A 534166-nucleotide genomic window follows, 5' to 3' on the forward strand; every position below is an offset into this window, starting at 1 on the left:
TAGGCAAGGCCGCGAGCCCTATCTCTTCCTAAAAGAGGCGTTTCTATCGTATAAACTCTTTAGGGATTCCTAGAGGTGCGTCCTTGTCCTCCTTCGCTCTAACTTGTTAATCCGGTAGATCTATTCCGGCATCTGTCGAGCTTAGGCTACTACGTAGCTCCTATTTCGGTTGTTAATTAGCTATATATATATGCTGTCGTTCCTTATCTACCGCTAAACTCTACCGGCGTGTAGGCTTAATATCGATAACGTATACGTATCGCTTAAATGTTAGTACTCTCGTTTTCTACTCTATATGTAGGTTATAACGTTCTAACTAAGGCGTGCCTAATACGATATCGTATCTAGCTATAGGTACGATATCTAGGACTATCGTCTCGTAGTACTATTGTATCGTTAGGGATAGTAGCATCGTTTTACTGTCTACGTCGGGTAGGGATAAGCTATCGACGGCTATTAGTTTATACCCGCTATTCTTCTTCCTCCGGGTTGCGATCCCGTGTCGTTATACGAATTAGGCTAATATAAACGTTCCGTTGGCTCCGGAGTCGATTATTGCTATTGTTTCGTGTCCTTATATAATGTATTTAGTGCGTAGGACTACTACTAAAGTCTATTAAACATTCGTGTTGTTAAGTTCCTATAGTCTGTTCCTACTAACGGGCTCTCCTAGTTTTTTGTTTCTTAAGCCGCTAGAAGCTCGGGGTCTTTAAGGCAGACTTCCTAACTAAGGGGTCCGTCCTTAGGCTATAGTATAATTCTTCCTCGTTTAATACTTATCGATACTAGTCCTTTAGTTAATAGTAATAATTTACCGAAAACCTGTCCCTTCTATACTAGTAGTAGTAGGACTTTATAGGTTGTAGCGTATAACTACTTATATAACGTAGTCTTATACTGCTAGATTATCTCTTATTCTGTAATAAGGTCGTTCTACTAGTTTTCCTATATTATGTAGATCTCGTCGAATCGCTATATAAGCACCTTAACGTAGTCTCGTATGTTCTTGCTAATGTAGATCCCGTCTAGGGCGTAATATCCTCTAGACCTATCGAACTTGCTTCCTATCGGGGGTATGTCTCGTACGTAGTAATGTCCTCCGTCGAGGTTAACTTGTCGATAGTCCTAAAACTCCCTCCGTAGGCTATTAAGTAGTAAGTCGAAGTTGTTTCGATGTAGTCGTCGTTTCCCTTATACCTTCGGGAAGACTTCCTCGTGTTATCTAACTATTATAAGAATTATTCGTCTAATTAGTTCTAGTGCGTTAATACTAAAGTTAAGTGTTTCGTTATCGCTATTATTGTCGTCGTCGGTATATTCGTATTCTAATAACTCGGGCGTGTCCTCGTAACCGTCCTTAGAGTCTAGTATAATAGGGGTTAGCGCGAAGCTTCCCTAATCGTATATTACGACTAGTTGTCTTAATTCTTCTTCGTCGTCGGATTCCTCCTCCTAAGGTTGTTGTGTTTCTTATAGGGTTGTATCCTCCTACCTAAGTAGAGGTAGAGATCTTCCTCGGGCGTAAATACCGTCGTCTCTATCCTACTATAGTTGCCGTTGTCGAACTAGTACTAGTTCGAACATAGGGGGCTAATACGCAGCACTATTAGATCCCTATAATTCCGTCGAATTAAACTCTCGACGAGGCTTACTCGGGAACTATCCTAAGTCTGCCTTACTCGAGTAGTAAGTCGTATAGGAGTCGTTATAACATCCTGCCTAGTATAGTTGTTTATATTCGCTATCTAGGTCCTTTCCGACACTTTCTCCGATCTTTATTATCGTGTTACGGATAACGTAAATGTCGTCCGTAGAGACTATTCCGAGTAGTTCGAGGAACTTGTTCTCCTATTTAGTAATCTCGTCCTTACGATTAGGGTGTCGTTTCCTTATTAAGCTTATCGTATTAGTAATTTCGGATTGCGTTTGTCGTATAGTATTGCTATTAGCTAATTCCTTATTAACGTGCATTCCTAACTAAATAACGTTAATAGCTTCCTAAATATATTCGGCAAATAGATTACGTCGTTCTATAACGTTAATCTCTATAGCGTTAACCTCCCTAAGATCCGCCCTATAGTTCTGCTATAGTTGCACCTTACGGCTACGGTAGTCGCGTACGTAGTGTCCTTCCTTTCCGCACGAATAGCACTTTAGTCCTTGCTTCTTACCCTAGGCGTAGTTCTTACCCTTAGCTCCTGCTCTATTGTTCTTGCCTCCTCTAAACTTACGTTAAGTAGCGTCGAGTTCTATAGCGTTAGGGTCGCGACGTTACTATCCTCCGGTCCAGCCGTAGGGAGTATAGCTAGTTCGTCCGCGGTCCTAATTAGTATTACGTTTTTCTATATATCGTTCGTAGAGCATATCGTCTACCTTAATTATAGCCTCCTATAAGTATTCTAAGGTGTCTTAGCGTCCTCCGTATCTTATAAGCTCGTCCTTAACGTTGTCTTTAAGTCCTCGATAGTATATAGATCTTAATGCATTGCCGTCCTATCTAGTACGAGTAGAAACCTCTTTAAACTTAGCGGTATACTAGGATATAGAGGCCTTCTACGTAACGTATTAGATATTCCGGATAGCGACTTGCTAGTTATTACTAAGTCTATAGATTCCCTTAACCTATTTAGCGAACTCCGAGAAGTCGGCAAAGATCCCGTCTAGGTCTCTATTCTCGAGTAGGACTATAGTTAATTTAGGACGTATCTAGCTTTAAGCTTCGCCTCGAAGGTAGGATACTACGATGCGGTAGCGTCGTTATTTACTTATAATACCTTTAAGGGAGAAGTATAGCATAATCTAGTTTAACTAGTTATCGAGCTTATTGCGATCCCTATAGAAGAAGTCCGGCTTAGCGGAATACCTTATCCTATCTTTATTAGTAGAGGCACTAGCTCGAGTAGTCGAAGCTATACTAACGTCTCTTTCGTTATTAGGAGCTATTTGTTTGCTTAGGGTACTTACCTGCTATAAGGGTGTTCAAAATGTTATACACCTACGGTATAAGGGGGTTAGAGCTCGTTAGACGAGTAAGTTCTAAGCGATAGGTCGAGTAAGTAACTACTCTAAGGTTTAACCTTTCGGCGGGTTAGTAACTTAGGTTAAACACGAACTACCTATATAGGAAACGCCTATTCTATATATATAGGAGATTCGTATATAGTCGTAATTACTAAAGGTAATTGCGACCCGATTATAGTTACCTATAGTAATTATAATCCGGATTACTCGATTACCTAGTAATAAAGTAATCCTATATCCAGCCCCAGAATTAGTCTGCTAGCCTCATGCCTTAGTTCCTAACTCGTTACTAATAATCGAATTCTATGTCCGTAACAATACCCTAACGCTATATATACTATATATAGCTTATAGAGGGTAGAGAGGGCTAAGGTAAGTAGAGTTAAAGGGTTAAGGTAAGTAGAGTTAAAGACTACTACTATAGTAGTCTTTAGAAGTAGCCGAACTTCGTAGGGGCGGCTATACTTTATCCCGCGCTTCTATACGTACGGGCGTATATCCGTACGCCCTCGCGCGTCCGACGACTACTAGCGTATACCTATACTCTAACCCTAGTACTACGAAATACTATCTAGACGTACTAGAAATAATACTAGATAGATAATTAAGTACTATAAGTAAGATATATCCTATTTTAGCGTATAGAATAGCGCCTATAGGTAGTTCTAGAAGTATAGATCCTATTAAATAGGATCCTACTAAAATCTAGACTATATAGCTTCGCGTCTTACTAGATTTAGGGAGGATCCTACTAATATTTAGTTGCCTCCTAGGCCTTATATTAGTTAGGAGCTAAAGGACAACATCACCGTAGTTCCTACAGCACCATCGACAGAATCGCATCCCAACTCGCAACGCAATACTAATCTCTCGAACGCCTACAGTCGCCTTCAGCTGTTTCAGATCCTTGCGGGCATACAATCGCCAGCAGGCCTTCGTCATGGAGAACCCGAGAGTAACGCTAGGTCTGGCATGCGCCCTCAGCAAACTGGTGCAGAACCTGCCAATGTCGGGCTCTATCTTCGCGCTATCGCTGAGGAACGACGGAGCAGAATTGCGTACAATCTAACGAGCTACATCAGCAACATGCTATACATGCTCCAGATCCTCCTTGCCGCCACGTTTACCGCACTATCAGCATACCAGGATTCCAGCCGCGTGATTTTGACTGTTTTGGGCGCACTGAACACCGTGCTAGCCGGGTACGTAAATCATGAACTCGTCCAGGCGTTCTCGGATGGCTCAAATCTGACAATGGGTTCAGTTCCTTGGCATGGCAAAAGGGTCAAGGTGTTCCACAACGTTACCGTAAAGCGCAAGACCAGTATCAAGCCCTGATCATTGAGATTGAGACGGCAGAGCGATCTTTCTTTGGCGTGGCAGGCAGTCCAGGCAGTGGCGGCAGCAATCTTGACCCACGAGCCGAGGACGAAAGACTGCAAAAGCTCTTTGACACCGCTCGTGCAGACCAGCAGGCCAATCATCCAGATCTGTATGTGAGCACTGGCCAAATCAGCGCGAAAGAGACGAAAGATTCGGCGAAGGCGACAGAGGAGACTGCCAATTTGCAAGGCGAGCTAATAAACAAATTTGAGACCTTTACGCAGACCGTGGAGCATAAGCTCGATGCTCTTGCTGCCGGCCTGGTAACAAAAAATATACTTAAGTAGTGCGCGGGGTATATGCTTCCGGAGTAGGCTTACAGCCCTAAGGCTTAGCAATGGCTTTGAGCTCGACATGGAAATATCGCTTCTTACTTCTCAAGCTGATTGTCTGGATCATCTTCCAGCTGACACTGTCGCTGCCATCTGGTATTGAGCTTATTGTAATATTTCTACTTGGTCCGATTGGTTTGACCGACTTTTGGGCCTCTATCAGACATGCAGGCAGTCACATTAGCTGAGTCTAACCCTGTACAAGATTCAACAATATTGCTATCTCCACCTCTCCCGTCAATACGGACATCGCTTGTAGCATGACGGCGGAGGGTAGACAATCAACCCGACTGATCAGGATCGGGGAAGACCAGGCCTAACTCACACCCTTGGACAGCCTAGAAGCAGTTAGAAAATGTGCTTCACAGTGACATGGTGCGTAATCTGGCAGACTGGACTCACCGACTGCAAATTGTTCTCATTCAGCTTGATGCCAGCCATGATGTCGCTCTTCAGTGAGCTCAAAGCACTCTGATCTTGACCCAACACGCCCGTGAGACCCATAGCAAGCCCCTGTTCCGTCTGCTGTGCAGCCTGATACTTGGCCAACCCCGGCAGAGCAGCATTTCCAGCCGGCGCAATCTCCTGGTTGAATTGACGGATGTTCATGCCGGCTTGGATGTCGGAGAGGAGTTCACCTTTGGCAATGTAGAAGGCAGTCTGGTTGACTGGTGAAGCGGTCTCGATGTTGATGACGTGGACAGTGCCGTTGTATTCAGCGTACTGGCCCTGGATGTTGAGATGGATACCTGTGGCCAGGGCTACGACTGCAGCGCTGCATGGTGGTTGTGAGCCGCCGCCGCTGCCACCGTATCCGTGGCCCCATTGAGGAAGCGCATATGCGCCAGTCAAGAAGAGTAGGATAGAGGTCGGGAGAGTGTACAGCATGGTGTTGTGATGTTTGGTGTGTAAAAGAATGCGTTGTGCTGGCTACGAAAACTGCAGGTTCTGATACTCTGCACTGCTCATGACTTATACATGCCCGACTAATCTCCTGTCGTCCGGACCTGCATCACCGCACCTATCTGTCATGCTCTCATCGATTGTGTCCAAGTTGGGATGTCGATCGTCCTGAAGGAGAATAGAGTATTGAGACAAGCACAACCGTTAAGCTATACAGAAAGCTTATTAACCCGCAAGCAGATGACGTTTCGGTGCCGCTCTGCTGTACGTCGAGGTTCCACTTTCTGCAAAGCATTTGTAGATCCCACGAGTGTTAAATGCGCACACCTCGGCCATCGATAGAGTGCTGCATAGTATGTTTAGCGTTATCAACCGCGTAGTCTTGTACATGAGTGCTATCGCTGCTACATCAGGGCACTTGATACATTGCTGGAGGACCTCCAACGGCTTCACTATCGGACTAGTTGCGTTGAGAGTGGTGGTGTCTGGCAGATGTTGCAGGCATAAGGCATGCGAGCGCACTCCTATGCTGTGTTATGGCACGACTCACTGCGACAGTCTGTGTGAAGTCTACAACGTTTTCACCACCAAGGATCACAATGCGTCGTCTCCAACTCAGGGCATGATTATTTAAGGGGTACGTTATCTCAACGCTTTAGTGTAAGGCTCTTTCGAAAGGAAATTCCTTGAGAGTGGTACGCAGAGACGAGGCGGGTAGCAAGTTGATGGAAAGGAAAGGCTTTATCAGTTGAGTACTGTCCATAGCATTGGCGAGCGCAGGAACAAGAATCTAGAATCCTCCAGCGACCAGCTCGAAGAACTCATTCGGCATGCCAGCCCATTGCGGAAAGGATGTGCTATCCTTCTGGTAAGAGCCACCTGGCAAAAAGCTGTTCAGCGTTGATCTCGTGCACTGCTGCGAGCTAAGCGCCTTCCCGTTGAATCGATCTTCAATCCATAGCAACCACTGCTGCCTCGAGGCGTCCATCCCCGGGAAGTGATCAGCCCCTGGAATGGCCACGAGCTCGAAAGGCCCACTGTAGAAATCGCGGCAAGTTGACTCGAATGTTGCATTTCCGAGCTTGTACAGCACACCGTCTGAGTCCGTGGTCCCTGAGAACAAGACCATTGGAGCTTTATACTTGCGATTGCCAGGATTGACGAGGCGGTTGAAGGCGGATGCGTACCAGGTTTGGTTCCATGCTGGGTTCAATATCTCCGTTGCATTGGCCAAGAATAGGAGCTCGGAGACATACTGACCACCCTGTATCTGAGTGAGCAGCTCAGTACGAGCGATTCCAAGTGGCGAAAGCCAATCTGATAACTTGAAATCCGGATACATCAGCTGCAAGTCTTTCCCGATCCATGGGCCGAAGACCTGAGGACCTTGAGCGAACGTATCGATGCCGGGAGCGAAGAGAACAGAGCCAAGGTAACCTGGCTCTAAGTCTTTGAACTCGTTGTCGGACTTCTGCGCAAGCGTCTCCGATACGCCCCATGCAGCTGCACCGCCCTGACTGTGTCCAACATTGACGTACTCCTCGGTAATGTTTGCCCCAAACACTGTTCGAGCCGCCCGCAGAGCGTACAAGCTGTCGAAGGCCTGAGCCACTCGATTTTGATATTGATGCGGGACATAGCTGCCATCCCACGACGACTTAACACCAAGACCAGCATAGTCTGCAGCAACGACAACATACCCGGCTTGAGCAAGCGTAAATGGCATGATGTTTCCGTAGAAGAGGGATCGGTGCGCGGAGGGTGAGCCGTCAGCGAAGAAGCCAGAAGTACCATGCGACCACAAAACAACAGGAGCTTTGCCGGTTGAGTTGATGTTCAACTTCTTCGCAGTGAAAGGCCAGAGAACGTAAGCAGAAGCCGGTATAAGGGTTCCGTTGACATTTGTTGTTGTGTAGACAAACCATGACAGGGCCGTCTTCGCGGGAATATTCCAGACTTCAGGATTCGTGACATATTCGACTTTAAGGACTTCGCCTGGACGATTAGGAATGGTGGCAAGATGGTCAAGCTTGTAGAAGCTATCCTGACTTGGCCCGCCATGGGCCAGTTGCGAACGATCAAAATTCAGGATGGTTTCCAGATTCTCCGCTAGCTCAGGCCAGAGTTGACCAAGCTCGATCTGTTCCGGCGAGAACTTGAAGGATGAGTTCCATGCTGTGGATTGCACATATGGCGTGGGGAATGTGGGCAGTGCCTGCGCGGAAGTGTATGAAGTAAACAGCAGTATTGCGCAGATGGCCTTCATGGTTAGACAAAGTGGCTTGGTAAATCAGAGCTTGATGCTTCGACGATGGGATATTAGGTGCGTCTGTTTCTTTGGGCAGGTATATGTACACTTTGCTTGTGGGTGAACCGTACACTGTCTATATATACCGACCATTCAGGAAAGCCCTCGTTCGGCTCGCCATCATTAGGCATGGCGGAATCAGCAACTGGTCACTGTACGGAGAGACTTGTCAGCGACGACGGGAGGGCAAAGAGATATACGAGTACGCCGACTTGATGAGTGGCTTCGGGTGAAATGAACATTGGCCATTATCCATACGCGACAAAATGCTCTCACACAAGCATACACATACATGTATTGCTCGCTCGGATGCCGTCCCATTGCAACATGGTCCTTGTAGACGACCGCCACGAACGAGGGAGAGAGATCTGAACGAGGGTGGTAAGAGCGAGCTAAACGGCTGTACAGCTTTTGCAAACGAAGTCGTTCAGCCTTATGAGCAAGGCGGAGAGTGTACGATTACGACGTTCGGTCACACAAGGTTATAAGGATGGAGCACGGAGCGGCAGTTTTTCCCCGGTCATCTACGGCGCAAGCGCCACCACCCTGGCTTTCGCTTGAGATGCAAGACACTCGGTCTCTCTACTGCTGCATGCTCCAACCCTCCCAATAGCCACCAGTTGATTTTCAACAAGCGGAGGTGACTCGTCAAGCCAATCGTCCCGAAGCAGACATCGTTGCCGGAACTAGCGATGCCTACATGCTCGTTACAATTGCATCTTTACGTGATGGCAGCGGCCTCTGGGACATCGAGACCATTGATGGCAAGATCGCATCCGTTACAGAGAACAGCTCCGGAACACCAGCTGGTAGCAATAGCTACGATGCCCAGGGACGTTTAGCTATACCGCAGTTCTGTGAGAACCACATTCATCTGGACTACGCCAATACGGCCGGCACACCGCGGGATAACCAGTCCGGCACCCTTTTCGAGGCGATCGAAACGTGGGCTGAGCGTAAGCAGCTTGGTCTCAATAAACGAAGGAAATCAATGTGTACGGCATGGCACAGGCTTTATCCGCTCTCATGTGGACGTTACAGATCCCGAGCTTGTTGCTTTGAAAGCACTCTTGGAAGTGAAGCAGCTCGCTACGATGTTATCACAGACCGCCCATAGTAGGTCAAACCCCAAGCAGTGTGCATGACGGCGTCGCACTATATACCAAGTAATGCGGCACGCACGTCAATCAATCGGCCAGCCTGCTTTCCTGTACGAGTCGCTGGTTTCGAACGTTTCTCAGCTGCAAGACCGTGTCATCGGCTGACGATGATCCCGGAGATTTGTTCGTGGTATGGCTCTAGTGTAACTGCTTTTGGTAACCCGAAGGATTGCTAGCAGCGAAGGCAGTGATTTACTTCTGGCCAATTCTGGAGATCTTAATAACACTAGACAGAGATCAGCACGCCATTCGTACCACGTCCACGCTGTGGTCAACACTCTCGTGCAGGAGCCGTAGGACCAGTCGCCGACCTATGCGTCGAGTGCATGTCCTGCAGCCGCTATCGATGAGCTGGCGGAGGATAGAATATGTGATCAGGTGGCGCTCGCAGCAGCAGGCTAGCACGATTTTCTGGAACTTCCTCGTGCGTTCTAAGCCTTGCGCGAACGGATATTGGGATATAGCATATGTGCTCTCCTGTAAGATATGTCGAGGGGCGGCTCATCGGCGTGGATGTCGTCCTCAACATGGATTGAGATACCCTTCATCTCTGCGAGCAACTCAGGTGGTATTGTCACGGCCGTGAGAAAGCAGTTGTGCGTAGACACTGAAGGACCAAGTAGCCGGCCGCACCTCCAAGCACATAGTCATCATCGCATAGAATCTGACTTATTAAGAGACATTTCGTGTGACGAAGGCAATGATGTGAGAGGGGCCGACCAAAGTGATCCTGTCTTTCTGCTCAATCTTCGTGCCAAGAACCCCGCCTCTGTTGGCGCCTGGGACTTATATTCTACCGGTGGGCTGTGCTCAGGGCGGTGCTATGCTGTGCCGTAAACGCCTTGTATGATCCTCCATCTGGCTACCACCCATAAGACGATGAGCGTGTATGCTTTTCGTCAACGAAATGCACGTTACTCTTGTATGCGCGCATGGCATACTCATCGCTACCGAGCCACGATCCCGGCCAAAGCATTCCCGAAACCGAAGGCGCCATCGCATTGAATGACGGACAAGATGACAGCCTGCTCGCCCACCAGGAAGATCCAGTGGTTGCGTTTTCAGCCAACAAGGCTGCTAATACCGCCATCCGAAGTTCTGGAGTCTCCTCACCCTGTGCTGGGAAATTTGAAGAAGCCACCGAGTTCCCATCACGAAGACTGCAGCACTTCCCCCTCGTTGTCTACCTGAGCTTGGCATATGCCGCGGTGGCCGTCTTTGCGTGGTGTATCACTTGCGTTCTGGTGTACAGGCCTATCAATACAGGACACTATGGTAGGCTTCTCGTATCGTAACGCCTCATACTGGCTAATATAGTCACCAGGACTATGGCTTCGCGATGGCGACGTCTCTGGCGCTTACTACCCTTCGACCAAGACATATGCTACAAATGAACAATGGCTTCGAGCTGCCCGTGTTCTACAGGCTATTGTCGCCATCATCACGATCCCATTGACCTCCACTGTCTGTGCGAGTGCCGCTGTTGCGTTCGTGCAGCGGAGCTGCAAAAGCCGCAACTTGACTTTGCGACAGACTACGGTGCTGGCAGACAATGGCTGGACAGCGATCGAGGTGTACGAGCAGCTAATCCGAGGGCGGTGGAAGCAGTACGGCTCGAAACTGCTGTATCTTGCCATTGTTCTCCATCTTCTTGGTATGTCACCCGTGGTAAGACTCATGCGAATCCACTGACATTCGACACAGGCGCCATCGTCACCCCGTTACAGTCCATTTTCACCAATACCTTGACCGTCCAGACCCCTGGCGATCTTCGTCAGATACAGAAATTGACTGACTTCACCGATCGCTTGAGAGGAGACAATAACGACGATATCGCTGCAGCAACGCTGCGTGCTGCCATGATATCAACATCCAGCACTGATCCACAAAACCGCCTCTGGAGTGCATCAGGTGTCACCAACTGCACTACCCAGACACCTGCAACCAGTAGCGCCTGCGCCTTTGGACAGATTTCACTCAGCAACACATATGCTCTGAATGATCCGTTTATGGCACAACTTCCAGCTGGCTACAACACTGGCCTGGTCCGTCAATTCTTGCCTCGCTTGAACTCATCCGTGACGCGAGAGAGGATCACGGAAGCCGACTTTCCCATGAACTGCAGCTACCAATCTACTTTCTTCGCCAACTACTCCACCACGGTACTTACAGGATGGTACAATGGATCTCGGGTCGGCCCATCTTGGCACCTCATTGCATGCATGCCAGGTACTGACGAGCAGTCACGTCCAGTAAGCAGGGCTCGTCAGGACTTCTCAGAACATCTATACCTCAACCTATCGGCATACAACGGGCCCAATAGTGACAACGATACGCCCGACGACTGGAGTGGTCTATTCCGGGTCACGCTTCGGACTACCTCTGGATATTTCGAGCTACCTAATCATATGAATGCCAATTTGCCCGGGCCGATCTTGTCAGACGACCCCAGTGCTCATTGCGGTCGAGACTGCATTGACCAGGGAGACGGTATCTAGTGAGCGTATTACCGTCATGTGATGTTGAATACTCACTGACCCAAGCAGTAATCATAACAGCACCACGAAATCCATTCGTCCTGGACACGAACGCCGCAATACTGTTGAATCCAATGGCACGACTGTAATACCGACAGCAGCTTACAATGTCAACAACATCCAAAACAAAGGTCCCCTTCTCACCATCGCTCTGGCGCTTTTCGGACCCGGATCCTTCGCCGCAGACAGAGTGACGCATCCTGCAAATTACATTAACGTGGCCCAGGAAGAGTTCGCAGCCGTCTGCATCGACCGCGCGCCTTTCGTGAGCCTGCTTTCTACTCCTAGTATGGTTTACGAGGCTACAAGTACACGAAACTCCATCTCCTGCATTCCAAGCGGATACTGGAATTTTGGACAACTGCAGGATGCCCTCCTGGAATATGTTCAGACCTTTATAGGACCCCGCGCGACGACAGGCTACACCTCTCCAAATCAACCGCCGTACGACAAGCTACTAGCAAACGCTTTCGAAGCCGCGGCGTTCTTGGCAAATGAGCAATGGTTGACTTCCGCAAAACAGACGACACTCACGGTCAGCTATGATGCTGGGATCCCTCGACAGGCATTACATATATCCGAAGCTGCCATCATACTGATTTCGATATTGCTTGGTATCTACCTTGCAGCTTTGCTCGGCGTGGCGTTCTACAGTAACCGTGATCCACGGTGGACGAACCGCCTCGACTCGCTGGTAATGATGCAATATGGTGCTGCTATCGCCGACACGTTGCCCATGAACGTTGTTGCAGACCGTGGGGGCCTGGCAATCCTGGACGAGGCACCGGGCTGGGTTGGGGATGTCAATGATATTGGGCAAGCAAGTGTTGGCATGTTAGGCTTGGGTGGGACGACGCCGCTAAGAGCGAGGAAGAGATATATGTGTTTCGAGCACGATCATGAGGGTGAGGCTGTACAGAAGAAGCGAAATGACAGCGAGAAAGAACGTGTACTGGATTTCCGACTGAGATAGATCTCGACTACGGCCTATGGAGTTGCTCACCGCCCGACTTTGGAAAGAATTCCGCATGCCTATTCCGACATTGCGAGCGACCACCAGCCGGAGATGGTTCACCCAGGCCGAACCGAAGCGAGCCAAAGTATGAGCGTGCTGCTGTGCGGGGACCTCAGGTCTGTTCGTGTGTATAAGATCAAGGCATGCAGGACTGCGTAGTTTGCCATGTAGCACTTCTGGATAGTATCCCGAACTTTTACAGCGCATCACCATGATGTGGACATCGTTTGCTCTCGTTCTACTGGCAAATTGTGGCGTCAGTCAGGCATGGGACGTCACGTCCCCTGAGAACTCCACGTACTACAACCCCATCTTACCAGGCTGGCATTCTGATCCTAGTTGCATACATGTCAAAGGCACCTTCTACTGCGCCACATCATCTTTCACAGCGTTTCCGGGTCTACCGATCTATGCCAGCAAAGACTTGATCAACTGGAAACAGATCAATAATATATGGAACCGCATGGAGCAGCTTCCTGCCATCAATCGAAAGACACATGATCAGCAAGATGGCTTCTTTGCCCCGAATCTGCGCTACCACGACGGGGAGTTCTTTATGACTTGCGTCTATGCTCAAGATCGATTAATAGGCATTCTTGGTACCGTCTTTAGAACCAAAGATATCTTTGGGGAGTGGTCTGTCCCGGTCACCTGGGATGCGACTCCGAGCCTTGCAATAGATCCTGATCTGTTCTGGGATGATGATGGAATGGTCTACCTGACCTCAGCTGGCATCATACAGCAAACGATCAACATCAACACTGGCGCTGTGTCAAATGCGACCAGCATCTGGAACGGGACTGGTGCCGCTTTCCCAGAGGGACCACACATCTACAAGAAGGACGGCTGGTGCTACCTCTTGATTGCTGAGGGTGGGACACAGCTCGGACATAGGATTAGTATTGCGAGGTCGAAGAATATCTCTGGCCCGTACGAGACTACAGGCGCTCGCAATCCGCTGCTCACAAACTCCAATACTACAGAATACTTCCAGACTGTGGGACATGCGGACCTCTTCCAAGACGACGTCGGCAGTTGGTGGGGAGTGGCGTTGAGCACGAGGAGTTTTGGCGGTATCCTGCCAACGGAAGTTTCATCGTCTCGCCACTGAGCCATCCAGATACTTTGCAAGTAGTCCCTTCTTTGGCGAACTTGACCGGACAGCAAGGTGGCAGCGACCTCCTTGCTGGAGTCGACGGAGTGTCCTTCGTTGGTCGGCGGCAGAGCCATACACTCTTCGATTTCTCTGCGGACTTGAACTTTGCACCGCAGTCATTCGAAGGAGAAGCCGGCATCACCGTCTTCTATACTCAGATGCAACATATTGATCTTGGAGTGGGTCTTGTCAACGATACAGCTCCGCATGAAGGGTCGTGGCAACTTTTGCTACGCTCCACCAACCAAACCTCGACGGTCTCCTTCACGCCCATACCGGCAGACTGGCCACGGGATGGAGTGTGTCGCATAAGACTTCGAGTCCAGAGCGCAAACGACACGACATACCGCTTCCCTGCATCGCTAGTCAGTAATCCTTCCAGTTTGGTCATTATGGGCTATGCTTCCACCGAAGTCGTGACAGCTGAACTCACGAACTCGGGTAGCGGCTCGCTGCTTGGGATATACTCAACTTGTAACGGTGCTAATGGTGACAACCTCACACAGTGCCCAAATGGTGAATATGCGTATTTCAGCCGATGGAGGTATTCTGGTCTTGCGCAGGAAATTGCTGATGGAGAGTTCGTGATCAGTATGTAGTGTGGCCTCCGTAACTACTTGACTGCCTGAGTCTGTAGCACGTCTCAACCCTCAAAAGACTATAGCAGCCTACTGCGGGCCTGGCGCATCAGAACCAGGTTGTTTGGCAGTGTTCCTCCAATGTGGCTAGAGAGAACGAGACGAGAACTAGTTAATGAATACGTCGTGAGGATGTTCGATACATCGCAAGGTATAGTCGTGAAGTCGGGCAAGTCCAAAGACCATCTTGTATCAAGCCTCGCACGAATCCATTCTACAGACGAAGACACCACCTTGGGGATTCATCCACGTTCTCAGCTTCAATGGCAAGGACTCTCTCCACGCGGACCGACCGCCTTTGTAACTTACGACCTTGACCTCGTCTTTGATGCAAAAAAGACGGACGCCGTCCCTGGAATTGTCGTTGCGACCTCCAAATGGGATATGAAAAAGTGGAAGAACTGCCAGTTTACAACGACCTTCGGATACTCCTTCTGTGTAGTGCTCGATCTTATGCGACGGGTTGGCCGCAGCAGCGTTATGTCAGCGATTCGACCAGCCAGACTGCTCTGGCTATGGTACCTGTACTAATCTTGGTGCTCGCGCTTGGCCTGTCGCTTCCTGAGCGTGATGTACGACCAGGCTTGCAGGTACTCGCCGTTCGAAATATTTCATATATGGAGGTCTGCACTACCGGCGCCTGCATGTAATGCTTTGTATAGGAAAATGGATCTCATTTGTATACACCCTGTCTGTCCAAATGTCGCTAGTCCTGAGATCAGCCACTGCTTGTTACCGTACCTTGCGCCCTCGTCTCTCGGTTTCAACGAGCAGACTCACCCTAGCACGCTACATCAAAAGACCACCGCTAGACCGACGTGGCCACCGAACTTTGAACCTCAGACCTAGAGGTATGACTCGCTCGCCTCACTGGCCAATATAAATCATCTATGCCATTCCTGTCTCGGCCATCTCGACTATTCATACGGGACATGAGAAAGAAGTGTCAGAGGCTGTGGTAGAGAATGAATGATTTTACGCTGCGTCCACTGCATAACCAAGACATTCCAAGATGTGCGGAACTCGCAAACCTAGCTTTCCAAACGGATCGGCAGACTCAATTCAAGTCCAGCTGCAAGACCAACCCGTATAATCACGGAGACGGCATGCGTCAAGGTCTCCAGCATTGGATCAAAGCTCCAAAGAACGGCTCAGCATCCTACAGAAGGACCGTATGCACAGATGAAGCGTCCGGCGTTATGGCGGGATGGCTTGTATGGGCATCACATGGCCTAGACATATCTCCATCACAACATATTACCACCTCTAGCGATCATGATTCGAAAGTAGCCGCAGGCCTCGCATTGCAAGATTTGAACGCGAACGACTTCAGACATGCCTCAGCCTCCGCACGCACAAACCTGGAGACCTTCACATCCCGGCATTTCGATCTATGGCAGGCCAAGACCATGCCACCAGGGACTAAGTGCCTCTACATTGTGACACTCGTCGTACATCCCGACTACCAGGGCCGAGGAGTGGGCTCACGGTTGCTTCGACAGTGCACCGACGAAGCTGACGGAGAAGATGTGTTCTGCTGGGTACATTCAAGCGATGCTGGGGCTAGATTGTACGAGAGTCATGGGTTTGCAATAGATGACAGGCTGAAGTTGGTGCTTGACGACTGGAATATTGAGGACGTGAAGCCGCCGGACGGCGAAGCTTGGGGCGGCTACGAGTTTAGGTATATGCGAAGGGATATAGAGCACCCTCAAGTCTATGTCTAGCATCACTCTCACTTCCCAATTTGATCCTGCCATTTGTACAAAGGCTTGAACCCTAGCTCCTTCTTCGCCTTCTCGATTGACAAGAGCGAGTCATTTGGTCCAGCTGTGGGCGAGTATTTCACGTCGGGGAAAACGGCCTTCACCAGCTCATCATTGCTCATGCGCATGCAGGTATCTTCTGCTGCAATGAGGTATTGGTGATGACCAGTCATCTTGCTCTTAAGAGACAAAGCGACGGATTGGCCGCCATCTCGGGCGTCGATATAGCCCCAGCCTGGATCAAGACATTAGTTTTATTTTCCCATCACGCACATATGCTCAACACCTACAGTTCCAGTATCGTGCCTTGGGGTCCTTCTGCCATCCCTCAAAAGTGGCATACTCCTGCGGTAGCATGACATTGCTGAATCGCAGGGATACAATCTTGAGTTCGGGATCCCAACGTGTGTACTGTTCCGCAATAGTCTCTCCTACGAGCTTCGACAACGAGTAGGCTGACTCTGGTCGTCGTTCGTGCTCTTCAGTCATGGGGAGAAAGACAGGAGGATGAGGAGCAAATGGTATGCCGATTAGTGTTTCTGAGGATGCAAGCACGATGTTCTTGATCTTCAGCTTGCGGCAAGCCTCGAGGACATTGTACGTGCTGAACAATGTTAGCACAGTACTTCAGTCACCAGGGACATGCTTTGTCTGCTTACCCCATCGTATTCGTCCTGAATTGCCTGCTGGCGCTCGTCTGTCCCGGCGACGGAATAGCCGCCAAATGTACCACGGCCTGAATACCTGAATATGCCATATCCGTGCTGTGGAAGGTCTCCAACACACTTCCCATATCCTCTAGATCAATCTCGACCAATCTGTAGGCTCCACCGAGCCCACTCTTGCCATCCTCACTAATGCCGGCTGGACGACGAAGGTCCACGGATATGACCTCCCATCCTTCGTCGGCTAGGTACTGGACTGTTGCTCGGCCGAGCTTTCCACTGCCACCTGTAACGATGACTCGGGGTTTGGCTTGACCTCGAGGTGCTTCACCTAGGGCGAGCTCGTTTGTGAAGGAAGATGCTTGGTGGGACATGATGGAGTACGGAGAATTCAACAGGTGGACGAGAGTTCGAAGGATGTCTAAAGACAACAACGCCCTTACCTACCTATCAAGATGTTGAAAAAAGTCCACCAGATCATCATCTGGTAGCGAATCATCGTCATCGTCTGTCATTGGAGCCGGCATCTGGAATCGGGAGATCAAAGACCGAGATATGATGTGGCCACGTCCTCGTTCTGGTAGCAGTATTGGACATCCTCTCCGGGACAGAGTATATCGCCAGGCTGTTTCAGCACCTGACAGTGATGGCTGCAGGAGAGAGCATGAGGCTACGGCTGAACCTCGAGACCAGACGATGCCAAGGTTCTGGTTCGCCCGCATTTGGCCGCGGGAGGCCTGCGAGTGATTTACTTCCACACTTCAATCCGTGCCATCAACCGTAATTATGTCCATGGCATCAAGTCGATTTCAATCCCGGTCATGAATATTGCGGTTACGGTCTAATAAGATAGGAACAAACATATATACGATATGCACACCTCCTACCAGTTCGCCCACCCTACAGGAGGTAACGGAAGTTCCTATTCTCCTTGTCCGTGAGATCCATGAACTCATAATTGGCCGGCATATCGACCAACCCAGCTTGGTCTCGCTTCTTGTTTTCACGAATGATCAGATAATCCAACAGCAGGACTAGGAGAATCGCGACCGACAGAACAGCCACGATGGTGATCTTTGCCGGGATATACGCAGGCGCTGACTTGGCTTGAAATGTTTCCGGCCCGATCACATTGCCAACACAGAACGACATCAGAACGATGGCATTCATCGTGACTTTCTTGGTGTGTCCGCTGTCTGAAAAGCTGTCAGCTCAGTCATGAATCTCCAGCTCAAGCACGCTTACAATTGGCTCCGATCCAGCTATACATCAGTGGTAGTGAGGCACCCACGGTGTTCGTTAGGTAATTACCAATGAGCAGTCCCGCTTTGTTGTCCGGCGGCAGCCAGGCCATGAGTGCGCCGCCAATGATGGTCGGTGTGACGAGTGCGATGATAGCTATCCCGCGAGCGTTATATCGACCTGCCCACCACGTCCCAAGCAAGACCGCTACAAATGCCACTGCGGCGCTTGGCAGGTTGAGTAGGAGCGTTTGATACTGGTTGTAACCGAAGCTAGGATCGTGTCAGCAGTGTGCCGTTCCGGAAGAGCAGGTACACAGACTTCTCAATAATGATGCTCGAGAATGAGCTCACAGCACCATTGGGGATGTTAGTCGATACGACGATCATACTCAGAATCCATGTCCGTGGATCAGCCAATGTCTCCCTGAATTGCGCCCACTTGAAGTGCTTATTCTCGATGCCGGTCTGGTTCTCTCTCAGCCTCTCAACAGCGACAATCTTCTCATCGTGGCTAAATCGGCTCTTCATCGGGTTGTCCGGCAGAAACAGAAGTACCAAGATCCCGGTCACGATCGTGATCAAGCCATACAGCAAGAACAGCACTTGCCAGGGCTTAAAGTTCGCATCCGGAGAAGAAGCTGCCCAGTGGACAAAGCCGTAGGCTATGAGTGAGGATACCGCAGGTCCGATGCTGGTTCCTTGATACCAGTAGCCTGTACGGAGGGTTTGTTCGTGCCTTTTGTACCACATGGTGGTCATGAGGTTGAGACTACGATCGGTCAGCGATGGCATGGGTCCAGCATGCATAGAGACATACCTGGGAGCTGTAGCCGACTCGAAGACTCCAAGGAGCACACGAAGAACGACCAGTGGTGCATAGCTGCGAGCTACACAGTTCATGCACAAGACGATGCCCCAACAAATCACTGCAACTATGTCAGCATTGCAAAGAGCATATTGTTGCTACCGAGCTGCCTACCATTCGCACCAAGCCACTTCGCTATCGGGAACCTTTGTAGGCAGAAAGCCTGGATTGGCTCGAAGAACAAGAAGGAGCAGTAGAAGGCAATGGCTAGATGTGAGAAACCGTTGTCGGGCATGTTTGTATCTTCGATAAGACCCATGACGGCAGCATAGTTGACTGCTAGTGTGTTAGTATTGCCCTGTCGATTTTTGCTTGTATGTCATACTTAGCGTCTTGTCTGAGTACTGCAAGAAGTAGCACATAAACATCAACGGCATCAATTTTAGATCGATCCTCCGGAGTAGTCGTTTCTCGTCGACATTGGTCGTCTCTCCCACCTCCTTCTGATGCTTCACGGCATAGAAAGCCTCATCTACATCTCTGGCGTCGACGACGATATCTGCTTTAGTGTCCATAATTGTCGGAGTTGCGAAGACCTGAGAACTCTTCGCGCATCTTACAACAAGGGAGATCGAGCATCGTTCATATGATCTTCCAAGTCCTCCAACTGCACAAATTGGCGCATACGAGTCTTACCAGACAGAGCAGGTACTCGCGAATAGTCAGGCTATCGGCAATCAATACACGAGGTCATTAGAAGTATCATAGTCGTGCCGTATCACTTATCAGTGTTTCCCCGCACATATCTACAGGTACAAAGATACGGGCAGATAAGGGGTTTTGCTACGAGTCATTGAGAGCGATGATACACATCTCCCGAAACGAGTCAAAAAAGATCTTCACTTCAACCGTCCGAGCCACTACTATTGAAGTTATGGAAGCCAGGGAGAGCCAGTGAGAGGCTGGCGACCCTCATGTTGATGAAGAATCAGTATACAACCACACTTACAGCATAGCCTTCGGCATGAACTTCATGGCCTGCCTGACTCCCAGGTCCATCAAGATCTCTTCCGTACCCCCCAAGATGGCATCATACTTATACCCCCTATGAAACATCTCCACCACCTTGCCCATCCCACCCTGGGTCAGACCCCGTCCGCCGAAGATATTCGTGCTCAGATCAGCCACCTCATGCGCGGATCTCGTACAAAATGCCTTCAGTAACCCTATTGGTCCCGAGAGGTGCTGAGATTGCTGTTGGTACGTCATATGGTTCATTTGGTGCGTGATACTTTCGAGCCAGGCTTGTGTAGCTTCGGAGATGGAGATCAGGCGAGCGAGTTGTTGGCGAATAACAGGTTGAGAGACGAGGGGTTTGCCGAAGACGATGCGTTGGTGGGACCATTTGAGGCATTCTTCGGTGACGGTGCGCATGGTGCGGGTGACGGCTGCGGCCATCATCCAGCGTTCGTGGTTGAAGTTTGACATTATCACGACGAAGCCTGGAAGGAAATATCAGCATATTGACATTGGGGAAAGAAAAGGATGAGACGAGCATACCCTGATCCTCCTTCCCCATCAAATGATTCCTCGGCACTTCCACGTCATTGAACTCAATATACGTCGTCGCAGCCGCAGTCGAATACCTCGTCTTGATTAACTTCGTCTCGACACCCTCACCCCTCGGGACCAAGATGACAGAGAAGCCTTTCTTCGTCTTGCATCCAACGACAAAATAGTCACTGAACATTCCATTCGTGATCCACTTCTTCGTGCCATTGATGATGTAGTGCTGTCCGTCTTCGCTGAGCTCCGCAGTAGTACGGATACCCGCTACATCGGAACCAGCGAACGCCTCGGTAATGGCGAGACTCATCTTCTTCTGTCCCGAAAGCACTTCCCTGGATATGCGCTCCTTGAGCTCGTCATCGTTGGCCCACTGCCTCAACGCAGTAAGCGAGATCATCATGCCCGCCATATTCCCATCCTGGAACCCACGTTGACTCGGCCGCACGAACTCCTGGCAGACAATCATATCATGGAAATAATCAAACTCCTCTCCATCCAGCACACCCAAAATCTTCTTCCCGTGCAGATGTTTGCCTGGCCCGAGTCTCGCAGCCAATAGATGCTCCTTCGCCATCCGATCTATCAACTCCTGGGAGATGAACGTTCCATCCTTCTCTTTCTGCTCGGCCTCAGGCTTGACGTACGTATCCACGAACACCCTGACGGCTTTTTGTAGCCGTCGATGCGAATCGTTGAAGTATGGACTATGGAATTGCGGTCTCAACCACAAGGGCTCTCCATAAGGGACTTTGCTCAGATCGCCAGGCTGAGGATCAACGACCTCCGGCTCTTCGTTCTCCAGCGTGCCGATACATAGCTTGGCGTACTGCTGCAGCACTTCATGGCGATGTAAGTTGTAAAAGGCTTGGGTGGCGTCTTGACCCGCGACTTGTCGAAGGACTACTTCGCCGCCCGGATGGGCATCGACGAAGTCAGAAAGGTCGTAGACTTTGTGATCGACGATGACCCAGAGGTCTTCTTCGGTATTGTGTTGTTCGACGGACTGTCGGGTTAGAGGAGCCTTCATGGTGGACTTGCGGAACGAGTGTGACACAGCAATGATTCGGCCCAGGACACAAGGATTTGATTAGAAGGAGACAACATGATTGGAATGCTTGGGGAATAGTTCAGACGAGACGAGACCGCGGCGAAGCTCATGCCGAGGTCCATTCACTTGAGGACTGTGAGAAACTGTAGCCAATCAGGAAAAAGCAGTATGTAATCAATATCTCTTGTCCAACTACCTGGCGTCGTTCGTCGAGAACATAGAAGGGTACCTTGCGGCTGATACAGGGGAATCACTACTGCTGCAAATGCCGTAGACACGAGTCGACCATAGCCTTTTCCTGCTTCTTCACTCAGTCAGCATCACGACTCTACCAACCCCAGAATCTGCATCCGTCATCACCTCTCCGCTCATCCTTCACATCATGCCCAAAGAACTTTCTCGCATCCTGCATCAGCCTCCTCGGCGCAAGCAGACTCATCGGCGTCCTCTTCTCCCCTTCCTCCTTCCACAGGTCAATCTCCTCACCAAACTGCTTATCACGTTCCACCACAGGCACTTTCCCCACGAAGACCTTGAAAGAGAAAGCCTCGAGCTCGGCCAAAATCTCCGCTCCATCGACGGCTGTAGTAGTATGCGCACAGCTGACTTTCACCCTGGGTGCGACGTGCTCCCAGTCGTCCTCAGCGTCGACCGAGACCAGCCGGGCTTCAGCCGCTGCTCGAGCGTTCTCGCCCCGAACGAAGACGGCAAGTTTCTGCATGCTGAAGACCCACTCGATTAGATTGCCTTGAGGTGGGAAGATGATAGGCATGTCCTCCTCGCCTTCACGATAGAAACTATCGCCGACATAAAGAAACATCTCAGCATGATCATACCAAGCCAATTCGTCCGGGGTATGACCGGGCGTGTGCAAGACCGTGATACCCAAGCTCGTCGGCGGTTGCTGTGTCACGGGGTGTCCATCATCATCATATTCATACTTCTCACTCAATGGCCACGATAAACGCTCGAATGTTTGAGCCCATTTCGTGACACAATAGCGCGGCAACTCTCCATTGTCGCCAGGCCACAAAGAGTGACGAGAGAAGTCCTTCTCGATGAAATCACGACCGGCGGCTGATGCCAGAATTTGTGTCGTGCCACCTCGCAAGAACTGCGGTATACCGCCAATATGATCGTAGTGGCAGTGCGTTTGTATGATGAAGTACGTGAGCTTGCCGTTCGGATTCAAAGGTTGATTGCTGTTAGATTCGATTGGGACTTTCTCGAGGTAGTGGCGAAGATGGGTAGAAGTGCCGACGACTGCAGCCTATCAGTTCAACAACCTGGTACGTGATTCTGAAAAGTGCATAGGTGAAAGGAGGATGTTTGCACTAGAGCGAATGACTTACTAGACCTATTCTCCTTCGTCGGGGCATCAGTCCCCGTATCGCACAGAAGGATCACGGGCACCTGTGGCAACAATTTGACATAGATCAACGGATGCTCCTTATACATATCATCCTCTTGTATGACCCAAGTAGTACTACTGATCCGCTTTGTCGTGAAGGAAACACCTACAGCCTCGACCGTACGAACTCGAGCAATATGGCGATATTCGTCCAGGAGCCTGCCTATGCCCCGCGACGCAATGGTGTCGTCACCGGATGTATAATTCTCGTAGCGATTCCTGGAGGTGTAAAAATCGGCGTGTGAATTATATCTTCTCAGCTCGTCCTTGCTGAAGAATGGACAGTGGAAGTCAATGGCTGCGTTGAGCTCGCTGGGCTTGACGGGTTTGCCATTTTGCCCGATCCATGAGGGCGGGATGGTCGGTGTCATGGTTGATGTTGCAGAGAAGAGCTACGAGTGTGTCCGTATAGTCAGAGCGAGCCCAGCAAATCGAGGAGAGAGAGTCAACAGCCAATGTGAGACAATGATGCCAGGGATAAGCTATCTAGGCTGCCGGGCTGATGAAGCAGGATCGGGGGTAGACAAATGCCGCTTTTCCCATGGATGAGATGCAAAAAGTGCTACTGCTGTCGCTCATTTGATTTGGTATTATTACTTGGTCGCTGAGAACAGGAGTCGGGCAAAGGAAGAGTTAAGTGAACGGTTGTGGCTGGATTACAATACGATGTACGAGCTGTGTTAGTAAGCAGAGCTTCTGCACGGTGACGCTTCCCCACAGTACTAGTAAGCTAGTGTTTTGGCGAAGACAGAGAGCTTCTGGAAAGTAGTGGAAGAAGATTCGGTGTTTGACAGCCTAACAATATATACACCAATCGCCCTTTCTACTAAAAAGAACCCACACCTTTTCCTACTCGACTGATAGCCAACCATACTGATCTCACCCACAACCCGATCATCACCTCAATCATGGCCGACGCAGCCAAAGCGGTAAGTACAGCTAGAGTATACAGTCCCAAGGGATATAATGAGATGTTCTAACTGTTTGTGTACAGGAAGGCAACAAGCTCTTCGCCAGCAAGGACTTTACTGGAGCGGTCGAGAAGTTCAGCGAAGCCATCGAGCTCCAACCCGACAATCACGTGCTCTACTCGAATCGATCAGGCGCCTACGCTTCGCTCAAAGACTTTGACAAAGCGCTCGAAGATGCCAACAAGACCACCGAGATCAAGCCGGACTGGGCGAAAGGATGGGGTCGCAAGGGGACAGCCATGCACGGCGTGGGTGACTTGGTGGGAGCAGTAGACGCATTCGAAGAGGCACTCAAGCTCGACCCGGCCAACGCACAAGCCAAATCCGGGTTGGAGTCGGTGAGGAGAGCCATTGATGCCGAGGCCAAGTCGGATGGTCTTGCTGGTGATCCTAGCGGTGGTCTGGGTAGCATGTTCAACGACCCGCAAATGATCCAGAAGCTGGCCAAGAATCCCAAGACGGCGGGATATCTGGCCGACCCGGCGTTCATGAACAAGCTGCAGAGTATGAAGAACAACCCGAACGCGATGAGCACGGAGATGATGTCGGATCCGAGGTTCTTGCAGGTCATGGGCGTGTTGTTGGGTGTGGACATGTCGATGATGGAGACGCCGGATGCGGATGCAGCGGCAGAGAGGATGAGGAGTGGCGGTGATGCTGAGGAAGATATGCCCATGCCGGACGCAAGACCTTCACAACCCAAGTCACAGTCCAAGAAGGCACCCGAACCCGAGCCGGAACCCGAGCCGGAAGACGAGGAGGCCGTCGCTGCGAAGAAAGCAAAGGAGGAGGCGGACAAGGAGAAGGCGGAGGGTACAGCCGCATACAAAAAGCGCGACTTTGACACAGCGATAGCTCACTACACCAAAGCCTGGGAGATCCACAAGGACATCACATACCTCACCAACCGCTCCGCTGCACAATTCGAGAAAGGTGACTACGAGTCTTGCATAATCTCCTGCAAAGAAGCCATCGAGCACGGCCGCGAAGTGCTCGCAGACTTCAAAATCATCGCCAAAGCCTTTGGTCGCATGGGCTCCGCCTACGAGAAGCAAAGCGATTTGGCCAACGCGGTGGAGTATTACCAGCGCAGTCTAACCGAGCACCGCACACCCGACATCCTCAACAAACTCCGCGCGGCCGAGAAAGCGAAGAGCAAAGCCGAGAAAGACGCCTACCTCGACCCCGAGAAAGCTGAAGAGGCACGCGAACTAGGCAACCAGAAGTTCAAGGAGGCAGACTGGCCAGCCGCAGTAGAAGCTTACACCGAGATGGTCAAACGCGCCCCCGAGGATCCACGAGGCTACTCCAACCGCGCCGCCTGCTTGATCAAACTCCTCACCTTCCCCTCCGCGGTCTCAGACTGCGACCTAGCCATCAAGAAAGACCCGGAGTTCGTGCGTGCCTACATCCGCAAAGCACAGGCACTGTTCGCGATGAAGGAGTATAACCGCGTCATTGACGTCTGCGCAGAGGCGATGGAGCACGACAAGGATGGGAAGAACTCGCGGGAGATTGAGGCGCAGAGCCAGAAGGCGTTACAGGCGCAGTTCTCCGCTCGCGAGGGTGAGAGCGAGGAGGAGGCGCAGGCGAGGATTCAGCGGGATCCGGTAAGTGAGGCCAATGACCCTTGATATTACATGGATTACAGAGAAGTCATGCTAACACATTTGTGTGCGATGTAGCAAATCATGGAAATCCTCCAAGATCCCGTCATGCAGAGTATCCTTCAACAAGCCAAGGGTGATCCCGCGGCATTGCAGAACCATATGCAGAATGCGGATGTCAGAAAGAAGGTGCAGAAGTTGATGGCGGCGGGTGTCATTAGGGTGGGGAGGTAGATGGTAGATGCACCAAGGGGATGTTCTGTCCTGCCGCCTTCAGTGCTGCGACCGCACTCAAGCTATAGTGGGAACGAGAGAGAGACACGGCGTTGATGTGATCTGCATGGCATAGTCCTTCCTACGGAGTGAGGGTAGAGCGTGTAGCGCATAGCAAACGTTGTTCCATGTAGCGAGCTCGAAAACTGTATGGCGAGGATCCAGTCTGTCTTATTTCAACTCGACGCTTCAGGCACCCCTGCACGCAGTCTTCCATTTCTACCATATTAATCTTAACTTTGCCATCCTCTCGTGTCCGAGTGGGCTAGTTGTGAACTTAGCAGCGCTGCCAATCATCATTTGCACTTTACCGAGAGCGGTCGAAATCCAAACAAGATGTATCTATGCTTCTATAATGTATTGAAGTTGCGATAATTTGTATAGCATAACATCCACAAACGTCTCCTTCCCATCAGCTCACCTCATCACGCCACACCCACTCCTCCATCCACGCCACCACGCCAGTAAACCTCCCATCTTCCCCATATTCCCGCTGCGCAGGCAAGAACTCAATGGCTTGTGGACCCTTCCTCCTCGTCGAGGCCGCTACCCACCACCATGAACACCGTTTCCCCAACATGACCAGCCCGAATCCCACAAGCAGGATAGCGCGGGAATCTTTACCCTTGAGAAGATTCGCAAATTCGAGCGTCAGCTGTGAGGCTGCGGAGAAGAAGACGTCGATCATCTCGCTGTCGTCGTTCGAGCGTGGGGAGGAGTCGATGAGACCATGCCAGAGGGAGAGGGCGCTTCGGTACAACGAGATCTTGGCAGGGTCTGGGGAGATACAGATCTGCTCTAGGCTTGCTAGAACGGCTCTCTCAGGAGAGGCGGCATGGATCCCGGTCGTGCTGTCTTCCAAACCACCCGGGCCTCGTGGCGGGGCCAGATATCGCCTCAATAGCGGTCCCCAGATCTCTTGGTCGAGCTCGGTCAGGTCCACGCCTGGCCCGTGCAGTAAGCCGTGTATACCGAGTATGGATGGGACCCAGGTCGAACCTGGTTTCCACTCCTCCGGTTCCAGTCCGTCCCTCAACTCAGTCGGCGAGTGCAAGATAGCCAGCATAGCATGCAAAAAGATGGCGCAGAGCCTGGCAGCCAAATCCCGCTCCGGAGAGGGGATCCGAGCAAGACGCTGTTGCCAAAGCGACAGTGCGTAGTCATAATGTGCTATAGCCGCGAATCGCCACCTGGCGTTGGTAGGATGTAGATGACTGAGGTGTGCAGCTGAGAAGGCTAAGATGGTGTGCATGAGGTATGGAGTCGAGGAAGCGACGTGGACGCCGAGAGTTTGCATGATGTGCTGGAGAGTGCGAGATCCTATCCAGGGTGGGTCGGTAGGTTGGGTGAAGTGGTCGAGGATGATGTGGACTTCGTCTTGGCAATGGACTGGGTTGTCGAAGATGGCGGGTGGGAAGAATGTTGCACCTCGTTGTGGAACACATTGCTGCTGTAGTTCGAATGTCATTGGACCACTAAACCTCGTCGAATTGTTGTCCGTGGTTGTGATCGCGTTCGTCCTCGATTCTCGTCTCGGAGGGCTGTTCTCGCGATAACGACATGTGAAGTCTCGCTCCGAGCATTGGAGACATATTGGACGCTCCTCTCCACACTTCATGCGTCGTCGTCTGCACTCCAGACATCCATTGCGGGACTTGGTATGAGGACGTCTGGGTCGATAGAGGCGCTCGTCTGCCGAGCTTTGCTGTAGTGGTACGGCAGGCACACCAGGATCCTCGAGGACGAAATCAGAACTATTTCTGTTGTTGTACATCGTGAGGAAGCGTAAGCTCCCGGCAAATAATCACCCATGAGATTGGAAAGTATGCTCTTGTTATGTACCATTTGAGCCGCATACCTACCGTCCGAAGTTATCAGTAACGACTGTAGGGCTGATACGCCCCTACCAGTCAGGGACAAGATTGACAACGTGCCTCGCGGTATGGAACTCTCCGAGGCATAGTCAGCCGCGATGAGAGAGCAATCTTGAGATCGATTGCTCAGAAATCCAAAGACCAGAGCATGGAGGATGATCGCTTTCACCGAAAGGTAGTAATTGGGGTGGCACAGCCAGGGATTATAGCCGTGTCCAGAAGAGACGGACGGCAGCTCTCTGCTTCGATGTCCGGCACACCGAGCATGGCCGCTCACACCTGGACGCAAGATGACCGACATGACCGTCTCTGTATGGAGTGGGTCTGGAGTCTTTGTCATTGATGTACTTTCGGCCCCTGGAGAGGAGACGAGACTCCGAACGCTGTTACCGAGCCGCTGACGCAGCATCATGTCCGTGCAGCCATGTTTTCTCCCACCTTCTCCTTTGGGAATCACGTTTCAGCTTACCCCTCATCATCGTTAGGAATCGCTTTCGTCCCTGGCCCTCAGCAATTGACGCCAAAGATAATGGCAATGCGACACGACAGGGCTAGGAAACGAGCCGGATCTGTTCAACGTCAGCACCTTCCTAATGTCGATAAAGACAAGGTATGCTCCAATGGCTACGAAAGACATAAGACGGCGAGTAGGTACTAGTCCAAAAGCTTCCTCCCATCGTAAGTCGTCTAGACTTCCACTCTCTTCCATCCTCTTGTCACCATGCCCAACGGCCCCGTACCTCTCATCCAAACCATGTCTTCCACAACTTCCGATCCACCAGTGCCAGGCCAAGAACGACCCTATCCTGAGCCCACCGAGACCGGCAAAGCATCCTTCCACTACTCAGAAAATGGCCTCAAAGGCGAAACAGCATACAAAGTCTGGGGCCACCCTTCCAGCTCCCGCAAAACACCCTTGATCTGTGTCCACGGTGGTCCAGGGGCAACACATAACTACCTCCTCCCCATCTCCCTCATCCATCAAGATTATGGCATACCAGTAGTAATGTACGACCAAGTCGGCTGCGGTCTGAGCACCAGATTTCGAGACAAGAAGGGTGATACCAAGTTCTGGACGCCTCAACTCTTCATGTCGGAATTCGAGAACCTGTGCTCCCACCTCGGGATAACAAAATACTCCTTCCTCGGGCAATCTTGGGGAGGAATGCTAGGCGGCCAATTCGCCATCGAGCGCCAACCAAAGGGGATGCAGAAACTCATCATCTCTAACTCGCCCGCGGACATGATAACCTGGGTGGAGGTAGCCAATCGCCTGCGTGCCAAGCTGCCTAAAGATGTACAAGAGGCATTAACGCGGAACGAGAAGAATGGGACGACGGATAGTGACGAGTACCACAAAGCAGTCGAAGTCTTCTACCGTCGTCACGCCTGCCGAAATGATCCCTGGCCGAAAGAAGCTCTCGACACCTTCACAGCACTAGAGGAAGATCCCACCGTTTACGAAACCATGAATGGCCCGTCAGAATTCTTCGTCATTGGATCGTTGAAAACGTGGGATATCAGGAAAGATCTACACAAGATCACGGCGGAGACGGTGCCGGGAGGAATGCTGATAATGAATGGATATCATGATGAAGCGCAAGATGAGACGACGGCGGCGTTTTTCACCAACCCAACGTGCCGGGTCAAATGGGTGAGGTATGCGTTGAGTAGTCATATGCCTATGTTGGAGGAGACGGAGAAGTATGTGAAGGATTTGGGGACGTTCTTGACGTCGGAGTGATGTAGGGTGAGCTACACAGCAGAGCTATAGGTGGATGAAATGGTCGCGATCGTGTGTCGCAAGCAGCTTTTATCGTATCATCATTCGTGCAGCTGTTGAAATTGCTGTCCATGGGCTGCTTAGTCGAGATGCCAGTCCATATTATATCATGGCACTTCCTGTGCTTCCGCTGTATCATGCTGTACTCCTGTGTATTTACGCATGAGCCAGTTTCATCGAAACTTGGCCGTAGTTGCGGTGAATAATTAATTCCCAGCTGACAGCCGGGCTCAAGGCTTCTGCTCTGCCGCCGAACCACCAGCATCAGTGACTGGCTTGCTGGCTTCCTCCGCACTCTCTTTCGTCCGGCCAAGCGGTAGCTTATCGTCCACAGCACCTCCCTGGTTGAGCGCCTCTTCCTGCCCACTGAGCAGAGTATACACCGGCGCATCCAACTTATCACGACCCTTCAGGAAGTCGAGCTCCATTAGAAACACATATCCCAGTAGCTTTCCACCGAGCTGATGCACGAGAGAGCCTGCAGCCTGTGCCGAGCCTCCTGTCGCTATAATATCATCCACAATGACCACCTTCTGCCCCTCCTTGATAGCATCACCCTGCATCTCAAACACATCTTCGCCGTACTCCTTCTTGAAAGTCGCCTTGATCGTCTTGCCGGGTAGCTTTCCAGGTTTGCGCACGGGTACGAATCCAGCGCCTAGTCGAAGTGCCAGCGTAGGACCGAAGAGGAAGCCACGACTCTCTAGACCAATGACTATATCGACGTCACTGCTCTCGCCGAGCTTGGTGTTGAAGACGTCGGCGATTTTCAGTTCGAGCGCTTGTATTAGACTCGAATGTAGTGCGTGGTCGGCGAAGAGTGGCATGATGTCCTCAAACAAGATGCCTTTCTCGGGAAAATCGGGGAACTGTCGTAGACCATTTTTGAGAGTTGCGTTGAGGTTGGCGAGTTTGCGGTGGTTGCCTACTTCATTACCGGCGAGTTCGCTAGAGAATGTATTAGAATTGACGTTGTTGTATTCTGCATGATACAGCGCAACATACGAGGAACTGGCGGCAGAGGCGGTGGACTGTCCTCCTTGGGTGGCATCCTCAATCGAACCACCGGTCTTGCCGTGCGGTGGATGGAACTTCGGATGAGGTGCTGAAGTCGTCGGGTCGGGTTTGATCGCTGGTGGATGGGAAGCAGTAGACTCTCTATCCGTGCTCTGAGTACTGGGCCCAGTGTTCGCAGGATTGCCGTGAGGCGGATGGTCACCGAAAGAGATAGGAGTACCTGACATCGCGAAAGAAGGAGAAAAAGAAGATGAGTCTACGAGGTGAGATAGGGTCAGCACAGGGCAGGTTGGTGCGTTTGCTTGGGTGTGTGCAACGCACGCAAGCAACGGGTGCAGAAAATATCCCGGAGCAGTGGTGCAACAGCGCTCAGAGCTTCCGACACTGACCAATCGTTGGTGACTTCAGCCGGGAAATGTCCTCAGAGTAGTATGGTAATGAGCACGATTACTGCGATTACAGTGGGTGGTGCTGTAGTACCGTGGGATGTTGTAGTATGGGTGGGTAGGAATTTTTGGGTCCATGCAAACAAATGCAGGACATTCCGCTTGCCGCGAGTCGTTCAAACTTCGCTGTGGCACGCCCGGGGAGCTGCCGGTGTGTGTAGCAGGAATGACCACAACTTGTTCATCACTTGTTCTGCACGGGCGAAGGTTCAAGGGCGGTCAGACATGCAGTCACACGTGGCAGCCGCAACTCGAGACTTTTTCTGCTCGCTTCGCCCACTCTTATCTTATCGAATGAGTCGGCGGTTGTGAAGACTTGCTCGAACTGGTTACAGTCGGACAAGGCCGAGACTGTGATTGCGTGCTAGCTGGTAGTGTTCCAAAAGCATTCATCAACGAACCTGTAATCGTTGCACGTGTCGGCACTAGCAAATACTGTAACTTCATTGTTTCGTTGCCTCCTAAAAACGTCCTTCTCGAAGACATCTCTAGAACGCCACAATCAACTCTAATTTTATGTGGGGTAATCTCCCCTCGGCATCCCGACGCACACCTCATGCACAAATTACAGCACTAGCCATTCAACTGCAGCAACAGTCCTGCCAACAACCAGCATAAGACCCTCCGCTATACGCGCGAGCATCTGACTCACATCCCACCCGCCGTGACAAGCGTGGCATATGGGACGGCTCCAACATTCGTCCTAACGGCTCGGCGGCACGACAAACCACATCCCACGCTTTTCAGATGCTGACATGTGCCCTATGGACCAAGCAATCATGCATTCTGGGAGTCGACTCCTTCCATTGTGGTGGCTGCTGTCCAGCATAGCAAGTAGCAAACCGTTGGCTTCCTCTGTCTGCGACAATCCCTGAAAAACACGCGAGCGGGCCTCACTCCCCTGAGGTAGGTGCTACCGATGTCGATACCAGCTTTGGGGCACGCCATCGACTCATTTCATCAAAGCGACGATACCGATCTTGCTCTAGACGACATGCTAGTGCGCGAGTTTGGAGCCGATGTAGTCGCCTTCAGAGCTTTCCATTGCAAGTGGCCGTCGCCATCATACTTGCAAGAGTTGTGGCGAAGGACTTTGGTCGTCAGCTCGATGAGGTGGACTGGCTTCAACCTCCCCGGTATCGAGGCGATCACCTATTCGACAACGCGGAACTGTTAGGACCTGCTTAACTTGTCCCAGCATTGCACTGCTATTGCATTTACCGGCGGCCCACGCGCAAGATGACTTGATCAGATCGCACCTTTGGTCCGCAATTGCTCGACATCCTTTTCTGTATAGCCAATCTCCTGGAGAACATCACCGGTGTGCTCGCCAAGCGCTGGTGGCCTCTGCTGAATCTCAGCTTTGGTATCACTGAACTTGATCGCAGGTCCAATCGCCTTCCACTGGCCGCTCTTCAAAGCATCCCACTCCAAATCTCCCACCATATCGCGAGCTTCAGTTTGCGGGTGCTCGAAGGCTTTCTGAATACTATTCACTGGACCATGCGCCAAGCCGCTGCCATCCAGAAGCTTGAGCCACTCCTCTGAGGTCTTGGAAGCAAAGACTGTATCGAAGATCTCATCCATTAGTGGCCTATGTTCTACTCGCTGCGCATTCACCGCGAAACGTTCATCTCTTGGCAGATCTTCTCGGTCGATCAGTTGGCACAGCTTCAGGAATTGGCGGTCATTGTTCGCGGCTAGAGCGAGCCAGACACCGTCCCTACATCGCCAGGTGTTGTATGGCACGATACTCGGATGAGCAGCACCATATCGCTTTCCATCAACACCCATATTCAGCCAGTTGGCACCGATGTTGATCAGCAGACTAAGTTGTGTCTCGAACAACGAAGCAGAAATATACTGACCACGACCGGTCTTCTCTCGACCATACAGAGCAGCCATGATCGCTCCATGGGTATACAGTCCGGTGCTCATGTCGGTCATGCCAAGACCGGGCCGGACTGGCCCACCATCAGGGTGACCAGTGACATGCATGAGCCCACCTTCCGCTGCTGCAATGGCATCGTAGCCTGCTCGCTTTGCGTACGGACCACTTGCGCCATAGCCAGATATCGAGGCATAGATAAGCCTCGGGTTGACCTTCGACAAGGCCGCATATCCAATACCAAGCTTGTCAGCTCCACCCGGAATGAAGTTTTCAATTACGATGTCTGACTTCTCCGCAAGCTTCTTGACAATCGTCAGTGCTTCCGGTTGCTTCAAGTCCAGCGTCAAACTACGCTTGTTGCGATTCACGGAGGCGAAGTACATGCTCATGGGCCCTACATTTTCTTTCCAGATCGCTGCTTCGGCTTTGGTCTTCCAGGAGCGAGTCTCATCCCCTAGGCTAGGCTGCTCGATCTTGATCACGTCGGCGCCATAGTCTGCCAGGATTTGTGTACAAAATGGCGCGGCTAGAATGCGGCTGAAGTCCAACACACGAATCCCTTTCAGTGGGCCGTTGGACTCTGCGGGCGCTGAGTAGCATCGTTGCGAGGACACGGTAAACTTGACGCAGTCCTTTGTCGTCTGTCGTCGGAACAAAGTTGTCGATCTGTTGATGGCGAACGATGCAGCTATGATAGCCGGCGGCGGCTTTAGTCGAACCAACATCCTGGAATGAACAAAGCTGATGCTAGTCAGGAATCAGGCTTGAATTCAATGGCAAATGTGCTTTTATCGTCATCCTTTGTGACATTCATGTTCTTAGTAGCATATATGCCAGCCACGGTGAAGCGGGGTGATTCCGAAATCGCTCAGCTCCTTCCAGATCTGGAGTCCTAGACCTCGGTCTGCATATCCATTTTATCCACGAAGATATATGTTGATCAAACAATGGTCGATGTGAATGCTAGATTGAGGACGATGAGCTGACAGCCAACTATACTCACCGATTCATAGACCTACAAGACCACTCGATTGACTGAAACAGGACACTTTCTCGAGAGCTATTCCTCGAGACATGGCAATGGGAAGTATACTACGTCGCCTTCCACAATCTGGAAACCAGCTATGCGGGGCCCTGTCGTCGGCCACAAACACACCTTCACTAAGGGTATCGACTGTCGCCACCATGGGCAGATGGCATGTTCCTAGCACAACGCGAGCCTTCGTAGCGAAGGCCACTGAGTACCTACCAGCATACGCCGATTACACCGAATCTCAAGCCACCGTCCGTGAAGCCATTTCCAAGATCTGCTCTCGGTTTCCAGAGTCGTACTGGCTCGACATCGACAACAAGGCGAGATGGCCTAGCGAGTTCCAGGAGGCGGTTGCCAGAGACGGTTGGCTAGGTATCATGATGCCATCTCAGTACGGTGGTAGCGAGCTAGGGCTCGCAGATGCAACAGTGATGATGCAGACGATTGCCGAAAGTGGTGGGGGCTATACAGCAAGTAGCAGCGTGCACATGAACATCTTTGGCCTTGCTCCGGTCGTCAAGTACGGCAACGAAGAGCAACGGAATCGGTTTCTCGTACCTTTGATCGAGGGACGGGAGCGAGCTTGTTTCGCAGTTACTGAGCCGAACACTGGGCTCGATACACTCAAGCTACAGTCATTAGCCGTCAAGCAGGGTGAGTATTACTCACTCAAAGGCAGCAAGATCTGGACGTCCACCGCTCAAGTCGCCGAGAAGATCCTGATACTCGTTCGTACAACACCATTGGAAGAAGTCAAAAAGCCAAGCGAAGGGCTGACACTCTTCTACACCGACCTCGATCGTACCCAGGTCTCCGTGACGGAAATCAAGAAGATGGGCAGGGCAGCAGTAGACACAAATTCCCTGTACTTCGACGGCTGGAAAGTCCCAGTCGCAGACCGCATAGGCAGCGAGGGCGAAGGCTTCAAGATGATCATGCACGGCATGAACGCCGAACGAATCTTGCTTTCGGGAGAAGCGGTCGGAATAGGTTATGCGGCTCTCCGACACGCAAGCAACTACGCGCGCGAACGAATAGTATTCGGACGACCCATAGGGATGAATCAAGGTGTCGCGCATCCTTTGGCGAAAGCATGGTGTCAGCTCGAAAGCACACGCCTCATGATCATGCAAGCAGCGAAGATGTGGGACGACGGCTTCGCGACAGGCGAGTACGCGAACGCTGTGAAGTACCTCGCCGGCGAAAATGCGTTCACAGCGTGCGAAACGGCGGTGTGCAGTATGGGCGGGATGGGGTATGCCAAGGAGTACCATGTCGAGCGCTTCTTGCGGGAGGTCATTATCCCGAGGTTGGCACCGGTGAGCAGGGAGATGTGTCTGAATTATATTGCTGAGAAAGTGCTTGATCAACCACGATCGTACTAGTCGCATTCGAGACCAGAAGCCTCGCTTAAAGAGTAGCAGGTTGAGGCTCCCCAGGCTTAGCATTATACGCAATCCTCCCACTCGGCAAGAAGAAGAACGCAATGCCTCTGCCACCTCGGGCCCTAGGATAGTGATGCGTGCCAGGCGCCAGACTGGTCCAGCCAGCGCCGATCCAAGTGTCCTCGGGCAGACTTTCGAGCTGGAAATTGGGATCGATAGGAATAACGCAGTTGATCTCACCGTATGGATGTTTGTGATATTGGCCTGAGTACCGCTCCGGAGAATCGAAGTAGACGGCTGTGAGCGACATGTAGAGGTTATCTGCAGTCGGGTGCATGATCTGTATGTTTTGTCAGTGGCTATTGATGACGCCTGCCTGAACAGTGGAGGACGAACCTTGCCACGTCGATATTTTGGTCCATCAATCAAGTGGGTAGCGACCCAGCCCTCTTCGAAGCCTTGCTTGATGTACTTGCAAAAGTCCTCAAAGTATGGGTTGCCAGGACCATACTCAGCATTCAGACGCTTCTCGAGGTTCTTACCAGGAGTCCTGCGACAATGTAAGTACACCCATCCACGACAGAAGATCCCATACTGGACTTACAGATTCTGTACTTCGAGCAAGAACTCCAGAGATCTGTTGGCAAGCTTTTTCAGAGTCGGGTGGTTATCAAGGTCGATGCCTTCGGGCGAGCCATCGTGGCCTGTCACGTATTGATATCAGATTTAGGCAGGAGGGAACTTGCGTAACGTCAGACTCACAGGCGTTGCACTGAAAGCACTTGACCAAATCGTTTTCTGTAGTCATGTCTTTGATGATTCTCCCGGTGTATCGATGTGAGCTTTACAATGTGGAGCAGGTGATTGTTTATGTGCTGTATGGTTGTCAACCTCGGCGGGCCAGAAAGTCAAAGTCGATCGTCTGTCCATGGAAAGTTTTGGGTAAGCCCGACATCGCTGTACTTTTACCACATCTGGAAATATACCTGCGAGGTAGCCCATTTGCTTGAACAGTAGTAAGTCATTATCAACGGCAAATGACAATAAAGCGTCTCCTACATCAATGGCAATACCATAGAAACATCGTCATCTATTCTCGTCATCATACAGAGCATGACCTACGCCTTACTAATATTCAGCCTCCCTCTCTCCATCTTCCTACACTCCGGACACAACCACTCGCCCTTCGGCTCGCTCTTGACACCCACACACGGCCAATGGAACCATTGATACTGGCAATCATCGTTATCGCAGCCGACCATGTCTCCGAAGCTGACACGCTGACAGGTACAGTAGAGTTGCTGATCTTCTTCATCGTCTTCCATTTCTTCGTCCTCCTCAGCCGTTGTGGCATGGGCGTGTTTTGATGACCGCGAGACACGATCGGTGGCTCCATCTGCTTGGCTACGGAGAAGGGAAGATGGAGTCGGTGATGCGCTGTCAGATTCTGGATCCGAGGCCGAGGCATTTGTACTTGGTGTGGCGCGATCTCGCGTGAGTTGACGACGGCGATCGCCTTTTTTGTGAGTTGCCGTACGAACACGTTTGCGATTGCTTGCTGCTTGGTGCGGTGCTAGTCTCTTGGTCGGAGCAGGTGCGCCGGCTTTCTTCGTGCCTACTGTAGGTCGTGAGGGCTGTGCTGAACCGGCACGCGACGAATTGGTATTACCAGGGCCCGGTGTGCCTGCTTTTGGCGTACCAGGACCGAGAGATGACTGTCGTAAGTTGCTGGAGGCGGTAGGCAGTGAGCCGAGCGACGCATTCAGCCGTCGGCGCTTATTCGCGTCTGTACTACTGTCACGCTGGCCACGTGATGTGCTTGTGGTAGATGCAGCTTGGACAGTCCTGCTGGCGCCTGCCGTCTGTGCCATACGTAGCTGTGCTGCGTTTGCAATGTTCGGCGCACCACCTGTGGTGACGGCGTTACCACTGACTGGCTGTAAAGGTACCGCGCCACCCGTGACGGGCGTGCTCACGCCGGTGGCAGTACCACTAAGCAGACTCGGCCCACCCCAATCAGCTGGGAATTCCTCCCTGACACTCAGACTTCGAAGTCCAACGTCCAGTCGCTTGATCTGCCGCTCCAGTACTACCAGCGCCTTTTCGCTGAGGCCAAGCTTCTCAGCCTGCAGGATCTCGCATTTGTCATAGCAGTCGTTGATGGTCCTGGCGAAAGCGTCCTCCTTGGGGTTTGCGACATGGCCGCCATTTACTCGTACCCATTTTTGGATCTGTGTGTCGCGTTTGGCAATTTCCTCCTTGAAAGCTGCGATTTGAAGGTCTTTGGCCTGTAGCTCTTCCAGCAGATGTGTAATCTCGGCTGGTGTGTTTGCCACTGGGAACAATCAGCGTACGGCAGCGAAGAAGGGACTTCATGATTGGACTTACCATCGTGGAGGAAAGAGTCCAGAAGAGTGGCACAGTCGTCGGGTACAAAGGTCATGATCGTATGTGGCTTATCTCAGCTGGACGTGGAGGAGGTAAATGGCTTGATAGATCGCACCCCAATCCTCTTCCGGCGCGAAAAGACGGCAGTCTACTACGTTTTGAAGATTCCAGCGATGCAGCTTCGAATCTTGATGGAAAGTGATGGTTCTCACGCTTGGGTGATGGAAGTTACGGATTTGTGATGGACGGCCACGAAGCTCGGCGATAGATTCTATGCTGGTTCTGCGCCCTGCATATGTACCCCACAAGAACGGGTAATACCCGCCTGTGGCGCGCTGCCGCAACCCAATCCTTATATGCGTCCGAGATCCTCCATTGGAGTTCACGAATTTGATGAATAGGACTGCTACAACCCATCGCGGCGCATACTGAATACCTCAGCTGCTACTTCTGCATCACCATATTCTTGCAATCGATGCGACAGTATAGCCACCAACGACGGTGCTGAAGAAGAGAAGGTCTAGACCAACAGAATGAGTATGCGACAATGGCCTTGCATCAACCGCTTCAAGGGAATATCCGTGACGAGATAGTTCAACACTGGAGTCCAAACAACAGCGCGGACTTACCACCCCGATCACAAAGCCACACTCCCCACCATCAACACACCAACGGCAACCAAAACCCGACACCTCCGCTGTCAGAAGAAGACGAGAAGCTATGGCGGGACCAAGAGCTCAATGCCAGGATCATGCACAATGTAGAGGAATACGGCATAACTCGACCAAAAGGCCACAAGGTCTCCTTCCACTACAACAGCACAGTCGAAGACATGCACTTTGGCAAAACGCATCCCATGAAGCCCTGGCGTCTGACTCTCACCAAGCATCTCGTGCTCGGCTATGGCCTGCAATACGCCATGGACACGTACGAAGCGGTAGCAGCCGGTATCGACCAGGTCCGCACCTTTCACGATCCAGACTACGTCGAGTTCCTGTCCCAAGTCAGTCCTCAGACCTTCGACAAATTATGCCAAGTCCCACGCTTTCGGAACCACGTTCCCGCCAAGCACGAGGGCGATAGCGTCGATCTCGGACCCTTCAACCTGTCTACCAGCCCGGGAGCGGATTGTCCAGTCTTCGACGGCATGTCCAAGTACTTGTTTCTGTATACTGGAGCAACACTGGCGGCCACAAATCAGCTTACGACTAATCAGAGCGATATAGCCATAAACTGGTCTGGTGGATTGCATCACGCGCACAAATCCGAAGCGAGCGGTTTCTGCTATATCAACGACATCGTCTTATCAATAATAGACATGCTACGGATATATCCTCGCGTGCTATACATCGACATCGACGTCCACCACGGTGACGGCGTAGAGGAAGCTTTTCAGCGCCAGCCTCGCGTCATGACGCTCTCGTACCACCGCTACGGGCCCTACGATGACACAGGCCATAAGTTCTTTCCCGGAACTGGCGATCTCTCGGATGTAGGACTCAAGGGCACCGTAGGCGAGCATTTCGCCTTGAACGTACCCATCGGCAGCGGTATAGACGATAGACAGTACAGATATCTCTTTGAATCCGTAACAGGAAAAGCAATCGATGCTTTCAAACCTAGCGCGATTGTGCTGCAATGTGGAGCCGATAGCCTAGGAGGCGACAGATTGGGCCAATTCAACATCAACATAAAACAACATGGTGAATGCGTCAACTTCGTCAAGAAGACCGGACTGCCACTTCTGATCCTTGGTGGAGGAGGATATACGGCCCGCAATGTCGCCAGAGCATGGTGCCACGAGACCGCACTCGCCACAAACAACGGTGCCCACCTCTCCGACAAAATCCCTCTCGACCTCGTGCCCCGCCCTGAAGCCTTCATGGGCCGCGCACACGGAGATGGACAGCTATTCCCGAAATTCCAGAAGGATCACAGGAATGAGTGTGTGGAGAGTGATTTGGAGATGAAGGTGAAGAAGCTGGATGAGGAACTGAAGTATGTGAGGAATGCTCCTTGGGTGACGAGTAATCAGCTACCGAGACGCAGTGCGATGGAGGGGATCATGCAGGATGTGGATGAGGAGATGAAGCCGGGACGAGCGGAGAGGGATAGGCGGTGGCGGGAACGGAACCCGGCTGGGAGAGGGGAGCTGCGGTAGAGACTGAGCTGTTGGGGTGGGGAGGGGAAGGGGGCGCTGGTAGACTCTGAGACTCCGAGAGAAGGCTGGTAGGACTGGCATTGTTTCTAGCGAGGTGTCTGGCGTACTGAAGATGACAGCTTTGGTGATACCCGTGCCGCGAGAGGTCGCTAGATCTCCTTATAGCAGGAAAAGCGTAGGTGAATGTCGAAACGGCTTTAATGGTTATATCCTGACTTCTGGCAGGTGGACCGTGCGCAACGCTGACAGATCGTCGTCGCTGATAGGAGTGAATGAAGAATCCAACGCACCTCATACCCTTCGGCTCTTGCATATTCTGGTAAACGCGTTGTTTGATCGCTACAGACGCTACCAATATGCTATCTTCTTGACTGTTAACTCGTCCGCGGCGTTCCTCCCTCTTCCTCGTTGTTATCGATAGACGCATTTTAGACGGAGATACGAGTATTGTGTGGCTCTGGCTACGTCACCGTCGTCCCTTGCAGATGGGAAAAAATTAGTTGAGACGGCAGTATGTGTACTGACACTGTGGAGCCTTCTCATAGGGTGGTGGAGCGCAAGACGGCGATAACGGGCATTAGTGGGCGATGTCATAGACCTGCTGCAAAAGTACAAGTAGTGAAGCTTTGTCTCGTCTCACGCTTCAATCTCCAAATCCTCCTTGTACCATCAGACTTCGATCTCAAACATAGCAGAAATGGCAGCACAAGACTACAAATTCGAGGGCTGGCTCGGCAAGGGTCCTGAGTCCGCCGAGGGTAAAATGGAATGGGGTGCCTTTCCCAAGGTGAAGCCGTTTGACGAAGACAACGACGTGGATATCCAGATCACGCACTGCGGCATCTGCGGCTCAGACCTCCACACCCTCCGATCTGGCTGGGGTCCCACACCCTACCCATGCTGCGTCGGCCACGAGATCGTTGGCAAAGCTGTCCGTGTAGGAAAGAAGGTGGAGAAGGGAATCAAGGTCGGGGATCGTGTCGGTGTTGGAGCCCAGAACTCGAGCTGCTTGAAGCCGGATTGTGAGGAGTGCCAGGCGGGACTAGAGAACCATTGCACGCGTGCTGTCAACACTTTCGCCGATCAGTACCCGGATGGCTCGTACTCCTATGGCGGCTATGCAGACTATCATCGCTGCCCCTCGCACTTTGTCATGAAGATCCCCGAGGCCATTCCTAGTGAAGCGGCCGCTCCTCTTCTGTGTGGCGGTATCACACTCTACAGCCCTCTGAAGAACAACGGCTGCGGTCCAGGCAAGAAGGTCGGTATTATCGGAGTAGGAGGTCTTGGCCACTTTGGCGTGATGTTCGCCAAGGCCCTCGGGGCCGACAAGGTTGTTGGAATCTCCCGTCGCCACGACAAGAAGGACGATGTGCTCAAGATGGGCGCAGACGAGTACATAGCCACCGAGGACGACAAAGACTGGGCTACACACCACGCCCGATCCCTCGACCTGATCATCTGCACGGTCTCTAGCCCCAAGATGCCATTGATGGACTACCTTCAGCTCCTGCGTGTGAAGGGCACGTTCATCCAGGTCGGTGCTCCAGAGGACAAGCTGCCCGATATGACAGCCTTCGCTTTCATCGCCAAGGGCGTCAAGTTCGGTGGATCGATGATCGGGCCACCATGGCAGATTGAGGAGATGTTGAACTTTGTTGCAGAGAAAAACATCAAGCCTTGGATCCAGACGTATGATATGAAGGATGCGAATAAGGCGATTCTGGATATGGAGGCTGGAAAGGCGAGGTATCGGATCTCGTTGGTCAACAAGAAGCACCTCTGAGTGTTTTGTGTGTAAGTTCTTGGAAGGTGTATGCGCACTAAATAGAATGGATAGATCATATACATTCACGAATTGAAGGACATATAGATACTGCTTGTAGCCGACCTTCACTCTCCCCGCTACGAATGCATTCACAGCGGCGTGTCAGTGTCACCTTGACCAAGCCTGCTAAATACATCATCCCAACCAGCGCTTTTACCTTGCATCGACTTGGTAGCACTTCTGCATTCTCGCCACTTAGACACCAACACAACATGGACGCCTCACCATTCGCCAAGCTCTCACCCGAGCTGAGAAACATCATCTACGAGCTCTGTTGTCACCACGGCGAAATCAGGATCGACAAGGAGAGGGCCAACCCGCAAGCAGCAATGACTCGAGTCTGCCAACAGATCCGCAAGGAGAGCCTACTTCTGAGCTATAGCATCCCACAAGCTTACATCATACGCGTGCCCGTGACCGAGGACATCAACGCGCCCTGCTTTGAAAGCAGCTGGTTTCGGGTCCGCGACAAGCAATGTTTCGAGCAGATCAGCAGCGTGAAAATCCAGTGTCCGGAAACGGCGTTTCTACCCAGGTACCGCGACGCCTGGTATAGATTCTACCAGGGCCTGCTCGACGCTGGACTTGCGTTCGACCGGATCGTGATCGACAGTGACACCGCAGAGACTGCGTCCGTTCGTAAATATATTCAGAACGGGACGAGGCGGCCGGCAATGGGTCCGTATGTTACGGCCATGCTTGCGACTCGGGATGGATTGCGGGACCTCTTGCTCAGGGACATCGAGGATGTCTTTGCTGCAAGAACGGAAAGCGAGGGAGCAATAGCAGCGATACTGAATGAGAGAGCGCTGGGGAACGGAGTCGTCATGTAAGAATAGGCAAGGAAATAGATGACGAGGAGATACTGGCTTGGGTTCCAAGGTGGAGTTGGTTCGTGACGAGCCTTCTGGGTATCATTGACACAAGGAAGGTAGCGTTATTGTATCTCGTGCTTGCGGTGGATTAGGCGGAAGAGATCACAGCTAGACGGTATCGCGGCGCCGTGTGGTGGCAAGTTGATTGTCTTTCTAAGAAAGGATGCAATGGGATAGTCAGTAGTACTTCTCTGAAGCGTCTTATCATGGCTACCTCCATCACACTTAGTATAGTGCATCTCCCGGGCATCTTCTTTAAGATTGGGTGACGACTTCTTGTATACATTATTTGGCCTCTTCTCAGCCATTATGAACGAGGGTGGAATGAGAGGAGGATGTTTCACGGATGATTCTGATACGGGGACGGAAGCGTTCCGCCTATGAGATGCACAGTATGACTCCAGAAAGTTGACATGGAGACCAGATTTATGAGTGGGAAGCATTGTAAAGCAGAATATCACACGATCCTCCCAAGCCTTTCCACAAACACTCATCGCCATGCCTGGGACACGGGGTCCGGTGCCCGTGCCCTTGTATACCAATGGCGGCCAACGCGACCTCACCGAAGAAATCCTCGAAGCTGTGGACCAACAAGCGGAAGTAGCGACCAGTGAAAAGTTCCCGCAAACATCACAAGCCGAGATTAAGGCAGCGTTGGATCGGTTAGCGAGCAGGTCCATGGTCGAATATGACACGAAAGATCGGGAAGAAGTCGCTCTCACAAAGGAAGGCCAAGAGATCGTCAATGAGGGCAGTCATGAGTTTAAAGTGTGGGACGCTGTACGGCAAGCTGGGAGATTATCACTGAAGGATCCATCATTAGCAAGTGCGAATGCCAAGATTGGCCAGGGCAATGCCTTCAAGCTAAAGTGGGTGAAGAAGGATGGGGATGCGCTGGTGTCATTGACGGAGAGTGTTCAAGATGCTACACGTGAGCAGCTTCGGTATGCAGAAGAGAACCGGACGTTCAAGGACCCCAAGGCACAGAAAGACTTTGTGAAGCGGAAACTCGTCATGCCGCAGAAAGTTATATCGTATGTGGCGCGGAAAGGACAGAAGTGGGCGCTGGAGATGCCTGTCGAGGTCACAGATCTGACGGCGGAGATGATTGCGGATGGCAGTTGGAAGACTGCGAATTGGAAACCATACAATTACAAGGCAGAAGGTGCACAATTATCTGGTGGCGCTTTCCATCCTCTAATGAAGGTGCGGCAAGAGTTCCGTGAGATCTTCTTCAATATGGGTTTCACAGAGATGCCGACGCAGCGGTCAGTAGTGCATCCAAGTATGTTAACTAGATACTGATACGTCACAGCTTCGTCGACACCGGCTTCTGGAACTTTGACACTCTCTTCGTCCCACAACAACACCCCGCGCGAGATCTCCAAGATACCTTCTACGTCTCAGATCCCGCCGAAGCAGGCCCACCAGGCCCAGACCCGGCCACCGACATAGCCCTCGCCCAAATGGACGACCAAGACGAACAAGACGAAAGTGACCTCCCTCCCGCCGACGCCACCACCCGCGCGAAAGACATCACCTCCAAGCTAGACTACCAACGATACTTCGACAACGTCCGCTCCGTCCACCAAGACGGCGCCTTCGGCTCAATAGGCTACCGGTACCCCTACAACGAAGCCGAAACCCGCCGCCTCGTCCTCCGCACCCACACCACCGCCGTCTCAGCCTACGTCCTGCACCGCTTAGCCGCCAATCCCCGTCCCTGCCGCTACTTCTCCATCGACCGCGTCTTCCGCAACGAAACAGTCGACGCCACCCATCTCGCCGAATTCCACCAGATCGAAGGCGTCATCGCCGACTTCGGCCTCACGCTCGGCGGCCTCCAAGCCTTCCTCAAACGCTTCTTCCGCAAAATCGGCGTCCCAGACCTCAAGTTCAAACCCGCATATAACCCATACACAGAACCGAGCATGGAAGTCTACGCCTGGCACGCCGGGCTGAACAAACTCGTGGAAATTGGAAACTCCGGGATGTTCCGGCCGGAAATGCTGCAGGCGATGGGACTGCCGGAGGATCTGAGATGTTATGGGTTCGGGTTGTCGTTGGAGCGGCCGACGATGATCAAGTATAAGATCTCGAACATTAGGGAGTTGTTGGGGCATAAGGTCGATTTGGGGTTTATTGAGAGGACGCCGGCGGTGAGGTTGGATAGGGAGTAGAGTTGTTTTGTGTCGGTCTTTGCTAGAGGTGGGAGGTGGCGGCGACGAGCATGGTTTGGGAATGAAGTATGAAGATATATATGAGCTCAGCATGGATAAGACTCGCTTTGAGCTGCGAAAGCACATGCCCGTTGGATGTCAGGTCCTACTTATCTCGCATCACGTACCTCAAGATTCCGCCCTTTGCTGAATAATATGAGCCTCGCTGAGTCCGTAGTAGAGGAACACGTCTCGCACTGGAGTTTTCTATAGAGAGACTGACTTACATTGCTTCTTACTTGGAAAGCCGGCTGCAAGCTATAGCGCATGATCGCCATCTATCGTTCAACGTCTTCTGTATCGGCAGAATCCATTCCTCTTTATTGAATCGACAATCGCGATTCAACGCCATGACCAGAAATCGGATCCAGCACCTCAAGAACATCGAACTCCGTGGCACTCACACGACAAAGCTAATGTCCCACCACCAGGAGGCGACGGCGTGCTGCATCGAGCTGATGTCATCGGAAAGACCCTAGATGGCCTGCCTTCATAAGAGGATTGCCGTTGAGGACATCCAGGATCAGTATCATCGCACCTGATCGTGCTCCCGCGATGCTGGAAGTGCCTCCGACCATGGGTGGCTGCGATCGGACAAGTATCTTGCCGCTTGAGAAAGCTGCGGAGGTGATGCAAAGTTTTGCGGAGAAGGCTTGGGAGAAGAGGTTGTTGAGGCGGAGGTATGCTTGTGCGGAGGAGGACCGGAAAGGCGCTGAGCAAGTGAATGTAAGATGAGCTTGCGCTGGGCTGTGTTGAACTGTAGGACATTAACCTTGCCGCTGCTTGCTACTCGTGAATGCTGAAAGCCGACCTCCAGGCATGAAGTAAACTTCCAGTCGATCACTAAGTAGAAGGTGTGAAAGTGTGTAGCCGTGACTAACGATCACTTGGACAAAAACCTGCAAGCACAGTCAAATCTGAACACTCTTCCCAAGGCTCGTTCCTTCCAACAATCCAACCAGCACTTGTCGAACTTGCCGCCAGCTCACGTCTACCACATCCTTTGCACGAGACCATGGAACGCTCCCTCCTCGACAAACTTCCTCTAGAGCTTCGCAACACAGTTTTCGGGTTTGCAATGTTCTCAGAAGACGGACTACCTCTCCTTTCGCCCGAGCCAGCACTCACACAAACATGTCGTCAAATCCGGATCGACACTTTGCAGCTCTATTACACAATAAACACCTTCTTCATCCTCATGCCAAACGTGAAGAGCAAAGCTGGTGGACCGATGGGTATGCTCAACGGCTGGACGTCGGACGACGAGCTTGTGCCTGCTGCAGAATCGCTAATGCAGTCTATACCCGAGCATCGGTTTCGCAAGCTGAACAATCGCGAGCTGCGAGCTGACCTAGAAATCGTCTTCGTCGGCACGCATTGGCTGCCCACGATTGCGGAGATCCCGGTCGTAGAGTGGCTTGAGATTCGTCGACCACTTGCAAAGGCGGGTTTCGATCTCCGGAGATCCATGATTAGGCTTTGGAGACCTAAAAGGCGCAACTTCTTCTCTGTGGTCGTGGCACCAAAGTGGCTGGGTGGAGATGGCGATGTAGACAATCTGATGGCAACGGGTGAGATTGTGGAGATGGCTAGGCGAGCGGTGGAGATGACGTGGGCTGTTCTGGTGTCAAAGCAAGAGTCGAATAAGGATGTGTGAGAGGTGATGGCCATGTGACGATACAGTTCATGTGACGGAGGGTTGGCTGGTTAGCCGTACCCTGAGGAAAGACTCGTCGTTCTTGTGTCGAAACTGGAAGTCTGGTCTACTAGACGTGAGCTGTTAATCTGTGGCTTGCCTGGCTCCACTCGCTGTCTTGTAGGCTTGGGTGTGTGAAGTCTATACCGGACGATACCAGCAAGTAGCGGAATATCGTTCACGAGTACATACGTCTTCAGTGTGCCGTAGAGTTCACAACAATCCTTCCTTCAAGCTTTCTTCATCTTCTCCAACACCCTTCCATCCTCCCTCCTCTCCAGAATCCAACAAACAGCCCCGACCAACCCCAACCCAACTTCAACCAAAACGAAGATATGTACACCCCACCAAATATGCTGCACCCCAAACATACAGGAAGCATACTCAAACCTCCACTGCGCAGCATCCTCATCAAACCAAGCACTCAACAACCCAGCATTACCACCATACTCGCCCATCATACTCCTAACCGTAATCTCCCGAATCCCCTGAATCCAGTCCTCGGTGCGATCCTTTGCAACATCCCTCCATCTCGCCGCTCGAAACTCAAGGTGACCAACGTAAACATCCTCTCCCGGCGGGTTATGATCATGATACAGATAATGATAAGTATCACACCCCTCATGATCATGCCCATTCAACACAATAGCGCCGGCGTGTCCCGATCGAGTAAGATTACTCACCATCTCCAAACTAATCGCCTCACTCAGATGATTCTGCTCTCGGATCCCACCGCCTTGATCGGCTGGGAAGTAGGAGAAGTAGGGTGGGTCGACGCAGATACCGGCTTTTTTATGCAGTGGGATATGCGTGAGGACGATATGGCCCGTCGCTTCATTCGCACCGCTGTCTGTACGTAGTTTGTTAGAGAGCTGATTCCAGAAAGCCAAGCTCTGCTGTCTCAGATTGTCGTCCCAGGCAGGTGAGTCAAGGTTCATGGAATTGAGGACGGTGATCTGTAGTTCCGGAACCGCTGCCTCCTGGAAGATTGATCCGATGGGATTCCAGCGGCTCTGCTGAAATCTAGGGATACTTGCATTGAGGCGGAACTTTGTCTGCCAGTTCACGCTGCCGAAGTGCTTCTCGAATCGCTCGATGCGCTGTGGATTGATGTCGCCCGCGTAACCGATATCATGATTCCCAGCTACGGCGATGATTCTATGCTTCCAGGCCTTGTTCCAACTCAGCACTTCTGCTTCTCGGCTTGATTCTGTCACATCCCTCCCTATCTTATGACCACCTCTGAAGACAGTGTTCCAAAACCGATCGCTGCGCTTCTCGAACTCAGCATCGTCAATCCACTGGCTGCCAAGAAGATCTCCGAGCACAACGGTATGTGTAGGATCCGTCCACCACATCATCGTCCGGTAGACATGAGCCAAGTATAAATCGTTGCCCCATAGATCCAATCGCTTCCTATACCCGGCCAGCAATCGGGGCACATCCTCAGCCACTAATCCAATGACAGCCCTCTGCATCCCATCCTCTCTCCATCTGCCCAGTCCAGGGAATAGCGGCGCATCGGGGTCAGGCAGCGAACTATCCCCCTCCAATTGCGGATCCGCCAAAGTCAGAAGCCGAATCGGTGCTATCTCTACCTCAACAGCAGGTCTCGGCGTGTCACCGAAGTAGCATGCCGCCTCGCCAGGACTGGCTACGGGAAAGCTGCAGCCTTGTAGTGCTGGATAGAGATATACATAAGCTGGGAGGATCAAGGCCGGTGGGATGAGGAAGCGGAAGGCGGATAGGAAGATGTCGGAGGGGCGCATTGGTCCATCATGTATGTCTCGTGAGAGAATACGATATACAGTAGCAGTAAGAACAGTAGATCTAGTGCAAAGGTAGAAGGGAGTAGAAGTAATATTCCGACATCTCTAAAACCTCTTAAGATTAATCGAGACAAGGACGAGGGCCTAAGCGTACTAGTAGCTAAAGAGCAATTTTTAGCTCCTCGGGTTTTATCTTATCTTAGGAGCTATAGTATCTAATACTAGATAGAGATACTAGATAGATAGTAGATAGATAGTAGATAGTAGATCTATAAATAGCTATTATAGATATCTCCTATTATCTATATATAGAGTTTTAGTATAGTAATATAGGGGCATCTCTACGTTTTCTCAAGCGTCGGACCCGACTGACACGACCATGGTAACCATGTACCAATGTATGTTCACTCGTGTGCACGATCCGGTCACACTCGCAGAATGTGTGCAGATTGGAGGCGGTGATATTTGTTACGGAACCTCGCAGCGGCAGGAAGTTCTGGTTGCAACGAATAACTCCCCAGATGGCAAATCTGGTTTGGCCGACCCACCATCCGCATGAGTGAACGCAAGCCACCGCGACTCTAGGAACGCAGGCGCCCTCGACTTCGCCTGGGCCGGTGGTGTGGATGGGTGTGACACGTCTAGCTTGATTAGAGAGTCGCTCGGTTGGAGCCAGCTGATCGTGTATAGACGTTGCTTGGCTCTGGTTGACTTGCCAGCACCACTGCATGCTTCGCGCGATTGCCTGTACTGGTTAACAATCATCCTGGGCTCTTCTTGACTTTACAGATCATGCTTACTATCAACATTATTTTGGGAGTGTTAGCACACTTAGCTATCCTAACACACGCCACGGATCCTAAATGTACGCAAGGACTCCAGGCACTGCTAGAACCGCTCCAGAACTATCCGCAAGCTCAGAGCTTCTGCTCGTCCAAGTTATACCACAAACGGAATGCGCCAGCTTCCACGACATCCAAGTCAAGCTCGACGATCAAAACGACCACGAAGGCTACCACCACAAGCACAGCCACCAAGTCGAGCACGAAGTCTAGCAGCACCACTTCAAGCACGAAGTCTCTGGATGCAAAGGCGTCTTTGCTCTCGGTCCTCATCTCAGACGCTGGAGCGATCGTGAGTACTTTCTGTTCCTGTCTTGAGGCACCGACAAGTACGACCTTGTCGACAACGATTGTGACGAGGTCCACTACTTCTTCACTGAGTTCGGCCCCGTCGCCACCGACCATGACGACCGTAGCAAGCTCAACGACTCCTTCGCCAAGCTCAACTATCAAAACCACAACTACAACAACCACTTCCGCAGCACCCCTCGCCACCCTGACCTTTACAACCTACACCTCCAATGACTGCACCGGCCAGTTTACCGGCAACGTTATAGCGACGCAGGGCATGTGTATACCTATACCTGATGGGACCTATTCTGCCTTCTTAGATACGTTACAGAACCCCGATCCAGCGTATTGCTATGCCGCCGATTTCTGGGAGGGGCCGGGTTGTACGAGCTTCACTGCCGCACAGGAAGATGACCAGAGTCATGGTGGATGCCTAGGTGGTCTCTACTATCCAGCTTCTTATTTCTCGCTGGATACTTATACGGGTTGTTGATTTTGTGCGTCCGCCGGGTTATGGGGCCTTTGGTAGGTGGGAACTGGAGATTCATGGGGGTGGCACCTGCTAGAATGATTGACCTTTGGAGACGGGTATGCAGATAGTGTACTTATTTAGAGCACTCAATCGAGCACCTTGGACCAAGCGATGGAGGTACAGTCCGAATGACAAAACCTCTGCAGCTCCTATACTCCGTACTTCACCTTGAACTCAAGTGATTGCCTGAGCATCACAATTTACTCCCGCCTCAGAGTATTGCCTCGACTTGCTCTGGCCTCGAACTGAATGTGCTTGCTTACTTAATGGCGAGAGCGCAGTACGAGATTGCGACGCCACAGACTTGCGTAGACCATGTGTGCCGTTTATCCTTAGTCTGGTAGGCTGAAGAGGACGAGATTGTGGCTGCATATCAGCTAAGGACTTGAGTCCCGAGCTGGTTGTTCAAGCTTTCGAAGCTTATATCATGAAGCTTGTAAGGCTTGTAGGCGAGCAATGCATGAGCTGGTTCGCCGACTCTGCGCTGCATTAGTCCCGCGCCACGGACGGACCACGCGAGGAGATGCCGAGATGGCTGGCTGAGGTGACTTCGACCACATCACCTAATTCACCCTCACGGGTTGTACGGTCAACTTTCCAGTCCCTGACTCGTGCAGCAGTCCGTACCACCCGTTGATGTGATCGAATAATTACGCCTATGGAACATTGTTGAGCTCGATATGCAGTGCATGAAGAGACGCTTGATGGCCGTGTACTTTACTTGAACTTGCTTCCTCACGCCAGTTTCTTCTAGTGGTCTTGCGACTGCCGTGGGCCGAAGCCACTATACTTTCTACATTGGCAGACACGAACACGAACACCCCGGCCCAGCTTCTTGAGAATCTTAAGAACAGCTGGAACGACACACACGCACAGACAATCATTAGGCTGTCCCAATTACATACGAGTTGACCGTCCATGAGACGTTCGCTATGGGGCGCAGGTACATTGCACCACCACGTGTGCCGCTTGGTCGGACTTCATTACCTCTGATTCCGAAGAGGTCCTAGATTACTTCTACTGACCGATGACTTCGCGTGCACGCCTTTCAAGTCGGAGGCTGGCATCGAGCATCTGAATAACGGGGTCCTGGCGTGGCCATCCGACGTTAACAGACTGAAGACATTCAACGATTCTGAGGCTTGGCAAAGAGGGTTTGACGTTATGGCATATTCAGTGGGTGTGCGATACGTCGAGCCGACTTTGGATACGACCATGTACGAGACCTCTGAATGGGAAGACTTTGGCCGGTGGTCCGTCGACAACAGCCGTTGGTCTACAGACCCGGGCATCACGAATCATAATGCTAGCTTCATGCGAAGTATGCCACAGCAGACCCAAACGCTGGATAGCAACGAGAACTCCATCTCGGTCAGTATCGGTGCTAATGCCGGGTTCGCTGACAAAGCTCTGACAGCGGGAATATCTGGAAGTATTATCACCGAGTCATCGCACTCCTCGTCGGTGCCAAGCGTGGAGCTACGGAGTACTGTCATTAACCGTGATAGTGAAGCCTATCCGGACCAATTACTCACCCACACTAGCTGAATCCCGCTCCAGATCCAAGATAATATTGAAGCAGTCCACGACGAGAAGATCTTCAAGCTAAACACGCGCAAGGCGAGACAGCATACCATCCAGATGACGGTCCAAGAGCTCGTCTCGGTTAAAGATGACAGGAAGGTTTCCCGCAACGCTGGCAACGCGGACCGCGTGTTCCGCAACTTTGAGCTACAGGTGTGGCCTCATGACTTTGCGTTCAAGGATATGGACGCGAAGATGTGTCGATTTCGAATGGATGGCGATCAGAGATACGGATGGAGATAGACGATCGGGGCTACATATTCCTGCTCCAGCACTACCGACAAATGTTGAAGCAGTGATCGGTTAGGTTGAGGTGATCCAATCCGCCGTATGATGTGTCTGGTCCTTGAAGGCGGGGCGGACGCGGTAGCGGCGGAGGCAGGTGTAGCCGTCTGTGTATCGGTGGAAGTATAGTCGTGCTCCGAATGAGTGCTGGAGGGCGACGAGGTTGTGCTTTTGCCAGTGCTGGGCTGTTTTGATGAAAGATCATTTTTTGGCAATGGGACATTGCTACGGGTCGATAAGGTTATGGAGGTGGTGGTTGGCTTATGTGAGCTGATGTTAATGAGACGCGATGTCGGAGCTCCTGTGGCAGCCTTACGAGTATTTCGCGTGGCCCGCCTGGGCTTGATGTCGCCATGGTTGTGCGATACGAGGCTGATGCTTGCAGAGCGAAGAAGAGGTAAAAGTCGAGAATCTAAGAGTGTAAGTAGTGACGTTGGACAGGGGTGCAACGCAGCGAAGCTCAGACCAAGTTGCTCGTAAATACGGGATAGCTTGCAGCTCGAAGTCCCTAGTTCTATATAATATATAATATAGCGTCCTCTAAACTTACCTATATACTTATAATAAGTATAAGCGCTATTCTAATAATCTCTAAGAATCTTTAAGAAGCTAAAGTACTACTATAAGTATACTATAAATATAGATTTAGTATAGGAAGATCTTTACTTATTTCTATAATATAGCTAGCTATAGTATTATACTTATAAAGACTATTATTTACTCTCTTTTTAAGTATAGATTAATTACTATAGATCTTATAGATAAGACTATTCTATACTATAGAAGTAATATACTAGAAACTAGTTAAGTTTATAGTAGTTAGATTATAGAATCTAAATAAGTTAGCAAAATATATATAATAAATATACTATAATTACTTACTATTAAGTATAAGTAATAGTTTTTAAAATACTTATAATTTATTATAATAATAATAATAGCTCTATTAAGATAATTAGTATTATACTTATTAATTAGCAAGTATAAAGTATATAAGATTATAGGAATAATTATAATAATATTAATAGACTAGATATAGTAAAGTAGAGATTCTAGCTATATAAGTAAACTATCTATATTACTTATCTATTTATATATAAGACCTTAGGTACTAAAATCGCTAAGCTACTAGTATGCTTAGGCTGCCGTTATAAGCGTGTCTCTACTATCTTCAATTTCGACCTGTTTCTAGACGACTTTGCCCCTCCTCCTGGTTTCTGACTCCTCCCGAGCCCACGGCACAGTGCAGGTGTTGCCTTGAAATGTGACCTATCACTGCTACACACAAAGAAAGTGCTACGAGTCATTGGATCGATTGCAGCCTTGTTTCGCGCCTCATCCTTTCTGTCCCGTGACAAGGTGCAACCTCAGAAGTAGGTACTATGTAAGCTGGTAAGCTGCTGGTGAGCGATGTGTGAGTAGCTTGTGCGTGACCTCGCAGCTACACCTTTGACCTGCATACTCCTTCCCCATGAACAGAGACTGCGATATTGATGTTCACGTACAGTCCCACAGCGGTCTGATTGATCGCGCTGCACTGCCTAGCAAATACTGGTGGCCGAGGGAGGCCAGATTAGGATACTGAAAGGGCATCTGTTGACAACACCTCTGCAGCACAGTCGACCACCAAGAGGCTGATTCAGCCGTACCCACAGGCAGCTGCATGTCGCATTACAATCACTTCCCTCCTTGTTCGGCTTTCGTTGGTGAATCAGACAGACAACCCGCGGGCCGCCGCCACAGCATCTCTTGAGCTTTCCACCGTCACTAGGAACACCTCTCCGAACAGTCAGCCTGGTCAGCATGGATTTCGATGATTTAACAAGCCGCAAACGCATGCGACTTGCCGACAACATCGAATCACCACCATCGTCAGTTCTACCAACACCACCACTGCAAGACCTGCCACACAGCAACGGTGTCTACTCTCCACCAGATCAACACTCGATCGCTGAGCCGATCGAGACTATTGACATGACAGGTATTACACCCACCACGATGACCCCAGCGCGAGAGGTCGTGAAGCACTTCTGCTCCTTGCAGTGCGCATCTTGTGGTGCGGGCCTCACTACGAATCACGACAAACTCATCAGCAAGCAATTCGCGCAAGAAATTGGCGCCTGCCAACGCAAGCCTACGACTATCTCCGCGCTCGTAGATGCAGCGCAGTCTGTGGATCCCGCCATCCTCATCGGCCTCCGAGTCGCGTGTGTCAAGTGCCACAATACCCACACGTGCTTCGGATGTGGCCGCCAAGTCGCACAAACGAGGAACGGCGCAGAAGGTGATGGGATTTCTTTGGCTTGGCACTGCGACAAGGCGCGATTCATGCTAATATGGTTCTTCCTGTATGGGTACGACTGCACAGCAAAGCATGAGAATCCCAAAGCGAAGAAGGAGAGCACTCCAGTCAAGAAGAACGATCGGAAGAGTGGCCGTGGTTCAGATCGTGGTCGAGGATCGTACTATGGCAGAGGCGGTCGAGGAGGTGGCAAAAACGCTCGAGGAGGCGGCAATCCTAAGGGTGTTGGCTACGGGGGCAACGAGTACTCGGAGGAGTATGATGATGGTCTCGGAAGTGTGTTCGACGAGTATCCATCAGAGGACGATGATGACATCTCAGTCCCCGAAGCCACAGAATACAAAGCTGAACTGGAGCGTGATCAACCGGAGCTGTGGGCCTCGTTACAGCAATACAAAGCGAGCTCTGGACAACACCAGAACTATCACAGCATCATCGGAAAGATGCAGAACAATCTAGGTGATCATTCAGCAATACCCAACCCTAACTTTTCGAAATCTGGATTTGTTCTTGGAAGCAACCCCAGTAGCGCTCCACCACCGCCTCTGAGCCATGACACGCCGACTGTTCTGCCCCCTATCACCTCGCCTTTCTACCCGTACTCATATACCGTCCCACACTATCCTCAACCACCGCCCCCTGGGATTTTTTATGGTCCACAACACACGCCAAATGTCACCTTCCATGGCCCTAACCACCCACAACATCCTGGCGTTTGGTCGGACTCGCAGACTCCAGAGTATTGGGGTGCATACCCGGGGATGCCGCCTCCGCCGCCGAAGCCTTCTACTGCGAAGATCATGGAAAGTGCGCAACTGAAGGAGGTCGCAAAACAGCAGTTGCATGACGAACAGCAGACTTTTGAGAACGAGGTCATGGCAAAGATTCTGGCCGAGGACGCGGAACTAGACTTCTCAGACCCTCCTTCACACATGCACGCCCCATACTTCCGCAACCGCAACCATCGCACGGCAGCGCCAATCTTCGAAGATGCTGATGACGTACTCACGAGTCAACTTCTAGCTGTACTCGTGCTTCTCCTTCCGAATACAGACAAACGAGAAGTGACAGCATTCGATCTTCAACCGCCGGACGGACTAATATCGATTCTACAGCAATCTTCTCTGCTCGATAGAGTGGGTGAACTACTTCGTAACGACTCCGTGGAAGATGCTGCTCGTCGTGGTGGTCTGTACGAGATCGTGCTACGCTTTGTGAGGATCATCTCTTCTCATCACAGCTTGAGACAATCATTGTTCGTCTCAAAACGTGCAAAGCGTGTCGGCAATCTCACGAGCACTGCGACAACGTCGAGCACAGATACTTCTCCATCCTTGCTGTCTTGCATGGATGGCCTCGTCACCCAAGCACGAATGATCACGAAGCAAGCTGAGCGAGACCACTCGGACTTCGCCACCGATGAGGGTCAGCGTCTCCTGTGGATCGCGAACAGCATCTGTGAGCTGGCGGGTTCCTTGGCACCGCCTTCAGAGACACAGTCTGCTCGGCCGACCACGAAGACATCAACGGTTGATCTCGCCGCATGGTCGAGAGAGTTCGGAGTGCTCGAAATTGCCGATGACACTATCATCACATCTCACACATATGGCAAGGATGCCAGCAGGCTGGCAGATACCGCTCCAGGTCGTATGCGAGAGCTGCTGAAGGAGATCACTCGTCTCAAGACTGGTCTACCACCTGGCATCTATCTTCGTTACGGAGAGTCTCGTATGGACATCATGAAGGTTCTCATTACTGGACCAGAAGACACGCCATACGAGAACGGTCTATGGGAGTTTGATGTCTTTGCCGGTCCAAATTTCCCGAATGAGCCGCCGAAGGTGTACTTCCGCACGACTGGAGGAGGGACAGTGCGTGTGAACCCAAACCTCTACGAAGATGGCAAAGTCTGCTTATCGCTACTGGGTACATGGTCCGGCGAGCCTTGGCGGCCTGGTCAGTCGACACTACTGCAAGTCCTGGTCAGTATTCAAGCCATGATCTTCTGCGACGAACCACATTGCAACGAGCCCAGCTACGAGAACGAGCGTGGAAGCGACAGAAGTCGTGACTACAATCGACGTGTCTACAGCATGACTGTCAAGCACGCTATGCTCGAATGGCTCAGCCCTGGCATCAAGTTCGATTCTTCGTACCGCAATGGTAGGATGCTGGGAGGTCCAGGTGGACATCGGAAAGACGCGAATGTCACGGCAAGCGATGGGATCTGGAAGGATGTCGTCAGCAAGCATTTTGAGGCGAACAAGGAGAAGATTGTGAGTACGGTGGCGAAATGGTGCGAGGATAAGCCGGCACCGAGGCGTTATAGCACGAGGAGTCGAGGTCATTCCCATGCTCATGCTCATGTTCACGGTCCCGGCCACATCCTGGGTGGCCCCACCATCGACTTCACCGGCGCTATGCAGCACCCGCCACCTCCGATGCCCCCACCTTATCATGGGTACCCTGCTATGGCGGGCACGTACCAAGGGTACACTGCCCAGAGCACTAGCCCTCCTCCACAAGGTACCTTTACCTTTCCATCGGCCTTGGGCTCTGCACAAAGCATACGCCAAAGTCTACGAGAGCCTGCGAGCGTGCCTAAGGAGGTGAAGCAGACTACAGAGACAGATAAGCCGGTCGATCTTGTGGAGAGGTTGAAAGAGGCTGCTGTGGAGCTGACGAAGACTGCTGGACCTGTGATGTGGTGAGATGGCCAACGATGTCCAAGGACATTACAGCGCGACGGATAGCTAATGGGACTGGATCGGGGATGAATTACTGGCCACGTGGACCAACACCGTTCACACGGAGTTGAAGTGGAGCGGACGTGATCACACCCAGATTTCTGCGGCTGCTGCCGACTAACTCAGATATGATGATGGTCGCCTTTTTCTTATGATTCAGTGCTCGTGGCAAGGAAAACTTGCTTAGTATAGGTAATTTACACAAGCATTCTTTTTACACAAACGTTGGTCGTCGCCGTTATGATCATGTGACTGTGAATTTGCCAAGACTGTTCCACTTCTAGCTCTTCGTACCGTGGCTGCTCTCTCATGCAACATGCCGCCATCTCGCCGCCATATACAAGTCCCTTGTGGCTCTCCTAGGCCATACGATGCGTTTGCGCTAGATCCTGTTGTCGTGTAGCTCTCCTAGAATACGCGATGCGGTTACTCAAGACAGAAACTCTAGAGTTCGTGGACTTCACTCGTCCGCCACCACGATATGCGATCTTGAGCCATCGATGGGGCAAGGAAGAAGTTTCTTATGCCGACTTTGCTTCCAAAGAGAGAGAAGATTGTCCTGGCTGGACCAAGATCATCAGATGCTGTCAGATGACCAGAGAGCGAAAGTATCAGTATGTCTGGATTGACACTTGCTGCATCGACAAGCGCAGCAGTGCCGAGCTGTCAGAGGCAATCAACTCGATGTGGGACTGGTACTCGCAAGCCGCAGAGTGCATTGCTTATCTATCAGACGTACACTGGTCGTCGGACTGGGCGCATATGTTGGAGAGATTCGAGCGCAGTGAGTGGTTTCGCCGTGGCTGGACACTCCAGGAGCTTCTGGCGCCCCGAATCGTGATCTTCTATTCTTCCGATTGGCGCGAGATCGGCGGGAAACGCGACGTGACGATCCTACCAGTGATCGTGAAAGCTACGGCTATACCTGAGAGCTGCTTGATGGCTGGCATGATCATACATACGAAGTGTGTTGCCGAGAGGCTGAGCTGGGCCTCTAAGCGGAGGACTACTAGACCAGAGGATATGGCTTATAGTCTACTTGGTCTCATGGGAGTGAATATGCCTCTGCTGTATGGCGAGGGCTCTAGGGCCTTCTTACGACTCCAACAAGAACTCGTGCGGCAGGTTGATGATGAGTCCATCTTCGCATGGCGTCATATCTCGCCACCAGCCGGTCTGATGTCTGGCATACTCGCACCTGATATCAGCCTTTTTGCTACTTCAGCCGGTATCAGGACACTGCGCAACGACAGGGCTCCCATCGCCATAACAAACAAAGGTCTACAGATACAAAGTGCAGCAACCTACGTCAAGCATGCCGAGATTGCTGACCTTTACGTGTTTCAGCTGAACTGTGAATATCCAATGGGGCTGGAAGCTGGCACCTTGCAACATGCTCGTTGCAGTATCGCTATACGTACAGACGACAATGGGCAGTGGTGCCGTGTGCTCACTTCACGCCTTGGAGAGCATCTGGAGCTAATGTTTCCGGGGCTGGAGAAGGAAGAGTTTTCTCAGTTAACATTCTTCATACGGCTTTCCCGATGGGATAATGTCTACCAGCCAGTGCTGTCGTTGTTGAACAAGGCCAGATTGGCGTGGCGCAGCAAGCGAGCAGATACTTGGTTCCTAACTGAGCTACCACGTGCAGCATGAATCTCGCTACTTTACATAATCCCTTTGAGAGATTACAACACCCCGATTTCCTCGCAATCTATATACGCGCAGTCAAGCGATCGCCAAACCGGACGCAGCAACCTCATAGTCTGCAGACTGCCCATGGTGAACGAATCGTGACCATACACTGCCTTCGCCGCAGCTGCTGCGGTCGACTCCAACCGACCAGGGTAATGGTTTTCAGACCAGGGCTCTGGAGCATCTGGATGGGTAGACAACTCATGCATTATCGCAGTCATGTGCTTGAGATCATACCAGCCCTGCAAGCGCTTGTCGCTGCGTAGCAATGAGATTGCCTGCTGCTGATAGCCTGTATTCGTGGTCTTGAATGCGAATAGTATCAAGGGTGGGCCTAGACCAAGGTCGATAGAGAACGCTCGCTTTCCGTCGCCGCTGTCCCAAGCATGGCCGGCGGCTGGGTCATTTGGAGTAATGTCACTATCTGTTGCAATGCTGGCCCAGCGAATAAAGTGTCCCGCGTTGTCATCAAAAGACGAGGCACAGTGCTCCTCGTCGCAAGGGTTGATCTGTATATTTTCGTCCAGCAAGCATTGGATGGACAGGTGCTGAGCTCTTAGTACTGCCACGGTCTTCTGTCGCCTCCGATCCTCTACGTTGGGATTGGCTGACCACACACCTAGCTCCGATTCCAGTTCCAGCATCGCAGACAGCCATCTGTCGCACATGACACGCAGGAGCTCTCGTCGTCTGATATGCGCTTGTGGCACATTCGTCGTATAGCTGATCTTGTATGGAGCCGTCTCAACCATGGCGGCGAATGCGGTGCCGAGGAGCTGGTTGAGGCTGTATTGCGCGTCTTGGATAGTTGAGAATTGTGTAGGGAGATGAGCTGACTCTATGGCGTTGGTGTCGCCTGGCAAGCCAAGGCCAGTCAAGATAGGCAAACGTTCGTCGTTGAACGCAACAGCGTGTACTTCCATGGCAATGAAGGCTCTGCTTAGCATATCGAAGTCGTCCTGCTCTGGTGACTTGATGTCACAGGATTGAGAGCTGCTTCGATAGAGGCCGGCTGACCATGACTTGACAATCGCTGCACCCATGTCCAAATGCTTCGTCGCTTGATCGGGGGTCCCACGGAGTAGCTCGCAGCAGATCAAGATTAGGCAGACCAATAACACATCGGCTTCTGCGGGTGCGTCCGAATCGGCTATGTACTGCCTCAACGAAGAGATGGCCTTGTTGTATGCTTTCGTGGATTCCAGTGAAGGCTCTGCCATATCCGACAACGACCCGGAACCGGGAGATGACACGAACTCCCAGTGCATAGTGCTCAGCCCCACTACCGCATTTCGGATGACTGGTATGCTCATACAGCGCTGTGGAATTACGTACGTCCAGATATCCGAGACCAGGTACCCGTACATCTCCCCTGCAGCATATTGCGTAAAGTAAGCAAGAGCTCGGCGCTCTGAGGTGCTGAGGCCAATGTCAACTGCGGGTCTAATTAAGCTTAAGCCGCTGCCGTCCTCGTCTGAGGAGCCAGGGGTCCGACTTCCTCGAGCTCGTCTACCATTGGTGTGCCCGTCAGGTGAGGGGAGTGGGTAGCTGCAGGTCCAGTCGCCGGTTGTGCAGCGCTGACAGGACGGCTTCGCCTCGTCACATTTGAGATGACGCTGTCGGCAGACAGTACAGCCGGACTTCGATCTTGATAACCCGAAACGTCTGCCTGGTCTAGAGGCTTCTTTCGCCGGCATGGTGGAGGGTCAGTACTGTTGCCTTGAGTTCAGCTATCGTGTCTGCAGAATGTATCGCGTAGAACAATTTCAGTACTAGACGAGCCAGCCATTGAGAGGATACTTATATCCACGCCATCAATATGACTGCCTACTCGAGTCAGTCTTCGCATTCTTGCTAAGCCGCGCAGATTTTGTCATCTGTTTCGCGAAGCGGTATTGTAAGGCTGCAGATTGAACAAGTAATTGGAGCCGGTGCTAAGCCTCATAGGCTATTTATCTGAATTCCTTGGCGCGATGTGATTGGCTGCGCCGTCTAAGTGCGTCTCAGTATAGATACTTTTGGGGGCCGATATTTGTGCTGCTGAGACAGCACACTACATCAATACGAACGCCAGATCGTACTGGCATCCTTCTACCTATGATGGAGTCAAACAGCTACAGACACGAGATGCATCCTCGATGGCTTATAAATACCACCTCAACACGAACGACACATTCTTGCTGTTCCACTCATTGTGCGAGTCGACCTTTTTGATCGGACATCCTTGCCCAATGTCCTCCCGTACAAGCAGAAACAGGAGAACAATGTCGCCGCTTCACTGCTTGTTAAGCACCGCTCTAGCCGCGCCATCACACTCAGAGCACAAATCTGCAGACCTCCCTCTGACATCCGTCGGCTAAGGTCTCAGCTACCATGTAGCCGTCCAATTCGGCTCAGAAGGCAACAAACAGTTCCAGATGACCGTCGACACTGGCAGTGCCGACGCCTGGGTCCTCGGCTCCGATTCGCAATGTCTCCAACTCGCACCGAACGGCACGACCGTTCAAGCGAGCCGTGATAGCTGTCCTAGCGGATCAACAACCTTCAACTACCCGGGCAAAGCCACAGATCACGGCTTCGAGGTCGATGATAGTGTATGGTTCGGCCAGAGTCTAGGAGCCGGCGACACCATCGGCACATTCAGCTACGACACCATGAGCTTTCCAGGCTGCGGCAGCCGCCGCGACAGTCTGAGCATCCCACACCAAGAATTCGCAGTAGCCAATACCACCATCGGAGCAGTCCTCGATGGTTTCGCAGTCGGGATCCTAGGTTTCGGCTACCCATCCATCACCTACCAGCACCCAAATACCCTGAGTATCGACGAGGTCCTAGCCGGGAACGCCAGTCTCTTCGACGATAGAACAGCGTATCCCACCGTCTTCGAGAGCCTGGTGGCAGAGGGAATGGAGCCGTATATCAATCTAGCACGAGAACGTACGCCCTTCGACCAAGCCCAAGGTTTCGGTAAGCACATTCACCCCATTTTCCACGACCACCATGGTCCCCACATCTCCACTAACCAAACCCCACCCAAAAGGCGGCTACCTAACCCTAGGAACCCTCCCACCGGTACCCCACGGCCTGTTCATCAGCACCCCAGTCGAAATAACCTCCACCCTCCCGCTAACCCTCACGAACAACACCCTCGAAATAACAGAATGGACCCTCCGCATTCAATCCCTCACCTACACAACTCCCTACGGCACAACAGTAACAAACACCACAAGTTTCCAAGCCGTAGTCGACAGCGGGCAGAACCTCAACCTCCTCCCCTTCGAAGCCGCGAGGGACATAAACGCCGCTTTTGACCCCCCGGCGACTCTGGTCGAGACAACAGGCTTCTACACCGTACCCTGCAACGCCACTCCTCCAACCCTCGGAGTCACAATAGCAAATCATACCTTCGCCATCCACGCCCTGGACATGATCTGGTGCGACGAAGCCGGAACATGTTATTCGAGTGTCGTGCCCGCGACGAATGACGCACAGCAGGGGATCTCGCTGGAACTTCCTCGGTGATGCATTTCTGAAGAATGTCGTCGCCGTCTTCGATGCCGGGAAGGACGAGATGAGGTTTGCTGAGAGGTTGTGAGCAGGCGTGCTTCCGATCGTCACGAAGCAGAATGTAAGGGTGGCAAAGTAGGTCACACCAGGGAGCGGGGACCTGAGGTAGAGTATCAGTTGTCGGTGGTATATACAAGGGTATCTCAAAACACCAAACGCCTGGCAACCATCCCCCCAGCACATCTTATGCATCTGTACAACTCTCACTATCCTCGGGAGTCCTATCCTGTCCATCCCTCACACCACAATCAAATTCCCAATCGGAACCCCCATACTCTCGAACCAAAACCTCCTCTTGACCGCCAATCCCGTCTCACCACCAACACCTCCACCTCTCACGCCCTCCCCATCCTCCACAACCAACCCCCCATCTTCCCCAAACATCCCTATCTTCCTCGCCGCGCCCTTCAACGCCCTTACAGTCTCCTCATCCCCCTCAACCATAACCATAGCAATACCATCTCTCCTCACCAATCCCGACGGTGATCTCTGCACCTGATCCAACAACGGCCGTATCAACCCCTCTTTCCCTCCCTCAGCCCTCTCGCCCTCGGAAAGGCTTTCGGGTGTGGAGACGACGATGACGAGTTGTAAGCTCTCGGGTCCGGGGCCGAAGGTGGGGATATTAGCCAATTTATCGTTGAACGCGCAGCCGCCGCGGAGGAGGATGAGAATGGTATTCTCCTTCGCGACATGGGCCGGTAGTCGGTGGTCGCAGAGTGTGCTGTCGAGGAAGAAGATTGAGGTGAAAGGCAGTTTGCCGCCGGGTAGGGTCAGGGGATCGCTAGCGCTTTCGAGGGAGGCTGGGAAGGGCGCTGCGCCTACGCCCATGGGAAGGATGGCGGGGATGACTACGCGGGCGAGCCTGGTGGAAGGGTTCTTGTTAGCCGAAGACGGAGGCGTCGGTGTCGGTTGCGAGCCGAGAAGGGAAGCGAACATAGCCTCCAGACTCGTCCAGAGTCCCGAGTCCACAGTCCCATTCTCCATCCCCTCCACCCCAGCATCTTCGATCTCAATATCAATATCCGGCCACTCCAGCTCCACATCACCGTCTTCATCAAGCACGCCATCCCCCTCCGTCACATCCGGCCCCCACTCAGTATTCTCTCTTCCCCAGACCACCGTATCCACCACCAAATCCACCATCTCCAAATCCTTAACCCTTGTAAAATGCGGATCCACCGGACTAACCCTCTCCAACGCCTCCCGGGCAACCAAAACCTTCTCATCCCTGCCAAGCGCCCAGTTCGCAATGCCATGGATCCTGAATTCCGAGCCTGGGGCACTGTTCATACCCGGCGTACCGACAGCGCCGCCAACAACATCCGCAGGCGAAGAAGCAGCCGGAGCCAATGCGACGTGCTTATCCTCCCGCACCATGTTCAGCCGGACATGACTCAATGAGTTGACAAAAACGCCCTCTAGTACCTTCTGCAGCGCTCCCAGCGCCACGACCCCCGGCGCACCACTTTTCCCTTCCCCATCACCACCAACCCCGCCACCACCACCACTACTACCCTCAGCCGCACCCACGGTCCCCAAATTCGGAAACGTCAAGGTCGAAGTAACCGGCGATCGAATCGGACTACTCCTCCCCTTCACGGGGATCAAATCCCTCGGTAATGTCCAAGGGTAGAAAGTATAATTCGTCGGACTCTGGAGATCCTGTAGTGTAGTCCCCGGTCCGGAGCTGAGGTCCGCTGGGTCCTGGAGTGGTGCATTGAGGGGGGTGCGGGAAGGGTGGATAGGGACGAGATGGAGTTGTGCCAGGGAAGCGGCGTGGAAGAGGTCGGGGCGGGCGGCGACGTTGCTGATGGTTAGGGGGATAGGCGGTGCGGGTGCGGGACAGGTGGGGGCCGGTGGTTGTTGCGGTCCCGGTGCTTCGGCTGTCGCCGCGTCCACATTCCGTGATGCGGTCTTCGTCGTCGTTGTCGACCGACCTGCTCGCACGCCTTCACCGCCACCCCCACTACCAGCCTTCCTCACCCTCTTCGGAATAACAAGCGGATGCCCCTCCGTAGAAAACACCACAGCGCCATCCACCCCATTCAACGGATGCCCCTCATCAAAAAGCAAAAACAAATACTTGACCGTCTCCCCCAAGAAAAAACTCTCCATCCGATCCATCTGCTCCCCGGTCCCCACATCCGCCAAACTAGCCCATCCACACCTCGCCCAGCACCTCCGTCTCACATCCCTCAGCACCATCTCCCCCGTATGCAAGAACCAAGGATCCCGCGTAGCCTGGAAAAGATACCAAGTACTCTCCACGAACTCCGGGCGCCCGGCCCAATGGCGAAAACTGGGGTCGACGAAGGAATTATGCGCCATCCATCTCTCCGGCAAAGCGGCGTAGCGGGTCCAGAGAGCGGCGTAGGTTAAGTGGGCTTCGATCGCTTCTTCCAGTTCGCCGGCTAGGGTCAGGAGGCCCGGGTAGTAGGCTGATAGGTTGTCGATCCAGGTATAGCGTGGTGCGCCGGTGAGGAGGTCGGATTGCGCGTAGTATGGGTGTTGGGAAACGGAGGCAGGGCGGTAGATGTGGCGTTTGATCGCGGCGTGGGAGTCTTGCCAGGCGGTGAGGAAGGCGGAGGAGGAGTCGTTGGGTTGGTTGTCGTCTGATGTGGTTTCGTTCGGCGTGGCGGGAGGTGAGAGGCCGGAGAGCAGGATATGGCTTTTCAGCGCATACTCGAAGAAACTGTCGATCCCTGCTCCGATACCTGCGAGTGGCGGACTAGTCCACATGCCACTCTCGGCATCGATTCCACCGCCAATTAACCCCAACCCACTTCTCCGCCGCCACACAGCCCAGAATGCCCTCTTGGCCAGTCCCTCGAATCTCATGTCCCCAGTTAGCCGACTCAGCGTAGCAAACTCCAGCACCAGACTCCCAGCTCCAGCCGAGCACGTCTCGGTGATCTCGCGAGGATCGGAAGAAGTACCATCCAACCGACATACCCCCGCCTCCGAGTCGCGATAGAACGGGATGCCGTGTCTCAAGTTCACCCTCGGATAGGGCATCCCAGTCGGTGTGTCGAAAGCCGGGAGTAGCCTCTCAGCCAGATCATGCGCGAGTCGTAGGAGTTGTCCATCATACCTCAACCCCTTCCACTTGATCCTGCCATCCTTGTCCGGTGTAGGATCATATCCTCGAATCGGTAAATCTCCAACCGCGAAAAGATGCGCGCTGAGTAAGCCACCTACACCGCGGATATTCGTCTCAAACACCTGGACCTTACTATCCAGATGGAAGGCACATGCTCGAGTCCCACAATCTCTCCCCCCAGTCTTCTCATCCTTACTACCATCCCCATACAAGTCGACCAACTTGCTCACCCCGCCCTGAAACTCCATCAAAGCATGTTTCGCATGTCGTTCATCCTCATCACTAGCCAAGATGGCCAAGGTAGACAACGAATCAATCAGCGTGACGCTGTAATTACCCAACACATCATTCAACCCGATATCCGCCGGGTTGTCCCGATTCCGGGTCTGGGGTTGGCAGGAGAGGGGTTTCAGTTCGTCGTCGGGGAAGGCGTGGAGCATGTAGTTGTCGTATCCGTGGTAGAAGAGGTGGCGGGTGTCTGCTCTACACATAACCAATCACTTTTGTCAGTATATATTTCTTGCTCACGTGCTCGCGATAATATATTGTTAGGTATGGCATTTCTTTACTTTAATATCTTGATCTCGTCATCGGTCATGCAGTGGGCGGGTGTCATGAGGAGTGCTATAATGCAGAATAGAAGCAGCATCACGACGTTCTGGTTCCGCCATGTTGGGTGTTGCGGTGCGTATGAGCAGGCCACTGGCCAGTCGAGTATGGGCATCGAGCCGCTGTCGTTTGATCATTGATGCGTAACAGTCATAAGTGGATCATGTCAGATCATATCATATCCTAAATCCAGCTTTGTATGATTGGCCTGGTGGGAAAGCTGGTTTGAGGCTGTAAGTAGTACGATATCGATTTGCAATCATATACGTGGTGATATAGTGGGCTGTTCATTCAGCCAATCATCGCCGACTTGATGCCACTTTAACTTCTGCGGGCGTCGGAGGTGAAGCTCGGTGATGGAGAGGAACGATTATCTCGTACTGGTATATATCATCGTCTGCCTCTTCGACAGAGACAAGATGAAGGCGTGAAGAACCATACTCCGGCAGCACAATAGACGACAACCACAGCAATGCTCCAACGAGCAGCCCTCAGGGCCATCCGACCCTCCTCCACCACCACCACCACCACCACCACCACACCCCTTCACATCACCCGTACAGCATTAACAGCCAGTGCAACCCGAATACGCGCCTACGCCGACCGACCACGAAGACCGCCGCCACCTCCACCAGCATCATCACGACCCGGAGCCCGCCCTCCTCCTCCATCACGACCAGCTCCTCCCAGCGCAACCGCTCGAGCACGACAAACAAGTCCTGGCACAACACTTCCTAAAGATCAGACATGGAAACCCGCAGATGGGATCAAGATGGGCGGAGCAGCAATGCCAAGCGCAGCCAACGCGGCGAATAGAGCAGAAGATGCGAGGCGCGCGAAGACCTCAGTTAATGGCACACGACCAGCGCTTGATGCTACCATCCGTCAAGCACCCCTCGAGCCTGACCCTACACCCATCGAGCCACAAGCACAACGACTAGACGCCGACGAGCCAGCGACGGGAAGCCTAAGAGGTCGCGTACAAGATGCGCAAGCCCAAGCCGAAAACACCCCTCCACCACCCGAAGCCTCCGCCCCCACTGAACCAGAACCCTTCGCGACAGGACCTCTACCAGATCTACGACAAGGCATCCCCAGCACCTTCGACATCGAATTTGGTCAGAAGACTCAGGACCAAACAAGGGAAGAACGACCCAGCAAACAAACCGACGGCATGGACCCAAGCTCCACCACCCCCAAGGACCGCAGACAAGACGGTGAATCCAACCGCTCCTACGACCGCTCCGCCTACGAAACCTCCCTCGATCGCCGCCGCGCTCAAATGGCCAATTGGTTGTATGCGGGCATCCTCGCCAGCATAGTAACCGGAACATTCTACCTCGCCCGCCCCTTCAACGCGCGAGAAGAAGTCCCCACCGGCCTGCCACCAGATGAGATAACTGGCTGGGCTCCAGGCAAAATGTATGCGCGTCTGCGAGCACGAATGGGAAGTCAGATGGGCTATTACACCGAACCGACCTTCCCGAAACTCCTCCCCGAAATCCCGGAGGCGCAGCGGCAACCCTACACCCTTGTTTTGAGTCTGGAGGATTTGTTGATCCACAACACCTGGGATCGGGAACATGGATACCGGACTGCGAAACGGCCGGGAATCGATTACTTCATCCTTTACTTGTCGCAATACTACGAGCTCGTGCTCTTCACTTCCGCCCCGATCAGTATCGCCGACCCGATTATCAAGAAATTGGATCCCTTCCACTTCATCATGTGGCCTTTGGGTAGGGAAGCGACGAAATACGAGAATGGCCAGTACATCAAAGACCTCTCCTACCTCAATCGTCCGCTCAGCAAGACATTGATCCTCGATACGGTAAAAGGCCACGTGGCCAACCAACCCGAAAACGCCATCATCCTCCCGAAATGGACGGGCGATAAAGGTGATCCTCGAGCCGGGGATTTGGTGAGATTGATCCCCTTCCTGGAGAATCTCGCGGCCATGGGAACCGAAGATGTCAGACCAGTCTTGAAATCCTTCGAAGGCAAAGAAATCCACCAGGAATTCGCGGCGCGAGAGGCCGAAGCCCGCCGCCTCTTCAACGCGCAATACGCCTCGGAACAATCCCGGCGGCCGAAACTCTCCCTCGGCAGCCTCGCGGGCGCTCTAGGCGTCAAATCCACCCCTGGAATGGGCGGCGGGATGGTTCTTGCGGACGGGCAGACAGTAAGCGAGGGTTTCGCCAAAGGGAAAATGTTATCCGATCAGATTCGGGAGCAGGGGCAGAGGCAGTATGAGGCGATTGAGACGCAGATTAGGGAACATGGGGCGGAATGGTTGAAGGAAGAAGAGGAGGAGATTAGACGGCAGATGGAGAGTGGGATGCGGGATATGAAGCAAGGGGCGCTTGGGTGGTTTGGTGGTGGTGCTGGGAAGGGGGAGGGAGGGAAGTAGATGTCGTGGGAAGTTGATGGTTTTGGGATGAAATGATGGGTTCTTCCGAGACAAGGGCGGTGTGATCTTAGCGGGGGAGCGTACATCGGCTACATGGCATCAGCTGAGCTTGCACTCTCTCCGTGGCTGCTGGGGACAATGGTGAAGGACAGAGGGAAAGGTGGAGTCTGGTGGGTGGGGGGTGCATCTCTTCGCTCTCTGTTGTAAGTATGATGGACACAAACAAAAAGGTTCCCCTGGCCGCCTTCAAGCATGTATGGCTTGGCGATCGGATTGTTCTGTATTGTATTGTATTGTATCGCTTTCTATCTTTTATGCACCTGCCATATCAAGCAATACCATTGTCGGTGGTATTTGATGATGCTGCTACTACTAATACTCTAGGTGATGTGGGCTGATCAAACGCACCATCAGAGCGATGATGGGGGGTTAATGAGGTGATGAGGAGGCTAATTCGCTACTTCGGTCAAGAGCGGATGTTGCGTGGGTCTTATCTCCCGCAGGACCGCATGATGCATTCCCTCGAGACATAAAATATAGTAGTAGTGGGTGGCATTGTGTAGACTTGCTTCCACGCTAACGGCAGTGCCTTGGGTCCGAGGACCTCACGAACTCGAGTCCTTTGCTCCATCATGGGACAACGATGCCATCGGACTCTGTCCACAGCTCACTCGAGACCGCGCTCGTCGTTGCATCAATCCAGATCTGGCCACCACAGGAGTATCGAAACGAGACAAGTTAGTGAGCGGGCTGTCTGTGAGCATGCGGGTCACTGACTATGACACCAGAATGGAAGCGCGCCACGCACGAAACGGCGCCAAGGGACGCCAAGCAGCGAGCTTTGCCCATCGAAGGAAAACCCAAGGTCGTAGCACTCGCAGGCACTCGCATGCTATATGCGATGTGCGGACAGACGGGTGTATAAGCATCAGTACCAGGAGGATGGCAGATCTCTTCCAAGTTCCTCGAAATGGCTATCCTCCTCGCAGCTATCTCCTGAATCATCGCGGAAGGCCTCCAGGCGGATCCAGCGATCACGCTACTGTCCAGGCGTGGACAACCCTTTACCGCCAGGCAGGCAGCAGCAGAGCTCTGGTGTGCGAGCAACACGTTGCAGCAGGCCGGCACGCCCCTGCTCCTGTGATTTCGGTTGCCGTTTGCGACAAGTCGCGAATCCTGCAGATGGGAAGAGAGAATGCCGGCTGTGCTGCAGGTGCCCGAAGTCATGCAGCCATCGCAACAGTGCCACATTTGGTCGACGTTTGCGTCCGTGAGCCCATCCGTCTGCCTGGACCAGAGCTTCGGGTGCTGTAGAGACGGTTGGGATCGGCATTATGCTCCAGCCAAATTGTGACAGGTCGTAAGCTCCAGCAACGTCAAGCTGCAGGTATCCATAGCCTTTCTGTGCTTGATAACACAACTAACGATTCCGATTGCAAGACAGACAACACCTCTCTGATGCTGCTTCCTCCTTCACCCATGTAGACTCCGGTGCTGGGGGTGATGTGTGGCCTGACCAGTCCATCTCCGGGTACAGTGGTGAGAAGATCTGCGCACTCCTGGCCAGCACGCCTCGCTTCTGGAAAACCGGTGCTGGAGCTGCCTTTGGAGGGACATCGAAGCTGCAGGTACCCGCGGCACTGTCTGCGCATACTCCGGGCTGTTGCATGGTACTATAACCGCTGCCAGCTGTTGGCGTTGACGTGTCTTCCAACCCGCCGCCCTTATGTTCCTACATCCGATCTCCATCGCCCAAACTTTTCTTCATGCCAGTCTGAACACCATCGTCAACCAAACCACCCTCACACCCTTTTCATGCTCGAACGCAAACCAGCAACATCCGCACAGGAACAATGGCACCAACCACAAACCCATCTCCAGCCCAACTCAGTCAAATGCTAGGTGGAGGACCCACCTGCATCGTTATCATCCACCCTCCGGCCTGGACAGGAGAGGAGCCAGCCTACGTCGTCTCAGCAACGACACCTCTCCAGCTTTCAACCAATGCTTGGCAACCACTCCCTCTAGTCTCAAGCCTCGGCATCGATCTCCTCTACGCCAAGCCGGACCAGAGCCAACACCCCCTGTTCACAGTCGGTAGCGATGCCAACACCGCCCTCGCGGCCTTCACCATGGATTGCGATCCCGCCTCCGCTTCTTTCGGCAAATCTCGTCGTACAGCCACAGGCGGCGTCGCTTTCAAGTTCGCGGACAATGACAAGAAGCTCTCCAAGGCCGTGCTGCAGCCACTCGAAAAAATATATTGACAAACGTCTCTCTACCATCAAATCCAAGCTCGCAGGGCCAGACGGCGTCACTGCGACAGCGGACGAGTACGGCAAATTGGGACCGCAGGCTTTCAAGGTCGTCTTCGAGCGATATCGTGCTGAGCAGGTCAAGCGGGATCCTGGTATGGGCTGGGAGGACTTCGAGTGTCCCGTCACCGTGGCAGGGCCGTGATCGTTTCCATCAACGCTGGAACGGTGGCATGCAGGATCTGAACGGTTGTGGGCCGCTAATGGTACCTCATTGGTGTAAGTGTCAGAGAAGCTTTCCCTTGTTGTGGAGCTAAGTGCTTGTAGGTCAATTCACGCTGCTGCGACGTGCAGGGTGGCAGGAATGATTGCACCTGGCTCTTACGTATTATGGGCGCGTTGGCATGGCCGGAGGATGTCATGAGTGCGAAGATGCAGTTGTCCTGATCGTCCATCTAATCTACTGTAGCACATGTAGGATAGCCTCCAGTGGGAGAGTCCTTTCGTTCATCATCCGGTGGTATCAATGCCTGTTTTCAGAAGTTGGGTCAATCATCGGCGGCCAAGAACGACGTGAGCATGCACATTGTAGCCTGAGCTGTTGGCCTACATAACGTAATTTGCACTCTGCTGCAGCTTTACAGCTTCTGATCCTCTTAATGCTGAGAGTGCTGATTCTTTGAGCACCTGATGCTGGATGCGAAGTAGATCTGCTGACAGTGTAAAACTAGTCCTGTAGTCCTCTCGTATGGCTGTGTTGGCTGCACGTCCGCAAGTCTACCATCTTCCTCCAGTCTGCTCGAAGTAGAACGCCTGATAACAGCACTCACTATCCTTCTGTGACCGTAAAGTTCTCTTCCCGTACTGCTCTATTTCGTCTCATCGGCCCACTGATAATCCACCATACCTGACCCACGGCCACTATCCCGTTCGTCAGCCATGTTGTCCAACGCGGCAAGGCATACCAGTTGATACCAAGTATCTTCTTGGTTGCCGCCGGCTGTAGAACGTCTCCATGATTCAGCAGAGGACCGATGAGCCGGAGCGACAAATTGTTCGCGTTCCAAGTGAAACCAAGGAATACTTTCTGCCCGAGGAGAACACGCAAAGTGCTCCTGAGCATGAATAGTATCAAGAGCAGCATAGCTTTCTCTGCCCCAAATGCGACCCAGACCCTCCAGGATTGAGTCCTGCCAGGGGTACGGCCGCGATTGGCGAAAGAAGCCGCCATCCAATTCATGACTTTCGAGCCCGCGTAGCTGAAAGCCGCAACGCTCGTGAAGATTTTCCAGCCTACGGCAGATTCTTGGATCCAGTCCATGCTGTTCTTGCTTGTGAGGAAGCGGGCGAAGAACAGTAGAGCGCTGTCCGCGGCTGCCGCTGTCAGGGTAGGGAGCAAAATGGCGAGGTAGTATGATGATGGCAGGGTATGTCGAGTACAAGGCTTTCGTTGCTGCTGAGCTCGTGAAGACAGTGTCGCCTTCTCAGCTTCTGAGCTGTCAATTTCGCCACTCTCGATCCTTGGCTGACCAGGCTCAGCAGCCGTCTCGAGCTTTGGAACCGATCCGGGCGTACTGTCTTCGACTTTGTTGTCTTGGAGGATCAAGCAATTCTCATTATGCTCCTTCACAATAAATTCGACACCGGCACTGAAGATAGCTAGTGCTCCCGAACCAGACAGAAGAGCTGCGTAAGAGGCCATCAATATCCAGAAGACTCCGTCCGCAGAAGATGCCGCGACAGCCCAGGACCATAGAGGCTGTGTGATAGCGTAGCAGACGGTGGTCTTGAGGCCAGCTAGCCATCGTTTCCGCTGAGGTGTAGGTGGTCCCGTAGGGGAACTGGGTGGAGTCAAGATCCAGAAGTCGAACAGTACGAGATAATCAGTCAGAAGTGCTGCGAGAACGAAAATGTTCTGGCCACGTTAGTCGTTGTACAGTAGTCATCAGGCTTGTAACCACAGCCAAATCGAGCATACCGTGAGTGTGTTGCTTAATGTCTCCATCGTTATGGGCGCATCGACGAGCGAAGTAATTCGAGAGCGAGGTCAACGTGTCCGTCAAGAGTTGAGATGATTATGTACTGAAGTATACTTCCTGCTATAAATGAATAGCTTCCCGTAGCTGTTACGAAGGACGTGGCGGAGCACGACGATCGAGCCGCAAGGCTCTGCGGCCTCAAATGTTGGAACATGTGCCATCCACTCTGCATAGCCGATTTCTTCGTGTAGCTCTCCCAGACATCAGCTCAAAACCCGGCCTCAGGTTCCTCGCCATAAGTTGTGAAGGATGAAGATGGCAAATAAACCTATCGTCAGTGGGAGATGGAGATGGACCACTGCTACGCTAGCGCTCTGCGCGGCCGCATGCGGCCGCGCTTGTCTCGAGTACATCTAGGGCGTGAAAAGCTGCCATTGACAAGAGAAGGCATGACTCACATGTCAATTGATATCATGAGAGCAAGCATCTCCATTTCAGCACAACCCGTGTGGATGTTCCTGAACACCTATGACTATTGCTACGACCTAAGGATCTAGCTCCTAATACTCGACATCATGGCTACTCAAACAACAACAATAGAAATCGAGCTAGACACAATTCGCCTCTCAGAACATGCCCAACATGTCGCGAGCAGGCCCTCGCTCTCCTCTTCGAGCAGATCTGAAACCGCTCCACTACCTCCACTTCCGGCCACTACCCTGTCTGCCAACCGTTCAATCATAGTAATCACGACTCTCTCCGGCGTGAACTTCCTGAATTCCATCTCCAACGGCATGATAACTGTAGCCCTGCCCGCGATCGCTGCCGATCTACTACTAATGGACAGTCTTCTCGTCTGGCCGACATCCGTCTTGTCCTTGACCAGCGGCTCTTGCGTTTTGATCGCAGGCGCGGTAGCGGATGTGCTCGGTCCTCGGGGCATGAATCTGGCAGGATGTCTACTAATGGGCGCTTTCATCTTGGGATGTGGTCTTGCGCAGACAGGGATCCAGCTCGTGCTCTTTCGAGCCATGCAAGGTATCGCTAACGCCATGACGGTGCCGACTAGTATATCCATCGTCTCGACTTCCGTGGCCGATGGCAAACCAAGGAATCTGGGTTTTGCATGTCTTGGTTTATCGCAACCACTTGGCTTCTCGGTCGGGCTGGTTCTCGGAGGTGTCTTTGTGGATACACTCGGGTGGAGGTCTGGATTCTACATTGGAGGCGGGCTGAGCTTTCTTCTGTTTGTCATGGCTATCTGGGCTCTACCTTCGCCTCCACCCGCTGCTCCTACGCTTTCACAGAAGTCAACCTTGCAACGGCTAGTGCAAGATGTTGACTGGGTAGGCGCTGGCATAGCTTGTACCTCTATAGCTCTATTCTCATTTGTCTTAGCGTGAGTAAAGCCGACTTACCTGATGACACCTGCTAACCACAAACAGTATGCTCTCCTCAGAAATAGACAACATACGTCGCGCCAGCAATATCATCTTACTCGTATTCAGCGTCGCCTTGGCGCCCGCCTTCGCTTTCTGGATGAACAGGCAAGAGAAGCGAAACAAGCCCGCTTTGATCCCAAACAGCATCTGGAAGAATTCGGCTTTCACAAGTATCTGCCTCATGGTACTTCTAGTGTACGGTGTGCAGAACAGCATTGAGCTCTTCTCCAGTCTTTTGTGAGTGATCTCACCTCATTCCGATGCTTCCCACCTTTACTGAGAGTAGCATTCAAAAGCTTCCAAAAAGTCCAATTTACATCGGCTCTAGGGGCCTCCCTCCGTCTCCTCCCCAACCTCCTTTGCGGCGTCGCCATAGAGCTGATCACAGGCCTCATCATCAACAAAGTCCCCGCTATGGTCGCGGTCTTAGCCTCTGCCGCCTTGGCCGCCATTGCGCCTCTACTAATGGCCATCATCAACCCCAAGTGGCCCTACTGGTACGACGCCTTTCCCGCTCAGATCCTTGCGCCCGTCAGTGGCGACGTCCTCTTCACAGTAGGACTCATCATAGTATCTGCGTCATTCCCACCCCAGACACAAGGGTTGGCCGGTGCCGTGTTCAATACTGTTGCGCAGATTGGGACGTCTATTGGGCTGACGGTACTGAGTGTGATCTCTACTGCGGTCACGAAGGAGAATGGTAGTGAGGAGTCTGTGCCAGCGATCATGAAGGGATATCGGGCTAGCTTTTGGACATTGTTTGCTATGATGATCTTGGCTACAGGTATTGGAGGCGTAGGGTTGCGAAAGTTGGGCAAGGTGGGTGAGAAGAGGGATTAGGCGTTCACAGAAGTACGTATTGGAGTATGCATACTAACCAGCAATCCGTACACCATGCTGCCGCAGCGACCATCGCACTGCAGTACTTGTAGCACTGCGTAACTCCGTACCCAGATGTGTGATAGATAGCAACGCTTAGCGCGCCGCGATCGCCGTCCCAGAGATTTGTTACCATTACATTGTGTATGCGGTCGCCGATTAGCTTTTTCGTCAGCAGCCACGCGATAAGCAACATATCTAGCATTCTCGTGGGCGCCTCTACTTTCTGTCAATGGCTTTTAATCATCTGCTATCAAGCCTTTAGGAAATGCATATCTGATACGCGGCATATTTGCAAAAGTCAAGCCGTTACTATGTGGGTCGTGGATTGCTTGTCTTCGCTAGCATCGCGTGGAGAGAAAGCTTGGCTCGGAGGTCGCTCATCGGCGTCTCTGGTGCTGCTACTTGCTCCAAGTCGGGTGGCACAACAGCTCAACCATCGCCGACTGTCACAGTTCGACACTGAACAAGGACGCGCTGCTCAGCTCGTACTTGCCGTAATATGGTATAGCATAGTGAGAGGGTCTCACCATATTCAAATCATCCTTACCTTCGTCCAGCCACCCACGTTCTCTGCGAAACAGCAAACCTGTCAAATCGGAAGGCCGCATCGGCTGCAACAGGGATACCAGCCGCATCATGCAACTGATAAGGAAACCCATCCCTGTTGGCTAAACACCAACATCCCACCGCAAAGCTCGGAGCACCTGCTCTCGCTAAGCAATAGACTTGGCCTTGTTCAGACCTCGAGGCAGTGAGCTTAATTCTGATTAACATCACCATCCTCTAATCGCCGTGAAGATACCATAGATCCGGCATCGCGATTGGTCAGATGGCGATATCTCCATATCGTGTGCCATGCGACCACATGGGCAGAAGGCGAAGTGAAGATGGACTGACCCACCCAAGCGGTCTCGACCTGCAGGAAGAAGCGAGTGTCGTGCATTGTTGGAAGCGAAGACGAGAAGCTCCCTTGTCCGTTGCAATGGTAAAGTAGAAATAGACATCTTCCCTCGTCCAGCACAGCCCCTGTCGCACCTTTCGTTTGCTTCACTCGTCAGCTGCAGGCGGAGGATTCGAGCTTCGGGTGCTCTTGTGCAACACATTATTAAACGGCACCCGCGCTCTTCTTTGTTTGCATCTCGCAAGCTGCGGGCCATATAGATCGGAGCTCCGCCTTGCTTGTGGCAGATCAACCCTCCTACAACATACAACAATGTCCGCGGATCAGCTGGCGGCGCTGGAGACTCCAGCCTGGCTCGACACTGGCAACAATGCCTGGCAACTGACAGCTGCATCTCTCGTCGCGCTCCAATCAGTGCCCGGACTATGTGTACTCTACGCCGGTCTGGTCAAGAAGAAGTGGGCCATCAACAGCATGTTCATGGTATTCTACGCCTTCGCTAGCGTCCTCATATGCTGGGTCATCTGGGCATACAAAATCGGCTTCGGCCAATACATGCTGCCTTTCGCCGGAAGGCCAGGACCTGTCCTTACGATGGACGAGGTGATCGTACAGTCCACGCTGCCCAGCGCCAACGTCTCGCAGAACTTTCCGAAGGCCACGATGATCTACTTCCAGTTTGTCTTCGCTGCTATCACTCTCGCTCTCATCGCGGGCGCGTACTTGGCGCGCATGAGCTTCCGAGCCTGGATGCTTTTCGTGCCGCTCTGGCTTACCTTCAGCTACTGCATTGGCGCCTACAGCTTGTGGGGTGAGAACACACGCTTCAGAGTCAATTCAGTCACGAGCACGAGCTAACAATCTTCCAGGTGGCGGCTTCCTCTTTCAGATGGGTGTCATGGACTACTCAGGTGGCTACGTGATTCACTTGTCCTCTGGCACAGCAGGTTTTGTGGGTGCGTGGTGGATTGGTCCAAGACTCAAGCAAGACCGCGAGAACTTTCAGCCCAACAATATCTTGCTCGCGATGGTTGGAGCAGGTATTTTGTGGATCGGCTGGAACGGGTATGTCACACGACAAGTTCGGACCAGCGTGCTCTTGCTAACTAGCCTGCCAGCTTCAATGGTGGTGATCCTTACGCCGCTTCGCCAGACGCCGGTGTTGCGGTCCTTCACACGAATTTGTGCACTGCTGTCTCCATGCTTACCTGGACATGTATGGACATCATCTTCTACAAGAAGCCCAGCATCATTGGTGCCATCAACGGCATGATCACAGGCCTAGTCGGTATCACTCCTGCTGCTGGTTTCGTCGCTGGCTGGGGAGCCATCATCATTGGTATCTGCACCGGCATCATCCCCTGGATTAGCATGAACATTGCTGGCAAGAAATGGAGCCTCTTCACCCATCATGTCGATGATGCCCTCGGCATCACACATACGCACATGGTGGCAGGTACCCTCGGTGGCTTCCTGACTGGTCTCTTCGCCACCCAAACCGGCTCCTACGCCTTTGGCCTAACGACAGACGGTGGTGCAATTATGGGCAGAGGCAAGCAAGTCTGGCTCCAAATCGTCGGCGCCCTCTTCATCATCGGCTGGAACCTCGTCTGGACGTCTCTGATCATGTGTTTCATCAAGTACGTCTGCCGCATTCCACTGCGCATGACCGAGGAAGAGCTGTTGATCGGCGACGATGCTATTCACGGAGAGGAGGCATATAGCTTTTATGACGACGTCTCAGGTCTCGTGCCATCGCGTACGACCGAGATGAGGGCAGCAGATATGTTGGAGCGCATTCACCATCATGGTGATAAGCATGAGACTACCGTCCTACATGGGCAAGATTTGGAGTCTGGCATGCCGGAGAGTGTGCGAGGGACGGAGAACGGAGGACATTTGGACGACGAGATCAAGCAAGATTAAGCCGCCTAGCCGTTCTTTGTGCATTGATCGTTCCTTAGCCTGTGTTAGGGTGCTCGAGAGACAACAGCTTGCGTTCATACTTCTGTATGATGCACCATGCCTTACTTTTGCCAGTCCATTTCCCACTTGAAATGGTACATGCGGTGTCTACTTTCCTCGTACACCCGGCTGAATTGGCTGGCTCGAGAGTGGAGACACTTTTGATTGGCGTTCAGCGTCTCCCCAACGCGGAGTCTCTCTTCGCCTGTGACTCAGCTGTCTACTTTCTCAACCTAACACCGTCACGATGCATATGTGCCTCACTCTCAACTGCTCTTTCGCTGCACTTCTCACTGCACTTTGTGTGCTGCGAGACCAGCATTATGCCAGCGAAAAGTGGCAGGCGTGAGCGTAAGCTGCCTGTCCAGCAGCTTACAATTCTGTGTACGACCAACTAAGAAGATCGAAGGTTTGTAATGTGCATGGGCTGACAAAAGTAACAGCATTATGTCGCTTCGCAGAGCCATTGGCGAGCACATCGCTGTTTCCGTACTTGCCAGAGATGATCGGGTATCTGGGTGTACCTCAGGACGACATAGGTAAATGGGCAGGCATCGCAGCGGCTGTGTTCAGTGTGAGCCAAGCTACCATGGCCATACCTTTTGGTCGCTTGGTACGCCTGTCATGAATCTAAAGGCGAGAAACTCCGCTGATTGTACGACAGTACGTGGAGACATCTCCTACGTGCTTTCACAGCACAGTCCGAGCACGAACATCTAGGTTGCTTGCATTCGTACCTCATATCTCTACTAACTTCCCCTCAGCTCCGACATCTACGGGCGAAAGATCGCCATTTTGATAGGTCTCGAAGCCACAATGCTCGCCACTCTACTCTGGGGCTTCAGCAGGACACTATGGATGGCTATCCTTGCACGAGCTCTCCAGGGTGCAGCTAATGGCGATGTTGGCATAATACGTACGACTGTTGCGGAGATGGTGCCTTTCAGGGAGCTTCAGCCTCGAGCATTTTCGGTGCGACTGCCCTCAAGTGTAAGTGGAGACGTGTTTGGAAGCTGACCACATCTAGATCATGCCACTCATTTGGACTTTTGGAGCCATTGCAGGTCCTGCACTTGGCGGCGCACTTGCTAATCCACTCAATGTGCAGCCCGGCGAGAAGATTGAGCATCCAAACTTTCTCCAGCGATACCCGTATGCACTTCCCAATCTCATCTGTGCTGGGTTCTTCACCTTTGGCATCACAGTGGGCGTGCTCTTCTTGGAAGAAACTCTGGAGACGTTGAAAAACAAGCGAGACTACGGCTTGAGACTGGGCGATAAGCTGAAGAGCCTGGCCAGGTCACATGTCGTAAAAGCAGAGCAAGTCCTTGGACTGAGAAGGGCCTCACAACGACAACCAGAAGATGAACCATTCCTGGACGATGTTCAACGTAGCAAAGACCTGCCAGAGCAACAGCCAAAGCTTCCCAAGCAAGCAGCTCCGTCGATTAAAGAGATCTTGACGAAGCAGTCAATATACAACATCCTCTCCTACGCTTTGCTCGCGCTTCACAATATGGCGTACGATCAGCTCCTGCCAGTCTACATGTCGTATCCCTCCTTACAGTCTGACTCGCCTTACATCACCAAGCCGAGCACGGACAGCCCATTTCTGCGATTTGCTGGAGGCTTTGGACTTACTCATACACAGATAGGAGCCATCTCAGCAGTCTATGGAGTCGTCAGCGTGGTCGTCCAGATCTTCTTCTACCCAATGATCGCCAGACGCTTGGGAGTACTTTACTGCCTGAAGTGCGTCAATTGCTTCTTTCCGTTTGTTTACTTCCTCATGCCTTTCACGGCTCTACTGCCCAATCAAAGGTGGCAGATCGGCGTCTGCTTCGTTATCATGGAGCTCAAGGCCATATGTGCGATCTTCGCATTCCCATGCAGCTCGATCATGATCACGAACTCGGCTTCCAGCTTGCGGGTTTTGGGAACACTCAACGGTGCCGTGACTACGACATCAGCGATTGGACGTGCTATAGGTCCGGCTGTAATAGGCGGCGTGTTTACTCTTGGGGTGAAGCGGGGGTATATTGTTGCGGCATGGTGGGTCATGGCTACGTTTGCGGTGTTGGGAGCCATTCCGGTCTTTTGGCTAGTCGAGGGCAAAGGGTTTGCAAGCGAAGAGCACGAGGCCGATGGGGAGGTGGTGGATGATGAAGACGATCGACTACGAGAGGAGGGTCTGGAGGGAGGTGCCGAAGCCGCTGGCCAACTGCCAATCTTGATACCCAACAAGCAACAGAACGAGGAAGAGCCAGTGGCCGATGCGAACGACGATCATACAAGTCTGCTGACCAAGAGTGGAAAGTAGTTTCGGGGGCATTTATGGAGTGGAGTCGCAGTAATGGCTTTGGCAGCTGTATTTGACAGCTCAATCCGGCATGGCACCCGACTTGGGTGTTCTAGGTGTGTCGCCATACTGAGGATATCTCGAGTCCGCATAGATGGTGCAGGATAAAGGGTTGGTTGCATTGCATAGCGTAAGCGTTTCCTGCTTTCAACATCAGAATGCCATAGACTAGCAGCAAAATCGCCTATTATCATGACCGATAGAATGGCATCAAGGAGTGTTGTTCTCAAAGCCTATCATGAACACATTTGCCCAGAACGTCTTTGCATCGTTTCATGATCCCACATATTGTCCGTGCGTAACAAATTTCAAACTTCACGTTAAAAGGCAGGCACAATTTCATCAACCTCTTCACCATGCTCACAACGCTGGAAGCCAAATAGACTGCTCGAATGTCCTTTGACCCACCAACAAGGAAGAGTCAAATCTGAAGTTCACGATATGGAGCTCCACGAAGATCAAGACGCCATCTCAATCCGCCACCTTCAGCTTCCCCACGGCGTGATCGCACCTGATATCTGGTCAAAATTCAAGGACCAGCCAGTCCTCCTGAACATCAAATTAGAATTGAAGAATACCTTCACATCAGCCGCAAGTCTAGACGAGCTCGATGAATCCACAATCCACTACGGCATCCTAGCCAAGAAGATCCGAGCAGCATCACAACAGGACCAAACACTCTCACAGCTTTTGACAGCCGTACACGATGTCATCACGTCCATGGGCCGCAAAGAATCCGGACGCTTTATCCTAGCCCGGAGTGAGATCGAGGTGGAGATGCCGAAGGCGAGTATGCATGGCGAAGGGGCAACACTACTGCGGACGATGACATGCGACAAGCTTGGAAAACAGCAGGAGGAAACGAATCTCTTCAGCATCAAAGACGTCAAGATCATGACGCTCGTGGGTGTGAATGCGATCGAACGGAGTGCCAGACAGCCTGTGGTGGCGAACATGACTCTCAGTACAAGTTCACTGCAGACTGAGGGCATGAATTCATTCTTCGAGCTGGAGGGGAAAGTGGTACAGGTCAGTTTACCATCATCACCTACTTCCCCCAAAGTTTCGTCCATGCCTTTCGTGCTAACGATCCATAGATAATCCAACACACAGCCTTCGAAACCCTAGAATCACTAGCCGACCACACAGTCAAAGAACTACAAACGCAACTGCTCGGTAGCAGTTTTCCTGGGAGTCAGATACGACTCCATCTTGCGAAACCGCGAGCAATCGCCTTCGCCGACGCACCTGCTGTAGAGGTATCACGACGGACGCTTGGCCCTCCAATCACTTCTGCATTGCAGCAGACGTCAGAAGTACCAGTAATGCAGGTTATCAGGCCGTACGCTTGAGTAATGAACCGGGAGGATCGGTGATGTTCAGTCCGGGGGCGCGAGGCAAAGACGTATGCGCGAGCGATTCCAGGTATCTAGCTTACTTGCCGCATTGCTCGAAGGGACTCAGAGACCGCTTATGTTCCCACTTGCTCTATCTGAGATGCGAACCTACACGCTGGAGAGAAGAGAAACATAGCTGCGTACGGCTTTGGTCAGCTTTGATAGAAAGAGATGAGAGATGAGCAAGATGAGTGGCACGTGAGGAGGGAAAGTCTGCTCATATTCGAGGACCATTATTCATTTCCATGCTCTACCTTTGATACAGACCACACCAGCCCAGCCAGTGAGCCGCAAAAACTCGCATATATCTATGTTCAATTCCTCATCGCTTTCTCTGTTCAGCTGATGCCCACACACACACACGCACACACAGAGAGGACTTCCGACCTCTAACCTCTCGGCCAAGAGCATCTAATGCTCCAACAACCTCAAACTCCCCTGCACAACCACATTCTCCAGGATGGAACCCGGCGGGACATCAATCGTGCTCCCCTCCGTAGCCACAATAATCACCGTCCCCTTAAGCACGACCCCACGGCCAAGGTTAACCGCACCAGTAATAGTGAGATGATCGAGCTCCAAAATCTTCGGGATCGAAGGAATCCGGCCCTGGAACTGCGAGACCTTCTTGAAGTCACTGCCGAGCTTGATCAGAGGAGCCGGGCCGAAACGGCTGGGATCCATCATGAGCTGGCCGTGCTTGAGGGTGTAGAGGTCCGACTTGACGAGCATGAGATCCGAGCAAGTCTTGACGGGCAAGAAACGCCTGCGCGGGACGTTGACGCCGTGGGCGTTGTGGAAGTGCTTGATAGCCGCACCGACCGCAGTCTCGAGCTGAATGACGGAGATGTCCGCCTCGCCCTTCTTGTCTGCGGGGATGCTCTTGCCGTTGGGGATGATTTCCATCGCCAACTCGTTCTGCTCCACCACGCGCTTGACGGCGCGGAGGTTCATCCAGATGTTGTTGGTGTTGAAGTACTTGAATTTCTTAATCGACTTAAATTCGTTGACGTACTGCTTGGGCACCTGAGCGATTTCGAGGAGACGGGCTTGGCCTTCGTAGTCGATGATTGTGCCACCCTTGACGTCGGCCTTGGTCTTGTCTGTCAACTCCATGATGTACTCTGCTCTTGTCTCGACCATGTGCTGCAGAATGTTGAGGTCGACGACGGCGCCGAGGTTGTCGGCGTTGGAGAGGAAGAGGATTTCGATGCCGCGGTCGAGCAGTTTGTCGAGGATGCCGGAGTTGTAGAGGGACTCGAAGACGTCACCGTGGCCCGGAGGGTACCAGTCGGAGATCTGGGATTCGGAGCTCTTGGGTGCTGGGAGGAGAGAGTCCTTGAGGACACGTGGGAAGCGGGACTGGTTGAAGGTCATGATGTCGATGTTGTGGCCCTCGTACTTCTTGATGATGTTTGCGGTGTCTTTGTCGGTGTTGAACGAGTTCATGAGCACCATGGGGACGTTGACATCGTATGTGCGGTTGAGGAACTCGATCTGGCGGACGGAAAGATCGAGGAAGGACATGCCGTCACGAACTTCAATGACGGACTTGGGACCGACACAGCCCATGGATGTACCAAGACCGCCGTTGAGCTTGAGCACAGCGAGCTTGCTGAGGAAGTCGACAGACTCGGTGTTGCCAAGGCTGTTGTAGTCGACGACCTGCTCTGGCTTTGGTGGTGCGATCTTGCTCCAGTCGATCTCGTTGCCTTTGGCCTTGTCGTTCAAGTAGCGACGGAAGAGAGCAAAGAAGTTGTCCATCTCAGTCTCGAAACGCTTCTTCTCTTGTGGGTCCTTGACAGAGTCTGAGAGGTTGTTGAGGGCATTGCGCATCTGGGAGGCGGCGACGGATGTGGAGGTGTTTTCGAACGCCTGTAACTTTGTGTAAGCTGATGTTCTTGGGTGACGTATCTCTGCCGGCGGGCTGTCCTCTGTTGGTGCAGGCCAGACGCCTAGCGTAGGGCCAATGCCTCGCAGATCGTGATATCCTGCCATTGCCCAGTCAGGGACACATGCGGTCGGACGGCTGGTCAAATATCAGCAGCCAGCGGCCGCTCTTAGTCAGAAGACAGACAAGCTACAGCTGGTGGATCCTATCAAAGCTCCGCCAGTGTGCAGGCATGCGAAGACTTTTTGGAGCCATCTGGTGTCTTGGCACGATTTTCGGGTTGTCCTTGCCTGATACGCCAGTCCGGCTCTGGAAGAACAAAGACATCCCTTCCATAGATACCTTTCAGACCTTGCTGGTGACCTCCATGCTCGCAACATCTGTCCAGTATGCCCAGAGGAAGAGAAATGGACTCACCACATGTGATTGGGACTTTGCGTGGTGCTTCTCGCCCTCGGCGCCATTGGCACCGGATTTCAAGTGCGACGGCACCGCGCTCTTTGCTGTGCTAGCCATGATGTCGTCTGTGGCAGCGGTGTGTGTGGTGGGTGTATCGGAATTGCTGTAAACTAGTCAGAAGATGTTGAGAGCAGGAGAAAGTTCGATTCAAGAACTCACATTGGAAGTGGGGTCAATGGCGTGCCAGAAACGTGGCAGGCACAAGGTAAGTCGTCTGCTGATGATCACCACGACCGGGAGAAGTCGTACGGATGTAAGTGAGGAGTTTGACAAGAGTCAATGGATGAGAAGATGGGAAGTGCACAGCGTAAACACAGTGCAGACCGGCGGTCACAAATGATTTTGTAGAGAGAGCTGCACCACCCCCCGCTACGGCATGAACCCTGGAGAGCCCCAACAGCAGACTTCCGCCTTCTCAACCAGAGATTCTACTCTCAGCTTAGCCTGTTCACCCTGGATACTATTTCCAGCCCGTGCCATCTCTCGTACCTGGCAGATTTCTTGCCGAAAGTATCTCCGACCCTCTCTCCGTTGCTAGAACAAATCTTTCTTCTTGTCTGTGAGAGGCGATGTTGCTGATACAGGCACGCCACCGCCGGCTGTGGTCTTAGCGGCGGCAGTCATATTGAGGATCTACGTGCTAGTATTCTGCTGGGAGCTTCACCGACATGGCTTCATCAATTGCCTATCAGCTGCACATTCCACGGCCATGTCCTCTCATGAGATGCTGATAAGCTGGGAAGAGAGGGCGTGCAATACGTCAGACTGCGATCCATCGTAGGTCAATCCCACGACCCTCGCAAGCATACGACAAGTAGCAGACTGCAGAGAAGACGAACATCAGAAATTCGTAGCCGTCTGTCAAACTCCCGGCCGGATCTGCACGCGATTTTCGCCACGAGCCGGGCAGAATGCAGCACGTGGGGCCAATAAGTGGTGAATCGCGGTTGAAACCTCCTGCGTCCAACAATACGACCATCACACCGCAACATGAGCGACACAGGTATCGTGAGATATTATTCGTCTCCAAGTTCTGCCAACGAAGCAGTCCGTCTGCTCCCGGTACGTTGCCAACGTCAAACGAAATCAACTGTACAACTTTCGCCGCACAGACCTGTGTCTGTCCTCCTAGTCAAGACGAAACGGTAGCAGTCACACACTCAGCTTCAGTGCTGGTGCTGCATGTTCCATCGACAGTACTAACAGGAAAATCATCGTCTTCCCGATTCAGCCCCTCGACTTCCGACTTCCACGTTTCATTCATACCAGACTTCAAGAAATCCGCCACGTATTTCGGGGTCAGCGACGTCTCATTCAAAGTGTGGTTCGCGAGCCGCTGCCTAATAGGCAGCGGAAGCCTGGCCAGATCCATTGCCGCGGGCTCGGGCAATTCGTCGAATAAAGATGCCAAAGCCAGCTCGATGGCGAAGAGGGCGTAATTATCTGCGTTATGGAGGGCGATGCTCGGAGCTTCGATTGCCAGGATCTAAGCATTCGCCGCACCGTAGGCGGAAGCGTTGTGCGGGCCCCAGGTCGTGTTGTCCCGCTATGGAGCATTGTCCAGCACTATTGAGAGCAGCGTAAGCATGTAATGTGCAGAGCTGAGTAGGCTTTTCAGGAGTCCAGCTTACCTATCTTTTGGCCTGCTGAGACGATGACATGCGCTGATTCGTGTATCACTGCGGCTGCAGTAGTAAGTCTGCCGTGACGGACACGTTCCCATCGCCCTGACCACTGCGACTTCAATCCTCGCCAGGTTCCGAGTTTGGTGAAAAAGGCTTCGCAGAATATGATGCGTGGAGCTTGCTTGTCGACATGGAAAACCTCCTTCTCGGCATCGAAATTCGTATCGACGTAGGCAGCCACGCTGCCACCGCCGTAAAGATCCCTGAAGTCAGCACCGCATGCTGCTTGGGAGACACAGGCATAAAGCGTGTTCTCCTCTCGCAACAGCTCGTTGATATGCTTGTTTTGCTCGACCAGCGCGGTCATGTTGTCAAGCCCATCCGAAGTGCTCTGCAGCGTCATTGCGCCAAACCACCGTTCAATCAAGGCAGCAATATGCGCAGGCCTGAGAGCCTTGAACTCTGAGTCTTGCAACGGCAGTTCCCAGGCTTCGCTCGGGTATTTTGTCGTACTGGTATCGCTGGAGCAGATTGTCTTCTCGAGTGCGGCGATCACCAGGTCTGTAATTTTGATCCCGTCTGCCAGCGCTGTATCTAAGCTTTTTTGATGAGAGGCAGAGCAGTTCTGGTATCTCGCATTTGTTGGCGTGGCTCTCAGCGCCAGCATAAGTGCAGAAGCTATCGTGGTGAACTTCATGATAGCGGTACAACATGTCGAGTGATATGGAAGTGAAGGAAATGTGAGCAGAGGCAGAACATATTAGGTGGTGCATTGTCGTTTTCTCGAAAGTAGCTAGTCAGCATATATTCGCTGACAGGAGTCCGCGAGCAGGAGCGGGAGTAATGGTCATCGTTCTGCAGCTCCTAGGACACGGGGCCAAGCTGTGGTGGTAGACATGTGCACTCGCGCGCTCTTCGATAGACATCAAGATGCTCTATCCTGTGCGAACATGTCAACCAGTCATCGCCGGGGTGGCTCGAGACATTCACCGGGTGGTTCGACGTGTCAAGCATATAGTATCGGCTCAAAAGTAAAGTCATCTCAGATCGTAGCGAAGACAGTATACTTTCAAACTGGCACGAAAATCACAGAGGATACGAATTCCTTTGTGGCAGGGTTCGCCCAGTCTATTCGGATTGTCCGGCAGGTGCTCACAATCGCTTGGGAGTCTTTGTACGAGGTCGTGCGCAGTATGGCCAGAGTGACAGCAGCAGCCGCTCGGCCAGAGACGACGATTCAAACGTGGTAGTTGGGGTAAGTTAATGCTCGCGAGGGAACCTGACAGGAGACGCGCCTTCCCCAAAAACTCGTTGCCTCGGCTCTTTCTCAGGCTACATTCAACATTGTATGACATCTTCGGCTGATCAGATCCACTCACTACATCAGCTCATGCGCTCATTGCAATGCTGAATGGAATTACATCTCGCGCAAACACACTCAAGAGTCTGTCATCATTGCCAATCTGCTTAGCCATTCGATCTATCACCACTTCGCAACCTTTACTCAGTAAGCAAGAAGATAAACAATTAACAGAAGCACTACGAGGCCAGACCGAGTCCAACGGAGGCAATCCGATGGCGAAGAAGGAGCCCTCGATCCCGCGACCAAGCGCCAGCGTACTACTTGTCTCACCTAACAACCAAGTCCTTCTCTTGCAACGAGTGAAGCAATCCTCATCCTTCCCGTCAGCACACGTCTTCCCCGGTGGCAACGTCTCGACCTTTCACGATGGCGAACCGGCTGCCCCTGAGTCGCCGGAACGACATATAGACAGCGAAGTCTACCGTATGGCCGCTGTTCGGGAGACGTTCGAGGAGTCTGGGATCCTGCTCGCACGCAACAATGGCTTCGGCAGGTTACTGGAAGTGTCAGATGCCGAGCGAGACGAGGGACGTCGGCTTGTACATGGCAACAAAGTACCATTTACCAAGTGGCTGTCACAGAAAGGTGGACGGGCAGATCTAGAAGGACTGGTGCCTTTCACGAGATGGGTGACGCCGACGAATGTGCCTAAGCGCTTCACGACACAAATGTACTTGTACTTCCTACCTACCTTGAACTCGACGCCACTATCAGAAGCCGCATCGCAGGACGACGATGAAGCGGAAGTACGCATTCCGGTACCTACCACCGATGGTGGGCTCGAGCATACCAATGCAAGATGGTTGCCAGCATCAGCCTGGCTTCGCCTAGCCCAAGAAGGCCGCATAATCTTGTTCCCGCCACAATTCTTCCTCCTCCACCAGGTGGCTCAGCACTTCGACAATCTCTCAAGTCCCACAGCATACGGTTCGATCTCGCGGGAAAGCATACCGCGAGATGAGCTCGAAGCTCGACGGAAACGCTTGTCTGACTTCGTCAAGACTGGCGATCCGCCGTGGACGGAGAAGTGCATTTCGCCTTCTGTCCAGCCGCGCCGAGATGGTAAGCGGAGGGAGGATGGCAGGGTAGTGCTCGGGCTAAATCGACCTGGGCCAGAGCTCGAAGCGTCGAAGACTGGACGGAAAGGAGTGGTGGAGCAGTGTGTGTTGGTAGACTTCAAGAAGGATGGGCCGAGGAGGTTGGCCGTGATCTCGAGGGAGGAGGCGATGGGAGGGGAGTCGAAGTTGTAGAGAAGTGTGTACACTGTAAACAAGTTCAGTCAAATCTCGCGGCCCTCTTCGCTTCCGATCTTCGTGATTCGCTGAGCATAGTTATGTGATGGGAGAAGTTAAATAGGGTCTGGCGTGTCGTTGTATCGCAACTTCCAACCTCAAAGCACCTCGGTCCCCAGGCAACATTCACATGTTTACGACTCATCACATGTACTTGACACAGAGCCTTCAAACTTTGTATAGCTCACACAATGGATGCCAACCATGCCACCCCCTCAGCAGCCAGTCGCGAGGAAAGCAACGATAAAGAAAGCCAAAGCAGACTTCAAATCTCGCGGCCAACCCACCATCTCCACCAGCGAGCGAAAGCAGCTCCTACGTGATGTAGAGCTCGATCGGCGAGCATGGGGCATTGAACAGCGCGAGAAGAAGAAAGCTGAGTCCACGCTGAGGAAGAAGCAGGAGCGCGAGAGGAGGGAGAAGGATGATCGTGCAAGGGTGCAGATGGGGACGCAGATGAGGTGTGATCGGTTTGGGTATAAAAGTAGTCAATTTCATTTGGGAAAGTTCTTTGGGGCGGCGGCTGGGATGACGGAGCAGGAGGGAGAGATCAGTGTGGCTGCAGTGATGGTCGAGGAGGTGGAAGAGGAGGATATGTTTGGCGATGATGGGGTGGACGACGATACGCTTCTGGAGGCTTTGGGAGCACCTCACCTCAGGCTTGATGCTGGAGAAAGCGAATCTAAACATGCTGAGGGCGAAAGCATACGCTCCGTGGATGAGCCATCCCCACAGGCCGTGTCGGTATTTGCAGACAACAGCTCATCTAACGACGACATGATGCTGGATTTCTGGAATGAGCTTGGTAGCAGCACCCAGATTGCTCGTGAGCTGGCAGATGATGATCCTGAGCCCAAGTACCAGCCCAAAGCATACCAGACACCATTTCCGCGCCCAGAGGCAGTCAACAGGAAGGAGCGTGGTACCGTCGATGTGGTGTTAGCATCCAGATCTGACAGTCATATATTTGCACGAGAGCTTATGCCTCCTCCACCACTGCCATCGAAGGTAGCGAGACCAAACCTGCCAATACGAGGTCTACAGGCTCGTCAGAAGCCGCCAGCAATGGAACATCCCCCGACCGTGGCTGTATCAGGCTTCACGATGAGCGAGCTCGAAGACTTTGTAGATGACGATCTTCAGCTCACCCAAGTGGCTCCTGGCTGAGGTTGCGGCATACGATGGACTGGCATAGACTACTTTCCAACAAGCCACCGTGGTTCATTGAGCAACAAAGAACGCTGCAGTTGAGAGTCTAGCTACGTCGATCCTCATTCGAGTTCATTGTCCTCGCATTGACAAAGACCGCTTCTCCTCAGAACAGATCGACTCCGTCCTTCGAGCATTTGTAGCGGACTTCTATACACATTGAGTATAGTCACCATAGCTCTGGCGGCAGAATCCTTTGACGGGTACGGCCAAGTCGTGCGCGTGGAAGTCGACACAGACCGCGAAATTCCATGGCGATGGCTACATATTCGTGGCAGAGACAAAGCCTCTTGAGGCACGAGTATACTGCCGCGAGATGACATTGGCAAGGGGCCGCATCTCGTACAAGTCAAGGTACGTTCTTTCACCCCGCCATATTAAGCTGGTATTGACCCACATGTGCAGCTCCGCAGGACTGGCAATACGATTGGATATAGCGTTCCTCGGGAGATTCTGGAAGAGGCGAAAGCCTATAGGTCTGACTCGGCGCTCAAACCCTGGACAGATGAGCCGTACAACATACGTCAAGTACTGCAAGGTGCTCACGAGATGGTACTCGAGCAATTCCCGCTTATACCGTCATATTCAGTGAATTCGATAGCCGAGGAGTTCAGGCAAAAGCGTGTTACGCCCAGGAAAGCAGAGATCGAAGAGGCAGTGGTTGCACATGCGCAGAAAAGCTATACGAGCTTCGTGTACAGCCTTCAAAATCTTGGCGAACGAGAAGCTGATGTGCTCAAGCTGATTAGGAAAAGAATACGGGAGGTGCTTGAGTCGTGGCTACCACGGGATGTCCTGAGCAGTAGATTGTGGTCGATCTTCAGAACATATCGTTTGGAGGAAGAGACACAGGATGCGCCTTTGACTACTCTGACCAACTTTGACGGAGCGGAGTCGTTAGGTAATATCAGCTCATATGAGCCTAGGAGGTTACCTGAACTCTGCAAATGCGAGAATCGCCCTTCTCTTTCACTGGCTTTAGCACCACGTGCTCGTGGGATCCTGTCGCTCCTGCCTTCACTGCAAGTCGTGCCTTCTATGAACGCTTGTTCATCGGCTGGTCACGCGCTTCCGTGAATTACCTCAAGTATTGTTCTCTCCCCTCCAGAACCGCAGACTCGACTACACAAACACCTCTCAGACACAACCAGCAATCTACCACAATTCGAGAAACGACCACAACCATGAAGCTCCTCACACTCCTTCTCATCCTTTTCGGCATCGCCGTCTCCGCCATCCCAGTCAATTTCATGACCCCAACCGACAGTGCTCTTCAACCACGCATGACAGGGTGTCAGAATGCTCAGTGCTGGGACTACCAGGGCATCTGTACCAACAAGTAAGTCGTGTGTATGCGGCTGTATTGCGTTACGCGCCAATCACTGACACCATCAGCGGCGATTCCACTTCCGACAAGAACATCCAAGTCTTCATCAGCTCCTTCTGCACCAGGTACGACGGTCACATGCTTAATGCCGGCACCAACCTGACGCAATACGGTGACCATGGCGGGAGTAAGTACACCGTCCTCACCTCTAGTTGAGCTCAAGATTAGTTACTAACACTTCGGTAGTCAAAGGCTTCCTGGCGGTGCGCAACTACGCCAGTGATGGGGCCTGGCTCATGGATATGAACCTTTGCATGACTGGATTTGGCGACGTCTTGAAGAAATGTGAGCCCAACGGCGCTGGCACGGATACCAAGGGTGGCTACATCTGGATGGCATACAAGCAGTTGACGTTCGTCATCGGGATCAACGGCAATGCTCCTACTACATTCTGCAACATCTTCTGGACCAATTTCTGCTAGATTGAGGGCCAGCAAGTATGTGGGTGGGGAGTAGGATGAATCGACGAACAGCAACCTCAGGCAGGACTTTACTCTACCAGACCTAGCACGTAGTGAATTTCAATGAGGTCGATGCATGATCCGTCGGTTGAGGCATTCTCCCATATGATCGATTCTCTTGCCATCCTTGCCTGTTTCGCCGGCCACGCTATCTTGCAGGTGCAAGTTCTTGTGAGAAGCGTCCGCTACCTTTCAACGGCGAAGGAGTATCTATGTGAGTGTTTCTTCACATACCCGGGCCGCTGAATTATCCTTGACGTACAAATATGGATGCTCAGAGAGTGTTCGCTGTCATCATGGCTTCGGCGTTTGATCCTCGATACGTGGCAGAGACCGAGCCGAGAAGTCGCCGGGAACATTTTTCCTCCTCCACCACAAAGACTCCACCATACCACCTCCATCCTCTGCAAAATATCGATAGTGCGACCATATACCGTGTCGATCATCCTCCGCTTGTGGAGTGACCGCAGTACAATGATGGCATCCGGTAGCCCCCACGCGGTGATACTTCGCGAAGGATGGTCATGTACCCTGGTTGGTGCGGAGTAAGAAGCTGGTAGCCTTTTGAAGTGTCTACTACATAAGAGCTGGGTAGTAAGACGCTGCACCTCCCACGCTTGTACTATACTGATCATGTTGTCCTACCCTTTGCTGTTGCTTCCAGTGCTTAGTGTACTTGCACACCCACCTCCACCTTCTTTTGAGCCTGGACCTCCTGGATCTCCTAGTAGTTGGCCCCAAGGTCCGCCATCTGCTTGGCCACACGGTCCTCCCTCTCAAGGACCTCCTCATAATGGTCCATATGGCCCTCCAGGTAATGGGCTACAGCAAGGCGGCAAAGTCTGCGTTGTCGAGTCCGCCGGCAGCAACGACTCCGCTCCAGCTATCATCGATGCTTTGGACAAGTGCGGCCGCAATACGGGATCTGACCAAGGTCTCGTCGTCTTCAAGAACGAGACTTACAATGTCAAGTCGGTCATGAACACCACCGGTCTCCGTAATGTCAAGATCGAGCATTATGGAACATTGTTGTGGGATACCAACATTCCTTACTGGCTCAACCACTCCCTTCCCGTGGGATACCAGAACCAGTCGTCTGCATGGCTCTTCGGTGGCGAGAATGTGCATTGGAATGGTTTTGGCTATGGCACTCTGGACGGGAATGGTCAAGTTTGTAAGTGGCTCTATGCTAACCTCTTCAACTTTGACACATGCTATGATATGCTGATATCAACCAGGGTACGACTTCATCAACGGCACAAACAACTACCCTGGGCGGCCTCACCAAATCACGATCACTGGCACAGACGATAGCGTCTTCGAGGGCATCCGATTTGTGCAGAGCCAGATGTGGACCATGACCATTATCCACTCCAACAATGTCCTGATGGAGAATATTTACGTCAACAGCACAGACCTTGAGCACCCAGTCGGCTTCGAGTTCTCCTCCTTAAACACAGATGGCGCTGACACTATCTACGCTGATAACATCACCTTTCGCGGCTGGACCGTCGACAATGGCGACGACTCCATCAGCACAAAAGCCAACAGCACGAATATCTTGATCGAGAACTGCGACTTCTACACCGGTTTAGGGGTGGCCGTGGGTAGTATTGGTCAATACAAGGACCGCTTCGAGATCGTTGAGAACGTCACAGTCCGCAACGTTTCCATCAACCATATGCGATATGGCGTCTACTTCAAGACCTGGACAGGCGTCAGCAGTGGATATCCTCCCAATGGTGGTGGAGCTGGTCTTGGCTATGCTGCGAATCTGACATTCGAGGACTTTCACTTCAATAATGCCAGCGGTCTCTTCGCCGTCACACAGTGTACGAGCTACAACTCTGCCACTGGGAACTGCGATACCTCGGAGTTCAACATCAGGGACGTGACAATCAAGAATTGGTACGGCACGACCACGAGCGATGTCGTGGCAAGCATACAGTGTTCCGCCGCGAGTCCATGTACGGGCATGGTCATCGAGAACGTGAGTGGGCTGCTTGATACTGTCAATGGTACTGTGCCTGCGCAGTATCTTTGTGATTCGGTTGTGTCGCCGACAAGCTTCAATTGCACTGGTGCACCATATGGTGAGAACAACAGGAAGTAGATAAGTGTGTATAGCTGTCGCTACAAGACACTGTGAGCCGTAGCAGCTCCACGACCAAAGAATGGTTCCTCGAGCATATTGAAGTTCAACCGTATGTAGAGCAGTGTACGGCCAAAATCTGTATAGTGGCTTCAAGCGATGAGTATTGAGCTGTATAAGCTCTGTCCAACCACACAAGCGGGACAAGCTCTACTGATCTCTGCATGGTGTGGCTGCAGCCCCGACTGGGTCTCTTTGTCATCCTACAACGGCCCTGCATGGTGCCACGAAGGTACATGTACGCTCACACAGTGGTAGAGGAACCCAGATTGATGGTATCAGACGAGATATGGGTGTGCTCCCAGTACAGCTGAGAGGTTTGGATACGTGATCGATCAATACGCCTACGCAGATCAATACGACGGACCGCCCCGTCTGCATGCTTTTATGATCTGTTACCTCGGATCTCCCAAGATTGTAAGCAAATTGAGATGCAAGGTACAGTCAGCTGAGCCCTTCGCGGATGGGCGACCCGGCCTGACGGAGTTGCTGCCGGCATGGTGGTGCATAGCGATGCATGGTGGTGCATGATGGTGGCATGGGGTATGATAGTGTCATGGTGCATTCGGCTTTTCATATATCGGACCGTGTGTACAGTACAGCGGTGTGTGTACCGTTGAAGAACGGAACCAAGTTTCTAGCCATCGACCCAGTGGCACCATGATTCCTGCAGCACGCGGTGAACTCTAAACAACCTTGTCGGCGCCATCAGGTGCCTTCCGGATCGCCACGTTGTTACTCCAGCGCAGCTGACTTTCTTGGAGAGGCGATGGTCCCTAATGACACTGACACGAGCCGTGTGTAGTCGACTTGCAGTCTGCTGATGGAGAATTGATACCAAGAACGGGGCTCAGGCAGTCATGCTTGCGTACGCACAACGACAGACGCCACCATCAAAGCTCAGGTGGCCAAAGTCTGGCTTGACGCAATTCGAGGCCTAATCGGAAGGTTTGGCACTTTGCGTGGTCCGGTGGAACCCTTTTGTAGCCCGATTTGGGATCGACTAGAACTAGAACTAGAACTAAGCGGCCGGGATGTAGAGATATGCGAGCCGATGTGAAGGGTTCTGCTGCACGCATGTTCACTATAGCGGTACGCACCGTACGGCCTACCTACTCTTCACTCGGGTGACATGACAGTCTACTTGTGGGAAAGTGCTATTACCGTACGCGTAGTAGTGAACTGTGCACTAATGAGCTCGACCGGCCACGATCTGACTCTCACCTTACTCTTCATTCCCTTTCCTCTTTCCTAATCCAGTCGCTACTCTCCCTCAAACCCACCCCTCCAAGGCGTTTCCGGCGGCGGGACGGTCGTTTGACTTCGGTTGGAACTTGAGTCGGAAACAGTCTCTGGTCTGGCTTGTCTGTACCACCCCCAGTATGAACACAGATTCATCCCGCGACCCACAGCAGCAAACAATAATGCCACATGGGTCGCTCCCATGGGTCTCTAATCCAGTAGCACAAAACATCCTCACCTACCTACAGATCGCCTATCCGATAATTGTCCTCTTCCTCTACATCATCACCTTTACGATATGGAGTATAGCCGCGGCCCGTAATGAGAATGACGATACGACACAACAACCCGAGCAGCTTGGGCCGGGAGGCAAGCCTTTGCCCAAAAAGAACAAGACCGGGTCCCAGAGATCCAGTGCTCTGAATTTCAGTAGACCGAGGAAGCTGGTGTTTGAATGGCTCTCGGTTGGTGCCCTGGCTACGATAGCTGGGAATATTGCAGTGGTCATAGTGCATGCTCTGGTTGAGAGGGAAGAGAGGTGGTGGTGTGGGCAGGCGCCGACGGTAGGTATATGATAATAAGCTCTTGGTGAGACCGTTCACTGACAGGGCTAGATCTACTTGGTCGGGTCATTTATGGTCTACGCACTCTTTCTCATCACGATCATCGATTCGAAGACTTCGCCAAACGTGGCACATTTGGTAACATGGGTTGCTGCCGTGATGATGGAGATCATCTTGCTCGGCTCATCATTTGGCATCTACACGCAAGAGCATAGAGAGCCAAAAGTCGGCGATCCGAATGGCGGAGAATTGCAAAGAGATATGACAGAATGGGAGATCACAGAAGTCACGTTGGACTTGGTGCGAGTTATCCTACTCCTTGCCCTGATCGGCTTCTACGTATTATTTGTGTTCCTCCGAGGCCAGAAGAAGAAGCAACGCACAGGTTCGCCAGATGAGCAGACGAGACTGCTGGGCGAGGACAACCATAGTGCAGAGAACGGGAATGCTACCCAGCCAACAGCCAACGGGTACGGTACTGCGAATGGTAAGCCCCATGGACCGCATCACGAGGCTCCTGCAGGCTGGGAGAAGCCGAAAGAGAACCCTTCGAGAAGTTGGTGGGAGTATATCCGCGCATATGCGATATTTCTGCCATATATCTGGCCATACAAGGACAACTGGCTCAAGTTCAACTTTATCGTCTGCTTCCTGATTGTCTTCCTTCAACGTGGCATTCAGGTTCTGGTACCGATTCAGACTGGACGAATCACCGACATCTTGGCTGGAGAAGACGGCCCAGCGCGAATGCCGTGGGGTGCAATTATGCTCTACATCCTTTTCCGGATCTTCCAAGGAGGTAACGGCTTGTTGGGAGCAGCTCGACAAGTGCTCTGGATACCAGTGGAGCAATATTCGTACCGCGAGCTCTCTGTGGCCGCCTTTGAGCACGTCCACATGCTCAGTCTAGACTTTCATCTGGGCAAGAAGACTGGCGAAGTACTGTCCGCGCTCGGTAAAGGCTCCTCGCTCAATACCTTCTTGGAGAGCATCACGTTCAATGTGCTACCAATGCTGGTTGATCTGATTGTGGCCATTGTTTACTTTTTGGTCTACTTCGATGCATACTACGCACTTGTGATTGCAGTGGTGACTTTCTGGTACATCTACATCACGATCCGTATGGCTTCTTGGCGTGCGGACATTCGACGCCAAGCCACCAATGCCAGTCGAGAGGAAGATGCTGTCAAGAACGACTCCATGATGTCTTACGAGACGGTCAAGTATTTCAACGCCGAGACGTATGAGTTCGCACGGTATAGGGATGCCGTGACGAAATATCAACGCGCCGAGTATCTTGTGACCTTTTCGCTGGCTCTGATGAACACCATTCAAAACTTGGTCTTCATGCTTGGGCTTATCGTGGCCTGCTTCATTGCAGCCTATCAAGTCACAACGCACCAGCGTAAGGTTGGTCAATTCGTGGTCTTGCTCACGTACATGACGCAGTTGCAAGGTCCGCTAAACTTCTTCGGCACCTTTTATCGCATGATCCAGAACAACATGATCAACTCTGAGCGCATGCTGGAGCTCTTCAAGGAGAATCCGACAGTCGTCGACAGCTCAGATGCCGTCGCGCTTCCTTCGTGTGAGGGAGAGATTAGGTATAACGACGTCAAGTTCTCCTATGACACACGAAAGCCGGCACTACACGGTCTGACGTTCCGCTGCAAGCCAGGCACCACAACAGCGTTAGTAGGAGAGTCTGGCGGTGGCAAGTCTACCGTCTTTCGACTGCTCTTCAGGTTCTATAACGCACAATCTGGAACCATGCAGATTGACGGACATGATGTGCAAGGCATCACAATCGACAGCTTGCGAAGTCACATTGGAGTCGTCCCGCAGGACACAGTGCTCTTCAATGAGACATTGATGTACAACCTCAAGTATGCAAGGCAGGACGCCTCAGACGAGGAGGTGTTCGCGGCGTGCAGAGCAGCGAGTATCCATGAGAAGATCTTAGGCTTCCCAGATGGCTACGAAACGAAGGTAGGAGAACGCGGACTGAGGCTATCTGGTGGTGAGAAGCAAAGAGTGGCAATTGCTCGAACCATCATCAAGAACCCGCGCATCATTCTACTCGACGAAGCCACGGCAGCATTGGATACAGAGACCGAAGAGCACATCCAGGAAGCGCTGAAGACTCTTGCTCGTGGCAGGACAATGCTAGTTATTGCTCACCGACTGAGCACCATCACAATGTGCGATCAGATCCTCGTCCTCCATGAAGGACGAGTAGTAGAGCGAGGCACACACTCCGACCTGCTGGCCATGAAAGGCAGGTACGCAGGAATGTGGCGCAAGCAAGTGCGCGCTCAACGAGCAGCGGAGGACGCAAAGGCACTACAAGCCAAGGCGGATAGACTTCGCAGAGAAAGTATGGGTAGTAGCGAAAGACGGCCCAACGCAGAAGATAGTCCGGGAAGTAGTGATGAGGACGAGCACGCTGCCGCGAGAGCCATAGCGAGGGAGCAGACGGACCTGCAGTCTGCTCTGTCCATGTCGCCCGGTTCGGCAGTACCTGGAGCACAGATCGCAAGTGTCTTGTCCGGACAGCAGGATACGGGGACTGATCTTGGGCCGCAGAGGGAAGGCCTGAGGAGTGGTGCGGTGAGGTCTCCTTCGCTGGTGCAGGAGGAGCCGAGGAGGCCTGTCGGACATCCTTGAGTAGGACAGTCTTTCATTTCGGTTGCAGTGGCCTAGGCACAGTACAGTATACGATCATGCCTGATGCCTTGCCCGGGGATTTGTCCCATTCGCACTGCACGCAGCTCTAGCTCCGGCAGTCGCTCCACTACGACAAACGAAGAAATATGAAACTTTGGTTCCGAGCATCCATCTATCCAGCTATCATTTTTGATCGACTCGTCAGTGGCGTTTCATTAGAGAAAGAAGAGCGGTGAAGCTTCACAGCAAGTAAGGGTGCGTTGTGCCTGCATGGCGGCGTCTATGCATGCTGGCGTTCCACGCCATTTGAGCAGATTGGTCATTGTTCGGGTTGGCTTTTTCGTGTTTTCGATAGCATGGTGCAGGCGGATCTTTGCATGCTTTGTACTGTACATATTCCGTACCGTTATCGCCGACTGATATGGCATGTATATGCAGTGCCACGTTGTACATATGTGCCATTGCTTGACAGTGCCTCATAGGTCGCGGAAGGTCTCGAGGGCTTGCTTGTGACCTTGGAACGACGCTTGCAGGAATGTAAATGCCATCTCGTACCACACAGCTTTGAAACGATGGCGGGCCTGATGTGGGCCTCACCGGATGTCGACGATTGAAAGGGGACTGTATGAGGAATCAGAGCTTAGCCCAAAAGATACCATGACAGAAGGGTAGGTGAATGCTTTACCCAAACCCTAACCCTAACATCACCTGCCATAACAAGATGATTCGTTGTATCTCCAACGCAGCGTATTAGATAATGTGAACAGCCATCTTGTCAGTACTTGAGGACAGTAGCGTAACTATGCTCAGACAATGAGATCGAGTAGATGTGCATAACGGGAAGCTTGAATCCATACGAAATGCTTTCCCATCCCTCAATTATATGAGGCCACTCTGTCCGTGCCGTGCGAGGAGAAACTTGGTCATGATGCATGCCTGCATACCGTAGAACGCCAGCCATATCCTGCCCAACCATTTCCGCTCAGACAAGGCATGGAGAAAGAAGCCATACGCCAACAGCCCATCCAGCACAGTCATCTCCAAAGAAGCTAATAGGCCACCCGCCATGGAGCCTGCAAAGACAACTATCGCCAAGCAGCTTTTCCCCCGACCCCACTAGCCCTCGACGCACTGCCCGGCACAATGGAAGAAACCCTCACATGTCCCCTCGGCGCCCCTGTCACACCACTAGCACCAACGGCCATACCATCTCTCATCCCTCCTCCACCACCAGCCGCACCACTCTCAGCCTGCAAACTCCTCCTCACAGCCATAGGACCAGAAGCTTGCTTAACAACCGGCTGCGTGCGAGGCGAGAGGACAGACCTCAGCGCTTCTTCGCGCTCGCTCTTGACCATGCGGCGGGCGTGGGAGGCGGAGAAGATACTGCTATTGATATTTCCACCACTAGCACCGTTGACGTTATCCGGGGGTGGACTGTCCCGTGAAGAAGCCGAGGCAGTAGGTGAGCGACGACGATGTGCCGCTGATTCTCTACTACCCTGTCTTCCCGTGCCGCCGTGGTGATGACCATTACCGCCGATGGAGGAAGTACGTTTCAGTTTCATGGCCGAGCGAATTTTACCCGCTGTTTCCTTATCTATACCGCCATTGTTGAGGGAGCGCTCGGAATCCGAGCCACTGCTCAGGGAAGCATGATCGTCGTTTTCTTTATTACTACTCGCCTCGCTGACGTGGTGGGAGAGGCGGTGGGAAGAAGGTGCGGAATTGGCGGCCATTTCGCGGAGGGGACTGCTTGCGTCTGAGCTGGAAAAGGCGCCTAGGGTTAGAGCTGGAGGGGCGTGCAAAGGTATTGGACTTCCATCGCCCTTTTTGGCCAGGAAGCCAGCTGCAAAGCGTCCTGTGCCTGTCGTCCTTCTCGCTTCGCTGCTTGGAACAGGGGCAGTGGGCAGGGGACTAGAGCCGGCCTCTCCACCACCGACGTCATGGCGAAGTACAGGCGCAGTGGGTAGTTCGCCAGTACCCTCACCCTCGACAGGCGAGCTCTCGAGCGGCTTTGGCGTAGTCTGGAACTCAGCTAAGGGTGCGCCTTCCTCTGCATCATCGCGCCATCGCACTGCTCGCTTCTTGGTCGGCGACTTCTTCTTCGGAGTACCATTGCCAAACGTGATGCCTTTCCTCGCGCCTCCGAGCTTGACTCGTCGCCTAGGCGAGCCCATCGGGCGCATTGGACTGCCACCGAAGATATGGGGTGATGATGTTTGGTGCGCATCCGGGGCCATGTGTGGTGGAAGGGAAGATGCGGGTGCGAGTGAGGGTCTGATCTTTGATTTGAGGGGACTGGGGCCTATGAGAGGCACCTGCTTGCGCTTTCTTGGGGTACCGTGGCGCGTAGGTGCGACGGCTTCGATGATTTGCAGACCACCATCAGGCTTGATGACCTGGCCCGTCGCTTCTGTGCAGCTTTGCAGCAACTTGCCCAGAACGTTCCTTGCGGCTGCCACAGCATCCTCCTCGCTCATCTGCAAGATCTGGTTGAGGATGGCGATCGTCTCAAAGTGCGCCGTGAGCATGACCTGCATCAAAGCAGCCTCCGTGTTCTTCGAGTCGTCCAGGACAGAAATGTTGGCGTCGAGATCAGCCCGGTACTTCAGCAGCTCGACTTCCTTCCTCAAACTCGCCTCTTCCATGCTATCCGGCACAGCACCATCAAGACCCTGCAGTTGACGCAGGCCATCCTGTAACGCTGTGTCGACCGCCCGAGTCCAGTTGCTCTTCGCCAGTCTCTGGTGGTAATGCTGCCTGCTACCTTCCAGCTCAACCAGTATACCCTGCGCCGTCTTACGCATGCCACTGAGAGATGCAGGCGGCTCCTCTTCCTCTCTCGTCTCACAGACCTGGTCAAAAGCACCAATCCATCCGCTCAAAGCTGCGATCCGTCTCTCGATCTGCCGTAGTCTTCTCATGTTGTTCACACGCTCTTTCCGCTCTTCCACGCTGTGCTCAAATGCTGTCCGTATCCTCAAGACACCTTCATGCGCCAACTCGCTCCTCTTCGCCTCCGCTTTCCTGAACTTGACGAACGCCAGGTCCTCGTACTGCTTCTGTTGCGCAGTAAGCTCGTTAATGCGATTCATCTGCTCGTCGATCTTCTTGAGGTAGTCCTTGACGTGTCTGTCGACGTTGTATACATTTCGCACACTCTTGGTCTGGATGTTCTTGGCTCTGTTGGCGTAGCGGAGGGTATTTTGTGTCTCGTCGAAGTGCTGGCTGCTCGGCGATACGCAGACGATCATCACTGTCCTGCAATTGCCGCCCAAGCTGAATTTCAGCAGTCGCGTGAGTTTGCTGTTACGGTATGGGACGTGATTCTTCTTCCTTGGGTCGCAAAGCGCGTTGATGCAGGAGCCGAGCGCAAGGAGTGACTTGTTAATGTTGGCACCTTCTAGCAATCTCTCGCCTCGATTCTTGGTGGCTGAAGCTCGCTCTGAGCCAGCCAAGTCGATAATTGAGAGGGTAGCCATGGTGACGGGCTCATTCACGGAAGCATTTCGGTCCTTCAGACTAATGTTGACCTGCAACACTGCGTGCGAGCGCGAGGAGGTCGCATTTGCCTCAGTTGGCGACTGTGTCCGGCATGCGTTCCCTCGGATGACCATATCCATGACCTCTGCGACATTTTGCGGCTTGTGCGATGATAGCCCAGCCACGGACACCACCTGATTCGCATCCTCGCGCAGCATCAGCCCTTGCTTGCCGCCTGCGCCTGGACTCAACAGATCTCGAATCGTCTCGTTGTATATCTCCAAGTATGAGAGAGTGATCTCGCTCTCCTTGTCCGTCTGAACCTCATCCACCTTCTCGAACAGCTCTTGCATGGTCAGAAAGATAATGCCCGGTTGTTGCGCTGTGCCAGTGATTGTGTGGGTCTTGCCGCAGCCAGTAGCGCCGTATGCGAAAACGGTTGCGTTGAAGCCGTCCATGACGGAGTCCAGAAGATTCCTCGTTGTCGCTTCGTAAACATCGCCTTGAGTCGTGTTCTCGTCAAAGACTCGATCGAAGCCGAAGGTCTGATCCTTGACCCGCTTGCCCATGGGCATGTGTCGCCCGAATCGCTGCACGGAGGTCTCATCGGGAGGGTCGAATACTCTGCGAGCCTGTCAGTATGACCGCTTGTACTCACAATCCCATAGCATGTACACACAAGCACTTCTCATCCACGACCTTGATCACGCTCCTGATCCCCTTCGACTTCATTTGTGGTGCAGGTACAGCCGCCAGCGATCCATCGCCCAAGAACAGAGGTCCATCATCGGTTCGTGTGAGCTGCGCAGCTTCTCGTATGGTGAAAGGTCGTACGCGCACAGCGACATTGATCATGGAGGCTCCATCCACGCCGGGAGCCGCCATGGTGAAGAGTGTATAAGCCTAGATTATGTGAAGAAGCTTCGGAAGTGTATGCTGTCTCTGTCGCTGCTGGTTATGCGCATACACAAGTCATGTCATGCTTCCGTCGGCCATGAATCCGTAAATCGACCGTGACGTTCTTGCTGTCCTGAAGCTGTGCCAATGTGAAACGAGCTAGTCCGACAAACAAGCCCGGACGCCACGGCAACCGGCTGCTGCCGAAGAGCCCCAGTGTGGCCATCTCCCACACCCATCACTCCAGCTCCTCAGGACAATAATAATATGTGATGGTCTACCTAGCAGCCTATTGATCTCATCTGCACATGACAAACGAACTGGTCTTGCGAGAACATGTTGATGTCGAAGGGAAGATGGTGCAATCATAATGATACGACCTCGGCAACAGCTCCATCACCAATGACGTTTCCTGGCTAAATCCGAGCTCCATAAGCATGTAGATGTCCATGGTATAAAGACATCCATAGATATAGCTCTTCACAATACGGTTGACCGTATCGTTGAGTCCTGCACTTCAACCCCACATGCACCGTCTGCTACGCATGTCAGCCTCAAGACGTCTCTCCTCCTTCTCGTCACAACTCCGAACAGCCAGCACAATGAAGGAAGCCGTAGTGGCCAAAGGCCCGAAGGTGGAGATCATCGACTCGTCTATACCGAAGCCAGGACCAGGCCAAATCGTGACAAAGGTCGTCTTCTCCGGCAGCAACCCAAAAGACTGGCGAGTTCATACGTCCTCTACTCTACGAACCCATTACTGATGCTAAGCAGGAAGCGACCAGAGAATATGCCCGATGCCAAACCAGTAAACCAAGGCGACGGTAAGTAACTCCTGCAGAGACCATGCCGCTAGTACATACTACTAGCTTACTTCTGTTGATCTGCTCTCGTATCAAGAAGCTAAGATGAAACCATGCAGACATCTCCGGCATCGTCCACGAGGTCGGCGAAGGCGTCTCGGGATTCAAGCCCGGTGATCGCGTAGCAGCCTTCCACGAGATGATGAAGCCCGGTGGCTCCTACGCCGAGTATGCTCTTTCGTGGGCGCACACGACATTCTACCTACCCGAGAAGACCACTTTCGAAGGTATCATCACCTCGCAAAGTACAGTCCCTCCGACCAATACTGACCGAAACGACCAGAGGGCGCCGCACTACCCCTTGCAGCAATGACAGCAGCCGTGGGCCTCTACGCCCGCCTCCGCCTCCCAGAACCCTGGTTCCCACTCCCGCAAGACATCTCCCAGCAAATCCCCCTAGTAATCTACGGCGCCTCCTCAGCAGTCGGCAGCTACGCCATCCAGTTCGCCCAACGCAGCAACATCCACCCCCTAATCTGCATAGCCGGGCGCGCCCAATCCCACGTCCAGAAACTCATCTCCCCCGAAAAAGGGGACGTGATCATCGACTACCGTAGCGGCAACGACGCCATCGTCCAAGGCATCAAAGACGCTCTCAAAGGCCAAAAACTTGAATATGCCTTTGATGCCGTGAGCGAGAAGGGCTCGTACCAGAATATCTGTCAAGTCCTGGATCACAACTCGGGCAAAATCACACTCGTGCTACCTGGGAAGAAGTACGCAGAGATTCCGGCGAGTGTGGAGAAGAGTACTACTACTGTTGGGAGTGTGCATATTGATCTCAAGGATTTCGGGTATGTGTACTTTCGGTACATCTCGAAAGGTTTAGAAGAGGGTTGGTTCCATGCTCATCCGCCGGAGGTGGTGGCGGGTGGATTAGAGGGTGTGCAGACTGCGTTGCAGGATTTGAAGGATGGGAAGGCGAGTGCGGTCAAGTATGTTTTTAAGATTGCTGATACGCCAGGGTTGAGTCAGTAGACGATATCCATGCTATGCATCACCATTTGGATTCCTTCCCTGTCATTACAGGCCGAGGTCAACACGCTATCGTATCGTCCTTCAGGTGTTCGTTCTGGAGCAAAAAGTCGGAGATATTGTTTCTGCCAATATAAGCGGTGTAAGTGGTAAGCAAAAAGTTGTCTTCAGACCCAGTCATACTCTACTCAGATCTTGACACGGCCAAATCACGCCGACCTGTATATACTGCCAGTTTCCCAGCCATAGCATCCGCTCTCCATCTATCTAGGCGGCTCTCAACACGATATAGTCAACTAATACGCCAGAAACAAAAACCATCATTCACCAACCCACGAAGATCCGTAACCCTGCCTCATTAAATCATGGCGGTACCAAAAATCCCAAGATCCTTCCTCATCCTCTCCGAAACCCACAACCACGTCCTCAACCCCTCACTAACCTACCCACTGGACCAACCGCTTCCAAAGGTAGACGTGCTCCTCCACTGCGGCGACCTGACCAAAGTAGGCGCCACGTCCGCTTTCAAGGCTGCTCTGAAAATGCTCGCCCACTTCGACGCAGAACTTAAGCTCGTGATAGCCGGTAATCGCGACCTAGACCTCGACGCCGCCTACGTCGATAACCCGAGCGAGTACGAAGAGAACGTGGAGATCATGACTGGACCTCTTGCAAAAGCTGCTGGGGTCACGTATCTGACTGAGGGGACGTATAGGTTTACTCTCAGTTCTGGAGCGAAGTTTAGTATTTTCGCTCCGCCGTTTACGCCTGCGTTTGGAGATTATGCGTTTGGGTATCAACGTGGGGAGGGACGGTGGAGGATCCCTGAGGGGGTTGGATGTTGTTATGACGCATGGGCCTCCGTGTGGGACTCTGGATCTTGTCAGAGGCGAGCATTTGGGCTGCGAGACGCTGGCTCGAGCGATCGTGAGGGTAAAGCCGTTGGTACATTGCTTTGGCCATATTCACGAAGGTTATGGGTTTCAGGTCAAGGAGTGGCAGGATGAGAAGCCCGGTGCGCATGAATCCCGAAGCATCCAGATTTCGAAAGCAGGGACCGATGCGGAGCCGGAACGATTCGAGATCGTGGGGGGAAGGAGTACGTTGATGATCAATGCGGCGATCATGCACAAGCCAGCGGAAGATGAGTCGGAGAATAACACGGAGCGGCCAAGGCCTGAGCCGTCGAATGCACCGTGGTTGGTCCATATCCCTCTGGACCGAGCATGAACAGGACCCTGGTTTAAAGTCAGCCAGGGGCGTGACGCAGTTCAAACTGCTCGGGAAGACAACTCGTGCTAGATCGAGGGTGGTTTGTCTGGCGATAGAAGGCAGTGGGAGAGCTCTTGCTACTTCATGAAAGGGAGTAATTCCAACAAACAGGTAAGGTATAGTGCTCCACCTGTTCATCTCGTCAAGCGGCTGCAGGGAAAGATGGTTCGAGTAACATCGCCACCCCTCCATAACCCAAGAAGACGCCGTGATGCATCTTCCAGCAATGTAGTCAAGATGCCACAGTCGCTCTTCCCGTTGCAACTCCGCCGCGAATCAGAGTCCTTCCAACGCTCCAGAAGCCCTATGGAGCAAGAAAGAAGCACACCGACGAAGCAAAGAGGCACGGGAGAAAAGAATGATTGCCTCGACCATAGCCGGCCCGGCGGCTCGAAGTGATACGGCAGCACTTGCACTATATCGCCTCCTCGACCCATTATGCTATATCCCCTCCTGCACCAACGCGTTACACCCCTGGACCAAATCATTCCTCAAATCCTCCCACGCCTCGACCCCAACACTAATTCGACACAGCTCATCTTCGACCGTATCATCGCTCATTCGCCGCCATTCGATCAGGCTCTCCACCCCTCCCAAACTAGTCGCATGATGGAAGAGGTGAAGCTTCGACGGGAAATGGCGAGCTTGTTTGGCGGTCTTGAAGTTGATACTAAACACCGGTCCAAAACCCACAGGCATTTGTTTCTTCAACCAGCTCATATCCTCCTCTTGCAAAGAAGCATGCTCGATCTTCGCAACAACCCTCTTGACCGCCCGTGCATCCCCCGAAGAATCCTCACCCTTCAACGCCCCATCAATAAACCCAACAAGCCGATCAGCACTCTGACTCTGCCGCATGACCCTCAGCTCCAACGTCCTCAAACTCCTGACCCCCAACCAACCCTCCATACTCCCCATCACAGAACCCAAATGCAACCTCTCCCCAAACATGGTCCAATAATCTTTTTCCCACCCCTGCCTCTGCTTCCCGATCGCAACAACACCACAGAGCATATCCGAATGACCCCCGAAATACTTCGTCCCTGAATGCATCACGAAATCCGCACCCCACTCGAACGGATCCTGCAGCGGCAGCGGAGCGAACGTGGCGTCCACTGTAAGTCTCGCTCCACGCTTATGCGCCAGATCAGCATAATACTGAATATTATACGCTCGTCCCGTAGGATTAACTGGAGTCTCGATATGTACTACATCGCCCTCACCCAACCTCCACCCTTCACCCTCATTCTCCCAACTCTCCTCATCAAACAGATCCACGATCCTGCAATTCGTGAGTTTCTGATAGATTTTGAGTACACCATGACAACCATGATACCCCGCCCCGATCGCCACGACCTTCGGATGCAAGAACACGAGTAAAGCATGAAAAGCCGCTAACCCGGACGAATACGTCAGACACGGCGCCCCGATCAAATTCGTAAGGATCAGCTCTAAGCGTGAGGCGTTGGGGGCCGTGAGACGGGAGTAGATGTGTGCATCGCTTGCTACTGCTGTTCCGGGGATTCGGGAGGGGATATCGAGGTCGTCGACTGGGTTTAGTTGGGAAGGGTCGGAGGAGTAACGGAAGGTGGTGGAGACGTGGAGGGCGGGGGCGACGTCGGTGTAGCTGTTCATTGGGTCGTCGCCGTGGACGCCGATGGTGGAGGGTTGGTAGGTGGGGTTTTGGGAGGGTTCGGGGATTGTGAGGTCGGTGGTAATGTTGGGGTTGCCGTTGCCATTGCTGTGGCAATTGGTGTTGTGTTGTGCCATCTTGAATGGTATCAGAAGAGTGTTGAGGACAGTGAGAGGGATTTGCGTGCAATGCGTATGGTAAGAAGGAGGATATATACTTTCCAATATAACGTGACGCATTCGCCGAAAGCTCAGAAATTCCGACATCTTCACCCCCACTACTCCGCATGAAGTCCGCGCCCTGCATGGAGGGGTTCTTGATAAGGCTGAGATACCGTACTCATGCAAGCTTCGGACACAATGTCCCAAGACCCTCGCTATGCAATCGAAGAACTCGAGGGTATCCTGCAACAAAGCACCAGCCAAGAGAGCACACCTACCACTCCGGACATATATCTCATATCCGCCTCTTCAACGTCATCAACCGTCCCACAGTCGTAGCAGCCGGCAACGCAGCAGCAAAGCGATCACGATCTACCAGAGAACAATACATTAGCACGTTTACTCCTCCTCAACCACATATTAAGTCATCTGCACAGTACTCACCGGCCTCCGTCTCAAACCCAATCCCGATATCATCATGCTCCTCCGCATACTCCAACCCTTCCAAATTCACGAATCTTCGCCTCACCCTCTCCCCGACCTCCACCTCCTCATCCCCATCCCTCTTCTCCAGCCTATTAAGCTTGAACTTAGCATCCACAAACTTGACCCCCCATTTCTTGCCCCTTCCATCCCCCTTCACGCGCTCGAAAGTATCCGTGCTCCGAATCTGGAAGCACAACGCATCCGCTAGCTCGAAATCCTCCATAAAGGCCAATACCTGCGTAGTATTCCCATGCGCATTCTGCACGATCTGCAACCGCACAGACGAAGCCTGTTTCTTCTGATAGATGGGCACCATAGCCATACGATGGGAGATATTAAACGTACTCGCCACCCCATCATACGCGACCGTGAACCCCGTGACGGAAGCCTGGAAAGTATGAAGATCGGCCGGGGTGGCGAAGAGGAGGGTGCGGACGGTCGTCTGCTGTTGCGCGAGTTGATACAGTGTACTCACCCCCTCCACCACTTCCTGCGATGCTTGGCGGACATCGATAGACATGGTAAGATCCTCCTGCGGCTCGCGCAGGATTTGTATAGCCGGGATCGCTTGCGCGGCGCAGGGGAGACGGAAAAGAAGTTCGCCTTTGCCTAGGTTCAGACGGTCGGTTATGCAGCCTGCTGCGTGTCGGGCCACTAATCTCAAGCTCTCGGAGCCGACGGTCGGGGCGATACGTGTATTTGGGTCGTCGGAGATGCTGTTTGTGATGCCGAGTTTCTGCCACTGGAAGGATTGGAGTGCTGGATGGCTGCTGATGGGCGAAGAGCTGGAGATTTGTGCTGCATTCTGGATGTTCAGGCCTGTGAGGGCGATTTTGCTCACGATCGCTTCGTCTTCACCGATACTCAGGCCGTTGAGGATGTCGTAGAGGGCTTGTCGACTTGCCATATCTGGGAAGACGAGCAGGATCCTACACTGGCGATTCTCTTCCCTTATGCGTAGAACCATCGCCGTGGTGCCTTGCGCAGCAGCATCAGTGATGAACTCGAAGAGCAGCGGCGACTGGGCGCCAAGGTTGTGGCTGACACTGCTCAGACTTTTATGAGCAGGATCCGTGACAAGGAGTAAGCGAAAGCCTCTGTGCATCTTCCGCGCACCGCTACCATCTCGATGCTCAAGCGTCCGCTCAAAGACCAGGGCCATACATCTCGGCATCTTCTCAGCCGGGAAGGAATGTGTGCCCGAGGAGTCCGCATACTGCAGTTCAGCGAGCAAGGACTCGTGGGCCTGCCGTTCATCTTCTCGTGGTCGTAAGCTGTGCTCGATCTTGCGCGCATACTCGACCATATTCCACAGGCTCCGGAAATCACGCTCCTGCATCTTCACCGTTAAGTCGAAGCCTCGTGGGAGATGTACCGATAGACCATGCGAGCCCGCCTTCCACGAAACATCCTGCCAGCCTAGCCCTTTCTCATCGCCTCGTCTTGGACCAATGTTGACGTTGACGAGATCGCTCTGACCAGCTACAACAATGCTTGGCTGGAACTCTCGCTTGTTGCGTAACATGGTTAGCATGCACGGGAACACCGCCCGGTCTGTCTCAGCCTCATCTGTATTGATAGATGCTTCGACCGGGAAGCGGCCAAAGCAGAAGATACCCCGTGTATCGCCAAGCGGAAGTGCTTCAATGGGCGACGTCGTTGGTGTAGATGGATCTACAAGGATAGATCTAATGGCAGCACCACTCAGCACTTCCACGACGTTGGATGTGAATCGCGGGTAGTCGATCCAGATCCTGGTATCCTGACCTTGTATCAAGGACTGATGTGGTGGCATAAGCTGGGCTTTCTGCATCGAGGCGCAGAGAGACTTGATATGACTCCTCAATAACGCAGAAGACTGCGAGAGCTGCGAATGTCCAGCAGGCGAGTGTACAGACTGTGGACTCTCCACCATAGTATGTTCGTCCAGATGTTCGGAGAGGAACCACCACGCCTTGGCAAGATCGACATGACATTGCATTAATAGCTCCCTCGGCGGCTCAGACGCCTTAGAGCGTTGCTGTAGTAGGACTTCCAGCCCAGCTTTGCCTTTGAGGTACCACCACAATGCCGTGCGTAGCCATGCTTGTGGCGAACATAGCGGTACTGGTCGCTCCTTTTCTGCAGTCAGGGAGAAAACACCACGCATATGCGCCACGCGACCAGCGAAATCAGCAAGTGCTAGATCAGTCGCGGGATCACTCTGTGTCGAAGGCTGGGGCGAAGGTATCGGTCGCTGGAATGATCGCGAAGAGGCTGCAGAGCCCGGTCGCACGGCATCATCTGACCGTAGAGTCGCAGCAGGCGGTCTCGAGCCTTGCATCGCCGGATTTTGAGACCCGGCAAAGTAACCTGCCGGACTTGGACCACGAGCATACGGCGATGTGGCACCTCTTGCAGCGTTCCCAGGTCCGAGCATAGACGAGCGCGGACTAGGCGACTGTGGACTCTGCCGTGGAGGCCCGAAGCGCTGCTCAGGTGATGTCTGCGATCTGTTCGGCTCCCGTATCTGTGGCGAAGTTTCTTCTCGCGAGCTCGTTCGGCTGTGACTGGATGCGCCCATGCCGGAAGATGCAGGAAAGCGGTTTATGCTACCGCTCGAATTACTGCTCTGGTTGTAGAAGGGGCGCGGCTTCTGCTTCTCAGGCGAGGTTTGAGAGTCAAAGATTCGATTCCGCATGGGCGAGCGTGATCTGCTTGCGCTGTCATCAGACGGTACTTGCATGGTCTGAGCAGGCGCAGGAGGCGGCCGGCCAGGCTGTGCAGACCCATTCGGTGGTTGTGCGGCTCGCATATAGCTTGGTCTCGTATCTTCTGACGGCCTTCGGTGCGTCTCGTCATACGATTGTGCTCCTGGGCGCTGGCCAGCACGCATGTAACTGGGTTGCATATCCTGGGAGGGTTGTTGGCGAGGCTCGTCGTAAGATTGTGATGCACCTTGTTGACCTGCGCGCATGTAGCTAGGCGGGCCCATGTCATGGCTCCTCTGGCCGGGACCAGGGTGCTGTCGAATCGGGACTTGCTGAGGTATTGTTTGAACCGGCGGCTGGGTAGACTGACCCGTGCCTTGTAAATTCGTGTCCCCAGACCGCCGTTTCATATACCTCGGATCCTCAAACGGCGACGGCCCCGTCCCCTCGGGGGACAAATCATCCCCAGCCACCCCACGCTCCTCCTCAGACACAATCCTCGAAACCGAGAGATTAGACAAAGTATTGTAGAACTGCTCCGAAGGCCTCAATCCCGTAGCTGAATCCGGCTGGCGCTGCTCCTGGCCTTCATCCTGCATGAAAAGAGTACTAGCTCGACGTAGGGCCATACCCTCATAAGCCTGCATGTCCCTATCCCGTCTCCGTACAACGAGAGGGGATGATGGGTCGCGAGGTGCTGCAGAGGCTTTGCTGGAGCTGGAGTTGACGGTACTGGCTGTCATGGGTTGAGGCGAGTCGAAGTGGAAGTTCGTGCCTATCATGGGAGCTTGCGTATCTAGTCTTGGAGGTCCGGACTCAGTACTCGCTGCAATCTCCTCGTCACTTTCGTAGTCCGCTTCGTTGACAGGTCGTTGCTGCTGTTGCCTCATATCATCGCTGAAACCCGTAGGCGTCCTCCCGAGACTCGGTCGATGAGCGATAGCCTCAATAGGCGGCGAAGCGAATTTCCTTTGCACAGGCGGGGAGAACTCATTATGCGAAGTATCCGCTCTCCTGAGTGGCGGAGCCGTGAAATCCTCTTGCGGCGCTCTGACAAGTCCAGGTCCAGGTCTGGGTTCAGATCCAACTTGTCCAGAACCCGGCCTCGGAAGCGGTACAGCACCCGGCCACGAGGTCCCGTTGTCGAGGGTATTAGGTCGATAGGCGGAAGCAGAACGACTAACCATAGCTTTCCGCCTAGAGATCTCAGCCGGAGGATCAGGTGCCTCATCCCCACCCTCGCCAATGACATCCGGCGTCGTCTTCACAAACCCCACCGTCAGCCCCTCCCTTCTCCTCCTCCTCCTATACCCCGTCCACTGCGGCACAGCACCCTCCTTCCCCTGCACCTGCTGCTGCTGCTGACCGTGACCCGCCGCCAACGGAGCGCCCTCCCTCTCCCTCGCACCCCTCACCTCATGTGCCTCAGGCCACCTCTGCGCAATAGCAATATCCAGCTTCGGCTTACTCTTCTCCGTCGACGGCTTCAAGAAATCCACCACATCCTCGTTCAGCTTGAAGGAATTCGTATGCTTCGCCTGCGTCTGCTGCTGCCCAAAATCCTCGCTCGCAGTAGAAGGCACAGGTGGAGAGTCATTCTCCTTGAACACTTTGCCCCATTTGCTCTTGCTGAGAAAGGACTTGCCTCTCGAGCGGAGTCCAGATCCCTCGTCGTCTGCCATGGTGCTATTCTATCTGCCGCCTGCCCGACGGAAGTATCTCGAGTCCGCTGTCTGTCGAGATCCACGGTCGAGATTCCAGATCTCCCAGGATGTAATGCACATAAGCAGCTTTCACTACCCAGCAGTTCCCTTCCTCTTTCTCTAGAACGAACCAGCGTCCATTCACCGCAGCTCAGCCCAGAACGATGCTCGAAAGCAGCAAGCAAATCGGGCCACACCAGTCTCTCACGTGCCCCCAAGTCCAAGTTCAAGTCCCAGCACAGCAAGAGCAAGAGCAACAGTAGAGCACAAGCTAAGGGCCGAAACGCACCAAAATGGACAGACACAGACACAGACACAGACACAGACACAGACACAGACACAGACACAAACACCCTTGCTACCTCTTCCTACCACATCACAGAACACGACAGAGCAGCACTCGTATCCTCGCAACAAACAAGCAACACCTTTCACATCAAGCCCACAACAATAGCGTCTTCCCACACCAAGAACACGAAAAGTACTGTACCTTACGAGCCTATCTCCAGCGAAGGAACCGCGGCCCTCAGTTTCAGCTGACTATATGCTTAATCAAGAGCTGAGATAAACAGAAACGGCTTAGAGTTGGACCCTAATTTACGCGCCCGAGAAGTCAAACTCTCAGGGTCCTCGCTTTTTACCCGAGACGAGGTGGGAGGGTGAAGGTGGGGTAAAATCATGCCCTGTCAGCAAAGGCGTTTACTCGGAGTTTGTGTGAGGTGTGGGGGTTTGTGAGATCCGAGTATTGCTTTGTACGCGCAGGACTAAGACAGGGGTCGATATCTGTTTCGTGAGGTCTACAAAGGACTGGGGCGTGGGAAGATGATGATATGCGGGAGCAGGAATACAAGCATCTGTCGATTATGAGGGCGATGCTGTCGAACTGCTTTCCTCGTGCTACATGCAACCTAATTTTCCAACCAGCATGGGCAGCGACAGGGTGACCATACCACTCCCATACCAGCCATGCATCACGCTCCTACTCGTATCACACCCCTCCTCCTCCTCATCAAACCCAGACAGCCCTCCCACAGATCAAAGAACCGACCGTCTAAGCCTCACCACTACCAGTAATAGCAGGAGGGGTGTTCCCCTTGATGCCACCACTGCTGCTACCGCATGCCTCAATGCTCTTGACCACACCCATGGACTTGGTGTCGCCGGCTGGCACACGGCCGAAGACGACGTGGCGGCCATCGAGCCAGGAGGTGACAACGGTGGTGATGAAGAACTGGGAGCCGTTGGTGTTGGGGCCGGCGTTGGCCATGGAGAGGAGGAAAGGCTTGTCGTGGGTGAGCTTGAAGTTCTCGTCGGCGAACTTTTCGCCGTAGATGGATTTGCCGCCCGTGCCCTGTAAATCAAGAATAATTGTTAGAGACTGGTTGATTTGAGATTGGTGTGGTTGTGTGGGAGGATGGACATACGTTACCACGAGTGAAATCACCACCCTGGAGCATGAACTCTGGGATCACACGGTGGAACTTGCTGCCCTTGTAGCCGAAGCCGGGCTCGCCCGTGCAGAGCTGGCGGAAGTTCTCGGCGGTCTTGGGGACGACATCGTCGAAGAGCTCGAAGTTGATACGGCCAGAGCGGGCTGTAGACAAACCTATTAGCAGATGCATTGATTAGATTCAGTGATTGATGAGTGAGACTCACAAGCACTGCTCTTGTCCGTGTTAGTCGGCTTGCCATTGCTATCCACCGTGACCTCCGGCCCAGTCCAGGTAACATCGAAATACACCTTCTTGACCATGTTGGCGGTGGAAGCGTGGAAGGAGCGTTGGAAAGTTGGCTGGCGTTGATGAAGAAGTTGAGAAGTCCGAAGGGAAGATCGCAAGAGTTGTTTGGTGGTGTTGGTGGCAGAAGATGTTGAGAACATGGTGCACAAGTGAGGGGCAAGTCCGGGACAGCTTTTGATTTTCTTCGAGAGGTACGGCGGGGTGACGGCTTTCCTTTGGTGGGGTTCGCTCCTGCTGCGCTCCTGCTGAGTTGTTAGCATGACGCACCTAAGTTTCCCCTTGCTTGTGGCTCAAGCCCGAGTTATTGCCGATACGTGAAGGGGCGAGGAGCTTGAGAGCTCATGTTCGTGGTTGAGCATTGCATTGGCTCTTGAGTCGTGGGAGAAGCAGTGTGTATGCAGAGAGGATGTACTTCTGTACTGTGGGATAGATAGACTTACAAATATCTGATCGTCAATAGTACAGAAGCTGTAGGATGCTGTTGTCAGTCAGGAGCTGTCATCATTGTCGCCATATGCGAGGACTGTTGCCATACCTATAAGATACAGGAAGCAGTATTATCTTGGCCGTTCGTCAGATGCTAGCACAGTATAGTGGTACAATCGATGAAATGGATGGAAACTGACAAGATGATGGATCTATGGTCTTCTTCATCTCATCTCAAAATCGTCTCGGCTCATGTCCGGCTGATCCCGTGCATTGAGCAGCAGCAGCAACGGCAGCACTTCAGGGTCTCGCATCAAAGAAGTGTAGTGGACAGCTTGAGGACAACAACCATCCTCGTTCCCATATAACATTCTCGACACCATTCTCCTCCTGCCTCCTCCATCGACCCGACCATACCGCAAAGATGGCGTGGAATTCATGGGCCGATATCCAAAACCAGATGCAAAACCTCAGCCGTAAGCCATGCTGTCGCAGCCAACATGTGAACATTTATTGATGGAAGCAGTGTACGATATCAAGGCTGGGGTGCGCAAAGTACAGAATGGTATGTCGAGCAATACCGAGACTACGATGATCAACGCTAACCTGAGGTAGCCGTCATGAACTACACAGAAATGGTACAACACATTCAGATGCTATCCAACCCACCTACCTCCAACTGAATTGTTGATCTACAGGAATCGAAAGTACGAGAGGCAACAAACAACGAACCGTGGGGAGCATCAACCACTCTCATGCAAGAGATTGCGAATGCCACCTTCAACTAGTATGCCAAGTTCAGCACCCCTCAAGCCAGACGCGCACGCTAACACACCCATCTCACAGCCAACAACTCAACGAAGTCATGCCTATGATCTACAAACGCTTCACCGAAAAGTCCGCCGAAGAATGGCGCCAGATTTACAAATCGCTCCAGCTCATGGAATTCCTCGTCAAAAATGGGTCGGAAAGGGTGATCGATGATGCACGATCACATCTCAGTCTGCTGAAGATGCTGAGACAATTCCACTTTATCGATCAGAATGGTAAAGATCAGGGGATCAATGTCCGGAATCGAAGTAAAGAGCTTACGGATCTCTTGAGCGATGTGGATAAGATACGGTCGGAGAGGAAGAAGGCGAGAGGGACGAGGAACAAATACTCTGGTCATGAAGGCGGGGCGGGACTCGGCGGCGGCGCGAGTTCTTCGAGTGCTGGAAGGTATGGTGGGTTTGGAAGTGAGAGCGGCGGTGGATACGCTGGGGATTACGGTGGTTCGTCAAGGGGGGTGTACGGTGATGGAGGTGGGTTTGGCGGTGAGAGTCATGAGGATTATGATGAAGCGGGACGGACTGGTGGGGCGGAAAAGTTCGAGGAGTATGATGAATTTGACGATGGAGGTGCGCGCGCGCCGCCGAGTAGACGGAAAGCGGAAGGCGCAACTACACGACGCACGCCGAAGAAAGAGCTACCAAAGCCAAAGGAGCCGGAAGTGGATTTGTTCGATTTTGGGGATGAACCTGCTGTGTCATCCAATGGTGCAGCGGCTTCATCTGTACTCGCGCCTCCTTCCACAACATCGGCCCCAGTACCAGTAGACGACGACGAATTTGACGACTTCCAATCAGCCACGCCAGCCACAACAACCACAGCACCAGCACCAGCACCGGCCATCCCAAAACCAAACTACAGCTCCATACCCACCCTCTCAGCCACTACCTCGAACCCAACTACCCACTTCGCCCAGCCCTCACCCCAACCAGGAACGCAAAAAGCGGATTTCGGTAATCTGTTCGCTACCACGAGTCCACCTGCAAGTAGTACAGGTACCCCCGCAGCGAATTATTCCGCCTTCTCGCCTCCGCCTATGCAAGGACAAGGGCAGGGAGTGAAACCCTCGGGATATCAACCCACGGGACCGAATTATTATACTTCTGTGCAAGTGCAGCAACCAGGCGGACAACAAGCGCAGACACAACAGGCTGGCGGTGGTGGTGGGAGGATGGGATCGGGTATCACATCTCCCATCGGCGGCAACGCAGCAGCGAAGAAGCCAGCAGGAGCAGGTGGTGACGCTTTCGCTTCGTTGCTGGGTGGTTCTATGAAGAAGAGTGGCGCTGGGGTGGGGAGTGGGCTGAAGGGGTTGACGATTGCGGATATGGCCAAGGAGAAGAGTCGGGCGGGGTTGTATGGGAGTGATGCTCCGGCTGCTGGGATGGCGGGTGGGTCTGCGAGTAATGGTGGTGGTGGTGGAGTGAAGCGTGGGAATGGGAGTGCGATGGATGATTTGTTGGGTTGAGATGGGCGCTGGGATGAGATGCTGCTGGTTGTGATGTTGCTTAGGCTGGATGCTGCAGGGATGTTCAAACAAGGGCTGGTAAAAGTAGCTGTTATGATAGATTGGAGCGTGACTTCTTTTTAGCGAGTTTGACGATGAGTAGATTTGAAGGATCAGGTATCTCGCCAGGCTCAAGCGATGTACGGCCGTTTCACAGGATCGAGGAGTCTCTGCTCACACGGAGCCATATTAAATCTGGTAGATCAACCTTTGGAAACGTCCAAATGTAGCTATCTTGACATATCTAGTACATGTTGGTTTGACAAGCAGGTGGAAGCTGATCGAGCGTATGACTGGTTCGGCCGCACCCGAGGCTAGACTTCGGCTCCCGTGGGCGCGCCAAGATTTTCCTACTGCTCCACCCACCCGCAAAATTGCCGACTTCGAACTTCAAAGCCAACAGTAGCAGCGAAGAAGTCCAGCAGCACCGGCGACGAAGCCACACGATCTACCACACACGACTCTCGCAAACGATACTTCACGATGCCTACAGGGTATGGATATCCTCGATGGTGGAGGTGTGAGGGGATGGGTTGACTAATGGTATGATTTGACAGACGTGGTTCTACCTCTGGTAACAAGCTGAAGATGACGCTGGGTTTGCCTGTGTACGTATTGCCACCCAAACATAGCATAAAGGAAGACGAGGAAGAGGAGAAAGAGGGGCAGGAGACACAAATCATGCGAAGACGGCCGGAAAGCAAAGTACACAGAGCTAATACATATTCCTTCCCAACAGCGGCGCAGTAATGAACTGCGCAGACAACACCGGCGCCCGCAACCTCTACATCATCTCCGTCAAAGGCATCGGTGCGCGCCTCAACCGCTTGCCCGCCGGCGGCGTGGGCGACATGGTCATGGCGACCGTGAAGAAGGGCAAGCCCGAGCTGAGGAAGAAAGTCATGCCGGCCGTCATCGTGCGCCAGAGCAAGCCGTGGAGGCGGGCGGATGGCGTGTTCTTGTATTTCGAGGATAATGCGGGCGTGATTGTGAATCCCAAGGGGGAGATGAAGGGGAGTGCTATTACCGGGCCCGTGGGCAAGGAGGCGGCGGAGCTGTGGCCGGTGAGTTGTTCTTCTCCTTCCCCAATATATCGATGGGGGGTTTGGTGGGTGGTTTGGTGGGTTGTGTGAACGAAAGCTAATGATTTTGTGTGTTATAGCGTATTGCATCCAACTCGGGTGTGGTGATGTAAGAGAGCGGTGGCACTGACACGACGACTTTCATGCATACATTCGGACTAGGCAAGGCGTTTTCGGATGGTAGCTAGCCCCGATATCCAACGTCGCAGGCGCAAAGCCGTGCCTTCATTGCAAAGTTGGCACCTTTCAAAGATGTCGAATTCGATGTCAAACAAACCACGAGTGTTCTGGCTTCCTGCACTTCTAATCTGCCGTAGTTCGAAGACAACACTGCTGTCTCGAAAGAAAATCGCATTCCAATAGACTGCTCATTACTCCCCGTGAGCCCTGCTGCTGACCAGATGACTAGTGTACCTCAACCACCGCGAGCCCACTGCTTGCCACCTCGAGTGTAGTGAACATGGTACTTGCGGTCCAAGGCGCCATGTCTTATCTTCTATACACAGTCACTCCCACATCATGTCGCCACCATAAACGTCTTACAGTGAATCAAATAACAGCAAAGAGTACAGTACAAAGGCTCAGCAGTTCAACAGCATAGGTTCTTGCTACACTTCCTACTCTACTTTCTACATACTCACCCTCTGCATCTCCTTGCCTCACACACTTTCATCACCTCCCAATCAATCTCGAGCCCAGATCCTAGTTAACAACCCCAAATAATGTCCCACTTTGACCGCCCCTACTACGACGACGGCTACAACGACTGGGTCTACGGCGAAGCCTTCACCGGCGACGCCAGCTCCCTGATGGGCGCTCCCCCCCGCCCGGGAACCTTCGACGCCGAAATGGCTCGCTCCCTCACCCCGCCCGGCAGACGCTCCTGGTACATGTCCGACTCCGACTACGATCCCGGTATGAACGACTACTGGCACGATACCCTGCTCAACGACGGCCTACTCTCCTCCCTCGCTGCAGAACGCGGCATCGAACTCCAAGACCGCCAAATAGACTACGATGAGTTTTTCGGCCAGTACCCGGACCGTTTCAATTACGGAGGTGGTCTACACGGCTCCTACGATGATGATTTCCGGGAGCGAGGGTCCTTGTTGATGGAGGGGTTGCCGGGGGGTATGAGGCCCACGGCGCGGGAGGAGATGCCTGGGTTGCGACATGGTGGGGGGTTGGATTTCCCGCAGAGGGTCGAGGAGGTGGAGAGGGGTTGGTCGGGGTGGAATGATAGTATGCCGACTGGTGCGGTGGGGTATGTGGGACGATATGAGCCGAGGGGGTGGGGACATCAGGGGCCGAGGATGTGAGTACTTTGTCCTTTTTTGGCAATCTTCTATTGTGAGCGTGGTCGTTACTTGCTGACGTGTTGGCTTCGCTCCTAGGTATCCGGGTGAATTAGTCGACGACGACTTCATCCGTAACCGGGAGGCTGATGCGGAATGGGATCCTCCAGACTTTGATGAGTGGGATTATGGGGATGGGGATCGGTTGCATTTTGGGGGTGCGAATGCTTGGAGGTACTAGTCTTCTTAGCTTCCTAAAGGGCTTTAACATCTTGCTGTAGTCGAACCAAAGTGAATAGTCAGGGTACTCGACGACGCTGAGGAGGCGACGTCTACGACATTACTTGACCTATCCGCTAGGACTGTCCACCGCATCCTCGCTTGTTCTGTCAAAGTGTGTCAAAGTGGACTTGGTCACTATGCCTAGACTAGTATTGATCCTGATCCATGCGAGCTGGAACGCATTCTCGCACAATCGTGTGATGCGTGGTATCGATACTGTTCACTTGCGCCCTCCGACCAGATAGGGTCGGTCACCGCGTAGTACCTCCCGGAACCGCAATCTAGTCAACATGTTCATCCTGCATCGAAAGGTATATCTTGGGCGCAGGTATAATGCTTGTCCTGCTCAGTATCAACATAAGCAGATCTTCTCCGACTGTGATCAAACCACACATACTTCAACTGTCCAGGTTTGATCCACCTTCTCCTTCACCTATCAAGCACATCCTCAACTCCGTCCTCATCATGACAGGCTATGGTGGTGGATTCGGTGGCGGTGGCTACGGCGGCTCGGGCTACGGCATGCCGATGTACGACGACGGCTTCATCGACGAAGAAGAAGACGATATGCTTGGCGGCCAAAACATGTTCGGCCCCCAAGCCCTCACACCGCGCAGCATGACACTTTACTCAGAGTCCAGAGGAGATGAGCCTCCGTTGAGTAACAACTTCTTCGACCAACTCCAACCATCCGATAACGATCCCTTCGACGGTATGCCACCGCCTCCCGCCCGAGAATGGTTAGGAATGCACCAAGGCTCTGACTACGGCGGTCTCCAGGGGGCCTACGACGGCAACTTCAACCAACGACCCTCCCTTCTGGACCAGGGCTTTGCAGATCCCTGGTTCCGCCCCAATCCCGCGTCCAGTATGGGAGCGATCCGCGGTGGTCCGAGTCTAGATTTCGCCCAGCAGAGGGATTATACTGGTCATTTCACGGGTTATAATGATTCGATGCCTTGGGGAGCTATTGGGTATGTGGGGAGGGATGAGCATCGAGGTTGGGGGCAGCCTGGGGGGCCGAGGATGTATCCTGGGGAGATCGTGGACAATGATTTTATCATGAGGAGGGAGCAGGATCGGGATTGGGAGCCGCCGGGCTTCTTTGATGGACCGCAGTGGGGTGATAGATTGCATCCGTGGTGGTAGAGCAGTGGTGCTGAGACCCGAAGAGGAAGGTAATCGTCCCTGTTAAGCGTGAAGTGCTTTGCCATAGCTTGCTCCAGCATGAACAGTACACTACGAAGGTCAGCTACTTCATACATGTATCTAAGCGTGCTTGCCATGCAACGATGCGCGGCAATAGCAGAAGAGGCTGATAGCACATGTACGTTGCGATACCAAATTCTCGATTCGCTCACTCAACCATTGATATTACGCCAGTGCAACGTGCAGCTGCAGCACAAGTGAAGTACTGTTGCACGTCAGTCTTCTCTCAGCCTCAGGTTTGAGCCTGCCATTCTCGGGTCGCGTACACAATACAGCTTGCCAGGCCAGCGCAAAAGGGACATGCGACTTCTCGACTTGACTGCGTGGGCCTGAGTCTTGGGTGTCGTAGTCTTTCTTCGGGCACAGCCATGGGCTTGGGCACTTGCCCATTAGGGCAATTAGCAAAAGCCATGCCTCCGAGTGATTCGATAAAGAAACATCCGGCCTCCGCATGTGGTCCAGCTACCGACTCCATAATCCACGTGTTCATCTGCATCACCTTGGTGCTATGATAGAGCGTAACGGGCCGGGGTCCTCGTTGAGTTTGACTACTGACTCGCCAATATGAGGATGTGGTCTTTTCAGACATCTGCAGACCGCACAAGAGCTAGCGGTTCCAAGAGCGGAAGCTAGATCTGGAGGCAAAGGGAACATGCTACTTGGCAATGGACCTGTACACTGGGCGAGCTTTTAGCTGCTTTACGTGGTGGTGGTACGCGTGGCCGAGAGTAATGCTGTGGAGATCTCCGAGGAAGGGCTTGCCAATGGCCAGTGTAGACAACCAGTATATCTGCACTTCGCGGTACATGGTGATCGAATACTGTGTGCGTATGGTCGTACATTGTCGTGGCCTTGAAGCTATAGCTATCAATCAGCCATCGTCACAATCCTCGCAACAGTCTCAGCACAGTCTCGTAGCCGTGTCCGCTCTTCTGTGCCGACGTAGGTTGTCTGCCGAAATCGGTGTTGAGACCAAAGCCTTGGTTGCCTCTTCGTCGTTCACTCGCAGGCTGATTTATGCTTGGCGGCATCGTGCCGGATCGCCGAAGTCCGCTGCCGCCGCCATTGCTATTTCAGCGGCGTCTTCGAGAAGCTTGCAATCTCTTATCAACCAACCATCTCAGCATGCCGCCAAGCACTTCTTCCTTGATATGCATGGCCGCAGATCACAGAGAACACCACCTCGGGCGAAGCGTTGATTATCTGCTGCGCTACTGCAGGCACTACAAGATGTACTCCACGATGCCGTCCAGATTTGCAGCGTCTGCCGTGGAGTAGTGGCCACTCAGCTGGGACTGTCAATGAGATTTGTTCGCCAAACATAAGGTTGAACACGAAGGCCATCATCATACGAGCATAAATTGCGATATGATACTCCCGAACAATCCGGGACAGCCCACAGGCCTATAGAGCGCCCCCATTGGATCTCGACCTCATGTCGAATCTGCGGAGATCAGCACAACCTTGCTCCTAGCGGCTCCAGTATGCATATCTTGGCAGGTTCGCCTTCAACTAGTCCACGGTCTCACTGCCAAAGATGTCCTTAGCTTCCTTCCAGAAACCAATTGTCTGGCCCAGCGATAAAGCAAAAGTTGACCTCGTTCAGAGCCCACGTGCCTGATAGCCAAGGATCTTTCATACTTGGCCTGGCGAAGAGTCTATATATATGCTTCTGCATTTTCTCTTGCAGAGCAGACTTCCCAAGCCATCCAGTCTTCAATTCACTTCTCTCAGAACAATCAAAATGGCGCCCGCCCCTGCTGCTGGTCCCATTGTAAAGGAGATCACCTGCATCATTGGTGGTATCCTTTTGACCTTTAACATCAACAATCCTTTGACCAAGCTATGCCCTACCAAAAGCACCGTCACCAAGACGTCTGGTGTTACGACCTCGACCAAGGGCGTCACTACAAGCAGCAAGCCAGGTAGCATTACAGCCACCACGACCATCTCTGTTGGCACCTCCACCAGCGTCGTCCTTCCCGACAGCACCACCCTGACTGTGCCTCCGACTACCAGCTCGACTGTCGTCGTCCCAACACCGACTTCTACTTCGGTCACGCTTACGACTTCCAAGTCCGTGTCCTCTTCCAGCTCTTCCAGCTCGTCGTCTTCCAGCCCAAGCAGCTCCTCTTCGACCACGAGCTCATCTTCCACATCGACTTCCACGTCAACTACTGTCATTGCTGTCCCAATGACATCTTCAACTTCTAGCACTTTGGCCACTAGCACGTCATCCACCTCGACTTCCACCTCTGCTGCTCCCACCTCATCTCAATACGATGCCTTCAACTGCCCTGCTGGCCTACCACTGTCCTGCCACAACACCACGGCCATCGACAACACCTGCTGCTTCGAGTCTCCTGGTGGTCTGATCCTGCAGACCCAGTTCTGGGATACCAACCCAGCCACTGGCCCAAATGACTCATGGACTGTCCATGGACTCTGGCCAGACAACTGTGATGGAACGTATCAGCAGTTCTGTGACCCGGCCCGCGAGTACACCAACATCACTCAGATCTTGCAATCTTTCGGCAAGACTGATCTCCTCAACTACATGAACCAGTACTGGACCTCGAACTCCGGTAGCGCTGAGAGCTTCTGGGAGCATGAGTTTGGCAAGCACGGCACGTGCATGTCCACTTTCGACACCGAGTGCTATCCCAACTACGCAACAGGCCAAGAAGTGCCCGACTTCTTCCAAAAAACCGTCGATACTTTCAAGACCCTTCCGAGCTACGATTGGTTGGCCGCTGCTGGCATCGTCCCAAGCACGACTGCCACTTACACTCTCCAGCAGATTGTGGACGCTGTGTCCGCAAAGCACGGCGCTCAGGTCTATGTTGGCTGCAATAAGGGCCAGATCGATGAGCTGTGGTACTACTACTATGTTCAGGGCTCGATCCAGACTGGTACTATCCAGCCTACTGATCTTGTCGGCGCGCAAGGATGCCCGGCTACTGGTCTCTACTACTACCCCAAGGGCTACGTTCCTGCGTAAGTTCGTTCTGCCACCCTCTTCTACATGCATGTATTGACTCACATCTCCAGATCTACTTCTACTACTGTGAACCCAACCGCTACCAACACTGGCGGTTCCACGGGCACAGCAGCACCAGCGGGCAGCTGCCCAACCAGCACTTCCACCGCCGCACCCTTCACCAGCCCAGGCTACCTCTACGTCCAGCCCTCCGCAGGCAACTGCCAGGGCTTCATGATCTCGGGCGGGCTTTGGTACAACACCGCCGGCACACCCGCCACCTACACTCCCGCCGCCTCGGCAGCAGACGCCACCCTGTTCAGCCTCAAGTCGAGCAAAGGTCCTTGCGCTGTTGACGCCAGCAGCACTTTCAGCTGCGCCGCTGGCAACGCTGCTGGAACGTTGTTCGGTAGTGCTGGCAGGTTGTTGACATATAACGGCTCTTCGGTCTTCGGTGCTACCGCCACACCTAGTGGACAGATTCAGCAGCCTGTGCTCGCTCTTGCTAACGAGCCGGTGACCTTGTCGCTTCTCTGGGTTGCAAAATAGATGGCTTTCATACTTCCGTGCATATGATGATTGTTATGATAGACATAGGATAGACACAATTGATCATGACAAGCTGCCCTAATTGCAAAGATGACTTCTATGATCACTTCGACGTGAGACGATAAATCGCCATCTATTAGACAGGAAATAGATACATGCTAAAGTAAAGAAACGCAAGTTTTGGTATCACGATATAAACACGATCCGCGCCAGAAATACGCTTCAACGCGCACGAGATCTCAACGACAACTTCCTCCCCAGTTTCCTGACCGTCATAAGTGGCCTCACGCGCTCAATTTGCGGACTAGGTGAGGGTGAGACTGTAGTCAAAGTCACTGCATCAGCTCCTCCTCCCTCCTCATCCTCTTCCATTAAGCTTGCAGTAGGCGTCACAGAGGGCTCTCGTCTCAGACTTGCCACCAAAGACCTAAATGCTTCCTTCGTCTGCATATACACCTTCACCGGTCCCTTCGCGGTCTTGATAGGCACTTTCGTCAGACTCTCTTTCGACAAATGTCCCAGATCTGACAATGAGACTCTACGTCTCGGCACCCTCGAGCGTCCACGCTCTTCTTCAGCATCCTGAGCATCCTAAGGAGCAGGAGCAGAAGGCGTGACGCTGCGTTCCCTTCTCGTCATGAACCTGTTGAGCCCACCTTTCTTACTGCTTGAAGGCGAGTCGTTGGCGCCGCCTGCTGTGTCCGGGCGTAACATGCTGGCGGCGTCCGCAGCCTGGAAGGAAGTCTGCAAGACTACCACACCCGTGCCAACCTTGATTTCCTGCGCCCCGCCATGCGACTGGTCGTTGACGAAGAAGGCCGCTTCGCCCAAAAGATCCGAGCCGAAAGTCTTATGGTCCTTGACTTGGACTTTGAACTGGCTGTCGGCTGCGCATTGCACCCTCTTGCTTTCATTACTGTATTGCACAGCGCCCGCCTTGGCCTTGAGGTGATCAGTCTTCATGACGTCTTTCACGCCTTTGTGGCCATCCTGCAGAACGTGAACCTCAAGTTTCGGCTCGCCTTCAAATCCTGATGCGCTGACGACAGTGATATTCGCCATGCCCATCTCCGCTGACGAAGGAGGCAATTGTGACTGACGTCCGAAGCTCGCCTGACGCTGATGGACTGGCGTGCTCGGCAGCATCTTCTCACCCGCAAACCCGTCGAGCGAAGGCTGTGTAGCATGTCCATTCGTTGCTCCGCCAGCAGGTGAAGCATCCAGACTGGCAGTACCCCTCGTGTCCATATCTCCACCATTGATTTCGTCCCCAGCCTGTGCCTCTTGCTCAGCCATCCCACTAACAGTCCTCCTCTTGAACCCTCTACCCAGAAAACTCGCACCCTTCGCGACACCACCACCGACCATGACCGCACCTTTCCCGACACCCTTAACAGGCGCTCCAATAACTTTACCAGGCGCCGCGAACGTCCCTGAGAAAGTCGAAGACCCCTGTCGCGATCGAAGAACGTAGTCAGGCTTGAACAACATCCTAAGTCGCAAGCTCCCACTCTTGCCCTCCAACGGCAACACAACCTCCTGCGGCTGAAAGGGCTCTAGACCCGTGAGGTCGATAGCCGACTTACCCAGGAAGTCCGGTTTGTCCGCAAGGTCCCAATCTAGAACATTCACGATGAACTTGGCAGCCGTCCTGCTCCGCACAGAAGTCTCAAAGAATTCGTTCCAAGCTGGATGCAAAGTTTTCTTCTGCACTTTCGTCTTGTAAACTTCCTCGCCATTAAGGTTGAATTTACAGAAAGGATCGGACTTGCCGTTGCGGTCGGCGGAGGGCAGATCCGCGGCATCGAGGACTTCCACACGGAGTGAGCCGGCATTGTTGAAGCTTTCGCTCGGGTCAAGTTGCATGTGGACGGGCAAGAAGCGCATGGAGACCGTGATCTTGCTCTCGCGGCCACCTGAGTCCTTGAGAGGGATCTGTGTAGGTGTATACAAGGAGCGCCTGAGGGTGTCCATGGTGGGGCCGGCGATCTTGGCTTTGATGCCTTCATCTTTGCTCTCGCCTTTGCGATTGACCTCAGACACGAGTCGGAGCGTGATGCGGGATAGATCGAGCTCGCGGACCATGACGTCGCCAGTCTCGTTGAAGTTGTGATGTTGACCTTTGGCTTTAGCACTAGTGTAAGCAGGAAAGAGATTATCATCAATTAGGACCTCGAGGAAAGTGCCAGGATGAGCCATTCGGCCGTCGATGATCCTGAAAACCAAGAGACCGGATTCTGTGATCATGTTAGCCGATCGGCAGTAATGTCATCAATGCAATGCACGTACCATATTTCGACAAATCGTCTGCTCCAATGCGAACCTTGGGCACAGCCGCAGTCTTGACATCGTCCGCCTCAGTCTGCTCCTTCTCACCAGCCTCAAGCGCCTTCCACATCTCAGCTTGGCTATTGCTCGTATGCGCGGTGGCAACACTAGCAATAGTCGTGGCAGTGTGGCTTCGTGCGTGGCTCGGCGCAGTAGGGGAAGGCAACACGACGCTAGATCCCTGTCCGTTGATGGGCGATACTGGCGTGCCGTCTAGACTGGGTGTTGCCTTAGCTGCTTCGCGATCTTCGTCCTCTGGGTCGACCACGTTCATACACGGGTAGAAAGACACAGTAAAGTTGATCGTACCCTTGGGTGGGTTGTTGCCAATCCTGACAGCCGCTGAGATGACCTTGTTCTTCGTGTCGTGGATGAGATACTGCCCATCCTCGCCCAGCTGGACATACTCAGAAGCCGCGATCTCCATTTGTCCCATGGTGCGATCCTTCTGCGTATTCTCTTCATCCATGACCTCGACTGTGAGCTTCTCCCGCTCGGAGTGGATAGGAACATAGCAGACCTCATCCCAATCAGGATTGAGATTGTTCTTCCACGTAACAGTCCGGCCCTTTTGAATGCCAGAAAGCAAGACCCGCGCATAGGGATCCGACTTGCCAACCGTATCCAGGTTCTTGAGGTCCCGTCCAGACTGGAAGTGGAAGCGCATAACGCCAATAGGCGTGACATATCCACCACTACCACCCGAGGCACCTTTCAGCGCAACAGGCTTCCACTGCAGCGTCATCTTAGCACGACCTTGCTTCGCACCAGCTAAATTGTACCATTCCTGGCCTTTGCCCATCAAGTCAAGCATGTCGTCCAATCTTATTTGGTACGTACCGAGGACCGGGTCGGCAGCAAGGTCACGATCGTCCTTGATGACAAGACCGAGTTTCGCCTTCTTTCTATCCGTGATGAGCATCTCCTTCGTCGCATCTGGCCAGACAGGATTATTCGTCCGCTTAAGCTTCTTCGAGATCTGGATCTCCTTGCCGTTGAGTAGAAGCACGGCGTATGGGCTGAGCGCGTTGACCAACGACTTGCTGCCATCCAGCTCCTTGGCTTGCTCGACCGTGAACTTGACGATGCCGGTCGTGCTTTCTGGGGGCGCCTCAATAGTTCCGTCAGCCATCTTGTGGCCTTCCAGGACTGGGAAGAAACGAAGATCTGCCTCAACTACTCCGCGCGCTCTGCCAGATGCAATGACATCGAGCTGCATGTTCTCGAACTCAGTCTCCTTCTCAAGCTGGCCAAGATCAAAGTTGCACACGCCGAGCTCCTTGTCCTTGCGGAACTCATTGTAGTCGTAGACGTGAATCGTGAGTGGTTCACGTAAGCTCGTGAGGATGATGTTGACAGTCTCGTTCCACCTCGGATTGGCGTTCTGGTCAACTCTCTTCGTTTTTCCGAGGACCTCGCGGTTGTTGACGCTGAGTGTGGCGTACGGGTCAGGTGTACCAGAGAATTTGTCTGGATTCTTGAGGCCTTTGGCACCGTGGAACGTGACTTGCAGGACACCGATAGCTTGGTCAACGGGATTGCCGGCCAACATCTTCGCGATCTCCATCGGGAACACGTTGGGCGCGTACATCATCGGCGCAAGGTTGGCATGGATTTGTTCCTGGATGAAACCTTCCAGACCAGGTACAAAGTTGATGTCGAAGCCGAGAGTTTCACCGCCAAGCGGCTTGCATACGTAGTCAAAGGTCGGTCTCTCAAGGAAGCAGATCTCAACACGATCGATGTGTGGGAATGGCAGCTGTAGCTTCATTTTCACGCGCATGATGCCAGAACACGCCATGTCTTCGACGATAATATCGAGGCCTTTCGAGATCATGGCCTTGCCGACCCTCACTTCGAGGATGACCTTTGGGTTGACTTTATTCTTGGCCTGGGTTGTCGTCAGATCGGATATATCGTTCGGCGTGAAGCTGAACTTCCAGTCCATCATGACCGTGTCGTCTTCTTCCCTAGGATACGTCTTGACATGCTCGAGTCGTGGAGGTTTCGTGCCAAGCGTGAAAAAGCTCATGCGCATGCTATCCAGAAAGGCCGGTGTGGATGTACTCAAGACCTGATCCACGGACGCCACGATCGTCTCACAGAGGATAGGAGCATAGATCGGCCAGAACTTGTTCATGAAGCTGTTGATCCACTCCAGTGACTCGGTGTCTGTCTCTAGCCTGGTCTTCGCGAGCTCTCGTGTGATGTCGTCGCGGAAGTTGCGCCTCACGCGTCGAAGTGAAGTTCGGTAGTACGTCCCGCAGATTGCCATTACAATGAATACCCAGCCGAGACCGCCACCTAGAACAGCCACTGTCCATGATGCTAGGCAGGCGAAGATGATGACACCAGCGTTGTGATACCAGTCGCCGAAAAATTTGTCGTCCAGCTTCCCTTCCAAGAATGTCTGGTGATCGAGCATCGTACCCGCATCCTCTTCCTTGTCTCCAGGGTTGCCAAAACGAGGCGCCCAGCCCACCTTGCTGTACTTGTCCAACTCATCCGGAGCAACGTGCCCGTTCGCGTCGGTAGTGACTGCAGTTGCCGCGATCGCGCCTGCTTTGCTTGGAAGAGGCAGGTCATAGTCCGGTACACCATCGCCGCCCTCGTCAGTCACGAGTGCAGCCACCTGGTGCTTGCGATGCGGTCGAAATTGCTCAGTTTTCTATGCCACAGGTCAGCCTTGCCATAGCTCAAAGTGTGGCTCGTTCACGTACTGCTTTGAGTTGTGCCGCCTTCTCCTCAGAACTGGCATCCGGGTCGAATTGGAACGCGGCAGCACCCCCAGCTTGCGCCTGTGTCAGGGCAGCATCTTTGACCTGCGCAGATCCGACATTGCTATTTGGATCTTGAGCCGCCGCGACGACATCGTCGACAACCGCCTCTGGAGCCCGGCCCTCGAGCATGCCGGCAGTTGCGACCTGGTACGCCGTTGTTGGCAGCCTGCGTAGACCCAAGCTGCTTCACAATAGCGAGCTCTGAGTGATTAAGAGCAATGTTGATCGTCGTGGGTGCCAGTCAATGATGGTGGGAGCAAAAGAGCATTGAGAAAGCACAGCTGTACAGGCGTGCGTAAGGAACGTGGGTCGTGAGATATGTACGTGAATGAGAGCACAAGGAGGTGTGAGGTTGGCAACGGTGGTGCAGTCACGGCGTGGAGAGACGCGCCCCAGTCGCTGCTTTGATTGAAGCTTGAAGTTTGGTCCTGCAGACAAATTCGCGGCGTCTGAGCTCAGGCAAATGAACGTAAAGTTACATATATGTGCGATTCCCAATCTAGACTCGCGTCGCCATACTGCCTCATCGTACTTCAGCACGACTAGGACATGATGTTCAGCTGTCTCTTTCTCGTCTATGCATCTCACTGCCCACTTCTCGGAGCTCCAAACCAGATCTCCACCCTGCGTGAGATGGCGTCAATTAGCGTGGAGTCTGGGCGCGCGCCTGCATAGCGGCGAACGCACACTCGGTAGGGTTGTTGATTGGCTGAGACTAGCGATCCACCTTCGGACAGAGCGCGCAGCAACTCTTCGATCTGCTAGCAAAGATCGCTCGCGTCGACGATCGAGCCTGGCGGGCATGATGGGCGACCCTTCTAACCCTGATTGGAGGACATTCGGGGTCGCAGGTTGACAACGACGCCTTTGTCGACCCAAGCAATCTAAAATGGCCCCAATCTACGTGTATTGAGCTCTCGGCTACTCCAAATTCGACTGCGGGAGGTCATGAGCTGGACCTGACGAACTCCAGTCATGAACGATTTGCCTTGCGTACTGATGCGTTGCTTACGAATCGGCAGAAGGCTTTTCAATTCCACGGCCATCATGCAGTATCATTATTTTATAGGACAGCGACCCGTAACATGACTTGGCAGCGCCGCTGGAAAGCTTGTCCCTGTCTTGGCGGCTTGGATGTAAAGTTTGTACGAGCAGTTGTGCGAGCACATCACACGCGCCCTTTCTGCTGAGCTGGAACTGAAGCATTTGATCAGTATGAGCCAATCCGCCTGCTACCGGGCTTTACCAGTATGCGCGGCCTTAGGGCGTATCAACATCAATATAATGGCAATGGACAAGTATAAGAGCCCGTCGTCTGGTCCTCCACTCCCATCACCATCATGCTACCAGCGCACCACACCATCATCATCATGTCTGCACTACTATGCCTCACAGCAATCCTCAAATTCTTTTTCACCTTTGCAGGCGCTCAGAAGGACCTTTATGTACCTTGCCCACTTCTCGGTCCTCCAGTGCCACCTCCTCTCATCGATCCAAAGACAGCAGCTGTCCAGAAGATCTCGAAGCAGTTCTCTGCCTTTATAGACCAATACGTGGCTGCTGAAAAAGGCGATTTTGGCCCTGTTACTCCCAACAAGACGAGCTTCAGCATAGCACTCTTTGCTGGATCGAATTATGTCGCAAGCGAGGCGGATCCTTCTTTCTTTTACGAGTACCATCATGAGGCGGGATTGGCCGCGAACAATACAGACGCGCTGTCTGCGGACTCCAAGTTTGCCGTCGGCGAGCTCACGCAGCTGTTTACTGTCTATGCTCTTCTGATCGAGCTAGGAGACGAGGTATTGGGCAGGAGTATCACATATCACCTTCCAGAGCTCAAGGGACTTTCGAACTTTCGTAATGCTCTTACACAAGTGAGGTGGGAGGATGTGACTCTTGCGTCATTAGCTGGACATATGTCTGGTGTTGCTAGAAGCTGTAAGGATGAATCCGTGCTGCAACCAGGGCTGTTGACGTGCTAACTCTTCTTTCACAGCGGAGGCATGTTCAATCAATCGGAAGTGCTCGGCTCAGGATCTACTGAAAGATTTGGCTATGAGCCCTCCGATATATCTTCCCGAGACTACACCCATCTTCTCTGACGCCGCGTTCCAGCTCCTCGCCGCTGCCCTAGAGCGCGAGACTGGGAAGGCTTTTGCACAGATCTTGTCAGGAAGCATTTTCTCACCTCTGAACATGACAAATACCTCGCTGCTTGCCGGATCTGCCACAAACGGTAATCTGAGTAGTCCAAGTCAGCTATACGGCAACGACCTGCTCAACACATCCTACGTCGGCGAACCAGCCGCACTCGGCCTGACAACAACAATCCAAGATCTATCCACCGCCGGTCGAGCAATGCTAACCTCCCACCTCATCTCCCCAGCAACTACACGACGCTGGCTGAAACCACACACTTCCACCTCGAACATCAAGAACTCCGTTGGCCGGCCATGGGAGATATACCACTACGGCAGCAACGACTCAGTCATGGACATCTACACCAAGTCCGGTAGCTTGGGCAGCTATGGCTCATACTTCGGTCTCGTCCCAGACTACGACATTGGATTCGCCATCTTAGCTGTCAACCATGATGAAGAAGCGGCACCCGATCTTAATGCGTATGCTGATATGTGTATTGTGGCGCTGAATCTTGTACAGAAGTCGGCGTATTCTACTGCGAATGAGACGCTGGCTGGTACTTATCGGTCTCTCAATTGCAATGATAACTCGAGTCTGGTCCTAGATCTGGACACTAAGCTACATGGTCTCCATGTATCTAGTCTTGCTCTCAATGGGACGGACTACTTAGCCACCATTGCCGCGCTTATTGGCGCCCAGGCAGGCAATGCTGATATCAGGCTTTATCCAACGAATCTGGTTGAGCAAAGCAACGGTGTCAAGCGGCAGGCATTCCGAGCAGTCATTCAAGACATGAGTGAGTTTGTGGATGCTGGTACGCCTACTTGTGTTTCTTGGCAGACGATCGATATCTTGCGTAGGGGTGGGCTGTCGCTCGATCGAGTGGTGCTCGAGTACGATAGCAATGGTACTGCTACAGCTATCGAGTGGCCTGCACTGGATGTGGAAATGCAGAGGCAGCAGTGAACAAGCCATGATCAGACCCACGACAGGTCAAGGCTGCATTGGCAGGACGTGAGTGTGTACGCTGCGAGAGACAGACTGAGACTATAGGTGTACATCAGGAAGATCGCGATGTGCTCATTTGTTCAATCATTACGTATTTTGGTCTTGATAACATGTGCTATCGTGTACTAATCCTGACACCCCGAGCGCCACTTTCAAGCCGGTACCAAGCAGTCTTGGAGGGAGTCGTCCAACGCACAATACCTGGGAGTACTAATCCCTTGGTCAGGAATTCGCGGCTAAGACGGTCGATGAACGCTTGACCACCGGACCAAAGGCGATCACTGTGTGGCATGGGCAGCCACATTGCCCCTTCATTCCGTTGTCAATGCTTCATTACTTCCGGCCAGCTATCTCCTTGCACCTTTCGATGCGATCTAGTGCTTCGCAGTCAAGCCTCGGCTTGGGATGCAGGTGCCAAGGTTGGCGGTCTTCGAGGGGACATATTTTTTGATAACTGATCTTTCCTTGTGCCGACGGAATGCTTGATCAGGCGTTACAGTCAGGACTTCGCACGATGGACGTAGTATGAGCACCCAAGCGGCCTGTACCTCTTTCCTGACTCTCTCAAGTGCAAGTGATGTCGCTAGTGCACTTAAAGGACGTCTGGAAGAAGAACGAGCCGATGAGCAGCATGGAGGGACAATGCCGTGATAGAGTCGTGTTCGACACACAGTCTGCCATTTGCTTGCCGTCTTTATCTTTGCCTATGTATGCGTCGCCTTCAAGAAAGAAATGCAGATCACCGGCATTGCAGGGGTTTGCGGTGAAGAGCTCGGCTGTGTTCTTTATGCCTGTAGTGCCGTTCCAGACGTATGCGTGGTCCAGTGAGTGTTTTAGCTTGGGGCAGGTGTAGTCCGTGACATTGTTGACGCCGGAGAGTACTGTTATACTGCGTCTGCATGAGTCGAAGGGGAAAGCGCCGGTGCAGGTGGAGCTGTTGGAGAGGAAGAAGTCGGCTGAGGCTGTGGCCACGAGGCTCAGGAGTGCAAAGAAGGAGATGACGAGCATGGCGGACTCGTTCGAGATTATATGGGAGCGTTAGATCGGATTGGGCAGATCACTGAGAATGGCAGGAAATGAGACGGACAAACACCTATTTCTTGCGGCAGGAGCCACCTCATGTACCTGAGCAACCGTACCGCAACCTCAGCAGCCTCGCCCGAAAGAGGCATGGTGGAGGCGCAGGTCAGATACAGTGCAGCCTTTGTCTGTTGTCTCGTCGACCCCCAGCAATCACGGCCAGGCGGGTTCGGAGACGGCTACTTGCATGAGAAAGAGCCACGCAACGTCCAGCACTGGATCCAGGATATCATGTCCAGACAACCGATTCAGTGTCGTACCACCAAAAGCGCTGCTGCTGATGGCGCGGTGGGGTGAGATCTCAGCCTTGCGACTAATGCGGGCAAAGCTGGCGTTTGAACAGCTGCGCCGAAAGGGAAGACTGTAGCTATTTCGGAGGGGGCATGATTCGGGCGTCAAAGACAAGACCGAGTGAATCCGCGTTGATGAGATCCCGACTGTTGGAATGCAGGTGATTGTCATATTACTTGATAGATCGAAAGTGAGCACGAGATGGGGTGACATGGTGTGAAGTGGCCGACGACTCGTGCCAACCTCAGGCCAGAATATTCTCGAAAGCTTGGGCCGCAGCTTATTCAGCCGTTTGACTTGCGCCAGCGAGCTTTCCTGCACTCACACGACAGGGCAATCTTCAACAGCTTCACACACATCTGAGGTTACACTCTCGACACAAGTCAATACCTCAGGCTACCTCAGCGAACGACACCATAAACTTGACGACGACGCGACTGCCACAGCACCGCGACCATGGCTAATTATCTTGCCTCCATCTTCGGAACAGAACAGGACAAGGTCAACTGCAGTTTCTACTACAAAATTGGCGCCTGCCGCCATGGCGACCGCTGCTCACGCAAACATGTCAAACCCTCCTATTCCCAAACAGTCCTCATGCCCAACCTCTACCAGAACCCTGCCTACGACAACAAATCGCGCATGAACCCGCAACAGCTTCAAAACCACTTCGATGCCTTTTACGAGGATGTGTGGGCCGAGATGTGCAAGTACGGCGAGATTGAGGAGTTGGTGGTATGTGACAACAACAACGATCACCTGATCGGGAACGTGTATGCGCGGTTCAAATACGAGGATTCGGCGCAGGCGGCGGCGGATGCGCTGAATAGTCGGTGGTATGCTGCGAGACCTATCTACTGCGAGCTGAGTCCTGTCACCGACTTTCGAGAAGCTTGTTGTAGGCTCAATAGTGGCGAGGGGTGCGTGAGAGGAGGTTTCTGCAACTTCATACATCGCAAGGAGCCGAGTGCGGAGCTGGACAAGGAGTTGGAGTTGGCGACCAAGAAGTGGCTGAGGGAGAGGGGCAAGGATGCTAGGAGTATGAGCAGGAGTGCTAGCCCTGAGCCGCTCAAGCCACGATACTGAGTGAGCTGAGCGGTCAGTGAGAGGATTTGGAGGACAGTTCGCGACAGTGCCACGTGGCGCGCGAGTACACGAAGTGTCTGTACGATGTCTTGCCTGGCACTACTCAGCATTGGTATGCAGGTGTGCAGCTTTCGCAAACTTGTGGCGAAGCTCTTCACAACTACTGTAGCTGGTTGGAGTGATGCACGACAGTCCTGGAGAGGCGATGGCAAGATCCCAGCAATGTACGAGGAGTCAACTCCAAGTATACTGGTAAGTAGGGGATCTGGTCGAGATGCGAATTTAGCTATTAGCGAGGCGCTGGCGGAGTGTACATTACAATGCGAGAATGGCAACACAATGCTCACGTGATGATAGTCTCCTCGCAGATGTTCATGATATTTGATTTGGTTCATGATATATACATTACCGTACCCTGACAGTATTCAGATTCTCCCACCAAAAGAGCAACCAGCAGAATCTCAACGTCCTCCTGGCAGCGCAAGCCATTCCGACCACTCCCACAATCCCTGCACAAGTGCCACTGCATTCGGCCCCAGGATCATGCACTGTTACCGCCACGCCGCATTCAATTCGAGTAATGCTGCCCGCACCATCCTCAACTTGGAGTTTGCATTAACATTCGGATCCATGGGTACATTGGGCGTGCCATTATCGTTCCCGATGTGGACATTATTCAGCAGTCCACTCTTCAGCAACCAGATGACCACACCGATGACTGCTGCGACGAAGACGAAGAACAGGAGCCAGCAGACTGGACAGACGCACTTGCGACGGGATTCCTTGCGGCGTTGGCGGGCGAGCCACGAGTCTCTGTTCGACGAGTTAGATGACAGAGAATTTGCACAGGCTGGGTGGAGACTGGGACGTACGAGTGTTTTAATTCCGGGCGACCATAGCCGCTTTCTTCATCGAGATGGACGGCGGTGGAGAAGCGTTTCCAGAACGCTGGGTCGCGTGGTACACTTGTCATGATGTATTTGTTTTGATTTGTCCTTTCGTAGTTTCAAGCTGATCGCTCGTATGCCGTTCACCTCAGGACTCGAGCTCAAATCAAATATCGCGGTAGTGCTCGCGTGTGGATGTATTTGTATACAGTTCGTCAACACACAGTGGCTGGAAAGGGCAGGCTTCTCGAATGCCTGGGTGGCTTGCGTGAGGAATGCGGATGGTAATTGTGGTCTCGTGATAGATAATGCTATGCAATGCTTCCGCTAATGCTGCGCTTCGTAAGAACGAAAGAACGATGGGTAATGAACGACAAGCAGACGGCAGCACTAAAGAATGAAGTGCAATGCTACGCTGAAAAATAATGAGTGTCGATAGATAGGCAAGAAGATGAAAGATTGATCAACGCGACAGCAAGACGATGAGGTCCAGACAGTGAAATGGAGAAGGGTGCCTACGAACGAATAGCAGCCGATCATTGCTATGCCCGGGATTTGACAGCGACAATACCGTCGCGGCGGCAGAGACCGAGATGAAGTCCTATATCTTCCAGTCCCCAACGGCGATCCAGAGGACCAAGCTTCAGGCGCTGGCGGTTGGCTGATGAGTACGAGGAGGGCCGTAAGGAGGTGTAAAGGGTGGCGTAGAGCCGTGGATGGCGGCATTGATTTCTTCCTCACGCGACCTAGGATGTAGTACTCTTTATGTTGTGTGTTAGGACGATATGATACCATATTGATGCAGGCCTGGCAGAGAATAGGAGATGTTGTTAGAGAAGTCGCAGGGTCTCTGCCGTCTCGTTGGTCGACAAGGAGATTTGTGGGACGGCACGTGCGCGCACATCCGCGTGGCTCGCCGGAAGGAGTTTGTGGTGGATCATGACTTCTGTTTCACGATCGTCAGCATCTTTTGTTCATCTCATGGCAGAATGGTCTGCGGGACGCATTTGAGCGTCATGTGAGGCTGTGTATGATACAGCGAGATCAAAGCTGGGGACAGGACATCGATGCCATTACGTTCCATGAGTTGACCAAGCCGATTTGCTGGAAATAGTACGCGAGCTTGGCCTGGCCCCCAACTCGAAGCCAAGAAGACTTCAGTGAGGCTGAGCTACAACACCGACCTCATCTACACCCTCCATCTTGAACGTCGTCAATGTCACCCAGCCGCTGTAAGTATTGCTTGCTTGTCTGTTTTCTCCTTCTTCTGTACGATCACCGCGCACTTGTATCGTTATCACAGTCCTGAAGTTCTTTGGTGGCATATTTGATTACTCCTTAAGCTCAGCTCCGATTGGATTACATTAGCTGCGGAAAGGCAACACAAGTGGCTTCTCAGCCGACTACGAGGCGAACAGCTATTGCTCATGAAGCGTATTGGAGCGGTACGGGAATCGCGGAATGTCTTTGCCATCTTCAAGAAGCCAAAATCGAGGACGCCACAGCTTGCCCTGCCTCCACTAAAACAAGCACCTTCCGCCACTTCTACACAGGATGTACACGCGGACGCCGCTTCAGAGGAGGTACAACTTCCACAGCCAAACAAGAACCAAGCGAGATCAGATCGTGAGGCAGTCAGAGCAGAGAATGCTCAAGTCTATAGTCAAGATATTGAGCACGAAAATGGTATTCGGCTACTGCGTATCCAGCCCGGTACCGATGAGATCTGCGCAACCCTGGAATACTTCGATCTTGAGTCGCCACCACAGTATGATGGCCTTTCCTACTGCTGGGGTGCTCAGCAAGAGCTCGAAGTCGTCCAAGTCGATGGCAAGGACTTTCGAGTCTCGAAGCATTTGTACGCCGCAATGCGCCGTCTGAGACGTCCAAACCGCGACCGTCTTATCTGGATCGATGTCATCTGTGTTAATCAAGCCAATATACCAGAACGTAACGCTTCGGTCCAGCTGATGTGGAAGATTTACGCCAAAGCACACCGTGTGATCGTATGGGTAGGCGAGACCGAAGCGCAGACGTCCACTTGCAAACGGCAATTCTCGGCTAGCAAGCACGACGACTCACAGCTAGTATGGTGTACGCAGCCTGGTCTGGCAGCGCTCGAGCACGATCACGTCTCGAAGAAGCTCGGCGATGTTCTGCAGCAGCTGGAGTGGGCTTCAAACGTCACCCATGGAGATGTGTGGTGGAAGCGCCTTTGGGTCATTCAAGAGTTCTCTCGAGCTCGTGAACATCCGACCGTTTATATCGGACCTCACGCGATCGGCTGGAATTTCTTTGCACAACTAATGAAGACTGATACGCATGACCGCCTGCCACTGTTCCATCATTTGCGGTCACAAGAAGAGCAGAGTCTCCTTCAGCTACTTTTCATGGCGAAGGACTTCTATTGCAGTGATCCACGCGATAGGATCTACGCACTTCTTGGTTTGGTCAAGGGTGGCACGACTTCAATCAAGCCCGATTATGCTGAGCCTGTTCCACAAGTCTACGAGGATGCCACGATGTACTTGCTGCAATCGGAGAAGAATCTGGACGTTCTCTTGGACGGACGCCTGGAACGATCAGGCGGTGGATATCCGACATGGGTGCCGCACTTCACGATGCTGCGAGATCGCAAGTTGATCCAGACACTGGATGGCTACGAGGCTGGTCGAGGCGAACCAGTTGTCAGCCTTGAAAGGCAGCCGATCGAATGCGAGATCTGCACATCGCACACAGGACGTGCGCTCAAAGTAAAGGCCATACCCTTTGGCTGCATCACATATCGCTCAAGCGAGAAGGATTTACCTGCACCAGACTCTACGCACAGAGTCATCTTGAAGAACCACGACCACGCGAAGGCAGAGCTGTCACGTCCACTACAGACTGTGGATGCGGTCTTTGAATGCCTCAAAATTGACTTCTCGCGGGAGCCATATTTGCAACTGGACCGAGCAAAGGGTCTGTCGTATCTGATCCTCGACTACTTATTTGGCGGAGAGAGGAGTGCAGTGGCCGAGCATACACGCATCGAGCGCGTACGCACGACTGATGAAATGAAGGGCATGATCTCGCGAGAGATTGACAAGCTAGTGAAGAAGTATGACATGACACTGACCGATGCCGTTCGCCTGGACCTCAACCTGACTGCGCTATGGGAAAATGCTTTCATCACCGTCCGGCACAAAGGCTTGTACACTCCCGACGATGAAGCTCGACGCTTTCTGAGCGATGAGAAGGAGATGTATCATGTTCCGTCTAAGCTTCGGCGTCGTGACTTCTTCATCACAGACAATGGATTCATGGGCATGGGACCTGCTACCCTTGAGCCTGGCGATGAGGTTATCGTGCCGTTTGGTGCTAGCCGGCCGTTCATTGTGCGGAAACATGGTGAGGATCACTATGTGCTTATTGGAGATGCTGTGGTACCAGGGGTTATGCCAGGACAGCTGGTGAACTTGTATAAAGAGGGGAGTGTGGAGGCTTGTGATTATCTTTTGAGGTGATCGTGGTGCTTGAGTTTTGAGCGTTCGAGCATGGCGTTGGATTTGATGCGTTACATATACCCTTGCGCGAGTACATATTTCGAAAGAATGTCCATACCCAGTACCCAACGAGTAAGCCTTAAGCGCCTGCACATACGATGAACATGACCGATGCCATGGGGCTGCGTCCCCTACGAAGCAGCCTACATAATCCACACTGGAGTTTTATTTTCATAACACCAGGCTGGTACATTCCTGTCCTGGGCTATCTGCCAGGTAGACAGTCGCCAACCCACACCTCTAAGCATCAATATCCACCACGCTTCTTTTAAGGACCTCCCGTCCCTTCCCAATGCCGCCAAGTGTGGGTCTTGCCTCGCGTACTTCGTGAGGAACTCGCTATTTGTGGCAGTGTTGCAGTACGCTCGTGCTATTTCGTATGCCTCAGGCACCCAGGACTCGTATGGCACGGACTTCAACCAGGGATATCGATCGTGGTCGGTCAGGTCAGGCACTTCTTGTAGGACTGCTTCAGTCGCGACTGTGGCGATGCTAACATGCATTGCCACCAATGCTTCGTACAATGTTCGACCATCTTTGCTGCGTCGTGTGAAGCCTTGAGCTACAAAATACTCTGTCGTAAACTCAAAAACACTTTCGCACTCATGTATGAGATCCTGCACTGAGCTGTGCCGGGTGCCGTCCGTGGTGCCTGTACCGGACAGGACAGCTTCAGACCATGTTCCTGTAAAGTCTGCTGTAAGTCGGGACTGAAGGCGCTCGAAGAAGCCCAGCGCGCGCTGCAGGTCCCTGTTAAGATTCTGGCCCGCGGCGTAAGTCTGAAACCCATGTAAAAGGCCCATCCTCCCCTCCCAGAAATGTATCACGGCGCCGGTGTCGTGTCGCCAGCTCCAGCGAGGTGTGGCATAGCATACCGCCGAAGACCCCAGGACCGGCAGAAAGGGCGAAAGGAGCGCGCAAGCATCAGCATACGGCTCATAGCCACCCATTGCACGCTTTGCAGCGCGAAGTTCATAGCCCACTCCAATCGACTCTAACATCTTGTGACCCAGCACCTGGCCATCATCGCCGACAAAGTCGTAATCGCGGCGTACCAGTATGGGACAGCCAGGTAGGATACCACAAATCAGCTTGTCAACCGCTTGGGAGGGAATAATGGCCGATCGTACCGGAGCTGTGGCAGGACGGCTGAAGCTTACTACAAGACCTAAGCCTCGGCCTTCGACCGTGGCAAGAGTATACCCGCAGCCATCAGCATAAATCCTGCCATTTGCAAAGTCCAAGGACCGCCATTTCATGCCTAGTCGCAGTGCGAGGACCATGATGTCACCAACCGTGGTTATGGCTGGAGGACGGGGCATATCTGAGGGCATCAGATCCCAAGTCCATTGCCTGTAGATCACCGCGGCGTTTGTGATATGCGTCTTGACCTCTTTACTGTTGAAGCTGAGAGCCGATGTGCCTTGCTCCTGCTGCATGCATAAATTGCAGTCACCTGGCCAATAATTAGAGAACAAGGTATGCACTTCCTGGAGAAGAGCCAACCAAGTGACCATATGGCTGTTCCGTGCTGTGTGACGTAGGTGTGCGCCGGAACCGTGGACAGTCTGCTGCAATTGTTGTGAATTGTCTCCAGCATCCGACATGGAGGTAATAACACGAGGGTGCAGGCCTTGCTTTCTAAGCTCGAGTAATTTCTCATGGGTGACCACCATGATCTCAGGCGTGCAGTATTCCGTCTCTACTCTGAGCTCGAAGGGAAGCAGCCTGCGCTTTCGTAATGTAGCCCATGGACCGATCACAGTCGGGGAACATCTGCGGTACCCATCAGCTGTTCCAGATAGCTGTTGCAGAAGCTGGACGGTCGTGACCACCAGGGCAACCAGCGAGACTATGAGCGCCACGAGGGCTACGGTATCTGTTGCTCCCATGGCCACAGCTTGAGTATCGAAGAACTACGGATCTGTGTATTACACCTCATCTGTTCAGTATGCCCCAATTTATGCCGCGAGAAGGTGCACTTAAAACCGAAGTGCGAGTGCGCATACTGTGCAATCATCGCATGCTGCTAAGGCTGACGGTAGCTGAAGAGATTTGGTATGCATGATGAGCTAGCTCCTTTCGCCTCTGCAGCATAACCATCGTAAGGACGATTCGAGTCAGACATCAAATCTGTGGAAGACAAGACTGTGAAGTCTTCGGCCATTAGAAGGCACAGCTTTGCTATCGCAATGGCTTGACTCGAGACCCATGACAAGACGACCGGAAGCATTGTGAGAAGGTCGGATATTTCTAGCGGGTCAACAACCGCCGACCCTGAAACTGCCACCAAGCTTCAGCCGACCATTGGTCTGTGAGCCGCTGTGGCTGTTGAAATGCTGACCTGCAGGAAGTCGACTCCTATTTCTAGCACTGCCGCAGCCGCTCATCCCAATACTAATGTTGTGCCTCCGTTAGAAATTGGCCACTACACCTCCCTTGCGGTGACACGCCGGTCATGTACGCGTGGAGGTTCTGGCTGAAGTGAGTTTTTGGGGTTCTACACTTTCTTTCTTTGACATAAAGCGCGAGAGCGACCATCCTTTGAGCACACTGTTCCCTCCCGTTTGTCTGCAGCCATTGACTCCCTTTTGTCACTTCCTCGACCTGATACAAGACAGACGGCAGGATGCTGTCCTCCATCCTGGCGACCACGCTCGCAGCACTTTCACTTCTTAGTGTACCCACGGCATACGCAGCAGACACAAACAGTAGCTCGATTCCCGCCGCGGTCTTCTCGTACACACCACCCCACAACGAATACAGCGACACCCAATTCGTCTTCGCCCTGAATGTCGATCAAGACAAGCAAGACGTCTACTTCCACATGTCTGCCCCGTCAGGAAATGACTGGATGGCTGTAGGATTTGGGCATCAGATGGCAGGAAGCCTCATGTTCGTGGCCTATGCTAGTCAAAATGGAACGGGCATGACTCTCAGCCCAAGGGTAGCTACAGGACACAGCGAGCCGAGTTATTACGACAATATCAAGTGCACAATGGTCTATGCCGACGACCTGCCAAACAGCAACATCGTCTCGAGTGGGAACAATTCTACTATGACTGTGAACGCTATGTGTAGCAACGCAACGAAATGGCTTGAAGGCAGCCTCGATTTCACCAACAAGGCTCAGCCATTCGTCTTCGCCGTGGGACCTGGCTCACCTGGTGGCTCAAACCTGCAATCCAACTCTATGACTGCTGGACTACGCAGGCACGAAGCTTATGGTACCTTTACCATGGACATGACGAAAGCTGTATCCTCCACAGACGTCGGTGTGCCTCGTCCGAACAGCTCAGGATCGTCTTATACTCAGACGGACGCTACTTTTCAAACCGCAAAAGCAGACAACGACCCAGCACCCGCCATCCATGCGCTGATCATGTGCGTCATGTTCGTCATCGTCTTCCCTCTAGGAGCTCTCATCCTCCGCGTCTTCAACCGCGTCTTTCTCCACGCCTGGGTCCAAGGTCTCGGGTTCGTCCTAGTGACGATGGCCTCTGCCGGCGGAATCGTGATCAGCATGCAGTATAATCGCAGCAAGCATTTCGCCTCTGCCCATCAGATCATCGGGATCCTGCTTTTCCTCGCTCTGCTGTCACAACTCGGACTAGGGATAATACACCACCGTATCTACAAGAAACAGCAAAGACCAACCATCATGGGCAAGATCCACAAGTACTTAGGACCCGGCATCATCCTTTTCGGCGTGATCAACGCACCCCTTGGATTCGTCTTCGCAGGAAACCCACATCTCTGCCTACCCTATATCGTCATCGTCATCCTCATGGCCATCATTTACCTTACCGTCCGCTTCGGCTCACGAATCTGCTGTCGTGGTCGCAGACAGAAGCAACAGCAAAGCAACATGGGACCCGCGGGCGCGATGCCTTCGGGACAGGATGGATACGTCCAGCCGCAGTTTGGAGGGCCGGCGCAAGGAGCGGCTTATATGCAGGCGCCTCCGGCTTATGGGAGAATGCCTAGTTATGGGTCTGAGGATGTGCCGTTGAGGCCTTATCAGAGCCAGTCGAGTGGGATTGGAGCGCCGCCGGCTTATCCTAGGCCGATGGTGTAAATGTGCTTCTGTGTTGTCGTTTTGGCGAGGAGCTCTGGCGTCTCTATATAGGTCGGATCAGTTCTTGGCAGTAAGCATGCAGGACGCGTGGTCTACACTTGTAGATGTATAACGTCATCTGGCGTTAATTATGAAAACTACAAGACGATCTGACTCTGCTCTGTGACGGTACTATGTCTTCAGTACTATTCTTCCAGCATCGAACAAAGTTCATACTCATTGCACTGCCACATATCAACGCCACATATCAACGCCACATATCAACGCCACACGCTGCGTCAGCAGTATTGCGTGCATGAGCATTTCCCGGGAGCACATGCGAGACAATCTGAGATTCGGGGCGTCAACACATGCTCTTTGTTTTGTTGCTCAGCCATGCTCCTACCATGCAACACTTTTGTCTGCTGATCGACTAGGCCTCAATCAAAAAGCGTAAGCTGAGCACATCAGCGACGTCCTTTTGCGCAATCAACAGTGATCGCTCCCACGATGCCGTCCATGAGCGAGACAGCGCCTCCCATGCCTGCGACTCCATCAGAGGCGGAAGGACCAACAGTAGACCACCATCAACATGAGGTGGAAGAGAAGGAAGCTTATGACTACTGGGGCTATCTGTTCAAGCAAGACAAGACCGGCACTGATAAGCTCAAATCCCTCTTACGCGGACTGAAAGAGTGTATGAACACGCAATACAACACCGACCACGTGCACGGTGACAAGACGATCGACAACCAGCCCGACCTGACACCAGAGCAACTGGCGCATTTCTACCGCGAGTTGAATGGAAACTACGATCAGCTATTTCTTGGCACTCCGAGCGAGAGCATAGCCTTCATCTACAAGAGTTTAGGATGTCTCCATAGTCTTCAACCTCAGTCCTGGGCGCAGAGTACGGCGTTCACGGACCCTACTGTTCCTTCATTGAAGACTGAAGGGTGGATTATGTGGCAGACTATCCAACTCCTTCTCGGCCCGGACGAGCATAGTCAATTCATTATTGAGGCGGTGCAGAAATGGGATCTTAAGGATCCTGTCACCGGCGAGATGTTTCCGAAGGTCCTACCGAGGAGGTGCTTTCCGACGGAGCCGGATCGGCATATGGTCATGTGGTACGAGGGTGTTTCGGAGCGGTTGAGGAAGGAAGCTGAGGATGAGGAGAGGTCGAAGGAGGTGGAGACGGAGCGGACGGATGTAAGGCGACTGAGGCACAGACCTAATGTGCCCGTCTCAGCTGCTGCGAATGCGGCGGCGGATGAGCTGGCGACGCAACAGCATTTGACTGATGATGAAGGCTCGGTTGACAGTCGTGGACCTGCCTTGGCTTACTTCCGGAACCCGCTGTACAGGCATGTCGATGGTCGACCAAGTATCATTCGACGGAGCAGTAAGAGGCCTACTCTCAGCCCGAGGCCAACAATGGTGGACAAGGGCAAAGAAGCTGCAGCGACGATGGGCCATGTCATCCGAAACATCGGCTCGCCGAATCTATGGGATGGGCCTCGCGGGACTAGTCGTCACTCTAGTAGAGATCGACGACGGCGTAGTACGCCCGATCATCGACACCCGATGCACTATCCTGGTGATCCTACATCGCAGCAGATCGGCGGTGCAGGTGCATATGATGGTGCAGCGGGAGGTCCGGCTGGGCTGAGTCCACATGATCAACGATATCGACGAAGACGGAGCTCGCAGCAGCCGGAACAGCCGGTTGATTCTGGCGACGAGGCATTTGATGGAGATGAGAGTAGTGCATACTACTCACCTCGACCTACACCACCGTTACATCCTCACGGCCATGGCGGCCATCATCAGCATGGCTCGCAACAGCACAGACGTGCACCCAGCGACGCGCATCGACCTGGCTCGAGGGACTCGGCAGCCGCTGGACTTAGACATTCGAGGAGCCATGAGCCGACGCCAACCCAGAAGGAAACAGGCGACTACTTCGAAGGCTATGACGATCCAAACAGGCGCCGCAATAGTGCTTACGACTCCGCGCCTAGTGAAACCCCGCCAGCAAAGGGAAGTAATGCAGGTGGTGGCTTCGGACCCAGCGCCTCACCGCTCTTTGCGACCCACGTTGCGAGGCAACCACAACCACAGCCTGGGCCTCTCGGTGGCTATCCTCCTCATCAGCCAGCCGGCCGTCCACATCCCCGCAACGACGAGCAGAACTACACGGGTCTAAACCCACGACGTCGTGCACAAGATCAGGACCGGAGACCATATAGCCAGAATCCTGCTGACTCGGATCGTCGACCCATGGATCGGAGGTACGAGAGCCCCAGACGTGCGAGATTCGACGATGGACCTCCTGGTGGAGGTGGTCCTGCTGGACACGGACGTGGCGAGCGACACGAAGAAGATGGTGCTCCACCTGGACACGGCGGAAGGCGTCAACCACCTGGTAGAGAAAGAGGAAGAGAAAGTGGAGACGACAGATCTTACCCACCTCCCTCCTCTTCAGACGCAGGGAGGCAAAGTCGACCGAAAATGACGAGGTTCGCTGGGCCGGAGGATGATGATGAGGGTCCGCCCCCGCTGTCGGACAAACGAGATCGCCGCGGGGGTTCGAGGCAGAGAGATGATCGGGATGATCGGGACAGAGATAGGGATAGAGATCATGGTCGTGATGAACGGGATGGTAGGGATGGTAGAGGTGGGAGGGATGATAGGGAGAGGGAAGGTGGAAAGCATGGTGGGAGACCGCCGAGGCCCGTGAGTGGGGTTGATGGGCGGAGGTATGTTGATCCTTTGAGGAGGGATTGATAATATTCCAGCTGGGCTTGCAGCAGTAGCAGGGGTAGGCATCAGAGACATACATGGGAACCACGATACTTGACGAACCATTTCCATTCACGAACCTCTTCCTTAACTTTGATTGACACAGGCTTGTAGTTGAACTCGTTTAGATCTCATCGCCATCCCTAACTTTTTATTGCTAGGCCATTTGAATGACAGATATCAAGGGACGGAGTAGGTGGTGTATGAATGATTCTCAATCGAGACGTTAAAGTCAACATTATGCACCGCTACACAACGCTAAAATAGATGCTCGGTCCAGATGATTGTCCCAAGATAATACGCTGCAGGGCTAGCATACACCACATAACTCCCAAGACCTCCATCTCGTCACCTAGACCGAACACACCGCGGAACCCATTCCACATCCACCACAAGGGCTACTATCCAAGCCCCAAGGTCCAGCTGAAAAAGTGGTGGTATCATGCCCCATCCCCAAACACCAATTTCCTGCGCCCAAAAAACCTCTGCGACAACCAGGATTATCTATCTCCCCACCCTACCGATAAGGATCATATTCCCCCTCCCGTTGCCCCTCTCCATCATGTCCAGCCACTACAGCGTGCACCTGCTGCTGTGAAGGCAACGCCTCCGTCTCATCAATACTATTCTTCTTCCCCCAGCCCCCAAACCACCCATTCGTCTTCTTAGAAGTATTACTCCTTCCCAGACTCAACGGCGCTGGTGATGCCGCGGCGGCAGCAGCTTTCGCAGGCGTCTCACCACCCGCTGCTGCTGAGGTTGGGACAAGCATGGTTGCTGGAGCAGGAGCCAGAGCCGAGGGAGGCAGATGCTGATTATGCTGATACGCATCACTAGTGGAAAGCCGATCTCGGTCATCGTAGAAGGAGCCGATACTATCATGTTGGAGTTTACCAGCTAGAGAATCATTGACGCTAGGAGCAAGGGAATGCATATTCGAATAGCGATCCTCGTCTCCAAGATCAGATTGGAGTTCGTCTTTACTGCTGGGCTTGATACCCACAGCTTTGATCAGTTCCACGACCGAAGCGGTGAGGTTTGAGGCTGCGGCGTCCAGGAGAGCGACGGGGGAGAGGCCGTGCGAGGTAGCGTGCAGTTTCGTGGCGGTGATGAGGCTGTTGGCTGTGCCTTTAACTCTGGCTTGCAGTTTTGCTACGCTGTCGGTGCCGCCACCACGACTGTGCTCGCCGTTGGGGCTCATGGGTCCCAAGGGACTGGGGCTGGGAGTGGGATAGCCATCCGTGCCGACTGCGCTTTCGATAGCATGGACGGAGATGGCGATGTGTTTCACACTTTGCAACATTGGCTCCGTTTCCTGCTGCCGCGCCCCTTTCAACAATTCATCGATCGCAAGCTGGAACCTCGTGACGTCTACATCCCTCACCAAACCACCCTCGGACACTAATCCTTCTTTCCTGAGCAAGGAGCCGGAGTCGAAGGATGTCTGGAGTCCCAGTCCCATGGTCGAGGCTCGAAGGTGTCTATTCTGCGCCTTCACCTTAGTATACCGATGTCGCCACTCTTCATTCTCGCGCTCCAGTTGTGTCACACGCGCAGCGAGCCGTTCTTCCGCTTCGATGGCTTGGTCATTCTGTCGTGATAGATCGCGCATTTCACGAAGATACAGCATAGCCCCATCTCGAACCTCATTCGTCAATTTCTCCTGACCCACCAGCTCATCTTGGAGAAGTTCAATCCGGCATTCGTAGTCGCTCATATCCACGGATTTGGGTCGGTTGTCCTGGTGGTCCTGCAGTTGGCGGCGCAGCTCGTCGTTCTCGGCTTGGTGGGTTTGAAGTTGGGTATGCAGATCTGAAGTCTGGTCGTGCACATTATCGAGCTGAGCGCGCAAGTCGCCAATGGTCATACGATGCGAATCACCCATTTGCGATTGGAGGCCGCCTAGTTCCTGCTCATGTTGTGATCTCATGTCGTCTAGTGCTCGGCTGTGCTGTGATTGGAGGCCATCTAGCTGCTGCCCGTGTTGCGACCTCAGATCTTCCAGTGCCAGGTCGTGCTGTGATCGAATCTCATGCTCATCTCGATCCTTGTTGCGCTTAAAGGCTTCGAGCTCTCTCTGCAGATCGTCATGCAATCGCTGAGCATCTAGATGCTTTTGCTCCAGCTCCTCACGCAGATCATACCACTCGCTGCGTTCCCGACTGATGCCATCTTCTCGCTCATGACCCGAAGACTTTATCCTCTCAAGTTCCTGCTCCCTTTCAGCTAGGCTATCGTTCATGCCCTGGAACTCATGCTCCTTGTTCATGGCTGCACCCTCCAACTCTTCGAGCTTCTCCCTCAACTCCGCAATCTCAGCCTCCTGCGCCTCAATCTTCTCCTTGTCTTCCGCACTCGCAGTACCAGTAGGATCAGGCAACTCCTTGTCCAGATCAAAAGCATCCTCATCGTCATCATCGTCATCTTCAACCATAGTGCTCTTGTTCGGCACAATAGTGTTACTTTGCAACGTTTTCGGTAAAGGTCGGTTATAATTCGAACTATCGCTTCCGCCCGTAGGAGGCCTCCCGCCCGGACCACCAGGGCCAGGACTCGCAGGTCGAAAACTTTGATATGGTCCACCAGGAGGTGGCGGCATACCGTTCATCGGCGGTCCACCCATTGGTGGTCGTCCTCCCATACCCGGTGGAGGACCGCGATAGCCTCCAGGTGGTGGTGGACCGCCTGGTGGAGGTCTCATGCCGTTGCGACTTGGACCTCGAGCAGAGCTGGCAATGCTGGATGGTCTCTCCATATCTTGACCAATAAAACGTGGTATCCTTCGTTCGAGCTCGTAGAAGACGTCTGTCGCTAGTTGCCTAAACCGCTCGACGGGTAGAGTGCTGAGCTTTTGCCGTGCCTGGTTGCGCTTCGGGTGGAAGTTCTGTCTTGGGAGGAGTGACTTGGGCACGTTCTGTACTCGTCCTGTTCGATCGTCCTCTCGGCGCAGTAGCTCGTCGTAGACATCCGTGCTGAGCTCCATGAACTGCGTGACTGACAGTCGCAACAGCTTGTCCCGTGCTTTATTGGGCTTGATGTTCCCATGCTGATCGGCGAGATGCTGAGACAGATACCCCTTTAGCACCTCGTAATGTCTGCTCAGCGCCGCCTCATTGTCGGGTTTGAAAGTACTTCTCCCACTATCTGGTCTGCTGCCAAACATCCGCCCGTCGCTGCTTCTGCCCACTGAGCTCGCAGAGGAAGGCGGTCTGCCTATACTGCTGCCACTGGCCGATGGTCGCGACATATCTGTGCTGCCACTTGGGTGTTGCGAACCGGGCAGTGAAGGAGGACCAGGTCGCGCTGCCCCGTATGGCCCGCCTGAGTATGGTACGTCGCCAGTCGTGCCCATGCCGGCAATGCTGGGAGGAGATGGGTAGCGATTCGCATGGCTGTCATTGCTGCTCATGGAGAGCGGAGATAGCGGACCGCCAACACCGGGTCTGCTCATGCTCATAGTAGTTGTCGGCCGTGAATGCTTCCTAGCTCGTGAAACTCTCGCTGGCACGCGAACATGCGCGGTTGTAGTTGTAGTCGTGCTGGCGCGGTCGTGTCTTTGTCGCCGTGCCACCTAGCACGTGAGACTCGCTCGAGAGTCTGGCTACGGCGTCTGAGGTTGATGCTGAGGCAAGGAAAGACGTCTCGGAGATGTCTCAGGCCGCGCCTTGAAATCACCAGTCACTCCTTCCGCGTGCGTGTGTAACCTTCCGCTGCCCTCGTCTAAACCCCCAGTAATCGCGACAGAAAGCAAAAGAATGAATCCTCCGCTACTACCCGAACGAATCCTATGTGAGATGATCGTATGTACTCTCACGCCCTCACTATCGTTATCGCATCAAGAGGAGGAATCTCACAGAAGTGGTGGAAGTGAGTTTCACCCAGCATGCCGTCTGCACGACACCAAATCCCCCTGAACCCTCAATGCGCGGCTATATCGCGCTCAGCCAATCAAAGAGCCGTACCTGACAGGCGACATTCGAAGCTTTTTGGCCCCTGCATCGCCAGTAACGTTTCTGGCGTACGCTCCACTGAGTACGAATCTGCCGACTGGTTGGATTGTGTTGTGTTGTACGCTACTGTACACGATATTGGTCAAAGGCGTGACCGGAGAGGAAGGCGAGCGGGAGTGGCGAGGTATGTGAACGGAAAAGCGGCGAGAACAAAGAAGGCGTGAGATGCAATTATTGCTTCCAGAGATCAGGGAAGAATTGCCTTCATGGCAGGAACGGTGAGGTATGCTTATTTTCGCCCTGACTCGTCAACAAGCACACCGTCAATTCAGCGATGGCCTTTTCCTCAGACTATGACAGTTATAGAAGGACATTTCGTGTGCTTCATGAGAAGGTGTCGCGAACGGCAGAAACGCAGCAAGTTCTTATCACAGACAGCAGGTAGAGCAAGTGAGTAACGTCGCCCGTATCAATTTTCTTCTCTCCTTTTTCACAATCTTACATTCCATCCTCAACCATCGCCTTAGAACATCCAGTAGGGAGATAAAAAGAAAAGCACAACCAGGTTCTACTCGAGACACGAAGACAGCGGAAAAGCCATCACCAGCATGACTAGCCACGAAGGACCTTCAACTGCCTTCTGGAACGTAAATCTCCTACCATCACAACACACAACAGAATGCCCACCCTACCTCCAATACGCCTTCACCGACCTCAAAGACCAAGCCATTCTCAGCACACCCGACTCTTATTACCACCGCCACTCCTGGTCCCAAGTCACGGATCTCATAACCCGTAACCGTCTAGACCTACTCCAACGCGTCCCCAGCGATCTCCGCCGCTATCGAGAATACTGCTTCAAGATCGTAAAAGAACATGGTAGCATCATGTCCTTCATCCTAATCCACCGCCTCCACTGGACGGACCTCAAACCGTTAAGCGAATCACCCTTCCAGAATCCAGCGGATTACAAGATCCTGCAGAACGACTGGCCGTACGGCATAGATCTCCGAATCACGCACTTAATCATCTGGACCAAATCCTCCTTTCCCGAGGATCCGAGGACGGAGGATTTGACGGATGAGGCGAGGAGCGAGATCGATGCTTTTGTGAGCGAGGTTTTTATGGAGAGGGGGGGTTGTGAGAGGGAGAAGGTGAGGTGGTTTCGGAATTGGAATGGGTTGAAGAGTGTGCATGCTATTGAGCATTTTCACGTTTTACTTTTCGAGGCGGGGGAGGGGTTTGTGAGGGGTCTGACGGGGGGGGATGTTGCGTTGGGGAGGAAGACGGGTGTAGTGTAGTGCAATAGTAGATGTGGCGATGGTGGAGCCAATGGTCACGTGTGCGGTGGACGTACCCGACAATCGATCTCATAGATTGTGGACTGTACAGCTACTTCAACTCAACCTCGCTACCGGGCGTGGCGTATGAGTGCTAGTAGATTGCATAATCTGCCTTCGTTTAGGCATGCGGCTCTGCGAGTTCCGCCACAGATATCGTACGAGCAGTGGCGTAATACCATGCCGCGGAACGGCAGGACAATGCCGAACACACCTTGCCCTTTGCGCCTTTGCTGTTTCTGCGACCTCTATGTCTGGAGGAGAGTGTTGCTTGCAGTACTATAGAGCATATACCCAGTCCTGCACACCAAGTCAACCATCCAGGTTGCTCATCGAAACAATACGCGAACAGACCCGCATCAATCTCTCGTAGTGGACCCGGGACTCGACATATGGCAAAGGAGAGTTTGTGGGGTACATTCCATTGCAGCGTGGCGCAGTCCAATCAGAAGGAGTGAGTTACAGTACCTGAGTAACCTGACGCTGGGATCTGCTGGGATAAATTTCTCAGTGCCAGGGTTTTTTGCCTTTGAAGCACGGCTCGTTGACCGCTAGAGCTAGGTTCTAAAGGATTAACGAGGTCAACGAACTTGGTCGCTAGTAGAGGCCGCGGCGGGTGGATGGGATCGTCGTTTGGGATTGTTTGGTGGGAGTTCTTCGTATTGTTCTTTGACCAGTTCGTTGTTTTCTTTTATTGTCTCGCTCCTGCTTCTTTGGGATCGCTAGGCCAGCTGCGAGGTGACGGGAGTGATTACGAGGACGACGTCACTGGTCGTACCATTTTCGCCATTGGAACAGTCGTTGATTTCGTCAAGGGTGGACTGCGAAGCCAAACGTAAGATCTGTACCAGGCACATGATTGCACGAGTAGGAGGAGCATGAAGAAAGCCACGATTTAAACGTCCGAACAATACCAAGCTCTACCACGACCTCTGCCGCCCCTCCACCACCAACACCATCACCACTCTTCCCACCGACAAACCAGCCATGCAGCGTTTCAACATGCTGGGCTCGTTCATCCCCACCCGCTGGCGCCGCAACTACGACATCACCGACCCTGAAAAGCCCGGCTTCTACAATCGCCATCTGACTCCCTATCTGCAGGCCGTCTCGCATAAAGCCTGCACCCACCCCATCCACACCATAGCATTCGTGGCCATTCTCGGCAGCGCCTTCTATGTCAACTTGCTTGAGTCGGGCTTCTTCGCTCCTGATCCGGCTACGCTTGCGAACAAGGTTGACTTTGGGGTGCTCAGTGCTGGGAGCAGGAGATTGTTCTTAGGAGAGGAGACGGGATGGAAGTGGCATTTCGAGGAGAATGGTGCGACGGATAGCAGGAGTGTGGTCAGTGCCGAGGAATTGGCGATCTTGACATTGGCTTTCCCGGAGACGTATGGGACACCCAACACTGCTCCAATCGCTCAGAATGTGCCCCTGCCACACTCGAGCTCGGCAGAGCTGTTACCGAGCAGTGCGAACATCCTTGGTCCATTATCCTCGGACGTCACCTTGGCATTCTCCATGCCGTACACAGAAGTTCCGCGATTCCTGGACACGGCCAAGGACATGCCTGCTTCGAGCAATGGTATGGCACAAGCTGAGAACGAGACGGACGATGAGCCAGAACAGGCGCGATGGACGATGAAGAATGGCAAGAGGAGTGGACGGTCAGGGAACATGTTCGACTGGGCCAAGGACTCCTGGACTGCTTTCGTTGACTTGCTCAAGAATGCTGAGACGCTGGACATCATTATTATGTCTCTGGGTTATTTCATGATGTACTTGACGTTCATCTCACTCTTCCTGAGCATGCGACGCATGGGCTCTAATTTCTGGCTTGGGACAACCGTGCTTTTCTCCTCGGCCTTTGCGTTCTTGTTTGGGATTGTGGTCACGATGAAGCTTGGTGTGCCGGAGAATGTGGTACTGCTTTCCGAGGGCGTGCCGTTCTTGGTCGTCACGGTTGGGTTTGAGAAGCCGATCGTGCTTACGCAGGCGGTGCTTAGTGCGGCACTGCAGGCGAAGAAGCCAAATGGGCAGGGCAATGGAGATGCGCCACTCACTATTCAGAATGCAGTGGGCATTGCGGTACGGGAACGAGGCTTCGAGATCGTGCGGGACTACTTGGTGGAGATCGCCATACTCTGCGCTGGAGCAGCATCAGGAATCCAAGGAGGTCTGAGACAATTCTGCTTCTTGGCCGCGTGGACTCTATTCTTCGACTGCATCCTGCTCTTCACGTTCTACACTTCCATCTTAACCATCAAGCTTGAAATCAATCGCATTAAGCGCCATGTCACACTCCGCAAAGCACTAGAGGAAGATGGTGTCAGCCGTCGTGTCGCCGAGAATGTCGCCTCCAGCAACGAGTGGCCAAAGGATGAAAGTTTCCAGAGTAAGGATACCTACAGCATCTTTGGTCGCAAGATCCGGGATAGCAGTATTCCTCGCTTCAAGGTTCTCATGGTCACTGGATTCATTCTGATTAACGTACTAAATCTCTGTACCATGCCATTTCGAGGTACACGGAACAATTCACCTGTCACTACTGCTGGTCTTTCGAGTGTGGTCACTCAACCGCCGATGGATCCTTTCAAGGTTGCGGGTAATGGTCTCGACTACATCTTCACCAATGCCAAGCGCAGCAATCAGGCTGTGACCGTCACGGTCTTCAACCCGATCAAATACGAACTCCAGTATCCATCCGTGTCAGCAGCAGGAAAGCAGCACTCGGAGTGGTCTCTCTTCGATGGCGACTATCGAGAAGGTATGTTTTCTGCTGTTGGTGGACGTGTGGTGGAGAGTCTGCTCAAGAGCTTTGAGGACCCGGTTCTGAGTAAATGGGTCATTATTGCTTTGGCCATGAGTCTGGTGTTGAATGGGTATCTGTTCAATGCAGCGAGGTGGAGTATCAAGGATCCGGAGCTCGAGCAGGCGAGGGCGCAGAGTGTGAGTGGCGAAAGTGTGCGACTTACGAGCTCGCATGGGAGGCAGCTGAGCATGAATGGTACGGCGAGACCTCCTGTACTTGCCATTGGAGATGCGGAGGCTGTGACTGATGGTGATTTGGACGGAGCAGCTGTTCCTGGCCAGAAGAGGACGGTGGAGGAATGTGAAGCCCTGCTCAAGGAGAAGAAAGCGCCCTTACTCCATGATCAGGAACTCATCGACCTTTCCCTCCGCGGCAAAATTCCTGGATACGCTCTCGAGAAGACATTAGAGGATAAAACCCGCGCCGTGAAGATCCGCCGAGCGCTCATCTCTCGCACCCCAGGCGCACAAGCATTCACATCGAAGCTCGAGAAATCGAAACTGCCATACGAACACTTTGATTACGACCGCGTCTTCGGCGCATGCTGTGAGAATGTGATAGGCTATATGCCGCTCCCCGTCGGCGTTGCAGGACCCATAACGATAGATGGGAAATCCTATTACCTCCCCATGGCCACGACCGAAGGCGTGTTGGTAGCGAGTACGAGTCGCGGCTGCAAAGCCATCAATGCTGGTGGTGGAGCTGTCACAGTCCTCACAGGCGATGGCATGACCCGCGGTCCTTGCGTTGGTTTCGAGACACTTACCCGTGCTGCGGCTGCTAAAGTGTGGCTGGATAGTGTAGACGGGCAACGAGTCATGAAGGAGGCTTTCAACAGCACATCGCGTTTCGCTCGGTTACAGACATTGAAGTCCGCAATCGCGGGCACATACGTGTATATCCGCTTCAAGACCACGACGGGTGACGCCATGGGCATGAACATGATCTCCAAAGGCGTCGAGAATGCCCTGCGCGTCATGCGCGAAGAAGCCGGTTTCGAGGACATGGCCATCATCTCCGTCAGCGGCAACTACTGTACCGACAAGAAACCCGCGGCGATCAACTGGATCGACGGACGCGGGAAGAGTATCGTCGCCGAAGCCATCATTCCCGGCGAGATCGTACGGAGCGTGTTGAAGAGCAACGTCGATGCGCTGGTCGAGCTGAATATCAGTAAGAATTTCATTGGGTCTGCTATGGCGGGCTCAATAGGCGGGTTCAATGCCCATGCGGCGAATATTGTCACGGCGATGTTCTTGGCCACGGGCCAGGATCCCGCGCAGAATGTGGAGAGTTGTAATTGTATTACTGTGATGAAGAAGTGAGTACACCTAACAAAACATCCCAGGGCGCATGACAAACGACGAGATGTGGATGCTGATGTTTTTTTTCTTTCTAGTTTGAATGGCGCCCTACAGATCTCCGTCTCCATGCCTAGTATTGAAGTCGGCACGATCGGGGGCGGGACGGTCCTGGAACCGCAGGCAGCTATGCTTGATCTCCTCGGTGTCCGTGGCGCCCATCCGACTTCTCCTGGGGAAAACGCGAGACAGCTTGCTCGGGTTATCGGGGCTGGTGTTCTTGCTGGTGAATTGTCGTTGTGTTCGGCGTTGGCGGCGGGACATTTGGTTAGGGCGCATATGGCGCATAATCGGTCTGCGGCTCCCACTGCTGCTCCGAGTAGGGCGGTGAGTCCGGGACGAGCACAGCCAGTTAATCCGGCGGGTTTGGCTATGACGAATATTGTTGAGAGGGCTGGGCGAGAGGCGAGGCGGTAGTAATGTGGGAGGAGAAGATGTCTTGATGGTGTTGGTGGTCTGTTTTGCAGCGAAACGGCGTTCATGGAGATGGGAAAGAGCAGAGCATGTACATACCCGGTGCGAACCAAAAGGATGCATTGCGAGGAGCATAGCTTAGAGCAGCGAGTTTGTTCTGATAGAAGGTAACGCAAATGTATACTTTAGTTCAAGACGAGCGTTCTGTTTGTTCATCCTCGTCCGTGGCCACCATGCTTCAGCACACTGGACTACCGCATGGTGTGGACATGTCCTGTGCGGCAGTTCGATGGCAGCTAGGACAATCGTCACACACAGGCTCGAATTGAAAGATGTACTCTTGAAGAGGCAACATCGTGCCCTCGATTGCCTCTTCTTCATCTCGTATGCACAACCTCCACACTTGACGCCGTCTGAGATTCCATGTATAGCAACAGTGCGTGGCGAACCAATGAGAGCATGAGCACGTTGCTGAATGCGGGATAGTGTACTCAGAGTTTATGCAGGTGTCCCCTGTTCAACAACTCTAACGGGTCGCGCGGGCGTAGCAATCGAAGTTCGAGAAGAAGAACGGAGGGTGTGTGCGCGGCCTTTCGAGACACACCACCATCATCACCATTGCTGCTGCTTCTGTGCTTCCTCGACATTGGGATTATTGACTGTCGCTCGAATTCTGGTTCTCTGCTGTAATACTTTTGGACGGTCTACGCTTTGTGTGGCACGGGACGAACACGAGGCTTCTGTTTGTTTGGGGGTCTTGGAGCACAACAGTCTGATCAATACAACAAGCGCACTCGAGCGCTGAACAACAACCCGACCGCCTTCGCAACAAAGATCATCGCACAGCCATACACAACTTTTGGCGACCTACACTCACGATGAAGCACACGTACTCCCTGTCCGCCGCCCTCGCCGCCACTTTCTCCCTCACCCTTGCTCAGTCCGCCGCACCACCTACCATCCCGACTTGCGGCGTAAATAACCTCTGCGGCAAGGATACACCCTGCTGCTCGCAATATGGTCAATGTGGTGTAGGAGCCTACTGTCTAGGCGGCTGCGACCCACGCTACAGCTACGACCTGCAATCCTGCGTTGCGGCGCCCGTCTGCAAAAGCTCCGACTACAAACTCACCTCCCTCGACGATGTTCAGCAGAACAATGTCTATCTGGGAGACTCGAGCAACACGAACTGGGTGTCCTCGGGAACACCGGTGGTTTATAATAACCAGGCTGTCCTTCTCACTATGGCGCCTGATACCGTGGGCACGCTGTTGATGAGTACGCATTACGTGTGGTATGGACAGATTAGTGCGACGATGACGACGAGTCAGGGAGCGGGAGTGGTGACGGCGTTCATTCTGATGAGCGATGTGCATGATGAGATTGATTTCGAGTTTGTTGGGGTGGATCTGGAGCATGCGCAGAGTAATTATTATTTCCAGGGGATCACCGATTGTCAGTACCACCCAGGAAGGACGATTTTGAGATATGGGGCAATGCTGACATAGTGAACCAGATGACAACGAGCAGAACTTGACTGTGTCGAACACGGTTTCGAACACGCACACCTATATGGTTGACTGGCAGCCTGATGCGCTAACATGGTACATCGACGGCAAGGCCATGCGTACCAAGAACCGTAACGAGACCTGGAACGCCACAACGCAGCAATACCACTACCCTCAATCACCCTCCCGTGTCCAGCTCTCCCTCTGGCCAGCCGGCCTGTCCAAGAACGGTCAAGGCACAATCGACTGGTCGGGAGGCCTGGTAGACTGGAGCAGCCCCTACATGCAGAACGGGTACTACTACGCCAGCGTGTCAGAGGTCAAAGTAAACTGCTACAACCCACCTAGCGGTTTCGCCAACAATAATGGCAATAAAGCGTACTACTACGATAGCACGTTCGGTACAAACGACACCGTCTGCACAGGCAACAACAACACAGTCCTCGCCTCCTTCTTCGCCACAGGCGACAACATGAAGGAAGATCCCAACGCCTCCGCCTCCGCTTCAGCCAAGACCTCCGCCGCCACGGCCTCGGCTACTCCACAGACCGTGCCCGGTATCGCGGGAGGTGGAAACGCAGGTAATGCGGGCTCGACCACGGATACCTCGTCTGGTAGTTCGGGCAGTGGGAATAACCCCGGGACGAATGGCGATACGGGTTCGGGATCGAATCAGGGCGGTGGGAATACGCAGTTCTCGCAGGGTGTCACGCAGGGGTCGAGTTCTAGTCAGGCGGCGCCGGGGACGAAGGTGACGACTGGGAGTGCGATTGCGTTGGTGGGGTTTTTTGTGGCGTGTTTGATGCTTTGAGGGGGTGTCTGATGGGTGCGGATCTGGGTTTTTACGCATAGCGAGTGCTGACGAGGATGGGATATGGGCGTGTTTCTTCTTTGTCCATATGTTCTGTCGCAACGAATTAATGTTTGCTCATCTGCACTATGATCCTTTCCGCATCACGTGCCTTGACCAATCTCCTGCCAAGATTTTTCTGCGCCGCGGAGACTTCCGCATCCCGCACTTCGAATTGGTGGTTGTGCATCTGAGGCCAGCGACATTTTGGCTTGAGCCGCGCAAGTACTACCACATACTCTACAACTTCCTCTTCTCAGAATCAGCCAAGATGGAGAACGAACGCGGCGACCTCGTCGACCTGTAAGCCAGCCCCTCACAAGCACATCAACACATTCTCCCCCAAACCCACCGCATACCAAACCCCAGACCAGAACACCTCCACTGACTCACTTTCTTCCACTTCACAGCTACGTCCCCCGCAAATGCAGCGCAACAAACCGCATCATCAAAGCCAAAGACCACGCCTCTGTTCAACTCTCCGTCGGCAAAGTGGATGAGAATGGGCGTTATACTGGGGAGAACCAGGTTTACGCGCTGTGTGGGTTCGTGCGCGCCATGGGGGAGTCGGATGATTGTGTGAATCGGTTGACGCAGAGGGATGGGTTTTTGAAGGGGGTTTGGAGTGGGAGTCGGTAGGGGAATCTTGTGAGAGAGCTGGGGGTGGGGACATATGGTAAGGGGTCGATTGGGGTGTTCGGGTGTGAAGGGTTGGTGTGCTGACTATGTGGTAGATGGTATGCGATCATGGGAATGTGCGGACTCGGCGGCCACTCGCGACTCGATTCGGCGCGGCATTGGCATGGTAGCGCGGCTGAAGGGCTGGATTTGATGGCGCAGCACTACGCATTCGACTCGACCACGCAGTAGAAAAACAACCTGCTATCCAATCCCATCCCAAATCAACCTACGATTTCAGCGTTTGTTCTGACCCTCTCTTCCACTACTACCTCCCTCGTCATAACCACCCCTCCCACATCCCATCCCCACTTCGGCTACCACAAGGCCTTCGCTTTCCACCCACCGTACCACAGGTAGGTAGGTCACATGAGAGCGACAGGAAAGGCAAGAGTGTGCATAACGGGAAGCTTGCATCGGGGTCTTCACAGAAACCATGCTCTCTGCCCGTGTCGCGCATTCTACAAGCCAAGATTGATACCACCGATTTTGGTGCAAGCGCCTGAATAAGTCTGCAGCTGTTGAGTTTGTTGGCTGTTTTGGGTACAGATACGGGCGTTACATTTTCATCATACCATCATCCCCTTTTCTTCACCTCGTGTTTCATGGAAGATGGGCTCGATGCCGTCTTTCTTGGTAGATATGGTGGCGCTTGCACTGCCACAATGCTTCGTGAAAGCTGCAGCCTGCCCTCCTCGAGCTCGTCCCTAGGTACTTTTCTAGCTACACAGTGATACACTGATTTAAAAATATGTCGAACAGTCTGCACCTCCTTCCAGGCCAATGGTGAACATCATTACGTACTGACCCGCTGTGGACATCGCCGACCTGGAACATGAGATTGCACGACCTGTGAGATGGCAGAAATACGCAGTAACGAACGCTCCTCCCTCTTGCAATCCTCCCACGACAACAGTACGTGTCGCTATCAAGGTCCAGACAATGGCGATGCGGCCAATACGCTGCAGGATCTTGCATACCGCACCCAGGAAGACCAGGAATGGGCACGATTCATGACGATCTGGGCGTGGATTTCTCTGCCTCTTTACATCTTGTCCGCCTACTATGTTGTCTTACCGCTATACAGCTTTATGGCCAGTGTTAACTACAGAGGGTAGGTCATTCTTTCACGTGTCATCATAAAAGGCACATCTGGCATGACATCTCCGGTCTAGCTAATCACTTACGCTTCCAGAATCTCAACAGGCGGCGACAAGGAATTCGGCGACGAGCCACGAATGTACATCCCATTCATCTTGCTGATATCTGTCCTTGCTTGGAGAGTCTGGGCCACTATTTGGTGGATGTGGCCTTCTGGTCACTATAGCTTCCGGGCATTGTTGGTTGCGGTATACTGGGTGTGTAGTATTTATGCGTTGTTTTATGTTGGATGTTATAGTGTTTACCCAAGGAATTGTGGCTTTGGGAGGCAGAGGGAGCATTATTACTATCATCGTCCTGGTGATGGGGATTGAAGTGCAATGAGCTGAGTCGGTTAGTTGGTTTCAGGCTGCTCATTAGCCACTGCACTGCCACGATAAATGTATGTCTGCGGCGTTGGTAGGATACCTGTTGTCTGCAGCCTAGCAGCTTCAATCTGTTCCCGTACAAGATGGATTCGAATCCGCTTTTCGTCTACTTCCATGCTCCACGGTACTGGGCAAGATCGTGTTCATACCAAAGCAGCACTGGACTGCTGCTTTGTTCGACCAGAAGCAGAACAGTATGACGGCACAACACAATGAGCAATCGCCTTTGCTACCAGGAGATGCCACCACAACTGGAAGGCCTGCAGTAGACAGTGATCGAGAGCGAGGATTGAACGACACAGATAGTCGGAGGGGAGAAGTCTCCCAGGGAGCGGCATTCTTCGCCGGTATGGCGTTGCCACTCTACCTCTTCTTCACCTTGATCATCCTCTTGCCAGCCTATGCTATCGTAGCAGTTGTACTCCAGCATGGGTATTCACCCTCATCGCCGACCATCCGACCTACCACACAAGCTGATACATTTGCACAGCGTTTGGAAAGGGCCAGGCCGCGAGTTCGGACTCGAACCAAGGTTGTACTTGATTTTCATCGCCATCCTCACCTTTATCGCATGGCGATTGTGGGTCACTGTTTCTCAGATCTTCCCCGATAGCGGATGGAAGGCTAGGCTGGCGTTTGTTGTGATCTACTGGTTTGCAAGCGTCGGCGCTCTGATCCGTCTGGGATGTGATGGTAGTTTGTACAGCAGAAATTGTGGGTTTGGACGTCAGAGGGATCATGAGTGATGGTTTGATAGGTGGATTCATGCTGCATTGTGAGCTCACTGGAAGGACAGTGTCGTGATGGAGGTGCAGGTAGCCTTATGGAATCTCATCTTCAGTGTTGTCAGGAAGGTATTGGAGTGAGCAAGACATCGGAACATGGAAAGAGGTCAGTTGGTATAGCCATGGAATGATACGAAAGTATGGGGTTAAATCCTCCTGGTCCTTCTGCAGTCAAGTTCAGCCCATCGAAGCGTCTATGAGTGGCTCCGTCACAGCACGACGCAGATGCTGTGGAAATTTTCATTCTGCAGTGCGAGATATCCCAGTCCCTGATTATAATCTGTTGAGCTGAATCGGTCTAGATACCGCCGACGGCAGTACCGACACCACAGCCGATACCACTGAGGATAGAATTGGTGTTCTGGAGGAGTGACCGTTGTCAGCAAACAAGTTTCGATACCAGATTGTGTAGTCGTCGGATGACGAAGCAGACAGACATACCTTCCACTCGAAGCAGCAGTACCCTTGGACGTGGCCCAAGCTAGCAGGATCCGTGGTGCTGACACCGTCGATGCAGGAATATGCGCCGTTCGAGCCAGTGTGGAGAGCTATTATGCTTGTCAGCTAATGGATCTAGCTGGGAGAAATGTTCGGGATAGTACCTTTGACGCAGTTGGTGGCAGTGGTGGAGTCGCAGCACAGTGCCGTACCGCCGAAGCAGTTGTAGGTATCCGTGAGACCCAGGACAGTAGTGGCGGAGGCGAAGATCATGGTGGCAAGGATTGTGAACTGCATTCTGGCGGTTATTGTTGATTGGTGGTTTGTTGAACGAGTGACGTAGAGTTGGTCGTATTAGATTATTTGCTTGTAGGCTGGACTGAGAGAGACTGTGAGAATGATGGGAAGGAGCGTGTGTTGTGATCGACGGTACATCTTGTATATAAGTTCACCAAGGAGTCTTTGGCCATTAGACACGCTCATTAGACATTGCTGCATCATGGCCGTTGGTAAGTGTCTTGCTTTCATATCATGAGCTATTCGCGGTTGTTCTGGCCTTTAGCTTATGCGGTCATCGGGGTGCGTTGCCTCCTGGCATGCTCCTGAACGATGGTATGAGAGACATCCTTGTGGGCTAAGGATCTGCCGGTTGATACTCGCATTCTCATCTAGGAATTCTGACATTGGAATTGACGAGGGTATATGGCCAGCGCAGGGATGGGACTGTCTTTCGGCTGTAATAGTCATCTGCGGCTACTCAACATCACAATCGGGAACATCCTTCCTGCACCATCAGCTGTCGTGTTTGCGATATTGTCCAGGTAGCGTGAGATCTTTGTCCAGCACTCGATCTTATGAGGATGAGACAAACAAGAAGGGGTAGAGTCAAATGTTTCACAAGCGGCGAAGCAAGATGTGAGTTTGTCTCAGCCGCGAAACTTTCGCGATCTCGTCTTCCCGACAACAACAACATCGAGCATTATTGTTCTGTTTCTACCCTGTTCTCTACTCTCAATGAAGCCCATCGCTGCGGTGTAGAGAATTGTTGCTATTTTGACAGAAGGCTGTTATGATCCATTCTGATGGTTGTCTCCAAGTTTGGAAGTGAACGCTCCACCATTGAGAACGACTTCATCTACATTTGCTCTCAACCCTGCGCCTATAGCTGACCGTACTGCCTCCGTGGCAGCTATCTCAGTGGTGGAATGGGATATAGTCAGCTCGCAGAGCCCCCCAAGTAGAACGTAGCGATCCACCATCCTGCCCAGCTCCCAACATCGACTGCATCAACTTCTACTCTCGAGCCTTCGAAGCAGCATCCGCAGTAAGCTTCCAATCCTCTTTGACACCCTCCACAATCGACTTGAACAACTGCAACTTGGGCTTATACCCTGGCCCAGGCCTTGCGTTCCTCCAGAACACATTTCCCACACAAAGCCATTCCGCCTGCTCATACGACAACCCAATCGGCCCCACAAGCATATGAGCAACTCGCGTACACCACTCCAGAGAACGGAAGCCCGTATCGTCAGCTCTAGACCCCTTGTATAAGCCGCATTCAACTTCGATCGTGAGATGCTCCAGGAACCGTAGTTTGCCAAGCTTTGCGAGCGATTGGAGTTTGTGATCGATGTTGATGGTGTTGCCGAAAGGTACCAAGAGGGTCATGCGTCGATTCACGTCGTAGTGCATGAGCAGGCATTCGTCGCGTATCTGGCGGCAAGTAAAGGAGAGATCTGCGTCGCCCTTCTCGATCATAACGGGATGATCTCGATGAAGGGCGAGGACGAAGACGGTGGCGCGAAGCTCTGGTGGGAGAGCGCCCAGGGGTGAGTGATCCATCGCTTTGTAGCTGCTTTATTACGATGGTTGCTTGTAGCAGTGATGATTGCGAGTTGTCGTTTCGACGATGGCCAGTGAGAGAAAATTGGTAACCCGCTCCACCTTAAGACCGACAGTAAGATTATGTGACGCACATGCAAGCGCAGGGCAGGCGCGAGGAGTTGGTCTGAAAGCGTTGACATCGATCACATGCATCGCGTCAAGGCTACATCTCGTACCGAACGATAATGAGATCGATGGATCCAAGCGAGGGCCCCAAAAGATCATGCTCTCAAAACGACTTGACGCCTAGCCAAAGCCACGAAACGGCTCCAGCCCATAGTCACCCTGAGTCCCCTTAATGAACTAACGCTCACCCGGTCGCTCCTTACCTGGAGTCTACATATATGAGAGCACTTCCCACCCATTGCAGATCATTCTCCGGCGCGCAAAGCCGACTACGGACATACTACCCTCCCTCTCGTCTTCCTCATGCTTCAGAGATCTGGATTTCGTGGCAAACTAGCCCATTGTCGATGCAGCGCGGCTGTGTGTGCTGAACGGGGCAGTGGTGACTTTCCACGCCAAAAGTCTTGGTCCGATTCGACTGCCAGACGAATGCGCGCTATCGAAGTCGTCGACGTGTGTTGCTCGCAGGATCTTGTGGTCCGAAGCCTCTAATGCCACAACTCGGCGGACGGCTGCTACTTTGTAATCAAGGGACGGTCAAATGTCTTGACACAAGCGAGCAGCACCTCCCATAGAGCGAGCAGTCCGATGATCGACAATGTACATCTATGGATCAGACTGTCCGTACTGTGGGCTCAATCGATGCATGAGACGTATGCCCGTGGCATTAACGTATCAAACGGAGTCATGTGTATCGAAGACTGCGTAGCTCATTAGCATCAACTCCAGAACCCAGCTTACCGTACAGTCTAATGCTGAATTGGACCGCTCACTTAGGACGATGCCAGGGCGTAGAAAGCTCAGAACGTATCAACTAAGACGACTCTTTGCTCAAAGATACATCGTCGCGAGGCTGCAATGCCACATAGCGACTGGAAGAGTAGCAATGGCGTAGGGATGAGGCACAAGGGTCAAGCCAGCTGAGACAATGCTCTGCCCAAAGATCCGACATTGCAGGGCCATTATGCCATATAGCTGCTGAAGTAGAGCCAGTGGCGTGGGGATATAACACAAGATAGTAAAGCTAATCAAGATGATTCTCTGCCCAAATTACCGACATAGCAAGACTGTGGTGCTATGTGACTGCTGAGAGAGTATCGGTGGCGCAGGGATATGATGCCAGAGAGTCAAGCCAAGTAAGACGATTCTCTGCTTTAGGACACAACGAAGCAGGGCTGCTGTACCATGTAGCTGCCGAAGGAGTGGCGATGGCGAGGGGATCCTATGCAAGACGGTCATAGTTCATCTTTGGACACATCGACCGCCACATCACGACCGGCTTCACTCTCTGCAGATGCCTCCCTCGGTATCAGAAAGTCAACCCTTTATGGCCTACTGGATGGCATCAGCCATCATCTTGGATGGTGAAGCTTGGCGTCAACAGCAGTACGCCCAATCCAGCTGCGTCAAATATCAGAAGTAGATCGCAGTCGACATAGATCTTTCCAGTGGCCTCAATATCTCAGCGTCCTTGTCTATCGTGTAAGACTTCCCGTGGAAAGTTTCGACACAAAAGTCCTGCTGGTTGCGATATTGTGATATGGATCGGAGTCGCTGTTGGGTCGAAGCTGCCCAAGATAGATCACATCAACAACGATGCGACGATCGTGTCGTGATGCAGACCCTGTCGAGAAGATCCGGGTGCGCATGGCCAGAACCATATATGAGATGTCACAAGTTGGCTCGAAGATGGCACAGCACCGAGTAGGTGAGGCTCCATATGAACAGCATAGGACTAGTCTTATACCAAGCAGCCACATCTTTGACGTCGACGCGACACCATAGGATAGCTGATGGGATGGCATCTTCGTGGAGATGTCATCGAAGATCTTCGAACTCGCATGCCTGGTGATGTTGGCCATCTTCTGACCATGCTGAATTCCAGTAAAAAACCTGTGCGTGTAATATGCGGAAGTGGAGACTGCATATTGAGGAGGCGCCAGTTCCCTGAAGCATGTTTTCTCGCAATTCTACACACCTCCGTCTTTCAAATCCTACTTCCTGGCCATGGCAACCTTTGAGCTACATGTATTGGCAGCATGAAGATGCAATACCAGGTCACGGCAGGGTGTGACGCTGGATTGTTTCATCCAGTAAGTCCATCATGGAAAGTGGTAGAGGCTGGTTCTGTTTCGCCCGCGCGACGAGTCTCTCTTGTCAACGAGTACTGTCGATATGGAGGGCAGTAGATGAAAAAGCGTTGTTGTCCGGACGTCGTCCAAGATCGTCGACTCGCATGCTTGGGGATGCTGGCTGTCATTTTGCATTGTGCTGTATGCCCGCCAGAGGCCGAGTAAAGTGACAGAAGAGTCCAACTACCATCCGTTCATGCACGTCCAGCGATCTACGCCCGCACCTCCACAACCCTACCCATCTCCGCCCTCAAAGCCATACTAGCCATCGCAGCCTCAATCCCAATATGCCCACCCGACACAAGGGTATCGTCCTCCCATCCCCTCAGCGGACCCCATTTCAATTTCAACCCACTCTCCTCAATACATCTCCTCAACCCAACCACCAGCGGCGAGTCCTTCTTGATCACAGGAAAAGCATCGATCTCAACCGTCTCCAGACTAGGCACCTGTTCGAAAATCTCCCGAAGCAGGTCCACGCAGAACCATTTATACGTATCTTCTTTGGCTCCCTTGCCTCTGAAACCCGAAAAGATGCCATCTGCTGGGTCGATCTCGACGAATAGTTTTAACACTCTCAGATTCACACACTCTCGTAGTCCCAGAGTCTCGTTCGCGTTTTGATTCTTGGGAGGTGATGACCATCCTGGTCCTATTCGCCAGCAGAGCGTGGTTATGGCTTCGCGGTAGTGTATTGGGAGGCGAGCGAGGAGGGGCTTCTTGGTGTGGAAGAAGCGGCCGTGGAAGGGGTAGAGGAGGATGGGTTGGGAGTAGAAAATTTGGGAGGCTTCGTTATGGAGACGGTGGGAGATGAGGAAAAGGGCGAGACGGGGGTGGATGGTCCGATAGTTTTGGGGGTCTGTTGTAGTGATATGTGGTCAGAAGAGGTTGTGGGAGATTTGCGGAGCTGGTGCTTACCGAGATCGATGGGTGGGTTGGGGACATGTAGTACTTCCTCGTAGATTCTTACTCGCAGCTCTGACGGCAAGTCGAAGAGGCGGAAGGGCTGTTTAGGTGTTGGGGAGACATCGCGTGACTGGATGGCTGACGGTACGGTCGAAGGTGTAGTAGACGTCGCTGCGCTTGTCACGACGGAGGCAGTCTTCTTAGTCCTTGCTCTTGGCGGCATGGCGTGGTGTATAAGAAGGGCAGGCTCGTGGGTGTGTAGGAAGTGTATAGAACAAATTACAGGACTATGAACGAGGAAGTAGATAGGTACGAGACCGGGAAGGTGCAAGCCATATTCCAGCAATGCAGTAAAGCCTATGCAGCCATCTTTACGGCTGCGTGGGCGAGGGAGTGGTGGTTGGTAGGTCTCGCGTAGATCTCAGCGATCATGGCAGACATGTGTATCAAGCTCCTTCGGGTGTGGACAGGGTCGATGGGTGGCAACACGGGAGCGAATTACTCCTTCGAAGTAATTCGAGATGAAAGAGTATGTCGGCAGATAACGGGAGACAGTTGTCATACACGATTGTCGAACTGCTTCTTACTACGGCCTGTATCAGTCTCCCCAGTATATATCAACTTCAAGGCCAGCCTGACGGTCCGAGAAGCCTATTAATCTGCACTGGGTGGAATCAACTTTTGTTGAAGAAAAGAAGAGATCGTGCATGGCGGGATTTTGGAGTACAGTATTGACGCAAAATGCTGCACGTGACATGACATGGATGCATCAACTAGGGCCCCATCGGATCTCGGATGCATAAGTCGTAGGTATGGGTTGTGATTTCGTAAAGCATATGCATGTGAATAAGAAGTCGTAATCGAAACATGAGTGACTTGCGAGAATGATAGCAGGAACACCGCAATAACTACTCCCGGTTCCAATGCATCACAAACCGACTGGCTAGTACCCACTGTCACTGGATCCGAAGAAAGGCGTGTGACTGGAGAACAAGATTCGTGCCTTCCTTTCTGGCCAGACTGCCACGCCACCACGACCTGACCTCAAGATCTCGCGCTCCGAGATGCCCTCCTTCTCCATCGAAGTCGAAGGCGAAGTCAACCCGCTCACCGAGCACCAGCTTGTCCAAGTCCTGAGTTCTGCTGCTTCTTCAGATCCAACACAAATACAGTCCGGCACGAAGCAGCTACAACAATGGGAGCGCTCCCCTGGCTACTACAAGCACCTGCAAAGCGCATACATCGACACTCGACTTCCTGTGGAGCTTCGGTATCTTGCTGTCATCCAGCTCAAGAATGGCATCGATAAGTATTGGCGCAAGACCGCGACCAATGCTGTGTCGAAGCAAGATAAGGAGGTATTGAATTCTGCGTTCAGAGCGGTGTTGTTGAGCTGACTGGCTTTCTAGGTAATTCGATCACGTCTTCTACCAAGCATCCTGGACGAGGAGGACGAACGGCTGGCTCTGCAAGATGCCCTTGTTATTGCGAAGATAGCACGATTCGAATACCCTCACGAATGGCCAGATGCACTATCATCGTTGGTCGACGTACTTCGATCGCAAAGCCAAGGACCATCTTTACAGCTGGCCAGAACACTTCTCGCACTACTGGCGATCGTAAAGGAACTGTCGACTGCTAGATTGCAGCGTTCAAGACAGAACCTGCAAGCTGCTTCGCCTGAGATCGTCTATGTCCTCAGCTCATTATACGTCAACGCGGTCGAGTACTGGCAGAACAGTCATAGTGAGAGTGCTGCCAAGCTGGCTCTCATGGCTATGAAAGTGCTAAGGCGACTTTTGATAACAGGCTACGAACATCCTGGTCGACACGATGAAGTCGTGAGAATCTGGCACACCACGCAGCAGCATCTTCAGACATGTCTGCAACATCGTGAACTTGAGAAACTGGCGCTGCAACTTGCGAAGCTCCATCACGAGATGACTCGTGAGCATCCGGCCTCATTTGCACTTCTACCCAACAGCATGGACCTGGCACGTGCTTACTGGGGCCTTGCTCGTAGCTTTGGCGAGTCAATAGGCACACATGACTGCGTCCAATCCGCTGTTGCAGCTGATCTCATCGGCATGGACGGCGACGCGGATGAGAAGCCAACGACGGAGAAGCTGGCGTTGCGCGGGCTGCTAATCCTACGAGCATGTGTGAAAATGGTGCACAGTCCAGCACAGACGTTCAAATACCGCACGCCAGAGGATAAAGAAGAGAAGCGCAGGGCCACTGAGCTTGTACGACAAAGTCTACTGTCATCACGATTCGTGCAGGAGATCATGGAGGTCGTGGTCTCGCGGTTCTTCGTCTTCCGCGCCAGCGATCTTCGCCAATGGGAGGAGGAGCCGGAAGAATGGGAGAAGCGTGAAGAGGGTGATGGTGAGGACTGGGAGTTCTCATTACGCTCATGCTCTGAAAAGCTCTTTCTTGATCTCGCTATTAATTACAAGGATATGCTCGTGCATCCCCTCCTGCAGGTGTTCTCTTCGGTCGCTACAATCAAGAACGATAATGTGCTGTTAAAGGATGCACTGTATACGGCTATTGGTCTTGCCGCGCCAGTAGTCTTTGAGCAGCTGGACTTCGACGCCTTCATTCGGGATGTGCTTGTTGCGGAAGTGCAGATGCAGAAGCCGGGATATAATGTCCTTCGCCGTCGAGCCGCGATCTTGCTTGCCCAATGGATCGGCGTGAAGATTACAGAGCGAGGGCTAGTATATCAAATCTTTCAGCACCTGCTTGGTAAGGATGATCCTCTCAATGATCAGGTCGTAAGAGTCACAGCAGGCCGCCAATTTGCCACCATCGTTGATGACTGGGAGACTAGACCAGATGAACTCCAAATTTATGCACAAGTCATCATCAGGCAGCTCATGTCCTTGATCGAGGAAGTCGAGCTCACCGAGACAAAGATGGCGCTACTCAACACAACCTCCATCATCGTTGAGCGCATGGAACATCGCATTTCTCCCTTCGCCGAGGGCATCGTGAGCATGCTTCCCGCCCTATGGGAAAGCTCAGGGGAAGAACATCTCATGAAACAAGCCATCCTCACCATTCTTGTGCGCCTGGTCAACGCTATGAAAGCACACTCGGTACCTTTACACAGCATGGTCCTCCCTATCATCCGTGGCGCTGTTCAGCCAGGCTCGGACACGGAAGTCTATCTTCTTGAAGACGCTATGGATCTCTGGGGTGCCATCATCACGCAGACGCCTCAGCCGGCTTCGCAAGAGGCGTTGGAGCTTGTGCCTTCGCTCTTTCCGGTTTATGAGTTTGGGTCGGAGCATTTGCGCAGTGCGTTGGGGATTACGGAAAGTTATGTTCTACTCGCTCCAGAGTTCATGCTTCCGAGGGCTGTGCGCGAGCCGTTGCTTAAGGCGCTCGTGGACTTGCTTGATGCGCTTACTGGTAAGCCTGAGCCGCATGGGCTTGTCTGCAAAGTAGTGGAACAGTTGATTAGGGCTGCTGAACGAGTGGATGGAGTGGGCGCTATCCAGCCACTGGCTGAGAACATGGTGAGCTCCTTCGACATTACTCTGACTTTGCCTCCTACTGACGGTGTAGTCTCGAACCATCCTCCCACATATCCTGCGCTGCCTCCGAAGCAGCTGGGTAGCCCACTGCACTACTGGCCCGAAAGCGAAAGATCCGATGGTAGACGGCATAGTAGAAACCGACTACTTCGTCGTCCTTGCCCGACTTATCCTCGCAGACCTCAACAGCTTTAGTAGCGCTGTCGAAGCCGGCTCTCAGAGCATCCTCATCAACGGCAGCCCAGCATCTCTAGACGAAACCATGAAGTGGCTTTTGGAAGAATGGTTTTCTCATCTCGAGAACATTGGCGACCCATCGCTTAGAAAGCTGATGGCACTCGCGCTGACAAAACTCCTCGAGACTAATCGCCCGTTCATTCTGCTGAATCTACAGAGTCTGATGACGATGTGGACAGACGTAATTGTGGAGTTGCGCGAAGCGTCCGAGGATGCAGGTAACGGTGACACCATGGCTGATTCGCTTGTCTATGGGCCTGCGCCTGCAGCTGAGTCGTTGGAGAGCCCGGAGGATGCGAGGAAGAGGGTGTTGACGTGTAGTGACGAAGTGCATACGATTGGGCTACCGGGGTGTGTGACGCAGGCTTTGGGAAAGGTGGTGGAGGCGTGTGGTGGGATGGAGAGGTTCCAGCAGGAGTGGCTGATCAATGTTGATGAGGATGTCGTTGCCGGTTTTACAGGGCTGGGGATCATGTGAGGATATTGTAGAAGCACCAAAGACGTCGACGGAAGAGTCTCCATACTGCGGTGCAAAATCAGTGGAGTGTCTAGTTCTTCTGGTGAGTCGGGCACTATAATTGCTAAACTCCAAGGCACGCTGATCAGGTTCCAGACGTGTACTGGACTGGGAGAGGTGAGCTTTCAAGCTAAATTATAGACTCAATATCTACGAAAGGCAGATCCAATGGCCTTTTGTCCCGAAACGACAGACTTCTAGATGGACGCCTCGCTAACCATATACAACTTTGGCAACCTTTGAGCCACTGCATCATTCCAATCAATTGAAGATTGTATTGCCGGCTGTCACGTTGATCCTAGCAGTCTCTGGGATCGTGAATCGCATCTCAGGCACTCTCATCAAGAGCGTCGTTGCCACTCGCGACTCTACAAAGGTCACCATCCGGAATTACTGGATCAGTGCACGAACTGGTCAAGATAGGGGCGCTCTCACTTCATCCCCTCCCACAACGTCCTAACCAGACATTGGCGAACCTGGTCGACTATCCAGCCTTTCATATGCTGGTGGTGGTGCTTCGGATCTAACAGCATTCTCGTATGTCGGCGGCGCCTCCACCAACACCTCTCCGACTCCTCGTCGAACATGCATAATTTGCCTTCCTTGGTATGGTGGACTCGCCGGCCTCCGCTCCTGATCCTCCGCATTGTCGAAATGCCTTGCCCAAATGCTCACTGGCGGTGTCACGCCACTCGGCGCTCCACCAACAAAACTCGATGAGCTTTGACCTGCTGCTGCTCGTTGCTCTTCCCGCGCCGCTTGCACGGCCTCCAATCTTACTTCCTCCGCCTTATCGTACGCCAGCTCTCCATCGTTCTCTGCTGAAGAGGTGCTTTCGTCACTGTTCCTTCTCCGTCGGCAGAATTGGGTCATCCATCTTTCTCGCTCGTGTTCTTGCATAACCAGAAATCGCACCCATTCGCCAGAGGTCAGTTCGTCTGGTTCGATGTCACGGATGCGCAACTGGCTGGCGGCTAGATGCCGACGTGCGATAGACAACGGCCGATTTGTTACAGCCTCCACCTGTAGAGCTCCTAGACGTCCGAAAACTGTTAGATAGAACCCATCCGTGCTCAGATATGATATTGGTTCAAACGATCGCTACTTACCGAACCCACCGTTGCGGATCTGCGGCGTATTATACATTGCGGGCCGCGTCCTGCGCGGAGGCCGAGAAGGCATGTCGAGGTTTTCGATGGTATGTTGCTTTGCCTAATGGTCGGAGGATAATTCGTGAACGGCAGATGAATGTTGCAGTGAATATCGCGTGCTCTGCGCCAGACTACAGAGACCAGCCAAGCTGGGCTCGTGATAATTGCTCGGCACAGTCACGCACACAGCCTCCTACTGTATGCAGGGCCCAGACGTCCAAGTACAGCTCGAATCGTACGCAGCTCGATTCCTGCTGGCGATAGTTTGGGTGACTTCGGACGATGGTGGCGTGTACGGCTTCCGTATTTGCTTGAACAAGGACTAGAAATTATCGAACAGAATTGCGACAGCGCATGATACAATCTACAACGTTATACTCTCGGCGACGACCGCATTCACCAGGTACCAAGGTTACGGCAGCATCATCGAGCCTTTAATCAACTCATGCCAAGCCATGATATCGCCGAAGTCTCAAGCGGGGAGCACGACTGAAGTGGGGGAGCTTCCGGGCTGGATGCATCCGACGATCCGTAATCCACATGTTGGCTACATTGTCATGATGCAATGTACTTGTGATTGGTTATTCAAGCACATCGACGGCTCGCTTGGCCGGATCAATCCGCAGAGTCTCTCAAATGGGAAGACTGAGGTGCAGTTATCCGTGCTTGGCGACACGAATACAATCAATGTGGATTTAATGCATGCGCGTCTAGAAAAGCTGTTCTCGGACCAGACGACCGCTACGCTAGGAACTATTATTGCGACCACGAGGTGTATCAAGCCAACTAATGACTCGCTCCGTTGACGTGGAAAGCAGGTGGTCCATCATCATAACCTGGCAAGTGGTCCATCAGGCCGAACAACGCCAAGGCATGCCTTGGTGATGTCCTTGACACTATTGCACCCAGTAAGCTGCATACATCTCTTGAACTCATTGTAAAGCGTATCCAACATCAAGTCGACACCCTTTTGGCCATCGTACTGGAGCACCATCAGCACGCCTCACAGCATGAACCTGCTATCGAGTCCAACTCACCGCAAGACCCCAAATGGCCGGACGACCAACCCAAACGTGCTCGGCACCTAATGCCAGGGCCTTGAAAACGTCTGTCCCGGCCCTGATACCGCCATCTACATGAACTCGTATCCTGCCAGCTGCGGCCTCAACACATTCTGGTAGGGCATCTATGGTTGATGCAACGCCATCTAGCTGACGCCCGCCATGCTGCACGAGCACAACACGTCAGCATAAAGGCCCGCGGTGACTCACAAGCTACACGTACGTTTGAGACAATTATTCCATCACAACCCAGCTCGACGGCCTTGAGTGTATCTTCCGCAGTAAGTACTCCTTTGATCCAGATTTCCATCTGACTAACACTGCGAAGCCAGGGAATATCCCTCGTCCAGTTGTGAGCATCGTCATTGAACGAGGTAAAGCCATCGTCATGACTGGTCTTCCTGATCTTCTCGCTGTCGCGCTCTAGTATCGGAAAGGCCAAGCCAGCAGGGGTTCTGAAATCGTGCTACATAAGGAGAGATAAGTGTCAGTGATTCTGTTGTGGCATGATCGAAGCGAAGGGTCTCTCTTGACCTACCCTCCATTCATTGTACCGCATACCAAGCACAGGTGAGTCCGCCGTGAGGAAGATAGCCGAACAACCAGCAGCCTCAGCATTTTGAATAATCCTTAGCTCCAGATCACGATCTTTCATGGTATACAATTGCATTGCATGTCGAATTGGTCCAATGGCTTTACCCGCATCACGAATCTCCTTGGCAGAGTAATTTGCGAATGAGGAGATTGCCATGCTGATGCCGAGCCTCGCACAGGCACGTGAAGTAGCTAGTTCGCCACTTGGGTGTGCCATAGCTTGCAGACCAGCTGGCGACACGCCAAGTGGGAACTTCACTTGTTGGCCGAAGCATTTCGTCGAGGTGTCGACTTTCGAGACGTCGACGAGAACCCGTGGTCGCAGGCGGTATTTTGCGTAGGCTGTTGAGTTCTCGTGGATTGTTATCTGATCAGTAGAACCAGAATTGTAGAAGTCTAGCTTATCGTTAATGTTGCCGATATCTTCAAAGAACTTGGTGTATAAGCGTACCTCTAGCACTGTCTGATAGCTTCTTCGATGCTGCTATGCGTAAGTCTTCGATACATAGTATCATCTCATCGAGATTCTTGACCGGTATTGGTATGGGATTGCCCGCCATCTTGATCAGATTACCTAGATTGAGTAAATGTTCGACACGACGAAGATCTCGGTGATCAGATGAGACGAGTAGTCGGCGTACTTACAGTGCAAGTTCGATTGAGGCGAGCTGTGAGATTCTCAAGAAGAAAGCTCGTCAGCTGGAAGGAACTAGTCTGAACAGCTATCGTGGATCTTGCTCGTTGGCCCTAAACATGCAACTTGTTGATTACCTTATCTACTTGCTAAAGCCTTTACGGCAGACAGAGAATACCGTTCGGAAGTAATGTCGTCAAAAAGCAGGCCCTCTCAAGTGCCAAGTCGTATCAATCCGAGTGCCGTCGAAGGATTTGAGCATGTGCTCAGCCTTGTGACGATCTGGACGAGCACCAAACCTAGAATACGCGAAACACTTATATACGTATAAGACCGTAGTACATGCAGCATAGCTACATTTCATGGTAGCAGACGTCTCGTAAAGATAGTACACAATCACAAAGATGACCGAGAGCAAGAAAGCAAAGGAAGTCCGACCAGATCCCGCGCTCAAATGGGGAGTGACGCCGGGCAAATATCCACCAGCATATACCAAGCCTGAAGAGGAATATTCACCAGAAGAACAAGCGAGCCGGCAGAAGATGAGAGAAAAAGGTGTCAATCCTGGTACAAGCAGCTCCACAGAACCGGTACTAAACCCGTACATACTAATATGTTGTAGACTCGAAGGCTCAGATGGACGCAGCAACGAAAGGTACTTTTTGGAAGAAGTGGACGGGTATGAATGGATTTTTTGGCATGGGATAATGTTACCGGCAGTCGACCTTTCTGGTGGAAGATAATTAACTGGGTATCACTACTACTACATCGCTAAACTATTAGCAAGCACAAGACCAACCAACCCTCCGTCATGAGCGCCGTGGTCCACCTGCCAACTTCTACCCGACAGACTCTCTGTTGTGGGCGGCAACTGCCTCCAGCCCAGTACCACCATAAGGCGAATCAGCAGCGCCGTCTGCATCTATGTCCTCGTCTTCGTCTTCAATCTCGATTGGCTTGTTGCCGTTGCCGCGAGCACCGTTAGCAGCGCCAGTGGCGGCATCATCAACGACTTCCTCCTCTTCGCCCATACCGTCTACATCAGGCCAGATTTGACCCCACAGTGAGATGGCCTGCCGAAAACGCCGCTCACATGCCATCATTTCTGTCTTGCCATTACCCGTAGTCTGTGCATTGGCGACTTCGTCCACAATAGACTTGCAGGCCGAGACGAAGCGAACGAAGTTGGCAGATGTCCAGTTCTGTATAAATGCTTCGTGTAGTGCTGTGATGTGCTGATTTTCGCCGTCCATACGCGAACTCCCATACATGTTGGAGCTTGTCTGGCCGGGAGTGAGGTATGACGGTAGTGAGTAGCTTGACGAGGCAGGCATGGTCGACATTAGGCCGCTCGCGTACTGGAATGAGGTGCAGAAGCACTAGCGGGCTGTCAGTATCTATACATGACCGCACAATTCCTAAGTCCCACTTACGTGTTCGGTAGCCCACAGCACGACCAGACCCTCAAGTAGACTGCTCTGCGGGGACGAGGCACTTGAGAACATATCAATGAAGCCTTGCGTGGCAGGATGCGGCTCCTCGTCGTCAAATTCCAGATCGTACTTGCGCTTTGTGCTCTCCAGGAACTCAAGCTCCTTTTTCATGTTGTTGACGGCGGAGCAGAGCAAATCGATGGCCCGATACGTTGGGTCTTGGGTAAGATTGCTCGTCTCTGGGATGCGGGTCTTGCCGATGAGCGATCCAACGAAAGGCACCAGTGCTCGAGAGATGTGAATCTCTTGGGCAAGCCACTGGTTCAAGGCTGCTGCTGACAGAGTGCCGACTCCCGCATGTGACAAGAAGGGCTTCTGCGTGGCATCTGTCAATGCGACGGTCAATCTTGTGACAAGATGATTGGCCAGTGAGGGCTTCGATGCCTGTACTCGTGCTGGTGTGTGCTGATTTCCTGTGCTTTGGCGTAGCTTGTTAGGACCACGTCGTGCGATCATGCCAGCCAGGGCGGGATTAGGTGCGCCACCACGCCAGACTTCGCCATTGCCTTCGGTAGGCGTGGGCATGAGCCCACCATTTGCAAGGGCCTCCCGACCTTCAGTCGAGCTGAGGAAATCTCGGCAGGTGGCCAGATGTTCGACTTGGCGAGTAGTGTTCTTCGCCCGGACGAATCCGCAGTGCTTGCAGCGTACGCGCATGCATTTCTGTGATGCCGTGTCGTCCCAGAACTCGTCGAATGATTTCGTGATATCTATTCAGCATTAGCAAGACATGTGCAAGTAGCAGATATTGAGCCTAAAGCAGTCGCCAAGTGACCGTATCGCCGTCGTGTCATTCACTTACCAAAGTTAGACCGATCACGTGTGAATGTGGGCGTGGCCTGGGCAGGAGCATATCCACCATATGGTGATTCGTATTCGCTGTGCGCAATGCTTCGTCAGCATTTCAAACATATCATGGCATATTCGGCGAGCATAACGCGCGAATGTGAAGCCCACTTACCCTTCGCCTTCAACATTTGAGTCCCGCTTGTTGTAAGTATTGGCAGGCGGGATATCCTGGCCGTTACCCTGCGCTCGCCAGGTCATGTACGCCTGGCACTTGAGAAGGTGGTCTTTCTTGCGGTTCAAGGTCTTGATGTTCCCAGTCCAGACCTTGCAGTGGTTACATTGTACGCTTTCGCCTTTCGTGTCGGCGTCGACGGGCGTGAACTACCTGCGTGAGTATTTTTGGCAGGTTTGCCAAGGCGCTCCTTCTTACCTGGCTGTGAGTATATGTGTCTGTTGGGCCTTGAGGTCAGTGATGTTGTCCGATCGTGTAGGCGCGCATGCAACGCATACTGAGGGATTAGTGGCTACTTACCTGGTGGGCGAGGCATGATGGCGATACGCGACGTGTTGGCACAATGCCCCAATAATGGCTCGCTAATACGGTCGCGATAACTGCGCGTGTGTAACGACGAGAAAAGAGGAGCATCAAGGTGGCTGGAAAACTCGACATAACGGCCGCTCGTTCCGCGCTAAGGCGTAAGCGACAGGCCTCCGCGCTGGACCCTGTTACATTTGGTAGATACGAAATCTTATGGCGTGACGTAGAGTTCAGTGTAACAGACAGCAGAGGATGTAGAAAAATCCTCTAGTCTCTTGAGCTTTAAGTACAGTCAACCTACGCATTTTTCGGCGTTGACAGGAGTGCATCTTCTCCGTACGCCTCATCTGCTGTTGTAGACTTCAGCGTTGTACAACACGACGCCCCGAACCTTCTTGACCATGACTCAACGCCACGCCGACACAGTCGAAAGTACGCAACTACAACCATCATGATTCTTACAGCCAAGGCCATACCCTGGTTCAAGTCGAGGTACTGCGTAAGCTATAGCATGAGCCGGTGCTCGATCTCTTCGCACCTGCCAAGAAATCCTGCTGAGAACATACGGCCTGAACTTGAATCTCGGCAATGCGAGCGAAAGAATCATGCTTTCCCGCCCTCTGGATTCAATCTGAGCGAACACTAATTCCTTGGCAGTGCCGGAACACAACATACAAGACCCTGCAGAAGCAGAAAAGGGCTCTCGCCATGATTTGCATAATGCCGCTGCCGATGGTGCGGCAGAAGTCGAAAGTGGCGGCCTTAGTCGACTTCTGAAAGCCTTCGAGAGGACTCTAATCAGATATAATCTGGAGGCTCGAGGTATACAGCGCGTTCCACCCAGCCAACGCCATGACCGAAGTCAGCTTGGATTCATGCAAGTCTTCTTGCTATGGATCTCGATCAATTTGGCTGCGAATAATCTGACGCTGGGTGTAAGTAAAAGACCTCAAGAAACGTCCGGAATCTGGGCATTGACGATCTCAGATGCTCGGACCAGCAGTATTCTCATTAAGCTTCTTCGACGCCAGTCTCTGCGCAACCTTCGGTGCTGTACTTGGTAGTCTGCCTACGGCCTATATCGCCACCTTCGGTCCCCGCTCCGGCAACAGAACCATGGTCTTTACACGCTACATCATGGGTTGGTGGCCAGCCAAATTGATCGTAGTTCTGACTTTGGTCATTTTGCTGGGCTATTCACTTCTCGACGCGATCATCGCTGGTCAAATCCTTAGTGCTGTGAGCACTAGTAACGGTCTCACCATCGTCGTTGGCATTGTCATTGTGGCGGTCATTACGTGGATCATCACGACGTTCGGATACAGCATCTTTCACTGGTATGAGCGATATGCTTGGCTGCCACAATTGATTGTCATCTGCATCCTAGCTGGAGTCGCTGGCCCGAAGTTCGATCTCTACACTGATCCCGCTGCCGAGCTGGACTACCGCACTGTCATCGGCAACAGACTAAGCTTCTTCAGCTTGTGCTATGCGGCTGCGGTCACCTATGCCTGTGCAAGCGCCGACTATTTTGTCTATTACCCGGAGGACACGCCGAGGTGGAAGGTCTTTTGGGTGACTCTTCTCGCACTCGTGGTTTCCTTTACTTTCGAGTTCGTGATCGGCATAGGTTTGACTTCCGGTAGAGCCTCCAACCCTGATTGGTCGAATGCATACGAGATCTCGCAAGGAGCACTGGCTGTGGAAGCCTTGAAGCCGTTAGGCGGCTTTGGCTCGTTCTTGTCAGTCATACTGGCTCTCGGGCTAGTGGCAAATCTCATTCCGCCGACTTACTCCTCTGGTGTAGACTTTCAGGTCCTGGGCCGCTACTTTGAGATCGTGCCCCGTGTGGTGTGGAATACTCTCGGTTGCGTCATCTACACTGTCTGCGCCATTGCTGGCCGAGAGCATCTAGCAGAGATATTCACAAATTTCCTGGCTCTCATGGGATATTGGGTCAGTATATGGTTCGCCATTGTACTCGAGGAGCAGTTCATCTTCAGGCGGAAGCAAGGCTGGAACTGGGAGGCTTGGAATGATCAACGGAAGCTGCCTATTGGAGTTGCTGCTTTGATCGCTTTTGTTATCGGCTGGGTGGGAGCGATACTTTCCATGGCGCAGGTGGTGAGCCGTATCGCAATCAACAGCTCCGTGTAATGAATGCTGAAACCTCGCAGTGGTATATTGGACCAATAGCACGACTGGTTGGGGAATATGGTGCAGATGTTAGTCTCACTGTCCACTTTCTTGATGTCCCGACTTTGCTGACAGAATGGTAGATGGGTAACTACGTTGGCTTCGCATGGGCCGCCCTTGTGTTTCCACCACTACGCTGGCTAGAGTTGCGCCGATTTGGAAGATGAAGAACTATTTGTAGCCAATATTCGCGCATTGCTGAATAACAGTGGCCTTCAGGAGCATGAGAGAGTCACTGGTAGTCATTGCTGCGTTATCGACAGATAGTACGGATGCCAAGATCAATTATAGATATTACAAATCAGACCAGAAGCACTGTGCCATGCCCACCGCGAGAGTCGTCTGTTGCCGCACAACATTTGCCGGTGTTCGGCATCAAAGGAATGCAATGGAGTTCACGAACGCCGACTCCGTAATGCTGCACTTCCACCCTTCAAGCATCCATGGCCCAATGACTAAAGACTTCGTCGGGCCAGCACGCCTTCACATTTGTCAGCCATGGCTGGACAGGGAAGTAGAAAGTAAAATGGTCGATATAAAGCATGGAATGTCAAGGCCAGACCTTGCCGAAGCAGAACCTGCTGATTAGCATCTTCGCATACTCAACGACGAGGCCATTAGCTGTACAGCACGAGCCGACGAAGATTTTGAGGCATCTCACCATGATCAACCAGAACTACGGACTTATACGTCAAGGCGAGGGTAATGCAGTGCTGAAAGCTATCCCCATTCCCAAACTCAAGGACGACTACATCCTCGTGCGCACCGTGGCAATTGCGTTGAACCCAACAGACTGGACAACCCTAGATGCTAAGGGCGACGACGGAACTCTTGTGGGTTGTGATTATGCTGGCATCGTGGAAGAAGTTGGCGAAGCCGTGGTGAAGCAGTTCAAGAAAGGTGATCGTGTGATGGGGATTGGTCATGGAGGTAAGCAACCGCGATCTCTTCCTCACCGTGCCGCTGGTTGGACTCATGATATACTGACATGCACGCCTGCAGGCAATGATGCCAACCCTGAGACTGGTGCCTTTGCGAGATACATCGTTGTTAAAGGTGACATACAAATCCGAATCCCGGACGATGTATCTTTCGAGACTGCTGCAACAGCGGGAGTGGGTCTGCTCACCACAGGCTATGGCCTGTATAAGATCTTGGACCTTCCTTGGCCGGAGGTAAGTCGCGGGCTGAGCGAGGAGTCGATCTTGGTCTTTGGGGGGAGCACGTCGACGGGATCGATCGCGATTCAGTTTGCTAAGCTGTAAGCATCAATGAGTTCCGGTTCAAATGTCGCGGATCGCTGACCTGGATTAACTAGATCTGGCTACAGGGTCTTGACAACTTGTAGTCCGAGGCATTTCGACATGGTCAAGGAGCGAGGTGCTGATATGGTGTATGATTATGTGGGTCAAAACCATTCAAATGTCTTGAAAGAAAAGGTCGCTGACTCCTTGTAGCGTGATCCACAAGTCGGCGAGAAGATCAACGCAGAGACGAACAACAGCTTGACCAAGATCTTCGACACTGTAGCCATCGAGTCTACAGCTGAAGCCTGTGCCACCGCCTTTGGCGCACAAGGAGGCCTATACTGTAACCTCCTTGGTGCTGAGTGTCCGCGTAAAGACGTCAAATCCGAGTTCTTCCTCGGTTACTCCATGTCAGGCCAAGAATATATCTTCGAAGGCGATAGCTACCCTGCTCAGCCGAAGGATTTTGTGTTTGCAAAGAGGTGGGTCGAATCGGCGGAGAGGTTGTGGGAGCAAGGGAAGTGGAAGTGTCATCCCGAGAAATTGTTGCCTGGTGGGTTACAGGGTGCTGTGCAGGGTATGCAGGCTATGAGAGAGGGCAAGGGGCCGAGTGGTGAGAAGTGGGTGTACAGGGCTGATGAGACTGAGTGGCCAAACATGAATGACGATAAACTGTGATCGCCAAGGTCTTCCCGTACTGATGATGCTGAAGTCCTCTTGGATTGGATGTATCAGAGCTACTTCTTTGCTGTAGCATTGGCCAGTGTCTCCCTCCGATCCATGGCCATCAATTTGGATGTCAGAGAATGACTCGCTTTGGTCCATTGAGGGTCGGGAGGTCGAACCCATCTGGTGGCCTCCGACCTGAACCTTCAGCCTGCCGTGAACGGGATGAATAGGTAATGTTGCACTGGTGTGAATGTTGATGGCGACGTTGCCAATCGATATAGCTCGTCAATTACGCACCCGCCGACCAAGACGACCCTCATCGCGCTGGAAGATAGAATCGCCGAGCCCAAGACGGAGCCGTCGTCATACCAAGCAGTGGTCGGGGCAGGAGCGTTGCAGCATTGTCTTGTGTACTGTTCGAGTAGTACATTGTCGTGTGCACTATGGTCGTTAAAATTACTTCGATTTCGTTCGAACAGCATCGCTTCCCAGCCGAGACACTGGCAGCGCTCCGTGGAGCATGGATGTCACGTCACGATGCAGCCTCCATCACCTCCATCAAGACCTGATCCCTGTCCGTACCAAATGTAGAGCAGGATCTCTTCCGCCTCGCATAATGATCATGCGTCGCATCCTGCTTGCACGTTATTGCGTGCGGTGTATACACAGCACAACGACGCAGCTTGTATACTAACTAGTCTTTTGGTTCGCGAGACAAGGTTATGCCACCGTACCACGTTATGCCGCGCGAGATGTCTTGGCTTTCACCGAAGCGCAGGAAGACGACGGGTAATCTACAGACCAAGGTGAATGGTACCAACGGGCAAGGCAACGGACGAGCTGGCAGCGATACCGAGGCGCCTCCTTCGCCAGCGACTACGAGGACTTCGGCAGGCGCAGAGCGGCCGCCCGTGACGCCAACGAGGAGACCATTCAGCCAGCCGGCAATCGATCGCAACGATACATCGACGCAGGTAGAGAAAGAGCACGACGGGAATTTGTTCTATGCCTATGCGCGAACAGTGAGTGCCTCCATCTGGTGAAGTGACACATGCTCTCCCACCGCTGTTGCGCCAGCCATCAACGATGAAAGTATACTGACCTCTACCCACCCATCTGTAGGGTAATGACCTTCAATCCCGCTACCTCCTAACCTTCGCCAGCGCCAGCATAGCCAACGAATGGTGGCATCTCCTCCAGGCCAACTTCACCGAAACTTCCCGCCCTGGACCCCAACTCTTCTCCTTCGTCGACCCTCCCGACCTCCTCTCCAAAGCATGGAAGCACCCAGCTTTCGCTCACCTGAAGAGCAAATGGATGTATATCTCCTTCAGCGATACGCAAGACGGTGGACTAGGAGGCGCGGCGCAGGGAATTATCCCAGTGCAAGATGCGCAGGGACATATGCTCAGTGGATCTGCCCTTGCGCCTTCGAGTCCAGAATTAGCGGGTGCTATGGGTGAGATGAAGAAGCAGAGTAAAGAGGTCGGGAAGGAGATCACGAAGCTAGAGGAGTACTTTGTCAAGATGATGGAGGCGGTGGACAGGAATACGGAACAAGTTGCTGCTCTAGCTGAGAGGCAGATGACCATGAGGCAGAGCGAGGAGAGTGAGAAGAGTGGTTACTTCGAAGGCACAGAGCTGTCATCGCATCTCAATCGCGTCAATGAGTTGTTGGAACGTCATTCGGAGCACATGGTGAACTTGAGCAAGCAGCAGAGCGAGAATGACCGGAAACTAAGTAATGCTATGGCGGACATGGCAGGCAGACAAAAGAACGACTACCTCGACATGGCGCAGCTGTCTTCGCATCTCGATCGCATACAGTCGCTTATGGAGCAGGATAGCACCGAGCGCAAGGACAATGCCAAGTCTTCCGTCGAGCAGCAGGCGCGGCCTACGCAGATTGATTTCTCACCTCTGATAGACAAACTTGAGAAAGTTCAGGAGGCTGTCGAGCAGAACTCCGCTCTTGTCAAAGCACTTTTGGAAGAAGGTTCCGCGCCGGAGTCGAAACCCGGGACGCCATTCTGGGGTAAAGATGCTGCAGCGCAGATGACTGCCGCTCCTCCAACAATGGATTTGTCACCTTTGACGGAGCATTTGCAGATGATCCATCACGCTATTGAGCAGCAGTCTTCGCATATGCAAGCACTTGTAGGATTTGCGACAGGTGGCGGGGATGAGGAGGTGCCGAACGAACTCGCTGGAACTGGTGCTGGTGGCAATGGCGTTCCTGGTGGTGGGACCAGAGGTGGCGATACAGCGGAGAAGAGCCTTGCGCCGCTTGGAGAGCATTTAGAACAGATTTATAATGCCATTGAGGAAGGCAATGCTTTCGCGCGGAGTACGGGAAGGATCAGTCTGGAGCCGTTGATCGAAAAGATGGAGGAGATGCGGGTGGCTGTTGGGTCGAACAAGTCAGAGCTCGATCTGACGCCTTTAGCGGAGAAGATGGAGGCGACGCGACAAGCTGTCCAGGACACCAAGTCCACGTTTGATATGTCTCCGCTGGCAAGTAAGTTCGATGGTCTGAGCCAGCAGCTTGCCGAGCTTATACACGGGTCGTCGATGGCAAGTGAGCGCTTCGAGGTCTTGCTACAGCATCATGCGAAATTCGAGAATACTATCCTCGACCCGCCTTCTTCGCCGCAGGACTTGCAGCCACTTGCAAATAAGTTCGATGGGTTGCATGAGCAGCTTGCGAAGATCGCTACAGCTTCTGAGCGCACGCACGATCAGACGCGAGAGCTTGTTGGTGCCCATGGACGGCTACACGAGGTCCTTGCTGATAGCGGCCGGGACGGAATCGACTTTTCACCATTGACTGAACAGCTCAGTGAAGTTAACAGCCACCTTGTAGCTTTACGTGAATGGGTCGAACATGATTCCGAGCAATTGACCGAGCTTGTTGCTGCGCAGCATGTGACCAAGGAGTTATTGGAGAGCGGCGCTCATGGCAACAACAGCGACTCTGGGTCGCTGATCGAGCATCTGCAAGCCATGCGCACAGCCACCGAACAGAACTTAGAGCATATACGTGCTTTCACGGAGTCTCAGCAGAAGATATCGTCGACTCAAATACCACCATTGAAACCAGACATCGACCTCACACCCTTGACTAACCGCCTCAACCGCATCCATAAATCCATCGAGCGCCAAGCTACGGAGCAAAAGCAATATCGTGACACAAGCCCAGGGACCGGCGATGCCAAATTCATAATGTCAGCGTTGACATCGCATCTGAGTAAGATCCAGGCGGTGACGGAGGCGAATGCGGCGCATGTCAAAACTATACGGGAGACGCAGAGTCAGACTGTCGATAAGGTGCACACAGCTATTGCTTCGACATCCGAGGCTGTTGCAACGTTGACAAAGCAGACTGGTCAACGAGACCAGGACGTTGCTCGGCAGCGTATGAGCACTACTCAACAGCTTGCAGACAGCAGGAAGACAAGCGACTCCCGCATCGAAGCGCAAAATGCGCAGATTCGCGACCTCACTAAAGCGCAAAAGGAAATCGTGGACGTGATGCGGGAGCTTTCGAAGGGTTTGCTAACGCAGGCGAAAGTGAAGCCAGATCAGGATGTCTTGCCGCCTCCGAGGAAGGTTGGGAGGAAGATCGTCGGGTTTGTCTATGAGGGAAAGGAAGCGGCGATTGCGGCTGGGAGTAGGAAGGGGAGTGTCAGTTTGGGTTCGGTTGGAACGGGTGTCAGGGGTGCCGTCAGGGAGAGTGTTGAGAGGGGCGAGGATTATTGGAGGGGTTTGTGAGGCGGTTGTGGCATAGTTCTGGACGTGAGGTTTGTGGTATGAGGTTTATGGTATATGCTATTTGATGGTTCGATGATGATAGGGAATGTGGTATGATGCACAGGAATGTATATGAGACTGACGACACATGATGTACAGATTGTATGGCTCAAAATTCAATGGTCGTATCTCACAGGGTGATTGTCATGGTATACTGCTGTGGGCCGACGCATTAGCCATTGCCACTGATGTCGCCGCCGGGATACCATACCTCATCACTGCTCTCTCGCTCTCCTCGCCGTCTCGTCTTGCTCTCGCGTCTCTCTCTGCCATTGCAAAAATGCCATTTCCTCTTCGGAGAACCATCTCTCTTCTTTGATCGTTTTCATCGCGTGGACGCGGCCAGAAAGCATTTCGACACTCCACTTCTCGGTGCGAGGCTTGCAGGGGCATGGTGGTCTTGTTGGATCGTTGGATGGCATTGTGCTTGTTTCTGTGGTGAGCTGTGGTATTGTGTTATGCGCCTCGTCGACCAGATCGTTTGTTTTGCTTCGAGAGCTTCGTTCGAAGGTAGGATGAGGTCTGCGGAGTAGCCCCGGGACCAGTGACGTCCGGAGGTCGTCCCAAGGGAGGGAAAAAACAGAACAGCAATAACGCAGAAGGGAAGTGAAGTACAACGTTACCACATAGGGCTCTAGGAGGCGATACAGCGGCACTGTAGCATGATCGTATCGAGCGAATGCTTCAAGAACACGCTGAGACGAGTAGAGCTCAGCTTCAAGCAGCCCACTGGTCGTGATGGGTCGCCAAAACGTCGTATCGAGTCGAATACTGTGAAACTCACAATTCTCCCGTCGCTTATGAACGATGATAGATCACTGGACGCTCTATTGAAGGGTACAGACGGCTTCAGGAGGTCACGAAGCGTACTCTGGTGACTCTCTGAGCTTGTATCTGACCCGACAGCCAAATGTCTAGCCTGTAAATCGATCTTCAGCGTAGTAAAGCTTCATAGAATTTCAAAACCGACCGCTAAGGGAACAACGAGACTACGAGAGACGTACTACGGCCACATAAGACGTCGTTCCTCGTTGAACGAGCCCGCACCTGTCTCCCAGACCCCCGAGCCTCCCTCAAGCATCGCCGCCCGACACGTGCCCTCGACGTCACCACGTCAACGCCCTGCTTCAATCAGTCAGCACTCTCCCGCAGTACGGGACCAGCAGAACTGACTCGCACAATGTGCACCCTAGCACAGACCAGTTCTCACTCCTATATAGTACTCGCTCAGCCCCCAAACCCACTTGCTTCCTTTTTCTCTCATACTTGCACGTCTTCCCCAAACCCACCCCCCAAACCTTCGATACCTTCTGCTAATACATCATCACAGACCCTGTTGCTCGACTGGTGCTCACGAATACCGGGTCGACATGGCTATCACCTGCATTGCACAGCGTGGCGTGATAGCCTGCCAACTTCCGCAAGGGGGTTGGGCGGCGGTGAGCTCATCGAATTTCTCCTCTGACTGCAATATCAATGCTGATACATTACGCTAGCAATTTTTGATGGTCCGCATTCACGCTTTGCGTGGCTCTTTCTTTCATCATCGCTCCAGTTTTACTGCTGGGGCTTGGAGAAGAATGTGCGTTGTTGCTTGCTGAGATTTAGTGAGTGTTGGGCTGTGAGATTGCGCCCATGGCGTGTTGTCGACAGGCCGCTGGCTGTGATGGAGGCAGTACGGATCCTTGGTCATAGCCTCATCATCGTCGAATGGCCTTCGTAAGAGTCTTCATTACCATCACCGTGCCGTCGAGGAAATAATCATGTCTAGACCCCTTCATTACTGTCACTGACATGCCTATATTGCTCGCCGCCGTGCCAACTTTCGTGTCTGAACAGCTTACGCGTCGGTCAAACAGCCTGTAGAACGTAACAGCATTTCTACATATGCTTCCATCACTGGGATGGGTTTATAGCGATCCTCCCATCGACGTTCCAATCACAAACATACGGCGGCGACGACATGAAGTCGAGAAAACAGAGCTGCGAATCGTGCACGTCCAGCAAGCCACGCGGACGTTTAAAGTTGCCACGCGATGCCGAACCGATCGGCTGGCAAGCTGGAAGAGCTCTCTAGCGACACATCATCGTGCAGGCGGTAGCGGCATGCTCGGCCTTGAGACAGCTATTCGTAGCTGTAATGCAGCCAAGACACATTGCCTGCTGATTCTGAGCTTCGCAAGTAGTGATAATGCATTTCTTCCATCGACGCCGTTCGTCCATGAAGACACAGCAAGCTGATGCCGCAGAACCCTCGACTCGAAACGCAGACGCGACAAAGGATGCGGCGACTACAGAACGATATGGCGGAGAAAACCCGAGCGACGTGGCTCCGACGAACGCGAACGACCAGTCTGCCTCACCCAAAGCCCGCCGCCGCTCCTCCATCTTCAGCAAGAAGACGAATGGCAACAAGGAAGAGAGAAAACAATCACTATCAGACTCAGGCCCCTACATATTCGCTTTCGATCCACGGGTCGGCAAGACAGTGCTCCAGAAGAATCCACACTGGCCGTATGAAGACAGTTGGAAGCGGGAGGAGGACAAAGCAACAAGTCAGCATTATCAACCATGGAGATGTGACGAAAAACGATGTGACTGATGATGGACAGATGTACAGTATTCGCGACTCGGCTAGTGAAGAGCCTTGTCTTCGTATAACGACTTCCCAGCAGAACATTCCCATGCGCGTGACAACGGGGCGCCGTTTGCGGCAAGCATGAAGCACGAACGATGGAAGTCCACTTGTCCGGTGCTCAACGATTGCCTTCTCTACACCAGCTTCAGGAACATATAAGCGTAGATGTTCGAGAACTTCATTGAGATAGCTTAGGTAACCTGCTTCATGCGGCGGAAAGCCTGACCAGGAGACCGAGTCGACGCCGTGTAACTATCAGCAGAAACGCCGAGGACACGTTCGACAGGTGTCTCCTTCAAGCCCGTGAGCTCGGTAACCACTCGATGTGTATGCGCAGCATGGTTATATCTTCAAAAAACGGCATACGCACGTCAGCAGCTGCTTTCTCTGGACATAGCCCGTTGTGTCTCAATGCCTTTGAGCGAGTCAATGCCTTGCAGACGAGAGCAGCTTTCAAAGCGGAAACATTGGCAGCACTACTTTCCCTGCTGCTGCTGCGATTATTGACGACGAGCTCGGCCACCGGAACTCAATCCAGGCCCAGAACGAAGAAATGCCGCACAGCCTTCACCTCGCGGCACAAGTACAACTTGCACTGGTAGTCGACCTCACAAAGACCGAGTCCAGCGTCGATACTGCTTGAGACCCTAGCAGATATGGGCGTGGTGGCAACGAGATCAATATTCCAGTGCACTCTCAGATTCTTGCTACAACTTGATCCGCCGACACCAGTCGAGAGCGCAGATCTGACGGAACGGTCGATATGGGATCGTTGAGGGAGGAAAGCGGGTGCATCCAGACGGCCACGGTTACTAAATAGCTAGAGCCGAAGGCGTGATCGCAAGGCAAATCTTCACGTCAGCAATCCGCGTGCCTGCGTTGCAGGGAGGAAATCAGGAAAGCGTGGTGCAGCATCTCTCCGAACGACTGCGTAGTCACGTTCGTCGCATAGCAAGCTGGCCGCAACGACTATAGGTACCCGTACATATCTCCCAAGCCATCCAAAGTTGATTTCACGCATGCTTTATCGCTGTTCCGACCCACAGGGCTTCAAATGCACTGCGGTCTTCCAAGGCTGGTGACTTTTTAGTCGCGATCGATTACGCCGCCAGTCTCAAAGTATTTTGAAATGGCGAGGGGATATCCGTCGAAGGTGAAAGCTGCGATATGTAGTCCGCGACAGTGCTTGAACGTGACATCTCCCCAACAGTAATGCCGTAAGAGCTGCAGCTTCCATCGAACCAGTTGTATTGAAGCAAAATCGAACAGAATCAGCAAGGTCTGTCGTAGTCCTGCATATTCTCAGCTCAAGGTATGGGTTAAGCGCAAAGTTTGGAACCACAAATGATCAGAAAAGTGACATGTGACTGCCCGCTTCGTCGTGATGGTTATGGTACAAATCTCCCACCTCATCAACGCAGCGCCAGCGCCTCTTACACGACGCCGACGGGATGCCCAGAAACTCACCATATGCGGGCATACATCTCGCATCCAGCAAAACCACCATCTATCGTACAGTCCACACCATCAATCGACACAGCATGCAGAAAAAGCAAAGCATACCCTCTCCCGTCGCCATCGACTTCCATTTACCCCCCACCGGTGCCCCCGAGCGTACTAAACTGCACCATCGGCCACGCCTGACTACTATCCGGTAAAGGCATACTGCCAAACTCCTGCTGACTAGCATGCGCCCCCGACCCCGGCGGGCCAGGTAATCCCGAAACCACAATTGCTGGGGTCATCGTGCCGTTCAGACCTTGCAGAACGGGACTCATATACCCACCTCCTCCATTGCCACCTACGCCGACGCCGACGCCGACGCCGACAGGTGCCGTGGCGGAACCAGGTACATGCGTGACGGGGTTGACGCCGCTGACGCCTGACATCAGATTATCAGCGAAATGCCTCCAAGCCGTCGGATCGACGGAGTTCGATGCCGGAAGCAGCTGTTGCTGCTGCTGCGCTTGATGTTGTGGCGTTGGCGTCCCAGTCATAGCGGCAGGTGGCGGAGGCGGGTAAGAGGAGTAGGGCGTGCTATAGTAATCGCTAGGCGGGGCCTCGTACTTAGCTGGCTGCTGATCATACTCATTCGCACCGGGATGATTGGAATGCTCGGCTCCAGCACTTGCGTTTGCAGCGACCACAGCCGCGGCAGCAGTAGCCTGATGCACAGCCGCGCTCGCCGTCTGCCCAGCAACGTAGCGGCTGATCTCCCCAACATGACGATCTATGATGCCGCCAACGAATTGCTGAAGCCGAAGACCAGTCCCGAGCATCTGACCCACCTGCGCAAGGACATCAAGCCAAGAATCCATGTCCTGCCTCAATCTCTGCACATCCCCGACCTGCAACGCATTCTTCCTCTCATTGAAAGCGAAGATCGTCGTACAGATCGCCGCAATAAAGTCCGTAGCATAATACAACGTGGTGTCCAAACTCTTCAGCTGCTTCAGTTTCAAAGCGACAACGAGAATACTGTTACTAGCATCGAGGCAGACATCCAGATTGCGGGAGTAGACTTGTGGGGCGCTGGAGCGGCAGAGTGCCGGGTGGTGCAGGAGGAGCTGATATTCGGCTGCGCTGAGCTCGAGGTAGAGGGCGAAGGTGCGATCTTCCTCGATAGATTGAGGGCCAGTGGTCAGTTCTGGGGGGAGTTGCGCGAGGAAGACGTCGAGATCTTGAGCTAGTTGGCGGACGGTGGCCTCGTATTGCGCATCTGGGGGTGGATTGACGGCGTAGATGGTGTGGTAGACTCCGAGTAGGATTTTCAGTAGTTTGAAGCCTTCGATGCCAGCTCGGAAAGAGCATTTCTTCCATTCACGGGTGGTGTGGTCTTCTTCCGGCAAACAGTCATAGACAGGTTCAGGTATCTCGATATCAAAGTCCTCGAATCGCAAGGGCATGGGTCGGCCATAGTTGCCGCTGGCGTTGATGTGGAAGAGCATGAGGGTCCAGAAGATACGTTTCCGCATTTCTGTCGTATGCGGGTCAAGCGTAGAAGTGTTGTTCGGCCAGGCTTTGGTAGAACGATGCAGGCCTGCTTCGATGGCCACACCAAGGACGGTGTTCGTGAACATCCATGATGCGCCGGGCCGTGGCTGGTTGCGTAGCTGGGCGCAGATGAGTACCAATGCTTGGAGGTCTTCGAGGCGGTGACTCATCAGCAGTTGTGGTATGAAGCTGAGTGAATAGTGGTAGTGCTCGAAAGACATCTGCCTTGTTTCTGCGCTTTCGTTCCGGGCTGAGTACTGGAAGTACATGATCGTGAGCATCATGTGCACCATCACCGTCTCGGCTGGGGTAGGCTGGTAGTTCTCATGGTAGATGCGAACAAGCAGTCGCATGAAGTCGGGTTTGTGCAGCACGGGCGTGAAAGGCTGAATGGTGCGGAAGTACCATTCAGCATACTGCCGACATTGGCTGTACTCTGGTAAATCTGGTATACCAGGCAATCTTTGCCCGCCAAACGCGAAAGCCAGGAAAGTCTCATAAGACATCGCAGTCGCCTCAGGATTCGGCTCGAGTGGCATAAAATCAGCCAAGTCGATCTTCGTCCCAAACAGCGCAATGGAGGTGCCCTCGATGGTACTCAGCCAGTTATTCTCAGACCCTACACCCAAGTAATTGTCGCCGATACATCCCGACCGGAACTCTGGCAACAGCGACCCCATCGCCATCGGCCTCTCATTCGCAGCAGCACCACCGACGCTCTGAAAGGCCGTACTCGGTCTAGGACTACTCCACGACGGGGGCCCGTACCCAGCAGGCATGGCCTGAACAGGGGGCGGCGGCCCATACCCCACTGGTGCTATCGGCGGCGCAGAAGGTTCCACCCCATGACCCTTCAGCTGCTGTTGCAGCTCCATAACATACATCTTGAGCTCGACATTCTCGCTCTCCACACTCTCGGTATGGCCACGCGAGGTGGTGCGCCCAGTTATCCTGTCCGTGGTCTTGCACTCGGTGTTGTTCTGCAGACAGGGCGAACATCCGCCCGTCCGGGCATCGCAGCGGATCTTGCGGATCTTGCAGCGGTCGCACGCTTGACCTGTGCGGGAGGAGTTGGTCTTGCGGGATTTACTGCTGCCATGGCCGCTGTGTGCTGTGGGTGATGTCGAGGCGGAGAGGAGCTCGACGAGCGGTGGCCCTTCTGCTGCGCGTTTGGTCGCGACGGAGAGAGGAGGTGGTGGTGGCGGGAGTGCGTGCACGTGTGGGTGGTGGAGCGGAGGGTGGTGGAAGTGATGATGTTGCTGCAGCTGCTGATGCAAATGCTGCTCAATGGGCGATGGCATCTTCCGCGCGTTCGTCGTCTGCTCGCGCGCGTGCGGGTTGGTTTGTATTGGTTTGGAAGATGCCGCGGTGGGAGCCGTGATGTTGTGCAAGCCACGTCCATCAGTCAGCCGTCTGTCCCAGTACAATCCTCTTCAACTAAATTCAGGCGAGAAAGTTGGACAGGAATGGAGAAGGTTGTTTATGGTTTCTGCCCGCACGCGCTTTGGGACGTGATGGGAGTTTTCCATCTCAGACCTCTCGCCATGCCGCTCCGAGACATCGGCGAGACATTATGAATGCTATCCCACCTTTTTGCACAAATATAGCCCAATAGCACTATTCCCATAGTTCGCCACCGAGGCAAGTATCCATCACAAATATCATGGAAACCATCACACTTCCTCACCTTCCGCAATTTCCGCTCCAAGTCGTCCTATTCAGCGAAGTCAAGAATGCCGACTTCCTACGACAGCAACTCTTAGACGGCAATACAGACTTTGAATATGCCTTCCTCGACGCCGCAGTCATCTTGTCTCGCGAGCATGTGTTCGCGGCGTGTTTTCGAGCTATCAACGATACTTTACAAAGCCGTCTGAAGAGCAAGAACGTGCATAGTGAGATCGTTTTTGCCTTGTCGCCGAATAACAACGTAAGCTATCTTTCATCTGTCTGTACTCGTCAACTCCTAATCTCACCACATACATACAGATATCAGAGTCGTTTCGTCGCTTCGGCGTCTCAGATACCACAAAGGATCTACTAGCCATCAAAGTGGCGTCTCGTGACGCTGTTCACACGGAAACCCATCTAAAGGAGTCAGTACAAGGCACTGTCGTCCCTTTCACTGATGAAGTATTAGCTGGCATGACAGACGAAGCTTGTCTACGAAAAGCCTACAAGATCGACGTCGTCGGGAACGAAGCAGATGCCTATGTCGTCGGTATGATCGCTCTCAAAGGCTCTTGAGATCGTTTGATGTAGCTCATGGCACGGCAATTGTGGAGAGTCGGCTGGATCGAGGAGATGGATGAGCATGATAGCGACGTCTGGCAGAAGACTTTGCAATCGGGAAAACGCACTTTCAAACTACTGGTGGCTCTTACGCCGCCACGTCCCCGCCCTCTCACGACGGAGACGACCTGCAGCCGCCATGCCAGCGCCCTCTTATCTCACCGCAGCTCACTGCTGGGCGGCCAAATCCCACTCCATCTCATCCTCACCCTCACCCTCATCCTCGTCTTCATCCCCATTGTCAACCACACCCTCCAACCACACCTCAACCCGCTCCCTCATCATCCTCTCTCTCTTTCTTCCCTCTCCTCCCTCTCCACCCTCTGCCTCCTCAACCAACTCAACCACCACCTTAACCCCTCCGTCATCTGCACCTCCCAATCCCTCAACCCCCTCCTCTCCTCCACGCGGACCTCCCCAACCAGCCCCGCCAGCGCACACCCCGGACACAGCATCTCCCCCTCGTCTCCAGCCCACACCTCCTCGATGTCGACGCCCAAGAAACGGGACGCAAAGCAAGGCATGTCCTCGTACCCCGCTGCGCAGGGGTCGACGACGACGAAGCGGACGTAGGTGCACCCGTGGATGCAGGCGCAGGGGAAGGCGACGGTGGTGATGTCGTGGCACATCTGGATCGGACGATGGTGCGTCAGTAGTGGCTTTCCCGAGCTAGCATTAGACCGATTGACAGGATGGAGTACGTCAGAGTAGCTGTCTCCACGGAATTGGTACTTGAGAGAAGGGGAAGAGATGGTGGACATGGCCTTGCCGTCACCGAGTAAAGTCTTCTCGCCGCTGCTCGTTTCCAATAGCATGACGCTGCTTTTGATAGGACAGAGGGTTACGTGCTAGCTATTGCTGATGACTTGACCATCGAGAAGCTGAAGGGTTGAAAGGGAGGGGCGAAGCCATTTTGCAGGGTTCAGGGAAATCGAATGACAGGTCACAGCTCTATTCCCATCACGCTGGCGAACGGTGGACAGCGTGTAGGGCGCCATGATAGCTATTGTCGTCGCCGTGTCGTGGGAAGGAGGCTGTAGGAAAAATGGAGTGTCCTTCAAGGGGTATGTATTGACCAGTCGAGAACGCTTGGTCCCCATGGCCTGGCGGCATCTTAAATACAATGATAGGTGATGAACCAGCGATATCCAGTGAGGAGGTATACGAAACTCATTCTCTTGCAGTCTCATCGACTCATAACTTACCCTGCGTGTTGTGGTGGTGGTGGCGGCGGTGGCGCCCAGGAGTGAAAATTGCTTTGTATGGCCGAAGCCGTCTTGCTGTGCTTGTTGCTGCTGTTGCTGTTGGCGCCGGGGATCTGGTGAGGTGGTGGTGGTGTTGCTATCCTTGGAAAGAAGAAGAAAGAACTGGCGCGTTTGCAATATCAGAATGATCGGAAAGTTCGACGCCTAGCCCTGTGGACGTTTGGGGAGCTCTACTCATATGTTTACTCTACAGGCGTCTCCTGGTCGATCTAGGAAGCGATGCACTATTCTTGAGCCGTATATACTACTATTACACTATTGTAGCAAGCAAAAACACAATTATTTCGCCGTATCGATCAGTAGTCACCTAGCTCACTCAAAGATGTAATCAGCATACCATTAGCGTATTCCGGCCCTTGCAATCGTTTCCAGCGGTGATTTGACGCGAGAAGAGCCGAATGGTAACCCCCTGAACTTCTCCAAAGCAAAAAAGTATTCGTTGACAACGCCAGGGGTCGAACCTGGGACCGCTTCCGTAGAGGTAGACATAAGTCCGAAGGGAAGAATTCTACCACTCAACCACGTTACCGGAGAAAAGAGGTGGATTAGAACCAAAGTTCATTGCAGAGCCACTTGCTTGTGTAACTAGACTCATCACTGTTAGCGCCGACAGTTCATCATAATGGTGGATCAATCAAATCGCAGTGGCAAAGCAAATCTAATATACATGTGCCTCGCACGAGATGCTTGGCTTGTTTTACTGTTCATATATGTTCTTCTGAGCCCTCCGGGGATGCTCCGACTTAGGGAATTTGGCTTGATTGTTGTAGCTTGTGTGATGGACGATGGAAGCTCCACGGATGCGCAGTACACCTTTGACCAGTCCACCAGGCTGTCAGCACTCTTGAGACTTGAGGAACACTTCTAACAGAGGTCTCGAGACTCTATCATCTTCCATCAAGACGGTTCACGACAGTACTGCTGTCGAGAGATGGTGTTTCTTGATGCTGTATGCCTCCAGCTTCGCTTTGGAGCTTCGTTTGGGCAGCAAGCCAATTAGCAATCTGTCGCAACACAAGCTCTTCAAAGTATCAGAAATATCGCTTCAAGACACGAGACGATGAGATCAGTTGTCGCTATATGTAAGTGCAGCATCATGCAGCGACAGGCGTTGAGAAACAGTCAAGGAAAGGAACAGCAACACACCTCGATGCCCGACCTCGCAAACCTCCTCCGCGATGCTCGCAATTCCTTACGACCTTCTTGAACATCTACACCAACCATGACAGACGCGACGGATCGATCTACCTCACCGAAAGCGAGCGCCAGCACACCCAGACTATGCCTTGAGATCCTGCAAAGCACCTCATAACCGGCCGGTCGCGGTCTCGTACCCCGATACTTACACAACCATTCGCCCGTCGCAGGGCAGCGACCTCTCTCGGATGAAATGCGCCAGCTCTAAAAGGCTCCTTCACCCATCAGGGGCGCAAGAGTTTGGCCGAGCCATACTGCTTCGTACGCAGCACGATTCTCGCCAGAACAATCCTTCGAACTGATTGGCAGGCGATGTCTATCGAGACAACATCCTACGAGAGGCGAATTGTACTCCTAGGACACCATCATGCGCATCAACGTCGTGGGTGCGACAGCGAGCAGATATAATATCAGTGTCAATGCAGCTTCTGCGTCCGCATTCGCCGCTGAAATTACCAGTCGACCTGGCTGGTAGGTCTGAAACCTGTAACACCTTCTTTGCAGAGGCGGGCTTCAATCGCGCTTGTATTCCACGCGAACAAGACACGCACTGGGATGGAAGCAGTGGGAAGAGGGCGAATCAGCTTTTCCGAGAGAACCCGTATCATGGGCTGGTTGCACTCCAACAGGAGCATGCTTCTGGCGCAGCACGGTCCGCCACAGGATAGATCTGGACGAGGAGAGAGCTTTCGCCGACGGCCGCTCCAAGTGGTACGGAAACGCGAGAGAGAGACTTCCAGGTCTGTCATGAGTGAACAGCGTAAGTACCCCATACGAGACACGCGCATCTCGCTGTGCGACGCGGTAACGCTGAGGTACATGAGCCATAGCGGCGTTCACATAATGATCGCGCCGTATGCTAGAGGCAAGGACAGGTCGTAAAGCACTGGACCTATTCTCTCCTTGGAAGTGCAATGCCCGGAAGCAATAAACATCTGATGCAGCGGCTCGACTTCTTGGGTCAAGGATAGATGGTCCAGCGGAGTCGCTCTGAGAAAGCGAGAAGATTGTAGACCTATCTTCAATCTTCGAGACATGCCTACCTCGTCCATGATCGATCGTAACATTGTCCTCATACCACTTTCCGGCAACCAAAGCAGTCAGTAGTCTGACGAGCCCAGGCAGAGCCAGGCCTTCCAAGCTGCCAGCCGATCCTCAAGAGCCGAACATCAGGATCTCAGCGAACCCAGATCCTAGACTGCAGGTGCCGGGCGTCCAGAGGAACGGGCAGCCAACGTGCCAAGAGCTTGAAGACCACGTCTGCCGTAGCTCCAGAGCGGCAGCTAACATGAGGACGTACCGTGCCTCGGTCGTATGATCTCGAAGCTTCCAAAGCCGGCTCCAGAGCGTTGTCAACGGTCGAGGCTTTTCGTGAACCGGTTCACGATCTGGACAGCGACAGCTACCCTGGCATCCTATGCGGCCATCGTCTGCTTTCAAACCATTCTCCTGGTTCTTGGTCCGAGTCATCGGCACGGAGTGAAGCAGCGCCAGCATGGACAGTCCCTAGCGGCTTCCTGAAGCTGGCATGCTGTGATGTTGAAGCAGAGACTTGCCAGATCTCACAGCATTGTAATGAGAGCTGAGTCCTTCCTTCGCAGCTTGCCTGCCTGCCTGTCCAGCCAGTGTCAATGGACATTACAGCTCCCGCAGTAACCAGGCGAGGAGAACTTGCTCTTGCGTGGGAGTGTGGCTGATTCTAGCTGAAACAGAATAGCTAAAGACTGGCACCCTCCACGGCGTCTGCTGTCCACAAGCATACTATGTCCTGACGCTCGCCTTGATCTCAAATGAAGAGGCAGATTATATCGATCTCAAGTCCGATTAGAAAGTACAGATATGATAAGCATATATTCCAAGCACTTCATACATAATGCTGTTCACCTGGAGCTGCATCTGCGACTGCCAGGCAATGGATACGCCTCACTTGCTGCCGACACTGCACCACATCTGCGTGGCAGCAGGATGTCTGTCTGATCCATCCATAGTTGTTGCTCATCCTGCTATCGCTTCATACGCCGCTCAGTGCTAGGAGGGTAAGCCTGGCCAGAATGCCATGTTATCAAGCATGGTTCAGGCCCGTCTAGATGCCACACCAGGATGTCTGCCTGGTTCTATCATGGAGTGTACTGTGCTCTGGGCCCTACGGCTCACCAGAAACACATTGCTATTATTGCGTGGTGGCCAGGATCCCTCACAACCGTCTACTTCTTCCGTATAGCATCTAGCTCAGGACTCTCCAGCCCAATGACCTTCACACCCGACTTCTCCATCTCTGCCTTGGTCTTCTCATGCCCATCCTCACTTTGATCCACACCCTTCGTCAGCTCCTCAATCACGTACGTGCTGTAGCCATGCTCCACAGCATCTACAGCCGTACTCTGCACGCAGAAGTCCCACGCCAGCCCACACACAAAGACATGCTCGATACCCTTCTCCTTCAGCTTGGCATCCAGCTCTGTCATCCCCACGCGAGGGCGGCGGAAAGGAGGCCCAAAGGCGGAGTAGGACTCTACGCGCTTGTCTTGACCTTTGTCTACTATAAAGTGAAGGGAGGAGGTGTGGAGTTCGGGTATCAGTTCGCAACCGGGTGTTCCTTGAACGCAGTGGTCGGGCCACAGAAGTCTGTTCATCACACGTGCTATCAGCTCTTGTGCTTGCCGGCTAGTCGCTCACGGCCAGACCCACGTTGTCTGCTCCTCCTCCTGATTCTTCGGGCTCACGATCGTGTGGCTGTCGGTAAAGGGTTTCTTGCCTGTGTGTTGGCTGGCGAAGCTGATATGGTCGGGTGGGTGGAAGTCGCGGGTTGCGAGTTTGAGGGCGAAGGGGAGGGAAAGGAGGGTGTTGATTGCTGGGGCTATGTCACGGCCGCCTGTCACTGCCAGAGCGCCGTGCGGAGGGCAGAAGTCATTTTGGCTGCGTGGTGCATAGCGCTCAGTGCTCTCTCACTCGTCTTCTGCCTGAGGGCAGGCAGTGAGGCATGAGGTGCTCACTCACAGGTCGATGATGGCCAAGGCCGAGTTCGCTGGTGTCGGCGCACTCATGGTGGTTGTGCTGCACGATGAGGATGAGGTGCTGGATTGTAAGTGGTGTGTTCGAGTCTCGCCTCACTGATACGACGATCAGGGCATTCGCGGGCCAAGAAGATCGCCTACCGCTTATGTTCACGTAATTACTGAAGTGCAGCGGCAGGTCGAGGGCTCGCGCGGCAGTGGTCTAGAAGGATGATGTGGGTGGATGAAAGGAAAGAGAGCTCCGGCTGCCCAAGTACCTTTCCTCGGTCAGCTCACTGCGCCACCAGCAGATTTCACTCATGCTATCTAAGCAGATGACAAGCATGCATAAGCATTTGGCAAGCGCATCCGATGGTCAGTATGCGTGTTGGGCATGTTATCGTCGCTGTCGTGGCCATAGTGTATATGAATGGACGAGCTGTCTGGGAAGCGGAGCTCGCCGTGTCTTGGCAAAGTCTCTTGCGACTGCACGTCTTTCATCACGCCTGGGCTTCTGTCATCTCTGCAGCTGCAAGTATCGTACCAGAGTGCTCGTCAGGTCGCTACAGAGTTCTAGTAGGTACAAATATGCATGGGATGCGACCCTGAGCTGCGCTTTATAGTTAGAAGTACAGGCAAGAAAGATTGAGCTGATGTAGTGCGCTCGATAAATCTTAGTCACTCCCTTTATGACGACTATGACCACGAGAAGTAACCCGGAACCTGTCAGGATGCCTAAATAGCCGCATAGGTACACTCGATGCATGTCCGACCGAAGAGATTGTGTGAGTGGTGCGCTGTGTTGATGCACAGCCGCGAGCCACCGGACTCTGCAATGCGCTGAGCATCCACGCAGACCCTGCTCACGCAGGACATGCTGGAAGTCGATAGGACTCGCATTTTACTAGACTTCTCAGCGATCACCCATGGTTTCTCATACCCGAGAAATCATACCAACAGAGCACCAGCCTAGTCAACTCAAACGACGGCACAGATGGTCCCGCTTCTGTGACACATTACAATGCCAGAACTCGCAATATCTGACTCGTAGCTCTACTTCTAGGATGTGCCAGTCACGAAGCCTTTTGAAGTGCATTTAGGGTGGATCTGCTCTACCGATACCGGGCATATTGGTGTCAAGTACAACTCCTCGACCTGCGTCAATCGCAAGAGTGGTCTGTTCTGCAATTTAGAGCGCTGACTGAGCGGACGTAGCTATGAGATGTAGTGAGGCCACCTCTGGGCGGAGCGGACAGTCTGAAAAGATGACACGAGCCTCTGAGGCTCAGCAGCAGCAATGACTCCAAATCCTGAAGGCTTGCCTCTCGAGCTACAGGCGACATGTAGCCCCGCGATGAGGATATAGTATACCTGTCAGAGACAGGATGGGTACGATTTGACGGATTTAGAGTCGCTAGAGGCCGGACGGCAAATGATGGCAATGGAGCACATACTGCAGGAATACGAGTCCAAAATCGGCTCGGTGCTCTGACATGAGCGTCTCACACCAATATCGTCTGCTCTAGCTGTACTGCGTGCACTACTAACACAGGAGATCGAGTAACTAGTGCAGATACTGGTGGTTGTATGGTTGTATGAGATTGAATGAGTCGACTCGAAGTATATTCTGTGGTAGGGAGGTGAGTATGGATAGAGGGTTCTCTTTCCTTTCGAGAGACTAAGTGACATCATGAAGCTCGACGATGGAGAGCATTCACTTCCTGATTCCGATATCACAAAATTTCTGGAAGCTATAACCGAATGCTTTCATCTTATATCGAAAGCATTGTGTACGGAGTATTAGCTCTGTGTTGTATTGAACAGCACTGTCTATCGATTCAATATGATCTTGCTCGGCAGCAATCGCTCGTACCAGTATGGCAGGTGACATGAGTGTACTTCGATCTCTCTACTCTGTGGGATCAGCTTCATCCATACTTGACGACTATTGGACATTCGATCATAGCAGGCAGTACTACTTAGTATGTACCAGCTTTACTTCATCCCGTTGGCGACGCCACACCATCGATTACAACAGGCGACGTGGTAGCTATAGTGATCTGGTTGCCCTGTGGGAGGTGTCGAACCTGGTCTCAACAGCGATCGAGATCTGTGAACTGTTGAGCATGGCTATGGATCATCTTGACACGATCTCTGAGGCGAAGATCTATCATCTGAGTACAGCAGCCGCCACAGCAGCTTATCGTAACATACCTTCATCCTGGGGGTCGTATCGCTCAACAGATCATCCCAATGTGTTCCAAAGATCATCAAAACAGTCTTAACTACTCAGCAAACCTCACAATACCTACAAAACATCACAACCACCTCAATAGCTATTGTTCAGAGCCCTGTGTAGCCGTCTCAGGGAGGCGGACAGTCCCGTAGTCCAGTCTTGGCAGTGGGTGTTGTTTTCGGTCAACGCGCTTGAACCTGAACCCCCCCCTGGCAGCGACACACACATTTTCGTAAGTACTCGATATCGGATCCTCACCGCCGTCCACGGTAGCGGTACTGTGAGGAGCCTGGAGTGCTGACTGTGATACTAGCAGACTACGAAAGAACACTTTTTTTTGGTAAGTCTTCCATCTTCTCCTGAGCAGGCATTGATCTCGCAATGGTGGCGGTGACGTCTATGCGGCGGCGACGACGAGGAGTGATGCCTAGGTGGGGTGACTGTATCGTCGTTGCTTGCTGCGTGGTTATTGCTGCTGCTGCTATCGAGTGAGATAGCAGTTTGCTGTTTAAGTGCCTGCTAACCACACCTTTCGCAGACAACAACAACAACAACAACCAACGTAAGTCCTCCTACAATACCTCATCGCTATCTATCATCCCCGTCATCTTTCGACTCTCAAAAGCTTTACAAACGGCCGTCAGCAATATAATGGGACTAACATATCGACAGACAGCACCACCACCACCACCACGACAGCAGCACCGTAAGACTCACCATTTCCTTCATTCTATTATACCATCCCACAAGCACAGAAAGAGCAGCTCTCGACGCCATTGCCGATACCATAAGCTATTCAATGGCCTGTTGGTATAACAAGATACCTCATCGCCATGGCGAAATACTCGTCGCTGCAATTCTTCCAAAGCACTATCCCACATAAAACCCGATGCCCATCATATGCTACGGGCCTACCTTACAGCTCAAACGAACCACAACGGGACGGAGATCTTGTCCGTTTGTGCCGTTCCGACGTCTAGAATCTTCGTCAATCCTCACCGAAAACTGCTAATACTCGATATCCAGATGTGCTTTGTCAGAGTCGAGTGGTTCTGGTTGTGCGGACATGTAAGTCGTCCCCTCTCCGTCGACCACAACCACACTGCTCGCTTCTTCACCATAGCTAATCACGCGTCTAGCCGTCCGACGTCCTTCTCTCGGAGTGCGGGAGGAGGAGCAAGAAGACCGGGGGCTGCCCCGCCCGGCAGGCGGTGGATGCCAGCATGGTGGACGAAATCTGCTTCACCTGCCGGGTGAAATATCACCTGGCCGCTCGGGGCAGCGGTGCGGTGATCCAGTGGCCGGCGCAGCCGCCTCCGCCACCACAACAGACGGTGCCGCCGCCGCCTCCCCCTCCTCCTCCCCCTCCTCCACCACCACAGCAGATGGTGCCGCCGCCGCCTCCTTCTCCCTCTCCTCCTCCTCCTCCTCCTCCTCCACCACCACCACCACAGCAGGCGGCTGCTGGGTGGCAGATGGGGGGGCTGGCCTTCCGTCCAAAGTATGTATGAGCTTTCCTATCGTTCATGTCCCTGACTTCACCAGCCGTAAGCAAGCAAGCAAGCAAGTAAGCAAGCACGCAAGAACGAGATCGATTCAAAGACGACAGTGGACGACTTCACCAGTACCAAGGATCCAAACTACACTTCCATGGACATAACCAGATGGCCGGCCTGCCGAATACCAGACACAGATCCCTCCCCCGTTGCTGGCTACAAACTTTGAGCTACTCTAGCGGCCGCTAGATGAGTACATGAGCTGTTGACTGGCCGACAAGTGAGACTAGCCGTACAGCTTTCGCCTTCACGATCAGGATCCTATAGATGTCAGCACCTGGTCGGCATGCGCCTTCTCCATCTACACAACAATGATTAGCAAGCTTTCGGCCGCCGTGATAGCTCTTCGACACGAGGACCAGGGTGGGATGAGCAAATCGTCTTCGCTCATTGACTCGGAGACAATTTCTTGGATTCATCTGGCCCAGCGACCCAATCCGGCTTAGCGGATCCTATGACGCAGGCCGACGCTCGGCCTCGGACACGAAACGTGCTTGCTTGCTTCCTTCGCTCCACTACTGCTGTGTTGGCAGTGACTGATTACTTCGCACCATATTTCACTCGCTTCTGTTCACTGCAACATCCATCCCTGTACTAACACATATCCTTCTCCTCAGGGCCTAGCCGCCTCCTCCACCACCCACCATGGTACTCGGACATCGGAAGAACTCGCTCGCTAGCCATAGCAACCGATCGTCCACGGAAGAAGCGAGAGACAGCGACGTCGGTGAGGATGTCGAAATCGTCAATGCGGAGCAGGGCAATGTCCTCACGCACATCATATCACAACTGCGGCCGGGAGCAGACCTTTCCCGAGTCACCCTCCCCACCTTCATCCTCGAACCACGCAGCATGCTCGAACGAATCACGAATTTCATGGCACACCCCGAGCTCATGCTCCCCATCCCCACCATCGACGACCCAATCCAGCGGTTCGTAGCTGTCACCAAGTTCTACCTGTCCGGATGGCACATCAAGCCTCCAGGTGTGAAGAAACCACTCAACCCCATCCTTGGCGAAGTTTTCACTGGCTACTGGGGCTATCCAGATGGCACAAAAGGATATTACATCAGCGAGCAGACATGTCACCACCCACCGAAGAGCAGCTACTTCTTCATGGCGCCGGAACACGGGATCAGGATAGACGGGACGTTGAAGCCACGAAGCAAGTTCTTGGGCAACAGTGTTGGCAGTTTCATGGAGGGTATTGCGGTCATGACGTTTCTTAAGCGTAATGAGCGGTAGTAAGTATCTGCCATGCCCTCAACTAGCTTGAAAACGCCCTCAGCTAACCGAGACACCCGCAGCTTCATCACCCAACCTAACATGTACGCCCGTGGCATCCTTTTCGGCAAGATGAAGTACGAGCTCGGCGATCACGCAGTCGTGCGCTGCCCAGAGAGCGGTCTAGAAGCAGACATCGAATTCAAGGTCAAAGGCTGGATGGGAGGCACCTACAACGCGATTGGTGGCTTCATTAAGGACAGCAAGACCGGCAAGAATCTCTTTGAGCTGAGCGGATTATGGCACGAAGAGATGTACATCAAGGACTTGACGACAGGCAAGAAAGACCTGCTGTTCAACGCGTCGACAGCCAAGCCCAGCATAGTGCAGGCACGCCCACTGAACGAACAATCACCTCGCGAGAGCCAACGGCTATGGGACACGACGACGAAAGCAATCAAGAAAGCAGATCAGAAGACAGCAACCGATGAGAAGAGTAGAATCGAAGACGAACAAAGAAAGGAAGCAGCAGAGCGAGGCGAAGACACGACATGGCAGCCGAAGCTCTTCAGAGCTGCACCACCTGGGGACGAAGAGAATCTTGACTGGGTCATTGACGCGAAGGTTGATAGCAACGCGTCGCCAGATCAGCAGGTGAAGCAGATCCTCGCCATTGCACCTATACTGCCGGGTCAGCAGAGTCAGAGTCAAGGTCAGAGCACATCACAGGCACAACAAGACCGCGATCCGAGGGAGGCACAGCAGGGACAATTTCAGCAACAGAGCAGAGATCTCCCACCACAGGCGCAGCAGCAGGCACAACAGATGCAGCCACAACAGATGCAGCCACAACAGATGCAGCCACAGCAAGGTGTGCAGAGGCAAGAGCAAAGAGCAGAGGGAAATGAGCTGATCGATTTCGGACAACATGACGGTGCTAGCACGGCTTCAGGTGCGGCGGTCGCAGGTCAGTACATGTCATCAGCATCGAGTATGCAAGGACAGCAAGGAAAGCAGATGGCGGGCATGAGCAATCGTGATGACTTGGCAGCACATATGGGCAACGTGAGCATCACACCACAGCAGCCACAGATGCAGCAGCAGACACAACAACGAGCTGGTGGAGAAGCAGGAGCAGGCACAAGTTCCGGATCAGGCCCGACAGGATGGAAACCAGGAATGCCTGTGAAGCGCATGAATAGTATCGGCAACGAGGAGACGTTTGTGGATGCTGAGTCGTGAGCTGCATGAGATGCGATGGGAGGCGATGAGACGGGATTGTGTTTTCCTAAAATGGCGTTGGGCGTTCTTCTTTCCGGGATGATGAGATGGTGTGCGAATGGAAGGTATCATGGATTATGAGGGGTGCATAGATGGCGAGATGGACGAGATGATACCTAGTTTACCTACACCTGCAGACCGAGCACGGTATGCTGCTTATGCAATACAAAAGCGTTTGTTCTAGCTCACGTACATCTCACTGGTGCTGTGTTGCCACCCCTTGGACGAGTAAGACTTTGTGCGATGGCTTGACAGCAGTACCGGAAGTGCTGGAGTCAGAGATTAATGTGAGAGGTGAATGGACACCAGAAATCGACGCTAATCAAAACCCTTGGGTGGCTTCGATAACAACAGCGTCGTGTAATGTCTAAGTGACAGGCGTGAAGATAAGATCGCACTTGCCTGCCTTTGGCTGCGTCAAAAAGTGATCCACCATCGTCATGCTCTCTTCATCCGTGTGAGCAGGGGCAGAAACGCGATATCTAGCCAACAACGCCGCCGAAACCCCTTTAACTCCATCATGGCCAGATTTCGACCAAGACAAGCACGAGTGCCTCGCGAGAACGGCATGAAGAGAAGTTTTGCGTCTGCCGACATGTCGCTGTTCAGCCATCGCTGTGGGTTGAAAGTGTCTGGGTCCGGAAATGCGGTTGAGTTGCGCTGGGTAGTGTAACATTGCATCGAGACTGTCGTGCCGGGTGGGAGGGTGTAGCCTGCGATATCTGAACCTCCCATAGGCACAACACGCAGAAGGCTCGAGGGCGCAGCAGGATGGAGTCGCAGGGCTTCGTTGATGACGGCTTCGAGGACCGGTAGGGGACGGTTGTAGTCCAGCGATTGTTTCTCGTCAGACCTGCGCAGCTCCTCTTGAATCTTCGTCTGCCACTCAGGATGCCGAGCGAGTTCCCAGAACATGTAGGTGAGTGTCGTACTCGTTGTATCTGGTCGATATTATTACTGGCTTTTTCTACACCTGCCATAGATATTCCGTTACCTGATCCAGCAAATACAAGATTCCCGATCTCTACGTAGGTCTCACGGTCCGTCATGGCCATGCTGGAGCCAGAAGCTAGAATCTTCGTAAGCAGGTCTCGGCGCTTGGAGTCCCTGCCGTATTTCTTGATGTAGTCTTTGTAAGCTGTGTTTCCGAACTAAAAAATTGAGCTGGTCAGTGTAATGTGGTGCCCCGGGGATTTGCAAAGACGCATACTTGCGCAACACGCTCAGATGAGCCGAGAAAAGATTGGACTGACTGAATTGGGAGGATGCTCAGGAAATTGTGAAGCCAAGGAAGATTACCCTGGAGACCACTCTGGATGAAGTGTAAATCGCCATCATGCAGAAATTGCGGCGGCTTGTCCTCCTTCAGTCCATCAAAGGACTGGCCTAGAAACAGCTCGCCCACAATATCCAGAGCCAGAAGTCGAAACCGTAACAACGTGTCGAATGGCTTGTCCCGATTCCGTGCAATTGTGGCGAGCAAGAGATCAATCTTGTCGTTGATAAGTGGCAAGCAATTATCCAGACTCTGCTGCGAGAAAGCATGGCTCAAGAGACCACGACGTCGACTGTGAGCACTCTTATCCCGAAGGCTGAAAATGCCAGCCGGCTCCACAGACATGAAGTCGTAAGCTGGTGCTTTCATGAAGACAGTTTGCTGCGTGTATATCTGATCCACGACTGCAGCATCGCTGAAGGAGACTTCACCGGGACCGATGCGCACGGCGGGGCCATATTTGCGGTGAAGCTCATGAATAGTAGCTGTGCGCTTGCCGGCCAGGTCAGTGAGAACCAGCCAGTACTCGGTTAGGCTGGCCAAGAAGGGACCCGGGATGCGGCGAAGAGGTGACAGATGCCGGCACTGAGGCAATGGCCAGAATAATATACTTCGTCTTAGGACATGGTGATTCTTACTTGAACATATCGTGCTAACAGCGCTAAGGAGAGGCAAGTCAGGACACCGAACAACAGCATGTCGTGAAGTACTTATGGCCGTCAATACTATCAGCGCGGAGCAGAGCAGTCAGGGAGAGGCTTATGGTTATGGAAGCAAACTCCGCAGCCTTTATCAATCCCTGTTATGTATCATAGGCATGGGTTAGGAGATGGTCTAGGCTAACGAAGCATGTCTGGGGTACATGCAGGTACCCCATAGCTACCCCATCTTAGCCGGAGTCGAAAGCTGGGGTAAAACAGTCTCTAGACAATCTACTTTCTCGCCTTGAATCGCCCAACAATAAAGTAATAGGGCTTCCGTGACACTGTAAGATTCAGTTTTGGTTACAGAGTGTGCTTTGACCTCCGCGTACTGCCAAATCAGGACCCAGCGTCAGTACCGCACCATGCAAAGCACTTCGCCAACCACGATACAGTCCAAGGCTGATGGGAAGGTACCGTTGGTTCTTGATATCGGTGTCATAGGCGCTGGCATCGCGGGTCTTGCAGCAGCCGCCGCCTTGACAAGAGCCGGGCATCACGTAGACGTGTACGAAAAGTCTGTCTTCGCCAATGAAATCGGCGCAGCAATCCACGTCTGTCCCAATGGCACCCGCGTCCTACAGCTGTTAGACTTCCAGGTGGATGAAGCACAAGTTCTGTTAGCAGAGGAAGGCAACATCTGGAATGGTGTGACGATGGAGCGAATAATCCACAACGACTACTCGGAGTATGGCGACAGATTCGGCGCACCGTGGTACTTTGCCCATCGCGTAGACTTGCACAATGGACTCAAGCGTTGCGCGTTGATTGCTCCCAGTCAAGGAACAGCAGCAGGTCTCCATCTCGACAAAGCGGTGAAAGATGTCGACTGTGAGACCGGTAAGATTCACTTCGCTAATGGCACATCGACGACGAAGGATATCATCATCGGAGCAGATGGCGTACATGTAGGCTCGGATACTCCTCTAGAATTTGCTTTTACTGACCTGTGGTTTCGGTAGTCCCGGGTGGCTTGGCATGTACTTGGAGAAGATACACCAAAGCCCTCGCCCAGTGGAGTATGTGCTTTCCGATTCTTGATGCCAACGTCGAAATTATCAGAGAACGAGAAGACCCAGCCCTACTTCCAATACCGAGTCAATTCCTTCAATGCCGCCACCACAGATGATCGACGATTGGCATGGTATCCATGTAGAGGGTGAGCGCAACAGGACTATTCCACAGTCGATCATGCTGACCGTGTGAATCAAGTGGCGAGATCATAAATTTCGTCGCACTCCATCCAGATAAGAACAATCGGGTCGAGGTAGAAGGTACGGTTACTAAGCAGCCTTCGTGCTTTACACGTGCTGATTTGGAGTGGCTAGATTGGCACGCCCCTGCCCGACTGGAAGACCTGCTCGAGACCTTCAAGGGATTTCATCCAGCCATACGGGAGATGTGTGGTATGGCGGATGAAGTGAAACTGTATAAGCTCCTGTATCGAGCGCCAGTGCCTCGATGGACTCGTGGGAAGGCGATCCTGATTGGCGACGCGATCCATCCTATGCTCCCACGTAGGTATCGCAGAAACTTTGAGCTACCCATTGACTGACTAGTCACTCTGACAGATCAAGCGCAAGGAGCGAACCAGGCACTGGAAGACGCTGCAGCATTGCACGTCTGCTTGACCAATATCCAAGACAGAAGCCAGATACCAGATCGTTTGCATACCGTCCAGGAGAGCCGTCGCGATCGCGCGGCGGCCCTCCAAGTGTTCTCAAATGCAGGCCAGGATCAGCCTGAACGTACCAAAAAAGCCGCACGCCCGTTCGTCAAAGGACCAATGCCTAGTGAGTTTCCTGTCACTGTTAATACGTCGTCCCTCTGACCCTGTGATCTTGTAGGAAATCCTCCTGAGTTCCACGAGTGGATCTTCGGTCACAACGAGCTGGAGCATAGTCGTGCGGTCCTGCAAGCTGTAAGCGTAGGCGCATGAGCAAGAAGTAAAATTAAAGTACCCATCTAGCAGTGGTCCCGTAGCCAGTATATAGACAGTACCTCTGACTTCACCTTCTGCGTCGAGCCATGATATCGTGCCCACGCGCAGGGAGCAACCAAATCAAGGGCGCGTCACTCGACGGCTGCTGGCTCGGTTGGCGATTACATCCCGGCACTATAGTATGCGGTGGAAGTGCTCGGGTACCTCGGAAATGGCGAATCTTCTGGATTTGGCCACTCTTCAAGATCACAAAAGTCATCCGCAAGGTTAGGCCCCATTTCGTCTCGACTCACGGCAGCTAGCCCAATTGGCGGCTTCATGGCTTCGATAAGGCAGGCGTTGAGCTCTTGATTCAATATGTGTACACGTTCCGGTGCATGCAGGTACTGGTCGAGCAATTCCGTTGCCAAGGACACCATGTGCAGACATTACCTTCTCGCCGATCGTGAAGAGGCAGATGGAAGAAGTGCGCCCGAATTCCGCACATTTTGATTTGTCGAACTCCGAACAGTCCATGAAGGACAAAATCGACCGCCATTTCTTCACCAACCCGCAAAGATGGCACAAGGCCAACTGAAGAAGACCAAGGCTCCTGCCACAAAGCTGTATGATTCTGTCAATCGCGAAGGTATGAGCCTTCGCTAACACCGTGCTGCAGTACACAGCGCAAGCAAACCGGCAACCGGGTCATCAAGCCCAAGAAAACCGCTTTGCAAAAGCAGCAGACGATGAATAAGAAGCACACAGCCGGTCTTGCGGCCATGACCGAGAAGTCCTTGGCTGGGAGAGCAGGTCATCTGGAGTTACTGAGAGGTGGGAAGCGCGATGGCAGGATTTCAGCCAAGGGCTTGAAAGAAGGAAGTGGGAAGAAGGATGCGAAGGCCAAGTGAAGGGCCTGTGTTCCAAGAGCGTATGGTCTCAAAGCTATCATGATGATACACAATGCGATCTGATCTCAGGCAGATCGCCTGGCGCGATAGGACCACCCGGGATAGGCATGGGTTCAGCCAAAGCAGTGGAGGACAGCTTCTTCCAGCCCTACGGCGTCGGCCCTTGCAGTCCGACGCGGCGAGGTATCGCACACTCGATCGCAGGACACGATCCTACTTTCCAAGGTGATTATGGCTTCCTCGAACCTAACGCTCACGCAGAACGAACATAAGCGTGGCGATCGATGTGGCAATGGCAGGAGCGGCGCCGAGTGCCCCCTTTCGAACGCATAGAGCACAATTAAATGCAACGTAGCCCACGGAACACTAGAGAGGATTTCGGAGTATGTGGTCAGCTTCCTCGACTAGCCAAGTCAACTTGAGCACTAGATCGCGTTCCGCACGTAGATGTGTATCCTACATGAACTCATAAATCACAACCATATCTCACAAATATCTCAGTCGCCAACACATATCACAGACACCACGCTCACGCTCGGAAAAGTCATCGCGTTCATACAAACGGGGTATCAAAACAATCACGCTTCCCTAGTCCTCCAACTACCATCAGCCACCGTATCAATCCTGACACTCTTGCCCTGACTTCTGACCCTCTCTCTCCCACCCCTGTCCAGCCATACTCGCAAATTTTTACATTGACTCACATCAAAGACCTCCAAAGCCCTACAATCCTCGACCACGCTCTCCACACCCTGTCCCGTAACGCGTACGCATCCGCGGACGGAAAGATAACGCAGTTCGAGGAGATGGCGGCCGATACACCTTAGACTGTTATCGCTCACGGCACTCCCGCAGAAAGCCATGTTGAGGGATCTCAAAGCCGGCAGGCCGAGGGCAAGGACTTCCGTAGCTGTATCGCTCAACGCACAGCAGAAACTGAGGTCCAGTTCCCTCAGCCCGTGACACCCGCCTACAACGCCAATGATCGCTTGGTCAGAGAGGTACGTACAATCGGCAAGGACTAATCGCCGCAAGTTCTTGAATTCATACACGCTCCAGGAATGGAATCCGGCGTCGCTGATACTAGTGCAGCGAGTCAAGTCGAGACTTTCCAGGCGTTCGGCGGCGTGCACGGCTATGTGGGCCATACTTCTATCCTGTATATGCTTGCAGTAGCTTAGTGTCAGCTTCTTGAGCTTAGAAGCGCCGATCACTGTACCCGGCGCAGGAGGTGGCTGTTCAGGTTGCGCAGGCTGCGTGGCTCCTCGTTTGCCGGGCAGGCGCTTCCCATTTGTCACTGGTGGTGGAGCCGGCTGCGCTTGGGCTGGCTTATCGGGGACGATCCAGCCTACGACCCGGGCAAGGAGATTGTCGCCGACTTTGCGGCAGTTGCTAAGGTCAATTTCTTCGAGGCCTTTGGCTTTGTCTACTAGTGCTAGTACTGCTGGACCGGACACGTCCCAGACAGACTTCATCCTCCACATTTTCACGCTCTCGCCACAAGCCTCGGCAAGTGCTTTGAAGCCTTCGTCTGTGATGTGAAAGCAGTTGCTCATGTCTATGTGCCGGGGTCGCTTGCCTACGAAAGGTATGATGATGTTGCGGAGTACATCGTCTGTAACGTGACGATTATAATTCGCGAGATTGAGGTGGTGCAGGATATCAGGAGAAGTGTTGAGCAGATCCCACCAGTGCATCGATACCAGTCGAAATCGCATAAGCTCGACGAGGTCGAGCTGCTGGAAGATCAGGACAAGAAGGGAATCTGGCAGTCGACCTTTGCCGAAACTCGATGGTCGGCGATCGAGACTTGGTCTTCGCGTGGTTGTCGGTGATAGACGCGCGGGCGAGGTTGGTGATGCGAAGGGCGAGAACTTTGTGCCTGGCTTGAGCGGCGACGAGGATAGGATCCGAAGATGCGCGGGTGGGCTAGGCGTGCGCTGTGCGTCGTTGAATGAATCGTGCTGCATCTCCGATTGCGGCACAGGCGGTGCAAGAGAAGATCGCCGCGACTTTGCGCGCATGTTATCGAGCTTGTCACGGTTGAAAAATGGGTCTGGATCAACTGGCTCCATCTGCTGTATTGGCGTAGGCAGGTCGTCCAGTGGTGGCTCCTCGAATGTCACGGTCGGTAGACTCTTCCGCCAAGCATTCAGCTCTTCATGACGCGCATCGTCTTGCTTTACAGCGTAACCGCCGAAAGGACCACCTTCGAAGCTGGCATCTGACATGACTACATCGTCGTCTCTTTTCGCAGCACTCAGTCTTCGCTTCGCCTCGTGTTCAACCTGCTGGCGGAGACCTGGCGTACAGCGCGCCCAGAGCTCATCAAGAGTGCTTCCGTTGATCAGAAGACACTCCACAGAATCGACACTTCGCACTGTTGCCGTCCTTCTCGGTGCTAGAGACAAGCTCGTGACCTCCCCAAAGTACTGGCCAGCCTTGAGTCTTGCGCGGACACGCTGCCTGGGCGCTATTGCTCCGTCATCGAGTGCCTTACCGTCGGGTCCGGTCTGGGCTGATGTTCTTCTCGAGTCTGGCCCTTCCGTCAGGATCTCTACATCGCCTTTAATGAGAAAGTAAACATCTCGTCCCGTGCTTCCTTGTTTGATGATGTCCGTGAATGGCGCAAACGACATCGGCTGCGCATTGACGCCCAGATAGTGGAGGATGTCGTTCGGTAGTCCAGCAAATAGTGGTAGTTCCTTCAACAGCGACCGCACTGTCAGCGGAACATCGTGCATCGTATTCGACGCCACGACTTCGACCACACCAGGCGAAGGTGACTTCCGTCGTTTGTTCGCCAATACCGCATCATCCATCAGCGACCCTGCTTCACCCATCTCTACATCACCCGCCATCCAGTCTCGTGATCTCTTCCGTGGTGCAGCGATCGACCGTACTACACCACAGCCCTCGCCACTCGATACTGGTCTCTCGCTCTTCTTCCGCTCCAGTATTGTCAATCTCTCAAGGGCCTCTTCTCTGATCGCACGCTCAACGTCAGGATACCTCGGCAGCTCTTTCTGTAGATCTTCCTTGTTCAACCGCACCACCAGACTGCGCATACTCGCCACGATCGAAGCAGTCCGCGGCATGTCCATTAGAATGCCGATCTCGCCGAAGAAAGCTCCCGGCTTCAGCTCTGCATAAGTGGACTCGCCATCCCTGCTGGTGACTCTCACGCTACCGCGTACTAGCCAGTACATCGCTTTGGCCTCCTCGCCCTCGCGAATAATTTCGGCCGACGTTTGGTAGACATTTGGTCGCAGGCTCCTACCGATACTGAGCAGGAAGGATTCTGGTGCGGTCTGAAAGAGTGGGAAAGCCTTGAGTCTTTCGAGTAGCTCTAGTGGCAAACCAGCGATTGTCGAGTTGCCTAACGGCGACGATTTGGCAGGCCGAGACGGGTTGAGGACAGCATCGTAGTTGTGCAAGAGACTCTGAGGGTCAGAGGCCGTACGGACGGCCGTCTGCGAGGCTCGATATTGTTGTCGTCGCATCGTGTCGCCTCGAAAGTGCGATTGAACACAAGAAGGCGCAGAACTTTAGCTATCCCGGCCGTTTCAACCGTACAAGACTGCTGACGAAGGCGGAGAGTCGTGACTCTAGCGGTGAGCTGTTCCAGCGCATATGCCGTTGTATGCAGCCAGCCGACGATGTTGAGCTCTCATTCACGGCCTAGGGGAACAAGCATCGGTGTGCTGCGATGTATCTGTATATAGCGCAGTCCTGTGTTCGGGAGAAATGATGGTACAGCGCCAATGCCACGCAAGGCTGCTGGCGCGTTTGGAAATGCTCCGCAACGCGCCCACCGAAACCCCCTCGTGTTCGAGCTTTAGTGTAGATGTCGCCACTCTACTCCTGCCAGCCTTGGTCAAGGTTTTCGCATGTCCGGTCAGCACGAGTACCCGGGAAATGATTGTGAGAAACGTTCTGTCCCGAAATGCCGGTATGCAGCTCGAATAATAGACAAAGCAAGGAGTTGTAGCTCTAATGCCGAGACACGGATGTCATGGACGCTGATCGCGCCCCACTTCTGCCGGACCCATCATCATGAACAAGCTTTCGGATCGAAGCCGGCAAGAAGCGGGAGAACATCTTGGTAAGCGACCCACATTGGATCTCTACATGTACTTACCTCTCCTGGTTCTCGCATTTGCGATAGTAGGCATTGGTAAAATGCCATCTCCCGTATATGTACCGCTGTCTGGATATCCTTCAAAGAGATGGGAAATCAACTGTGGCACGTTGTAGATAGACCGCAATGGCCTCCAACCGCCCACCAACCAACCAACCAACCATGAGGCTGTGCTCGTGGCATGAGTCACGAGCACTCCTGCCATTCATGTCCACTAGACGCAACAACACCCGCTCTTGAATGCTGCTTCTTTGAGACGCCGCAAAGAGCGCAGAGTCACATGGACCCTCTTAGAGCACATAGGTCCAGCATTCTTTTCTTACGTCCCTTCACTTGCACTCCATCCATTCCTATCACCCATAATTGCCACCAATCTCGTCATGGCAGACAATGGCAGTGATGGTCGCAAGCTCTACGACGCAATCACGGAGATAATCGAGGGACTGGCGGACTTCCTCCAAGCATTCTATGTCGACTTTCCGGACTGTGATCGAGAGGATGACAAGCCACTCCGAAAACCACGTCGTTACATCTTCCCTACTGGCAGCTTCGCGATCGGCCTATGGCGGCCAGGCGATGATATTCGACTCATCTACATGCACGACGGCGCTCCTAAACACTTCTGGGACAGCATCAAGGAGCTATTCGATCAGGACGATTACAAGCCTGCCATGCGAGGAGAAGAGATCTGGATCCCGTGGCAAAAGCTCGGCTTCAAAGGCCGAATCATTACGAATATGAAGGATAGTAGACTGTACACGGGGCGTTGCCACTTCCCGGAGAGCTTCAACCTCGACATGATCACGCCTCAGCCAGGCGTCACACCACATATGCCACCTTTCGAGGGTGAGGTATCGCCTCATATCCGACAGTATCACCAGATGATTGCGGACGTCCTCTCATTCCTCGAGATCCTCGATCGAAACAAAGAAGAAATTGACGCATACAGTGGATGTCTCTTGAGTGGCTACGCCACTGTCTATGCATGGGCTACGTTCATGGGCCTGGTGAGTCGTGAGCTGGGGCCGCTCAACAGCAACGAAATCATGTCCATGGTGCATAGTTCGTTCCGGGGCTGGCATCTGTCGCGTTTAGCTGGAGAGTCCGACTATGAGTATCTGGATGCTTTCTTTTTGCTTGCGCACAAGCTATTACCCGGACTCGCGTCTGGCCCACCAAGTCCTTATGGAGCGCGCGCTATCCTGCAGTCTTTGGAGTACACTCGTAAGGCCTGCTCGAATAACGAAGGCAAGATCAATATGCGCTGGCTGCAGACCACTCCGTTCACCGGCTGGACTGCCTTCCAATCATTAGCGCCGCATCGTTTCGTAATTACCGCAGAATGCTGGGATCAGAAGACCCGCAGAAAATTCTTCGAGGAAGACTTGCAGGTCATATTACATCAGACACTGCGTTTCATCGAACGTTGCGAACCGCGAATCTGGCCTTACCCGCGAAAAGAAGGTTCCTGCTGGTCGTACATAATCTCGACACAGACTGAGATGCCTCAAGATCATCTGGAGAAGATGCAAAACTCAATTGCCGCCGCCACTCACGCATTGAGTGCTCTCCTCACCCTGTCGAAGTCTGATAAAGATAAGGCAGACCAAATGTTCCGGCCTCGAGATATGAGCGGGACTACTTCGACCACCGTGTCCCTGCCACCCCAAGCTACCAACTCTAGTGGAGACGAAGGCGTTAGCGAAGCTTACGACTCACAAGACAACGCATCCGACTCACCAGGCACGAAGGAGCGCAAGAAACGACGAAACAAGAACAAAAATGCCAATCGCAAGAAGAACAAGAAGTTCCGGAATGCTGATGCTGCTATTTCGCGCTTGCGACATGATCCTGGTCTGAGTGGCGTGGCGTTCGAAGTTGGATATGAAGACAGGCATGAGGGGCTGAAGTGGATGGCGTTGGAGGATTGGGGAGGCAAGGCTACGGAGGATGAGAACTTTATTCCGCAGCACCGTGTCAGGCAGTTGAAGCGGGCGGATGATGGGGTGATTGTCTGGGATCGAGAGGAGAGGATTGATTTGCTCGGTGGATAGGCTGTGTGCCCTGTTCATTACATGAAACAGGACATTATAATTGGCTATCGCTGACAGAATCTACAACCTCGCCTGTATCTTCTCCTGCGTATCACCCAACGCATAATCATTCTTGTACAGCTTACTCCGCACCTTCTCAGCATCTGCTTTGCTAGGATGTCGTGCCTCAGCAGCAGGATTGTATTCGAAAGCACTCTGCTTCACGATCTCGGCATCCGACAATTTCGTGTTCGCCTGCCCATCAGCGCGTTTGTAGACGTTCACCACCACTGCTCCGCCAAGACCGAGGTTGTGCTGCAAGGCCACCTTCGCATCGACGAGACGATTGTTCGCCCAGCCGCGAAGTTGCCAGCAGAGTTCGGCGCATTGTGCTAATCCTGTCGCACCCAGGGGATGGCCTTTGGAGATCAACCCGCCGCTTGGGTTGATGATGGGACCCTTACCGCCGTAGGTGATGTCGCCTCTTCGAACCATTTCGTGTGCTTTGCCTGGCTCGCTGAAGCCCAGACCTTCGAGTAAGACGAGCTCGTTGGCGGAGAAGCAGTCGTGAAGCTCACAGACTGAGACGTCCTTTGGTCCTACGCCGGCTTCTTTGTAGGCTTGATTGACGGCTCGCTTGGTCATGTCGTAGCCCACGAGGTCCATAGCACTCTTCGAGTACAAAGCTGGAGAGTCCGTCATTAGTGCTTGTCCTGCGATCAAGACCGCCTGGCTACGGAGTTGTGGCCGAGAAGCAAGAAAGCTTTCAGACACGATGACAGCGGCGCCTGCTCCGTCACTAGTGGGCGAGCATTGCAGTTTAGTGAGAGGTGCGTGTATCATGGGTGATTTGAGGATTTCCTGGAGGGTGTACTCTTGGCGGAACTGGGCGTAGGGGTTTCGTTGCGAGTGTTCGTGGCTGATGCGGGCGATCTCAGCGAAGTCTTCTGCTCTGGCGCCGTATCTGTTGTTGGTCAGCTTTGCCCTCCCGATACATAAGTACTAAAGAGCACTTACTTCTCCATATATTCTCGGCCAGCATTGGCAAAGTATTGAGCGTTTCGCGGGCTGTCATGCTTGCCTCGAGTGTCCTACCGATTCCCGTCAGCATAGCGTCGGACCCAGGCTACGAAAGAGCAATGCTTGCCTCCATCATCTGAGTACTCAAGCCCATCGGGCTTGGTCGATCACTCCAGACGCTCTTGATACTGCCAGGACTCATCTGCTCGAACCCAATGACAAGGACACAGTCTGCGGCACCAGATCGGACGAGAGTCCTCGCCATGTGAAGGCCGGTACTTCCAGTAGCACAAGCATTGTTAGTGTTGTAGATGCTGTCCACCCATTAGCTCATGCTCATGGACACTTTCGACTGTGGCAAGCTTACGGGATACTGCTCATGCCGAACTGATAGAAGATCCGCTGACCACTTGTGGTATCACCATAGCAGTAGCACGCCACGCCCATCTCGACATCATCATAATTGATTTGGGCATCGAGCATAGCCTTCACGCCCGCTTCGAACCCGAGTTCGGGATACTCTCGTGTTCGTCGAGGTTTGATGAAGGGTGTCAGGCCTACGCCGAGCACATACGCGTTGCCCTGATTCTTCGGGGCCATGATTGTTGATATTGAGCACCTCTATGAGGTGATGATGAGCCGAAGAAATACAACGAAGATGACAGCAAGGACGCAATAACAGACGTCTTAGAGATACTGTACCGCCCCGCTTCTGAGCCGAGGCGAGGTGAGGTGAGGATGAGGTTTTGCTCGGCTAGCGAATTGCACTGCACTGCACATGCTGTATTCAAGACCTGTGAGGTGGCAACCCCGTGAATGATACATTGCATCATTGTCAGTTGTCAGTTTTGTCGCCTGTAAAACCATTGCGAATTGTCGTTGTAAGTGGCAGATAGTTCACTTCAAACTAAGCCAGACATTTATGCAATGATGCCTTGCCAGGAATCGCCATTGCTTCGCATGACGAGACCGAGAATCGTTACAAACGTATTCTATAACGGCGAACAAGAGTGCGAGATGATTGAATGATGCACACGCCCAGAGATGCCAGCCTCGCAAACCACCCTCAAGCTTAGGCACAGCTACAGTGTAATGAAAATGGGGTGTTTTCTCGGCGAGGAAAGGCTTCTTTATACGCCCACGGCAGGTAGAAGTAGTATATGGCAAAGCATGTCTGCAACCTCTGTTGATCTCAGGCCGGGTACCACGGGCAATCTATGGGTTTGCTCGCCCACATTGGTAGGTTCTCTCTCGGCGGCAAGACATTGCTAACCAAAGCCACTTCTTCCCATCGAAATAAGCAATTGTCACAAGCAAGGCAAGGCCACTGGTTCAAGTTATTGTGCAAGTACTATTAGATCACCCGGAGCTAACTGGCGGGATTATGGCAACTTCGTCACCAGATTGTATCACCGTACCCTGACCGCCCTTGGCGCCCTCCTCCTCTGCATCCACGTACTCCAGATTCACTGTCAGCGCGCTAGACTCAAGTACCTTCGCCTTAATGCCGGGATACTTTGCTTCGACTGTATCATAAAGCTGACTCAACGGCATAGGAGCAGGCAGGAAGTCGTGCTGCTTGCGGGTGAAGGAGGTAGCGGCTGCGAAGTAGAGGAGGGTGAAGTGGTCGGCGGGTGCTTTGGGCGTGGCCATTCTGTCTTTGTGTGATCAGCATTTGAATTTATGTCGGTGGTGTACAAGGAGTATGCGGTGATTTGCTCGAGGTATTTCAGAGTCTAATTAATAAATCCACAGAGACGCGGTGCGCCATTAGGGTAATACATGCTGACAAAATTTGGCATCATGTGAGAGTGACAGGAGGGGTGGATATGTCTGAGACGTACCTTGTGTGTAGCAGCTGCTGCAGACAGTGATAATGTGCTGTGCTGCAGATGCTGGTATGTTAACGAGACGAGGCCAGCAAAGTTGGTGTTGGCATGAGAAAATGCGGAGTCGCTCGGGGATGTCCATGGAATTGATTGAAGCTGTCAACCAAATATTGGTTGATGGCGCCCAAGCAATTCACTTCCGCCGTCCGCAACATCGAACATATTATTCTATTCGCCATCCATCGCTCGAGGCCGAGTCGCCTCTCTGCCCTTTTCACCAACAATGTTCCCCACTCGGAGTGTTGTCGCGCGATCGGCTTCATCCTCTTATGTTTGCCTTGGCTGCCGCATGAAGACGAGGAAACGCCTTCGCCACGATGATAGACTGGATCCGGAGAATGGCGCCAAACCTCGTCTCCCAGCATTGGAAGAGTCGTTCGTCGATCAGGGAAGACAAAGATCAGATACACAGAACGGCTCTAGACGGAAAATGGAGGTTGTAGGAAGATCAAAGCAGGCCGACGCACACAAAAAGACGACGTCCAGACGCCCGAAGGAGGAGACAAAGATCAGCACTGCGGCAAGAGATGCAGCTATTGCTCGAGCTAAGGCTCTTTTTAATGATGCTGCGGACCAGGCTGGCGCTCAGTTCTTCACAGCGAAGACTGAGCGACGAGTGAGGCATGCAAGAGGAGAAAGAGTCATTCGTTTTGGGGATGACGGGGTATCAAGCCAGCTGAGCTGGGCAGCGCCAGAGAAGGGAACGAAGCAAAAGGCGTTTGATGAGCATACAGCTCTCCAGCAAAGACAGCAGTATGGCGAAGCAATGGAACACAAGACCCCTCTCTGGCCCTCAGATGACTCTCGAGCAGTGGTAGGTAACAAGCTATCATCTGACCTGTCTAGCCCTCTAAAGACCGTGGTTCCGCGTATTCAGAGTCACTCTCTCGCTCCTAAACATGACGCAGATGTCCACGACTTGACCGAGTCGAAACCATTGATTCAAGAAAGCCGGAGGGCGGTAGATGGTCCACCCGCTGCACAGATCGAGCGTGAACAGGCATGGTCCGCTAGTGGATCGGAAACGACTCCGATATCGTCACAGGGTATGCATCATCGGCCGCGTCTGTCTCCAAAAACCACATTGGGCGACGAAGGCTATGATGCCATGTCAAGGCTCATTGCAGCTTCTCAGCCCACCACGTCGGCACGTACTCGTGCATCAACCTCGACAAACCATAGACGGCAAGGGTTGGGTCATACCTGTACTATGGCTCGAGCGTATCATACCACGTCTCGACTGCAGCGAACACTAACAGAACAGGCGAGGACTACTGGGCAAGGACTTGCTAGCGTACCACCTGAGCTAGTCGGTTTGGGCAGCAAGCACATTGAGAACCCTCATGGCATTCGAGCTCAACTACGCCGTTGGCAAGAGATGAATGCTGACAAGGACCAAATATACGAAGACAGCACGTTCCCAGATGCGGATGATATAGGAGGCGACACAACCAACAACCTGACACGACTTGAGAATCCAGATAATGCCTTGCGCACCTCCCAAGTCGAGTCCGAGGAAGACGAACGTGAGGCTATGGCTCATTTCATGCAGGCACCAAATGACGAGCCTAATTCCGGCGACTTTCATACTCGGTTCCTGAAGATGGGCGACCTCGTAGAAGTGGAGTACCTCCGCTCGGATGCACCATCGGTTGTGGCGATCTTTGTTCGCCGAGTAGGCACGACAGGTCTTGCGCAGCTCTACACTTTACAAGGTCGATGGGTGCATGTGTTGGAGAAGAAATTGCAGTATTCGATTCCTGGCTGGGTGCCCGAGAGCATGGTCCGCCCTTTGCTGGAGCATCTACCCGACCCTGATCTTGTTGAGACGAACCTGGATGAGCTCCTTGACCAGGCGTACATGAAAGATCTCTCTGTACCACGCAATGTCGCCAGCCCTCTTGTTACCAGAATGGTGCAGTTTCAGGCTGAAGCAACTGAGATCTATCGCCGTCACGCCAGGGCACTCGATAATGCACATGAGCTTCTGGCACACGAGAGCGATCTCCGCTACGGCTCGCTTGTCACCGCTGCAACTACATTACTCAAAATACCAGCTGCTGAGCTTCCGGTGACCGGACTGTTCGCAGTACGGCAAGCGCTATCCGCAGCTGGTTTCGCTTTCAACATTGACCGCCGCTCACATCGCTTGACCGGTTACTTACAGATCCGAAGTAAGGACTCCGTAAAGATGGTGAACTCGGTCCGAGGATGGCTTAGAGAGTGGCAAGACGATCTGGCTCTCACTGCGACCATGTCCGAGGCTGAGGTGAAGCGTCATAAACCAAGGCGAGGCGCAGTGTATGTGCACGATTTCTTGAAGAAGATCAAGCAGATCGTCTTGAATAGCCGAGAGCATCGCGATGCTACCGAATATGGTAATATTGGTCCCAGTAAGGTCCGAATCCCCATCACGGCTGGTCGGGACTCTGTGCGCATTGTGAAAGAGGAGTGCTTTACGGACCAAGACACTAAGCTGGTACAATTCATCGAATCGTGGAGTCTGAGCCACATGTTCGCTGGGTTGCCACGGATCGAGTCTCTACCACCACTTCTGCTGCAAGCCATAGGCTTGTACAAGCAATACGAGCTTAATGCCCCTACTGGAATGCTCCTTCTACAGGAGATCGGCACCATTCTACCATACGAGAACCGCGTCAGATTTGACCAGCACTTGCTGCTTCCAAGCAGCCAACACTCGAGACCCTTGCAGGACCTGATGGCGAAGCTTCAGGAAATGGCCAACAAGCATGACTTTAAGGACTCCATGGCTGGCCTTCGCCATGACTGGGGTGCGCTTCCCGTGTACTGTATAGACGATGCTTCGGCGCACGAGATCGATGATGGTCTTTCTGTTGAGCCTATTTCCGCTGGCACGAATGACCCGAAGGAATGGTGGGTGCATATCCATATTGCCAATCCTACGGCGTTCTTCGAGCGAGACCACCCTATGGCGAAGATGGCGAGGCATATGGGCGAGAGTATCTATATGCCCGAGCGCACGTATATGATGTTGCCACGATGGGCCACGCAAAGACATTTCTCCCTCGACCGCAACAGACCGTGCTTGACTTTCTCAGCCCGCCTGAATGACAAAGGTGAAACGCTGGAGAGGAAAATCAGAAGCGGATACATTCGAAAAGTCCTTCGACTTACCAGACAAGAAGTGGCCGAAGTCCTTGATACTGGCAAGGCAGCAACACCAGAACTTGTTTTGACCGTTGGGGGTGATCCACCACCCGACCTTACTAAAAGACCGGAGCACGGTGAGATCACTCCTGAAATGGCGCAGCAGCTCGAGTGGCTGCGCATGCTGGGTGAGAAGAGGTCAGAGGTTAGACGAGCAGCGGGTGGACTGTTCTTCGACACACACAAGCCAGATATCAAGGTGTGGCAATCGGACAGGAGCACCGGTCTAGCATGGGACCACCCTTTCCGCAAGGGCTGGCGCAGGGTCGAAGGTGATCCCGTCATCCAAATGCGCACGCAGGGGTTTTCGAATTGGTTCGCTCCTGTGGACGATGCCGTGGACGTTTTGGTCAGAGAGATGATGTTGCTCGCTTGTGAAACAGCAGCAGCCTGGTGTGAAGAACGACAGATTCCAGCTGTCTTCCGGGGCTCGCTCCGCCGACCTGATCGCGTTTCACCGGAGACATACTTTGAAGAGACTCTGGCACCTGCTGTCAAAGCGTCCAAGAACGGCGAATACCCAATGCACCTCGGTATGAAGTATCTGGAGACCTTTGGCCAAACAGGTCTCAGCACAAAGCCTTTCAACCATGCTATTCTGGGCATGAGCCACTACGGCAAAGTCACTTCTCCTCTGCGCCGATATGGTGATATGATCTTACACTGGCAGATCGAAGCCGCCTTACGCGAGGAGGCACGGACTGGCCAGAACCTCGTCACCACCAACCAGGAAGCGGACCGGAAATTTCTTCCCTTCAGCAAGAACGTCCTCGACACCATCATCGTTGGTCTCCAGCCACGAGAAAGCACCATAATGCGCGCGAAACAGCATGCGGAAGAGTTTTGGATCTCGCAGCTTCTCTTCCGCGCTCATCACTTTGGTGAAGCCGAGTTACCTAAGACGGTCAAGGCATGGGTTTACAGAATCGCTGGTCCGGACTTCGCAACCGCCTCGGCTATGATTGTAGAATGGAATGTTCAGAGCATCATGACCAAGGTCTCGGTACCTGGGAATAGGCACTATGAGGAGGCCAGGATAGGGGACCTTTGGGAGTGCGAGATTGTTAGCGTCGATGTGTTCATGAGGATACCGAAGTTGAGGGCGCTGAGATTGATTGACAGGGTCGCAGGGCCATGACTGGGAAGAAATATCGTGTGGATCATTCCATGCAATAAGATATCCAGCTCTACTGTACCGGTATATATGCTCTCTTGTGTTAACCGGGCACTGTACTACATCTTTCGTCCCTGTCATCAAAGGTGGCCGCATCAGTGCCGTGAATTGCTCATAAGTGCTCTCCTCACACCCTCGCAGTATATGCCTCCCACATGCACGTCACAATTTCGCCTTCGCCTTGACCCTGTCAGCCTTGACCGGCTCCTGCACTAGTCAAAGGACATTCTTCAGCTCCTGCTTCGCAAGAAACAATCTCAAGTTCTCCGCGATCAACGCCTCTGCACCTCTCGGCCTGCCACCTGCCGCATGCGGGCTCACGACACAGTTCTTCTGCTTGTAAAGTGGCGAGCTTTCCGGCAGAGGCTCAGTCTCGAACACATCCAGCGCAGCACCACCAATCTCGCCATTCGTCAAGGCAGAGTGCAAGGCCTTCTCGTCGATTGAGGTGCCGCGGCCCACGTTCACGACCCATGCGTGCTTGGGTAGCAGTTTCAGGCGTTCCGCATTCAGTGCATTCTTCGTGGCATCAGAACCAGGCAAGATCATGACCAAAGCGTCCGTCTTAGGCAGCAGCTCAGCCAGCTTGTCTTCCCCGTAGACTTCGTACCCATTCCTGACACCCTGTTGTCGAGCTACACCAGTTACGTTCGCACCGATAGCTGTAAGATAAGGAGCCAACATCTTGGCAATGTTTCCAAAGCCCCAGATCACGATATTGGCATCCTCGAGCGTGTTGAAGGTACCTGGTTCCTTGTCTGGCTGGGGTCCGCCGAGAGGACCTGGCCATTTGCCATCGTTCTGATAATCACGCATGAGATGGAATTTCCTTGCGCTGACGAGAAGGAGGCCCAGGGCATGCTCGGCTACTGTCTTGTCGTGAAGGCCAGACCCAGTCGTGATGGAAACTTTCTTGGGATCGAAGCCAGCGTTTAGTACATCGTTCGGACCTGCTGCCAGAGACTGGATCCATCGTAGTTTTGTCAGACGTTTGTTGGCGTCCTTGAGGTTGTCCGAAGAGTTGGCCCAGGTCACCAGGATATCAGCATCTGTGTGTTCTTCCGGGATGGACGTCTTGACGTCGTACGACTGCAGATCGACGCTGAAGCCTTCGAGTTTTGAGGGATCCAGGCGTAGAGATGTTGGGTAGAGGAGCTTCATCTTCTAGGTACTATCAACAATTTTCTTGGCGTTGTCGAGATGCACTGCAAACGGTCTGATGTCGATTGGGATATGGTGCAGAAGCGCCTGATATTGAGTTCTACTACTTTCTGTGTGTCGTCGTACCTGCTCTATGATCAAAAAGAAGACGGAGCAACATCAATGTGATCAAAAGATGTACTGTAATGTTTGCATAATAGCCGGCTCATCAAGCCGCGAATTGCCGATCACGTCGGCGTTTGCTCACACCAAAAACCTTTCTCGCGCTCTCTGCACCATTTCGCCTTCACACATCACGTAAGTTGTGACCCTGATATTCTCGGCGCCGGCCATAGTCCACCATGGCCTGTATGCTACATGGTGATGCCGCGGCGCTTTAGCCAGCAGAGAGACCCCGCGAGTTGCATGATCCAATTGTGTTTACCTACCGAATTCGGCCGTTCGACGAAGTGATAATGTGGAGCCGCATAGGAAGCTCCAGCTACGTGGTATCTTCAGTCGTCTGATAGCAGCTGCTTCTGAACTGGGAAAGGTAGGTCCAAGCACCCACAGTATCGCAACACCACTATTGTACCTTTGCACTTGGCAGGAAAGACATCATTTCCGAACATGTCTTCCGACACTCCAACACGAAGGACGTTCACCTACAAGACTGTCGACAAGCTGGAAATTCCGCTCGATCTGTACCTTCCCAAAGACGCCAAAGATGTGCCCATCCTTGTCTGGTTCCATGGTGGCGGTCTTCTACAAGGCAAGCGAAACAGCGTCACGCCACACATGTTGCGCGCCGTGACCAAGTACAACATTGCCCTCGTCTCAGCCGACTATCGCCTCGCTCCTCAGGTTGGCGTTGCAGAGATCTACGAGGATGTCAAGGACTGCATCGCTTTCATTCGCAAGGATCTTCCAAAGCGGGCAGGTGAAGGCGTTGTCAATGTTGAGAGACTCGCTGTCAGCGGCAGCTCCGCTGGCGGCTATCTGGCTCTCCTTGCCGGACTCTACGTCGAGCCAAAGCCAATGGCCATCCTGCCTATCTACCCGATCACGGATCCATTCGGACTATTCTTCACGACTTCTCAGCCACCCGCTCTGGGCGGAGGCGAACCAGATATGGAGGGCGTCAAGCCGTACGCAGACATCACGGCTGAGGTGGTAGCCAATAATGAGCCTGACAGCAAGCGTTCGCAAATGTATGGATACATGCTCAAGTCGGCGAATCTGGCCCAGCTCCTGCATATGAAGTCTGGCGAAAACACTTGGAGAGTACCGCGCATGATTTACGACCGCGGTCTCCCGCCTGCCTACATCGTGCATGGAGATGTCGATAGTGCTGTGGGAATCGAGCAGGCGGATGAAGTCGTTGGGATCATGGTTGGGTTGGGCATGCAAGTGCAGTACGAGCGGTTACATGATGTCGAGCATATCTTTGACAAGGAGGAAAACGTGCAAATGGAGAAGATGTATGAGTTCATGATGAAGCACCTCTAAGATACCTGCCTATCATAGGCTCTTGATGCAGGCTTGATGGCAATCCACTTTCATCATCAGTACTGTCCAGCAAAAAGTGGTCTGCAGAGGTCAATGCGAGCTTCGTGTTGTAAAGTAGTTACTAAGCAGGGTTTCAAGCTCCATCTAGCAGTCGCAGTCGTCATCGAGCACGATTGTATCTAGTGCAAGCATCAATCTCACGTACTCACAATTGAATCACACATCGCAAGGTTGTTGTCGCTCCATCCTGAAGACTGTGCAATAGAACTATATCTCGGAGCAGATCCGAACGCTCGTCACACCCGGCGCACGCGCCCGCCACCTTCGGACAAGACGGAGTCTTCGTCGCCGTGACCATCACGCCGACATACCGACTCGACATCATCGAAAACGCGTCGCAAACGCGCCATGAGCAACCAGATAGACCCCAGATTAAGTGGCGCTGGCCACTACCAACCAGTACCGCAACGTGGACAGCCATATGCCAACACGAAGCCTCAACCTCAACACCCGCATCAGCATCAGCACCAACATATACCCCAGGCACAGGCTCTCCAGCCAGGATTCGCGCCGCCAAGAAATGATAGCTTGAGGGCTGATGGATATGCGAATGTGTCGACCACTCCATACTACCACGGCCAATACCCAACTCCGAACACATCAACACCACAGCAGCATAGTACAGGGACCGGCGCACCGAGCACTGGCAGCATCAGCAATCAGGCAAGTCCGGAACAGAATGGATCCTACCAGCAAAGCGCATTAGCATACGCCGCGATCGGTCAGACAAGTCCGGACGCACAAGGATACGATGATGGAGACGGGCTGCAAGGAGACGATGCCAAGAGGCCTCGGGCTTGCGAATCATGTAGAGCTCTCAAGGTCCGATGTGACCAGGACCCTGCACACCCAGAAATACCCTGCAAGAGATGCGCAAAGGCGAACAGGCCATGCGTGATCACGCAACCGAGTCGCAAGAGGCAGAAGAAGGCTGACAGCCGAGTTGCTGAGTTGGAGAAGAAGCTGGACGCGTTGACGGCGGCACTGCATCATCAGCATGCACAGACTGCAGCTCAGTATGGCGCGCAGACAGTCCCTGGAGCGCCTTTGGCAGATATGATGCAGGCTGGTGAGGGGAGTGTGAGTGGACAGTACAGCCAGGCTTTTGACGAGAGCCCAGCAGAAGTCACGCCGGGTGGACCAGTCATGCCATCTCGGAAGCGACAACGTATGGATCTGGCGCAGGCGTTCGATGGCGCTGTGCAGCCTGATTTGTCTCGAGCAACATCGACGTCAAATGATGACCCTCTGAGGACCTTCAGCGAGATACAGAACTCATGGGCGCCAACGGACGCGAAGCGCTATCTGCATCACACGAGCCCGGAAGAGTTTACTGCCCGCATCAACTCGCTTATCAATCCAGAGATGGCCTCTGATGTTTTTGGCGTGTATATTAACAAGCTTGCACCTCACCTACCCGCGGTTGTCTTCCCACCAGGCACTACTGCGGAGCAGCTCTTCAAAGACAAGCCAATCTTGTACGTGAGCATCCTGTCTGCTGCGTCCTTCGGCACGCTTCATCCGGACATTACTCGAGCGCTGGCTCGTGAGGCTGTGGGCGCCGTTGCCGACTGTGTTGTACGCAATGGAGCGAAGTCGTTGGAGCTGATCCAAGCAATGCAAGTCATGGCACTATGGTATAAGCCTCCAGAGAAAGCTGAGCAGACCAACTTCTATCAGATCATACACATGGCAGCTGTTATGGCTCTTGATATCGGTCTTGGTAAACGTTTCAACCCAGCGAAGTCAAGACGAGGCTTTGGAGGACCCAACGCGAACTTCGCCCCTGGTCCGCATAAGACGCTACCGCAGGATAGTGACACTCTGGAAGCGAGAAGAGCGTGGCTGGGTTGCTATTACCTGTGCGCGAGGTGAGTGCCGGCTCTTATCCTGAAATCTAGCCAAGTGCTGACAATGTAACAGCGCGTCAATGGTACTTCGCCGACCGAATCTTGTGCGCTGGACAAATTACATGAAGGAGTGTATCGAAGTCCTCGAGTCACATCCAGACGCCTACCCATCAGATAAACTGTTCTGCCAACATGTCAAGATTCAGCATATCTGCGAGGACATCGGGCTCCAATTCCTCATGGACGACAACACCGCCACCATCAGCATCACGGATCCGAAGGTCAGCTACGCACTGAACGTGCTCGAGAATCAACTCAAGACGTGGAAAGAACAAGTGCCGCAGGAGTGCCGCGGACCCGGACTGCAGTTCTTCGAACATGTGTGCAGCCTGTATCTGCACGAGATTGCGTTACATTTCAATCACAATATCGAGGACTTCCGGCTGCCTTTCACCGAGGAGAGTTTGAAGTCTGTCAACAACACTGCCGACACCTTGACCACAAATCAGATTGCTGCGCTCGAAGCGTGCCTGAAAGCCGCGCATGGGATTCTGGACACCATGCTGAGCTACGAAACGGAAACGATTAAGAGTCTTCCCATGCTCTTATTCTTTGTGCGCTGTGTATATGCGATCGTCATCTTGATCAAGATGCACGTGGCTGTGTGCACACCCAACAGCGAGCTCGGCAAGATGATGAAGCCGCAGGATCTGAAGGTCGACTACTACATCGACAAACTTATCAATCTATTCAGCTATGTCAGCAAAGGCGGCGAGGAGTTCAGGCCGCACCCGAAGATTCTGCGCATCTTGACAGTTCTGCGCGACTGGTTCGGGAAGCATAAGGAGAATGTCGCCGCTCAGCAGAGTGGGAAGGTGAAGGTGGAGGACCACGAGAGACAGAGGAAAGACTTCAATCAAACGCCACTGCATCTACTGAGTCAAGCTGCGGTCGCTTCCACAAACCCACCACCTTCACAATCTCAAGGCCAGCAGAGTCACCAGCGATCGCACAGCCAAGGTGGACCCGACTGGACTTTCAACACCCCGACCGTCATGGACTACAGTCAACGACCTCCTCCCAATCATCCAGACTATCGGATGCCCAAGTGGAACCAACCGTCTGGTCCTGCTCCTGCTGGTGACCCTAACGCTCCCGAGAATGCATATCCTCAGCTTGATCCACAAATGGGTGTGCCATCTATGGGCATGGTGGATCCCACTAATCAAGACTACGGCTGGGGCAGTGGATTCGAGCAGGCCATGGATATTGCTTTGGGTGGTGTGGATGGCTTGCAGGGTAGTGGATTGGATAATTGGTTCTTGGGCGATGGTATGGCGCCTTTTGGGTTCAATGGTGATATGGGTGGCGGGTATGGGGGGCAGTGGTGATGGAAGTGAGTGGTGAAGAGTGCGATTGGTGGTCACAGGTCGCGAGTTAGGTTGGACGGTCATGCCATAATGGAGCTCGACTGAAGACTCTTACAGCGACGCTATGCTATCTTGGACACAGTCCGTTACACCATATCTCAGATCTTCCTATCTCACCGTTGTTCCCGACAAGAGCTTGCTTAATGCCGCCTTCACTCTCACATAACTCTCCTCACGCTCGCCGTCCGTGTTGACCTACATATCGTCAGTAATATGAAGACATCATTGGGACAACACTGACTTACAATCTGCATGAGAACGTCGTAATGGTGTTCGATGACACGATTGTTCTCCAAAAACTCTGCATATCTGCTTTCCAACACCTCATCATCATCGGCGCCTCGTTTGCAACCCATGGATCGGGCCTTTGCCGTCGACTTCACGCACCCGAACCAGACAATCTCGATCGGTCGGCCAAACGTCTCGTCGAATAATTCGGTAGACTGCTTTTGCCTGGGATAGCCGTCGATGAAAATATGATCGAAACCTTGCTCTTGGATGACGAAAATCTTGTGCTCGACAATGGCGGCAATCGTCTTGCCTTGCACCGACTTTTCGGCTTTCAGGTGAGCCAGGAGCTCGTCGGAGCACATACCACCACATTGCGCAACGGGGAGTTGCGTTGTGCTGTTGACGAGTTCACGAAGATAGTCGCCAACCGATAGGTGATACCAGCCGAAATCTTGGGCTAGGCGCTTGCAGATAGTGCCTTTGCCTACTCCTGGAGGGCCAAGGACGAAGACGACTTGGAGTGGTTGCTTCTCGTTTGGTGTCGTTGCTGTTTGGGTTATGTTGGCCATTGCAATGGTGGTGCGAAGCTTGCCGGATGGGTGAGCTTGTGCGAGAGATGCAAGCAAGGCAATCTTAGACTTCCACAGCTTGATCGTGATCTTTCAGGGATGATCTGTTTGCCACCTGGACCATAGTCGAGGATGCTTGGCTTTGTGTTTGGGCTTGCTGGGTGGGAAGGAGTCTTCAACACCAGCTCTTTCAGCAATGAGCCGTAGCAAGCCGGGACGTAGGCCGCCGTCGAGAACAACAGATTGACCGCATGCCTCTGTCCAGCCTGAGACAAGCATGCAGCAAACGATACCAGCCAGCTCCACTCCTATATTTTCGACGACGACTGCTCTTTCGCCAGATCATTATCAGATCGACACAGCGCACACTGCCCAACATGCGTCACCCTTTGTTCACGATCCTTGCGATCATCATCGTCGCCTCGCTCATCTTCCATCAACTGTACACTCGCTGGCAACAAGCCACAACCAACCCAGACCGCACAATCCCAATCAGCGTCAACTACCACTTGACCCGAAATGCAACAAACCTGCACCTTCTGCTTCCACACCGAGAAGACCAGCTTTATCGCCACCGAAAGCGACATGAAACGCGGTCTGCTCCTCCTCAAAAGGTTCTGTGGAAGGCACAAGCATTTGAAGTGTCTTGTGCCGGAGAGCAATGAGCTTATGGTGTGTCTTCTCTGCCTGCCAATGACGAGCGACGTATATGACGCTGACCAACTCACGGGCCGCGAGCTACCTTATTCTTGACGAGTATCTCAGCTTTCTGGACAAGAGCGGCGAGAAGGAGACTCAGTCGCACAGTGTTCTGGAAGTTGGTGTTCAGGAGGCTTTGGACGAGGTCAAATGGGATGAGGTGGCGTTCAAGCAACGTGGTGGTTTGTATGATTGGGCTAAAGATGCCACGGCCAATGCCGACGCGTGCGGTGGTGGTATGAACGAGGACTTGGTCTGGTAGTTGGAACTGGGACGAGAGATAGACCCGGTGCAAGTCGTGTCGCGAATTGTAGCGATCTCCATAGTCCTGGAATCTAGCGTCTTCGGGGTACATCGGCCTCTGCTGGAAATTGTAGCCAAAGCGCATGTAGACAATCAGCAAGGAATAGCATCACGTAGCTCCGTGGCTCTCATCTTCTGCTTCCTCCTCAATCATCAAGGAGACATCAGCATCTAGTCCAGCCGCATACCCCTTCAGCTGGATCCCGTCCACGAGATTGCACGTCCCGCTTCCCTCACCTTATGAATCTATGAGAAACCTCAGACCTCTCCAAAACAACCACCCAGTCTTTCCTTCCTCCTCCAAGCCAAATAAGCACTAAGCTTCCCATCGACCTTCTCATCACCCGGCGGGAACGAAGCCGGATACCTCATCATGAGCGCCTTAATCCTCATCCTCATCTCCCCAGCCCTTCCAGCCTCTGCCTCCACGATCTCCCCATCACTCAAACCAGCCGTAGACAAAGAAGCCGTGAGTTCGATCTCGCCGATTTCATGATGAAAAGCGTCGGGACGGCCGGCACCTTTGTCGGAGAGATGGCTTAGACCTTGCTCGATGTTGTCGATGACCACGATGAAGGACTCGTCAGTGGTAGGATGGGAAGGGATGTCGACGTGTTGCTGCTGCGATAGGAGCTTGCTCGCGATGCGCCAGCTGGAACGGTAAGTATTGAGCCAAGCCACCATATTAAGCTTCTCAAAATCGAAGTCGCGCCGAGACGGTAGCATGCCGAAAACTGCAGCTCCTCCCTCCACCTCCGTGAACGCCGAGTCCTGATAATCACCACTGATCTTGACCTTCGCCTCCCACCGCGCAAACGCCGACGGATCGTCCGTCGGAGGGAGGTCCCGCCAATTCATATCCGTGACTTTCTCTGTCACGGATCTGGACATACGGTACCGTAACCAGATTCCTTGCGATGAGAGCTTGTTGTTCGAGTCGTAGTACTGGTCTTTGATGAGCTTGCCTGTCTGAGCTTCGAATGATAGAGAGGGGTAGATCTTTGGGCCGAGGAGCAGTGAGGAGATCGTAGGACGAGTGGGAGGCGCTAAGCCGAGGAGTTCTTTGAGGTATCCGCTGGGGCGAAATTTGTTTTCGACTTCGATGAGGGCTGGAGCTGCAGATGATGGTGGCGAGCGTGATGAGAGGTGTCGGACGCTCTTAAGGGGTGTAGAGAAGGTGGAGTGTCTCAGAGCTTGTACCTTTTGGCTAGTCGCCATGATGAGTCTCGCTCGATGGGGTGGTAGTGCGGATTCTTGACGCTCGGCATTGACGTTTTATGAAGGTCTCTGACACCAGAGACTTTATATCATCCTCAAGCGACCAGACAGCCACCAAAACTTCGTGTGCGCGTCGGGGTTGGCGCGAGCCACTCCATTCACGAATCTGACAAAGCGTGAATAGCCGGTGCGCGTCGAAACTCGTTTCTCCGCGATGACCCCTAGCCGGCGGTCTGATGACTAGGGCAAATGTGAATAGAGGCATACTCAAATGGATCTGCGCATACATTCCAGGCAGATCACACCCCTCAAGACCCGCGATCGCCAGAGCCTGCTCCTGCCAGGCGAGCCGTAGCAAAAGGTTTCATCCGTCGCTTGGGCAGCACGCAATTTCAGCGAAGCTGTTCTCTCATGGACGCACGGGCGGGGTTTCAGTGCAATCTTCTCAAGAACCAGTCTACTTTCTCCTTGCTTTCCTCCATGCAAGATTGGCGTTACATTTGTCCACAGCTTTCGGCTCAAGAAGGAGAGACTGGTGGCCATGCCTGAGCACGAACGCTTCAATCTTCGTCGTGCTCCACTCTGCCGCATCTTTCATGACTTGTGTTATCTCTGCTTCGGTCCTGTCCGGCATGCCGTCAAGCGGCCAGACTTCATTGGGTGGACGTCATGTTGCAACTCGAAGGCAAAGTCGTACGTGAGGTAATGTTGGCGCCAGACCTCCATTCTTGCTGGCGGACCAGAAGTCGTCGACCATGTCTTCATAGAACAAAACCAGTAACCACACCTCTCTCACCCAGCAACCCCCACCTCCTTCACAGCCCCAGCTCTCATCCCAAAGACTCTACTCTTAACAAATTCCACATACCCCACCCGCCTCCCCCGTGCCACACTAAGCATATCCTGCACCACCCCAAAAAGCAACCCATACCTCACCGCCTTCTTCGCCGTCCTCACAGCCGTAGACAGGGGAAACCGATTCCACGCACTGAACATGCCCGCCGTACCCAGCCCCGCAAAAATCGTACTAACAAAATCCCTACAACTCTCGATCGTTCGATCCTCCTCCCCCTCACTTGACCTCCTCCCCCTAACCTCCCTCCACTGCCTCAACACCCCCGCCCTCGCCCGATCAATTCCCTCCTCAAACGTAAAAAACACCCCCGCCCCCAACGCCACTCGTCCCGCCATCCGGAACCCTTCCCGCACGGCTCCGAGCGCGATATGGTAGTTCTTGGATTTGTGGTAGAGATACCATCCCGTTTGCGTGGAGGGGAAGCGATGGGCGTTTTCGGCGCGGAAGCGGAGGCCGGAAGTTAGGCCGCCTTGGCTCAGGCCGAGGGTGAAGCCGGCGAAGGTGGAGATTGTGAGGGAGAGGAGGAGGCGGGCGGGGAAGGGGGTGCTGAGGCGTTCGGTTAGGGGGTTGTAGGGGGGTGAGGATGGTGGGTGAGTGTCGTCTAGAGTAAGAAGAGTCGCCATGTTGGCGGTTGTATAGGTGTGGGAAGTGTATTATTGTCGAGTGAATAATGCGGTTGTGCTTCGTTGCGGGTTGCGGAGGTGAAGTTGAGCCGCATGAATGAATGAATGAATGAATGAATCCCCGCAACGCGACTCGCACGCGATCTCGAAAGTCTATCCATTTGAACATGACCTCATCTTCTTGACAAACTCATATCTGCATTGCAATGCAGACACGATAACCCCTTTACTCCACAGCCCCAGCCAGAACACCACGACCACGACCACAACCATGACAAACCCCCCAAACCCCCAAACCTGGACCCTCCGCCTCAAACACTCCCGCACCACAATCCTCCTCCACGTCTCGCCCCTCCAGCCCTTTTCTTCCGTCCGCACCGAACTGCTCAGAGCCCTGCACCAGACAAATCCAAGCGGTATACTCAACAGTCACGAGATCCCACAGCATGAGAGCGAAGTCCTACTTGCGAGACCCGTGGATAATAATGATCTGAGTCTAGGGTGGGAGACATTGGAGGCGGAGAAGCAAGGGGAGGGAGGAGAGGAAGGTGGTGTGGTAAAGGAGGATAAGAAGGGAAAGGGAAAAGCCGGTGCTGTCGTCGGGGCTGCCAAGTCGGGAGGAAATAAAGCCACGGATTGTCCACAAGGTGCCGGGTTGAGGGATGGTGGAGTCCTGGCTTTCAAGTTCAGGTCTGAAGTTGATGTCGAAAAGAGCAAGAGGAGGGAGGGGGGTGACGCAGTGATCGATATAGATGCGGAGATTTTGAACGAGAACAAGCCAGAGCAATGGGATGTCATTGTGCCGTCTATGGAGGAGACGTATGGAGGCGGTGGGGGGGAGGGCGAGGGACTGCCTTTCTCTGGTGGGGAGGAGGCGGAGGTGGAGGGGATCGGCGGGGCTTCGAGGTTGCCGCCGAGATCGTGAGGAAGGGAAATCGTGCTGCTACTAGACGGAAATTCCAGCGGTGGCGATCGCATCGAGCTACCTTGGAGACCCGCATATCCTCCGACTGTCTCCGGACACACTCCTCTCACGCCAACAAGAGGACTGCGCTCGTGAGGCGCGCACCGAGGAAATGGGAACTTCCCTGTCCAGATACGGCGAGCCCATCACGCCCTGTCCACGCAGCTCCCCAAAAGCATCTTTCGAAGTTTTCTCGTTTGGCACATCATGCCAAAATGAAAATATCAGAACCGGGATTCCAGAAAGCATCCTCGACCCGCCGATTATCTCGCCGCCAACGGTCGAAAGTGCAAATGCACACGTACTGGTAGTCGTGCGGCGGCTGAGCGGAGAAATATCAGCTCCACCCCTCTTCGAGCGGGCTATCTGACACACCGCCCCACTGTTTCGGGAAAGGAGCTGATGGCAAGGCGGATGAGCTGACATGAGTAATTGAGGAACAACGGGCAAAGAAGACTCGGAAGCGACGTGCGCAGACATGTACATATCATAGCATAGTATCTAAGCGCTGAAAACTCGGGGGTATCATCATCAAGCCACAGACAAAAATCAACTCCACCACCTCACACTTCCCCATCATCCACCCCCACCTCCCCATCATCCACACCTACCTCCCCTAAACCCCCAATCTCCATCAAAACCAAGCAAGCGTCCACAACGCCGGTAACCCCGGCCACCGTTCCTGCCACCCGGCCAAAATCTCCGGAACACGCTCATCAAACCCCTCCCTCGCCCCCTGCACACCCCCATCAAACCCCGACTCCTCCCCACCTCCACTCACCCAAACATCCCTCTCCCTCCGCGCCGCCGCATTCAACTCGTCCGCCAGCTCAAGAATAGCTTTCCCACCCACCAAAGCCTCTTCATGATTATCCTTGATATCGACATTGAAGACGTGGACGGGACGATTGAGAGGGCTACCGCGGGTCAAGAGGTCGTCGACCACGGCGTCCCAGCAGCGTTCTTCGCACGTTATGACGATATCTACCGTTCCGGCTTCGGTGCCCGCGTATCCCGCGTCGTCTTTGAATTCCGCTTCTGTTTTCGCAGTAGTATGATATTGTACCGGCCCACCTTGTCCTTGCCCCTGCCCCTGCCCCTCCTGCTCCTGTAAGACAGCCGCCGGACTCCGCCTCCCCACCCTCGGCACCCCAACCCGCCAATCCTGCCACCGTTCCGGCCCCCATTTCACACCCTTATTCCTCTCCAACATCGGCAAGATCCCGTTCGCGCGATACAGACGCTGGTCTTTTCCGGCGAGTTCGTCGTACATACTGCTGTAGGAGGTAGTGTTGAAATTATAGACATTTGGTTGGGAGATTGAGGGACCGGGGAGGCGGACGAGGGAGCCCGTGCCGAAGGAGATGGTGGGGTAGGGGGGTGTGGTGGTGGTGAGGCGGAGGTGGGCTTCCATGCTGCGGTTGTTGTTGCTGGCGCAGACGGTGCAGAATTTTAGGGTGTAGGGGGTTGATTCTGTTGGGGTCGGTTCTACTATTGGCGGTTGTTGTTGTTGTGGGTGAGTGCTGCCGTTGGGGGGAGATTGGATTTCTCGCTCGTCGGTCGTGCCGTCTAAAGTTGTTATCGGGGGAATGGTTTCTGGTGTGGCGGCTGCTGGCGGCGGAGGCGGAGGAGGTGGTGGTTGGGCTCGGCGGCGAGGATCGGAGGACATGGTTGATGACTGTCAGAGTACTGAGTGATCGCTACGGTAGGTCGGAGGGTGGGTAGTAGCTCGTTAATGGCAGACAACGTGAAGTGAATATATGCCTGTTCGAGTCTTTGGACTTTCAAGCTGCTTGAGTCGCGTGTGCACTGGCGTGGATGTCGGAAGAGCAAGCCGAAGAGATCGGCGCTAGCATGTGACACGACTGACACGACTGATCCATCGCTTTCGTAATGTTTCCCTTTCACTATCCCTTCTAGTTCAGGTACTGTGTTGATCGGAGTGTAAATAGTTAAATAGATAACTACATCGTCTCGGTCGCTATTGCTATACACTTACCATACTTGATATCCTGTTCTTGCCTCTCTTGGATTGCTATTTTGGATCGAGCTTCAGGTTTCAGGTTTCAGAGTTCCGGGACGGTGCCCCGCCACTGGCGTCAAAAAGGCGAGCTTACTGTATGCGGAGCGGACAGGACATCGGTCGATAGGCAGCATGCAAGGCCAGACGACAATCACAGTACTACTATCCTCCTTTGACATGCATCCGGCTTGCACTCCTGCATTATTGTACTCATAGTTACAGTAATTTACAGTCATTATATCGGGAGATTTCGGGAGAGAAGCGAGTAGATCGAGTAATCTGATCGAGCACGCGAGCATGAGCAGCCCTCCACACTATCCCATAAACTATCACCACCGCATATCGCATCCCAGCGCATCTCTGCATCGGTCAGCAGCGGTCCCACCACCGCAGCAGCCGAATTCGAACTCAACACAACGCCCTACATCACATCATCGCCCATCAGAAGATGATCTCACCTGGCTGCAATTCCTGAGAACAGCAGGCGGCACAGTGCCCGAGCAAGACCAGCGAGCTTCCAGTGCTGAGAGGAAGCGCAAGAATACTGCTCAGGCCGAGTCGGAGAGGCGGAACTATCCCTATCACACTTTTGCTGCAGGCAGTTCACGAGTGCCGTCGAGATATAATCGCCAAGGGTCAGCAGCGATGAGTCCGACCAGGCCAGAGAGTGGGACGAGAGCGACACCCCTCGATCTCACCACGCCTCCACGACCGACGAGCAGCATCACCAACCCAAATGATCCCAACCAGATTACACGAAGAACAAGCACAAACACCCCTACTCGCCAAGAGAGCGACACCCTCCTCCCGAAATGGCAACCTGATAACAGCGTCTCCAGCTGCCCCGTCTGCAACACCGTCTTCGCCTTCTGGAACCGCAGACACCACTGCCGGAAATGCGGCCGCGTAGTCTGTGCCGCCTGCTCACCCCATCGCATCACCATCCCAAGACAGTACATCGTGCAGCCACCAAACCCTTACCTGGCCGAGTTCGGGCTGGAAGAGGTTGAGCAGCGGGGGGAGCAGGAGAGGAGGGGCTTGGGGGGTGGGGAAGTGGTGAGGGTGTGCAATCCGTGTGTGCCTGATCCTTGGACGCCCGAGGTGCCTAGTGCGGCCAGGACAGGGAGTGAAGAGGGGGCTGTGAGGGCGAGGCCTTTGATTGATGGTGCGAGGAATGCGGGCGAGGTCGAGAGGCAGAGGTCGGAGCGGTATAGATATATGCCTGCTGCTGCGAACATGCCACCCGGGACCAGAAACCGAAGCCAATCGCATCAGCCTATCTCTGCACCTTTCAGTAGGAGTATCCCACTCTCGACCGGGACACCTCTCGGCCGCCCACCACCCTCAAATCACGGAAGCGCGTATGCCAGCGGCAATACACAACCACAACCGCCTCCCCATCACACACGACCATCAAGCCACCGCTACTCCCACAGCACCCACATCCCACTGCCTACATCCTCCTCGCGACCACCCATCACAATGGCACCCTCAGCCCCACCACAACCTCGACCGCCACGCAGAGTGATCAAAGAAGAAGACGAATGTCCCGTCTGCGGGATCGAAATGCCAGCTGGTGAGCAGGTGAGGGAGGCACATATCCAGGAATGTATCGCCACGCGCTTTAGCTCCGGCACGCCTTCCTCAACCACCACGGCTATGGGTCCGCCGCCCCCTTCTCGGCCTTCACCTTTACCCGCGGATCACGATTCAGCCCTCTCCACTTCCGCCTCTTCATCCCTGCCCTCCGCCTCCACGCCCCCAACAACAACAACAACAGCAACAGCAACAACCACAACCACAAACCCCTCCTCCAACCCCACCCGCGCAAGAGCGCCCTCCCACCGCCCCCAACGCGGCATGGCACTCTACCGCGCCACGGAAAAAGACTGCCTGGACGCCGAAACGGGGGAACAAGTTGAGTGCGTGATTTGCTTCGAGGAGTTTCAGCCGGGGGATGAGATGGGGAGGATGGAGTGTTTGTGTCGGTTTCATAGACTTTGTATCAGGGGGTGGTGGGAGAGGAGGGGTGGGGGGAGTTGTCCTACGCATATGTTACATGAGTGAACAGGAGGAGCGGGGTGGGGGATGTTGGGGGTTGAGGGGGAAGGGAGATGGAGGACAGGAGTGGTTGGAGATGAGGGTACGGAGGTGAGGAAGGGGGGTTGTGAGGGATGGTAGTTAAAACCAGGGCCAGAACGTGTATGTGTGGGAGGGGGTTTCCGGGTCGTGGTTCCCGAGCCTGCGGGAAGGGGTAGGTGAGGGAACAAGTGAGAGTTCTGAGAGAGAGGTTCGGGAGAGTGGAGTAGAAGCCCACCCGGGGAAGGACCAAGGAAGATCCGCAATCTTCTGGTTGGAATACATTTGATGACTTTTTCATGATGGAATGCTTGTCGGATATACACAGCGTTGGCGTCGGGGATTTTCGATCCGCGGTCAACACCGACACTGACTTGGGCTAGTTTTTTTTGCTTCTTAGACTATACCACTCTTGTCACGATACAATCATGCTTTGCCACTTTGCTACCGATATGTTCTCCGCGGTCTTTTGTATTGTTATCACGAGCGGTGATACGGTACTAATACAATTTGACCCAACCTACCGGAAACATCGCAATCCTGCCATGACAGATCCGGGCAAACCATCGCCGGAAAAAGGCTGATAGGGGAAAAATTCGCTCTGCATACTGACGGAGTATAGCATTCGTTGACACACCGAGCGAGCATCCCGGCTCGGCCTTTTTCCTTACCGAGCGTGTGGCGGTACCGTCATTAGCTACGACCGTCTCAATAATCCATCGTAATGCTGACCGGGGTGGCTTTTGGTCATATGAAGACCCGGATGTGGTCGATGGGAATTTTCCGGTATAATCTGAGGAAGGGGGTGGGTGGGGGAGGATGATGCACAGCGAGACACAGGCGTCTGTAGGGGAATGAGATTGAGGATTACCCAGCCATGCCAATTACTAGAAGACATAACACCGCAACACTACCGATCAGCGCCTACGCTTAAAAGATGACGGGACTAAATTTGAATGCAAACTCCGAAACGAGAGGTTTTAGACCTCCCTCCCCAACCACTCCCGAAAATAAACACAGCTCCCCGCATTCACCTGCCCGCCCCCAACCCCACAGAGCTCAAGAACCGGACACCGTCCACAAGGGACCTGTGTCAACCCATTCCCATTCCTCGTCGCCCCCAACCCCTCACCCTCATCCTCTCCCTCCCCCTCATCATCCCCATCCCCATCCCCATACCCACCCCAACCACCACCGCTCCCAACCGCACCCCCAAACCCCGGCGGCCGAAACTCCACCCCCCTCACAGTCCTATACCCCCCCGCGATCCGTTCGAGCTTATCATCCCACACCAAAACATCGATGACGCCTTGGATTTCGGCCAGGGTGAGCTGTTGGGCTTTGGATTGGCGGATGGCGGAGGTTGTGGTGAGCCATGTGTGGATGGTTTCGGTTGAGGGGTAAGGGTAGGGGGGTGAGGCAGGGTGGGGGATTTGCTGGAGGGTGTAGGGTTCTGGGTCTGGGGAGGAGCGGCGGCGATGGGAGCGGTGTTTTGAGGGTTTTTGGTGGTGGGGAGCGGCCATGTCCTCGATGTCGGGGCTGCGTTTCCGCTTCGAGCCCACTTCGGCCTCGCCACCGCCACCATGACCATTGATGTAAATCGGCGACTCAGCACGCGGCGGACGTTTGGAATACACCTTCCTCTCCTCCCAACTCTGACTTCTTACATGAAACACGATCAAATTCCCCACCTCCTCAATCAAACTCTCATCCAAATCGCCGGCGTCGAAGAAACTGCCCCCCGTCACATCATCGCTCGGCACCAAATGCGCAAGCATGTAGGTCTTCTGCGCCGGGGCCCGGATATTCTTAATCAATTTCACCAACCGCGCACTCTCCAGCTTCGCCATCGCCCGCTCCACCTTCTTCTCTTCAATCCCAGACCGCTTCTTCAGTTCCCGCAACCATATCCCCTTCGTATGGCTATCCTCAACGTACTCGTACAACGTCCTTTCATTCGTAGCCAGGGCGCGGATATTCTCTGCGGCGGCGCGGGGCCGGGTGGACCAGCATAGCGCGCCGCCTTGGCGCGAGGTGCGGAGGAGGCAGTGCGAGACGAGCTCTTGGATGAAGCGGAGGAGCATGTCGACGGATTTGGCCGTGGCGTCGGCGAGGTCTTTGATGTCGGGTTGGTAGAAGAGTTTCTTGAGCCCTTCGTCGCTGGCTTGGGCGGCGGCGAGGAGGTCGGTGTAGAGGGTTTCGCTTTCCGGCGACGTTTTGGGGAGGAAGGGCATGGTGGCGGTCGTGATAGGTAGAGGCGTGGTGCTATCGGGTAATCATGGGGATGTGAAGAGCGAAAGGAATGCCAGTGAAGGATGAGTCGTGTGATGTCAATCTTCAATTACAGTACTGTCTCATCAAAAGTTCGCATTCTTACAGTACCCCGCCATTTCCGAGCCCGCGTTTCATGATGCTGGCGGAAGCAACTCCGCGCTGAAACTCTATCCAGTCACGAACATTCCATCTCATGTTTCAGCTCACCATACATACACTGCACGATGACAAAGACCCCATCTCCTACTCTAGTTATAGATCACAGTCATACAATAGTCCAAGGCCGTCGGACATCCATGCCTGTGCTTCTCATGCCCGCCAAAACCATTACCAACAAAACTATGCATAGCATAGCGCAGCCACCCATAAATAGCCAATGGGGTCATAGCCGCAGGATCCAAGCCACGCTGACATGAGCCGGCCGTCTGCTCTCCTTCTGGCGTCGACTCCATTCCTACCAACCATGTTTCGTGTTTTCCGGCCCCAGCATGCTGATACCGGCGTGGCCATGATCGACGACTATTGCGGCCTAATTACATATTCTACATACTGCTGGCAGAACATGGCTAGCTCTTGACGCACAGGTCGCTTCGAAAGCATGCATGGTAGGTAAACACTGGCATCAGCTGTGCGAAAGGATCGTGCAATGTAATGATTACGTTCACTATTCACAACTTCTGTATCTCTGCTCCACCGCAAAGTCTCATCTCTACCTCACTCAAGCAGAGACCATCAGGCCAGGTCAGATACTCTGCTCACTACTCCGCCACGACTGACAACTCTCCGAAAATTTCCCTACCGCAACTTCGTACTCTCCCTCCATGCAGTAGCTAAACACCAGAAGTCAGACCGGAGACTCAGCCCTGGGAACCGCCGAACCCGACCACGTCGAAGACCCGACACTCGTCAGCACCAACAAACACATCTCTGCCATCTCGCCCACCAAAGCCCTTCCTTCATACCTTTATCAATCCCGCTCCTTCAACATCACAACCCCTCTCACCCTCCCAACATTAAACACAAAACACAAATGCAATCCCTGCACCTGCAACCCTACCACCCCGTCCCCCAAACATCCTCCGAAGCCAACCTAACCCAAAACTACGAACTCCACCACCCCATCTCCAACTACTCCCCCGGTCGTCGCGGCCGAACAACCATGTCCTCCCTCCTCCTCCGCCTGTCTATCGGCATCCTAATGCTCTGCGCCGCGCTCGAAATGGCCTTGCTTTCGAATATGGTGTACTGGCTCCACTACACCGCCGGCGGAGCCTTCCAGATCCTCTACCACAATACCTCCTTCTCCCTCCACGGCAAACCCGTCGGTCTTCTAGTAAATCAAGGCCATACCTCCAACGGCGCCGCGGGCACCGCCTTCGTCGCCGTAGGCCTAGGAGGCATCGTGGCACTCTCCCTCCGCAAACGAATCGGCGGCGGAGGAGGAACCGGAGGATCTGGGTTCGCGAAGGGCTTTTACTTCACCTGGCTAACCCTCACCTGCCTCAACGCCCTCCTAAGTATCGTAGCTCTAATCTACACTTTCCTCCTCACCGCCACGCATGCCGGTCAAAGCATCGACCTCTCCCTCGCAAGCAAATTGGACAACCATCCATACCCGAACTACGTCGCTTACCCCGACCTTCTCTGGACGCCTGAGAATTGGTTTTCCGCTGTTCTGGAATTGGATTTTGTGGATGCCGGGGTGAGGAGGGATGTGAGTGTTCATCTTGTGACGATGAAGGCTTGGAGGTGGAATTTGATTCCGCTTGTGGTGTTGAGTTTGCTTGTCGCGGGATTGGCGGTTAGGGACATGGTGAGGTGGAGGAGGGAGGGGAGGATGTTGTCGCCTTATGGGGTTGGGAGGGGCGGGAAGAGGGTTTCTGCTTGATGTGGTTGTGGTTGCGGTTTTGGGGCGGTCTTTTGTCTGCGTGTGGGATAGCGTTTGATTTTGTCTTGTTTTAGCACGGTGTTCGGAGCGCTGTATTCTGCATCATGTTGCGTCGTTGGTAGATGTACAGTGCCTATCTTCAACCATTGCCACCCTCGTCAGTGACCGGGACCGTCTCGGCTGCCATCTCCCTTATCAGCACATCATCGCACGAAGCTCGAACGTCTAAAAGGGACGAAATGTCATGAACGGCCGTTTCTCATACTCCACTACTACATACCCCAGCTCCCCATATCCTCCCTCAGCCGAAGCTTAATGCTTCAGCGTCCTGGTGAATGATAATCAGGGCCAAATAAGATAGATACATCATCAATACCTGCTCCTCACCCCACCTCGTAAGCCCTCCTTCCACAAACAGCAGATACTCTTCTCCTCGCACCATTTCTGCACCATCCAAGCCTGTAGTTCCTCCTGCAATGTCTCGATTTCTTGCGCTGGTACTGCAGCCGATACTACTTCCCCCGGGGCTATTTCGTCCGCTTTCTTCTTCTTGCCTTTGCCTTTGCCACCTGATTTTGCCTTTGACTTGGGTTTCAGTCGGCGTACTTCTATTCGTAACTTCTGCTCGTTGAGCCATGCCGTGAGGTCTTCCAGTACTATCGGGTCGTAGAGGAGGATTTTTTGGTGCCAGCTCGGTTTTGTAGGGTCGGAGGACCGCTTGCTGCCCTTTACCGTGGCTGTGATCCTTGGGAATAAGGTAGATTTGTTACCCGCCCATTGTGCGTCCATGGCTTTCAGTACTCCTGTGGCTGAGAGACATGGCAGAGGATTCGTGGTCGCTATCCCGGCCAGAGCGGGTGCTGTTGATAGGTCGTCGGCTGCCTTGATAGCGAATGACAGCTTTGGGACGGGTGAGAGCTGGGCGGAAGCTCTGCGTCGCGGCGGAGAGGGTGTTGGAGGCTTCTCGTGGTCGGAGATGTCATCTATATTCATGAAGGAGTCTGATCGTATGGCCCGGGAGTCTTCTGGCGTCTTCTGTAGCTCGTCGATATCGAGGAATGAATCCGACTGCAGTCCGTTCGGCGGCAAATCCTTCCCAGCTGGACTTGGTAGGGTTTCAATCACAGGGAGGGCGCCGGGAGAGCTTGACAGCAGTACCACTTCTACGGGAACCGGCTTGGGGACGACTTGCTTCACTGGCTTAGACTTCTTCGCGGCAGCCAACCCCGACTTCTCCCTCAACAGCCCGCCTTTCCAATCCCTCGCTGACGCACACCAGTGCTCCTTCTCCGCCTGCCCAATTGATAATGAAGTCCCATGGGGCGCCGTGGGTACTTTGAGACAACTCCTTCGTCTCGGGGAAGTCGTGAGATTCGTCCGTGGAGGCTGTGACAGGGCCTCAGACTCCTCAATAGCGGTCTGCATTTCTCGTATCAAGGTGGGAGATTCGGACAGCATGAGTTGGCTAGACGTCCCGAAAAAGAAGCATTGGGAGTCGGCTTGTGCTGTGGCTTTGAGTGGCGTGTAGAGCAATGGAGGGTCTGGTTTCGAGATGACGACTTTCTTCTTACGAGACTTCTTGGTAGTGGTAATAGGGGTTTCGGTGGCTTCTTCGGACTTCTTCGCTCGTGGTTTTCGAGGCTTCTTGGCGGCCTTTCCGGGCTCGCGATCTGTCGCTTTCTCCTGCGAGAAGAACTTTGATACGGTGCTGACGGGTAACGCAGCAGCTTCGGGTGGTTGGTATGCCGCGGTAGCGGCGTCGGTCACTGTCCTTGGTTTCTTTCCCGGAGCTTTGGGCCGTTTCGTCGGTTTGGGAGTGTCGGTCTTGTCTGTCGTGATCTTCGTAGTCTTCTTGGTCCTCCTGGAGACGATGCTGATGGTAGATGGGTCGGCTAGGTCAATACGCCGGCGCTTGGTGAGAGATTCGCCACTGATGTTTCGGTTTTCGGCGGTCGCTGTATATGAGAGATTTCCTATCAATTCTCGGAGGGGCTTCCGAGGACTGTCAGCTATTTCCATGGCTGTATACAAGCATCTAGAGCGCAAAAGGGAAGCCAGGATGAATAAGAAAGTAAAGGAGCGCGTAAACAATGTGCATGTTGATGAGATTGGGAAAGCGGAAGCCCAGATCCTAGCGCGCGGGGAGCGGCGCGGGAGCCGCACGCTAGCACGTGACGAGCAGCGTACCAGAGTCTCCGCTTCGTGGACTTCACGTCTTCGCCCTGAGTGGTCTTTCAACTATATAGATTGTCCGTAGCGTGGAAGAGATGCTGTACGAGGTGCGCGCATCGTGGCTTTCGATGGCCTGTCGATGCAGCTCTCCAAGAGGCGGCTGTGCTGGAGAACCGTCAAGGTTATTGCGAAATGCATTCCCTTCCATAAACATGCGTTTCAGGAGAAGCCGGCATCCCAGTCGACTGCATGTGCTGCTCACATATGCTACTAGCATACGCTGCTCAGACATCAGGAGAGGGCGCGAATTTGGACTCGCAGAATGGCGATCCCATTGAGATACAATGGTTCTGAGCTGGCGGAGCGGGCTCTGCAGTCTTGTGAGCGCTTCTGTCCAGTGGAAACAGTTGTTGACATCCTGGAAGTAAATGGGTATGGCGGGAATGGTGGAGAGATGTAGTAGGTAAGAAACACAACTTCACTTACGGAACGCCGCGGCTCGACTGCGCAAATCTGCCCATCTCCAGCACGCACTCGCTGCAAACAGTCAGTCATGTTTCAACTATAGTGTGGTGAGTCTCGTATACTTACAGCTCCTCCAACTCCTCCCTCGTCAACCGCCCGTGTTGACCAGCGGTCGAGGGAGGTGATGGGCGGCGACGGGGGAGGAGAGGGGGGAGTCCTATTGACCATCGTCAGCATCGTTGTCATCGATAGTACTACTGTTGATGGTTAACTTACTTGAGTGCCGCGAAGAACTCGGCCAACCAAACAATCTTCTCGTCTTCCATTGTTGACGGTGAGAAGGAAGAAGGAGAAGGTCAAAGTGAGGATAACCATACATGAAGCTTCACTTCGACCGAAAACGTCGTAGCGTCGTTTGACCAGTCGCACGAGGATACTCACATGACAGACAGACGCAAATTCACTGCCAGGAGGAAAGAGCGATGATACCGAGGATACGTACATTCAGACTACTTCACTGCCCAGCTCTGCCGCAACGCTAATTCAGACGAAGTATCCTCCTCTGTGTACGACCGATGTGCCAACCTCCGTCGTCGATGGAAGGCTAGATAGAGTGGTGGCTTATGTACCAGCACCACGATTACCGCCTGATGAGATCAGAGTTGACTGTCGACCTGCCATCAAGATCACTGAGACCATTGCAAAAGCGTTCTGGATGATTGCACAGAGCGCTTGACGGGGCAATTCTCAGCCATAAGCGAGAGGGGGTTCATGGAGAACCAAGCAGTTATTGAGTCTGATAATCCTTGTTGCGTAGTAGAGGACGAATAACTGTCTAAATGCCCAAACAGATGCAGATACAGAGCCATTGATCTCAGTGATAATCATGGTGATGTGATCGATTGAGATCGAGCCGGGATGGTGGGATCAAGCGCGCTTGGAAAGCGTGGTGTGTTCACGCACGACGATTTGCGGATGCAGTAATACACTCATCGAGCCATTGCTCCCAGGAGAGACACAGATGGCACGTTGCCGAGTTTGATATTTATCCATCTCAATAGGTCCTGAAGATTAGACGTCGACAGAGCATGCGTATGTTCGAGTTCCGAGCCGTAGTGAAGCTGGAAGCAGGGAAGTGACCTTTCCGAAAGAACGTTCGTGTTAGCTGAGTCCAGCGCGACGACACGAAACCTGTGCAGAGGTGCCTCCGTGCTGTCCGCCCGGGCGCAAGTCTCGATTTTGTACTACAATGGCCCCAGCATCACGATCACGATCTCCTTGGCTTGTGTCTGCAAACAACTGTGCCACCACAAAGAAGGTAGACGTCCGCTTCGACGCGCACGGTATGACGCAATCACCACAAGCCTGTGGTAGATATTCCAGATCATGAGCGGATCTTCTAACACCTCGCAGACTGTCCTTCTTCTGTTAAGGCTCTTGTGTACGGCCTCTATCCATGGAGATGAGAAACAATTCACACACCGTGTTTGGGTAACCGCTTGTCGGTACGTCCACCAAACTTCTTCTGGGTTCATCGCGCATGGTTGCCATCGCGACAGAAATATCTTTACGCAGGATGAACAATGAAATCGGTTGATCGTGTACAAGCGTCGAACATCATGCAGCAAATTGTGCTGGTAGCTTTTCGATATTCCTGTACGTCGGTAGTAGTAGGATAAGGCATTTTGCGTCGTCAAAGGTTCGGTACAGGTTGAGTGTGATAGACAGTAGCTCTGCGGGAAAATCAAACCATAAAACCACCTTGACTCCACAGTGATCAAAAAAGAGACTGCTGCCATCGCAAAATTCGAACGATGTCAAAGGCGGCTCATCGCGAGCTGGGCGACTACTTTGTCATTTGTAGGAGTAATCTTGTGTAGCTTACCGGCACGGCACATAAGATGCACCAGAATTGAAGGCATACCAGGAGCACAGCGGATTCATGTGCGCATGCGAAGCTGGGGCTCCTCAGGATTGTCACTTCGGCCTGCCAGTCTTGGTAATCATTGGTATATTCGAAACTCACGACGGCGAATCCTTGAGCAGCCCTCTGCATCCAGCGAGCTCTGCACTGTTCGACAACGATGTTGCGCAGTGCAGCTGCATCGACGTACACTTTCCGGCGCGTCTTGGTGTTTTAGTCGACGATAGCCACCATCGATCATCGACTTGGAGCACCAACCTTGATGATGGGGTCCGATGAAGCATGTGAAAGCTGTACACCAGCTAGCGCGTACGAATCAACGACGAATGACGGTCTCAATCCAGACTGGCTGAGCATGTGAAAGCGGTACGATGCTTAGCGTGTAGGAGACAGGGACCAATAGTTGCTTCAGCACGAGACCGCAGGTGAGCATGTGAAAGAAGAGCAGCGGCTAGCGGGCAAGGATCTGACGACCAATGGACTCTGTGAAGGGCTCGATGTAGCAGACGATGATGAGGATGTGGTGTGAGGAGTCCCCCACTTGCATCGAACTAGTGCACTGCTCTTAGTAGCCAATGATATACGGACGTCTCCATACGGCGTTGACGATATCGCGGAGGAAGAGAAATGGGGGCTGTCATGCTCGGGCCAATTTATCTGTAGCGGTGGTTTCTAAGCTCCAGCTAATCACCTGACGAAGGAACAGTCTCGAGCCTCGGGATCATGATTAGGATATCTTCGATAGTCCTCATGAGATCATCTCAGTTGATCGATCCTGCTGACACGAACCCCTGTACTCCTGTCGCAATCCTTCAATGGTTCACTAGCCCTATTAATCAGAAGTATATGTCGCTGTGCTAGCAGCGGGTGTCAGTAATCTCATACCTGAGGAAACAAGCATGATACCGACGGCGCAAACGATCAATGGATGCACAGAAGAAGCTCTATACTGGACTCATTCCCCAAGACATGCGCATCGACCCAATACAGCATGCATCTCTGACGGGGGAGTAGATTGACCATCTCGTGATCACAAACCCGTGCCACAATGACAGAGTATGGGGACAACGATTAGCAAAGCATTGGAAAGGACGGGTCGATATCTTCTCACATCCGGCTTGGTTTTGGCGCAAAGTAGGAGGTGATCGACGACGCTTCATTGGGCTTGCAAACATATTGCTAGTATAAGAGTCGCTTGATGTCATTTCGCAATGTTTTGCTCTCGACCTTATCTACTCGTAGTCGTGTGCACTCATCTCGCTTCTTTTCATGCGGCTTTCTCTGCTCGGAGATTCTGTGCCCTTAACGACCACACTATGCTGCGTGTAGACAGATCAGTGATGGGCTTTGCTATGTAGGCATAACAAGAAACAACTGGCTAGTGATGACTCTTGCATGTGGGAGCTCAGAGTTTACTGTCACTCCGCCCGTATTGAGCCAGCGTTTTCTTTACCCAACCCTCTAGGGTGGGGGGCGATATTCGAACGAGAGCGTCATGTCCCGTCGAACGGACGATCGATAAGATCCAAATCTCGTCAATGTGAATTAGGTGCAGATATTATGTCGATATTGTCGATACAGCAAGCCGCTGGGGGTGATGAAAGCCTTCGAGCAGCACATGTCAGCCCGCAAGAGAGCAAAAGCTACTAGTGACCCTGCAGATGGCTCCGATATACGAGGAAAGAACGACAGGCAGGTGGGGCCGATCACTGCTGACGAGCATGACACTCTACTCAGAAATTTCGATTTCGACAGCACTAACCCTGTTGATCAACACCAAGACTACAACGCAGAACCTACTACCAGAGGTCGCGATGTCCATCACGCCACCTTCTGAACCTTCAACAGTCTACCAGTACACCACAGTCGATATTCGGCGAATCCATCGCCTCGCATGATCCACCATGTTGACACGTAGCACGGAGACCGACGCAACTTCTTCTACAACCGCCTCGGTTGACGACCGCGACAAGGAAGCCACTCCGAGCCATGACAAGAACAGCTTACAAATCTGCGACTAAAACAATGGTTCATTCTACAGAGCTCACTTCCAGCTGGTCGGACAGCATTGGGAGCTGACGGGGGTCCACGTAGCCGCCCACGCCGTCAAGAATCGTCGTAGTGGGTCAACGTAGGTCACCCTTCGCCTTCCATAGTAATACCCGCAAGCCAGCTTTACATGATGATCAAAGAACAGATATCTTACATGCCAAAGTGAGGATGTGGACATTGGAACAGATATCCCCCCTGCTAGCACTTCCATCTATTGTTGAACTAGTTCTGAGACAGGCAATGACCACAAATCGCAGCTAACAGCACATCAGGCTAATCGCATCAAAGGCAGATCAAGAACTCCCAGCACGGATGGCTGCGAAAGATTGGAAGCGATCATAGCCTGGCTTACCACTCCAAGGTTGCCTTGGGCCGAGTACGTAAATCTTTCCCGACTGCGTTCCATGAATCCCGTTGGATGATGACAGCCAAACCAAGCCATACATAATATCAAGGATGATTTGCTAAGATTCATGATACTACACTTCTGACAATTCCTTTTACCAACACAGCACGGTGGATGAATCTTATTGCTGCATGATAATGACTCTTTGCAGGAACTGATGTAACCATCGGTCGGGCTATGACCACACCACTGGACCTTCCGAGTCTCGCAACAAGATGCGTTGCTCCTGAATGCAAGACAGCCGATCTCTCAAATCATTACAGCAACCTCAACGTATGAGAGCCAGACTTTTGACGCTGGCCGAGGAACGCGCTACCACTTTAGTGAGTCTATTTCACAATGACTAGCACTTTATTTGTCTGCATGATGACTCAAGTCTTGTATTCTCATTTGATCCGAGCGAAGCAATGCGGAGCTTTACTTCCTTTCTGACCAGCATCTTCTGAATTGCTATCTCATCACTTGATTGGCTAGATCTGACTAGCTAACTTCACCGTTCCAGCAACCGCAACACCCACATCAGTGATGCTTAATCCGACGCTGATAATCAATCGAGCAACGTCAAGTTGTGTCCGGGACATCGGGGAAGCCTTCAAGCGCCTCCGGCGTTGCCACACGAGCCACGAATTTGAGATAGCTCCTCAAGCTGGAGAGCGCCAAGGCAAAATCTACTGCATTACCTCCCCATCTATCATGCCGTAGCATGTGTCGCCACGATCTCGATCCCGCCAACGCAAGGACATCAAGCTCCATCATTCGAAAAGCGTAAGACCTCTAGGCTTTCCTTCTATACACCATGACATGATGAGCCAGACTTGTGGATCCGATATATACGAGCCGACATAAAGGACTGCCTGATTGATTTCCCAATGTTCCAACATATCTTGCAAGTGTACAGCCAAATGTTCTCGCTGACCATAAGCAATACCAGGAAACGATGCCGCACGTCCAGTTGTGCGCTATAACGAAGCGACGAGAATATGGGAAGATGGCCTTCCTCCTAGTAGTATCGACCTTGCGACGTGATGGTATTTGTAGCTTCACTGTTAGATGGCTAAGGCCAATCTTTTGAACTTGATAATCCTCTCTGAACTGTAAGCTTCTGTAACCCATGGACACGCATCACGCCAACATGAACAGAGTACTAATCAAGCCCAAACAGAGACCGGGGAAATTTATCGCGACTGGAGATGCGGATCAGCTTCTTTTTGAACATGCTTCAATTGCAACTTGAGGGACGCCTGCTAATGGCCATACGTCCGAAAGTTGACCGACTCCAGAGACGTTCCGCCACGAATATCACATTGCGGCTCAGCTCGAACAACCACCCAGGATCTGTGAGATGCATGTGCACATCTCTGGTTTTTCAGCCGTCCCACGATGATCCAAACTTGTCTGGCAACGCAGCCTCGTCTTCCTGTCCACAAAGCTTTCACGTCCGCATAGCTGGGCTTCGTCACGGCCAGGCTGCAATCGCACTTGGAGTATTGCGGCGAGCTCCGCAGAACTCTGTCGATGGAATCAGCGGGGTAGGTCGGCGTGATACGTGGTCATGAGCATGAACGAGAGAGACGTTGCCAAGTCGTATGTCCACGAGCGTGAACATCCATTGCTTGAAGGTCAGAAAGAGGCGTTACATTGTTGGGTATTGAGAATGATATCTGAGGTCGAGCAGCTGAAATTCACCTGAGTCAGGACTTCCCGACATTGCGGATCGTCTCTTGAAAAGGCAAAGCGTCTTCGCTTACTCTACCTACCACGGCGTGATCCTCGCACCAGCTGTCTTACTGGCTCTCTCTTATCTCACCTCATCTTCTGTGTTTGCTTTTATGCTGTGTCAATCATGGCCGGTTTCGATGCTGATGATCATAAGCAGCCGACCTCGAGAAGCCAAGCAGCGTAGTCCGTACATGTTAGTACCAACACTGCCGTGGCGATCTGTAGCACATGGGGCAAATGCATGGAAGCTGCATATGTTCATGCAATATAGGCCGCCTGCATGAGTCTCTCTTCATTTCCTTCCACTCGATGCTTCGATAGCAGGGAAACAAACGCACGCGAGCAATTCATCTCGTCCACACTTCAAAGGTCTGGAAGCTCTTATCTCGTCAAATAGACTTCACGAGTACTCTAGTCCCGTCTCGGTCAAGTCTCCGCTGCATTGCTTATCAGACGGCGGCGAACTTTTCGGCCATGTGCGAGCTACCGCAAAGCGGCGGGCTCAAGCCGGCGATGCCATCCGCGTGGGTGGGTTTTGTTCAAAATGAGATGTGCGCGCTCTCTTGCTCATGAGCCTACTTACCAGGTCTTCATTGATGCTGTGAACGTCTGAAACGACACCCTCGAGAATAAACTTGCTGGTACTGCGTTGTCGGCGTCCAGTCCAAGCTCGTATCAGAGGAAAGCTCACCAACCCCACGCCTACCACCAACTTTGCGCCTGCGCACCACCTTCGCAATGGCTTACACGACGTATGACGTCGAGAAGAACCAGGGCTACGTTGCCAACACTGCCGGCAGCGGTAGCGGCGAGTACACACCCGACCACAAGAATCTAGACAAGCGAAATGGCTCGTATCAGGAACCTGATGGCGCAGTACCTGGCGAGAGCTTCGAGTATGGTACTGGCATCCGCGCAAAGCTTATGCGCTTCGCTGGCAAGATCGGTATTGAGCAGAGAGGTATTGAGCGGGTTCCTGAGGATGAGAGGACAGAGACGGGTTTCAAAGCGTTACTCAATGTCGCGACTATGGTATGCGAGCCACATCGCTCATCACGCGGTCTGATGCTCTAACACGATCTCCCAGTGGTGCTCCGCAAACATGGTCGTCTCCTCCTTCGCCCTCGGACTCCTCGGCAAATCGCTCTTCTTCCTCGGAGTGGCAGACGCCATGCTCGTAATCCTCTTCTTCAACATCATTGGTCTAGCTATAGTCTCCCTCTTCAGCACCTTCGGGCCAACGTTCGGTCTTCGCCAGATGGTGTTGAGTAGATTCTGGTTCGGATGGTGGGGAGTGAAGCTCATCGCCTGCTTCAACATCATCGCCTGCATTGGCTGGAGCTCCGTCAACAGCATTGTAGGCGCGCAACTGATAAACACCGTCAACCCTCATATGCCGCCTTGGGCTAGTATCCTGATCATTGCCTTGTGCACGCTTTTGGTCACGATCTTTGGCTATAAAATTGTGCACATCTACGAGTTCTGGTCCTGGATCCCCAGCTTCATCATCTTCCTCATCACCGTTGGTGTTTTTGGCCACAGCGGCGATTTTGTGGCCATTCCATGGGAGATGGGCAAGGCCGAGATGGGCTCTGTCCTGTCATTTGGCTCTGTGATCTTCGGATTCGCGATCGGCTGGTCTAGTTACGCGGCAGACTACACCGTCTACCAACCCTCCACGCAGTCAAAGGTGAAGGTGTTCGGTTGGACATTCTTAGGTCTGTTCTTCCCGCTCATCTTCACGCAAATGCTGGGAGTGGCTGTCATGTCCGCCACAGCACTCAACGGCGGCGTCAACCGCTATCAGGACGGGTATGATGCTTCCGGCACTGGCGGCCTCCTGGGCGCCGTCTTGATCTACCATCTGGGCGGCTTTGGCAAGTTCTGCTTGGTCATGCTCGCTCTCAGCATCATCGCCAACAACTGCCCGAACATTTACTCCGTTTCTCTGACCGTACAAGTCCTTGGCCGCTGGGTCCAGTGGGTGCCTCGATTTGTGTGGACTATTATCGCTACGGGAGCATATATCGGCATTGCTATTGCAGGCTATCAGCACTTCGAGACTGTGCTCGACAACTTTATGAACTTCATCGGCTACTGGCTCGCCATCTACTCGTCCATTGGCTTGACTGAGCACTTTGTGTTCAAGCGCGGCTTCAAGGGCTATAGGCCGGAGTTCTACGATGTTCCCGGCATGCTGCCTGTAGGCATTGCTGCCATCTTTGCTTTCTGCTGCGGTGTCATCGGCATGGTCGCTGGCATGAGTCAGGTGTGGTGGTAAGTTCCATGCTATCACTATACCAGTGGGACTACTTGCTAACAGTTCGCAGGGTTGGCTGGATCGCTCTCAAGGCTGGCGAGGCTCCTTATGGTGGTGATGTGGGCTGGGAGCTTGGTGCTGCTTTCTCAATGGTCGCGTATCTCATTGCGAGACCAATTGAAAAGAAGTTCTTCCCCGATAGGCTGTAGATGCATTGTTTAGCGTATGTAGTACCAGCTATGCAACGTTGAGCCACTCGTCGCCATCAACTCGGTCCCACGGATGTCGCCGCTCTCAAGCACGAACTCGACCAGTACCGCCTCAGGCTCATTCGTATGTGGCCTGAGGGTCTGTACAACGCCGTAGAATGTGGCGACTGGTCAGGGAAAGGTCCAGAAGCCTGGCCGTTTGTGATACAAGCAATTGACATAGACTTGGTCATCCTTCGGAAGCATCCCCTCCACGATCCAACCATGCGACCACATAGCGCAGTGCGCACCGTTCGAAGCCGTGGAAACCTTTGCCATCTTCACTTCAAGCACTGCATCGTCTGGATGCCTAGTAATTGTTCCCCCCCACCCACAAGATGAATCAAATGTCGGTATGCTAAAGGTGCAAAACACGTGATTTTATCCCAAAGTCAGACAGAATTGGAGGGCACTACCGTGGCATTCCGCCAAAAAAAATGGATCTACCTAGCGCAGCACTGCTCAATTGTTTTCGACACCTAATACTACTACCCGAGTTCTGTGAATCTCAAGTATCAGCGGACTAGCACGTATCAAGATACATAACAGCACTCACCATGATAGAATGACTACCAATAACACCACCAACCAGCAGCACTTCCGCTTACTGCCCTCCCAGACGAGCTTCGCGACAGGATCTACCACTCGTACTCGACGACCGCAGAATGAACCGCGTCCGCCCAGCCATCGAGCACCGCCTCCTCCGCACCTGCCACCAGATCCGCAATGAAGCCCTCGCCATCAACGACGCCGGCACCATCGTTCCACTCTTCTCAGCCTGCCACGAGAATTGTCCAAACTCCTGCCTCCGCCCGCATCGACCCAGCCTCCTGCTCGCGCGCATGTGTTCCCATCTCGTCCGTCGTACCGGCCAGATACGCTTCCTGTTCGTGAGTGAGCAGCGCCTCCGGTACTGGATGGCGACCAGGGCCTTGGGGCTACGAGCCGACACACTACGACTCGGAAGTGAGGGTGAAGAGGAATGCATCGATGATGCCCTTCGGCAATGGGATGCCTGGGGTTTCGGTGCAGTTCTGGCGATACGATTTCCGTGACTATCTGGTGAGAAACGGGTTCGAGCTGAGGGCAGTAAGAGAGAAGGCGTCGTGGCCGGGCAATATCGCACCAGATGAGGACTCTGATTGGCGGATTATGTTCATGGTCGGAGGAGAGGCGGGACGACTGTGGTTGTGGTGAGATTGAGAGAAGGATGTGCCGGTTGAAATGTATCTATCGTGATTGAACTCGTAATGGAAGTTCCTCTCTCCCAGCACTTGGTCGAGAATCCGTACCATACAGAACCTCGATACCACACCAGCTAAGGCGCAGTACTGAAAACACCAGCTAAGACGACTTCAGTACTTCTCTAAGTCCTTCCTGCGCCCAGCATAAAAACTCTCCAAGAACTCCCTCCGATTCTCCTGCGTCCAGCCTTCAACCACGAGCGCAAAGTCCTCTATTCTATCCTCAGCATATCCAGCTATTTTCGCCATAGAGCAGAACTGCCTCCTTCGCACGTCCGCAGGCGGACGATACTGATAGCGCACTTCATCCTCTTCGCCACCATCCCCACCACTAGCTGCACCCCGAAGCTTGCCATTACCATCACCACGACTTCCACCGCCGGTATCCTGCGACAGCGCAGCCCGGCCAAAAGCCCTATCCTGATCAAAGTCGAGATCATTCCCAGCCTTCTGCGCTCGACTCGAGATCTTCATCTCAATCTTGCTCGTCCCCACCACCTCAGCATTCTCGTGTGTATACTCCACGCCCACGCTGGCCAAGATAGCAGACACCGGATCCTTCTTCGCCCTCTCCGCTGCCTTCTTCTGCTTGCCCAAAGGCTCATCGATGATCTCGCGGGCAAGTTGGGACATTGCTTCATCTTCTGCACCCGCGCTTGAGGCGCGGCTCGTGCTGGTAATGGGTAGGAGGCTATCATCATCTTCGCCGTCCGGAGACTCTTGGCTAGCTTCTAGATCGAGACCAGCTATCTCGACTCCTGCTCTAGTCTCGGCGATGTTAGTCTTGTTCACGATCTCCCTCAAGACCACATTCTCTGCCACTGCCGCAAAAAGATTGGCGAGACCGAAGATCTCACCCTTCATCTCCTTCTGATCTTGCACGCCTTTAAAGTATCTTCGCTCGACACTTGCATTGTAGCCGATATTGGCCTGCTGCTGCTTGTAGATCTGTCTTGCGTACACGATCTCCTCGACAGTGCCTTTGCTCACAAGTCGGAACACTTCTACATCCCTGGTCTGTCCGATCCTGTATGCTCGATCTTGCGCCTGTAGATCGTAGGAAGGATTCCAGTTTGGGTCAACGACCACGACCTTGTTTGCACTAGTGATGTTCAGGCCTATACCACCAGCTTTGGTGCTTATAAGGAACACAAACTGACCCGGATCAGAGTTGAAGGTGTCGACGGTCTCCTGCCGATCGGGGTACGGCATCGAGCCGTCGAGGTAGGAGACATTGTATGAGGTCGTTGCTTTGAACAGCATATTGAGCATCCTCAGCAGGCGAACAGAGTGGCTGAAGACTAGAACTTTGTCTCCGTTACTGTGCCATAGTTTCAACAACTTCTTGAGCACACGCCACTTGCCGCAGAAGTCTTGATTGGCGTAAGTCACTATGCTGTCACGTTGGCGATAAAGGTCTCTCCACGTATCCGGGAGAGCAGCCTCGAGCTTCTTCACATCTTTGTCGTGCTGCTCCTTATCAGCCTCACCTAATGGTATGAGAAGGGCAAGATGGTTTGCAAGCTTCTGCAATGTCACGATGGTTGGGAAGACGTGGTGCTGCCACTTCGTATCGTCGACGTGGGTATAGCAGCACCAGCCTTGTTTTTTGTCGGAGCCACAGGTACATGGATTGGAGGCCTCTCGAATGGTGCGGACGATCTCGGAGTCACAGAAGTTGTTGTACGCTTCGCTTTGTGTGTCGGTGAGAGGACAAAAGACTACTCGATCACTCTTCTTCGGCAATTGATGTGCAATCAGTGCTTTTGTGCGGCGGAGGAAGAAAGGCGGAAGAAGGTTATCGACCAGCTTCTTCGCAGTGCGCCGTGCAATGGCGAGCTGGGAGATCGTGGCATCGTGACTCTGGCCGAGCTTTAGCGGTAGACAGATGGCTTGCTTCCAGACACTGATCGGCCCAAAGCGTCCTGGGTTGGTCCAGTTGAGCAGAGTCCATAACTCCTCGTACTTGTTCTGAATGGCAGTGCCTGTCATGCCGATGCGACATAGGGCATTTATGCCATTCATCGCCTTCGTGATCTCGGCACCGATCTCTTTGATCTTATGGCACTCATCAGCCACTACAGCGTCCCAGCGTATACCATTGATGGCGGATTGATTGATGCGATAGCTGTCGTATGTCGTGATCATGATCTCCAGACGTCCTTTGTGCGCAGCAGCCAAAGCCGCCTCCTTCTCCTTCGGCGTGCCATGGTAGACGTACGTATGCCACCAGCCCCAGCGGTCTAGCTCAGCCTTCCAATTCGCCATGAGAGAGCCAGGTGCAATGATCAAGACGCGAGGATACCATCGATCGTCACCCATGCGCCGCGTCTTCCGCATGCGCCTGTGATCGCGCTCATCGCCTGTCTTCCCAAAGGCTGCCGTCAAGAAAGCGATGACCTGGATAGTCTTGCCGAGACCCATATCATCTCCCAAAATGGCACCTCTCTGGTACACGAATAGCTCATGCAGGAATTCCGCCCCCTGGATTTGGTACGGCCGAAGGTACTGCGCAATGGGAGCTGGCACAATGCCGAGCGAGTAGCGAAGCTGGACGTCCTCGTACGGGCATTGCAACATAGCCGGCGATAGTCGAGGTCGCTCTGCCAGATTCCCCATACGATCGTCCTCGGAGAAGTCTACGTCGTCATACTGTGGTGGCAACTGGAGACCAGCCGTCCCCTCCAGCTTCTCTCGCCGCTCGTCCCAGCTCGACCTCCGCTGCTTGAGATAGTCTGGGAGTGTGGTCTCCATAAGTGCCTCGTCCTCGTCTGTCTCCTCGCCATACACCTTCGCACCCTTGGCATTGCTCTCCTTCACCTTGATGACAATTTTCGGCTTACGTCCGACCATACTAGAGTTCTTCACATTCATTCTCGCTCTCCGCGTACTGGCCAGCATCTTCTTTCGCTTCTCAGACTTCCTCGCCTTGAACTTCTCGTAAGCACCATCAGAATCCTCATCATCATCATCAAAGGCTATGCGCTCACCACGCTTGCGCTTCTTCGTGCCTTCCTCGTCCGTGTCAGAGAGTACGTGCACCACCTCCTCCTTCTCCAGTGAGTCGATGTAGTCGTCAAAGCTGACTTGGCCATTCTTCTTGCGCGGGATGGCATCCAGATCGCTATCGGTCTCGCTCAGCGCGTCTTCGCCTTCCATCAGATTGACTCTCTCCTCGAGGTTGAGGTTGCGGTGGCCGGCAGTGCCGAGCTTTCGAGCGGCCATCTTTACACATTGTCAGTAGATGGACGGCGAAAGGAATTATAACGCTCTCAGAAGCATTCATCTCATGCGAAGGCAACCGCGTCATGTGGGGTGACGCGCCACGCGAATGATCGGCGAGCAGTTCATGCACCCCGCAAAATCAACTCACTTTTTGGGTGAGGCTTTACCAAAGTGATCCTTCACATCTGTGACACCACACCCAACATGCCGCTGGACACCTCGACATACGCGCTCGCGCACCTCCGCCTAGACGGTCGTCGGTGGAACGAACTCCGTCGCTTACACGCTCAGATTAGCACCCAGGCTGCCGCCGATGGCTCCTCCTACCTCGAGCAAGGCAACACAAAAGTCCTCTGCACAGTCAGCGGACCACAGGAACAAAAGGGCGGGCGAGGAGGGGCACGCGATCAGGGTAACGAGGCGAAAGTAGATGTGGAGATGAACATAGCTGCTTTCTCGGGTATGGACAGGAAGAGGAGAGCGAGGAGTGATAAGAGGGTGCAGGAGATGCAGGTCACGATCGCCAGTGCGTTTCAGAGCACGCTGTTCACACACCTGTTCCCGCACAGTACTATCACTGTCACTCTACATATCTTGTCGCAAGATGGATCGTTACTAGCGGCTTGTCTGAATGCTGCGACGCTGGCACTGATCGATGCCGGCATACCCATGTCGGACTACATATCTTCTGTCACTGTGGCGTCTGCTCCCTCCTCGGACCAAAGTCTAGACGAGATGGATCCGCTACTGGACTTGAACGGTCTGGAGGAGCAGGAGCTACCGTTCATGACGGTAGGCACGTGCGGAAGGGGACCTGGTGGAGGCGAGGAGAAGGTCATGGTGCTCGTCATGGAGACGAAGGTGCAGATGGCGAGACTTGAGGCTATGCTGAGCGTCGGCATCGATGGGTGTAAGCAGGTCCGAGGCATCCTCGACGGTGTGGTTAGAAGTCATGGGAAGAGGGTGCTGGAGTCGAAGGTGTCTTGAGGAGGACTAGCATCCCGTAAACTTCGCTCAAGCACCACACTGCAGACCTCGAAGAGTGATATCGAGTGTTTCCTGCCTATTCCCGGCAGAGATCCGCTCACAGCCGCCACCACTGCAATGTCTTCAGGCAGGGAAGTGTCTGAATGCCACTCGCAGAGTACCAGGTTAGAAAGCAGGCGCCGTCATCCACCTTGACCCGGCACAAGTTGTCCACCTCTGGCATCGAGTTGGCGGAAACCACCCGAGGGCTTTTGGTCCTGTATCACGTTACAGCATACGTCGGACGGGAATCGCGGATATAGGGACAGCGCTGAGGAATGAGACGTACGCACGAGGCCTTCCGAGGGCCAGCAGAGGGAGGCAAATGCTCATTGTTTCTGCTTGACAATAACGGTGCCAGTCGTGCTTCCTTCTGATCGTGCTCTCGAAAGTGCACATCAGGGCTTCGTTGATCCTGTTCATGAAGAGGACAAGCTGTTCATCGCCGTCGATGAGCTACAAGGCTATCAAATTCGTACCTTGCATGACAGCTCACTTCCTCCGAGATGCATGTCAACGTGCATATCCGATGCCGGTTGTTTTTGTGGCTATGCAGTCTCTCGTGGAAATACATGCAAGCAGGCAAGGGCTGTATACTTGATGATTGTGTATTCGACAGGTAGTTAGCAAGTGAGCACAAGGACAAACGCTATCGTGAAGAAGGCCCGTTTCTTATGCCGCCTGACTCCGTGAACGCTGCCGTGATGTCGTCACTGCCCCGCCAAATGTTCACATGCCCGTGGCTTCCGTGGGGTGGTCGACAAACTTCGGCTTCGTACAGCAGGAGAGGGTGAATGATGGAGGATCATACTCTACAAATGCAATACGTAGCAAATCGGAAGGAATAGATGTCGTAAAACTGATGCATAGATGAATAATCGCTTACGAAGTCCTGCCAAAGACGCATAGTAGCGGAATGCGAGGGAAACAGCTTTCGTGGTGCCCCGCAGCTCGCCGAGGAGGTGCCCAATGGTCAAGCGAGCTGCTACATCATGGCGTAGAATCCTTTTCACTTCACTTAGTCGGCAACTCATCACTTTATCTTCTTGAGCTCATTCATATTAGTACCATATTCTTGAGTCAGGAACTAACTCCTTGACACTCACAAAAACCTGAACATATTACACATACCACACATATCACAGCAAACATGCCTGTCTCTATTCCCAAGGCCGAGAAGCTGCAGGACCTCCTGTCCTTGAAGGGCAAGGTACGGATCGCCTGAGTTCGAGGATCGAGTCAGAGGATGAGCTGACAAGTATGAAATCCAGGTCGTCGTGGTTACCGGTGCTTCCGGACCTCGCGGCATGGGCATCGAGGCTGCTCGCGGTTGCGCTGAGATGGGTGCCGATGTGGCCATCACCTACGCTTCCCGTGCTGAGGGTGGTGAGAAGAACGCCAAGGAGCTCGCTGAGACATACGGCGTGAAGGTAAGAGCCATTGCCCGACTCCAAGATACCTTCATCAGAGCACATGCTAACTCCCCTCCCTCCATCCAGGCCAAGGCCTACAAGCTCCAGGTCGACAAGTACGAGTCCGCCGAGAAGCTCGTCAAGGACGTCATCTCCGACTTCGGCAAGATCGATGCCTTCATCGCCAACGCCGGCGCCACGGCCGACAGCGGTGTCCTCGACGGCACCGTTGAAGACTGGAACCATGTCGTCCAAGTCGACTTGAACGGCACCTTCCACTGCGCCAAGGCCATCGGCCACCACTTCAAAGAGCGCGGCACCGGCTCCCTCGTCATCACCGCCAGCATGAGCGGCCAAATCGCCAACTATCCCCAGGAGCAGACGAGCTACAACGTCGCAAAGGCAGGATGCATCCACATGGCTCGCTCCCTGGCCAACGAGTGGCGCGATTTCGCCCGTGTCAACTCCATCTCGCCCGGGTATATCGACACTGGTCTTTCTGACTTCGTCGATAAGAAGACGCAGGAATTGTGGCACTCGATGATCCCCTTGGGCCGTGATGGCAATGCGAAGGAGTTGAAGGGTGCTTATGTGTACTTCGTTTCGGATGCGTCGACGTACACTACCGGTGCTGATCTGGTGATTGATGGTGGCTACACTTGCAGGTAGAGAGTTGGCGAGAGGATAAGGATGTGCCAGTCATCTGGAGACGTGGACATGCTTTGGCAGAGACATGCGGGCTTAGTCAAGACGCCTTTGCAATCACTATGGCAGGCTAGCTAGGCAATAGCAGAATGCGTGATAGTTGTATGTCTGATCACTTGCTTCGCTCCGTCAAGTCACGCACGTGTTGCCTCGTCGATGCTGTGATCGTTGAATGCTCCGTGCGACTCCACGATCTGGAAGGCAGAATCGATCGTCAAATCATCGACAAGACTTTGTCTGGACAGCCACAGCCACAGCATCATGCTACAAACGCGTTCTAACTTCGATAGCGCGACCTGTAGGCAAGGCAAACGGTAGGTTGCACAGAGAACGTGTTGGTTGTGCACAGTTCCACACATTTCTCTACCACCCGGGAAAGCTACTGCTGCTCGTCTATGGTGAAAGCATCCACTCGCATCACCTCCAGCACAATGCCACCGAAGCGCAAAATCGTCCGCGCCGCGACCTCACCCGTCCGTCCGGAGGGCTCGCCAGCAAGGCGTCAGCGTACACTCGATCATGAAGCCGACACCGAGCGCAAGAGTCAGGACCAAGCAGAAGAGGAAGAGCAGTCTGGTGTTATACAGCGCGACTTTTACCCACCAGAGATGAGCAATGAGCGCTGCAAGCGATACCTCAATGGCGATCTCCCACTTCCCATCGACGTACTCCGGAAAGCATTGGCAGAGACGAAGACACAGCGGGAGCAGATACAGATTGGCGATGCGGTGGTACATTGGTTCAAGCGAGACCTGCGGCAGACAAATAATCGTGCTTTAGAAAGGGCCAGTGTGAAGGCGAAGAGTCAGGGAGTTCCGCTGGTGTGTATCTTTATCATAAGTCCGCAGGATTACCAGGCGCATATAACTTCTGCTGCACGCGTGGATTTTGAGCTCAGGACGCTGGAAGTACTGAAGGAGGATCTGAAGGAGAAGGGAATCCCACTTTATGTTACTACGATCGAGCAGAGGAAGGATGTACTCGGGCATATTCTGACCAAGTGCGCGGAGTGGGGAGCAAAGCATCTGTTCTGCAATATGGAGTATGAGGTGGATGAGCTGAGGAGAGAGGCGAGGCTGGTGAAACGGGGCTTGGAGAAGGGTATAGCGGTGGAAGTCCTGCATGACGATGTCGTTGTGCCGCCTGGTATTCTCAGGACTGGAGCCGGGAAGCATTATTCTGTTTACTCTCCCTGGTTCAGAGCATGGACGAAATACGTGCATGACCATCCTCACGTCCTTGAGCCATCAGAACCGCCTACGCGAAATCCTGATTCTGCAGTCGAGCGCTTCCGGGAAATCTTCTCCATGCCACTACCGTCTGCGCCCCCGAACAAGACTCTTCCGGACGCGCAACGAGATCATCTATCACATCTATGGCCAGCAGGGGAGCATGAAGCCATGTTGCGATTAGAGCGCTTTGTCGAGCAGAAGCTAGGCAAGTACAAGGAGACTCGCAACTTCCCTGCGGAGAACAGCACAGCGATGCTTTCTGTCCACTTCAGCGCAGGTACTCTCGCGGCCCGAACAGCGGTGCGGATGGCCCTCACTGCTAATAAGAGCTCCTCATCTAAGGACCCTCCCAACCTCTTCGGTGGCTGGGTCTCTGAACTCGCCTGGCGGGACTTCTACAAGCATGTCCTTTGTCATTGGCCTTACGTCTGCATGAGCAAGCCGTTCAAGTACGAGTACAGCGACATACGCTGGGACTATCACCAAGAGAAATTTACTCGCTGGTGCGAAGGCAAGACCGGCTTTCCAATAGTGGATGCGGCAATGCGGCAGCTGAACTCTATGGCATGGATGCACAATCGCTGCCGCATGATCGTCGCCTCCTTCCTCGCCAAAGATCTTCTGATCGACTGGCGGCTGGGGGAGAAGTACTTCATGGAACGCCTTATCGACGGGGATTTCGCTTCCAACAACGGAGGATGGGGTTTCTCCGCTTCTACGGGGGTTGATCCTCAGCCTTACTTCCGCATCTTCAACCCTTTTCTACAGAGCGAGAAGTTCGATGAGAGAGGTGAGTATATCCGTAAGTGGGTACCTAAGCTGGCTGGCGTTGAGGGAAAGGCGGTACATGATCCGTATGGAAGAGGGAAGGGGAAGGAGGCTGAGGAGGCAGGGTATCCAAGGCCGATGGTGGAGCATAAATTCGGGAGGGAGCGGGCGCTGGAGAGGTATAAGGAGGGTTTGGGGAGGGGGACGGCCAATGTTGGGGGTGGGGTGCATAATTGAGTGTTGAAGACCGGTAATAGTTCCGTAGCGGCACCACTTTGCCAAAGCACGGCGTGCGGTGGCGTATTGGCTGCTCAAAGGATGCTGGCGAGCTATGCCTTTGACAATCGGAAAGTTTCACGAGCCAACTCAGTCTCAGCTAATAGGCAGGCTGACGATCCGGCTATTATTTGCATCATGCAAGTGCCAAGGTGGTACTGCGGCTGCCAATTCATGAGCTGTTCTGAGCTGATACATCACCGTGGCCGTCGCTTATGGGGTACCACCTGTGCGCCACGAGTCCCGGCCATAGCCAATTTCCCCTGGAGCTATCATGTCGAACGCCAAAGATTTATTAGCGACAATTGTGTAGCAGGAAGGTGCGACGCCGCGGCGAAGGTGGCGCATTCCTCTACTACCACGCGTTGGAACGATCTGAGAAGTTTGCAGATTGATCCGGAGCCTCCAACGATCGATGCCCTAATCTAGAACTACTACGACTGCCGCATCTGCTGTTTGCTGAGTCGGGTAAATGTCATAATCCCTTGCCCCTGGACGATCTCTTCCTCCCCAAGCATGGCTATACGAATGCAATGTGACGCCGTTGCCAGCCCATAAACATTGTTAAGACGGAGACGGCGTTCAGTTTGAAGATACTCAGAGACGGCTCCCTTGTACAGTAGTGTCGATACCGATACGCGATGAACCAAGGAGCTTCGCCCATGAGGCCTGCTGTGGTTTTCTGTACATTGGCTAGTCTGCAGGAGGATGTGACCAATGATCGACCATGAGTTGACCAAGGGGTCAGGAAGGCTCGCATGTGATATTCATGTGCGAAGAAGACAGCCGCAAGCATCCGTCCTATACAAGCCAATGAGCTCACCGGACCGGCGTGGTAGCAGCCCCTGACACATGCGGTTGGTGGGAGGTCGATGGCTGTGAAGCAATGAGTGCTGAAATTGATCTTCACAACAAGTGGTCGGTGGTCCATACCATCTATTGCCGATGGTATGATCAGCAGGCAAGTACGTTGCAAACTCTCGGCAATGATGCTCGATATGTTCACCTACTGGCTTAGTCGGCCGAACGGACACAGGACGAGACCAATATGCGGACACCGTTGGCCTACGAGCGTGTGCAATTTACGACCATATATGCTTACTAGCCTCTCTACCAACAGGATACTCCAACTTATCATACTAACGCGTCGAAGCACCAACCTCCCTTGAACCTGATGCGATCATTAAGCGCGAAGCTGCTATGGAGAGAAGTCGCGCTCGCGAGGTGGGATCAGACTCCGATCCTTCTAGCACTCAGAGGGGAAGATCTGGCCGGACATCACATCATGTTTCGTCGATGCTACGGTCAAATCTGTCGTAATCGTTGTCAGTGCTTCCTGATACATTCACCGCCCTGTATGAATTCAGACGCTGGGAGCGTATATCGTAGGAACAATCGCCACCCGTGAATCCAAAGTTCGATCTTGCAAGCCTTTCATCGCATGGTAGCATCACCCTTCAAGAAGTGAGATAGCCCCATCGACTCTCGCCTCAACGATACTGACCCACTTCGCCACAGCCGTCGTATTCTTGTCCTCAATAGCTTCCACAATACCTGGGAAAGTTGCTCCGGCATATCCAGTCCAAAGTCCGGGTGCAAAGACAACGTGCTTGAACCACGTTCGGCTGTCTAGACCAGGAGCATATAGGAATTGACGCTCGAGCAGCTTGTACTTCGTGTTCACTGACCGTACGTCAGCGTAGACCGAGGCAGAAGGACCCGGCACACTGTCGAGAAGTGATGCGGCCTTGGCGTCAAAGCCCGAAGCAGCATCCTTGAACGATGCTACAGCGGCAGCAAGACTGTCGAAGGCATCTTTCTCCAGATAGGAGAAGCTAGACTCGTGTGCTAGCTTCTTGATACTTTCAAGATATGTTGCCAGACCGGAAGCATAATCTGTAGCATTGAGTGGGATGACTGGCTCCTCGACCAGCTTTGCCGCCATGAGCGCGATGATCTTGGCGATAGTGATATGGTACTCGAAGCCCGGGTCACCATACTTGTCCATCCAGTGGAAGGAGTCGTAGTTGCTGTGGTAGTGATACACAGGATCATTCTTGCCAGAGCCGAAGCCGACATCGATGGATGCTATGCCGGCGAAGTCTTGGAAAGCTGTGAAGTCGCTGCCACTTCCCATTGTACTGATGTGTCCGGACCAGGTATTTCGTACTGTCTGATTCGCCACTGTCTGATTGGGACTCTGCACTTCGTCGGTGATCTCATAGATCAGCTTATTGAGGAGTGGTGCGGCACTGGTCTGGAAGTTCGGTCCACGAGCACCAACGTCGACGTTGATGTAGGCTACCGTTGCCTCGCTCAACCATGGGATGTACTCTTCCACCCACTCCGTGCTGCCGAGAAGACCGTACTCCTCGCCATCCCAGCTTGCGAAGACGACGGTGCGTAGTGGTTGCCAGCCAGCAGAAAGTGCCTTGCCGAAGGATCGAATGACTTCGTTCAGTGCAGCAGAGCCAGAGTTGGGGTCGCCTGCTCCTCCGGCTATCCAAGCATCGCGATGGTTGCCAATCACAATGACTTCATCCGGTATACTGCCGTTTATCACACCGATAACGTTCCACAGTGGCGTCGTGACATACTCCTGCTCGTTGATGAGATTGACGGTCGTGTGCGGAGGCGAAGGACCAATGTTGTAGTGCACATCTTTGTAGCCGAGACCGCCGGTGTGCCAATATGAGGAGAAAGACGTAGCGTTCGGACCATGGCCGTTGAGTGCCTTCAGCAAAGGTAGAGCTTCGGCATAGGATATGGGAACGGAGGGGATGTCTGGAATCTTGCCTTTCGTGCTCTGACGTGGTGCACCTGGAAGTGATGGATAGCCGATAGTGGTTGGATCGCCTGGTGCAACGCCTGTGGAAAGTCGGGTCAGTATTCACGTCGTCCACGGTGACTTGGGCAACTCACTCAGATACTGCGTGCTTCCTCGCTGCACACTGCTTGGGTTCCTAGCTGGCCCATCCGGGTAGGTCTTGTAGCCATTCTCTTCCGTGATCTCTCCATCATCACCAGGGTCGCTGTAAATGATGCCTCCAATCATGCCGAGCTCGCTCGCTCGCTTAAGCTTCAGTCCACGGAAGATGCCACCGTACTTCACCAACGCGATCTTGCTCTTCAATTCAATGCCAGCCTTCTGCAGCTCCTCAAAGTCGGCGAACGTGCCGTAATTACAGTACACATACTGCGCGGTGACGTTTCCAGAGGCCGAGTAGCCGTGGAAGGTAGGCACTCTGTCCTTCATGCCCGTAGTAGGGTCATCCTCCAGCACATCCTCCTCCAGTGTAGCCTCGAATGCTACATTGCCATCCTTCAGCAGTGCCAGACGATGGTCTTTCGGATAGTTGAGGTATACTTCATAAGCCGCGATACTGCTCTTGACACCCCAGCTTTCCCATTTGTCCCTTGTCCACTCTGCCTGGCTCTTGTTCTTGCCAGCCAAATGCGGCCCGGCAGTATAGTACTCGCTCCATTCGCGCGCATACTTTGGCGACGGGGTGTCATGCAGGATGTGCTTAAGCTCGTCGTAGGCGATGCCCTGACTGGCAGGCCAAGCTGGATGCGGGAGGGCGAGGTCGCCGTGGAGAACTTCTTGCGAATCTCGTTGGTGGTGTGAGAGGGTGCCGCTCGACTCGGTCTGATGGTCGCCGAAGAGATCGTTTTGGCCTGCTATCGCGATGCAGAAGAAGATGATGGCAAGCGTAAGCAGTGGAATGGTGATCAAGCCGATGGTGCAAAATCTTCTTACCTAGAGCTTTGTCAGTCTACAGGCCCAAGACACTTCATCCTGTCTCTATCATACTCGCTGGTGTGGAAAATGAACTCTCCTCTCATCATCCACGGGCACACGCTGTATCAGCGGCGTGCGCTCGCTATACTGCTGCTCTTGCGACGGCGGCATCTTGCCAAACTTCTCATGCATCTCGCAGGCCTACTTGACTTTCCACAAAATCTTTACTACACTCCGGCGTTCAGGTACGTACCCTGCTCTAGCACACAACACACACCTATAACAGCATGCCCGTCGCCCCGATGAAAGGTGAGTGATGATGCTCTCTTGTCGTCCTATCGCAGATCGACTGGCCACCTGCCGCATCGAGATAGGTCAGCGGCGCCGATGGCGGGCGGGCGACATGAGCTTTGCCAAGAGATTCAATCTAAGGTTCGGACTCCCGGACGCGAGTCAGTTGGCCTGGGATTCCAGACGACATGTCTTGTCCGACAAAAGCATATTTGCCCATTCATTGTATGTCGGGGCTGGGACAGCACATCAAACGGTGATGCAAAAGCTTCCAGTGGCGATTCAACTTACAATCTGCCTTGAGCGTCCAGAGGTAAGGTTCTCGCAGCTGTAGAGCCGGAAAATATGTGGCTTGGTGAAGCAAGTGTTGCAACACGATGGTGCAGTATTACAATGGGTTAGGTAGAAATGCTCATGATTCATGCTACTGTCATGAGATAGATAGCTGTTGCACTTCTTGCCATGGTCGCTGCGATACAACGACGGTCCTGACTGTCGCTCCTAGTTATCATGCCGCGCGGTTGAAGCATCCCCGGTTATTGGTCCACGCGATGATGCCCTTCGACGCAGTGCCAGCAGTGGGCAATCTCATTGGCTTGCGAGACTTGATAGCTTGATCGTGCTCTGCAGCAACGCGTTTTGTGCATGTGTTGATGCTAAGCAACGTCAGAGACGTAGACGTAGAGCGAGCTCCTGGTCGTCCTCGAAAGGTCTGACATACGTCCTTGAGATCTGGAAGTTGTGGTCGCCGAGGTGAGGATTATCGATGCCGATGTTCGTAACAAGAACGTGGCGAGTGACAGTCGGGTTCCAAGTCGGTAGACGAGGATGTGTGTATCGCAGTGGAACAAACTATGCATGCGATTGCTTAGCATGGCAATTTCCGTTGCGTCGGTACTGTTGTCGAGCTCGGCCATCTCCAAATGAAGTTCTGTGAAGTCAACTCGATTGAATCCAGACCCATGTGCTTACCTTCGACACTATGACTGGCCTTCTTGCCATACACAAAATCCGGGATATGACTGTCAAAAGGCGGCATCCTAGCAGAATGCAAATGACGCGTGTTTGTGACATGCATACTTGTAGGCCTCGCACGCGCTGATGACCGTATTTTGAAACCCGATCTAAAGCTCCGTGTCGCCTATAGCCTTCCTCGGCGCGATCTCGCTGGCTACCATCATTGGTGTACGGACTTCTTGTGCTTGGTGATATCGTGTCGATGAGGTAGCCAGCTCACCGTGGTCGAGGTTGTCTTGTGTCGAGCGTACGGTCGTGCTCGGCGCAAAATCATCGTTCGCATTCGTCCTCCACCATCCTTCCCTCCCAACCATTCTCCATGATAATGAATCCAGCAGCGATGTTATACAGCAATCGAGACTTACCTGACTTGAGTGGGATGCGGCGGCCGTGATCAGTCTTCGCAGAGTGATGGAGATCGCAAGAGTGAGTCATAGATCGCTGCGAGCTGTAGATTGCTTCGACGGCGGCTGCGCCCGACGCTAGACCCTCATGCCCAGATCGTCAAACAGATTTATCGCTATGCATAAGAACTGCGGAACAGCAGAGCAACTCTTATGACTCTATAGAGGAGCTCAGTGACCATGGTCTTCACTAAGGGGATCTTCCTGAGTGTGTCGTCGACGATGCGTAGTTATTCAGTCTCGCAGCAGTACTGTCGCCACACCAGCATTCATCCTCCTCATAATCGGCGCCATGTCGGTGAAAGCTCACTTGACGAATATCAATATTTCCGAATGTGCCTCCAATATCTCAGAACACCCGTAGGCGTCGGTTGGTCGCCCCTACGGATTTTGAGTGGCAGATACGCAGGCCAGAAGGGAAGCGTTATTACACTCTAACCATACCAACTCAATATTGATTGAGTAAATACTGATCGTTCAATCAAATAGATAAATTATCTCTCCACAGACATTGCTTGCAATGACTCTGTTGGGCTTCGGCCTACACAGCTTTTTTTTCGTCTTTTGATCGTTGATTCCGAGATCATGTAGACGATAAATCTGGTCTGCAATGATGGGGATTATGCTGGTTCAAAAGTCGATAACGGACAAGCGTCGACCTTCTGGTATTACGGCTCTTTTGATATCCTCTCTAACACGTCTGCAGTCCACAGCACGATGCTTCTTTACAATAATACACTAGGTGCATCGACTTATCGACACAAAATTGGTACCATAGCTCTGAGCAAACTTCTTTGTGTTGGGCAGCATTCTCTGCTCTCGAAAACCACAGAATAGGGTACTACAGGTGGAATACCAAAAGACTACTACATAATTGCCACCTTGACGGCTGTCGACAGCCAGTAAAAATCAATCTATAGTCTTCTTTGTCTCTCCCATCATTGAGTCTTCTACGTAGCGTAAGGATCGGTCCCCATCAGGCATCACGTATACTGACTACTGTAAAGCTCTGAATGTATGAAGCGTCATGTGCAAGTCGGCCGGAAACGCTGTCTCATTGGCCAATGACTTTGAGGTTGCGCTTCACAGCTAGATTGAGTGACATGTGCAAGATCACGGACCTTGCATGTACTGATCTACTAACTTCTTATCAAGTCGCAATAACCACCTAAGTCATAACGTCGGGCCATTGAACAACTTCCACCTACAGACTTACAAGAGCTCCAGCATCAATTAGACACACAAGACAGAGAAATCGCAGCGAGTAGTCCTTCAGCCGATCGTCGCGTTTCTACAGGGCATAACTCCTGAAGCCAGCAGAGAGTTACCGCCGGGTTGTACTATCCAGCGCAACACCAGGATCGTCGAGGACGACGAGCATCATAACCACTACCCTTGCACCACGTTTATCTTCACCGACAGCATGAACGACGACGGGACTTGTCGTACACCCTTGGCAGCGGCCTTTGAGGTGATTGCGAGTCTTCAGGGTCTCGTACAGCCTGGTTCCGCATTGCAAGCAGATGCCATATTGAGGTACCGTCAGCTCGCAGTCAAGCTTCGCTCTGGATCGAAAGCAGACACGATCCAGCCTTACGGACTCGAACAGCTTGCAGACACATTCGATTGCGCCCTCTTCGGCAAGACGCTGTGGAGGGTGCGAGTAGGTTCGAAGGACCTGGGTGACGGTATGGATGGGCAATGGGAAGGTTATTGGAGCGGAAGGTACAGCGAGATCTGGTTGCATACCGAGCTTCTCCAAAATCCCCATCATCAAGATTATGCTGAAGCCGTAGAATGCTGTTTGATGCATGAGCTGATTCATGCTTTCTTCTGGGAGACCTGCTGCCACGGCCAATGCGGACGTCAAGAGTGCATTGACATCTGGCTCTCTCAGCTGGGTCCTACCAGTCACGAGCATGCTTGGGATATGTTGGCTGCTTGTGTAGAGAGAGCATGGAGCGATCTTCAAGTTGGAACCTATAACATGGTGCTCCAAAGAAATGCATGGATCTTACAACGGTATGGTCTCGTTCGGGTACCAACACCAGATTGGTACAACGCATATCAGATCGCCTTCAACAACATCAATCAGGGCCCAGCTGGACCTTTGTTTATTCCACCCATTGGCCAGAGCCTGTTGTATTATAATCAGCTTCCGACAGCTTCAGACCCAATGCTCACCATTGACGAATCATACGACTTAGATCAAGGGAATGAAGGCGAGATATAGGGTTATTGAACGTTCTGTTTGTCTGAACGAGACGTTGGGTCGTTGTTCCGACTCCCACCAGTCTCCCCACTGAACGCCTCGAGCTGCTACAGCAACGATGGCAGGCCATAATGCGGGCTACACGTACCCTCCGGAGAGGCTCCCAATTACGACAGAGACTTCCTCTCCGATCGACTCCTCAAGACACATGATCTTGTGGAAGGCGGCCATTGCGCACGTTTCCCTTGGCCATCGGCAATGGAGTCGGGGGTTCGAGCTCTGCTCAATAGGGAAGGTACAAAACGCTAGCGGAGCATGATGCACCTCATTCGATCCAAGCTTGCACACTTCGGCCTCCACCCGCTAGAAAACCCAGATTTCCTTTCTGGCTCGCAGCTTTGTAGAGGATCCATCAACACGCCGCAACAACAATCTCAAGTATCGAGCCGACCAGTGACATCGACCGACCGCTAGTCGTGGTGAATTCGATGATTGAGATCGCTACCATTATCAACCCAAGTAAGAGGATCCGCCAGGTATTTTAACATGGCGTGCCATCTGCCCAACGAGGCTGCCGAGTCGGCTGTTAGCACATTCAATAGATCATGCGAACATTGGAGCTCCGATCAGCAGTACGCGGTCACACGATACAAGGAGATGACACAGCTTTCCCGTGGGACGAACGCGAAGGATCTCCTCTCATCGCAGCCCTTGAAGCAAATGCTCCAGCCCCTCAGCATCATCTCCTTCGTGGACAGAGTCTCGCATGTTGGGGTCAGAGTGGAAGACCTTTCCGATGAGTATTCGGGCGAACAAGTTCACGGCGTGACCGAGGATGACGGTCCTTCGACCCATATTACCTTGACCCGTCAGATTGGTGTGGTAGGGATCGATGCCTGCTAGACTGACTCCATCGAGGCCACACTACTTCACGATGCGAACCATGGATATATCAGCCATAACTGTTGCGGCAATTCTGATGACGAAGAGTGCAACATCGCAGCGAGATCTCAGCTAGGTCCCACAGAGTACGGTCGAGCATTTGACAAGCTTGCGGAGGCCATCGAACATGTCTGGTGCCCGAATGTCGGTATCTATAAGCTGGTTGTCGGTAGAAGAAGCGATGAACAGGACTCAGAGCGGCAGGTGTCGCCAATAGATTCTGAGATACCCGAGGACTGGGGTTTGGGACTCCCGACCTTTGGGCTCAAAGGAGCAGATACTTGAGTAGATCACGGGATACTGCTCTGATCATATTCTGAGCCTGGGTCAGCATTGGATGGATGTGCACCTGCTTAGGAGCGCAGATCGTCATTTCGGCTCAGCGGATGCTCGATGTTGGCTCACGACGAGTGAGACAAGGCGTACGAAAGAAACATAGGCTGCCAATCTTGTATATCAACGTATCTCGATGGTTTCTCCCCGTCGCTGTCTAATGCCCGCCAAAAACTAGAGCAGGGCTCCAGTCGTGTCTTGGGTCTAATGTGAGGTCCGTATACGGTGCTGTGAATCTGATAGATGAGTGTTGATCGGTCAAATCAGTCTATTCGAAAAGCTCCTCGACTGCAATTTCCGTGGCCGTCAGATACACGGTCGAGATTGACGCTCTTCCCATCGCAGTATTAAATCACTTCTACATCCCCCTTCTCCCGTGTACACCTTCAACGAGTGAGCTAGTGAGGGACCTTTAGTTGTTAAGAAATGTGCCGCACACCAAGATCTGGCGCCGGCTGCAGCACTCAGCTCGTATCTGCGGAGGATGATCCTAGACCCTTACCGCAAAAGTACTGGTCTTCCGCCTCTTCCCCACAAGACGTTATCAGTAGAAAGTCAAGCACTCTGTGACCTCTACTTGCCTGACTCTTCTCGGCGACACAGACCAAATCTTTCATCAAGCCAACACCACATCCTATCATTCGCGCAGTCTTACCAGCCAACCACAAGAGTCTCTCCACTCACGTCACAAGTCAGTACGTACCTTCGCCACAATCCGGATGCAGCACTCGTGGACATCCTGGATGCGGTCCGACTCGCAGAACTGTATAACGTCGAACCCTCTACTGTTTCGCATTACAGGCACTCAAGGCGCTTTCGACAAAGGCATTCGCGCTATCGGGTCCAAGAGGCACAAAAGATCGAAGATAATATGTAGGTGCTGGGACTGGCGGACGAGCTACGGGGTAATGGTGCTAAGTCAGTGAGCAAGGCTTGGGCAGTAGAGTAACACTCGAACAAATTTGACTGCTCATCTGAGCAACAAGAGCTGAAGGGAACTAACAAAATACCACGAAGGAGGCCTTTGGAGCAGATTGTTCGTTCAAGCGGTATCCGCATGACGATTGAGAGGATCACTCTGGCAAGTCATGACCAAGGGCAATCAACGGCCGACCAGGATAGAGTCACTTCGTCGTTGGATCGAATCGGCTCGACGAGTCATGGCGCTGGAGTACAAATGCAGCGGATCCTCATGGTTATAATCGAGTCCTGGTGTAGGCAAAGGTGGGTGCATGATGCAGCTGTGAAGAGACTATTGCGAGATAGCCGGCTCACTTCACTATATGCAGCACTCTTCCAGGGTACTGTCTCGTCCTTTGTCTTCCTGTGTCGACTGCAACCTGAGCCATACTACTCCCTCTCCTCGAGTCGTACCGGAAGCCGGAAGTTCGTGCCAAATTACTGCGCCACGCCCTTCAGCTTGTATCAGCGTAGAAGAAGTCAGCAATCTTCTGCACAAGCTGCATTTTGCGATCGTGATCTTCTGCTTCTCGTGTGTATACCAAGAAGTCGAAGCGCTTTCTCTCTCTGCCGCTTCCCTTTGTGACCGGGTCTGACTTGCCGTCTGTCACGTGTTTGTAATGTCAGAAAGTCCTGAAATGTCCACCGACCACATCCTGAGTGTCTGGTCTGCAAAAGGAGAGTCATCGACCATTAAATAGGCGATTGTTAGCCGTACAAGGTGGTATATGCCACCACAGGGCTAATCGGCCGATCAATCCTTGGGTTTGACGAGGTTGGGGACAATCAGGAGCTTGATCTCGAGCGCCATGTTTTGAGAGCCGACTTGTACTGTAGACACTGTGGTGGACTGTGAGGCGCAGGCCTCGGGGATGCTACTGATCGAGTACAAGACACGCTGGGAGTATCGATCCCACGTTCACCTAAGGAGCTATGTCGGAGACTGCAGGGATGGATATATAATGATGAATCAAGTTGGCGACTTCCAGAAAGAGCTGGGAATGGTCAAGAGGAGGAAATGCCAGATAACAGACCCCTTGACTCACATACACAAATGACTTCAATACGAAGCCACCAGGTTACTGACGTTAGAATCACAGAATCAATCAAAGCTCGGTTAAGATCGTAGCAAACTACTTTTTTCTGGAGTATGGTGTACCGGTATCATTTGTCCCTTGACGTATGTCCTTATGGATCAGAACTGGGTTCGACTCCCAGTACTCCAAGCTCACTTTTTTGCGTCGTCTATATCGTGTAACGTTTTGTTTTGCGCCTCACAAAGGCAGTACAAGGCATCAGGCTGGACAAGTAGGGAAATCTTGTTGCGCCAAATCTTTTCAAACATCACTTATACAGAAGGACGTTGACTGTATCCGTAATGCTCCCAGTCTGGCACGGCACCAAGGAATCCATGTTGTGATTGAAATTATCACGGGCACTGCAAGAATGTGAGAATTGAGCATGTGCATACAATTAGAAACATGCTACTGCCGCCACGTGCTGTGTCGCTATCTCGCAAGTGTGTGCGAAACGACGTTTTTGTATGGAAGGCATTTCGTATGATAAAAGCTTGGAAAGGTATTGGCAGATATGCTGGAGTGAGTTTGAAGCATCTTTCCTGACCGCATGCCTACATCGATTCAGCCTCGACGTGTGTAGATTACGAGCAGAGGTTTCTTGTTAGTGCATACTCATACCAAAAGACTGTGATGATCGAAGTGATGGATGAAAGACGCTGGTACTGTACCAGACAGAGGCAGATCCACACCACGCCCTGTCGCAGTAATACAAGCATAGACTTCCCTACCCCAATGCGGTGAAGTACGAATGTATGAGACCCTTTCAGGCACTATCCCGGCCCTTACCATCGCTGTACGCATGCCCTTCATCCAGGAAAATCTCAGCGTGCGAGGCTTGAAGTAGAATCGGTCGATGTGAAGCGGAACCTCGAAGACGAAGGTATTGCCGCCGTAGAAAACCTCCAATGTCTCCTGTGGTATCTCCTTGTTGACCTTGATGAGAGCGTGTTCGTAGTCATTGACGCCGCGGACCAAAACGATCCGCTGGTTGGTTATCATGGCATACTCGTAGATCCTGTTGCGTAGCTTTGCCGGCAGGCATAGTAGAGACGATGAAGCTGGTGGCATGTCGGTGGCTTGAGATGGAGTACCTTGTGAACTGGCAGGAGTTCGATGGACGTGGTCGCGGCTGGGGTGCTACGTCGTTGATGGTCTGAGATTCAGGGCATGTCAGTCTTGCTCTACGCCGAATGCAACCGCGCTCCACGTATGTGCTGCAATGTCTCGCTATTGTACGCTGTGTCAGCTGTAACCGATAGTACTCTGCCGTCGAGATTGAGAGTGGCGACTCTGTTTGCTATAGTCGCTGCTACGGTATGTTTGTGGCAAAGTTCCCCGGGTCGTGTAGCAGATAATACTCCGATATCAGATCGGTCATGCAGGCTGGGCTTTGTTGAGGTAAAGTAGACAAACAACATACCAACACCTGTACTGCCAAACGTTCCACCTGCCGCAAAACCAGGTGACATTTGAAACATCCCAATCATTATTATATCGCTTTGAGAACTCGCGGCTCCGTTGCCCAGAGTGCGGCCTGGTGACAGAAACGGAACATAGAGAACAGAATGGGGCTGTGAAGTGGATGTGTACAACAGTAAAGCATCTCATTGCCGATAGAAAAGGGAGGAAGAGACGGATCAAGATAGTATGGTCTTTTAATGCTGCTGAGGCTCAGGACATGGGATACGGTTGGCATCATGACTGTGATATCAGCTGGAGGAATCTTCGAGGAGTGCGGTAATGGACGCAGCGATCAGACAGCGAGCCACTACCGCTACAGTCAGGCAGCTGGCCGCATATAAGTCTGTAGGACAGGGCTTTCAGACTGGTTCGCCTCGATACCATGGACTATCCCGCGCCCGACCTCTCGATCACCCAGTAACGCAGCTTGACCTACATTGACACGACCAACCCTTTTCGAAGTCCAGAAGCATCCGTCGCGTTCAAGGCACAGCCTACCGACCTCAAGGAGCAAGACAGGAAGGGCAGGAGCTGAGGTATGATCGAGGAAGCAGCTCGTTTTGTGGACATTACAAGCGAGGATACGGGATCGCCCTGGAGCTGAACAGTGGCAATAGCATGTGGTAACACCGGATCAGCATGCCACTGTATAGCTGGGTTCCAAGTGCTGATGGGCGACAAGCATTGGCGGTATTTACTCGGCGCAAGAAGGATACGCAAGCTTTGCTGGAGGTCCCAAGGCGAGCTCATATGGACAAAGCATGAACGTTTGCTTGCCTCGCAAACAGACGACTGCGACTTGTCGTACCACCCCTCCCAGCGTTCCTGAAGTCCATACCGATCCCGGTGTCCTGCTCACATAGCTTCGTGTTCAAAAAATATGCCTCCCGCCACCAGAGATCCAATACTATATTTATCATCCGAGGCTACCCCTGCATCGAAGGCGACGAACACAGGAAAGCGACAAGACGAGGATGTGTCGAGGAGCCAGGCTATGTCTGAGGGCTATACCGGCTCGCCATCTTCCTGGAGCGACGCTCATAAGTATCCGCAAACCGAGGCGATACGACAGCAGCGTCATAGTCTCTCCATACTTGCCTGAAGCTGCCAGGGCCTGAAAGCACACCTGGGAGCTGCGAAGAGAGGGTCGTGAGAAGGTCTTTCGCCGCGAGCACTGTGGACGACATGCTATACACCTGACAGCAAAGAAGTGTATTGCGGCTATACTAGCCATGAGAAGGTGAGACGATAGGGATCTATGATACAAAGACAGGATCGAGATGCGAGATATGTACGACAGTGCCTCCAATGCTTCACGTCATACCAGTGGCCGCGATTCGACTGTACGCAGCATGCCCCAAACTTCTCGCAACAGCATATCATAGATCGAAGAAAGGCAAAGAGAACAGATGCTCTGACACTGCATATTACAATCTTCATCTGTATCAGGGCTCCGCAAAGCACGCCTAATTGTATCCTAGCACCACGCCACCGGGCGAGCGACACCAATTGAGAGCAGCAACGAGCGGCATCTTCTGCGGCTATGATGCTCACACAGGTATATTCTGGGCTGTGGATCACCAAGCCAACGGCATCACATCCATCACGGCCTGAAGGCTCTCATGGCAGGTATGGCATTGGAAGATCATGGCAAGACAAGCATATCCCAGCGCGGTATCAATCATTTCAGTCTTTTGGCTTGCGGCAATGAAGGTCATCGCATAGTCTGGTGGTGGAGAGCAGGATAACGGCTTCTCATGAACTCCCTCAGAGACATTCGCATGGCCGGCGGCTGCGACGAAAGCTGAATAGCATGTCACTCCCTTGCGGGACAGTCAATCTCGAATCCGAGACCATGGCTGACGACAGCGACGTGAGCTGTGAGGATTCTTGGAAGAGTCATGGCGGCGAGGAGATGTTCTGGGATGGGAGCCGGCGCAGTGCTCACGGCAAAGATGGTCTTGCCGTCCCAAATGCTGATGATGTCTGATCCTGTCTTGTCAGCTCGGAAGGCGTGCGTCACGGCCTGCAAGCAAGCTCTCGTCATCTCGCTCATCTGTCGTGACTGGGTAAGAAAGATGCCGTCTCGAACTGTACTGTCAACGAGGCTGTTGGAGTCTCATGCATGGGCACGATGGCTCCCCACGAAATCTCAGCGGTCTGATCAAGACGATGCCATGACTGTCATGACACAAAGCTGTCTTGTGGTCGTCTACCCGGCTCTTACGGGTTCCCTCGGGTGGCACTGGGATTGCACCAGATTCCGCATATCCCATTGCACACTCTGCGGCACGGGCTTACAAGGCTCACCGCACAGGCCAGAGGCGAGGAGAGCAGTCAAAAGTATCTGTTTTGTCAGTAGTTGCAGAGTAATGGGAGAGGACTGGAATGATGTCGACGAAGGAGGAAAAGGTCGCGATAGATACTTCCTCAGATAGATCGAGCGGTCCAGGTCATCCGGTAGTTGTATTCTGGGATTTATGCGACCGCTCGGCTATCGTGGTGTCGTTTAGGTCGGTGGAGGTTGTAGACAGGTGGGCGGGTTGCTGAAGCTCGCCGCTATCCTGTGGTGCCTGAAGACGTTCCAGCTCCGGCAAGTGTTGTGTTGCCGTTATAGACATCCTGTGGTCGTCTCCGAGGCCAGTGCCGTAGCGTTATTCGTGCTTCAGCAGAGGCGGGCAATCACGCTCGCCGATGTGTCGAACGTCGAATGCGCTTACCAGATCCTGCTAAGTGGTGTCCGGTGGTGACCAGCCTTGTTGGAAAGCTAGCCAGAGTCAACCCACAAGCGAAGAACGACACGGTTGAAGTGCAGTCATCCGGGACGAGGCTCACGGGCTGGAGAGGGTATCTCAACCGGTGGCAAGCACACGGGAGGTCGGGAAAGATCGTCCAGGCCATGCAGCTCTCTGGGAGTGCCATCTATCGGGCCATATAGCTCGCCGGCAAGGGAAGTCATCGGGCCAAGCAGCTCACCGACTGTGGGAAGTCGTCGGGCCAAGCAGCGCGCCGGCATGGGGTGAGGAGTCGTCGGGCCAAGCAGCTCATCGGCAAGAAGAGAGGAAAAGTCCATGCCAGGCCATCAGGCTCGCCAGCTGAAGGTAATATCGACTCGACCGGTGACAGGCACACGGGAGTAGTCGTCCAGGCCAAGTAGGTCGTCCGGGCTGAGGGAGGCAAAGCAAGGCAAGGAAGGGCAAGCTCAACACCGACAAGCAGCGGAGAAGAAGGTCACATCTCTCCAAGAAAGCCTCAACGCACCTAAGTACGGAGCCCGAAGAGTAGCGCGCAGTAGAAGAAGTTGAGGCGTGCTGCAGAACCACATCGCCCAAGACCCAGCTGGTAACAGCCGGAAGCATAGCTCGTGTACGTCGTCGCAGCGCAATGGCGGTACGTAGTCGGCGTACACGACGTCATGCTGTATTTCGGACAAGGACAAAAGGCCAGACATCAAGTCGGCAGAGGAGAAGAAGTTGAGGCATGCAGTCCTGCGATCACAAAGCCCAAGACCCAGCTCAAGCAGAGCCGGAAGCATAGCTCATGTGCGTCGTTGCAGCGCAATGGCAGTACGTAGTCGGCGTACACGACGTTATGCTGTGTTTCGGACACGGACAATAGCCTTGCTACGCAGAGGGCGAGATGCTGTAGATCAGACCCCAAATGTCAGCAAATCATGGGCTTTGCAGCACCATATGCAAATCAAAGGCGTTGGCGAGGTGGCATCGACTGCAGCGGCCTTCGCAGATCTTCGCTGAGCCGGCTTGGTGGTGAAGAGCTGCGGAGGTTAGTCATCGACAGAGCGGCCTCAGCAGGTCTTCGCTAGTCGGCCTTGGAAGCTGCAGAGGTTAGTGTTGGTTTACAGCGGCCTCAGAAGGTCCTCGCCAAGACGGTGTCGAGGAACTAGAGAAGTCAGACATCACACCAGCGGCCATGGAAGGACATCGCTAGCATGGTATGGTGTTGCTAAAGAAGTCAGTAGATCTCCAGGCGACCCGTACAGGTCATCGCCGGGATAGCATAGTGTGGGCATGATGCTCTCCACGAGAAAGACCTGCTGTTGTTAATACATGACGGCCGTCAAGCTCTCGCCAAAAAAGGTTTGCTGCAGGGATATTATGTCAGTATGCCGGGCATAGAGCTCATTGGCGAGCATGATCCCAAAGAAGCTGCGTTTGTGGCGATGCGCGGGTATTATGTACACCGCAATATCAAGCCCAGGAGCTGACGGAGATGGTATTCATCGGGCCTGACAGCTCGCCGGTCTGGTTGTGGTGCTGGTATACCACGCCCTTTATTCCCTGGAGGCCATAGGCACTCTCCGTGCTCTTCCCAAGCCTTCTTGCATGGCTTGGCCTTTCCAGCAGCGTGTCCAAACACGGTATTCTCCGTCTCTTACTGCTCTCCTGCCATCACAGGGCAATGTATGGGTATGTAACAGGTGGGAGAAGGAAAGTCGAAAGAAGCGGAGAAGCCGGGCTTGGCGTAAATGACGGACTTCCATTCCTCGCCGTTTTTGCACGCGCCACGGTCGCAATTTGGTCGAATATTGCTAAAAGGCGATGGCGGAGGTATGTTCGTGCGTGCGATCGCTTTTGCCGTCTCATTTAGCTGTCGGGGCAGTGTTGTAGGCGTAGTTGGAGTCAAAAAGCCAATTACGGCGTGCCCGCCTGCTGTGGCAAGGACGAGATGGTCGAGAAGGCAATGTCGAGGTGCTTGAGAAGTTGTTTCTACTGCTTTCGGTGCTCGTCTCGAGTGTCGCAGGCCTTTGTCGGGTATGTGGGAGGTGGTCGAGGCGAAAAGCAAAATTGCGCCCGCAGCCAGCCAATCTCCATCCACGCCAATCACACCTGCCAGCAAGGTGGCAACAAGATGAGAATCTCGCAAAAGCATCTTGAACACGTAGAGCAGCTTCCCGCCAACTCAAAACGCGCTTTACTCGTCTGATCATGGCGGTGGAAGCAGGTGTAGGCGAAGAAGCAGCCAGCCAAGCCAAAGCCCCACACGTATCTTGCCAGATATTGCGACGACGGCAAGGTCTCATAACCCCAAAATGACGCACGAGCAGCCTTCATGATCTGCGCATCTTTTCGCCGATTCAAAATGCCTCATCTCGTCTTTTCCCGGCCGCTAGAGCGCGAGATACGTTGCCAAACGCCCCAGACTCGCCGGTGTAGTATGGATATGCCTTTTTCCGCTATGTCCACGCTATTTCCCGCTCGAGTGAGGCTTCCAAACCCTCTTACTGAAGCTTCGGGTGCCTCCCGAGTGCTCCCGAGTGAGAACATGGCGTGCTCCCGGCCTTGCATGTGCCTAGCTGGCGTGTGGCAGGGCGGAGGAGAGGTGGGGGTAGGTTTTGCGGAGATTTGGGGTGGGTTTCTAGCCCTGGCTCGTCAGCAACCACCAAAAATGGCGGGTATAAACCATGAAAATCATTCCGAAGCTGCTCTAGAGCATGGAGATGGAGCTCCAGTCACTCCCATGAGTATTGGGAGGGTGTGTGGTGCTGTAGAGGGTGAGATACCCTCTTTAAGCCCGCGGTGAAGCCGGCTATGTGGGCTTGGGAAGCTAGCCTCGAGCGTCAGCAACATCTACACAAGATGGGTATGATTCATGAGAATCATACCATAGAAGCCCTAGAGCATGGAGATCAAGCTCCAAGTCTCCTTGACACTTTGGCAGCGCTGTGTGTCGCTGTAGAAGGCGGTATACCCTCTGCAAGCCAGCGGAGGAGCTGTCTTCGAGTCTGCGGCGGGTGTCAGCGATCATAACAAGAAGGCGGGTACAATGGATGAAAATCATACCGTAGCAGTTCTAGAGCATTGCAAAGTAGGTGTGACTGTCCGCATCTTCATCCGAGCTCTGTGTGGTAGTGTAGGAGCCAAACCGCGCCCATCAAGCCACTAGGTGCCTTTACCTTCGGCCACCCGGCGCCGCCGTGGCAGGGGGTGTAAAATGATAAAAATGAGTTGAGGATGATCAGGGAGGTCTAGAGACGCTCCGCCGTCAATATGGCGTGTTTTGGAGGTGTTTGCATCTTGTTGTAGTCGTGGGTGGGAATATAGTGTTGTTGAAACAGCGCGATAGAGCAAAAGCTCCAGCGGAGGTCGTGCCAAGACTTCCGAGCATGCTCGCCCTTGGGGACGACTACGAGGCGGCAAGGAGCCAAACGAGGGTATGATGGTACTGCGGAGGATCTAATGGATCAGGAGATAAGCCTCGCGTATGTAGATCGAGGCCTCGAGGTCTGTATGCTATATACTGCCTCCTCGAGGGAAAGCGACGAGGCCGAACCCATGCCTCAACCTGCTTCCTCACAGGCTGGTGCATGGAGCATCTACAACGGCAACGGACTCAACAGTAAGCTGCGATACGGAGGAGCAAGATCGATCGATACCAAAGAACAGCCCCAATGATGTAGCATGACTGCGCACTACTTCCATGCTCTATATCTATGTCTCAATGGCCGTGGCGATGGTTACTACTATGCATCAGTCTACGGTTATGTGGCCGAGGGCTTGAGGAAGCTGCTACGCTATACCCTGCCTACCAATATCAGACCTAAAGAGACCCGGGACCATACCAAGTCACAGCAGCCCCTACAATCCTCGAACGACCCTTGCTTCGGCTACAGGTTAAGCAATTCGCCGCTCATGCATCATTATGATCAGGTCCGTCACGATCATTCTAGACTTACGAAACTACTTGCCCCCATACCAGATTCTGCTTATAGCCAAGGATATAGTTGAACATGAGTGATATCTCCTACCTGCGCAATTGGAATCACAGCCTATCTAGCCTCGCATAAATTATCCACATATGCGGCCTTCGAAACAGCGGCGACATCGTGATAAAGTCGCAAGCACGAATTCCGATACTCGCCAGAAGTCCCTCTACAAGACGTTATAGGACGGTCAGCCACCTGCCTTCGTTGTGTGAATGCCTTCGAAGACAATGTTTGGGGGCATGAGACTGCGCAAGAAATAATTCAGATCTGGAGCAGAAGACACTGTGATACAGAACGACACTACCAAGCCAGTACAGCCAGCAACATGACACGACGGAAGCGGCAGCTGTTCCAGCGGCTTGGGTTATGATGGCCAGTGGCAAAGCATCGGGATGAGAAGAAGGAAAGGGATATGATAAAGATGTCTAATGCCAAGTCTTGCGGCTGGAACGATACCCGACCACTCGATTGGTCAAACATCACGGTGTGTACTTCGTGCAAAAAAAGCGTTGATATAATGGTGGATGGTCGAGGAAGTCGGAGGTAATGGTGGACTGGGACGGCGAGTATAGATCAGATGATTTCGAAGACGAAGGCGAGACTAGCAGGAGGACAGGCATCACGCATTGTGATAACGGCAATCTCTACAGACCACATACTCAATACTTCGAGGTGACTAAGAAGACGATAAAATACTCGCTAATCCAAGCAAAAGCTAACTCCAACAATGTGCCTGCAATGTGCATGACCTCAAAGCCAAATGTATCCCAGCATTATCTCGTGAGGCTGATATTAAGACAGCGTTGCCCGCCAAAGATGACCAAACATGGACTCAAAATCACGCCCACCTCAGCTCAAGCCATCCCAACCAACCGCCTCGCCCTCCTTCTAAACTCAGCGCCCATAGCTATCCTAGTCTCCCTCGTCCGTCCCGCCGCATCCTTATTCTCTGCCGCCCGCCTGAGCAGGTAGTTCAAACACTCATCCATAGTACCCCACGTCCCACACTTATACACTCTCTCCTTCACTGCATCCTCCTCACTCTCAGCAGCTTTCGCAGCGGCGACAAGTGTACAGGAGACTTCGTCCGCCATACCTTGAAGCTGTGCAAAGGCGAGAGGTGTGAGGGGGATGTCCGAAGCGGCTTGAGTGCGGCGTAGGGCCTGGGCGCGGGAGACAGAGATGGCGTTGTGGGTCGCTAGCATGATGTTTGTTCTTGGCCAGGCATTGCTCGCTTCTGGAGATGAGACCCATGAGTTGGGTTCCCGCTTCAGTAGTGCTTCTGCTATGCCGTCGTAGGCTTCATGCGTGGCCTCGATACTTGGGTGGATGAGCTCTCGCTTCTCACTTCCGAGATATGCACCCCTGACCAACTTCAACCCAAGTGTGAAGCCTTCCTCCTTCGCCACCTCAAGATGCTTGGCCACAGTCTGAGGAGTCTGCCTCAGATAGGCCTGGTAGGTAGCATACACCACACTCTTGCCGCCAAGATTATACACCCTTTGCATCTTGAGACACCAATTGTGAAAGCCACTTAGACTCCATGTCTCCTCCGCCGCAGGCAACAGACTGACATTCTTCTCCTTCGCAGCAGAACACAAAGCATGCATAGCCTCGCTCATCCGTTCCGTGGGCTCGAGATCATCCTTCATCCGCCTCATAGCTGCTGCGCCCATACCACTCCACTTCAAGCCCACGAAGTCGCCAGGTTGTGCCATGTCGACGGTATCCAGCATACCTTTCCTCCAGATTTTCACATCCTCTGCCTCGTTGCCTTCTGCGTCCTTCAGGACCTCGAGAGCGTATTCAAGGATCACGCCGCTATAGCCCTGTGCTCGAAGTTCAAGACATGCTTTGTCGATTTCGGCTCGAGTTGAGCCCATGCAGAATTGAAGGTAGAACGTATGCCAGAGGAGACTTCGGAGAACAGGATTCCGTTCTACATTGAAGAGCGGGCTCTTGCTCTCAAGCATCCGCCGTAAGATGGATGTGGAAGTTCCGAGAAGGAAGGGCGAAGATGAGACGGCTGTGATGAAGTACGTCCGTAGTACTTGCGAGAGCGGGAGGCAAGATAGAGCGGGCATTTCTGCTACGGATGTTCCTGAGATTGCGTCTGTGGAAGGTGAGGCTGCCGGAAGTGGAGACGAGGAAGTAGCAGCCAGAGAAGGCGAAAATGTGGCCGCATCGCGATGCTTTGTTGTATGTATTTGCCGCCGTCTGGCTGTGTTCTGCTTGTGTGACACGGAATTGAGGCAAATAAGCGTGGTATGCTTCTGTGCCACTGTAGCCAGGAAGCCGCCCTCTATCCTGATGCTCGGTCTGGCTGCCATGATTTATACTCTGCTGGTATGATGAAGATAAGATTAATGTGGTCGTGCTCCAAAGCAGAACAGGGAGGAGACACTCGTGAGTAAGGAATGCTGAGAAGAACAAAGAAGACTCGTACACTCTACCCATCTACCTACTTATCTGCTTCGCCATGTCCTTATCAGCAGACCACGATAGCTCCACTGCATAGTCTTCCTTGACTACTACTCAGACGGCTATCATCGGCCTTCAGCTCTGGAGTGCAATAGTTTGATCGAACGCGGAGACTTTCCTGCCCCGCAATCAAGCGCCGGTCGCGGACTTGTCAGCGGTCATTCCACGGCGGTTCCTGATCAGCTCGATGCGTGTTAGTGTGAAAAGTAAAGCCAAGAGCCGAGATGAATGGCCGGCGGCTCGGGAAAGCCAAGGAAAGCGGACGACATGTCTTCTTCGCGATGGCAAATGCCATGGTTTTGGCGGGGGGTGCAGGTGCATATAGGCTGTTTTGTGTCGTCAGGAGCATTTTACAGCCTGAAATGTACGCTTGGTATCTTGCTGATTAAGGTTGATAGGTATCTGATGGATGCGTGCTGTGTCGAAGGCGTGTCGAGTGACGTTGAGGCCGTTGCAGCTGTCGCGAAGATGCCATGTATTCTGTGCGAAGCTGACCTAAGAGACACATTTATGCTACCAGATACCAGCAAGTGTATGAATGAATAGTTTATCTCTGCTTGAGCAGCCTGAATTGCCATCATCAGCTATTGGTCCTGCTGGAAGTGATGTCTTTTGGAGCGTACCACGGTGGACTGGCTTGAACGCAATCGAGCACTCGGTGCACTAGGAGGAACACGCTTGAAAGATCTACCACTTTTTGTGTTGTCGCATGATCATGTGTATGGTGGCGATGATTCCCTCTTGAGGCGTAAGGATGCAGATGTGTCCGAGGCGCCAGATATGCGAGGGCAAACCGGAGACATCGTGACCGGGAAGTAGCTTGCCTGCTGTAGCACCAGAAAGCGACAGTAAGCTGTTGTGCGAATGGTCGAAGCAGCTCATGCCCAAGAATGTTGGCATGGCACCAGTCCTGCCGCAACATCGTACGACGGCGGACCCAGGCCGGCGGGTGAAGTCTTCCGAACCTCACTAGCCATGAGGGTAGAAGTACGAAACAAGAGAAAAGAAGGTTGACAATAGGAACGAAGAGTAGTGTAGCGGAGTTCAGAGGAATGTCAGCTCCTCAGTCATCTTCACGACGCAAGGTATGCCATGTCGACCCCTGAGAAGCTGTGCAGCGAGACATTGATCTTCGATCCCAAAGAGAAGATGCTTGGTAGTAAGTCGACAAGCTTCTCCTAATAAGATCGATCCGTGCAGGTGCTGGGAAGGAATGCAATGACCTACTTTGGCGTTAGACGTCCCAGCAGGCCTTCGGACGTCAGTCAGTACTGACAGATCTCCAACCATGGGAGAATTGTACACAAAGCTGTCCTTTGAAAGATGTCCAGAAGAGAGTTGGCTACTGGAAGGCAAACTCAAAGACCCCTGCTTTGATGGCAGCGCTGCGAATACGTTGGCCTTCGGCATTTCCCCGCCGTGTGATGGTCGACATGTGACCGCACGGTGGCGCTATGACTTACACATGATAACTTGAAGAGCGAAAGATGTCAGCTGTACTGCTTGGCACCTATGATGGCACGGGAAAAGCCAAGAGGATGTTTGCAAAGCTGTAGCTTGAGCCGTCGATGTTCGATCGCTTAACAAGATGCTCGTTGGGAGGTATGCGAGCTCCTCATACAAGAGATCGGTGATTGGGCTCACAAAGGTGTATAGGTCCACCAGTGGTCCAGAGAGTGGTGATGCGGTCTTCATCGTACAATAGTGTACTGGCATTAGCACAAAACGGCGGACAGCACTACATTGCCATCGTGCAGACGGAATACGACCAAGGTATTCATGCATGAGGGATGTCAGCTACTGTATCATCTCCAGCGGCATTGAACAGCCGTGAGGACCTAAGAGCGCCGTGACATGAGTGATTGATCTTCGACCACACATCGAAGAGACTTGATTTAGTAATTTAAGCCTCTCAAATTGGTCGCAGTTTGTGGAGTTGGTGCTGTGGGTGTGATGACGAAGTCCTTTGCTCATTCTTCAGCTTCAAGGGCGTGGCCTCAAGGGCGCAGTCTTATAGCCATGACCGCACAATCCAGTCAAGGCATAAATAGCCATCGGATTGAAAAGCACGGGAGCTGTGTACGTCCCGAGTCTGATGGGAGATCTACATGAAGAGCAGTCCCCTGCGTATGCCACCTATCCATCCCAAGCGCTCAAGATTAGAAAAGCTTGCATGTGCAGTCTCGATGATGGGTTGTATGTCAGCAGATACAGTCACCCTCCAGCATTGTCTCCAGCTGGAAAGACACCTGCGTGCTTGTGGACGTTGCCATTGATCTTCGACCTGTTCTTAGAATATGCTCTGCGGGCTCAACAAGCACATCTGTTTATGGAGTCGGGATGTTGTCTGAGGGTTCGATTGTTTGAGAAGACGAGTGAAGCGGCATCGCTGCTGTAGAAGGCTGATCAGTGTCTACTTCCAAACAGGGGATACAGTCTTGGAGGAGGTGCGGCGGTCCAGACGAGCGCCATAACAGCCAATGCTGTGATATTGGTAGCGTTATTTCGGGCAGATTGCATATGTGATGACGGCTCACGTTCATGTGACGGTGAGAGTTGCTAGCAAAGAGTGCGGACAGAGTTCCAGTGCACGAGATCTGGCGTACGCGTGTACTTGTCAGCATCGCAAATTGTATCAAGTGTAGTGGAAAGTAGCAATTAGCTCTGGAAGCTGCAGCAGGACCCTTCGATCTTCGACATCAATTTTGGACATACTTGTAGATAGCGAGTACCTCTATTGAAAAGTCGTTGTTCTGTAGGTATGGGGAAGTATGGACGGATCAGCACGTATCTTGGAGGAATGACCGATGAAGTGTCGTCATGTACCCAGGCGTACCGCCCTCCGGAAATCATTAGCTCATGAATCAGAAGATGAAAGTCCGCCACATGATGCCGCACACGTTGAAAGCGTCAGTGTTCCATGGGCAGGGTGTCAATGCAAGACCGGGACAGTGATGGTATGCCTGTCAGCTCTTCTCCTTCCGTTACAGTACTGAAGATGTTGGCTCAACAAAAGCGAAGCATGATCTTTTATTCTGCGACCTTTAGCCGTCGATTGTGCGATCGTTCGCGTTTTCGATGGTGGTGGTATGATTTGAGATCGAAGTCGGATGATGCATTACGGTCCAGCCACACGTGAGGGATTTTTGAGTCTCACCGTAATGGTAATCGTGCTCGATGATTGTCATGATCGCCGTGTTGATCTTAGTCCTGCTCATGATCAACGTTCCATCTTTGTATGCCGCTCCTTTTTTACCCGTGGCGAGAGGACCTGGCTCTAAGATGTCGTTGAAGTGATTGCAATGTGACTTTCTCGCTGTTACATGCAGCGAGGTGTGATTGGGGGTCGGAAAGAGGGCTGATAATGCTGTGCAGCGACGCCGTGCGAAGTCTCATGGCCGCTCCTTGCTGCGATCGGTCCAACACCAGCACTCGGAGAGGCGGTAAGTGTCCCGACCCATTGATTCGTGCGAGAAAGTGCATAAGAATAGGTGCTTGATTCGCCAGCGAAGAATTTGTTGTTCTGTAGGCAGAATAAGTGTTAGCAAGTTCTCCGCGATGCAATGGGGCAGGGAGGTTACATCGAGCTGCGGAGCTCACTTAGCTGCTCCAGCACTATGACTGTACTTGCAAAGAGTCAATGGTGTTGGAAGGTCGCAGGGGTCCCAAAGCTGTCGTACCTGGCTGGTGCTGGCGAAGGTGCTGCGGCTCATGAACGTTGGAGCCTCTACGGTTCTTGGTTGTAGCCTCGCTAGGTGTCGTACTGAGGAATGGTTTGCTTCTCAGCCTTGTCTGATTGCTTTGGCTTCTCAGTCAGTGTCAAGTCCAAGACATTACGACGAATGATATGCAAAATATGTTGGTATCTCCCACACTAACGGGAATGACCGTACCACCATCTATCACGATCTCACCGGCGATCGGAGCTCACGAGGCTGTCATCACTGACTCGTCAGTACATCTGACTCGATCTGCCTTGCGTGATTAGACGTGCATTAGCGCCGTTTGGCTAGGCATAAGAGTTGCAATCTGCTTCTCGCAACCATCTTCCTCTCCACCACCGCCGTTGCCGCCTGCAGGATGCCTTCTACCATGGCAAGGACTGTAGCACACGCGTCGTTAATTGGCACGACATACCGCCACGAGGAACCCTTGCCTTTGCTCCCCCTTTGCTTCCTCACCGCCATAGATCAATGTTTTGGTTCTTGAAATGTGTCGACTGACCGAGCTCAATGGTCTTTCGATAGGCAGAGAACCTACATTCTCTCATTTGTACAGTAGATTGGTCCTCTATCAGTATCTGTGCTTTTTCTTCGTATGTATGTTGACCCAGTGGAATGTTCCTTCGTGTGTGGTTATTCTACATGTCAGCCGTGAATTGTCGCGTTGGGAGTAGCCCTTGATGCTCGTGAAACTTGTGCCGTGACATTTCCATCACATGTCTAATGAACAGGCTCATACGTACCATAACAAGGGCAACAACATCATCGAAGTCACGATGACGAATCAGAAGGACAACTATACCGCCATCATGGCAGCCAAGCGAGGGACGAACGGCGTATGTGTCTCGTTGACGGCCGCCGTTATTCATAGAACTAATGTCTCAGCAGAATCTCATCCCATGGCGCGACCGCCAAACACCATCTCCGCCACCTGGGCCCACGGCGCCGCTATCTTCACCGGTAGAGCTGACGGTACAATACTATGGCGCTTCCTGAGTTTATACCGACGCTTACAGATGACTGCAGCCAGAAGAGAGGAAGGAGAAGAGGAACGAGACAGTCTTGTACATCCAGGAACGGAGAAGCACGCAACAGTAGCAGTAGCAGCAACAGGAGAGGCAGTAGACGACTCAACCATACACCAAGCAACTGAAGCATCACTTTCCAACGCATCTCAAAGCCTCATAGCGTTCATATTACCTTCCAGCGACTACAATACGTTATACCTGCTTGAGATCATGATCGAGACAACCATCAAGCTCCCTCGGCTATGGCGCCTGGACTGACGGGTCTTGCATCGATCGTCCCTCTGTTCTGCCAAGGTACTGACAGGTTCCAAGCTGCCGTGGAAGACCTGCCCGCCGACATCGTTGATGTGAGCATGAGGAAGTTGAGAGTATGTATGTTAATCCACCATCAAACTTGGACTTCCATAGCTGCCGGTTTATGAGCAGGTCTGAGAGCTAACAATGTCGACTACCAGCCATGCGCAGCTTGATAAGCCATTATCGCGGGAGCTGTCAGAGGTACTAGGGGTCTCGGAGCTTTCCAACAGTACGCTTATCTACAGGCAGTCGACAACGACCGGTCGCTGAAGCAACGACTGGAGAACGTCTGTCATCCGCAGGTCTAGAATTTACGTTTAGTGACCTCAATACAGCCATCATGAACAGGAGCAGATATGGCAGAAGCAGTCTTCTCCAAAGGAACCCACTACATCTATTACCTGGTTAGCTGAAAGAGGAGGTCGTCAAGCAAGCTCATTCTCATTGCACTTTCTTCAATTATTAGCCGCCCCTTCCGACTCATCTTCGGTAGTTTGGCCGCACTTCGTTGCTGCTTGTCATCGACATGGATAGTCTCAGGCATCACTACCCGTTCCGTGGTCTTCGTGTTCCGCAACACTGTGCCAAATCTGAATCATATCGACTTCCTCCCTGGTGTATATCTATGGATCCTTTGCTTTCCTCACAGCAATCAAGGCCAAAGAAGTAGGACTAGACGGAAATAGCATACTGTACTTGGTGCAACGGACTACATCGATTCTGGATCTCACTAGAGCACAACAGTGATGCTGCCTGACGTCTTACCTGGTTCTATGGATGAGAGCAGAGAGGCTTGCTAGCTTTGATAACATCAGTCATTTACACCTACGGAGGACTTCGTGACATGACAAAGCAGATGTCTGATCTGCACATAATTGAGTGAAGTTTAGGGAGTGCTCTCAGCTATGCCGTGATTTGAGCTTAACAAGTGTCACTCTCGGCCTCCATAGCCGGTCAGACGTGAGATGGACGGACTAGAGCCCAGACAGACCATAATTCTTCGTGAACATGATATGATGAGGTTGTGCACACGTTGGTATGACACTTTCTGGTACGCTTTTGAGCTATACAGAGACATGTGACTACACCTTCTAGCTGTCGAGCCTCCTATCAGCCGAATCCCACATGAGGATGTTCCTTCTAGGAAGTCAGCCTAGATTTCTCTCGGACATCCAAACATCCCTTTGACAGCGCTAATGATATGGTAGGCCCGACATGAAGCTGGGAATGGAGAGGTCTGCCGCATTAATCAAATCAGTGTAGCGCCCAAGGCGGGCAAACATGGGCGCTGAGTGCGAGGAAGCACTATAGAGCTGCCGTACTCATTCTGCTATACAGGATTCTCGTTGTAAATCTTTGTGTCGCAGCTTCATAGAGCTGGTCCACGTAGGTGTATGCTGTGGCAGCCCAAATTGATGTAGCTCTGGAGGACAACCCGGCGTACATCCGTAGCAGGAGCCATGTCTCGTCGATCAATGAAGCTCGTCTAATGATCTACACACCTTGCCAAGCCATCGACGCTGAGCTGCTGGCAGTGAAGGAGGCGCCGGCCAGGTGTCTGCAATATTATGGGTGCCAGAAGTAGTTGTCTCCCGTAAATCCATGCACGACTGATCCAACACTAGTCCCAAACGGTCCAGTATCCAGCGTCCAGTGTGGTGGTCTGTTTTCCTCCACGGAGTTTCCCGTGGTAATGTGGCTCACGCCGTGTGGCGGCATGCGTGAGAAGACCACAATGGCTGGACTGTGCAGCCTACTTCACCGAGCATGGTATCTCATCTGGAATAGTTCCCCGTCAACATCTTGGCGAGTCTGGTACAACGGTGAAGATGAGTTCACAGATATCTTCAAGGACCAGAAGACTTGCCCCGTCGCTCTGGAAAAAGACTGCTGGCAGGATCGTCTTGTAGCTGTGATCGAATGGCGACGAGCGATGTAATTGGTGTGCATGTCGAGACATCCCGATCGATCGTTGGTGCCTTTGGGTAGACTGTCGATCTCGAGAGCTATTCACGTACTGGCTGGTACAGTAGTTGCCTCGTGATGGTGAGGAGATCAACGTACGTCTACGAAGATCATGTGATTTTTATCAGTCACATCAGCCGCACCTTCCTCAGCTTGTAGAAGAGCAATGCAGGGCGATCATATACCAGCACGTGCTGTTACTGCCTGGTCAACTCGTCATCGTCGTCGCCAGGGAACTAGTGTGCGGGCCACACCGATCAAGTTGTGTATACAAAACTTTGCCAAAGCTTGCTTTGCAACCCTCTTCTTCTCATAACCTCTTCGGAGGTCCAAGTGGTCAGCCTGACAACACCAATGGTTCGCACTCGCCAGGTGTGCAGGCACCACTTCAACCTTTTACAATTCTTGGCAATCCGTCTTTCGGTCCTCCGAGCTTGCTCATGACCGAAGGCACCGTGTCGCTGGTATTGCACTACCTCCAGCTGACGCGAACACTTTTTCATCATGCTCTTGCCTTTGCAAGATCTTGGAGAAGACGTGGTGAGCGATGGTGAGAGGGATACGGGGATCTACAGTCCCGAGGTCGTTATTGAAATGCTATTGCTAATGGCTGCGGACAGATAGTTGCTTGCCTCGTAAAAGCCAGGTGCATATCGAGAACGCAAAACATTTTCTCGTCTACATCTAGGTCATCGAACCTTCCCAGTTCGAGGGACCGAGCAAAGACTGTCCATTTCGGTTAATGCAGTAGATTGGTCGACCATACTGTAGTGCATATCCACTCTCTAATACTCTGCCACGCGATCAAAGCCGAAGGCTCATACAAGCATAGCTAACCTCACAGCTGCAGCAAAAGACTCCGGTCATCCTCTCTTTCTCCCACATCCTGCGGAATTGAGCTTTTGCCTTTCGCATTTGTACAACCTGAATCATAATACCGTTCAGAAAAATTGTTGCTACAAGCGAGAGGTTTCGAAGGATCTTAGGCAAGCAGATTTTCTCTTCACAATAACTAACAACCATCGAACACTAGAAGTAGGGTAGGCGTCGCTTTCGTGTACTGTTTACAGAGCCCACGGGCGGAGATACTTTTCGACAGCGCGGCCGCAGATCGAGTCAAAGCATCACCATAGTGTGTCAGCTACCAACGTGGCTGTGGATCGTGACACGCCTCATCAAGGCATGCGCGGGAGGTCTCAGATCGCTGGGAGATCTATCTCAATGCGCATCACCTACTACGACTGGTCAGTAAGGGGTTGCAAGGATGTCGAAAGCCCGGCATCACAACCTACTTTCTGCAGATAGCTAATGAGACCGTCACAACAGGCTGACTTCCAGCTATCGGGCTTCTATTGGGCGGCCGAGCTCACCGACAGGCTGCGCCATATCACGATGCCGCAGAGAAAGTCTCAACCAGCTAGAACATCAAGTGCGATTGGTGTTCGTCGAGGTTCGAAGCCGTCGAACTGCCCAGTAACTTGCTGATCTGGCTGCACTATTCGGGAACACTCCTCTGGCTGGTACCTACAAGGTCGAGGAGTTCACTATGGATGTGATGCTGGAGTATATCTCGCTGTATGTGTCTGAGGAGAAGTTCTGCTATACTTGGAAGAAAGAGCTGGAAGCGACCTACAAACGATATGCAATGCTTGACACGGCGGGCCTACAGGCTTTGATTTGCGGCGGTCGTTTCATCGAGCACGCCCTTGATCCCCATGGGAGAGACAATCACGAAGACGGAGCCGGGCGACAATCAGTGGTAGCTGGATGGCACTAGGCTGGTGCGGATTACTGCTTCCGTGTAGCGGACCCGCACGGTGCTCTGGCTCGCGAGGATGATCTTCTGGATGGTGGAGAGCTTACATACTGGCTGAAAGCTCCTTGCTCATTATGATCTGCGCCGAGACGACATCTACGCGCACTGTAACCTGTCTCGTCGGCTCGAACATTGCTCCCAACGGCACTATCTTGCGGATGATCCGTTCCTGCCAACGACGTGACACTCGGTGCGTGAATCTACCATCGTGTCTGTCCATTGCTTACGAGGAATCGATCGCCATGACTACCATTGGAGAGTTTCAGGGTGTCGAAAGTAATCCTCGAGATGCCAATGGCCGGTAGGTGATAGAGGAGCTTGATAGGAATGGAGACACTAGAGGTGAACGATTCGGAGGTGATGTGGTATTCGATACCATTGCCGATGGCTCTTATGGATAAGGGGAGGGCGGAGGCAGCGAGGGAGCCAACGAAAGAGAGGATTCGGAGACTTTTGAGGGTTGGCGAGGACTTGGAATTCGGCGACATGGACAACGTTGGCAAGGCAGCTATGCTACGGCTACAGAGCACCCAGCGGAAGTGATAGAAAGCATCTGTGGTACGAAGGCTCATCGGCGACCGCGACAAGACCGCTGCGTTATCGTACAGAAGCTGCTCGCCATGGCGTTGGTGGCGGTGTCTCGTGTGGATGGAGCAGTCCTCTGTAAGGCTTTCCGCGTCATGGAAAGGTTGTATTGTACTATGTGCTGGAGAGATCCAATCGCCTTTCCGTGCCAGTGAGCTTTCTGCTTGCCAAAAGCTCGCATAATGAAGTAGTATGTCGATGTTACCATCAAATTTGCGTTCCAGAGCCGTGACACATATAGACAGCGCGCTGACAAGCCGCCTTCACTGCAGCATCGATGATGTATCCGGAAGACCCCCTTCCGCTCTGAAAGTCTAGAGGAGTCGCAGCACTCCGTCCTGCCATTTCACAGTCTCTCGATGTTGCCATAGCGCTCAGCTCGATACTCAAGTACTGTGTGCAGCGGGATGCGGGTGATCTTCTTTGGCAAACAATCGCGCTTCGATGTGATCGCTCTGTTGTCCTTATAGATCCTTACCTTCATCGATTGCTGTCTTGTGCCTGCGTATGCGGTTTCGGTAGTGCCGGCGCACACGAAGGTCAAAGAATCATCGCTCTTTTGAAGTGGCAATCGTCGTCACACAAGATCGAGCGGCGTAGGTCATCATCTTGTGAAACCAAAACTCAGGAGTTTTGCGTCTGATGTGAGCAGTGGCGGTACTTGCTAACGGCGTGAAGGGAGCAAAGTGTATTTCTGCTTCTTTCAGTTTCATTGCCTCTGCTTGCAAAATCAGCACTCTCCTGGCGGCTTGAAGAATTTCAGCCGTATCGTGAATTGTCTACCAAAAGCCTCTCCCCTCGCTCGTCACACTTGACAACGACGTTGCCTTTCACTGTGGGACTATCGCTGTCGGTACTGTTTCTTCTCCAAGAGCTACCAGAAGGCATGGCTTGGGGAAAAAGGGGGCGCCTAGCTACACTGCAACGCCACCAGAAGGCAGGCCAAGAGCAAGAAACCTCTCAGAAGACCAACGGGCGCGAAGCGTCAGCCCTTCACTGAGAAGTCTCGTGTGGAGGAGAACCGGTACTGTGCGATATAGATTAGCACAGTACCTGAACAAAAGTTTGGTTCCAAAAATTGCCAGGGGCCCCGCCCCTGGACTGGCATTATGGAGAGAAGAAGTTCAGGTCACGAAGGCGCTTCGAAAAACTACTTATGCTCACTCAACCGCGCTAGCTGCGGCGGTATCAAACGATCTCCGTAATTGCACGCGTGATCCTAGAGCTGTCGAGCTACTTGGTGAGGAAAGAGCGATCGACTCCAATGGCCTTCATCCTAAGCACGTGATCGTTGGGATACTGCATCAGCAGAGCCTGCAACGAATACTTGGGAGAAACATGAGCGTCGACCGTGTCGACAATGGTAGGATCTTCCGATGCTATCCAGATGTGCTGGAGTGATGGAAGCCAACGCATTCGTGTTTTAGCAGCCGCTGAATATCTATCTTCCAGCTTAGCTACAGGCTCGCTGCATCGCCTTTCCAAGGAAGAGCTCTTCGAGCTTTTCTGTACGGTACTACTAGACAGAGCAACTGACGACGTTAGAGAAGCTCCTGGCGTATCACCAGGAGAGTCTAAAGTATTGGAGAAATGTCACCGCTGTACTAGTCTTCGGCTTCTGCCACATGTTTTGGAAGTCTGCACAATGTGGGTCATGATGGTCGTAAGCTACGAGCACTAGCTCTTTGTTTCAGTGGCAGAGATGTGAATCTACCCCTGAAATCCAATTTCTGGATCAATGCTACGCAGATCCCAAGCCTTTGCAGTTCTGCCGCTTGTAGTTTGTATTGGACGTGGCAGAGTATCTATTCGTTCCAGCATCGATCTATTGAGTATATACACCAGGTAATCAGATCGCGTACGTCTCAACCGCATCTCAATGTTGCCAGTACTCGCCCATGCGCCAGTCGAGCTCACGGACGTCACGCCAGATTGCTCGGACTCATGCTCACTCATCGCAAACCAGTGTACCACAGAGACACCTTTATCGATCAATAGCGAACGCGTTCAGTGAGCAAACAACCCGAATCGCCAGTATACGTCAGTCCTCCAACACCCATCTCACTACGAACAACGAGTCTCTTCTTCAGAAGCTGCCAGAAGGCAACGTATGATGAAAAGTGTTGGCATCAGCTGGAGGTAGTGCAATACCAGCGACACCGTAAGGTCAAAAAATTGCCAGAAGGCCAGTTGAACAAGCCCCTGAACTGTGCCACCCCGAAGGGAAGCAAGTCGGGGACCTGTTGCAGAAATTCACCAAATTAGCAAATTTCTAGTAAGTGTAAAGGAAGAAGAAGAAGAGGATTTGAAGGGCGACCGCAAACTTCTTATACCTAATCACCACGCTAGCAGCGGCAAGATCAATCAAACTCCGAGCCGTATCAATCACGAGACCGTTGATCTGGTGACGCAAGATCAATGTCGTTGAGCGGGAGGTGCGAGATCGACGCAGGGCAGGTACGAGCTTATGGACTTGACCAATAGCGATGAACCGTCGACGGAGACGTTGCAGGTGCTCATTGGGCTACCTGTACTGCTGGGACGTCACTGATCGATACAGATCGTTCGGAGCGCTCAAGACGATCTGTCATAATAATCACTCGGTTGTCAGAGTATTGCGGTGACTCCAAGCGACGTGACTTGGGCAGCTCGAATGTGATTAGCATGTACCGAGCATCAGAACCTGACTGCGAATGCATGTTCGCGCCGTCCGGCTATGTACGGGAAGATTCTAGTGTTCTCATATCGTACCTTCTCGAAGCGGACAAGCATTTTCCCCACCTTCAACGTACAGTAGCTCAAAGTTACAACCAGCGGCGCAAGGTCTTTTTCCACCGTTGGTGTAGTCGATACAGATCGCAACTTCCCCACACACACAACGAATCTCAAGATTCCACCTCGTCTCGGCGTCTACAACAGCTGCTCGCGTTCATTATTATATCGACACAGGTTTGATCATGGCGAAGCCCGGCGATACTGGTTCGCAGCAGCCTACGAGCTTCGATCCCAGCAATCATCCGTCCAACGTCGTTGTTCCCGACCCTATGACACCTCCTGGCGACAGTGCTACGATTGGCACACAACCAGTCACTCCGTCCACCTCGTCAGCTGCGCCACAGCCCCTCGCAATATTTGGTATCTTGTCGCATGAGATAGAGGGCAGGGTGCTCGACTACCTTCCGTTGGCTAGCGATGCAATCGGTCTGGCCAGACTCTCTCTTCGATGGACAGGTCGTGTCGTACGATCTGTCGGCCTATGGAGTTACGCCAGCGTTCATACAGGCCTTCACACAAGAGATGGCCGAACTCACCGCACCGCAGCACTTGCAGTGGCAAGATCTGGTCTGGAGATCCTCAACAGCAATTGCTGTGGAGATAGGCCTTGACCTTAGAAACCTCATCGATGCACAAGCGGTGGAGGTTGCCGCCCGAGTCTGGATCGTGTACTTGCGTGATGTACACAACATATACCCTATTGAGTACGCTCACCAAACTTGGTGTCTAGTCCATACGTATGGTACGCTGATGGACATCTCACCTTTACTTCCCGACGGAAGATCGCTGCGGGAAATGAGTGTCGCCCAACCAGAGCTGGAATATTTAAGTCGCATCATCCACAACACCCCGTTTGCCGAAGTCGAGAACTTGACGCCCAGCGTGAAGCGGCGGAACCTCAATATCCACCTGATACGGGTGGCTTCGTGGTCGGTTGCGGGAGACGAAATGTCGCAGAGGTCGACGTGGCAGACGACGGCTGATCTCGTGACCATCCTCACGAGATCTACTGAGCTCCATACTACGCCTTTGAAACGCTTCTGTCTTCTCGGTAGCTGCTTGCGTATGTATGCGCTTCCCGTAGAGAAGTTGATGGATGGCGACGAAAGCAGCCACTTTCAGGACGCGGGAGAGGTTTCCCAGACTCTTGCATACGAAGGTGCTATGATGATCTGGAAGTCTACGGTACTTTCAGACACGGAACAGCTTCTAGCAGACCTGACGGCCCACAACCACGTCACCGTTTACTTGGACGATCTTACACTGCACGAATTGCTGCGTTTGCTTCGGATTGCCCACGAGAAGTATGGCGTGGAGCTCAAGGATCCAAAGCAGTTGTTTTGGGTGCTGAATAGTGATCTGGTCTGCGGATCTGTCCCGGTGCGCGCAAGGGATATGAGAGCCACATCGTGAGCGGAGCGGATATACCGGGCTTATGAAACATCTGGTGCGTGCTTTGACACACAGTGGAGTGAGGTAGGGTATTTGCTGGGTCGCTCGCCCGTACTACTACGACCCGATTGTGATGAAAAGGCGCTGTGATCGCTCGATGCAGGCAACGATGAGTACCATGGCGAAGCAGTATCAAGAGAAATCGCTACGGTTTTGACGTGTCATATGCACATGCACTGGCAGCCCTGATGTAGATGTATGGTGTGCTTTATTACTTCTTTATCAAGCACTCCAGTAGCAGTACCTGTGTATCATTCATCGTCACGTTCCGTCATATCCTGAGAGTGCCTCCCTAACATTTCATGCGCTGGGCCTTGCTCAAGAATCTTCCCCTTCCCAAGCACAATACAGTAGTCCGCGTTACGCACAGCCTCCAGCCGATGAGCAATCGTGATGACAGTGCTTTCTTTCATCTCCTCATGCATGACCTGCTGAATTTGCATAGCCGTCTCTCGATCAATAGACGCGGTTGCCTCATCTAGGATGATAATCGCACTTCGACGCAGCACCGCTCGAGCCAACCCGACCAATTGTCTTTGGCCTTGGCTAAGGTTGCGCCCTCCAGCTTCAATTTTCGTCTCTAGATCCCAACCTTGACGATCGCACACCCGACGAAGCACAAGCTCGCAAGCTTCGATTGAGTGCTCGCTGACAGGATCCAGATTTTCACGTATGGAACCAGGGAACAGCACAGGATCTTGCGCAAGAAATGTTACACGGGTGCGCAACAGCTGCTTGTCCACTTCAACTAGATCAATATTGTCGATCGTGATTGAACCACTCTCTGGCAGGATCGTGGCGAGGAGTGCTAATGCGAGAGTACTCTTGCCAGACCCTGTGCGACCAATGACTGCAGTCTTCGAGCCACCTTTGACTGTGAACGAGATCCCATTGAGCGCCGGGTCGAGGTGCGGGGCGTACTTGATCGTCACTTTCTCGAACATAATATCACCAGAGAAGGAGGGCCACCAGGCTGGAGGCGATACCTCCCCTTCCGGCTCCTGATCCAGGTGCAATAGTTCCACCACCCGCTCGACCGAGACAAACTCCATCTGTAGTGCGCCGTACGATTTGCACAAGTAGTGGGTTGACAGCACGAACTTATTCGCAGCTACCAGCACAAAGGCCGTCAGACCAGGAGAGACATTCGTGACCAGTGCCAGCAGTGTCAGGACAAAGGTCGATATCGCTGAGAGGGCATCGTAGCGGTACATCAGCCACGTCTGCAAACTCCAGTAAAAATGATCCATTTTCTGGAAGGTGTCCACTACCTTTATTACACGGTCCTGGAATCGGCTCTGGGCATGGAACGCACGCACCGTCGTGAGTCCATTGAGTAAAGCGCCAAAGTTGGACATGAGTGGGGTCAGCGAGACCATTTCCAGTCTTCGTAAGCTCTGTGACGTTGGCAGGAAGCGCATGAAGATGAGCAAGAACAGAATCGTTAGCACAATAGCGAAGGCCAGAAAGGTCGGAGTCACAGAGGCAATGACAATGACAGAGGAGATCCAGGATATGCCCAGCCATGCCACTCCTTGGAACCGCTGGCTGATGTTGCCGTCAATGACACCAATGTCGCTAGTCATGCGGTTCATGAGCCTACCGACTGGGGTGATGTCGTAGTAGCGGAAGGTAGCGTTCGCCACCTTGGTCATGACCTCCCGGAACATGCGACGAGCTGCGACATAAACGATCACGATCATGATGCCTTGGCTCAGGACGAAGAGTACTGATTCGCCTGGTGCCAGTAAGGCGAAGACTATGAGCCATGGTCTTATGTTCTCTTGTGGTGGCGGTAGGCTGTCAAATAAACCGGATGGAGATATAGTGCCGTTAGCTTTCTGTAGCTCGAGACTGGGCTGTCTGTCGTATGCCTCGCCCCATGCCTTGATGAACCAGATCTCAGCGACAGAGACAAGCCGATAGAGTGCAAGCACGAAGACCAGCAATATCCAACAGGCTATCTTGCCAGCTTTGATATACTCCCAGTACACCTTGGCCTTGACACCCCCATGAGCACGATGCTCATCTTCGATGAACTTGTCCGGCACGGCAGCAGCATTCTGCTTCTCCCGAGTTTCCTCGTCAGCCTCGTCTCCAGACTTGCTTGACATAATTCGCTGAAGGCTGTCGTTGTGGGCTGCTTCGTGGTCGAGTATGGTAGCAGTACCATGCTCTATCTTTATAACTTGTGTGGCCATAGAAAGCACAAGATCGGTTCGATGCGTCACCAGCACTGTGGTCCGGCCCTTCATCAGCGGACCAGCCAAGCACCTCTGTACAATTGCCTCTGCAGTCTGTTGATCCAGCGCGGATAGTGGATCATCCAGAAGGAGTATATTGTTGCGACTGTAGACTGCTCGAGCAAGTGCAACTCGTGCTCGCTGACCACCAGACAAGCCAATGCCGTTCTCTCCAATGAGCGACAAATCACCAGCCTTGAACTCGGCTAGATCTGGTGTCAGTGCACATGCATCGAGGACGTCTTTATAGCGCCACTCGTCGTAAGGCGAAGAAAACAGGATGTTCTCACGAATGCTCATACTCTGTAACCAGGGTGTCTGAGCGCAATAAGCCACGGGATCTTGAGGTCTCATGAGTCCTCCCTTATGCATGTCCAGTTCACCGAGCAGAGCTTGCAAAAGTGCAGTCTTTCCCGATGCCACTTCACCGATGACCACGCTTAGACCTGGTGGAAAGGAAACATTGACGTCCTCCAGAACGGACGTGTCAACTCCAGGCCAGCTGAAAGTGCCGTGCTCAATCGCCATGCTGTCGCCGATCAAAGCTTCGGTGCTCATTTCCTGCTTGTTCGGCTCCGCCATGAAGTCCTCGATACGGTCTACGGCCACCCAAGCATTAATGATGACGATGATCAAGTTTGGCAGATCACGGAGAGCAGAGGTCATCATCTGGAAAAGCTGCATGGCCGGAAATGCTACGTCAACTCTCAGCGGCTTCTTGGCGATAAGCGTGTACGCAGCAAAAGCGACCACCGGCGTGAGATCAAGACCCAGTGTGTTGACAAACGAGATGGCCAAGTTCCAGAGATTTGTGATGACCTTGATATTCAGCTCTGTCTGCCGTGCGTCCATAATTTGCTCCAGCCACTTGCCTTGCCACCCGTACCATCTCAGGTGGCGGATTGCTTCGACAAATTGTGTAATTACAGCCAACTTCTTATCAGTCGCTGCTCGGCGTTTCTTCTCGTAATGGATCATGATTCGCGCAAGCACAGCATTGATGACTTGGCAGAAAACCAGAACCAGAACAGCTAGTAGAGAAGACCATCCGAGAAAGTTGACTACCAGTGCAATAGAGAAGACACAGCTCAATGGCTTTGTGATGAGTTGCTGAAACTCCCAGAAGCGCTGGGCAACCTCATACACATCGTTCCGCATCAGGTTCAAGATCTTGCCCATAGATGCCGGCTCCTTGACATGCTTTGGGCTCTTTGCTTTCGTGAAGAGTGTCGACAGCTTCTGAGTTGACCTCTGCCAGAAGGTCGGCTGCTTCTTACTCGGTGGATCAAGCTCGGGTGCTGCACCGTTGTCACCACTGACAGCATGGCCGTTCAGAGCATTTTCCTTCTTCTCTTCTTGTTTGAATGCAATCTTTCGACCCAGCGTCTTCTCGTACAGCATAGTGATCATCTCACCCCTGGATCTCTCGTAGCATCTTCGGCCGAACCAGAGACTGAAGACACCAGACTGACATGAGATAAGTCGTACAGCCAAGGAGAGCGCCGCATACACAATAGCTGCTCTCCTCGGCGCCATCGGATCTTCCATGGAACTCAGCAGTTTCTGCAGCAGCACCGGAATGGCGTAATTGGCGCATAGCTCCACGAGACCAAGAAAGGTTAAGATGAAGAGATCGATGTAGTTGGCACGAAGTAGTCGCTGTATGACAGTGCCTTTGAGCTGTCGGAAGTTGTCGTGCAAGCTCCGGTGCTGGAACTCGTGTCCCAGTTGCCACACGTCTTCGTCCTGGAGTTGCCTCTTAGATCCAGTACGAATCAAGGGTGTCATCCAAGACACTGTCATGAATTGCCATAGACTGAGATCATCCTCCGGGCTTCGAAGCGAAGACGTAGCTTCGGAGAAGGGTTGGCTGATGTCTCTACTCGGCGTACTGGGGTCGCGCAGCGGCATACAGAGCATCACAGCTATACTGAGCAAGGCCAGCACCAAAGTTGCCAGTTCGATACCTGGATTGGCGGATCCATCGGCATAAATGATCGCTTGCACTATTGCCTGTATGGTCAAAATTACCAAGCTCGTGTGAGGCAGAGTCCGTGGTCGGTATACCACTGTCAAGCCAACCACAACGAGCCATGTCGCTGCTGGTAATGTACCCTCTAATGTCTCCAGCAGCAATATCAGTCTCAGAATCAGTCCTGTGCTTGACAGAAGTAACAAAGCCGCCGTGAAAAGCGTCCAGGTCCGCTTGGGTGGCACGAAGTCCTCTGGCTTCGGCTCAGTATGTTCCTCCACAAACGGCCGAGCCCAGCTTGGTCTCCATGGTAGCAAGAGTCGAAGGACATGATACGCCAGCAGTATCAGTGCCAGAACGACCGGAACAGTTGCGAGGACTGGCAGAAAGCATGGTCGAAAGTGAGCGGTCCTGCTATCCCATGGATGTCGCCAACAATGGTCTCCGGGCCATCCTTCCAGCGGCTTTGACGATACAACGCCAGCACGTGGTAGTGAGGCGTTCTGAAGGCCAAGTGGCGCGTGAATGAACGCGCTTTGCTCCATATCGTACATCCCCGTATACTCTATCATCGTGTCCGGGTAAAAGACGTTCTATCGTACATCGCATCCACTCGAAGGTGCAGATGGAAGTGCAGGTCTTCGAAGGGGTGCTGGTGCCTGGGCGAGTCACCGCGAAGGATCTCCTAGTGTGGCGAGTGGTGTCGGAGTTCGGCATTGAGATGCAGCTGCCAAGCCAAGCCTTTCTGCAAGGATTAGGGTTAGGATTTGGGTAAGCTCGACAACGACGAAGACAAGTTGTATATGTAGCCAGCAGAGTAACAGGTACTGTCGCGAACGAAGCATTACAATCTGGTAGAACATGACGCTTTTCGGCGGGTTTGATCCGTGAGAGATGAGCCCCCATAAGCATAGCATGAAATTCCTGCTTATGCTCCGTTATCCAATGGTCAAAAGAAGCATGTTCACCACTGAGCCGCCATGAACATCGAACAGCTCGGACTTGGGCTCCGACAGTCTTGAGTGATAAGGAACTACCACAGCACGGGTACTAGAATGATCCCCAAAGTATTAATCGGAGTATTTGAGTCGTCTATCAGCCATACTACACTTTCCCCTCCCCTCCCCCCTAAGCAGCCTTCCACTCAACATGATGCTTCCCCTGTGTTGGCAAACCCTTCCCATCATCGCCCTTCCGATCATACATATGATTTCCAAAGTAATCCAGCTGCGCCTCATAGAAGTTCGCCGGAAGCGTGGTAGAACTCATATATTTTATCCACTCCAATGTCGCACTCAGAGCCGGTATGACATGATCGGCCTCGACGCCACTCGCCACCACTTTTCGAAGTGATGGAAAGCCTCGCTTTAGGTCCGATGCCACGTGTTGATGGAGAAGAGGATTAGAGGATTCGGATTTTAGATCGCGGTTGTCGTAAATTGGTTTGAGGAGTGTCTCCGAGATGTAATCGGCTTGGATGATGCAACCTGCGCGCCAGACTTGCATGAGTTCGACATAATTGATGTTGAAGTGATGCTCCTTGTCTGCTTTCTCGATGATGAGCATGCCTTGGCAGTAGGCTGCTAGGCAAGCGGTATACACCGCCATGCGCAGATCTTCCAGAAACTTGCCGCGGTCGTCGACATCGAGTTCCTCGGGTGGGAAAGCGGCAGTGTGGTCTTTATTCGGATCGCCTGTGCCTGTCCCAAAGGTCTTCTGTATTTGTGCTCGTTGGTGTCGGTCGCCAGAGGCTATGCGGAGGTAATGTGCTACTGTGAGAGTGGGTGCGGGTACATGGCGCTCCACTGCTTCGAGATTGGACCAGACGCCTGTGCCTTCCTCGCCAGTATAGTCCTGTACCACTTTGTCCTCGACCTCATCTAGCACTCGCTTACCCTCCATGTTCTTCGTCCGACAGATATCTCTTGAGATCCATATCAGGAAGGTGCCTTGAAGCTCGCCCTTGCTGTTCCACTGTTCGAAGACGTCGCCAATCTCGTCCAAGTTCATGCCCAAGCCTTTCCGCATGATGGTGTAGGCTTCCGATATCGCGCTCATCATGCCGTGCTCAATGCCGTTATGGATCATCTTGCAATAGTGACCTGCTCCTCCTGTGCCTACTGCGCCAGTAGCTGGGTTGCTATTGTTGTCCTTCGCAGCAACTGTTCGGAGGAGTGGAAGGACGAGCGCGAGTGTCTCATCGTCTGCGCCTGGGCACATTGAAGGTCCTCGCCGTCTGTGATCCCAACATTAGCGACTCGCTCATCATGAACCCATGCTTGTACTCACGCAGCCTGATACCCACCACTAACACCACATCCCACATACCGAATCCCCTTGGTAACACACTTTCCTTGCCTCCTCTCAGTATTTTCCCAATGCTCATTTCCACAATCTACAATAATGTCGCCCTTCTCCAGATACGGCAATAGGCCTTCCAGCACCTTATCGCCAACACCACCATGCGGCAGACTCCAAAAGAAGACTTTCGGCGAATCTAACGCTTCGCAAAGGGACTTGTAGTCCGTATGCTTGCTGAAACGGTCGGATGGGATATTGGAGGCTTTGGCCGCAACGAGAACAGCTTGAACTTGGTCCTGAGACGGGTCTTCGAGAGCGACGTGGTAGCCGTTCTCGGCGAACAGTTGGGCCATGCCGCCGCCCATAGAGCCGCAGCCGATCATGGCGATCGTCTTGATATCGAGGCCTTTGGACGCCATGATCGCTGTCTTGGTCTACCTACTGCGGGCTTATGATGAGTCCAGCAGATTCGAATTCTAAATTGCGAGCGAAACGGTGACGGTGCCCGACTGCCTGCGTTTGGTGTGGCAGCTGCAACAATATTATCGAGATCAGAAAGACGGCCAGAGTCGCATCATACAGACGTAGTTACGCTGGATTGATTTGGTACCTGCAGCACTAGCGCGGCATGATGCATGATGTCAAGCTTTCGTACAAGCCCACTAGGAGGAGCTTCCTCGGCGCGGACAGCATCGTGGATAACTAGTAGGAATATTCCGCGTGAACGCTCCGCTGCATACCATAGGGGATGCCGCCCCGGTCTTGAATGCCGTGCTCGTGACTCATGAGGTTGGCGCCGTAACTCAGCCTTCGTCCTGCCCTTCCTGATACCCCTCGTCCTCTTCTTCCACGGGCATTGGATCAACATGGCTCATCTTCCTCTCCAGTGCATGCTCCTCTCCCTCGTCTTCCACCAGCTCATCAGCCCAAGCAATGCTCTTCCTACTACCCGGCCTGCCCTCCTCGCTCACAGCGCGACTGCTTCCCATCTTCCCCTCACTGAACAGCACATCTCCATCCCAGGGCTTGCACTGCTTGACCACCTCCCCACATCTCAAGCAAGTCCACCCTTCTCCCTCTTCAGCCTCGATGCGCTGCGCAAGGCAGACAAAGCAGTAAATGCAGCTACACGATATCGCAGAATAAGGGTTCGTAATATCCGTGCTCGCATTCCCAATAATGCCCGTATTAGCTCCAGCCAAAGCAGCGATAGCTTCCTGTTCACTCCTACCACCCGCAGGATTCTGATCCTGATAGCAAATTGCGCATGTCCTCTCCGGCAGGAACGCCAGCTCTCCCTTCATCATTTCTTCTTCGTCTTCCGCAGCAGCTGCGGCCTCATTACCCTTCCTGAGCCGTGTAATCCCGGCTTTCGTCCGCTTCCAAGCCCGTGCGATCCAGCGTCGCCATCGGCTGATACCCACTAACGGTAACAGGAAAAGAAGGAACTCGGTGAAAGCGTGCCAGACTAACTGCCGGTTGAGGTACTCGAAGCTGACCTCGCGATTGGTCAGGTTGCCGCTGGGGACTAGGCGGAGTCGAAGAACGCGGTCGGCTAGGGTGCGGTACTTGCCATTGTAGAGGAAGACCAGGAAGGATACAAAGGCTGCGATCTCGTGTGTCGTGCCAGCTAGCGTTGTCAGGCGGCTCAAACGTCTCATCATTAGGCTGGGCTCTGTTTCGTAGCTGTTCTCGACGTTGGCGAGGTATTCCTCCCATTTGCTCCAGCCATACCGTCCGCCGACTGTGAGGAGTCCGTAGGCTACCTTCTGCCATGCTGTTGGGTTCTTTCTCGCTGGCCCAACCGTCTCACTTCCTCTCGCATCAGCATACTTCAGCCCTTGTAGACTCGCGCCGTAACTCGCTCCATGATCCCATATCGCCAGTTTCCACAGCACACCCCTCAAGACCAACCCAATCTCATCGCCCCATTCCTCTTTCAGATGCGTCCCAAAGAGCTTCAGCCCCTCCCCCACTTGATTCTTCAACAAATTCAACAATTCCTCGTCCAATAATTCGGCATCCACCTGCCCGACTCGGAATGCTGGTTGTGTTCCATAAGGGCTTTTGATCGTGTCCCAGGCGTTCAAAGTCTGGTGAGCAAGAATTCGTAAGGCGGGAGGGAGTCGGATGAGTTGTGCGGCGCGTGTGTTGTGATGGAGAGACGATTCGGCTGCTTGTTGGGCGTCTCGGGCGGTGCGACGGGCGAGGATGCGTTGTTGAGCTGCGGCGAAGTCAGTCATTTGGATCGCATTGTTGTATGTACAAGAACGAGAGGAGAGGATAAAGGGGAAAAATGTATGAGGGTTCGCATGTGAGAGTCGAGTCGCGAGATGGGTATTCGGGAAATTGTGCCGAGGCTTCGGCTTTTGCTTCCCCGGCCATTCTTTTCGAGACGACTGCGACCTCTCTCTATGGCATGAACATGCAGATGAGCGAGTGTGTCGCCCTTTGATAGGTCGCAGGAGTGCTGAGATATGCGAGATAAGGTGAGAGAAAGGAATCGGAAATGCTGACTTACCCCTACTGGCCAGGGAGTCCCGCCTCATCGCTGTGAACGCATTAGCTACCGTACAACCAACCAGGCCGTTCAAATCGCCACTGGATCTCGGGGATACTTACAGATCGATGAGCTCCTCCTCCCTGAAACTACAATCAGCATACTATCCTGGTGAGGGATCCAGGAAATCGTTGACTTACTCCTGCTCCACTGGCCGATCGGCGGGCGCGCCACGCAGACCAACCGTCCAGTAGGGCACCGGTGCCCGGCGCCACGGGAACTCGTCCAGGAAGACTTGGGTAGCCCTTTCGGGCCCCCAGCGAGGCGGTAGCTCCCAGACCGGGAGGGGCGCTGGGCTACGATGGTGAAGTCAGCTTTGCTACCTCTTCCCCCGCATAAAAGGGATGGGAAGAAATGCTTACACGAGGAATTGTGGCCGAGGCCAAAAGATCTCCACCGTGCCATTGGTGAGGTCGTCGTCGAAGTTGAGGGCGATGGCGAGGCGGCGAGGCCAGACGAAGATGACGGAGGGCATTTTGTCATTGTCTGGTGGAGTCCACGCAACGGCGACGACGTCTACGCATATATATCATACTCGAGCTCATGAGACTAGCAACTACGATATCAGACTGAGCCGAGACGACACGGGTGAGAAGGTGAGTGAAGTTGACTTCAATCTGAACGATTGGGCTGAAGTCCCAAGATCAAACGATGGTAGGGGGTCGTGCGATATATCCCTACCACGCATGCTATTCACATCATGCTGTAGGGTGCCATAGTAGCGAAAACAGCATTTCGTTTTCCGAGATACTCACAGCTTCAGCATCAAAAGCTTAGACCAAAATCCCAACCATGTGGACCAGAAATACCCATGCCAGAGACCGTCACACTCGCGTATGTACGTTCGCTGCTTTTGGGATTGCATCGTGTGACGACGATCGAGTGAAGACGAAATGACTATATCTCCTTCACTCAAGCCACAGAAGGGCCGTCAAAGGTAGCTACACTTCTGCAAGCAACGTCAACGGATGACCAGCTCCTTCCACAATCGGAAAGTGGATGACAGATATGCCAACAGCACTCGACAGCTCTCTGTTTCAAAGCGCCTGCGGTGTTCAAGTCAACGGCACCACAATGGCACAAAACGACGATGACCATGCGGGGAATGGCATGACCGAGGACTACAAAGTCGCTTGAGCAGACCATTGACAAGAAGTAAGATGATGAGGTATATGGACAGTTATGCATTCTGGTACTATACACCACTCCCTACTCCTCACCCAAAGCACCATCTACTTCAGATCCGGCAACTTCCTCAAGTAATGACTCGGGCACTCATACCCACCAGGGTTGTTATCCAAGTACAATTGATGATACTTCTCCGCATCCCACCATTCGCCTGCTGGCAACACCTCCGTCACGATCTTTCCATGCCACCACTGCTCATTCGCCTTCTTGGTGACATCCTCCGCCACGGCCTTTTGCTCTTCGTCATGGTAGAAGATGCCACTTCGATACTGCGAGCCCCGATCCGGACCTTGCTGGTTGGAGGTCGTGGGGTCGTGCATCTTGTAGAAGTATTCGAGGATGGTGCGGTAGGAGAGCTTGGTCGGGTCGTAGATTATTTGGCAGGCCTCTGCGTCTGTTGACGCACATCATATCAGCATTATTCCCCCCATCCCATTGGCTATTACTGTACTTACGTCCCGTCCTTCCACTGCACACAGCCCGATAAGTCGGGTTCTGCGAATCGCCACCAATATATCCTACCCTCGCATCCAGCAATCCTTTGCTACCAAAGTCCTTACGATACATATGCTCGATACCCCAGAAGCATCCCGCTGCTAAAGTGGCTCTTTGTGCGCCTTCAGGGAGGTTCATCTGTTGGGCTGCTTGGTCGGGAGCGAAGCGCATGGTGGTCGAGGTGAAGGGCCTGGTGAGGCGCTGGAAGATGGAAGTCATGGTGAAGGCTGTGAGGAGACCGACGAAGAGAAGGAGGATTTGGGTGGATGGCTTCAGTTTGTCGATTGCTTTTTTTGAGGAGGAGGAAAGAGTATGTTGTTATAGTGGATGATTTGAGATTGTTCTCTAGAACTATAGATGTTTGGTGTCCTTCGGCGATCTAGCCTGATGTCATCACTTTAGAGCAACGCCACTCTTTTGGCCCTCATGCTCGCCTGCCGCCACGATGATTCCACATGCGAAACCGACAACGAAGACGAGTCTGTATTATGAAAGATGACAATTGTTCGTTAGGGACAGGACAAAGCTGAGGATGGCATAGCAACAATTTGACATGAAGAGCTTTCCAACCGCTGATACAAAGCTTTCTAAGCTCTCACTATACACGTCCAGGGTATCATTAAAGTCCAACGCTTGTCCTTCCCATGTCTCTGATTCCGATTCGCCAAAACGCTCAGCAAAGTGCTATAAGCCTTCAGCTCGAATGGGCGAGGCGTTGCTGTTGTGCAGATCTCGCCAAATACTTCTCTTCCTCCTTCTTGTTCATCACATCATTGCACACTTCCCCTCCCCTCTAGTCCGCCAAGTCATAGTACTCCTGGTCTCCATCAAACTCTCATTGCCTCTCCCTCCGCCGTTAAAACTGCCCTGCATATCTTCCGGGTACCCACCAGGCATGAACGGTTGTTTCTTACTTTTCTTGAAGAACCCCAACTTCCTCGCCTTCTCCGTAGAAGCGAAAGCACTTCGACCAGCTAGACTGCTCTTCCTGCTATGTCCCCCTCGAGGCGATGTGCCTGGTGGGCCTGAGATCGAGGAAGCGGCCGGGGGATGCCATGCCATGACTGGATGGGGTACTGAGCCTGCATTAGCTGGTGGTACGCGGAGAGGGACGTGGTCTGATTCATGTGTTGGCAGGAACAGGGATGCTGAAGCGTTGGCGCTGGCGTTGGCTGCGGCTGCTGTGCGGAAGGTTTGCATATGTGGCGGTAGTCTGCGACTTGTGCTTACGCCTAATGGGCTGTATGGCCCCATGCGACTGGAAGAGGCTGTGGTGGAGTTCATCGTGTTGAATGAGGAGGCGTTGCTGGGCATACGATTTGGTATGGCGCCGCTGCCGTGTCCTGGTGGGTTGAACAGGGATGTGGAGTGGCGATAAGCTGGGTTCGAAGCTTGCTGCGCTCGGCTGAAGGGCGACGAGTTCCCCGATGTCGAGTTGGGAGCCACCGAGATCGCGTCCCATTGTTCGTTTTCTGGCACGCGCGAGGTCGCGGAGGCAGGCGAGAAAGTGCCATTGATCAGCGTGCCAGATCTTGTCACGGGGCTGACATTTTCCCAGTCGCCGATAAGACTCGGCGCAGGGCCAGATCCCAAAGGAGAGATAGCGTTGCTGTAGGCACGCTGGAGGCTCCTTGGCATAGAGTTGATAGAGTTGAAGGTCTCACTCCTTGAGAAGCCTGAAGTACTCGGCGCTTGCATGGCTGCAGCCACAGCGTCTTGTCGACTCTGCGACACACCCGAGTAGGTCGCTGCAGCAGTCCTGAATGCTTCATCCGCATTGAAGCTCTCGGCTGTACCAGCTGGAGCTGTGGCTGGTGCGGTGGCCGCCGTTCCACCAACAGTGGTCCCACCTGAGCTCGTGACGATACTTGGCTTCGGCGGAGGCTGTGGTGGCGCATCGAGACCAGCCATAGCTCGAAATCGGCTCGGCAGTGGTGCGTTCGGCTCCTCGCTGTACTCTGGCAAAGGTAAGAAGTTCCCAGTCGAGTCGACGGAGACACGTTCCTGATTGCGCTCCTCAAGTGTCTGGAATCGATGCCGTTGCGCGTTTGACGCTGCTCGCTGCAGACTAGCTTGACTACGTGGCGCGTTCTGCGCATAAGGCTCCTCGAAGCCTTCGCTGTTCTCTGGAGTCTCGGCGAGATCTGGCAGTGAGCGCACAGCCTCCGACTGCAAAGACTGCAAACTCATCATACTCGATCTGTTCGGCCGTGGCAAGAAGTTCGGACTAGGTGCGCGAATACTGCGAGGTCCGCCACTGTTGAACTGTGTTGCGGCTCGACCCAGCGTGACAGGCCTCGAGCTCAACCCACCTCCTTTGCTCTGATTTACGGTCCGCCGCCGCACGAGCGCCACTTCGTCTGCAACGTCCACCTGCTGCTCCTCGAGCATCTGCGGTGGGCTCTTGCCAAGAGTCAGACTGAATGTTTGTCCAGGCTGGCCAGAAAACTGCGGATCGAAGTCGAAGAGGATGATGCGGCCGCCTTCAACGTCGTCGACCATGTCCTCGCCGTTCAGACCCTGCTCGACCACGCCACCAGGACTCGTAACAATCAGGCGACCTTTGACTTGTGCTTGACCACTGATCGGTGCCGGTAAGGAGGCAGTACTGTATACCCAACGCACCTCGTTGAAAGGGCAGCCATATCCTTCATCAAGCTCATGATCGATCGAGTGTGCTTCTACGGTCGTCTCGTCATCACCCACGCGCGGCGGCACAATGTAAAGCCTAATCGTGCGATCGTTGACAATCATCGCAACAGTATCCCCGTGCTCGTCGATGGCTGGACAACTATGTATTGCTGCACCCAAACCACCGCATGTCGAAAGTGGTGGCGAGATCACAACAGGGAAGTCGATGTTGCCATACTGCATATCCTCCACGTTTAGTATGCCAAAAGTATCCGCAGCACCGTTCCACGCGAAGAGCCGATCGTTGCATGAAGCTTGTCCTTCGCGCAAGAATGTCGCGTGACTGCTGTTTCGAATATTCTCGGGATGCAGGAGCTCTGAGCACCAAGCTTCTTTGAGCTCTTGGTGTGTTGGAGTGCCGTTGGTTGCGACAGGATACACAGGAACCGAGACCACGACCGTCGAGCTCACATTGATACGTGTAGTTGTGCCAACTAAGGTCGAGCCATCTGCAGAGAAGGCCAAGCGATCCATTCGCTGACTTCGGACTGCTCGACGGTCTGTGGGCAGCGCATTCGGGTCCAAGCTGAAAATCTCGACACCACCCTCATACGCTGTTGCAATCAAGCCTCCTGTGGGTGCCAGAGCAATACAATTTGTAGGAAAGTCAGTCTTGATCGTCTTCGTTCGTCTCAGTCGTTGATGTCCGAGATCGTAGATATTGATGGTATGCGCATCCGCCAGGATCGCCATAGACCCGCCCTCGTCCACAATTTCTACAGCAAGTGGTCGCCGCTTGAGCGCATAGTCCTGACTGATGCCCACAGGTAGTGCCGCCGTTTGCAGCACGTACAGCCTTGCACTATTGTACACTGCTATCCTTCGCCCTGCAGGCGAAATGCTGAACCCAAATGCCTCGCCACCTGGGAAGCCTGCCGAAGCTGTCGCCACTTCCGATACAAGCTTGATGATGTGTATTCGTGGTCGATTGGGTTCATCATCTTTCATCGACTGCCAGCTGTAGCGCACCCTATCCTTGTTCATTGGGATGTGTGTTGTTGACATCGAAGCTCGTGAAGTGCTGCGGGATGGTAGTGGGCCTTTTACCATAGAACCAGATCTCTCGTGTCCGTTCGCCGTCGGTTGTGCTTCTACTATGAGTGTGCCGTTGCGTTGTGGTAGTACCGAGCTTGATGATGCTCGCCTGCTTTCCGCAATATATTGTGATGTGATCGTACGAGGACTTTGCGGAGCCTGGAAATCCCTCTCGCTCGCTCCGTCTCCGCTAGATCTACGCACGGATCTAGAACGCGGCGAGTGCTGCGACATGTGATCGCCATTTGTGCTTCCGAACTGTGATACATCGTCCATGGATGTTGGTGACGGCCACCCTATTCTGAGGGGAGAAACCTCTGGGGCCAGAATGCGAGATTGATCTGGGTGCTGTACAGCATATTGAGCTCGAGGGCTTCGTGAGCTTGCACTGTCTGCGATTGACGGGACGCGTCTCTTCCCACTGGAGGGCCGCCGCGAACTACCGGACAGAGAGCTGCGATTTGGCGATATACTGGGCGCTGCTTCTCGTTGTGGTGCCTTTATCTGATCCTGCAATCGTGTTCGTGCCTCTGGACCAAGTGTTGGCTCCGCTCCTGCCACGGCCTCATCATCCTCCACATCCTCCTCAATATCACTGACACGGCCGTCCTCGTGGCCATCATCTTCTCCTCCCAACTCATCACGCCATCTTCCATCTGGCCCAGGACTTGCTACATCTTCACTCCTCCTGATTACGGCATCTTGCATTACCTCGGCCTCTTGTGCTCTTGGCTCATCCTTGTCTGGGCTGACACTGCGTTCTGGGAAAATAGCATCTGCGAGCGGCCAGTTCGGCCTCTCATGCAAGCCTGTCCCATCCATCTCCGTGATCTCACTGTTACTTGTCCTTCGCTCGTCCCTCGCAATCCTATCTCGGGTGCTGTTCCATCGCTCGATCATCGGCCCATGACTACTCCTCACAGCCTCGCTCCCAGCCGAAAAGGTCGACACGGGCATCACGACAGCAGAACAACCTCACCGCGATCACCAAAGCCACCGGCCTGCCACGACGTCTGCTTGGCGGAAAAGCAAGGCGAATTGCAATAAGCTTTCTCAATCTACGTGAAGTTCTGCGGCAAACGTTTTACCCTCCCGTACACATGTACCAGCCAGGCCAACCAGATCCGTCAGACGCGTGATGTTCGTCCAGCCCTGCGAAGAGGCGCACCTAAGCTCAGCTGAGAGCTCCTGAAAGCTGCATTTGATGGACAGAGCCGCATTGCCCTTCTGCATAAGAGCTTCACCAAGCATCCATCCCAAACGGTTGTTCTCGGTATCTTGGTCGGCGACGTCACAACGGCTTTGAAGAGTGAGACATGCACACGAGAATTGGGAAATGGATAGAACTCGGGCCCGCCCAATACAGCATGTGCACGAAATGGGGATGCCTCGCTGCTGCGACCCCGGTCCAAGGATGCGCGGGAAGAGACTCTAATATTAGGCTTGGCGGTGGAACTACCATGTGGCGATCAAGCTTGTGTGCGGAGAAGCTTCCGCTGACAGCGAATGCAGAAGACGACTTGATCATTCTCACTCCCAGCACTTCAAGCTCACAAACATTGAAAATGCTCATGAGCAATACGCGATCCTGTGTGATATGAGGTGGTTGGCTGGATGTTCAGCGATATGGACACACTAATCAACGCTGGTGTTGACTCGATCTGATAGATTTTCAACCAAATTCTGCCTGCTGGGTCATGGTCATCACCCATAACTGAGGCCAGCACGACATGTCTTTGTTCTCATTGAGATGGCCTCTGCTCTACAACTGATATGTATCATATGGTCACAGGTATGTGCGACGGAACATCGCTCAGCCTACTAAGGGCGTCTTACTCCAGTCTCAGAACAGCAAGCCCCAGGAGAACAAGTACCATGTCCCGAATCCTTTCCCACAACTCCCCTCAAACCCGGGATTTAAAAGATAAGCAATAGCTTATCGTTTGCAAAAGATGAAACAAGCCCAAGACTGCTTTGCCAAGAACCAAGAAAACCACAGCACCTACGAACATGGTCTCGACCCTGTTCCGTGTACTCAAGAACACCGTCTCCGTCCTGATCAAGACGCACACAGACAGCATTATCGAACTATGCATGCAGCAAGAGCCAATGGCCATGGATCCTACGTACTGGCCTAAGGCGCAGTGGCTACTGATCCTCATCGTGTTGATAAGACTCATGATCTGCTCGCACGAAGTCCTGCACAAGGAGAGCAGGAAACGAAGTCAGACTAAACGATGACGCGGCACCCCAAGACATGTTCGCGAAGTTCGACAGGAGGTTGTGATCGAATCTTTCGCCGCCTGGGCCGCCACTGAAGGAAATAATCAGACGTCATGTTCCACGGCCGACATACCATCGCCAGTACTACCCGGCCAGAATGGCCGGATGACATCGTAGACAGACTGCTGAGGATGCTAGACACTGCTGGGTGGGCTTTTAGCATAAATCATTGCTGGAATGCGATACTAAGGATGTACACCGATCAATCACGGTAGATGCTGATTCGCTCGACTCAGACTGTGAGCTGGGCCACTTCCGTACAATTCATGCCTCACACCATCACTCCCAGGAGCCTCCAAACTCCCACTTCCCTGCCCAGATCCAGGCATCTCATACATGCCCGGCCGTCCTCTCATCTTACCCATGTCGCCCTCTACCTCAGTAGCTGCGGCAGGACTAGGTAGCTCACTCGGATGCCTTGCCATACTGCCCGGCACCTCATGTAGATTCTGTTGAAAGTCCAGTTCTGTTCCATGGACCTGTGTACCATCTTTCTTGTCTGCTAGGTAACCTTCGAGCTTCTCCAGATCGGAAGTGGGTAGAGGTTGATGCTTGGGCTTGTCGCTCCGCCGGGTAAAGAACCAGATTGCAAGGCCGAGAAGAGCTATGATAGCGATAACGCCAACGGCTATACCTCCTATCGCACCTCCGCTCAGGCCTTGAGAACCTTTGTTGCTGTTGCCACCATCGTCCGAGGAGCTGTCGGTGCTGGTGTTCGTAGGCTTGTAAATGGCAACAAAATGCGGTTCGTCGAGTTTGTCAAACATGGTCGGAGCAACAGTGAAATTATTGCGTTCGTGGTCCACAATAAGATATGCTTCTTGTAAGAAGGTACGCCCGATAGTGTACTGCGAGTCGTTCGCTGCTCGCCTGATTGGAAAGTAGTTGGTGGCATTCTGATAGTATGGGTAGCTAGCTTGCATGTCGAATGCGGCATAAGGTAGCTCGATCGTCTGTGTCTGGCCACCAAGGACAGTAGTGTTGGCAAGAACAAATGTCACAGTGGGTTTGTCGTTGAGCCATCTCTGCCGCATGGTACTATTGATGAGGAACAGATCCGTAGTGTTGTCATAAGTCAAGCCAAAGGCGGCCACAAAGGCATCGCATGCATCGCTTGGCAGCCAGATGTGTGGAAGTGTGGAGTCGATGAAGTGGTAGGTAGGGGTCGGCCAAAGGTTGACGCCAGCACCATCGAGCGCTCCTTCGGCTATAGCTCCTTGTACGCCAACTTGCAGTGGTCGTGAGTTGTCTGCGTCCATTGAGAAGCTGATGTAGGACGGTGTAAAGCGGCTGGTGTCATACCCGCCGAGGGTTAGAGACGCCGGTGACTGATTGCGGTAGTGTGCGCCGGCCGTATAGCCCCAAGATAGACTTGGTATCTGATGACTGTTGACAAGATTACTCATGTAGTTGGGGATGGGTTGGTTGAACGTCGTGAAATTGATCGTCTTTGGGCCAAGTCCGAAGTACCCGAGCCAGTAGTCAAGATCAGGCACGCTGGCCAGGACTTGCCCGGTCTGATTGACGGCCTCATTCGTACCATTGAGCTTGACGGTATCGAAGCCATACAGTCCGTTCCCCTCATATCCCAAATCCGCCTCTTCCGCGTCCACGGTATACAGACCTATCAGGTCCCAACTACTGCTCTCATTATTGGCGAAGCCTGAGCTGTTCGAGCCTTGATACGGCAGAGCGCCGCGTAGAGATCCACAATAGCCTGGGTTGGCAGGATTCGCGGTCTCACAGCCTTCGGGATTAGGTAGCCAGGTCTCCTGTCCAGCTGTAGAGGGGAGTATGCGGAAGTTCTGTTGTGGTGTCCCTACGCCAACAGTGAAGGTGTTCCAGAGACCATCATTGCCGTCCCAGTATGCGGAGGGTGTCCATGATATCGGCGCCGCGATGGTAGTGTTATTGAACATGGCGTCACGGCTTCCTGAATCCACTTCCTCCTCTTGCTGCGACAGCTCCGCGCGAACAACCAACGTGATTCTAGTGAGACTGGAAAATAACGACTCCTCGCGACTTACCTTGAGAGGCTACACGGCCGTCTACTGGGCTATTTTGCGCCCTGAGGCTGACTTGCATTAAATCCATGCTCAAAGGAGATGTCGATTGGGGGCCTGCTTCTCGCATCCGGATTATTCAGCAGTTCAGGCACACTCGACTTCGGGCTTTGAGAAGGCACATCACTCTCATCGTTCCGTACATGCATATGACATCTCCTGAAAGTACTCATCGACAATACATCTCCAGCGGTTATATCACACATGGATTGCTGTAAGACGCTGTACCTGCTCACGAGCAAGGCACCGCCGTTGAGAACTGTCCTTCGCTATTGATATTTCCACAAGTATTGTATCATCTCAAGCTATTGACATCCCAATTACCTCCACTTGGGATGTGCCCATTGACGGTCATCACGTTGTGTCAAAAGCACAATGATGTCTGGGAGACTCTGTTCCTTCCGTATTGTCAAACAAATGGGATCCTGCCTTGTGGACTTTGTCATCTCGATCCGCAGACAATACGGAGCATATCAATAGCGTCTTGTTCACAAACCTCACTTGATAAGTATATATACGTCTTTCTTCGAAGTGGCCGATGTTCCCATCTCAGCAATCCTTCTCTTTACAAACAGATATCAACACAAAACAACACAACCATCTCACTATGACGCTCCCTGGCTGGACCAAGAGCATCACAACCCTGTTTCGAGACCAGCATCGTCCGGTGGGGAAGGGCCTGGCCCAACTATCTCATAGACCGAAGGATCTGGTCGATTTGATAAGAGGACAGCTGAATCAGCCGCGCAAGTCGTGGTCTGAGAGGAAAAAGCAAGCTTGGGATGGTGTACGCATGTGGCGGAGAGGCTACGAGTTCACCAAAGAGGACCCGTCTGAGATGGCTATGATTCGTCTTGTCGGCATACTGGATGATCTGCTGTTCGGTAGCTCTCTTGGCTCGTCTATACGCTTCCAATGGAAATGGTTCGGTCTGCCGTCTCACGCGGATCAGATCGCTCTTGGTGCCACCACAACGGCCTTTGATAGCTCGGTCGACGGCTGCATTGCAGACGTCTGGATGCATCCGGAGCCCCATCCACCTCTCGGCTACTCTGCTGGCGACTTCGAGACTGTGCTATTCGAGACGCTACTCCACGAAATGTGTCACGCCTACCTAGGCCTCTATGCTTGCCGTGGTGAGTTCTGCAAAGAGGATCATAACGGGTGTAATCTTGCTGCGCACTCCGATATCTTGCAGTCAGACGGCCACGGTCGGGCGTGGAGAGCGTTGGGTGCAAGCATAGACGAAGCAATGGGCCGAATCGTCGGCATGAATACCAGATGTGGAGATACTAAAGCTCGGCTCTTCAAGGTGGTTGACGCTTGGTGAACCACCCATTCATCCCATCGATCGCAGGCAGTGCAGCGGCATCATAGCGGCCGACAAGGGCACAGACGACCGAAACGAGACGAGAGACCTCGCAGCACGACAAATCTTTTCCAGCAACCCGACATATATCAGACCACCATACAGGTCGGCAGCGTCTCTGTGAGCGGAGTAGCTGAGAGACTGCTCAGCCAACAACAGTATGCTCACCCAAGAATGCTTTTACAGCCTCCCAAGCAACACCCCTTCTCATACCCGTCTCATCATCCCAGCTCGAGTGCAGACCAACCAGCCTCCCATCCTCAACAAGCAACGGCGCACCACTGTGACCCCAGTACGTCCAACAACCATGCTGCAGAGCTCCGATATCTGAATTATCCTGGACTTCTTGGCCTTTGGCAAGACCTCTGAACCGACCTCGGCTGATGTGCAAGACGTCGTAGTCTGTAAGAAGACCAGATTGATCGGCCTCCAGATCCTCAGAGCCTGGATGACCGACGCAAAGTAGTGGCGAATTGCGCTTGGATGGTGAGCCTGCAAGCTCGGCAATTGGGAAGGTCGGGATGTCTAGACCAGTAAGATCTTGAGTTGCGACGATCTGTAAGAGAGCAAGATCACGTCGGTCGTCCCAAGCCACACACTTTGCTTGTACGATGCGGCCATCGGTAAACAGCAGCCAGTGAGCCTTCGACATGTCCAGATCGCTTGCGCTTTCGGCCACGCAATGCGAGCAAGTCAATAGCAGACCAGACGAGGATATACACACTGCCGTACCTGCTGCTTCTTGCCCAAAGACCAGAGTCGCAGCCACGGCCTCATACAATACTGGTTGATCGCCAGATGACGATTCGCCGTCACGGGCAAGGAAAGCCGGTATCTGGGCATGAGGCTCACGCAACTTCTGCTGCTTGAGTCGCAAGAGCTTAAGTTAATCTTGAGAAGCATCCCTCGGTCTAAATTGTCGTATATCAGGCAGATTGGCTATATTCAGCTCCACGGTAGGCTTCACGCGCAAACCTATTGCTTGCGGGCTGTGTAAGACCTTTGGCAGCTCTGCTTCGACTGTGGTCTGCCGAGATCGTGACCTAGTCACTCGTCGAGAGAGTGTGAAGGCATCGGAAAGAGAACGCGCGTTTCCGATCTTGCGAGAAGGTCGGGTTGTGGAATGGTAGTTGCGCGCGAATCTCTTGGACATGTCTAATGCGTTGCTGCCTGCGGGCCGGTGACCAGAGGTGCAGGTCAAGCAGCCGACCGCGAGCTGGGCGTAAGGTCCTCACTATGTCTTTGCACCTTGTCGCCTTACGTACTTCACTGATTAGTCCAGCATGCAGCACGTCAAATCGAAATGGTTGCTGGCGAGACGGCATGTCGTCCAAACCCATTAACGTTGGCCCTAGGCTCGATCTGGCAACCATCAGATGGAGTCCACTACTCCGTACTCTCCATCCCACCAACATCATCCTCACGTCTTCACTTTGCCTGAATTGCATTGTGAACGCGTATTAGTGCCTTGTAAGGTTTCGATGCCATGGAGAATGCTAATGCCTTCGACACGCCTGCTTGCAACAGTGCACGACGCGCTTTGGCCTTGCTTGAATGCCCGCCCTTGGCAACACCAGAAGAAGCAGCTACTGTAGCAATGCCTTCAACTGGCCATACCGCACGGATCCCAAGCATTAATGGACGTGAGCATACTGTCTCTGCGACGGAATACCATGAAAGTACTGGACATCAAACTCAATGTCCTGCTGCTCGACCAATATGCGTCGCGGGGTAAGCACACCATCCGAGCCAAAGTATGTGTGCTATGACAATAGCTCACATATGCTGGATGATCATCTAAGAAGATCATTCTCTTGCTCATGCGCGGCAATCTCTGTGCCCAATAGTTGGGAGCTCGCCATGCTGCTACAAGATTCCGTCAATGCATGCTTCGGTAGTGGCAGCAAGAGAGTGGGTTATTTGGGTCTTCCTTGCCGTTGATCCCTTTGCCTTGCTCTCCTTCTTCTCCTTCTGCATTGTATTTGGTACCTCGTTGACGCGACTGACCACAATCATGGCACCAAGTGCTTCCTTCCGCTCACTCAGAGCCGATGGCGAGGCTTCGGCTGTGAAGGAGCCATCCGCTTATACACCAAGAAGCACGAACGGTACCTCGGGCAATGCCAATGGTCACGCAAACGGTGTCAGAAATGGTGTCGACGCCATCGACGCCAGGCTTGCGAGCGCGTCCCTGAATGGCAAGACGAATGGAGCTCCACACCAAGAGGACGAATTTCTCAAGCTACCTAGTCCACAGCAAGACATCCTACTTCTACACGGTCCAAGACAGAAGTACTCCCTGGAGCGATCGAAAGACATCCCAGAGCTACAGGGCGACAACGAGATTCTGGTGCAGGTACTGGCTATTGGCTTGAATCCGGTCGATTGGAAAGGTGCCGACTATGGCTTTGGTCAGCCGAGCTATCCTTGGGTCAATGGCAGAGACTTTGCGGGTATTGTTGTGAAAGCATCGAAGAGCTCGAGCAGAGTGGAGCAAGGCGATGTCGTGTTCGGGCCATCAACAGACTATCGCGATATTCGGAAAGCTGCGTATCGAGAGTATGTGGTGACAACCGACTACAACGTAGCAAGAGTGCCGCAAGACGTGAGTGTCAAGAATGGAGCAGCAATCGGCGTGGCCTTCACCGGAGCATTGGTTGCACTGGGTGTGAGCCTAGGAGTGGACTTCAACGTGACGAAGGGTGGATCACCCGCTGGCCCAGATATTCTACGGCAAGTGCGACACTTACCTTCACGAGACGTGCCAGAAGATATCCGAAGCGAAGTCTTTGACGGGATTTTGATCTCGGAACGACCTCAGCAAGATGAATGGCTGGCAATCTGGGGCGCCAATACCACGACCGGACGATTCGCACTCCAGCTTGCCAAATTAGCTGGTTTACGAGTCGCATGCATCGCCGATCTTGCCAAGGGTGGACAGCGTCTGTCTGAGCTGGGTGCGGATTTCATGGTGGACAAACATGACCCTCAGCGTGCTGTTGAGATCTTGCGAGCCATTACAGGACACAAGCTACGTCTTGGCATTGATTGTACGGGGAAGGAGACTGCGGAAAATCTGCAGCAGGTGCTACAGTCGGACACGGCTACCACAAAGTCGCATCTAGTTGGACTCACTGGTCTACCAAAGGAAGCGGCACCGAATGTAGTACATCACAAGATCCCAATCAAGCTGTTTCATGAATCGCCAGCATTCGGCGAAGCAGAGATGCAATGGCTAGAAGAGCTCCTCGTCTTGAACAAGCTCAAGCTTCCAGAAGTTGAGATCGCAGAAGGTGGACTTGCGGGAATAAACAGCGCTCTTGACCGACTAAGGTCAGGTACTCTCAGCGGCAAGCGAATCGTGGTACCAGTCGGGAACGAGTCTCGAATCACTTCGCCACCGTCAACACCACAGACAAATGGTAATGATGGCTTACTTCACAGCGGCGAAGATCTCTCTTACCACGAAGCCATCAATAGCGATCCAGACCGAATCAAGTTCGCATATTGGGTACCTAACGTGTCCGGCGGCCTCGTCATCTCCAAGATTCCGCAGCGGACACATTGGGATCTGAAGAGCAACATCCGCTATGCAAAGACTGCCGAGCGCGTCGGCTTCGAGTACGCATTAAGTCAGATCCGATTCATGGCTGGCTATGGAGCCGAGAATCAGCATGAACCTGTCTCGCTTTCACAAGCACTATTGAGCAAGACCGAGAAGTTGAAGTTGATTGCGGCTTTGCTGCCTGGGCCGTGGAATCCAGCAGTCGCAGCAAAGCAGATAGCTTCCATTGATCATTACTGCGACGGTAGAGTAGCTGTGAATGTAGTCAGTGGCTGGTTCAAGCTCGAGGTATGTACGTAGTAAACAGCTTGAGTGGGTATGCTAACGACCAGAAGTTCACCAGCATAGGCCAGTGGTGGCTCGACCACGCCGAGCGCTACCACCGCAGCCGGGAGTTCATTGAGTGCCTCAAAGGCATCTGGACGGAGGAAAAATTCACCTACCGAGGCGACTTCTACCAATTTCACGACTACACTCTCAAGCCCAAACCACTTTCTTGGCCAGGTCGTCCACATCCCGGGATCTTCCAGGGCGGCAACAGCAACGATGCGCAGGAGAATGCCGGCCATGTTTCAGATTACTACTTCATGAATGGCAACACTCTCGAAGGCTTCCAGACACAGATTGCCAGCGTGCGCGAGAAGGCCAAGGCAGCTGGTCGCGAGGGCCAAGTGAAGTTCGCCTTGAATGGCTTCGTCATCTGCCGCGAGACGGGAGAAGAAGCTCATCGTGTGCTCGCTGAGATTCAAGGTAAAGCCGATGCAGAAGCCGTCGAGGGTTTCCGTCAGCAGGTCCAGAATGCTGGCGGTTCAGCCTCGAATAAGTCAGGCATGTGGGCGAACAGCAAGTTCGAGGACCTCGTGCAATATAACGATGGCTTCAAGACAAAGTTGATTGGAACGAAGGAGCAGATTGCGGAACGCATCATGTTGCTGAAGTCGTTGGGTGTAGATATCTTGTTGACTGCCTTCTTGCATTACGAGGAGGAAATTGAATTGTTCGGTAAGGAAGTCATGCCGCTTGTTAGAGAGCTTGAGAAGCAGGGGAGAGGGAAGAATGAAATGTTTGAAGTGGAGAGGACCGGGGACGTGTATAGGAAGAAGTGATGTGGATGCTGCCGTCGTGAGGAGCTAAGATTGTGCGTAATGGTCATGCATTACATTTCTACATAGCCTGTACTGCAAACAAGACTTTCCCCATCTACGGAAGCTCAATGCCTCGATCTCCTGTATCATTACTGTCCAGAAGCACATCATCCACCCCACAGCCCTCTCGTACTAACGCCTGGATCGCTCTTGCTCACACTCCTCGCAATAACACAATCCTCCATCTGGGTCAAAAGGGCATGGCGGGTGTCCACTGATGCGTCGTTGCATAGCGACCTGATGCGTAAGCTCTTCCCAAGGTCGGCTCACTATCCTCTACTGCGCCTTCTTGCCACCAGCACCGATAGCCATACCGAAGCCGTAATTGTAGGTCAAGCTACCACCAATGTTGGCGGAGAACAGCTGCAAAGCACCCATCAACATCTCCACAATCACCATCCAGAAAGCCGGCGCATAAGCAGCCTCGGGCGTGCTGAGACCACTGATCCCCATCTTGCCAGCCAGACTCTGCCTAGCGGCCGACCGCCTGCAGTACCAGATGTAAGCCATGACCACAATCACGATGTCGTTGGCGATAGCATGAGCGATGACGCCCTTGAACTTCTGCTTGATGGTCTTGCCGTCCTTCTCGTAGAGACCTTGCTTGTCGATTGCCTTCTTGGCCTCACCGATGCCGGTTGTGACGGCGGGGATGCTGCTGAGCAGACCCAGGGAGAGGAGGAAGTAGGAGGCGCGGGTGGCGTCTGTGGCGATGGGGAGGGAGCTGGTGATGAAAGAGGGGAGAGCGGAGGAGAAGGCGTTGGCGACGTCGAGGCCGACAGCGAGCGCGATGAAGGCGATGGGGGCGTGGACGAGAGCTGGGTGGACGGGCTTCTTGAGCGGGTTCTTGGGCTCGCTGTGATTGGATTAGCATTGTTTTCCCTTCGGTCAGCTCAGTTGCTTGATTGACATACGTGGTGTTCATGTTGGCAGACATCCTGGGTGGTGGTGCTGGCTTGAGCGATGCTTTGAGTTCGTCGGATAGAAGAGACCGCGAACGAGCTCGTGTACCTTCTGACATTGGTCGTTGCTTTGGGTAGGCGGGAGTCGCTCTATCTCAGTGACTGACGCGACGGCTCTGTTGATCGATCGTGTCGAAGAGAGAGAAACGTTGGCAATGCTGACAGCAGGCGGCTGAGCGGCGGGGGGGTTCTCCTGCAGGTGGAGCTGTAATTTATTCTTGACCACTTCCTCCGTCGGACTTCCAGATGTTTCCCCAGACGGAGGGTGAGAATCAGCACATCCCGATCGGGCTTGATTGGTCGGACGTCTGCGCGGATGTGGCTATATCAGGAAGAGGGAGCTACCAAAACCCCTTCTCTAGTTAGTGGATCTTTAGTGTTTTCTATTTATCCTACAATCTTTCTCAAGGGGTATAAGTCTGCTAAACACTTGCTAGGTGCGCTGCGCTGGACGGTGTCTCGATATCACGCTGCAGTCAAGTAGGGACACCCTCTCAGGTCATCATTCTTCGCTTTCAGGGGGTTCAAGCTACTGTATGGTTTATCAATTGTGATGAAACCTGAGCTGGACAATGGCGTACCGCTAGAGGGCAATCGCGAGGCACAGCAGAATTTTGTGTCCGCTAAGTGTGACTGATCAACGGTTGCGAGCATACAACGAGATCAGGCGTGGCAGGCCGCCGTTATCACACTTCAGCATTGCCAGACCCATGCTCCATTCCTGGCTGGCTGTGGCATGTACGACTCCTTCCTGGCCCATATGGCTCACGATATATGCGTGCGGCGCAGAGGACTCTTGAGAAATGATCACAAAGGACGAAATCTTACAGAACACGATCAAGACCAACGCACAGATAGTATGGCATCGTTTGGGAATTCTCGACGACGAACAGAGTGTAAAGAGCTCGGAGAACGAAGCGACTGTTGAAAAGTGCCAGTATTGCTGCTGCCGTGCTGATCGCATTTCAACGTAACTGTTGTTCGTTGCACGCTACTCATCGGCCTTCGACAGATCGACATTGCTCTCCGATTGAAGATTTGTCTCGTCTTGTCATACTTATAATGCATGCCCAAGGGTAGTACGGTCATAAGGAATATGGCAGCGTCCATCGACGAGTAATGGCTTCCTGCGTCACAATGTCATAGAAGCGTCACTGACATGGCAACATTCTCAGAGCTGGAAAGACAGCCATCAGATCCTACAAGAGTGTTGGTAATCCCAACGCAGACTCTCTAACCATCTGCTCAGAGTCACCTTGATCATGCGTGTCAAAGGAGTCATCACTTCTGTAGACTGAGATCCGAATTGTACATTCGTTGCCAGAGACAGCTTTCCCGTGCACGTCCACTATTGACGAAGGAGGAGTGCGGCCGCCGTGTTCGATATCATAGATTCGTCGGCGTGGTTCTTATATCTGAATGTGCTATCGCCCATGTCGTCGCCTCGATTCCACCCCTGTAGATTTGATTGGCTAGGATCTCACCACGGCAGCCCTGACGCCTTAGGCTTGCGCCTCACGGCCGGTGAACACTTGAGGCAGTCAGTCACATGCTTCCTCACTTCAACATTACTGTTGCCTTCATCTTATGATTCATACCCTACTAGGAGCACCATCTCCACAGCCTCATAGGTCGCACGAATGCTCTAGCCACATATACTCACCGCACAAACAGGACTTGGCCCATAAAAGCAGCATCCCCACCACTAAGCACAAAAGAAACAGATGAGCAACCCGTTAGACGCTCTCATCCCGCCCGAGGAAACGTACTGGATCGAAGCCGACGAGGACTTCGACGATAGCCAAGTAAGCGAAGAGCATCAACGGCTGCGAATCCTCCTCTTCCAACAAAATCGCCGGGACGCGCAACTCCGCCAGAACCGTCGCAGGATGGCGCAGAAGAACGATGGCGACTCGTCCGATTCTGACGTCGCGCCTGAGCAGCCTAATGGCGTCTCCAAGACTCCCTCGACCGATGGGCCGGCGAAGGATGCCAAGGAGGAGGAGAAGTTGGTGAAGCTCGACCCCAGCGAGATCGGTAAGTCGTACCTGCCATTTTCCGCTGCTCACTAAACTCAAAATCACTTACGGGGACCCACTTCGCAAACAAACTATCCCTTCTATATCGCAGCCTCTTACGCGCTTACTATGCCACATCTACATCCACGAATTACAACACTATATTGCACCCATGGCTGACCAACTGATAGGCATGTCTGCGGGCTACAAGAACTTGTACAGTGGTAAGGAAGATAAGAGAGGCCGTTTTCAGTGGCAGACCACCATCCCGGAGGATCTAGGCAAGCCAGCTGAAGACGCAGAGAGCGAGAAGGTGAGCAGTCTCTATCTACTGACAGACGTATAACGTGTACTGACACTCGTTAACAGTGGGCCATCATTGTGCGTCACATCAAGACTTACAACGATCCGAAGAAGGTATTGTCGATACATTCTATCGTCATTCAGAGCCCACTTCTCAAGAATATGCTTAGTGAGGTGCTCGCTGGCTACCCTGGCGTCACGGTGGGCTTAAAGAGGCTCGAATTTTCCGGTCGCTTCGAGCCGCTCATTCATCGTTGGCCTGAGTTCACATCCGCAGTTGCGAAGCTGAAGGCCCGCCAGACTTCCGAGAACGAGGACGACAGGTCGGAAGATAAGGCGAAGCACGCCACACTCCTGCAAGAATTGCTTACAAAGGAGTTCCAAGAGACTATCGACGCCGCTACCGACCTCAAGAGCCAAGGCGTGATGACATACGAGCACTTGTGGACTCTATTTCAGCCTGGCTCGTTCGTGTACAGCAAGCAGCAGGGCCAAGATAGGATCTTCCGCCTTCACTCCTCTAAGTACGGCACAGATCGCAGCGGCAATCCAGTCTACTGGCTCGCATGTCAATACACGGACTACGACGGCTCACGATGGGGTACGAACAAGCTCAACCTCTGCATCCCCGCATACGAAGGCACAAAGCCTATCACCGGCCTACCAACATCGCCTCTTGATTCACATAGCGACGTCGATGCGATCAAAGCCAAGCTCGTCGAGCGCGGTAGCAAGGTCGAGGCACTTGCTGGCTCACACTATCGCGGCTACAACGGGGTTGGGTGGCGCATGGGCAGCATGAACGTCAAGGAGAAGTACAGCATCAAGGGCCGTGTGGTCGTCGACACATATGGTTGGAACAGGTTTAATCCGAACATGAGCGTTTATGTGACGCCGTTGCATGTGAAGGATACGCCGAATGCTGCTGGTACTGGGAGTGGTACACCACCCATCAACGAATATGGTGGCGATGACGAATACGACGAGGGCTACGATGACGATGATGGTGGGATGCCACTTGATGGCTACTTTGCGGATGAGGATGAGGAAGAGAGCAAGCGTGCGGGTGTGGTGCTTAGCGAGGAGCAGAAGATGATCTGCACGCCGTTGGTGCGCGGATACGCGCTCAAGGAGAAGATCTGGCTCAATTTCTTCGTCAATGCTGTCCAAGATGTCGACTTCAGCACTCGCGCATTTGAGAGCTTGGTCTTGCCTCAGTCGCAGAAGGAGCTCATTCTCGGATTCACGGAGACGCAACAATCATATCGTAGTCAATTCGACGATGTAATCGAGGGCAAGGGCCGCGGCATCATCATCCTGCTTTGCGGACCTCCAGGCGTCGGTAAGACGTTGACGGCGGAATCGGTGGCGGAGGAAATGAAAGTGCCGCTCTACATGATGAGCGCCGGCGATCTCGGTCTGGATCCGCGCCATGTCGAGGCGAAGTTGCAAGGCATTCTCGATATGTGCACTCGCTGGAACGCCATCCTTCTACTCGACGAGGCCGACATCTTTCTGGAGTCTCGATCTCTGCACGAGCTTGAGCGGAACAAGCTTGTGTCAATCTTCCTGCGTGTGCTCGAGTACTACGAGGGCATCATGTTTCTGACGACCAACCGTGTCCAAACCTTCGACGCGGCCTTCCAGAGCAGAATCCATATCAGCCTCGACTACAAGGAGCTCGATCACAAGAGCAGGCTGACGGTGTGGAAGAACTTCCTTAAACAGCACGATGTCGCACAAGCGGCTGCTCGGGACCGTCCACTCAAGGCTCTCGTTTCCGCAGCCAAGGCGCTGCAGAACGGAACGCATGATAGTGTTTCAGGTACCGATGGTGCAGATGAGGACTCCAACGCGAGGGTGCAAGAGCTCCACAAGAAGCGCACCCTCGCACACAACATCTCGGACCAGGACATGACCAGATTAGCGAGTATGAGCATGAACGGCCGGCAAATCAAAAACGTCCTGAAGACCGCTCAGCTGTTGGCGAGTAAGAGGGGTGAGGGTCTGAGCTACGATCACGTTAAGACCGTGATGGAAGTGACCCAGCATCTGCTTAAGAGTGAGCAGGCGACTCAGGCCACGAAGGATACCCTGTACCATTAGCGCTTACTTGTGCACGAGTTGTCGTGGGGTTTATGGATCGCATAGCGAAGCGAGGTAAGCGATGAAGAATACGCTGTGGTTCCGATGGCGCATAACGACTTTACGCATGAGATACGGTGTCTTGGAGCGACTTATGAAAATGAACAGCTATCACGGCATCTGGTGGCACGAATCGCTCGAAGACATAAACAGAGATCAAGGCATGTGTCATCAGTGGAAACTACGTGGATACTGCGTATTCTACGAACGACTCTTCTTTCCACCAGCAATGTCCCGTGCAAACTGTCTGAAGAAACCCGAGGCCTCGACTACTGGCAGTATCACACTGATACCAGTAGCTACCGCAACCCAAACGAACGATATAATGACCCAAGCCGTGAAGAAGCCCTTCGAGAAGACGTAGTGTGACAAGAACATCGGTATAGGGAGCTGGAAATAGGGTCAGTAAGTACTCTCATCGTGATATCGTGATTTTCCCTCACCAGGAAGTCCATAATGAATGTCAGCACGAACGATGCCACGCATGCGATGAAGAATGCTCGTTTGAGCTTCTGCGGATGCTCTTCCGTGTCTTCGTCGGCATCCACATCCTTGATGCTGCCCTGCCCGGCCTCTTCATCAGGCGGTGTTATGGTTCCAGCATCTGACTTCTCTTTCTCATCGTTGTCGATATCGGCAGCTACGGCTGATGGTATGTCTATCTTGTCCGTGGTCGTCTCGTTGGTGGGCTGCGTGGATGCAATCGGCCCACCAGTCTCTAGTGGTCGTGCGTTGATGTTGCGAGTGATGCTCCAATCGAAATTTTGAGGTCTGATAAGCGACACCACAACTGTGACAATCAGTCCGGTTAGGATCGCCGCTAGATTACCAGCAAGGGTAGCGTATTCTTCTCCAGTACTCGCCACCGTCACCTCACCGAAGTACTGCTTGGCGGTCACGAGCCAAGCGACAAGACCAGCAAACAAGCCACAGATAGCTCCCGATATCGCGCCAGCCTTCGACTGACCCGCCCAAGTGATAGCAAATGCGGCTGGAAAGACTGCACCGCCGATAAGTAGGCCCATGACCAAGAACAGCCAGCCGAGATCTATGCCAATCGCATTCCAAATGCATGCGAACACAGCCATGGTCAAGCCAAATATGCAGATGCATACGTGACTGACGAAAATCAGGCTCTCAGGTGGTGCGTTCGGCTTTATGTAGGCTTTGTATACGTCGAAGGTGAGCAGACTCGAGACTGCGATGAGTTCTGCACTAGCACAGGAGGTGACGGCCATGAACAAGACGATTAGCAATGCCATTGCACCAGATTTGCCGAGGAGAGCGCTGGCAGAGAATGCAGCAGCAAGTCCAGCGCTGATGTCGCTTTTGGTAGGCACTGCTGGGTATGTTGGGAAGCGAGGATTATCGACCAGAGCAACAGCAGAGAGTCCGAGAGTAGTGCTGAAACCGAATGGTATCGCGAACCACGCCAGGCCGCCCATGATATATGCCTTCACCGCTGTTGTCGGCTTAGATGCAATGGCACGCTGCCAGTACGCCTGATCGAGGAAGACAGTACCAGATCCGGAACATAGCTGGATGACACCAAAGACCAGTGCATAGTTCGATTTCAGTGTAGTGTATGAACCGTTTTGGTTGCCAGCCACTGGTCGTTGTACAGCTGCTTCCTGCAGCAGGTCGAACATCTTCGATGGACTGCCGATCAGATCGGACGTGGCATATGCGTGGAACATGAAGAACAGGATGATGACCATCAGGATCAGTGTATGGCTGTAGTCGCAGAGGAAAGTCGCCCGCAAGCCTCCGAGTATGACATAGGTACATACACCCAGGGCTAGCCTTCCATTAGCTCCGCTCTCCTTTGCGATGATCGGAGTACTCACGAATCAGGAAGATGGCAGCATAAACGTTTATTCCAGTCAAGGCCGTCACAACCGCACTACCACCGAGAAGAAGTTGAGAGCCAACAAGAACATTGGTGAGGAAGGCGAAGAACATGAAAGTCAAATGCCCTGCTTTGCCATATCTGGTGTAGATAATCTCCAAGTATGTGTGGCATCGAGGGGCGTTCTGTTTGACCTTGCATGCCAATATAGAAAACATCAGTATCTGTACGGTAGCACCTGCAGCATACCAGAACGGTCCAGCCACGCCATAGTTGTATGCGACTGTGCTACTCTGAAGCAGCGTGGCAGCCCAAGTCCAGGCGGAGACGATGCCAGAGGCGATAAGGCCAGGTTTGACACTTCGCGATGCTGTATTGAACTCCTCGGACGTCTTGGTGCTGAATCTGGTGTATCTGTTCTGGAGGTAGGTGATGCCCATCATGACGAAGGCGAAGAAGAAGCCCACGCCAACCACGACGCCATAGCCAGCGCCTTGGGGCAGGACGGTCGCTGTGCCGCTAGACATTTTGATAGTATCTCGGAAGGCGAAAGCGCCGTGAGTCTGTAGAGTGAGGATAGACTTGATCAAAGAAATTGCAGACCTCAACGACCTACAAGTTATTCATATTGCGCAGCGAGCTCGGCAATCCTACGCTGGGATTGTGGATATTCGTGATAAGTAGCCATGATGCAATCCCTCACCACAACGGCATTGCATGACATGTCACTGATAGCCATGTGCGTCTCAGATCACTCCCATCGTCCGAATGTGGCAGGTACAAAGATGAAGGTAGGGATCGAGTAGAGCTTGTCGATGCCGTCGGGCAACCTGCAACACGTTGTGGTTGAGCCGCCGGGGTCATGCAGATCACAGATAGGCGCGATGATAAGCAGAAGTCGGGGGCTGATCAGCGCACTGGCTGGTAAGACGGCTATTGCGGGACAGGTTGTATGACCGCAACAGCCTGTCGCATGTCAGTCGTTCTCGAAACAGCCGTTTTAATGAAGAAGAGAAGAAGATGGATGTTGAGATTGAGTAGGGCAAATGTTGCCTCACGGGCTTAAGCGTTGCGCCACAAATCTTGGACTTCATCCCGAACTCCGCACCACGACCACAACAACACCATGACCAGCAACTCAACATCATCTGACCGCGATTCGACCAGATCATACCGCCGAAGATGGCACTTCGCGCCCGCAACGAAGATGGGACCTCCTACTCCGTCACCGACATAGGCCGGGACTTCCTCCGGATAGGCGGCGGCTACTCTCCACTAGGCGCAGGCCACTACATGGTGCGCATAATGCTCTCTGGAACCATGTCCTCCATCTGTATGGGCCTCTGCGGAGCAGCCATTGGCGGGACCCTCATAGGCACCGCTGCCCTGCCCTTTCTCGTCTGTGCTTGTGGAGGCTTCGTCTTCGGAGCATGGGGCTACTACCGCACGAGTCTACGAGAGAGCATGGTTATGCTTGAGAGGTACCCTCGGCTCCTGCAACTACATTTGGATGCCAACTTTCCGCAGAAGAACTTTTTGAGCTGGCGGCGGGATCAATTGAGGGCTGCGGAGTTCTCGGGGAGTTGGGCATTGCAGAGTATGCTGATGGTTGCTTGGCTCACTGCACAACCTGCCGTTAATGTAAGTGCTAACGCTTTCTCGTGGCGTGCTATGTACTAATTAAAATCACAGAAAGTCTTCGAAGAGCGAGAGCAGCAGCTGGTGGACGAAGCGAGGAGCGAGATTTTGCTTGAGGCCAAGGAGCAAGCATCGATCTCTGAAAGCTAAAATAATCTCAATTCTACAAGTATATGTGACCGGTTCCTGGTATACCCTAAATCCTCTGAAGCCCACTGTGTCAATTAATCATCATGCTTCCTCAATTCGTTCTTAGCATACTCCTTCATCCACTCCGGCACACTCTTACAAGTACCCACTCTATCCTTGAGATCTCGAACACGATCCATCATCCACCCTGAAGTCATCCTGACTGGCTCCTTGTCCTCGTCGTCCTCTACCCCTGAGCTAGCCTGCATGTAGTGTCCCAGTCTGACACTTCGATGCAGGTGGCATCTATCAGTCATGTAGAAGAACTGGATACACTCGCCCCAGTCCTCGCAGGCGGCTTTGCAAGCACGAAGGGAGGTGTGAGCCTCTTTCTCGACATCTGAGAGATCAATCCACGCATCTTCCTGCTCGGACTCGGAGAGCTCGCCCCAGCGCATCTCCTTCATGTAGAAGCCTTCAGATATCGCAAGCTCCTTATCTTCGTCGCTGAGGTCGCGCAAGGCATCCCTTCGCCCTTCATCGTCCATATCTCCAATACTTGTCTTGAGCCTGTACCTTCGTCCCTCGTCCGGATGTAACCCACTCGGCCCAGTCATGATACGGTCTCGAGACATATTGTCCCAGTCCTCCCGAGTCTGAGCCAGATGCGGTTCAACAAGCTTGTGAAACAAATCCTTATAAACATAATGGCTGACCTCCTGCGTCAAGTGCTTGGACTCAAACTGCCACAGCGCCTCAACATCATGCGAGCCCATATGATGCCACGAAAGCGCCGGTTCACACCATCTGCCCTCATCCCACTCAAACCAAGTGATAGACTCGCCATACAGACCGGGCACACCGGTGATGTTCACGCCAGCTTCAGACAAGATGGCAGCTAACTCGACATCGCCACAGCACCCTTCTGATATGCGCTTCTCCCACTCATTGATATGCTTGCCATCATAGATCCTATGTAGATCCCTCATAGCACGATTCGAGATGAAGTAGCCCATCCCGCCGTGCGCGAACGCCACATCACCAAAGAAATGCGTGGCGCCCAGATACCATGGTTCGTCTGGATCGTACAGAGATAGAAGCTCGAGCACATTCGTCCAGGCCATGTAGGAGTCGGCTTCGAGGAAGATGTACCATTTTACATTCGGCTGCTCAACAAAGACTTTGTGCGTGATAGGCAGGAACTTCCACTTATCGAGATCCCAGGCCGATCCAGCAGCTTGCTTGGTGATCTTCATTAGACTGAGATCTTGCCCTTTTGCCGCGAGATCTAGAAGGCGGCGGTAAAAGTCGAAGTCGCGGTGGCTGTACTTGTATTTGTCGCTGACATCCTCAAGAGAAGAGTAGATGTGATAGTCACCCATTTCTTGCTCAATGTCGGAGAAGATCATATAATTCGGCACACATCGTAGCGACGTGAGCAGTTGTTCCGGTAGCTTCGCAAAGAGCTCTGTGGCGCCCGTCTTCATGGAGATGAGGTAGTCGTCCGAGTTCGGTATCACTGGACATCCTCGTAGGGAGAGCTTCGAGCTCGACGTAGGTATTGGTGAGGGTGCTGACGGACTATGGGTCGGTATGTGTTTCTCAGGCGCATCGTGTAGTACCTCCTCAAACGGTACCTTCGATGGTCGCGGCCGCTCGATATGGAGTTCCGGTGCGTACTTCGAGACGACTTGTTCGGCGGAGTCGTGGACGGATGGTAGATAGTGCCTTGAAACGACCATGAACAGCACCACCACGAGCGTCGTAAGCAGTATCCTGCCCAACCCACTGCGCGGCCACGCATTCGTGGAAAGCACACGCATAACGACCACTACTCGCCACCGTCGTACCTAATGTCAGCAATGACAGTGAGCAGAGAAGTGATGGAAGCACATCTTGGGCCTGCCCAGTGCGAGCAGTGAGATGACACGCCCACACCAAACAGGCATAGAGACTAAACCACACCCACAAACCTTCACAGCTACAAGAAAGCCATTCAAGCTCCTGCTGTCAGCACTCAACGCCTCTCCTTGGCTTAGCGGGCAAGAGGGGATCGAATCCCACAGCTGACCTCCCACCACATCGCCACTGGCCACGGTGCGTACACAAAAAGCATGCACGGGAGAGTAGGCTGTGTGAATCGGGTGACCTGGGTAGACAGGAAACTCTGGAAGCGTGGCTGGCGAGTAAAAGTCCTCCTCTGCAGCCAGCTTGCCTCGATCGGGAGTGGAAGGAAGAGGAGATTCTGCAGGCTCGAGGCCGAATTCGGGTTCCTCTATTCTCGTCGCAGCGGATGTGGCGTTCGGTGGACAGGCAGATTGGAAAGGTTCGCACGTGGTGGGATGAGGTGGAATGCGACTACTGATTTGTTCGCGAGTAGCAGATCAGTGAGTGCAATAATGAGCACAAGATGCACGATGTCTTGACATCTTCATGTTAGCCCAGCAAAAGATTCGGCCTCGCTATGTATGCCAAAGGTTCGTGACGATGGGTCATGTAGTTATAATGATGAAATGCTAACCCCACTACCCAAACATATCTATCGTGAAACGCATAACAAGAACCATCGCATATACTATCGTTATACTCGTCATCATAGCCAACCCACCATTTCGGCTCAGTAGTGCTTTCAATCTGCAAAACATCACCTATTCCTCCCAGTACGACTCCCCTCATCCCATCTCTGCTCCCATTTCTGCTCTTTCTCTTCAAATTTCCCCTCCTTCTTATCCTTCCACTCCGCATATTTATTCTCAGCAATATTCGATGCCAGCCCACCAAGGACAGCACCGAGCACGATATCACGTTCCTTGTGCTTGTTGCCAAATTGCCTTCCAGCCAGTCCGCCGATGACTGCGCCTGCGATGCCGACCCCAAGACCGCGGGTCGAAGTGTCAAAGGTCTCGTCTAGCTTGCCGCGCCAGCCTTCCTCTCCTCCGCCTCGGCTACCATGTTCGCGATCGCGGGAGCCAGAGCGGGAGCGCGAGTACGATCTGTCGCGGTCATCGTAGTATTTGTCGCGACGACCGCGAGAGCGCGAGCGCTTAGAGGCCTCGGTCAAGTCTCCTTGGCTGCGGCGATAGGTAGCTACTGCGCCAGGACCGTACGGGTCACGGGATGTGTAGCTGTCATTGCGGCGGTTGTCGTAAGGTAGTCCTCGAGCAGGCTGTAGCGTGAGATAAGTCAGCACATGCGCAAGAAGTCTGGGTAGTCACAGCAGGGTACTGACGACCAATGGTCCACTTACACCCCGATACCTCTCCTCCGTAATCACCTCACGATCATAACCCCGATCATCATCATGCCGATCATCATACCCTCTCCCACCACCCGAATACCTCTTCCCAGTCCTCTCATCATAATCGCTCTCGTCATCGTCATAATATTTGCTCCTAGACGGCTGAGCCGAATGCGCCCGATCCTGTCTATCGCCCGCACCTAAACCACCCGCGTACGACATTCTCCCACTATCGCGCCTCAACTTCCTATCAAGTTTAGGATCGATCGGTCTGATGGGGTCGTCGCGTTCGTTCTCGTAGGCAGTCGTCACCCGTTCCGAAGTCAGGCTCTCACGCTCAAGACTATCGCTTCTGCGTCGCCTCTGCCTTCCTTCACCTCTGTTATCGTAGTCACGCTCTGGACTCGGTAATTCGTTTCGATATTTCCTCTGTCGTCCGTCACGCTTACTATCCTGGCGATGTGCGCGCGAATATTGTGATCCAGCCTGTGAAGCTGGTGCGTGCGGTTTCGCTTCTTGCTGTTGTTTAGTGGGTGCGGAGGGACTTTGTCCAGTAACGACTTTCTTAGCTCCGTCGTGGATGTTATCCCAGTAATTCTCGACAACGTGGTTGACTCCTTCTGCACCGAGTTCGACAAAAGCTTCGGCCATTTCAAAGTGAAAAGTCGGGCTGGGGCGGATGATGTGTGGCGGAGCACACCGGTTGATGAGCTCAGCAGCAGCAGGCAGGGTCCAGGATCTACTCTGGGGCTGGGGAAACCAAGCTCCGAGTGCCGAGTGTGCGGCGGCAAAGAATTAATCCAGACGTGATCTTCCAGAATATCTTGGAAGCTTGCGTGCTCGACGGTGCTATTCGACCCGCTTGAGTTGGCGAGCTGCGAAAGAGTGGTTGATGGACTTCTTTCTGGCGTCGTTCTGCGTATGGTCGAATGTTACTGGAAAAACGGTGTGATGTCATCAACGAGGGGCTGGATGTGAGAGCGGCAGAGCGCACGTGCCGAGCAATAGCCTTTCGCTGGCTCTACACATAACCGAGGATATGCCGTTAAATAAAGCCATGAGAATGTATAGAGAAATGCAGTAATGGTAGGGGTATCTGGTGTACTCCACCTGCCACAGGCCCCCTCTCTTCAACGCCGCCCGCTTGAACGCATGACAGATAGATGATGGTTCAAACAAACACAACCAAAGAAACCAACGCCACAAACACCTTTCCCAACGATGCAAGAAGAGGCCCATACTAACGCCTACAAACCTCGCACCCCTCATGCTCTCCCCTCTTCTTATGATCCCCAACATAATGATCCATATGATCCTGTCCATCCAACCTCTCACTGGACTCGGGCACACTACCTAACCACACCTTCCCCTCCCCAGCATCATCCGTAACCTCAAGATGCTTCCTCAATGTCTTTGTAACCTTCTCTACCTCGTCCTCAGCTCCAAGATACCAGCGCAGGAAATCCCCGACTTCGGTGTTCTCGTGGTTCCCGACGAGTCTCCGTGCGGCGACGGGGTCGGAGGAGTAGATGTTGACGTCTGCGCCGCTGTGGCCGTGGGTGGACCAGCCTGTCTGGGCGCGGCGGGAGATCATGTCGGCGAAGGTGTAAGAAGCTAGGGCTGGGTGGTCGATCAAGGATGCCATTTCGGATGGAGAGGGGTCGTGGATGCCTAGGGACTCGGAAAGGAGGGTTGTGAGCCAGCCGCGCATGTTCGAGGTAAGTCGGCTGGCCGAAAGGTAATCGTGATACTCGTGTGAGGTGTGGGAGGCGGAGTGTGTGACATTTGCCAGGACACCCGGGTACCACAAGTAAGCTGGATAAGTCGGGTGCAGCTGTCTCGCCAATGCCAGCCCACCAGTCTCATGATCAGAAGTCGCCACCATTAGTGTTGGCGTAGCGCTGTCCTTAATGAACTCCAGCACGGCGGCCATGGCGTGGTCGTAAGCTAGAACTTCGTGCACTTGCGCAGCAGGATCGTTGCCGTGTCCGGCATGATCGATTCGCGAGCCTTCGATCATGATGAAGAAGCCTTGGTCTTTGTCTGCCGTGGCTGCACTGAGAGCATCTAAGGCGGTTCGTGTCATCTCCTCGAGCGAAGGATAAGTATCACCCTGATATTGTCTGTCAATCTCATACGGTATGTCATCGTAGGCGAACAGTCCCATCAGTGGTAGCTTAGGATTCGTGCCTAACCCATCAAACTCCTTCCTGGTAGAGATATAATCCCACCCCATATCACCCGCCACTCTCCTCACATCCACATCATCATTACGACAACTTTCATCTCCAGTGCTGTTAGGTAGGAAATGACATCTTCCACCTCCAAGCATGAGATCCGGGATCCGGCCAAGTGGGTGTGTGTCACCAATCATCTGCAACGCAATCTCATCCTCCATCTCTCTCCTCCTAACATGGCTGGCGAAGACTGCAGGTGTGGCATCCGTAATCCGTGTAGTGACCACAAGACCAGTGGTATAGCCCATGCGCTTCGCGGCTTCCATTACACTTCCGCAGGGGCTGTGGTCTGGGAGGACGGAGATGGCACCATTGTAGCTTTTGTGGCCGCAGGAGAAAGCTGTCGCACCTGCCGCAGAGTCCGTGACGAGGGAGGATGTACTTCTCGTTCTGCTTTGACCGATCAAGTATTCGTCGAGCAGCAGGGTCTGGTCGTAGGGCAGTTGTTCGGTGTACTGTCTCCAGCTCCTTGTCAAAGCCAGACTTGTCGGTCCCATACCATCAGACACCATGAAGATGAGATTCCTCTTCCCCGAAGGTCTGTCAGCACCATTCCCTATCTTGCCATCCCCTCTGGGGCTTTCAGTCCGGCTGTGCTGATACACGACTGCGAGGACTATGACTGCTGCTGTTGCCAGGAGAGCCCATGTGAACAAAGCGATGTCCTTCCATCGTGATCGCAGAACACTGTTGTTAGTCGGCGCCTGCTTGCTCGTTCTTTGGCCTGTCAACAGCGCATCCTCTTCTTCTATGTCGTCTGAGCCGTCTGATGGAGGTCCGCGGGCGACGAGAGGCTCCTGGCCGCGAGCCATGTTCTTAGGATACTCCTAGGTGTGGTGTGCTATGCCGAGTCTCCCAAAAAATCTGACTGACAGTCTTCAATACATCGATCCAGTGTTGAAAGAGGCACGCGTTATGGCAGTAGACTTGATCAGCCAGGATACTGTTCCACATGCTATCCGGGCGCCTTTGTGCATGACTAAGCATTGCTCAATACGAAAACGGCTAGTGCTAAAGCACAGGCCAGCTATATGGGAACGAAGCATTCGTTCCATGTCACCACGACTTCATTCACCATCCTCCGACCAAATGTATAGTCATGTACGGACCTTGACCGGGCGCTACTACTAACTCCATGAGATGCCGTGGGAAGGCGGCGGCGTACACGATCATCCACATACCGACCTCCTCGACAGAATTGTACAAGCCAAAGCTTCAATCATTAAAAGTGCAAGCAGAAAACCGGACGCGTCACATAATGATGCTTGCCGTCCCGATCGACCTCATGAATATGCTATGGGTTCGTAAGCTCGCGCATCTGCCATGCCTGGCATGTTACTGGCTGATTTTGAGCGTATTTGAACTGCACTACTTGGTGATCTTCGTGGATCTCCTCATGCAGGACAGAACGGTGCCAGTGTGCACTTCAACAGCGACTCGAATAGTCTGCGCTTCCAGGTAGGGGCAGACGTCCGTTTGTGGAGGGAGAGAATTGTGTAATCGAGCTGCCCCAAGGTGTTGAGCAAGAAAGCGTGGGCCCGAACACCACGGTCTCCGGTAAAGACTGTAGGGGAGCAAAAGCCAATAATCACGTTTGGTGGCGATGATTATATCGAGACAGCTGGTAGCGCTTGGGAAGGCGAGCAATACTCTTTATTGCTATCCCGTTCTCGGCCGTTCACTAGCAGTCCTGACCTTTGGTCTCAGGCTCTGCGAACCGGCATGGCCGCCCGACGACCACACATGGATGCTACGTTCCTGTCTGGATCCTCTCATATCGTGTCGAGGTCGCGGAGCAGAATCTGCCAAATTCTGACTGCCATAGTCCGATTCTGGGTGCTGTCTTCTTCTCGCAGAGCTGGGCGTGCAGAACGTCCCTTGCACGGTCCAGTCAGCGGGTCCTCGCGACGACACAGAGTCACTACACGGATTGTTCGTGGTGATGGTTAACTTGGTGAAATATCGATTTTGCCATGAGGAAACTATATACATGAGCGCGCACAGCACAGATCATATCCTTATCATTTCGCCTCTGCGTCGTTCATGGTGGACATGCTCATGCCATATGCTCCGCATCCTTCATCTTCTTGTCGTTCCTGCCCTTGACATACTTAGTCAAGTCACCTACTGGAAGGACGAGAGGGAAGTCCACGGCATCGAGGAGCATGGAGAACCACTATTGACGACGTCAGCATCGTTACAAGATTGTTTGCCAGTATTAACGATCATGACTTACCAGGTACCAGGCAATCATGCTAGCAATGAACGCAAATGCCGCACCAGCGATCCTGGTCGTCGTGGCCAGAGTCGCGGCACCTCCAGCAGCGGCGAAGTACGAAGCTGTCAGCAACGGGAACGTGATGGTGAAGCAGAGCAGGATCAAGACCAGGCAGATGTTCGTTCGAAGAGCACAAATCGTGTATGCGAGACAGAGCACAGCCATGAATATGAGGAAAAAGGCGAAACTATCGTAGAAGCCTGCTGCGGTTGGATAGCCGTTGACTGCATCGTAGAAGGGAGTAAGAGTTGCGCCGAAAGTGCCCCAAAAACCGCCGAAGGTCTGTAGGAGTATGTCAGCGAGCAATCAGTGTAGAGTACGAGACGAACTTACGAAGAAAACCACAGATGGGAACGTGTTGCCCAGGATCCACTCGCCGATACCACCTGCGTACAGCAGGACAGCCGCACAGTAAAAGTACATGCCCGTGCCAGCATTTGCAATTCCCTCGCCTGAACCAGCTCCATGCCAGCCCATCAACATGACTGTTGCTGGGGAGTTGGCGAGCAGGAAACCGGCAAGAGCGACTGGAGTCGGGTTACCGAAGGTGAGTCGGAGGTTGCCTGCTACGGGCTTCTCGGGCGCGAGATAGAGCTGCTCGAAGTGCGAAGGCGAAGGCTTGAGGATGTTTTCGTTGTATTCATGGTTGTTGAGGTCAGAGACTTTGATTGGGATGTCGTGATTGGACATAGTGGCGATGGTGGCTCTGGGTCTCTTCGGGCGGTGCTGTGCGGCTTCGTTGCCTTTGTGAGGGTCGAGACGTCGAGGTTGTCAGGTTGAGAACGAAGTCGTTGCAGACGTGAATTGAAGGTCAGATCAGGATCTTATATGCAGATCTGTTGACGAGCTTGTATGAGACGGGGGGTGAGGAAGCAAGGCTTCTAGTTACATCTAATCAAGGGAAGAAGACGGCACCCCATCTCATATACCTACTCACACAACCCAGAACCAACCACAGCAATAATGGTCGGCTCTCCCCTCACGAACCTACATCTCTCCCGTCGTCCACTGATCCAGTCCACGAGCAATACCATTCCAATAGCGAGGAGGTCAATGCTCCACGCAGTCTCGCCCCTTCGCTCCAAGGGCATCACGGGCGTGTTCATGGCACGCGTGAGCTCCAGCCTGCTTCTGGCCAAGACCACCCATGTCGCGCGGTAATAGACGCAAGACCATTACGGACTTTGAGCCTGTACGAGCCACGTGACGTGAAGTCTGGTACCTAGGTTCAGGAGTCCAGACTCCATGGTCGTCTGCACGGGATGACAATGATTGGACGGCGGGTAGAGGAGCGTGCGTCAAGTATTTGAAAAACGTGGTCAATGGTGAGGCTTATTTCCGATCGGCGCTGTGGGGACCCCAGAGTTTCTCCAGATCGTCGCTGCAAGACAGGACGGCAATTTATGCAGTTTCCTGTTCCCGGTCATGGGAGGTATCTTCAGGCGTGGTGGAGTTGAGAACAGCTGTCCAGATCTTACAATGACGATGTGAAGTTGAGGTCAATCGGATCAGCGGACGTTTTACGTACTCGTCTCAATCCCCACACGTGGCCATGAGAACTCTCTCGATACTTTGAGACAACCAGAGCATCGAGCACTCGACTCCTACCATCTACGCATGATAGATCACGCCCACCTCAACCTGGGAGCAGGACCGTGAATACTTCACATTTCTCTCTTTCAAAGGCTGTTGACACCGCTGGGTACACAGGTGCCGCAGATGAGTACATCGTATAACACTTTTGGCACGACGGGATGTCACATTGACCGGCTGTGGTCTAGAATCCCGAGCTTTGATACGATCGCGAACTCTCACTCATATCGACGGCAGAGCCTCAATTCTACTTCTGACCCCAGCAGCTTGCCCGTGCCTGGATTCTCTCGATCTTCCGCTGCCAAACACACCGTCAACAAATTGCCACCAACGATCTCCTCCAGACTTCACCGAAAACCATTACATCGTAATAGTCGTTCCAATACTCTCCGCACCATGCACACTAGTCGCAATATCCTGCGCAACAGTCCCACCACTGACGCCTATGGCACCGATGAAATATCCATCATAATCATAAATCGGCTGACCGCCTCCAAAGACGACCAATCCCGAATTGGTTTCCTCTATGCCGAAAAGATCTCCCATCGTTTGTGAGCGATTAAGCAAACCATATGATGGAAAAAGGCCGTTGAAGTAGGTCACAGTCTTTGCTTTCTTCATGCTGATGTCCACCGATCCAAGGTAAGCGTTATCCATGCGGAGGAAGGCGACGAGTTGGGACGAGGGGTCGAGGATGGCGATATCGTTCGGCACGCCGATGGAGTTACTGTAGTCTACTGCGGCGTTTATGGCGGCGAGTGCTTGGGTGGCATTGATATAGTGGCGCTGGGAGGGTGTGCTGCCCCAGCCGTTTGTTGCCGTGCGGTTGACTGCTGCAGCACACACCGCGACAGTGGAAAGGAAGGCTAGGAGTCTCATACTGGTGAACGTGAATGGTGGAAGGTTTCAAAAATGTGAAGAAGGGCCGCGAGTCGCTTGGGGCGTGATTGCAGAATTTGAGGGCCTTACCTAGTAGTCTCTTATACTACAACTGCTTGAGTGCTTCGAACTTCCTTCGCCGCATCATATTGACATTGTGCAGGGCATTGTGAGGAGGTCGTGAGGAGCATCATGCACCTAGTTGTGCAGGCATCCTTCGCAGGATGAAGCCAATATGTCGGCAACATGGACGCTTCGCTGCATCTTGAGAAAGGCAGCGAGGATGTGGATAAGTGACGAGAGCCCAGGCATGTGCTCATGCGGCTCTTGTGCCTTCCTGGCAAGTCTCAGCGAACTTCGTGCATGTTCATGTGGAATGCATGAATGAGGAGTAAGGCCAAAATGCGTACCTCGCTGCTCGACATTCGAGCTCCAGAGCTGCATCGAAAAGTATCTCATCGAATTGCAAGACCGTAGTCGGGCCTTCTACCGTGAAGGGCATTCCGGTACCTGTAAACCCGGATTACTGCACACTGCCGCTGCCGCAGGAATTGTTATTTCCATGCAGGAGGTGTGCTGGAGCTCGATTGTCCCATTGCTCGATAACTTCTCGCTGATCCATACGAACAAGACTTGTCATCGTTTCATACCATTCAGCGACCTATATAATCGTAGCTCTAGCTGAAGATTGGATAGAGCAACTCAGGACAAGCCGGACACGACTTTGATACTGGCGGAAGATGATCTAAAGTGCCGTCGTCCGTGTCAGTACACGATGGAAACATTTGGTCGCGGATCGGCGGCGTCTTACGAGTTCGCCGACACGCCGAAATACCATCATTTTCTGGAAGAACTAGCAGTGGGGGGTTGTGCGGGCACGATGTAGAGGCGGAAGATATGCTGGCTGGAATCCGCTCCACTTGCATCGCCGTTGGCTTGCACCCAGAGAGATGGTGGAGACGGGCAAGTACTTTCACTCTGCTGCGGCGTACTGACTTGCACGTGTTCTGCCTCTGTAGGCTAGTCACGCCATGATTGTGCTCGGCTTCTGCTTAGATAGTGACTGCGCAGAGTCTGCACTGCTGGATTTTGGCTAGAGGCTTGAGTAATGGTGACTGGTGACGCGGGAGATGTACAGAGCTCATGGATACCTATATCTCGGACTATCTTCAGCAGTATCTGTACAGCGCTGCCTCATCTCACCTCATCTTCCCCTTCCCAGCCTCTCATCCCATCCGAATCTATCTATACTCCGGTCGCACAAAATCGGCCATCGTCTTCGGCTCGCCCTCGAAGTTGTGGTGCCCATCGCTCGAGTCATGCACATCGTGGCCGTGTCCGTGTCCATCATCTGTGGGGCCAACATACTCCATCTTGTAGGCTGAGCCGCATTCTGGGCAGCGCTCGACCGGGCGATCACGGGAGCAGGTGAGCCAGATGACGACGTGGGAGTCGGCTGGAGAGCCAGTGCAGCCGACGTATTGCTCATCGCCGAACGATTTGACCAGTATTGGGTTGTCGAGGGTCCCTGGGAAGAAGTGAATGTCAGAGGACGTATTTAGGTCATAGACGGCGATGCTAGTGCTGCCGGTGTGTCTCAACGTACCTCTCCTGCTCGCATCCAAGGGCCTCATATCGAAGATATCCACGCCCTGCATCTTTCCGAGAATCTCGAGACGTTCGAGACCAGTCGCTTGCTCGAGATCCGTGGGAACGGTTCCAGGGGTACCTCCCGGAGGCATAAGGTCGTGCTCGCTGTGGATGTCTGGATCCTGTTGATTAGTCCTCATGTCTCCGCCAGCCTCTCTCCTCCGCAGGTCGAAGCATACCATCCAGAGGCTTAATCAGCTTATCAGTAGCTCCAGGCGCCGGGTTGCCTTCGCTCGGTCGCGCATCGCCTGCTATGTGTTAGTGCTTCGCTTCTTCACTTCTTGCGCCGCCAATGCGGTTGGTATCCAAAACGTACGGCGAGTGATCGAGGTGGTGAAGGAGCGCGTTACGGTAGAGCGGAAGAGAGCACGCTTGGCAAGCGCAGGAGCGGCACGGCGGAGGAACATGGTGGGTGTGCAACGGGGACTATATGGCTTCTGTCACCGAAGCTGTGCTGTTTGTGCATTGGAAGCTCTCCTGCTGTCGGAGCGGAGCGGAGCGGAGCTAGCCGTACCGCAAGACGTGCCGAGATATCGCCGAACACAATAGAAGACTTCATCACGACTTTTCTCCCCCTCTGCCTCTCCGACCAACACATCCCAAGCAGACTCGCGCTTGTAGCTTGCCAGTTTGGCTTCCAAGTCAAGATGGCTGTACACTCAGCTGAATCTCGGCTGCTGGTCATCATGACCGGCGGCACTATCTGCATGAGACCAAGCCCCGAAGGATTAGTTCCTGCCAAAGGCTTCCTCGATGCTGGCATGGCGCCGAGACCGTCTTTCAATGATGGCAGCGAGCCCGTTGAGATTAGTGCATACTCAGAGACAGGAGGTAGGTAACATTCGAGCTTCTTTCTTCGCCGCCTAGCCTTCCATACATCACAATCTTCCTTCCACCATAACAGAGAAACACATCTCCTATGCTGACGGAGCAACCTATAGCTTCTGTTGCACTCTCGACTCTGCGAACACCACAAAGTCGTTATGAGCGACATGTCCGCTACGCAGTACTCGAATTCAAACAACTCCTGGACAGTAGCTCAATCGACGCCAAGGGCTGGAGTCAGATCGCCAAGACCATCGGCCTGAACTACGCGGCTTTCGATGGCTTCGTTGTCTTGCATGGTACTGACAGTCTGGCCTACACCGCGTCAGCCCTGAGTTTCATGCTGGAAGACCTCGCAAAGCCGGTCATCTTCACAGGCTCGCAAGCACCAATCTTCGAGCTACAGACAGATGCTACAGATAATCTCCTGGACTCTTTAATCATCGCAGGCCATTTCTGGATCCCAGAAGTCTGCATTTGCTTCCAGCATAAGCTTTTTCGTGGCAACCGCTGCACCAAGATCTCGGCGAATCACTTCGATGCTTTCGCCTCTCCTAATCTCGCACCCCTGGCCACTGTCACATCCTCACAGATCAACGTCGACTGGACTGTCATCCGTCAACGACCTTCTAACCATGGCAAAACTGATTCATCCACCCATCTCAAAGTTCGCCCAGATCTAGACACCACTCATGTGGCCTCCCTACGAATCTTCCCAGGCATACTACCAGCAATGATCGACGCCGTACTCCGCCTCCCAACGCTTCGAGGCCTCGTCCTCGAAACCTTCGGCGCAGGCAATGCCCCTTCAGGTCAGGACAATGCACTCATAACCATCTTCACCGAAGCTGTCGAACGCGGGATCGTGATCGTGAACGTCACGCAGTGTCTGACTGGTAGTGTGAGTCCGACCTACGCCCCTGCTATGGTTCTCGGCCGAGCTGGGATCGTGCCGGGATTTGATTTGACGACCGAGGCGGCGTTGACGAAGTTGTCTTTCTTGCTCGCTGTGCATGGGGAGGATGTGGAGGGGGCGAAGCGGGGGATGGCGTTGGATTTAAGGGGGGAGTTGAGTGTAGGTGGGGCTGTGGAATTTGGAGCTCAGAGTCCGGTTTTGATGAAGAAGTTGTCATTGGGCCAGTGAGTCGGTCTGTTCCAGATGTCCTCTCTCCTGCCGCGTCAAGGTGCGAGGTTGCAGAAAACTCAATAATGCGTCCGAGCAACTCAGCACATAACTTACGCAGACTGGACGTCATATATCTACCAGGTGCAGTACGCTCACGAAAGCCCCGATCAAATTCCATACGTGGGTCTGGTAGCGTTCAATGAAAATACCCCGCCAGCCAGTGGTGCGGTGCACGAAACCGTCTGGCAAGAGGACCCATGGACCGCAGCATGCCGGCGTGTGTGATCGCGGTAATCATACCACGACGCTCACTACGCCAGGTCAATCAGATGAACCTGGCACTAGCCACTGCTACTAACAGGGCACTCGCGTGAAAGCACCGAAGTCCTTTTCCCCCGAACTGCCAGTGCTCTGCAGTGCTCAATTGTAGGCTGGAAAGAGTAATGTGAGGTATACAACCTAGAATGGGTATATAGCTACAATAATCAAAACACAAACCCCAGAATCTCGCCCCCTACCGATACGTGCCGGACTGCATCAAGCAAGCTCAAAATTTCCTCTTCTTCTTCACAGGTACCTTGGCCTTCTCATCTAGTTGCCGCTTCAGCTCATTCCGCTTCCTATCCGCTCGCTCCTGCGACGTCTCGCGTGGTAGCGTGGGCTTTCTCGCTATTTCATTTCTTTCTGGAGCTCGGGATTTACGCTCTGTGGCTGTCGTTGCTGAGGCTGAGGCTGCTGCTGAGGGGCGTTCTGAAACCTGTCGTGGTTGGTTCGTGTCGGTAGCACTGGCGGTTGTTAGCTTCCCAGCTTTCTTCCCGCCGATGGTGCCTAGGCCGTGGCGTTTGGCTGGGGATGCGGTGGTTGAGATCGTCACTGGCTCTCCTGGAGGCGGGGTGGTGGAGGTTTTGGATCTCCCGCCTATCGTGCCTAGCTTCGTACGAGGTTTTCCAGGTGCTGGGCCGGGATCTACCTCCATGCTTTCCAGCTCCTGTTCAGCTTCCGGTGGAGGCGAGGGAGTGGCAGGAGCGTTTAATTTGCCGCCTATAGCTCCCAGCTTCCCACGAGGCTGCGGGGCTTGTTGCGGTGGAGATACGGGTGGCGGTGAGGAGTGCTTTTGCCTCTCACTAGCGCTTGATTCCGCTAGTGGCACATCTGGATTTACACTCCGCCGACGTGTCGGCATGCTCGAGTGACTAGCCTGACCTGGTCTTGCTTTCTTGATAGGTGCATCGAGATCGCTTTCGTCTTCTGTACTCTCGTCGTCCGGCTGTACTGCCACTGGAGGAGGAGCAGGAAGTGGCGACTTCAAAGAGGTAGGGTTGGTAATAGCTGGAGAAGGACGATGATTGCTTTGCCTGAGGTGTGGTGGTGTACCCTGGCGCTGGAAATCCGCATCGAAAGAGTCATCGTTGGTAGTCGGGATCTCATGATCTGTATCTGCTGGTGGTGCTGGGGTTGGTCTGGCACTTCCTTGCTTAGCAGGACCATTTGTCGTACCGGCAGGATGAGAATTACTCTTCTGCGATATACGACTTTCATCGAGCGTCTTCCACCACTCCTGAGCATACTCGGCCTCGCCTTCAGTAACAGCCTCGGGTAGCTCGCTCAAAACACCTTCCATCGCTTCCAACCCCACACTACCCGCCCCATCCTCCCGATGTGCATCCTTCACCTGCTGTCTCCATAAACCCTCATCAAAGTCTCCCAAACCCCTCACATATCTCGCCAACTGCTCCCTCTGCGTCTTTCTTCGCGAGAGCTTAACATGACTCACACCGGGAAACACAGTCGTCAGATCATTTCCCGAAGTCTCCAGACGATCGGTGAGTTTCGCGATGATACGATCCTTTTCACTCAGCTCGTGGTGGATGAGATGGTGGGTTTGAGAGTGTTGGGTTTGGGATAGGAGGATCAGGGGATGGATCAGTTGGGTGGCGATTTGGGGTTGGGGTTGGAGGGTCAGGTGGATTGTCCATTTGAGGGGTTGTAGAGGATGAGGTAATGGTGCGGAGAGATCTAGCAGTAGGCCGTCGGCTTGCTGAGCGGGTTTCAGGGTTAGAGTTGTGTTGTCCTGTTGTGTCAACGTGCTGCGTAGTTTGTCCAGGAGAATGGAATATTGTTGGTCGTCTTCCCCAGGATCGATACTACAGTCTTCTTTGATGGCTCGACGTTCGACTTCGCGTTTGGTTAGGGTTTCGCTCCATATTCGGCTCAGGTCTGTCAGGTGGATGGTATATCCTGTGGGGTCGAGACGTGCTTTGACGAGGAGGTGAGGGAGATTATCCTGTGGGAGGCGGATGGACTTCCAGGATGCCATTGTGTGGAGATATGATATCCGTCATTAGGGTCAGGATTCAGTCATGATTTTATACGTCCGGCCGACCAGGCAGATGCAGATCTCTGAGGTGTGTTTCAAGGATGCGTTGTTGTACTGTAGGCATCTGCGCCACGCCACGACGCCACAGTCCGTCAGAATCAGAAGCGGCAGCGTCCCGCTCGTGTCGATTCACATGCAAGCAATTCACTTCTTCGGAATAGCGCTTGCGCCGGAGCACACAATCATCACACTATCGCGGTGCGGACATCGTGTTGTGCAGCAGTATAAGCTGATATGTCCCGCTCATCAGTCCCAGCCAAGCGCTCGGCACCAGATGCTCAGGAAGCAGCATGGGTGGCTGACGAGGACCGGTTTGTGCTGCAGCAGACTAAGAAAAAGGCTGCCATACGAGTGAAGGGTGGGAGGGCTTCACCAATCGACTGGCTGGCGGTGATACTGGCAGCAACAGATCCGGATCGCGACCCTTTGGACGACGAGGTCGACATTGATGAACTGGATCTGCAGGAGCCGGAGAGTGTCTTCACAGCACTGCACGAAAAGGAGTTGGCAGAGCTGGAGAAGGGGATCGATGGGTATTTGGCGTTGGAGAGTGCGAGGAGTAGCGTGGAGTATTGGAGGGTGAGTTCAATCAATCACATCAGAGTGACACCTGTGCGTGTGCTAATCGAGCCTGTTGCTGACAGGCCAGCAGACCATGAAAACTACCTGCACGGAACGACGGAAGAGTCTCAAATCTGATAACGAAGCATCCGCGAGGAGTGTGAGCTCCGTGGCGGGTGATCTGGACAAGCTACTGGGACCCAAAGATCTGGCAGGGTTGGAGAAGCTGGAGAAGCAGGTCAAGACTAAGCTGGCTAGCGATGAACCGATCGACGCCGATTACTGGGAGCATCTGCTGAAGACACTCTTGACGTACAAGGCCAAGGCGAAGCTGAAGCACGTGACGGATAGCATCGTGCGTTTGCGACTGGAAGCACTGCGGAAGGAACAGAGGGAGGTGGCAGAGGCGAGGAAGGAGCAGTCGGACGCCGCCACCGAAGAAGAGCAAGATCGTCTGGATCTGCTATCGGACGCAGGTTTTCTCAAACGGGTCAAGAGCGAACGCGAACAAGTGCTCAAGCAGGGTTTCATCCCCGGCCGCAAAAGCCTCATCAACGCCACCACATCCGACGAACCTTCTGCTAAGCGCCAAAGAATATCAGCAACCAGCAGTCCCATCCCATCCACCACCATCACCACCATCACCTCCATTAGTAACTCCGCCCAAGCAGCCTTCGACGCCGACCTCTCCAAAACCCTGCTCCCCAACGAAGAACTCCTCACCCCCTGCACCAACCTAGTGACGAAAGGTCTCTCCACCTGGTCCGCCACCCACCCCCCACGCCAACCCCGCTACTTTGCCCGCCGCATCACCGGCTACGAATGGAACAAATACAACCAAACCCACTACGACGCCGATAACCCTCCGCCGAAAGTCGTCCAAGGCTATAAATTCAATATTCTTTACCCGGACTTAATCCCAGACGCGCAGGGAGTGGTGAAGGCGCCGACATATCGGATTGAGAGGGAGGGGGGCCGGAGGAGGGGGGAGGTGGACGTAGGGAAGGCGGCTGGGGAGGAGGAGATGTGCTTGGTGAGGTTTTTGGCCGGGGCGCCGTATGAGGATTTGGGGTTTTGGGTCGTGGATAAGGAGTGGGACTTCAGTGCGAAGCGGGAACGGGGGTTTAGGAGTAGGTTTGAGAAGGGGGTGTTGCAGTTGCATTTTCAGTTTAAGAAGGTAAGTCTATCTTTACAATCGACCTCGTGGCGAATGATTGCCTACGTCAAAATCATTATACTGACGTTCTTCTAGATATATTACAGGAAGTGAGAGCTGAATCTGGCGCTCCACGAATCCGGCATCGGATCCGACATTTGATCTGAGCTTCACGACCATGACGTCCCTCTCGCGAAGGGCAATAGCGCAAGTTTGAGCTTGCTCCTCTGAGCGGGAAATGCAGGATCCTCAACTTCAGTACGCTCTTGTAAGACCCTGTTATGGCCTTTTCTAGCCTCTGGCAGGGAATGGAGAGACCTGACTGGCCACATCAGAATCAATGCTATACTTTTCACCATTCGAAGATCGTCATCTCACGCTCCATTCCGTCTTGATCGGGTGCCAACATGTCAATGCCTACTCATCCTGGTCAGGGAATGTTCTTGCCGTACCACTATCGGCCACCTCAACGACATCATTCGACCATGGGCGCACGACTTCATAGATCTACCCGTGGGCTGTTTTGACAGCTTACACCACTTCATCTGTGCACCTCAAAAGGTCTTTTAAGTGTCACCTTCCTGCCGCAGAAGGACACCCCTGTCTTGTTTCATGTACGAAGTAACAACGTAAACGTATCGATGAAAGAGCTACGCGACCAGGACACATCGACTCACAGCAGCTTTATGACAGCTGCTGTGCGACTTCCGCGGTCCTTGGACAATGGACGGCAGAATCTGTACTTTTGCTGTGGTAGGACGCTGCACCGCCTGTAATGTTGTGCGACCATTATGACAATTACAGAGAGACGTACACCCATTGTGAACGAGCATTGGCACCGGGTGGAGTCGCGGAGCGCTCTCGACATCATTCTTGAGGTATCGCAGATCGTGGTGCTTGCGCGGCTTTTACGATGGTTTTGAAGCGCTACTGCAGTGCCTGCGTGGTGGACGGGTACGCGCGTGTCTGATTGTCGGATGGCTGCATATACCCTCGGCTGCTGGCTTGTGGCGCATGTAGAGGCGTGGGCGCGAAGGGTAGAACAATGCAGAACGGTGAAGAAGGCGGTGGGCAGAACTGACGTCCGCAGATCACGTGGGAAGAACTTCAAGATCATGGAGGGAGGGAGAGAGTGAGCAAGCTGGCAACTCTCATCGAAGTCTGCGCCGCAGACAGTCACGACTACAGCAAAGCTTGCCAGCCAAGATCAAGGAACACCAAACATGACAAAAACTTTGGGTGGCGTCGACGGCATCGGTACCCTATGCCTCTCTCCGCACGAGCCTAATCTGACATACTTCGCCTGCAGACAGGCATTCAGGCTTACACCCTCGGCACTCTTAGTGCTGCAGCTATAGGCGCACGAGCAGTTGTCCCACAGTCGACTGCAGCACTACGCGCCTATCGGTGCGGCTTCCCTGCTTCCCCCTTAATGAAATGGGCCGGCTTTGGGGCGTTTGTGCGACCTCGACCTATGGAGTGCTTTGGCTACTAAGGCGAATGTTGTCTGTCTGATCGATGCGTGGGCGGAGGACGATCGGGCAGGTGGTGCGGTCTGCTGTGGGATGTGATACACACAGATACAAGCCTGGTGACTTTTGCATAGCCACTACTGGTGAGCACATTGCAAGGCTTTTGCAATTATCGTTCGTCGCTGCTTGGATTCTGCGGCTCTGCTGGCGACAGCCAAGTCTCTCGAATTGCGCATACATGCCAGCAGCATATCGTACTGTACATGCTTGCCTTTGAACGTCGGCCCGACTGCCTGTCGCACACACCATATCTATCATTCGGCCCGCAAACCATATCGGCAAAGAGCAAAGCCCCCCTGCTTCGTCCCACAAAACCACATGATCACCAGCAACACAATGAGCCGACAAGCGTATCCAGTCACTACTCTCCATCCAAAGCACATCAACTGCCAAGTCCACACCTCGTCAGCCCTGCCGGACCCACTGGTCCTGCTCGGCACCATGTGAACGAGCACTCTGCCCACGCCCTCCCGCCCTCGCATACCCGCTGCCGCTGCTTACCGGCTGCCATACCCACCTACAGCGTGCATGCGTTGGCGTCAGGTCTCGTCGTCAAGCGTCACTGACACAGTGGCTACATCCGCCCCGCGACGGACAGACCATCACACAGCCGTCGCTCTTTGACAGGTAGGGCAGGGCAAGGTGACGAAGGTAGGTCCTACTGGTGGAGCCCAGTGTTGACAATTCCTCTTTTGGCCGCTGCTTGTCATGCATGCATGCATACGTATCATTTATGTATGTAGGAGACATGCGATGCTCTCTGTTGGTCATTGGTCACTGCATACATGTCTCTTGTCTTCTCTTGTTCACGACTTTGTTCTGGATCTTGCTCTTGTTGTAAGAGAGCGGTCTTTGATCACTAACACACAAACCACACACAATCATTCTTACCGGCTCAGATCCGCCGCGGATACATTCATTGCCTGGTCTGGCAAAGCTTGCTCTTCACATTGACTATCAAATCTTTCTGCTTCCCGTCGGCGGCTAGCTCGGTCTTTCCTTGCTGCTATTGCTTCATTGCTATCAACTTTTGCTTGATTGCCATCCAAGCAAGCCTGGATCATCCTCAGTCACTCTTCGGCTCGACGGGACATAGCGACGTGAGCGTGCGGGTAGTGAGAGGAGAGGCTATCTGGACAGCTTCCGGCAAAGCAGGGCGGTCTTGACGAGTAGCGTGGCCAAGCCGCCTACGCCCTGTGCGACAACGACTACCTCATCTAAGGTAGAGATCCTGGTCATATCACCGACCTTTCGACATCTTTCAGCATCCTGGCTTGCATCCTTCGCTAGCTACAACGAAATAGTGAATATATCGACTTCACCAACGACAGATCAGCCCACATCATGGAGGCCCAGTGCAGCACATGGCCTGAGTCATTTGACCAGGCATCCATGATCAACGCTACATTTGATCTTGCGACAATTGATGCCGAGATTCAATCGCCTCGAAAGATCTCACAGGAGGAATGGCAGCAGGTGTTCGACTCTGTCTCGGCAAAGCAAGGCGGCGACAACGACGTCTCGGCTGATAGGAGCTTCAGCATACTTAGTCCACGACGATCCGGGTCATCCGTCGAATTTGATCACCAGGCGCCACGACAGAGTGTCGAAAGGCCAGTGACGTTGGGCGCACCGCCACAAATGTCGCATCAGAGCAACGATTACATGGTATACTCCTACGCGCATCCCGAACCCATGTATGCGGGAACTTGGTCAGCATCCAACTCATCAATGCCAACGTATCCACCACCGCCAACGATTCCAGAGGAGGAAGCACATTGGTTTGGACCGCCTGTCCCACACTCACAACCTATGACAATGACGTCGCATACTGGTCTGCCAGCGCACATCCCTTCACCCTTCGACAGTCCCACCCACACTAACGCCGAACATCACCTCATGTCTGGACCAAGTCCCATGCTATCGGCAGGCTCACCTCACGACAGCGAGTACATGGACGAGGGCTGGTCTCCACACCCTGGTACGGTTTCTCCCTGGCCAGAGCGTCTACCGAGCGATGAGGAAGACGGCCTCGATACTGGAGATCCGTGTTACGCCCAGCTCCTATATCGATGCCTGAAGGAAGCGCCTGATCAGATCATGTCGCTCAAGGAGCTGTATGATTGGATCAAGGAGCATAGTCAGAAGGCCAAGGATCCGGCGAATAGAGGTTGGCAGAACAGTGTGCGGCACAATCTTTCCATGAATGCCGTAAGTATCTTTCTCCCTCAAGTGATGCCTCCATAGCACTAACGTCGCATTCCTTCTGACAGGCCTTCGAGCGAGTACCTCCTCGCGAGTCGCACGGCGTCAAGAAAGGTAGCCTCTGGCGTCTGACGGCATCAGCTCTCCGCGACGGCGTGATCAGCACGACCCGCTACCGCAAAGATCCCAAGCACAAGCCGCTCAAACGCGCCGTACCAGCTCTCAAGCGTCAGCTCTCCGGCGCGAAAGGAGGTCAAGCGACTCGCGCCGCGCAACGCCGCCAGCAGCAGTTGCGCGAAGCACGATCATACCCCAACCTCAACTCGCGACAGCGTCAAGGCCAGCAGCAAGACATGCGCTACCCACTTCGTCAACCAGGCCCCAACCTCTTCACCCCAGGCATGATCTATAACGGCAACACCGCCATACCCTTCCACCAACCACCCTACGCCACCATGATCGAGCAACCATCAAGTCCCTACTTCATCGGCATGGACGACACTATGTCCCCAGCCCCTCGCTCTGCACCCCTCACACCACCACAGATGCTTGCCATGTACGACACCCAACCCAAATCATCCATCTCCGACCCAAATTTCGAGCATATCGACTTCACGAATGGCGGCATGATCGCCTATCAGGATGAGTTCGAGCCGGATACTCCGAGTCTGGGGACTGAGAGGAGCTATGGGTTGTCGGAGGATGGGATACCGGTAGCTTTCTCCGGAGATGTGAGTAGGGAGGCGACGAGTTTTGCGATGGAGAGTTGAGGGATGTGGTGGATGGAAAGAGAGAAAGGCAACGACGGGTTTGCTTGCATCTTGGACGGCCTGAGCGTTGATTTCCTTGGTTCGGTTGCTTTTCACTTTCCAGATGTGTTTCTTCTATCGGGACATATGGGCGTGGGGTCGAGACTATTGCATTGTGCACAGCTCCCGGACGCTGGTGGTGCTTCCACTGCAGATAGAATGATGGAGAGGCTGTTCCTCGATGCTTGTGTTTGGTCCATCTGGACATGTAATCTATGTGTTCAGTCATTTTGCACAGATAATGTGAAAGTGATGAAAACAAATGTCCGATGGCCGAGTTCAATGACATTGAAAGATCCCATGGATATCTTACAGTCTTGGACGGACTTGCTGTCGCAACGCCACAGCCCGTGGGCATCAAACCAGAAGGAATATATGTCACAATTCAGCAAGCCTCCTCAAAGCAGTATTACTCAACAGCCTCCCATCCTCCGCCACGCCCTTTCCAGCACCAATAGGCTCGCCCTCACCAATCGCCAAATCAACACATACTTTCGCCAAAGCATCAGTCGGTATCACAAAACTCGGAAACATCATCGAAGACAGCCCGCCGAGGAAAGTCGATGCACGATCCTGCAACGTCACTTTCCTCTCAGCGAGATACTGGCCTTGCGGATTGATGATAGCAGGTCTGATGGCATAGACTTTGAGGCTTGGCAACTCCTTGCCCAGACCCAGGAGTGTCCGCTCAGCACGCCCTTTAATCCGACCAAACATCGTCGAAGCCTTCTCATTGATATCCGCCCCTTCGCCAGACATATACACGAACTTCACGTCCTCGCCCAAACCCGCAAAAGCCTTCGCAGCCGCGATAGGGTAGTCGAGTGTGATTCTCGTGTACTCGTCTTCTTTCATACCACGACTAGTTATCCCTTGCGCCCAGATACATCCCGTGGCGCCTTTGAGCTGGTCGAGGATTTCTTGGGGGTAGCGTTCAAAATCGCTGTGGGTGATGATGTTTGCTTTGGGTTGGTTCTCGGCTAATTTCGGTGGTCGGCGGCCTAGTATGGAGATGCGGGAGATTGCTGGGGAGTTGAGGGCGTAGGATAGGATGGCGGAGCCTGCTTGGCCTGTCGCGCCGGTGAGGATTATGTGCGCCATTGTGGATGGTTCGCCGAGGTCGCTACACGGGTCCTATCCTTGGGGACGATGAGGTTGAGCAGAGAGCATCGCGACTAGGCTGACGTGCTGTCATGTATACTTATACTTATCGAATGTTCCTTCCCAGCCGCGGCTGCACTATCGCGTATTCGCATTCGTGGACAGCATGGAGCATACGAATAAGTTAGCTACCTGCATTATGTAGTCTGAGCTCTACTCTTCACGCCACATCCTTGGTCAGCTTGCTGACTGTTCGATCTTGAGGACTCCGACATCAAGCTGCCCAGGAGATCGAATGTTTTCGGACAGACTGGACTCTGTGAAAGCGTAGATATGATTACTTGCTAATCGGATGCTGTATTGACTTCTCCAAGATGATTTATACTCGGAGCAGCCACTTGCAGCACAGCCACGACCGCGGACTGAGTGCCGATGCGTTGACGATCCTTCGAAACGTGAGAGTGAGACAAGCCTGCCTACAGTACCTCGTAGAAATGTGCAGATAAGCCATTGACAGACTATAAACCATTAACAATCAAATCCGTTCGCTGAATGGTTAGAACGAAGGCAGCTCATATGGCCTGTATGAGCCGACAGCCTGAACGATGTACTGCACAGAGTATTTGTATAGCGCGACAGCTATAGGTTCGCATGGATCTCAGAGCCGCGTAAGGCAGGGCAGGGTACATATAGTAGCTGAATACGAGGCGGGGCTGTTCGCTGTATAGGTGGAAGAACTATCAAGCATCTCTCGTAGCCGTGTCACTGCTTTGAGGCGTTGTCGTGAGGTTCATTCGAAAACCTCACCAACTTCCGCCCAATCGCCACAGCATCTTATCGCCTCGAGAATCACAGCGTCAACCCAGCAGCGCGGACAAGGGTCTTGAGTTTAAGGATTACCGTTAGCGCGACAAGAATATGCGCCAAGATTAGCTCGCTCCGTCAGACGCGGCCCGGGATCCAAGTCTCCCAGAAACTTGAGCTCATCGTTGACATTATTCTCGTCGTGGATGCTAGTCCGATTCTATTGCTTCGTCAGTACGACAATTGCCCTTAGCTTCTGACCTTCCACTCGGCAACAATTTTTCGAAGTTACACCCTTGTAATGGTACGTCTCACCCGTGTGAGGATCGCCCCGGGTGTGTGTGCGACGGGCAGGCGGGGATGGGTTGGGGCAATGGATGATGAGGAAGCTTTGGGCGAAGTGAAACTCTTTCCGCGGACCTCGAGCTAACGTGTTCGCCTTCGCGATATTACAGATGCTTCAGTAGGCACGACGATTCTTTCTTCACCAACACCTATGATCGAACGACATTCACAATGAGCGCGACTTTGCGCTGCCTATCCCGGGCGCTCCTTCCTGTCCTCGTCTTCGTTGGTCTCCTGCTACCACGAACTGCACACGCCGCCTTTATCAATTTCGACAATTGTCTGGATACGAACGTGGTGCACTCGAAGCCGCTGCAGCTACAATGGATTCCACTGGCGGTCGACGCCAAGTTTCAGCGCGAGCCGCCTTACAACTTGACCTTGACGATCTATGGCAATGTGTCTGGGCAGCAGGTGGTGGGCAATTACCCGCCGCCGACCAGTCCGGATTGGCAGAACCCGAATATGACCTTTGGCAAGATCAGCAATATTGGGTCGAGTGGTAGTGGCAACTACAGTACACTTCTGGCAGACTTCAAGGTGTTGCAGTATAGTGCCTACAATGCCAAGGCATCCGAGTTCTGCGGCTCCCTGGTCAACGCTTCGTGTCCGCTGGGTCCGTACTTCGACGCGAACGACACAAATCCGTATACCCTGCCAGCCTTCACCGTCTCGCACGACTTCGGCAGCGGCTACTCGTTCAGCACACTGGCTGGACAGATCAGTGTCCTTTCCGGAGACAACGGCGCTCCGCAACTGGCTTGCATCAGCACCAATATTACACCTGATCTCGGGAGTGGGGTAACGTCCCTGATCACATGGCTCCCGGCTGCGATCTTGATAATAAAGGGCATTGCCACACTGGCAGCAGCAATCTGGTCGCCTTGGGGTAGCAGTGATATCTTCAGGTGGAGTAGCAATTATGGAAGAGATGAAGATCAGTTGCGGTTGGTGACACCCGGATTCGGAGACTGTCTGCAATACATTCAGTTTGTGACTTTGACCGGAGCTCTGTCGCTGCAATATCCTGGCTTTTACCAGCCAGCTGTGAGCCAGACGAGCTGGAGTCTGCTCCTCTTCAACCAGAGCTACGTCAGCGGTGGCAACGGAACCCAGAGCTTGGTGGACGGCGTTTACAAGTACAATGGTACCTACGGCATGACAGCCATGAGTCAGCTCATTGGCCAGAGCAGCGTCGAGGATATCTGGGCATGCATGGCGATTTGGTTGCTTGTGATCGCTGGCATTGTCCTATTGCTCTGCCAGCTCGGCTTCCTTGCCCGATGGATATACCGAACCGTCACCGACACCACTGAGGAGGACTTGCGACAGAAGAATTTCCCTTTCACCTTTGGCAACATGATTCGGCTGGTCTTCAACTACTTCATCCTGCCGATCGTAGCGCTCAGTCTGTTCCAGCTGGTAATATCGCCAGGCTCGCCGACAAGCGTCATCGTATGTGCAGTCATAATGCTCGTTCTGGTAGTGGTGGTCGCTGGCTGGATTATCCGAGTCATCTTGACGACAAAACCACGAACATATCTCTTCGACGACATGCCGACTGTCTTGATGTACGGCCCGCTCTACAACACGTACAGCGATAGTGCCGCCCCGTTCGCACTGGTTCCGGTCTTCATCACCTTTATGCGGGCTGTTGCGCTCGGTGCTGTACAGCCTAGCGGTATTGCCCAGATCATCATGCTCGCTATCTGCGAAGTCATTCTCATACTAACACTCAACGGCTTCCGACCTTTCCAGAATGAGACGAGCATGAACGCCTACCACACTTCTTTCTCGGCCATCAGGCTGGTCACGGTGCTGATGTCGATAGCATTCGTACCCTCCCTCAACGTCGCAGAATCACCCAAGGGCTGGATCGGCTATGCTATCCTGCTTCTCCACGCCTTCGTGCTGGTCTTCGGCTTCTTCCTCAATGCTCTGCAGACACTTATCGAGGTCATTGCAAGATCGACCGGCGTGGCAAGCGATTCTCAGACAGGCGCGATCAGAGGTAGTATCATGAATTTGCGGATGTTGAGGAAGCGACAAAATCGTCCAGAGACTGGTGATCGTGCTAGCATGACGAGTCACGCTGCCATACTCCAGGACGCAGATGCAAGAAGCAATTATGCTGGTGGTCGTAGCCGAAGCATGTCTGCGAGTAGCCAACAATTGCTCAACCAGGGGGGACGGGCATCTAGCATGAACCGTCTCAGTGGCTTTGAGAACTTCTCGAATGCTGGCGAACCACCACAGATGACTCCCAGTACGGACATGGATCATGCGCAGTCGCCTTTCACTTTCGTGCCCGGTGGCGCTGGCTATGTGAATAAAGCAGACGCTGTTTCGAAGAAGGAGACTGAGCAGAATTTCTACCGACCTCCGCGACCACGAAGGACGACTCTTGAGCAGCTTGGCACTCCTGGTGCCAAGACGAGAAAGAGCGGGAGGAGTAGTGGAAGTGGCTCGGATACATACAAGGACTCGCCGGACCCGAGAAGTGAAGACCCTTCTTCTCACGTGCGATCGGGTAGCTATGAAGTTGGCAGCTTTGTGCCTGGTCGGGACTCACCTGCTCCGGCATATATCCGTGACCGAGCGGATTCGAACGAAAACCTGCCCCGACCGGATTATGCTGTGCGAGAAGTGGATCAATACTATCGTGGCGCAGCACTATCTGATTTACCAACTCGCAAGCTCAAGACTGGTCCAGCTGATCCCGAAGGCCCGGCTGCAAATGCACAGACTTGGCTGCAGAAGTTGGTCTTTGGCGTGAAGAATAAGCAGAAGGAGCCGACTAAGGGTTTCGAGGTTGTGCGTAGCTCGAGAGCACCACCGGGCATGCGTGATCTGGAGGATGGTATGGAGATGCAGACTAGTCCGCCCATGCGGCAGGATGAGCCATACCTTGACTCACCGCCTTTGCGGCAAGGCGACTTACGACAGGCCTCTGGCGGGGCTGAGCGTGCAGCCAGTCCGGTGCAAGATGAACAATCGCCACCTATCGGACAGCGCGGCTTCAACTTTGGGCTTGATGGTGTGGCTAGTGTGCCAGGTAGGCAGGACAGTGGTCGAGCGAATGCAGTACAGCTACCTCACAATGCTGGAAATATATTACACCCAGGCTTGCGAGCCGAGCAGCCAAGTCTGCGGTCACGACCAAGTGCAGATACTATCAGCAATTATGATCGTCCACGACCGAGTGGCGATGATGTAAGCGATTACGACCGACCACGGCCGAGCGCGGACACGGGCAGCGACTATGATCAGCGGCATTCCGCCTCTATCGCTGGTGATCGCGAGCCGTACCATCTCTCCATAGCACCTTCGCTCGGCCCGATAGAAAGCGTGGGAGGCCTAGACCTGCCTTCGCGCTTCAATTCCCGACGAAGCCAGAACCTGGAGAACATCGACATCGGCAATACGCAAGGCGGACAGGACTGGCTCAAAGCTGTAGACGAGCTGCAATGGAACCACGGCGGCACTGCTCTACCAGCATCTTCCCACCAACCCACAGCCTCAGCTTCAGCTTCACAGCGCCAACCACCCGCTCCTCGGCAGTTCTCAACAGACTCAACAGACAACCCCTACGAAAATGACGATATGTTCTCCGGCTTCGACTCCGGATTATCCGAACCCGGACCCGATTTTCTCAGCGCACCACGCACGCAAGAAGTCCGACCGGGGAGTTTTGCCTCGGTGAACCATCATCGGGCGGCGGATAGTATCAGTCGGAATTCTTTTGGTGCGAATGCCGCGTTGCAGGGGAGTAGTGCGGAGATTTTTGGGGCGACGCCGCCGCGTGGGGATGGGTTTGGTGGTGGGAGGTAGAATGGAGATGTGTGTGTGTTGGGAAATTGGTGGGGATAGGGAGTGAGAGGGAGAGGTGTAAGGTACATGATGGGATCACTTTAGCGCTGGCGCCTGGGGCATGAAATATGGGAAAGCAATTTCTTCGTTTGTTATTGCATGTGTATGGATGGGTGGGTCATATCTTCCTTTCTTGTATGCTCAAGATGTATGCAGGACTATGAGCGCCAATGCTCTCGTTCCCGTTGCTGTTACCATTTCTACCATCCAGATTTATCTGGCCATGCAGCATGTAATGAATGTATGTGAAACGCTGTCGCTCAGCCTCTCCTTCGCACCTTCCGCGACAAACAGTTTCAACATTCGTGCCTTCCTTTGTTGGTCGACATTCAGGGTTTCACGCTTACCCGCTTCACCCGCTTCACCCGCCTCCACAGACAAGATCGCAGCACCCCTTTTCAGACAGCACTTCTTACCCAGAGTGTCGTAAGTAGGTACTGGCGTTCACCGGGCATTGAACCTGAGCATCGCATCGCATGGCATTTCATGTATCTTACAACGAGAGGCCTTGCATAATGTGCCAATATCGCTATTTCTTCTATCCTTCCTGCCGCCACCAGCAGAGCGTACTTGTCAAGTACTGTGAGCATGCGACTTCCGTACCAGAGAACGGCACGTCTTCGAGCAATCTTCCTGCCACGCAGACAGCGGCCGAGCAGTCGCGCATGCCGCACGATACCAGATATTCAGAATTCCTAAGAAAGAAGAGGGAGCTGAAGAAGAAGGAGGGACAGAGGCAGAAGAACGGCAACTTACCTTCATCTACAAACGATCACAAGTCTCCCTCTCCGGACCCGACCCATAACCAAATAGCATCTTTGCCATCCATCACTGATCAGTACTCACCGAGAACATCTTCATCTATTGTTCCGCAGCACGAGCAGACCTCTGATATGGCGGCATTGAGGCCGTTTGGACTACAGACATTCTTCGGTGGCGGTACAAAGCAGCCTCCGGAGGATGATGTTCCAGCAGTAAGTCCTCTTTCGCAATTATGTCACGATGCAGCATGCTGACTTACTTGCTTCATCGGCAGCCGAATTCAGCAGCACCGACTGTTGGTCATCTTTCCCGCCGTGAGCCAGGTTTACGCCAAGATACTGATGAAAGTTGGGAAATGCCGAACAGGTACGCTTAGATGTCCTCACCCTCGTGTGGAACTGCTGCTCATCATGAAGTGTAGCTCCGACTTACTGCAGCATCTGGCCGACTCACCCACCGGCCTCGGCATCCGTGATCACACCAATCGCTGCAGTGCCCATATTGCCCAAGGCTCCGCGTACGAGATCTCTGAGGACGGCAGCCAGATCCGAGACTCATTCGACCAGATCGAGCAAGAAGTGGACGCTTTAAAAGAAGAGGTGCTGCGGCTCAAGACCGGCAATGCCAATTCACATCATCAGCGTGGGCAGCATGTGAACGACGCCGCACAGCCCCAGTCTTCACTTGCTGGGCACGAGGCTCTGTCACCTGCCGAGAAGCTTAGAAGGCAGCATGAGCAGTGGGCTGCAATGTCGCCACAAGAGACACAGAAGGCTCAATCCCCACCAGCACCACCAGGCCCTGACGACTTTCCTGCATTCGACATCGGTGTCAGGACTGCAAAGCCACATAAAGCCGCTCGTACACGCCCTCGCTCCACCACAGCATCCGAAGCGGCTTCCTATTCCACGAACAAGAAGCCCGTCACTGGCACGAGAAGTAAGCGTGCCGATAGCAAGATTCCAGGGCCTATGGCACCTCGACGGGTTGAGAAGCCAGAGATGGAGGACGCTAGTTCAGTCATCATCAGCCCGGCAGTGCTGTCCGCGCCTAATGGCCAGCCGCTCAAAGAAGGTCCTCACTTCGCACAGCCAACCACGTCATTTGCTAGACGAGCGGGCGAAAGTCTACGCAAAGAGTCTGCGGCCGTGGCAGCAAAGCGTTCCAGCGAGACGTCACCTATCAAGAGTACGAGAGCGAAGTCGCCGACCCTCCAGACAGACAAGCGTGCGAGCACAAAACACAACAAACGGCAGTCGCTGCCGAGTTATTGGGTCGGTGGCGCGCAGACCCAGCAAGAGGGCGTTGGCATCCACGGCCAAACGATTACTCCCATGCCTGATGGCACTTCCAGCGCAGGCCAGGAGGTGGCCAGTGACGATATGGGATTCCACTCCCCAGTTACCACCAAGAACTCCATCCAGCCACAAACTCCACAAGTCCGGAAGAAGACTAGCTCATACATGTCGCCTACTACTGCCACGACACAGCGTGCCATCGCGACCCTGGGCGAAGACTGCGCTATGCGTTCCGAGCCGAAAGTCAAGCCTTGGGTGGCAGACGCAGCGGCCACCAAGCACCATAGCGGCGTGTCTCCCACAGATATCGTGATCATTCCTGGCAGTCCAACCTCGGATTCGAGTGGACATTTCGAGAGTCTCATATCCAGCCTAAATATGCCGCCAACGCTTCCTCCCCGGAAACCAAGCTATGCCGAAGTATCCTCCCGCGGAGTAAAACAGCTGAATGCTCGAGCAAAGATCGCCAATCAGTCGGGAAAGTCTCGCGGCATCGCTGAAGCTATGCCAAATATGTTGACGAGCCCATCCAAAGCCTTCAAAGAAGCTAAAGCCCTGGATTCGCCTTCCGACCTACTGATACGCTATGCTGGAGAGGCTAGATTGCCGAAGCCTCTGATCTCCATCCCGAACACTACAGCCAAGCGTCGCACCTCTCACGCTAATATCCTCAAGCCCATCTTCGACAAGCTTGACCAGCATGGCCTGCAGAAAGGCAAGCCGGATGCATCAAATCTGTCCGCCCCAGCAGCCAAGGCCCAAGAGGCTTTAGCTAGCTCGGCGCAGCAGATTAGTCCGGACTTCGATAGGTCGAGGGCTTCGACTGCCTGGCAGGCCAAGGGTGCTTTGATAGACGTCGCCAGGCTCGCTCGCCAAGGTGCCAACAGCAAAGCAACCACTCTGCCGCCAGACGTGTGCCCAGCTGCCGACATGCAGGATGCATCTCACCCCAGGGGTGGTGTACAGATCGAAGCAGCTGGCAAATTGGAGAGCCATTCCTTATCTTCGTCAATGCCGCCACCACGAGCCACATCGTCGTCCCTGCGTGCCACGGCGCAATCCTTCGAGCCATTGTGGAAAGCGGACAATCCTGCCAAGGAGCTTAGTATGCGCTCGTGGCAGGGCACATTTGACTCCTACACGGACAAACAATGGTCAGTATTACCTCCGTCAGTCAAGGACAGCATCACGTTGCTTCGCGAATACAAAAGAGGTGACTCGCGCAGTTTGTCGCCTTCCAAGCGCTCGCAGCAGCGTTTCTGGGGCGAGCTGATGAACAAGACCGCAATGCAAACCTCACCTACTGAATCTCCAATGCCCGCTAATGGTGCTCCACGCGAAGATCACATGCCCACTAGTTTTGGCAGGGCACCCATGCCGCTGATCACAGCGATGCAAATTCCAGGCCTCGTTAACAATACACCTCCATTCTCGCCTGCTTCAGATGACAGTTCGACCATCAAAACACCGCAAAGCGTCTGGACTATTGGTTCGAACCATCACCCTCTGAAGCATCCCTATGGCTGGAAAGGTGGCGATGGCCGCGAGATCAGCTTCTCAGGCTACGGTCCACAAGCTGAGATCGATCCTCGTAACCCGGTCAATATGCTTTTCTTCCCACGGGGTGATGCTATGACGACTCCGGAGAAGAAATTCTCGCCTATGCCAAGGGTCTGGCCGAAGTCGCAGAAGCAGTGGGCTGAGTATGCTGGGTATAAGCAGCAGCCGCCACCGCCACAAAAGGTGCAGCCTCAGCTTTGTGGCAAAATGGAGTTCATTTCTGCTGTTGAGACTATGCCTGGCAGCTCGGATGCGACTGGTTACTGCAACCATTGTGTTCAATGAGTGCGCGTCGTGGAGTCAGCTGGGGTGCAATGGCGATTAGTTGACCAGGGTCCTGGCGTGTCGAAGGAGGGTTCTTGGTTGCGCTTATTGCATGTCGCGCTGAGCTTGGCGAGAATTGAATGCATTTGCGATCAGGTTTCCGTCGGATTTTGACCGTCGAGACTGCGTCTGCAGCGTTCTCGTTTGAGCGCTGGGAGAGTCGATAGGTGTAAGAAGCTCGACTTGAAGTGCTGTATGATGATCAATTGTTTCCTCACGATATCTTGCCCTTCCTACCTAATCGGGTGAGCTCAATTGAATGGAGTTGCTGTTGTTGATATTTGGGGTTTGATGCCGATGATTGGGGCTCATCGACCAAGGTAGCGGCACAATTGAGTGCGGACACAGCGAGCCATGGGGTCGTGATGGACGTGCTTTGAGCTTGTCATGTCGATGTCTTCCATCCTGTGATGACCGCGACACGCGTGGATCGTCAGCCATATCAGCTTTCGCCTACACGGCGTGCGAGGTCGATGGTGTGTTTGGCAGCAGAGTTGAGAACAGAAGCGAGGTCAAGTCTTGGCCGACGACGAAAAGTTCCACCAATCAGCTTCAACTTCACATTTCTTCCTTCTTGGAGCAGCGACAAAACAAAAGATCGTCTCCGCATTCATCTCCGCACCTCGCCATGCGGAGGATCTCTGGATAGAAGAGCCGCGTCTGCACGGCGAGTTAAGGACCGTGTCAAGGTGGCAAGGGTCATGTATGAGGTATATAGGCGGAGCATCTCCTGCCTCGTGGCATTTCGTGATCTCCGTCTCTGAGTGCTTCTTCGATAAAAACCCTCAACATGTGGCTCAAAAATTCTGCAGCGGCATTGCTGTTGCAAGCGCTAGGTGCAAGTGCAACATGGTCTGCTTACCAGGAATACCTCTCCCATCTTCCAGCCCATACTTCGAAGCACCAGGCTGCGCAGCCAAAGATCTCTTTCTCACCAAATCAGCCATTTGAGCCGTTGCCCAAGTCGACAGCTCGAGGAAAGAATTGCTATGTGCAGAGCCACAATGACTTCAAGACCGACGATTCGCCCTACATTCTGGATGCGCTTCACCAGTGCAATAATGGTGGACGAGCCATCTTTCCACAAGGGACGACATACGTGATCGGCACGGCGCTCGATTTGACCTTCCTGCAGCACATCGATATTCGTACGCTTGTACCCATCGAGTCCTTCGATATTAAGAGGTGCTAACGTTCCTCCAGAGATTCAGGGCTACATTCAGTTCACGAACGACACCGATTATTGGCAAAAGAATGCTTTCTATCAGACCTTCCAGAACGCCACGACTTTCTTCCAGCTCGGAGGCGAAGACGTTAATGTCTACGGCGGCGGCATGCTCGACGGTAACGGTCAAGTCTGGTACGATCTTTATGCGAAGAACATCTACATCCTCAGGCCTATCCTTTTCGGCACCATTGGCTTGTGCAGCGGCGCGATCTCCGACCTGAACCTGCGTTACTCGCCACAGTACTACAACTTTGTCGCCAATTCGACCGACGTTGTCTTCTCGAACCTCACTATCAGCGGATACAGCCAGAGCAATAACACAGCCAAGAATACTGATGGTTGGGACACCTACCGGAGCTCGAACGTGGTTATCCAGAATAGTGTGATTAACAACGGCGATGATTGTGTCTCGTTCAAGCCTAACAGTACGGAAATCCTGGTCCAGAATTTGCATTGTAATGGCAGTCACGGCATCAGTGTTGGATCGCTGGGTCAGTATGTTGGCCAGGTCGATATCGTTGAGAACGTTCTGGTGAGTCTTCCGTGACAACCAGAAGGTAGCGGTTCGTTTACTGACCATCGCAGGTGCAAAACATCCAGATGTCTAATGCCACGGACGGTGCTCGTATCAAAGTCTGGCCAGGCTCACCATCTGCACTCTCCGGCGATCTTCAGGGCGGCGGTGGATCCGGCCGTGTCAACAACATTACCTACCTCGACATGTCCATCGCCAACGTCGACTATGCGATCGAGGTAACGCAATGTTATGGCCAGAAGAACCTAACTCTGTGCAACCAATTCCCATCTAGCTTGACGATCAACGATGTGACGATGACGAACATTCACGGCACTACAAGCACCAAGTACCAACCAATAAGTGGGTATGTCGTCTGCAGCGACCCCAAAGTGTGCTCAAACATCACATTGAACGAGATCGCTGTCGTGAGCCCGAATGGGGTGGAGAACGAATTCACCTGCGGCGCTGTTGATCAGAGCTTGTTGCATGGCATCAACTGTACTACTATAAACAAGGGCAGCAACTAGGCGATCTAGACACTTCATTGCGACTAGGCTTCAATGCATAAATTTAATCACGAACGATTCCTCGCCCTAATTTGGGTTTGTGCTTAGCAAAGCACTTGCAACCACAGCCATCTACTACGCAACCGACATCCGCAGCACACATGCCCCAAGACCTGGCACAGCCGGCGTGCATACTGTGGCCGCAACTCAAGCATGTGGACAACACCATTCCATTCCCTTGCGGGCTACTCGCCTGCTCGCAGTACATACACCTTGCTCGACCCACCTTATGAACTGCATTGTCGTTTAGATGGCTGTCGTATACACTAGGGTAAGCCGGATAAGCCATCTGACGTATCTCAGCTGCTTCGGCGAAAAGACGATGCTCCAACAGCTGTCCGTGGTACAAGGCCAAGATTGTCTCGATTTGCAGTGGTTGTAAGCCTGTCGTCATGGTATGCTTGATGTCCTCGTTCAGGATGCGACCGATCTCCTTCGGCTCGAAACCAGCCTTGTCCAGTGCTTCGCTGTAGATCGACATAGTGGCTTTCTGTTCGTGGTCTGGGAGCGGGTGAATCGACGGCAGAAGTGGCGAGATCAAGAGCAAGAGCGGTGCAATAAGATGAATGCTCCCATGGCTGGTGGCCTCCTGGGTCATCTGTTTCAGCATCTGCACAAGCTCGAACGGCTGACCAGCTTCTATGTCAGCTGCCAGCCACTTTTCAAATATGAATGGACTGGTCACATCTTTACCCCTCTGGTGAGCAGCGAGTCGAACTTTGAGATGGCTGAGCGTCGCCTCTCGTGCCAGCCGCCATGTCACTGCATCTCTCTTCATGCCTGCCTGCTTGGCTAGTTCCACATTTCGATCAAAAGCAGCTTGTACATTTTCGAAGAACGCATCAGAAGTTTTACCGAACAGGTCGATTTCCTTCACACAATTGATCGCCAGAAATCGGATAACATTCCGATCGATGTGATACGGTACAGCACCTCTGACTGCTTGCTGTGGCGGACTGAATGACTTCCGATTGTGCAGTATTTGGTCCAGTGCTAGCGTGTTCGACAAATCATTGCTCGTAGCGGAGGTCGTTCTCACTAGATTAGCTGGATACTGGGCAGCTTTTACTGGTCGTATGCTCAGGAAGATGTGATCGAGACCGTCATCATCCCAGCTGCGACTAACGAATGTCGCGTGATCTTTCGTCCATTCGTCTGGCGATGACGAAACTTCTGCTGCATCACGGGGCTTAGGAGTGCGGCGCTGGGTACGCCTGGTAGTAATCGGATTGACATCTCCCAGTGGTGACACAGCAAAGCATTGAAGATTCCGCCTATCGATGACCTTCGGAGCATGCTGAATATCTGATTGTATAAAAGTACCTTCTCGGCCAACTGTCCATAAGAGATCCTGGGAGTGCCAGAGTAGGTCTGTTGGGGCTGACACATACGGAACCATCTCTCGAAAAGGCAAAGCTGGCCGGCGAAGGTCCCAGACGTGGACTACTGCGTGCTCCGAGTCATATCCAGTAGCGAGTTGTATGCACTGCCGAGCACCATCATCCGATAGCATAGAAGACTCGCATGAGGATCGCCACCGCGCATTCATGACTGGATAAGGTGTTTTGATCTCCCAATCTGCTCGACCCTTCTTACTGGCTTCGAAATTCCAGATGCGGACTGTCTTGTCCGTGCTGGCACTTGCGATGTGTTTGCCATCAGGGTGCCAGTCAATGACGTTGCAAGACAAGGTATGTGCTGCGATCTTGAGCTTTGCAGCTTTCAAATTGCGTATGTCCCATCGCTGCACCCATCCACTGTCTGTACCGAAGGCGAAATCCACGCCGTCTGTAGGAGACCACTTGACATCACGCACGCCGTCGCTTTGCCCAGAGTATTTGTGCTTTGATTGCAAGCTACTAGCTTCGCTACGCATCGTACGGACATCCCTGTGGAAGCACTATCAGAGGCAATCATAACTTTGATCTTGACGTCCCGCTACTCACCACAATCGAACAGTGCCATCCTGGCTACCAGAAAGCAGCAAGTTTCCACGATGAGGGTTGAAGGTCACCTTGTGCACTTGCCGAACATGCTCATGGAGTTGTACTGCATGCAGCGCAGCGTGACCTACGTCGTATAATATGATCTTACCACTGGACGTAGCTGCCGCAACATACGAGCTGAAATCGCCTTTTGCCCAAGCGACATCCGCAATGTCAACGGAGTACACCTGTCGAGGCTTACCAGAGGCCGATGTTGGTGTGCTACGGATGACACTTCGCAGGTTAAGGTCCTCAGCGCAGGTACCATGATCGACCTTGATGGTTTTGAAGATCTCCCTCCCACCAACCAAGGCATGCGTTCCCGGTTCATTGATAGCAATGGTATTGATTTCTAAGCCAGTTTTATGGATGGCACTCGCATTCTGGGTGGCGCTGAGGGTCGCAGATCTGCTCGGAAGTCCAGCTCGAGCAGCACGGTCATTAATCAGCTCATCGTCTGGCGTACTTGGACGCGATGCAGGATAGCCGATGAACCTGTATGCTGCTTCCCTGGCGCGCTGCAGAGGTTTCGGAACTGGTAATGGCGGCGGCTTTGGAATAGCCGCCGGAGACGCGATGGGCACTGCGCGCCGCCGACCCTCATCGCTGCTCATGGTGGAGCATCTGTACTCCCATTTTACGTCTTTATAGCCTAGTTATGTTGTCCTAGTAGCATCCACATGGCATATTGTAAATCTACCACGCTCGTGTTGAAGAATAGATGTATAGTCAAAACCAATGAAGCACGGGCCACCGCGACAAGAGTATAGGCATGATCATGGAGGCCTTTTACATCTCGAACATGCTGTCCACGAGCTTCTTCCTTAACGCAAGCACATTACCTATCATGTTTGGTGTACTGCCAGCCTCGAAGACTACAACAGATACCTGGGTGATGGCTGCGTGGCAATCGAGCTAGGAGGCAACATCGCATATGCCGGAATCTCACCAGGCTTCTGGAGGCGCGCATGGCATGCACCGATACCTCTCGAGGTTGCAAACACGGCACGGACAGCCTCGTCGACGGAAGATACGATGGTAGCCATACAAAAGTCGATGGACAAGACCGGCCAACAAACATAGACGTGTCTCTGTAGCCGCCCTCCAACGGAGCAGCGCCGTCCACGCTGATTGGCCGATGACTTCGCGTTGCGGTATTGCTATGAAACGAGGTCGGACACAGACATGTCTTGTCAGCGGCAGCGAACACATGTGCTATGTTTGGAAAGGTCTGTGAGAGAGTGGTCTATAGAAGGTATAAGACACTCAAGGAGACGAATTTTAGCTTCTGCTCTGCACATCCGTCTTGCAGCATTTTCTTATTTCATTTGTGGTTTTCGTCTGGCATCGGATCTGATATCTTTTCTTTGCTTCTGATCGACACATTCCGTCTGCTTCAGCAAACGCCTCCGGCAGGCTCATCTACCATCACACACACTCCAACAACCCGACAGACACTTCCGATCCTCCTCGCCAATCTCAAATCACCGCCACAATGCCTATCCCAGACTACGGCGCAGCTCCTCTAGCCAAGACGTTCATGCTCACCCGTGGGCTTGCACTGTTCGCCATGGTCTGCATCGTCGGTTTGACTGCGAACTTCGTTTCCGAGATCGTCAGCACGAATATCGACCCACCTCGCGAAGTCATTGCAACGCTCACAATCGTATGTTCACGATGATACACCACTCGTCGAACACGTTTGCAGTACTGACTACTATTACAGACCTGCCTGGCAGCACTCTATTGTTTGATCAGCATACCGTTCTTTTACGCTCGCGCCAACCTCGGACTCTTCATCATGGCAGGCCTTGATGCTTTGCTCTGCTTAGCATTTGCCATCGTCTCGATCGTTCTTGGCAGGCCATTGAGCTTCCTGAATTGCGCCGTCGTCGCGAACGCAGATGCGGCCGCCAACGCACAATCGGCTTCTGCCTTTACACAGAGTCTAGCATCGAATTTGGGCAAGAGTGGAAGCACCCTTGGGCTCGGGAACTGGGCTGGAAGCACAAAGGTCAATTGCTACGAGACCAAGGCGCTCTGGGGACTATGCATTTCGTGCTGCATTCTCTTCACATGCAGCAGCCTCATTCTTCCGACACTCTGGCTAAAGGCGAAGCGAGCTGGTGTGCCGGCGGCCAAGTCGATGGCTCGAGGATTTGTTGGGAGGCTTCGCAGACACGAGATTGAGCAGAGCGCAGGGAGTGGCTGCTTTGACTGCCGTGCTACCGGCTTATCGGTCTGAGATGCATTGGCGAGGTGTATGGCGTCTTCGGCAGCGGCAATAATGTGTAGTTCGATAGATGTATGCTGGTTTGGTCCATGTTGACGTGGCAGTCGACTTCGTGTAGGCTTGACCACGCCCTTTGTCATCGTGGCTCGGTGGGTCTTTCGGTTTCACCACTTCCAATAATAATGACTACAATCATGTCCAGATGAGATTCCTTCAAGACCCGGATTCGGCAAGGCCACTCGAGCTCTCTCGCGCTATCTCCAGCTTAAGCCGAGCCCCGCTATCTAGCAAGGAGGCTGGCGGTGTGGGATACAAAGTCATCTTCATCGCATCTTCCATCAAAAGCATCAAGATACACAAGGGGTGAAGTCGAAAGCTGGACAAGAGCGACTAAGTACGAAGCCGGTGCCGCGAATACCCGTCGACATGCGGCCGTTTGACATCTTCGACCACTGGAGCGCTTGGTGCGTCCAAAACCCCCACTTCATCCCACGCGCGTGTTACTCCACCTTCCTTAAAACAGCGAAGGGCATGGGATGAGTGGCCTTGCTTTACGTGACGACTGCTGACCATTAAACGCAGTAAGCGCAAGCAGGAGGAGCGGGCGGAACGCATCGCTTCTTTATCTAAACCTTACCAGTACCCTCTCAATAGTAACGAGAGGACCATCTTGGACGAGAACATCGACGATTTGGTTCAGGATGTTCAGGATGGCAATAAGAACGCTGTTGATGTCCTCCGGGCATATGGTAAAGTCGCCGTCAAGGCACAAGAGAAGACGAACTGTATCACCGAGGTGATGCTCAAGGAGGCTGAAGGCTGGATCAAAAGTGGCGACATCAATCTCAAAGGCCCACTAGCTGGTATACCTGTCAGCTTGAAGGACAGTATCAACGTCGGCGGCTTCGACAGTAGCGTTGGCTACTCCTGCAACACTGGCCAACCAGTGCCTGTCGATGGAGCTGTCGTGCGCATGCTCAAGGACGCCGGTGCTGTTCCATTCGTCAAGACTGCTCTCCCTATCACACTTCTGAGCTTCGAAAGCACGAACGATGTATGGGGTCAATGCAGTAATCCCCACAATACCAAGTATTCTCCTGGTGGAAGTACGGGCGGCGAAGGTGCAATTCTCGCCTTTGGTGGCAGCAGAATTGGTATTGGCTCCGACGTGGCAGGCTCTGTTCGTGCCCCAGCGCACTACTCGGGATGCTACAGTATTCGATGCAGCACTGGACGATGGCCGAAGTTGGGCGCAAAGACATCCATGCCCGGTCAGGAAGGCATCGCATCCGTCTTTTCTCCCATGGCCCGCACTCTTATGGATCTCACTTACTTCACGCGCTCTTTTATACAGATGCAACCGTGGAAATACGATCAGTCTGTGCATCCTCTTGCTTGGCGTACCGAAGTCGAAGAGGAGTATGCCGACAAGAAGACCCTAAAGATTGGCGTCATGCGTACCGACAATGTGGTCGATCCATCTCCTGCCTGTGTCCGTGCCGTGGATATGTCTGTCCAGGCTTTGAGAGATCAGGGCCATGAGGTGTTCGACGTCACACCACCGGATCCGTACGAAGCTCTCGTTATCGCTAGTAACCTTCTCAACGCCGACGGCACACGAACCTTCCGCTCTTTCTTCCGCACGGGCGAGACAGACGATGTCGGCGCTAGCGAGTTCGGCCGCTACATGCGCTTGCCTCGAATCGTCAAGTGGTTCTACTACGCATACGTCAAGTACATCAAACGCGACGATCTTTGGGCTGGCCTGCTGGAGCATTGGCACGAGAAGAGTGCTTTCGAAAACTGGCAATGGGTCGCCAAGCGTGAGCTCTACAAAGCAGACTTCCACGCATGGTGGAACACTTTCGGCGACGAGGGTGATGGCATGGACTTTCTTCTGACGCCGCCAAATTCGACCCCGGCTGTGCCTCATGGCGGTATGAGTTCTGCTGCTGCGGCTTGTGGTTATACATTCTTGTTCAATCTGCTCGACTACAGCGCGGGTATCATGCCTGTCACGCACGTTGACGCTGTCAAGGATGCGCTGCCTACGACCATCAATATAAACAAGATGAATGGCATTGCGAGAGGTGCATACAAGCACTACGACAGCGTCAAGATGGCTGGTCTGCCAGTGGCGATTCAACTTGTTGGCCGCAGGCTTGAAGAGGAAAAGGTTTTGGCTGGCATGCAGAGGTTGTACAATGCGCTCGATGCGAAGGGCCATACTTACGAGCTGCTGGAGGTACCTGAGGTGTAATGCGGCTGAAGGCTTGTCATCGCATCGATGTAGGAGGCTAGCGCTGCTAGACATCTCGGTACATGATACAGTAGGTCCATCTAGATTAAGGTTTGATCCGCATGACCACAGCGGCCCGGTGGCGCACGTCTTCACTCATGTTCGTCTTAATCGTGTCCAATACCAGCATCTCATGAGATAAACAGCAGGTCTCGCCCTAAGCCTGCCATCTCCCTTCTCTCCACACTCGTGGAGTCAAAAGCCTTGCCGGTAAGCTAATTGGCACGGGTGTCCTTTCTGGCCCACCCAAGACTTTCTGCTGAGCTTCCGTCCGATCTGCCATTCGGATCCTCGGAGGCCTGGCTGCTGGTCCAATAGAGACAGCCAGCTGTTCCTCACCCTTTCCAACCTCCACCAGGTAATCGTGCCGATCAGATACCTTACAACCGCTGCCGCAGGTATTGGTTTCTTTGCAACTACGAGACAGGAGTCAAGTCAGGTATGCATGTCATGGCACTCTCGTGCAAGTAATGCTAGACAGGGAACATCTCAATCAGGAAAGTAAGACTCGGAATCCGCAGCTTTGCCCCAGAATGTAGAACCAAGCATCGCACCGTGCTCTCTATAGCGAACGAGTTCTGCGTACCTCAAAGCTCTCCATTCCTGCTTCTCGATATCGAACCGGTGGTTCAGAAAGTGCACATCTGACAGTGCCTCTTCGCCATACTCTTCGATCAGGATCTCAGCATATGCGAAAGGAATGTTGACTGGTACGCCCTCGAATGTTGTAGACCTGAGTGGGAAGATGTCGTCATGATAGTAGTGGTGCCTGTCCTTGACCATCATCGCGTCTTCTTCGCCTAGTGCTTGAGCAGTCTTGTTGCGGCGGAGAGTGGTGACGTCGATGAAGAGCCCAGTCTCGGTGTCGATCCACCGGGCATCTATTTTGTTGACACTTTCCACGCTGGAGTTCTTGTAATGTGGATTGACTTCCAGCATATAATTATGCCGGACTCGCGGTTCGTTTGGCGCTCCAGGAAGCGAAAAGTGGTGCATTGACATGTTATAGAAGCTCGCCAAATGGTACAGTGACTTCTCTGAGATCATCACGTCTAGATCTCCATCCCACGGTAAGATTGTGCGACTCCAGTACCAGCCTAGCAGAGTGCCGTGCATGATCCACGTCTCAGCGCCGATATCACGCATCGAAGACATGTATGTGCGCAATAATGCCGTCAGGTGGCTTTGGCGATCTTCATAGATCAGTGGTGCGGTGGCGAAGCGGCCATCATAGTGCTCTGAGAAGCTTGACTCATGGAAGTACTTGTCTGGCTCGTCCTTGTCCTCGTTTTGATGACTCCATCCTGGGTGGTCGTTCACCTGCTCGTACGGTGCGTCGCGCTTGGTTCCACGAAAGAGAAGTGAAGCAGATAAGAGCGGAAAGTAAAGCAAGAAAGATACCAGATCTGCGAGTACAGCTCGCATGGCCAGATCTCAGTGTTAAACAATCAAAGTGTTGATGGCCTTTCCGCCAGCAAAGACATGTGGACTGCGGAATGTCGCTTGTGAGGATCACATTCCTGAGCTGAGGAGAATGTGGAGGACCGCTAGATTTGCTGCTGTCAAGATTCTACCGTGGGATGGTATGATAAGTTCTCCAGTACTCGATGGTCGAAGCTATGTATATTCCTGGCGTTCCAGACTCGTGAAAGGGCTATGGACTTGGCAATTTAGGCATCATCGACTGCGTGAGCTAAGTCCTTCTCCTGCGTAGCATCGGCCTTCATACATCAACAATTCGAGTTTTCGGTGTGTCCTGGATAGTTATGCGAGGAAATGAGACGATACAATACACTGGAGATGGATCAAGACGCGTCAGCAGAACCTGGAAACTGACCCCTGCAATCTTCCCGACGGCCCTTGGACACAAAGCTTGACAAAAGCTTGGCATGCGGCTAAGAGGAAGTATCTTGCTCGTGCTCTGCTTCCCAATGCGGGCACTCCTCCAGGAGTTTGTTAAATAAGGATTAGATGCACCTATCGTTGTCTACCTCTCTAAAGCCGTTAAGCAGCTATCTACTCAACCATAATGTCAATCCCAGTCGCTGAACCGAACTAGAAGTTGAAATTCTATTGGACACCAAGGAGATATGTACATGTATTTTTCACAGCTCATGTCCGACTAAACACATTACCACCGCAAGTCGACTTGTGAACCAGTTCATTAGGCAGACCATAACGCCCAAAGGATGTCTTGCCAAGTCATGCTTCACCCTAGCGTTGGAAGCGGGACCGGCACCGACTTGAGAGTACTCAGCGACTCCTGGATCGCTTCACACACTGCTACAGCAAGCAGGCCATCCTCACCTGCGCATAATGGAATCTGCTCACCGCGTACAGCCGCCACAAAGTTCTTGAGCTGTCGATCGTAGACATTCTCTTCGACGTTGCTTTCTGGAAGCTGCTCGAGCACATTCTTGCTGTTTCGCCCATCTGCGGCATTCTCCGGGCGCCAGATCTTGCCATGAGGCACTGTCATACAGCCTACATCGCCAAACATGTGATAGCTGTCCTGGCCGCTGTATGGGAAGTTCGAGTTCTCGCCTGTACCAGCCTCCATGAAGTAAGGACTCGGAGCATTGTCCAGCGCTAGGAACGTTCCCACTGCACCATTAGCGAAGCGCAGTGTAAGTGCTAGACCCTCAGTGCTCTCCGGTGAAATGGAAGATGATTGGTCACTGCGTAATGATGGCGCACGCTCGGCGTATACACGCTCTATCCTGCCTACAAGCATTTGTAGCAAGTCGATTTCATGGATGAGGTTGATCCAGATTATCCCTGCCTGCGCCCCGCCGCGCCACGCCCCAACACCGTCGAAGTACGACGCTGGCTTCGAACACACCCACAGTCCAGAAGTTGCAAGAATGCGACCTATGCTTCCATTCCTCAAGGCGTGATAAGCTGCTTGTATCCTTGGATTGTGCCGCCGGTGATGACCTACTGCAACCACGACGTCGTTCTTACGAGCTTCGAATAATAGCATCTGGCCTTCCACCACAGATGTACACAATGGCTTCTCAATTAATAGGTGTATGTGGTGCGGTATCAAGGCCATCGCAATGGGAACATGCATTTTGTTAGGGGTGCTGATGATCGCCGCCGAAGGTACCCGTTCATGCGACTCTAGCATTTGTGTTGCATCAAAATACCAGGCAACTTGGAGCTCAGCGGCCAGAATCTGTCCTTGAGTGGTAGGGTCAACGATACAATCCAACACAGTGTCGGTTGTGCGCGCAAGCCTGCGAGCATGATTCGCGCCAATCGTTCCTGCGCCAATGACAGCGATGCTGACCGGCTTACCTTCGCCGCATGATCCCATGGCGTCTTTGTTGTGGAGATGCCGCTTCGCAATACCTGGATGGTCGTTGATTTTCGACGAGCAGCCTCGTGATCTGTCAGTCCAAGGGCGAATATATGTCGCCAGATTGCTTCGGCTAAAGTCAAAGCCGATGGAAACCAGAGCCGGAAGCGTCTCGTTGACCAGGCTCCCCGTGTAGAGCCGACAGTGGGTGTTTATGAGTACGATCGTCTCATCCAGCTCTGCACTCTTGGAGAATGCATCGACGCAATATGGAGGCGAGTCTGCAAAATCGCGACCAAAATGATCAACCACCTCAAATCTATCGCAATAATGGGACCGATGCGCAAGTGTTGGAGCGTTTGAAGCTTCGTGAGCTCGCCGAAGGTTGGGTATGCTACAGGTGAGACTCTAGCTCGCAGTGACAATACCGCTCCGGATCTGATACTCCTTGTGAAGGGATGCTTGCGAATGGGAGAACTTTCGATCCATCTTTGCCGAAGCGGCCTACGTCTATACAACCTGGTCTGGTAAATTCCATGTAGACGACTTCATTGAAGCTTCAAAGATGGGCGTCGATCAAGGTGTCTTTATTATGCATCGGGCGCATGGCGTCACCTCGAATCTTCATTTGGATGCCGGGAGAGCGGTGACAAAGATGAAGGCCACCATCACACAGAGATTCGAACTCGACGGCTGCGAAGTTGACGCTGAGGCCGACTGCCGGTTCATATTCTTCTTCGAAAAACAGCCGTCTACTGGTGATTGGCTCGCAAAATATGTTCGTCACTGGTACGAAAAGGATAAGCTGATTCCAGTTGATCCTCGGCATGTGCCCATGCTGGACGATGAGATTCTGAAGTCCTATCCTCGAGGTTATCGGTACCTAGCCCACTGCCAGCAACGAGCTATGGGTATTACAATATCGAAGGACTTACCCGGTCATGCCAGAGACGGCGGCACTATCAACGGGTCCAAGCACGACCTTTTGTACGAACAAGCTGTGCAGTGGTTGGCTGGTGAGGACATAGCATTTTGACATTAGCTTGCAGTGTCCGCTCCGTCGAGAGAGAATTCTTGCTCCGTGGACAAAGGAAAGTCAAGGTCAAGGAGAGGCATGTCAACGTCTGCGAACCCAAGGTTGTGTAGACTTTGATCCCAATGGTGGTCCCTGAAATTCATTAGCATAAGCACCTTATATTTGCTCACAGTTGTCATCTAATCTTACCATCCATATGCATCTCCATCCATCAGGTATCCCGAAAAATCTACATTAACATCAAAATCCGTTGGTCGATCAGTTGCGGGAAGAGTGGACAATGTGTCAGGCACAGGTGCCTCGAATACGTCCGTGCGCCCTCCACCAGAAAGTGGCGTCATTGGATCAACGTTATATGTTGCCGCTGTGAATCGAGTGAGTCCACTCTGATTCGAAGGGTGGTCTGCCATTGTAGTGTTCAGAATGTGGAGGGAACCGGGGTCACATGGGTCGGTCGGCTCGCGGGCTCCGATGTTGTCAAATGCTGGCCTCACGGAAGCAGCAACGTGAAGATTGACTTCAGCAGCTTTCAGGAAGCGCGCCAGTGCCATCGCCGTATCTTGAACATTGCTTGTGCGTGGTAGCGCCTCTATCTTCTCCTTGACCAGGTCGATTAACATTGGCCAGATGATAGGCACTGTGCTGATCGGGTAGTAGACGTTGTATGTAGTAACCACCGTTTGTACACTGAGCAAAAGCTTGTCTAAATCGCCATCATCAGCTACAGTGGGAGACTCCATTAGCGCCAGTACTGTGCCGAAAAGATGAAGCGTCTGATGCTGCGGAAACGTGCTTGCCACTTGGTCCAACCGTACTCGGGGTCTCATCATATCCTTCTGATCTCCGCCAGCCGAATTCTGCATAATGCTAAGCTGAACACTGAAATCCACAAGGTCGTTAAAGGTGCTGAGACAAAAGCCGGGACCGTTCGTGAAAATGCTTGTAGATGATGTTGGGCCTGGTTCCCATTCCTCGGTGCCGTCCGCGATCAGACGCTCAATTGGGCCAGAACCAGAAGGACCAAGGGCATGCGGTAATCTCAAGTGAGCAGAGAGCAGACTGTCAAGGACGAACGCTGCGAGATTAAGGCGCTTCAATAATTCACGCTCTGGGCGGAAGCTAAGCGGTAAAAGCTCATCACCACAAGACCGCTGTAGCAAAGCAATAGCTCGTGTTGCCCGACCAACGAGTACCCAGGCGTCTTCCTGACAATCCCTCGTGATGTGGTGAAGGGCAAGAAGAAGCATGGTTTGGACAGTAGTAGGCGTGGGTGGACCAGTACACTCGTGAAGCAAACGGTGCGCATGAGTGGCAAACAGCGAAGCAGACGAAGTATTGAGCTGATGTTCTAGGTTGTCGCCAGATTGCTGCACAGTCGTCAGGCTCAGCAGAGCATATAGACTGGCTTCGTCAGCTGCGCACTCGACCGCCTCGTCTCGACGCACGCGGTAGAGTGAACGATGGACATTGCCTTTGTCCATAATGGGCAGCCAGCTCTGAGTCCATCGAAAGTGAAAGTCTATGGATTTGGATGCATTTGATGGAAGTGGTGGCCTCAATGCTGCGATTGGCAAGATGGTATGTGGTCCTCCGTGGACTGAGGCAGGTCTGTGCTCGCCGTGGGCTCTGGTCGCAACAAGATTATACAAGTTCTCGAACTTGTCGGATCGTGGACTGTTCCCTTGAACAATCTCCGTGACATCCAAGTCTGTGACGAGCCGCTGAAGTTCGTCGTAAAGCGTGGATTGCTTCCACCCCTTACTCAAAGCTTGCGAATCGATCACACTCATCCACACTGCCAGAAAGTCTGCGTGCCAGGCTTGACGATTCTGGTCACGCATCATTGAGAGAAGGGTGACCTCGAGATTTGGTATGCAGCGCATGGCGAAGGCCCAGAGACATTCGAGCGCCCTGACCCATCCTTCTGGCAAGCCTCGCCGCTTCGTTTCACTGGTGTAGAGACATGTCCGTGTGGCCGCCTTGCAGGTCGAACACTGCGGCTTCGCGCCATTGCATCTCTCTTTACGCCGCCGACAGATATCACAAGCCTTCTCTACTCGGCGTCTCTGCGTTTTCCGCTGCGTGCTTGTTGCATACTCTGTGCTTCCAACGCCGCCGTCCATGCCTCACACACCCACATGGTCAGTCCGCTGAACGAGTTGTCACGAATCTTGTCGTCCTGGCGGTGGACATGCAACACGAGCAAGGCAGGTGGCGTAGCCAAGACTTCCTTCGGCTATGACTTTGCCCGATGAACAAAATCCCCTGGGACTTCCATTGATCGCATTCACCATGACACGGGCCATTCTGTCGCTCAACCATCCTCCAACATGCACGTCTTCAACATCCTCGCCACGCGAAATTGCATTCAGTTGTATGTCATTGACATGCTTCTCATCAGACTACTTATATGACACATGGACAACGTCCCGATCCGCGACCGCCATGCCTCCATCATTCTAGTCGGACTGCCCGGCGCAGGCAAGCGATCGCTATCGTTCATCGCAGCTTCGTACCTAGGATGGCGCTGGATTAGTGGCGGTTTATACTTTCACAGAGCCACAGGCATCTCCGAGAAGGCTTTCCTGGACAAATTCGGCCACGAGCAGTTTCAAGCCCGTATGCTCGATGTTGTGCGGCAAATGCTTTTGCAGAATCCGCAGGAAGCCGTTATTGACTGTGGCTATGCCAGTCTGCATGAGCCGGTTCACGATTTGTTACAAGGATACCGCACCACGCGCCGAGTTGTTCACATTTTAAGGTGCTACAAGCAGATCTCAAGGCTGGACGACCTCAGTGAAGAAGCCTTACTCCGCATGCAAAGGCCTGATCACGCCTTGCATCAGTGTGCCGATTTCACCTATTTCAATCTACATGACTCTACTGCTGCAGCAGTCTTGGATGACACCACAGCGTCGGCAACGCCACATCAGTCCTTCGCACTAAGAAGTGCTAAATGCGATATTGAAAGCTATGTGGACCGCCTCCTTGGTCGGATTCCCGTCAAAGACACTGGTGTCTTCTCAATGGCCGGTCTCTCGCTGGAGAGGAGGGCCCGCAGTTACGTGATCACGCTCAAGCTTTCTGACTTCGCCTCTAGCACCTTGGATCTGACCTCTCTCGAGCTGTGTGAAGATGCCGTCGAGCTGAAGATTGACACTGTCTCAAATACCCTGCTGCGAGACACTGCCAGGTTTGTAGCAAGTCTCCGCCGTCACATGGACGCCGAGCTCATCTACACCATTGATACGATTGTGATGGCCGAAGCACGATTCACTACCGATCAGCTTACATCGCTGCTCCAATTTGGTGCCAGAGTCGCTGTAGATTATATTACCGTTGATCTGGAAATGCCGGACGCCGTACTTCACGCGATGATCCGCAACAAATCGTCTACTCGGCTCATCGGTCACAAACATTTCGCTCCGGCTTTAGGAGGCGGGTGGCTCGACCCTGCCAGATCGCAATCCTTGCAACAAAGCCATTACGCCAGCCTTGACGTTTTACGGTTCACGCAGGAAGCTTTATCGCGAGATGACAACGAGGGTGTTGTAAACTTCCGTCGCGAGGCGAGGTCGCGGGTTGGACATATACCGGTGATAGTGGCATACAATACCGGGCATTTGGGCAGGACTTCGCTGGTCACAAGCAATGTTCTTGTTCCCGTGAGCCCAAGATTCTTCCCACTGAACGTGATGGATGCCAGCATCACCGAATTCGACCTCCAAAGAGCTACTGCCGCCTTATTCCACACATACCAATACGACTCGCTCATCTACACTATGGTGGGTGACAATGTACTGCAGAGCCGAACACCACAGATGCACAATGCAGCATATAAGATACATGGTCTTCTGCATTCTTTTCGGCCGCTCGTAACGTCTTCCTTCGAGGATGCGCTTCACGCGTGGTATCAGCCCGATTTCGGCGGCTCGGCTGTCAGCTACCCTTACAAGGAAATAGCATGTCGGGCGTGTCTCGAAACCAGTCCTCACGCGTCGGCGATCGGGTCCGTCAACACCGTCCTACCATTGCGACGAAGTGCAAAGTTGCCGCAGCAAGCAGCACTGGTGCGCAATACCGCAGGCGAAGCTGCTGGTTTATACGGAGATAACAGTGATTGGTACGGAGTCTATGCGTGTCTGCGAGAAGCGATGTCACCTTGGAACTCCGCAAACATACCAAAGGCCACGACGCTGGTATTCGGCGCTGGTGGCACAGCCCGTGCGGCTGTGTATGCGCTACTGCAAATTGGATACAGATCAATCTTTCTGCGAAATCGAACGCAATCGAACGCCGAGCGAGTAGCGGCACATTTCAACAAATGGGCTTACGACAACCTTGGTACCCGCTCGGAGGTTGTACGCTACTTACCCGCCCTTCAGTCTGCATGGCCCACAGGGCAGTCTTTGCCATCCGTAATCATATCATGCATTCCAGCGTCTCGGCTGAATGACACCACCACACTGCCCTCAATTTGGCTCTCCAATGCACATGGCGGGGTCGCGGTCGATGTGAGTAGCGCTCTCAATGCACACGAAATGAAGCTTAGTGCTGACTGCATCCAGTTCTCTTATGCTCCGGTTGATACACCTCTGCTTTCTTTAGTGCGTCGACACGAAGCTACTACGGGTCAACCGTGGTCCACTGTTGACGGCTTGCAAATCCTGCTTGAACAGGGCATGAGACAATTTGAACAAATGACAGGACGTCGAGCGCCGGTCAAGACGATGCGGCATGCAATGTATGCCGAGGATTCGCCTGAATGAAGTGCTATGTCTGGGGAAGTGTTATGGGAGAAGTAAATCCGCTATGTTCGTGGAAATCCATGACACAAACTTAGCATCAATGCCTGGTTCAGACACCAACTTCAGTGTACAAGAAAGACTGGAGCGAGAGATATTTTATCACACCACTCTTACATGCTTGGACGAGACGCTTCATACTGACTCCGTGCTTGAAACTATGCGACCTCTTCAACCACTATCACTTGGCTGATACCACTCAGACCTTGTCCACATACTCGACGGACTGCAATTGCTTACCATTAAAAAGTTCATGTTCCTTCCCAAGCCTCTTGCTCAACTCCAGTGCAACCATCTCTGGATCTTCGTCCAAGCGAGTCTCAAGCATCCCACCTTTTCGACAAGCATCTGGGTCTCGGCACACCAGGATCCGACGATCATGCAGGAAGAGCAGATCTAATTCCTCCAGAGTACGATTCGCCGTTTCAGGGAAGAAGAGGTAGCCGAGTACTGCACAGCCAAAATTGATCGCTGCGAAGATGAAGTAAATACGCCAAGACGCTGTGTTCAGACCTTGTGGGATGTAGAGGCCAAGCCAGAAGTTCGTAAAGTAGTTTGCAGCAACGGCAAGGGCTGTCCCACGCGCACGCGCAAGGACAGGATATACTTCGCTTTGATAGGTCCAAGGAATCGAGCTACTGAGATGGCCGAAGAAGAATTGGAAGAGGAACATGAACGCGATAGCTGCGTTGCCGGCTTGGACGTTCTTGAAGGAGAATTGGACCGCCTGGGTGACCTCATCGAAATGTGGAGATCCAAAGCTCACCAGCATTGATCCGACAACGACCAGACATGTACCCATGCATAGCGGACCCAGGAATATTGGCCGTCGTCTGCCGTACGTGTCGAGCAACAGCGTCAGTAAGACTGTTCCAAGCAAAAGTAGAGCCGAACTTATGCCATTCGCCAGGAGTGCAGCAGAAGGCCCGTTGCGTCCTGTCTGCGCAAACACCTTAGCAGCGTAATAGAGTACGATGTTCGCTCCGGACGCTTGCTGCATGCATTGTAGCCCCATTGCCAGGGCTGTACGACGACGATAGTCTCGACCAAAGAGGAGGGTGATGTACGACGGCGCTGCGGTGGACTTCTCCAGGCCCACTACCACTCTTATTTCCTCGAACTCCGACCGCACCACGACATTGCTGACGTCGCCATCTGCATGCAAGTTCGCGAGGACAATAAGGGCGTCCTCGTGTTTATCGTGCTGTACCAGCCAGCGAGGGGACTCGGGCCGTTTGCACAGCAATAACGCAATGGCGACTCCCGGCACCAACTGTAGTGCAAAGCACATTCGCCAGGAACCACTACCTTGAATGTGTAGTGCTCCGTACTGTATCCAGTACGAGATCAGGAGACCGACCGCGATTCCGGAATTGAGTGTCGACGTCACTCTCCCTCGAATGTGGGCTGGCGTGATCTCCGCAGTGTAACTATGAATGGTCATTACACATGACCTCGGATACTTCGAGCCGTATCTTACTATGACACGGTCTGGAAAAGCGGGCCAGCGCCCAGGCCGTTGACTGCTCTGCCGGCTATGAACATGCCCCGATTCTGAGCAGCTACAACGAGCACTTGTCCGATCAGATAGACAATGGCTGAACCTATGATAGTGGCGCGGCGACCGAAGCGATCAGCAATGGTGAAGCCGACGACCAGAGAGCCAAAGAATTCTCCAGCAATTAGTGCGGCTGTCATAAGACCCTGCAAGAAGCTGGATGGTGTGTCGAAGTAAGACAGAAATTGTGGCATGGCGAGTATACCGCCCATGGAGCCGACCTCCCAGCCATAAGCGAAGCCAGTGATTGCACTCGGCAAGATAAAGTAAAGCAAGCGCCAAGCGCTGTATTTTGGTTGAGCAGCCATTTAGGCACTGGAGAAGAAGTAATGGTATCCTGTGGCGAGAAGAATATCCCGACTCGCAGCGAGCCTTGCTTGTCATATATTGCATATCTGTGTGCCGGTGGCACACCCTCGCGAAAAGGGCACTCATTGTTTCGGCTTTGTATATTGCCATAGAGAAGATCTCGAAGCTTATACCGTATCCGAGAACGCACCTCATCATTTAGCTTGGCTCGGCCAAAGTCATAGCCGGTACTGGGATGGACATTCACAAGCAGCACCAAGCCGGTCAATGTCAGGCACAAAAACGTGACAACGCCATGGGTTGGAGGCAGAACACAAATACCAATCTTTCGGACTGATACTGCTGGGCTGTACCTCGCGTTTCAAGCACATCGAACAATGGAGCTCATACCAGATCTCGAGCAGAAGTCGATTCTATACGACGGGGCTAATGTGGTATATTGGATCAAAAATCGAGCCGGAGCAACTTTAGTATTTCTGCACGGCTGGTCTTGTTCCAGTGCATTGTGGTCCCAGCAAGCGGATCTGCTCGGGCAGTACTCTTGTGTGCTGATAGATCTACCCGGACACGGCGAAAGTGAGGTGGCAGAAGCCGAGTTGACGATTGAGTATATGGCCCGAGCAGTGGAGAGTGTGCTTCAGCATGAGGGGGTGGAGCAGGCAGTCATCGTAGGCCACAGCATGGGAGGACCAGTGGCAACCATGCTGCTGCGGTTACACAGCAACAGGGTCTCAGCTATCATCTATGTCGACTCCTTTTTCGACCTGCCAGAAAATTACGTCAATCAAAAGCAACGCAAAGCATGGAGGGAAAGCCTGATGGACGATCAAGAGTTCCGCGATACAATACGACGCAGGTTCTTGACAGATCGTATGACGGAGACTGTCAAAGAACGCATCCTCCAGGTGACAACCGAGACGTCGAAATATGTGCGTTTGCATTCAGTCACAACAGACAAGCTGCCTCACGCGTGGCGTCATGACGAGGTGTACGATATTCCTGCGCTCCTGTTAGTGACGCCTGTCTATGCGGACATCGATCGCCGGTGGCTACAGCATATGCCCGGGCTGCAAGTGGAGAATTGGAATGATCACGGCCACTTCTTGTTCATGGAGGAGCCAGTCGTGTTCAACTCTCGGGTCAAGAATTTCATGAAACAGATGTGATTGTGATGCGAGCCGGGAAATGTGATCATACCGGCTGCGAAATGGTAGTCTCTTTTGTTCAAGTTGGAAGATTTTCAACTATATATCAGATACCAAGATTATGGACAAGCCCTCTTCCCAAGTGCGTGTTGCATGGCCATCTTGCAATGGTTCTCAACTTTCGTGTTCCAGAATGTCTCCCGGCTCCGGCCCTGCCACGCTTCATTCTGTAGAACATTGATGGCTGCCACGATCTCCACACCTGAAACGGTCACCCAACCAGCCTTCTTGGCTGCGATGATTTGTGTAGTCTCCGGGTCGGGAGAATAACACATGTCCAGAATACAGCTCTGGGTCGCTGCTCTCAGGGCCGGCAAATTCAACAAACGTAAAGCAACTTCGCGGGCTTGCTCCTCTTCGGCCGAGGATATTTTGCAGTCTGGCACCGTTCCGATAGCCACTGTAGGTCTAAAACAGCTTGAAACATCTTCCACTCGAGCCACGTGTATCATGTTTGCCTTGACTCCGCGAATCTTGATGTCGTGAACAAGGGCTGAGACTTCCATTGCGTCGCGGTTGACGATGTAGATTTCGGAAATATGGAGGTGTTCACACATCATGTACACAGCAGTACGTGCAGTCGCCCCAGCACCGATGACCATCCCGATATCTTTGTTGGTGTATTGATCCACAGACGAACAAGCAGCCTCCATGGCAAGAAGCATTCCCTTCCAATCAAGATTGTCACCGAGAAGTCTTCGCTCGCCAGATCCTTTCTCCCGAGAGACGAGAACAGTATTTATGGCACCAATCTTTTGTGCCTCACTTGAGACCTCGTCCACCAGCTCCAGAGCTTTGATCTTGTGCGGCATGGTAATTGAGGCACCGACATAGGTACCCGAACGCAGTTCAACGAACAGATCTTCGAGGGATGTGGTCTCCATCAATTCATATATCCAAGATAGTCCAATCAGCGACCACAGGGTGTGATTGAAGATCGGCGATAGTGAGTGGGAGATCGGAGTACCGGATAATGCTATCCTGCGGCCCAGCTGAAGCTGTTCGGAGTCTCCAGGTCTTCGATAATCGAGCTTGCTCAGCAGCTTCTGCCAGGATTTCTGGGCTCTGGCCGCGTGAGACTTCGCTACATCATTTCCCACCTCGTAATGGCTCTGATTGAACATCTCCATGCTGACCCAGCCCTTCCAGGAGAGCTGTGTAAAGATTGTCTGGCATACCAGCCAGATCGGCAGATAGGCACCGCGCTCTTTCTCAAACATATACAACCTGGCATTTCTGGACCAGGTCATGCGCGGCCGTTGGCAAGGATTCCATAAGTGATGATTTGAGTTCAGTGCTGGGGACAGCTGTTGTGCATCACCAACCTGAACATAGAAGATCTTCTTGATGTCGATAGTACGCAGCAAGTGGGCCAATGAGCGCTGCAAGGCAGAGTCTCCGCCATCAACTTGTCCAGATGGCGTTGTTGGATCTGCCCATATCCTTCCAGCAATGTGGAACACATCGAGACAGAGCCCAAGATTTGGCTGATTGACCTTCTGGACAATCTCCCAGGACTGCTCCCATAAGTCGATATGATCGGCCCAGCTGATCGCCTCATAGGCAAAGCGCACTGGAGGCGCTTCCGCTAGACCCAACTGTGCAGCTTCGTCCAAGTCAGCCACGAGCCTTTCTCGATCCCCTGTCGTGCCCTCCATGGCAAAGTTGGAAGGTATCTGGATGAGGTCCGTCCCAAGAACTTTACAAATTCGGAACCAGAGCTTCAAGTCCTCAATACGCTGTCGATGTGCATCGAAGTCGACCAGACCATCATAGAAGGTGAATGGTTGCAGGCAGACGACCTCGAGATGGAGATCGTCGCAGGTCTTTCGGACGTCGCCGGCCGCTGCGAGCAGCTTCTCTGCCTCCAGACGATCCGAAGCACCAAAGCGATCCCTGGCATGATGCTGCAAGCATTCGAAGAATATCTCCACGCCCTCAAAATCAAATTCACTGGCGGCTTGGAGCTTTTGAGTGATGCTGTGGCCGGCGCTGGAACGGCCGAGTGAGACGGTCGCAATGGCAGGTCGCAGTCGAGCCATGATTTGAAGCGAGTGTGAGAGCCAGGGAATCTTTTTTGGAAGTCTGGTGTGACCTGAAGACTACACGGCTGCAGACCATAATGTCGAGACGCAGTGATGGAGCGCAAGGTAGTTCGGCTATGATCTTAGCCGTACAGCAAGACAGCTGCTAGGTGTTCACAGCCTCCGCTCCGCTTCTGGAGAAACCCCTCGCTGAGTCTTGCTATCACAAGAGCATGAGAGCAGCATGATGGAAATAGCGCAGCTGGCATGTCGTCTTCCTTGGTATCGTTATATGATGAGATAAGTGTTGATGACCGCGATGCAAATTTCTCGCGTAGCAGTAGAAGCACATAAATTTCGAAAGTGGCGCTTTTCTACACGTCACTAGGGGTGGGATTTCAAAACGACGGGATCCAGAATGTGTTTCTCTACTTTCGACGTACATAAAGCCAAGGTCGCAAACCTCTGAATATCCCATTAGAGATAGATTGAAGGCATATATCTTGCAACTACGTCCAGTAAATCCGAGTTGCCTCCTGCCAACGCGAAGGAGAACGCTGGATATATATGCCCGCAAGTACCGCGGCCGCTTGATTCGCAGTGAGACAGCAACAGGCTCAGGAGGTTACCATCCAGCTTTATGCATGCTATTTCGATGGCGTCGTATGTTCTCCAGCAGCTCTCGTACGTCACATGTTGGTCACGTGGAAGCATAGCCTCGAGGCAATCGATGAAACCTGACGATATAGCTGCGCCTAGCGCCGTGCCTTGGGCCTCCCATACGTCAACTTTTGCACCAGCAGCGAGAAGCATGTTGATGATCTCAAGGTCACCCATCATTGCAGCGACGTGAAGAGCATGCCGGCCAAAGGGCATGCACTCGGCTGTCCCGAGATGTGCCTTAGGCTCGGTCAAAGATGTGAATATACTGTCTCGCATTCTTCGCAGCGCGGATTCTACGTCGTCCTCGCATAGTTGATTAGGAACTTCATTCGGGTCGACGCCGCTTTCCAAGAGCGCAGTAATGAGCGGGAGTGCTTTGAAGCCAGTAGCGATAGTCAACAATGATGGTCCAACAGTCTGACGACAGATCTTGCCGTTGCGATGCGACAAAAAGAAGCTTGAGTAGCTCAGTATGATGCGTGCTTACACAGCTGAGGACGTGATCCGGGCTGACTGTTGCACCAGTTTCTAGGAGGAGCTTAGTCGAGGCCTGTCGTCCTCGCCTGATAGCTATCGGAAGCATGAGAGGTGGTGACCACAAGAAGTGTTGCTAGAGCGGACGGGTCTATATCCCTTACCGAAGAAGGCTATCTCCTCGCACCACCATCCTGCCTGCCACTTGGCAATGATTGCAAGTCTGAAGTACGCATAAGAGCATAACCTTACAAACGCTCTTTGATGGAGGAGGTGGATCGCGTCCTCGGGATGCATCAAATATCAAGCTTGGACCAGCGCATTATGCTTTCGCTCTAGCGCATAATCTGGTGGTGCCCGTCCGTGCGCCCGCATGCGGTGGCGTGGCATTTATTACATCGAGCTGATGTCTCAGCCTTGCGATCGATCATCATCATGGCGCTAGTGGTGGTGCAGAAGGATATGATGGTGTCTGCTAGTCCACAGTTCTGGAGAGCGATCCTCGCCCGCCATGGCAGCACTAACCTTCCAGATGACTCTAGCCACCGCCGGTAGAACGCGCCGTCTCGATGCCATAGACGAAGAGCTAGAGCACTGCAGCTCCGACCCAGTGCCTCTTACCAGGCTTTCAGGCCTAGACATAGAGCACCAGGGCATTGCTCCAAGCTCTAGTTCGAAACGACAACGCCGTGGCTTCATATGCGATCGGCCTAATTGCAACAAGTCCTCCACCGAATGGAGATCTCTCAAACGGCATCAGCGCGAACCCTCATGCTCAGGACCCGTGATAAGAGAGTCCGCCTGCTCATTCTGTTAGAATGCCTATCCTCGAGATGAGACGCGGAGACGACATGAAAACGAGATGCACTACGGCATGAAACGGGTACAGCCAAATGCCAAGCCACATATTGACGATGCCAACGAGTTCAGTGCCTCAACTGCGGCACATCACAAGGGTGATCACGATGGATCGCTTAACAACGGCGAGCTTGTGGTTGAGCAGCTTAAAAATCAGGTTGGCGAGTCCGGGAACAGCTTGCACGCTTGCGCAGGTGTTGTCCAGGCAGAGGCTTGCGGTAGCTCACAATCCGACGGATCCTGCGCATCAATGTCTTCTAGACACGATTTCGTCCTCGAACTTGCTAGACATGACTCCTACCTTGAGTCTGAATCGAGTAATGGCGATTTCAAACACTCCACAGCAAATTTTGAAGGTGCTAAGATCGAGACAACAGCTTTGGCGCTTCCAAGCATCGAAGTCGACAACATCCTAACGGTCGAAGCAGAGATCAGCACAGATTCAGACAATGCAAGGACTTGGATCTCGGACTTCATGGACTTCATGGCCGAGAACACACAGTGGTGTGAAACCTTGTTGCCGCAAGAGGATGGAGAGTACGACCAGGATGTCGACGGCGGGGACATAGTGTCAATTTCTTCCAAGCAGTCCACTTCCTCCATTGGCAGTATGCTTCGCCGTATGCGCAGCAAGAAGCCTCGGGACTATCCAGGCATGCAAACCACCCAAAGTCAACGTCATGCGATGACACGAAACTGCCTGTACTGCTCACGACCTTGGGAGACAAATGAATCGGCGCTCCGTAAGCACCTCAAAGACCATATCAAGGACCTTAGTTCCGACGACAACCTGGTTTGCAATATCTGCCAGATCGACTTCGTACGTGCGGACGATCTTACCCATCATCTAAGGTTTGCTGCTCGGAAGAGTTGCTGTGCTCTGGAGGCCAACCATATGGGCTCCTGTGAAGGTCACGCATGCGGCTTTACTTTCAAGCACCACGAGCAATGTGCCGGCCACCATGCACCGTCACCTGTGGCAGGAGTCTGGTCGGATCATGAGCGACTCAAATTTAGGCAACTACCGCTCAGACTTGTGCAATCTAGCGCTATGCGTTCTCAGGCAGGATATGCGAATACTCTGAAGTGGAAAAAGCGACTGGTCCGTACGTCTAGCCTGCCTGCACAGCTTCTACGGCGACGGTCCATGCAGACCATGGTCCCTAGCATCTTTAGCTTTCGCTCGGAACCCGCGGCCATAAGTAATGATCTGGAGGACGTTCGATTGCATTTCGCCCGAACCAGCTCGGGCAAGCCAGAGGGGGTTGTCAGACGTGGCTTGCTGCTGCTCGCGTTAGGTAGAGAACAGGAGTTGGTCAACCAGCTAAGAGACGCTGCTCTCGACCACGATGCCGCAGGTGTTTTGCGTGTTGCTAATGTCGGCACGAGTGCCCAAGACCTTAACAGCGCCCTATATAGGACGTTAGATTCACGAGACGCTATCGCACTGGAGATCCTGCTCCATGCAGGTGCTTGCCTAAGCATTAAAATGCTCTATCGCCTCAGGTGGTGCCTCACAGAAGACGTGCTGATGCTCATCCTCAAGCATGGTACCGATCAGGTGCAGAATCTGGCCGACACCATGCTGTACCTGCGTCCCTCAAAGAGTTGCAAGGGAAGATCGCCCTCGATCATTGTTACCATACTTGAAAGGTGTATCTAGAACCTATCCAGACGGGCGGATACGTGAGGCTGTGAGGCCGGCTCCTTGGATCTTTCGTGAGGATTACCTTTTTGAAGACTTCCCACTTTGGTCTGCTATCAAATCGAGAGATTATGGTACCGCAGATCGTCTCTTGAGGAGCAGAGCTAGGCCTCAATACGACCTTGGTTGTTCGTTGCTGGAAAGTGCTTGCCACACCAGAGGACACGGTGAAACAGGCGTTGGTGAGCTGAAACTGTTGATCAACCATGGTTTGATCGTCGACAGCCATGGACACAGTAATCCAGATGGAGATCACTGCGAGCCGTTGCTTTTGAATATCGCTATCGACTGCAACGTGGACGCCGTCACAAGACTGTTCTTGCAAGCTAGCCGGAACCCCAACAGCCAGGCACTGCATAACGAGGACTTCGGAGTCGTCTTTGTTCCACGAAGCAAGCTCAGAAGGGAGCGGCGTCTCGTGTTCCCAGCCTTGGAACACCAAGTCTTGCACTTGCGACAACTGTGACGACCTCTCGGGATTATACTAGCCAGTCGACCACAGGACGTATGGGCCTAGTCGCCACGAGCAGAACCTTTGGCTTGAAGATAGGCTGAACAACACCTAGACGGCCTTGACTGCACTTCCATCGTCACAAGTCCCATTTGGCAATCCTGTCGCGGGAACTTACTGAGCTCGGATAGAGAAAGTGGGCCCGTGATTTGGTGGTCCTCAACAACATACCGCCACACGGTACAGCAAGTACGACAAGAGATCAACACCGAACTTGGCACTGATGGCCTTGAATCATGATGGTGTGTACAGCGACAATCTACTGGGTTTGGCGTATATGTATGTTATCATTCTGATTCTATGCACACTTTTATGATACACGACTTTGCGTGACATGCAGGACAAACGTACTGATGGCTCACTGATCCATGACGACTTATGTACAGTATGTAGCGAATGTACATCACTTCGCGCTGCAAGGACCGCCGTAGTCCGTTGATGGCACCTTTGTGGGCAGGCTTCATGTAAGGTGCAGAGTGGCAAGCACCTCCTTTGCGGCCCGAACGTCCCGCTCGACCATGGCGAATGCTAGAGATGATCAGTGTGGCACTCGTTTGTCTTGCCTCGAGCCACCGATAACACAATGGCCATGTCTTTGCGGCTTCTGGCGCTGGCGGGAATATTCCCGACCTATATTGAACTTCATGATTTCCCTCGCTGCCAAGAATGTTGTATGGTAGTTGTAATGATGACACGATAGGCACAGGGCATGTGGCGGATCAAGGATGTCGTGAGATTCAGCTATTGCTGTATACTAAGGCTTGCAACACCCGTGCTGTCGCCTTCACAGAAGGCAATCAGCATACCCATCCTCGAACGCCATGCTATGATCACACCATCCCACGCAGACATAGCACAATCTACTCCTCATCCTCATCCTCCTCCTCCTCGGCCTCCATCGTCGTCTGCGCAATCCGATCCAAATCCCGCTGCCCCGACTGCGTGATCCTCCGGCCCCCCTTGTCCTCATCCTGCTCCAAGACACCAATCTTCTCCAACGCCTGCATCACCTTCCGATCCACAGACCCAGAAGCGTCGACGTGGTGGGACGGGGCGACGCCGCGGTTCTTGGTGCCGCCGTGGACTTTGCGCATGCGGCCTACGCCGACGGTTTTGCGCATGTAGATGTGGCGGGCTACTGCTGCGGCGCGGATGTAGAACCTGTCATACGTGTAAGTACCTAGGTGTGTGTGGATGTGGAAGTGAGTGGATGGAATGGATGTTTATATACTCACCAATCAATACTCTGAGGAGGCAACTCCTTGGCATGGCTCGTCTTCACCGTATCGGACCAACCTGTAGACTTCAACGTCAGCATTTTCAATTCCATGACAGAAGTGAAAAGCACGACACTGCAGCCCCCCGTCCCGCACGGGATTCAGGTATTCTCAAATAGCCTTGAATATGTGTGTATGTGTGTATGTGTATACATCTTTCTGTACAGTATGTGTAACATATAACGTATCCATCTCTTTCTATTGTGCGGTGGGAGGCTGAAGTGTGTACTGGCGATCTGGATATAGCGGGCTCACGAACCAGGAATGGGAAGTTTGCCCTGACGCTTCAAGAAGGCGGCGTAGGCGCTGATGAACTTGTCGGCTTGGACATCGCGGACGGAGACACCGGGCATGATGGCGGTATTGTGTGTGGTGGTGGTAGAGGTGGTAGAGGTAGGTGTAGGTGTGTGTGGCTGTCGGCTTGCGCAATTGCTAACATAGAACTTTTCGATGTGGAGGTGCTGTGTGGATTCTTGGCGTGACTTCGGAAGCGGAGAAATGTCGCGCCGATGTGTAGCAAGAACGTGGGTGAAGTAACTAGTGGACGTCTCGAGACGACGAAATCTTGTCTCACTTTTTCGCGGCTGCACGTTGTACGACAGTAAAGACTAAGAACTGTGCAATGGCTATTGTTCCGAGCCATAAAAATATCCTTATCAAGGTAGTACTTCCATCTACCTCCTACTTCCAGCAAACGGCGTGGCGAGCAAGAAAACTACCTCACCACACGTACTCCTAGTAGACAAGACACAGGAACGCCAAAGTCAATGGATCGCTCGCAACTACTTCGCCTCCGCGAGAGGATGCAACATCTCGTAAAATCAGTTTGGCTCAAGGACTGGAGATCATCAACCCTCTTCACAACCATACTCAGTCTCGCACTCCTGGGCTCACTACGCAGAGTATTATCTCTCACCATTAAACGCGGCGCTTCAGAACCAGGCCTCTTCAAGAAGAACTCAACCTTCTCCCCCTTCACCACAGTCTCCGGCCACCACTACCCTCGCATCCGCCTCTTCTACAGCCCCCATGCCCAAGCGGCAAAACTGCCCAAGGACTTACCACTTCTCGTCTTTATCCACGGCTTGGGAGGGAATGCCACTCAATTCGCTCCCTTACTCACGAGTCTAGTGAACGTCGCACCCTGTCTCGCCATCGACCTACCGGGCTGCGGACAATCGGATTTCAAACCAGATGATGCTGCTGCGTATACTACTTCTGCGTTCGCTGAGCTGGTCTGTGCCGCTATCGAGAAGTTTAGGGATGCGGAGAGTAATCAGCAAGTCATACTCATCGGACATAGCATGGGTTGTTCGATCGCTGCTCTCCTCGCCTCTTCCACTTCGCCACTGAGGGAGAGGCTGAAGTGCGAGTATGTGATTGGTCTGATCGCCTTGAACCCTCGAGCCGGTCCCTTCATAGCCAAGGAGGCACGAGCAGTGAGTCGACTGAAACACCTTCCTGTCGCGGCATTCGATCTTATTCGGATGTGGGATCGACTGGGTGGGGTGGACAGTTCTAGTATTACGCGTATGGTTGGGGAGGGTGCGGATGCGGAGACCAGGAAATTGCAGCAGAGTTTCAATGAGCAGAGTCGGTCTCCGGTGGTTTTGCGGTTTGTCGCTGGTATGCTGCCTGGAGCGGCGGGATCCGAGGTCGGATTGCCCGGAGAGAAGGTTTGGAGTGGGATCAAGGTGCCGTTGTTTTTGGTGGCGGGTGAGGCGGATAAGGTCACTTCGCCGAAGGAGGTGGAGAAGATTGCTGGGTGGTTGACGAGGGATGTTGAAAAGAAGAATGGCAGGAGTGATGATGCAGAAACGCATGCTGATCGGCAGCGGTATAACGACGAAGAAGAGGTTGCGCCTGATGCCGAACCACTCAATTCAACAGAGACAGCCGCGCCAATCCCCACAACAGCAGGCGACCTCCAAGTAGCCCAACACCACCTCTCAAGCAGCCTACACACCCCCTCAGACAGCCCCATGGACCCTCCAAAGATCGACGGCGTCCCAATCAAGGACAAACAACAACATACCCACCACGCCTTCGCCCTAAAAACCACCATCTTCCCCACCCCGGCAGCCCACGCCATCATGTACACAACCTCCACCCTCCGGCCCCTCTGCGGCTTCCTCCAAACCTTCCTCTCCTCCCACATAGACGAGCGCCTAAGTTTAGGCTGGCAACTCCAACACCTCGCCACAAGCGGAAAATGGGACGTCAAGAACCTCTCCAAATGGTCCTCCATCGCCCCCTGCTCTGCCCCGATCGGGAAACCAATCCCAGTCTTCCGAGCGATGAAGACGATGAGAGAAGTGGACGAAGTGCATAATCCGCGGGAATTCGTGAAGAAGTTTGGAGCGGGGGTGCTGGCGGATGGGGTGGCGATGGTGGTGGATATTTCGCATGAATCACCCGTTTATGATCCAAAGGGTTTGGAGGAGGGAGGGGTGGAATACCATAAATTTCCTCCCGTGTCGAAACTCCCTCCCACCGCAGACGAGGTGGAACATTTCATCGCTCTCATCAACCATCTACGGGAAGCGCCAAAACTCCAACCACGACACCATCCACAACCCGGAGTCATTCGCGAGCAGCCCGGTGAAGAAGATGTGCGACCGGTCGTTGGTATTCACTGTCACTACGGGTTCAACCGAACTGGCTTCTTGATCATCTGTTATCTCATCGAGCGACTCGGCTATCGACTTCTTGATGCTCTGGCCGAATTTGCGGAGAAGAGGGCTCCCGGGATCAAGCATGAACATTTTGTTAATGAGCTTTTTGTGAGGTATGCGGATGAAGTGGGGAGGATGGAGAGGAGGGGCACGGTTGTTGGATGAATGAATGTATGACGAATCAGTGGACTGATGAAAGACCCACGAAGTCGACGACTTGACCTTGGGCATGAAGCATCGGCGAGTGTGTCGGCAGACGCGGCATGGTCAAGAGATCTGGATGCCGCATCGAGAGCAGTAATTTGCAGCCGCACACATGAAGAGAGCATTCCTCCACGCCGAGCTCGACGTGCAAACTCGATGCCGTAGCGCGCGATACAAGATAGCAGTTGCCTGGATCGGCAGGAAGCAGAACGCGAGGACAGCTTGCAATGTTGACGAGGAAATTTGTAGCAACAAGACTTACATTCATCAAGCTACCTTTTTCATGTCTCAAGTAAACATCACAAAAAAGCTGTGTGGTCAATTTTTGCCAAAAGCAAGCATCAAGGAGAAAATCGCGCACGTACTGCCATTCAACCAATCCTTCGATAAGCGTTCGGCGTATACTCCCTGCGCCGTCCCCATGCGCATCGATTGGGTGTTTGACCCCCTTATGAGGCCTTCCCACAGCGTAGCGCAGCTTTGTCAGTCGTGAGATAAGTATGCTCTCATCACAGCACAGCAGTCGCGCAATCGCGCAAAGAAACTTGATGCACACACCTGGTCGCCCGCCAGCCATGCCAGCTGGACGGGGGACTCACCTCGCTCCCAATCCCATACCATCTCGTACCCTGCGTACCTCCTTCCTTGAAACCCCATCCTTGTCTTCCATCAATCAGCCCTCTCCTATTCCTCACCCCACTCCTGATCGCCCTCCAAAATCTTCTCCAACGGATCACTGAGCGTCAACGGCAAGCTCCTCGCAGGCCGAAACGCCAGACTAATCGGCGGCTGTGAACGATGACCATCGGCCTCCTAAGCCGCGGAATCGCCTACAGTCGCGCCATTCGCACGCGCGTGCGCCGCAGCCATCATTTGCGCCTCCAAGCTATCATTCTCGAGCCTATCGAAATTGAACTTGGGGAGGTCGTCATATAGTAATTCTTCGGTGCCGAGGATCGGGTCGGAGTAGGTGAGGCGGGGGTCGAGGGTGCTCTTAGCTTCCTTCTTGGCCGACGACTTCTTGCTCGGACGCGACGTGGTTGTTGAAGTCGCGGCTTCTGAGGCCGATGGGGGTTCAGTTGGTGGAATGACCGCTTCAGGCGCCGGCGGGATTGCAGAGCTTGATGCTGGTTTAGCCGCAGGACTTGATGGAACAGATGGGTTTGAGTTGCGGCGAATAGCTGCAGGGGCTGTCGGGGCGCCCGGGACGTAGGTGTGAGAGTTCCTACGGCTTGTAGGGTTGGATGACCACGAGCCTCTACGACTGCTTGGGTTGGAACCCCGTGAGCCGCGGCGTGGAGCTGAAGGGTTCGAGTGCCAGGCCCTCACAGCGGCGGGACCTGTAGGAATTGGTGAGGATGAAATGAGGGCGACATCGCCGTTGGAGGGACGTCGAGCGTACTCGAATGCTCCACCGATGGAAGAAGAAGTCGAGGGATCTGGGTGAGCTGACCCAAAAGCATGGTTGGTGGGGCCGATGGAGTACTCACGGCCATCATTAGGATGTTGCTCAATGCCCGGCTCCTGCTTGATGCGCGGCTCCTGTGCCATACCCGGCTCATGCTCGATATCCGGCTCCTGCTTGATGACGGGTTGAGACGCGTACGTGCCCTGCTTGGTCGCCTCGTCAATCATATCTTGAATACCATCGTTCAGGCGCTCACGATCGAGCTCCGACATGCCAGAGCCGGAAGTGGCGAAGTTGTTGGTGTGCGGTGGCCCATAGCCTGAAGGAGATTGGCGTACAGGCTGCGGGGCATGAGGAACGCCTGGCGGCATGTTCTGGCCCGTGTGCATCTTGGCCATATCCTCCTTGCTGAGGTTAGGTGGGTTGAAAGATGGACGCTGTGGCAGACCTGTCGGTGGCGGAGGCAGAGCCGTGTTCGTGGTTTGATGAGTGAATGGTGTCGCCGACTGCTGCTGGTATGAATTTGATGGGTGGCTGAGACCTGTTGGTTGTGGAGGTAGAACCATATTCATAGCTGGACCAAGAGCTGGAGGGCCTGGTGGTGGAACCCATGGTGACGCCGACTGCTGCTGATATGGATCAGGTGCGTAGGTGGATTGAGGCTGGAAGCCATACGGGGATTGAGGTGGCGGGTACGGCGTAGGGAAAGGTTGAGCAGGAGAGCCTACAGGCCAAGACTGATACGCGGACGGCAGACCATTGGGTGACGCAGCTGGATAGGTCGCGATGCCCTGCATTGGAGCCGGCTGACCATAGCCGTAGCTTGGAGGTGGCGACGTGCCGTTCGCAGTGTAGGGCGGCATTGGGGCGTCGAAATCCTGATCAATGATTAATATTCGACGCGACGGAGGGATTGAGTGAGGTCACTTACGACGTTGCCTGGAGTCACGACCGGCTGCTGTGGGGTACTACCACCACTACCAGTCGCAGTCAGACCCAACTTCTCCGCGGCCCTCTTCGCCTTGTGCTCCGCCAAACGCGCCTTGAGCTGCTCGGGCGTCTCCTCAACCTTCTGCCTCTTAGCCACCTGCCCACCACCCCCAGGAGGCGGATTCCCCGTCGCCGCCCGACGCTCCGCCTCCTTACGAAAATACGCCTCGGTCAGACGCTGCTTGTGCGCGTACATAATCTCCTCGGGAATGCCCTCCATGCCGAAAATCTCGACGTTGATATCCTTGCGGTTGTCGAGCGCATTCTCTACCGTGTCGATCTTCTCCTTGTGCACTTGACTCATGTGGACGGAGAGGCCGCCGATGGTGTTGAGGCGACGGTTGCAGACGTAGCATTTGAAGTGCTTGGATTTCTGGTGCGACATTAGGATCACGAGGTCGTTGAAGTCGCGCTCGCAGTAGTAGCACCACGGGCGGTCGAGCACCTCTTGGATATCTTCATGTTTGCGTTTGGCTTTGCCCATGCTGGCGATGCGATGTTGTGTTGTGTAGGTGTTGTTTGAGTGATGTTAATCACGCGTGCTGGAGACTGGTGTGAGCTGCGGTTGCTCGACGCACAAAATCACGCGACGATCGATCAGTGAGTGGCGTGAAGCCTCACGGTGACATTCAGTCAACGACCCGCCGCTTGATCGGTGTGATGAGTTGCCGTGTCAGAAAATTGGTGTTGAGAACAGGAAATGTTGTCGATGGTTCTGTTTGACAAGTGAGCTTGACCGTCGAGTCGAATCTCTCAAGGAAGCTTGGACAATTGGACAAAAATCCTCGCTGACTCAGCGCACGTTGCATACGACGACGATGACCTTTGCAAGTAGGCAGGAGCGATTGACAGAACGCGTATTAAGTGATACATGACATCAATCGTACACATATACACTATCTACAACCACATCCACAATCAAAACCACCCTCCACCACCCATCCCCATCCCCGTAGCCATCCTCAAATTCCCCTGCACAGGATTGATCTGCCCACCACCCATTCCCATCCCCCCATTCACCCCTACGCCCGGCGCCATATTCCATTGTCTAGCCCCATCACCCAACCCATCACCTCCAAGGTCACCAGGTCGTCGATCGAAAGTCGTATCGACATCCATCCCAAACTGCCTGACCAATTCATCCCAGTTCTCCCAGTTCACTTCCCCTGACGCGTCTAGCATGCTTGCGTCAAGGGTGGGATCGTAGCCGTTGTTCGTGTTATTGGAGTCCAGACTGTCCATTCGGAGCATATTGATTGGTGCAGATGGGTTGGTGAGGTCCATAGCAGAAGTCATCTGCGGTTGTGTGAGCGGCTTGGTGTTGGCTTGGAGCGGGAAGTTGTAGTCCATATTCGCAGTCGTGTTTACAAAATTGTTCGCGAAAGGCGGTAGGCCATTCAAGGCATTGTTGTCCCTCATTGTCGTAGGTGCAGGTATGTTCTGTCTCGGCATACCATAACCAGCCACACCATACGATCCACTCTGCTGGCCCATACCCGGCTGACCAAGATCGTTGGAAATACCCATCATATCCATCGGATCAACCTCACTACCTCCCACCGTTTCAGAAAGTCTAGGTGACTTCAGCATCTCATGCTTATCCAGCGGCACCTCCCCATACACAGGCCCCTGCACAAACCTCTGCACCTGCGCATTGCTCAACGGCGCCCTCGTAACAGTCGGTCGTTTCGGATGGCCGCCAAACATCGGGTTCGTGTTTGGACTATACGTCCTAGCAACCTGCGGCCCACCACTACCACCATTCTGCTGCCGCAGCATCTCTTCCGCTATCCCAGCTCGTCGTGCTTCCTTGGCTTTGCGATAAAGCTTCTTCAACGGTCTCCACAGGTGACCAGCTCTGACGTCCTCGTCCAGCGCTCGTCCCCAGCGACAGTCCCTCGTCTTCTCCACCGCCACCCACGCCCTTTCTACCAAGTCTCCAGTACTGCGATGACACAATTCACTCAGCATGAAAGCCAGCGCATGCCACTGCATATACGTGCGAAACAACCACCCCCACTTCATCGTCCTCGCCTCCGTCTCCAGTAAAAGCGCATACTCGATGTTCTCCAGGCTGGTAATGAACAGCTTATCCCTCGTCTCGCTCGGCAAACTAGCTCCACCATCCTGTCGTTGAAAAGGATGATACACCATAAGCCACATCTTCGACATCATCAACCTAGCCACCGTAGCCGTAACCCAAAAAAGCGGCACACTCATATCGCAATGCGCCAGATACCGTTCCTCCAATTTCTGGTGACACTGCGTAATCCACTTCTCCTTATCCTGCAACGTGATCCCTCCCTCCACCCCACCCTTATCCGAAGAAGGCCTCATAGCGCCGGGAGGGACATAGTTGATGCGGCGGAAAGTGTTCGCCACCTCGAAACGGATGAGACAAAACGACATATCCGTACATCCTTGTCTCTCAGCCGGGAACTCCTTGCTGTCGGGACTGATATCGCTGTCGTTGATATTAAGCGGCATCTTCGTATCGAACGCCTGCTCCACAATCGTCGGATCACAACCATGATCTTCACTCGCTCGAATATCCAGAATGCACACCTGCCACCACAATCTCCGCCTCATCTCGACCTCGAAAGGTGACAAGCCAAAATGCGATCCATCCCGATGAATCCCAATCGTCTGTGCAATTCTTACTACCAAGCCCGTCAACGTCCAAATAACCCTCGCGTCGTGATTCCTCCGCAGACAAATCAAGAAAATCACAAACCCCTGCAACACAACCGCCTCCTCTGTCGTCAAGAAACTCGCCCTGGCAAGAGCCTGCTCGACAGCAAATCGGTACCGCGAAAGAAGGACACTCTTCTCCTCTTGGAATCTAGCCAGACAATCCGGTGCCGAGAGGGCAGTAACAGCACCATAATAGATCGCGAATAACAACGCCTCGAAACCCCGAGAGAGGTTACCAAGGTGCGACGCAGCCTGTAATACCGTGGCCTCCACAGTAGGTAGATGCAACACCTTGACCAACGGATCCACTCGATCTTTGAAAACTTCCCAGTAGACCCCTATCAGACTCGGGATAGGATGTAAAGCAAGCATATCCACGCTCTGACTACTGAACCCGAATGTCCAGCCTTGATGGTTCGTGATCATGGGATTAGTGCCGGGGTCAGCATCGTCGTCTTCGTCGGAAGATTGGTTGAGGATTCCCTTCAAGTCTTCAACTTCATTACTGAGGTTGGCCCAAAAGGAGTTGTTGATATAGCGGCTTTTGCCCTCGTTTATAACGAGCCGGCCGAAGCGGTTTTCGAAGCGCGATTGTTGGTGTTCTTCTATATACCGGGTCTTGTCCGTGAAGTTCCTCTCGGCAGCACTTGGCTGGTTTGCTGCGGTGGTGGTGGATATGTCGTCGCCGTGGGAACGCGAGGGATCGGGACTGTGGTTTTCGCTGAGGATGACGTCTTTTTGTCTTTCGGGCGTCGAGCTCTCGATTTCTTTACTGCTGCCTTCGCCTGCCTCTGGGTCGACGCCCAGACCTTTTACGACTCCCTCTAATCTTCGTAGTCTGTCCAACAATTCTTTGTCCCGTCCTTCGCCAGGCTTTCGCATCTTCCGCGGTGCTCTGCCTGGTGCAGGGAAGATACATTCGATATGTGCTCGGTTGCAATTCGAGCATGGGTTCAGCTTGTCGCATTTCACTTTTCGCTTTCTGCACGTCACGCATGATCGCGGGTTGAGTGTTCGTCCTTGTGCATCGACTAGGGGTTTCGTTATACCGTTCGGTTTTGCTAGAGTGGCTGAGTGGCCGTTCGTGTGATCACCGTTGATGCTCCGGGGTGATGATTCGTCGCCGAATGTAGCGTGGGTTGACATAGGAAGATGTGGGAGAAGTTCTGAAGGAGCGCGGACGTTCGTCTGGTAGTGCTCTGGGCTTCCCGTCATGTTTGCGCCCTCCAGGCTATTATGCGATACTGGTGTATCCATTTCTATTCGTTTAGTCTCTTCGTCCTGCTCGTGAGATCCGATGCACTCATTTCCAGCCTAGAGATCGTCTGCTCTGCTCAACCTCTGATCACTCCTCATTCATCATAGCATCGTCTCTTTCTTTAGTTCGTAAAGTTGTCCAACACGGAGTTTGTACGAAGTATCTCTTAGTCTATAATCATGCTCATCATCGACCCCAGCTCCTGGACGCCCCGGTCCCGAATCGTGCACGATACTGGATAACGTTGGCTGAATGTGGTTAGGCTGTATCTTCAGCGTGTGAACTTCATTAGCAATCTCATCTCCTTTCCAGATGCCGCGCTACGATGTCGATAGCATCGGTACCATTGGCATCCTAATGTGCGAACGTTACCTGCTGTATGCTATAGCGCGACGTCGTCCGACAAGCTACAATCAGTATTCGCCGGGCAAGCTCTGACGGAAATACTGGCAATGCTCTGATCATCTCCTTTCTACAAGATGACCACATGATTGGGCTGACCACTAATCCGTAGCCTCGCACGGGGCATGTAAAAGTGGCCGCTTGGGATCGGCTTCGCCGTGAAATATCTGACAGCTACAGACCAGGACGATGGGAGGCATTCAACCTGTTACGAACAACCCCAAGATTCTGTAGACCTGCCGGGCAAGTGGCTTACAGACATCTCAGCTGGCACTACTAGGCCTTAGCTGGCATAAATTCCATCAGGTCACTGGCTTCTTCACCATCATCTGGACAGTACCACGAACGTCTCCTGCTGGCGAGCAACACCTGTGGTCTCAATCATGCTATCGGCTACCAGGAGTGATGATGCTGGCACATATCCTGCCAATGTGTCGAAAGACTACGGCCATCTGGAGACTCTTGTGGCCACCTGTATGCGAGCACGATGGAATCTCATCCCACACATGCCGAGCGTAGGTCGAACCTGGTGAATCAGGCTCAGAGTCTCAGACATCTCATCTGTAGTCAAGGGATCATATCCTGGCTTACTCGCTGTCAGTACATCAGCGAGATACTACGATCTGGAGAGAGCGACTTTGTCGTCTTTGGAAGCATAGAAAGACTCGTTACACTGCATGCATAGTGATCTGGACATATTCCAACGTTCCTTCCTCATCTGAATTCGATGCTAGCCTAACTACAAAGGGACTAGTAAGCGGATCGTCCCATAATAACACAATTAGACAAAGGCAGCGACCGAAAGACCTGGTATATGAGTCCTTCGTCTCACTGCCAGGTTTCAAACACTATTAAAACATCACCATGTCACACTGGGACATCAACACCACTACACCAGCCGTGGGCCTCACCCTAGCCACCCTCCAAGCTCAACTCCTCGGCTCCGACCGCGGCAACGCCGTCTTGCCTTCGGCAGCAGTAATGAACGAGATGGAGCGGCAAGAAGCGCAGCGGCAGCAGCAACGCCGCACGCTACGTCGTGACCAGGAGGCCGCCGAAAGGCGCAGAGCAAGATTGTTTGAGACGGAGGAGGAGAGGAGGGAGGCGGAGGAAGATCTGAAAGATGAGGAGACGATTGCGGAGATTGAGGGGTGGGTGAGGGTGGAGTTGACGGAGGAAGGGGTGGGGATGTTGTGGGAGGTGCTGGGGATGAGGCTGGGTAGTGGTGATGTTGTTTGGGTGAGGAGGGAGCCGGAGGAGGTGAGGAGGAGATGATTTCTCGAGGGAGGGTGGCGGAATGTGTGCATGGCGGTGAACAGGCTAGCTTTTGGCAAAGGTGACTGGGCGCAGAGAGTGAGCGCCTAGCCAGCAGATCTCCTTGCCAGTGGGATGGTATAACGTATTGATGACCTTTATGATACCCATTGTACAACAGCCATGCATCGGGACAATGATCACAGATCTCCGTGACCATGGCATACAAGAGTATACTGATGACATTTACGATAGTAATTGGCACAACACACCTGCACGAGAAAGCTTGAGTAAAGCCTAAAGGCACTTAGTTTCACCTGTCTATACTATGATATGCAGTACGACATACACATTACTCATCATCGGATATTACGGCCTCCTACTCCTTCCACTTCCTCTCCCTTACGCATTAACTACGCTGAAGGTATACTTCTGGTAGTTGATGGCGGGCTCGGTGGTGGGCGAGAAGACCTGCCACTCGTTACGACCCCATTGTGGCTGGTTGATGCCGTCGATCCACTGTAAAAGCAATTAGCGTGTAACCTCATCACAAATATACAAGCTCCTCCACTTACATCCTGAGTCTCAATGACGACGCAACCAGCCTTCTCCACGTAAGTTGTGGTGTTGGCATGCTGCTGGCTGGCCTTGACTGGGATTGTGCCGTTCTGGCCCGTGCAGCTGTAGATCTGGAGACCCTGCTGATTGCTCTCCAGGCTCATCTGAATGCCCGTCTCTGGTGCCCACATACGGAGAACTTCGAGCTCAGGGTCATCGGGGCCGGAGTAGCGTGGGCGGTCGAGGATGAAGGCGTTGTCGTACCCGCTGCAGCCTGTACCGCAGGAGTTGACGAGGGTGCCGATGTCTTGGCCAATGGTCTTGCCGGGCTTCGTGAAGTCGTAGGCAGTGCCGTTCGTGATGTTGATGCCGCCAGTGGGGAGCTCGATGCCGTCGATATCGATAATGCGGTCGGCGTAAGGCATGTAGAGGGTGTCGTTCAGGATGTACTTGGCCTTCTCGTTGATGAAGGCGCCCAAGTTCCAGTAGATGTGATTGGCAAGCATGATTGGTGTTTGCTCGTTCAATGGGATGGAGACGAGGCGGCTGATGAAGGCTGGAGCATCGGTCAGGGTGTAAGTGGCCACGTTGAGTACATCGCCTGGGAAGCCGGACTGAGCCTCATCATAGAAGACGAAGGTGATGCTGTTGCCGGTCACGGAGGCGACAGTCCAGTTTTGCTGATCGTAGCCGACCTCTCCACCGTGCAGGGTGTCGGTACCATTGTGCTCGTTCTCCGGGATGTGGCTGGTCACGCCATCGAGTGTGAAGGTACCGTTTAGAATTCTGTAGTCTGGTCAGTCATATACGTTCGCATTGCAGCCGCCTCCACATCATACCTGTTGGCGTAACGACCCACGATTGGGCCGAAGTAGGCATGGTTCGTCTCACTGTCCGTCAAGTACTGGGTAGCATTGTCGTATCCCAGCACAACATCCTGATAGCAGTCTGCCTTGTCCTTGACGAATAAGTTCGTGAGACGAGCACCGTATGGGATGAATGTGGCATTGATGCCGTCAGCGGTCAAGGTGTACTTCTGAAATGGATTGCCGGAGAAGGCTTTGAAAGCGGCATTCATGAAGTTGTCAGAGCCATTGACTGGGACTTGTGCTGCTGCGAGCGAAGCAGCCGCAACAAGCAGTGAGCTGGTGAAGGAGACCATCTTGGAAGTGCTGTAGCTCTACCTGTACGTCTCGGGGTCGTTGTGAGGCAGCAGGAGGATGAACGGTACGAGGAGACGCAGTGTTCCTACCGAGCGGGGGACAAGGTCTTATTACTCTGGTACAGAGAGTCCGTCATTACGCAGCTTTGGTAATCTGTGCCTGCATGAACCATGCATTCACCCCAGCGGGAACGTGGAGGAGCTTCCTTCATGACGTTTGAGTTCACTTTTGTTGACCGTTGCAAAGCGCTGCACAGGGCAACGGAGCTGGAAGCTTTCGCGATTTCTCCACCGGGATGAATTTACGGAGGAGCTTCAATCATGATACCGAGCAGTCCAGCATTACCCACATCTGGCATTAGACGATATCTACCACGCATACTAGGGCTTACCTACCCTGAGTCCAACCTCCACTCACCTATCAGACGTCTTTTGCGAACTTTCAAGTGACGCAAACCTGTACACAAGCACACCGCCATAAAACACGATTCGCTCAGGACGCCAGGAGCGCTCCGTATCACCTCCGACTTCTCCACAGGCACATGGCCATTGCGTGCGGGGAGGTCAGGCTAATCGCAGCCTTGACGACCTAGAAAGGCTATGAACGGCAGAATGCATTCGCACGAATCCTGGCCTTCGGCTGGAGCGGCACAGACGTGTGGATAAATCTCGATCACGAGACCATCACGAGTGAACGGATTGCTTGCTGCTCGAAGGGGTAAGTGTAGAGTGGTTTGCCAGTCGGTGCCGACAGCCGACTCGAAATATGAATGTCCGCAAATGAGCATGTATTTGTGCGGAATTCGGAGGATGCTTCAAACATTCAGCAGATATGAGTGAATTGTTTCGTCTACAAAGATGAATGCTGAGCGAAGACCAGGCTGAACGCTAGATTGACCTCAAATCTCCTGCTCGAGTCACTCTGGCGTGCGAACACGGGATGGTCATGGAGTTTGCCGCTACCCTCAGTGGCTTTCGGAAGCTGTGAGCTCCTGGTCATCATAAGTGGCAGGCGAACGGTGAGAGGGTGGTCATGAAAACCAAGCAGGCAATGGTCTGTACAGGAATACAGGCCTGTATGTTTGTAGGAAGCTAACGAGCGACAAACCCCGCGGCATGATCAAACCGGGTTCATGTCAGCCGGAGGCCGTTCATGGGTCTGCTTACATTGCCAGTCCAGGTCCAAGACCATCCTGCCGGCAAATCAAGACTTGGATGTACTTGACTTACGGCATATTGGCCTGGCCACTACAAGCCATCATCAATCTGGTCCACAATATGATCGCCCTGCATGACATGTCAGCCTATACAGAGCTCGAAAAGGTGCAGGAGCCTTACAGTCCAAGCGGACCAGTCACGACATGTCCTAAAGTGGTCATCAGCACACATCACAACCGATATTGTGGATGAGGACCTACTGAGCCATGATCGAAGGAATCTGCATCTCGTTCCTGATAGCATCGGGCTGCTCAAGCACGGACCAGACAAAACCCGCACTTAGATGCCAAGCGATATGACAATGGAAGGGCCATGTACCTACGTCCTTGTCAGCTTACGTTCGCCATCTCATGTGAGAACTGGAGACATACCCGGGTTATCCTGGTTCCATTGCACGACAATATATCGCCGGGCCGGCAACATCTGGACATCTCGACGCTGTGGATTCTGCGGGTTGGTGATCTTGCCATCCCAGCACATACCATACGGGCTGCTCTGCCGCCCCTCCAGGTCACGAGTGACTATGGTCGAATTTGTAATTAACGTCGAGTTCTTTCCTGGCTGAGTGACACCTGGGGCATTTCCGAAGACTGTCGAATTGCCAATGCAGTCACCCTCGGCGAGGATGAACATGTTGTGGCCGTGAACGTCTGGAATGAATGTTAGTGTAGATTCATGGATGGCTTAGAGTTGTGGATCCGATCTATCGCACTTACGCATAGGATGAGGCTGTGGTCCAGTGTTCTCAATGACGAAGAGGAGACTCTTGTTGTTGCCATAGTTGTGTACGTTCTCAATATATGGGAAGTTGAGATTGCCGAGCTTAGCCTCCAGAAGCATGGGATCATTGTAGTTGACTCTGAAAGTGCGGTTGGCCATGTACCAGAGGATATTTGTGCCGTTGGGTTTGAATTCTAGTGGGATCACTTCACTGCTTGTGGGTTTACCTGGATCAAGCTTCATGGCGGGTACGGTCTGTGAAAGTGGATCGTTGCCGCAGTACTGATTGTAAGCATTGGGGCCCGCTGATGTGGTAGGAGGCTTGGTCTGATCGGCACCCTGGTAGAAGATCGCAGCTTTGACCTCATCTCCGCCGTGGGAGGGCCAACAGGCTTGAGGCTTGAAGCCGCGCAGCCAGGCAGCATCTCCAAGGGTTCCGGTCGCCTTAACGAGAACATCTGTCCGCTGACCAACAGCAAGAGTAAGCACATCCGTCTCGTATGGCTCAATCTCGACGAAGTCATTGGCAAAGACTGTGAACTTGTGGTTATCGATTGAGATCTTCTGGGTGGCGGCAGAGCCTGGGTTGATGAAACGCATTCGATATGTTTTGCCACTGGTAAAGTTGAAGCTGGCCATAGGAGCATCGGCCTTGCATGGCAGATTGGTCTGAGAGCAGTCGAAGCTGTTCTTGCCGTTGATTAAGTTATTGTCGCTCATGGGGATATTCGCGGCAGGAAGTGGAGCGAAGAGGGCGTCGATGACAGTCTCGTAATACTCATGATACCAATCGTTGATCATTATTGGACCAAGATCCTCATCGTACTGAGTGTTGTTTGGACCATAGATTATCATGGCGCCTGCTAAGCCACTAGCGTATTGAGACGACCAGTGAGAATGCCACCATCTAGAATGTGTTAGTTCGCTGTGTGCTCATGTGGGTCACCGAGGAATACGTGCGAGGTGCCATATAGATCAGCCTGGAAACGGTACGTAAAGGAAGAGTAAGGTGCGATCGGACATTGGCTGAAACCTGGCACACCATCCATGTACTGCGTTCCCTTTTGCAAGAGTCCGTGCCAATGGATAGCCGTGCCTTCGTCCTCGACGTTGTTCGTAACTTTGACTTCGATCCAGTCGCCCCAGTTGGCTTCGATAGTAGGTCCAGGGTACTGCCCATTGGCCAGAAGACAAGTGATGTTAACACCGTCAGGCGCGCAGCTCTGCTTCTCAACCGTCCAGTCGTAGTATCGAGTCACGCCCGTGTTGGGTGTGGTCTCGTAATAGTTCGTGTTCCAAGCATCACAGCCACCCCATGGTCGACCTTGAGGTAGAGGATTATTGGAAAGCCAATGCGGGAAGCTTGGTTGCTCTTGCGTCCCAAGAGGCGAGAGCGCTAGAGACTGTCAACACCGAACAGTCTGACGATGAAAGTGGGCAGAACTGACAGTTACCTGTGGTCGGCTTTACCCAACCGCCCCATTGTCGGGCACTGAGCGCCGCAGTGGCCATATCACTAATACCTGGCATCGTAGAAATCAAGATCTGCCTCAAGATCGAGTGTGAGCGCAATTGTGGACAGAAGCAGTCTAGTCGAAGGACACCACAGCTCTTGGTCAGGAAAGAAAGAAGGAGATGCAAGGAAAGTCTACCACATGGTATGAAAGACGAGGGCTGGACTTAGGTACACATGCTACTGCACGCCTACGTGAGATCGAAGTATCTTACTGTCGCTAACATTGACCCAAGGGCCGAGTGAATGGCGAGCCACCGTCCGGAGTATTTGTATGTCGATCAGCAGCAGGTAGCCGCATGGCAGCTCTAGTGCAGCTTCACGTGTACGAAGCGAGCCAGTCGCGAATGAAGGTGACAGCCGTCCCGTAGCGAGCGTTTACCTGAGATGTTGGAAGGACAAGTGAGCTGCTGCTGCCGCCAGCCTGACGAGAGATGACGGGCCTGAGGTCCGGAGAGTTTCTCAGCAATGCAGCATTTTGTCCAATCTGAGAATAGACCTGGGAGGGCAAAAGCGTTGCCCACTTCTGTGGTAAGCCTTATCGAAAGATCAGACTATTGAAAGCCGAGTGGATTCGGTATATGCTGATCCGTCACGAGTGAAGTCTCCAGGGCGTACGTCATGGGCGACCTGCAGGTTTGTGCTGCTGTTAGAGTTAATGCTGTGACCGTTAGGTTGTGCTTAAAATCTGACAGGCAACGGACTGTTGAGATCACCAGTGGGGCAATTGCACGAGGTCTACTGCGCAATTGTATCACTGAGTCGGGTCATAGACAAGGAGTGATACGAGGCTGACCACACGATTGAAAAGCGATGCCGAGCAGTAATGATGGCACAGCTCAGAGCTGTTGTTTGGGCTGTGTTCAGCGAATGACAATAGGAAGTCAGAGAGAAGAGGAGCGGTGGCTTGGTTGAAAGCGGGAGCAGCCGTGGCGATCGTGTTCAACTTTCTCTCGAACTTCACCATTAACTGTATGAATGGGCGTGCATGAAAGGTCATACGCGTGATTACTTGCCTAGTATATCGGCACCTAGAACGATACCGTTCCTTCACTTCCAGGTCGGCCTTAAGAGACCAGCGAGAGTACCAACATACACTAACGCCACAGCTGAGCAATAAAGTCGATCCTGCATGAAGCCGATCAGGTGTCCTAGGCGAGGCTGAAAGGCTTCCCGTCTCATCAGAGTGATCTGGGGCTGAACACACTTCCCACTGATGCAGGAAGTCATATGGCGCGTTGGTCACTTCCCATAGGCAGGACAAGCAGCTCATAACGACATGAGAAGCATATGCAAGACCTTGATTGATGCTGTCCTGAGCATTCTCGGCTGCTGCATCACTGTTTAGCAGAGCCGCATACGCAGGAACGCGAAGACCCTTGTCTCGCGATAGCTTGCAGGCGCATGATGATGGAAGGTCAGCAGCTTGAAGCTCCAGCTCTGGAAAGGGCTACTGCTCGGGCTCGACAGCCTCTACAGGTCTGATATAAGCGAGTGTGTCCAGAAGCAGCATGTCAGACAACAGTTTGCTCGCTAAAGGCACTAGCATACCATATCAATGCTAGACTTGGGACTCATGGCTTTCATGAATGAGGGAGGTTGTTATTGCTTCGACCTGCGGCTTGCATGACCTTACTTGCCACGCAAAGCCGTCCCCCTGCTTCTGAGCGCCTACCAGAAAGCGGTAATATCTGAGCACTAACACTGCGGATATTCTCCATACACAGCCTGCTGTCGGGCTGCTTTGTGCCACCGACATATTCACTTAGTCAAGGTCGAGCACCCGGCGTAGTATGTCGACCGCCTCGTCGTCGGGGTACTCTAGCATCTCGCCATCCTCCGGCAGGTAAAGTCCTCCCATTGCCATTGCCAGCTGAGCTTCATCAATTAGTTCTGTCCACCGTCTGCCAGTCAACCTGAACAGTCCTGATTCCGCATCCCGCTCTTCATCGTCATCGGATGGAAAATCGCCATCGGCCTCGTCAAACCCAGTCCGGTGGCTAGGCTCTTGATGAATCTGGTTCGTCGTTCGTACAGTCTCCAACGATGTGAGATCGGTGCTGGTCGTGCTGCACGTTTTCGTCCATGTTCTCCCCAAAATTCTGGCCCACAAAAGACGACAACGGAGTTGTGGGCATACGCATCGGCTGTGACTCATTCGGGAACAATGAGTACATACTCGCCAGTATCGCTTCGTCGTCCCGTTCCTCGGGGTCAGCTGTATCAGACTCCTCATCATCCGAGTCTGCCGCACTGCGGCTTCTGCTGATCTTTTCTGGTACGCACAGTGGTAAGCCCAGAGCTGTCGCTTGATCTTCCCGAAGCTCGTTCAATAACAGATCGACTGCATCGTCACTCATGTCTAGGCCAGCAGGGAGGCCACTCATGAGCTCATCCAGCATACGCTTCATAGTCTTGGGAATGCGTGGTCCTCCGTTGAGCAGCTTTTGGGCCATCTCAGGTGGTATAAATGCATCTGGATGTGGCGAAGCCGTATTGCGTGCGGACAGGGCTTGACTCATGTACCTAGCATACATGTCGTCGAGTGCTTCCGATCTGTTCCCTGCCCCAGGGAATTCTGGACTGTCCTGTCGATGGAGCTCAAGCATACGAAATTGCACAATGAGTTGTCGGAGTGCTGTCGCCACGGCTTCAAAGTCCAGCCGACATTGCGGCTGCCATATTACAGTCTCAAGCATGGGCTGGATCCCTGGAGGAGTGTACGGTCTGGTCGTGACCAGAATTGCTAGGGCAAGGATATCAATGAGTGGTAGCCTACGTTTGAGCTCTTTGATCGAGATGGAATCGTCGAGCGTCCTGTTCCGAGCCAAGAAGGAAACCATTGGTCGCACATTTGCGACATGCTTGATGAATTGCTTCACCCACTCCCGATTGTCACCGTCTAGACGTGGTTTGTCACCAGAATGCTGTAAATTTCGTCTGCCGCCTGGTTACGAAAGACCAAACGACTCTCCAGCCAAGCTCTCGCTGTCGAGTTCTTCGAAACGCGCGGGCGTCAAGTCTGAATTTCTCAGCTCGTGCTGTCTCAGTCTCTCCCAAACATCATGGACAGTAAGCGTAGACCCGCCAGAGCCTGTGCTGCTGTCATAACGTCAACGAGTGGCCGCTCTGCAGCAGCGGCTTCCAGAACCCGGAGCACAATTGGTTGGGCATCACAAGGTGCAGCGTCGAGCATACCTTAGGCGATGTTTTTCCGAAGGCATATTGCTGCAAGCTCATTCGTACTCACGCCAGGATATTGGACAGGCTGTGGCAATAGGGGAGCACCCTCTCGCCACCGGAAGTATTTGATATGTATCGCAAACTCTGTACGCCATTGCTGCAACTCGTGATCTCGTTGCTTACGATCAGCTTTCAGTATAGGCGGCTCAAAGCTTTCGACCGCTGTATTGCCAGCTGATGAGGAGGTAGCATACCGAGAGTCTGCCAAAGGGGAATAAATCGACTGTCGCTCACTGAGGCGTGTGCCTGGTGCGAACATGGCGAAGAATTTTCCCTAGGCATCTTCAATTCTCATATCTGGTCTTGCAGAGTGGCTTGCTGCCATAACATTGAGCTGGCTGAGCACATACTGTGGATACTGCAGCGGAGCAAGCGCGAGCAGTGCCCGAGCGAAGTCTGATAGTCCTGTGCCAAGAGTAGAGTCTGCTCCATTTAGAGGATCCGCTGATGCAGCTGAAACCTGCAAAGTGGTAATATTTGGTGCTTCCAGGTACTCCCGCGATTGCTGGCTGGCTTGCTCTGATGAAGTCGTCACAGTACATTGATGAGCAACCATATGTGGCTCATCTCTAGTAGCTTTGGATGCCAAAATTCCTCAAAGTTGATACGCTACACACAAGGGCGGAGGACCCACACTGATGCCTGAAATTTGCTCCAGGAACCGGAGTTGTTGTATGGGCCCGCCAGGTGCATGTTGAGGTGCCAGTTTCAGCAGCCGTTGTGCTATACTTTCGACTTTGTGAGTGATACGAGGTCTTGTCGTTTCCGTTGTCCAAAGAAGAGGCAGCTTGCCGGGTGTATTGATTTTCCTGTCAGCTCGAAGTTGTGCTGCACATAGCCGTCTAGTGACGGAGTCCATGGCCGCAATTTCGTTGGACAGACTGCTGTGGTTGGCAGACTCGATGTTATCCTGGGCTTCTGAAACATCGTCTCGAACTCTTCGTACCCCTGGGTTTCTATCCATGGCTTGGAAGTAGACGCTGGCAATGGATGCCGTTCTCTCCCACAGTCGGGTCTCAAAGCTACAAGTACCCTTTTCGTGCCCAGGGTTCCATTTACCACTAATAGGTACGAGGCCTGGTGATGGGTACGCGAACGCCATATGCACTGCCGTCAAGATGAAGACTTCCGTGTCCTATAAGGCCTGGCAGCACAATCGATTAACAACAGTGTCTGGAAGGAACATGAACAGCTTTCAAGACCGAGCCCTCTGCCAGATGCCGTTTGAGATGAAGTGCATTAGCAGAGCGATACGATAGCGAGTTGTGCCTGTTGCTGAGTAGAGAAGACTAAAGCGCAAGCCCAGATCGGCTATCCCTCCATCGATGGAATGTCTTGCTTTGCACTATTTTGCTCAGAAGTCGGACATTTGCTATTCGCTACGATGCTCGATACAAATTCCGAGTTTGCACTGAGAAGCAAAAAGTGGCTCGATGTCCGACCTCATTCCAGTCTTCCTGGCGTGCTGAGATACACACATAGCTGGTCGTCGCAATGCGTGCCTCCGTCATCAATATACCAGATAGCACCGCCGGACTTCATTGGAAATGCTGGAGCTGAGGGTCGTTCATAGAATGAAGAACAGTGGGCATGGTCAACAACAAGCCTTCGCCACCCGAACTGGGTTATTGCTTCGGACTGATCTGCGCTCTGTTTGACAAACATGCCTCGAGATGAGACGCGAGTGGTTTCTTGTCATATCAATCAACATGACAATATACTAGGGAGTTTGGAAGTTGTAGGTACGCAAGGAGTCACACATCCCATCGGAAACATCTTCGCCTTGCAGCAAAAATGGTGGGAAATGCACGAACTATGAAGGTCCTTGATTTCTTGTCGCAAGTCTTGGTCGAACATTAGCCGTGAGGCAGATGATCAGACGCCAGATCCAGCCCACGAAGTTGCAGCTCTACAAGACGTAGGCCCTGCAGTTCGCCCGGTGAAGGTCTCCTGGAAGGTCCTCTTCGTGAGAGGGGAGTAGCTGGGTACGTCGGACTTGCTTGGCAGTGATGGAGGTAGACAATGACGATGGATGGTCGATCTCAAGATCTTGGAGGGGGTTGATGGTGTTGAAGTGATTGATGCCGGAGTGCTGGGACAAGTAGAGCTTTGGTGCAAGAATATGCCGATATACTCCTCGTTCCACGTGGTCAAGCCGCAGCATGAGCTACTGACTGTGCTCACATCGTAATGGCTTGCTCGTTGATTACGCTTATTTCCAGCAGCAGCTCACATCATCGTTAGCAAATGCATTAAGAGCGCGCAAGTCAAGGGAAATTCTGCAAGGTACGGCGATTCGGCTGCCGGAGTACAGCCGAGGAGCTCGCACTTTTGGCAGCTCGAGCACATGAATACCCTCTTCATATCGCAAGCCACTTCAACCCTCCAGAATGGCCGACACGAATGAGATGGAGGTGGACGCGCCTGCTTCACCAGATGCCGCTCCTGCCAAGACTGGCGGCGACAGCACAACCCACGCCAATGCGACAGCCGTCCGTAGTATTGAAGGCTGGATCGTGATCGCGACCAACATCCACGAGGAAGCCACCGAAGAGGATATTCAAGACATGTTCGGCGAGTTTGGGGAAGTCAAGAACCTGCATCTCAACTTGGACAGAAGGACGGGATATGTCAAGGTAGGAAGCATTTGTGCATATCCCAAACGGGCAGGAACGAAGGACTGACACGCGATGCCTCACTTGCAGGGCTATGGGCTAATCGAATACACTACGCTCGATGATGCCAAAGCTGCGATTGAAGGTGCGAATGGCGAGAAGTTGCTGGATCAGACATTGGCGGTAGACTTTGCTTTCGTGCGCCCACCACCGGCTAAAAGCCAGCCGCAGCAGGCACGGGGTGGAGCGAGAGGTAAGGGTGGCCGAGATCGAAGCGGCAGTCCTGGTAGGAGGAAGCGGGAGGAGGAAGATGACGAGGTGGATGCGAAGGATGAAGATGATTGAGGTTCTATGATTCGACATGCCGCGATATGATATCCTGAACTGTTCTGATGCCGATGTGCGAAAACGCACGCGAGCGCAATGCCTGTGCGAAGTTTGAAGAGCCGACGGTAAGAGTCGGCATGTAATCTCCAAAGCAGATGAGTAGGACTTGCCTGAACAGAGCGGCCACGGGAAGCAGCTTGCTGACCACCTTCCAGATTTCAATTGCCACTTCCAAGACCTCGTCAAGCGTGCAAACATATCACAGTTATCAGTCTGTCTTCTTTCTGAACATTATCAACGAAGTCGCCACTATTCAATCGCATCACATATCTTCAGCAGAGCTGTCATTTGCCAACCATTCCAGCACCCGACTATGCTACATGTGCACATAGCCATTCATCGCTTACGGCTAAACTACTACATCGGCTGTTATTCATCTTACAGACCCTTCCTCACCGTTCAGGGCTACTGCGTGCCGAATATCGGGCTCGGCTGGACATCTATCTGGTATTCTTGGAGGCGTGCAGGACCGAATCATGGCCGACGAAGAGTCTAAGGACAGCAGTCAGAGCAACCAACAGCCCATTTCGGAGTGGTCCGACACCGACTCGTCAGCTTCGCAGCCGAGGAGTTCGCAGGCAACGTCGTCTCGGCACGAAGGTGGTGAGCGAGATAACAGTCCTTGCAACGTACGTGGCACTACTGACGGTGAGCCAGACAACCTGTCGCTACAGCACAGGCGTCTTTCGTAGGACGAAGACATAGAAAGCCTACTACCTCGGCCAACATCAGCCCTCGCAGCCGAGCCGCTACAAGACCTCAATAGTGAGGTGGACCCAAGATCAGCAGCTGAGCACAATCCGTCTACTGGACCCAGTGGAGTGGGCCCATTGGATAGTGATGAGTATGACATACTATCTGCTGCAAAACCCCAATACAGCTTAGCTGATCTCTTTCGTAGATCCATCAGTACACAAGAAGCAGCAACTCTACGCGAGGCTCATGCTACTCGGCAGCACACCACTCGCAACGACCCGGAGCCGTTTCCTGCCTTCCGCGATCTTCTCACTTCCACAGATGGTGCCAATGATGGCTCACGAGCGCCCGTGCAGTCTCCCGATTCTGTAGCTCGACTGACTGAAGCTTCGCGAGTCCTGGCAGAAGAGCTCGCTTCCGCGACTCATAGGCGCAGCGATGGGCAAGATGACTTCACATTGTACTCGGCTGACAGTAGCAATGCCGCACAGCGGCCTTCATTCCCAGGAGGTCACGACCCACTCGAGCCCGACAATGAGTTCACCGTCGAGGACGCAGAACGTCCTACACTTACCAGTGCACCACGACAGGCCGTAGCAGCCGGCTTGCGCGCACAGCAGAACCGTGAACCTCGACAGGTCCGGCGGGTCACTGGTCAACATGACCTACGCTCTCGCTCCAACACACCAACCTCGAATCCTAGCCCAGGACCACCACTACATCACCCACGTCCGCTACCTCCTCGTGCAACCTTGAATCCTTCCCTCGATCCTTTCCACCGATCTGGCTATATGCCATTCCCAACACCAACTCAACACACCCCGCCTATTCTTACCCCAGGCATGCAAGCAGCAATCGCCTCTCCCGAGAGCGAGCACGTCGATAGACAGATCCGCAATCTGTCTCAGGTGCGTGCCGGCGTATCGCTGGACAGCAGTAGCGAGGAATCTTCTGGCGAAAGTGAGGGCATTGTTTTTGATGCTGTGGCTGCCAATGCCAGATTCACGGATCCGGGCACGAATAGACCTCCTGTCCCTCCAGGCCGACCAGCCAACCCGGTACGGCCTGTCTCGGGTGAGCCACCCCATTACGATGATTATACCCCGGCATTACAGGAGGGTCGTCATCCTTCACCTCGCCCTGAAGCTTCCGGATCTGGCTACCGGGAATACGAGAGGATTGACTTTCCTTCCGAGGCCAGTGCCACTCGGCCCTGGCTGCCGGATGATCGTGATGTTGGTGAGCCTGCACGAGGTGCGCAGAGGCGACCTGTCGATGAGGAAGCCAGAAGTGGACGTTCCGATAGACAGCGTGGACTACCAGCTGGAACGACAAGTGGACAGTATCTAGCTGGGCTTTTGGCTGGTGGGCCTTCGACACCAGGATCAAGTAGTGTGCGCAGTGAGAACCAAGCATATTGCGATAGCTTTGACTCGTTTACGGCAGACGTGCTCGGCCGTCCACAAGGTCCTCGGCAACAGCCACAAGGCTCGCGGGACAGGGATTCAGATGCTCGCAGGATGCCACAGCAGGAAGGTAGTGACGACCCTGCAGACCGTGATAGCTATCTTTCCTTTGCTGAGGCTGGGGCCATATTTCGCAACCAGCAGAATACTCAGCAAGAGCCAGAGGACCCACGTGGCGGCAATGCAGACGAGGAGAGAGTGCCACAGCACGGCGAACGGCCCCAGCGAAAGTTCAGCATCATGGATGGCATGTCTCCGCAAGCCACTCGCCATCTTCCACAAATCCAGCGTCAACTTGAGGAGCTTTCACTGCGCCTAGGCGAGCTAGGCATGCATTCTCATATTCTACGCCGCGATGGCATCCTGCAGGATGAGTCGCCGAGATCTCCTGTGCCTTCACCAATGGAGTTGGAAGGAACAGAAAATCCGACTGCACATCAAGCCGAGCCTCTGAATGAACCTGGTCCGATTGGGAACTCTCTGCCGCTCAACACGAACATCGATGGCACAGTTCCTGCTGCGGCGAACGCCAGGCCTCCAGGTCCTAGAGACACGCCATGGGTGTTGAGGCAATTACAGGGCATGAGGGACATTGGGCTTGGTCTGCGTGGCCCTCGAGATGAGCCACCGCGCCGGACTAGACGACAGCAGCAAGATGCAGAACCACAGTCTTACCCCGTACGACCTGAGAATCTCCAGTACAATGCATCTGTGGACCCGGCAGCCCGTCAGCCTGTCGATCAGTGGCTGAACCAGGTACATCGCCCTGCTCATGACCCACTCGCAGCTCGCTCTGAGCTGAACAGACGATACAGACGTATCACTGCTGAAGTGCTGGACGTGCTGAGAGAAATGGCGGGTACTCTGCCTGGCATACGATATCAATCTGCCAACGACCATCACGCTCTACAGCGTACTATTCGCATCCTCGCCGATGCGTGGCGAGACGCCATACAAAGCTACGCCACCGTGCAGGCAGCCGAGTGGGATGCACGACCCATATCGCGCTGGCATGAGATCATGGAATCGGTCAATCAGGATGTGCAGCGACTATGTGTGACAGCCGGTTACAGGACTCACGCAAGCTACGGCCTCGAGATCGATAAAATGTGGGACCAGGCACGCGCTGAGCGGAAAGCGAGAGACGAAGGTTCTGATACCAGTCTCTCTGACAGTTGGGACACCCCACTTGCAAAACTCAAGGGTCAGCTGGAGCGTAGATCGGCCAAGGAGGTATCGGGAACGAGTCCTAAATCGGAATGGCTCACGCGCTCGAAGTCCATTACCAGAAAGATGAAAGAGCGAGCCGCAGAGCAACGACGACGATCACCCCCTAGTCCGCAGCCAAGACGCCGAGATCGATACTATTTTATGAACTGGCTCCGTTCGTCACGCCGTCGCCGGCGACGCGATCAACGCCAAAGGGATGTAGCTGAGACCGCTCCTGCTCCTGAGCCGCAGCCGTCGCAGGAAGTACCTCAGCATGAGATTCTGGCTTTTGATCCAGTGACCGGCATGCCAGCGTACTTCCCAAATCCGGCGTATGCACGTTATGTGGTGGAAGAGGCCATGCGGCGAGAAGACGAAGAGGAGAGGGAGAGGCAAAGGGGGTTGGAAATCATAGAGTCTCATGGATTCACACGGGAACCGGCTCTACCGCGAGACTCAGAAGAAGACAGGCTGGCGAGATTCTCTACACGGGAAGAGTATCGTATACCGAGGGAGGAGCGCGAGGCACATTTTACGCCGAGGGCGATGCGTGAGGAGCAGACTCATTCAGATGTTGTGTACTCTGAGCTCCCGCCTCCAGCTGATCAGCCCGAGAGTTCAGCGGCAGCTAGCGCGCGAGGAAACGGTGGAACAGCGCCTGAAGAGATTACATATCCAACGTTACCGAGTGAAGTCGCACCGGCGGCGTCAGTGGGCGGCCTAGCAGAGGTCACGTATCCGACGTTGCCAAATGAACTCGCAGCGACGAGGTCAGTGGGCAGCCTGGCAGAAGAGGCAACACCTCAGGCTCGCCAGACTCTCAGCACGTCACCTTCAGCCGGCCTGGGAACTGTGAGAACCTCAGCAGAAGAGCTCATTCACCCGACTCTTCCATTGACCTCGACGCCGTCACCGCCGTCTGACAACATCTTCAATCCTCGGCGACGTGGCTTGCAGCCATTGCAGACACAACTGCCTACTCCTTCGTATGCTCCACGCATGCCAGATGTGCCGTCGCCGACTGTGCCAGCCGCCTCATCCAGAAATGCTAGCTGGTTCAGTATCGGCCCACACAATCAGCGAGATAGGAGTGGCACCATCTCCGACCTCCGCAGCCCTTTCGAGTCGAGACCTTCCATCTCAGGGCCTTCTGCAACTCCAAGACGACACGCAAGCAATCCGCTCTTACACTCTCCGCAAAGCAATTTTCCGGCTCAGAGTGAAAATGTGCGGCCGCGTCCATCCACCAGCCGTATTGCATCTGGAGGACGAGCACGGGTCGTGTCACCGTCTCTACAGGGCAGGCTGTCCTATTACGAAGCACTCGGCTCGCCCGTCTCACCAAATACTACTGTGGACCGCCCCAGGGAGTTGTCATTACAGAACACTCCTGTGTCCTATCCCAACATATCTCCCGTTCTACCCGCGCCTGGTAGCCTGTCACCAAACATTCGAGCGCACTGGGAGCGACTTGGTTTGTCAGACAACTATGTTCGGCGATCACCGGGCACAGTGTACGGACCACGTAACCCATCTTTGCAAGGCACGGGTGTTGGTGCTAGCAGCACACCCCCAAGCCCTGAGGAAGCAGCTGCAGAGCAGAGAGCGAGAGCAGAGGAAGTTCCTGTGGACGTTCCCAATGTGCGCGAGGTCGAGCGTGTGGGCGCAAAGCATGATCATGTGGAGGAAAATGAGAGGCGGGAGGTGAGAGGGGATAGTTTGGCGAAGTTGGTGTGGTAGACTTACCGTCGTTCTTGGTAGAATCACAAACTTCGACTACTTTCTCGTTTCAGGAAGCTATTTTCTCTTCGCCACTCGTATCATGTCGCTCGTGTGTTGTACTTTAACCATAACGAGGCGAGCTACTGTCCATTCATATCATGCTTGCCATGCTTTGTGCTTGGGCAGGTGGGCATAATGCTGCCAAAATTTTACACCATAAAAATTTGAATCAAAACTTCAATCAGCTATAACTCGGCCGAAACTGGACCAAACACGACGATTTGGACACCATTAGAAGCGTATGAAAGGCAAAAGGATGGTGAAGAGTGTGGGACTCGAACCCACGAAGATTGCTCCACTAGTAGAGTAATGAACATCCGCTGAGCGAACATAGTATCACAACCTGAAACTAGCGCCATAACCACTCGGCCAACTCTGTGATGCATTAGTGTGAGCTCGTGGAGTTCGCTCAAAGTATTGGGGCACGTACCTCCTGAAGGTGAAGAGTCAAGACAAGAAGTTCGACCTTTACCGTACTACTGTACATCTCAGCACGAGGCTTTATAATATCTATCAATCTTTTGATTGGCAAACCGAGCTTGCGCCGTGCCATCGCCGGGCTTCGAAATAGACGAGGTGACCTTGAGGGAGATGAGTTGAGACTGACGGGGATTGGCACCATCTGGTAAACTACAGAGCTTAAGAATCGCACCAAGATCAATGGTATACTTCTATGTCATGTATGTGGGTGGTGTACTAATGGCTGCGATGCTTGTGCGGCCGAGATAGTACGCCAACGGAGTTGCTACACTGTAAACATTAGGCTACGCAAGTATGACTATACGTTGAACTGCCACCCCATCATCAAGTAGCTCTGGAACAGCCTTCCGCTTTTCTTTCGCCAGCTCATACACTCTAGCTTCTAGAGCTGATTTGATGATCGAAGAAGCAAGCTAAAAAGGCGACCAATAGCTCCGAGGGATATCCCGAAAATTTGTTGTCTCGCTCAGCTAGTACGCGTCAGGTTCAGGTGAGCAGCCAGATGAACTTATGATCTTGGTCGAGTTGCTCACCAAAAAAAGTCGCACACATGAGGCAAAGAGAGTGGTGTTCAAAGTCATCAGCCAGTTGCAAGAACCATTTCAAAGTATATTACGAGCGATTTTTCACTAATTATGACTTGTCATATAGAGCTCTTTGGACATGTCTATGTCGACCTTGGACTGTCATCTTGTTGCTTGGGTGATGCTCCTGGCTCTATTTCCCGTGATTGCTGGTTGTAACTGCGAGTGACCTTTACCACACTAGCATGCCGTGTCCGAAAATGGCTGTGATTGTGGCAGTATGCAAGACTTCCTACTCCCCGGGACGATATGCGTAATGTGGTTGCGGTGGTGAAGCTTGTGTTATTTTCTGAAGTTGGCATACTGTTGTTTATCTGGTCTCTTAGAAGGGCCTCAAATATGCTTGAGCATCGAAGGTCATTATTTCGGCCTTTGACTGATACATCCGTATTGATCATGTGGTGTGTCATGTAGTATCAGAAGAGTCAAGCAAAAGCTGTTTCACGAACATGGGTTCGTGCTTGGCATCGGCGGCACGCACCTCCCAAGCCGTGGCACTCGACCAATCGCAGCGCGAGAAGTGTGAGACGCAATGATCCGTGGAAACAACATCACTTCACAACACGACCGATTCTCATCTTCCACTTGCACCGCAGAACAATTGGCGCAGCATGGCTTTCGCGGCTACTCCTTCACCTCGTGTACCAGAAAAGACGCGCTTGTGTCTCCGGCTGTTTTCTTCCTCTGCCTTTATGGCGTATCGAGGCGCATAACATTCTCCACTCTGGGCATGAATCTGGCATGGCGTGTCACGGGCAGCAAAGACCGTGGCCAGACCACCAATCTGTCATCTCTGGCTTGCTAGACGTAGTGACTGGTACCCTGTTGAACAAGCACGCGATCTGTCCAGCAAACATGGACCTCACTTCACAAAACCATGCCCCCTCCCGCTTTGTGGCGCAACCACAGGCTTCGTCTTTCCATTGTGGTCGCGTGCGTATACTGCACCCTCGCTTTGTTGCAGCATTTCTTTCTTTCCACCCATAATATTATTGACTGCTTCTATTGTTCTGCTTCTACACTGCGCTGGTCGCTACAATCGCATTTTTCCAACTCACTTGATTAAATACATTCATTTCGGCGGTATACCCGACTTCTTAAGTCCAGAAAGCAAGAGACTCGGACAGGTACCGGTCAATAGAACCAAAGGCTCCATTTGACTGCAGTCACTATCTAAGCCGCCAACCTAATATTTCAACACTTTCGAAGGAGCTGGTCTTCTTCCTCAAAAACACGAACCACAACAACACGAAAACCCACGCCATGCCCGCATCGAGCAAAATGCGCATCCTCAAGTCAACCAGCCTCTGTGTGCTGGGCACACTTGCTCTTATTCGCAGTACACATGCACACTCCTGGATTGAAGAGTTCCAAGTCATTGACAGCAATGGCTCGTACATCGGCGATCGTGGCTACCCTCGTGGTTACATGGCTCGTACTGATGCCGGCTACAATGGCTTTACGATGGACTACCTAGTCCCACAAACTGGTGTCCGCATCACATCCACTGATGCGCTCTGCCATCCTGCGCAGCGTACCTCGAACTACACCAACCCGGCGTACCCGAAACTCCAAGTCACTCCTGGTAGCTACGTTGCTATGAAGTACCTGGAGAACGGGCATGTCACGCTTCCTTGGAACCAACTTGGCAAGCCTGCTGGCGGCGGGACAGTCTTTGTCTACGGCACTGCCCAGCCATCGAACAACGAGCAGATTGCTGATGTCTTGAACTGGTCTACTGATGGTACCGGTGGCAACGGTAAGGGCTTCTTGATGGCCGCACAGAACTTCGACGATGGTCGATGTCATCAGATCAACTGTGGCAATATCTCGATTGCTCGTCAGACTCTTTTCCCAGCACATGTTGCTGGTCAGCCCAGCTCCAGCGTTGAGCAGTGGTGTGAGACTGATCTGAAGATCCCCACCACTGTCAAGCCTGGTAGCCTTTCGGTATACTGGATCTGGCAATGGCCCACTGAGCCTGGTCATGATTGCACACTCGCTGAAGGCAAGGACGAGTACTACACAACGTGCTCAGACTTCGATGTCATCGCCAACACAGGGAATGATGCCGATGCAGCGATAGTTGCCGAGACCAAGCTCACCAACACTCTTGCTCAGGAGAACCCTCAAAGTACGGCTGTCTCCGACTTCCAAAGCCGCATGGCTTTCACGGCCTCGCCTGCCGTCATCATGGTGAGCGGCACGAGCACCATCGGGCAATCAACAACTGCCGCATCCAGCTTCTTGGCCGCTTGCTCCGCCAATGGGAATGCCAACGCCAAGCCGAATGCAAATTTCCCGGCCAACTGCCCAGCAGTCACTGACTTTGGTGGTGCTGCTTCATCTTCTGCTGCAGCTGCCATCAAGCAGTATGCTACGACCATCGGCATAGCTCCCGCTGTTGTTTCGACTGGTACGCCGAGTGCTGCACCGAGTATTTCATACCCAGCGAGCGCTTCCGTGACAAGCTCTGCAACACTGAGCGCGACTGCTGCCTCTTCGACGCAGTCTGCTGCAGGCTCTGGTCCAGCAACAGTCACGCTTACGCTTACAACGACCGTCTATACGGCTTCTTCTTCTGCTTTGAGCACGCCAGCTTCGAGCTTGATACCGAGCTCAACATCAAGCTCAGCTCCGAGCAGCTCTAATGCCCCCTCCTCGACATCGAGCGCTCCTTTGAGCAGCGCATCTCTTAGCGCTGCGACGGGCTCGATCGTCTTCCCCACGATCTCGACTGTGGTAGGCTCCTCGCCGTCCGTCGCACCTGTTGCAGATGTTGTTGCTGGCAGCAACCATGTTCTCAGTGAACATGTTCCACGCAATCTGCACCGCGCTCACCCGCGTCAGATGCGTTGAGAGACTTCTTCGAGCGTTGTGAGGACTACTGGGAGGCCACTTTGTTTTGATCGGTTATGTAAGGAATACCTTTGGATAAAGGATTTGAATCGTACTGCTTTCTGTAACGCGTAGATACCCCGTGAGCCTTACCAGGCTTAGCATCGAATGAATCTACAAGCACGGACAACTTTTGTCTCTCGCTCCTCTTTCACCGCTCTCAGAGTACACTGTGTGTACAGGACGCGCCATGAAAGGACAGTATCTTGCCCTCTCACCGCCTCACAGTATGACATATGTACAAATACCGCCATGATAGCTCAAAATACTGCTCTCAGCCTCGGAGCTTGCTATGATCGCCGCATGTTTTCCACTTTCATACAATGATCGCGAGCCTTATGTGCTTCGGAGCAATGGAGCTCCTTGCTGACAAGCCAAGAGCGAAACATGCGTACGGTTCAGCCAAGAGCGCAGACAGCCTTATACATCGTCCTCGCTTCCCAGGGGACTGCAGTACGTACTTAGCCAGAAACATGGATAGATCGGGCACATGATTACATCCATACACCTGCTGTCTCACTGGCTGACTTATCACCGCCATTGCGAGCCAGTATTCTAATCCTGGCCTCCACGCGATGGTACCGGGGTGGCTGCAAGGTTTGGAAGATGAAACACGGGATTTAATGACAGCAAAATAGCCCGAAACCGCTATTTTTGTGATGTTCAAACCATCATCAGCGCCACAAAAGATGGGAATTGCAGAAGGGTAGGACTCGCGAGACGATGCTCGACTTTCGACAAGATTCTGACGAGATTTCAACCTCGTGACTTACAGCGTATGCTCTAGGTACGCTGTAAGAACGAGAATAGTCTAGACGATTAATACAAAGACTCCCCTTGTTCGTATAGTGTACCTATAGCCTACGTTGTAGACGAAATAGTCGAGTTCTCGTCGACGACGCCCGTCGAGTCAAGTTTCAATCGATGATTCGAGTCCTACCCTTCTGCAATCCCGCCCCTTGTGACGTTAGGAACAGTTGCGGCTAGCGCAAAGCCTGGACCATATTGCAGTATAAAAATAGCTGCGGCTGCATCTCGAGGGCTTTGACATCTTGCATACCGGGCCGTCTACTCTCTGCTTCATCTCTGGCCAGTCGATTGGCGGTTTCATGATCGCGGCCGTTTTGATGCTTTGCTCATGGGTGGAGATCGATGACATAGCCTCCATGTGGGCTTACAGAGCCTCAATCGATGTGGTATGGCAGTGCAAACACTTTCCTACAACAAGAAGAATCCTGCGATTCCTGAGACGCCCGAAGGAAGGGCAGATCAAACGAGGACGCTCTGCTTGCACGACACACTACACCGACCCACAGAGGTCGTTATGCAGATCGTGGCGTACCAGTAGCCGGTGTGTAAGTACATGACGACTTACCGACATCGAGCAGTAGTAAGCACGCAACACACTCATGTCAGACGGTGCAACCGGTCTGCCCAGCCTCGAATCACCTCGTGCCGTGCCATATTGAACGACGACGTGGGGTAGATCGAGCGTTCATGCATGGCCGAAAGGATACTAAATGCAGCCTTTCCCGCCTGAGATGAGGTCTGAAAATGGCATAGAGCAGGCCCCGGCGGCTAACATACATGACTAGGCGAAGCCACACCTCGATAGACCGTGCACCGCATCCTTCGGCAGTGCGGGAAATGAAGAACTTCACTTCAATATCCTCCAAGCTTGCTTTCTGCACTGCGCATAGGCGCACGGAAGGCCTAGCTCCCATTCACTATGCCAGGACCATTTGCTCGCTGGCCCTGCAAGCCTCCCGCGAGAAGCTTCCCCATCGGCGCCATACCTAGATCGAATGCCGATATATCGAGGGTTTCTGAAAATAAGCCCAGCCTACAGATGAATGTACCTAAGCCTCACGTCGTCTGTGCTCGCTACTGTGCCTAACGTCTATCCTTGGGCCATCGACCAAGCCATCACAGAGCTCGAGAGGCCCTAACGTCGATCCTACATAGTAGCCAACATGTCCGACTGCTGTCAGATGCTCCTGCTGTTGCCATCCAGGCTTGCCTCGAGCAGTGCCTGTTGCTACTCCAGATCTACAACACTGGCGTCCTTGCCGTCCGGCATTTCCGTCTACGACCCGCTGCCACCAACATTATCATCATAACACATCATCATGTCGTCGTCCAGACAGACATACACCACCATGCCAGGGACGATCGACCCTCAACAGATGTGTGGGGATGTTACAACCGCTGGCACCGTCAGCAATGAATGGTATGCACCGACTTCAGTATGTTAATCTCATCGCGCCTCGTTTCATTGATCGTGTCTCTTATCTTTTACTGCAAGGCCCATACTGACAGGACATAGTATGCATATGACAACCCTTACAGCACGCCTTTTCCATCATCGACCATAGAGGGCCAACCATGGCCAGCATATGCTAGAGCTTCAATACCGGACATCTCCTCAGCACAACACCAACATGTGTATGCGGCGCCCAATACAGTAACGTCGTACATTCAATACTCTCCCAATCTAAAGGACCCTAGTAGACCACGGAGTAGTCCGAGCACCTTTGGCCCAAGCGTGGAGAACATTGCCTGGCCAGGAACAAGCAGCGGCCTTGGTATCAACTATGCCCTTGCAGCTTCCAACGTCCCTACCCCACCAGTGACATCGACCTTTCCACCCGCAGTTTTCCAGTACCCCATAGAGGAGCAGCAATACAGCACATCCACAGCCAGCCCACCCGAGATCAGACATCCTCAGCCAAGGAGATCATACCCCAGCATCGCCCCTGTTCCCTCAAACCTCTCCTCCTCCAGCCTGGCCACCATCAAACGCTCCCGCATGGCCGAGGATGAAGACCAGACAGAAACCAGCAGCGCCAGCGGCAGCAAACGCCGCAAACGCACCTCGTCCGTAGCCTCCGCCGACATGTCCGAGGATGACCGGTATCTCGTACAACTGAAAGAAGACGAAGCTCTACCCTGGAAAGACATCGCCACCCGCTTCCACACGGACAAAGGCAAGAATTTCCAAGTTGCCGCCTTACAAATGCGGTACAAACGGCTACGAGAGAAGTACCGGATGTGGGAGGAGCAGGACCTCAGTGCGTTGCGGTCGGCGCACGAGTATTGGGATAAGTATAAGTGGGAGATTATCAGTGCCAAGGTTAGCCTTTCTTCCACTGAGCTTACACTACTTACTACATATGTTCTCAGGAACCTTGACTGATCTTGATTGTTGATGTTAGATGCTCGACTTCGGCCTAAACGAACGCTGGCCAGCACGGCACTGTGCGCGCAAATTCCAGGAACTGGAAAGTGTGGCTATGGCTCAGCATGCTACCACCACGGCGGGCTTAACACCAGGGATGTCGCAGTATTCGAGTCCAGTCGATGCGCCAATGCAATTTGCTTTCATGCCTATTTCTTGACTGCATGGCGGTGGGATGGATGTGCAGATGTGTTATTGATGGTTTTGGCTCGATATATCATCACGACTTGTGTTCGTTCGTTGGCAGGGAGGCTCATTCGGTTCTGATTGCTTTTTTGCTTTTTTGCTTTTCAGAGATACCCCATTCCGCTCGCTATGCTTGCTGCGTTCAAGCGACTCGTTGCATCTTGCCTTTTCTGGAATAGCCTGGCATGGCTTGCAAGGCTTTGGGTGGCGGGCATATTTCGCGGTTCAGACTTCACCTTGACGACTTCTACATGGCAGACTACCAGGACGAGTAGACTTTTAGACATGTACAGTTGGCTTCATAGGCCATCCGCTACGCACTCGTATATCTGTTCCTTTCCTACATCACTCTTCAATGCGCATACGACTTCGTGCCACCAGCTTAGCTGCTCAAGGCAATAGCCTCGATCTCCACTGGCACACCTTTAGGCAATTCCTTGACCGCCACGCAGGACCTCGCTGGCTTATGCGTGAAGTACTTCTCATACACGCCGTTCATCTCCGCGAAGTTCTCCATAGATGTCAGGAAGACGGTAACCTGCAGAACGATGAGTCAAAGGACACGTTTCTCGAACCCTTCTGCGGGGTTTGGAGAAATCCTTGGGTGAGCATACCTTGACGCATTTCGAGATATCACTTCCAGCCTCCGCCAGGATAGCCTTCAGTCCCTCGCAGCATGCGGCGGTCTTGTCGGCTATCGAGCCCTCGGTGAGCTTACCAGAGGCATCTGCGGGGATCTGGCCGGAGACGAAGATGTGTGGTCCGGCGTGGATGGCTTGGGACTAGATGTGGGCCATCAGTACGGCGAAAGAACATTGTTCAAAATGCTTGGGGGTCACGGTGGGCCGGTAGACGTACGTATGGTCCAACAGCTGTGTTTTGCTTTATCAGCTCATTATATGAGATTTGGATCGCTCAGATATCGCTTACGCTGCACAGCCTTTTTGGTGTTGATGACCTTCATGTCTGACATTGTGCGAAGGTGGACCGGATTGACAAGGCAAGCTGTGAGGCTAGGGTGTGATAAAAGGCTTCTTGGTATTGCTACAGTCCTCAAGGATGCGAGCACAGAAGGAAGTCGGTTGACCGACCTCGCAAGCATTGGCATTTGATGTTGGAGAAATGTGGAGCTTCACAACTGCTGGGCAATTTCTGCCGAGAAAGTGGGAGCTTGCGCAGACAGTTCTGGAATGCAAAAGACGTGGGACTATATGGCTATGCACCATGGCTTTTCAAGACCGGTTCATAACAGATCTATCTCCTCCTCATGCTCAACCCTCCCCTCCACTCCATTCGGCCTGAGCACATCCCCATTAACCTGGTCGAACTCAACCTCATCATCACCGTCCTCGTCGCCTCCACCAGCCACCTCATCCAAATCCTCAATAGGGTAAGTCAAGATAACCGCCACTCCACCTAGACTGTCCAACCTCCGTCCACTTTCATGCATACTACTCAACACCCTCACCTCCCCACCGCCCTCCTTCACATCATCTACCAGCTTCACCCACCGTTTCCTCGCCTCAATCTGCTGAGACCTGAATAGCCCGTTACTAATCAGTAGCACGCCCCCGCCTTTCCCTACAGCGCCTTGAGCGACGGCGTATTCGCACTCTCGCGGTCCGTACCATGCGCGCGCGTCTTCTTTGCGCATGAGCTCGAAGAAGCGGTCCACGAGCTGCGTCTCACGAGCGAACTTCGTGTCGGAGAGTTTACTCGTTACGGCTGGGGAGGCGAGCACTTCGGCTAGACTGTGCAGGTGTCCTGTTGCGGCGGGTGCTATTGTTGTCTTTGCGAGGAGAGCGTTGAGCTGTTTTGCATTGGCGGACGGAGCAGCTTGATCTTTGATGTATTGTTGGAATTGAGATGCTGTGAAGGCCGGACTGGCAAGTAGTAGTGGTAGTGGATTCGCGATATCGATCTGCCGAAGTAAAGAGTCGAAAGTCGTCTGGAAGAACTTCTGGAGCTGTTTGTCGTGGTCGGTTGAGCCGGCTCGTTTGCGTGGTAGTGTCGTCTCAATCTTCTGCCGTAATGTCGTTTGATGGTCGGTCACGAGACAGATGTTTGCCAACCCTTCCTTCATAATCACGGCCCATAGCTGCGCCTTGGCATCTTGATTGATAGCTTCTTTCAGCATATCCAGCGCTACGCTGTCCCATCCTTCCGACTTTTCAAGCTGAAAGTTCCGCTGTAATTCGAGGTCCAGTGTGTGAAAGCTACCAAGCTTGACGATCTTATTCTCCTCTGCTACGCGGCCAGAGACATGGAGTTGTGCCGCTTGCGGATCAAAGTCCAGCTTCGTTACTCGTATAGTCAGAGTGGTATGGACTCGTTCGTTTGAGCGACTGCCTGAGGATGATTCATTGATGACTTTGCGGACAGCAGAAGCACGGAGGAGATCGTTTGGTCGGATCAGGTTGTAGGCGTGCCACTGCTAAGTATTAGTCTATGCTCAAGACTTGTGATCTTATGGAGACGGACTGGCTCACCATATCCTCCGGCTCTTCTGGCAGCAGCGTTGCTGTGCCTGCACCCGTCTTCTTCTCGATGTTTTGTTTGATGAGCCTCATTTTCACTTGTAGTACTTGCTTGCCGAGAGCAGAATTCGTTATCATGGCGATATAATCTGGACTGGATTGGAAGTTACAGCAATCGAATACATGAAGCTCGGACCAGAATTGACGCATCGGATCTCGTCAGACAACACGAATGCCATACACGAGCATTACAAACCACATCTACCCAACGAATCTATTCGACAGTAGTATGATAAGTCTGCGAAGGGCACAACAGATCGGGAAACATCTCTCGACTACGACAGCCAGGCGAACAATCACTTCATCCTCCAAGATGGCGTTGAACATCAACAGTACAGTGAAGATGCCGTCAGGTTACGAGATCCCTCTACTGGGCTATGGTAGGTCTCTCGTGCTGCTCACTTCATACCAACATGATCCAACCATATTTCCCATGTGCTCTTGCTCCATGTTTCGCCACTCAAGTACAAGAGCTGTCCCAAACCAACAGCCTCCCAGCTAGACGACTATCTATCTTAACACCATACCATAGCAAGACCACAGCGCTGACGAGCAAAAGGCGTCTACCAAACCCCAGCCGACGTCGCAGAAGACGTAACAAAGCACGCCATCAGATCCGGCTACCGCCACGTTGACAGCGCCACAGTCTACCGCAACGAAGCCCCCTCAGCCAAAGGAATGCTAGCTGCCGGTCTCTCACGCAAAGACCTCTTCTACACCTCCAAAGTCCCGCCGAAGGACATTAATTACAAAGATGCGAAAGCCTGCGTGGACGAGAGTCTGAAGAAGACTGGACTGGAGTATATAGATTTGTACTTACTTCATGCGCCGTACGGTGGCAAAGAGGGAAGGCTAGGTGCTTGGAGGGCGCTTGTGGAAGCTGTGGACGAAGGAAAGGTGAGGAGTATTGGGGTCAGTAACTACGGAGTGCAGCATTTGGATGAATTGGAGGAGTGGCAAAAAGTGCGTTCTCTATACCATTGCCATGTAAGGACTGTATATGTGGAGCTAACATGAAATAGCAACAACCAAAAGACAAAGCCGGCATCCTCTCAGTCAACCAAATCGAACTCCACCCTTGGCTCGCCAGGCCCGACATCGTGAAGTGGTGCCAACAGCACAACATCATCCTAGAAGCCTACTCGCCCCTTGTCCGCGCCACACGCATGGACGATCCCCTACTCGCGCCCATTGCGAAGAAACACGGCAAAGAACCTGGTCAGATTTTGCTTCGCTGGGGTTTGCAAAAGGGCTTCGTGATTTTACCCAAGAGTGTGACGCACTCGAGGATCGAGAAGAATGCTCGGTTGTATGATTTTGAGCTTGATGCGGAGGATATGAAGGGGTTGGAGACGGGCAAGTATGAGCCTTGTGCTTGGGATCCTACTACGGTATGTCCCCCCAGCGCTTTGGTGGATGTTTGTGTTACTGACCGTGACCAGGCACCCCTTAGTTCGTGAACTCCTTCACTTCATGCTTAAATCTGTAGATGTTGACGCTGCAGTAGGTGGCGGTATGGCATTGCAATTCGTGTATGGCCATGCACTTAGCTATTTGCACCGCTACGGTCTGCTCAAGCATGCATGAGAGCATATATGAACAAGGAGTTGACGAAGACAATGTACTGGGAGCTGTACTTACCCGCATTTGCGCCACCGCACAAGATACGAAGGGTTCTGATACATACCTGCCTCTGTATAATCACCCACACTGTGATATTTCCGGGCCACTATTCAAAGCTCAGCTCGCCTCACGTTCTTCGTCTTCACGACAGTCTTCCAGCTACTCTGCTAAACGCGTCGCAACAACGGATGACCACTTACCAATCCTTCAAATCAGACATCGTCAGCCCGCATACCACCCTAACACTCCTCAACCCGCACGACGGGAATCGTGGCGTCTGCACGAATCCTTGACGGCGGCGCCACAGCCGTTCGTCAGGGTACCGTAGCATCGACCCAAGAAAGACAAGACGTAGCATCCAAGCACCCTACAGGCAGCGGTGAGGTATGCGGCAGCAAGCCACCGCCTTCTGTCCATGCTATCACCGTCAACACCCTCCAAGCGGCTTAGGCGAGATTCGGCTTGGACAGAAGCTGTCTGATGGTGGCAGCGGCAGGCGTCATATAGCGCATGACTTTGCGACGCACGCTTGACGACATCGCTATAGCTGGCTGCGGAGGGAGAGGTGATTTTGATGTTCTGATTGGTTGGTGAGATGCTCACGAGACATGAAAAAGAGACTTGGGATTTTAGCTTCTTCGGCGATCTTTCTGCTGCGGGTTGCGAAGCTTGGCTTCTGCCGTCTTCTGCGGGGCAGCAGATGGGAGGCTCTTGTGGAGGGGTAGTGGCGTTAGTGTTGTTATGTCGGTATGATGAGCGGACGATGTCTTGTTGATGAGACGGCGAGGGCTGGTTTGCATCGTGATATGTCTTGTCCGAGTAACCGTGATGATGATTGACGTTGTTGTGCTGGTGACGAGCGAGCGGAATCATGGGGGGAACAAAGTGTGGAGAAACGTGGATTCCACCTGGAAAAGCCGATGCCTTGGGACCGGGAATCCAGCGCAGCCAAAATTTCGATGCAACACAACTTTCAGGGTCCTATGGGAACATCTCCATCCAGAAGCTCTCTCGCCAAAGAATGCTATCAGAGGCAGGTGGTATAGCATAATCCTACTCTTGCTCAAGCCACAGCATCAATTCTCGTCCCGAAGTCGCACCGTTAGCGATAGCGATTGGCCGCGTGCCTGAAACCGAGCTCAGACCCTGCGTGTTTACAGCTCTCTTGGTAATTCCTCGGTGCCGTCATCTCTTCCCAAGCAATTCTGCCGGCGGACGTGAAGAAATGATCGACACACTAACGTCGGCTTTGCGACGGGCAGAAATGCTCATGTGCTCCTCTAGGCGGAATAGTCTCTTGCGGGGCATATGTCGAGGGTCACAAGCTGTGCTGAGTGGGCTCTGTGTATGGAGAAGGACGGGAGGAGCCAGCAGTAGCGAAGTCGCTATGCCCGCACTGCGTAATAGATATGTCGTTATGCCGAGCTTCATGCCACCCATCATCATGATCAGCGGTCATGAGCTGTGATGTTGTGGAGGGAAGCGGTATGGTATGGCGATGTGCTGGCCAGTACATAAGGAATCCTGTCGGCCCATGGTGATCATGCTTCCATCTGCTATTACTCCAACTGCTCCAGAAGTCCATTGTCCGAGGCGTGGAAAGTCACTAGCATATCATCCTACTCTTGGTTACATGGACAGAAGTCTGAGAACCATTCCTATCACAGCATCATATTATTCCTACCGGTCCCGGTAGCGACAGCATCTTCATCATGGTCTTTTCCAATCTAGCAAGCACTGCGGTGGCAGCAGTAGCCTTATTATCGACTCTGGGCGATGCGGCACCAACTGGTTTAATGTCGAAGCTCAAGCGACAGGACAGCCTCAAGTTTGGTTTTGGGCAAGATAAGGTCCGAGGTGTAAATCTTGGTGGATGGTTCGTCCTTGAGCCTTGGATTACACCAAGCATATTCGAGGCGACACCAGATAATGTGGTGGATGGTGAGGGAATCCCAAACATTCCAGTGAAGGTGGCATGCTAACCTTGTACCAGAGTACACCTTCTGCCAGACACTAGGCAGTGTCGAGGCCGAGAAGCGCCTCCAATCCCACTGGAGCTCCTGGATCACCGCAGACGACTTTTCAGAAATCGCCAAAGTCGGCCTGAATTTCGTACGAATCCCGATCGGTTATTGGTCCGTGACTCCCAACGAGGGCGACCCATACGTCCAAGGCGCATACGATTATCTCGGCCAGGCCCTCGACTGGGCAAACAACAATGGCATCAAGGTCATGATCGATCTTCATGGTGCTCCCCTCTCGCAAAACGGTTTCGACAACAGCGGCCAGAAGGGTGGTGTCAAGTGGACTCAAGGCGATTCCATCCAGCAGACCCATAACGCATTGAACAAGATCCGAGACGATCATGCAGGCCATCCAGCAGTCGCCGCTATTGAGTTGGTTAACGAGCCCATGGGTCCTAGTCTCGACATGGATACCGTCCGCCAGTTCTACATGGACGGATGGGGAGCGCTCGATGGTTCCAACGTTGCCGTAACCTTCCATGATGCCTTCGAAGGTGTCAATGCCTGGAACGACTGGGGTAACGGGATGTGGGCTCTCCTGCTCGACACCCACCACTACGAAGTCTTCGACAACGGCCAGCTGCAAATGAGCGTGCAAGATCATCAGTCTACTGCCTGTGCCTTCGGCTCCTCCATGGCGACGAACAACAAGTGGACCATCGCGGGCGAGTGGTCAGGCGCCATGACAGATTGTGCCCAGTGGCTCAACGGCCGTGGTGTCGGTGCTCGCTATGATGGCTCGTACCAGGTCAACGGCCAGGGTAGCTCATACATTGGGTCTTGTGATGGCAAGTACTCCGGCACTGTATCCGGACTTGATAAAGCCGATTACGAAAACATCAAGAACTTCATCAGCACCCAGATCTCCGCTTTCGAGAAGGCTGATGGATGGATATTCTGGACCTGGAAGAACGAGGCTGCTCCTGAGTGGCATTTCAAGGACCTCATCGCAGGAGTAAGTTGTCGTCGTTGCCCCTCCTTGTATTGACCAGTCCATACTAACATCGTCGACAGGGTCTCGTACCACAACCCTTCTCGTCCGCCAGCGGATGCTAGAATGTTTCGAAGTCAATGTTGTTACGACACGAATTGTACATACCTATTACGATCGCTTAACGAATAACGAAGAAGACGAAAAGAAAATGTAACAGTACGATCGCTTGGAATTGTGTTATAAAGAGATACCCTCGTTGCGGCTTGGCTGCTGGATAGTCTTGCATGGTTGACCGAGCAAAAGCACTCGGTCTTGATGGGACTGGGATATGATTATTGAGATGAATGCAATGGAAACGTTGCTGCGGCAAGCGCAAACAGCGAAGGTGTTTTGGGAGTAGACTTGGAAAGCTTGTCAGTTGTATAGTACTCTTTGTACAGCTTCATCTTCACAAGAGTGTACGTGAGTCTTTGATTCATAGTAGCATAGTTCGATTTCGTTGGGGCGGCTCTCCGCATTGTGAAACTTTTACGCGCGTCCTTGTACCAGTACTTCAACCATAAAGTGCTTGGCACATTTCATTGCAGCATCGTGTTATTGGAGTGTTTGAGCCTGAACCTCTCATTGCATGTTCTGATGGTGATGGGTTACATACATGAAAGATGTAACCAGAAGCTGAGGGATATACAGATCGTGGCCCCAAGCAATGAGTGCAGATGACGTACAAGCCTTTGGTACCAGTCAATGAACAGTATTGCTGCTTCAACGACTCTATCAACGGACATGGAAGAAGTTCGTCGGTCTTGTACGTCCACGGGCCTTCGCACCATGATAATCAAACCCCGTATTCATAATACACAGCGATGCCGAACGCCTGCTGGATCGTCATCGGCCGTTGTTTGTCAGCAAAACGTGGAAGGGCCGATCCTTCCCTGTATGCCTCCTCGAGACAAGGCAAAAGACAGTGGTTTGACTGGGCGACCTCCTCGGTAAAAGCTAGACAGCTTGCAAACACCAAGACGTGGCATGCTTGAGAAGAGTGCCCGGTCGGGACGTAGGTCCAGCCGCCACCGTGCAAATACCCAGAACTCGTGGTATGCTCGAGATGGTACCCGATCGGAACCCATATTCATCCGCCACTTCGGATTCCAGGGAAGAAGCCCAGGCATATAGGGCCTCCCTGACCCCAAACATCTAGGAGCATAACGCAGTAACCCAATGTCCATCAAAGCAATGGCCGAAACCATCCTCGTCGTCGGTTCCACTGGTAACATCGGCTTCTCTGCCATCACAGCTGCTCTGCGTAGCAAACGCAATGTCCTCGCCGTGGTCCGCAGCCAGTCTTCCGCCGACAAGCTGGTGAAGTACATCGGCTCAGACAAGGGCATCACCATCGCGGAAGCAGATGTTACATCCGACACAGGGGTCAAAGGTGTGGTGGAGAAGGTGCGCGCTGGCAAGCTCCCTGCTTTCCAGCATGTGTGGACTAGTGGTAAGCGCAGTGCCTGGCATATAACGAATGTGCTTAGCTGACATAAACTTCGCACTCAGTCGGTGGCGAGTATACATTCGATAAGATCGAGAACGTGAGCACCGAACGCTTGCGTAGGAATATGAACATTGGCTTCGAGGCCGGTTTCTGTACGTTCATCGTCTCACCATCGACTAAGCAAGTCTAACGATATCAGTCGCCTACCGCGATACCATCAAATACCTACGAGAGCAAAACAACCCGAACAGCACCTGGACGATCTGCACCGGGGCACAAGGAGAGATCGCCCAGTTCGTCGTACCTGCCATGACCCAAGGTGCTCTCTTCCCATTCTGCAAGGCGGCCGCACGGGAGAACGAGGAGACGAATGTTCGTGTCAACGAAGTGTACCTCTGCTACCGTGTGGAGAACGACAAGGACGCTGTTGAGCATGGTGTGACGAAGGCTTCGGACTTTGCGAATGTGTACGAGATGATTCTGGATTCGCCCGATGTGCGTAGCTCGAGGGTTTGCGTGGAGAATGCGGATGAGGACTTGAAGAAGCTGAAGGTGAGACCTTTTCAAAAGATCTAGGCGGTTACTGAAGCTGGAATTTGTGGGTCGTGCGATATTCCCAGAGATCCTATGCCCGCGCAGTTAAATCAGAGTCAAATCTCTATGCTGGTAGGACACTATCTCTATCTCTTTGAGCCCATGCCTGCGCGGTCAATTTCAAAGCATGTCTCCCATACAGCAGTTCTTCGACCATTGGACAACTGTGAGAGGCTATCGACGAAACGGTTGCCGAGCAGGTTCGAGAGCACACTTCGGCATATGCCAATCGAAAGCATGTGACGACTCTCGGTCTGCGGCAGTTCAACTGGGTCAACGTGAGTGGTGGAGCTGGTATCGAGGAAGTTCGGATCTACTTAGTGACCATCATCTGTAGCTGATTCTGGTTATGGCGACGGCAGGGAATATGTCTTCACGAACTATGCTCGTGATGATAAGCCGTTACAAGCATTGTACGTGTACGAGCCATGGCGTCTCGAGAAGTTGCGGATGTAGGAGGGCATTTCGGGATCTCACCGACCAGTCCAAGGCATATGTTGATGCCGTATGATGTGATGTCTGCGCATGAGCTACCGTCGATATGTATGCAATCGGTCAGGTCCTCGTATGAGTGGCTAGCGATACATGTGATAGTGCACCGATAGGTAGAGAATACAGCAATTTAAATCGTTGTATCGAGACAGCTTCCAGCGTCAACGGAGGCGAAGAGCTACACTGCAAAATCTTGATTTCGCATCGACCACGTCAAACACAGATACATGTATCTCTCCACGCTTGACACGCAACTTCTGAGCAAGCATGTGGAAGGGTCGTTGGGGCTGAATAATCTTGCCTTCGGACTGTCTCTTACCAACATGTAGGTACATGGAAAAGAGTCTAGTGTGATGTCAAGCGGAAATCCTTCAAGATCTGATCCGGCGGGGCAGGATTGCTCCGTCGTGACGTTCAATGGCACGACACGTCTTCCGACTAACATCACGCGTCAAGCTACAAGATAAAATGTCTATATACTCCTCTGAGCCGCGGCGTCTGAACAAAGACAATTCTGACCTTCACCAAACATGGCGACCACAAAACGTCTTCTCGTGACCGGCGCCACAGGCAAACAAGGCGGCGCCCTAATCTCAGCACTTCTCTCCAAACCATTTCAATCCTTCGAGATCTACGCCGTGACCCGCAATGCCAATAGCACTAGCTCACAACAGCTCCAAAGACAAGGCGTCAAGATCATTCAGGGAAACCTAGACGATACCCAAGCCATCTTCTCTCAGATCCAGAAACCGGTGTGGGGTGTTTTCGCCGTCCCACTTCTGGACAAGGGGATCAAGAAGGAAGAGGAACAGGGTTATGCGCTTGTGCAAGCGGCTGTCGAGGCCCAGACGTCGCATATCGTTTACACGACTACGGATCGAGGTGGTGATGTGGCGAGTGAAGGGAACCCGACGCCTGTGCCGCATTTCGCTTCCAAGTATCGTGTTGAGGAGGACATTAGGGCTAAAGCGGCGGCGAGCAATGGTCATTTGAGCTATACTCTTTTGAGGCCTGTGGTAAGTTGAGGTTGTTTCGCGTATTGCGTGATGATTCTGATGTGATATTCCAGGCCTTCCTGGAGAGCATGCCCAATGGCTTTCTCGGCCGCGCCTTCGTAGCAATATGGCGACTCAACGGCAGCGACAGGAAACTCCAAGTCATCACAGTCAAGGACATTGGCAAAGTTGCCGCCGAAGCCTTCCTCAATGCCGAAAAGGACGAATACCGCAACAAAGCCATCTCGCTAGCCGGCGACTCGCTTTCACCTCACGAGGCGGGCAAGATCTTCCAGGATGTGGTCGGGCAGAAACTGCCGGAGACGTACTCCTGGCTCGGTTGGCTGATCCGGACAATGGTCGCTGATCTGAGGCATATGTTTGCGTGGTTCAAGTCCGATGGGTTTGGTGTTGATGTGCCGGCGTTGCGGAGACGGTATCCGTTCATGACTGACTTCAGGACTTGGTTGAAGGAGGAGAGTGATTGGGGTAAGGTGAAAGCCAAGTAAAAAGGTATCCTTGCGCAACGCGGATCTGTATCAACAGTCAAGCGTGTGGTGCTGAGGGTAGTATGAAGCATACTGAGCATCGCTGGCGTTTGGGGATGTTGGTACAGAACTACGACATGGTGATAGATTAGACTCAGGCAACGATGACAGCAGTACACTTGCAAGCTTGCCAACAGCGTGCGTGAGCGTCCAGTCGAATGTCGAGATGTCGGTCAGAGGATCCGCACTACTACCACGATCATCAGACTCTGGATCAGTGTTGTCGCTGATATGATCGTAGCCGCGGGTGAAGCTTGACCGTGGCCACGATCATATCAGCGGCAACAACTTCAACCTCTAGATATTCGTTGGGCCCTGATGGATGCCGATCAACCTCCTTGACTCCGCTTCATGGTCTCACTTGATCGAAGGTTACACAAAGACTGCCCACCTAGCGGCAGCACGCTGGTGGCAAGACCAAGCATATCTCATCGTGCCGAAGCAGCCAGGATGCAAAGATCGTAAGTCCCGAGACCTCCATCGCGATGGTGGTGAGCCGCCTCACAGCCTCCTGGGGTGCTATGTGGCCGGGAAGACAAACAGAGCGTTCTTCTGGCGGAAATGTCGACAGATACTCGATGAGGAAGACGACGGCGAATGCGGGATGTGGAAGAGGTTGCAGGAACAGAAGTCTTTTAGACGGTCGACAGAGGATGCCATTGTGTGGAATCAGGACCGGAGACAGTATTGGTCATTGGTTGGACGGCTGTGTAGCGCTTGAGCAGTGGTTTAAGCATCTGGAGAAGCCGTTGGGAGTCCGGGAGTTCGGCAGTCTCTTCTTCTCTTGGCTGTGCATCTGCATCTGTAGCTCCGTACAATTACAGAGTTGCGCTGTCGCATGCCGTCGACGGACCGCAGCATTGCTGGTGGCAGATGCAACGTAGTGGCACAGCTTCTCTCTCTATATGCAGGTGATCAGCGGAGTTGGTATTGCGTAACAAGATGCGAGTTATACTGTAGGAAGATGAGGTGTTGGAGGAAGATTGACCAAGTGAAATGAGCTCGTATCCATGTCTGGACTCAGCCTAGTGCGCTTTCCCCAGATGAACAGTTCGGAACGAAAAGATGCGATGATTGGTCTTCGGGCTACTGCACCTAATCTCAATGTCCGAGCTTGTTCAAGCGTTTGAGCCTCTGAACTCTAATGTATCAGGCGCGTGACTTGGCAACAGGGGGACAAACTCCATCTTCTATCTCTCTCTCGCCTTTGCTATCCTCACCACGCTCTCACCGCGCACACAATCAGTCTATCATTCATTCGTTGTTCATCCTTACTACAGTCATTCGTTCAGAACAGCTCACACATTCCTTCAATAAACATAATACCACCACGCGACTAATCAAATCAACAACGGCCATAACATAAAATATCAACAATCGCCAAACGTCGAAATGTCTGACTTCAGCGCTTTCGCCCTCTTCACTGCGGGTCTTGCCTGCTTCATCCCAGCCGTCGCTGCGTGGACTCAACCCGTGGGCGACTCGCCGTCTGGCAACCCCATCTCCCAGCCAGGCTTGAATAGCGTGGTCCCAGTCGGCCAGCCCTTCACCATCGTAGGCGCTTTCAAGACAACCGAAACGCGCAAGCAGTCACTAACACACATCCCAGACCTGGCAGCCAACCACCTCCGGCACCGTGACCATTGTCCTCCTCAAGGGCCCGAGCAGCAATGCCGTCCCTCAATACGCCATCGTGGAGAAGATCCAGAACAGCGGCTCCTACGCCTGGACCCCATCCACCGACCTCGCGCCCGGCGACACTGGCTACGGTCTCCAGTTGATCGACGATGAGAATGGTCAGTATCAGTACAGCACCCAATGGGGTATCTCGAACCCAGGCTACGTCTCCAGCTCGTCCTCTGCCTCTGCCTCCACGACTGTGACCGTGACATCCTCTGCCTCGTCCTCTGATGCCTCCGCCTCTTCTACGTCGTGGGCTCACGGCGGTAACCCCTGGGATACGGCGATCAACTCCTGGTTCTCCGCCTCAGCCTGGACTACAGACGGAAGCTGGAGCTCCGCTACCGGCTCCTGGTCTTCTTCCGCCACTGGAACCGCAACTGTCACCGTCCCCGCAAACGGCACCAGCGCCTCGGCTACACACAACACCACTATGTCTGTCCCAACCGCGACTGCCGTGGTCTCTTACAGCATGCCGGCCAACACTTCGGTCGTCCTCCCAACCAACTCCATGACCGTGCCATCCTCGCTCAAGACTTCCGCCACGGCCTCCTCGTCCGTCAGTGCACCAAGCGCCTCCCGACCAGCGACGACAAACGCCGCCAACACCATGGCGACCTCGTTCGCTGGGCTCGTCATAGCAGCTGGTGTCGCCGTCTTCGCTTTGTAAGCACAGGATCTCGAATGGGAGGGGAATAGTCTGGTCAAGCGTGGCGTTGATTCTGTTTGGAATTAATTTATGTGTGCTTTTGACTTGAAAAAGAGAAGCATTGCGTGCGATCTACGACTAAAGCTAATGCTAAAAGCCAAAATATGATATCCTGCTGCGCAAGCATGCCTTCTCTGCTGGGCCGTGCTATAGTTGCCCTTGCTTCTGCTGGGTCAGTCTGATCGCTTGCCCCTCGTTCTTCTTCTACCACGTACCACATTCTCTCCCGCTTGCATCCGCGAGCACCTCAAGATCCCTCATCCCATCAGTCCTTGAGCCAAGTCTAGTCAGCCAGCCCCGCAGCTGCGAATGCCGAGTCCGCCCGTGTCCGGACTCGACCACGCGCTCCTGAACTCCGTGCCTGGGCGCAGAAATGTTCGTGTTTACACTATGGCGCGGCCTATAGGGAGTCCAATGATTCTGGGGATTCGGACCAGAACATCGCATCCCCCTTCCTACACGGACTGCACTATCCAGAATAATGGAGGAAGAAGAATGTTTTCTAGCTCGTGACTCCACAACCTCCCCTGCCCCAGGCTCCTGCCCCAGATCCAGACCCAGACCCATCCTCCCACTCCCCCGAGCCCACACAAGTCGGACAGTAAAACACCGAGCAACGATGTTGTTGAAGTAGCTCCGCCTCCACGCGGGGTTGACGCCGGAGCGAGGACCGTAGGCGTCCGGATCGAAGACGGCGCCGTCGGAGACGAGTTCGAGGACGTTGGTTGTGTATTGGTTGGGTGTACCGGCTACCGTTTCGATCATGCGGCAGAGAGAGGAAGGGAATGATTGGACACTATGGCGGGAGAAGAGGCGGGAGGTCAGGACGCCGGGGCTTCCGGCTGGGGATTCGACGCCGGATTCGGCGTGGTAGAAGGACCAGTAGGTTGGATAGGTGAGGTAGGAGAGCGATGGGATAGACGTCATCCCAGGTATAGCCGCCACTGATGGAAATGGCGGCGCCGGTCCAGTTGCCGCCTGGAACGCTGTAGGAGGGTATGTATTGGATGCCGTCGCGAAGGAATTTGAGCCAGACCTCCAGGCTGCCGTACCCGTCACTTCGACCCAGGATATCGTGGCCCGTTGTCTTGATCACAAGTCTGATGTTGTTTTCTCGTGCGAAGTTTACAGCGGCAGAGACATCAGATGCCGAGGTGGCGTTCTTGCCCCCACCCTCCTACTTTGCAGGTCTTGCATGCAAAGTCAGCGTGAGTATATATATGCATTGATTCGGCACCGTTGCCCTGTCAGAGTATTGGATTGGTTGCGTGGGACCTCGCTTCCATGCAGAGCGGGATGCGTTTTCATATGAGATAGGCTGTTAGCTGCAGGGACAGAAAGCGGAAGCAACAGTGTTGGAGGCGGAGACGGTATGCATGACTGCGATTCTGGTCGTGTTATACTCCGTACTGCAGTTGGAATTCTCGCGCGGCCGAAGAAGCAAGAAAGCAGAAGAGCGTTTGAGCAGAGGAAAGGCGAGGCTGGAGTGGTGGTGGCGTCGAGGGACATCCATCCGCGGTCGCTGGCAGTATAATTCCGATGCGATCAGGTATCTCCAATCGCCCGGTGTTCCAGCATACGGTAGCATTACGAAAGGATGGATGCATGCAGTATAGTACCTGCCAAGTGGTGGTGAATGAACAAGATGGGAGAATGTCACGCGGTTGACGTGTATGCATCGCGGCAGAAAGCTGGTGGTTGAGTTTGGCGCTAGCCGGGTTGGTGTTGTTTCCTTGTTTACATCGAGGAAGAAGAGATCCACTGCAGTATTCTTGTGCAACACGGCCTTGCACCAGGTCTACAGCATTCACCTCGACATTCGCTTCACTGTTCATATACTGTTCGAATCATGCTGGAGTTTTGATTAAGATTCAATCAATCAATCAATCGCTACCATGAGGCGGTGATCGCAAACCCGCGTAGCAACCACGACCAGACATTCGTAACGGTCTCGACACAGCCACACAGCGACACACTCGCACCTGCCGCCCAAGATGTCTCAATATGCCGGGTACAACTCGCCGAAGTCACCACCACCACACCGAGATTGGCGGTCGAGCTCCCCGCAGAAGCCTTCACCTCTGCGACACACCCTCTCCACCATCTCCCGCAACAGCGAGACGGAAAACACCTCCGAGCCAAGCCGACAAGGCACCATCAACAGCCACTCGAGTTCGGCGTACAGCCACGGCAGCAACTACAGCGGCTATGACTCGACCAGTGATCCGTTCGTGACGCGACCGAGTGCCAAGCGGGAGCGCAGTGAGAGTCCAGTCAAGAAGAACGCGGCGTTTGCCAAGTGGGAACAGCGCGAACAACAGTCCGGGACCGAGTCACGGGACCAGCCATCGCGGAGTCCGAGTAAAATGGACGTGACTCCGCGACGGGTACGCGACGATGAGTGGAAGTCCGGGGTGGGAAGGAGCGAAGGTGAGAGTAGGAGTAGGAGCGCGCTGAGGCCCATTGAGCTTAACACGCGGACAGACAGCGCGGTGGCAAACACACAGAAGACGGCGCGGGAGATGGGATCGCCTACAAAGGAGAATGGGAAGCAGAATCGGAAGCCGCTTCCTCAGCTACACATGTCTGATCATAGTATGCGACCGCCACCACGCCCACCTTCGCATTATCGTGGGCAGAGTCTGGATACTACCTTGCCATCTACCCCCGATCACACGTTCACCACTAGTCCGCCTTCGGTCTCGACGAGGAATAGTCTGGCTACACTCTCCAGATCGGACTCGATGCGCGCGAGTACAAGGCCAAGAGAGCGCGGTCATTCACGATTCAACTCCGTGGACAACAGTGTGGCTCAACTAGACGGCGAAGATCTTGCGACTTTGCAAAAATCAACCACCCCGCAACTCCGACATCTTAGTAAGATGGCTTCAGAAAACGGTGGTGGCGAGGACATGGGCGTCCACTCCCCCGAAGAGCAAGTAGTCGGGCTAGCTGGAAGAAGAAAACTTCAACGCTCGGGACTCGTCAAGCCAAACAGCAAAGGCCAATCGAACTTTTCCTCCCAATTCGCCAGCACAAGATGGATGGATACCCAGCGCAAACATATACAGGCCTACGAATACCTCTGCCACATCGGCGAAGCGCGTGCCTGGCTGGAAGACGTCCTGGATCCCACCGAACTCCCCCCGATCGTGCAGCTCGAGGAAGCACTCCGAGATGGCGTCACCTTAGCCGAAGTCGTCGTCCGCCTCGCACCATCCCTCCCACTCGACCAACAGCGCGGCGTAGGCGCCATGCGCATCTTCCACTCCACTCGCCTGCAATTCAGACATTCGGACAACATAGCCATGTTCTTCCGCTTCCTGGCTGAGATCGAACTCCCCGAACTCTTCCGCTTCGAGCTGGTGGATCTGTACGAGAAGAAGAATATCCCCAAGGTCATCTACTGTATCCACGCCCTGTCATGGCTGCTGTACAGGAAAGGGGTGGTGGATTTCCGGATCGGGAATTTGGTTGGGCAGTTGCATTTCGAGGAACATGAGCTTGAGGCTACGCAGAAGGGGATTGAGCGGTCTGGGATCGCTATGCCAAATTTTGGCGGCATGAGGGAGGCGCTGCAGGTTGAGCCGGAGCCGGAGCCTAGTCCTGAGGAATTGTTCGCCGAGCAAGAGGAGGTGTTGGTGGATTTGCAGGCGCAGGCGAGGGGGGCGTTGATGCGGTTGAGGTTGGGGGAGGTGATGCAGGATTTGTGGGATGCCGAGGACGCTGTTGCGCAACTTCAGGCGCATGCCAGGGGTGGGTTCGCAAGGGAGGTGTTTGCGTTCAAGTTCGGGATGGAGCACTCGACGAGAGCTTTCCAGGCTGCGGCGAAGGGGTTTCTGGTTAGGAGGAAACAGCACCGCAAGCAACGGGCTTGGAGGGAGAATCACGCTGCTGTGGTCAAGGTCCAGAGCTTGTGGCGCGGAAGACAGGACAGGGCCGAGATGAGACAGATCAGGACTCAGCTGCAGCGACAACGACATGGGCTCAAGGATCTGCAGGCGGCTATCCGCGGTGCTCTGGGAAGATGGAGAGCCAGTGATGTCTGGCAGGAGACGCAGGAAGCTGGGACCGAAGTCGAGGCTTTCCAGGCTCAGGCGAGGGGTGCGCTGGAGCGGCTACGGGTCGGTAGGATCATGAATCGGCTTTGGGATGTGGAGGATTCGATTCTGGAGCTGCAGGCCTGCTTCCGTGGCTCGCGCGTCCGCCGGCAAGGTCGACAACAGCAGGTGGCTGCCAAGCAGGCTAGTGTTGATATCGTGCGCTTGCAGGCTGCGGCAAGGGGTCTTGTGCAGAGGAGGGAGATCCAACGGCGTCATGGTCAGTTCAAGATTCATGAGGGTGCTGTCATGGATGCGCAGGCTGCGGCTAGGGGTCTGCTCACGAGGCTACGACAGGCGAGGACGAAGGGTGCGCTGCAAGGACGCGAGAGCGGCATTGTCAAGGTACAGGCGCTGCTGAGGGCGAATCTGGCAAGGCATTGTGTGAGGGTGCAGAAGGCTGAGCTCTTGACTTCGTCGTCGAATCTGCCGTCTTTGCAGTCTCTGGCGCGTGGAAACATGCGACGGCGGCGATTGAGTCAGTTGCGAGAGGACCTCAAGCAGCATGATGCCCAAGTCCTGCATCTTCAGTCCCTGGCCCGCGCTATGCTTCAGCGAAGAGATATCGGTACCAAGCTCGCCGCACTCGAGGACCAGGAGACGGAGATCACGACTTTGCAATCCCTGGCACGGGCATACATGCACCGCCAACGTATCTTCGACCAGCTCGTTGCTATGGAGAAGGAGGAGGAAAGTATCACCCACCTCCAAGCTCTAGCTCGTGCGATGCTCCTACGCTCCCACATCGGAACTCTCCTCTCCGAGCTCGAGGACCACGAGAACGAGGTCATGGCCTTCCAATCCGCCGCCCGCGCTTTCATGGTCCGCGCCGCCTTCGCGCAGAAGCAGAAGCATTATCGGGAGAACATGCAGAAGGTGATCAAACTTCAATCCTTCGTGCGCGCCAAACAGCAAGGCGAGAGTTATAAGAGCCTGGTCAACGGCAAGAACCCTCCCCTGCCGGTTGTGAGAAGGCATCTACATCTCCTCACGGACAACAATCTCGACTTCGAGGGTGAACTGGAAGCCGAGAGGTTAAGACGTCAGGTCGTGGAGAGTGTACGCCGGAATGAGTTGGTGGAGGGGTATGTGGAGGGTTTGGACGTGAAGATTGCCTTGTTGGTCAAGAATAAAATCACCCTTGATGAAGTGGTGAAGCACCAGAAACATTTTGGCGGGTCGGCGAGTCAGTTGCTGCGACAGGGGTCGACGTTGGGGAGTGCGAGTGGAGTTGATCTCAAGGCTCTTAATAAGTCGAGCAGGAAGAAGTTGACTGGGTATGAGGAACTTTTCTTCATGCTGCAGACGCAGCCGCTTTACTTGGCGAGGCTTTTCCAGGCTATTACTGCTAGGGGCTTGGCGGAGAAGGAGGCGAAGGGTGCGGAGAGATTGGTGTTCACGCTTTTTGGGAACGCGTTGAAGAGTCGGGAGGAGTTTCTTTTGCTTAAGGTGATGGTGCAGGGAGTGGGGTTGATGGTGGAGGGGGTCAAGGGGTTGGATGAGTTGGTTAGGGTGCAGCAGGGGGGGTTTCAACAGAGGTTGGTGTTGGCTTATTTGCGGAATCCGGGGTATCGGTCTTATCTCAAGGGTTTGCTGGGGGGCATGGTGAGGGAGGGGATTTGTGCGGAGGAGCATTTGGATCTGGAGAGTGACCCGTTGATGATCTATCGCGCCCTCATCAATAATGAGGAATTGTCTACTGGACAGCCTTCGAGGAGACCCCGGGATTTGCCCCGCGAGCAGGCGATTAGAGAAGGCGATGTCCGCCCGACTTATGTCCAGCATCTCCAGGATCTACGAGATATCTGTGATGGCTTCTTTTTGAGTCTGGAGGAGACGCTGCATCGGATGCCCTTTGGAATCCGCTATCTGGCGTCTGAGCAGTACCGAATGCTGGGCCTGCGGTTTCCGCATGAGGACCCGGGACACCTTGCTATGCTGGCTGGACAATGGTTGTGGAAGTCCTACCTCCTTCCTGCTCTGCGGGAGCCAGAGATGTGGGGCGTTGTGGATCGGGGCTTGAATCCCGTGCATAAGAGGAATTTGGGACAGGTGGTCGTTGTGTTGGGCCAGGTTGCGCAGGGGCGGTTGTTCGGGACGGAGAATCTGTATCTTCAGCCGTTGAATAATTGGGTCACCGAGTCCTTGGATCGATGGCACGAGGCGCTGTTGCAGGTCTTCGATTTGCCGCCTGCCGAGGAGTTCTTCGACGCCGATCAGTACTCTGATTTGTATTCCCGGACGAAGCCGACGTTGTATATCAAGCTCGGGGATATCTTCGCCTTGCATTCCCTGGTCTCGGAGAACTTGGCGGCGGTGGCGCCGGGCAGGGATGATGCGATTAAAGAGCTTCTGACGGATCTGGGCAGCGCGAAGAGCAATGCGAGCGATCTTAGTGGGGCGAGTAATGGCGGGGAGATCACGCTGACGCTGAAGTCGAGATTCTCGATTCAGGAGGATCCTAATGCGGAGGCTAGGGCGCTGTTTATGGCGACGAAGAGGTTGGTGCTTTATATTATCCGGGTGCAGACGGGGAGTTCCTTGATGGAGATTTTGCTGAGGCCGATCACGCATGAGGATGCTGACAAGTGGATTGAGGTTGTTAGGGAGGAGGTGGCGGAGAAGGAGAGGGATCATCAGGGTGGTGGGGGTGGACGACATCATCATAAGCGAGGGAGTTCGAGTCCAGCTTTCGACCCGCGAGCGAGTTTGAGGGGCGCGAGGGCGCATTCGGTCTACTCTGAAGCTCCTTCCGCTTATTCGGAGGATCGGAGGGATCTGCCACAGGATCTGGAGAGTATGACTTATGCGGAACTCAAACACGGCGCTTTGGAGAACATTCTGGCGCTGGAGCAATCGCATATCCCGGCCCAGTTCCGGGTGAGCCGGCATAATGCTTACCAGGACCTACTCAATGCCTTGGCGGCGGACATTCGGCAGAAACATCGACGCCGCATGGATCGGTCGAGGGAGGTGGAGGGTACACGGGCCACGCTGGCGGGTTTGGACGATAAGGCGCATTTCCTCGAGGAGCAGTTGAAGAGTTATAACGATTACATCGAACAATGTCTCCACACCCTCGCCAACAAAAAGGGCACGAAGAGCAAGTTCGTCCTGCCTTTCACCAAACAATGGTCGCACGAACGCGAACTCGAAAAGGCAGGTCGTCAACCCAAGTTCGGTTCTTACAAGTACTCTGCTCGGCAGTTAGCGGATAAGGGTGTCCTGCTCTCCTGGCCTGCGTACGCGCCGGAGCATTGGGGCCAGGTGAACATCGTCATCTCCTCCGATGAAGTGGGCGTGTTTCATTTCGAGGCTAGTGAGGGGTCTATGATGGTGCCGGGCGGGAGTGCGAATTTGTTGTTGGATGATTTGTTGCAGGCACAGTATGATGGCCGGGATCGCATAGGGATTTTTGAGGGGATGGAGGGGGGGCAGGGGGCCAAGGTTGGGGTCAATTTGTTGTTGCATTTGCTTTTTAAGAAGTTTTATCGGGATGACTGATTTGGTGTCTGTGGGGTTTATGTTGTTATGATGGGTGGGTTTACTTGCATGCTTGTTTGGCGTGCTGGGTGTTCAAAGCTGATTGAGCAGGTGTGGAAATATACATACCCCAAAGGCTGTTCATACATTCAATTACTTGATATGTTGTCCACAGTTCATCGCTTTGTACAGTATCAAAAGTTTCGCGGCCACCTCGTGAGCTTCGCTCAGGTCGACTCGCCCTTGACGCAGCTTTGTCGCAAGCAGGAGACGACTCTCAAGCCCTCCAGCAGTGGAAGACTACCCCTTCTCCGACGCACTATCGTGATTTCCATCTCGTCGCTTCCCTCCCATCAGATGCCCGACAGCAAATATCAGCTCACGGAACAACGGGATGACTATCGCCATGCATAAAGCTCCTGTTGCCATGGCAACCGTACATAGCGTCAATATCGAGAACACTAAGCTGAAGTGGCTGAATATGATTGCAGCATGGCCCGGACCAAGAACCTGCTCTGCTGTCAACACCACTTGCATGGCATTTAAAACCACACTGACTATTGCGAATGCGAACAGCAACGGCCCATAGAAGCGTGCGATCTCGTCGCTGTACTGATGATGTATCTTTTTAAAGGCAAGCCCGTTCAGCGATATCTTAGACCAGAGATTTAGTCGGCTCAAGCGAAGCTCACCGTAATGGTACCGTGGTGAGACATCGGCGTCACAGATGTTGTTCTGACAACTGTTTGCGAAGGTCACATAGGCAGAAAAGTTCACGATGTCGGGGAGCAAACAGTGGTCCGAAGAGGTTGCCAGAGCAAAATCGGAGGGTCGTTGGATCAGATAGGTGTAGCTGCGCAGAAAGCCACGCGCAGCGACCATGGCATCTTGGCGCTCCGAGTCGTTGTCGAACGGTGTAGCTTGGCCGTAGAATGCTTCTTGCCAGAAGTCATAAGACAGAAGATACTTCGGCAGTGGTTTCATGTATATGCGATCGTGATACCAGACTAGGTGCAGCTCAGGATCCTCTGTGACGATAATGCGTCGTCCACGTACAGCCTGCTCGGTCAGGCAGGAGACGTGGGTGCTGTCTTGTTTGGCCACCAGCCAAAGATATCTGTAAAGCCGGTTCAAACGTGGCGTCAGAAGCTCAGCGTGAAGAAAGTCGCGTGCCTCTGAGCTCGGGACGGCGAGGTGCTTGTAGCCCGGGACCGAGAAACCAGCATGGTCGCCAAGTATATTTTCATCTTCGTTGTGGCGATACGCGCGCTCCAGCGGGTTCTGATTGAGCTGGTCAGCCCTGCTGAACGGTGGTGCTATCATCATCCTTTCGATCGTTGTGTTTGAATACTTCTTGCGCTCGCGCCAAAGGTTCATGATGAACAGCAACGACGAAGACGTATAAATTAGTGAAAGGGAACCCCGGCCTGAGAAGAACACCAGTACATGATCATGGCGGTGCAACACGGGGGGCTTGCATGGTGTCCCGTGACGCGCGCAAACGCCCAATCATAGGTCAGTCGAGTAGGGTGAGGCTCAAGAGACGGGTGAAGGGCGAGGGCCTTGCATGGGCGCTCCGGGTCGTTGGCACATCCGGCCGGAGGCAGATCGACCTATTGGTCGACGGCACGTTGAAACAGCCCCAGACAGGCATATATGCACGCTATGTTAGCATGAATGCACAAAGGCGTAAGGATTGTGAAGTACCCAGATCAGATGCGATCATCACCTACATATCAAGGGTCGCAGGAAGCACGATATGCGGCGGAAACTGTTTAAGTTGCCATGGGCGCAATACTTCCCGTGCAATCGATGGGGTCTACTGGTCTATACTCTCAACAGCCAGTGACCCTGCAGAGCCTACCATGGGGCTGCAGCGAATAAGGGTAGCAGTCCTGATCGTGCCGCACCATGATACACGCGAGACTTATAGGTTCGAGAAGTGAACATGCTTGCGCGGGTCAAGCGAGCTGATATCCGCGCTCCTCGCCTCACCCTCAAAAACCAACTCGCTCAAAACCTTTCCGCTAATTGGCGAGTTATGTATGCCCCAGTGATTGTGGCCGGCGGCCAAGAGAAGTCCGCGAATGCCGGTCTGATCCATCAGAGGGGTCGCTTCCTTGTCCCAATCATCAATGTTGACCACCGGCCTAAAACATGCTTGACTCTTCAATAATGTAGAGTGATATAGCTCATCGCTGACCATCCCAGACTTCTCGTGAATAGCTTGAGTCCTACCAAGCCTGGGAGAAATCACTGGATAAAGATACACTATGGATACACGGTGATCCTGGCAAGGGCAAGACTTTCATTGCCATCTCTTCGGTTCGCATGATCAGTCGGCGGCTTCCGAGTGAGAACCCAGCATCTCCACAGCTACTTTACTTCTTCTGTGACAGTAAAGACAACCGCAGGAACACACCGATAGCCGTGTTCCGAGGGCTTCTCCATCAGCTCTTCAGCTTGCGTCCACATCTTTGCTTCCTGCTTCGCCAAGAGTACGCAAAGCGAAAGGAGCAATCATTCAGTGGGCCATCCGCATTGTACACGTTGTGGAGACTACTTCAGTCAGCAGTCAGCGAAGGCCATATCGGTCATCTGGAGATCGTCACCGATGGACTAGACGAATGCGAGCGGGAATCTATCAGTCCATTCCTGTCTCTTGTAAGAAGTTTCCGTGGCAGGGCGGAGAGTGCCACAGGTGGTGACGGCAGTGATGATGCCGAGGCTTGCCGTATCAAGTGGCTATTACCAGCAGGAATGAGGAGGTCATTCGGCTGGAGCTCTATGATGCTCTGGACATAGACCTAGAAGCCAATTCAACAATGGTGGAGAGGTCCGTCACACAATTTATAGAATCGCGCACAGCACAGCTGCAAAAAGCGAAAAGATATTCCGATACGTTGACTCGTGAGGTAAAGGCCTCCCTCCAGCAACGTGCTGAAGGTACTTTTCTCTGGGTCGCCCTAGCATGCCGAGAACTTGCCAAACCGAAAGTGCGCTCAATGAACACTATGACTGTGTTTTCCAGACTACCATCTGGCCTCACCGCGCTCTATGATCAGATTCTGTCCCAAATACTGGAGGATGAAAGCCATGGCTTGAGTGAGCACGCTCGGACCGTACTGAGAGTCATGACAGCAGCCTTCCAGCCACTCACCTTATGGGAGCTGGCCATACTCGCGCGTGTAACAGAGGAGACCGCTGAAGATCGAGATCTGATCTTGGAATATCTCGACCTCTGCATTTCGATCGTCGCAGTAAGGAGAGACGTGGCGTATTTCGTTCACGACTCTGCCCGCGAGCATCTGCTGAAACGCCAGGACATCGTTCCGTCTGACAAAGGCGTGGTCCATGCCGAGCTCGCGATAGCATGCTATCGCTATTTGAGCGGTCAATCACTCATGAACGATGACATATCATGCGACTCTTCTACGGACATAACAGGAATCGCCAGCACGCTCATACGTAAGTATCACAGCTATCCTGTGGTGTTCTGGTTGGAGCACATGCGTCTAGCTGGGGATCGTGTCATCGGTAGCTTCGATGTGGAAGATGAGTTCCTCTCCGAAGACTCTCCGACGCGGCAGAAGTGGCTCGATCTTTACTGGCATCGCAGACATCAACCATGGGAAAAACAGCCGCTCAACTTTGCGGCAATACATCTGGCAGCATACGGTGGGCTCACCTGGCTGGTACTGTCTCTCCTGAAGAGCAGAGATCAGGGTGAGATCAACCGCCGAGACGGACTCGGCTACGATTGCTTAATGTGGGTCGCTGGTAGAGGGTGGACGGACGTCGTCAATGTCCTGGTGGATCGATCCGCGAAGCTAGATACGACGAACGATCAGCTCTTGACTGCTGTATATCTTGCAGCAATCAATGGACACGCCCCCACGGTCCGTATGCTGATTGAAGCTGGTGCAGATGTAGATTGTTGTGATGCACGAGGCGCAACTCTTGTGCACTGTGTGACGATGCATCAGTATATCGACATCCTTCAATACTTGCTGCTTTCAGGGGCGGAAGTCGACGTACCAGACGCCCGCAACCGTACTGCCATCTTATGGGCTTGCAATGGAGGTCAGCTGGCTGCTGTGAAAGTACTGGAGGAGCATGGTGCAGATTTAACTCAGCTGGACAGGGAGGGCATGACGCTCTTGCACCATGCAGCTGGGCAGGGCCATTTAGAGATCGCTTCGTTCTTGCTCAAGAAGGGTGTGCGCGTTGACTCCAAATGCTACGGACGGTGGACACCACTACACGAAGCCGCCTGGAACGGAGAAACCATTATAGTCGCATTCTTGCTCAAGAGCGGGCCCAATCTAGATGAGCGTACGGGCGAAGGTCACACGGCTTTGCACCAGGCATCTTGGAATGGGCACACTGATTGCGTCAGACTGCTGCTCAAGCATGACGCTCCTGTCGATGCGGTCTGCTACGATGGTAAGACAGCGCTGCACCAAGCTGCTTGGCAGGGTCATGATGAGGTGGCGAGGGCGCTTGTTGATGCGGGTGCCTCCTATCTCGTGCGTAATCACGGTGGAAACACCGCGCGCCATCATGCGGAGGAGAACGGAGCGGCCGAGCTTGCAGCCTCACTTGCCTTACTCGCTCTGGATGAAGTATCGTTGGGTGCTTCTGCAACAAAAAACGCCAACTTGCCCTACGCCCCAAGGGCCCCACCGGAACATCCAAAGTTCAGCGCTATCCATCACAATGAGCACGATCCTGCAATAGAACTGGACCCAGCAATCATGGCAGCCATACCAGGTGATCCATTTGCCTGCGACTGTAGTCACCATGGTCATGCTGGGTTCTCTGTGCCCTTACGAGTACGAGCGAAGTACTCCGATGGAACGGAGGTCGTTTTCTTTTGCAAGACTTATGGTAACCAGGAGATGTTTCGCAGTGAGTACTTTTCTCTCGAGACCCTGAGCACGACGCTACCAACTTTCTGCCCGAGGCCGCTTCAATTTGGTCAGATGCAAGAGACTGATCACTTCTTCCTTATGACGGAGTTCATCGATGCAGAGTGTACAGGCAACGCCTTGACCGAACGCTCACTGGCCGAAAAGCTCGCGAGTTTGCACGATCAGCCTGTTCCTATTCCAGCTGGTCACAGATCACGTATGTTTGGATTCCCAATGAGTGCATATTGTGGCTCAACTCCCCAAGACAACACGTTTTGCGCTTCGTTGGCGGAACTTTTCGCTGAGCGACGACTGGGTTATATCAGTCGTCTGTGCCAAGTACGGCATGGCGCCGATGATGAATTAAGGACATGGGTGGATCGCATGACTGAAAGGGTTGTGCCTGCTCTGCTGCAAGACGGACATTTGGGGGGAGACAAACCTATTGTGCCTTCGATCGTGCACGGCGACCTCTGGATGGGAAACCAGATCAAGGGTCGTGTAAGAGGCTGGTCTGGGTTACAAGCCACCACGTATGATCCCAGCTCGGTCTATGCGCATAACGAATATGAATTTGCCATTATGCGTCTGTTCGGCGGATTCCTGGCTGGATTCTGGTCCCGGTATCACGCGATAAAGCCAAAGACGGAACCCATCGAGGAGTACGAGGATCGCACCAGCCTTTACTCATTGTATCATCTGTTGAATCATTATGCCATGGATTGTGGAGGCTGGCGAGACGATGCCATTGAAGTTATGAAAGAACTCTGGGATAAGTATGGCAATTGAACACTTACGCCATTGACAAAAAGTCTGCACATCTTCCAGCTTTATCGCGGGCCAACAGCATAGCTTTCAATGGTATACATCCGCCGAGTGCGTACTCGACTGCGCGCGCGATGATTTTGGAAAGCCGACACAATATCTTGATATTTCTCGTCTTCCGCTGCGGCATTGTTATCTGGCCAAGCGCACCGCCGAGCTCTCGCAGGACAAGCTCGTCATCAAGGAAACATGACGTCTTCCGTTCCACTGCATCTACGCTTCGATGACGCTAGCATGCTTTCAACGCTCAATCCAACCGTCTGGCAAGACTCAAGGTCACATCAGACAACGCGGTAGCTCTCTGGTGGCCCAAGATAACTTGGCCTGATACCACCCAGATTCACCCACGCCGTATTGAGCACAAGACCAGGCTCCAGCGCCCAAATTTTCAGCTTGTGCGCACCAGGACCTGAGTAAGTGAAGTTGCTCGTGCTGGTCCACGCACTATTGGCCACTGCCGTGAGCCAGCCCGTGGGATTGGCACCAGCTGGCTGATCGATGATGTACTGCACAGTCTTTGGTGTTTGGTTGTCGAGTTGAATGGCGTACTTCAGTGGGCGATCAGGAATGGTATTCAGCGATGTAGTGGTGGCGATGGTGATGTTCAGTACACCAGCTGCCACACTCGGCGAGAAAGTGTAGAGGTCATACTCAAGCATTGGTCCCGAAGAGGTAGACTGCGAGGCAGCCGTGACGGGGAAGAGCGTGACGCCCGATAGCGTACGACTGAGGCCAGGGATGACTTTGTAGTCAAGAGCGCTTGCGTTGGCGGATGTCTTGCTGCTCCAGTGCTCGAGCTCAATGGTGATATGACCGTCTGACTCGACGAAGCCGTTTGTGAAGTTCGAGGGTAACACAGTATGGTTGTATGGTAGCATCAATTGTGGCATCGAGTACTGCGTGCCGTACAGTGTCTGCTGGTCGTACATAGTAGACTGCGCTTCTGAAGCAGTGATGTTGATGAGAACCATACCGCTGCCTGGAGGGCACTTCGACCAGTCAACCGTGGCGTAGACTCTGGCATCGGTTGAGCCGTTGGTCGAGAGCTGTCCAGATGCCTGAGAGAAGCTGACGAAGCTTGCATTGGCGGAGAGCTTCCAGCTGAAGGGTTTGGTGCCCATGTTGAAGATGTCGATGTATTGGCTGCTGACGCCATAGGGGTCGAAATTTGTGAAGGTGAGGACTTCAGACGAGAGTGTGTGGTACATGTCATCACCCGGCACTGTTGCATTGCTGTTCTGGATGGAGACGCCCATATCGCCAGCAAGATCTCGCTCCAGGTTGGCGACCCACTGCAAGCCAGGGAGGGCTTGACGCATTGGCTGTTGCCAGTATTGGTAGCCAATATGTGTTTGGTCCATCATGTGCGCCCACTTTCCGCCGAGGAGGCTGTTGTATTGCACACTCAGCTGGTGGTCATGTGCGAACTGATCGAGTGCGTGTTGTGCCAAAGCATTCGCACTATTACGGCCTTGCGAGGCGTACAGGTTGTTCTTCGCCACAGTGATCATGATGTCGTAGTAGGTGGTGGCTGCTGTCACTGCGTGATAGACCATCTCAAAGAAAGCAGGCTGAATCGCCGCTGGAAGACTGTCGTAGATGCTCTGAGCAACTGACTGCATAGCTTGCCACTCTGCGAGAACTCGATCCGCTTCGCTGTAGTCGATTTGGCTGTACGTCGTGGGGTCCACAAGTTCGAACTTGCGTCGTCCTGCCGCAATGCTATAATTGTTCATAAGTGCACCTGTCTGTGCAGCGACCGACTGTCCAAACTCTCGCGCCGCCCAGCTCTCGAGCCATGTAGGCACACTAGCCTCATCATAGGCTTCCATGTCGTACGCGATATCGAAGAAGTGGCTGATTGGCAGCTCAAGAGGCTTCAAGTCGCCAACATTGACCACCCAGATAGTTCGCGCATCACGCTCATAGGCCAAGTGCATCTGCTCCCAAGTCTTCTGGAGCTGTACAGTGTTGATCCACTTATAGTCACGAGGGTCTCCGACGTAGTCGAAGTGGTAGTACACGCCAGCTCCGCCGACACGGTCGGTCTCGTTGGTTAGTGGTAGTCGTCGAATGTCTGCGATGAGATTAGTACTTATCGGAACGTGGGATAGCGTTGTATACTCACTTCCAAAGTTATCATCCGTCCATAGAAGAGTGATGTAGTCCGGTACTCGCATGCCAGCTTGATAGTATCCCTGCACTTCCTTGTACAAGCACCACATCTGAGGGACGATGTTTGGGTCCTGGACCGAAACGTTTCCCCAAAGATTGTCCAGGATCTCCGTCTGAGCAGCCACAACACTTTCCAGCAAAGCGGTCTCGATACCTGAGCCCAATGCAGTGTCACCAGAGCCACGCATACCCATGGTAAGCACGCCCTCGTACGGCTTCGAGCGCTGAACTCCCTCTACGAAGAAAGGATAGATTGACTGGTTATTCGTGTTCCACTGCCAAGCGCCTTTGCCGAATACATTCCACTCCTTGGTTGCGCGCATCATCGGCTCAGTATGAGAAGTGCCCATGACGATGCCGTACTCGTCGGCGAGTGGTTGAGATCGTGCATCATCGACATCGAACATGCTGTTCCATTGTGCTGGCCACAGATAGTTGGCTCGGAGACGAAGCAGAAGCTCGAAGACAGTCTTGTAAAAGTCGGCGTTGAAGCCAGGGCCCCAAGGCGATGGTGGGAACTTCGCCATAATGTAGCCTGTCAGTGCCGGCGCCTCGTCGTTCAAGAAGAAGCCTCTGTACTTCACAGATGGTGACTTTTGTACAGCTGTTGTGTTCGTAGCGTAGACCTTGTCGTGCTTTTGCGGCGGAGAGTCGGCAAAGTAGTACCATGGAGATACACCAATCTGCTCCGAGACACTGTAGAGACCGTAGATTGTGCCTCTACGATTTGAGCCTGTATGATGTGTAAGTATACTCTATGAATTTAATCTCCGTCAAACTTCGTACCTGCAATGACCATAGCTTGTGCTACTCCAGGAATTGGATTGGCCACCATCACCGAGACATAAGCCTCCCATGTACCAGATACTGCGCTGACATCAATCTTGCCCTCCTGGATGAGACAGTCGATTATGCTAGAATTGCCGATGGTGCCTGCAATCATTACGCCGCCTTTGCTGCCATATGAAGCCTGTCCCATCTGGTGTGAAGTCCGTCCAGTGGTATTGTAGATCATGCTAGAGTTGAGAGAAGGTGCTGTGCCGTTATTGATCAATGATACCGTGCCGTTGACGCCCGTGACACGGCCGAAGTCCATTGCCACATCATCACACACTCGAAGCACAGCTGGCCAGTCATCCTGCTCGACCATGATCTGTACAGCGGCGTTGCTGGAGCCAAGAAGCATGCCGGTGCCATTGAAATTGACTGTCGACTTCTGTCCAATGGCTGCAACGCTTGCAGCGAAGAGCGCTGTAGCAGTGAAAGTGGGCAACCTCATACTGGAGTTTTGAGAGGAAGAGCAAGCCTGGGATCGCCTACCTGGAGCATTCTCGTGGGCATTCTACGTCCTTATACCATAACACGACTCATCAAAGCATGGCTATGTCGGTGCAGTTCCTCCGTGTAGATTCTCCGCCTTGGCTAGAAAATCTGTCTTTACACTCCCGTATTCGACCGGGTAAATGCAGGTCGGCATATGGGCGAATGGCTCGCTTGGGTATGACAGGGCATCTCCCCGCCACATGGTGGCGATCGACACTGGGATTCGATCGCGTGGACATGGAAGGAGACGGCAATATCTATATGGCAGGGACAGTGTCGTGAGGAGGCGGCAAATGAAAGACATGACAGTTGACCTTGTTTGTGATGGGGATGACGAAGCTGACAAAGATGAAGCCGGGCCGGTGAATTTACCCGCAGGAGATGACTGCATGACCTCGAACGCGATCGAGAGCAAGAAATGAAGGTGTTTAAGCACAACGTCATTTGTGCTGTGCAGTGTGTACGCAACCCTCGCTCGCATCATGTAGTACAGAGCAAAGCCAGGCGTTGTGATCGCATTGCAAGTCTTGTCTCGACATGTGCATTTCCATCTGAAGCACACCTCCATGACTTGGATCTCGAACTTCTGTCCCTCCTCCACCATTGCACCGCTCGACCAGCTCGGCTCCAGCCCACCACGGTCGCTGGTAGCCCATTCTCCTGCTCTACCAGACCGTGAAGAAGAGACTTCCTTCAGAATACCGCCGCGCACACCGCGATGCTCATCGTTGAGAAGCACCCTCGCTCGTGAGATAATGGTCATCTTATCCTGCTGCAGCAAGTTGTCAGTAAGGAGATTCAAGTCACACTTGGCTTTTCTTCTACTTACGGCTTGCCCAAACTCATTGCCGTATTTGAGGACTGCTGGAAAGACCAAGACTTGCAGCGGCCTCCCCGCCAGCTCATCTTCGTCAGCAGAGATACTGTGCATCCATTTTGGATCGAAGATATGAGGACATCCCGCTGGAGACTTAATTGGAATGAACTCGAAAGCGAATAGTGGCTTCGAAGAGTGCAGCTTCGCCATCAGCTGAAGTGCGTCGGCGCATATCTTCCGAAGGCCTTTCTCGATAGTATTCTTCCAGCTTGAGGGCATAGCAGTGCGAAAGATGTCCTGCAATTCGCGTACGATACTGTCAACAAATGCGTCGTCGGACTTACGCAGAGCATCAGAGTTGATGTCAGAGAGTATTGCGCGAGTAGCCTTCAGCCATGGTCTGGCCTGAGCCTCGGATCCTAATAACCCGTCAGCCCAAAATTTGCCGGTGTGCTCGAGCAAACGGATAACTTTCATAGTCGAGGCAAGCGTTGTTGCCGCACTGATCGTAGGTCGGGAAGACAGCCCGAAATAGTACTGAGGCGCGAAGCATGAGAAGATTGCTCGAGACATCAGTATAATGATGATGTATGGCCAGTATCGCTTGGGCAGGTGCCTAGTATTCGTCACTTGGGCGTCAAGCCACTTCTGTGCAGTCTCCGGAAGCTTCGAGGTATCTGACACATGGTTGGACGGCATGCTTTGGCTCGAAGAGCGAGACGTACCGAGCTTTGAACCACGCGTCGCCGAGACCGCAACGTCTTGAAGTGCGTAGAACATGCTCTCAAACTTGCTCTGAATCTCGTTGTCGGGGATCTGGTCCTGCTCGTGGTTTGCGGAGGAGATGCTGATCTTGTATGCGGTTAGATCTTTGCGGCACTGCTCGACGGCCGCCCCCTTGACATCGAGTAGCTTGCTCGACTTGTGCAGCTTGCGGCGAAGCTCATCCCGCTGTGCTCGCAGGCCCTTGATGTCCTCTGGCGGCCTTCTCTGGACCTCGTTGCGTAACTTGTCGCGCTCATACGTCAGCATCGCAATGGTGTACTTGCCTTCTTCCACGTCGGTGTCAGAGTCTTGTAAAGTAACCATCAAAGTCCGGATCTCGTCTTTGGCTTCGTGGACCTCGTTTTGCAGGGACTGGTTCTTGGTTTTGGCTGCGTTCCGCTCGCACCTCAGACTCCAGACTTGGGTTCGGGCTCTGATCAAGTCGTTCCGCATCTGATTCTGCTGACGTAGGTCCATGCCTCTGCGCGGCGGCCATAGATAGTTCCTGCAATAAGTCAACATTGGGCGCGATGCTTTGTAGTATCGTGTCGCTTACATTGTGGATGCTCTTGGAAGATGAAACGTAACCACCTTTCCACAAAGATGTCTGTTGGAAGCGTAGAATGGTAAGGTGAAGCAAGAACCTTCAAAGCACCTTCTGGGCCACCAGAATTAACCTACTTGACTCCACCAGCCAAGACAGTAATGCGCTGGGGCTATCTAATACTACTCGAGGAAGGCCGACTCCGATGCTTGAAGCTGCTCCTCGACCCGGATCAAGCCGTGCCAAGTTATGCCTCTTTGCCGGCCACCCAGCGTATCCTGTCGGCGTCCGGAAAGACGGTGGGTATGGCGGTGGCAGACCTGCTGCGTGCTATCCATGGCCACGCCAAAGAAATCATGTGTCGTCGTTACGGAGACCATTTCGTCAACACAACCAGAATCAAGCTTGTCTGCACTGTGCCTGCGGTATGGTCCGATACAGCAAAGAACGCCACTTTTAAGGCTGCTGAAGCTGCTGGAATGAAGGACATCGTTCTGGTCTCGGAGCCGGAAGCTGGTGCACTTTGTACCTTGCAAGCCATACAGCCAAATCACCTCAAGGTCGGCAGCGTCTTCGTGGTGATTGATGCCGGATGAGACACGTCATTCTATTGATCATGGCTGGACCATGCTGATAATAGTAAAAGCGGCGGCACTGTCGACTTTACTAGTATCCTACGGGATCCAGCAGCTCACACCTTTGCGTCAGGAGGAAGTCGCCCAAGGCGACGGCGCCTTCTGCGGCGCGGCCTTCCTGAACGCTCGCTTCGAGAATCTCATTGAGACCAAACTTGGGCCTGCCAAGTTCCAGCATATTCAAGCGTCTAAGCCTAAGACTTGGCTCATGGCCTTAAGTACTTCGAGGATTACGTCAGACGCAACTTCGACCCGGAGGAAGACAGAGTATGCAAAATCCCTTTCCCAGGTATCTCGGACAACCTTGACGCCGGCCTTGAAGATGGCTTCCTCAGTATAGGGTAGGGGGAGGTGATCTAGTGAGATTGGACAGGCATTTGCTGCTCGAGATGATACCCGCGGCATGCCCGTATTGTTCTAGTATACATAATACGAAGACGTTTATCACAGATGCCCCTCTTCCAAATGGCGAGTGATGTCGTCGCCGCACGTGATAGTGCTGTCCTTGGCACTTCTCTGCACCCCATAAACGTTAAAAGTGCGAGAAGCGCGCTAGTGAGTCGGTCGAAATTTGATACTCGAGTTTGCTCGTGACTTGACCTTTCTTCCTTTCTTTGAGTAAGTTGCAAAAGTCTTCACTGACGAGTCCTTCTATACTGATACCGTAATAGACATCAATATGATCGGTACCATTGACCATCAGGAGGTCGACGGCGTGAAGTTGAAGTCGCAGGCCAAGCCGCAAGAGACATCATCTACTACCACGAGCAACATGAACGGCACGAATGGCAGCATCGATGACGAGCATTTCGAAGACTCTTCCAGAGCCCTCGAGCTCTTGTCTTCCTACCCAGCCAAGGACGGCATCTCCGTCCACGAACTCATGGACGAGACCCGCATGGGCGGTCTGACTTACAACGACTTCCTTCTCCTCCCAGGCCATATCGGCTTCCCTGCCTCGATAGTCGATCTCACCTCGAAGTTGACCAAGAAGATCACACTCAAGACTCCCTTCACCTCGAGTCCCATGGACACAGTCACGGAGAGCAATATGGCTATACATATGGCGCTGCTTGGAGGTGTGGGAGTGGTCCATCACAATTGCAGTGTGGAGGAGCAGAGTGAGATGATTAGGAAGGTCAAGAGGTTTGAGAATGGTTTCATCACAGATCCTATTGTCATCTCGCCGAGCACGACTGTCGCGGAAGCGAGGGCGTTGAAGGATCATTGGGGCTTCGGAGGCTTCCCTGTAACCGGTAAGCTTTATTCCGTCTCATCACGGTGCCTTGATGTGATTCGTATGATGCAACATCTTATTAACTTTCGTTCAACCGCAAGCGCTCGGCCAGTGCGCCGGGTGCGCAGTGGACAAACCACCAACTCTGACATGAATCACAAGCAACACTTCGCACAGCTTTTACAGTATTTGGGCCCAGTAGCTGACGTATACGCAGAGGATGGCACACTTCGCAGCAAGCTTATTGGAATCGTCACACCACGAGATACCCAGTTTCACAGCAACCCAGATTCACCCGTGACTGAGATTATGTCCACCGACCTCGTCACCGCCCGCGAGGGTGTGACCCTGACCGAAGCCAACGACATCCTCAGCAAATCCAAGAAAGGTAAATTGCCACTTGTAGACGCCCAAGGCAACCTCGTCTCGCTCCTTAGCCGGAGTGATCTCATGAAGAACTTGCACTACCCACTCGCCTCGAAAGTCCCAGGCACGAAACAACTCCTCTCCGCTGCCGCCATCGGCACGCGAGAGAACGATAAAGAGCGTCTCACGGCTCTCGTAGAAGCAGGTCTCGACATCGTAATCCTAGACAGCAGTCAAGGCAACAGCATCTACCAACTCGAAATGGTCAAATGGATCAAGAAGACCTTCACGAAACTCGAAGTCATTGGAGGCAACGTCGTCACACGTGACCAAGCAGCTTCTCTCATCGCCGCCGGTGTCGACGGCTTAAGGATAGGTATGGGTGCCGGCTCAGCCTGCATCACACAAGAAGTCATGGCTGTTGGACGTCCACAGGCAACAGCTGTATTCAAAGTCTGCGAGTTCGCGGCCAAGTTCGGCGTACCATGTATTGCGGACGGTGGTATTCAGAATGTGGGACATATTGTCAAAGCTATCGCTCTTGGAGCGAGTACGGTCATGATGGGCGGACTCCTCGCTGCTTGCACGGAGTCACCTGGTGCGTACGTTGTCGGACCGGATGGCCAACTGCGAAAGTCTTACCGCGGCATGGGCTCGATCGATGCAATGGAAGACCGTAAAGCTTCTGGGCCCTCGACGGGCAAGAGCACCAACTCCGCCGCCCTCAAGGCAGCAAATAACGCCAAGAACGCCGGCACGGCACGCTATTTCTCGGAGGGCGACAAAGTGCTCGTCGCACAGGGTGTCAGCGGGAGTGTGTTGGATCGGGGAAGTATCACGAAGTTCGTTCCTTATCTTATGGCGGGCGTGCAACACAGTCTGCAGGATATCGGGATCAAGAGCGTAATGGGTTTGCAGACGGGTGTGAGGGATGGGGAGGTGAGGTTTGAGTTCCGGACAGCGAGTGCGCAGGCGGAAGGCGGAATTCAAGGGATGTTGGGGGTGGAGACGAAGTTGTATTCTTAGGTCTTGATTCAATGGTGGGTGGACGGGCGAGTGGAAGGTTTGAATGGGCTTAGAGTGTGGCGCGGAGAGGTCGAAATGCTTGTATGTCTGTAATGTCGAAATGAAATTCTCCGGGTTGGCAATAGTCGCCCTCTCTTCACACACAGAGCTGTATGATGTGTTCGAGATGCAAGTACAGCAACTCGAGTCATACAGCGGCTCAAGTCCTAAGCTGGATTGAAGCTTGACATTGAGGTTTCACTTTGCAGCACTGCCCTCGGAGACTTCTCGACAAGAACAATATATACACCGAAACGTAGCGATATCAGCCTGTCGAAGTTGTAGACTGTCTCTGTAGTATGGCGGAATTCAAACCTGCGGAATCGTCTTTTGCGAAAGTAAAGGATAAAGTTGTTGTGCTTTCTGGTATCTTCAATTCCCCTCCTCATGCTTCCTCGGGTACAGGTTTTGACTGAAGATATCTAGGTGCCTCTACGGGCATAGGTGCTGCTACCGCCTCGATCCTCCACGAGCATGGAGCTAAAGTCGTTTTTGGCGATGTTAACGATGAGGTTGGCAACGAGATGAGTAGAAGGTATGCGGGAATGGAGTTCGTGCATTGCGATGTCACGAAGTACGAAGACATCTATGGGCTTTTCTCGAAAGCGAGGGAGGTGTGTGGGAGGGTTGATCATGTGGTTTCTTGTGCGGGAATCTTTGAGCAGGGGAATTGGTTGGTGCTCACCTTTTGGACCTGAAGTGGGAGTAGAGGGATGCTAATTTGCGAAAGGTTTGACCCGGAGCTCACAATCGGTTCTGTCAAGCAAGAAGGTAATAGCAAAGTCCTGGACGTCAATGTGAAGGGTACCATGGATTTCGCCCGCATTGCTGCCGTCTTCCTCAGGAGCAGTAAGGATGACAGCAGACGCAATGGGAAGGGACAAGATGCAGACGATAAGAGTCTCGTCCTCCTCTCCAGCGTCAACGCTTTCCGGGAAAGTCCTGGTCTGTTCTTGTATCAGACGAGTAAACACGCTATTCAAGGTCTGCTTAGATCGTCGAGGAAACCGTTGTGGGAACGAGATGGCATCCGGGTTAATGCCGTTAATCCTGGGGTCACTGATACGCCGATGTGGGTTTCACCCTACCTGCCTCGCCTGCCAAGTGCTGACGCTCCGAATCAAGGGCCCACCATATAGCAGTGAAGTTCCAGGCCGCGGGTCTGTACTCGCAGTCTGCTGAGAGCGTGGCGAAGGTTATCGTGGGCCTCATTGTGGACGTGACGATGGTGGGTAAGTCAATATATATTGAAGGTGGTGATGGGTGGGAGTTTGAGGACAGTTTCATTCAGCAGCAACCTGCATGGCTTGGGGAGGAGCCTACTAGGAGGATGAGGGTCAATACTGAGGCTGTACAGAGAGGTGCTTTGTTGGAGAAGTGAAGATGTCTAGATATGGCGCCCAATAACGAACGTGTAAGTGACTGCAAAATACTCAGAGCATAATCACCATGATCGCACCGGAAGCTATCAGCGCCTGCTGTGTAGGCTCTTGTCGAAGAAATTGTTGCAGAGATAGCAAGTATCTTTCGAGAGGCAACACTAGATACTCTGAATAAAACTGCCGAGGAAGGCATTCGTAGGCTGTAGGCTAGAGCTATATAGCTATTCGCAATGTTGTATCTAGCAGAAGCATGCGTCCGCTTCTCCTCCTTATCATTCATGTTGAGGGAAATGCGACATGACTTGAACACCAAGATCGTGTAAAGTGTGGTAGAAGAGGAAATTGATGGAGACCTGCCGAATACCGGACCTTAAAGGATATCAGACCCGTAGAAACTGCTGCGGCCATTCCACTTCCATTAACAGAGACTCCTAGACCCTCACGAATCCACAAGACCCCACTTAGAAGATGCTAGACACCATCAATGCCCTACCCTCTCCATACTGCCAAAATGCAGGGCCAAGACATCTCTCTTCTTGCTGGTGGTTCCGTAAGTGCTCGTGCAACCATTAGTGTCGAGGCAGATCGGGCTGGTATAATACGAATCGCAGTACTCTCCCGCGCCAGTACAATCCGCATCCGACGCGCAGCTCGTGCCACTGCCTTCAATCTGTGTGCAATGGGCATTCCCGTCGACGTCGGGATCACAGACGCAATTCGAAGAGCAGCCCCCTGCGCCTAGGGTTCCTCCATTAGCCGCGGCAGGGTCGCATGGCACATTCGAGGCTGCAAGATGAGTCAGTGCTGCAAAGATGCCAGGTGAGCAGTGTTGATGAGGGGCTTACCTTTGGATGGTGCAGAGGTGGTAGTCGTAGTCGTTGTTCTAAAGCCACAGAGTGTTAGCTAGAAGCTGGACGAAATCGACGCGTGAAGAACAATGCCAAATAGGTCCTTGAAGGAACTTGTGATGAGTGAGCATGCTATATTGGCAACATCCTATAGTGCTAAAAACATCGTGAAAGTTTGAAAGTCTTCTGACTCGGAAGGCTGGTTGGACGGTCACATCCTGCCGAAATGCACTGCCAAGACTTCCCTCTTTATGCTGCCGGGAACATAGGAAGACGAGCAACCGGTCGAGCTATCACAGATTTTGTCGACGGTCGCATCGCAGAAGTTGCCAGCAGGACAGTCAGCGTCGGTGGTGCGATCCGTGAACGTGCCAGCATCATTCGTGCAATAGGCGTCGACTCCATGCATATCATTGTCACAGAAGCAATTTGAGCAGCCGCCGCGAACAGAATTTCCGCCGGCCTGAGCGGGATCGCATGCAGCAAGCGTATCTGTAATGTGAGGTTAGGGTTGCTTGAGGGGCAGTCGGGTAGCGGCTGACGAATGCTTACATGCAGGCGCTGCAGAGGTCGTCGTAGTTATAGAGTTGGGCAGTGTCACCGGGAATCCGGCAGCGTCCCAGAGAAAGTAGTGAAGAATTAGGGCAGCCCTGGCGTTCATAGGTAGGTCTTCCCAAGGCATTGCGGAATACGCTCACCTTCGCAGTGACGAATTTGCAAGCTATCCATAAACGACGCACGGAAAAGTGAGGTTGGACTTACGTGGTAGTTGTGGTGGTAGTGGTCGTCGTCGGGGTAGTGGTCGACGTAGTGGTTGGAATGTTCTCAGTCGTGGTGGTAGTTGGAGTTGTTGTGGTGGTAGTAGTTGGGGTTGTCGTGGTGGTAGTAGTTGGAGTCATCGTGGTGGTAGTGGTTGGAGTTGTCGTGGTGGTAGTGGTAGTCTATCACAAACGATCAGCCCTCGGTGCCTTTTGCGAGCGCGTGGGATTTCGGCGTACAGTAGTAGTGGTGGGTGTTGTCTGGCGAAATGTCAGCGTGTCTTACTGGGGATTAACATAGTGCCTCTGTTCATTCCATACCGTGGTAGTAGTTGTGGTCGTTGTGGTAGTCTGTCCAGAGATTAGTAACTTCAAAGAGGAATGACACAGTCCCTCGAGCTCTCTACCGTCGTGGTCTGTTCATTTTGTCAGCACCCATGAGCAGACGAAGCGCAGGATATGAGAGAAGACGCGTACCGTTGTCGTTGGGGTAATCGTCTTGGTTGACTATAATGGTTGTCCGTCAGCAGACGGACCGTCATGGTGTTAGGCTGAAAGATCTACCGTTACCGTGATAGGCTTCTCAATGCATCTGGAATCTGTCAGCTCGATGCATTACTGTCAAAGCTCGGGCTAGACACGTACGAGCAAGCAGTGCTGACGGCGTTGCCCAGTTTGGAGCAGATCGAGGTGAACTGGGAGGCCGAGGCGTCCACTGGAGTTTTGGTGGTCGTGGTTGAGGGCCTAAAGCGGAGACGCAGATGTATCAGCAGTGTTCTTGAGCTACTGGAGGGACCGTCAGGTGTAGCGCAGGCTGGGAATCGTTTCTCGTAGCGCAGACGGTGCAGTGACGTTCTACTCACTTCGTAGTAGTGGGAATAATCGCTTTCGTAGTGGTAGTAGTAGTAGTAGTGCTGATAGCTTTCGTCGTAGTAGTAGCCTAACGGACTGTCAGTAACGAACGTGGGGAGGTCCTATCCTGGCTCGCGTACAGTAGTCGTTGTGCTAAGTACGGCTCTTTTCGCCTTGGGAGCGGGCGCAGTGACGGTCACTGTCGTCGTCACATGGGCAACTGGATATTTGGAAGAGCAGAAAGACTCGGCTGGAGCGTATTTGGAGTAGGGAAGAATCAGACTGTAGGGAAACTGTTCAACTTCCGTCAGTATATCTAGTCAGGCTGCAAGGAGACGCAAAGAAGCTCGACAGGCACTTGCCCGCCTAAGTCGTTGCCTGCAAGTAGAACACGTACCTGTTGGCAGGCATCACCGTTTCGTTCCTCCAAAACCGGTGCGAAGGGACTGGCAGCCGTACATGCAGCGATGGCCGCAATACAGAGGTGGACAGTGATCATGATGAAGCTGGATGCCGTTGCCACTCGACTGGGTTGTAAGGGGAGAAGACTAACGGGGTGAGCAATGGGGGCCACGAGAATGACACGCTGGGGATGCTGAAGTTTATGTGGCCGAGTGCCACGGTGCAGCTGGATATGATACGTCGTTTGGTGAGGAGGCCTCTCGACCTCTCGAGGACTTTGGCTGCCCAGACATGTCTTACGCCCAAAGCAACGTGCATCCAGAGTTGACACTTGCTGCCATGCTTGGAAAGGGACCTACAAGCGCCGACTACTCTCAGCTCGCCTCCTGTATATGTGGCGTCGTCGTTGATCGGGTTGGCGGGTTTGACGATCCGGTTCTATCAATCCACCTCTGGTAGGTTCGGCGACGCTGCAATGTTTGCTGGCACGAATTTAGGGCGATGCTGGCGAATCATCCTATTAAACCTGGCACCTCTCGAGCATCTGTTGCTCCTTTTCTCTTTCATCCGTGTGCAGAGGTGAAAGAACCACTGGCCTATAGTCATAGACGAGGGAGATCCCTTCTGGCGTCCAGCGTGATAGGGCACTAAGGTCCCCCACATCAGGAGAGATGCACGACGAAATGACGGGGTAGAACACGCCATGAATTGTGGCTGACTGAGAGAGTGAACTTACCAGAAAGCGTCCTTTGCTACATGTTACGATTGTTCTAGACACTGTCTTGTACCAAGATGAGTGAGAGTCGACCTCATGCACTCGCTATTGGAGGCGTTAACATCGATGGCCAGACACCTTGGCATCACCCAGGCGAGGCCGTACGCCAGCCCCATGTCTCGGCCTGCACTTCGGCGTTGCGCAGCTGCCTTCGCTTCCAACGAAACATTCCTCTTCCATAGCATGATCAGGACAGTCCGGTGAGAGTGGTCCCTATATCGGAGGTCAAGACTTGACCTGCAATCATCTCCCTTGTTCTCACCTTGGCAACTCGACCTGAGCAACACATTGACCGTTCGTGAACTCACCTCATTGGCGGCCACCTAGATATGACTCTACGATTCCTGCAAACACGATGGCCACGGCGCTTTTGCCTCTGTCGAAGCCAACTATGCATGCTCATCGCTCTCGGAGTATGCTGCCTATTCCTGCTCTCTTTTCCTGCAGAATCATCGCGCGTCTCTTCCCAGCGACAGGCACCGCTCAATAATGCTGGTCAACGGGCATCAGTACCGGCTTCAGTACCGCCATCAGTACCGCCATCAGTGGAAGAGACCGGGGCAAGGAGTAGTCAGAACGCTAGACATGAACGACATATAGAATCTAAACCCTCCTCGAGCTTCGACATTGAACTACCACATGATCTGCCCGAAAGTGGCGTCGGCGCACAAGCAGACGCAGACGAGGAACTGCGAAGATCTGTAGAAGGAATGACAAAGCTCATGCCAAACGAACTCCAGTTGACGCCACTCCTCGCCCCGTTCATACCGACTGGTGGCGAGCCTCACGTTCGAGATCTCGCGCTCAGAATCCGTGTATTCACAGAAGCTTTCAACGCATGGGAGTCACTGCATCTCCATCTTTCGCCAGCCTCGCTTGCCTTCAAGACTGACATTACGAGGACGCTACGAGCTGCCGATCTCACACCAAGGCAGCTTCGTGAAGCGATCCGCAATTACGACGCCTTCCGGGCTTACATCAATGGGTTCGCTCGTCGTCTATTTCCGTACCTGGTAGACTGGTCGTCGGACCTGATGACACTCCATGCGAGCTTCTACCAGGGCGGAAGGGGCATTGTCTTCACAGCTGGCGATGCACAAGTACCATTTCTGATGACGTCCATTCCGTCGCTGCGAAGCTTGGGATGCGGACTCCCTATCGAGGTGATGTTCCTCGGCGACGCCGATCTGAGCTCGCAATCGCGCTCGATCCTGGAAGCATTGGACGGAGTGATCACGAGAGATATGAGCCATATGATTGACGACACGGATTGGGCCTTGAGAGGATGGGCCGCGAAGCCGTTCGCCATACTCTTGTCGTCTTTCCGGGAGGCGATCTTCATCGACGCGGATGCGCTCTCTTTTGTCAACCTCGAGATCTTGTTCACTGATGAGCAGTACCTCGGGACAGGTGCGCTCTTCTTCAAAGACCGCAATACCATGCCGGGTAGCAAGCGTTCCTGGTTGACCGAGATCCTTCCACAACCTGTATCTCATCTCGTGGAAGAAAATCGCATGTGGACGGGCGAGAGCACGCATATGCAGGACTCCGGAGTTGTGGTTGTGGACAAGTGGAAGCACTTCCTTCCGCTGTTATTGACGACCCGACTGAATGGTCCAGACCGGGACGGCGACGAGGAGAAGGGGAAGAAAGGAGTCTATCAGATGGTATTCGGTGAGTCTCATCCTCGTTTCTTACCCACCCAGCCCTTGCCCGTCTTCTGACTCGAGATCAGGCGATAAAGAGACTTTCTGGCTTTCGTGGGAACTCACTGGGAATCACGACTATGCTTTCTACGATGGCGAGGCAGGCACGATGGGTATTCTAAGTAAAACGCCAGAACTACCCCAGCAGTCGTCCGTTTCAACCAACGAGCAAGAGCCTCTGGCGAAAGGATTGTCAACACTCAGCAAAGACCCCGCATCAACTTTGGCGATTGAGTCCTCCGTCGCATCGAGGAGGCAGAAGCTATTGAACCGCCGCAACACTCCTTGCATCTGCTCCCAACAGCTGGTCCACTTCGATCGGGCCGGGCAGCCACTCTGGTTCAACGGCTGGCTTGCTACGCAAAAGCTTGACGATGAGACCGAGGTCGAGTTCCGCGACTTCGAGTATTACGCACGAGAGATGAAGGGTCGACGGCGGAGAGGTGAACGCGATCCCTATTCCGTCCATCCGAGGAATGTTGTCTGCATGCAGACTACGCAGACGTTTGCTTTCACCGACGAAGAGCAGGCGACCCTGAAGATGATGCGGGATTTCGCAAAGGTGGCGATTGCGAAGCGGGATGGTCTCGAATGATCAGGTTCAGATTGATGAGGTCTGCGTAACACAAGATCTCTTACCATCGGATACAATACTCGACATGCGGGACGCTTGCAGATCAGCTGATCAAGAAGCCGGTAGCATCGACGTCTTGACCTACATGCCACCAGGGCTCCCAATGCACGAGCGAGCCCAGTCTGGTGCGCTCAGGGTCTCCAGTATGCTCTCTGTCCGCCGCGCTCCATGAAACCGATGGGATTACCAGCAGGCCTTTCAGATAGATCTGCCTGTTGGACCAGCGGTATCCACAGCCGGCCCGGGAGACTGTGCAAGCAGATTAATCGACTTTGTAAGGATTGAAGTCGGACAAGAGACGTTTAAACACGTGCAACATCAACGCCGAGGGCGAGTGCACCTCGACGAGTGTGTCATAGACGAGAACTGTACACTTGCTCCATATCTGGCAGCAGAAATTATCGTGCCAACCTTGCAATGACAGATCGGCTACGAAAAATTAGGGACAGAGTCGGGATGGAGAGAGAGCGCCGGACGTGGCAGAAAAGGACGATTGACGGCAGTGCCATTTTTGTAGCAGGTCCAGGTGGCTACCGGCACAGTGCGCTGTATGCAATGATTGTACGCCAGCGAGATCGAGCATGAGTATGGAAGTGCTGATGAACAACCACGATCTCTTGGTCTTGAGGAGGAGCAGATGCCGCCAGATGGCGAAAAACACTTGGCATGCATTTTGTCGGGGAAGATCGGGCTGGACTTGTATCGTTAGCTTTCATGCAGAGATTGTCTTTCCTATTGATCTACCCCATGGCACACCACATGCTACACCTCCACAACCATGTGCGATCCACATGGAAAATTACGATATCACCCGACGATAACATGTCTCCACGCCAAGCCACACTTTCTTCGCGGGGTGGACACCGGCTGTGAAATCTAATCCACGGCCAAGACGAGAATGTCCACCAGCCAAGTCCTTGGAGCGGCCTTCAGCACCAACAAGATCCAATGCAAAGGCCGGTGGCTAAACCTGATCCTACTCGTGCCGTCTCTGGACCAGGCCATGTTACTGCAACAGGGTGGATCTTTGTCACATGATCACACCGACACGTGCTGTGTGCTCGAGACGGACGCTTGCATGGCTGTCTGCCTTCACGATGTTTCCCGAAGCACCATCCTTGGCATCCGTATAGCGCAGTGCAGTGCTGGGCATTGTTTGTCTCGGCGTTGCTTTGCGGGGTGGCAGCGCGGAGCACGCCTGCGTGAAGATAAGAAGGTAGGACGCCGCGCCCTGATATATCTGGATCAGCACGCGAGCTCGACAACCGCTCTTCCCCCTGACCTTGTACTCACATACGCCCTGTGAGTTCTTTCCCAGACCCCTTCATCCTTCATCATGGAGTGCACCGGCCGAGAAGCAGAGCCCATAGCCAAGGGTACTTGGCCCACGATCAAGCAATCCTTCGGCGACTTGTTCAAGTGGGAGCAAAGAGTTCAGATCACCAACGAATATGGCGAGTCCAGGACCGAGTGGATGAAACCAAAGCCTCTTCGTAATCCCATCTCCCTGCTGGCACAACTTACACCATCGGCATGGCTATATTTCATCGTCGGCTTCGCATCCTGGTCGGCGGATGCTTTCGACTTCCACGCTCTCAGTATCCAGTCCACGAAGCTGGCGAAGTACTACAATACCGATAACACCCAGATCAGCACCGCCATTACTCTGACGCTCCTACTGCGCTCAGTCGGTGCAGCCTTCTTTGGTCTGGCTGGTGATCGATATGGCCGCAAATGGCCCATGGTCATCAACATGCTTGTGCTGGGTCTCTTACAAATCGCCACCATCTACGCCGGTACGTTTCAGCAGTTCTTGGCTGTACGAAGCTTGTTTGGTCTGTTTATGGGGGGTGTGTATGGTAATGCTGTAGCCATGGCCCTCGAGAACTGTCCTATTGAAGCTAGAGGTATGTCAAGTCATGCTACTGAGGCGTCACTCAGCATTCTAATACACTACTAGGTCTCATGTCTGGTATCTTGCAACAAGGCTACTCCTTCGGCTACGTCTGCGCAGCCTGTGCCAACCTCGGTGTCGGTGGTGCCACAAACACCTGGAAGACCGTCTTCTGGATCGCCGCTGGTCTGTCTATTGGCGTTGGTCTCATCCGCGTTGCTTTCCCAGAGTCCAGCCAATTCCGCGAACGCAAGGCCTCCGAGCAGAAGAGCGTCACGCCTGGCGAGTTCTGGCGAGAGACGAAGGTCATGCTGGCGAAAGAGTGGAAGATGTGTATCTATGCTATCATCCTCATGACTTGGTTCAACTACGTAAGTCCTCACAGAAGCTATCGCGGAGGAAGGTTGGTAGCTGACTACAAGAACAGTACTCGCACACAAGCCAAGATAGCTATACTACTTTCATGAAGGTAAGGCATGGTCTGATGGACATGGCGGGAGACGTGTACTGACATCATCCTAGACTCAGAAAGAGATGGGCAACCACGACGCTTCCATAGCTAGCATCCTAATGAAGACTGGAGCCTGCGTCGGCGGCACCATCATCGGCTATCTCTCTCAATGGGTCGGTCGTCGACGAGCAATGGTCGGCGCAGCCCTCATCAGCGCCTTCATCATCCCTGGCTGGATCCTGCCGACCAGCCTTGGCAGTCTATCTGCTTCTGGCTTCATGCTGCAGTTCTTCGTGCAAGGCGCCTGGGGCGTCATCCCTATCCATCTTAACGAGCTGTCCCCTCCCGCCTTCAGGTCCTCGTTCCCAGGCATCACCTACCAACTTGGCAACATGATCTCCTCGCCTAGCGCGCAGATTGTGAACGCGCTTGCGGAGTCGCATCTCATCACAGTCGCGGATGGCAAGCGTGTTCCAGCCTACGGTCCTGTCATGGGTGTAGCAACCGCTATCATTGCCATGGGTATTGCGATCACCGCGGCCATCGGACCAGAGAAGCGCGGTTCCAAGTTTGAGAGCGTAGTGATTGGCCAGCAGACGGCTGCTATGCATGCTCAAGACAAGATTGCCGATATCGAAAAGGGCGACGATGTCGTTGAAATGGAGAATGTTACTGGCAAGAAATGAGTCTACGAGAAATGAGTCTGCGAGGAGTGAGTTCACACTTACGTATTGCTGTATACGAGAAGGAGGGTCAAAGATGTAGACACGAAAGAGTTCTTCTGCATCAGCACTATTTCTCCACCATAGCAATGACTGTGTCCGTTGAGGTATTGGTCTCTTAAAATGCACACATTTGACCACCAAAGCACTTCCGAGGACTTCCAGGACAGCTGCTAATCCTACGCTTCCTTCAATCACGACGGCGAAGATGATGTCGCCCACCCATTTCGTCAGCGAGACCGCGAAACGATGGTCTGGCAAACATATGACCGATGCCGACCCGCTTACGCCGTACTCTTTCCTCCAAGCGGTCTGCTATGCTGGTCGCTAACCCGAGGCAAGATCGCAATCCTGTCCACTTGTCGGGTAGACCTGATCAAGTAGGCCGCGTTCTCTGCTTTCCGGCGCCGACGCCGGCGACGTGTCAGTGGCTGCGAACATGACTGTCTTGTTGCAAAAGCTCGACCTGCTCCATCACTTGCAGCGGCTCATGTTCCATCGGCTCTTGGCGATTTGTGTGGTCAGCCTTGGGAGCTTCGCTGCTCATCACGATACCCGATCTCGAGGCTTCGCTACCACTCCTGGTGACTTGAAATGGTGGAGCTGGTTTGGTGGCGCTTTCGTTGAGCCGTAGTGTGCCTTCCGTGTTCTGGCATCCGCTGATCATTTATTCAGATGTCGTCCAGCGGAAATAGCTCGACAAATTCGCTAATGACATAAGCTGGCTTGTCTTCCACCTCTTCGTTCATGGGTGGCGGGAGATGTGGTGGTGGTCGGATGACGATGTCTCTATGCTCCGACCAGTCCTTCTTCGGCACAACAGGTGCGAGGAATTGCTGCATGGCCGACTTGGCTTGGTGCGACTTCTCCAGTGGGTCGAGATACCATAGGTCCTGGCTAACGTCAGCTGCATTCGAGTAGAACGTGTTTGTAACGTCCTTACATTCGACTTTCGAGCAGCAGGAAGTGCTGCCACGCTGCTCACTGCCACAAGGGCGAGCATTGCTGTTGCTACAATCTGCATAATCGTTATTGTGTCACAAGACCGTAGTCGATAGATAGATGGTCGAGCAAACAGGCGAAGCAGGGATGGCGAAGAGATTAATAGCGGCCTTATTACTCTCTTATGTTCCACGGCCAAGACAATAAGCGATCCTAGTCGGTACGCCCGGTTCACGCCATATATGACAGAACATGGTCGACAACACCGACAAAGTTCAGGAGCGACTCACATCAGGCGTCCACAATCACACTCGAGGCTGAGCAAATCCTACAGGCTGCGGAGGAACAAGCCCACGAGCCCGGCATCTTCGGTAAACAATAATCTTCCCGTCGCGGTAGCGGCCAATCCTCTCTGAATGTATGGCATCGCTTCTTTCCGCACCGAAAAGTAGGCTATAAGTTGCCTGGAAAAGGATGCGTTACAGGCAAGGGATCCCTAAAGCAGTGCACGTGGCGTTGCGGCGTAGAGCTGAGGTTCCGGGAAAGGATGTCAAGCTAAGCGAGATTGGGTGGTGAAGGCTTACCAAGGACAATCTAAGTCGAATTGAGTTTAAGCATTGCTCGTATTTTTGGCCGTTGGACTCAGAGGTAGGGCTGGACCGGCCTGTTGTTGGGCACGTGGAAGACAAGGACTCGGATGTGAGCGATGGGGTTTTCTAGCACCATCTGCTATGGAGATGTGTTCGCTTCTCGAGTAGCCAGAAGTAACCTCACGGCTTGAATCACTAGCGACATTCTGTTGCTCATAAGACAGGAAAGCTAGGCCGACCACGGGACAACAAACCCAGCAGGTCAAGATGTCGGAAAGTGTCTCACTGATCCATTACATATGGAGAATGTCTCGCACGATTCGGGCAACAGCATCTAGGCTCATATCGCAATTGATGATGTTCAACGCCTGATTATTGGCGACGTGCTCAGCAACAAGTCCTCACACTCGGAAGGCAATGACAGGAAAAGAGAGCGATCGCAGCACGGCTCATCTGCCCCGAAGCGGAGTGATGGTGCTGACAGGTTACTATCGACATTATGTACAGCGTCATCTTGTTCAGCGCCATCCATCAGAACAGATCAGTCATAGCACCATGACTAGCATCGCCCACTAATCGTGCATACTTTGCCAATGTTCCCCTCGTGACAGTCATCCGCGGCGGCTTCCACGACTCGAATCTCCGCTTCACCTCGTCCTCACTCACATCCATATCGATGCGATGCTTACTAGCATCAATAGTAACCACATCGCCATCCTGTACGACAGCTATGGGACCTCCCACCGCGGCTTCAGGAGTGATGTGGCCGACGATGAAGCCATGACTGGCGCCTGAGTATCGACCATCTGTTATCAAAGCCACGTTCTTGAGCCCAGCGCCCATAATTGCGGCAGAGGCTTTAAGCTGTTCGGGCATTCCCGGACCGCCCTTTGGACCTTCGTACCGCACGATCAGAACGAGGTTCTCAGTTTTGGGGATCTGGCCTTTGTTCAAAGCATCGTCTAGTTCGTGCTCCTTGTTGAACACTCTAGCTTTGCCTGTAAAGACCATACCCTCCTTGCCTGTGATCTTCGCTACAGCTCCATTGGGAGCAAGATTGCCGTACAGGATCTCGATATGCCCAGTCGCTTTTATCGGGTTATCCAGGCTTCTGATGACTTCTTGACCTTGCTTGAGAGAAGGCCAGGATTCCACATTCTCTGCTAATGTCTTGCCGGTGACGGTGATCGTGCTGCCATCTAGCATACCGGCTGCTATCAGAAGTTTCTGCACCGAAGGAACACCACCAACGTCGTACAAGTCCTTCATCAGATGTTTACCACTCGGTGCCAGATCTGCAATGAAAGGGACCTTATCGCTAACCTTTTGGAAATCATCCAACGTTAACTCGACCTCAGCTGTGCCTGCCATTGCTAGGAGATGCAATACGCCGTTCGTGCTCCCACCCAACGCCATCATCATCACCAAAGCATTCTCGAATGACTTCTTGGTCAAGCATTTCCGAGGTGTGATGTCTCGCTCCATACATATCTTGATCGCAGCAGCCACTTTTTTGCATTCGCGCATCTTTTCAGGAGACGTCGCAGGTGTGGACGCCGAGCCAGGAAGTGAGAGACCGAGCGTCTCTATTGCAGTAGCCATTGTGTTGGCTGTGAACATGCCACCGCACGCTCCTTGGCCAGGACATGCTTTCTTCTCCAACTCGCTGAGGATGTCGTCTTTGGTCTGCGATGGATCTTTGGGATTTGCTAAGCTGTTGTAGATGTATGCGCCGTGTGCTTCGAGTGCGGTGGTGATGTTGATGTCTTTCTGCAGGAGATCACTATAACCAGGATTTATCGAGCCGCCATAGATCATAATACTTGGCCGATTATGCCTGGTCATGCCCATCACCGCTCCGGGCATATTCTTATCGCATCCCGGGATCGTTATACATGCATCGTGGAATTGGGCGCATGTGACGGTCTCAATACTGTCTGCTATGATCTCTCGACTCTGCAGACTGAACCTCATACCATCTCCACCCATTGTGATCCCGTCACTTACGCCGATGGTGTTGTACTGCCATGCTAGCATTTCCTGGCCCTCTATTGCCCGCTTGACTTCCTTGCCGATGTCGAGGAGATGCATGTTACATGGATTGCCCTCCCACCATACACTTGCTATGCCAACCTGCGGATAGTTCTTGAGGACGTGCTCGTTCGGCACTCCAGCGGCGTACAGCATCGCTTGGGCAGCTGGAAAGTCATGTTCGCGTGTCAGAGTCGAGGAGAACTTGTTCAGTCCGGAACCAGGTTTACTGTTCTGGAAATCGAGATATCGTGGATCGTCTGCTGTTCGACCGAATTGCTTGTCCAGATTTGAGGATTCCATTGTGAGAAAGTGCTCGTATTCGTCTCGCTGGGAAGGACTTAAGAAACCTGTGCGAGAAAGGAACGATGGACAAGAAGGATAACAAATGTCGTGTATGACTCCAAATCCTCACAGTGGGCCATCTCCATAACCTTTCTCAAACCCCACATCCAACCCCGCGCTCGCGCTTCAATGGCACCCGAATATTGGACGATGACGTTGATTCGAAGACAGGGTTGAATGAAGTTCATAATTCAGACTTATACACGGTATGACAAAGAACAACATACCTGAGTCGACCTTTACCTCAATGCCCTCTTCTCGACATCATAATTCTTTCTCAAGTCCTGTACTGAGATGCATCATGAATCCGAAAGGTTTGTGGGCTTATGAGCTGGCCGATGTTGAAACCAGCATTGAGCATGGCAGCGAAGAAGGCACGTTTGGTATGTCCAGCACTGTTGGTCATTCTATGATGGGCAGTCAGTCGCAGCGTGTTAGAAGCTATTGGTAAAGGCTACTTACACCCACTGCCATACGATTGGTAGCACACCAGAGATGATCTGGAACAGCCACAAGCCTGCAAGAGATCCTGCATCGTGTGTGAGTATGGTATGTACATGGCAACATGATGCGAGCACTTACCAGATGCTTTGCGATGCGGGTAAAACGACAATAGTCAGTTGCCAATGATCCCACCACAAGCAGCGAGAAAAGTAATCAGCCAGCGTCGACCATAGTACGAACCAGAAAGCCGCATACGAGAATCGAGATTAGGTGGACTGCGCCAATTGCTAAATTCAGGAGTGCTGAACTTTTCGGCGTGTATCCGAAGGTCCGCAATAAGGTAGCGGAGTTAGATACCACTGAGCCGGCACAAAGACCAATCTCTATGGTCGTCAGCTATATCGAACCCGGTCGCAGACGTTAAAGGGGGACTCACTAGCAGCGAGAGCACGAAGCCAATGTACAGAGGCCGATCTACAAGGCTCTCGACCAGCTGAGCTGGCTGGGAATGCTTGTTCTCAATGTCTGCCTGATTCACCTTGGCATGCTCCGGCAAACTGACCGACTGCTCGTCGTCGAGGGACCATGCGCTCATCGGCGTGTCCGGCAGGCCGAAAATAATCGAAATTCCGAACAAGACGGCAGAGCATCCGACCGCGACAGACAACATCCTTCATCCAGCGTCTGCGTTCTTTCGTGATGCCTTAAAAGTGTTGGAAGCCAAAAAAGAGAAGTCCGCCTAGCATCTGGGCAACGCCGAAACCGCCGTAACTGGATTGCACGATACGTATCGGTCGAGTTCTTGACTGCCACCGAACAGGAGATGAAGTCTTTGCAGCCGCGGTGCGTGACTACCCACGCACGCCAATATCACGATCTACCAGCGGGGAGACCGCTGCATGTGTGCGGTACGTACCTGCCAGACTGGGAAGACGAACCAATAGCGAAGCGAATGCGATGACGAAAAGCTACCCACGCCTCACACTCAGCTCGCCACAGCTTGAGGACCGTCGCGTCAGCCAGCTGAGCTGCATCCAGCGGCTGACGATACTCTTACCTCTAAACTCCATGCCTTTACCGGTTGTAGTTGAACTTTGATAGTGATTCCATTGCAGAAATGTCGACAACGAACGATAAGCCCACCATCAATGAAAAGTGTCCCAAGACAAGGATCATAGCCACGGACATAGCGCCTGATATGCTTGCACAAGTCGACGCTCTTCACCTCCCTGATGTAACGACCAAACGAGTCGATGGCGCGACGTTAGAGGGTCTCGGGGTTGGCGAGTTCTCGCACGCCCTAAGCAGCTTCGCGATAAGTTTCATCCCTGAGCCGAGAGGTGAGTAAGCACTTGCTTGTAGGCATGCTTCCGGAAATATGAAGGTGGGCGTCAGTGCTGCGAAAAGAAGAAGCGACTGATAGAGTCGCAATTGCCGTGAGGAGTCTCTACCGCGTGGTCAAACCGGGCGGCATGGTCGGCATAGCCACCTGGAGCGCCAGGATCGACTGGGGTCTAGCTATCGGAACGGTGGCGAAACGACTGAAGTAGGTCCTGCGGGATCCCTTGTCACCCATGACTCGTAGCTCCGGTCACCCTATCAAGACAGCTGACCACTCCCACCCCATTCCACAGACCAGATTACGCCTTCCACATCCCCGAATCCGCCTCCACCTGGCGGACCGAAGTAGAACACAATGCTGTCCTACAGGCTGTAGGATTGAAGGCCGTCCAGACCGAGACGGTGAGAATGCCGCTTGCGGTTGCCGATGCGCAGGGAGTGGTAGACTACGCCTTCCGAGGCGGCAAGCCCCGTGATGAAGAAGATGGTGGCGGATTGGAAGGGGCAGGGCAGGGCGGGAGTGAGGGGGAGCTTGAGGCCGAGTATGCGAGGGTGGTTGGGGAAGATTTTCCCGACGGTGTGGGGCGTCAAGTAGGTAGATTCGGTGCGGAACGCTGGGGCTGGCAATGCGACCCAGCTCCGAATGGGTGGCGAGTCGCGTTGTGCCCATGTCGGTCAGGTGAGCAGGCGATCTTGCTGGCGCGAGATGTGGAGATGGTGGAACGGTAGTAATTTGTGCGTTGTTGATTGCAGAGTCAGCTGGAAAGGGGTATCATACATACATCGCATGCTGACGTGAGCATGGCTTTATTCACGAACAAAGCTTAGCAGACTCATCTCGGAGCATTCTCCTGCCACTCCTCAGCACTACTCCCGATTCCCTCTTCCTCCTCATCACCACCATGCTCCTCATCCTTCGCATTGCCCTTCCCATCCTTGGCAGGTGGCGGCGGCGCATCAGCATCCTCATCCAGATCATCCTCGAAAGCATCCGGGTCCGCCATCGCACCTGCGTTCCTTGACGCCACAGTATTCCGATCATGTTCCGCCAACGTATCGTCCGCACTGACTGAAATTCCTCTCGCGCCCCATCTCCCACTCCCGCTCCTCTGTGCGCCTGGCCTAGCACTCGGATCGATCGTGCCATTCTCCTGCCCTGCTAAAGCCGCCGTCTCGTTGTCAACGGTATCTTCATCCTCCTCCGCATTTCCTCTTCCTCGTCCAATGAATCGTCGGACCAGGAAGCTCTTTCCCAAATCATCACTATCCACCACTCCGCCTCCTCGTAGCTTCACTCGTTGTCGCGTCCAGTACACCCATGCGAAGTCGACGTATAATGCTGTCTGTATCACGCCGAAGATCGCACTTATGGGATCGAAGATGCCGTCGTGAGTGAAGCCTCGCACGATCCAATTGATGATGTAGAAGAAGCGGTAGCTGCCTAGTGTGACGAGATAGAAGGAGTCCAAGACCGTGGGGACGGATGTTTGGCGAAGGAGCAGGAGTTGAGGGAGGACTGCCACGGATTCGAGCTCGATGGAGAAGGTCCAGAGCACCTATCACATGGTTGTTAGACACGCCCCATACTGTACCAAATCGAAGGAAACAACTTACTTCGGAAATAGAACTATTCTTCCACCCCCGGAACAACAGACAAACCAACGGCGCCGTCGTCGCACAAGCCGCCAAACTCCACGTCGCGAGTTTCCACCCATACTCCTTCTCCCGCGTCCGGGCAAACATCCTCATCATCAGCCAGACGATGTAGGCACTACTCCCGATATAGAAGATCTTGAGGATGGTGTTCCACCAGCTCCACCAGGGGCGAACCCAGAAAAGGTCTAGATATCGAGTCCCGAAGACGGCGATGTAGAGGAGTTGGGTGAGGAGGGAGACGCCTTCGGCTGATTGGTTGGTGTGGATTGCCCAGATTAGGATGCATTTTGACGCTGTATGGGAGACGTCGCCGAGAATGCGGAAGATGGAGAGGTTGAAGGGCATCGTTGCTGGTGGTAGTGGTGGTGGTGTTGCGCCGGGGCTTATCGCATGAGTGTCTTCATGAGATTGTGATTGATTGTTTCGTTCAATACTGCCCGGTAATCATTGGTAGTGTACCGTTGGTTAGGCAGTGGGTCAGCGAATGTTGTTGCCTGTATGTATTGCGGCGTTGGTGCTCCTCAATCGCAGCTGACGTGGCTCAGGCACGCGACGCTTTGGGGAAGAAGGTGAGCTTTGGGCGTGGTGAGATCACAGCTGCGAGTCAGGTTCGAGCTAGGCACGTGGAACATGTGCTTCGCCTCTCACTTCATCCTCTCTTTGATATTAGACTGTCTACTGTATATATGTATCTCCCAAGGCCCTCTCCATGGTTCTAGTCCTGGAATGTCCTGCTGATGGACCATACATCAGCTCAAGACCAATCTCTGATCGTTGCATCACCATGTCAGGCATTGGCTAAATGATGCATAAAATGGCTGCCTTCAGGCGTCGATATTGTAGCATTACTGCAAGTATACTATGAGGGCAGCACTTGGCATCCTGATACCTGTCTCTACGCGCTCCGTAACGTGCAGCTCGTCTAGCTCGCCATACTTCCCGAACTACCTTACGATGTGCTCGCCGACATCTTTAGCCACCTTGGTCAGCAGTGGCAAGCACTGCATTTACAAGATCAGCCCGACTACCGCTGCGACGACTACCACACCCTCCATAGGACCCTGGTGAGCATAAGCAGAAGCTCACGACAGCTCCATACAGCTGTAGAACCACACCTCTACTCCGTCTTCTCCGGCCACGCCATCTTCGACACCAACCTCTTCTACCGCACACTCCAACCGGCCGGAACTAGCCCGACCTCTACGAATCCTCAACGTCGACGTCTATCAAGAGGAGCACGGGCCGTACGGACTCGTGGCAAGGCCGCCAGTCACGATCCTACAAAAGACATGGCACCGGGTACGTCTCTGGAGTCAACGCAACACCTGGTTGGCGGCAGAACTTCGTTTCCACGATCCGTGGGTGGACAATACCGACCTACCGCCTACGGAGCTCTGGATCGATTTGATCCGACTAGCGACCAATCTGCAGGCGCTGCAGATACATACGCCACAGTATGCACGACTCCAGCTCCTTGATGCTGTCAAGGACATGGCTATAGCCGTCATCACATCGCCTCCCGAGATCGCATCAACCCTTCCCCTTTTCAAACTACGGACGTTGAGCTCCTCGTTGTCCCGGATCGGTCATCGGTCGAGAGCAAGCTGTGTGGACCTGACACCCCGCGTATCCGACCACGACTGGTCCTGCTCGGCTATGCTCCTGCCTCACCTCCAGAGATTCGACGCCTCGTATACGGAATGCGCCGATCCTCGCCCGCTGGCCAAAATTCTGCACATGCCCTCTATAGGGCTCAATCTGCGAGAGTTTAGACTGAGCAACTGTCTCTTCGATCGTACGTTCATCCAAAGTCTACTAAGCCTCCACCCAACACTGCGCAAGCTCGAATTGATATTGCCCGGCTCCGACGACCATCCAGGCTTCGATGGCATCAGAGTCCTACAGGCCATCCTCGCCCTCGGCTCACATCTCGAGCACCTAACCATCGATCCTGGAAGACGTTTTCACGACTGCAGACTAGACGACCTCGGCTACGGACGTCCCAGCTTCAAGTCCTTGACAACCCTCCGCACTCTGGAGATCTGTGTCCATGCTATAGTTGATTTCAACCTCGGGATTGACCCGAGCAGCTACGAAGCTGACATCGCATTCCAGCACCACATGCACGACCTACTACCCGCCTCAATCGAGACCCTGATCCTGTTCCCCCGGCACCGTTGGACTCCGGTATCGCGCGAGCTACTGCCGTGTAAGCGGTGGTTGAGGGCATGGCTCTCCAGCGAGGATCGTCCGCCTGCGTTGCGGTGCTTGGGCGTTGGGTACCCTTTGAAGCAGGGCGGTGAGGCGCTTTCGATCGAGCTGGGAGGCGACTTGTGGCTGGAGTGTGCCGTGGGGAGAGCAGGTGGCCGAGGGGGACATCGCAGGCCCTATGACCTTGTGAGGCTGTTGTACTCGTGGTTTCCAACATCGTGCTCGGGTCGGAATTTTGTTGTTGGTGGAATACTATAGTGACCAGCTTTCCTGCTCTCGGACCGTGCTTCTCCATATCTACTCGGGTCGCGAGGTGTAAATTGGGCAGCCTGTGTCTTGTTCCCGAGCTTGAAGAAGTGCCAGATTGCAATACTGTGGGGACATGGGTTTGTGACTTGCTTACTTGAACTACGGCAGCCATGCAAGAACAATCTACATGAGGAGTACTATCAGGCACACTGGTCACCCAGCGACGTTATGCCTTCCTTGGTTCTTAGCACGCGGACGACGACGTCTGGGACAGTAGGTGTGTGCTCCATGCCAAGTCTCCAACACCATGTCAAACGGGGTCAAAGCTCTAGATCGTTCGACTTGGGAGTAGCGATATCTGTGCTTCTCGGCTACACGGGGTATCAATACATGCTGTTCACGCCATTCGCAACCTTGCCGTTACCGTTCGTCACCACTCCATTAGCATGCCCGTTGCCATGTCCGTTTGTGTACGGTGTAGGCTCCTCATACTGCAGCATCATACTCGTCGGATACTGCGACTCCCGTGCGCTCGAGTCCAAGTAATGCCTCATCTTAATGCCAGCAAATTCCTTCTCGACTACAGTGAGGTGACCTGGATTGCTGCCAGGCAAAGAAGGTGATCGTCGTATGCCTTCGAGCCTGAAAACTTCTTTCAAAATACCTGCTATGGCTGGAGCTGCTACTTTGGATAGTGTTGGTCCTAGTAGAGTGGTGTACAGCTCCGGTGATCTGTCTGGGTTGAAGCTGTCTGGGGAAGCGAAGGATGTGGAGTCCATGACTGCGGTAGAGACGGCGGCAAGGACCTTCTGCCCAGCCCGCACGGAAACAGCTCCATAAGAGCCATCCTGGATCGTGCTGTCTCGAGTCGCAAGGCGAGTGACTCCCATACCGAAGCCGGTATGCCTCATGCCTTCGAGAACATAGGCTTGTAACTCCGTCGTGGCAGCCTCATCATGGCGCTGTGCCAGCTGGACAAGACGAGCTTTATGCTCAGCATGCTTGGGCTCCATGAATAAATCGATAAGTAGCGCAGACTGCTGCGTGATTGTGTGTGCGATAGACGCAGAGAAGCTGATGCATTCGTCCACCAGATCGCTGATCGGCACCTTTGCTTTGTTGAGAGCATGATAGAGTCTATCAGCATCAGGCTTCACCTCATAAGCAGAACCTTTCTCATATCGATCGGCCAACATCTCCTTGATGCCACCTCCTTGAGTCTTGGCGTGAAGCTCCAGGATCTGCTTCAGCTTTGCACTGCCTGTCTGAGCCGCAGCCCGTAGCTTCCACTCGTCTTCAGGGACCACGTTGAAGGTTTGGTACATGGCGATGTCGTGGTAGATCTCGAAGAGCTCCGGTACTGTCAAGATGCCTCGAGGTGTCGTGGCTGTCTTCAGTGGTATGGCGAACCTCTCCGCGAGCCAGAGGACGGGAGTGATGTTGGTCACATCGCGGACGATATTGATGGCACGCTTAGTGCCGGCGTAGCGCAGCGAGCTCTGCTTGATCTGCTTCGCAGCGCTGATACTGAAGAAGCCTGCGACGTGGCTTGAGAAGTTCTCCTCGAAAAAGATAGACTGCAGAGTCTTGTGCTCCGTCAATGTAGCACGGAAGTTGCCACCGTCTGCGAGAACAATTTGACAGCCGGCGACACTGCGCAAAGTGGGCAGAGTGACGTCTTTGCCAGGACGACGCACGTCATAATGTTCAATCACTTTGTTGCCTTTCAGTATGCCTTGCGCGGCTTTCGGGGTGTAGAATGGTAGCAGCGCATAGCTGGAAGTGCCAGTAAAGGAGGTCGGCATAGCATTGAACATGAGCTTTGGTAGCATGCCGCCGTATGCACCCTCTGGGATCTGCTGAACCTTCGACATGCCCCAGTTTGTAAGTGTGCTGCTGTTGAAGTCGTAGCTCAGAAAGCGGTCGCCGCGCACCAGAGCCACGGCATCGTCGAGAATACCACGACCTGTCGTATGACCTGGGCAAACACCACTACCCGGCATTGCAGGCTTGGTGCACTCGGCCATCAGACCTGGGTACAGCTCCAAGTTATCGACGTGGCTGTAGAGTAGTTCGGCGGCGCGAGCTGTGTCTTTATCTTCGCACCAGTCTTCGAAATTGGCATATGGTTTCAGGTTGAGATATGCTCGGAATCTGCGAAACGTGTTAGCAATAATGCCGCAATGGTGCACGGTGATCACACTGACTCATTCAGCGTGCACACATTGAAGACTTCTCGTGCTTGCAGCTGACCCATCAGATCCACAACCTTCAAGCTTGCCGGAGTACCATGAGCCCCGAATGCATGTGCAGGCTCCTCAATACAATCTTTGATGAGCTCTGCCAGATCCGCGTCCTCGAAATGACCATTCTCGCCGCGCTTCAGATTGTTGAAGACCCAGTCTTTCGCAGGGATCGCGGCAAGCTCATGTCCAGCTTTCATGACCATCTTGTAGAACATTTCCGCGGTCATATCATCCAATGACTTGAGTTCAGGGTTGCTAGCTCTAACAAGCCTTTCCATCCAGTCGGCGTCAGCTGCGCTGAGTGCGGCGTGCCAATGATACAGCACAGCGAACTCGACCGAGACAACGTTTCCAGTGCCACGCTCTAGGCGATTTCCCACGCTCTTGATCTCTTTGCCGAGATCTAGTGACCAGGTAGAGTTGTTTCTGGGAGTATTTAAGATCGCTGATACGTAGTCCTTCAGGACCACGGTCGCGAAGAAGCCAACATTGATGTTCCGCGATAGCTGAAAGATGTCTTCATCTTGCCTGGAATGCGTTAGCTATCGCCAGCTACCCTCTTTGACTCTGGAAATGACTTACCACGTCTGATCCTTCTCGCTCATGCTGCTCCATTCCTTGTATTTGCCCTCTTCATTTATGGACAGCAGATTCTTTGCGATGGTATTGTGGTTTCTCGAGAACAAGATGAGCAATGCAACAACTCCGGGGGGCATCAGCATGATCCGCTCAGAAGCGATCGAGTCGGGAAACAGAAGTCCATTAGTATAAGTCCTGACTTTTGGATGATCCTTCTCGGTGTTCCCGTAGAGAGTGCTGAGGTCGACATAGCTGGAAGTGTCGTTGATCCACTGATTGGGACGATTTGTTTGAAAACACTCGTGAATAACAATGGTTGCAAAGGAGAAGAAGAGGCGATTCAGTCCGGATGGATGTTCTTTGAATGTTCCTTCTGGTCGTTTTAGCAAGTGCTCCCACACGAGCTCGGGATCTGGCAGATTGGGTCCTTTAGCTTTCATCGGAGGCACATTTCGCGCATATGGTGTGCCTGCTTTACCCATTTCCGGATTCCAGATATTGTTGTTACCGCCGTCATGCCGTCGATATCGCGCTGTAGGACCAGCTATCGTAGTGCTGGGGTGTGGAAGATCCTGGTACAACATGCCAATAAACTTGTCGGACACGAACGAAGACAAGCCACTGTTCAGCGGCAGTCTTTGCAGCATGTCCACTCCATGCTCCAGCAGCAGTTCCTTGTCGTTCAATGGCTCACCGGATGCCAAAGTCGGCAGCGCTTCTGCCAGCATTCTGGCATCCTTGCCATTGTGAAGAACATCGTGTAGGATCGAGGTCTTTCGCTCCGCCGTACCGTTTGCTTCCCGATCCGTTTTCTGGTCAGGAGCTGTCGATGGCTTACGCCTGATACTCCCAAGGAGGGATTTCAGTTGTCCTGGCATGATTGTGACGGGTAGTATAGGTCACCTTGGAAGCGCAGCGTGTGAATAGATGGCGGGGATGCCTCAAGTGATGCTCTCCAGACAGCTCGCGCTCTCCTGATTCGAGGCATATCGATCGGGAGATGGCGTAGCGTCCATTGTGCCCTGCGTTTTACGCCAATAAGAGCTTGCTGCATCAGTGCTGCTTAGCCTCCAGAGCTCGCCATTGAGGGAATGGCGATCATCACAGTAGGCCGCTGGGACTTGCCTACAAGGCAACTTGCTGCCGACTTTGATAGGTCAGGGTGTCACGACGAACACGCACTGTCGTCTTCCAACCACAGACATTGGCTACGTGCTACGACAACACGATACACCGCTAGTCAAGAGCGTCATCGTGATCGGTGGTGCTGCATTTCGTTGAGGTGCATGAGAGCCTGCATTGCCCGAATGTAGAAGCACAAAGTTGTTAGCGACCGTTGCAGTCGCGTCTGCATACGTCTGCTGATCCGACTTCCAGTAGCAGTACGGGCACAGCAGTTTTCTCCTCCCAGATCGACCACGCGGGACGACCGGGATATGCATTGTCAACACAGCCGGGGCCGGCGGCGCGAACCCTAAACGACCCGAACCCTTGATTTCCCCTGCAGCACACGACTCCGCTCTCCACACCTAAGCTACATTCGCACAAGGCATACATACTTTCCCACCACGGCGCTTGCAGATCGCGCATCGGTATGCTGAGGCGACTCAGAAGGTGAGCTACACTGCGGAGCTACGGCAGATATGGCACCAAGTCCCAACATTCGTCTACCGCACTATTGGCAGGTTGGTGTGACCGGCATGTCCAATCAGTGGTGCGATACAATGCTCTTCTCCTCGACATTTCGGCAGGCTCTGGCGGTCTGATCGCCGCTACTTTGAAGATCCCTCCCTGCAGGATGTGGTGCACATTTCAAACGTATGTATTGGTTGCGCGTCACAAAAGACATCAATACTCACCAGACCACGGCTTTCGAAGATGAAGGCTGAATGCCGCCGGTGAAGTGAACATTCATTATCCCACCCAAGAACCTGGTCTTGTAGCTGGCGACAAGTGCAGTAAACGCAGCGGAAAAATGTCTGCAGCTGGACTTCCCAGGCTGCCTCGCAACATCCGGGCGCTGAAGGATGGCAATACCAAGATTACTGGCCGTAACGTCGTCGTGTGTCTGGACGGTACCGGCGATAAGTTCGACTCGGACAATAGCAACATCGTCCATTTCGTCAGCTGCTTGAAAAAGTCCGACCCCAGCCAGATCACGTACTATCAGAGTGGTATCGGCACTTACGATGGGGGAGGACTCTCCAACGGTATCCGGGCTGGACTAGACATGGCTGTGGGTAGCGGTCTGGGTGTCCACGTCTGCGATGCCTACAAGTTCCTCATGGAGAATTATCACGAAGGTGACCGGATCTGCATCTTTGGCTTCTCGCGTGGAGCATATACTGCTCGGTGTCTTGGCGGGATGGTCCACAAAGTCGGCATCCTGCCAGCGCACAACGTCTCGCAGGTCCAATTTGCCTACGAGTTCTACAAGGACGACACGAAGAGCGGCTGGGACATGAGTTGTGACTTCAAGAAGACCTTCTGCGCCGATGTCTCCGTCCACTTCATTGGCGTGTTCGATAGTGTCGCCAGTGTGGGCTTTATACCGAGACGACTTCCTCTGAGCAGCACTCCGTACAATAAAGCCGCGTACTTCCGGCATGCTATGGCTTTGGACGAGCGTCGGGCGAAGTTCAAGGTCTGTCGTTTTCAGACCAAAGACAACACAACTGGCGCCCAGGGCAAATGGGAGACTGTTGCAGAGCTTCACGAGAATGCAGCCCAAGGTCAAGGCGTGCGACGGTTTAGCTCGAATCTGGGTACTGCTCAATCGAGCGTTGACGGTGAGAAAGAAGGCAGCGACGAGATAGCAGCGCCCAGGCCTCCACAACAGCGTCCAGCAGTCAAAGAAACCGATGTACTGGAGGTCTGGTTTACTGGCGCCCACGCGGACGTTGGCGGAGGTGCAGTCAAGAACGAGGTCCGGCATAAGCTAGCACAAGTGCCACTAAGATGGATGATTCGACAGTGCTTCGAGACCAACACGGGCATCATCTTCAGAACCCACCGACTTGCAGAAGAAGGCATTGACGTGCATACATTGTGGCCGACATACACGCCTCAGCCGAGACCTTCAGGCGGCCCTCCGGAGGACATTGTGCAGAAGTACAAGCAAGGCAGTATCGCACCCATCACTCGACGAGCGACGCTGATCAAACCTGTTGATGAGGAGGATCCAGAAGGGCTTCATCATGTTGCAATCTGGAAAGACGAACAGCAAAAGGAGCTAGACGATCAATGGACGCCAGAGTATGTGGAGGACTGGTATGACGCCCTGTCACCAGTCCACGACCAGCTGAAAGATGCGAAAGGCTGGTGGATACTAGAGTATTGGCCGATCAAAGTCCGCGTGCAGCCAAAAGACTCGGAGGAGTGGATCAAGAAGGTCAGTTTTAATCTCGGGCGGTATCGCCCCGTACAGGATTTGGCCCCAAACCTGCATTGGACGGTGGAGCAGCGTATGCGTGTGCTTGGCTACAAGACAAGAGTTCGTGTTGATCATAAAGGGAAGTGGAATATCATTGGTTAGTAGACAAGATAGATAAGCCTATAGTCTTGTTTTTCAGCGTGGTGAGGATTGGCCTGCGTCGACCCGTACGTATTCTGTGATCATTAGCTACTGCGGTGGTCGTCATGTTATTAAGATCGAGCAAGATTGATGTTGTGGGTCGCAGTAGCGTGCGTCGATCTGCGGTAACACTAGTTTCGCTCGGGTACGACAGGTCCCCCAACTCATGCAGGTTACCGAGACTGCATGGTGTCTGTTTTAGCTCGCTTTCGTGGTGTGGTCTACGAAAGTATCGTGCTGCAATGTCGATCACAAGTACACGCAGAATATGCAGTGTCCGTATACTGTAAGTGTAGTTCGTAGCTGCAAAACTTCGATGTTGAGTACACCGACTCGCTCATCGGTCGATCAGTAATGAGCTTTTGATGTGTCCTCGTATTGGAGTGTGATCACAACTGCATCATCCTGCTTGTCAGTTGCTGCGTTCTGCGAAATCTTCTCGCGCATACTTTTGCACACCATGGGCATCTTCAAGAAAGTCGGGGAGACACTGGTCGATCTATCCGTCATTGCCTGGGACAATGGAATTGCTCTCGCCAACCTCTTCGCGCCGAAGCTGAAGGAAGGCGAGGTCGTCCCCGCAGGAGCACCAGGTCACCAACGAAAATGGCCTGAATATGTTCCACCTGGTCCTGGTGACTCCAGATCCGCATGTCCAATGCTCAACGCCATGGCAAATCACGGTATACTACCTCACGACGGCAAGAACATTTCTTTCCCAGAGATGAACCACAAGATTCGAGCGACGTTCAATTTCGGCGCCTCTTTCTGCTACTTCGTTCCGAACTTTTCCGCGAGATTTCTAAACAGGTCGTACTCGAAGGACAAGTTCGATTTGGAGGACCTCAGCCTGCATGCAGAGAATGCGATTGAACATGATGCGAGCTTGACTAGGCACGATGCAGCGATATGTCCAGACCAGAGTAAGCCTGATCTTGAGCTCGTCCATGATCTGCTTGCCACCGCAACCGGAAAGATGCCAGATGGCACTGCTCAGCTCACGAAAAGCGATCTTTCAAAAGCACTGTCCAAGAGGAGAGCCGATGCGAGGAAGACAAATCCGAAGTATTCCGAGTCCTTCTTCCACAACATGTTCGGAAGCGCCAAGTAAGTCATGTCTTGCACAAGATCGCGGGATGCCAGTCACTGACACTTCGAAAGCTCGTCGACGATGCTCACTATATTCGGAGGCCGAGTCGAAGATTTACGGCCGATGCTTGAGGAGGAGAGATTCTCAGAAGACTGGGAGCCACGTGTGCTAGATCGATATGGCTTGACTATGGCGAAGTTCAATGGTACCGTTCTGCCGGTGGAAAGAGGCGTGGATGTCAAGAAGTATCAGTAGCGGACATACTACTCCCAGGTTCGTGTTCATGGATGCTTTCGAGCTCGTTTAGCATGGTAGCCAGAGTAGACGAGTACAAGGCATTAATGTTGCTTCTGACAGTATCTTCTTTCGCGGGGTTGTTGCGATACTAAGCGATCCTGGCCCCAAAACACAACAAGCTTATTAGCCAAGCTTTGGAGGCTTGCCAGTGGGCATCTCGACGAACACATTGCTTTCTTCAAATCGCCCCTCAGACTCGATGTTGTTGTCGCCAAAGTTATGGCTGGTGTGGTCACGAATACGCACACATCTCTGGCGTGATATTTCTACGGTTTTGAAGAACTTCTTTATAGGTATAAGATGGCATGCTGGCCACGGCTCAAGCATTCGGCATCCTCATCCCGGATAACGTACTATCACCTGCTTGATATGGCAAGCGAAATGCATCCTGGCCTTATCTGAGGTGTGCAGCACACCTTTACGCCATCCGGCAGTCAAGATTGTACCACCCGTGCATTGCTGCTCGACTATTGGCGCATCTATGTCTGTACAGACCAGGTCCGTATGCTTGATAGATTGACATGTCCAATAGCCACGGCCTGGGCTATGATCGATGCAGAAACCACCTGCGTTAGCTACCATACCGCTATCCTGGACCGATTTTATCAGGCGTCAGGCGTCCATCAGCTGTGATATACTAAGGTGAGGTTGAACGCATGCTGCAACGATTCTTATATCTGCGCTTTCTCACCTCTCATTGCACTCCGAGGACTATCAGTGCGCGCCCACTCCGGTCATGACAGCCATGAACGACACCAAGCTGCCATATGAGCATGAGCACGAGCTCGCTCCGCGGACTGAAGCACAATCTCAGGACGACGTCTTCCGCTCAAATGATGTCGACAAGATCAACATGGCACGTATGGGCAAGACGCAAGAGATGAAGCGAGTGTTCAATCAAGTTTCTCTCGTCAGCTTCACGGCCATCATAATGGTGAGGGGGATGATCTCGGCCAGTCCGTGAAATGTTCGCGAATGCACACTGACACTTTTTCAAGGGGACGTGGCAGTGGATTATCATGGCCAACAGTCAAGGCCTCACAAACGGAGGACGCGCTGGTCTCTTCTGGTCGTATATCTGGACGTTCATCGGCTATGTGCTCCTGGCAGCGTCTTTGGCAGACATGGCAGCTATGGCACCTACCGCGGGCGGCCAGTACCACTGGGTCAGCGAATTTGCTCCGCCTAAGATTCAGAAGACACTCTCGTACGCCGCGGGTTGGCTGGCAGCACTTTCCTGGCAAGCTGGCAACGCGTCTGGCCTATATCTCTGTGCTACACTCATCCAGTCTCTCATCGGCATCAGGGATCCAAGCTACGGTTTCGCTGCATGGCAAGGCTGGCTGCTGACCATCGCCATGACTGCCTTCTGTGCTGTGTTCAATATCTTCGCGGAGCCGATACTGCCACTCATGCAGACCACATTCATGCCAGTCTACATCGCCACATTCGTCGCCACGATCGCTATCTTCTGGGCGCTATGCCCTCATGTCGATGCTCATGCTGCCTTGCTTGAGATCACGAATGAAGGAGGCTGGAGCACAACTGGCTTGGCACTGATGGTTGGACAAATCAGTGCCATCTTCGCACTCGGCGGCTCAGATGCTGCCGCACACATGTCAGAGGAGTGCCGTGATTCGGGTCTGACAGTACCACGAGCCATGATCTGGTCGATCCTCATCAATGCAAGCATGGGTTTCGTCGCTGTCGTCTCATTCATCTTCGCATGCCCGAGCGTGGACGATGCAGTCAACGATCCTTCTGGCTTTCCAATGGTGTATGTGCTGAACCTGGCTGGCAGACCAAGTCTCACGATAGTGATCGTGTTCCTGAACTTGCTGATCTTGATGATTGGCAACGTGGCCTACCAGGCATCGACAGCACGACAGACCTTCGCTTTTGCCCGAGATGGAGGCATGCCGTTCTCTGGCTGGATCAGCCGCGTCAATCAAAAGTACCACGTCCCAGTCAACGCTGTCCTTCTAACGGCAGCATTCACGATTATCCTTTGTGTGATCAATCTTGGCAGCTCGGATGCCTTCAACGCGATCTTGTCGCTGGCCGCAGTGGCTCAAATGGCAACTTATAGCATCAGCATCAGCTGTGTGCTCTATCGGCGAGTGACAGCGCCTCACCTGCTACCGAAAGCTCAGTGGGGTCTTGGTCGCTGGGGTGTGCCAGTAAATGCTGCTGGAGCGATATACGCATGGTTTGCATTCTTCTGGGCATTCTGGCCTTCGTCGACTCCCGTTGCAGCAGACTCGATGAACTATGCTATCGTCATGTTCGGAGCAGTGGTCATCCTGGCACTTGTGTTCTTCCTTGTGAAGGCACGAAAGACGTATGCTGGTCCGGTCACAATTACTCGAGCATACCTCGACGGCAAGCACTCGTAGTCACGTATCTAGTACATAGCACAACGGTACTGCCAGTTATCATGTCTCTGATGTTCTAGCGACTCAATTAAATCACACTTGCGATTCTCTGAAACGGAGCCGATATTTACGGCGTTGCAAAGGTGATTCGTCCCTGCTCGGCGCGGAATGGATCCGTTGTTGTCTCATCACTCTTCGAGACAGCCGCCTCGAGGTTCGCGCCAGATCGTCTAGTTGGTGCTACGCTTGCGCAGAGTCCCAAGAATTTCGAGAATATGCAGATCCATGATAGACCTCTTGTTGGTCGCTAGAAGCCGAGCATGCTATCAACTCAGGCATGACAGCTACTTTTACTGTGTGTGCAGAACCGGACTCAAGAATGCGTTCCATGTCAAGCAATGAAACCACAGGAGCTCGTAGATATCATTCGCCAGGTATGCGGCACTCTACTGTACAGACCGCAGATATATGACTCAGCAATTGCAAACGCCTCGCGCTATGCATACAGAACTCCGCCCCCCATACCCCACCCGTCTACCAGCTCATGCCAAATTATCACTCCTGTCCACCCACACGTCCTCCAGCTCGGCAAACGAGGTGAAGTGTATCCCACGGTGAACATCATCGTAGAATCGCTTCGGCACACCGACACCCACATACACTCTCCCCTTCTCTCTCTCACCAAAACCACTGCCCATGAAACTCCAGTTCCACCTCTCATCTTCGGGCACGAGGAAGAAGCCTCGAATCTTGTCGGACAACAGCAACTGACTTTTCTCTCCGAAGCCATTGCCTGGTGCGAAGCCAGCGGGCTGCTCAGAAGATAGATCCCTGTTCTCAGCGCCCCATGTATATCCTTGTGGCGTCAACGACCAAGCTGATAGCGATACAGAGCCAGGTGTGAAGTTGACGGTCATCGTGACCGTCTTGCGGTCCCAAGTTGGATGAGCAGCCATAAGACGGGCGTGCTGCGTCACATCCTGAGCAGTCATGTAGCTCGTCTCGTTTCCAGCGCTTGTATGGATCATGCCCAGCGGCTCCAGATCCTTCAGCAACTCATGCTCGGGCAGGTTGCGTGGAAGCTGCACATCCCTCGTGCTGCCCACCTGCGGTATCATGACGATAGTCTTGATCTCCTTCACCTGCTTGTTGTCCGGCGGGCTCGAGCCATAGAGGTAGCCAGCAACCTGCACTCGCAGATCAGCGATCGTGATGAAGCGCTTGAGAATGTTCTTCGGCATGACATAGGTGAAGTGATCCTCATCATCTCGAATGTCCTCAGAGGAAATGTAAATGTTGTTCGCCCTCGTCCGCAGATTGCTAGTCGCAATAGCACGAGTACGCCACTCAGTCTTCGAAGCAAAGCTCTGCTGCTCGTAGGACGAAGTGGTCGTCACGATCATATCTTCGCCACGAACGTTTTGCGTCTTCGTAGTGACGGCAGTGAGTTGCTGTTGCTCCTGCTGTTGCTTCTCAATCTCCGCAGCCTGCTGCCTCTGCATGGACGGCGCAGAGATCTCCATACCAAGGATGATATCTCGGATCTCGCTGTTCGTGAGCGAAGAAGTGTTGACATTGTTCTTCTTGCCATAGTCGTTCAAGATCAAATCTCTCAGCTGTACTTCGACCTTCACCCAATCGTCATCCGAGAGCGTAGGCCAGATGTGATGCTCCTGCGTGATAACGCTCTTGTCTGGTCGGAGTAGCAGCTTCGTCTTGTCCTGGTTGACATGCAGCGCACGCAAGATCAAGACCAACCTCGAAAAGGCTGTGTAGCTGGAGATACTCTTCAACCACTCGTCGTACAAGTTGAAAAGCACCATCTGTGGCTCAGTAGCACGCAAGATCATGTCTCCCAGCTTCTCGACCTTCATAGCAGCCTGGAACGGAAGCTGCAGTTCTGAAGCGCGAATACTGATGTTTGGGAAGTCGAGCAGGTGGACTTCGAGAGGGTCCAGCAGACCTTTGCGTGTAACAATGAGCTGCTTCGGCTGCTCTTCCACTGGAAGCGATCGGATGAGCGCAGCAACCTCCTCAGCAGTCTTCCATTTAGCAAGCTGACCAAGACGCTTCTGTCCAGCCCAGACGCTGGTATGGATGATCTTAAGGAAGAGCTGTCCAGTCCTGGGATTGAAGATGAAGATAGCACCATTGATAGGCTTAGTTGTCAAATTGCCTTCGAAAGTCTTGTGGATAGTGACACGGTAGACATTAGTATCGTCGATGAAAAGCTGGATCTGGTTGCTGAAGAGTTCCGAGTAGTTCTGGCTGTTGAGGAACTCCTGGTTGCTCTCCGAAGCATAGAGCTGTAGACCCTTTCGGATACGCTCGCGAAGGACATACAGCGCAGGGTTGGCTTTCATGACCTTGGCCATGGCTTGCTGCACCAATTGCTTGAGACCAGGGAAGTATTGACCATAAGCAGAATACAGGTTGTACGCCAAATCAATGCCGATCATCAAACCAGTGGCCGAAGGATAGATACTCATCGAGTCTGTGGTGTAATCGAGGTACTTGGCGCGGGTGTATCGCTCGATGTCGTGCGAGTCGTAGTCTCCATACCGTAACTGCACATCGATCCAGTGCTTGTTAGTGGCAGTAGCACCCATGTTATCCTTCGTATCATAGAGCAAGCTCGGATGGCTGACACTCCACTTGTGGCTGGCAAAGAGCAAGATGTCCGCGCAAGATGAGTTCATCTTGTAACTCTTACGAGGGTGAATCGTTTCCTTCTGCACAGTCTCGATGCCCAACGCTTCAAGCTCCTGGTCAAAGACCTGGCACAAGTCCATGACCACACTCTCATGAATCTTCTGCCACAGATGGGCACGGAAGATCTGGATAAGCGAGATCTTGAGCGTTGGGATTTTGCCGTGAAGGAAGATGCCAGTGAGATCGAGCTGGACTTGAAATCCCACATAAACGTTGGCTCTGTTAATGGTAGGGCTCCACCACAGAGTGAATCGACGGTTCGGAATCTGGTTGAGACCAGACCGCTGGGCATTCGTGAGCTTCTTATATTTCCTGTGAAAAAAGGTCAGTACCAGATTAGAAGTCTGTCAATATTCGGTGCACGTACATTGATTCCTCGAACCCAGACGCCTTCTCCCAGAACAAACCCTCCCAAGATGGAAAGGCCGTGGCCTTGAATAGCGTGTGCTCAAGTATAGTCTCAACACCACCGAGTGCTTGTATAACATCAGTGCGGTACCTGCGAGATTATCAGCACCACACTCTACTCGGGAAACATCATGAAGACATCAACTTACGCATTCAAATTCCAAAGCTTGCCATCGTGTCGCTGGGATGTCCACCTGTATCAATGTCAGCGCATGTTACCTTGGCTACTGCAATCAGCTGAAATTACCAGAAGGGATTGGCCTTCATCAAAGTATAAATCTTGAACTCCGTCCTCGCCCGGAATCCCTTGTCGAAAGACAGCGTACTCCGATCCTTCTGAAACAAGGTATTGATCCTTGGCAACCCGCGATCCCAACTATCCTCCAGATCCTCCAGCGTCAATCGCCGATTCTGCTGATTAGCCTCCAGCCGCTTCTGCGAGTACTCCGTCCACACGCGCTGAGAATCGATGAACTCCGCCTCCCACGGAATGATGTAGCGAAAGATATTCGGGATCAGGGTTTCTTCTTCGCCGTGTCCGCCCATACCGGCACGGTAGTGAGTCACCCCCGCATCGGTCTGCTTACTCCACCTCTTATCGCTAGTTGGTATCAAAATATGACTCCCACTGATCATCCCCAACCCACCCAGCTCCTTCGGCGTGTAGAAGACCGCCGGTGGGAAACGTGACGGCATCTTGGAATTCAATCCAATCTTGACCCTCGTCTGAATCTTGGTCTCGCACTTGACAATCGTATCCAGCAACCCGACCGTCGCGACCGCAGCCTCCCGATAGTAAGTGAACAGCGCAATAAGCGCCGTATTCCACTTATTCGCAATCTTCGTGAACGTCGTGGAACCCGAAGACATCAAAATCTGTCGGATCCGATTATTGAACTTCTGGATATCCTCCTCGGTCACCTGCAAGAAGGCATGTGCCGTCCGCTCTTTCGTAGCATTATCTACAAGTGCCCAGACCGAGTCCTTGACCTGAAACTCGTCATTGAGATTCCTGATCTTCGGCAAAATCCTGACTTCGAAGCCGTTCATGCTGAAAAGCAGATTCGGATTATCACGCGAGTAGACAGAAGCAAACGTATCGTCCCACTCGATGGTAGTCAGCGATCTTGGAAGTCGATTCTTCATGTCCCAGAATACCGCCCGACCGAGATTGACATCGTGTCTCATCAACCTCATCCTGCTGTCGCGGGGCCAGCACTTCTTATTCTTATACCCAATGACATTCTCAAAGTTCGGATCAGGCTGTTCCGTCAAGAAACGCTGGATCAGGTCCCTGCTCTCCTCGGAAGTGAAGCGGAGGAAGATCCAGATCTTGTCAATGTAGCGTGTGTACAAGCGGATAGGATGTCTTGACTCAGTAGCCCGATCACGGAACTGCAAGAAGTCGTTCGGTGCGTTAGGCGGTCCAGCCATATCAGTCGCGCGCTGCAGACCCAAGACCAGAAGATCCACAATCAGGCCGTAGTACTGGAAGACAAAAGCCGAGAACTGCAGACCACGGATCATACCATAGGCATTAGTATGGTTCATATCCTTGTAGTTGAGCTGCACATTGTTCTTGCTGCTGATATAGTCCGCAAGATTATGGTCCATGATCAGTCGCAGCAGCCTGTTGAGAAGCGTGATATCGATCTTCTCGTAGATCTTGTCCAGCCGCGTCTCCATCATGACGTTGCATTCGCCTTCATCCACAGACCAGACATTGCTAAGGTTGTTGATACCTTGCGCCCATTTGTACGTGAGGAGAGGCGGCACTTCCGAGTCAGAGGGTTTGATCCAAGCAGGGAACAGTCTCCGCTGATCGGCCTGGTACCAGAGATACTGATCGAGGTAGGCGTCCGTGATCTTCTCGATCGGCTCGATATCGTAGACAGGGTTGATAGAGCTGTAATTGTCATTCATATCGATCCCCACTTCCTTGAACGCACGCTGCGTAAGCAAGAACCGCTTGATGCGGGCGAGTGTAGTCCCAGGACTATCATACGCCTGCTCAATCAATGCCAGCTCCTCACGCTGACTCTGATTCAAACGGCCCTTGACCGAGTATGCTTCGCGCAGACGCTCCAGAGCCAGAATCAGAATCTTGGTGTCGTGCTTGTAGGATACAGACGGGAAAGGAATGGGCTGGTACTTTCTGCTCTCCAGCCAATGCACGGCAGTCGTGAAGATAGCCACGCCCTCCTCGGTACTGACATATGGTCCATCCTTGAGGTAATTGTGCTGGCGCTCCTGCTCAGCTTTGAGCCATAGACGAGTCAGACGACCCAGGTTCTTCTTCGCCACCGTCTTGTCCACTGTCGCGCCTCGCCGGATACGCTCACGATTGTAATGCGCCACACTGACCCACCAGTCGGCTTTGGATTTGACGTACCGCAGAATAATATCCTCAATCGGCTTCGGCAGACCCGGGACTTTCCATGGAATGTTCGACTTCCAGCACCGCCACGCCTCGGACAAATGCTGCAGGACGGTGTTGACTTTGCTCTGCTTAATGCCCTCCGGCATCATATCCATCAGATCCGACATGACCGAAGCACGAAGTTCGAGATCAAAATGCGATTCCACACGCTGCTTGGTGACGGTCTTCGCCACACCCTTGCTATGACGGCCTTCGAACTGTCTGCTCAGCAGATTTCCAAGCCAGCGCTCGAGAAGTGGGATGATACCACGCAGGAAAAACAGCCACACTCTCCACGCCGGAGCCCAGAAACCGCAGCCTGGACCTTTGCCGACGGGGCCAGAGTTGAAGCGGTAGTAGATCAAATGCTTCAAGTCCTTGCAAGATCGAATCTGGTGCATAAGCTTGTACTTGTAGCGGTACATGCCCGTCAGCTGACCCACATGGTTGAAGGCGTACAAGATACCGTCAGCAAGTTGGAAAGCATCAATGTTGCCAAGTCGGTATTGTACTTGCGCATCTACAATCAGCTTTGTCAATCGCAGAATCTCGCGCATGAGATGGAAAGCATTGCCGAATCTGCTCTTCTTCCTCTCCTTGGTCGTGAGAGTCTTGATAGGCTTGAGATTGAAATTGTAATCCAGATGCAGATACGTCAAGTTCTTGCGATGGATGAGCAAGTTCAGCATGTTGAAACCTTGGCGGCAGACCTGCAGACCAGCTTCAACCCAGTCGATCGTAGTCTGCTGGAAAAACTTGGTGCTCTTCAAGCTTCGGCACAAGTTCTGCTTGTTCTGTGCTTTGGCGGGTCTCTTGTGCAGCTCATTCAGGACGTATGTCTTCAGCAGCTTTTGATACGATACCCGGACCTTTACAGGTTGGCCGGCCGGAACGTGCTCGAGGTACCACTGCTTGACCAAAGGCACATCTTGTGCTCGGACCATCTTGCCGGAGCGCTGGTCGAATGGGAATGGTGCCCACCATAGTGCAATCGCAGATGCTGTCTCGTCATTGTACAACTCCTCGTCCGCCATGAACGGCTCAACTTCGTCTGGCAAGCTGAAACCACCATCCTCTTCGTCCGGCTCGTCATTGTTGCCTTTGCCAAAGATCTCGTCCTCGTGGCTGATGGTCAGATTCTTCGGTGCGACCGAACGACTCGAGATCGGGTTGATGGCAGGGTCGAAGTAGAAGGCAGGTAATGATGGATCCTCGGTCTTGACATATACTGACTGTGGCGCACTGTACCGACCCAATCGTACACTTCTCGGCAGGCTGTTGTACAGATATGGAAAAGCGACTCGGTACTCTGTTCGGATGGGTGCTCGGAAGATGATGCGGTCGATGGCGTTAAACTCGCCGAAGTCCTCGTCATTCGGGTCGACATCCTTGTACAGAGGCTCGAAGCGCGGTCCACCAGGTATCGCCACATTCAGCGCTTTCGCAGTGGCAAATGCTGGGAGATCGAAGAGATGGAAGTAGTTCTTGTCCGCAATGTCAGAAAGGAGAGGATTACTCAGGCGGTGCAGTGTCGCAATTTGTGGTAGTGGCAGGTTGTATCGCTTGTAGCTTGGACCGTTGACGTGCGAGGTGTCTGATAGCGGTCGATGGTCGTAGAACCACTCGAAGACAGGACCGTCCTCATCCTCATCCAGCTCCATCTGGATCGGCTCAAGTGGTTCCACATCCTCAATGTTCTCTGACCAGCTGAGCGGCGGCTCCTCGTCATCGAAAGGCGGAAACCTCATACGCTTGAAGTGCCGTCTATCACTTTTCTCCCTCCTCATCACCACCCACATTGTCGCCCACTGCGCATGGAACACCGGCTCAATGACCCGCGGGATTTCATTGACCAGTGTCAAGCAGCCGTTCACGTGATACAGCACCTTCACATCCCGACTCGACTCCCATGGCATCGGCATATTCTCCAGCAGCTTCAGCACAGCATGCGGCATGAACTTTAGCGCGCCCAAGTACGAGCGCTTGTCGCTGCTAAATTTCTTCTGCGACACATCGCCAATGTCCCTCACGATCTTCCGCAAGTGCTCGGGCGGCATATCGGCCTTTTGTGTCTCCACGAAACCACCTCGTCGCTTCTCCGCGAATCGTTGTCGTTGTGATCGCAGCCATTTCTGCTTCTTCTCCTGTAGTTTCGCAATCGCTGGATCGATTTGTGGTTTGTAGCCTGGTGGTGGAGGTGGCGGTACATGTGATGAGGATAGTCCGGGTGGAGCGCCAGGTGGAGGCGGTGGTTGCCAGCCTGGAGGCGGAGGAGGTGGAATGCCCGCCATGTTCAGAGCTGGAGTGTTTCGAGGTCACTGGCCGCCGACGGACAAGTTGGCTACGGCTCGCTGCCGGCCACGTGCATCGATGAGGTCGCTAGTGAGAAGTAAATGCAACCTCTCGCTGATGCGATGATTGTGTTCGCGATGGACTCGAAGGTGTTGCGGCTCGCGGTGGCAAGCAGGTCCCTTCTCGTTTGAAGATCTTCAAGTCGCGCTTCATATCACTCCAATGACTCGCGCTTCTCCGCAAAACCAGAAGTTCTGACGGCCACTCCCGTCCGCCAAGAAGGAGCCCGCACCAGAATTGTCACGCTACTGCATCGCAAAAAGATTGACGGCGACAGCGGCATCACAACCCAGCAAACACCACTCACGGCATCACATCGCTCACGGCAAACACGATGCCTTCCACACGTCTGACATACGTATGCGCACTCCCACACCCATGAGCAGAAGATAGATGACTCGAAGAGGGAGACATGAGCTGGCAGCAGAGGAGGCAGTCATGGCTAACATGTATGGTATAACAGAGGAGGCGACAGCCCTACAACACCGTCTCCAACAAAGTCCGCGTCATCCGCACCCCCGGTGGCGAGCACAGATATCTCAACATCAAGAAACGCGGCACCGCGCCCAAGTGCGGCGACTGCGGCCACAAATTGGCTGGTGTAAGCTCTCTCCCATCCCACCCACAGCCGAACCGCGATACTGATGGAACATGTGCTCTTAGGTCCCCGCCCTCCGCCCTCGTGAATACGCCAACATCTCCCGCCCCAAGAAGACCGTCTCCCGCTCCTACGGCGGCAGCCGCTGCGCCAACTGCACCAAGGACCGTGTCGTGCGTGCTTTCCTGATCGAAGAGCAGAAGATTGTGAAGAAGGTGATGCGTGAGGCGGAGAAGAAGAGGAGATAGATGGGTGCAGGGAGTCTATGGGGTGGAGATATGCAGCAGAAGTGGTTCTGAGGAAGAATCATGGCTCGGCGCATAGAGGCTGGCTTTGATGTGGCTGAGATACTCGGCTGCTTAGATCTTTGTGGTTGATGGGGCATGTAGTGCGCTATGAATGCAGTCATGTCACACCTACGCTCGACCGTGTAACGTCTTGCCATGGATATGACCGGGATGTCTCTCTCTCAATACAAGGCTGAGTACAGCGTCATGTAGGTTTACGACGGATCTCAGCATCTAAGCATCCTCACGAAATTTCCACCGAAACGATGGCCGGTCCTGGCATCTACGTCTTGTTCTTGTACGTACTCGACGCCCTTGCAAATTCACGCACTCTGCGAAGATCATTCCAACCCACCTCTATTAGCTGTGCGATCTTCATTACCTCGCATAACAACATACATGGCCAACCACTGCTAGACATGCTCGTTCTCACTGACCCTAGGGTCCGGAATCTTTGTATATTGCTTGAGCCCGGCCAAGCCATGCCATCGTCGAAGGTCGAAGATGTACTACAACCTGCGATACCACCACACTCACCAGTTCTCGCAATCTTTATGAGTCTGGTAAGCTAGAGTTCCAGTGGAGCGTGGTTGGAGTCGTTACTATTTCCGGCCCGTCCGCCTCACTGTCTAGCGGTCCTAGTACACGTCTGACTTGATACAGCTCGCGTGAATGGCTCTCCTCGTCGGGCCGTACGGGCGAAGCGCAATTCGTGTCTCTCGGAAGGCAAAGACTTGTATCTATCATGATCTAGCCGGCAGAGGCGTTCCCTGCTCGCCGTGTTCGAGTCGTAGCTTGAATGCTTTCATCGTGAAGGAGAACTCTGCTGTGCCTTCTTCGCCTCTCTGATCCTACGCTCCAGGATCTGTGGCTCTAGGAATAGTGAGGTGATGTGCGATGAATCGAAGGTCTTGGCTAGGAGACACTCAGCTCAATATAATTGTATGCATGCGTAACGTGGATCAATCGGTACCTTCCTCAGTCTTCCGTCTCGACTTTGTTGTCTCGTCAATCATAACAAACCTCATTTTGTAGTCATCATGCGCCCTCTCGTTTGTGGGGGTCACTTTGGACGATCTGACCGGTAGCAAAGGGCCCTTTGGTCGTAGGTCGGACATTTCATGATAGGTGCAACAAGGTTACGTCGTCCCTCATGGCACCAGAAGAGGTGTTCATGCCTTAGGGTTAGGGTTTGGTTAAGCACAATGGCTTGGTTGATGACGTTCGACTTCGGCGATGAAGCTCGAACTTTTTGGGGAGCTTCACAATGTAGAGTTGATTTCATCACCGACATCATTCGGACTACGGTAAAATAGCATGATGTCTACCAGGATGCTGTCGCGGGCAGCCGCCCAGCTACACAGTGCCGAAAGCAGGCGGCATCTACACCTCGCCCTCTCCAAGCGCCTACCATCCACGGCTGCTCCATCACCCATTCGGTCATCAAGAACAAGACTACCAAGCACCCGCGCGCTCCACACATCACCAACAAACCACCTCCCACCCGCACCACCCAAGTCTAAAGACCGCGGCCCAGCAAGCAAAGAAGACACCCAAACCGACTTCGGCGCCATGGACGTCTTCTCCAGCATGCCCGCCCCAAGCACCGCAATCGACGCCTGCATGACCGACGGCTTCGCCCTGAACAGCGGGCTCAAAGTCACGGGCTCCGGGGTGCTACTTGTAGGCGGGGAAGCGTTCAAATGGAAACCGTGGCAGAACCAAAACAGCAAGATTTTGAACAAGAAGGGTCAATTCGACGTAGATGCACAGGTATGGGGTATCATTGACCTGGTCTGGCCGAAGCCTGATTTACTGGTTCTTGGGACTGGAGAGAGGATCGTGCCTGTTTCTCCGGATACGAGGGCGAGGTTGACCGAGTTGGGGGTCAGGATTGAGGTGCAGGATACGAGGAACGCGGCTGCGCAGTTCAATTTGCTGGCTACGGAGAGGGGAGTGCAGCAGGTTGTTGGCGCGTTGATACCGGTTGGGTGGCGGGAGGGAAAGTGAGGAGGCGGTGAGATGGAAAGGGAGCGAGGACTTCCGGATGAAAAGCCACTCTGGCACTCCTGCTTTCCGCTGGTCTTCTTCATGTGGTGTAATGGCAGACCCACCCCGTACAGCGGATGAAATGTTCGTCGTACTGGCAAGCAATCCTCGTAGGCTTATACCTACCACTAATCAACGCCCGCCACAGCTTGATGTATGACCACACAGTCAAAGATGGGTGATTCGCAACAGAGGTCTTCAGTGTAGGATGGCCTCCGATCGGCTTGATCTGGTTGATTGCTAGCCACTCCTGGGGCACAACGATCACCTCTTCCTACGCATTGTCACTTATGATGGTCTCCGGCACCGGACAGCGCTCGTAGGAGACTGAACGGTCATATCTCCGTTATGGCGGCAGATGACAGCGCGGCCAGCAGTTTCGGTGACATAGTCGCAGGATGATGACGCTAACGTGATGAGAGGATATGCAAGTCGCCACCGCGATACGAAAGATCTTACGAGCATATGCGAACAAGCCTCAGCGACTGGACATATGCAGGGAATGGTGCGACGAGAGAACTACTGCAACCACGGCTTCTTCCCAATGGCTAAGCGGCAGGCCAAGGACGTTGCATTGCAAGGTTGAAAGTATGCTTATCTGGCAAGCATAAGGATTGCGACTTGACATATGTATCAGAGTGGAGCCCATATTGCAGAGGGAAGGAAATGTAGTTGGAAGATTGTCAGCCAATCACTTGGACTTCACTTGCTTCTTTCGTTCGCCACCATGGAACCGTGAGTCTGATCCACCAGTTCACCATCCTTCCCACGTGCTGCGGTGTCACCATTCATGTCACACATGCGAACGATGATCGTCGGTCAGACCATGGTGGCACAATAATGCTGCTCGATCGTCGTTCGTGCATCGTTTCTCGCCACTCGCGCGTGCCTTCTCGGTTGTGCCGAAGTGTGCTTGCACCAGCCATATTCATCTTATTCTCCGAAGGGTCTTAGTCTGTGCATTTCCGATAATGCCATTGTCGTCCCCTCGCTCATCGTATACCCATCACTTCCATCGCCTGCACAATGTGGTATCCATCTTCAACTTTCTGATCGAGAAAGATACAGTCGCTACGTCACTTTTTCGGCCCCTCGGGCCTTCGCGAGGGCCTCGGATCAAGAAGATCAACGACATCCCATCCAGTCACGCGCCCGTCTTGCTGCGAGCTTTCTGTCTCCATGCACGAGCCGTCGCGCACCCCTCCCATTAGTGTCCTCCTCGCCTACTGCACAAATCACAACCACGAATCCATTGGTTTTACGCCATATTCCTTGGCATGAATTCCCCCATCTTGCTCTTGCTACTACCCCGCACGATTGTCCCGGACCCCTTCTTTCGCTGTGCTTTCGCCTCTTCCTGTTTTGAGGAGTCGGTGATGATCGATCGCAACCTGCTTTAGTGATGATAACGACGTCAAAGCTACGGTTTTCAGCACGCCGCATACGACGATGGCGGATGATGCTGCTTGATGAGAGCTATCGTCGCCATCATACTCACTCTGCTTCCGGGCTGAAGGTGACGGAGGTGAGTGCGTGCCGTGGTTGGAGAGGCTCGGGTACGGTTGAAGGCTGCATGGGCGATAGACAGGATGCATGCAGACGGACGACAGCGGCTATGCAGACGCCCGAAGCAGCAGAGGCATTCGTGTAGCCCGCTGAAAAGAGGTGCTGCTGTCAATCGGTAGCCGGACCTCATGATTGTCCTAACCTGTCATCGGCGTCTGCATGCTCTCTGCTCTGCCCTGCGCCTTGCCCACGTCCCCCTCCTCCTCCTCTCTCTCCGCACTTTGGTGCTTGAAAGCTTACATTGCTACTTCGTCATTTCGAATCTATCGATACCCTACCTCTCTCGTCCCGTGCCGACATCATCTGCCACTGCGACTTAGCATAATCCGAGGCCTTGTACTGTACGATACTAAGAGGACGTCCCCACAGTCTACGTCTTCCAGCGACAAAGCTCCTTGTATTTTTCTCTGGCCCCGCCGAGCAACTGGGACCTCTGCTGTACATACTCCCAGGCCTTTCTGTACATACTCTTTCGGTCGCATACGTACCTTTCCCTGCCGAACGCCGCCACCGCGCAGCTTTCCGACTGAAGTCCTGACCAATGTGAGGACTCGACTTGACCAAGGAGCCATGCAACGCACACATTGCGAGTCATTGCAATATACCAACTCGAGCCGGACCACCAGATAAAGAACAAGAATAGGCCAAGAGAGCTCTTCTCAGCCACAGCGCTATGTCGTAGGTCACCCAAAGCTCTTCTCTGAAGTCTTATTTTCCACGTGCTTGGCTCCGAAAAGTACCTGACTACATGTTGCTGGTACCGAGTATCAGCACCCTGCCCTACCATCTACCATACACACTACCGAGAGACTGACGACCAAGTCACATTGCTGACAACGAGCTCGTCACAACAGAAGTACATCGCAAAACCAGCAACGCAACCCACAGCTGAAGCCCATCTCCGTCTCCTCGACAGGTGCATATTCAGCTTCGCCATCGCAGCTCACCCTGTCGTCCGACGCAACCACAGCCTATCAGCACAATCCTTACCAACAGCAGCACTACACCTATGCATCACCGCACCAACAAGTACCGGGTGGCTTCGCCTTCCCACAACAGACCCACTACTCGCCCCACCCACTGCAAGCACAACATCAGCTCCCACCACAGCATCAGCAACAACCACCGCCACAATCCCTCTCGACCGTCTCACCGACCATCAGCCGTAAGCGCCGCGCTTCGGAGCTGGGAGGTGGGGAGTCGGCACTCTCGGCCTCCTCAAGCAGTACCTTCACCGGCCCATCCGGTCTCGTCACTAACGCCTATGGCGCTCCTCTCGAGCAGATAGATTCGGTTCAGGGTGGTCCCGTCAACACTCAATTGCCGAGTCCTGGTGTCGCGAGGAAGGGCAGGACGAATACGCCATGGACGCCTGCCGAAGAGCAGAGGTTGAAGACTATGCGTGATGCGGGTAGTAGTTGGAGTGAGATTGCCAAGACTTTCCCTCTGAGGACGGAGGGGAGTGTGAAGAAGCATTGGTATAAGGTGCGTTTGCTTTGCATGAACTTGCTGTGGCATGCTGTCTTTCAGTACTGACAACCTTTTGTGACAGGACATGCACTACGCCGAGTTCGCGGAAGACGAGGTCAGCAGTTTCGTTCGCCTCACCGCGACCCGGATGATTGTTTCCTCAATTGTACTAACTGCTGTTACAGAGCGCCACGCTGTTGCAGGCTATCAAGCACTACGAGAACAACAAGTGGAAGGTCATCGGACAGAAAGTTGGCAAGCCTGCTAAGGTGTGTTGCATTCAGAGTGAACTTGGTTTGTCGTGGGTCAGATCCGCTAACAGGCTATCTAGGCTTGCGAACAATTTGCCAAAGAGCAAGGCTGGAAAGTCTAGCTTTGAGAACTAAAACCGGTATATTCTACGACGATTAGGATGCGATGGACGAAAGCATTAGGCCACCAGGCACGCGACTCAGTCATTCTTCGGAGGAACTGCTGCTCTCAGTGCGAGTGCGACGGGAGGTACCATAGTTTCGTCGACTTCTGAGCATTGTGCGGAGAGCGCAGGCTGCTACGGTATCCCTCGATGCGTTGGCAGACATCATGCGGACGAACTGCTGTTCTCGGCTTACCGGCTGCTTGCCCTACTCACCTGGCGCGTTTGAGGTGCGATTTATGCGATCCCCCACCTTTCCGGCGCATTGAATCTTGGTGCGAGCATGAGATGATGAGACGTTGGACTGGGCGTGATGGGATCCAGGGCTTGGAAGACCGGCAACGGGCGTGATGGATCCGTGTCGAAGCAACCGGAATTTCGGCGCGGTATCGAGGATTTATCAGCAAGGCATTTTCACTACCGATTGATTGAGGTTTGTGATGGACAATCAAAGTCTTGCGCCGGCTAAAAAGGGCCTGGAGATCACGCTTATTTGATTGTTCTGCGGCGCCCCGGGAAAATCATCGTGGGATCTGCTGGCTGGGCACAACGGCGCAACGGTGTGGCGCGCGAGATCCTAGCTGGCAATCTCGCGGATGGCGTTCAGCATTTCATCATTGTTCATCTATGTGCATTGCTTCGGTGTATGTAAGTTATTAGGTAGCAACGTTAGCAGCCCGGTTGAGAGGAGATTTGAGTGTGAAGTGAGATGGATCTCGATAGCATTTCGGTCATGTCGTCCGATCGCGTGTCAGTGATATGGTGGAGAAGTGGAGGTTGGCGGTGCCATGGATGATTACTGAGTTGGGTCATTCTGTCAGTACCTTTCGTTCGACGAAAAGCATGATTTCCGGGGATTGGCTGCACAGGTGTGTTTCGTGAATAAAGCGGTTGTCGCATTATCAAGTCTCGAGGCCGCCTTGGTGCTCGAGTGCTCCACTGTATAGTACTTTTGTCAGTAGGAACCTTCTTGTTAGACTTAAAGATGAAACGAAAGCTTCGACACCACATGGATTCGAGGTGAACGAGTGTGGATCTGGGTGCAACGTGGTGTGGCGCAACTGTGGCGTTTTCCCGTCTCTGTTTTGCGAACGCGGCCGCCGCTTTCGGCCAACTTGCCTGTGAAGATTGACTTTCTGCAGGCCTGAAGCTTCCTGTCGCTGCAACTTGAACGATACTCCTTTTCCACTCGTCCATGTCGCTAGTAGACTTTCGCCACCACGTGTGCACAACGCCACGACCGCGGAGTCTGGGCCACGGAGGTGAAGCTTCAGGTCGAGGCATTGGAGACTCGCCATGACCGTTGGACTGAGGCGGTGCAGCGTGATCCCTGCCTATATCAAACCACGACCAAGTTTTGGCACCTCCGATAGCAACGGTCGAATACGGCAGTATCCAGTCCGGCAGTTGGCCTACTCTCACCACTCGGCCCACCATCGCTCCGCGAAGTGTTTCGAGATTCGCGCCTGGCTCTTTGGCGAACAGGCGCCGCTATCACTGTTGTCGCCACTCTCAGGGTCTACCGTCTGGCAGGCCCCGTACACGGCACGACAATAGTAGCCCTATCGCCAGAAAGGCAGTCGACGTGTTCATCACGTTGCTCATCCTTCTATTTATTGCAACAATTGGTGCACAGCCTCGCTCGCTTCGTTAAGCATACTCAGAACTCTGAGTGGACTCCACCACGCTGCATGGCTTGATGTCTGCTCTTCGCACTCGTCTACTGCATCATGCATACACCTAACACCACTGTGGCCAATCTGAAACACCACGCTAGGGCGTTGGGGCTAAGGCTTCGGCCGTGCTCCATGCTGCAGGCGAGTGTCCCATACCTCTCATAGGTGAATCTGGTCGGAAGTGCGTGCAACCGCATGGTCTGCTATAGCCCTCAGACACATTGCGCCGTCATTCGGATAGCGTACCGTTCGCACTACCGGACAACAAGCCTTATGAGCACCCGGTCAGAGTGGAGCAAGCTAAGCAGTTCCTGCAGATGGCCACCGGCGAATGCCTTTGCAGCCTGACGTTAAGGTACGCGGATCGTTGCAGGCATGTCGGTCGGCGTTGCGCAAGCAATTCTTTACTGCCTCCACTCGACCAATCTCCTGCCAGAGAGGCCCAAATTTGGCTTGTGTGAGATATGTCGTTGGTGTCATGCTGGCTCTGATGGTGGCAATCCGAGAGCGGGCCAGGGCTTCAAGTATGGAAGCATGAGCATCCGATGCGGTAATGTGTCGTTCATCACTCTCCAGGGCACGATCATTCCACCATCCTGTTAAGGCCCGAATCATGCCACTTCTTCACCTCGCGAAAGACACTTCTGTCACATCACCGATTGCACTGACCTAGTTTGACCAAGACACATCACACTCGCTTTGCTACTATCACCTCTGCACTCCATGGCGAGGCGTTGTGTAACAGCTTATTATTAATCTATTACCTTCCAGCTGCTGTCGACACTTTCAACAACGAAGCACACGACTATCGTTGTCATCCTGGTCAACGGCCACTAGCGGCATCCTGGCGAGCTGCTTAAGCCTCAAGATTTGGCAGCCCATATGGGCAACCGCAAACCTGGCGAACCCATACCAGGACTTCGACTTTGGCTATGGCGCGCAAGACCAAGATCAAAATCAGCAGCAACATCAGCAGCACCCCCCGCGACAACAACAGACACCAGTCACAAGTCCTTCTTATCAGCAGCTGTTGACTCAGAGCCTCCAGCCGCAAGAGCAGCATTATTTGCTGCAGCAGACTTCGCAACACCCTACGCATACCTATCAGCAATATGTGCCACCACCAATGCTACCGTCGCAGGTCTCTGCACCCGAACCACTGTACGTTGTCGAGCAGCCACAGATGGTCACGACGCAAATTCCACGACCAATGTCCACCGTTTCTTCATCGCATTACGGCACGCCGCGCGAAAGTCCAGAGATGCTACGATATCAGCCAACAGCAGCCGGATCGCGCAAGCGCAGTCACCAGTCGGACTTTTCATACGACTACCAAGGCTTGCAACAATTACAAGCTCATGCTGGAAGCAGCGCGCAACTGCCAGTGGAGCTCACACCTCATGGTCACCATGCACAACTCCAAGCCGGGGCGTCGTCCTTCTACCTGCCTTCCCAAGCAGGCTCACCACCAGATTCATACCAACAGCAATCATTTCAAAGCATGACTCCGGCCACCCACCACCACCACCGACTTCCTAATCAACCACCGCCTGCAAAGTCGGCTAGACTTGGAGACTCGTCGCCCGTCGCAGACGATATGGGGCCGCCGAGTATGGTCGGCCAACCAGGCATGCCGACACCAGCACCGAAGCCGAAAGGACCCAAGCTCAAATTCACAGCCGAGGACGATGCTCTTCTCGTCGACCTCAAGGAGACCAAGAATTTGACATGGAAGCAAATCGCCGACTTCTTCCCAGGTCGCAGCTCGGGTACACTGCAAGTACGATACTGCACAAAATTGAAGGCCAAGCAGACTGTGTGGACAGACGATATGGTACGTGAAGACCTTCGCGAGAATGTAGTTGCATCCGGGTCCGAGGAACCCTCGACTTCGTAGACAGTTGCTGCTATTTGATGTATGTGTGTCTACTCTTCAAGGTCGGACAGCTGACTGACTTGTCTCATAGGTCGACAAACTCCACTTGGCGATGCAGGAGTACGAGGAGGATCGATGGAGGATCATCTCGAGCAAGATCGGTAATGGCTTTTCCGCCGCTGCTTGTCGGGATAAAGCAGCCGAAGTCGATCCTGCGGAGGCTTCTCGACAGGCTACGGATGTGGTCGGTGAAGGCGATGAAGAAGCCATAACATTGGCGCATGGTCCTGAGAAGGACGATGTCGTTCAAGTAGAGGCACAGCAGGCAACTTCATCGTCATCGCGGAAAGGGCAAGCGGCTGATACGAAGGACATCTACAGAAAGCTACGGGATACAAGGGATTCATGAAGCGGAACATTCGACAGAACATCTGGGAGAGGCAACATCGTTTGCGCAGAGGGCGCATAATTCGGCACTTTGGCGTTCTGGTCATGATACAGCACCAATGAGACGGAAGGCATAGGTTCATGTTCCAGGCGTGCTGGTCACGTATAATGATAGTCGATGTATTTTATGCTGAGAAGATCAAATTATTGCACTGCAGCGTGCAACACTCTGAGTTTGGCATGAGAAGTGCGTCCTGCTGAGCAGGGAGGAAGTGAATGTCGCCATCCTCCCTCTCGTCAAGTCGCTGTGGTGGAAACATCATAGAGCAGTCCGTGTCTCCCTACCCCTATCCCTCCTGTTGAGTTCTGGAAAAGTGAACCTACCGTCTCAAAAATCTCCTGGTCCGTGCGCACGTCACCCCTGCAAGACCGCACAACAGATGATGTGCGGAAATAGGAGTATAGGATACGTACGATGCGTGGCTGTGTGCATACAGATATTGAGAATCTTGTCGATCAGATGTCGTTCGACTTTTCACCCACGTCAGAAGATGAGAATAGCAAACACGGCTTGTTGACAGGGTGTCCTGTCGATCTCGACATGGGGTTGATGTCGATCGCTGCAGGTCCGTGAAAAGTGATGGAAGGGATACGTTCCGGCCGATGACGCTGACACGCATGGTACACAGGTATAGTACTTTGACAACAGAGCAGATCGATGGCCAATAGCATAATTTTCTAATGTGCTGAGAAGGCCGGCGAAGTTGTCGGATGTATCGCTGACGGGACGCTATGGATTGTAGTAGTAGCTGTGAAATGCTGACAAGCTGTTTATCCTCATCTCGTAATGATGCACGCCAGTCGGAGTATCGCTCCGGTACCGGCGACTTCGCGGATTCTGCTAGGTGTAGAACAGTAGAAGCGTAGTTGATGCCGTGGAAGCTAGATTTTGAGTTGAAGACAACTCGAGCTGCCCCTTTCGGCCTAGCGCCGCTTTCACTTTCTTCCCTCTCGAGTTGTCCTCAACTTCATCTTCGCTATCCACTAGGTTACCTTCTCAAACCTCGTCGCGCCCAATATGGCCATACGTAAAACAAAGCTGAAGGTGTTGACTTTCACAGTCCCTCGGTTTGACTTTCTGGGGACCTCCTGCTCATTGGGCAGAAGCCAGCGACAGCAGGCCACAATGCACTGTTTGGGCAAGGCCTACTAAGATGCTGACAATATCCGGCACAATCGACTGGTATGCAGCTCGTTCTGAGTGGGAGTATTCGCTGGTTCTTTGCAAAACGCTTAAACCATCGATCGCTTTGTAGCAGTTTCCCGCTACCATGTCGCCTGCATCGTATCTGGCAGGCTTGGGTAAACGTGCGAGACAGCATCGTGCACTTGTGGAGGCTCTCACATCTGGATCAGTATAAGTATTCGAGATACACCACGGTGTTAGATATCACTACACGGATCGTTTGCAGAATTCGTACTCACAATACCTCACTAACTAACACTCTTACAACACAATCATACAATATGGCACCTCGGACGTATCGCAAAAGGGCAGAACCCAAGGCTGAAGCATCCGGAAAGGTCGACTCAGGTAGGGTCGAGAAGTCTCGAAGGTCGCCAGAAAACAATGCTGGTAAGTACGCGAATGACCGCAAGAAATGGATCAACGACGACGTAAGCAAGCCCGAAGCTTTCACACGATAATTAGATACTGAATACTACTGCAGCGCCTTCTCGTCTACAAGATGCGTTGTGAAGGCAAGCCGTATAATGAAATCGCACCCCTCCTCCAACGCTCCGACCAGTCCCTTCGCCTGATCGTGTGCCATGCACGCGAAACTTTGGACAGCCTAGAGGAGCTCGACGATGCAGCACTGCTGCTTGGAGTCGGATCTGAGGATACCCGTGCACGCCGAAAAGCTGCCAAGATACGCGCGGCTGCGTTCAAGGCCAATCCAGCATTAGAATCTGCCGCGGAGTGGAACATGAACAAGAAGCGTATGCCCAAGGTCAAGGCAAAGCCCGCCGCTAAGAAACGCACCCGCACAGCCGTCCCAGATCTCCGCAAGGCTCCTACAACGAAGTTACTGCCTGCAGCACCTCAAGCTACCCTAGCACCAGTCCAGCCTGTTCGCCAGCTCGTGGACCACAACGTTTTGTCCGCGCGATTTGAAGTCTTCCACATAGCACAGCTACCCCCAGATATGCTATCGGCGAACGGAAACGACGTGGGAGAGTGGTTCCGTGCACACATGTCACTAGCGAACGCTGTTCGGTCAGACCGAGTATTCGCGCCTCCGCATCCAGTCATGCTGCCGCCAAATCCAAGCGGGACAGGTAATGCTGCTAGGCGTGTGGACTCAAGTAGTCCAGTCAACAAGATGTCTATCAGCTTCTTGGCGCAATAGGTATATATGCAGTCCACGCATAGTTGCCTAAGACGATGACTGACACCAGCAAGAAAAGATTCTACAAGGCTGATCTCGCACCTTACGATCACGATACCTACGTACATCATTGTGCACACGAAGCTTGGATCCCTTTGGAGTCTAGCGATAGCGATTCAGGATTATCTTGGTTTGGTTTGGCTTTCCTTGCACTGATCGGGCTCTGGCCTTGAGCTGAGCTTATAAGCTCGAGGCGGACCAAGGGTGATGCGCTTTCGCTATTGTTTGATTCGCGCTTTTAGCAGCTGGGGAAACTTGTAAAAGGACGTCAGATGCTATCGTGGTCGCGGGCTGTATCACACGAGCGATGACTGGTGTGAGTATAAGACACTATGTATTCACACTCCTTGATAACAATGATCGCTCATTCTCTCTCATGACCGGTCAGTCCTACAAGGCGAATTTGTACCATAGACACAATTTTCCTGCCCCATGCAGCACGCTTGACCCTCTCATGAAGGCGAGGAAGGGCTGCGATCTCTCAGCGTTGCAGCCAAACTCGCGCAGCCCAAGCTCACCTTCCACGCCATTCATGCCGCCAGTTCCAGATGATAATGATGACAGGGCTCCGCATCATATCTGAGCGAGTCCTTTCATTCCAAGCAGCAGCAATGATGATAGTCCGCGACAGGCCTCATCGAGCTCCGTCGCCAGGATGTGGATCTACTCGTCCACCGAACGAACGTCATGGAAACTTGATTCACATCAAGAAGCTAACAGTATGGCCACTCACCTTGGCGACCTAGATTGTCCGACCTCTCACCATACCGTGTCCGTGGGTGCGCTCGACCATTGGTGGTTCGAAGCGATGGCGTTCTGCAGATGGCAGCGGCACTTTTCTAGTAGTGGGCTTCGTCGCTTTCTTTGAATTGGGAAGCTGATCATAGACTTGCGCGGCTTAGCGAGACCCAAGTGGGAGGCAGAATACGCGGCTAGGACTACGAATATGTTGGATATGCGAGTCTCGCTGTACCGAAGTGACTCAGCTGTGCAGTCCCCAATGTAGAGTCGTGAAGGTTCCTTTGGGGCTCAAACATCTGATCGTCTTATTATTTCCCAATGGACCAAGGTGGATTCAGCTGAAAGTGAAAGTGATCATGCCACAGCTAGTCAGTCGAGGTTTGGTACTCTAGATGGCTATGGCTGCACCACTGGAGGCAAGATCATGGCGGACGAGATGCATATCCGCGCAGTACCCTTGCTGCCCAGCACAGGGTGCAATACATTGAAGAAGTACACCGTAGGTCGATGTTGCGAAGTGCAATCGGAGGAGAGCAAGGATGAAAGTGTTGTTGGCCAAATTGCCCGTTCCAAAATCCCGGAGTCCTGGTGAGGTTTTGATCACGTCACATTCCCGCTCTTCCCATCAGCAACCGGTAAAGCTAAACGTGCATTGCTTCTGCGCCAGCAAGATACGACAATCAGAGTTATCGCATAACATTGGTCACGCTTTCACCGACACAATATCCTTATCAGGAAGCTACGGCAGTCATGCTGTAGTGCTAGCACGCCATGGTCGATTTCTCGATCTAGCATACTCACTCTAGACGGTGAGGGTAGAAGAGCACGATTGCACCTTGGTCATCATCCTACAGTTCTTCTTCAATCTATTCCACTCTTTGTTCCTATTGTATCGCAGGTTATCAGCTTGCAAATAATCCCTTTGGCAACATGTGCGGCATATCTTGTATCCTTTCACTAGCCAGTACGCAGCAGCACCACCATGCCCAGCAACCACGTAATGGCGAGCACAAAGGCATCACGACCGAGCGGGCACGCCTGGAGAATGAGCTGGATCAGTCCCTGCAGCAGATCGTCCATCGTGGTCCCGATAGCTGCGGCAACTGGATTAGCGACGACTGTCGAGTAGGTACTCTGGCTGACTTCACCAATTTCCTACATTGTCTACATTGTGCAAAGAGCCTCCTCACTAATCTGCTTATTCCTAGCTCTCGGTCATGTACGCCTTTCGATCAACGACTTGAGTCCTTCTGGCGCACAACCTTTTCATGCTCCAGACCACGGCATCCACGCTGTGGTCAACGGCGAGTTCTACGACTACGATCGCATACGTGCGCAGCTTGAGAAGGAGTTGCCTGAGTACACCTTCACTTCTCACTCCGACTCTGAGATCGTGATTGCACTATATCTTGCACACGGTCTCAACTTCACCGAATACCTGCGTGGTGAGTTCGCTGTGGTATTGTACGATGAGAGGAAAGAGCTATTCATGGCGGTGAGAGATCGATATGGCATCAAGCCTTTATTCTGGACCATTATCGATGATGGCAGGGGCCATGGAGGCAAGAGGCTGTGCGTAGCAGCAGAGATGAAGGCCTTTCTGCCTCTAGGATGGACACCAGAGTGGGATGTGCGGAGCTTGAAGGATGCTGGCTGGAACCATGACACACGAACGTTGTTCAAGGGCGTGCAGAAGGTGAGGATGCTGTGCAAAACCACACACACTTCTTGCAGCATGGCTGACTTGAGTCTGCGTAGCTTCGACCCGGCCACTACATGACATGCCAATGTTTTGGTCACATCACAGAGCGACCGTACTGGGACTCTTCGTATCCTGACAAGGTGAGATCAACTTTCCGCTCCATAGTGGACTTTACATCTGACAGCCTTGCAGCGCGCGATTGACCCACGAACGCCGGAAGAGCTCATTGAAGGCGTACGAGAACGCATGCTCGAGTCTGTGCGTCTTCGTCTGCGAGCCGATGTACCAGTCGGCATCTACTTATCTGGTGGTATCGACTCCTCGGTTCTTGCTGGCATGGTAGCACATCTCGTGAAAGAACAGAACATTTCCGTGGGCTCGGCGCCACCATCGGAGCGGGTTACATGCTTCAGTATTGCATTTGACGAAGACTCTGGATTTGACGAAAGCAGTATTGCGAACCGGACGGCCGAATGGTTGGGCGTCAAGTACCTCAAGAAGCTGATGAACGAGGAGGAGCTAGCCAAGCGGTTTGAGGATGCGGTGTGGTACTGTGAACAGCACAATCCAGATCTCAACTTTGTCGGCAAGTACGCTCTCAGCGAGGTGCCGCAAGAGGCAGGCTACAAGGTCGTCTTGACCGGCGAGGGTGCAGATGAGATCTTCGCCGGCTATCCTCTTTTCCTGCCCGACTATCTTCGCGAGCCCGATCAAGCATACGAGACACACAATCCTCTTTCAGCTGGCGAGCGTACCAAACAATTCGAGAACGCCGAAGAGGAGGCGCAAGAGCACTACCGTGCTATTGGTGCCAATGGCGGCACATCAGACCTCAGCATACCTCGACGTATGTTGAACGGCATCAGCACGATCAATGGCATGACTGCTTTTCAACCGGATGTCTTCGCGGGCTGGACGGAGAAAGCCTTCCCGGCTTGTGATCCACAGATGACCATCGCATGCAATGCCGACGGTATCGCTCGCCACAACATCAACGAGAAGTGGCACCCTCTACACTCCGCACTGTACGTCTGGAGCAAAGGCAACCTACCAAACATCTTCTTGACCTGTCTGGGCGATCGCACGGAGATGGCGCACTCTATCGAGGCTCGCACGCCTTTTCTCGACCACCATCTGACAGAGTACGTCAATAATCTCCCTCCCTCAGTCAAATTACGCTGGAGCCCAGAAGAACAGCGTTTTGTGGAGAAATGGATCTTGCGGGAAGCGTCGAAGCCTTTTATCACGAAGGAATTGTATGAAAGGAAGAAACATCCTTACTCTGCTCCTACGACTTGGCCCCGGGATGGACCTTTGCATAAGCTCATGAAGAAGTTGGTGACGAAGGAGAATGTTGAGTTGCTTGGATATGTATGCTGGGAGAAGGTTGGTGGCTTGGTTGACAAGGCTTTTGGCGAGACGGGCGATGCGAAGGCATTGAGGTTAGCTATCGTGGTCTCGCAGTGGATCGTGCTGGCTAGACGATTCGAAGTGAAGACTGCTAGTGTCCAAGAATGCTGATGCTTGCTAGATGTGGTAAGGACATGACCTAGATGAGTAACCTAAATTGGGTTGGACCTGCATCTGCATGATCTCATTTGTTGCTGTAGTGGTCCGGGTAGTTCTTGAGCGCAGTCAAGAAGTCTTCGCCCTTCTGCACATCTGCCAAAACACCATCATCAGCCTTCTTGAGCTTCGGTAGCAGATCAGCCACCTCTTGCAGTCTGTCATTTGGTATGACGCAGATCACGCCCTCGCCTTCATCCGCGCACAAGACATCTCCGGGCGAGACTTGCACTCCGCCGATCGTGATAGGAACGTCCACCGCCCATGGCTTGGCTTCCATACTTGTGCCGACTGAGCTGAGAGCCTTGGACCAGACTTGGAACGAACCATCTTTGCACAGCTCGCCACAGGATACCACGTCTCGGGCTCGACCATCGATAACTGCACCCAGCAGACCGCGATACTTGAGTCTGGTTGCTACAATGTCGCCGAGCAGCGCTACACTCTGCTCAGGTGGCTGCTGCATGACTACGATCGTGCCTGGTGTGGGGTAGTCTGTCCAGTGCTTGTCCTTGGATATATTCGACTCCCAAACTAATCCTTGAGTCCAGAGCGGGAAGACAGGGTGTTGATCCTTGGGGACGAAGAGCACGGTGCTGATGGGTGCTACGACGCAGTTGTGGCCTTGAGATCTACTCGGTATTGGCGCTGTGTGGTAGCATCAATGTTTTGTCCATCGTGTATGTCCGGTGTGAAGTCGTACATATATCTTTGAGATAGCCTGCCCCTGGCACTGGCACTTTGAGCTTGAGAAGAGCGTCTGATACCTTGATCGACATGATGAGCTTGCTAGGCAATATTGCGCGGCCGTCTTACTCACATCGCAAGGCGAGCACTTGCTCTTGATGTCCTCGCAGATCGTCTCAACTTTGGTCTTGTCCGCCATTTGTGAACTCTACTTTGCCTACTTTGGCTTCGCTCGAAGTATACACCGTAGCAGACAACGAGCTGAAGAGTAATTGCGAAGGGTAATCTCGTCCCTGCCTTGCCACGTGGTGGTTATCGATCAATGTCGCCGTGCCGCAGGCGTGCCGTGGCGACCTCGGGGCTGTGCGGGGTGTCGTCCCGAAAAGGCAAACCACAACTTCACCATTCCGTGCTTCGATACTGCGACGACTGCAACATAGTATGCGATCGAGATCGTCCCAAAACAATGCCAACATTGCATGCGGATTGCAACAAATTAGTTGCGTCAAGATGGCCTCATTACATCCGCCGCCCGCAGCTGCAAGACATGATCTCATTCAATCGTGATTGCTGCTTGGCATGGGTTCATGTATGGTTGTTTGCGAAGGCAGGGTCCAGAGAAGCCGGTCTAGGGAATAGAGTTTACAGAGTTTACCAAGGAGCTGTGTTCATCTGACATATCTGTGGTCCCAAGCCCAACATCGAGGTCTTGGCCACAGCATCGGCGTTCGATTGTCGACGATCCAGCGGACACATCCGGGCGGAACAGGACAAGTCCAGAAACAGTCCAGAGAACACACCTTGCTGGAGAGATTTAAAGGCCGATATGATCGAGATGGTGGGTCAAGGTTGTCCTGGTGCATCCGGAAGCTGGGCCAGTGTGCTGCTGCTTCCTTTCATTGCCATGGACGCACCATGTCGGGTGTCTGGCCACACAGGCCAGGCCTGACAATATAGTTGCCAGTAGCTACGGAGACTATATCCGCAGATCTCCAGGAGACTCTTACCCGTGAGAACCTGGATGCGAATATCGACGTCCTCGAGGTAGATATGGTCTTTGGCAGTACGATCACAGATCAGAGTCACGGGCCCACCAGCGTCTCTTCCGAGGGCACGCCAGAGACCGAACTCGGGATGAGTGTCCTCGGCATTATCGTCGCTGGTATCACGATTGGCTGTTACCTCACCGTTGTCGTCCGTCTCGGCACCATCCTACCAAGCCCCTTCATGCTCGTCAGGATACGCCGGAACCTATCTGCGAAGCCCCTTACCCTCCCACTTCATGCGATCTTTGATTATAAGGGCTCTGTCTCCTGAGTACGGGTTCGGTACCGTAGGACATGCCGTTGCTACTATTATTGGCCGCTCGTCATGAGTATGGGTTCGGCAAGGGTGCTCGCGTGTCGGCTGATTGACAGTCGTTGACTGGTTGATGGAACGGGAATCTCAGCTTAATTTGCAAAGAAAGCGCCCCGAGACATTTGGCAGTCGATCGAACATATCGGTCGCTTGTGCCAAGTCTGCAGATCGGCGAAAGCACCGCAATGGCGATCTGGGCTTCGTGGCAAATACTTGCTGAAGGCTTTGTGGGTGGGAAATGCTTGTCTGCGGATGCGGTATCGCAGCAATGGGAGACTTTAGTGGACGTTGTCGGCTACTGGCTCTGGTTTGCGCCCTATGGTGAACCTCGCCAGATCTTCCTGGTCATCAAGTGGCTGTCAGCTGAGCGCTCTCTGCAGGGGATGATAATGGTTGATCCGCAGCCTGTTCGATTGCAAGCGCACGGCAATGTAGCTCGCGTTCAGGAGTGGTGCTTGACCAGCGCAGCGCGACGCGGCCTCGCGTACTGGATACGAGGCTGGTCTCGGTATCGCAAAAATAACGTCGTAAGCGTTGATCACATAGCTTCAAGAACTTCTCGGTCTGATGATAGTATTACGGCAGAGCGATTGTATGATCAAATGGAGCTCAGAAGCTGTTTTACAGCCAAAGGAGCACCTGTAAGCCCCGAACGATCACCAGCCTAAGGCTTACACAGTAAAGCACGGCTTCTTTCTTGCCCTATCACCGCACTGTCTTCGGCGGGACTCATCAAGCTATATAGAAGATACACGAAGCGTTTTCTCTCGGCGACACTGAGGTACGTAATGAAACTCTCCACAATCTGGTTGGGTGGCTCAATGGCAGAGCGTTGCACTCTAGAATTCGATTCTATCCTTGGTAGAAATCCGAATTGCTCTGCAAAGATTGCTGGTTCGACTCCAGCCCCGACCAAATTGATCATTCGTACTTAGTTGAAACCACTTGCTAATCAATTTACAGGTCCCCGGCGTGGGCAGTGGGCTCCGGGTATAGAGAGAGTCTGCCGCTCTCTATATCGGGACGACTAATTCAGTGCATCGTGATGTCTACTCGTGAATTGTGCTAATATTGCTCTAAAGTTACCTCTATAGTCGACAACAATCATTCGGAACCTGGTGACAATCCCAGTGCCAATGACCGTCAGAGCCGATAGTGCTTTTGTGCTTTTCTCCCCTCTATAACCGTTATTTGTCCTGTCAAACCAGACTGAAAGCGACGGACGCGATTGACGAGTAGGCTTGCTAGCTGTACCATTTCTTTTGCGTCAACGACGCTGACTGGGCATGAACAAGCCAGATAGTCCTGCTAGAATGATGACCGCATTACAGAAAAATGCTGCATCGATCCAAGACACAAGATCAGGGCGAGTGAATAGATGAAGCAGCATGAACGATCGGAAAGGGACGTATCTGGTCATGTTCGAACTTGCTGCAATTGACATCTGTGGGTACGATGGCAGGATGCTCTATGTTCGCTGCTCAATCGAGCTCTAGCAAACGTGCTGCGCCTTGCACTCAAGCCGTACACAAAGCTTACCGCCTCACGATTTCCTGATAAGGATCATACTCATCAGACACAAGCCAAAAACGAGCCATCCCACATTGCAAACGGCTCTTGGTGAACAGCGGCCATCGACAAGTCATGAGCCGGCAACGTCAAAGTACAGCTCGCGACGGTGCGCATCCGCTAAACTTGTTCAACGTGTCGGTACTGATGCAATACGGGCAGATGAACTTCCACCGATATAGTCGCCAACCTTGAATCGCACGAGAACCGATATTCGCGTACGCCCGACCAGCTTCACAGAAACAGGAGACAATATATCCAGCGTTACACCACCTTCTCTCGGTCGTCGTGGACATTGTACTTTGGACGATATACGAGTACCGAGATGACGGGTGATACAGCAAGAGCTGGCGTGGTGAAGGAGGATTGCGGCACGACTAATTTCCGCCACGAGGCCGCCATCGTTACGAGGACCGCCTGTTGCTCAGCAAGAGAGTGTATTGGAGAGGCAATAACGGATAACCCATGGTCTCAATATTACAGGCGTTGTCTGCTCTTTGCTGGACATACCTTGGCAGTCTCTGCAGCCTATCACAAACCTCGGCGCTTCATGAGCTGGTTACAACGCTCGAACCTCCAAAGCCGGCCGCGCTGAAGTTCGAGCGATGACAGGAGAGAAGAATCGTGGCTATGTTGGCCTTTTGAAGACGACGACTTCGAGTAGGATGACAACAGTCTCGGATACAAGAGCGAGTCATATGCTATTGCAGCGCGCCATGGACGATTGTCTTTAGTCGACGGCGTGGAAAGGCATACTGCGAAGGTCAAGAGCTGTATATCATCTCACAATGTATCAAGTCCGAAGACTTGCATCCTCCCTTCCCTCTTCATTTGTGCAGCCTCAAGAAGTGGTAGCTGTGGGAGCGCCATATCCAAGCTCATGATTGTGAGGTTCTGGGGGCGTTCAGTAAAGGACATCGCCATTGAGGCTCGTACGTATTGTCATTCAATGGTAGGAGAGCTCACTTCACGCAGCAAGTCATACCTAACAGCCAAAAATCCGTCATTGATCCATGGACCAGCAAAGAAAGTAGCAATGCCGTTCTCTGGAGCACGAGAACGCTTCCGCAACTGGCGACAATGAACGACAGCAGCGACGGTGAGCTCCTCTATCACACTTAGGTCGTTTAACAATGCTGACAGTACTGGAAGATCACAGCAACAGCAACAACAAGCACCACGGCTCGCGACTTCACCGGCCTCAGCTCCGCAAGGTCCGCAGCAGCAGCAGCCACAACAGCAGCAACAGACGAGCCTCCAGTCGTCTCAACCAGTGATATGGAATCAGGTGACATCCCTGGCGAGCTTTCTGGGTATGGGCAGGCAACCAGCCTATGGCGGGAATCGTTTTGGCAGTATCGACTGTGGGTGTTGGATGTCGAGAGACGTTACAGAAAGCTCACGTACTAACTGGAGAGTAGGGTGCGAGTGGCGGCCATACCCAGATGGCAGATTTCGTGACGACGCTGGAGCCGCAGATGGTCCTTGGTGAGGTGGAGACAATGCTGCAGGAGGAGGAGCAGGAGGGTGGAGATGGAGTGTAGACTGGTGAATAGTGCACAGTACTCCACAGACACATCATGAACGTCAGATGATTCTCGTACCTGTGCTGACTCTGCGATCATCTCCGTTATAGGATGCTGTACTGAATGCCCATGTTGCCTATCAGCATGATGACTCTACCTATGCGGTGGGAGAAATGTGTTCGAGGTCATGAGTGGCTTCTTCTAAGTACTCCACAATCTCTGCCATGCTGTCCCTGAAGCTCGCTATCTTGAAGGACGCCAGCATACAATGAAGAGTCCCAAGCACAGAGAAATTGCTCTGCCATTCATCATATCTCTTTCGAGGACACTGGTTGGCGCGGTAGTAGAGCGTCCTCTGGCGTGGTAGGCTGTTGGATCAGAGACGAGATCTCTGCAAGGAAACAAGAATCAGAGCTGTCCTCGTCCTGCATCTATAGCTGGACAGTGGTACAGTGGACTCCAGCATCCTCGAAAGGGGAACGGCGCGGAAGGTGCTATCAAGGTACTCGTACAGCTGACCTAGACGACGGAGCCAAGACAAAAGTAAGCAAGTCCAGCAGCTTAGGATCTCTCGTGCGGCCTTTGACTTTAGCCGCAGCTTCCCATACTTGGGAGCTGATTGTGCAGAGCTGTAGCGGTGTCCAGTATGATATTTCGGCTTTTCTGGTCGTTAAGCAATGGCATATGGGATTCTCGTACATACAGGAGCTCCCACGTGCTCGGAGAAGCTGCGCTCGCTCCTGCCTGCTCCCTGAATCTGTGATGTAAGCCGAAAAACGGAAATTCCCACCGCTTCTTCCTCCTGATCCGACCTTTCCTCTTCCTCCATCATCACTTTCATTACTCCATCACTCTCTGGCTTCTTGTGAGCATCTTGCACATTTCAAGGCATGCGAGCAATTAGCAGGGAACCTTCTGGCCATCGTGGCCAGCTTCAACGGCTTCCCACATGCCCGCCGTCGCGGCTGCGGGTCAGTCTTCAGCCCAATGATGCCCATCCATACCGTGCTAAATATGTGCTGCAGGCAATGGCAAAGCCTGGGAAATGCGAGCATGCGTGGAAAATGATCAAATCAGACAAGACATTGATATCATGGAATTGCAACACTTGCCATCCCGGCCCTCACTAATTTCTCAACGAGTGTCGGGCTGCAAAACCAAGACGTGCGAACAATTAGCAGGGAAATTCCCTTCTTGAGTCGGCCTCGAGCAAGAGACATGAGCCCGTAGCAAGGAGCGGCTCGATCTCGAGCTCGCAGACATGGAGCAATTCGGTAACATGCCCTTCAAGGCCCGCTTCACGGCCAATCGCTTCGACTTCCACTATGGCAAGCAAGAGTGAGTCTCCGCAACTGTTCACGATCCTCAAAGCAGACTTCGTGCTGACCTTGACAGTGATGACCATGGTGCTCACGACAGCCATGCTGCTCGCATTCCTCCTCCGGCCAAGACCGCCTTAGCCACGGCTCGCAAACAATTAGCAGGGAAAGGCTCCTCAGGGGTGAGAAGACGGGTGGGCCAAATGCATTGTAGGCGTCTTGCAAACGGCACAGGGATCTCCACGGCATGGCATGTCAAGAGAAAGCTGAAGGACGACACAATGGCGAATAGACATCTTCCATGGTTGGGAAAGCTTCATTGATTGTATGAGCTATTGTAAATCATCCCGTCGTCTCATCGTCATCATCATCGTCGGCGTCGTAAAAACATCTCCACCCGCCTATCGTCTCGGCGTAGCATCGCCCTCGTCCCGCTGTGGTCATCTGACCACTTCTTGATGGTCGAGATCACTTTCGCGATCTGGTCTGTCGAAAAACACGGCCCCCTGCCCTTGTCGTAGCCGTCTGTACCTTCTTCAATGTTCAGGTACCTGTACTTTACGATCCGCCACAATTCCACCTTCTCATCCTCACTCAACCCCTTTCGCTCCGCAATTCTCTCCAGACGGAGAACCGCTGGAGTATTACCCTGACGCATTGCTTGTACTTTTTCGCGACTTGCTTGTTCGCGGTCGCTGGTGGAGTAGTTGAACGACATTGTGTCGTTGTTGTTCTGTTTGTTCTGTGCGGTGATCTTGCTGTTCTCGCGTTGTGTGAAGATCGGCCTTGCTCCTGCCAGTCGAGATCACTGTTGTGCGTGGCTTGGCGAAGGTCGAATGATCAGATGTCCGTGCGTTGTTGCCTCAGCATCAAACTTTCCTGCCTTCCGCTTCTCCTGACCGACTTCTTCTTCCTCCATCACCACCATGATCACCACCATCAAGCGCCGCTCTGGCGGTATCAGATGAGTTGCTAGCTGTGTCGCATGCGAACAATTAGCAGGGAAATGATCGTCTTCTTTCATACGAGGCGGCTGGGGGCCCGACGGTAAGTGAGCCACCAACTTCCATAAGAACAATGTTATATGATGCTGACAAGATGTTCCCAGCAGCCTTCAGCCAGTTCATTAACAAGCTGGTCTCCACGCCAGAAGTGATTATCTTTTTCCACATGAGACCGCTGGAAGGGCTCGTGGTGAGTGCTAGCGTCCCGCCAGAAGTAGAATGACCCCTCACTGACTATCCAAGGCCATCATGGCGAACACAATAGACACAGCTGCTCTGGCCTCGTTGTCTTCGACCTCCTTGCGTCAAACGAAGGAGGGCGCCCGCGAGGGCTCGTGCTGGAACCACCGAAGAAGATTGGGCCAGGGTCAGCGGAAGACCGATGAAGCTGAGGAGCGTGCCCAAGACCGTTCCCGGATTGACGATGTGCGTGACAAGCTTCTGACGCATGCTCCCGGTCTTGGTACCGTCGAGCATCAGCTGCACGAGCTAACACAGCCCAGCTGAGGGCCTCAGCATCCACGCCCGGACGCTTGATGAGCAGCAGGACCGCATCAACCAGCAGCAAGGGCACACCAAGAGAGGCTGTCGATGCAGAACGAGGCGACCGAGACACGCATCAGCAGCGCCAGACTTCGCCATCATACGGTCCACGCCATGGCATTCTCCTGCGACACACCAAGCTGGCTTGGAGGCATGGAAGGAAGTCAGGAGGCAATACCCGTGTCTGCTGGGAAGTTGCCGCCTTCTTTCACGCAGGCAAAGCGGCGTGCTCGAGGATCGAGTGAAGGGTGATATCGTCGTGGAGACCGCATGGCGGCATTTGTATAATAGTAACCATCATCGGCGCTGGCGTCTTGACAGCTCATCTGCTTCCCATTTTCTGTAAGTGACTGTGGTTCACCCTTCCTGTGCTCGTTCCTGTATGCTGCTGCTGTCTACCACCAGTCTTGCAAGTATGTCCATCTGGCTGAACCGCGGGTGATGAAGGCCAACGTATATCAGTGATGCTTGCCATCATCCCATCCTCCCTGCTAATTGTTCGCATGCCTCGACATGTGGGCAATTAGCAGGGCGATCACTTTGTTTTGCCCAGATTATTTCACGACCTCAATTTCTGCATCCTGATCAATCAGACCATTTGTCATCCTTCTGCGACTGCTACTATCAGGAAGGCCGAGTTCGAATGATCATTACCATCGTCGTCGCCCCCTTTTTAGCTCACGTGCGGGCTCCGCAGCCATTAGCCGGCTTTGCTGCTTGCTCAAGTTACTCAAGCACAAAGCAAACCAGCCCACGCATCTCACAATACCACCCACCACCACCACAAACACCACATAGGCAACCAGACGCAGCCACAATGGCCACCAACAACAACAACAACAACAACAACCTCGTGCGAAACCCACTAGAGTTGTATCGCGAGCGCGCCGCCGCCTTTGCCGCCAGCGAGCAGCAGCGCCAGCCTTGGTGGAGACCCCTGGTTGGCTGCTTTATCTGCTCTTCCTACGTCGTAGGACGAGATGAAGAGGATGATTAAGGTAGATCAGCCCTTTGTGCGAGTAAGGAGGGGAGGATAAAGATCAAATATGTGGTGCTGTTGCGCTGCCACAAGCGATGGAACGGCAGTCCTTGAGCTTGAATGGATACTGGCCGCCCGACACCACAGCAGTGTATATCCCGGCACCACCATGGCGGGCAGCATCAGTGATATGGCCTACCAAGGCGGCAGCGCGATATCATGGTGGCAGGATGTGGGCGCTGCCAGGCCTTCTCCTTCCTCTATTTCGGCGCCGGGCCCGTGGTCACTTCCACTCCGCTCTGCCTCCGTGGAACGTGCCAGGTCCCATGCCACAAGCATCTCCATCGCGACGACATGCTCCGGCGGCAGCATAGTGACCACCATGTTACTACAGGCGTAGCAGTAGCTGAAGGTCTCAGCGCATAGACTGATATCTCCCAGGCACCATCGGATTCCGCCATCTCGTCCGCCCAGCACTCGCACGCACACCAGGATTTGGCTGTGGCCGCGCGCCACAAAGCGAGCAGATCGGCAGTCAGTGGTAAAGTATATCGTGCTGTTCTCGCGGGCCGAAGCTCACCGCGGAAAGAGGAATCAAGCTAACAAATGGGACAGGGGATCTGGGCATCAGCCGAGGCTGGCATCGCCTGAACAAAACGGCAAGGTGGGGAGTAGGAGAGGAGGATACTGTCGGTTGAGACAAGAACCACTGGGTCGAGGCGGCGCACGTTGAGTGAGCTGCTGCTGGTCGGATCAGAGAAGCTGTACACACCAGTAGCAATACTTTCCCACATCGTCTCATCTCCAACAAGAACCTCAGCTGTGAGTATGCTGGCAAGATGGAGAGGAGCATCCGGGCTTTTGCAGCTCATCGGGAGTCTGGCGTGCGAGATACTGATGGACAGTGTAGATGAACTGCAGGACGATCAAGTCATAAGCAAGCAATAGAAAGGAAAGCCAAAGCAAGAGAACCGAGAGGAGATAACTGCGATAGCCTAAACTCAGCCGAGAGGAGAGCCGATCCACTCTGGGGCATCGATTGTCATCCCAGCTCGGACGAGTGGCACAGCCTTGGCACTATTGGAGCGAGTCAGCATTCTGGAGTCTCTTTTACTGGTTGAGGAGCCTGGCAGGACAAGCTCGGCAGTCTATACTGGATGTCTGCCTTACTTTGTGTAGGTCAAGGGGATAGCAGGCCTCCGGCACTCCACTGTACTCGCCGCATCCCTACTGAAGGGAAGTCAGTCCCGTCACGTGATTCTTTGGCCTGAGGCACCATCATCACGGATATGGTATCCACGTGGTATGGCCGCATAGAGCGGCATCAGAGACCTGTCTTCGGGCTGCAAGGCTCGCCGGAAGGTCACTGGAAATGTTCAGGCTCTAACGCCAGCCAGGCCTGTTGAAGGGCTCGCTGGCATGGCAAGCTTAACATGCAAGGCATGTATCCTCGCAATGGACGGGCGGTGTCGTGCCACAGCAGGCAGGTAGAGCAGTCTGTTGAGGAGACTGTAACCAGATGCAAGCTCGCAATCTCTCCCACCGGTCTCCTCGCTCTTTCTTCCCCTGCCCCAGATCGTTGAGCACGAAGCATCCTTTTCTGCTGGTGGTTGGGCACGACCAGTGTCATACCATGTCGGAATATCTGCTTTTGTGCGAGTCATGCCCCGAGTATATGACAAGACCGCTTAGGTGGTGGATAATTTCGTCTAGGACCGCGCCTGGGCTTGGTCTGGCGTGAAAGGCGGGTGGGCATATCCTACCAAGCATGAGCGTGCCACCACTGCTGGGCTCCATGAGCTCGCCGGCACTGATGAGTGAGTGAAGGCAGCTGTGAAGACGTACGCTGTGATCGTTGGAAGCTTGAAGATGCTCGCCATAGCTATGCTGTGGGCATTTGTCGTGCTTCTGGCACGAATGAGGGTGGCGGAGGATGCCCGCAACGCAACCGCACGGGCTCTGAGCTCGCCGGCAGTGATGGCGAAGACTTGTCAGCAGTGAGAGTGCATGAATGCGCCGTCTGAAGTGCTTATGTACTCTCCATGCTGCTGCTTTGGGCATAGATGGTGCTGAATGTGCGGAAGAGGCGGAGGTCTTGCTCAACGCCTCTGCCAGCAGCCTTGCCAGGCCAGGAAAAGGCTCACCGGCATCAGCGGACCATCTAATCGCGCTGCTGATGCTCATGAGAAGCGTCATGACAGCGCGAAAGGGGTGTGGGAAGGGCTGTGGTAAGGGAGGGAGGAGAGGTTGGTGCTCTGGCGGAAGCCTTGAGCGAGGCTGAGAAGCCTTGCGGAGCTCAAGGACTCGACAGAGGTACTCGGACGCTCTCTGGAGCTGCTCATCGCCTTCGCGAGGTATCGGATGCTCATCTCGCGTTCTGTGGTGTTGTTGTGCAGCAGTGGATGTGGTATGTAGTGGTGGCGGAAGGAAACAAGCCAAAGCTCGGAGCCAAATCCCGCAACCACATCCTTGTTCTGGCAAGGCACCTTCTCACGCCACCACGATAGACGCAGAATTACGGCCGACATGCTACCCGAAAGCTGTAGGTTCGATAGAGGAAGCCTGGACATAATATCATATTACTGAGATGGTGCCAGGAGCGGCTGGAAAGCCATCATTCGCCTCCTCCACCCACTGTATGGAGGCGCACAAGACAAAAACGCGAAAGCACTTGCCCGAAAGAGAGCAGAGACGGGTCAGTTTCGTCCGGCTCCTCATCAGCATGGCGGTCGAGTGAACACTGAGACGCTGCTAGAAGGCTATGCCACAAGGTGAGACAACGGATGGGTATTCGTCGTGGCCTACATCTTGACACCCGCTTCTGCTTTGCCTTACCCGCTCAGATGGCCCACTGACTGCACTACTGCGATCGATACGGTAGATGACCACGTTCTTGTTCGCCCTCTCGCGTCTTCGCCCGATCTGTAATGCATACATCACGGCCAGACGAATTGATAAGGCAATTGTTACACACGCAGCTCCGCCTTTTCGCACGAGCCTCGCCGGAAATGACTCCGAGTATCATTGTGTACTTGGCTAGTGTCTTGACCTCTTCCTGCCATACCATCATTCTTTGGTCAAGCAACGAAGATGGGACACCGCAGCACTTCAGGCCTCGAGCAGCTATCAGCTAGTAAGATTGAAACGACCTAAAGCTACAGGTCCCTGGGCCTGCATGTAATCGACCTTGGGCTTCTGTAAAAGCAACAGAACTGTCATACATTTATCCATAGATTCAATCACATCGACTAGTCTCTGCCGCTCAGCATGCTGGCGCCTATCGAGCTATCTCTGCCGCAATACCACCAGATGGGAAGCCAACACGACATAGCACTTCTGATATTATCAGGCTGGACATAGCTGAGGGACGCTGAAAACGGTTTTTTGCAAGGTAGGAAACTCCGGACGAGATAAGCATCAATGCGTGATTGATTTTAGATAAGAGAGAACGTGCTGCACTCCTGGCTCTCGGTGTGCGCAATCCACGGAATCGCAAGACACTCCACCACTCGAGTACACAGGCAGAGAATCCGGCATGAAAGGGCTGGTCATGCCGTCAGAGCCGCTCCAGAGATTTGACATCTATATCTACCATACTATCAAACTATCAACCCATCCACCACCTACCTCCACTGCCACCTCCATCCCACTTTCTTTCACATCTACAAAGGCACCTTCTTACTCATATGCACCACCCCAAACCCCCTCTTACTCCCCATCCACCCCTCCTCATGCACCGTCTCATAATCAAACCCATACCCCCTCCGAGCATAAAACTCCCCATTAATCTCCTTCAACGTCGTGATCAGCATGAAGAGCTTGCCAGAACCGCCAGCCCGTCCCCGTCCCTCTGCTCGGACCTGTCGAACGACTTCCTGATCTACGAGATCCATGAGGTAGCGTGCTAGACCTTGGCCTTGGAGGGAGGGGGCGACGGCCATGAGTTTCAGTTCCCAGATTTCTGTTTGGGGGTCCGTGGATATGGCGTGGGTGATGTGGGAGGGTAGTTGGACTCTGGCGAAGGTCCGTTTTTGCTCGCTGGTTGTTGCTTCGAAGACGGGGGCTACATATCTATGAGCTCCCGCCGTGGCAATTGGCGTTCCCGTTTTGTTATCCGTGAGGATGTAGGCGAATGTTCCGGGGTCGGAGCCGAGGGATTCGAGGTAGTATTCTGGTGTGCTCAGGCGAGGGGTGGAGAACATGGCGTGGCTGGTGTGGGATGTGTCGAAGGCGTGATTTATGAGGTCTCTTAGGGGTAGCAGGATGGGATTGCCGACGAGTTGGGGAGGTTCGTAGAGAGTCAAGGTGGTTTCTTTGCTGTTGATGGGTCGTCCGGGCTGGGTTTGAGGTGGCGAGATAGTGGTGACGGGGTGTTTGGGTTGTGGTGCTGTGGATATTGTTGTGCCTGGTAGGACGCCATTGGCCTGGTGGAAACTATGTAAGAGAGTCCCGTTTTGTGGTTGGTCTGAATCCACGGCCATGTTTGCCACGAAGTATGCCTCGGACTCGTGTTCCTGGTGGTGCAGCAGTCGAGTATATATCTTTCACTGAGCACAACCGGCATATGTATTAGTGTTCCACAAGTTGTCGATTAATCGTGTCCGAGACGTGCTTCCGATATCTTTGGAATCTTGTAGTCAGCGCCTTGTCAATTACTACTTTCGGACATGCAGCACAAACCGATTTATGACTCGCTGTTTCATTTGCCAAATCTGGCAGGTGGATTCGGCTCGGCATCTGGAACATGTCCATACGAGCCATCCTTTCAAAACTGTTCTACAAACATATCAAGTAGGCGGAGAACACGATTGAAAGCGACATCGAGGCAAGGGGAAGGGGAGATTGTACGCAAGAAGACCTAGCATGCCTGCGCAGCGTCATACAAGAGGTTTAAAAGTGTTGTAAAGACATCTTTACATAGTACTCATACTTCTAAGACTTCCCACTGGTCTCTCGCCCCGGTCTCCCTTCTGTCGTTTGATCGAGTGAGGATCTAGTCGCGACCCTTCGACACTTGTGCAGTACTTAGACCGTACCATACCACCCCAGGCGACGACCTCGTCTCGAGACACCCACACGAGCATTGACATCGTCAAGTCACATCATTCGCATGCGCTTCAACCAGAGACTGCCTTGAGCGGCTGCAGGGGTCGCATTCTGGTAGATCATGACCGGATCATGTTGCTGTCGGCACAAATCCAAAGGGCACTTAGGGGTGGCAGAATTCATAGCTGGATCTCAATGTCCCTCGTGGCAGGTTTCGACTGGCATATGAAGATGCCCTGAGGTCCGTCGCCCTCAGGACCATAGACCTGGCCTTTGAGTATCTTGACCTCACAAGTTCCACACATTGCACTTCGACAGCCAAAGGCAGGCTTCAGGCCGACTTT

General features: G+C 53.1%; 205 protein-coding genes and 3 non-coding genes across 208 annotated transcripts; 115 read left to right on the top strand and 93 right to left on the bottom strand.

The window, feature by feature from the left end:
* Positions 1-4107: 4107 nt before the first annotated feature.
* On the top strand, positions 4108-4691 carry LTS14_006525 (uncharacterized protein; the record flags this gene model as incomplete). The annotated part of the gene is made up of 2 exons (XM_064839221.1): positions 4108-4223; positions 4286-4691. 2 exons carry the CDS (start codon positions 4108-4110, stop codon positions 4689-4691), a joined length of 522 nt encoding a protein of 173 aa, XP_064692963.1.
* Positions 4692-5017: 326 nt separating this feature from the next.
* Positions 5018-5624, bottom strand: LTS14_006526 (uncharacterized protein; the record flags this gene model as incomplete). Its single annotated transcript, XM_064839222.1, has 2 exons — positions 5018-5074; positions 5139-5624. 2 exons carry the CDS (start codon positions 5622-5624, stop codon positions 5018-5020), a joined length of 543 nt encoding a protein of 180 aa, XP_064692964.1.
* Positions 5625-6429: 805 nt separating this feature from the next.
* On the bottom strand, positions 6430-8078 carry LTS14_006527 (uncharacterized protein; the record flags this gene model as incomplete). The annotated part of the gene is made up of 2 exons (XM_064839223.1): positions 6430-7854; positions 8034-8078. The coding sequence occupies 2 exons, from the start codon at positions 8076-8078 to the stop codon at positions 6430-6432; spliced, it is 1470 nt and encodes a 489-aa protein (XP_064692965.1).
* Positions 8079-8647: 569 nt separating this feature from the next.
* Positions 8648-9092, top strand: LTS14_006528 (uncharacterized protein; the record flags this gene model as incomplete). Its single annotated transcript, XM_064839224.1, has 2 exons — positions 8648-8903; positions 8989-9092. 2 exons carry the CDS (start codon positions 8648-8650, stop codon positions 9090-9092), a joined length of 360 nt encoding a protein of 119 aa, XP_064692966.1.
* A 947-nt stretch (positions 9093-10039) lies between these two features.
* LTS14_006529 (uncharacterized protein) lies at positions 10040-12617 on the top strand (the record flags this gene model as incomplete). Its single annotated transcript, XM_064839225.1, has 4 exons — positions 10040-10382; positions 10432-10761; positions 10812-11604; positions 11654-12617. The coding sequence occupies 4 exons, from the start codon at positions 10040-10042 to the stop codon at positions 12615-12617; spliced, it is 2430 nt and encodes an 809-aa protein (XP_064692967.1).
* A 253-nt stretch (positions 12618-12870) lies between these two features.
* LTS14_006530 (uncharacterized protein) lies at positions 12871-14414 on the top strand (the record flags this gene model as incomplete). Its single annotated transcript, XM_064839226.1, has 2 exons — positions 12871-13732; positions 13780-14414. The coding sequence occupies 2 exons, from the start codon at positions 12871-12873 to the stop codon at positions 14412-14414; spliced, it is 1497 nt and encodes a 498-aa protein (XP_064692968.1).
* Positions 14415-16188: 1774 nt separating this feature from the next.
* LTS14_006531 (uncharacterized protein) lies at positions 16189-17258 on the bottom strand (the record flags this gene model as incomplete). The annotated part of the gene is made up of 3 exons (XM_064839227.1): positions 16189-16454; positions 16510-16823; positions 16879-17258. The coding sequence occupies 3 exons, from the start codon at positions 17256-17258 to the stop codon at positions 16189-16191; spliced, it is 960 nt and encodes a 319-aa protein (XP_064692969.1).
* A 526-nt stretch (positions 17259-17784) lies between these two features.
* LTS14_006532 (uncharacterized protein) lies at positions 17785-19508 on the bottom strand (the record flags this gene model as incomplete). Its single annotated transcript, XM_064839228.1, has 6 exons — positions 17785-18080; positions 18130-18398; positions 18448-18897; positions 18946-19054; positions 19108-19269; positions 19319-19508. The coding sequence occupies 6 exons, from the start codon at positions 19506-19508 to the stop codon at positions 17785-17787; spliced, it is 1476 nt and encodes a 491-aa protein (XP_064692970.1).
* Positions 19509-19938: 430 nt separating this feature from the next.
* LTS14_006533 (uncharacterized protein) lies at positions 19939-21529 on the bottom strand (the record flags this gene model as incomplete). The annotated part of the gene is made up of 2 exons (XM_064839229.1): positions 19939-20435; positions 20494-21529. The coding sequence occupies 2 exons, from the start codon at positions 21527-21529 to the stop codon at positions 19939-19941; spliced, it is 1533 nt and encodes a 510-aa protein (XP_064692971.1).
* Positions 21530-21878: 349 nt separating this feature from the next.
* On the bottom strand, positions 21879-23332 carry LTS14_006534 (uncharacterized protein; the record flags this gene model as incomplete). The annotated part of the gene is made up of 2 exons (XM_064839230.1): positions 21879-22813; positions 22903-23332. 2 exons carry the CDS (start codon positions 23330-23332, stop codon positions 21879-21881), a joined length of 1365 nt encoding a protein of 454 aa, XP_064692972.1.
* Positions 23333-23869: 537 nt separating this feature from the next.
* Positions 23870-25773, top strand: STI1 (Hsp90 cochaperone; the record flags this gene model as incomplete). The annotated part of the gene is made up of 3 exons (XM_064839231.1): positions 23870-23890; positions 23956-25542; positions 25618-25773. The coding sequence occupies 3 exons, from the start codon at positions 23870-23872 to the stop codon at positions 25771-25773; spliced, it is 1764 nt and encodes a 587-aa protein (XP_064692973.1).
* A 451-nt stretch (positions 25774-26224) lies between these two features.
* On the bottom strand, positions 26225-27987 carry LTS14_006536 (uncharacterized protein; the record flags this gene model as incomplete). The annotated part of the gene is made up of 2 exons (XM_064839232.1): positions 26225-27566; positions 27671-27987. The coding sequence occupies 2 exons, from the start codon at positions 27985-27987 to the stop codon at positions 26225-26227; spliced, it is 1659 nt and encodes a 552-aa protein (XP_064692974.1).
* Positions 27988-28221: 234 nt separating this feature from the next.
* On the top strand, positions 28222-29430 carry LTS14_006537 (uncharacterized protein; the record flags this gene model as incomplete). The annotated part of the gene is made up of 2 exons (XM_064839233.1): positions 28222-28296; positions 28378-29430. 2 exons carry the CDS (start codon positions 28222-28224, stop codon positions 29428-29430), a joined length of 1128 nt encoding a protein of 375 aa, XP_064692975.1.
* A 269-nt stretch (positions 29431-29699) lies between these two features.
* On the bottom strand, positions 29700-30713 carry APT1 (adenine phosphoribosyltransferase; the record flags this gene model as incomplete). The annotated part of the gene is made up of 2 exons (XM_064839234.1): positions 29700-30417; positions 30475-30713. 2 exons carry the CDS (start codon positions 30711-30713, stop codon positions 29700-29702), a joined length of 957 nt encoding a protein of 318 aa, XP_064692976.1.
* Positions 30714-32180: 1467 nt separating this feature from the next.
* Positions 32181-33834, bottom strand: LTS14_006539 (uncharacterized protein; the record flags this gene model as incomplete). The annotated part of the gene is made up of 2 exons (XM_064839235.1): positions 32181-33549; positions 33827-33834. The coding sequence occupies 2 exons, from the start codon at positions 33832-33834 to the stop codon at positions 32181-32183; spliced, it is 1377 nt and encodes a 458-aa protein (XP_064692977.1).
* Positions 33835-34008: 174 nt separating this feature from the next.
* Positions 34009-35241, top strand: LTS14_006540 (uncharacterized protein; the record flags this gene model as incomplete). Its single annotated transcript, XM_064839236.1, has 2 exons — positions 34009-34510; positions 34532-35241. 2 exons carry the CDS (start codon positions 34009-34011, stop codon positions 35239-35241), a joined length of 1212 nt encoding a protein of 403 aa, XP_064692978.1.
* Positions 35242-35266: 25 nt separating this feature from the next.
* On the bottom strand, positions 35267-36049 carry LTS14_006541 (uncharacterized protein; the record flags this gene model as incomplete). The annotated part of the gene is made up of 4 exons (XM_064839237.1): positions 35267-35581; positions 35638-35791; positions 35846-35945; positions 36004-36049. 4 exons carry the CDS (start codon positions 36047-36049, stop codon positions 35267-35269), a joined length of 615 nt encoding a protein of 204 aa, XP_064692979.1.
* Positions 36050-38176: 2127 nt separating this feature from the next.
* On the top strand, positions 38177-39790 carry HOS2 (histone deacetylase; the record flags this gene model as incomplete). Its single annotated transcript, XM_064839238.1, has 1 exon — positions 38177-39790. One exon carries the CDS (start codon positions 38177-38179, stop codon positions 39788-39790), a length of 1614 nt encoding a protein of 537 aa, XP_064692980.1.
* Positions 39791-40487: 697 nt separating this feature from the next.
* LTS14_006543 (uncharacterized protein) lies at positions 40488-41576 on the top strand (the record flags this gene model as incomplete). Its single annotated transcript, XM_064839239.1, has 1 exon — positions 40488-41576. One exon carries the CDS (start codon positions 40488-40490, stop codon positions 41574-41576), a length of 1089 nt encoding a protein of 362 aa, XP_064692981.1.
* Positions 41577-41830: 254 nt separating this feature from the next.
* On the top strand, positions 41831-42451 carry LTS14_006544 (uncharacterized protein; the record flags this gene model as incomplete). The annotated part of the gene is made up of 1 exon (XM_064839240.1): positions 41831-42451. One exon carries the CDS (start codon positions 41831-41833, stop codon positions 42449-42451), a length of 621 nt encoding a protein of 206 aa, XP_064692982.1.
* Positions 42452-42991: 540 nt separating this feature from the next.
* Positions 42992-44673, top strand: FRS2 (Phenylalanyl-tRNA synthetase, beta subunit, cytoplasmic; the record flags this gene model as incomplete). The annotated part of the gene is made up of 2 exons (XM_064839241.1): positions 42992-43761; positions 43809-44673. 2 exons carry the CDS (start codon positions 42992-42994, stop codon positions 44671-44673), a joined length of 1635 nt encoding a protein of 544 aa, XP_064692983.1.
* A 594-nt stretch (positions 44674-45267) lies between these two features.
* LTS14_006546 (uncharacterized protein) lies at positions 45268-46369 on the top strand (the record flags this gene model as incomplete). The annotated part of the gene is made up of 2 exons (XM_064839242.1): positions 45268-45392; positions 45619-46369. 2 exons carry the CDS (start codon positions 45268-45270, stop codon positions 46367-46369), a joined length of 876 nt encoding a protein of 291 aa, XP_064692984.1.
* Positions 46370-46638: 269 nt separating this feature from the next.
* LTS14_006547 (uncharacterized protein) lies at positions 46639-48177 on the bottom strand (the record flags this gene model as incomplete). The annotated part of the gene is made up of 1 exon (XM_064839243.1): positions 46639-48177. The coding sequence occupies one exon, from the start codon at positions 48175-48177 to the stop codon at positions 46639-46641; it is 1539 nt and encodes a 512-aa protein (XP_064692985.1).
* Positions 48178-49094: 917 nt separating this feature from the next.
* On the bottom strand, positions 49095-49424 carry LTS14_006548 (uncharacterized protein; the record flags this gene model as incomplete). Its single annotated transcript, XM_064839244.1, has 1 exon — positions 49095-49424. One exon carries the CDS (start codon positions 49422-49424, stop codon positions 49095-49097), a length of 330 nt encoding a protein of 109 aa, XP_064692986.1.
* Positions 49425-51006: 1582 nt separating this feature from the next.
* Positions 51007-51669, top strand: LTS14_006549 (uncharacterized protein; the record flags this gene model as incomplete). Its single annotated transcript, XM_064839245.1, has 2 exons — positions 51007-51333; positions 51403-51669. 2 exons carry the CDS (start codon positions 51007-51009, stop codon positions 51667-51669), a joined length of 594 nt encoding a protein of 197 aa, XP_064692987.1.
* Positions 51670-53514: 1845 nt separating this feature from the next.
* LTS14_006550 (uncharacterized protein) lies at positions 53515-56724 on the top strand (the record flags this gene model as incomplete). The annotated part of the gene is made up of 1 exon (XM_064839246.1): positions 53515-56724. The coding sequence occupies one exon, from the start codon at positions 53515-53517 to the stop codon at positions 56722-56724; it is 3210 nt and encodes a 1069-aa protein (XP_064692988.1).
* A 456-nt stretch (positions 56725-57180) lies between these two features.
* LTS14_006551 (uncharacterized protein) lies at positions 57181-58416 on the top strand (the record flags this gene model as incomplete). The annotated part of the gene is made up of 1 exon (XM_064839247.1): positions 57181-58416. One exon carries the CDS (start codon positions 57181-57183, stop codon positions 58414-58416), a length of 1236 nt encoding a protein of 411 aa, XP_064692989.1.
* Positions 58417-58448: 32 nt separating this feature from the next.
* LTS14_006552 (uncharacterized protein) lies at positions 58449-59723 on the bottom strand (the record flags this gene model as incomplete). The annotated part of the gene is made up of 1 exon (XM_064839248.1): positions 58449-59723. The coding sequence occupies one exon, from the start codon at positions 59721-59723 to the stop codon at positions 58449-58451; it is 1275 nt and encodes a 424-aa protein (XP_064692990.1).
* A 1149-nt stretch (positions 59724-60872) lies between these two features.
* Positions 60873-61977, top strand: LTS14_006553 (uncharacterized protein; the record flags this gene model as incomplete). Its single annotated transcript, XM_064839249.1, has 2 exons — positions 60873-61422; positions 61616-61977. The coding sequence occupies 2 exons, from the start codon at positions 60873-60875 to the stop codon at positions 61975-61977; spliced, it is 912 nt and encodes a 303-aa protein (XP_064692991.1).
* A 282-nt stretch (positions 61978-62259) lies between these two features.
* On the bottom strand, positions 62260-65741 carry LTS14_006554 (uncharacterized protein; the record flags this gene model as incomplete). Its single annotated transcript, XM_064839250.1, has 2 exons — positions 62260-65608; positions 65695-65741. The coding sequence occupies 2 exons, from the start codon at positions 65739-65741 to the stop codon at positions 62260-62262; spliced, it is 3396 nt and encodes a 1131-aa protein (XP_064692992.1).
* Positions 65742-66206: 465 nt separating this feature from the next.
* TIM50 (mitochondrial inner membrane protein required for protein import) lies at positions 66207-68144 on the top strand (the record flags this gene model as incomplete). The annotated part of the gene is made up of 1 exon (XM_064839251.1): positions 66207-68144. One exon carries the CDS (start codon positions 66207-66209, stop codon positions 68142-68144), a length of 1938 nt encoding a protein of 645 aa, XP_064692993.1.
* A 643-nt stretch (positions 68145-68787) lies between these two features.
* On the top strand, positions 68788-69069 carry LTS14_006556 (uncharacterized protein; the record flags this gene model as incomplete). Its single annotated transcript, XM_064839252.1, has 2 exons — positions 68788-68881; positions 68933-69069. The coding sequence occupies 2 exons, from the start codon at positions 68788-68790 to the stop codon at positions 69067-69069; spliced, it is 231 nt and encodes a 76-aa protein (XP_064692994.1).
* A 970-nt stretch (positions 69070-70039) lies between these two features.
* On the top strand, positions 70040-70604 carry LTS14_006557 (uncharacterized protein; the record flags this gene model as incomplete). Its single annotated transcript, XM_064839253.1, has 2 exons — positions 70040-70347; positions 70391-70604. The coding sequence occupies 2 exons, from the start codon at positions 70040-70042 to the stop codon at positions 70602-70604; spliced, it is 522 nt and encodes a 173-aa protein (XP_064692995.1).
* Positions 70605-71228: 624 nt separating this feature from the next.
* LTS14_006558 (uncharacterized protein) lies at positions 71229-72404 on the bottom strand (the record flags this gene model as incomplete). Its single annotated transcript, XM_064839254.1, has 2 exons — positions 71229-72314; positions 72378-72404. The coding sequence occupies 2 exons, from the start codon at positions 72402-72404 to the stop codon at positions 71229-71231; spliced, it is 1113 nt and encodes a 370-aa protein (XP_064692996.1).
* A 1005-nt stretch (positions 72405-73409) lies between these two features.
* LTS14_006559 (uncharacterized protein) lies at positions 73410-74660 on the top strand (the record flags this gene model as incomplete). The annotated part of the gene is made up of 3 exons (XM_064839255.1): positions 73410-73777; positions 73824-74057; positions 74117-74660. 3 exons carry the CDS (start codon positions 73410-73412, stop codon positions 74658-74660), a joined length of 1146 nt encoding a protein of 381 aa, XP_064692997.1.
* Positions 74661-75915: 1255 nt separating this feature from the next.
* On the top strand, positions 75916-77529 carry LTS14_006560 (uncharacterized protein; the record flags this gene model as incomplete). Its single annotated transcript, XM_064839256.1, has 3 exons — positions 75916-76414; positions 76473-76668; positions 76722-77529. The coding sequence occupies 3 exons, from the start codon at positions 75916-75918 to the stop codon at positions 77527-77529; spliced, it is 1503 nt and encodes a 500-aa protein (XP_064692998.1).
* Positions 77530-78384: 855 nt separating this feature from the next.
* Positions 78385-79888, top strand: LTS14_006561 (uncharacterized protein; the record flags this gene model as incomplete). Its single annotated transcript, XM_064839257.1, has 2 exons — positions 78385-78558; positions 78596-79888. 2 exons carry the CDS (start codon positions 78385-78387, stop codon positions 79886-79888), a joined length of 1467 nt encoding a protein of 488 aa, XP_064692999.1.
* Positions 79889-80368: 480 nt separating this feature from the next.
* On the top strand, positions 80369-81279 carry LTS14_006562 (uncharacterized protein; the record flags this gene model as incomplete). Its single annotated transcript, XM_064839258.1, has 2 exons — positions 80369-80956; positions 81025-81279. 2 exons carry the CDS (start codon positions 80369-80371, stop codon positions 81277-81279), a joined length of 843 nt encoding a protein of 280 aa, XP_064693000.1.
* A 456-nt stretch (positions 81280-81735) lies between these two features.
* On the bottom strand, positions 81736-83731 carry UGP1 (UTP-glucose-1-phosphate uridylyltransferase; the record flags this gene model as incomplete). Its single annotated transcript, XM_064839259.1, has 2 exons — positions 81736-83199; positions 83633-83731. The coding sequence occupies 2 exons, from the start codon at positions 83729-83731 to the stop codon at positions 81736-81738; spliced, it is 1563 nt and encodes a 520-aa protein (XP_064693001.1).
* A 1075-nt stretch (positions 83732-84806) lies between these two features.
* LTS14_006564 (uncharacterized protein) lies at positions 84807-85996 on the bottom strand (the record flags this gene model as incomplete). Its single annotated transcript, XM_064839260.1, has 2 exons — positions 84807-85117; positions 85306-85996. The coding sequence occupies 2 exons, from the start codon at positions 85994-85996 to the stop codon at positions 84807-84809; spliced, it is 1002 nt and encodes a 333-aa protein (XP_064693002.1).
* Positions 85997-86703: 707 nt separating this feature from the next.
* On the top strand, positions 86704-87912 carry LTS14_006565 (uncharacterized protein; the record flags this gene model as incomplete). Its single annotated transcript, XM_064839261.1, has 1 exon — positions 86704-87912. The coding sequence occupies one exon, from the start codon at positions 86704-86706 to the stop codon at positions 87910-87912; it is 1209 nt and encodes a 402-aa protein (XP_064693003.1).
* A 246-nt stretch (positions 87913-88158) lies between these two features.
* Positions 88159-89121, top strand: LTS14_006566 (uncharacterized protein; the record flags this gene model as incomplete). Its single annotated transcript, XM_064839262.1, has 1 exon — positions 88159-89121. One exon carries the CDS (start codon positions 88159-88161, stop codon positions 89119-89121), a length of 963 nt encoding a protein of 320 aa, XP_064693004.1.
* Positions 89122-90347: 1226 nt separating this feature from the next.
* LTS14_006567 (uncharacterized protein) lies at positions 90348-90972 on the top strand (the record flags this gene model as incomplete). Its single annotated transcript, XM_064839263.1, has 3 exons — positions 90348-90502; positions 90559-90677; positions 90737-90972. 3 exons carry the CDS (start codon positions 90348-90350, stop codon positions 90970-90972), a joined length of 510 nt encoding a protein of 169 aa, XP_064693005.1.
* A 672-nt stretch (positions 90973-91644) lies between these two features.
* Positions 91645-93124, top strand: LTS14_006568 (uncharacterized protein; the record flags this gene model as incomplete). The annotated part of the gene is made up of 2 exons (XM_064839264.1): positions 91645-92185; positions 92250-93124. 2 exons carry the CDS (start codon positions 91645-91647, stop codon positions 93122-93124), a joined length of 1416 nt encoding a protein of 471 aa, XP_064693006.1.
* A 1463-nt stretch (positions 93125-94587) lies between these two features.
* On the top strand, positions 94588-97635 carry hmt1 (ATP-binding cassette-type vacuolar membrane transporter Hmt1; the record flags this gene model as incomplete). Its single annotated transcript, XM_064839265.1, has 2 exons — positions 94588-94968; positions 95020-97635. 2 exons carry the CDS (start codon positions 94588-94590, stop codon positions 97633-97635), a joined length of 2997 nt encoding a protein of 998 aa, XP_064693007.1.
* A 1085-nt stretch (positions 97636-98720) lies between these two features.
* Positions 98721-102006, bottom strand: KIP3 (tubulin-dependent ATPase kip3; the record flags this gene model as incomplete). Its single annotated transcript, XM_064839266.1, has 2 exons — positions 98721-101745; positions 101801-102006. The coding sequence occupies 2 exons, from the start codon at positions 102004-102006 to the stop codon at positions 98721-98723; spliced, it is 3231 nt and encodes a 1076-aa protein (XP_064693008.1).
* Positions 102007-102808: 802 nt separating this feature from the next.
* Positions 102809-103859, top strand: FSR4 (fusarubin cluster-oxidoreductase; the record flags this gene model as incomplete). The annotated part of the gene is made up of 3 exons (XM_064839267.1): positions 102809-102842; positions 102941-103108; positions 103165-103859. 3 exons carry the CDS (start codon positions 102809-102811, stop codon positions 103857-103859), a joined length of 897 nt encoding a protein of 298 aa, XP_064693009.1.
* Positions 103860-104221: 362 nt separating this feature from the next.
* LTS14_006572 (uncharacterized protein) lies at positions 104222-105086 on the top strand (the record flags this gene model as incomplete). The annotated part of the gene is made up of 2 exons (XM_064839268.1): positions 104222-104801; positions 104830-105086. 2 exons carry the CDS (start codon positions 104222-104224, stop codon positions 105084-105086), a joined length of 837 nt encoding a protein of 278 aa, XP_064693010.1.
* Positions 105087-105569: 483 nt separating this feature from the next.
* Positions 105570-106898, bottom strand: LTS14_006573 (uncharacterized protein; the record flags this gene model as incomplete). Its single annotated transcript, XM_064839269.1, has 1 exon — positions 105570-106898. The coding sequence occupies one exon, from the start codon at positions 106896-106898 to the stop codon at positions 105570-105572; it is 1329 nt and encodes a 442-aa protein (XP_064693011.1).
* Positions 106899-107217: 319 nt separating this feature from the next.
* On the bottom strand, positions 107218-111780 carry LTS14_006574 (uncharacterized protein; the record flags this gene model as incomplete). The annotated part of the gene is made up of 2 exons (XM_064839270.1): positions 107218-107294; positions 107367-111780. 2 exons carry the CDS (start codon positions 111778-111780, stop codon positions 107218-107220), a joined length of 4491 nt encoding a protein of 1496 aa, XP_064693012.1.
* Positions 111781-112852: 1072 nt separating this feature from the next.
* Positions 112853-113554, bottom strand: CSR1_2 (phosphatidylinositol transfer protein csr1; the record flags this gene model as incomplete). Its single annotated transcript, XM_064839271.1, has 3 exons — positions 112853-113152; positions 113226-113395; positions 113458-113554. The coding sequence occupies 3 exons, from the start codon at positions 113552-113554 to the stop codon at positions 112853-112855; spliced, it is 567 nt and encodes a 188-aa protein (XP_064693013.1).
* An 836-nt stretch (positions 113555-114390) lies between these two features.
* On the top strand, positions 114391-116265 carry ENT3 (Epsin-3, clathrin recruitment and traffic between the Golgi and endosome; the record flags this gene model as incomplete). The annotated part of the gene is made up of 5 exons (XM_064839272.1): positions 114391-114442; positions 114493-114531; positions 114582-114604; positions 114665-114753; positions 114813-116265. The coding sequence occupies 5 exons, from the start codon at positions 114391-114393 to the stop codon at positions 116263-116265; spliced, it is 1656 nt and encodes a 551-aa protein (XP_064693014.1).
* A 788-nt stretch (positions 116266-117053) lies between these two features.
* RPL23A (60S ribosomal protein L23A) lies at positions 117054-117499 on the top strand (the record flags this gene model as incomplete). Its single annotated transcript, XM_064839273.1, has 2 exons — positions 117054-117368; positions 117467-117499. The coding sequence occupies 2 exons, from the start codon at positions 117054-117056 to the stop codon at positions 117497-117499; spliced, it is 348 nt and encodes a 115-aa protein (XP_064693015.1).
* Positions 117500-118108: 609 nt separating this feature from the next.
* On the top strand, positions 118109-120112 carry LTS14_006578 (uncharacterized protein; the record flags this gene model as incomplete). The annotated part of the gene is made up of 3 exons (XM_064839274.1): positions 118109-118701; positions 118781-118915; positions 119374-120112. The coding sequence occupies 3 exons, from the start codon at positions 118109-118111 to the stop codon at positions 120110-120112; spliced, it is 1467 nt and encodes a 488-aa protein (XP_064693016.1).
* A 1804-nt stretch (positions 120113-121916) lies between these two features.
* RBT7_2 (Ribonuclease T2 precursor (RNase T2)) lies at positions 121917-123701 on the top strand (the record flags this gene model as incomplete). Its single annotated transcript, XM_064839275.1, has 2 exons — positions 121917-123169; positions 123224-123701. 2 exons carry the CDS (start codon positions 121917-121919, stop codon positions 123699-123701), a joined length of 1731 nt encoding a protein of 576 aa, XP_064693017.1.
* Positions 123702-124292: 591 nt separating this feature from the next.
* TCB2 (Tricalbin-2) lies at positions 124293-128938 on the bottom strand (the record flags this gene model as incomplete). Its single annotated transcript, XM_064839276.1, has 3 exons — positions 124293-125938; positions 125991-128697; positions 128750-128938. The coding sequence occupies 3 exons, from the start codon at positions 128936-128938 to the stop codon at positions 124293-124295; spliced, it is 4542 nt and encodes a 1513-aa protein (XP_064693018.1).
* Positions 128939-130179: 1241 nt separating this feature from the next.
* Positions 130180-131917, top strand: LTS14_006581 (uncharacterized protein; the record flags this gene model as incomplete). The annotated part of the gene is made up of 2 exons (XM_064839277.1): positions 130180-130747; positions 130806-131917. The coding sequence occupies 2 exons, from the start codon at positions 130180-130182 to the stop codon at positions 131915-131917; spliced, it is 1680 nt and encodes a 559-aa protein (XP_064693019.1).
* Positions 131918-133786: 1869 nt separating this feature from the next.
* Positions 133787-134416, top strand: LTS14_006582 (uncharacterized protein; the record flags this gene model as incomplete). The annotated part of the gene is made up of 2 exons (XM_064839278.1): positions 133787-134166; positions 134233-134416. 2 exons carry the CDS (start codon positions 133787-133789, stop codon positions 134414-134416), a joined length of 564 nt encoding a protein of 187 aa, XP_064693020.1.
* A 551-nt stretch (positions 134417-134967) lies between these two features.
* On the bottom strand, positions 134968-135389 carry LTS14_006583 (uncharacterized protein; the record flags this gene model as incomplete). Its single annotated transcript, XM_064839279.1, has 2 exons — positions 134968-135229; positions 135289-135389. 2 exons carry the CDS (start codon positions 135387-135389, stop codon positions 134968-134970), a joined length of 363 nt encoding a protein of 120 aa, XP_064693021.1.
* Positions 135390-136730: 1341 nt separating this feature from the next.
* Positions 136731-138809, top strand: LTS14_006584 (uncharacterized protein; the record flags this gene model as incomplete). The annotated part of the gene is made up of 1 exon (XM_064839280.1): positions 136731-138809. The coding sequence occupies one exon, from the start codon at positions 136731-136733 to the stop codon at positions 138807-138809; it is 2079 nt and encodes a 692-aa protein (XP_064693022.1).
* Positions 138810-139019: 210 nt separating this feature from the next.
* Positions 139020-140740, bottom strand: LTS14_006585 (uncharacterized protein; the record flags this gene model as incomplete). Its single annotated transcript, XM_064839281.1, has 2 exons — positions 139020-139057; positions 139087-140740. 2 exons carry the CDS (start codon positions 140738-140740, stop codon positions 139020-139022), a joined length of 1692 nt encoding a protein of 563 aa, XP_064693023.1.
* Positions 140741-141306: 566 nt separating this feature from the next.
* On the top strand, positions 141307-142926 carry LTS14_006586 (uncharacterized protein; the record flags this gene model as incomplete). Its single annotated transcript, XM_064839282.1, has 2 exons — positions 141307-141332; positions 141477-142926. The coding sequence occupies 2 exons, from the start codon at positions 141307-141309 to the stop codon at positions 142924-142926; spliced, it is 1476 nt and encodes a 491-aa protein (XP_064693024.1).
* A 489-nt stretch (positions 142927-143415) lies between these two features.
* LTS14_006587 (uncharacterized protein) lies at positions 143416-145423 on the top strand (the record flags this gene model as incomplete). The annotated part of the gene is made up of 2 exons (XM_064839283.1): positions 143416-145108; positions 145158-145423. 2 exons carry the CDS (start codon positions 143416-143418, stop codon positions 145421-145423), a joined length of 1959 nt encoding a protein of 652 aa, XP_064693025.1.
* Positions 145424-146227: 804 nt separating this feature from the next.
* Positions 146228-149167, bottom strand: SPA2 (component of the polarisome; the record flags this gene model as incomplete). The annotated part of the gene is made up of 1 exon (XM_064839284.1): positions 146228-149167. One exon carries the CDS (start codon positions 149165-149167, stop codon positions 146228-146230), a length of 2940 nt encoding a protein of 979 aa, XP_064693026.1.
* A 1101-nt stretch (positions 149168-150268) lies between these two features.
* Positions 150269-150961, top strand: LTS14_006589 (uncharacterized protein; the record flags this gene model as incomplete). Its single annotated transcript, XM_064839285.1, has 1 exon — positions 150269-150961. One exon carries the CDS (start codon positions 150269-150271, stop codon positions 150959-150961), a length of 693 nt encoding a protein of 230 aa, XP_064693027.1.
* Positions 150962-152002: 1041 nt separating this feature from the next.
* On the top strand, positions 152003-155590 carry HMG1 (3-hydroxy-3-methylglutaryl-coenzyme A (HMG-CoA) reductase isozyme; the record flags this gene model as incomplete). The annotated part of the gene is made up of 2 exons (XM_064839286.1): positions 152003-155133; positions 155212-155590. The coding sequence occupies 2 exons, from the start codon at positions 152003-152005 to the stop codon at positions 155588-155590; spliced, it is 3510 nt and encodes a 1169-aa protein (XP_064693028.1).
* An 875-nt stretch (positions 155591-156465) lies between these two features.
* On the top strand, positions 156466-157906 carry UTR2 (putative glycosidase CRH2; the record flags this gene model as incomplete). Its single annotated transcript, XM_064839287.1, has 2 exons — positions 156466-157042; positions 157104-157906. 2 exons carry the CDS (start codon positions 156466-156468, stop codon positions 157904-157906), a joined length of 1380 nt encoding a protein of 459 aa, XP_064693029.1.
* A 310-nt stretch (positions 157907-158216) lies between these two features.
* On the top strand, positions 158217-158584 carry RPS21 (40S ribosomal protein S21; the record flags this gene model as incomplete). Its single annotated transcript, XM_064839288.1, has 2 exons — positions 158217-158248; positions 158356-158584. The coding sequence occupies 2 exons, from the start codon at positions 158217-158219 to the stop codon at positions 158582-158584; spliced, it is 261 nt and encodes an 86-aa protein (XP_064693030.1).
* A 2651-nt stretch (positions 158585-161235) lies between these two features.
* Positions 161236-161672, bottom strand: LTS14_006593 (uncharacterized protein; the record flags this gene model as incomplete). The annotated part of the gene is made up of 3 exons (XM_064839289.1): positions 161236-161298; positions 161379-161485; positions 161540-161672. 3 exons carry the CDS (start codon positions 161670-161672, stop codon positions 161236-161238), a joined length of 303 nt encoding a protein of 100 aa, XP_064693031.1.
* Positions 161673-162668: 996 nt separating this feature from the next.
* Positions 162669-163217, bottom strand: LTS14_006594 (uncharacterized protein; the record flags this gene model as incomplete). The annotated part of the gene is made up of 1 exon (XM_064839290.1): positions 162669-163217. The coding sequence occupies one exon, from the start codon at positions 163215-163217 to the stop codon at positions 162669-162671; it is 549 nt and encodes a 182-aa protein (XP_064693032.1).
* Positions 163218-165729: 2512 nt separating this feature from the next.
* Positions 165730-166646, bottom strand: LTS14_006595 (uncharacterized protein; the record flags this gene model as incomplete). The annotated part of the gene is made up of 2 exons (XM_064839291.1): positions 165730-166376; positions 166436-166646. 2 exons carry the CDS (start codon positions 166644-166646, stop codon positions 165730-165732), a joined length of 858 nt encoding a protein of 285 aa, XP_064693033.1.
* An 841-nt stretch (positions 166647-167487) lies between these two features.
* LTS14_006596 (uncharacterized protein) lies at positions 167488-170683 on the top strand (the record flags this gene model as incomplete). The annotated part of the gene is made up of 3 exons (XM_064839292.1): positions 167488-167781; positions 167833-169950; positions 170000-170683. The coding sequence occupies 3 exons, from the start codon at positions 167488-167490 to the stop codon at positions 170681-170683; spliced, it is 3096 nt and encodes a 1031-aa protein (XP_064693034.1).
* A 495-nt stretch (positions 170684-171178) lies between these two features.
* Positions 171179-171904, bottom strand: LTS14_006597 (uncharacterized protein; the record flags this gene model as incomplete). Its single annotated transcript, XM_064839293.1, has 2 exons — positions 171179-171756; positions 171832-171904. The coding sequence occupies 2 exons, from the start codon at positions 171902-171904 to the stop codon at positions 171179-171181; spliced, it is 651 nt and encodes a 216-aa protein (XP_064693035.1).
* Positions 171905-172702: 798 nt separating this feature from the next.
* Positions 172703-174088, bottom strand: LTS14_006598 (uncharacterized protein; the record flags this gene model as incomplete). Its single annotated transcript, XM_064839294.1, has 5 exons — positions 172703-172855; positions 172911-173099; positions 173158-173400; positions 173473-173951; positions 173980-174088. 5 exons carry the CDS (start codon positions 174086-174088, stop codon positions 172703-172705), a joined length of 1173 nt encoding a protein of 390 aa, XP_064693036.1.
* A 478-nt stretch (positions 174089-174566) lies between these two features.
* Positions 174567-174870, top strand: LTS14_006599 (uncharacterized protein; the record flags this gene model as incomplete). The annotated part of the gene is made up of 2 exons (XM_064839295.1): positions 174567-174729; positions 174785-174870. 2 exons carry the CDS (start codon positions 174567-174569, stop codon positions 174868-174870), a joined length of 249 nt encoding a protein of 82 aa, XP_064693037.1.
* Positions 174871-175001: 131 nt separating this feature from the next.
* Positions 175002-176992, bottom strand: LTS14_006600 (uncharacterized protein; the record flags this gene model as incomplete). The annotated part of the gene is made up of 6 exons (XM_064839296.1): positions 175002-175541; positions 175596-176365; positions 176458-176534; positions 176617-176825; positions 176875-176894; positions 176977-176992. The coding sequence occupies 6 exons, from the start codon at positions 176990-176992 to the stop codon at positions 175002-175004; spliced, it is 1632 nt and encodes a 543-aa protein (XP_064693038.1).
* A 391-nt stretch (positions 176993-177383) lies between these two features.
* TPN1_1 (Vitamin B6 transporter) lies at positions 177384-179139 on the top strand (the record flags this gene model as incomplete). Its single annotated transcript, XM_064839297.1, has 3 exons — positions 177384-177414; positions 177640-177917; positions 177970-179139. The coding sequence occupies 3 exons, from the start codon at positions 177384-177386 to the stop codon at positions 179137-179139; spliced, it is 1479 nt and encodes a 492-aa protein (XP_064693039.1).
* A 701-nt stretch (positions 179140-179840) lies between these two features.
* LTS14_006602 (uncharacterized protein) lies at positions 179841-181103 on the top strand (the record flags this gene model as incomplete). The annotated part of the gene is made up of 4 exons (XM_064839298.1): positions 179841-180108; positions 180181-180439; positions 180497-180581; positions 180636-181103. The coding sequence occupies 4 exons, from the start codon at positions 179841-179843 to the stop codon at positions 181101-181103; spliced, it is 1080 nt and encodes a 359-aa protein (XP_064693040.1).
* A 743-nt stretch (positions 181104-181846) lies between these two features.
* LTS14_006603 (uncharacterized protein) lies at positions 181847-184865 on the top strand (the record flags this gene model as incomplete). Its single annotated transcript, XM_064839299.1, has 2 exons — positions 181847-182116; positions 182217-184865. The coding sequence occupies 2 exons, from the start codon at positions 181847-181849 to the stop codon at positions 184863-184865; spliced, it is 2919 nt and encodes a 972-aa protein (XP_064693041.1).
* Positions 184866-187125: 2260 nt separating this feature from the next.
* LTS14_006604 (uncharacterized protein) lies at positions 187126-187506 on the top strand (the record flags this gene model as incomplete). Its single annotated transcript, XM_064839300.1, has 1 exon — positions 187126-187506. One exon carries the CDS (start codon positions 187126-187128, stop codon positions 187504-187506), a length of 381 nt encoding a protein of 126 aa, XP_064693042.1.
* A 1625-nt stretch (positions 187507-189131) lies between these two features.
* LTS14_006605 (uncharacterized protein) lies at positions 189132-191837 on the bottom strand (the record flags this gene model as incomplete). The annotated part of the gene is made up of 1 exon (XM_064839301.1): positions 189132-191837. One exon carries the CDS (start codon positions 191835-191837, stop codon positions 189132-189134), a length of 2706 nt encoding a protein of 901 aa, XP_064693043.1.
* A 362-nt stretch (positions 191838-192199) lies between these two features.
* On the top strand, positions 192200-192783 carry LTS14_006606 (uncharacterized protein; the record flags this gene model as incomplete). Its single annotated transcript, XM_064839302.1, has 2 exons — positions 192200-192466; positions 192526-192783. The coding sequence occupies 2 exons, from the start codon at positions 192200-192202 to the stop codon at positions 192781-192783; spliced, it is 525 nt and encodes a 174-aa protein (XP_064693044.1).
* Positions 192784-194533: 1750 nt separating this feature from the next.
* On the bottom strand, positions 194534-194622 carry LTS14_006607. Its single transcript has one exon. It is a non-coding gene; the product is annotated as a tRNA-Arg (tRNA).
* Positions 194623-197494: 2872 nt separating this feature from the next.
* Positions 197495-198334, bottom strand: PNC1 (NAD(+) salvage pathway protein; the record flags this gene model as incomplete). The annotated part of the gene is made up of 3 exons (XM_064839303.1): positions 197495-197915; positions 197979-198206; positions 198288-198334. The coding sequence occupies 3 exons, from the start codon at positions 198332-198334 to the stop codon at positions 197495-197497; spliced, it is 696 nt and encodes a 231-aa protein (XP_064693045.1).
* Positions 198335-201742: 3408 nt separating this feature from the next.
* On the top strand, positions 201743-202030 carry LTS14_006609 (uncharacterized protein; the record flags this gene model as incomplete). The annotated part of the gene is made up of 1 exon (XM_064839304.1): positions 201743-202030. One exon carries the CDS (start codon positions 201743-201745, stop codon positions 202028-202030), a length of 288 nt encoding a protein of 95 aa, XP_064693046.1.
* Positions 202031-202720: 690 nt separating this feature from the next.
* OSH6 (Oxysterol-binding protein OBPa) lies at positions 202721-204541 on the top strand (the record flags this gene model as incomplete). The annotated part of the gene is made up of 2 exons (XM_064839305.1): positions 202721-203319; positions 203383-204541. 2 exons carry the CDS (start codon positions 202721-202723, stop codon positions 204539-204541), a joined length of 1758 nt encoding a protein of 585 aa, XP_064693047.1.
* Positions 204542-205018: 477 nt separating this feature from the next.
* Positions 205019-206225, bottom strand: LTS14_006611 (uncharacterized protein; the record flags this gene model as incomplete). The annotated part of the gene is made up of 3 exons (XM_064839306.1): positions 205019-205521; positions 205575-205731; positions 205791-206225. 3 exons carry the CDS (start codon positions 206223-206225, stop codon positions 205019-205021), a joined length of 1095 nt encoding a protein of 364 aa, XP_064693048.1.
* A 697-nt stretch (positions 206226-206922) lies between these two features.
* Positions 206923-208496, top strand: LTS14_006612 (uncharacterized protein; the record flags this gene model as incomplete). Its single annotated transcript, XM_064839307.1, has 6 exons — positions 206923-207465; positions 207520-207716; positions 207770-207831; positions 207886-208074; positions 208129-208350; positions 208405-208496. The coding sequence occupies 6 exons, from the start codon at positions 206923-206925 to the stop codon at positions 208494-208496; spliced, it is 1305 nt and encodes a 434-aa protein (XP_064693049.1).
* Positions 208497-209057: 561 nt separating this feature from the next.
* Positions 209058-209389, top strand: LTS14_006613 (uncharacterized protein; the record flags this gene model as incomplete). Its single annotated transcript, XM_064839308.1, has 2 exons — positions 209058-209104; positions 209158-209389. 2 exons carry the CDS (start codon positions 209058-209060, stop codon positions 209387-209389), a joined length of 279 nt encoding a protein of 92 aa, XP_064693050.1.
* Positions 209390-209635: 246 nt separating this feature from the next.
* On the bottom strand, positions 209636-212892 carry LTS14_006614 (uncharacterized protein; the record flags this gene model as incomplete). The annotated part of the gene is made up of 2 exons (XM_064839309.1): positions 209636-209755; positions 210094-212892. 2 exons carry the CDS (start codon positions 212890-212892, stop codon positions 209636-209638), a joined length of 2919 nt encoding a protein of 972 aa, XP_064693051.1.
* Positions 212893-213910: 1018 nt separating this feature from the next.
* On the top strand, positions 213911-215584 carry LTS14_006615 (uncharacterized protein; the record flags this gene model as incomplete). Its single annotated transcript, XM_064839310.1, has 1 exon — positions 213911-215584. One exon carries the CDS (start codon positions 213911-213913, stop codon positions 215582-215584), a length of 1674 nt encoding a protein of 557 aa, XP_064693052.1.
* A 60-nt stretch (positions 215585-215644) lies between these two features.
* On the bottom strand, positions 215645-216588 carry LTS14_006616 (uncharacterized protein; the record flags this gene model as incomplete). Its single annotated transcript, XM_064839311.1, has 2 exons — positions 215645-216527; positions 216581-216588. 2 exons carry the CDS (start codon positions 216586-216588, stop codon positions 215645-215647), a joined length of 891 nt encoding a protein of 296 aa, XP_064693053.1.
* Positions 216589-216689: 101 nt separating this feature from the next.
* On the bottom strand, positions 216690-217183 carry LTS14_006617 (uncharacterized protein; the record flags this gene model as incomplete). The annotated part of the gene is made up of 2 exons (XM_064839312.1): positions 216690-216897; positions 216951-217183. The coding sequence occupies 2 exons, from the start codon at positions 217181-217183 to the stop codon at positions 216690-216692; spliced, it is 441 nt and encodes a 146-aa protein (XP_064693054.1).
* A 759-nt stretch (positions 217184-217942) lies between these two features.
* On the bottom strand, positions 217943-218236 carry LTS14_006618 (uncharacterized protein; the record flags this gene model as incomplete). Its single annotated transcript, XM_064839313.1, has 1 exon — positions 217943-218236. The coding sequence occupies one exon, from the start codon at positions 218234-218236 to the stop codon at positions 217943-217945; it is 294 nt and encodes a 97-aa protein (XP_064693055.1).
* Positions 218237-218695: 459 nt separating this feature from the next.
* Positions 218696-222799, top strand: MSU1 (3'-5' RNA exonuclease complex component; the record flags this gene model as incomplete). The annotated part of the gene is made up of 1 exon (XM_064839314.1): positions 218696-222799. One exon carries the CDS (start codon positions 218696-218698, stop codon positions 222797-222799), a length of 4104 nt encoding a protein of 1367 aa, XP_064693056.1.
* A 252-nt stretch (positions 222800-223051) lies between these two features.
* Positions 223052-223996, bottom strand: LTS14_006620 (uncharacterized protein; the record flags this gene model as incomplete). Its single annotated transcript, XM_064839315.1, has 1 exon — positions 223052-223996. The coding sequence occupies one exon, from the start codon at positions 223994-223996 to the stop codon at positions 223052-223054; it is 945 nt and encodes a 314-aa protein (XP_064693057.1).
* A 609-nt stretch (positions 223997-224605) lies between these two features.
* On the top strand, positions 224606-225484 carry LTS14_006621 (uncharacterized protein; the record flags this gene model as incomplete). Its single annotated transcript, XM_064839316.1, has 1 exon — positions 224606-225484. The coding sequence occupies one exon, from the start codon at positions 224606-224608 to the stop codon at positions 225482-225484; it is 879 nt and encodes a 292-aa protein (XP_064693058.1).
* A 408-nt stretch (positions 225485-225892) lies between these two features.
* Positions 225893-228785, top strand: LTS14_006622 (uncharacterized protein; the record flags this gene model as incomplete). Its single annotated transcript, XM_064839317.1, has 2 exons — positions 225893-227415; positions 227468-228785. 2 exons carry the CDS (start codon positions 225893-225895, stop codon positions 228783-228785), a joined length of 2841 nt encoding a protein of 946 aa, XP_064693059.1.
* A 147-nt stretch (positions 228786-228932) lies between these two features.
* Positions 228933-229624, bottom strand: LTS14_006623 (uncharacterized protein; the record flags this gene model as incomplete). Its single annotated transcript, XM_064839318.1, has 2 exons — positions 228933-229019; positions 229070-229624. 2 exons carry the CDS (start codon positions 229622-229624, stop codon positions 228933-228935), a joined length of 642 nt encoding a protein of 213 aa, XP_064693060.1.
* A 709-nt stretch (positions 229625-230333) lies between these two features.
* LTS14_006624 (uncharacterized protein) lies at positions 230334-230585 on the top strand (the record flags this gene model as incomplete). The annotated part of the gene is made up of 1 exon (XM_064839319.1): positions 230334-230585. The coding sequence occupies one exon, from the start codon at positions 230334-230336 to the stop codon at positions 230583-230585; it is 252 nt and encodes an 83-aa protein (XP_064693061.1).
* Positions 230586-230884: 299 nt separating this feature from the next.
* Positions 230885-231844, bottom strand: LTS14_006625 (uncharacterized protein; the record flags this gene model as incomplete). Its single annotated transcript, XM_064839320.1, has 1 exon — positions 230885-231844. The coding sequence occupies one exon, from the start codon at positions 231842-231844 to the stop codon at positions 230885-230887; it is 960 nt and encodes a 319-aa protein (XP_064693062.1).
* A 792-nt stretch (positions 231845-232636) lies between these two features.
* Positions 232637-233323, bottom strand: LTS14_006626 (uncharacterized protein; the record flags this gene model as incomplete). Its single annotated transcript, XM_064839321.1, has 1 exon — positions 232637-233323. The coding sequence occupies one exon, from the start codon at positions 233321-233323 to the stop codon at positions 232637-232639; it is 687 nt and encodes a 228-aa protein (XP_064693063.1).
* A 1598-nt stretch (positions 233324-234921) lies between these two features.
* On the bottom strand, positions 234922-235956 carry SSU72 (RNA polymerase II subunit A C-terminal domain phosphatase; the record flags this gene model as incomplete). The annotated part of the gene is made up of 1 exon (XM_064839322.1): positions 234922-235956. The coding sequence occupies one exon, from the start codon at positions 235954-235956 to the stop codon at positions 234922-234924; it is 1035 nt and encodes a 344-aa protein (XP_064693064.1).
* A 1836-nt stretch (positions 235957-237792) lies between these two features.
* LTS14_006628 (uncharacterized protein) lies at positions 237793-238240 on the top strand (the record flags this gene model as incomplete). Its single annotated transcript, XM_064839323.1, has 2 exons — positions 237793-237886; positions 237939-238240. The coding sequence occupies 2 exons, from the start codon at positions 237793-237795 to the stop codon at positions 238238-238240; spliced, it is 396 nt and encodes a 131-aa protein (XP_064693065.1).
* A 1129-nt stretch (positions 238241-239369) lies between these two features.
* RPC34 (34-kDa subunit of RNA polymerase III (C)) lies at positions 239370-240623 on the bottom strand (the record flags this gene model as incomplete). The annotated part of the gene is made up of 1 exon (XM_064839324.1): positions 239370-240623. The coding sequence occupies one exon, from the start codon at positions 240621-240623 to the stop codon at positions 239370-239372; it is 1254 nt and encodes a 417-aa protein (XP_064693066.1).
* Positions 240624-241822: 1199 nt separating this feature from the next.
* Positions 241823-242673, top strand: LTS14_006630 (uncharacterized protein; the record flags this gene model as incomplete). Its single annotated transcript, XM_064839325.1, has 2 exons — positions 241823-242377; positions 242626-242673. The coding sequence occupies 2 exons, from the start codon at positions 241823-241825 to the stop codon at positions 242671-242673; spliced, it is 603 nt and encodes a 200-aa protein (XP_064693067.1).
* Positions 242674-242920: 247 nt separating this feature from the next.
* Positions 242921-245514, bottom strand: SLX4 (5'-flap endonuclease; the record flags this gene model as incomplete). The annotated part of the gene is made up of 4 exons (XM_064839326.1): positions 242921-244543; positions 245210-245260; positions 245315-245405; positions 245465-245514. 4 exons carry the CDS (start codon positions 245512-245514, stop codon positions 242921-242923), a joined length of 1815 nt encoding a protein of 604 aa, XP_064693068.1.
* Positions 245515-252027: 6513 nt separating this feature from the next.
* Positions 252028-253758, top strand: FCY21 (Purine-cytosine permease fcy21; the record flags this gene model as incomplete). The annotated part of the gene is made up of 3 exons (XM_064839327.1): positions 252028-252321; positions 252377-253566; positions 253620-253758. The coding sequence occupies 3 exons, from the start codon at positions 252028-252030 to the stop codon at positions 253756-253758; spliced, it is 1623 nt and encodes a 540-aa protein (XP_064693069.1).
* A 1394-nt stretch (positions 253759-255152) lies between these two features.
* On the bottom strand, positions 255153-258266 carry LTS14_006633 (uncharacterized protein; the record flags this gene model as incomplete). Its single annotated transcript, XM_064839328.1, has 1 exon — positions 255153-258266. One exon carries the CDS (start codon positions 258264-258266, stop codon positions 255153-255155), a length of 3114 nt encoding a protein of 1037 aa, XP_064693070.1.
* A 204-nt stretch (positions 258267-258470) lies between these two features.
* On the top strand, positions 258471-259253 carry SKI6 (Exosome non-catalytic core component; the record flags this gene model as incomplete). The annotated part of the gene is made up of 1 exon (XM_064839329.1): positions 258471-259253. The coding sequence occupies one exon, from the start codon at positions 258471-258473 to the stop codon at positions 259251-259253; it is 783 nt and encodes a 260-aa protein (XP_064693071.1).
* A 1189-nt stretch (positions 259254-260442) lies between these two features.
* LTS14_006635 (uncharacterized protein) lies at positions 260443-261373 on the top strand (the record flags this gene model as incomplete). Its single annotated transcript, XM_064839330.1, has 3 exons — positions 260443-260502; positions 260564-260722; positions 260792-261373. 3 exons carry the CDS (start codon positions 260443-260445, stop codon positions 261371-261373), a joined length of 801 nt encoding a protein of 266 aa, XP_064693072.1.
* A 467-nt stretch (positions 261374-261840) lies between these two features.
* On the top strand, positions 261841-263646 carry PHR1 (DNA photolyase phr1; the record flags this gene model as incomplete). The annotated part of the gene is made up of 2 exons (XM_064839331.1): positions 261841-262230; positions 262258-263646. The coding sequence occupies 2 exons, from the start codon at positions 261841-261843 to the stop codon at positions 263644-263646; spliced, it is 1779 nt and encodes a 592-aa protein (XP_064693073.1).
* Positions 263647-265135: 1489 nt separating this feature from the next.
* On the bottom strand, positions 265136-267619 carry LTS14_006637 (uncharacterized protein; the record flags this gene model as incomplete). Its single annotated transcript, XM_064839332.1, has 3 exons — positions 265136-266553; positions 266608-267445; positions 267500-267619. 3 exons carry the CDS (start codon positions 267617-267619, stop codon positions 265136-265138), a joined length of 2376 nt encoding a protein of 791 aa, XP_064693074.1.
* Positions 267620-271897: 4278 nt separating this feature from the next.
* On the top strand, positions 271898-272578 carry LTS14_006638 (uncharacterized protein; the record flags this gene model as incomplete). The annotated part of the gene is made up of 2 exons (XM_064839333.1): positions 271898-272233; positions 272255-272578. 2 exons carry the CDS (start codon positions 271898-271900, stop codon positions 272576-272578), a joined length of 660 nt encoding a protein of 219 aa, XP_064693075.1.
* A 2152-nt stretch (positions 272579-274730) lies between these two features.
* On the top strand, positions 274731-274812 carry LTS14_006639. The gene has a single exon. It is a non-coding gene; the product is annotated as a tRNA-Ser (tRNA).
* Positions 274813-275277: 465 nt separating this feature from the next.
* LTS14_006640 (uncharacterized protein) lies at positions 275278-275733 on the bottom strand (the record flags this gene model as incomplete). Its single annotated transcript, XM_064839334.1, has 1 exon — positions 275278-275733. One exon carries the CDS (start codon positions 275731-275733, stop codon positions 275278-275280), a length of 456 nt encoding a protein of 151 aa, XP_064693076.1.
* A 7971-nt stretch (positions 275734-283704) lies between these two features.
* PUT1 (proline dehydrogenase) lies at positions 283705-284934 on the bottom strand (the record flags this gene model as incomplete). The annotated part of the gene is made up of 1 exon (XM_064839335.1): positions 283705-284934. The coding sequence occupies one exon, from the start codon at positions 284932-284934 to the stop codon at positions 283705-283707; it is 1230 nt and encodes a 409-aa protein (XP_064693077.1).
* A 4895-nt stretch (positions 284935-289829) lies between these two features.
* LTS14_006642 (uncharacterized protein) lies at positions 289830-290049 on the top strand (the record flags this gene model as incomplete). The annotated part of the gene is made up of 2 exons (XM_064839336.1): positions 289830-289889; positions 289942-290049. The coding sequence occupies 2 exons, from the start codon at positions 289830-289832 to the stop codon at positions 290047-290049; spliced, it is 168 nt and encodes a 55-aa protein (XP_064693078.1).
* A 7652-nt stretch (positions 290050-297701) lies between these two features.
* LTS14_006643 (uncharacterized protein) lies at positions 297702-298932 on the top strand (the record flags this gene model as incomplete). Its single annotated transcript, XM_064839337.1, has 2 exons — positions 297702-297879; positions 297935-298932. The coding sequence occupies 2 exons, from the start codon at positions 297702-297704 to the stop codon at positions 298930-298932; spliced, it is 1176 nt and encodes a 391-aa protein (XP_064693079.1).
* Positions 298933-299222: 290 nt separating this feature from the next.
* LTS14_006644 (uncharacterized protein) lies at positions 299223-303309 on the bottom strand (the record flags this gene model as incomplete). The annotated part of the gene is made up of 2 exons (XM_064839338.1): positions 299223-303220; positions 303246-303309. 2 exons carry the CDS (start codon positions 303307-303309, stop codon positions 299223-299225), a joined length of 4062 nt encoding a protein of 1353 aa, XP_064693080.1.
* Positions 303310-304314: 1005 nt separating this feature from the next.
* On the bottom strand, positions 304315-305906 carry LTS14_006645 (uncharacterized protein; the record flags this gene model as incomplete). Its single annotated transcript, XM_064839339.1, has 2 exons — positions 304315-305422; positions 305515-305906. The coding sequence occupies 2 exons, from the start codon at positions 305904-305906 to the stop codon at positions 304315-304317; spliced, it is 1500 nt and encodes a 499-aa protein (XP_064693081.1).
* A 384-nt stretch (positions 305907-306290) lies between these two features.
* PEX2 (peroxisome assembly protein (Peroxin-2)) lies at positions 306291-308522 on the bottom strand (the record flags this gene model as incomplete). Its single annotated transcript, XM_064839340.1, has 5 exons — positions 306291-307711; positions 308009-308031; positions 308110-308130; positions 308188-308343; positions 308410-308522. The coding sequence occupies 5 exons, from the start codon at positions 308520-308522 to the stop codon at positions 306291-306293; spliced, it is 1734 nt and encodes a 577-aa protein (XP_064693082.1).
* A 757-nt stretch (positions 308523-309279) lies between these two features.
* Positions 309280-309949, bottom strand: mxr1 (Peptide methionine sulfoxide reductase; the record flags this gene model as incomplete). Its single annotated transcript, XM_064839341.1, has 2 exons — positions 309280-309629; positions 309691-309949. 2 exons carry the CDS (start codon positions 309947-309949, stop codon positions 309280-309282), a joined length of 609 nt encoding a protein of 202 aa, XP_064693083.1.
* Positions 309950-310495: 546 nt separating this feature from the next.
* On the bottom strand, positions 310496-314413 carry LTS14_006648 (uncharacterized protein; the record flags this gene model as incomplete). The annotated part of the gene is made up of 1 exon (XM_064839342.1): positions 310496-314413. The coding sequence occupies one exon, from the start codon at positions 314411-314413 to the stop codon at positions 310496-310498; it is 3918 nt and encodes a 1305-aa protein (XP_064693084.1).
* Positions 314414-315945: 1532 nt separating this feature from the next.
* On the bottom strand, positions 315946-317658 carry LTS14_006649 (uncharacterized protein; the record flags this gene model as incomplete). Its single annotated transcript, XM_064839343.1, has 1 exon — positions 315946-317658. One exon carries the CDS (start codon positions 317656-317658, stop codon positions 315946-315948), a length of 1713 nt encoding a protein of 570 aa, XP_064693085.1.
* A 751-nt stretch (positions 317659-318409) lies between these two features.
* On the top strand, positions 318410-319132 carry LTS14_006650 (uncharacterized protein; the record flags this gene model as incomplete). The annotated part of the gene is made up of 2 exons (XM_064839344.1): positions 318410-318938; positions 319005-319132. 2 exons carry the CDS (start codon positions 318410-318412, stop codon positions 319130-319132), a joined length of 657 nt encoding a protein of 218 aa, XP_064693086.1.
* A 128-nt stretch (positions 319133-319260) lies between these two features.
* Positions 319261-319823, bottom strand: LTS14_006651 (uncharacterized protein; the record flags this gene model as incomplete). The annotated part of the gene is made up of 2 exons (XM_064839345.1): positions 319261-319289; positions 319340-319823. 2 exons carry the CDS (start codon positions 319821-319823, stop codon positions 319261-319263), a joined length of 513 nt encoding a protein of 170 aa, XP_064693087.1.
* Positions 319824-321185: 1362 nt separating this feature from the next.
* LTS14_006652 (uncharacterized protein) lies at positions 321186-323842 on the top strand (the record flags this gene model as incomplete). Its single annotated transcript, XM_064839346.1, has 2 exons — positions 321186-323024; positions 323072-323842. 2 exons carry the CDS (start codon positions 321186-321188, stop codon positions 323840-323842), a joined length of 2610 nt encoding a protein of 869 aa, XP_064693088.1.
* Positions 323843-324157: 315 nt separating this feature from the next.
* LTS14_006653 (uncharacterized protein) lies at positions 324158-324818 on the bottom strand (the record flags this gene model as incomplete). The annotated part of the gene is made up of 2 exons (XM_064839347.1): positions 324158-324737; positions 324796-324818. The coding sequence occupies 2 exons, from the start codon at positions 324816-324818 to the stop codon at positions 324158-324160; spliced, it is 603 nt and encodes a 200-aa protein (XP_064693089.1).
* Positions 324819-326567: 1749 nt separating this feature from the next.
* Positions 326568-329270, top strand: LTS14_006654 (uncharacterized protein; the record flags this gene model as incomplete). Its single annotated transcript, XM_064839348.1, has 3 exons — positions 326568-326880; positions 327053-327174; positions 327231-329270. 3 exons carry the CDS (start codon positions 326568-326570, stop codon positions 329268-329270), a joined length of 2475 nt encoding a protein of 824 aa, XP_064693090.1.
* Positions 329271-329510: 240 nt separating this feature from the next.
* Positions 329511-331685, bottom strand: LTS14_006655 (uncharacterized protein; the record flags this gene model as incomplete). The annotated part of the gene is made up of 3 exons (XM_064839349.1): positions 329511-329699; positions 329753-331107; positions 331157-331685. The coding sequence occupies 3 exons, from the start codon at positions 331683-331685 to the stop codon at positions 329511-329513; spliced, it is 2073 nt and encodes a 690-aa protein (XP_064693091.1).
* A 655-nt stretch (positions 331686-332340) lies between these two features.
* Positions 332341-332946, top strand: LTS14_006656 (uncharacterized protein; the record flags this gene model as incomplete). Its single annotated transcript, XM_064839350.1, has 2 exons — positions 332341-332799; positions 332851-332946. 2 exons carry the CDS (start codon positions 332341-332343, stop codon positions 332944-332946), a joined length of 555 nt encoding a protein of 184 aa, XP_064693092.1.
* A 74-nt stretch (positions 332947-333020) lies between these two features.
* On the bottom strand, positions 333021-334748 carry LTS14_006657 (uncharacterized protein; the record flags this gene model as incomplete). The annotated part of the gene is made up of 1 exon (XM_064839351.1): positions 333021-334748. One exon carries the CDS (start codon positions 334746-334748, stop codon positions 333021-333023), a length of 1728 nt encoding a protein of 575 aa, XP_064693093.1.
* Positions 334749-335569: 821 nt separating this feature from the next.
* Positions 335570-336814, bottom strand: LTS14_006658 (uncharacterized protein; the record flags this gene model as incomplete). Its single annotated transcript, XM_064839352.1, has 2 exons — positions 335570-336091; positions 336173-336814. 2 exons carry the CDS (start codon positions 336812-336814, stop codon positions 335570-335572), a joined length of 1164 nt encoding a protein of 387 aa, XP_064693094.1.
* Positions 336815-337012: 198 nt separating this feature from the next.
* Positions 337013-339212, bottom strand: PHO8 (vacuolar alkaline phosphatase; the record flags this gene model as incomplete). Its single annotated transcript, XM_064839353.1, has 2 exons — positions 337013-337098; positions 337415-339212. 2 exons carry the CDS (start codon positions 339210-339212, stop codon positions 337013-337015), a joined length of 1884 nt encoding a protein of 627 aa, XP_064693095.1.
* A 1244-nt stretch (positions 339213-340456) lies between these two features.
* LTS14_006660 (uncharacterized protein) lies at positions 340457-341368 on the bottom strand (the record flags this gene model as incomplete). Its single annotated transcript, XM_064839354.1, has 3 exons — positions 340457-340576; positions 340637-340960; positions 341012-341368. The coding sequence occupies 3 exons, from the start codon at positions 341366-341368 to the stop codon at positions 340457-340459; spliced, it is 801 nt and encodes a 266-aa protein (XP_064693096.1).
* Positions 341369-342631: 1263 nt separating this feature from the next.
* Positions 342632-343150, bottom strand: LTS14_006661 (uncharacterized protein; the record flags this gene model as incomplete). Its single annotated transcript, XM_064839355.1, has 1 exon — positions 342632-343150. One exon carries the CDS (start codon positions 343148-343150, stop codon positions 342632-342634), a length of 519 nt encoding a protein of 172 aa, XP_064693097.1.
* Positions 343151-344391: 1241 nt separating this feature from the next.
* COX4 (Cytochrome c oxidase subunit 4) lies at positions 344392-345207 on the bottom strand (the record flags this gene model as incomplete). The annotated part of the gene is made up of 4 exons (XM_064839356.1): positions 344392-344678; positions 344757-344915; positions 344980-345048; positions 345117-345207. 4 exons carry the CDS (start codon positions 345205-345207, stop codon positions 344392-344394), a joined length of 606 nt encoding a protein of 201 aa, XP_064693098.1.
* Positions 345208-345447: 240 nt separating this feature from the next.
* On the top strand, positions 345448-346769 carry LTS14_006663 (uncharacterized protein; the record flags this gene model as incomplete). Its single annotated transcript, XM_064839357.1, has 2 exons — positions 345448-345631; positions 345742-346769. The coding sequence occupies 2 exons, from the start codon at positions 345448-345450 to the stop codon at positions 346767-346769; spliced, it is 1212 nt and encodes a 403-aa protein (XP_064693099.1).
* Positions 346770-347298: 529 nt separating this feature from the next.
* On the bottom strand, positions 347299-349068 carry LTS14_006664 (uncharacterized protein; the record flags this gene model as incomplete). Its single annotated transcript, XM_064839358.1, has 1 exon — positions 347299-349068. The coding sequence occupies one exon, from the start codon at positions 349066-349068 to the stop codon at positions 347299-347301; it is 1770 nt and encodes a 589-aa protein (XP_064693100.1).
* Positions 349069-349362: 294 nt separating this feature from the next.
* Positions 349363-350959, top strand: LTS14_006665 (uncharacterized protein; the record flags this gene model as incomplete). Its single annotated transcript, XM_064839359.1, has 3 exons — positions 349363-349707; positions 349781-350866; positions 350942-350959. 3 exons carry the CDS (start codon positions 349363-349365, stop codon positions 350957-350959), a joined length of 1449 nt encoding a protein of 482 aa, XP_064693101.1.
* A 2762-nt stretch (positions 350960-353721) lies between these two features.
* Positions 353722-355352, top strand: LTS14_006666 (uncharacterized protein; the record flags this gene model as incomplete). Its single annotated transcript, XM_064839360.1, has 2 exons — positions 353722-354588; positions 354651-355352. 2 exons carry the CDS (start codon positions 353722-353724, stop codon positions 355350-355352), a joined length of 1569 nt encoding a protein of 522 aa, XP_064693102.1.
* A 417-nt stretch (positions 355353-355769) lies between these two features.
* Positions 355770-356492, bottom strand: LTS14_006667 (uncharacterized protein; the record flags this gene model as incomplete). Its single annotated transcript, XM_064839361.1, has 1 exon — positions 355770-356492. One exon carries the CDS (start codon positions 356490-356492, stop codon positions 355770-355772), a length of 723 nt encoding a protein of 240 aa, XP_064693103.1.
* A 1320-nt stretch (positions 356493-357812) lies between these two features.
* LTS14_006668 (uncharacterized protein) lies at positions 357813-361472 on the top strand (the record flags this gene model as incomplete). Its single annotated transcript, XM_064839362.1, has 1 exon — positions 357813-361472. The coding sequence occupies one exon, from the start codon at positions 357813-357815 to the stop codon at positions 361470-361472; it is 3660 nt and encodes a 1219-aa protein (XP_064693104.1).
* Positions 361473-362026: 554 nt separating this feature from the next.
* Positions 362027-365416, top strand: LTS14_006669 (uncharacterized protein; the record flags this gene model as incomplete). The annotated part of the gene is made up of 2 exons (XM_064839363.1): positions 362027-362485; positions 362711-365416. The coding sequence occupies 2 exons, from the start codon at positions 362027-362029 to the stop codon at positions 365414-365416; spliced, it is 3165 nt and encodes a 1054-aa protein (XP_064693105.1).
* An 829-nt stretch (positions 365417-366245) lies between these two features.
* PGAX1 (Exopolygalacturonase X-1) lies at positions 366246-367727 on the top strand (the record flags this gene model as incomplete). Its single annotated transcript, XM_064839364.1, has 3 exons — positions 366246-366603; positions 366659-367215; positions 367269-367727. The coding sequence occupies 3 exons, from the start codon at positions 366246-366248 to the stop codon at positions 367725-367727; spliced, it is 1374 nt and encodes a 457-aa protein (XP_064693106.1).
* A 224-nt stretch (positions 367728-367951) lies between these two features.
* On the bottom strand, positions 367952-370365 carry RTC1 (SEA (Seh1-associated) complex subunit; the record flags this gene model as incomplete). Its single annotated transcript, XM_064839365.1, is given in 3 exon segments — positions 367952-367959; positions 367977-369655; positions 369713-370365. The coding sequence occupies 3 exon segments, from the start codon at positions 370363-370365 to the stop codon at positions 367952-367954; spliced, it is 2340 nt and encodes a 779-aa protein (XP_064693107.1).
* Positions 370366-371246: 881 nt separating this feature from the next.
* Positions 371247-371996, top strand: LTS14_006672 (uncharacterized protein; the record flags this gene model as incomplete). The annotated part of the gene is made up of 2 exons (XM_064839366.1): positions 371247-371417; positions 371478-371996. The coding sequence occupies 2 exons, from the start codon at positions 371247-371249 to the stop codon at positions 371994-371996; spliced, it is 690 nt and encodes a 229-aa protein (XP_064693108.1).
* A 414-nt stretch (positions 371997-372410) lies between these two features.
* On the top strand, positions 372411-374244 carry LTS14_006673 (uncharacterized protein; the record flags this gene model as incomplete). The annotated part of the gene is made up of 2 exons (XM_064839367.1): positions 372411-372448; positions 372567-374244. The coding sequence occupies 2 exons, from the start codon at positions 372411-372413 to the stop codon at positions 374242-374244; spliced, it is 1716 nt and encodes a 571-aa protein (XP_064693109.1).
* A 528-nt stretch (positions 374245-374772) lies between these two features.
* Positions 374773-375708, bottom strand: MNN4 (mannosyltransferase; the record flags this gene model as incomplete). Its single annotated transcript, XM_064839368.1, has 1 exon — positions 374773-375708. One exon carries the CDS (start codon positions 375706-375708, stop codon positions 374773-374775), a length of 936 nt encoding a protein of 311 aa, XP_064693110.1.
* Positions 375709-376492: 784 nt separating this feature from the next.
* On the bottom strand, positions 376493-377602 carry LTS14_006675 (uncharacterized protein; the record flags this gene model as incomplete). The annotated part of the gene is made up of 1 exon (XM_064839369.1): positions 376493-377602. One exon carries the CDS (start codon positions 377600-377602, stop codon positions 376493-376495), a length of 1110 nt encoding a protein of 369 aa, XP_064693111.1.
* A 251-nt stretch (positions 377603-377853) lies between these two features.
* LTS14_006676 (uncharacterized protein) lies at positions 377854-378620 on the top strand (the record flags this gene model as incomplete). Its single annotated transcript, XM_064839370.1, has 2 exons — positions 377854-377984; positions 378041-378620. The coding sequence occupies 2 exons, from the start codon at positions 377854-377856 to the stop codon at positions 378618-378620; spliced, it is 711 nt and encodes a 236-aa protein (XP_064693112.1).
* A 2-nt stretch (positions 378621-378622) lies between these two features.
* Positions 378623-380464, bottom strand: LTS14_006677 (uncharacterized protein; the record flags this gene model as incomplete). Its single annotated transcript, XM_064839371.1, has 2 exons — positions 378623-378752; positions 378810-380464. 2 exons carry the CDS (start codon positions 380462-380464, stop codon positions 378623-378625), a joined length of 1785 nt encoding a protein of 594 aa, XP_064693113.1.
* Positions 380465-381037: 573 nt separating this feature from the next.
* On the top strand, positions 381038-383389 carry LTS14_006678 (uncharacterized protein; the record flags this gene model as incomplete). The annotated part of the gene is made up of 2 exons (XM_064839372.1): positions 381038-383134; positions 383189-383389. 2 exons carry the CDS (start codon positions 381038-381040, stop codon positions 383387-383389), a joined length of 2298 nt encoding a protein of 765 aa, XP_064693114.1.
* Positions 383390-383624: 235 nt separating this feature from the next.
* HGT1_2 (high affinity glucose transporter) lies at positions 383625-385291 on the bottom strand (the record flags this gene model as incomplete). The annotated part of the gene is made up of 2 exons (XM_064839373.1): positions 383625-384855; positions 384906-385291. 2 exons carry the CDS (start codon positions 385289-385291, stop codon positions 383625-383627), a joined length of 1617 nt encoding a protein of 538 aa, XP_064693115.1.
* A 378-nt stretch (positions 385292-385669) lies between these two features.
* LTS14_006680 (uncharacterized protein) lies at positions 385670-386458 on the top strand (the record flags this gene model as incomplete). Its single annotated transcript, XM_064839374.1, has 2 exons — positions 385670-385726; positions 385808-386458. 2 exons carry the CDS (start codon positions 385670-385672, stop codon positions 386456-386458), a joined length of 708 nt encoding a protein of 235 aa, XP_064693116.1.
* A 98-nt stretch (positions 386459-386556) lies between these two features.
* LTS14_006681 (uncharacterized protein) lies at positions 386557-388539 on the bottom strand (the record flags this gene model as incomplete). The annotated part of the gene is made up of 2 exons (XM_064839375.1): positions 386557-387651; positions 387823-388539. 2 exons carry the CDS (start codon positions 388537-388539, stop codon positions 386557-386559), a joined length of 1812 nt encoding a protein of 603 aa, XP_064693117.1.
* A 1981-nt stretch (positions 388540-390520) lies between these two features.
* Positions 390521-392179, top strand: LTS14_006682 (uncharacterized protein; the record flags this gene model as incomplete). Its single annotated transcript, XM_064839376.1, has 1 exon — positions 390521-392179. One exon carries the CDS (start codon positions 390521-390523, stop codon positions 392177-392179), a length of 1659 nt encoding a protein of 552 aa, XP_064693118.1.
* A 1413-nt stretch (positions 392180-393592) lies between these two features.
* Positions 393593-394362, bottom strand: RPS19A (Protein component of the small (40S) ribosomal subunit; the record flags this gene model as incomplete). Its single annotated transcript, XM_064839377.1, has 3 exons — positions 393593-393893; positions 393968-394028; positions 394269-394362. The coding sequence occupies 3 exons, from the start codon at positions 394360-394362 to the stop codon at positions 393593-393595; spliced, it is 456 nt and encodes a 151-aa protein (XP_064693119.1).
* Positions 394363-394776: 414 nt separating this feature from the next.
* On the top strand, positions 394777-396849 carry LTS14_006684 (uncharacterized protein; the record flags this gene model as incomplete). The annotated part of the gene is made up of 1 exon (XM_064839378.1): positions 394777-396849. The coding sequence occupies one exon, from the start codon at positions 394777-394779 to the stop codon at positions 396847-396849; it is 2073 nt and encodes a 690-aa protein (XP_064693120.1).
* An 852-nt stretch (positions 396850-397701) lies between these two features.
* Positions 397702-399770, bottom strand: LTS14_006685 (uncharacterized protein; the record flags this gene model as incomplete). Its single annotated transcript, XM_064839379.1, has 2 exons — positions 397702-399174; positions 399228-399770. The coding sequence occupies 2 exons, from the start codon at positions 399768-399770 to the stop codon at positions 397702-397704; spliced, it is 2016 nt and encodes a 671-aa protein (XP_064693121.1).
* Positions 399771-400204: 434 nt separating this feature from the next.
* On the bottom strand, positions 400205-403195 carry LTS14_006686 (uncharacterized protein; the record flags this gene model as incomplete). Its single annotated transcript, XM_064839380.1, has 1 exon — positions 400205-403195. The coding sequence occupies one exon, from the start codon at positions 403193-403195 to the stop codon at positions 400205-400207; it is 2991 nt and encodes a 996-aa protein (XP_064693122.1).
* Positions 403196-404504: 1309 nt separating this feature from the next.
* Positions 404505-404915, top strand: LTS14_006687 (uncharacterized protein; the record flags this gene model as incomplete). Its single annotated transcript, XM_064839381.1, has 1 exon — positions 404505-404915. One exon carries the CDS (start codon positions 404505-404507, stop codon positions 404913-404915), a length of 411 nt encoding a protein of 136 aa, XP_064693123.1.
* A 381-nt stretch (positions 404916-405296) lies between these two features.
* Positions 405297-406614, bottom strand: LTS14_006688 (uncharacterized protein; the record flags this gene model as incomplete). Its single annotated transcript, XM_064839382.1, has 3 exons — positions 405297-405413; positions 405470-406238; positions 406292-406614. 3 exons carry the CDS (start codon positions 406612-406614, stop codon positions 405297-405299), a joined length of 1209 nt encoding a protein of 402 aa, XP_064693124.1.
* Positions 406615-407862: 1248 nt separating this feature from the next.
* Positions 407863-409407, bottom strand: LTS14_006689 (uncharacterized protein; the record flags this gene model as incomplete). The annotated part of the gene is made up of 5 exons (XM_064839383.1): positions 407863-407901; positions 407953-407980; positions 408033-408150; positions 408204-408482; positions 408549-409407. The coding sequence occupies 5 exons, from the start codon at positions 409405-409407 to the stop codon at positions 407863-407865; spliced, it is 1323 nt and encodes a 440-aa protein (XP_064693125.1).
* A 62-nt stretch (positions 409408-409469) lies between these two features.
* Positions 409470-410082, bottom strand: LTS14_006690 (uncharacterized protein; the record flags this gene model as incomplete). Its single annotated transcript, XM_064839384.1, has 2 exons — positions 409470-409948; positions 410007-410082. 2 exons carry the CDS (start codon positions 410080-410082, stop codon positions 409470-409472), a joined length of 555 nt encoding a protein of 184 aa, XP_064693126.1.
* Positions 410083-412065: 1983 nt separating this feature from the next.
* LTS14_006691 (uncharacterized protein) lies at positions 412066-413567 on the bottom strand (the record flags this gene model as incomplete). The annotated part of the gene is made up of 2 exons (XM_064839385.1): positions 412066-412967; positions 413312-413567. The coding sequence occupies 2 exons, from the start codon at positions 413565-413567 to the stop codon at positions 412066-412068; spliced, it is 1158 nt and encodes a 385-aa protein (XP_064693127.1).
* A 2131-nt stretch (positions 413568-415698) lies between these two features.
* LTS14_006692 (uncharacterized protein) lies at positions 415699-416268 on the top strand (the record flags this gene model as incomplete). Its single annotated transcript, XM_064839386.1, has 2 exons — positions 415699-415944; positions 416014-416268. The coding sequence occupies 2 exons, from the start codon at positions 415699-415701 to the stop codon at positions 416266-416268; spliced, it is 501 nt and encodes a 166-aa protein (XP_064693128.1).
* Positions 416269-416786: 518 nt separating this feature from the next.
* On the top strand, positions 416787-421421 carry LTS14_006693 (uncharacterized protein; the record flags this gene model as incomplete). The annotated part of the gene is made up of 3 exons (XM_064839387.1): positions 416787-416939; positions 417003-417154; positions 417212-421421. The coding sequence occupies 3 exons, from the start codon at positions 416787-416789 to the stop codon at positions 421419-421421; spliced, it is 4515 nt and encodes a 1504-aa protein (XP_064693129.1).
* Positions 421422-421723: 302 nt separating this feature from the next.
* Positions 421724-421842, bottom strand: LTS14_006694. The gene has a single exon. It is a non-coding gene; the product is annotated as a tRNA-Leu (tRNA).
* Positions 421843-423790: 1948 nt separating this feature from the next.
* On the top strand, positions 423791-425178 carry LTS14_006695 (uncharacterized protein; the record flags this gene model as incomplete). Its single annotated transcript, XM_064839388.1, is given in 2 exon segments — positions 423791-425037; positions 425049-425178. 2 exon segments carry the CDS (start codon positions 423791-423793, stop codon positions 425176-425178), a joined length of 1377 nt encoding a protein of 458 aa, XP_064693130.1.
* Positions 425179-427584: 2406 nt separating this feature from the next.
* LTS14_006696 (uncharacterized protein) lies at positions 427585-428823 on the top strand (the record flags this gene model as incomplete). The annotated part of the gene is made up of 3 exons (XM_064839389.1): positions 427585-427671; positions 427752-428558; positions 428641-428823. 3 exons carry the CDS (start codon positions 427585-427587, stop codon positions 428821-428823), a joined length of 1077 nt encoding a protein of 358 aa, XP_064693131.1.
* Positions 428824-429231: 408 nt separating this feature from the next.
* Positions 429232-429822, bottom strand: LTS14_006697 (uncharacterized protein; the record flags this gene model as incomplete). The annotated part of the gene is made up of 4 exons (XM_064839390.1): positions 429232-429387; positions 429464-429631; positions 429708-429721; positions 429780-429822. The coding sequence occupies 4 exons, from the start codon at positions 429820-429822 to the stop codon at positions 429232-429234; spliced, it is 381 nt and encodes a 126-aa protein (XP_064693132.1).
* A 270-nt stretch (positions 429823-430092) lies between these two features.
* DOM34 (Translation factor pelota) lies at positions 430093-431419 on the bottom strand (the record flags this gene model as incomplete). The annotated part of the gene is made up of 2 exons (XM_064839391.1): positions 430093-431280; positions 431339-431419. 2 exons carry the CDS (start codon positions 431417-431419, stop codon positions 430093-430095), a joined length of 1269 nt encoding a protein of 422 aa, XP_064693133.1.
* A 280-nt stretch (positions 431420-431699) lies between these two features.
* Positions 431700-432846, top strand: LTS14_006699 (uncharacterized protein; the record flags this gene model as incomplete). The annotated part of the gene is made up of 4 exons (XM_064839392.1): positions 431700-431766; positions 431946-432349; positions 432409-432777; positions 432829-432846. The coding sequence occupies 4 exons, from the start codon at positions 431700-431702 to the stop codon at positions 432844-432846; spliced, it is 858 nt and encodes a 285-aa protein (XP_064693134.1).
* A 1875-nt stretch (positions 432847-434721) lies between these two features.
* On the top strand, positions 434722-436089 carry LTS14_006700 (uncharacterized protein; the record flags this gene model as incomplete). Its single annotated transcript, XM_064839393.1, has 3 exons — positions 434722-434950; positions 435003-435988; positions 436048-436089. 3 exons carry the CDS (start codon positions 434722-434724, stop codon positions 436087-436089), a joined length of 1257 nt encoding a protein of 418 aa, XP_064693135.1.
* A 1111-nt stretch (positions 436090-437200) lies between these two features.
* LTS14_006701 (uncharacterized protein) lies at positions 437201-438032 on the top strand (the record flags this gene model as incomplete). The annotated part of the gene is made up of 3 exons (XM_064839394.1): positions 437201-437459; positions 437519-437608; positions 437656-438032. 3 exons carry the CDS (start codon positions 437201-437203, stop codon positions 438030-438032), a joined length of 726 nt encoding a protein of 241 aa, XP_064693136.1.
* Positions 438033-439072: 1040 nt separating this feature from the next.
* LTS14_006702 (uncharacterized protein) lies at positions 439073-440046 on the top strand (the record flags this gene model as incomplete). The annotated part of the gene is made up of 2 exons (XM_064839395.1): positions 439073-439558; positions 439612-440046. The coding sequence occupies 2 exons, from the start codon at positions 439073-439075 to the stop codon at positions 440044-440046; spliced, it is 921 nt and encodes a 306-aa protein (XP_064693137.1).
* A 1431-nt stretch (positions 440047-441477) lies between these two features.
* On the top strand, positions 441478-442435 carry LTS14_006703 (uncharacterized protein; the record flags this gene model as incomplete). The annotated part of the gene is made up of 2 exons (XM_064839396.1): positions 441478-441639; positions 441695-442435. The coding sequence occupies 2 exons, from the start codon at positions 441478-441480 to the stop codon at positions 442433-442435; spliced, it is 903 nt and encodes a 300-aa protein (XP_064693138.1).
* A 2033-nt stretch (positions 442436-444468) lies between these two features.
* Positions 444469-450078, top strand: IQG1 (iqgap- protein; the record flags this gene model as incomplete). The annotated part of the gene is made up of 2 exons (XM_064839397.1): positions 444469-444904; positions 444959-450078. The coding sequence occupies 2 exons, from the start codon at positions 444469-444471 to the stop codon at positions 450076-450078; spliced, it is 5556 nt and encodes a 1851-aa protein (XP_064693139.1).
* Positions 450079-450357: 279 nt separating this feature from the next.
* On the bottom strand, positions 450358-451434 carry LTS14_006705 (uncharacterized protein; the record flags this gene model as incomplete). Its single annotated transcript, XM_064839398.1, has 1 exon — positions 450358-451434. One exon carries the CDS (start codon positions 451432-451434, stop codon positions 450358-450360), a length of 1077 nt encoding a protein of 358 aa, XP_064693140.1.
* Positions 451435-453071: 1637 nt separating this feature from the next.
* Positions 453072-455759, top strand: LTS14_006706 (uncharacterized protein; the record flags this gene model as incomplete). The annotated part of the gene is made up of 1 exon (XM_064839399.1): positions 453072-455759. The coding sequence occupies one exon, from the start codon at positions 453072-453074 to the stop codon at positions 455757-455759; it is 2688 nt and encodes an 895-aa protein (XP_064693141.1).
* Positions 455760-456076: 317 nt separating this feature from the next.
* LTS14_006707 (uncharacterized protein) lies at positions 456077-461352 on the bottom strand (the record flags this gene model as incomplete). The annotated part of the gene is made up of 4 exons (XM_064839400.1): positions 456077-458703; positions 458757-459221; positions 459666-460065; positions 460123-461352. The coding sequence occupies 4 exons, from the start codon at positions 461350-461352 to the stop codon at positions 456077-456079; spliced, it is 4722 nt and encodes a 1573-aa protein (XP_064693142.1).
* A 228-nt stretch (positions 461353-461580) lies between these two features.
* On the top strand, positions 461581-464683 carry IMD1 (inosine-5'-monophosphate dehydrogenase; the record flags this gene model as incomplete). The annotated part of the gene is made up of 4 exons (XM_064839401.1): positions 461581-461979; positions 462128-462272; positions 462726-463310; positions 463509-464683. The coding sequence occupies 4 exons, from the start codon at positions 461581-461583 to the stop codon at positions 464681-464683; spliced, it is 2304 nt and encodes a 767-aa protein (XP_064693143.1).
* Positions 464684-465531: 848 nt separating this feature from the next.
* Positions 465532-466103, top strand: LTS14_006709 (uncharacterized protein; the record flags this gene model as incomplete). Its single annotated transcript, XM_064839402.1, has 2 exons — positions 465532-465794; positions 465848-466103. The coding sequence occupies 2 exons, from the start codon at positions 465532-465534 to the stop codon at positions 466101-466103; spliced, it is 519 nt and encodes a 172-aa protein (XP_064693144.1).
* Positions 466104-470449: 4346 nt separating this feature from the next.
* LTS14_006710 (uncharacterized protein) lies at positions 470450-472040 on the top strand (the record flags this gene model as incomplete). Its single annotated transcript, XM_064839403.1, has 2 exons — positions 470450-471413; positions 471475-472040. 2 exons carry the CDS (start codon positions 470450-470452, stop codon positions 472038-472040), a joined length of 1530 nt encoding a protein of 509 aa, XP_064693145.1.
* A 1375-nt stretch (positions 472041-473415) lies between these two features.
* On the top strand, positions 473416-475110 carry LTS14_006711 (uncharacterized protein; the record flags this gene model as incomplete). Its single annotated transcript, XM_064839404.1, has 4 exons — positions 473416-473986; positions 474040-474344; positions 474401-474442; positions 474496-475110. 4 exons carry the CDS (start codon positions 473416-473418, stop codon positions 475108-475110), a joined length of 1533 nt encoding a protein of 510 aa, XP_064693146.1.
* A 707-nt stretch (positions 475111-475817) lies between these two features.
* On the bottom strand, positions 475818-476149 carry LTS14_006712 (uncharacterized protein; the record flags this gene model as incomplete). Its single annotated transcript, XM_064839405.1, has 2 exons — positions 475818-476039; positions 476090-476149. The coding sequence occupies 2 exons, from the start codon at positions 476147-476149 to the stop codon at positions 475818-475820; spliced, it is 282 nt and encodes a 93-aa protein (XP_064693147.1).
* Positions 476150-477209: 1060 nt separating this feature from the next.
* LTS14_006713 (uncharacterized protein) lies at positions 477210-479012 on the bottom strand (the record flags this gene model as incomplete). Its single annotated transcript, XM_064839406.1, has 1 exon — positions 477210-479012. The coding sequence occupies one exon, from the start codon at positions 479010-479012 to the stop codon at positions 477210-477212; it is 1803 nt and encodes a 600-aa protein (XP_064693148.1).
* A 1603-nt stretch (positions 479013-480615) lies between these two features.
* On the top strand, positions 480616-481568 carry LTS14_006714 (uncharacterized protein; the record flags this gene model as incomplete). The annotated part of the gene is made up of 3 exons (XM_064839407.1): positions 480616-480838; positions 480894-481044; positions 481133-481568. The coding sequence occupies 3 exons, from the start codon at positions 480616-480618 to the stop codon at positions 481566-481568; spliced, it is 810 nt and encodes a 269-aa protein (XP_064693149.1).
* Positions 481569-481672: 104 nt separating this feature from the next.
* LTS14_006715 (uncharacterized protein) lies at positions 481673-482840 on the bottom strand (the record flags this gene model as incomplete). Its single annotated transcript, XM_064839408.1, has 2 exons — positions 481673-482395; positions 482454-482840. 2 exons carry the CDS (start codon positions 482838-482840, stop codon positions 481673-481675), a joined length of 1110 nt encoding a protein of 369 aa, XP_064693150.1.
* Positions 482841-483784: 944 nt separating this feature from the next.
* Positions 483785-484964, top strand: LTS14_006716 (uncharacterized protein; the record flags this gene model as incomplete). Its single annotated transcript, XM_064839409.1, has 2 exons — positions 483785-483794; positions 483835-484964. 2 exons carry the CDS (start codon positions 483785-483787, stop codon positions 484962-484964), a joined length of 1140 nt encoding a protein of 379 aa, XP_064693151.1.
* Positions 484965-485338: 374 nt separating this feature from the next.
* Positions 485339-488658, bottom strand: LTS14_006717 (uncharacterized protein; the record flags this gene model as incomplete). The annotated part of the gene is made up of 3 exons (XM_064839410.1): positions 485339-487109; positions 487163-487729; positions 487784-488658. The coding sequence occupies 3 exons, from the start codon at positions 488656-488658 to the stop codon at positions 485339-485341; spliced, it is 3213 nt and encodes a 1070-aa protein (XP_064693152.1).
* A 1097-nt stretch (positions 488659-489755) lies between these two features.
* Positions 489756-491315, top strand: LTS14_006718 (uncharacterized protein; the record flags this gene model as incomplete). Its single annotated transcript, XM_064839411.1, has 1 exon — positions 489756-491315. One exon carries the CDS (start codon positions 489756-489758, stop codon positions 491313-491315), a length of 1560 nt encoding a protein of 519 aa, XP_064693153.1.
* Positions 491316-491814: 499 nt separating this feature from the next.
* LTS14_006719 (uncharacterized protein) lies at positions 491815-492699 on the top strand (the record flags this gene model as incomplete). Its single annotated transcript, XM_064839412.1, has 2 exons — positions 491815-492461; positions 492516-492699. The coding sequence occupies 2 exons, from the start codon at positions 491815-491817 to the stop codon at positions 492697-492699; spliced, it is 831 nt and encodes a 276-aa protein (XP_064693154.1).
* Positions 492700-493486: 787 nt separating this feature from the next.
* LTS14_006720 (uncharacterized protein) lies at positions 493487-495137 on the top strand (the record flags this gene model as incomplete). The annotated part of the gene is made up of 2 exons (XM_064839413.1): positions 493487-493675; positions 493740-495137. 2 exons carry the CDS (start codon positions 493487-493489, stop codon positions 495135-495137), a joined length of 1587 nt encoding a protein of 528 aa, XP_064693155.1.
* A 521-nt stretch (positions 495138-495658) lies between these two features.
* PRP8 (pre-mRNA-splicing factor 8) lies at positions 495659-502946 on the bottom strand (the record flags this gene model as incomplete). Its single annotated transcript, XM_064839414.1, has 4 exons — positions 495659-498140; positions 498196-498327; positions 498386-498430; positions 498484-502946. The coding sequence occupies 4 exons, from the start codon at positions 502944-502946 to the stop codon at positions 495659-495661; spliced, it is 7122 nt and encodes a 2373-aa protein (XP_064693156.1).
* A 395-nt stretch (positions 502947-503341) lies between these two features.
* Positions 503342-503853, top strand: RPL34B (60S ribosomal protein L34B; the record flags this gene model as incomplete). Its single annotated transcript, XM_064839415.1, has 3 exons — positions 503342-503365; positions 503471-503608; positions 503671-503853. 3 exons carry the CDS (start codon positions 503342-503344, stop codon positions 503851-503853), a joined length of 345 nt encoding a protein of 114 aa, XP_064693157.1.
* A 1359-nt stretch (positions 503854-505212) lies between these two features.
* Positions 505213-505902, top strand: LTS14_006723 (uncharacterized protein; the record flags this gene model as incomplete). The annotated part of the gene is made up of 1 exon (XM_064839416.1): positions 505213-505902. One exon carries the CDS (start codon positions 505213-505215, stop codon positions 505900-505902), a length of 690 nt encoding a protein of 229 aa, XP_064693158.1.
* A 2278-nt stretch (positions 505903-508180) lies between these two features.
* LTS14_006724 (uncharacterized protein) lies at positions 508181-509350 on the top strand (the record flags this gene model as incomplete). Its single annotated transcript, XM_064839417.1, has 5 exons — positions 508181-508185; positions 508362-508992; positions 509060-509092; positions 509163-509246; positions 509309-509350. The coding sequence occupies 5 exons, from the start codon at positions 508181-508183 to the stop codon at positions 509348-509350; spliced, it is 795 nt and encodes a 264-aa protein (XP_064693159.1).
* Positions 509351-512194: 2844 nt separating this feature from the next.
* LTS14_006725 (uncharacterized protein) lies at positions 512195-513353 on the top strand (the record flags this gene model as incomplete). The annotated part of the gene is made up of 2 exons (XM_064839418.1): positions 512195-512902; positions 513036-513353. 2 exons carry the CDS (start codon positions 512195-512197, stop codon positions 513351-513353), a joined length of 1026 nt encoding a protein of 341 aa, XP_064693160.1.
* Positions 513354-514858: 1505 nt separating this feature from the next.
* On the top strand, positions 514859-515742 carry LTS14_006726 (uncharacterized protein; the record flags this gene model as incomplete). Its single annotated transcript, XM_064839419.1, has 2 exons — positions 514859-515008; positions 515062-515742. The coding sequence occupies 2 exons, from the start codon at positions 514859-514861 to the stop codon at positions 515740-515742; spliced, it is 831 nt and encodes a 276-aa protein (XP_064693161.1).
* A 1710-nt stretch (positions 515743-517452) lies between these two features.
* On the top strand, positions 517453-519745 carry LTS14_006727 (uncharacterized protein; the record flags this gene model as incomplete). Its single annotated transcript, XM_064839420.1, has 4 exons — positions 517453-517651; positions 517731-518218; positions 518281-518364; positions 518417-519745. The coding sequence occupies 4 exons, from the start codon at positions 517453-517455 to the stop codon at positions 519743-519745; spliced, it is 2100 nt and encodes a 699-aa protein (XP_064693162.1).
* A 73-nt stretch (positions 519746-519818) lies between these two features.
* LTS14_006728 (uncharacterized protein) lies at positions 519819-520569 on the bottom strand (the record flags this gene model as incomplete). The annotated part of the gene is made up of 2 exons (XM_064839421.1): positions 519819-520438; positions 520494-520569. 2 exons carry the CDS (start codon positions 520567-520569, stop codon positions 519819-519821), a joined length of 696 nt encoding a protein of 231 aa, XP_064693163.1.
* A 5623-nt stretch (positions 520570-526192) lies between these two features.
* Positions 526193-526573, top strand: LTS14_006729 (uncharacterized protein; the record flags this gene model as incomplete). Its single annotated transcript, XM_064839422.1, has 2 exons — positions 526193-526269; positions 526327-526573. 2 exons carry the CDS (start codon positions 526193-526195, stop codon positions 526571-526573), a joined length of 324 nt encoding a protein of 107 aa, XP_064693164.1.
* A 44-nt stretch (positions 526574-526617) lies between these two features.
* On the bottom strand, positions 526618-526968 carry LTS14_006730 (uncharacterized protein; the record flags this gene model as incomplete). The annotated part of the gene is made up of 1 exon (XM_064839423.1): positions 526618-526968. One exon carries the CDS (start codon positions 526966-526968, stop codon positions 526618-526620), a length of 351 nt encoding a protein of 116 aa, XP_064693165.1.
* Positions 526969-527348: 380 nt separating this feature from the next.
* Positions 527349-527761, top strand: LTS14_006731 (uncharacterized protein; the record flags this gene model as incomplete). The annotated part of the gene is made up of 2 exons (XM_064839424.1): positions 527349-527444; positions 527498-527761. The coding sequence occupies 2 exons, from the start codon at positions 527349-527351 to the stop codon at positions 527759-527761; spliced, it is 360 nt and encodes a 119-aa protein (XP_064693166.1).
* A 4677-nt stretch (positions 527762-532438) lies between these two features.
* LTS14_006732 (uncharacterized protein) lies at positions 532439-533257 on the bottom strand (the record flags this gene model as incomplete). Its single annotated transcript, XM_064839425.1, has 1 exon — positions 532439-533257. The coding sequence occupies one exon, from the start codon at positions 533255-533257 to the stop codon at positions 532439-532441; it is 819 nt and encodes a 272-aa protein (XP_064693167.1).
* Positions 533258-534166: the final 909 nt, after the last annotated feature.

This window comes from Recurvomyces mirabilis, assembly GCF_035927965.1.
Source record: "Recurvomyces mirabilis strain CCFEE 5264 chromosome Unknown scaffold_17, whole genome shotgun sequence".
Lineage (NCBI taxonomy): Eukaryota > Fungi > Ascomycota > Dothideomycetes > Mycosphaerellales > Teratosphaeriaceae > Recurvomyces > Recurvomyces mirabilis.